Source organism: Vulpes lagopus, chromosome 7 (assembly GCF_018345385.1).
Source record: "Vulpes lagopus strain Blue_001 chromosome 7, ASM1834538v1, whole genome shotgun sequence".
In the NCBI taxonomy this organism is placed as follows: Eukaryota; Metazoa; Chordata; class Mammalia; order Carnivora; family Canidae; genus Vulpes; species Vulpes lagopus.
Genome location: NC_054830.1, coordinates 86909456 through 87481114, shown reverse-complemented (window position 1 = coordinate 87481114; position 571659 = coordinate 86909456). Strand labels below are relative to the sequence as shown.

The following is a 571659-nucleotide window of genomic DNA, read 5'->3' as shown; positions in this document are numbered from 1 at the left end:
TTTGGTTGCAAAACTGGAGGAAAAAAGGAAACTTTTGGAACTAGAATAAACATAAATACAAACAGTTGTACAAGGTCTTCTGTGACTCCAAGTGGTCCTTTCCGTAATTTGGAGAATTTTTTTGAGAAGGGTACCCTGGAAATCCAAAACCTATCTAGCAGCAACTCAAATTCAACACAAACCAGATGGATTCATTTTCCTCCCTAGCCTCTCTTGTTGCTGTTGACTTCTGTATGACCAATCCTCATAGCTGTGTTCTATTTATATTTTGTATTCTGTTATTCTATATGCATTTTTAGACCACAACAGGAAAATCCCACTGAATTTACTCTTTAATAAATATTATGTAATATAACTTCTCCAGACTTCAGTTCCTTGTTTGTAAATGAGGAATCAAACCACGTAGGTAGAAAAATTTTAGACTCGGAAACCAGGCATGTCTCTTCATACTGTAAGTCTGCCACTCAGCCGTATGCTGTCCTGCAAAATTTTAACAACTCATCTGCATCAAATCTTATATTCTTTGACTTAATGATTTATCTGATGATGTTTCTGTATTTCCTTATCATATTGAAGAAATTGAAATATTAGCTTTAAGAGAGCCATGAGTTAGTATATGTAGACTGCAGAATTTTTATATATTGCAGTATATATACAGAATATATATACTGACTGCCTCTAGCTGTCTCCACCTGAGATGTCCTCCTCTTCCTGTCCATTTATCGATAGTCTAGCCACACTTAAAGCCCAACTTAATTCTCATTCTCTCACTGAAGCATTCATTTCAAAAACATTTTTTTCTGAACATTTTAGTAAAACTTTAACTCTAATTGAACTTTCTAATTTAAACAGTACTTAAGCTTATTATGCATTTCCACTCTTAGCAATGTGTAATACACTGTTTTACATGTATGATGTGCTTAAATTATTCATTCTCTTATTTACTGTCTTTAAATACTCATCAAAAATCTACCACATATCCTGAGATCTAGGACTTTAAGTAATGTTTCTTTGTAAACTGGAAATGAGAAGTCCTATCTTTTGAAGTTGTGAAAGATTAAATAAGATAATATTTATGAAAGTGCCTGGCCTGTCTTATGGCATAAATGATTTTCCTTCTTTTGTAAACAGGCATTTTCCGAAAAAAAAAATTAATTCTCAAAAATTAATGATACCCTATCCAGAAAGCAGGTTTCTTTTTGTCATAAGAAGCATTGTAACTAGGCCTGCCATTGTTGTTAGAGTATTTCAGTATCTATTTGGAGATGTCAGTTGAAAAAATTTTCTAACTTTGCTAACATTAATAGAATTTCATGATCAAATGTTTAGAATACTGGGATAAAAAAAGTAAGGCGATTCCTTCTTTTACTTTACCTTTGAAAGGTTGTTTCAGACATTTGTAATACAGATTTTGTTGTTAACATTCTGTACTACATCCTTGGACTTCTAAATAATTTTTTAAAATTTGAATGCATTGAGGTTCATTCTTTGTGCAGTAAAGTTCTATGGGTTTGACAAATGCACAATGTCATGTATCTACCATTACAGTATCATACAGAATACTTTTACCGCTTTAAAAATCCACTGTGCTCCATCCAATCAACACTGTCTCCAAATTCCTAGAAACCACTGAGCTTTTGACTCTATAGTTTTGCCTTTTCCAGAATGTTATAGGAGTCATACAATATCTAGCCTTTTCATACTGGCTTTTTAAATTTAGAATATGCATTTAATTTTTTTAAATCACCAAACAGTATTCCATTGTTTGCATGTATCTGAATATTTTAAAAATAGCATCCTATTCTTGCTTCATGATACAATATCTTCTAAATTTCTATAATTAATTTTAGTCCTTAAATTTTGACACATCTTCTTCCTTAGTAGTCTCTGTTTCTTCCAAGTTGCTTTTCTTCTGGCTGTTTTTGTAGGCCTGTGGTTTTACAATAAAGGCTTTCCTCAGATACCTGGCTACCTTTGCAGTTTAAGAACAGGGGACCAAAAAGTTACCTGGAAGTTCTGAGCATGAGCTCATGGAGTATGAGCTTCTCAGTAGCAAAACTAACGGATTGGTTTTGTTGGAGAAATATCTACATCTTTAGACTTACTCAGTAGGGCTGGTCAGCCCAGAGATCTGCTGATCCTTTTGCCAATTTTCTACAAGCAGAAGTGGGGAGAAAGCCCAAGGTTTAAATTCAGTTCAGAACTTTAGCCTGTTCCTATTGCCTGTAACTGGTCCAAAGAACCTTCTCTTCTATACCTTCTTCAGAGAAAAGGACTCCCCACCCCTCACACCAGTCTTCTCTGTGGTAGAAAAGGTGTGGTTGCTCCACTGTGTACAGTGCAAGAGAAATGCCTTGAAGGTCTAACTGTGCATTTTTATTGGAATAGTTTTATTGAGATATAATCCATATATTGTACAATTCACTCTTTCTATAATTCAACATTTTAAAATATATTTAGAGTTGTGCAACTTTGCCACATCAATTTTAGAACATTCTCATCACCTCACAAAGAAGTCCTTAGTCCCTAGCAGTCACCTGCTCACCATTCCTCCCATCCTCTGTCTCCAACTCTAGCCCCAAGCAACACTAATCTACGTGTCTATGGATTTGCCTAGTTGGGACATTTCATATAAATGGGTTCACTTTTTTTTTTTTTTTTTTTTGCCAAATGGTATCCCATCATGGATATACCATATTTTATTTATTCATTTGTTGGTTGATGGTTTGGGGTTGTTTCTACTTTTTGACTATTATAAATAACGCTTCTATGAATAAGCATGTACAAATTTTTCTGTGGACGTTTTTTTCTCCTGGATATATACCTAGGTATGGAATTGCTGGTAACTTTTTTAACCTTTTGAGGAACTACTGGTACATTTTCCAAAGTAGCTCAACCATTTACATTACTACCAACAATGTATGAGTGCTCCAGTTCACATCCTAAACGTTTATCATCTAATTTTTGTTATCATACCACTCTAGTGTATGTGAAGTGGTATCTCATTTGGTCTAACTGATCTTAAAACCTACTTTCAACTACTCTTAATTTTAATTCCACTTATTTCCCCTTTCAGAAGTATAAGTAGCCACTAATTTATCATCTTTTGGAGATTCTGCAGTACATGTTGCTTTCCCCTCTACCAGTCACTTAGCAGTAGCATTTTGATGCCTCCTATATCAGGTAACTCTGGCCCATCAGTTTTCTAGCTTCTAAAATTTTGTGGTTTCAGCCCGGGTGGCTCAGCGGTTTAGTGCTGCCTTCAGCCCAGGGTGTGATCTGGAGACCCGGGATCCAGTCCCATGTTGGGCTCACTGCATGGAGCCTGCTTCTCCCTCTGCCTGTGTCTCTGCCTGCCTCTCTCTCTCTCTCTCTCTCTCTCTCTCTCTCATCTTTCATGAATAAGTAAATAAAATGTTTTAAAAAAATAAATAAAATTTTGTGGTTTCTGTCTTCTTTCCCGTTTTCTTTGGTTGGCAAAACAACAATTCATTTGCTTTATTTTAATGGTTTTGAGAAGGAAGAGTAAGTCATGCATATGATTAATTCATCTCTAAACTGGAAGTTTATTTTCAATTCTATTTGCTTGGAGTTTTTTGTTTATTATAAGGAGGATAATATATAACAAAATGTTTTATTTCTAAAAGTGGTAGTCAAGGCATAAACCACATTAGAATAAAATAAGTTTGGGAATAAAGGAAAATACAAGCATCCTTGAATTATTTGTCATGGTCCTTTTCTCTTGTGATCATTTAAAAAACATGAATTATATGAATAAAAATAATTACTTGTATAAATTTTTTATCTTTTAAATTAATCACTGAGATATATTACTTTAAACTTCATTCAAATGATGTCTATCAACTTCCTTTTTATTTTTATTTTTAAAAGATTTTATTTATTTGACAGCATAAGCAGGGGAAGCAGCAGGGGGAGGGAGAAGCAGGTTCCCTGCTGAGCAAGGAGCCTGATGTGGGGCTCCATACCAGGACCCTGGGATTATGACCAGAGCTGAAGGCAGATGCTTAACTCACTGAGCCACCCAGGCACCCCTCAACTTCTTTTCTTTAACTTTTAACAATATTAATAATATTTATTTTGTACATTACTGTATCCCAGGCACCGTGCTAAGCATTGTTCATACATTATCTCATATAATTTTTCTAACAACTTTGTGAGCTAAGTACTTTCAAACTGCTAATCTAGAGAAGGAAGCTATGGCTTTCATGTGGCTTAAGCATTTATATTATATATGCTTTTCTGATTCTGAGGCCTGTTCTATTAACAATATGCTGTATTTGTCTGGGGAAGATCTTTGTTCAGTTTATAGACCAGGTTGGTTAAATCTGCCATAGCATAAATTTTGTATCTATGTGTTTAAACATTGTGCTTGGGTCTGTAGGTATTACTAATATGCATCTATATTTGAAATTAAACATATATAATTGGTTAAATAAACTTTTCCTCCTTATGGGTTTTTTGACCTTTAATACAGATTAAAGTACAGATAATTGTAGCCAATTAACATTGACTTAATGTGTGATGCTGGAATGCTAGTTTTGGAAGTCAATTTAAATGTGGGCTTTCCCATGTTAAAAAATTTGTTGCACAGAGAGACATGTTCCTGCCTTAAAGAGTATTTTGCCAAATGCAAGAGGAAAATAAAACAAAACAAAACCTTCTTACTTAAAAAAAAAAAAGTTTCTATTTTGAGTTGTTTTGTTAAATTCCTCATTACAATTGTTTTTTTGTTTGTTTTTGGATCTCATAAGAAGGATTGCGATTGCTATCTTGGTGGGTGTGGCTGAAGAGATGATACACAATCTAACATTCTTTCAAGGTTAATTTGGTCTCTTTCTCCATCTCTTTCCTACTTGACTGAAGTGACTAACAGTTTTCAAGATAATGGGAAAACTTATTACAAAGTCCCCAAGGGGGGAATGGCTTATGGGGCTATGTGTTTAGAATGTTCCAGAAATAGTGAGGAGACCATTGTGCCTAAGTGCAGAGGGCAAGGGGAAGGCAGCTTCTGATAAAGCTGGAGAGATTGGCAGGATGGCTCCTGTAGGCACTGCAGGCCACGCCAAGAGTTCACAATACAAAGCTGATGAGCAGTCATGAGTCACAAAGGGCAGAGGCCTTCCATGTGGCCAGTGCCAGGTGTAAGTGAGCACCTCATGATCCCCTACTGTTTTACCTTCAAGAAATCAAAAGGGAGAAATCTGGTCCTGAGTTTCTAGAAGTTTTGCAGGCCTTTTTAGAAGTCAGAGAATTACATTGAATTACTTTATAGTGAGATGGCTATATTCCTGGCTGGCCTGGCCAAGATAGCTTTAGTTTCATCTATGGACACAAACATGTGGACACTGTAAATGTTATGTGCAAAAAACAGCCTCTTTTGAGAGAGCTTTTCTTGGACATTTAAATCATCATTGCTAGTGGCACTGAATTGAACAAACTCATGCTCATGTAAGAATAGTTAAACTGCTTTTATTTGGTTTTCTAAAATATTAAAGTTCTCCAGACTGGGATGTCTCCTAAATAGTTGTTAAAGGCTCTGTATTTCATGATTCAACTCTATGAACCTTTATAGAAATAGCCGCTGGAGATACAGATGACACAATTTCTGCTCTCAGGGAGTCCATAGTCTATCTACTATGAGAGAAAGATGGGCACACGATTTTTCAGCCATACAGCATGGTAGATTCCCCAGTGGAGACCTGATTCCTCTTTTTTTATGGTTGTCATAGTTGGATGTTGATGCTTTTTATCTGTGAAATGTATGGGTTGTATTTGATGATGTTGATAGCCATCATCATTATCAGATATTATGCTTGGTATTTTGTACAAATTACATCTTATTTCAAAGTAGATGTCCTTCTCCCTCTTCTTTCACTTAGCAGATGAGGAAACTACGCTTCAGAGAACTGAGTTAGCCCAAGGTAACTCAAGGGGTTCTCAAGGGGTCCCTGTGATTCTGCCATCAGTGATTCTGTAGCCCTGTACTTCTTGCTCTTTTACCAACCAACCCCTTAAAGACTAGTTTTTATAATGTATATCTGGATTGAATCAGAGACAATTTGATAACCACTTTACCACCACCAACCCTTTAAAGACATTTGCACTGGTTTTGTTTTCAATGGTCAAATTGTTCTCTAAAATGTGGGCCCTTCTGTATTCACTTACCAAAACTTCACTGAGTATCTGTGATGACTATGCCATTGCCCTTGACTCTGAAGAACTCTAAGTCCAAAGGGAAATAAGGAATTATAATGCAGAGTGACAAATACTGTTAGAATCATTTCAAAAGGTCCTCTTCCTGCTTCTCAAGTCCTGTCTCTCACACCCTTATACTCGTCCTCCTCTACCTAACCTTTATGGTAGTAGCTTCTCTGGGATCTCTCACTTTGCATGCCATCTGAGTGAATTCATTCATCCCCACAGCAATGCTGAGATTCCTCTCTTGAGCTTCATACTGATGTATCCACTGCAAACTGAGCATTTATTCAGACTTGGCTATCCAATATACAACCCAAGCTTATATATCTATACTAGACTTTTATACTGAATTTTCAATATTTCCCCACAAATGAGCTTCATGGCCCTTTTCACAGTGAGTATTACCATGTCCATATTGTTATACAAAACCACAACCTTGGACTTACCCCTATCAACCACCAACAGTCATTGAATTCATTCATTCATTAAAGTTCTATCACTTTAACACTTGGCATTCTCTCCATCTCTGATGTTACTAGAGTCTTTGTTAAGAATTTAACAATCTCTAAATGTCACATTGTAATATTAGTCTGAGTTTTCCTAGCTGTAATCTCTACAAATTTAAAATGTCCATTGCTTCCCATCATCTTCCTGAAATCAGAGTTTGGTCATGACATTCCTTGATGTAAAACCTTTTATTTCCCATTTTTTAAAAGATTCTATTTACTTATTTATTCATGAGAGACACAGAGAGAGAGAGAGAGAAAAAGAGAGAGAGGCAGAGACACAGAGGAAGAAGCAGGCTCCATGCCGGGAACCTGACGTGGGACTCGATCCCAGGACTCCAGGATCACGCCCTGAGCCAATGGCAGGCGCTAAACCACTGAGCCACCCAGGGATCCCCTATTTCCCATTGTTACAGAACTCAGTAGTGTATACCAAATCTGAACCCAGTTTGATTAAAGCACCTTGTCTCTTGCCAAGCCCTTTCTCACCCTTATTTCAACTTGCTCAATCAATCACTTACATTTCCCCTAATGTGGTATATTATTTCACACTACTGTGTTTTGGCCCAGTCTACTGGTCCATTTGTCGAAATGCCTATCCTATCTCCCTCCTGTCCTTGTCATGGTTCGCCTGGTAAACAGCTCTGCTTCAGTACTCACTTGAGATTCCCTTGAGCTATATGGCCTTTTCTAGGGTAGAGGAATGAATAAGTAACTGTGAAGAAGAACAAGTCTGCTATGACAAATTTCAAAAATTACCACAAAATCAAAGTAGACTTGAACAAGAAATATCAGAAATAAAGATTAATATTAATTAAATAAAGACAAGTGAGTCAATTTACAAAGATAAGTAACAATCCTAAATATAAATCTAACAAATACTTCAAAATACAAGAAGTAAAATTGATAGAATTGAAAGGAAAAATAAAAATCCATAACTATAGTTGGAACATTTAACACTCTGCTTTCAGAAACTGATACAACTGGGGGTACCTGGGTGGCTTAGTGGGTTGGGCATCTGCCATTAGCTCAGATCATAGTCCCAGAGTCCTGGGATGGAGCCCTGCATCGGGCTCCCTGCTCTTTGGGGAGCCTGCTTCTCCCTCTTACTCTGCCTCTCCCCCTGCTCATGCACTCACTCTTTATATCTCTCTGTCTCAAATGAATAAAGAAAAGATAAATTGCATTTTTTCCAAATTAAAAGTTTTTCCTCTGAATAACACAAGAGAATAGAATGACAAGTCACAGATTGGGAGAAGATATTTACAAATCACATATTTGACAGGAGTATATAAGACTCCCAAGACTCCTGGGACACCTGGGTGGCACAGTAGGTTAAGTTTCTGACTCTTAGTTTCTGCTCAGGGCTCAGGTCTGACCTCAGGGCCAACCACCTGTTGCTCTGTTCTTGGCTCAGGGTGGAGACTGCTTGGTTTTCTCCATATCTCCCTCCCATTGCCCCCCCACTCCGCTCTCTTCAAAATAAGTCTTTTTTTTTTTTTTAAAGACACCAAGACTCGCAAAAAGAAAAGAAAACAACTGAATTTTAAAAATAGACAATTTGGGGGCTCCTGGGTGGCTCAGTGACCAAACATCTGCTATTGGCTCAGGTTGTGATCCTTAAGTCCTGGGATCGAGTCCCACATCAGGTTCCCTGCAGGGAGTCTGCTTCTCCTTCTGCCTATGTCTCTGCCTCTCTGTGTCTTTCATGAATAAATAAATAACATCTTTTAAAAAAAATAGGCAATTTGAACATTTTGCTAAAGATAAATGAATAGCAAATAAACACTTAAAAAGATGCTCAGCATTGTTATTAAGGAAATACAAATTAAAATCACAATGAGATGTTTCTATATACCTATTGGCATATGCCTTTTTCTAGTATATGGCTAGAAAAAGAAAATTTTAAAACCTGACATTACCAAGTGCTAGGATATAGGGCAACTAGAACTCTTAAATGTTGGTAATCGGAATGTAAAATGTTACAGCCACAACAGAAAGTTTAGCAATTCTTTATACAATTAAGTATATAGAATCCACATTTCCAGTCTCCAATATTTACCTGAGAAATGAAAAATGTTTATACAAAAAATATATATGCAAATAATACACAGCTTAAATTATACAGATGAATAAAGTTATAGGGACATTCCAAATAGTGAATGGATAAATAAACTCTGTTGTGTCCATACAATGGCACACTATTCAGGAACAAAAAGGAACAAAAAGGAACAAATTCCTCAAACCTAAAAATGCATGAATGAATCAAATAAATTATGCCAAATTAAAGAATCAAGATTCAAAAAACTAGATACTATATGATTTCTTTATATGACATTCTGGAAATGTCAAAATAATAGAGACAGAAAACATATCTGTGATTGCCTGAGGCTCTTGGTTAGGTGAGGAGATTTAATGTAATGGAGCCCAAGGATATCTTTGGGGTGATTGGAGTGGTGATTATAGGAAGGTCTGCATTTGTCTAAATTCCTATGACTGCACTTTAGAAATGGGTGAATTTTTACTTCATACCCATTAAGATGGCCACCATCAAAGAAAAGTGTTGACAAGGATGTGGATAAATTGAAACCCTTGTGCATTATTGGTGGAATGTAAGATGCTGCAGCTGCAATCAAAAACAATGTAGAGGTTCCTCAAAATATTAAAAAGAGAGCTACTGGGGTGCCTGGGTGGCTCAGTTGGTTAAGTGACTGACTGGATTTTGCCTCAGGTCATGATCTTAAGATGGTGAGATGAGCCTTGTGTGAGGCTCTGCTCAGCCTGGAGTCTGCTTAAGATTCTCTCTCTCTCCCTCTGCCCCTTCCCCCACTCATGCATGCTCTCTTTAAAAATAAATAAATGAAATCTTTAAAAAAAAAGATATATCATCTTAACCAGTAATCCCACTTCTAGATATATATATCCACAAGAATTGAAAGCAGGATCTCAAAGAGATATTTGTATTCCCATGTTCATTGCAGCATTATTCACAATAGCCAAGAGGTGGAAGCAACCCAAATGCCCATCAACAGATGAATGTAAAGAGAAAATGTGATATGCATACAATGAAATATTATTCAGCCTTTAAAGAGAACGAAATCCTGTTATATGCCACTACATGGACAAATCTTGGACATTATGATAAGTGAAATAAGCCAGGCACAAAAAGGCAAATAATATATGATTCTATTTATATGAGATATCTAAAGTAGTTAAATTCATAGAAAGTAGAATTATGATTTCAAGAAGGTGAGGAGAGGGGTAGATGGGGCATTGTTCAACAAGTATAGAATTTCAGTTTGCAAGATGAAAAAAATCCTAGAAATCTGATGCATGACAATATGAATACAGTTAACACTACTGAAACATACACTTAATAATAGTTATAATTTAAATGTTATGTTTTTATGCCACAATTTTTTAAAATTTGTTTTTATGCCACAAATTTTTTAAATTATCTTACTGCATACAAATAAATTATATCTCAACAAACATAACTTTTTTTGAGACTGAAAAAATTCTAAACTTTACAGAAAAAACGACAATCAAACTAGTCAAAAAAGAACCTCCAAACCCCATCTCATTTCAGTGCCTTCTCCCCTCCCTTGCTAGCTTTAGGATCTCTTCACTATTTCATTTCTCTGGGGTCCTGAAGGTCTTCCAATGCTGTGTTCCGAGAAGTCCACAGGAAGGCAGGTCAGGCAGGACGCCCTTAGTAAGCACTTCTGTACAAGGGAAGCAGGAGTACAGAAGCCATGGTGAATAGGTCTACTTGGGGCAGGAACACACGGAAATGACGGCAAACGGGAGGAACTCAGGCGATGCTACCGCACAGCGGTGATAAGATGCGGGTGTCAGTTCTCCTCCAACTTGTTGGCTGGCGGTCGGCCAGGCTACAGCATCTTCTCCATCCAGTAGAAGCGGACTCACGCTTTGTTCTCCTTCTCCGCAATAGCAAAGTAGTTGAGGAGGTCGAAGTGGCCCGTGCAGGAGCAGTAGCAGTCGCGGTCCTGGTTCACCAGCCACTCCCACTTGGTGGTGTCAGCTGGCCCCTGCCTAAGCACTTGGACTGCAGGTGCTCCAGCTGGTAGCAGGCCATCATCTCACCTCTTTCCCTTTGCTTCCAGGTCAGAGGCCACAAACAAGAAGGAATGGCTCTATATTTTCCCTGGGAGAAGGGCCAAGGCCCTTCAAACTTAACTTAAAAAATAAATAAATAAATAAATAAATAACCCGAAGTCTTCATTTGAAAAATTCTTGCCCTTTGCATTATAACTTTATATAACTCTTCATACCATAAGATGAAGTCTATGTTTCCACCTGTTGCATCTAGGATTGGTTGTTCTTGGGGAGAGGGGGTTGATTGCATAATCTCAAGGAATTTACAGGCCTTGATTTTGGTTTACTTACATAGGCCTACATAGCTTTAGAGCCATCTCAGTCTAATGGCCTCCTGGTTTAATTAATTTAATGGCCTCAAGAAAACTTGCATCCCTGACTACAGAAAAATGAGGGAGGCCAGGTGAGATCAGAACTGTCCAGGTGAGCCTGAACTATCTGTCAACCGGCAAAATCATGAGGTACATAAATATTTGTTGTTTTAAGCCACTGAGTCATGGAGTGGTTTATTAGAAATCATTAACTCCCTATTGAAAGAAGTTTTTACAGATGAAGTGACATATGAATTATATTTTAAAGGATGAATAGGAGTTTAATCTTTTTTGAAGGGTTTTTTTGGGGGGGTCATGAAAAATACCCCCACTCTATTCAGTCTGTGGCATATTGGTCTCATAGTGGTTGCAGGGCATCCTGGCTACTCTTTCTCCTAAACCATTGAGAAAATATCACAGGATCATCTGAAAGGAACTGCAGAGTCTCTGCCTCAATGGGCTTACATTCTATCCATAAGGATGCCTCCTGTACCAAGAAGAGAGCAGGGGAATTAAAAAAAAAAAAAAAAAAAAAAGCAAGCATGAGAACTGGTGCCTTGGGGGCTAAAGCAAAGACTACTAAAAATTTTACTGTTAGTACCACCCTTTGGTATTTAACCACACAATGCCTGATTTTGTTATTTAACTTTTCCTGTTTTGATGCCTTGTTGTCATGCTAGGACAGTGTAATTGTAAGATTCAAAAGCAGAAACTACATCTATATCTGTGTCTCTTCCTACAGCAATAAGTGTAGTCCATGTCATTTAGATGCTAAAAGAAAAAAAAAAAGATTTAGAGTAAATGAGGTTCACGGAGGGTCAGGTATTTTCCATATTTTCTGTAGGCATCAACTCTGCTCTAGACCAGAGTGGGTGTTGCCACTTTAATTGTGGTGTCCTGGCAGAAGGCCAGGACTTAATTGTTGATGACCCTTCCTTTTCTGCTAGCCACTGTTAAGTACAATGGGTTCACATAAAAGTTCATGAAAGTCCTTAAGAAGACAGATGTGATAGTGCTGGAGGTTCGGTGACCACAGCCCTGCAAAGGGCAGGATGATGCCAAGGCTACGCTGTGGGAAGCCAGCACCAAAATCTGTTTGCTCACCTCCTGGATGCTGAGCTTCACTTCAATTCTCTTCGATATTTGCCAGTGGCTGTTTTAAGATACATCCCACTGCCCTGGGTCAGCTCCAAGGATTTCAAGGATTTCACCGAATCTTCATTTGTACAAATAAGCTCATTATTTTTTAAAATGTTGAAATTATAGAAAGTTATAAAGAAGAAAATAAAAATTATCTGTTTCCCAACAACGTAGAAATAATAACATTTAATAATTTGGCATATATTTATCGTATATATCAGAGTGCACACATGTGTAAATGTGTACAAATTTTACACTGTTCAAACTTTGACTTTTCACAGTCAACAATATACTATAAACATCTTTACATCTTTCATTGTCAGTATGCTTCCACCAGATTTTGACATTTGTCTGTTTCATTGTATACCATGATTTATATAAATGATCCACTTTGTTTCCATGTCTTGATTATTGTCAACAATGCTTCTATAATGCCTTTATACATACATTTTGGGGCACATCTTTAACTTTTGCTTGGGGTATATCATAAAAGTGGATTTTCTCGGGTGATTCAGTGATTGAGAGCATCTGCCTCTGGCTCAAGTCATGATCCCAGAGTCCTGGGATCAAGTCCCATATTGGGGTCCCCAAAGGGCGCCTGCTTCTCCCTCTGCCTCTGTCTCTGCCTCTGTCTCTGTGTCTCTCATGAATAAAAAAAAATTTAAAGTAGATTTTCTCAGCTAAAATATATGCATCTATAGCTTTTGCTACATATTTGTGATACTTCTAATGTAATACCAGTTTATAGTAACATTGTGTACTTTCTGCATCTCTTCACATTTTTTATTGTCCATTAATATTTTTGTTAATCTGTCTCAAAAATTTTTAATGTTTTCTATAGTTGTTTTTTCCTATGTTAAGTGAAAAAACCAGAGAATGGAAAACAACAAATCAGCCAAGTGCTTTATTTATTTTGTTTGCTCATTGCTGGTTTGGTTTTCTTTTTTGTTCTGCTGTAAGTATGTGTAGAAAAATAAAATTAAACTGAGTAAGCTTGACTCATAAGGAAGCTCCCTTTCATTTCCCTGGAGCAAGGCAGTAGAGTGCTCTCAGGTCCTGATATTAGCAATTACTATTTTGGAAGCACAATGAGAAGTGGCTACATTCCTCAGTGTTGTCAAGCTTTTTCCATTATCTGTCAAAGTTTCATTTCACATGCTTTCCTAAGGTCTGGGTATACCCTGTTGGTGTTTATGATATTTCCTATATTTCTCTTTATCTACTTTTTTGCATGAGGTAGTCTAAAGATGAACTATGTCAAAAAAGAGTCATATATTAAATTTGCAAAAATTGGAAGCCAAAAGACTAATACTCCCTCTGCTACCCACAGCTGAGCACATTACTTGGACTGTGTGGGACTTTATTTCTGCATTGCAAATAGCTCTATATAACAGTCCAGGGGTGGTAGTGGTGGCCATGAATGGGGAAAGAATCTGTAGAAAGCTTTATTAAATATTTACTTGTGCCAGTTACTATGTATATATTATCTTGCTAAATAGGCATTATTTCCCCTCATTTCTTTTCTTTAATAGTCTCTGCATTCAGCATGGAACCCAACACGGGGCTTGAACTCATGACCCTGAGATCAAGAGTCAGATGCTTAATGAACTGAGCCACCCAGATCCCTCATTTTGAAAAAGAGAAATCTGAGGTTGAGAGATGTGAATTGCCCAGGTCATACAGTGAGTCGATTATAGCTCTTATTTGGAATCTAGGTTTGCCTGAGTCCAAAGCCTTTTTGTGTTTTAAAGGTTTTATTTATTTATTCATAAGAGACAGAGAGAGAGAAGTGGAGACATAGGCAGAGGGAGAAGCAGGCTCCATGAGGGGAGCCCGATGTGGGACTTGATCCCAGGACTCCAGGATCACGCCATGCCACCCAGGCATCCCCAAAAGCTTTTTGAGATGTGAGTATATGAGTAATAATGAAAGTGTTTTCATTAGCTCATTAAGTATTTAGTTAAGGCTTATGATGTGCCAAACGCTATGCTCAGGTCTGAGAATTCAGTGAATAAGTTAGATATGGTCTCTGCCTTATGAAAAGGAGGACAGACATTATAAAGATAAGGACATAAATGTATGACTACCAGTTGTGATAGGACCATGAACAAAAGGACGTGGTGTTGTGAGAGAAGAACAGGGGAGATCTGATTTCTATCGAGCAGTCAGGGAAGACCTTTCTGAACCTGAAAAGGTAAGCGAGGAGTTGGTCAGGCAATGATGGGAAGATGATTTCGACTTTCCAGGTGGATGGAGCTGCTGAGGGTGGAGAGCTGATGGAGATTCCCTGATGATGGCCACAGCCAACTATCTAGAGAAGGGTTGTGGCATGTCCAAGTATGTGGTATTTCCTTAATACGTTATGTACTGGGGAGAGTCCTGTCCAGACGTGGAAGTGGCCTCTCCCTTCCCTTGGAAATTCTGGCATGCCATCCAGTTTTGCAACTTCCCAGCATGTTGCCAGTCAGCTCTGCTGACCTATTGGCCCCACAGTGCCTGGTGAATCTTGTATTATTGTTTCTTGATTGGTTCTTCATGTTCTGACATACACGGGGCAGAAAGTTGGAGCACAGCATGTTTGGCCACTTTTGCCCCCAGTGATCTTCACTTTACATCAGGAATTTACATGCTAAGATTCAGACATCCCAAAGAAAAGTTGCTCAGCCTTTTGACTGGAGATATAATCATAGCCTCAGGAAATCTAGGAATATTTATTACATAGACTCAATACTCTGGATAGCACTAGAAAAGATTACATGGAAGATGAGATCAAACTACATACCTCTTTTAGATAATGGAGCAACACTGCCTTTTTCAAAATGAGCAACATTTCTGGATTACAGAGTGAAGAAAAAAACTGAGTCACCTATTCTGGATAAGAGGAGAGAGAACTTACAATTCATGGTAGGGGTAGATCTTTCTGGATAATGGGGGAAAGATGAGACGGAGATGATTTTCTAAATAACAGATGGAGGCAGCCCAGAAAAGGAAGCGAGGTAGTAGCATCTTTGGCCCACAAGAACTAGCCAACAGGAGGGCATGTGAGCAATGACTTCCTTGTGGGGCCATCAAGCACAAACAGAGGAAGCTGTGCCTGAGGAGGCAGGTGCCCTGGAGTTTGTTTATTTCCAAGGCTTTCCATTGCTGTTCCATATGGCCTGGGGCCAGTGGACCTCACAAAGTTTCAGCCACCATGTTCTTAAAATAGAGTACATCTGTGACCCTCTAGGTTCCACAATGACAGAGATATAAAGCTAGCATCTTCTCTGAAGTGCCCAGATGAGAGGACCTAGAAACCCATGTAGAGATGCTATAAGGGGACAGTTTAGTCATTTAGACTTACGAACCATTACAGTTGGAGGGAAATTAGTCACATCCAGTATAAATCCTTCATTTTACAGTTGAGGAAACTGAGGCCTCCAAGTGGGAAATGACTCGTCCAAGACCTCACAGGAAGAACAGAGCTGGGACTAGAGCCCAGAAACCCCAACTCCCTGCCTGATTCTTTATAACACCAAACTTAAAGCCATTTCATAAGATGAAAGAATGGCTTTCTGGAAGAATTGCTTGGGACCAAACTCAGAGACTGAATGGAAAGACTAAAGGAAATGAATACATTAACATTTAACAAAAGCCTTCTATGAATTAGGCACTGTGCCAGCCTCGTTTAATCCTCTCAAAAATCCCCATGTTGTAAATATTATTGCCGTTTTATAGCTGTTGAAATTGAGACTCAAAGAGATTAAGTAAACATGTAGCTGAGTAAGTATTTGAACCCAGATCTGCTGGAAAACAGCCTGTGCATTTCTACCAGAGCAGACTGGAAACATCCATTGGTTCTCAAGATCACAACTGATGTGATAAAACCTGGGACAGAAATGCTATGATGACAATTAGAAACGACAAATACCCACCATTTGCTTCAACGTGGATGGAATTGGAGGGTATTATGCTGAGTGAAATAAGTCAATCGGAGAAGGACAAGCAGTGTATGCTCTCATTCATTTGGGGAATATAAATAATAGTGAAAGGGAATATAAAGGAAGGGAGAAGAAATGTTGGGAAATATCAGGAAGGGAGACAGAACATAAAGACTCCTAACTCGGGGAAACGAACTAGGGGTGGTGGAAGGGGGGAGGAGGGCGGGTGTTGGAGGGGAATGGGTGACGGGCACTGAGGTGGACACTTGACGGGATGAGCACTGGGTGTTTTTCTGTATGTTGGTAAATTGAACACCAATAAAAATTAATTAAAAAAAAAAAGAAATGCTATGATGAGCATTTCTAGGACAGAAATCCTATGGACAGAAATCCTATGGTGAGCAGGCAAAGGAGGAGCAAAATACTCCTTTCTTCAGGCTTGAAGGCAGGGTGATCAAAGACATTGACACTTTATTCTGAAGTCATAGTTTGTGTTATGGAGAAATTATCTTCTGGATAAATTTAGAGTTTCTGATCTCATTTTAGGTATGGTTACGCCAATGGGTATTTTATTTTTGGTCTATGTACTCCCTCTGCTCTTATGAATGCTATTTTTATCCCAATTGAATCATTTATATTAGATTTTGACACAGGTTATTTTTAAAGTTTTGTATATAATTTGCTTCTGAAACACCACTGGCCAAAACCATGAAATCCCTTTCATGATTTAAATTCTTCTAGGCTAAGTACTTTAAAAAATGAGATCACCTGTAGATGAATTGTTAATAAAAATTAAAGCTATAGCCAGAAGCACAGATATTTTTGGGCTTCAGGCCAACAAATAAACCATCTGTGTGAAAGAAAACAGGCTGACAATTTTGGACTCTGGTCCATGGCTGCATTGTACATTGACCTCACCGGTAATTACCCAAATTAATTGCCTTTGGGTTGTGTTCTCTCATCATGGAAACCTTCCTTTCCCAATTTAAACCATGTGGGTTAAAATGAGAAAACAAACACAAAACTCCTCCTCACACCCGAAAGCCCCTCTGTCAGGGATTCCAGGTGGACAGGGTGGTAGGAGAGCTGTTGGAGGCGGAGAAGGGCCGGTCATCACCACATACCATCCATAGGTGGAGGGCTGTTATTCTGTTTCCCGCCTATGAGAGGATACCCCTATTGTTCCTGAAAACACCGACCAGGACCCAGACTCCCAACAAAAAATTCCTCTATCCCTACAACAGCATCAAAAGCAGCAGCAGAAGCAACAGCAATAGAGAAGTGTTTTGATGAATTGCAAGATGGATAGGGCTTGCAGTGCCCCCAGCCCTGCTGATACCAAATGCCTTTAAGATACAGCCTTTCCCATCCTAATCTACAAAGGAAACAGGAAAAAGGAACTTAAAACTCCCTGTGCTCAGACAGAAATGAGACTGTTACAGCCCGCTTCTGTGCTGTTCCTTCTTGCCTCTGACTTGTAAACAAGACCTAGTAGAACATACGAATGGAAAGTCACAAACCTCTGTGTGTTTGAAAGGATCCTTGGGACCTCATGCACATCTGTGGAAACTGGATGGAGAGATTTGGGGAAGCATGGACTCTTTAGCCGGCTTAGTTCTCTATGGAGTCAGCCTGCTCCTTTCTGGTAAGGTTTGGCTTTTTTTTTTTTTAATTTAGTGTTTGTTTTTTTTTTTTTAAACAGTGATTCTGGGCTTTCTCATCATTTGTTAGTGCTGATTAACAAGGGGCATCTGTTTCTCTAGGACTTTCCATTTAATATATATGAGGATTAAAATGCAATGTCTTTGTGGCATTGAACTGATTTTCTAGAGTTTCACTTCTGCATAATTGCCACCTATGTTGCCACAGACTCTATGAAAAATGATCAGGTCATTTTATTTGTAGAAGATTCACTAACTATGATACATTATTTTACTGTTCCTCATTTGGGATTGTTTCCTTATTTAAAAAAATAAGAAACCCAGTTTTATCTGCTTCAAAAAAATCTTCCATAATTTTTTAAAATGAAATCAATGCAGAGAATTATGGGGACCCACTTACGGTAATGTGCAGGTTGTCATTTTTAAATGAAAACAAAAATGCCTTCTATAAGGATTTCATATCCATATCCTATTTTAATCAAAGCAGTCAAATGCTAGGCATTTTTTTTTCTTTTTCTTAGAGCTGGAGTCAGGGCTATATAATTTTTGTTTCATTTTAAAAAGTATTTGGCATGTAGTAATTTATAAAGTCTTTATTGACCCAATGGGATGAAAGTTGGGGCAATTACCCAGATCCCTGGGCACAGGAGAGTATCAAAACCTATTCCAGAGTTAAGAAATGGTGGGCTTGGATGTTTTTAGATCTGGTGTGTCTGCTGCTCAGATTCTCCAGATTAGTGGCATGCCTCTTATGTTCACTCACCCTGTGGGACACTGGCTGAGAATGGTATCAAAATCTGAAGTGTAAATTACAACTATAATCGCCATCAGTCTCTTCCTGTTAGTTTGAAAACATTCTATTTATTGTAACAAAAATAGAATTGATACTGGAAATGAAGTTGAGAAAATGTACTGAATTTAATGCTGCAAACTATATTATATTATTAGAAATTGATCCAAACATACATAAGTATATGTTACGTTTTCATACTTTTCTGTTTAAAATGCTATATTAAATCTTTAAAAAAATTAATCCAAGATAAGAGAATTGCATGTAATGTGTTCGTAACTTTTCAGTTTGCTTTCAACACTTGATTATATTGAAGATTTAATAATATTTTTAAGACTAAGAATGTGTAACATAAATTGCTGAGATGATTTCAGTATTTTGTACAAATTATTTATATTAACATAGAAATGATGATTTCTCCAATAATATGCACCTTTAAAACAAATAATTATCATGATTCTATTTTTATTTTGCTTTCATTTCTGTGTGACATATTTATCAGTAACATGAAATCTTCTGCACCAGGGATTATAATAATGCAAAGTGTAGGGGTTTATAGTTGCTCTGAGATACCTTCTAAATTAAATCACCTGTGTGTGCACACGTGCAAACATACACACCAATTTTATTTCACTTTTTTCCCTCAAAGTGATTGTGTCATAGCAATTTGCAGTATAGTCTCAGACGTAAAATCAGACCAAAAAAAATTATATGGCTGAAATAGTTGCTCTGTGTTTAGATTTTAGTTCCTTGGAAAAATAACCCTGACTTTAACAGGGAAAGACCCAAGGAAAGGGATTTCATGCTCCTACCAAAAAGGGAAGGGTGACACTACCAAGGTTGGCTTCTGGGGTGGGTCTGTTGTATTGGAATCCTAACTTACCTTCCCAGTACAATGCTCCATAGACATGAATACACAAGGCTTGGTCATTCCAACAAGATCCAGCATGATCATGTCTACAAGCACAGGAGTCCATTCTTTACACAAAACTCCATTGATAGGGATCCCTGGGTGGCGCAGCGGTTTGGCGCCTGCCTTTGGCTCAGGGCGCGATCCTGGAGACCCGGGATCGAATCCCACATCAGGCTCCCGGTGCATGGAGCCTGCTTCTCCCTCCGCCTGTGTCTCTGCCTCTCTCTCTCTCTCTCTCTCTCTCTCTCTCTCTGTGACTATCATAAATAAATAAAAAAAAAAAAAAAAAAAAAAAACTCCATTGATAGACCACAGTAATGGAGCAAGGGAATTAGAGCTTATGGGTTTCTCTCTCTATTCCAAAGAAGGTGTTTTTTTTTTTTTTTTTAAGATTTTATTTATTTATTTTGTGAGAGATACAGAGAGAGGCAGAGGCATAGGCAGAGAGAGAAGCAGGCTCTCTGTGAGCAGCCTGATGTGGAACTCGATTTTAAGACCCTGGGATCATAACTTGAGCCAAAGGCAGATGCTTGACCACTGAGCCATCCAGGTGCCCCCAGTGGGTTGTTTCTGATTCCTTTTCCTCTGAACAAACAGGACTGAAAAATTGTCATATTTGTCTCAGTTAAGGGGGCTCTGGGTGGCAGATACTGACCCATGAGAGGGTTGGAAAAGGTATAAAATTTTCAGAAGACTTCTCCAAACTCACCTAGATTCTGGTACATTCCCCTCCCAAATAAGAATCATGGCCAACTTACAAACAAGTTCTAATGAACATACTAGCTTTTCCCTATTCTCTCATCCTTACCAAACCAGGTTGTTCTGTCTGAAGTTGTATATGGATCCTATATGATCAACATTGAGCCTATGGGAAGTCTCTAGTAGTGTGCCTTCATATCTCTTTCCTGTTTCATTTGACATTTTAAATAACACCCTGGGTTCAGAGATAGTGGATATCTTGTCTGGAATGATAGTGGAAATTCGGTTACAAGGTCACGGAAGTTGTCCCAGATGGAACCTTTTCATTAGGGCTGATCTTGGAAGGCTATATTGAGTCTGAGTAATCAAGGGTGGAGGGCTAGAAGCTGGAGCTAGAAACACACCTGGGAATTATTCTCACAGGGAGGCGTTTTGCTTTCTGCACAGATGCTCCCTCCTAAGCATTGTCTTTGTTGGAAATGTCAGCATTTCCCTTTCAGCTCTGTGCTGAGAGAGCTTCCTGCAAGAGTTCTAGTTATTCTAAGACATCCCTCCAGGAGGGAAGAGTGCTTTCAAGTCCATTTCAGAAGACTATGCTATGTCCTCTGGGGGTGGGCTCCAAATTTTTCTGACATTATTAATTTGTCTACTCCTAAAAAGATATGTGTGTGATTGTGTAACCTGCTTATTCCCTATAGATGGCTTATTAGTTAGAGCACAGAATCTGGATGCAAATGATTTCTTAGGGTGGATGAGTGGGCCAAACCCAAAAGATAGCATTTCAAAATAGATGAATGTCAAGTTAAAAGTTTGGTTTCAATAAATGTATGTATGTATGTTCAGTGTGAGAGAGATTTGGTTTGTTAAAAGTTCTAGTGAATAACATCTCTATTTTGGTGATGCATACAATTCATAGGTGCCAACATGTGCTCTGCTTACTAAAAACATAATATATAAGTTACAACCGTTCACTTTAGTAGAAATATAAGGTCCAAATTAGACATGGTAATCACTTTACTGCTCAGATAATATTTATTAAACACTGAAGACCTTGAGAAATTTGACAGCAAGTATAGTGGGTAGGCAGTAAGTTAAGTACTTTAGAAACCATGTCATACGGTACTGTTTAGCCAAGAGAAAAGAGATGAAAAAGCAGTGGTTTAAGGGTTTCCATATAGAAGACACCATAGATTGGCATTGTATCTTGCCAGATCTACGATACAGGGATGAAGGGAGTTTGGCTGTATCGATGGAAACCTTCAAAAATTGGATCACTATCCCCATGAGGAGAGAGTTCCCACACTGGAGAGGCATAGATTGGGTGATCATCTATCAGAATCATCTATAGAATGTGGAGTGTGATGGTTACTCTACTTCCTTTTCACATCACTTTCATTTTACTGTTTGTGGCTCCTCACTGATCACTTAGGTGGAGAAGAGTTCAGACATGCCACCAACATCTTTGTGCAATGAAACCAAATTGGGTGTGTCTCCTGAATTTTAACTCAATTAACATGCCTTATGAGAAAAAAGCATATGTGCATATGTGCTACGACAAATCTTCTGAAACTACTGCTTTAAGGGACTGAGGTGGAGCCAATTAAGAATGCAGGAGAAAGTGTTAACTATGTGGATTGTGAAGTCACAGACCTGGGGTTAAGCTCAACTTGGATGACTATGGTAAAGTTATTTGATTTCTCGAAGCCACTGTTTTCTCTTCTTTTATGGATGAAAGGACCTATTTCCCAGAGTCATTATGAGCATCAGGATGATGATGCAAGTAGAGAGCTTAGGCAGTAAGAACTTCCTTAATAAATGAAGCTAGTGTACTAAAAAGAAGTGTTTCTATAAGGGCCTCTGTGCTAGTTTAAGACTAGTCTAATATTTTCCAGCATGTAAGGGAATCACTTTCTGTTAATAGAAGCATAGAAGACCTCAACATAATCCAGCTCCACAAATTTTATGTTTGTCTCTCTCCACATGGACATCCAGTGCTTCTCATCTCCCCATTTATCCTTGCTCTAGGCTGTTTGCATTTAGTCAGGCCTATCTTTATAATCTATGCACTCCTTCCTCTTGGCTCTTATTCATGCTGTTCAATCCATCTGGAAATAACACTCTCTATGCCTGCTCTACAAACACAGTTCAACTCAACTTGCCTAGGCCAACTTTTCCTCATGATCTTCTTCCCCCAATCCTGAGTTCACTTACTATATAGGCTGTGTCTATGTGATTTGGGCACATAAATTAAGCTCCATTAGCCTTTAACATTTTTAACAGCAGATATTATTTCTTTTTATTCTTTATCGTGCATGCATTTAAAGTTCAATAATTTTTATTGGATAGGGTTTAATATGCCATAATAAGAAATTGTTGGTATGCCAGAGCAGACCCCCCAAAAAGAAGGAATGCTGTAGAAAGGGTTTTAGTCACATTGAAGTAATTAAAATAATAATGATAATAATAATATGACAATAATAATATAAATTGTAAGTGGTACTCAAATCTTAAAAGGTTGGCTTATATTAAATATATGATGTGAACAAGGTCAAAAGAAAATTCCTTTATTCCCTTAGGTATGAAACATAATAATACATTCATTAAAATGGGTCTAACCTGGCTTTTACCTAATATTAGACATTGTGCAGTTGTTGAATATCACCCAAAAGATATACAGACTTTTTATTAAATAGACATTTGAGTTATTGCCTGCCTTTTGTTTATTCATTTATTCATCCCTTTACTCAACTATCATTTCAGTCAATGAAGACATATTGAGGATTTACTTTGTGCCAAGTACTGTACTGGATACCAGGAATGCAAAAAGAATGAGTCATTTTCCCCCCCTTGCTAAATTCACATTTTAGTAGGAAAGAAGAGTATAGGCAGATGAATTATATTATGTTGTGATAAATGATACCATAGGGATACATACAAAATTTTCAAGAGCTACAAAAACTATTACTGGCTCCAATAATAAAAAATGAAACATTAAAATCTAAATTGTACATTAATGTCTAACTAAATGTCTAAAAACAGAATGTCAACTTTATTAATTACTCAATATAGTTTGTTTTAAAATATTACTGATTTAATTCAATCTGTAGGTTAGATTTTCTTCACTTTGCAAGAACTCCTAAATAGTTGTGGATATTGCCAATTATTGCCAATTGTAGTTATGAGTTCTCATAGCCAAATGATTTGAAAACTAAGAATATAAAAAGGAAAAGTGAAGAAAGCGCTTCTCATTAGAAGAAGCAGGCATGTGGAATAGCAGAACAAGTTCAAGGAAGTTGAGTAAGGCTAGAATGTAGGGTGGAAGTGGAGATTTAAGGTTGGGGTCAGAAAGAGAATGGCTTTATAGGTTATTTTAAGTAACTCATACCTCATTCTGTACATGTTGAAATTTAGTATGGTGTTTGTCCTATCATTGCTGATTTATATCTTGGAAAAATTGCTGTGATAGTAGTATGGAAGATGGGTTGACAGAGTATAGGCCTGTGCTAATAAAGTGTCTTTTCAGTACTCCAGGAAAGAAGTCCTGGATGGACATGGGGGTTGAGAGTGTTTAGGAGGTGAAACTGTAAGGGTTGGTGATTGGTTGCATATGGGAAGTTGAGGAAAGGGGGGAGAATAAGTATTGTTTCAAGGTTCTGGTTTCGGTAATGGTGGCACCATTCACTGTGCTGGGTAACATGGCAGGAGGAACTGGCTGGAGATGAGTTGAGATGGAGCAAGTCAGTATATTGTACATGTTGATTTTGAGCTTCCATGTAAAGGGAAATATTTAGCAAAATGGGTCTTAAGCTCAGATGAAGAAGTTTGGGCAAGAGCTTGAGACATAGTCAACCTTGGTTTAAGGGACATGAAGCCATGGTCATGGATGTATTTGAAAACTAAGTGAAGGGACAAAAAAGAGGAAGTAGACAAGGGTTCTATGAAGAAGCAGTCAGGGAGTCAGTAGGAGAAGTAAATCCAATCAGATTTTTTTTTTTCTGGAATTTTAGAGAATTGGTGTGGTGGTAACTAAGGAAGAAGAGAGTTTTAAGAAGAGGAGAATAAGATGAGGGCAGCAGAGTGACAGCCTCTGGGCTTTACATGGGGTGCCAGATTAGAGATGTGGTGTTTTACAGAAAACCAGCTGTACTCATAACATTATGGACCAGAACTGGAAGGGATGTCAGAGGATCAGTTGGCATCACTCCCAGCCTTCAGGAAAGGGAATGTCTAAAGTTGCCTCCCTTATTTCTGGAATTTTAAACTGATAACCCAATTCCCACCAGTCTGGCCAGACTATTCCTCAACTCACAGCACACGTGCAGCATGGTTTTCAGATTGAGCCGTGCCTGCTTTCCTCTGCCCTCCCCCCTCCCCACAATCCCCCACTACCTCCTCTGGTCCCTTCAAGAATTTGACTCTCCTCTCTGTGTTTCTTTTCCAAGCCTGCAGGGGCAGGTGTGGGGACCTGGGTCTGCCCGATGGACAAAGTCCTGACTCTTTTCAACACATCCGCGGATGAGAGGGAGGGCATTCCTTCTGTCCGGTGGTTCCCTGCCTAACCCAGAATGGATGTAACAAGAGAGCCTGTCAGCGAGCCTGTCCGGCAGCCAGATGACGGACATTGTGGGTGGTTGGTGTTAGCTTTCTGCTTGCCACAGCCCTTGCTCAGGGCTTGACCAGTGAGGTGTATGTGGTGGTCACACCCATCTCAGCAGATCTGTCAGCTTTCCCGCTTTTGTTAAAGGGTGATATCATGCTTCCTGGGGGGAGTACTGGAAGACAATGCTCAGCCACTTTTCTCCAGATACAATAGGCGGAGTCAGGAAGGCAGTATTGACATTGCTGGGGCTGGGGAGGCACTCACTGCTCTGCAGCCGTCAGATGGTGAACCAGCTTAACCTTGGCACACAGGGCCTGGGTTGTGCAAGGCGTCTGGCTGCAGAGCCAAAGGGGACTCCACCCTGGGGACAGGACTGCTTTAGACATCTGGGAATCTAGGATGGGCTTCAAATTCCAATCCCTCTGTCAAAAACAACCACAAAACAATAATAGTACCAGATAACAAAAATGACTACCATAGATTGAATGTCTATGTGTCAAGTATTTAATAGGATTTTTTTAAGTAACTCACAACAACCTTGCACAATAGATAGTATTTGTTTTTTTAAATAGAAGGTAAAACTTAGGCCCAAAAAGTGACTTGCCTGAGGTTAAAACTTAATAGATATACATTATTTCAGACAGCCTAGCATCCTTATTTTTCAAGAGCTGTCATTATTTCCTTCCATATGAGCCTGATGGGACTGACAGTCACTGATTGCAGAGTGTACCACAGAGTGACCACAGCAGTTGGTTCAGATGGAGGATGCATGACCCAACAGGGCCAGCTGTACTCCTCTGGGAATCTGTGAGCAAGATATTCTCTTTTTCCAGTAAAGACACTGTACACCCAGAGTTCTGGGTAGCTCTGGGTGTACAGCTACCAACTTTCCTATGCACTTGAAAGAAACTGGTCTTTGACAGGAGAGAATGAGTTCAGTAGCACAGAGAGAACAGAACCGTGACAGACACTCTTTGATTATTGGAGCATTGAGTTCAGTGGTTTTAGATCAGAGACCCACCCCTGTACCTTCCAATTACGGGAGCTAGTTATCTTCATTTGCTTCCACTATTTTGAATTGGTTTCTGTCTCTTGAAAGTGAACGGTCCTGAGTGACCCCACGATTTCAGTAGGACACAACAGAGATAAGAGTTAAACTGAGAGTGGCCTGAACCCAAATTCTGAGTTCTTTTAAAGCCTCCACTGTGCAGTCTTGTAACTAGTGTTTCATGGTCACTTCCGGCTGGCTTGTGGAAAATGAGGCTGATGACAGTACTTATTCATGTGGTTTTGGGAAAGATTTTAAAAGAAATATTGCTTAAAATACTTAGTACCATGTTGGTACATAATGTACACTCAAAAAAATCAGATGCTCTTAAATGTTTGCTTATAAACAAAGCTGGAGACTCTTTGATTGCTTTATGCCAATCTTTTCAAAGCACATCTCCAAGCATGAGGGCAGGCAACTCCTTTTCTACGTCTGATGGAGCTCCCTAGCCTTAGTACCCTACTTTTGGCCTTTTTCTCAGGGAAAGGAGAGAAAGCTTAGAGCTGTGGTTTCTTGGGTTTTTACTAAAAATCTGGAGTTGTCAGATAGGGGAATTCCCTCCAGTGGCTCTACCAGGTAGCAAAATGATGCTCCCTACTTTTTTCTTCCCAGCCCCTAATCCCTTCTTCTCTCTTTTCTTGACTGAACAGAGGCTCTAGGGTGATTTGTCATCTGTAGGTCCTCACCTCATTTATCCCAAACCTAATTCCTAGTTACTAACAATTTACGGTAGAATTGTCAGTTCCAAATAGAAGTTGCTTCATTTTTTTATTAAGCTCATTATTGGAATTTTGGACTGATTTAGGATAAGTGTATGTGTGGCACTAGCTCTTCTCCCATTTCACCACTATTTTCATTCCAATTACTCCTGTTCTTACTCTTAATTCCTCTTCATGTCTAGTACCTTCACATCTAGAAAGTACTTTCTAGTCTTCTTGGGTTGATTTAAACATCCACTTATTTTACTGCTCATTTCTCCCACTTCAGAACCAGAGAGCAGGGTGGTAGTAGTAGTCAGTTGTAATCATCACCTTTTCAGGAGCCAGTCTTTGTCTACCTCACCAGGCTCTGGTGATTTGCAGCCCATCATGCTATATTGGAGGTGTATTTCAGCTATACCAGGCTTTTTGTATTTTCTAAACATTCTTTCAAGCCTCTGTGCCTTCGTGTATGCTATTTCTTCTGCCCAGAATGCCCTCTTCACATTCCCTTCTTCATTTTACTTATTCATGCATCTTTACTTCCAGTGTCATGTCTTCAAAGAAGTCTTCCTTAATCTTCTTCCATGGGTTTGGGCCGTGCCTTTGCCCAAAACAAATGGCCTTTGCCCATTATAAATGTGGCTGGAGGCAAAGGCATATGTGTAGGTAGATTATTTGGGACGTGATCTCAGGGAGCAGGAGTGAGGGACTAGATATGTTATCAAGCTGGCCACTGCTATGGATGCCTGATACTACAGACATCTTGAGGAGCATTATGAAACGAGACTTAGAACTGTATACTTGCAAAGAAATAGGAGAAGGATTCATCCATTGTTATCCTCCCCCTTTGTGCAAGGTTATGTAGATATAAGAAGCTGGTGAGTTACTGCTGGTGTCCTGTGGTGTTGTGCCAGAGAAAGTCCCAGGAGAGGAAATGATATCTACTCACATGGGCTTTGGGTGAGCTACTTGGAGACTACACCTGCTAAAAGCTGGTGGAGGCCTTCTCAGAAGCGGCTGCTGCAGATGGAGCTGGAGCAAGAGCTGATGTGGAGAGGATTTGCATTGGCACCCAAGAGGTGTCACATGCAGGCACCCTTACACTTGCCTCTGTTGTCATACTTAGAACATTAAACTATAATTAACAGTTTACTTGTTGGTTTTTCCCACTAGGCTATGAGCTGTGTTGGGCATTTCAATATTCTCAGCACCAGACATGGCATACTGGCTGACAGAGAAATGCTTTAATAAATGGTTTTAGGGATCCCTGGGTGGCTCAGCGGTTTGGCGCCTGCCTTCGGCATCCGGGCATGATCCTGGGGTCCCGGGATTGAGTCCCACATTGGGCTCCCTGCATGGAGCCTGCTTCTCCCTCTGCCTGTGTCTCTTTCTGTGTCTCTCATGAATAAATAAATAAAATCTTTAAATAAATAAATAAATAAATGGTTTTGCATTGGATTAAATTTTCCAGCCTAGTGCTTCTCTAAGTGTGCTATATATGTTACTGCTGGCCTAAAAAATTATTTGATATGGTTCTTGGAAGAATATTTTAAATTATCTAATATTTTTATATGTAAATATAAATATATACGTGTATATATATCATGTGATTTCATGAATACTCTTCATTAATTTATGAGAGACAGAGAGAGAGAGAGAGACGCAGAGACACAGGCAGAGGGAGAAGCAGTCTCCATGCAGGGAGCCCGATGTGGGACTGATCCCGGGTCTCCAGGATCAGGCCCTGGGCTGAAGGTGGCGCTAAACTGCTGAGCCGCCTGGGCTGCCCTAATTTCATGAATATTATTAATACGAGGCTAAGAAAAAATGAGTTAAAGAGAATGGATAATAGAATAATTGTACAAGTAGCATGTAGATTCAGCAGGAATCATGACTGTGATACATAAATTAATGCAGTTTGGGAGACACTGCTCTAACTGAAAGAATGAGCTAATTCTTTTTAGAACTCTGTGTGTCCCAATAAAAAATAGAAAAGTAATTTGGCATGTAATTAATACTATCCTAGTGAGATGAACAAAGTCAAAGAGTCTATGGTGATCAACCTGTCTCAAATGACCATCTAGGACCCTAATCTTGCTTTTCCCAGTAAACCTGGAAAATAGACATTTGTTAATAAGTCATAGATACCTAGTGTACCCCGTGAACACACTGGGCAAAAAAGGCCCTCTATCCCTCAAAATAGGCCCAGCAGTCAGTCAACCAGTGGAGGAATGGGAAGGTCAGTTACATTCACTCATTCAAGCTAACTTTTTCTGAGCCTTTTCTATATCCCGGGAATCTGCTAAGCATTGCAGTTAGAAAGATAGGTAAGAGAAGCAAATGATCTCAAGTTGCTGGTGGTCTATTGGGTGAAAGGCTTTGCTTTATTGGAGGCAGATGTTGGGAGCATGGAAAATGGAGTAATCCAGGAGGACAGGGGTCTCATCAAGAGGGTGATGTTTGAGGAAGATGAATAGGATTATGCTTTGTGGAAACATGGGAGTGAGTATTCTAGGCAGAGAAAAAAGCATGAAAATGGGGAACCAAAAGTTTAAGAAACATTGGTATGCTGGTTCTACTTAGCTATACTCCAGGGCACACTACACAGGAGGGTATACAGCTGGGGGAGATGAGTTGGGAAGAAGGTAATTTGGTTTGAAATGGGCTAGGTGGGCAAGGACAGTGCAGAGACCTTTCCAGGAATCATTAGGATGTAGAGTGAAGCTGTGTGAGGGAATGAGATTGCTCAAGAGGAAGACAGCAGACTGGGTCTGGGAACACCTATATGAAGAGGGGAAGCGGGTAGAAGAGGAAACTGAAGGCATTCAATGAGAGAAGTCAAAGGAGGAGCAGCGTAAGGAGAGGAACTAGAGAATTTGCCAATTACGTGCTGTCTATTGTAGAGCATTCTTAGTGGATGGGCCAGGCCGGGGTAGAGGAGTAAGTGGGAGATAGGGAAATAGAGTAGGTAATGATAAATTCCTTTCTGAGAAATGTCCCTTATCTGGGCAGGTTCCTGTTATCATGTACTTTTCTATAAGCTTTTTTTTCACGAGATTTTTTAAAAGATTTTATTTATTTATTCATGAGAGAAACAGAGAGAGACAGAGAGAGAGAGAGAGAGAGGCAGAGACAGAAACAGGCTCCATGCAGGAAGCCCGATGTGGGACTCGATCCCAAGTCTCCAGGATCAGGCAGGAAGCCCGATGTGGGACTCGATCCCAAGTCTCCAGGATCAGGCTCTGGGCTGAAGACAGCACTAAACCACGGAGCCACCCGGGCTGCCCTCTATAAGCTTTTCTGAGTGATCTGGTAGGAGAAGGTATGAGGTCCTCTCTGCCAACACTGGCTCGCGGTGCTAGGAGGCTACACAGAGGTTTGGAGATAGTAGGGACAGAACTCTTCCATCACAGACTCTCTCTTGGCCCTGAATGTGGTCCCAAATTACCTGAATGAGAGAATTATTTTAGTTTCACAAACACAGTAATCGAGGTAGAAGGCTTCATGGAAGGACCACACACTAATGGTTACACAGAGCAACAGAGTATTAGAACTTTCCAAGACTTAGAAGATTATCTAGTCCAATGTTTCCAGGAGAATCCTAGAATCCTTTATTTTTATTCTTTAAATATCCTATGGAGCTAATATCTGGTACCTTAAGAAATACTAATTTGATTCAACTTTCTCATTTTACAGATGCCAACACTGAGGCTCAGCACTTTGTTCAAACTCCCTCAGCTCATTAGAGGCTAGATTTCTTCACTTTAACAGACAATATGGAAGGCAAGAGAAATTAGAGCTTAATGCATCTACTGTATGGTCAAACTACCTATGCAGCATAAGTTAGAGCCCCCAAATCATCCACTTATAAACTCCCTTCTTTCTCTTGTAAGTGCTTAATGGACACATCTGTAAGGCCCTGGCAGTGTTGGTTTGCTTTGTGCTGCCTAGCCCTCCCACCCCCCTTCCTCTTGTGGATCTCACACCCAGACTCAGCTGTGCTTTTCACACAAATCATCTGCCAAGAGGGGTGGAAATAGAGCCAGAAACACATAACAGCTGCATAAGCTCAGCCACATCTAGAGGCTTGCAGTAATCTCCAGCAGGCCTGGCCCACTGGGTGACTCTAGAGTACATAAGCCATCAGTGAAGCATGATTCCAACATGAGTAATACATGCATTCTGTCAGCTGCTTCTGGAATCAAACAAAAAACAGTGTTGTTGCCAGCCAGAGAGAGAAAAAAAAAATCACCATTAATTGCATCACTGTCTTCCCATTAAGGCTGGGGAGAGCTGTGACTCAGGCTAACTTCTGTTAGAGAAGTTTTCATTTTCTGACGGAGCTCATGGCTTATTACCCCTGCCAAGCCCACATTTTCACCTTACCCAGGTGGTTATGAGCACAGACTCTGGGGGCAGATAGGTCTGGGCTGGAGCCCCATTCAGTGTGACCTTGACAAGTCATTTTACCTTCCTGTAAAATGGGGATCATGTTACCCATGCTAAAGAGTGGAGAGGATTATGTGGTATAAGTGGATCAAATGCTTAGAAAGTGCAGTTTCATTTAAAAAGCTCAATACATATTAGCTATTATTATTATTTCTTACATTTCCCTATGTTCCTAACAGCGCCCTGTTGCTAAGAACCTGTATAAAATGTTATTCTATTCCATTCATCCCATCCCACCCAACATCTCATTCCTTCCCAGCCTATTCTGTTCTATGAGTATTTCTTGAGCTCCTTCTCTGTGCCCCACCCTGGGTCAGCAGATATAAAGATGAATAAAATAAAGTCCCTGCTGCTAAGAACCTACCAGTATGGAGTGACTTGCAGATGGATATAGAGTAGATTCTCATTATTCATAATAGTTATGTTCTTTAAGCCATGAACACAGGGTTAGATTTAGGCAAGTCACCCCATTTTTGTCAAAATTGATACATACCTAGTTTTGTGTTTGTGTGTGTGTTTTTAAAGATTTTATTTATTTACTTGTGAGACACACACACACACAGGGAAGCAGAGACACAGGCAGAGGGAGAAGCAGGCTCCCTACAGGGAACCTGATGAGAGACTTGATTCTGGAATCCCAGGATCACATCCTGAACCAAAGGCAGATGCTCAACCACTGAGCCACCCAGGTGTCCCTAGTTTTGAGTGTAAGTGGGTTTTTTTTTTAAGATTTTATTTATTCATGAGAGACTCAGAGAGAGAGGCAGAGACATAGGCAGAGGGAGAAGCAGGCTCCCTACAGGGAGACCAATGTGGGACTCGATCCCGGCACTCCAGAATCACGCCCTGAGCCAAAGGCAGACGCTCAACTGCTGAGCCACCCAGGTATCCCAGTTTTGTGTTTTTATTTAAAGGCAAATCATTTAGTGCATCTGGCTGATTAATTAGCATGGAACTCATGGTCAACAGCACTAACTGCTGCCTGAATAGAACTTCTCTAACACACGGATTTTCTCCTGAGGTACATCACAGCTTTTTCATGCTTAGGAATGCTAGACAGCACTTTGACACTATACTTAGGGGCCATTTTATTTTATTTTTTTTATCTTTTGGATTTGTCTTAAAAATTTTGGAGGGGGTTGTAGTTGACCCACAATGTTAAATTAGTTACAGGCGTCCAGCATAGTGGTGTGACATATTATGCTATGCTCATCACAAGTGTAGCTACCATCTGTCCTGTTACATCACTATTCTAGTATCATTGACTGTATTATGGTATGCCTTTTTTGTTTGTTTGTTTGGGGGCCACTTTAAGTGGTTAAATTGACAATTAAAAACAAAAAAAATGTTTTAAAAAAACCCACTAAATATCCTGTGAGAAGGACATTGGTTTACAGTTGGCAACATGTGCATCTGAGTACTCATCGTTTTCCTGCTCTGCCATGTGTTCTAGTGACTGGGAAGCCACTACAAATGTTGATTTTGAGGTTATAAATATATCGTAGGCAAATTCACACATATGGAATCAATAAATAATGAGGCTAGACTGTTGATACAACTGACTAAACTCAGGTGGTTATAAAGTTTCCATAGATACAGAGGGCAAGCACAGGAGGGAGAGAAACAGGTTCATTCTGGGACATTCAGCTCCACTGATGGAAATGAGGCTTTCAGAAAGGCATTTCTGACAGAGGAGATAGCAGACATGGAAGCATGGAGGGACGACAGCATGGCTGCCGGGTTGGGGCTCAGGAGTGGAGGGCTTTCTGCCTCCAGCACTGTACCGTGCAGTCTCACTTGACTGAATGCCCTTAGGCTGGTTTCTTCTCACCTATGTTAATTTAGAAGCAAGACCCAGCACTCTGAGACGCTAAATATGTGAAAGGATCTAACTCCATAGTGTGTGAGTGATAGACTTTAGTGAGTTGAAGGGAAAGATCCTTTGTATTGTACAGTGTGCAAGATGCATTAAGTTCACAAGTAGACATCTATTTGTCTGGTATTGTTCGTCTCTAGCTCCCATCCTCCTGGTGTCTCCTCCCTTCCTTCCGCCGCCTGTACTATTCCAGACCATTTCACTTTCACGTCCACTTGCACATACTATTCAGCAAACCAAAGGCCAGTTGGTTATCCAGCCCCCTCTCCTCTGGAATCTTAGCAGGAATCCTGTATTGTGACTCCAGCATGGCTTTGGAGAATTTTACTTTATACTTTATTCCCCACTTATCCAAATATTCACTCAGTAAAATGTCTTCTCCATATTTTGGCTTAAGCAATAAAGAAGTACAAGATCCCTGATGAGTTTACCACTCCCTATCACTGCCAGTTGTTCCTGACAGAGTATTTCTCATCTTGGACACATGACCCATGGTTTCTACAGTTTTTTCTTAAACTGTAAAGCCCAGGCCCTAGCCACACTAGACATTTAACGAATGAATAGATTCCCACTAATGATTTGAGAAAAGGAGACATTTTTGTAATGTCTTCCTCTATAAAACTGATAGGGAATTTTAATCACTGCCATTTTCTTACACATTTCACAGCAAGGTTTTACAATTCTCATCACATTAAGTTCTAAACATTTCTTCCTAATAATTCTCATCAAAATTTCTAATGATACTGTTTTTGAAACTTAAAATAGTTGTGATTTTTGTCTTGAAGAATAAGCAGAAGGAGTGGCTGAGAAAATTCTGGGGGAAAAAAAGTAATTCTTGAGGATAGCTCTATTAGATCCTAAGGCAAAGTATAATGCTATAATAACAGTGGGGTAAAGTATAAGAGTATGGAGACACAGATTAACAGACTAGAAAAGCCAGAACCAGACCCAAGGTTATATAAAATTCTATTATCTATCAAGAATACAAATCAGTAGGGAAAGGAATAACAGTTCTGAGAAAACTAGTTTTCTGTTTGGAAAAAATAACTGCTTAAAAAAAATCGTCTGTTACCACATACCAAAATAAATTCCACATGGATTAAAGAGTAAGTGTAAGAAATCAAGTCACCACAAGAAGATGGAACTGAATATTTACTGACCTTTCATATGGAGAAAGCCTTCCTAAGTTTAAAGGCAGTGGAAGAAACCATAAAAATGAAAATCAATACACTTAGCTACATAAATATTTAAACTGATCATTTAACAATAAGCAAAATTAAAAGGCAAAGAAAAAATGAGAAAAATGCTTGCAACAAATATGGCATATAAGAGGCTAAAGCATCTTCATAAAAGAACCTCATGGAAATTGATAGAAAAAATAAAAAGCATCAACAGAAAAAGAGGAACAAATAATTCACAGGGGAGGAAATAGAATTGGCTAATAGGCTTGTGAAAAAGTTCGCCCTCTAACGTCAAATCAAAATATGATACTATTTTTCTATCTGAGACTGGCAAAGATTAAAAACCAACTGAGGGAGTGCCTGGGTGGCTCAGTCAGTTAAGTGTCTGACTTTCACTTGCGTCATGATCTTGGAGTCCTGGGATCCAGTCCTGCATCAGGCTCTCTGCTCACAGGGAGCCTGCTTCTCCCTCTCTTCCTTACTTGTGCGCTCGCTCTCTCTCTCAAATAAGTAAATAAAATCTTAAAAACAAAAGAAACCATGTAAGAATAGAAGTGTTTTCATACACTGCAGCTCTTTTTTTTTTATTTTTAAATTTTTAAAAAGATTTTATTTATTAAAGAGAGACATAGAGAGGCAGAGACATAGGCAGAGGGAGAAGAAGGCTTCCCATGGGGTAGCCTGATGTGGGACTCATTCCTGGCACCCCTGGATCATGCCCTGAGCCAAACGCAGATGCTCAGCCACTGGCCCACCCAGGCATCCCACACTGTAGCTCCTTAGATAGAAATTTAACAATGTAAAGCAAATTGTTATAAGACTTAAAATGTTGTAAGATTATGTAAAGTTTCGGGATATGAAAGTGTTCTGTTTTACCCTAGGAAAAAACTATATGTGTTGATTTCTGTAGTTCTTCTTTGTATATACTCTGGGGAAAAAAATAAAGGATACACATCAAAATGTTAACAAGAATAAAAATGTTTCTTTGTAACCAGTTCTCACTGTATTTGGATAGGCTTGATCTGGTATTTAAAGAAAGATTTCATAACAATAATATATTTTAAAAAATAATTTACATTCTGACTCTTCTAAAAATAACATTACTTTTGTGCTTTTAGAGATATTCCATGGTGAACATTTTAATTCTTAAATTGTTACACCTAAAGGGTAAAAATAAATACAAAAGGACCCACATTTATCAGGACTGCTGTCTATTTTGCATTCATAAAGTGTTAATGACTGTCAAGATCCTACTTAATGCAGTGTGATTACAGAAAAAAAAAGAGATTCTCAGGGCAATCTCCTCCCTGGACGTTTTCATTGGGATATTCAGATGACCTGTTGAAATAAGACCAGGAGAGATAGTGAGAAATGCTTCTTTCACAGGATTCAGTTAATTTTTGATGTTTGGGAATAAAAGTACTATACAAATTGAAACTATGGATAGTTATTTCAAATTATAGCATTTGTATGCATTAGCTTCCTTAAAATTTATATTTTTATACAAAAATAATGTGATTATAAAAACGACAAAAATAATCATGTTCTGTTGAAAAATTTGGATATGCAGAAAAACATTTTAATATATAGATTATATACTCTTAATATGTACATATATTAAATACATTTTAATATATAAATAACATATACAGAGAGATCAAGAGCGAAAGAAAGATGAGGGACAGATTGAGAGGCAGACAGAGAAATACAGATTTGATTATTTAGTTTTAAACATCTGTTAATTATTGTCTTAAAGCATAAAACCAGTTTTGCAGGCTCCCTCTAATGATGGGAACTGAGAGCGGGGAAAAAAAGGAAGTCTCAACCACAGCATCATTGACTATAAACCAGAAGGGCCATGCAAAGTGAAGGCACAGAGCTAAGCCAGCTCTTCTGATGCTGCCATATTATAATCAAGTAAGCCCTGAAACAAATACTTTCCTCTTATCCATGGACCACCTCTCATTACTTAGACTTAAGCCTGAAGGATAAAGTGAGAATTCAGGGAAGTATGAGGGATGAAGGTAAATATCAGAAATGGAGTTGAAATGTTATGTACATGTCATTTGTTAATAAAGAAGAGGTATTGCTATTAATGAAGAAGAGAGTCCTGACATGCTTTAGGGTCATGAAAGAGTTGAGAATGTCCAAGAACACCTGGTGTCAAAAGTCATCTTTCAAAATTCTGTGTACTCCTGGCTCTGTGTCTTTTGTTCTCCATTTCACCATCTTCTTTGTAAGCCAGAGGAGCCACCGTCAGCTGAATTTGAGTAAGGTGATGATGGCAGCCCACCAGTGCCCTCTGCAATTTTGCACCGGGGCCTCCTTTGTTATTACAGTGTGGCCTTGTGATGAGGTCAAACCTGAAAGCCAGTGTCCTCAGCATATTGCTGCCTTTTAGTATTTGTATTCAAACTAATTACCAGACCATGTGTGATCTTCCTACAAATCTCCCATTAGACTGTAGGCCAGTGGCTCTCATACTTTCTTTATGGGGTTCTAGGGTTCCCAGGGGTGCCTCTGTGGCTGGCACAGCTAGCCAAGGTGAGCCAATGCCTGTTGGTCTCAGGCTCTATGCCCCTCCTTAACCAACTTCAATCAAGGTAACTATACTTTTATTTAGTTAATATTATCTTTTATATATTTCACTTGGTAAAAGGATGCCCTTAGTTAAACAAAAGTGCCTGGGGGAACTGCTGACATAAGTTATAAGATATGCTCTGGCAAAGAGCTGGGTTCGGTAGACATGTATCCCATATGAGGAATTATTGACTAAACCAATACTGGCTAGAAGTACAGTTTTTGAAACTGAAATATGAAAGCTGATCTGTTTCTTCCATTTACTATAAACTGGAAACCAGGTAATCATGCCTGTATGTAAAGGCTCATAAAGTGTTGATTGAAGGTTTGAGACACTCTTCTGGAATAAAGGGGATGTATTTTTAAGCCATGAACTTGATTACACTGATTTTTATCAATAGTATGGGAAAGCTTATTTGCAAAAAAGCAGAGTTTTGGGTGGATGAACTGTGACTGTGTTGATCTTAATATTTTATATACTTGAATTAGGAGTTAAAATCATCTTATTTACTCTGTGAGGTTTACTGTCAACACACCCGAAGTTGCATATGTCTTTGGGAAGACTATTGAATACATATGGGTAGGCATTGCCTCTTAAATTGACATTTGGGTGTTGATCCCTTTCACACATTAAAATTTTGAAATTAGCCACATAGACCTCAGCAATCAAGTTTTAATTTCAAGCACACACAATAAAACAAAAATGTTGCCTTCCTTTGAATACACTTTACATCATATAATCTAAGAACTAAAGTCAATTTTAATCTGTTTTTAACTCCGTTAGGAACCAAGTTTAAGAGTATCAAAAATTCTGTTTGTAACCTAAGGCTCTGGCTAATTAGTCATATTTTAAAATTCTGAGTCCAGGAATTTTGAACTTACATTCCTAGTGCAGATCGTAAGTCTTGTTTTCCAGGGATGACCTTAGACTGTAAATGTGTCATTCTTAGAGTCAGATTTTGTCATTAAACCACGGATTAAAACTTCATGGCCCCTACTAGAAGTTAAGTCCTTTGAATAACTAACAAATTAAGAGAATAGAGACTTGAGCACTCAGCCCAGAAAACCAGGACATAGAAGGAATGTAGTTATGAATTTTCAGAAGCAAATAAACTGAGGGAAGCTCATTTCTTGCCTCTGTTTGTGTTGCTTCTCTGGACTATTACTACATGGAAAAAAGAGACAAAAAGGGTGTGAAATAAGTTTTTAAAAGGATCCTTGTCCTAGTGCACCGTTACTGTGCTGGGAGGTATTTGATGGCTCACTCTCTGGACTGTGTTTTCTCTGGATGTAAGATAAAAATGCTACTACAGACTTTAGCTTTTCTCTGTGATGCCTGTTTTGCAGGGAATCCTGAGTCGTCGTCGTCGCTATCATCATCATCATTTATTGATTATTGCACTATTGTCGCACACTCATAACACATCATAGAATTTACAAAAATTGTTTCATTTGATGTAGATCTATACATTCATCCATCCTCAGCAAAATGCTAAGAAGTCAGTATCATCCCTTCCATTTTATAGATGACCAAGCTGAGGCACAGAAGGCTCAGTCATTTGTGGATGGTTCTGTGTTACATTAGTAATATGTGGCAGATCTGGGATTCAAACACAGGATGGCTTGATTCCAAAGTCTGTGACCACATGGCTCTGCTGCTCAGCAAGGCTTACCTTCCTGGCTTTTCGCTGTGATGCGATCTGTTTGGAGATAGGTATAGCCCTGTGCAGAGTACCTGGAGTCTGAAATAGAGTTTAGACACATTACCAGAGTGAGAAGCATGACTAAATCCAAGGCTTAGTATGCAGAGCACAAGCCTGCATTTGCTTTCCTTCCAATGAATTCATTTAAAAATGTTTATCTTTTTATTCTGTGTGTACAATACCACCATCCAGAGATAGCCACTGTTAACATTTTCCAGATAAGATTGAATTTGACGTCCCTCCCTGTGGAATTCACATGCCTCCTACCAGGCTTCCCCTGTGAATTCCCAGGGTGCTTACATTCTCATGGTTCCCTCCTACACTAAGTTTGGCTTCAGTTTTAGTTTAATTTATGCACCCCTCCCTTTCTGCCTCCTGCTGCTTCAGTCTCTGTTCAACTTGGTGTCAGGCTAGATGCAGCTCAGCCTTTTATCTCCATTAAAAATAAGAACAGCAACAATTTCTCAACACATAGACACACAGGTTCAGATAGACACAATCATAAATGAAGAGACAGATAATGCATCTGTGAGTATGAGGCTCTTGACTGATGAATTGAAACAGATGGGGTTTATACTGAGGCAATGCAAACATACCTGCTTCTTGAAGTCCTTCAGCTGCCCATCATACTGCTTGGACTTTCTCTTTTTTTTCTCCTCTTTCCTTTTGTGCCTCCCATTGGGATTGTCTTAAATTGGTGAATTAATGCAGGAAGAGTTATATTTCCACTTCAGAACACAGAACATTTCTCATGTCTTTGGAACTTTTTTATTAAAATTTCACAGATACTTTCATAAAGGTCCTACACATTTCATATTTGGCTATTTATACAACAGTGATATATTATACCATTCTTGCCTGCTGGGAATCCATAGTGGTATTTACAGAAAATGAATCCTTTAATAAAGTGCCAAAGTGATTTGCTAATATTTTATTTGGGATTTTTGCCTTTTCATAAGTGAGATAAGGAGTAGTTTTCATTTGTCAGCTATTTATTTGAGGTTAGATAACTGATTATACTACTTTAAAAGAATTGGTAGATTTCTATTTTAAAAAACATATTTTTGTATTACATAAACTTATCAGCAAAATTGATTGGCCCTGTGAATTTTTGATGAGCTAATTCAGATTTGTATTTTTTAATTTTAACTTTAGGAGTTTATATCCCCTTATAAAACCACTGAATATATATTTTTTCCAATTTTTTCATTGAGAATTATACATGGGATTTTCTTATGATTTAAAGTATCTCTTCACAAGCTATTTTACCTCTTGTTTTATTGTCAACTTTAGTTTCTAAGTAGATTTCAGAGACTTGCTTTTAACTAGATTCTAACCACACTAAAAACCAGCTCTTAGAATTCTTATTTTTCTATATTTTAAGTTTATTAATATCTGTATTTAGGCTTATTTTTTTACTTTCTCCCTACCTTTCTTATTTTTTTCAATTTTTATTTTATTTGTTTGTTTGTTTGTTTATTGAGGGTGAATACAAGTAGGGGGAGGGGTATAGATAGAGAGAGGATCTTAAGCAGGCACCACACTCAGCGTGGAGTCCACACGGGGCTGGATCTGATAACCCTGAGATCATGACCTGAGCCAAAATCAAGAGTTAGACACTCAACCGACTGAGCAACCCAGGAGCCCCTATCCCTGCCTTTCTTAAGTTTTATTTGTTCTTTTAGGAATGTTTCCTGAGTAGAGTTCTGAGTTTTTTTATGTTCATTAATAAGCAAAGTATTTAAACCTATCACTTGTCTCTGAAAGAGCAAGGAGTCCAATGTAGGACTTGATCCCAGGACCTGGGGACCATCATCTGAGCCAAAGGCAGATGCTTAATCTTTTTTTTTTTTTTTTTAAGATTTTTTTTTTAAGAATTTTTTTTTTTAATTTTTATTTATTTATGATAGTCACAGAGAGAGAGAGAGAGAGAGAGAGAGAGAGAGAGGCAGAGACACAAGCAGGCTCCATGCACCGGGAGCCTGATGTGGGACTCGATCCCGGGTCTCTAGGATCGCGCCCTGGGCCAAAGGCAGGCGCCAGCAGACGCTTAATCTACTGAATCACCCAGGTGCCCAGTGATGGTCTTTTCTGAGAAGTATTTAGAAGACTGCTTTATGCTTTTTAAGAGTTGGGCTGTCTTTTCTTGTTTACTGATACATTGTTAAACTATATTTATTGTGTTGTGTATAGGATCATTATCTTGTTTTTGGGGAATATTGCATCAGTAGTTTCTCTTTGTTAGACTTCATTAAGTTGAGCGTGTATGTGTGTGTGTGTGCGAGCGCGCGTGCAGCACAAGTTACGGCAGGATTGCTATTTCACTGTTTTGTACTGGTTCATCTGTACCAATTGTTAAAAGAGTGAAATAATTCTGTGCCATCTAGTAAATGCTTCTTGCTCTTCCTGATTGGCCCCTATCCTGCCACCTTGGCTGCCTAGGTCCCTATAGACTTCCCAACCATCCAGCAACTACAAAGCTAATAGCTGGACTGTCAGAGTCTTTGGGGACCTTTTCTGGCACTCAGATGAATGTGTATTTTAATTTGGTTGGCCCAGGTGTTAAATAATTTGAACATTACCTCTAAGCTAAAACCAAATTTAAATTACAGAAATCCAACTATATACGTTTGGTCTAAGCAATATACAAATATAAAACAGTGCAGGCAATTTAACTTGCCCTTTGCTTCCCCCGAGCTTGGTCTTTGTTTGACTGCTTCCCATGCTCTGATTGTGACCACTGTATGTGGGCATACATATTTTTTGTGCCACCTGGTTCCTGAATACTTGCCAGCCCCTTTTATGAGGTTCTTACCTAGAGCAGCAGTGATCTGTTCCAGTGCTGAAAGAAAACCTACATGTTACATTTGTGGATTAATGATGTATTTCTACATTACCTTTTATGGAGGAGTTAAAGATTGTCAAGAGAAATTTTGTCTATATACAATTTTACCTTACATACTGATCCTATTAACCGTGTTACTCCATGGTGTACTCAGTTTTGTTAAATACTATTCGGATGATTGGGGGGGAAAATGAAGCTGAATTCCTTGTTTTAAGGTATAGAGTTATATAATTGTATGTTTGGTTTTTAGTCTACTCCATCAGTCAAAATTTGAGAGAGATGTGATGCTGTCTCCCAAAACTATTGCACTTTACTCATTCTTTTTGCTTTTACCTATTTTTCTTTATATATTTGATTCTGTGTGATTTAGAGCACAACAGTTCATAACCACTAAGTTTTCATTGTGGACATTATTTTCTATCAACCTAAAAGAGACGTTGTTCCATTTCATGCCTTGTATCTTGAATTTTCCTTTGTCTGAAACTAATATTATTACCTTTGTTTTCTTGTTTATTTTTTATTCTTGTCATTTCTTGATAAATTCTTTGCCCATCTCTTTGTTGTTAAGATTGTGTAATTTTAAGAGTCTCCTATAAGCATCATCTAGGAATATTTAATTTTTCTGAGAGTATTTGTCTATAGGTGATTGTAAACAATTACCTTTAAATCATAATATGTTTAATCTTGATTTCTGACATCCTGTTTTATGTTTCTGTCTTTTATACTTCCCTGATGTTTCCTTTTAGGTTTTTTTTTTTTTTCTGTTCTTTGCTTATTTGACTTACATTTTGTTTACATTTATCTTCTCTAGTCATTTTGATACATACATCCTGTTTTTTTGTTTGTTTGTTTGTTTTTTTATTAGTGGTAACTCTAAAGTGTCAAAAACCTTCCTTAACCTATACTTCTCTATTTAAAATAGTAAATAGTGAAACCACATCTTGAACATCCGTATGTCAATGAGGAACTCAGCACTTTTGAACTTTTCCTTTCCTCTCCTTTCTAAATCTTTGCTTACTTAATATGGAATTTGAAATCCAAGTTACACATTTTCAATTTTAAGAGATACTTGTGACGGGCACTGAGGGGGGGCACTTGATGGGATGAGCACTGAGTGTTATTCTATATGTTGGCAAATTGAACACCAATAAAAAATAAATTTATAAAAAAATAAAATTATAAGAATCCATTAAACAAACAAACAAAAAGACTAATTCAACCCAAACCAGGATTATAAATATTTAAACTATTAAGCTTCTTTTAAAACATTGCAATGATCAATTTTTTCTTGTTTAAAGGAAATCCATTTGAGAAGCAAGGATTGTTTATATGAGTGATGGTATTAAAAAACTAATAAAATACTAAGGCACACACAAAAAATAAAAGTATCTTAATAATAAGAACAAATATATTTTTTCAGTCCAATTTTATTGGCCTTTGTGGTTATTAGATGCTGATAATAGGCTGATCACTGTAGCTACAATTCTTCATTTTTTTCCTTTAGTGGAAAGTTAAGAGAGGCTACACTAAAGGTGCAAGTCAAATGACACTTTAAATCTGAGATCCACAGCCCAAATGTATATTGATAGATGAATGGATAAAGAGGTGGTATATATGTAGAATGGAATATTACTCAATCATCAAAAGGAATTAAATCTTGCCATTTGCAACAACATAGATGGAGCTAGAGTGTATTCTGCTAAGCAAAATGAGTCAGAGAAAGACAAATACCATATGATTTCACTCATATGTGGAATTTAAAAAACAAAACAAATAAGCATAGGAGAAAAGAAAGAAACCAAGAAACAGACTCTTAAAAAAAAAAGATCTACCTATTTATTTTAGAGAGAAGGAGAGAGATAAAGGGAGAGAGAGAAAGACATGAGCAGGGGAGGGGAGAGGGAGAGAATCTCAAGCAGACTCTCTGCTGAGCACAGAACCCATTATGGGGGTTAATCTCTTGACTCTATGAGTGTGACCTGAGCCAAAACCAAGGGTTGAATGCTTAACCAACAGAACCACCCAGGCACCCCAAATAGATTCTTAAGTATAGAGAACAAACTGATGGTTCCCAGAAGGGAAGTGGGTGGGAAGATGGGGGAAAATAGGTGATAAGGATTAAAGAGTACACCTACCATCATGAAAAACATAAAATAATTAAAACAAAAATAAATCTGAGATCCAGACTTCAGTATTAAGAGAATCTGTTTCTATTTCATGATGTTAATTATCTATAACTTCACATGAATTTTCAATTATGACAGTCTGCACATCTGAACTTTATTTCTTGAAATGAGCAAGATGGAAGACAAATTGTTATTACCATTGAGATTTGAGCTGAGTCTCAGGAGGGATTGGACTTGAACAGATAAATATAGGTAAGGAAGGGCATCCTTAGCAGAAGGAACACTGTCAGCAGTGGCCAGAGAGGAAAGGCTGCAGAGCCTGGAGCTACAAAGACCAATGGTACTATAATTCTGCAGTAGTTCAAGTGAAGAAGAATGAAGGCGTGGAAAGAGTTGAATGTGAGAGACAGAGCAGAGCTAGAATGCACAGAACATGGTGATTGGCTATAAACAGTGAGGGAAAGAAAGTTGTCAACAAGAACACAGAGTTTTTAGGCATCTGTGTTAGGAAAGAGGAGGCTTAAGAGAGGGAAGGTAAAGGCAAGAAAAGATGCTGAGTTCATTGTAGTCCTATTACATTTGAGATGCCTATCTAGTCTAGATGTCCATAGGCATTTTCATAACCTGTGTTTGTAGCTGGGGAGAGGTTAGAACTGGAGACCCAGATTTGGAACAAGTGATAACTGAAGCCTTGGGAGTCGATGAGATCACTATGAACACGGAAATAGGGTCTTCCGTAGCAGCGGGCAGGCCATAATCTCTGGGCTAAGGCCACAGCCACTTGCTGAGTTTTGGCAAGGAGGGTGAATGGGAAATGAGATCCAGGGGAAACCTGCTATTTTGGATTCTCAGTGTTACACATAGAGTACTCCCATACCTCTGCTGGGGTGACTGAGTACTAAGGTATATGGCTACCGAAGCAGTACACAGAGAGAACTTCTTGGGCCAAAATATTAATTCTGTTACAGGTGTTTTACATTTAAGATCTCATGACCTCACTTGGTTCTTAATCACTTTCCTCACCAGTGATAGATTGAGATGTAAATGACTGATAGGGTTGTTGTGAGAATTATGTAAAACAATGCATTTAAAGTTCTGAATGACAGTAAGTACTTGATAAGTGGTAGCGATCGTATTACTAACAATTTTAGTTTATGTGTAATTGACACAATGCTATCGAAACACAGAACTAGCAAATACTTGTTAATACTGATTTGCAAATAGTGCTGCTTAAACAAATATCTGTAGGGAGGTGCCTGAGGGACTGCTTCAAGGTTGGGGGAGTAGGTACAATGCTGGGCTCTGATCTCCCTGCCAAGCCACAGGAAGCATGGTTTTATCTGTTTTGGTTATCAGACATTAGCACAAAATTGTGTTTACATAATGGACTTGACTGAAAAATGAGAGTTGTTTGAAATGAGCATAGACCTGAGGGCACAAGTGGTAGGAACAGCTACAGAACCCAGACAGAGCCGGATGGGACTATCTACCAGAGCTGTGGCTTCTGTAGATGGCTCAGCACAAGGGGAACTGGGAAAACACCACCCTCGCCACACACTCCTTCCACCCTCCTGTCTCCTTCTGGGGCTCCCTACTAGCTGAACCCAGTGGAACACAGGTAGCCTCCATGGACCCAGAGCTGGGTGGAGGAGGTAGGAGAGTGGCTGGTGAGGGGCACATCTTGTCAAAATAGAACTGAGGAACAGCCTGGCCCTAGTGGGTGAGACTCTTACACTATGCTCTTTGAATTTGTGTATTACATTTGACTTAAAAATGGGCCTATCTATGCCCAGAGTATCTGACTCAAACATTTAATGGAATTGCTTCCCTGGCTTTCATGGTTTGGGATGGCTTTCCCTCAAGTGACTGCACAGACAGGCTCTGTCTCCTTGCTGCCAAAACAGTCTAAGTACATCCCACATTGTCTAATTGGGAAGATAAAGGAATCGTTCTCCTAAACCATTACACTGATAAACTGCCCAGCAGCTGTGATATATAGGATCACAGCTTCTCATACTGCCATATCTATTTGGCACCACATCTGTGCAGTCCCTAAAACACAGCCCCTGCCCTGTGGCACCTGGGAGGCTCCCCAGGCTATATGAGAGCATTAGCCAAGCCTCAAAGGCTAAGCAAGAATTAGCTGGTTGAATGTGGACATAAAAGCACTGGAGGAGGGTGAAACAGGCACAGAGTATGGCTCATGCAAAGAGATTCCAAAGATTAGCCCTCAAGAAGAGCTGCTGATGTGTTTAAAATGACATCATTGTCACTGGAATAAATGTGGGGCCTGGCATGAGTCCGAGGGGACTACATTAACTGTGATACCCAGGGTTCCTCAAGAACCTTCTCTCAAGGGAGGACACACAGACTAGCACCTCTTGAGACATTCAGGCCTGCAGTTTGATAGAGGAAAACTGACAAGTTTAGTTGCTGTTCTACCTGGCAAATGTGTCTGTAATTTACTAATGCAAAAGATTTTTTTTTAAATAGAGGGAAGGGGATGTGACCAGACAAGTTGCTTTACTTCCAGAAATAGGTGACTTCCATTCACAGAAATAATTCGCATAAGGCCCAGGAGACAGCAGATTTCAGAATTGTCGTAAAGGAATTTCTAAACTAAACGATAGAGGTGAGAGGGTCCCTGAGCCCTCTTCTACTATGAGTTAAGATCATAACCCCTTGGTGAGCCAGAGGGAGCGATGCTTCAGACAGCAGAGCTCCTGTCCTGTTTAAGAGTAAAGAGAAGCAAAGTATGGGAACTGTATTTTCAGTGGACAATGCACAGACCCATTTTTAAAGACAATGAATAAAATGTCAGAGATGGTTTTCTGGCCCAGGCACATATATATGGTGGTGGGGAGGGGGGCAGCCATCAGGTTAGGTGAGTGGTTTCCCTGAGGGGTCAGTTAGCAAAGGCCCAGAGAGCTTCTGCTTATGTTACCTTCAAGCGCCCCCACCCCCAAGGCTGCCACCATGTCACCAAGCTGGTTGTGAGATGGCTTTTCTAGAATCACTTGCCTGTGCAGAGAATTGGCTTCCTGTTACGGTCAGTCCCGTAAGAAGGGGGACAAGAATCAAAGTACTTTTGAAGGAAACAAAGGGAATCTTCATTAGCTCAGGATCGGCCTGTTTCCTGCTCCTGGGGTTTAAAGTGTGTGGGAGGGTAGGCACACAGCAGGACACAAAGCCATTAGTAGTTCTTCCTCCTTAAGTGCCTTAGTTCCAAGATGACTTAAAAAAAAAAAAACACCAAAAACCAACCTTCCGGTGAGGCTAACACAGACCATGGTTTGATACCGATTCACGTGGTCAAGCTGGCTTTGTGCCAGGCTCCTGCACATAGTACTTGACACAGGAATCAGTGATTTAGATGTTTTTCTCCCATTTTACAATTGAATAAAATGAGACAAAATTTCAAGACCAAAGCTTTTAACTACTCCACTATCCTATTGATTGTGCTAGATAATTAGTAATTCACAAAATAATCACCTGGATTTAAGATATATTACTTTCATTTACAATTCTTCCTTCAACTTAAACATATTAAAAATATACATGGTCTGTCAAACAGTGCTTGATGCTGGAGAGTTGACGATGAACAAATGTAGTTCTTGAGGGAGCTCACGGTCTAAGGATGGAAACAGATATGTCCGTTATTTATTAGAACACTACCATTGAATTGATTAGTAGTGTGTGCTTTTCTGTAAATAAAAATATTTTAAAGTTACAAAAGAAATACAACAGTACGTACGTGAAGCAATAAGTGAACATCTATCTTCTTCCTCACCCCACCCTTGATTTCTAAGCCTGGCAATTTCATTATCCAGAGTACTACTGTTATTAAATTGGTGTATGAGTTCTAGGCTTTTCTCTCTGTTTGGCAAAAATGAGATCATACATATTGTTCTGTGTCTTTTCTTTTTTCCTTCTCTTTATTTTTATTTTTTACATCCTGTTTTCTTAAAGTATCAGAGACAGAACGCCATGTAAATTTCTAATCTTCCATTATATGTAAGAACCATCATGTATTTAGCCATGCTCCTGTTCATGAATTTTGTGTTGTTTCCAACTTGTGGCCATAGGCTGTGATGAAGATCCGTGCACCAGGCAATCTCTTTGCATATTTTTACCAGTAATTATGGAAGATACATTTTTATTATAATTTTAAAAATTAATATACAGCATAATTGACTTTGTACAGTCCTATGAGTTTTAATGTTTTAGAGATTTGTGCACCTGCCACCACAATCAGAATACAGAACCATCCATCACCCCAGAAGGCTTACTGTATTGCCCCTGTGGAGTCACATCTCTCCATCTTCTAGTCCCTGGCAACCACTCATCTGCTCTTCATCCTTAAAAGACTTCTTTTCGAAAATGTCATATAAATGCAATCATACAGCATGTAGCCTGCTGATGCTGCCTTATTTTACTCAGGATAATGCCATTTTGTTGCAAGTATCAGCAGTTTGGTCTTTGTGTTGTTGAGTAGTATTCTTTTGTATGGATGTTGATGCATTCATGTACTAAAGGTCATTTGGATATTTCCAGTTTTGAGTAATTATAAATAAATGGAAGTGCTATAAACAGTCCTTGCATAAACAAAAGTCTTCATTTCTCTAGGGTAAATACCGGGAGTAGCATTGCTGGGTGATATGATAAATGTAAGTTTGACTTTGTAAAAAAAATGTTGAAGCATTTTCACAGCAATCGACCCATTCATTTTACGTTACAACCAGTGACAAAATGAGAGGTACAGTTGTTGTGCATTCCAGCCAGCACTTAGTGTAGGTTGTTTTGTTTTTAGCCATTCTAATAGGTGTATAGTAGTATCTCATCATAGTCTTTTTTTTAAGATTTTATTTATTTATTCATGAGAGACACAGAGACCCCGGCAGAGGGAGAAGCAGGCTCCCTATGGGGGAGCTCAGTGAGGGACTCCATCCCAGGACCCCAGGATCATGACCTGAGCAGAAGGCTAATGCTTAATCACTGAGCCACCCAGGCATCCTGCTTATCATAGTTTTAATTAGCATTTCCCTGATGGCTAATGAAATGGGACATCTTTCTGTATGCTTTTTTGCCATCCATATGTCTTCTTTGGTGAAATGTCTCAAGTGCTTTGCTCATTGAAAAAAATGAATTGTTTTCTGACTGTTAAGTTTTGAGAATTTTTTTAATACTTTCTAGACACAAGTTGTTTGTCAGATATGTGATTTGCGAATATCCTCTCCCAGTCTGTAGTTTGTCTTCTTATTTTAACGCTGTTGTTTACAGACCAAAGTTTTATTTTTTTCTTTTTTTTTCAGACCAAAGTTTTAAATGTTGATAAAATCTAATATGTCCGTTTTTGTCCTTATGGATCACACTTTTGGTGCCATAGCTAACAACTCACAGCCTAACCCTAACATTATGAAGATTTTTCTTCCATATCCCCAACTTTTTATGTTTTTACATTTTATAGGTTTCCTTTTCAGTAAATTTTTGTTTTAAGGTTGGAGGGTTTTGTTCAGGGTTCAGTTATTTTTGCATATTCGTGTCCAATTGTTCCAGTACTGTTTCTTGAAAAGACCAGTCTCTTGTCACTGAATTGTTGAAAGATACATTTTTGTGTTTTTGTGTTTTTTTTTAAATTTTATTTATTTATGATAGTCACAGAGAGAGAGGAGAGAGAGAGAGAGAGAGAGAGAGAGAGAGGGGCAGAGACATAGGCAGAGGGAGAAGCAGGCTCCATGCAGGGAGCCTGATGTGGGACTCGATCCCGGGTCTCCAGGATCGTGCCCTGGGCCAAAGGCAGGCGCTAAACCACTGCGCCACCCAGGGATCCCTGAAAGATACATTTTTGATGTGAAATGATGTTAATAGGAGTATAGTTTAATTGCTAATGGGTTTTGAAGCCAGGAGGCTTAAATTTGAATCTCAGTTCTACCACTAATTACCTGTGTGACAATGACCAAGTACTTAACCTACTTTTGCTTTAGTTTCCTTTTCTGTAAAAAAAAAGATAGTTACGGTGCCTACTCTATAAGGTTGCTATGATGATTATTATATGTAAAACACTTGAAGCAGCACCTGACATATAGTAAATGATGAATTAGGGTTAGCTTTTATGTAACTTTATAATTACTGTAGATATTGCGAGCATGTCCTGCAGACCAAGGCACTGAGGAGTCAAAGAATTTTGTTTAATTCCGTCTTGGGGGATATAGATACTTGACTGTAGAAGTAGATATACACTGCTTTGGGTAGCATGAGGGCAGAGGGGAACTTGGCAGGTGATTGAATCAGGAAAAGAGCCCAGAAAGAATAGGTGGCCTGGCACCAAATGTGGATTCCTCTCACACCCAATCCATTTCCAGATACCAAAAGAGCATGGTCCAATTAGACAGTAGTCTTCTCTTGGGGTGACCTGGACAGGAAAGATTGTAAGGTGGCATTGCAAAGCTTGGGGGAATTTGAAAGGCAGGCAAACTTCATTTCTGGGTGTTCCCAATTTCTCTGTCCTGTACCCTTTCCAGATTTTTGGCTGCCTCTCCTCAATGTCCCTCTTCCCTTGCCCCAGTTTCTACTAAGCTCAGGATTCTCTAGGTCCATCCTGCCAGGTTTAAAAACATCCCAAATTCCCTCACATTAAAGATCTTTCCATTTACACTCCTATCCCTTCTGACAGAAAGGGCCCTGGAGAGACTCAGCACTTGAGGACTGCTTTACCATTGCCTTTCATGTGACCACCAACCAGTGTCTTTTCTATAGGCCTCAGTTTACCCTTTATGCATTGTGAGGCTTGTACCAGGCAATCTCTCAAGTCCCCTTCAGTTTAAACAAGCCTTGATTTGATGGTATCATCCATGCTACCTCCACCCCCACCTTATGGAACAGAGTTTGCAAGTAAGTGTACATGCTTGATAATTTAGTGAAGTCTCACTGTGCCCTAGAAATAAAAAATTTCCTGCCAACTGACTGATGTTAATTCTAACTAGAATATGTCTTACTTATTCTAGATGGAAAATTTCTGGTGTTCTAAGGTGGAGAGAGGATGCCACTTCCTCCAGGAGACAGACAAGAACCCTATTTGGCTGATAGATGGGGATGGGAAACAGGCATGCCCTTTGGGCATACTGGCTTGGCACAGCTCCTGGGTGAGAACAGTTTGTTGTTAGAGAGGCACAGCCTAGTCACATCAAGGATGTCCTTGTCTAACTCCAAACTCCCAATTAAACAATAAAAAAAGTTAGCAACTTCCTTTAGTTATTTCCAGTCTTGTGCGTTTTGGTATCTTCTCGTTAATTGCCCAGTGCCTTCTTGGAAAGGACCTTGAGAATAATGTTATTGCTCAGAGGCTTACTACATACATAAAAGGATCATGGAGGACAAAGGAGATTAAAGTGTTGGAAGCATGCCTGGGAACTGGATATCTTTGGAGGAGGTAAGAAAGCAGAGAAGATACTAAAAATACTTTAACATGGACTGATAGAAATGGCTCTAGTAGTTCTTAAGATCCAATAAAAAGAAACGAATGCCAACTTTAGGATAGATTTAAGAAAGAATATTCTAGAAGTGAATCCTATTGAACACTTACTCATTCTTAAAACCCTGCTTCTTAGTTACTCTTTTGGGGAAAACTGTTCTGTCTTCTCATAACCCTTTTGCTTTACCTGAGTAAGCCCAACTCTCCTTCAGGCTAAATGGCCCTTCCTGAGGGAGCTTTACCTGATTCACAAATCCTCCTCCAACTTCAGCCAAGTCTGATTAAGTTTGCCATTATGCTATCCCCCCCCCTAGCAACTTGTACTTCTTTCTCATAGTATTTATCATGATTCCAGTGTAGTATTTATTTATGTGCTTAGTTTCCCACCTCTGTCTTTCACGTTTGCCTGTAAACTACATGAGGGTTGAGATCACCTGTTTTATTCATTGTCGTATCTCCACAATGGAGAACAAAAGTCCCTGACACTCAGGAAATTTGTTTAATAGATATGGATATGTAAATATCTTCGTGAGAGATTTTTAAACTATAGATAATTTTCCTTTTCTGGACAGCATAAAAAACATTAACTAAAACCCAAATGATTCCACCAAAAATCCAGGATAGCTTGGGGGTTGTCTTGGCTTCTTTGGCTCTTTGCTAATCCCCTCATTCCAGAAATGCTTTGGCTAAATTGGTGTTTGTTGACATTTTAAATATTTGGAAGTTTAAGATCTCTACTGCTGTTACAAAGGTGAGACATCCAAGAACACCTTGGAAAGGTTTTAAATATGGTTAATAGTAAACTTCCAAGAAATCATTCAGACAGTTGTTCTGAAGACATGATCTTACTCCAAACACGTATCAGTGAAACTTTACCAATACTACAATCTAAGGTGATAAGAAGCATACAGAAATGCCCTCGGTATGCAATAATTTAACCTGCTTTTTCTGTTTAGCCTGCCAGCGCTTTGAAGATCAGGGAGCTGGGTTATCAGAACTTCGCTATCTGCAGCAGTCCTGAGCTTGAATGTGGGAAGAGAGGGACAGCAGGCTAATTGGAATAAGCATGTTGTATTGCATTGGAATGTATTTTCACTGATAATCATAGTTAGCCTTTCATTTTTTTTATTTGTAAAAATAAAAGTAGCTTAAAGTGATGATCTTTGAGGTTTTATATGTTTTTATTTAAGCAAAATCATTTTTTTTTTTTCCTAAATGAAGGCTTATGTGAAGTGTAAATGTAAAAAACAGGTAAAAATTGAATGGCTTCTTGAGAGCATGTATGTATATTAATTTCATCTCCACCAGTCTCGTAAACTTCTGTTTTTTGTTTGTTTGTTTTTATGTATATCTTTTTATTGGAGTTCGATTTGCCAGCATATAGCATAACACCCAGTGCTCATCCCAAGTGCCCCCCCTTAGTGCCCGTCACCCAGTTACCCCATCCCCCTGCTTTCCTCCCCTTCTACTACCCCTTGTTCGTTTCCCAGAGTTAAGAGTCTCTCATGTTCAGAAACTTCTGGAACAACATTTTAGAAAATGAGAAATAGGGACACCTGGGTGGCTCAGCAGTTGAGTGTCTGCCTTCAGCTCAGGGCATGATCCCAGGGCCCGGGATCCAGTCCTGCATCGGGCCACCTACTTCTCCCTCTGCCTATGTCTCTGCCTCTCTCTCTCTCTCTCCCTGTGTCTCTCATGAATAAATAAATCTTAAAAAAAAAAAAAAGAAAGAAAATGAGAATTACTTGAAATATAATTTAAAAAAATGGCTTGGTCTCTAATTTCTAAATCAAGTTTTGTTATATGAGTGTTGATTTAGGTCTACAATCTTTCTATAATAATTTTTTAAATGTTTTTATTTTTGAAAACAAATTTTAAAGATTTTTTTTTCCTGAGAGATACAGAGAGAGAGAGGCAAAGACATAGGTAGAGGGAGAAGCAGGCTCCCCGTGGAGAGCTTGATGTGAGACTCAATCCTAGGACCCTGGGATCATGACCAGAGCCAAAGGCAGATGCTCAACCACTGAGCTAGCCAGGTGCCCCTTTATTTTTCAAATTTTAATTACAATGTAGTTAGCATACAGTGTTATATTAATTTCAGGTGTACAATATAGTGATTCAGCAATTCCATATATTGCTCAGTGCGCATCAAGATAAGTGTACTCTTAGGACATCTGGGTGGCTCAGTGCCACCTAGATTAAGCTTCTGACTCTTGATTTCAGCTCAGGTCATGATCTCAGAGTTGTGAGATTGAGCCTGGTGCCAGGCTGTGCACTCTGCAAGGAGTCTGCTTCACATTCTCTCTCTCCCTCTCCCTCTGCCACTCCTCCTGCTCCCACATCCTCTTTCTCCCTTTCCTTCAAATAAATAAATAAATCTTAAAAAAAAAAAATCCCCTTTACACTATTTCACCCCCCCCCCCCCACCTACCTCCCCTCTGGTAACAACCTGTTTGTTCCCTATAGTGAAGAGACAGTTTTTTGGATTGTCTTTGCCCCTCCCCCACCTTTATTCATTTGTTTTGTTTCTTAAATTCCACATAGAGTGAAACCATATGATATTTGTGTTTCTCTGACTGGCTTATTTACTTAGCACAATACTCTATCTCCATCCACATTGTTGTGAATGGCAAGATTTCATTCTTTTTTGTGACTGAATATTATTTTATATATATGGTGCTTCTATAATTGGGCTATTGTAAATAATTCTGCTATAAACATCAAAGTGCATGTATTCCTTTAAATTTGTGCTTTGGTGTTCTTAGCATAAATACCCAGTAGTGCAATTATTGAATCAGGATAGTTCTTTTTTAAACTAATAACCTCTATATTGTCTTCCACATTGACTACACCAGTTTGCATTCCCACCAGCAATGCACAAGTGTTCCCTTTTTCCATATTCTCACCAACACTTGTTGTTTCTTGAGTTTTTGATTTTAGCCATTCTGACAGGTGTAAGGTAGTATCTCATAGTGGTTTTGCTTTGCTTTTCCCTGATGATGAATGATATTGAGCATCTTTTCACACGTCTGTTGGCTATCTGGATGTCTTCTTTGGAGAAATGTCTGTTTATGTCTTCTGCCCACTTTTAAATTGGATTATTATTATTATTGGTGTTGAATTTTAGAAGTTCTTGGTATACATTTGGATACTAACTCTTTTTGGATATGTCATTTGCAAATATCTCTTCCCATTCAGTAGATTGTCTCTTAGTTTGTTGGTTGTTTGCATTGTTGTGGAGAGCTTTTTATTTTAATATAGTCCCAATAGTTTACTTTTGCTTTTGTTTCCCTTGCTCCAGCAGACATGTCTAAAAAGTTGCTATTACGGCTAACATCAGGGAAATTACTGCCTATGTTCTCTTCTTGGATTTTTATCCAAGGTCTCACATTTTAGATCCTTAATTAATTTTGAATTTCTTTTTGTGTATGGTGTAAGAAAGTAGTTCAGTTTCTTTTTCAGTTTCTTTTTTTTTTTTTAGTAGTTCAGTTTCATTCATGAATATAGCTGTCCAGTTTTCCCAACACTATTTGTTTAAGAGACTTTTTCCCATTGTATATTCTTATTTCCTTTGTTGAAGATTAATTGACATTTATTGACCATATAATTGTGGGTTTATTTATGGGCTTTCTGTTCTGTTTCATTGATTTATATGTCTATTTTTCCATGACTATTTTTGGTTGCTTGTTTCAAGTTTGTATTTAAATTCTAGTTAGTTAACATATAGAGTGATACTGGTTTCGGGAGTAGAATTTAGTGGTTCATCACTTAACATAACACTCAACATCCAGTGCTGATCACAAGTGCTCTCCCCCCACTTTCTTTTTTTAACTTAACAGTTTCTTTAAATTAAATTCAATTTGCCAGCATGTAGTATAACACACAGTGCTCATCACATCATGTACCCTCCTTAATGCCCATCACCTATTTACCCCAACCCGTACCCACTTACCTTCCATTAACCCTCAGTTTATTCTCTATAGTTAAGAGTCTCTTATAGTTTGCTTCCCTCTTTTTTCCCCTTCCCCTACATTCATCTGTTTTGTTTCTTAAATTCCACATATGAGTGAAATCATATGGTATTTGTCTTTCTCTAACTTATTTTGCTTAGCACAGTACACTCTAGCTACGTCTATGATTATTTTTAAAGAAAAGTATTTTTGTCTTAATGAGTCATTTTTCAGAGAAATATTGAATACAAGTAAATATAAATGCAATAAACATTTTGAGTGTACCACAATGCCATTTAATAATGTTACTATGAAAGATTAGATAACAAATAACGGAGTGAACAAAACAACGTTTTAGGATATTATGCTTCAACTGTGATGGACAATCATTTGTTAATTTGGCAAATGCCTTGTTGTGATGGGAAAGCATTTCCTTTACAAATAAGACACAGTTTAGGCAAATATTGAGAAGTGTTTGCCAAGTCTTTGCTAAGGAAAAATAGTACCAATCCCAAAGCATAAAAGATGTATGAAACCCAATATGCATCTTCCTTACTCATATAGCAAATGTAGTCTTATAATGAATTAGCTACTGGATTTAACTGGAGTCCTGCAGATCATGCTTGAGACGGAATAACCCCACACCAGTTCCCAGTGGGACTTAAAGAAGACAGCACTATAATGTAGGAAAAGGTGTTAGACACAGGAACTGATATTGGTGTGAGCCCAGATGAGAGGTCTGTCTTCTGGCAGTTTTTCTGAGGAAAACATCCCCAGTAGCAGATTCCTCTAGGGCACCAGCTATGCAACTGCAGCCATACCTTTCAGTGTCAGTGGCTGAACTCTTCCTTTAAAAAAAAAAAAAAAAAGATTTTATTTATTTATTCATGAGAAACACAGAGAGGAGAGAGAGGCAGAGACACAGGCAGAGGGAGAAGCAGGCTCCCTGCAGGGAACCTGAGTGGGACTCTATCCCGGGTCTCCAGGATCACACCCTGGGCTGAAGGCGTTGCTAAACCATTGAGCACCCCCCCCCCCCCCCCCCCCCCCCCCCCGGCTGCCTGGCTGAACTATTTCAAGAAGGGACAGCCACATCTATAGCCATTGCATTAGGCCCTCCGCTCCTTTAGTCTCTTTGAAAGGCAATGTGTAGCTATCCTTCTCCCTGTTCTTAAAGGTTTTTGTGGGGATCTTTTTGTTTGTTTGTTTGTTTTTTACCCCATGTTTTCCCCCCAGCATTGTGGAATGGTATCACATTCCCTATTAGTCCAAAGATCCAGAATTTCCTTAGGCATATACAGACAAGTACAAATACATACTCTTGCTTTAGGAAAACTAGGTAGATGATTTTTAAGAGGCATCCCAGGAATCTGATAGGTATTTCTTCTCATCTCCAAAGCTTACATACAAAATCTTACTAATACTTCATTGTAAATGGCATTGCATAGGACAGACAACTCACTGATGGGAGAGAGTTTCCTGTAGCAGGCATGCTGAGTAAGGGAAGGAAAGTATAGTCAAATCTGGACCCTCGGAAGTATACGATTTCCCTTTCTGTCATTAAAAGTAGAGGGAGAGAACTGGGAGGAACAAAAGGAGAAAGAAACCAGATCCATACCCAGAAACAATTTACAAATGAAGTGTGTCTGTCTTCAAATCAACTGCTTTTCCTATTATTTCCTAAAGTCATTAAATAAACCACATCCACTGCCAGTATAATTCAGTGAGTTCAGAGCAGATCCCTTGGTTTTGGCAAGTCACTCAACTGGTCCTAGAAATGAGGCTGGATTGAACTGGAGCTGAAAGAATTACAGTGTTTCCTTCCTCTGATGACTCTTTCTGGGAACATGCCTGGAATGAGTGAGTGCGGGAGACTAGGTGGTGTTCACTCAGAGGCACAGCTGGATATACATGTGGAAGGGGAGTTGGACTCCAGTGTTATTTTTGGAGGCTGTAATTCCACTGCTAGATTTCCTAGTTTATTTCTCTCTTACAACATTTTTCTTATCCCATCCCCTGTCTGTTCTCTAGAGATCTTAAAGTTACCACTGAGGCTTGAAACAAGATAGATGCTTTAGGATCAGGTTTGGAAACCGATTCAAGGCAAGATTTTTCTCTCTCAATCTCATGTATTGAGTTAACATTCCCATTTTCATTGACTTGACTTTGACATTCTTTTTAATTAACCGGATAGAAACCTAACTCCTAATAGATCATTCTCAAAACATCACTGCACACATCCAACACTGGCAGTTGCCTTTAAAAAAAATGTACGAGGACTTCATGGCAGGCATAGTGCTTGACGCAAAAAAGATATGGTAAATGAATACCAGTCAATCCTAAATACTCAGCAACCAACGAGCACCTTTCTATGACATTTTATAAAGACCATAACATTTGTTTTTTTTTTTTCCTTTTTAAACTCAGCAATTCTCAGAACAGCCTTCTAAATATGGCAAGGAGTTCAGTTTAGACTCAGAAGAACACTTTCACTTTTAACCTCATTATTCTAGAAGTGGGAATGGTAAACTTGAATCAAGCAGATCTGAAATAAAATTTGCCCACACATCCATCCAACAAATATTTATTAAGTCCTTTAAATGTGGAGGCTAGGCAGGATATTCCTATATATGTCAATGTGAAAAACAGCTTTAATCCTTGTCTTAGTGGAACTTGCCATCCAAGAGAAGAGAGAGTAAATAAAATAGCCACAGATTGTAGTAATATTTATGAAGGAAACAAACAGAAGACTGAATTAGAGGATAATGGGATGAGAGTGTATAGATAGTCTAGATCAAGTAGGTAGGGGCACCATCTATGAGAAAGGTATTTAGACTGAGACTCAAAGAATGAGCACAAGTTAGCCATGTGGGAAGTGGAGTCAGGCACAGAGGTCAGCATGCACAAAATCTTTGAGGAGGAAATGGGCATGCTGATGTAACTAAGGAACTGGAAGACCTATGGGAGTTTGAATTCCAGCTAGGACTTCAGTAGCTGTGGAAGATAGAATCAGCTACTCAATCTTTTGAGCCTTCATTTTTTCATATTGAAATATGATAATGGTGCATGCTTCACAGGTTGTTGGCAGAACTTAATGGGTATTAAATGAAGTAACATGGAGTTTACTTGAATCACTTTACATCTTCACAAAGGTCTCTGAGACTTCAGTTGGTCTTTATCCCATTGTGCTTGTCTAGTACCCTGGTAATTGTATGTAGATGTGGGGATCAACCATTACTGGAGAAAGAATATCCTCCATCCCTAGTATTCATACTCAACAAGAGCAGAGAATAGGCACAGATTTCATTTGTTCATCTTAGAAATAAGAAGAGAAGACAGGGGAGGGAGGGAAGGAAGGAAGAGAACGTGAAAAGAAAGGATTTCCTTTTCTAAAATGTGCTTCATCATTTATGGAATAACTTTTAAAGGCCAGATAGGATTTTGTTTTTATATTAGGGGAGGGTTGGGATACCTGGGCGGCTCAGCAGTTGAGTGTCTGCCTTTAGCTCAGGGCCTGATGCCATATTCCCAGGATCAAGTGCCGCATCAGGCTCCGTGCATGGAGCCTGCTTCTCCTCCCTCTGCCTGTGTCTCTGCCTCTCTCTCTCTCTCTCTCTCTCTCTCTCTGTCTCTCATGAATAAATAAGTAAAAACTTAAAAAAAAAAAAAGAGTCTACATTTGGGGAGGGTTGAGGTTTGGGCCTACATGTTCAGGAAACAGAATAAAGAACAGAAATAATGATCATTATAGATCTTATATAGTTGACATAGTGCTTAGTTAAGTTATGTACTTTATCTCATTTAATCTTTACAAGAATCCTCCAAGATGAGTCTTGTTAGCCCCATTTTTAAAAAATAACTTTATTTTTTAAAAGATTTATTTATTTGAGAGACAGAGTGAGTAAGAAGAAGAGGAAGAGCAGGGGCAGGGGGAGGGAGAAACAGACTCTCCTGCTGAGCAGGGAACTGGACATGGGGCTGGATCCCAGGACCCCAGGATGATGACTGGAGCAGAAAGCAAACACTTAACCAATTGAGTCACCCAGGCACCCTTGTTAGCCTCATTTTGAAGAGGAGGCAAATGAAGCTCAGAAGGAAATGTGGACGTCACTCAGTCCCTCTCTTGGGGAATTCTTTGATAACGATGACAGTCTCTAAAGTTAGCATACAGTGTATATAGTTGATAAATTTCTTGAGAATACTTTATTGTGGCATCACCACATTATTGTTAACTTTTAATAATTAATGATAATTATTAATAATTAATGACAATAATGCTATTATTATGACTTTATCTCAACTCAGCAAGCACTGCTGAATACCTAACTAATGTCACAGACACTGCAGTGGGTAGAGATATAATGCACAGCTTCATTTTGGGGATGAAGAATAGCTGATAGTCCATGGCCGCTCCGGTGAGCAGTGGGGCAGGAGTGGTTAGTAGTGTCTGGGTGATGCCATGGTAGAGTTTTGGATCTCGTCCCATGGAAGAGTAGCATTTTGAAGGACTGCTCACAAGGTTTGTTTGTTTGTTTGTTTATTAGACTTTATGTATTTATTCATGAGAGAGAGAGAGAGAGAGAGAGAGAGGCAGAGACATAGGCAGAGAGAGAAGCAGGCTCCCTGCAGGGAGCCCGATGTGGGATTTGATTCTGGGACTCCAGGATCCCACCCTGGGCCAAAGGTGGGATCAGGCACTTAACCGCTGAGCCACCCAGGCATCCCTCACAAGCTATTTTTAGCCAGAGCTTTATAAGCACCAGTTACCTGCGGGGCCGTGTTAATAACCTTCCTCATAGATTGCGCACCTTCTTTCTTTTTTAGGAATGGTGGACAGTGCCATGGACCTGATCTTGATCAATTCCCTACCTCTGGTGTCTGATGCGGAAACATCCCTCACCTGCATCGCCTCTGGGTGGCGTCCACACGAGCCCATCACTATAGGAAGGGACTTTGAAGCCTTAATGAACCAGCACCAGGATCCCCTGGAAGTTACTCAAGATGTGACCAGAGAATGGGCTAAAAAAGTCGTTTGGAAGAGAGAAAAGGCTAGTAAAATCAACGGTGCCTATTTCTGTGAAGGACGAGTTCGAGGAGAAGCAATAAGGATCCGGACCATGAAGATGCGCCAGCAAGGTAATATGCCCCCTAGTCGGGGGCCCGAGAGGCCCCCTGAGACTCCCACACAGCCCCCGCTTCGGCAGCTGCTCAGTCAGAGACCGGGCATGGACCGTGTGGTGTGGGGCTGGGACCCTGAGCTTTCCCAGCATCGCTGTCTCTAGGTCACAGTATCCGGGATTAAAGAGCCTGACCACCTGGCTCACATTCGGCCCCTTCACTAGACGCCTGCCTAGGTCAGGAGACGGAATGAAGTATATTATACATTGTACTAAGAGCTCCGTGGCCTTTATGGAGATAGGAACGTGTTACATGTATGTAATAGGAAAACAGCAATGAAGACAACTGTCCATGCCAACGTATAAGCTGTTTTGAGCTTTCTTGTTGATTTTTCATTAGATTCTTCATTTTGCTTGCCCCTGTGTATTCTTAACAGAAGTTAATGTTTTCAGGGGACAGTGTGGTAGAAATTAAGAACTTAAGAGGGAAGCACCTATCAGTAACTCAGCTTGGTTACTTACTCTATGGGTTATCTGTTGTTACAGTAACGCTGTGTACCACACAACCGCAAACCGTCATAGTGGCACAGGACAGTAAGCATTTCTAACTTGAGAGTGTAAGGCAGGTGCGCTGATTGGGTGACTCGGCTATCCTTGACTGGGCTTTCTCACACATGGTTGTTGGCTGACTGGAGACCTTGGCTGGGCCAGCCTGGCTCTGTTCCATGCCTCTATTATCCCTTCGCAGGCTAACCCGGGTATTCTCATGGAGATGGCAGATGTGCAAGAGAACAGGGGAAACATACAAGGCCTTTTGAGACTTAGCCTCAGTATTGTATGCTTTCATTCCTATCTCATTTTATTGCCCAAAGAAAGTCCAATAGCAGAGCCTAAAGTTGGAATGGATGGGCATCACACAATTAAATGGCGAAGATTATGGAGACAGGGAGGGATGAAGAATTGGGGCCCTTTTGGCAGGCTAACATTCTTGGAAAAGACACCATGATTTCATTTTATAAGTTGAGTAACCACACTTAGCTCCCAGAACACCAGGACTTTGAAGGGAAATGTTGAGGGGCTTCTACAAAGGGGCATATTACTCTTTGCTACTGCCTTACAAGGCAGTGATGTGATGGAGCCTTTTTCCCAAAATACAAGTGGTTCTAAGCTAAATCTTTAGGCCAGTCCAACAAATTGATGGCAGTTGGAGGAGAGAGTATTGTGAATATCATTTAATGATTCTATTTTGCCCTAAGTCTCCCAGGCCTGGACAGGCAGGTAGATTCCTGGTATCTTGGTGCTACTTGCTGGGAGGAAGGCACAGAATTCCAGCAAATATGACCTCTCCTTGTCCTGGCTGGAAAAATCTGGCCACTCGCGCATCAGCCCTTTTTTTCCCCTGGACTGATCATACCTATAGCGAAGGGGTCCTTTCTAGATTGATGTCATCATAGCCACAGGGACAGTGGCCTGAGAATGTTTCTTTTCAGGAGATAATAACCTTGTGAATTCTTCAGAGGTTGATTTTTAATTGCAAAAGTGATCCATATAAATAACACCCCTCTACACATATCTGATTGGCAATTTTTTAATATAGGAGTCTGCATTTTTTAGATCTGTGTTTCTCAAAGTTGAACATGCTTATAGATAGATCACCTGTGGGTCTTGGTAAAATGCAGATTCTGATTCAGTAGGTCCTTGAGGAGCATCCTGAGATTGTGCACTTCTAACAAGCTCCCAGGTGATAAGGTACCTCTGGGCTGTGGACCATACTTTGGGTAACAAGGGTTTAGAGTCAGCCCCTAGCTACGTTCCACCTGAAAACATTTCTTTGAATTTGTTAATGTCCGTAATTAAAAGATTTGAAAGCAGCAAGCTCATTTTAAAGTCAAAAGTGATAAAAATCACTATTCATTACAAATGAAGGAAAAGGTTTTCTTAGCAAAACTGTAATGGTCACCTTTAAATGACACTAGGGTGAGTGGGAAAAGTGTACAACAGACATTCCCAGGAATGCAGCTCTCCGGTGAGGGAAGAGAGTTTGAACAAAGGGATGTGAGGTGTGCCAAAGCTATCATGGCTAAAAAGTCAGCTCTATTATTTTTCACATTGTCATTCGGGATTTGACTTGTATGAAGAGTTATGCCTTTCTGCTGACATTTCCACATTCTGAATGAAGATAATCTGAGATTTGTGCCCTAGTGGCTTTATAGGAAAGAAATGTTGAAGTGCCACTGTGCCCTTTTCAGGATGGCCTGAGCCTGTCCTTGCCTGTGAAAATAAGAACCTGGAGAGTATATTAAACTGGAATTTTGGGAGTCAAAGACCAGCTCTAATGACTGCTTCAAACTGAAAGTCTAGGCCAGTGAAGGTTAAGGAGAGCTTAAATTCAGTTAAATGAGGTAAAGGCAGGCTTGCTAGTGAGAGAGTGTGGAGAGAAGATGGCTTTCAGACTCTTATTCACCTGAGTTTTAATTCTGTCTCCACTACTTACCAGCTCTGGGTCAGCCACTTAATATCTGTTGGTCTCATTTTTCGTCATCTGTGAAACGAGAATAATAGTATCTTAAGTTTTAAATAAGGTGGTGTGTACAAAAAGCCAATTCTCATGAATGTTTAAATGAAGATTTGGGGACACCTGGGTGGCTTAGAGTCTGCCTTTGGCCCAGGGCATGATCCTGGAGTCCCGGGATCAAGTCCCACATCAGGCTCCCTGCATGGAGCCTGCTTCTCCCTCTGCCTGTGTCTCTGCCTCTGTCATGAATAAATAAATAAAATCTTAAAAAAAAAATAACAGAGAGAGGAATTTTACCACATACATTTGAGAACTAAATGAGACCACCAATATATTTGGCTCATAGTAAATCTTCAATAATCATCACAGTGCCTAGGAATAAGCAATAATTTTGGTAAGACTATTTTTCTACTCGGTTGTAGAAAAAAATTAATATCATCCATTAACATAATTATGGAAATTTATAAAAATATAAAAATAGGTAGTACTTTCTCTCCTGCATTTTAATAGCAACATCTCAGGCTGTTGAACGGATTCTGTTTATTTTGCTGACCATCCAATAGCTGAAATACGGCAGGAGGAAAGTAATATCCTTTATGGTGAATCAGGAAAACCTTCGCATCTATGTCTCCGTGACACTATTAATTCCCTAGTAAAACATTGTGGGATCTCAGAGGCGCCTGCCCAGGGACATAGCAGGATAGGATAAACATCGATGTATTCCTGCTTGCTGCTGACTCGTGCATCTGGGGAGGAAGTGGAAAATCCATTTGAGATGTGCCAAAACATGCTTAAATTGGCTCTCACACGCCAAATGGTCAAACTGTTTTTTATCAATGGCATCATGCAAAAAAATCAAAAGCAATTTGTTCAGACCTCACTGGTGATTTCATTTGGGGGTAGGGAGGTATAAATGAAGTTTGAAACATTTTCACAGCCAAGTTGCTGTCTCAGAGTGTTCCATCTGGAAGAAACATAGGTTATTTCCTTCCTATTTTCATTTGAGAAATAGCTGTACTTTAAGATCCTCAAACCTTCCAAATGTGATTTGTGAAGTTAATAAAGAGGAGCAAGCCATTTGTATTTAAATAATATGAATGAATGTGTTAAAAGCATAAAGAAAATAGGAAAACTTGAAATCAGATTCATTCATTTATTCTTTCACTCCCCAAGTATTCTTAAGGCTTCTTTTTGTGTCACATGTGGGAGATGTGGTGATGGTAACATTTCTTGAAAACTTAGGTACGTGACATTCCCCTAGCAATTTTATATACATTACTATATAAGTTAGACTTTACTGAAATGTGTGTCTGGTGAGGACTGTTACGACCCTGTATTAAGAGATGGGCCTTACAGCTATTGCAATTTAGGTGCATTCACACACCTGGTTTCCATTGTTGGCCCTGGACAGGTTGCCTCAGACTGATCCCAGAAGCCAGGCCCTAACTCACACCCTGTGCTGCCCTTTGAAGCAGATGTGAACTTAGGTCTTGGAGTGTTGAGTCTAGCCCGGGAGCTGCACTGTGTGGGGCCTGGAATGGAGATGTGCAGGGCGTTGGGAGAACAGCCTTGGGGTACTTACCCCGGATCCCAGGAGATATGTAAGGTCCCTAGAGAAACAGACATCTACATGGAGACTGATGATGAGTGGGATGTGGTTAGACATGGGGGAAGGGAAGGAGGAAGTTTATGACTTGGTCGTGAGTGATAACATGGTCCATTTGCAGAACTGAATATGGTTGAGAATGGCTGCAACTGAGAACTAAGACAGTGGGCCTGGAGTAAGAGGGTCTGGAGAGCTAGTGTTGTTGAATGTGTGGGTGTCTTGAGTTCGTGTCTCAACTTTCACGCAGACTCACGGTCAGGAAGCCTTGCGTAAGGAGCAAAGTCACCCTTAACTCCGTCTCCCACATGGGTAGCCAGTGGATATACCTACCTTCTTTATAGCACGGTTGTGAAATTGTACAAAATAATAATGGACATAGAACACCACTATTACTCTTAGTCTTTATCATTAAAGGAGACACCCAAAATTGAACTCAGTTGTATTGCATCTTGAGAAACATCTTTATTTGTAACTGTGACTACCATCTATTCTCCTCTCCAACCCTTACAGAATACGCAAATCACATTCTTAGTTAAGTTCTGTCAATTAGTCCATCCAAATGACCTTGAACAAGCCATCTTCAAATTCAGGCCCTAGCGATCTCATTTATAAATGAGGTGCCAGAACTTTAAAGCCTCTGGAGTGCTAACATTGTATAACCTATGGAAGGCTTCCACAGCCAAGTAACCTAGTTCAAATCCTGACTCTCCTATGAACTTACTGGGTAGTTGGACAAGTTACTTTACCTCTGTATCTTCATCTTCTCATTTGTAAAATTAAGATAATTGTAGTACCTATCTGACAGAGATATTGTGAAAATTAAGTATGTGTAAAGTGCTTAGAAAAAGTAGGGCCTGATAGCACTATTGAGAGGTGCTTATTGTTTTTATGATCCATTCAAGTCACATGACATTAATCTGCATAGTGTCCAAGCTGGGCTCCTGTGTCATCCAAGTACAGCATGAAGGTTGTAGATTCCTTTATTAGTACTCAGCAGAGAACAGTCAACCTGGAGCCATTCATGCAGGAAGGGACAGGCTGGATAGCAGTAGAACCCTGCTATAACCACTTAGGTAGAAATCTACTTAAGAAAAGAGGGGGCTTAAAAGCCACGAAATCTGAAACAACAAAGAACTACGGAGTGGGGGGAAAAAGAAAAGCCCCATTGGAGTGGAGCCCGTGGCAAATGTCCATTCCTTTTCAAGATACAATGCTGAGTGAGAAGTTCTATGGTCAGTTCCATGATTAGATTGTCACACAAAGGGGCAGAAAGTAAAAGCAAACCACAGAGAAAGGAACAACAGTATAAAATGGTCACAAAAGATTGTTACAGGGGCCTGGGAACATGCCACAGAGAGCAAGCGCCACACACGTCAGGATCGCTGAGGGAAGCACCTGGTCACTGTGAGCAGGAGCTCCATCAGGTCCCCCTGCCCGTGGTCCCTCCCTGCCTTCTCTGAATGCTCCATCCCTCTTAGTACCTTCGAGAAAGCTGCCACCTGCACCAGGTGACAGACGGCTGCCCAGCAGTGTTGCCATCTCTTTATATTTGGGAAGGATACTGAACTCTTCTAAGTACCTGGGGGCTTGGAATACATCATTTCATACTCCCAGCAACTTTTCAAAGTAAATACTTGTACTTCTAAATTACAGACAAGGAAGCTGAGATATTCAGAGGTTACGTAACTCCTTCAAAGAGATCTAGTAAGGGAGTGAGGGGGCACAGCTTTAAGCCTAGGACTGTCTTCCACTCTCCCAGTGCCCTTTGACCCACCCCATTCTCCCTCTAGGTATGTATGCCTCATGTCACAAGAAGCATTTTTGTGGGTGTCCTGGCAGGGCCCTGTGCCTGGGTCAGCACACACAGAGAAGAACAAGTAGATGAACCTATAGCTGAGTCCTTCTGAGTGTAGTTGCAGGCATCTCCTGCCCCCAGGGTAGCCCTCTAAGCCCATGACATGCTCCATACCTAATCAGCCTCTCTCAAGCTACTAGTCTGAAAGCCACAGAGGAGACAGGAAAGAAGGCTGACTGACCCCGTGCCCCATAGCAGGCTGGTTCCTAGGTTGAAACTCCACGGGGATCCAAACCTTAGGGTAGAGAGTGCTTTGCTATTGATTTCTAATTTAGGTGGCTTCTGGTCAGAGAATTTGTTCTATAGAATATTGATTCTTTGTTATTTATGGAGATGGGCTTCGTGGCTTAATAAGGGAGGCAATATGCTTGAACATGTGTTCTTACAGCTGGCTGGGTACAGGGATTCATGAATATCCAACAGATCTTTAATTGCATTATACAGTTTTTCTTAAATAAAGAAAATCCTTAGTAAATTTTTTGTCTGTTTGATGAATCAGTTTCTGATTCCACAGTGTGGATTTGTCCATTTCTTTCTTTACTTATGTCAGTTTCAGTTTCATAGGTTTAGGAGCTATTGTTGTATGCATATATAAGTTCAGGATTACTGTTTCTTCCATTTATTATATCATCATGTAAAGACCATATTTATCCCAAAAATTTTGTTTTGGCTTTAGAATAAACTATTTTCTTCTAGGTACGCCCAGGTGGCTCAGCAGTTGAGCGTCTGCCTTTGGCCCAGGGCGTGATCCCAGGGTTCCAGGATCAAGTCCCACATCGGGCTCCCTGCATGGAGCCTGCTTCTCCCCCTGCCTGTGTCTCTGCCTTTCTCTCTCTGTATCTCTCATGAATAAATAAATAAAATCTTTTAAAAATAAATAAATAAATAATTTTCTTCTGACATAAATATTGCAATACCAGCTTTTTTCAATTCATATAAGTCTGGTATATATTTTTCTATCCCTTTATTTACAATCTTATGTGTTATTATGTTTAATGTGTAAGTCATGAAAAAGCATGTGTATTATATATGTATTTAAAAAAATTCATTCTAGGGTTCTCTGGCTTTTGACATACATTTGGCAGAATCTATCTTTTCTGTTTGTTATGATTTTTATTCGGGCTTTTTTCTAGACTTTCATGTTTCTCCTGCCCTTCATGTTTAGGAAAGTTATATGTCCCAATTCTCTTCTTTTAGTGCTGATTGTTACGTTTTAAAAATTGGCTTAACTTGCATGTCAATTATATCTCAATAAAGCTATTTTTTTTTGAAAAAATGGCTTACCTCAAAAAAGCCTAAAGTTAATCCCCTCTTATTTTTGTAATTGTGTGTCTCTGTAGATTATGATGTAAATTAAGGGAATTAAGAAATTGTTGTGGTTGGGAGAATGTTAGAAGATTTTATTCACACATCTTGTCCAACAAACCAAAGCACTTGGGCAATGTTATTTTCCACGACTGACAAAAAGACAGATGTTTCCAAAAGAGTTTTATAAGTCAAATATACAATGGCTTCTCCAGGGTCCTCTCAGTACTGCCCAGTTCCATAACTATGTCAGTATGTGTGTATCTCTATACATTTGATTATATATTTATATTATATAATATATATTTTATATATAATTAAGGGGAAGAAGGGTCCTATCTTTGCCTTATTGTCCAATATCCTAATATTTACACCATTAGTAATAAGTCCAGCATTGTGCTGATTCCATTTGAGAAATGCCTGGGGTGTTCTAAAGCAATTAGAGTTAGTTGGATCAACACAACCCAAAAGGTCCATGACCCAAAAGGGGAGAGCCATTTGGCAAATGTCTAACCGTTTCTATTCTTTTCCACTTTGAGAAAACTTGGTAGGGATTGGAGAAAGATGGTTGATTCATTGTTAATATAATTGAGAGCTAATATCAGGTCTTTGACAACAGATATTTGTCAACATAATGTCCCCATCTCCCCAATGAGTTTTTGGGAAAAAATGTGTATATGTATATTGTATGTATATATTTACATTTTTACAAAGAAAATGACTCTTCCTTTCATCACATTTTTCAAAAACTTAATGAAGTTTAAGACACATTAGCTCCCCTTTTTCCTGTCCTACCAATCAATCGAATTCTGGCAAGGGCCAGCCCTCATCATCTGAAGTTCAAAGTTCAGTTGCTCCTGAAGAAAATATGTGACTTCATTTTCTTGTTTTCTTTCTCTCTCTTAAAAGCTTCCTTTCTACCAGCTACTTTAACCATGACTGTGGACAGGGGAGATAATGTGAACATATCTTTCAAAAAGGTGTTGATGAAAGAAGAAGATGCAGTGATTTACAAAAATGGTGAGTATATGTTTTGTTTCCTACAAGCACCAGGTGTGAGAAATCAGATAGCATGAGACATATTGGGTCATCATTCTGGTGCAGTCTTAGGGGCAGATGTTTGAAGCAAAGCCATTATGATGTAAGCCAGTTAAATCTTATTAAAGAAGCTCTATCAGGCAATGTGGTTGGTTGCTTAAAGCAGAGATTCATATACAGACATGAATGTACATACATTCTATATTTATGAATGTGTAATAAGAAATTGTGAATGTACAGTAAAACCCCATCATGATGATAAATGAGGTCCCAAATTCAGCCATGAAAAATGTGACGTTGCTTGATTGCAAGGTGAAGGAAATTACAAGACTGAGCTTGGGAAGCCAACTGGCACTAGGTCTGGAAATCCAACTGGGTCTTACAAATCTGTCCAGGTCCAACTGTGGTTTGGCACCATCTGGTGGCAGTTGTCTGATCCCCTGAAGTATTGATGGGGACCATTCTGAGTTCTGTGGGTGGATAGGACTTCCAGATTGGAGTAGTGATTCTAGGTATCTCCTGGTTAATGGATTAGTTGGCAGGGGTACCTTTACTTGTTCATCTTTTTCTGCAGAAGATAAACACTTTAGCCTTAGCTCTATCTTTATCTATTTGGTGGTAGACGGTACAGACCAACCTATCTGCTCCGTCACCACAACTTTCTCAATTTTGAGGAGAGCATTAATTATATGGCTCAGCCTTTTCATTCTTCCACATCCAATATGCTAGGGCACATTTTCTACATCCAGTCAGAGACAACTGATGAAGTTGGGGAGCCAGATGGGGAAACAGGAGTATCTGTGTGTGACCCACTGTTCTCTACTCTTCTCCCTTGCTAGGTTCCTTCATCCACTCAGTGCCCCGGCACGAGGTACCTGATATTTTAGAAGTGCATCTGCCTCATGCTCAGCCCCAGGATGCTGGAGTGTACTCAGCCAGGTACATAGGAGGAAACCTCTTCACCTCGGCCTTCACCAGGCTGATCGTCCGGAGTAAGTGATTGAAAGGCCACAATCTGGGATGATTTGGTTGTTAATATCTTTAGCTGCAAGTAACAGAAACTGACTCTGGCTACTTAAGCAAAAACCAGGGACTGGCTGGAAGTATACTAAGGACTCCTAAAAAATTGGTGAAACAACTGAAAAGCAAGTTTCCAGAAAAGATAGGCCCCAGAGAAGATGTGGGGCCCTCAGCATGGGTGGGGGTGGATGAACTTTCTTTCCAGGGGGATACTCTTACTCTAACTGTGCTTCAGCAATGTTTCTTTTATTTCCAACATTTGAATTACCGGGATAAAGGGTGTCTTCCAACCCTTGATTTCAGCTCTGGTCATGATCTCAGGGTTGTCAGATTGAGCCCCTGTCGGGCTCTCAAATCAGTAAGTAGTCTGCTTTAGATTCTTTCCCCCTCCCGTTCCTTCCTCCTCTATTCCTCTGTCGTTCTCCTCGTGATCTCTCTCTCAAATAAAAAAATACCCTGGGTGGCGCAGCGGTTTGGCGCCTGCCTTTGGCCCAGGGCGCGATCCTGGAGACCCGGGATCGAATCCCACATCAGGCTCCGGGTGCATGGAGCCTGCTTCTCCCTCCGCCTGTGTCTCTGCCTCTCTCTCTCTCTCTCTGTGACTATCATAAATAAATAAAAAATTAAAAAAAATTAAAAAAAAATAAATTCCTTAAAAAAACCTAAACAACAACCACATTAAGCCTCCTGTAAATACCACCCTTTCCAGATTATTTAACTGTCAAATGGCATTTCTATTCTCATTTTTGAAAAATGCGCATGAGTTAGAACTAGTAAAAACTCCACCCCCACCCTTTTACAACTATCAAAACTTCCCTTGAATTTCCTTGGCTGTACCAAGTATTCCTGATATTAAACAACTCAGGTCTACTTAGATGACAGAGCATTTGGGTTGCTCTGTCATTCTTCTAATGATTGGAATCTCTAACTTATGAACAATTTTGCTTTGCATTATATTTATTTGTTTGTTCATTCAACAAATATATATTGATTATAACTCTGTGCCCAGCATCATTTTGGTATGAAAATATGAGGGATAAAAAGATGAATCACTGTCCCTTGGGTAATTCTCAGAGTAGTTACATAGGTAAATGGAGAAATAGTTTTGCATTATGACATTATAAGTATGAAAAGTGTAGCTCATCTGGTTTTGGCAGGTGGAATCCTCTCTTATTCCCTACTCTCATGGAGAGTCCAAGTGGCCAAAGCACAGTTTGCCTTCGTTTTGTTTAGGTGGCTTCTCTCCAGTCTAATACAACACCACGTACTGGGGGCACTCAGAGTCTAGGGTTTATGGGGACACTTTCTAGTAATAGCAGAAATGTCAGATGTTGACATATGGTAAAAGATTTAACTTTTTTTAAAATGTCAAAACAAACATGCCTTAATATAGACTAGAATGTGAAACTCACCTGAACTTTTAATACAAAGTGAAAGATTTCAAAACACATTTTGATCTCTAGCTTATCTCTTGAGATTGCTAGGAGCACATGGTAATTCCTTTGCTATTAGGGGTATTTTGGTGAAACTGTTTGAGAAGCACTGCTAAATATCTAAAATAATTCTAAAAAAGTTTGAGTTAGGCTATGATCATCCCATTTAAGAGTATTTTTCCCCAGTGGGATTTATTTGATGTTTTAAGCAATGAGGTACAGCTGAAGGCATTTGTCTATTTCTCATAACTGTAGGCATCTCTTCAGGACAAAATTGAAATCTAGGAAAATATCAGTGCATAAAGACTTTGTGTGAAAAATCCCACTGGTTGTATTTACAGGATTTCTTTTCAATATAAATTCTCTGACAAAAGATTTATTATAACCATTGAGTTTATAGGATTTCTCTCTGTATGCATGAACATTTGGTTTCCTAAAATATAAAACCTCAGGGCTTTTGAAGAAAATTAATAGAAACCTGATTGCATCTTGTTGCTTATCAACAAACTCTTTTCCTGGCTTCTCTATCCCCAAGAGATCACCTCAATTTTCCCCTCAAGCTTTATTCGTTTATCTTTTCCAGGAGTAGGGGAGAAGCTGAGAAAGGTCTATAGATACGTAGAGCCCTAGAGATAATAGTTTAATGTAACAGGATGCCCATTTTCTTCTACATGGGCTGCCATCATTAGTTTTAAACACCTGTAAATAACCTGTGGTCTGGCTTTTAAGAAATCACTAATTGTGCAGAAGTATTTTTCCCTTTATATATTAAGGCATGTAAATATTAACTTCTCGGCATTTTGTAGCTTTATCTATTAAGTGGAAGTCTGTAAGAAAGGGTCTATTTAGGGACGCCTGGGTGGCTCAGTGGTTTAGAGCCTGCCTCCAGCCCATGGCGTGATCCTGGAGTCCCAGGATCAAGCCCCACATCGGGCTCTCTACATGGAGCCTGCTTCTCTCTCTGCCTATGTCTCTGCCCTCTCTCTCTCTCTCTTTCTCATGAATAAATAAATACAATCTTTAAAAAAAAAAAAAAGAAGGGTCTGTGTAGATAGTCTTCCTGATTATTTTAGAGAAAATACTGATAACCAGGAATTCTTGCCAAAGAAATTATAAAGTTACATCAGCTGTAGGCACAGGTCCAAGCTTACCCCCTGAGACTAACACTCAGGGACAAAGATACTAGTTCTTTTCAGGTGAGAAATTAAATTTCTGACCACAAAGGGTCATCCCAACACCCCTGACTTTTTTCCTTAGTCAGAAGGTATCCTTGGATCCAAATAACCATCTAAAATCACCAAATGGGAGAAAGAAGTATCCAGGAGGGGCACCTGGGTGCCTCAGTCAGTTAAGCATCTGACTCTTGATTTCAGCTCAAGTTAGGACCTCAGAGTCCTGAGATAGAGCCCTGCGTGGGAACTCCATGATGAGCATGGGGTCTGCTTGAGAGTTGCTACCTCTCTTGTGCCCCTCCCTTTGCTTGCGTGCACTTGTATGCTATCTCTCTCTCTCTTTCATTAATTAATTCGTTAATTAATGTTTAAAAATCTTAAAGAAAAAAAGAAATATCCAGGAAATAAGAAGCTAGAAGCATTTAACCACTCTTATACTTTAGGTTTTGTATATCTTGTTTCAGTTCTTATGATTTTTTACCTGAAGAACAGGTGGATGCTACTAGCTCCTGCTTGCTTTTTTAGCTGAATCTTTTCTCTATATTACTGTAGACCAAAGGTTCTCATACTCTGGCATACATCAGAATTATCTGGAGGACTTGGCAAGCACAGATTGCTAGGCCACCTCCAGAGTTCTCATTCAGTAGGTCATGGATGGGGGGTACATTTGGGATTTACAACTCTAGCAGATTCCAAGGTAATGGAGAAGCTATTGGTCAGGGATCAACGTTAGAAAACCATTGTTTTGGCTCTGATCTTTCGTGCAGCTCCCAAACACGCCAGGCCTTCCTCCTTCGCCTCACTTTTTCTTGGGACACACTCTATAGCCTATCTTCTTTCCTCATTATATGGTTATACTGATTCTGCTCACACACCACCTCCTCCAAGAAGCCTTCATTTATACCCTCTTCCATACCTAAGACAGGATAAAGTACTCCTTGTCTTTATTTCTATCCTTATTTCCTGTTTCCTTTGTCTGTTTCTCATATAAGACTGTTAGCTTTTAGAGAACTGAGATTGTATTTTGTTTCTCTTCATTTACTAATGTCCAGTAAAATGACTGACACGTTGTAGGGTGCTCACTAAAGGTTTATGGAGTGAATGTGCTCTACTCACCAGAGCCTTGTTTTCCTTAAAAGGATGTGAAGCTCAGAAGTGGGGACCTGAATGTAACCGTGTCTGCACTGTGTGTATGAACAATGGTGTCTGCCATGAAGATACAGGAGAATGCATTTGCCCACCGGGATTTATGGGGAGAACCTGTGAGAAGGGTAAGTCAAGAGCACAGATGAGTAAATTGTGGATTTCAAAAGCAATCCCTGGGGCACCTGGGTGGAGTGGTTGAGCATGTGCTTTGGCTCAGGTCATGATCCAGGATCCTGGATTGAGGATCCAGGATCCAGGATCCCTGCAGGGAGCCTGCTTTCCCCTCCTGCCTATGTCTCTGCCTCTCTCTGTGTGTCTCTCATGACTAAATAAAGAAAATCTTTAAATAATAATAAAATAAGAAATAATAAAAAAGCCATCACTGCTGGAGGTAGAATTTTAACCTGGAATTTTAATCTGGAAACCATTTGGGAACAGAAACTACATGGACCATGTTAGGCCATGTGGAAACTCCGTGTGAACTAGAAAAAGATACCCTTTCCTAAAGGTTCTTTATTGACGATCAGTACTGTCTGTTCATGCCATAGCTGAGACTGGATTATTTTCCACATTCATTAGGAGAGACCCTTAAAAGAAGACTCATACATTTCAAGGGGTTGAATATTTGACTCTGAATCATCTTTTTTCCCCCCCAAAGCTTGTGAACTGCACACATTTGGCAGAACTTGTAAAGAAAGGTGTAGTGGACCAGAGGGATGTAAGTCCTACGTGTTCTGTCTCCCAGACCCCTATGGGTGTTCCTGTGCCACAGGTTGGCAGGGTCTGCAGTGCAACGAAGGTATGTATCAATCACACCCCTGAACAGAAAAAGTTCTAGTGGGTTTACCAAGGAGACCCAGCTTGCTGGAAATAATAGAGTAAAAATGCACCTGAACTATTCACTCAACTATCCATTGCTGAATTACAGGGTTTTAAATCAGAGATGTTTTCATCTCAAGTTAATTATGCTTTCATAATTAAGACTCTGGACCTTATAGAAAGTGCTTCTCATGCACATCATCTGGGGTTCTTATGAAAACACAGATTCTGATTCCATAGGTCTGGACTGGCACCTGAATGTCTGCATTTCCAAGAAGCTCCCAGATGGTATTCATGCTGCTGGTTTTCAGACCAACTTTGAGTTGGAAAGCCATAGAGATTTGTTTTTTCAGTGGGCTATAGATATCAGAGCTCTTAGTTCTGATCCAGACAGAATTTGGGATTTGAAAATAGAGGAAGATCTTTTCTTCTGTGGACATTATGTAGGCAGCACTAACTTCACCTACTCAAAGATTCCCTCTGCCCTGTCTAAAACATACCTGCCTGTTTGGTGAGGCTCAGTGGTATAAGTTTTACATCTTTGCCGTATGAGTTTCATGTGTGCTCTTACACAGTAGCTTGCCATGACTGGGCAGTCAAGTTTATCAGACCCTCCCTAAGGAATGCTAATGAGGTGGATTGGCCAGAGCTCAAAGGTTTTTCAGAATTTACGTCACAAATTCAACTCTCTCCGCATCTGGCATCTTGGGAGTTATGATGGGGTCCCAGCAACTTTGTAATGATGTTCTGAGTTAGAGCAGTTCAGTAAAAAATAGAAGCAAGCCACATGTAATTCAAAACTTTCTAGTAGCCACCTTTAAAAAACAGTTAAAAAATTGCAGGTGAAATAATTTTTAGGATTCTATTTCACCCAGTAAATAGCTTGGAAAGAAAAATTGAACTAGCCACCCATAGCCTTAGTTTTCTCCCTCCGTCGGTGTTAACAAGGGTTCTGGTGTCTTTGTTTACAGCGTGCCAGCCTGGTTATTACGGGCCAGACTGTAAGCTCAGTTGCAGGTGCAGCCACGGGGAGATGTGTGATCGGTTCCAAGGATGTCTCTGCTCTCCAGAACGCCAAGGGCTCCAGTGTGAGAAAGAAGGTAAAGCAAGGTAACACTGTAGTTGGCGCCATGGTCAGCACGTCTGAACTGAGCTCTGCTGGTTCTGATTCTTACTCCAGAAGCCCAAATTCCTCAAGCCACTTCTGCTTCCATCCAGAAGTTGGGAAGGATATATCCCAAACCCTAAAGGACAACATTCCAGCTCTTTCTACAGGCCCTCCTACTGGCCTTCATTTCTCCTTCCACTAGGAACACATGTACTTATTTGGTGGCACATTGAGTGATGACTGGCTGGCTGGGGGCTCTGCCTGTCTCTTCTGTACCCTTCCCTAGGACCCATCTTCTCCCGGGATATGCACACCAGGGAACTACTCTGGAGGCATTTGGACAAAGGATATTTTTGAAAAGAAAGATATAAAAGAGAAGAAGAAAATTAGAAAACATTACCCTCAAAATGAAATTTTAAATAATTCTAGTTCAGAAAAGACCTTAGAGCAAGGGGTCCGCAAACTTTAACCCACTGACCAAATCCAGCCTTCTATTTTTTTTCAGCCCTCTATTTCTTTTAACAGCTTCATTGACATACAATTTTTATACCATGAAATCCATCCCTTTTAAATGTACAGCTGAATGATTTTTAGTATATTTACAGAGTTGTGCAACCATCACCACAATCTAATTTTAGAATGCGTCTGTCATACCAAAAGAAACGCGTCCCTGTTGGCCAGAACTCCCATTCTCTGCTCCCCTCAGCCCCTGGCAACCACAAGTTTACTTTATCTCTATAGATTTACTTATTCTCTTGACGTTTCATAAACTATAAATGGGATCACATGTTTCATGGTCTTTTGTGGCTGGCCTCTTTCACTGACCATACTGTTTTTGAGGTTTAACTGTATTGTAGCATTTATCAGTACTTCATCCTTTTTCTTTCCCTACCATCTGTTGTTATAAAGAAAATTTTATTGGCATGTAGCCACACGAATTCGTTGAGAATGCATAATCCGTGGCTGCTCACACACTACAGCAGGGTTGGGTAGCTAGTTAGCAGGAACTTTCAGCCTGCAAAGCTGAAAATATTTACTGTCTAGTCCTTTACAGAAAAAGTCTGCTAATTCCTGCCCTAGAATACACCTTTTAAAATTAAAAGAAGCAAAAAAATAAATAAATAAATAAAATAAAATAAAATTAAAAGAAGCATATTTTTATGTATTTTCAAAATTTAAAAATAATGAACATGTGCCATTTTTTCAATCCTACAAATCAAATGTTACAGAAAGAAATCTACACTGAGGGCAGTAAGACTAAGACCCTTAGGGTTTTTTCTCTGTTCTTTTTTAAAATCAGAACAAACATGGGAGGAAAATACCAACAATTGTTTTTCAAAGGCTTTGGCTAAGCTTTAGGTGTTCACTTCTTTATCCAGTGTTTGGACTTGGCTGCAGGGCAGGAACCTGGGAGGGTCTAGGAAGGGAAGGAAAGGCCTTGGGGCTGCTGGAGGATTGGGTTGAAAATAGCTAACAAGCCAAAGGATTTGAATTTTCAATTTTATGCCTCCTTTTCTGTTTTGAGCCTGAAGTTGCAAAAGGTGTGAGAATCTCAGACCCAGATCCAGGCCTTCCACTTTCGGAGAGAAGCCCTTCTCCTCCTTCCCGGATTCTGCTCCACCTCCACCTGCACACGTGGGCTCACATCTGGAGGACTGCAGGAAATACCCAGTGGCAGTATAGGACAGACTTAACCACCTTACTAGTGTCAAAGCACTTTTTAAAATTCCTATGCGGGGCAGCCGGGATGGCTCAGCGGTTTAGCGCCACCTTCAGCCCAGGGCGTGATCCTGGAGACCAGGGAAGGAGTCCCAAGTCAGGCTCCCTGCATGGAGCCTGCTTCTCCCTCTGCCTGGGTCTCTGCATCTCTCTCTCTCTGTCTCTCATGAATAAATAAGTACATAAATAAGTAAAAATAACTATGCGAATAACTTCTTAGGATGAAAAATCTGGTAGATTCTAATCATAATCCCTTCAAGTCTACAGATAGGTCAAGGAATTACTCTTGTAGTTCTTAGACCTCTTTTTTTCCGGCTCCATAACTTACTGCATTCTAGGTCAGAGACAAAGGACATCAATAAAAAATACGAATGTTGTGTTTACTGTGTCCCTGCCTCCTCCACCTCCTCTCCCTGGCCCCCAGAACCAACAGCTTGCTGCTCTTGTGGGGGCGCTTCTATTATCCACATTCTCCACTAAGTGCTGGACTATTTTCTACCGTGTCTCCTGTTTAGTCACAAAGGGTCTGAGGTTCTCTGGAGCCCTACAATTCAGAATAAAATTGTTAAATTTCAGGATTATTCATTCTCTACAGTGTAGGTATGAGGCAAGGAGTCCTGATACCCTTTTTGCCACCAGAGACATTTTCTTTAAGTATTGGCAGCGACACTTTTCATTTGGCTGTTGCCTAGAAACCAGTTTGGGGGTGTAATTCTAGTCCACTTCACTTCTTGCATATAAATGTGAATGGTTTTCATCGCCTGCTACTTGCAGATTCCCAATCAGTGGGGATCAAAATGGAGGATCATGTTGGTCAGCAATATCGTGGGTTTGTTTTCTGAGTCAAAGAGGACCTCATTTTTATTTTTGTTTTTTGCTTTTGTTTTTGTTAACATTCTCTTAAAAAGTAAAAGTTGTTGAAAGGTAAGGCCAGGGAAGATGCGACCATGATGAACATCTTAACATAGAGACTGTCTGTGCCAGATCCACTGAGGGGAGCACAGCATTATGGCAGAGTGTGGACTCTAGATTCATATAGCTCTGAGCCTCAGTCTTCTCATCTGTAAAATGGAGACTGCAATAGCATCCCCCTGCAAGTTTATTAAAACAATATAATATTTGCAAAGTTCTTAACTGGGATGTGACTTGTCAAATGGTAGCTGCTTTTATTACTGTTGCTGTGTCAAAGATTAGATTTCACAGTGCTGTTTTCCTCATGCAGGCATGCCAAGGATGATCCCAAAGATAGAGGATTTGCCGGATCACATAGAAGTAAACAGTGGTAAATTTAACCCCATCTGCAAAGCTTCTGGCTGGCCACTACCTGCCAATGAAGAAATGACTCTCGTAAAGCCAGATGGGACAGTGCTCCATGTAAGAGTTATTTCTAATCTGACTTCCGACACTACTAGATGCTTTCTATTGTAGTAATCACCTCTCTCAAGGCTACATTCCACCCTGGGCTTGCATCCTCTGAACCTGGAATGTTGTTAGCTTGGACAAAATGCCATGTCCCTGGGGAGGTAGAGCAGATTCACTGCAGCCTGGCCAGTGCTATAGTGCAAGGTTAGAAAGAGACGACCACAGTGGAATTGATGAAGATGAATCCCAAGGATGGGACTCATCCTGTAGAACTTTCTGTGTGTTTTGAGAGGTATATGTCAGCCTGTGCAAGTTCTACTCCTCACAATATTCCCATGTTCTAACTTCTCATATCAGGAAGAATGAGGTGGTCTTGTGGCCACCAAAGGGTGTGGCAAGGTGTGGCCACATGAATCAGCAGGAGATTCATGTGTTACCTACCATGTGCTACAGGAAATGGAACTTTGATGACTGGTCTACTTCTATTGTGCTCTTTGGAGCAAAAATTAGCAGAGTATGAAAGACAGGAGTTCAGTATAATTTATTTGACTCTAGATAGATCTACTCCCACATTTCCCATTCAGAGATAATCCATAGAATCCCTTGGATCTGAATACATTCCTTGGGCCCCCTACCTCTAGACTCTGCCCTGTTGCCTTATTGCTCAGCACTGGTTAGAGTGCTGTCATAGCAATTCTTTTTTGTTGGAGAGGACTAAACAACTTTTCCAATATGTTTCCCTTCTTTCTTCCAATAATCTCAAATGCACCAAATTTCTCTGTGTCACAAGTGATCTTCAGGAAGTTGCTGTATTTTCCTATCTAAAAATTTTGAAATGCTTATCTGGTTTTTTTTCTCTCAAAGATGACTGAAAATCAACTTGACAAGAGGGTAGATGTGAGTGGCCTCCTGGAGGCAGGATATGTAGAATGTGCCATTACTGGTTTCTACACATCAGATGTTCCTGATTTCACTCAACTCATTAGGTAGTGAAGCCAACTGACAGCTTCTTAAAATCTTGTTGGCCTTTTCCTGGGTTAATGGAAGTAACAGCTACCATCTAGTAGTGCAGAGGGTCAACCATGCTATATACAACATGCTGCATAATATTACCTGTCCCCTTTCTATACAAGTGGAAATTGGTCAGGTGAAGTTGAATAAGGAATTGGTCAAAAGTGACAGAGTAGGGATGTGAATTGAAGTCTATGTGTCTTCAGAGCCCTGATTTTTCCCGCAGTTTTGTGGGTTTCAGTAGTGCAGTTATAGTGTAGATAGTTCCCAATTATTTCGGGGAGCTATTTTGTCATCTTACCCAGCCATCTCTGTATTCAACCAGGAAGGAACAAATGTTACCAGAGCAATTTAAAGGAATTAGGTTCCTAGCCTGTAAGTGTTTACCCCACACTCCCAAACACACAAACACAACAGCAGGATCTGAGAGGGCATCAATCCAATATAAACTTACAGGGCTACTACAATAGCTTTGGAAATAAGCCAATGATTATACTAGCATTGCATTTGGCTTCCTAATCTCTCCTTAGAAAACTTCTTATCAAACAATGAGATGGGGTCAGTGTTATGGGCCTTTCGTGTGTTTATGCCTCCCTAGAAGCTTTTATTTGTATTTGACCCTTCCAGCCAAAAGACTTCAATCTTACGAGTCATCTGTCAGTGGCCACATTCACCATCCACCGGATCCTCCCCCCTGACTCAGGAGTCTGGGTCTGCAGTGTGAACACAGTAGCTGGGATGGTGGAAAAACCTTTCAACATTTCTGTTAAAGGTAAGCTTCATTTTCTAGAGGAAGAGCTTGCATCCTCAGTACATTGTGTTTATGTATCTTTGGGTGCTGCTCCAAGATAGAAATGTTACCTGAATACTAAAATGCTTTGGAAAATTTCCAGGATACTACACCTTGAAATTTTTTTATATGCATGAAAATGGAAAGGAGGGATTAAGTATATGACCTTTGGAGTTACACAGCCCTGGATTTGATTTTTGTCCCTAATAGCTAGAAAACTTGTATATAGCCCTGAGCAAATGAATTTAACCTCTCTGAGTCTTTCTTGATTTGAAAATAAAGCTTAGTTTATCTACCTCTCCGGATTACTGTGAAGATTTGTTGAATATGCAAAACACCTGGAATTGTGTCTGGCACAACATATCTAGTAGTGTTTATATTACATGAAAAGTTTGACTTCATCATTGTTGTGAGTTCCTATTCATTATTGTGCAGAATAATTTGGAAAATACTTTGAGAATTACTCACTTATTATGAAGTCCAGGCTATGCTGTATAATGAACACAAATAATATTTTCACATATTCAGCATGGGTTATTCTTCCTGCAGTGAATTAATATTTCAAAATTCACATTAATTAAGTAGATAGGTATGCATTTGTGGTTGAGGGGAAAAAGCAACATGGAGGTAAATCCAAGTTAGCTTGGCTGGTATACATAAATACTGCAAGGAATTTTAAGTTTGGAAGTTTCTTATGAACCCATTTAAACAAAAACAGCTAACAGCTCTCTGATATATTTTGTTGAAAGGCACTGGGCTAAGTACATCACATAAGTCATCTTATTTAATTTTTATAAGAACTTTGTGCAACAGATATTGTTATCACCACTTTACCAGAAAGAAAAGAAGATTCAGAGGGTTTAGTGAACTTGTATAAAGTAGCATATCTGTTAAGGAGTAAATCTTAGTTTTGAACCTGGGTCTCCTGAATCCAAATAATGCATCATCATTTCTAGACCATTTTGTTTTCTGAGTCTCCTCTGTTAAAGATTAGGAGCAAGATAACCAATGTTGATTTGTATTTTACCCATTTTGTTACTTGATTAGGAATCTTTGGGCTGTCCGAGAGGTAATGTCCATAAATGAAATAAATGTAAGTGCCCAGAAGATAATCTTTTTTAGAAGACCAATAACAACATTAGCTTAAATATAGCCTTGTAGATTTGGATTCTCTACCCTGAACATCCACATAAACTGCCACAGAATTGTTAATATTCTTTTGGATTACTGGAAAAGGCCTTGATCTGTTTTATTCAGTAGAACATTCACATGACCAAATTATTTCTTATATCTTACATGTTCTTGAAAGGGAGGAAATGATATGCAGACAAGACAAATTACCTTATTTTTAAGCTTCTTGGAATGTTTGCTAGACATGGAAAATAAATAAGTCAAAAATAAACCATGTTGCTAAGATTCAGAAGAATCAGTTCTAATTTTTATTTTTTAGTAGAAGACACAGCACACGACATCAACGCATAGAAGCATCTGTAGTATTGTTATTGATGTCATATTTATAATGACTTAGCTCTACATGATGGTTAGCTCTTCATGTCATATTTACTAATATCTATAAAATGAAAATAGTTGTATTTACTGATATTTATAAAATGATAATTAGGTAAATTAATCAGTGTCTTTAATCATAGTATTTTTTTAAAAGATGTGAGGATTTTTTTTTTAAGATTTTATTTATTTTATTCATGAGAGTCACAGAGAGAGAGAGAAGCAGAAAAATAGTCAGAGGGAGAAGCAGGCTCCATGCAGGGAGCTGATGTGGGACTCGATCCCGGGTCTCCAGGATCATGCCCTGGGCCAAAGGCAGACACTTAACCACGGAACCACCCAGGTGTCCCAGATGTAAGGATTTTACTACCAGAATACAAATTGGTACAATCAGTTTGGAAAACTGAAAATATATGCAAAAGTTAAGCATACATATACTTATGACCTGGCAATTCTCCTTGAGGTATAAGCTCAAAAGAAATGAGTATATGTTCAAAAAAGACATCTTCAGTGTACAGAGCAATTTAATTCATAATACCCCAAACTGAAATTAACCCAAATATTCATCTACATTATAAAGGATAAATAATTTGTAGTGTAGTCATTCCTAATGGGTTGCTCAGGCTGCTATACAAAGTTCCACAGATGAGGTGGCTTAACCACAGGAATTTATTTTCTCAAGTTCTGGAGGCTAGGTAAATGATCAAGGTGTCAGCAGAGTTGACTTCTCCTGAGGCCTCACGTCTTGGTTCATGAATGGCTGTTTTTTCCCCTGTATTTTCACATGGTCTTCCTCTGTGTGTGTGTCCGAATGTATTCTTCTTATAAGGGGCAACAGTTGTATTGGATTAAGAACAACCTTAATGACCTCATCTTGACTTCATTACCTCTTTAAAGACCCTGTCTCCAAATAGAGTTAGCTTCCAAGGTACTGGGGGTCAAAACTTCCACATAAGAATTTGGGGGGAAACACAGTTCAGCTCATAACATCATACCGTGGAATATTAAACAGCAATAAAAAATAATTAATTCCTGCAACAATATGGATATCATGGACACAATAAAGAGCAAACAAAAATACATGCTTTGTGATTCCATTTGTCTAAAGTTAAAGACAAGGCAAAACTAACTGAAAGTGACAAAAGCCAGGATAATAGTTCCCTATTGACGGGAAAGGGTCACAAGAGTGTCTTCTGGGGGGCTGGAAATGTTCCCTGTCTCAATCTGGGTGATAGTTACATGAGTGTGTACACAGGTAAAGTCCCTCGAGCTAAATACACTTAAGATTTTTGCACTTTATGATATATATATCTCAGTGCAAATTATTAAAAGACAAAAAATAAAATGACATATTACTAAGAGGAACCTTTGGAGCAATTTGTTTCATGCTTATAAAAAAGTATCACAAGATACTAGCATTTATAGCTACAATAAAATAAGCATTTGCTGGTTTAAGCAAATAGGTGGTATTATTGCTCATATAAGGGAAGCAGACTTAACGAATGAATTTATTCACAGAAGTGCACTCTTCTCAGAAACTATTGTAAGTAAAAACACTAGCAGAATCTGAAAGATCTTATATTATATAACATACATATTTGGGTGTATTTTTAAGGATGGGCTGACAGAGCTACAGAACTTACTAGAAATTCAATTGTCAAACATTTATGCAGCACCTGTAAACCATGTGTGGTCTTTGCCCTAATGGAGTTTAGAGTCCATTGCAATGTTTTACAATATTTTGATCACTATCACCTTACCAAGGAACCCCTTTAGAAATTTATTCCCAAACTCTCCTCCCCTCACCATAAAATGTTAATATAATGAATATACTGCATATCTATTTGTGCACTGTGGCCCTTTGGAAGGCCACAACCATTGTAATATCTCAGGCTTTTTCAATCCTGAGAGAACCCACTTTAACCTACATGGGGGTGCTATTTCACCCTATTGAGAATATATGGTCTTTAAGATGGGCAGATTATTCTAAATTATCTGGTGGACCTACTCTAATCATATGAGTCTGTAAAATTAGAGAATTTTACCTAGCTATAGTCAGAAAGAGATATCACAATGAAAGAAGGATTAAAGATATATGATGTTGTTGACTTTGAAGATGGAGGAAGGGACCACAAGCCAAGGAATGTAGGTGGTTTCTAGAAGTTGGAAAGAACAAGGAAACAGAGTCTCCCTTTGAGCTCCCTTACAGCCCTACTGACACCTTGATCTTAGCCCAGTGAGACCTATGTCTGACTTCTGACCTCCAGAATTGTAAGAATAAATCTGGGTTGCTTTAAGCCAAAGAAGAGAGAAAGAGAAAGAGACCATGCATAGTCTAGAAGAAGACCAATATCAAATGATCACACAAAATCTCTAAGAATAATAAATTCTGAAAATTGCAATGAGGTAACAGAGTGAGTTCTTTGAAGCCCAACTGAGGTTCTGGTATAACCCCTTTGAAGAAGTCCCATCAGAGTTGATTGCTGAATGATCCCCTAAGAGGTAACAGGGAATGGTGGGAGGTCTAGGTACATTGCTTACAGGAGAACAGCATTTACAAAAAATCGGAGACAGAAAGGAGACTGAGTGCATTGTTCAATGAATTGAAAGGTCAGTGGCACTGGATGGTATTGGGTGAGGGGAAGAGGAGGCAGGGGCTCAATTGTGCAAGGCCTGGGAGGTCACAAAATGAATTTTGGATTTTATTCTAAACATGATGGGAATCCATGATAAGGACTTGAGCAGGGGAGTGATCATATTTTAAGACATACTTTGTGGATAGTGGGTTGGAGGGGCAAGAGCAAAGCCAGGAGATCATAGCACAGGTGACTGCATTGAATCTGAACAGAGAACTGTAAGAGTGATACAGGAGACTGGGGGAGTTCTCGGGCCCTGAGACTTCAACCACCAGCTGGTGCCAGGTTCTTGACTTCGTTATGAGAAAGAATTCAAGCAGTTCAGAGTATAGCAGAAATTTTATTGCAAAGCCAAAGTACACACTGAAAGGGGATGGGCAGAGTGCAGCAGGTACACTCTGATACAGGATCTAAGTCACCCTGGTTGGACGCAGAGTCATGCTTTTTATGGATAGTCATAAGGAGCAGGTGATAGATTCTTGAAAGGTTCTTGGAATAGGTGGTGACTTCTAAGAAATCTGCATATCATTACTCATTCTATATGTCAGCTACTATGTGCAGGCGCAGCCTAATTTTTCTCTTACAGATATTTCATAGTCATGTGCAAGGAGTACTTTAGCACCCCCCAGTGAAGGAGTCATTCTTTGTCATTTGCAGGCTAATCTGTGTGCATGCGCGCCATGGGCTTGAGCAACAACAGGATGCTTATGGCCCTGAGAAACCAGAGAGCTATCACAGGTTTTACTCAGTTGTCACAAACACTCTGTCAGGTATCAGACTGCATTCCCTGTCTTTTGTTTGCAGTTACCCAGTGTTTCACTATTGTACCTGCCTCAAGAGGGTTTTGTTGGAAATGTAAAGTCACTAATCCTCTATCCCCACCAAAGAGCAATAATCCAACTCCAAAGACTAATCTGATTGTTGAAAATTTTGTTTAGTTCTTCCAAAACCCCTGAATGCCCCAAACGTGATTGACACTGGACATAATTTTGCTGTCATCAACATCAGCTCTGAGCCTTACTTTGGGGATGGACCAATCAAATCCAAGAAGCTTCTATACAAACCTGTTAATCATTATGAGGCTTGGCGGCATATTCAAGGTAAGATTTGAACAGGAAAGATTCAACCTAAAGAGGTGGCACCAGGGGAAAAAAAAATCCTCAAATATAGAAATCCTCTCTTCCACTCTCATTTCTCTGCCCAAAGGTAATGGCTGTAGCAGAGGATTCCATTTCAGAGTATTAGAGAATTACCTACCAATCCTTAGGTATCACCATGCCTGTGATTTCCTTAAAAGGGCACTCTTCCATACTATATACAGGTAATTGAGGAAATTACTAAAAGGAGAACAAAAGGAAGTTTTGGCTTAATGTTAACCCAGCTGACCTGGATATGTTGAACTAAGTCATGACACTGTTACTGAGCCCTGCACATTCTATTGTAGACTCATCCAAAATTCAGAATCCCAGTGATGTAAGGCTAATTTGCTAAGTTGCTATTGACAATATCAATGGGTAGGTCTTATAAAAAACAGCTTTTTTTTTCATATAGTGGTAATAATCCATCGTCACTTTCTGCAAGTGGACATCCACAAAGTGTTCTTCTAACAACTCTTAAACACAGTCCATTTTTTTTTTCTTACCAACTGGGAATTGATCATATGGTAAGATAGTACTTCTGCAATACCTGTGGAGAATAGAGGCTGACTAAAACAAAAACTAAGGAGAAAAGATGCATATACTATTTGTCTATGGGATCTATTTTCAATTACTCTAGAACTCTTCATTTATAAATGGCATGAGTATTTTAAATCTGCTCTCTGGTCTTTGTAAACAAACCCTCAAAGAATCTCTTCTGTTGAGAGCTTGATTGCAATCACTATGTATTTAAAAACAGTGGCAATTAAATTATTTTATATCCTTTTGATTGAATTTTCCCCCCTTAAATCTAATTGTTATTTCATATAGTTGAAGATTTGTGTGGTTTTACCCTACAGATGAAAAGACAAAAGATAGAGCAGAAGTGATTAAGTGGCTCAAGGAGGCTTACATTAAAGTATGCATTGTAACCTGGAAACTTCCTTTAAAAAGTCTCATTTTCCTTCTGTTAGGAATAGTGAGGTCCTGAAGGGGGGATTGCCTATTTTACTTAGACATTGTATTTTTGAAAACCAAACACTAGTTTACATCACAGTAACAACATTCCATTGTAAACAATGTACAAGAATGCCAATTTAAGTTTCCTGGACTTTCCCTCTTCTCAGTGACAAATGAGATTGTTACACTCAACTACTTGGAACCTCGCACAGAATACGAGCTCTGCGTGCAGCTGGTCCGGCGTGGAGAGGGCGGGGAAGGGCATCCGGGACCTGTGAGACGGTTCACAACTGCTTCTATCGGTCAGTGGAAGCAGACGGCATTTATTCCTGCAGTGGCTGGGAGGGGGGAGGAAGGGGAAAGAGGAAGGAAGACCAGGAAGGGTGGTGGTGGGTGAGTGGGTGGGTGGGGATGCTGGGGGAAGGAGTTTGCTTTTGAATGGGTGGGAAAGTGACAGGAAGGTTGGTAGCTTGGAGCCAAATCCTTCTTTGATTTGGGCTGCACTCCTGGTCTCTGTCCCCAGGGGAGGGTGTCTGCAGCAGTATGGGGACAGAGGAGGAAGCAGATGAGCCTTCAGGAAGGCAGGGCCATCCCTTAGGAACAGGGATTTACTTAGCAGCAACTGCTTGGCTCCTGAGTTTTACTAAAAGCTTCCTGTTTCCATCATCAGGGCCTATGCCAGACTCTCGCCACATACATACTTCAGAAATCCCAGTTTATTTATTTTTAAAACTAATTTCTAATTTTTCAAAGTTAATTCATGCACAGAGTTAAAACATCAAATACAATGAAAGGACTTTTTTTTTTTTTTTAAGGCTTTTTATCTAAAGAACAGCAGACCCCTGTTCCACCTTTCCACCTTGCAGTACTGCTTCCTACAGGTTCTCAAACATTAGAATCCATAAGAATTACCTGGAGAACTTACTAAAACAGATTTCTGGGCCCCACCCCCAGAGTTTCCAATTTGGTAGGTTTGAGGTAGGTGTTAGACTCCAGATTTTACAGCTGTAAAAAGTTGACAAGTTGTTTTTGATGTTGCTGATCCTGGGTCCCTACGTTCTAAGTAATATATGTAGCAATAGTTCTTTGATCAATTTTAGTATCTATTGCCCTTCTACTGTGTTAATTGAGGGTCCCTTGAATTTGTGAAGTTTCCTTGATACTAACTTAGGCTCCAGCTTTCTGCTACCCAGGTACCTCTCTCTGAAACACGAAGGTGATCACTAGTAAAGTTTATTTTCTAGTGTTCACTCTATATAATCATTTGTTACTGTCTCCCAGTCAGCTTTATAGTTTGCAGTTCACGTAAATTTAATTCATATTATCTTAAAGGGTAAGAATTATCTTCCCCATTTTATAGATTGACAAGTAGAGTCCCAGAGTGGTTAATAAATTGATCTTTAGGCTTCACATCCTTTTATTTCTTCAATTATTATTATTATTTTTTTAACCTAGGAGCCCAGAGAGACCATTTCTTTATCCTCGTTGGTCAATTTTTCTTATTTTTAGCCCACTTCCTAAAGGCAGAAGGAACTAGAATGAGTTTGCTGTCCTGAAGGGGTGGTGCATCCCTAACAGACACTACCCTCTTTGCTCACCACTTCTCCCTCCTAGTTTTCATCCCACCAGCAGCATCCTTAAAGAACCAAATGGAACTCAGGAACTTCTCTGGTGCTTATAGAAGCAATGCACAAATAAGGGAAGGTTTCCCAGGAACTGACCAGGTAGCAAATAGAAAAAACACCAGAAATTGTAAGTTAGAAGATAAAGAGATCAAAAGGGGCTTCTGCTCTGTGGTCATGTTGCTGCTAAGAGGCAAATGTAGTTAATTCTCTCTCTGGCCAGTTGATGAATCAAAGGGGAAGGTCATAATCTGACTCAGATGGAAAGTATTTAGAGAACAGATCATAAAACACTTCACAGACCCACACTGCACTGTCTTCAGCACTCAGAATATGTTCCAGCCAGGATGTATTTAGAAATGTCTTGGAATATTTCAAAGTAGTTCTCAGGGGTAGGTGGGGAGGGAATTCTTGAAGGTTCTTCTTTTCCCATCATTTGAATTTTGCTGATGTTTGTTTTTTAATTCATCCGGCAGTTGTACTATTTATAAGTTTGTTGATTTAATGTAGAGGCCAGGAGGCCCGGAGGGGAGGCAAGAGAGAGAGATCACACTCTGAACACATGGCAGAGAGAGGGCAGGTGGGGAGAAGTGGAGGGGAAGTCATGTTCCTGAAGGAAAGGAAAAAGCGAAATGACCATTTATCGAGTTACTCCTCTGTATCAAGCATAGGCTCTGGGGGTTTACATATATGCCCCAAAACATCAGCCCTCCCTTCTGCTTTGTCGTTAGAAGCTTGCCTGGCCCTTCTGGGTGGCTTCTTTTGGGACTTAAACTTCAGAGATGAGCAAAAGGAGCTGACCCCCCCCTCTTTCAACTTGTAAAGGATATAAAGAGTAATAACTATTTAGAGTAATAAATGTATTAATATTAAATCGTTAAAATAATGATTTAATTTTCAAAGGCTACAGAGAATAATTATTGCTTTAGCATAATGCCAAGCAAATTGTGAGACCTCCATAGTGTAACAGCAGGCAGGAGTCCCTGTCCCAGTGTATGGAAACAGACCCTTCCTCTTACCTCTAACCCAAAGGAGAAAGAGCAGTTTCTCAACCTTTTCTCCTTTTCCTCTCTCTCCTGCTCTCCCCCTCCCCCTCTTCCTTCAATCACTGCCCTCATTAGATATCTGTGTCCTTAGGACAAAATGTCTCTTTTGTCCTAATATCTCCCCTGCCATGAATTTTAATACCACAGATATATATGTATGTATATATATATATTACATAAGCCATTGTAATATCAAAACTGTTGTTATATCCCAGGAACCAATAATGTCCCCACTCAGAATGTGTAAATTAGAGGATCCCCCTTCTATGTTTTGAAAATATTTAGTATCTGGAATTTAAAAGTCAATTTACTATTATTATAACTGAAAATACACAGAGTCCTTCTCTGTGCATAGGCACAAGATAAGACAGGAAGGGAGGGAGGAAGGGAGGAAGGAAGGAAGGAAGGAGGGAGAGCAGGTTATGTAAGAGACCCTGACTCCTTCTAAGCATTTTCACATCCATTATCCCATTTGCTCCTCCTGAGTCTGAAAGATAACTATTTCCATTTTGTGTAACATGTGAACTTGGAGAGCTCATGAATTTTCCCAAGGCCACAAAGCTAGGCATTCTCCTATCTCTTTCATGTCAAAACCCGTATTGTTTCCATTCAGGTACCTGTCTGGTAGCCCAGGTTCTTGGCCAGGGCAGCATGTGGTCATAGCTAATACCTTGATGTGATGAGAGCAGGGCTTGGCCAAGTCATGTTACAATGTTTGAAATTCTTGCTACAGGGAAGTAACCCTGAAATTGCCTTAAAAGATATTACTCAAAATCGTAATAGAAATATGGAATAGTACCCACCCCCATCCCACAACCTTGGAAAATCCATGTTTTAATTTTTATCAGTTTCCTCTCTATTCTTCACCAATTGTAGCCATGACTTTTACCATGTTGCAATCACAGCTTTTTTTTCCTCACATATTAGAAATATTTTTATTGACTTCCCATACTATTCCCAGTGATCTATTTTAATCCATTGGATGATTATATCATAATTTATTAAAGTGTTTTCCTATTTTGAGCATTTAGGATTCTTCTGATTGTTTGATATTATAAATAATGTCATAATATATGTCTTCATGCACTTAGGTTTTTCTCTTCCTTTGGATTATTTCTTCAGGATAAATCTCTGATATGGTCAGATTATGGGACCAAAACAGACAGTCATTTCTACAGCTCTTGAGAAATATTCCCCAGTTGTTCTCTAAAGGGATTCCTGTAGTGTAATTACTCAAACTACAAGATTAGAATTGTTATAAAGATTGGCACTTTTAATAGAAAAAAAGTACTAGACTGCTAGCTTGTGTTTCTTTGATGGTTCATGAAGTTGTGTATTAGTCTAGATGCTAAGGTTATTCTGTAAAGTTGCCTTTTGGGGATGTTTGTGCTCCATCATATGCAAAAAATAATGATCTAGGGGTGCCTGGCAGTACAGTCAGTAGAGTATGTGACTCTTGATCTTGGGGTTGTAAGTTCAAACCCCACTTTGGGAATAGAGCTTACTTAAAAATAAAATCTTAAAAAAATCATGATCCTTCTGGTTTCTTCCAGGTCTTCCTCCTCCAAGAGGTCTCATCCTCCTACCAAAAAGTCAGACCACTCTAAATTTGACCTGGCAGCCAATATTTCCAAGCTCAGAAGATGACTTTTATGTTGAAGTGGAGAGAAGGTCTGTGCAAATGAATAGTGACCAGCAGAATATCAAAGTGCCAGGCAACTTGACTTCAGTACTACTTAACAATTTACACCCCAGGGAACAGTACATAGTCCGAGCCAGAGTCAACACCAAGGCCCAGGGGGAATGGAGTGAAGATCTCATTGCTTGGACCCTTAGTGACAGTAAGTAACTAATGTGGCACCAACCTTGACTGAATGGCATTTGGCTGCTGCCACTTGGACTTAGCTACCACCAAGTCAAGACTGTTTGCTAGAAATCATGAAAGGCAGTTAATTGTGAATGGAGGCTAATTGGTGCCCCACCCCAATGCAGCAAATCATTTAAATAACTGGTATATGTAAGGAACCTTCATATATTTGGATTTGCAATAATTCAGGCAGGAGTGTGCTAAGATTTCCATTTCCTTGGTATGGAGTCATTAATTAAGTAAATTAATAGCATGGATAAGGTTTCCTAGGATTTGTTTAATTTGTTATAGGATAATTTTTAGGATTTTCCTGTTTCTTCATACACATAAATGCTGGTTAATTAGATAGGTCTTTCCTAATCTTAAAAGTCAAATTACTCTGCTTGAAAAATCTTCATAGTAGATAATTCTTGGAGTTATAAAATATATTTGAGAGTGATAAAACCTTTTTTTTCCTTCAAAATATTCTGTAGCTCAGGATTTTTTTTATTTCAGATCAGTCATTTGAAATTAGTTGGAAGTTCTTGGGTTTCTTGGTAGTATTGAAAATTTTTCATTATTAAGCAAAGAGTTCTTTATTGATTCACTGCATTAGAACTGTGTCTGTGCATTTTGGAGTCCTTGGAAAGATTAAATATTTCTTAGCCACATCAACCACCACTTACGTTAGGATCATGGGGTTCCTTGCCAACACCCTATGTCTGAGGCTCTCTTTGGCAGCTGCATCTCCATTTGCTCAATCCCAGATATAGAAACTGGCTCCGTGTTCTTCCAGCCACTCTCTTGTATCAGTGACATGTGGAAGTCTCAACTGCTTTGTCAGTGTTCAGGGATTGTTCATCATTTTTTAAGAGTTCTGTGAAATTAAAAAATTACAGAATAGTGCAGAGAAAAATACAACAAACACATTCCTACCACCCAGAATTAACTACTGTTAATATTTTGTCATATTTGTTTTCAGCTTTTTTGTTGATTTGTGGAAGTAATGGCACAATACAGAGAGATCACAAGGCCCTTGAACCATCATCCCTACTCCCGTTCTATGGCCTGTTCCCCAGAGACAACTCAATTATGAGTTTGCTGTGTATCTTTCCATTCAAGGTTGAATCAGCACAATGTGTTAGATTCATCCGTAAGTGTGCATATGCATACATACCATTCTTCATCTCATTTTGTGGAATAAATGCTATGATGTCCATCTTACCCATGTTCATTGTTTAGATCTGACATATATTTTTTTAAACTTCTGCATAATATTTTTATCCATTCCTTTTGAGGTGGACATTTAAGTTCTTTCCATCCTTCCTACCTTCCTTCCTGTATCACTTCCTTCCTTTTTTTTTTTTTTTAACTTATCGCAAACAAAAATGCAATGACCATCCTTATACAGGTCTTCAGGTGCATAGATGTGACAGCTTTTCTAGGGGATATGTCCCTACATCCATTTCTGTATATATATCCTTTCCCTATTCATTTCTGCATATATATCCTTTCCCTATATCTATACCCCTTGATGTTGAAAACCTTTGTATCATAATATCAAAGGTAAAAGATGGTACCCCACTGTTAATTTCAATTTTAATTTTCTTGGTAACTAGCAGTGTTGAGCATCTTTTCTTAGGCATTTGGATTTCCTCTTTTTTGATGCATTTGTTGATACACTTTGCCCAGTTTCTATTGGTTGTCTTTTCTTGTAAAAAGTTGTTTAGGGGCACCTGGCTGGCTCAGTAGTTGAAGCATATGATTCATGATCTTGATTTGTGGGTTTGACCCCTGTATTGGGTGTAGAGATTACTTTAAAAAAGTCTTAAGAAAAAAAGTTGTTTCTATAATCTGGATACTAATTTTGTTACACACATTGCAAATATTATTCACCTAATCTCTTTATTTACACCTTGTCTGTGGTGTCTTCTACCTACAGATATTTTACATTTTGATATAATCAGTCCTTTAAATATTTGCCTTTATGGTTTGTACTTTTTGTGTTTTGGCATTATTCCTTACCCCAAGATCATAAACGTATTCTCTATATTTTTTCTAATAGTTCTAGCCTTTCATTTTGCATATTTAGGTCTTTAAAACATAGGAATGTTATTTTGGTGTAAGTACTTTAATCTTTTTAATTTTAATATTATTTATTCACATATTACAAGCTAATGGTCACAATGCCATACTTTGAATAGTTCCCCTGGTGACTTGTAATGCTTTCTGCATCATATGCCCATTTCTCATATTGGTTTTGCATTTATTTCTGGTCCTCTTTTCTCTTCCATTGATCTTTAATTTTTTTAAAGATTTTATTTATTTGAGAGAGAGAGAGAGAGAGAGAGAGAGAGTGTGTGTGCGTGTGTGTGTGTGTGTGTGCATACTCACAAGAGTGAGGGGAGGGCAGAGAGAATCTCAAGCAGATGCCCTGCTCAGGGCAGAGCCCAATAGGGAGCCTGATCTCATGACCCTGAGATCATGACCTGAGCTGAATTCAAGAGCCAGACACTTAACCAACTGAGCCACCCAGGTGTCCCTGATCTTTGTCTACTTTTGATCTGTATATTCCTACCATTTCCAACCTGTTTAACTTACCATAGATTTATGCAGTGTATTGGAAACTGTAGACTGAATCGCTATTTTTTTTCAAAGTTGTCTTAGCTATCCGTTGATTATTCTATGTAAAGTTTACCCTCATTAGAATTATAAATGATCAAAATCATGACAATCAGTATCATAGTTATAGGATTAAATGAAAACTAGCTAGTAGTCACTGAACGTGGACTTGGCTTGGGCAGTTGTATGGAATTAGATGAGGATGAGAGGCATTATGCTGGTGGTAGTGGTAGAGAAGTTGATTGGCATGGTAGCAGCTGGTCCCTCTAGGATCAGGAGATTGGGGCAAGGAGAATATGGATGAGAATATTTTAGTTTTCACTGAAATATTTGTTAATATGCTATGTTGCCATTGGCTGAACATGCATATAGGTTATTCAGAAGTAAAACTAATGCTTCTAGTTATAAAGCTTATGTTGGTGCCCAGCCTAGCAGTTCCATCTGGTTCAAGTATAAGGAGCAGAATGAATCAGATTTGGTACATGGCCCCAAACATGTGTAAAAATAATATATGTGTGTAATTTTTTGTATATGTATATGCAGAGTATCTCATTTGACACTTAACTATGACTTTATAAAAAAATTAGAATAGGAATCATCATCACATTTAACAGATGAGGAACCTACAACAAAGAAGGGTAAGTGACTTGACCAAAGTTATACAGCCATTATGTCATGGGGTTAGAAATCAAATTCACATTTCAGGTTTATGTTTTGTTTGTTTTTGACAAACCATACTGTCTATTTGTCTCTTTGGACAGGCACTGGACTGTTTTCAAGGCAAGACTGATTCCTGGAGGAATTCCTTTTGCAGTCCTATCCCACCTCTAAATTGTTTATATTCTGATTTGCTTTTCTTAAAGTGTTTTAAAATCTACTTTAGAATATACCTGGGGAAACTGCCAAAATGTTGATTGCTGGGTTCAGATGTCAATGCATCTAAATCACAGATCCACTGAGCTAGCCCAAAGGTTGACATCTTTCAGGCATAATGTGGATAAATTCGTAGATGTAAATTTATGTTCTTTAGTTGGCGTCAAAATTAACAGGTGTCTGCAAGGCACTGCTTCTTTTTGTGACAGGCTTAGAATACCACTGGTTTATAAAGTTGAATTTTTTTTTGGAAGCACAACTATATACACATTAAACATGTGTTCATAGTAATCTGAAAATGTTAAGAATCCAAATACTCTGTTATCTCCTTATGGGAGATATAAAATATACAGCATCTTATTACTGGAAGCAAAGAAAATTAAAGCATACTCTTGATTACTTTATTGTGATTTCGGATCATTTACCACCTGCTGGACATTGAGAATGAACATCAGATTTGGAAGACTCAAAATTCAATATCCAATTCTCATAAATTGCCATAGCTACCAAAGGAGTATGACATGGGACATCAACACCATGGGAAAAGGAAACTTAGAATGAAGAAGAATTGCTCAGAATTTAGAATAGAAAGAATATAACCTAAAACACTTCTCAAATGGTCTATTTTGCTTATGGAAAGACAGTAGTATATGGAGTGAAAAGGCATGGTCTACTACTTACTTATTGGGACGAGTATAAGCCCCTCGCATTTTTGAAGTCTCAGTGTTCTCATCTCTAAAATTTGGACAATAAAAATCTCAGCACTGCTAACCTACCTATGTGGTTATGAGGGTCAAGAGGAAACCTGCATATGGAAGCACCTTGTCAACAGCCTTATAGATGTAAGGTATAATTGATTCTGGGGCAAGACCTTGGATTTCTTCTTCCCTGGGGTCATAGAGTATCAAGCTATATAGAGTCAGCAACTTGCCTCTTGCTTGTGCCTTTTATTGGAAGGTATTTGAATCAAAGCGCAGGGATGATTCTATGCATGTCATCTTCACATCTGGAAAACCTCAAAGCATCTCTCTCTCATCCTGCCCCAGAGTAGAATGTGATCTCTGTTTTTCCCAAATTCCTAAAGTACTTTGTCTATTAAGTCCTTAACACATTTTCTTATGTATACACTGACTGTTACTGTTCTATAAATGCATGTAGGGCAAGGATAGGCTTTTGGATACAGTGGCTAAGACAATGGACTGTGGAGTCAGACTGCCAGGAGTTGAATTGTATTTCTTCTGTGTAATAGCTGTGTGACCTTGGTCAAGTCACTTTATCTCTGTGGGACTGAATATTTATGATAAGATTGTTATGAAGAGGAAATGAGTTAGTATATGGAAGGGCCTATATAAATGTCAACTCTCATAACTTTTCTGTTCTCCCAAAATCAAAAACAGTATATTTGTGGAGTAATAGAATTTCATGTCTTAATTGAATGCAAGGATGAGAAAATATATGATAATATATGTGTTGCCATTTTCCTGTCTTTGCCATCTTGTCAAGTATGTGTGGAATCCACTTCTAATTGATTGGAATTACCATCTGAGAAAACACCTATTTGCCTTTCTTGTTTTATGAGCTGACAGTAAGTATCTCTTGAAAGCATAATAATCTAAGAGATTAAAAAAAAATCTAAGAGATAGTAGTATAACTGAAGTGATTTTTTTTTTCTTTAATTTCTAGTTCTCCCTCCTCAACCAGAAAACATCAAGATTTCTAACATCACAGACTCCTCAGCCATGATCTCTTGGACAATCTTGGATGGCTATTCTATTTCATCTATTATCATCCGTTACAAGGTTCAGGGAAAGAATGAAGACCAGCACATTGATGTGAAGATCAAGAATGCCACCATTACCCAGTATCAGCTAAAGGGCCTAGAGCCTGAAACAGCTTACCAGGTGGACATTTTTGCAGAGAACAACATAGGGTCAAGCAACCCAACCTTTTCTCATGAACTGATGACCCTTTCTAAATCTCAAGGTTGGTAGAATGACCAGGTATTTACCTAAGATTATTTCTGGAGAGTATCAGAAAAGCTCCACTATCTTAAGATATTTACCTCATATGTATGTCATGTGACAAAATTCGTCTGTCCAAATAGGCTTCACAGTTGCTAGATAGGTTCTTATATTGAAAATGCCCCTGGGAGGGATACCTTATTGATCCATTTTCTTTTGTTAAGCCTTAGACTTAGACTAACTTAGTCCCTTAGCACTCCTCATCTAACAATGGAAGCCCTGAGGAATGTGAATTTGATTCCCTGGAAAAAGAATGTGAAACCTGCTTAGTGAAGGCAAGCCTGTGTGGGTGCTTCAGTGGGAGGCTCTAAGAACCAACTCCATTCTTTCTCAAATGAACTCCTCTTTTAGCCTGAATGATACTATGCTATTCTAAGTTTGCTTTTTTTTTTTTTTTTTTTTTACTTTTTGGATCCGAGTTATGATGTCTTCATGTCCACTACTAACCCCCACTCCAGTGAGAGTGACCTCTCTGAGATAGATAGAGGTCCCTCAGAGTGCCAAGCACACAATGCCCAGGGTTTGTGACTGATAATACTGGTTCAATGTAGTTAAGTGAACAAGGGACCAGGGTAGGTGGGCCTGCAGCTCTTGGAGCACCTTCCCTTTGAAGTCTGTCTGCAATGGCACCTCCCAGCCCTCTGCAACATGTGCGAGGGAACATAGAGTGACGTTAGATGGAAATTTTTGCAGATTTATAATCTGGGCTACAGTTTATTTTTACAGAAAATCTTATAGTAGTAAAAACTTGGTTTTTGAGGTCTATCTAGGGCTTAATAAATAAAATGAAACATGCTGTATTTTCAGTGCTGATTCTTTGTAATATTTTTGAAATGTCAAAGGAATGATGAGTTTACCAATTATAGAGAGTTGGAGTTTTCAATTGATACCCTTAATACATGCATTATTTTTATAATTATTTGTGTATTGGTAAAATGTATAAAGGCCCTAAGTCCAACCTATACATAAACTACAAACAGAAAAATTAAAAACAAGACATACCAAACAACAAAATTCTCACCATTCCATTCCAGGTGTTTCTCTATGCACCCATGCTTAGAGATAGAAGGAAGAAAAGAGAGATTATCACAGAAGAATACTTGTAAGAAGATGGGGTCATGCTCTACAGACTTTTTCATAAAACTATATTGCATTTAATCTTATTTGAATTAAATAAGGGAAACAAATGGAAGGATTAGACTATAATCTTTAATAGTGTATTTTGATTTGACCTCTAAATTCAGTGGTTGTTCTGTTCGGTCTTTCCCTCCTTCTTTCCTTCATTCTCCCATTGGTATGCTCAGATTTTCTCAATCAGCTTTTAATCAAGAGAAAAAAAAAAAGCAAAATATCTTATAGACTCTAAGCTCAGTATCTTAGAACTTGAGAGCTTTTCTAGGTGGGAAAATTGTGCAGGGAGGTTTAGCTGCTTTCCCAAAGTCCTTTAGTTAGTCGTTCTTGCTGTTATTTGATAATGTGCTGCTGCTTAGGCCTCTACTTGGAAGTAAAATTTGGACACATGGTAACAACGAAGAATTAGCACTTTTTTTTTTTTTTTTTTTTTAAGGTCTTATAACAACCCTATGAGTCAGACTCCTCTCCACTGAGCTTCAGAACATATAAATGAGTAGCCCAAAGTCCTGTAGCAATTAGGTGGCAGAGCCAGAGCTGCCATTATATTTCCATTATACCATGGTCTCTCATAGATGGTCTTGGCTTATCTTTCCTAAACTAACCCTGCTGCTTCTCTTATCTTCTGTGCAGCACCAGCGGACCTTGGAGGTGGGAAGATGCTGCTCATAGCCATCCTTGGCTCAGCGGGAATGACCTGCCTGACAGTCCTGTTGGCCTTCCTGATCATGTTGCAGTTAAAGAGGGCAAATGTCCAAAGGAGAATGGCCCAAGCCTTCCAAAATGTGGTAGTGCCTTATCTTCCTACTAGTTTATAATAAGTACAAGTCTACATGTATGCAGAACCTTCACTTTAAAGATGTGGACTAGGAAGGGCACCTGGGTGGCTTAGCTGATTGAACATCTGACTCTTAATCTCAGCTCAGGTCTTGATCTCTGGGTCATAAACTCAAGCTCCATTCTGGGTGTGAAGCCTACTTAAAAAAAAAAAAAAAGATGTGGACCAGGAAATTGACTTGTAAAGCGAATATTTCCTTTAAGCAGGTCTCCTTTTTTCTTTGACTTTCATTATGAAATGGGGATAAACAGCATGACTACATAATTTGTTGTCAAAACTGGAGTGGTTTTGAGAATGAAAAGGTTGCTTTTAATAATGATTTAGGAAGCCAGAGATAAAACAGAATTATTGCCCTGCCAAAATGAGATGTATGGTCATCCTAGTGATAAGTCACCAGGGAGTCTAATCTTGCAATATGAAGAACTGAACACTGTGTAAGGAAGGATATGAGTACAAACAGACCTCAGTGTGATGAGTAATGATGTATTGCACTAGATAAGTTTTCCCCACATTTCCTTTTTCCAGTTCCCTTTTCTACTCCCACAATCTTTTTTTTTTAAGATTTGATTTATTTATTTATTTATTTATTTATTTATTCATTCATTCATTCATTCATTCATTCGTTCATTCATTCATGAGACACAGAGAGAGAGTCAGAGACATAGTCAGAGAGAGAAGCAGGCTTCCTGCGGGGAACCTGATGTGGGACTCAATCCCAGGACCCTGGGATCATGACCTAAGCCAAAGGCAGGTGCTCAACCACTAAGCCACCCGGGCATCCCTACTCCCACAATCTTATTATCCCCCATATAAATGTGTAATATATATGAATTATATGCACATGTGTATATCTCCATTCCTTTGTACCCTTCAGTCTACAGTCATAGTTCATAATACCATGCACTGCCTCATTCTTTCATCTAGAAATTTTGACTAGTAACCAAGGTTTACAAAATTATACTTGGGGAGCTTTGTTTTCTGACTCCATGCCAGAGCTGGCTCAACTCAGGCTGTCACTGGAGGAAGACCAGCAAGGGGGCTGGAGCACTGGCACTCATCATGGTACCTGTCCTTTTTCATGATATGTTAGCAGCCTCTCAAACTCAGGAGAAAAGGTGATGCTGTATTGGGCTTTGCTATAAGTCTGTGTAATCCTGGAGCCAGACTCTGCTCTAGAGTGGGCTTGAGAGGTTCAAAGGTTTAGGATAAGTCAGAGAGAATAGACCAAGACAATGCATGGAAAGCTCTTATGAAGGCATGGCCTGTAACTGCCCCAGATAGGATCTCTGAGTTCTTTTCTAAACCAGAAATGAACACCTGCTCATTCCACACTTAATTGTGATTAACTCAAGGATGTGCCATCCTGTGGCATACTTGCTGTTATTCCCTCCTGTCTCACTCTCTGCAGACATTGCTAATTGATTGCAGTCTGCCTTCCCCATGAGGCCTGGAATTATCTAATGCAGCCCTATAGACAGCCTATTAGATGAAACCTGTTTCCATCTGCATTCTAGAATTAGACAATTTCTTTTTCTTTTTTTTTTCTTTTTTTAGATAGACAATTTCTTGTTTTACCTGGTAGGGATACACACCAGGAGTACTTATGCACATTAGAATTATGAAAAATCTTGACACAAAACCATGAAAAAAATTATTTCTCCAGAGGGAAGAACCAGCTGTGCAGTTCAACTCAGGAACCCTGGCCCTGAACAGGAAGGCCAAAAACAACCCAGATCCTACAATTTATCCAGTGCTTGACTGGAATGACATCAAATTTCAAGACGTGATCGGGGAGGGTAATTTTGGCCAGGTTCTTAAGGCGCGCATCAAGAAGGATGGGTTACGGATGGACGCTGCCATCAAAAGGATGAAAGGTCAGTGCTTGGCCAAATCAAGTCAGCATTTCACTAGGGTGGGAATAAAACTTGACTTCCTGTCGAATCTTTCCTCTATGGGCTTACATTATTTAAACAAAAAATTGGCATGATGTCAAATATAGCTGTTCTGTGCAACTGCAGGTGATAGTTCCTTTGAGGTCAGCCAGTGATGGGGTCAGGACGTAAATATGAAGGCTGTTTAAATGCCACTGTTTTGACTCATTGGGATGTGAGAATACAGATTCTCTATCACACACTGCTAATTTGAGGGGAGTGCTGTTGTTTCTCTTGATGCAGTGGTTCTCCAAATTGAGTGTGTATCAGAATCACCTGGAAGACTTGTTAAAAACAGACTGTTGGGGTCCACTCTGGTTTCTGAGTCAGTAAGTCTGGGGTAGAGCCAGAGGATTTGCATTTCTAATTAGTCCATAGTGATGCTGATGCTGAGGGTTTGGAGACCACACTTTGAAAACCATTGTCTTCATGGATTATCTGCATCAGAGTTCCTGGAGACATTGTTAGACATGCATCACCTTGGCTTCTCCCACTGTATGTGAATTTCTGGAGTGGCACGTGAGAATCTGTGTTCTTAGCAGCATGCCCAGTGATTCTTCTGTATACTCAAGTTTGAAAACCAGGGTCTAAGGTCACAAGAACTAAATCTTTTCCAGTTGAGTTCATCTCAAGACTGCTTGTTGCCTACTTACTTAACAAGATGGCTAATAAACATCCTCTGAGAAAACAAAATGACAGTTCACTGGCAGTCCTAGGTGTGTTCTCTTCTGTGTGAAGAAGCAGGTTATGCTTGATTGTAAAGGTGCAGTGTTGCTTTTATAGCATTCGGGTTTAGAAAGCCATGTGTTAGAGCAGGGAAAATGATTAACTACTGTTGTTGGTTAGCTTCCCAATGCAGACTCAAGAGAGGTTGCTGATGGGTTTCCCTTTTTGTTGACAATATTGAGCCTAAGGTTGGAATTAACCCTAAATCTCACTAAATCACCACTGCTTTTTGCAGTGTTGATGGAAGGCAAGTAAAATAAAACAAATAAAATAGTGTCTGTGCTGAGAGATAGTAGTATGTTTCAAACACACATACACACGCACATAAAGTCTTGCAGAGCATCCAGAAATCTCTTTTCTGTTTTGCTACTTTAGTCGTGGGGAGTTTTGGGGAATAGTAAGAATAGTATGAGGGAAAAGGATATAGAATCTTATCAAACCAGGGCTTTTAAAATCTGACCTGAGTTTGATTGTCTCATGCACACGTGAAGAGGTAAAATAGATTAAACGGGGCAAAGGGCAGAAACTGTCTGTAGGGAGACTGATACATTCCAAGAAGAACAGTTACTGAAGTAGGGGGACAACTCATTATAAAGAACTTCATTTAAAAAATACTCCTAAGGCTTTGACCCTCGGACTTCTTGTGTCATGAACAGGGTTATCTGACCTGGGATTGCCTACTAGCTAGTTTTACAGGTACCCTTAGTCCACATGAAACATTCCTGTAATACCTAAGCATGTTCAAGCATGCCCTGGGCCACCAGTCCACAACTGTCCCCCTCTCCTACCTTTCCTACCCAGTGTTATTTTTCAAAAAATAGTTACAGCACTCTGTCACCTATCAAGGCTGATCAGTTTGTACATCAACCAGAGAGGGCCTTCCCTTCAGCCTGAATGGTACCTGGTAGTTCTTCCTCTGATCTGAGTGCTAGTGGAGAGACAGGATGAAAAAATAGAAACAAATGCATTTCAGTTTCCTGACCACCAAGCAACTTCCATAAAAATGCTGTTGGATTTGAGGCTTTGTTTTTTTTTTTTTTTTTTTTTGGCAGGACTGATTTGTGGAAAAGCAAGTTAAAATTATTATAATAAAGCAAGGTGTGTGCATTCCTAGTGTTGCACTGAAACATTGGTTCTCTTGCTCAGCATATTTGTTGCTGGACAGCGGCTTCAGCTAGGATAGCTAAAGTCTAAACTGGAGGCTGCTCCATCTCTACCAAGTCATTTCACAGGGTATTTGAAAGCATAAGCAAGAAAAAGTTTAGAGCTGTGATTCTCTGTGTTTTGCCTCTTGGCGGGGGGGGGGGGTGCATTCAGCAGTGTCTGGATACATATTTGGTTGGGCTACTGGTATCTAGTGGGAAAGCCTAAGATGTTGCCAAATATCCTACTGTGAATAGGACAGCTCTCAACAACAAAGCGTCAGCCCAAAGTGTCACCAGTACCAAGTACTCTTCTTAGAGTCATCTCTGATTTCTATATATTTTTTCAGACCTAATGGTGACTCAGTGCCTGTGAAGGTCCTGGGGAACAGGAAAGGACAGTTAAGCAGGACAGTTAAGGACAGTTGAACAGGTCTAACAGAGAGGGATCACAATTCTTGACTTTCTTCCCAGAATATGCCTCCAAAGATGACCACAGGGACTTCGCTGGGGAACTGGAGGTTCTCTGTAAACTTGGCCACCACCCAAACATCATCAATCTATTGGGAGCGTGTGAACATCGTGGTAAGATGCTCTTTTCCTATCTTTCTTGCCAGAGTTTTTTTTTGAAACAGGCACATTCCATATGAAATTAGTAAAGATAATAATCTTAAGAATGTTACCTACTTTTTTTTTAAGTTGCAGTTTCAATCCAAATGTTTAGTCCCGTTTACAAATTATGCTGAATTTTGGCATCTATTTGGAGGTTGGTCCTGAGGTTGGATCTTTTGCCCTATGATGTATTTCACCATTACTTCTCGAAGGTACCTATGGTTGCTGCATATGCCAGTCCTTGCCAATCCAGACGTTTTCTCAGCTACTCTTGCTTAGGTGGATTGGGGGAGTCCTCAGCACCAGGAAGAGTGAAGTGCATTGACTCTTTTTAATCGCCTACCTTTTTTTCCTCCAAACCCAAGACACTGATACTCTGAATGTTAAATCCAGAACGTCAGAAATCAACTGCAAGGTGAAAGCATTGGTGATGGTTAGGATAAAATAATAATAATAAGCTTATATCTGATAGAGCTTTATTTTTTCCCAAAACAATTATTGGTACAATTACGGTGGAGCTTTACCACTATTCTATGTTGCACATACTCTTAAAGTTCAACTTACATTATTAATTCAGATATTATTGAGTACTTCTATAAGTTTATATCTGCATGCCACCTGGTTTATAGTTCTGCAGCTGTGCTTACACTTAATTTCTCATGGAAAAGTTTACCCCCACAAAAAAGCTCCACACAGCAGTTATTTACAAACTTGACAACCTCTTGTTGATTTTGCAGCACAAACACCAACAAAAGAAAAGAGACTACTTCCTTTTCCTCAATTTATTAAACTAAAAATACTGGTGCTTCAAACAATATATCATTCTGTGATCCAATAAGGGTGTAATTCTGAAAACCAGATCATGTCCCTTAGGTTAAATAATGAAGTAATGACGTTTATTTTTGAGCTATTTCCTGAAAACAGTAATCAGCATAGGGCAGCAGTAAATGAAAGTTAGAAAAAAAAAAAAGTAACCACCAACAACAGAAAAAAACATATGTCTTTCAAATTTCTGCTGTCATCACCTTAACACATAATTGGCTGGCTCTTAAAATTTATAGTTCAGTAACGATGTAAGAAAGCATTGAGGTCTATCTTGCCTTATAGTGCAACATGGTACAGTATTTTTTTTTGCAAGGATTTCAATTTCTTAGAATGTCTTTGAAATTCAAAATCATTTGACATTTTAAATTTTAAAAATGGTATACCAAAAAAAATTTATCTGTATGTATGTATGTATGTATGTATGTTTTGAAGTGAAAATAACATCAAGATTTTATTTTCTTCATAACAAAATATGAAGCTTAGAACTGGATCACTTGGCCCTAAAAAATTTATCTTTAAAAGGCAGTAAAACCACTCTGCTTTTCATTGATTCTAGATATCAATGTTTTTATGAAAGAAGATTAATTTTATTTTAGAAAAAAAGAGGAGGACAATTTGGAAGAAAACCAAGACAATGGACCATGATTTCTTTGAGGACCTGTTTTTGTTCTTTTTTTTTTTTTTCTGTCTTTCTAAAAGTTTGAGTCTTCTGATTTCTCTAAGCAAAATGCAATCTCTGACATTAGATTCTTCTGACCAATGACCAAATCAGCAATGCGGTGACTTAGTATGAGTTTTAGGTGGGGAGTAGAAGCAGAAGAGAGAAAGTTACCTGGTATGGGTCCTTCTGCCATGGGTATTTAATCTTTTTATTTTTGTTTTTTTAAAATAACCTTAAGCAGAGACAGACTGGAATAACATGTGTGGCTCATATCAGTTCTCAATCAATACTGAATAAAAATAAAAGGTGATGTGAACTAGCCGTCCTAGCTCTTCTGGAGGCAAACACATTGATTTCATTCTCTATTATTAGTGAGCGAAAGCATTCAGGAAGCTTCCACGTTAGTCCATGTGTGCTAGGAGGGATGGGAGTGGGAAAGAGGGGACCCTGGCTTCAAGCATGGTGTTCTTTAAGTATGGCAGGAGTATGGAACTTCTCTTCCTCTGTCGCCAGTGTTCTTAAGGTTGGTACCTCCAGATGTGTTGCTTTTAGATACTGAGTTCTGGAAGCAATTCTTGGGACCATAGCACATCTCAGAAATTTCACAGCTATCAAGGGGCTGCTGAGAAGCTGATGTCTCTCCCTTTCACCATAGGCTACCTGTACCTGGCCATTGAATACGCCCCCCACGGAAACCTCCTGGACTTCCTGCGCAAGAGCCGAGTGCTGGAGACGGATCCAGCCTTTGCCATTGCCAACAGCACCGCCTCCACGCTGTCCTCCCAGCAGCTTCTCCATTTCGCAGCAGATGTGGCCCGGGGTATGGACTACTTGAGCCAAAAACAGGTTTGTTGTGAGGACCAAAATATTTCCTTTGAAATTCTCTACAGAATCAGTGTTGAATTAAACGCATACATTTTTCTAGTCTGCCTCCCCCTTTTACTTCCCCTTACAATCTCCCTAAATTTAATCTCTTGGTTACTAATATATATATATATATATATATATATATATATATATATATATATATATATATGTTATTTATTGCCAAAAACTGACAATACATGTATTTAGTGAACCTCAGCGTATGCATTTAGTGAGGTGCTTTAACCAATCTTAGCCTCATCTGGGTCCAAATGATGCACAGCAGCAGAGGACTTAACATGGCAACAGGAAGATTTAGTGACCTGGATTTCTTTTCTTTTCTTTTCTTTTCTTTTCTTTTCTTTTCTTTTCTTTTCTTTTCTTTTCTTTTCTTTTCTCTTTTCTTTTCTTTTCTTTTCTCTTTCTTTCTTTCTTTCTTTCTTTCTTTCTTTCTTTCTTTCTTTCTTTCTTTCTTTCTTTCTTTCTTTCTTTCTTTCTTTCTTTCTTTCTTTCTTTCTTTCTTTCTTTCTTTCTTTCTTTCTTTCTTTCTTTCTTTTCTTTCTTTCTTTCTTTTTCTTCCCAAAATGCTTCTCCTAAGACATGGTGGGTCATTTGGCAAAATCCAGTGAGGATTTTGGAGAGGGACTTTAAGGAATTGGATTCCTCTCTTCTCTGTTTCCCAAAGTTCTTGCCCTGGTGGCTTTGTGCCAGCAGAATGAAGTGAACAAGCAAAAATGCTGAAAATACATGATGTTTTTTTTAAAATTTCAGTTTATCCACAGGGATCTGGCTGCCAGGAATATTTTAGTTGGTGAAAACTATGTAGCCAAAATAGCAGATTTTGGATTATCCCGAGGTCAAGAAGTATATGTGAAAAAGACAATGGTAAGTACAGAGGGCGGACACTGAGAACATCCTCCCCAGGGCTCCTCCCTCACCTGATGGCCCTTCTCTTGGAATATGACTGTTCTTCGGTGACCCAGGCACCTGGCTGTGTACCCCAGGAGACAGTATCCTGGCCCAGCAAACATCCCTTCTGAGTTTTGATTCCTAAAATGACCGAGGGCTCTATGTTTCCCAGTGAAGGAGACATTGTCACGTGTGGCCCAGTGATGTAACATCCAAGCCTCATGGGGCATCTACACCCCGGCAGACTCCTAAGTGTCTTTTTTTTTTTTTAAGATTTTATTTATTTATTTATTTATTTATTTATTTGAGAGAGAGAGAGAGAGAGAGAGAGAGAGAATCAGTAGTGAGGAGCAGGTAGAGGGAGAAGGAGAAGTAGGCAAGGAGCCCAATATGGGGCTTGATCCCAGGACCCTGGGATCATGACCTGAGCCAAAGGCCGGTACTTAACCCACTGAGCTACCCAGGCACCCCAGACCCCTAAGTGTCTTGTTCAAAAACCTGAGGGGGCTCCGTCATCCTCTTTTATGCACAGCAAGCATAGGAGGGGCAAAAAATACCTTGAACATACTTTCCAAATATAAATGAAATAAATTACTGAGGTTCCTCAATCATAGGGAGGCCCTGGAGAAAAATTCTTAACTTCTAAAGCCCACGGAAGATTTCCCTCTTCACTAAAAGTTCTCCACTCCCTCTCCACACCCAAGTCAATCCACAGTCACTTGATGATACTTCCTCTCCCAAACAGTAATATTTAATCTTCAGGTACAAGATGCTAGGAGAACCTCACCACAGATGGAGAGAAGGTGGACTCATTCTGCTTTTGTTGCCCACCGTAAATCGTAAAGACCTGGAAATGCCCCTTCCAGGGATGTGCGAGCTGGGCCAACAACATGGTGCCGCCATCTACTTTCCCTGGGTGGGGGGGCAAGGGCAGAGCTGGGGGGCTGGCAGATCCTGTAGTTATCTCATGTGTTTGGTTGCTCTACCCCAGCTGCATGGCTCCCCCTTTCCTAGGTCTGACAGACATTGCTCTGGCTCAGCTTTCCTGGGACTACAGTAGTTTTCACACAGTCCCTTTATTTTATTTTTAAAGATTTTATTTATTTATTCCTGAGAGAACAGAGAGAGAGGCAGAGACACAGGCAGAGGGAGGAGCAGGCTCCCTGTGGGGAGCCTGACACAGCACTGGATCCCAGGACCCCAGGGTCACAACCTGAGCCAAGGGCAGATGCTCAACCACTGAGCCACCCCCGTGCCCCTCACACAGTCCCTTTAAGTTCGTTGGCAACAAAGTGACTGAGCCAGGCTCAGTCTTCAGATTTATCTTCATATTCAGAGTTTTGTTTTGTTTTGTTTTGTTTTGCAATATGCTTATTTTAGTTACTGACAAGATAACAGAAACAATACTCAAGAATGTTTCAAAAAGGAAATGACCCATAGTTCACCACCTCGACACATTTTTTTTTCCTTTTTTACTTATTGCCTTCAACAAACATACGTATTTTTATATAGTTACTATCCCAGTGACATAACCATTTTGGGTCTTTCCAGTCCTTTTTGGATAAGGGTTAGAAGTGGGGGCCCCTTTGGCTCTTAGACTCCATCACAGACATCCAGTGGGGTTCCAGATGCTTATCAGTGTGAAGGCTTTCAGAAGCCCTAGGTGCCTCCCTGAGGGCTGGCGTCCATGCAATACTTTCTTCCCTAAGCTTTTCTGAATTTTCCTGACCCAAAGCAGATGTTTCTTCACTGAGGGGCTGGGCTTGTCTTAAAGAAGCAGGACCCACCACTCATCCATTTATTTCCATTCTCTCTGCTCCTCCTGGGCCACCTGAAGCTTGCTATCTCATTCACAGAACCCCTTTCCTTGTTTCTCTCTGGCATTTGGGGGCTATGGTGCTCTGGGTGATGGGGTGGAGGCACTGACACAGGTTAACCCCACAACCTACACATTTTATTTGGATGCTGTCCTCAGATCCCCAAGAAGAATGCTGGTTTGCTTGGCATTTCATAAAGGGCAGGGATTTCTGCAGTCTTGAGGAGCTTACAAGACATGCTTAGAGGTGTAGAGCACTTAAATGGGTCAGAACTTAACTCTGGCTGCTAGCAGTCAGGTGAAGTGTTCTGTGGCAGCATGGGGTCTGGGAGGAAACACACAGGGCAAGCTGGCAAGCCCAGGAGGAGGAAAGGCAAGGGAATTGGAGAAAAGCAAGTTCCCTACAAAAGGGGTGCAGTGTGGCAAGGTACCACCAGAGGGCAGAGTGGCCACCTTATCTGGCTCACTGTTTAAATCCGAGATTTTCCATTCTCGTTGCACTTCAGAATCACCTGGGAAGTTTTCAAAAAGTACAGATGCTGAGTCCTACTGCTGAGATCCTGTGAGTCAGTTTTCTGGGGTGGGGATCCTACATCAGTTTGTGTGTGTGTGTTTTGAGTTCCCCGGCTGATGCTAATATTGGAAGTGTTGCAAACTAAAGTAGTAAGTGATTTGGGCCTTTATCGTCATTGCTAGATCCATCCCCTCATCATCAGTTTATGACTACAGTGTTTCAGCTTGTGCTAGGGTTTGTAACATTAACTCCCACAGTCTCCACTTTCAAAGAGCTTGGACACACGATGAACAATTTTAACAGTTGGTGAGTGCAGAGGACAGAGGAGGAACGCACATGGGGACACAGGAAACATACTGAACTGAGCCTGTGGGCAGTCATGAGGGCTCCCCGGAGGAGGCCAACTCTTGCGTTTTACAAATGTTAAAAAGATATTGGAGATATGGGAATGAATTGAATGACCTGCAAGGTAGAGTGTAGATAAAAGCCTAGAGGCAGACATTTGTGGGTCCAGTAATCCAATACGGCATCATGCAGAAAAGAGGGAGAGTTAAAATTCATGGTGGGAGGAGGAAGGGGTTATAAAGTTGTCTTGAAGATTCTTGAATTCCAGCTAAAAGTTTTTGGACTCAGTTAAGGATGGAGATCTTGGCACAATAAAAGGCATTAGAGAACTTTAAGGAAGCACGTGGCTGGCTTGCCATTTCAAGTAATTAGTGTGGCTGTGGTGAGGAGAACTGATCCTTAGGGGGTGAAACTCTGAAGCAGGAAGATCAGTTAAAAGGTTGTCCTCAGGAAAGGGCTGATGGTGGCCTGAACTTAGGTGAGAGAGCAAGAGGGACGGGGGAAATGGACAGATCCAAAAGAAGTCAAACTAGAAAAATAAAAAAGTAAACATGGAGATCAGTAATTGGGAGCCATGAGGTCAGAAGCTAGCAGATCCATAAAGGCAAAGGCAAGCAGAAAACTCTTTGCATGCTCTGGAGGGGAAGAAAAGGCTAGAATAATAGGTGGGCTGGGCATGGAGTGAAGGGAGGCATGATGTTGAGGATCACACTGGAGATGTAGGTTTGAGAAGAGAGAGTTCGGTAGCTGAACCTTCATGTACCAACCAGGACTTAGGATCAGGAGCTTCAGAATTTCACTGCTTCACAAAGACTTGGAGACAACGGCACGTTCAGGAGTAGTTCTGCGGTCCCAGGCAGGGCTAGTCTCAGGCTGGGCGGTCTGGGAGAAGCCTGCTCCTGTTTCAGGGGGGCTGAGAAGATGCCCCCAATTTCTCCTGATGCTGCCCCACCTCTTGGCTACTGTGGGTTGAAACACCACTGTTGGAGCTTGGACAAATCCCTGCGAGGGGGACATCCAGCTCTCAGTAGGGCCCATATGACTCCCGGGGTGGGTCACCAGGAAGGGAGCCCAAAGTCACAGTGACACTAGGACTAAGACATAGAAGGCAAACTTTCCAACTTTTCCAGTCCACATTCATTTTTCCCGGGGTGGACTTAAAGAAATGGGGACCACCTGGGTGAAGTCAGGGCCAGGCCCCCAAATGATGAGATAGCTCATCCCATCTCCAGACCCAGTGTAAACTGCACAGACGGGAAGGTCTTTCCTCCTCCACCGATGAGTATGCACCCCGTCCCCTTGGTCTGAAATGCTCTTCTCTCCCAGGCCGCCTGACGGCACCTACAGCTTACAGAACCGGGCTCCAGTGTCCCCCTTGTTGGAAAGTCTTCCCCATCTCTCCCAGGCACAGCTGGGCACCTCCCATCACCTGAGTCTTTCCCACATTACAGTTTAAAGATTTATTTATGAGAGAGAGAGAGAGAGAGAGAGAGAGAGAGAGAGAGGCAGAGACACAGGCAGAGGGAGAGGCAAGCTCCATGCAGGGAGCCCGATGTGGGACTCGATCCCGGGACTCCAGGATCAGGCCCTGGGCCAAAGGCAGGCGCCAAACCGCTGAGCCACCCAGGGATCCCCCCACATTATAGTTTAATTCTTGGTTTCTCTGCCTCCCTCCCCTTTCAAACTTCTGAGTGCCTCCAAGAGCCACAAAGTGAGTAAATGAAATGCCCACCAAAAAGGCACTTAGCCATCCACACGCACACAAACCCACACATTTAATTATTTTTCTTATGTAAAACTGTTGTAGGAACTGCTTGAGGTCAACAGGTCTGATAGTCTTCGCATGTCTTTGAATTCGAGAACACTCGTGTGTGTTGTGTACACAAACCAGCAATCCCTGATCCTACCATAACTTAAGTCTGGGGGATTCGAAGTAGAGTCCCTTGTGGGCTTGAGGGAGCCCCAGCTCCAGGCAAGCTGTGTGTCTTGGGAAGGGTCCCCATCTTGCCTAAGTGGCATCTCACTTTGTTCTCTCCAGGGAAGGCTCCCAGTGCGCTGGATGGCAATCGAGTCACTAAACTACAGTGTGTACACAACCAACAGTGATGTGTGAGTAAGCCTTTTATTTTTGATTTTTTTTTTTTCCCCAGAAGAATAAGCATTTGACAGAGGTCTTAAAGCGAAATAGGAATATCTTGTCCCTCTGTGGAAAAAAGCTAGTCAATAAGCCCAGGAAATACATTCCTAGTCTGCAAAAATGAACCCTCAGAGTAGACAGTTTTTACGGTGTAAGATCACTGGGGGCAGGCTGTGGGTTTCCTTCCGCCTGTCAAGGAGAAGTAGTGAATTCTCCATCTCCAGAGGGACAAGGGCCGTATGGGGCTTCCTGTGGCTTCACCTCCCAGACTGACCTCAGCATGCAGGACCCAGAGCATGGAGGCAGGCTGCTGGGGGTCAGAGGTGGCAGGGGCAGAAGGCGGGCCAGATCAAGGGACCATCCTCCCTTGCAGCCTGCAGGGACAAGTCTCAGGAGGCTGGAAGGGAGGTTTGGAAGTGAGACGTACACCATCTTGCCTACACCTTTATTGACGGGAGGAAAAACTGAGGCCCCAAGGGTTCAGGTGACTTGTCCAGGGAGTTCAGCTTCTGCCCAGGGAAGGGCGGGGGGCCGGCAAGTACTTGTGTCCTCACTGCATGCAAGGTACATTTTATATGTTCTCTCACATCCTGTCTGCATAACTTCGAGGCAGCAACTGGTGTCCCCACTTTCAGAATAACCAAAAGGCCTCAAGAGGTTCAGTAACTTGTCCCAGGTGACACGAGGATCAGGTGGCAGAGCTGGGATTTAACTCCAGTCTGTCAGCTTAGAAATGCACCTGCTGTCCCCAGTACCACTTTGTGTTCTCCGCCTAAAGTCAGTGGGGGCTCTAACACTGTTTCCCTGTTAGAATCCTTCCACTGGCCTAAGAGGAGATGACACATATGCCACATACAGGGCCCTGTCCTAGGGAGGACACGTTTAACATTTCCTTTTCTGGCAAAGCGTCAGTCATCCAGACTTTTGAGGCAGAAAACTGGTCACCTTGTTTGCTGATTATTGGTTTCTCCATCATCTCCCCTGCAGATGGTCCTATGGAGTGTTACTGTGGGAGATTGTTAGCTTAGGTGAGTATCCGAGTTTATCCGCCAGGTGAGACTTCAGGCAATGGGGGTGGGCCCCTCCTATGCTTCCTCACTGTGGAATTCCACAGGTGCCATTTTTAGGTCTTTATGTGGCACCACCAGAAGGGACTGGGAATAGAACTTTATAGGTTTCTCTGTAGGTTTATTCCCAGGTTTCCTTTTTGAGAGCCCTGTAGCTAATGTCATATTTAATACTAACAGCCTGGTGGCTGTGAGCTTCATTATAGGTTGTCTCTGAGCAGAGATGTCACAGAACTATCACAAGTTTGCTTCTACAACTTGAAGATGGTACATCACACAGCCATGAAGAGTCATCTCTGATGGCCATTTAGCAGCATGTGAAAACGTGCAGGCCAAAACCCAGAAAGTTCCTTATGCTATGATTGCAGTTTTATAATTACTACACATGAAAAACCTGAGAGAACTACAAAGAAGAGTAATACAAACTATTGCTTGCTTCCTTCATACTTTTTTGGTATTTTCCAAGTTTTCTATAATAAACCTGTATGATTTAGAATTAAAATTGGTCAGTCACTATTATAGAACAAATAGGAACTGGATAACCTAACTGCAGGCTCCCAAGTAGGGGAAAGTGACATCTTATCGGTGTAATAGCTGGGTTGTGCAGGCTGACTTAGGGAAGGGAAACAGCACAATAAGTCAGGTTCCTCATGCTGGATCTTTCCACTGAGGGAACGGCTGCACTGTGGCGCGGTTTGTGGCACATGTGCCGCTGTGATGTGGAGTGGGTTTGCTCAGAGGGAGACCATGCTGCCTGGGCACCCTCCCTGGGCACACCCTGCCGTTCTCCCAGTCTCTTGGCTTGAGAGGCATGGGGCAGGAAACACTGCATTCCACACTAGAGGGGGCTTAGGGCAACATGGTTTTCTGTCTTCCAGGTGGCACCCCCTACTGCGGGATGACATGCGCAGAACTGTACGAGAAACTGCCCCAGGGCTACAGACTGGAGAAGCCCCTAAACTGTGATGACGAGGTGTAAGTCAGGCTGCACCCTAAGGCAATTTTATCTTAACCTCCCCTGCATGTTTCTTGGGCAGAGTATAATGAAGGGGTTACCTGATTCATACACACATACATATGTGTATATCTATGCATACACACACATTGAGATCCCAAAGAGCCAAAAAAAAGCGGGGGTGGTTCCTTAAACTAAGACCATTGTGCAGTGGGCAGGGAGCTAAGAGCTTTATATGCATAGGCATCTGGGAGGAACTTAAGGTGATGGTATCAAGAAGGTGAAAATGAAGAAAGGCAACAAATGCAGAGGAGGTCTGAAAGAAATTCATGAATAAATGTTTGAAGCCTTGAGGCTAACTTTGGGGATAGAGATTTCAGAGCTGTGACATTAGGAAGATGGATTTTTTGGTCACAGAATCTTGATTCTGCAAGGATTATTTTCCAGGAGTAAGAATTATTCCCTGGGGAAGAATGATTAGCTTTCACCACCATTCCCAGAGCTACCTGAAGTAGCTGCTGCCTGACTGGCATGATGTGAAAGTGCAAGGCTCTAGGTTCAGCAAAGAATTTATTGTCCAAGCTGAGCCAATTCTAAGAAAGAGTGGTATTAATTATGTCCCTGGTACCAGAGACATAAACCTAGACCATGCTAGGTTCCTAGCCTTTTGTGCACATCAGGTTCCCGTGAGGCATTTGGTCCCAATGTGAAATTTTGAGCCCTACTCTGACATCACTTCTGTAGGTCTAAGGTGAGTCGCAGGAAACAGCATTTTGGCAATGTAAGTGGTTCTGACCCCATTTGAGAGAGTACGGCCTTAGACCAGGGCTTCCCAGACTATGTTCATGAGACATACAAGATACAAATAGATGACACAAGGGGGAAGAAGTGCTGTGGCCACTTATGGTTGGCAAATTCCATGTTAGGTCAGGTTAAATAGGTTTTTTGTTTGTAATGGCAAGACTTCTCAAGATTTTACTCTGCTGATCCCTGAGAGATGCAATAGATGGCACCTGGCAAATTTATTAGAACATGGGAGTCTTTTTTTCAATGAATCACTAACCTTTGAGAGATGTGGTATTCCAAGGGAAGTGTTGCTCTAGACTCTGTTCTTTCCAGATAATCAGAAGAGCTGAGACCAAGATCCCATAGGAATGGTACTCAGGATAGGCACTAGTTTTGCTGGAAGAAGAAAAGAGGACTTGTGGAGGGAGGTGGGAGGCCAGATAGAAACTTGGGGCTGTAGTTTTGTGCTATTGATTAAATATAGACAGATGACCAAGTGTGGAATGCCTACATTATCTTCTCTTGTTTCCATACCCCACACTGGGCCATGCCAAGGACTGAAGCTGAGTCACAGAGTTCAATGCTTAACTCTTTCTTTTCCAAGATATGACCTCATGAGACAATGCTGGCGGGAGAAGCCTTACGAGAGGCCCTCATTTGCCCAGATCCTGGTGTCCTTAAACAGGATGTTAGAGGAACGCAAGGTAAGCATGGAGTTCTGGGCAGGCTCTTGAAACACAATGCCTCATGCACCCTATATGGCTTAAAAAACAACAAAACAACAACAACAACAAAAACAGTCGATACAACTCAACAAGTTGTTCTGGGCATAGCCTGAGATATTAGAGGGACATAAAAGATGTACCCCCTGCCCCCAACTTTGAGGATGTTACCATTTCAGAGGTAATAAGATTTCTATGAAAGATAGTCACACGTGGTAGAAATTAGCCTCTGAGCTAGAAGGAACCTCATCAGGAATCTAGCCTGACTCTTGAATTTTGCAGAAGAAATATATACAAAGAGGTGAAAGTGATGTGTCTAAGGACACACAGCCGGTAGACAGTCTAGCCTGGTCTGCAGGTTCCTAGGGGGAGGGCCAGGAATTCCATAAACATGTCTAGCAGGTAGTTGGTGACACAGATCTGGGGTTGAAAGGCAAATCCAGGATAGGGAAATAGACTGAAAGTCACCACAAGCCAATCAGTAATTAAACTGGAGACATGAGTGATATCACACAGTGGGGGGTTGGGGGGTGAAGAAAGGATCCGAGAGACTGGGGCAGCTCCAGAGGGACCTCAGAAAGGCCACAGAGAGTGGCCTAGAAACTGTGGAGTGTTACATTCAGAAGTCGAGGGATGAACTTCAGGAGGAAAGATGTCAAATACAACATGGGGCCTGAGGACAGAAGAATGTCCTCCAGGTACCTAGTGTTTGAACTGAAATGAGTTAAGGAAACCGGGGTGTGACTGTACCTGCCCATGGCAGAGGCAGTATTGAGGGACCCTTATGTCTGAACCACTCTTGCTATCCTAGACCTATGTGAATACCACGCTCTATGAGAAGTTTGCCTACGCTGGGATCGACTGCTCTGCCGAAGAAGCAGCCTAGAACAAACCACATCCATTTGTATGTAATGTTGCCCCTTCCCTGGCATGTCAGACCCCTGATGCCAAGCAAGCAAGACTCTGCCAACAGAGGTGACGTGGAATATAAAAATGTGTATATATATATTGCTATGTCTGGGACATGACCACAAAAACTCCTGTGTGTGAATCTATAGTACACTTTGACTCCAGTAGGACTGTATATACTGTTTTGAGTAAGAATGTGCTGAAATCAGAATGCCTGTTTGTGGTTTCATATGCAATAATATATTTTTCTAAAAATATGGACTTTACAGGAAGGTGTGCGAGTACAATTACTATGATGCATGACTCATTATCATCTTAGATATTTCTGATATTTACCTTCATCGTGAATGCTATAAAATGTTTCACTGTATAGAAGAAATTTGTTAATAAACCTCACACCAACCCTTGACAGCACCGGTGAGAAAAGTGGGGGGAAATACGTTAGTTCTATCAGGCCATAGATGAAAATTTAAAACAGATTCTTCTATCCATCTCTAAACTTTCTCCCTCACCTGTAGCAGTCATTTCAATTTCATCTGGTCTTTTGATACCCCTGTCATATGTTTTCAGAGCCCATGAGTCAATTCAGAGCACTAACATCACAAAGTAGACTTAAATCTCATTCCGTAGAAGTCTAAGAATCACTAGAGAAGAAGCTGGCTAAAATAATGGGATTTAGTTTCAGTTTCTCTGGTGACATTGTTAAGAAATTAAGTAGGAAGCCTGGGTTCTATCAACAGAACATCCCTACTGCACACTGCCAAGTTTCAGTGTTGATCCGTTGTGAGTTTACAGTTTATACCATAGGCAAACGTTGCACTGAGATCATACAGAAAGTGAATAAATGTCTTGCCGACCTATATTTCGTCTGGGAATGTTTCTCATAGGTATTGCCAGATGTCTTTATTACAATTTCAAGTTACCATTCCCTAACTTCTCAGGAAGTTGCCCGTAGAGCAGTGGGTGGGGACACCACCAGACATGGTCTCTCCAGCCTGAGATTGGAAACATCGAGTCCACTTTTCTCTCATAGTTCTCCAATATGACGTGAGGGCTTAGAATTGGAATCTCTTTTAATAGTTCAACATACCACATAAAGTTCCCATTCCTGCCACTAACTCCACCTTATGCGTTCAGAAACAATAGCCAGGATGCTTTATTCACAATAGCATATTCAAGTGGAGACAGCATAAGCAAGGCTGAATCAACTGAGTGGAAACTCAATGAGGAGCCCTTAAAAATAGGTTCAAATAGCTACAATAGTTCCTTTTGCTTTTTATCCAAATGCTGTAGAGATACTGCTAATAGCTCTTAGTTTGAAAGTACGTGAAACTGAACAAGAACAAAGATAATCTGAAAACGCAGAAAATCTTTTTAAATTTTACATATGGTTTTGGAACAAACATTAAGGTTTTTCCCCCCATAACAGTTGGACCTTAATTATATACTAGATTCATAATTATCTAAATTTAAATTATTTTATTTCACATCAAGTACACGACGCTAAGACAAACGTGGGACAGCAAGAAAAAGATGATTACGATTTACTTGTAACACCCAATACCAAGGCAGCAAAACTGATGTTTGAGCGCATATCCTCACAAGCAACAGTCAGAGGGTAACTGATGTCCTTCTGGCACAGAGGCCTTCCTAGTGATTTCTGACTCACCTGTACTATTGGCAATGAAACCTTTGTAATTTTGTAGCATGTTAGCAACATTAATATTGAAGATTCATATTAAGGGGAATCAAACTGAATAAAGTCATGTCATTTCCACATTATGAGAAAGCAATTTAGAAAGATGGAGCCAACTCCTCAAAGGAATTAGACAATTCAGGTGTTGCGAATACAGGTTAGTGTGTTTAGGAGATCCACAGGATACCGCCTTAAAAAAAAATTCAGTAACAATACACCGGTTAGAATAAAAACACATTACATAATAGCCATATGACCAAATTCTTTATGTTAACAGAGTACACCAAAAAGTTTACATTTGCTTTGTGAGGAACATCTCTTCTATTTATATATGAAATCTAAAAAAAATTGTTAAAGATGGATTCAGATATTTAGAGAGAAAAAGAAATGTACATGACGTGACCCTTTATGGGAGTCACAGACCCACTAATTCCACTTTAAACCACGTTCCATTGGAACATGCTATCTATGAAGAGGAGTCAAAAATTCAAACCAAACCAACTTAATTCCTCCCCACTAACTGCTCCCTCCCCCATTCTTCAATCACAACTTTTGAAATAAACTGGAAATTTAACCTTGAAAATATAATAAACCTCAATAGCACTTTTATTTCTCCTCCTTGAAGAAAAGGTCAGGAAACCTCATCCTAGACCAAACTCTACTGCCAGCAGCAGAGGTATCACTGAAACAACAATGCAGGGATTTAAGAAATTTCTCAGGCAAAGTGATTACTTCTTTCCTTTCAGGTCTTCTTTTACCTTCCAGAGAACCAGTTCCATGCAGGCTGTCGCATTTTCACTTGAATTGTTGTGATCTCCAAATAACACAGAATATAAAACAATGTGTTAGACATACAATGACTGTATCCATGATACTACCCACAGCTGTTCTCAAAACGAAGCTTTGAGTTCATGTTTATAAAAAATTAACACTGCTCACTTAGTAAAACATGATTTTGATTGCTTTATAAATATTATACATAAATCTAGATTAGCAAACATCTCTTTTCTTATGTAGCCTCTCCTCACATTGTCACTACTTTGCTGTGACAAGATAGTACATTGTTACCTTCTCCATGTACCTCTTTTCCAGAGAGAACAAAGTGGCAGGTATTAGTAAATGAGATCTGGCAAGAAGCCAAAAATAGAGAGTGCTAGAAAAAGTACAACTCTCTACACAAAGAATGATGACCTTAGATACAAAATGATGTGATTTTTTAAAGTGGATGAAATTTACCCAAAATATAAAGCCTATGGTTCTGATGAGAATAATATATACGAGATTAGATAAGAAAAATCAATGATCAGCACATCTAAAATGGTATGGCATTTTTCCTTTCTTGTATTATTCTAAAAAAATGGGGTATTCTATGTTTATATAAGCTGTTTTTTATTAAGTGAAATATTTTCATGTCTAAGGTTCAAGATGGTCTTCAATAGAACACATTACATTTTATAATAGAATTCTGTAGGAATTTTTTGAGATGTGAAAATTTTTAGCAAAGCAGATAAAGACCCACTGTGAGACAGCATTAGCGTCTAACAGACAAAGAATGAATTTTGCACAATTAATGACAGGATCAGACGGCCTTCCCATATCTTAGGTAATCTTTAGAAACATAGTATTATAACATAAATTTTAACATACTCAATACTCAGAATTTTCTTAGAATTCTGTATTGTGCAAACGAGGAACCTATATGGATAGGCACAAATGTATAGAGTAACTGGCCTCCATTCCAAGGCAGACACTGCTCACTGTGCATATGGCAATGCCACTGACAGGGTAGTTGGTAATTCTACTTGTACTTGATTCACTTGTTTAATGTTGGGTGTATTTCATCAGGAAAAAAACAAAAACAAAAACAAAAAATGTTCTGAGAGCAAGATACACAAACCAGTCAGTATACATCAAGTCCACATATGATGAATCCATTGAATTTGAACTATACTGCTTCTAACATACACACACAATTTACTGTGAGTGAGATAACCTGAACCCAGTGAATTTTAGAATCTCATTTAATGAAAAGCACATATGAAAGAGGTACCCAAGAAAATTTAGACTGGAATTAGATCTCCACACCAACTGAAGTTTTATACATGGGCTCAAAGGCCAGGCAACTTGCCGAACAATGATCTGGCCATCATTCTCCATGTAATTGCTAGTCTGATGCCTGTGGAAGATCCAGGACTACACCAGGCAGTGGACATTGGCACATAGTGCTTTTAACATAAGCAGGGGTTTTAGGGTTCTCCACGCTAGGGAAGAATCCATAAAGAAAAACCTGAAGTATTTCAGAAAGCAGACCTTTTACCATGAATTACATGGTTTGTTTACTCAAGTCAGATTTAGGATTAATCATGAGCAAACAGGCTCTTACCATCATCCTGAATGATTCTCTGCAGGTAGTCAGCTACTAGACTCTTGAGGGATCTTTTGTGAGGCAAGCCTAGCCGATGAGGAAACAGAATTGTCGTGTCCACAACTGAAGAATGAATTAACTGTCCAATGAAAGAGAAATCCTATCAAATTCTCCTCAAAGAATAACAACACTGATAGTAGCAACAATCACTGTAGGAGCAGAACCGTGCTCCACAGGCAAGGAATGGAAGGCAGTTAAGATATATTTGTCACTAAGCACTCCACATGGATTATCCATTACAACTTGCAGAGTAACCTAATAAGATAGCTATTTTATTGTTCCTTTTATTATATTCTTTTTTGTTTTTTTACAGCCAAGGGAACTGCAGCTCTGAGAGATTAAGAACAGAGTTAGTAGAGTCTCTGGAAATCAAATCTAAGCAGTCTGACTTGTGGATCCACTTTCTTCCTGTGAGCACCACAGGGGGCAGTATGTGCAAAGAGGTTCCAACAAAGACTTGGGGTAAATGCAGAGCCACGCTCCTCCCACCTTGGGACTCAGCTGAGGGTGTCACACCTCAACTTAGCACATGTCCTATCGTGTATTAGTGGCTTACTTGTCTGTGTCTGGGAAGGGGACATGGACAAGGACTCCATCCCATCTACATCCAAATTTCCTGTGCTTATAAATGAAAGATGATGAATAAATTCTTACTGAAGTTCCATAAAGCAGAAAATAAGATAAAAAGAAAAGCAGTCAGATAACTGAAAGCACTGAAACTTAGGTACCAGTTAGGATTCTTGAGGACGGGCGCTGTATTTTGAAAGGAGCATGGAAGAAGATTAGCTTCAAGAGTTATTTAAAGACTCCTTGAAAAATGAGGAGTTGGAAATTTAACATTTAGCACCTAGTACCATGTTTAGAAGCACTTTAAATTCTCCTTTAATTTGTCAACTACCAAACAGACACCAGTTCCTAGCTGCGGGGTACTGAGTAAATAAAAGAAGGTGGTGGTGGAAAGAGAAAAATAGGAAAATCCATGGGTTATTTGGACAGAAAAAAATAAACTGATTACAATGAAGAATTGTGATGGTTTGAAATTTTCTGGTCTGGGAGACAAGTGGAATAGAATGGTTCATAAAAAAGGAAACACAAAGTCATGGTGAGAAGTTCAGTTTGAGACGTGAGATCTCTGAGGTGACAGAGGGATACCCTGAAAGAGTTTTCTCAAAACTTAGGTTCCCCACCTCTTTTTTCCCCATCCTGTGGTAGGTCTGGGTGGAAGCACATCCCAGTCTTATCTGTCACATGCAAAGACAACACTGCTATTTGAAACAAATCTATACTTTGAATACCAGCTTTACAGAGAACAAGGCTGACATTTACCTATGAAATTTAAATGGCTTTATTTGTATTCTTGCACTAAAGAAGAACTAGCCTATCTCCGCATGAAGGTAAGTCCTAGGGGTAGCCAAACAAATAATCAGCAAAGGTCTCCAAAGTTTAAAAGCTGTACAAGTAGTAAGCCATAGCCACCACATGTGGCTATTAAATTTAACATAAAAAATGAAATCATTTTCTCAGTCACATTAGACATATTATAAATGTTCAGTAACCAATATGGCTAGCGTTACCACAGTAGATAGTGAAAATGTAGAAAGTTCCATTGGATACTAGTGTTCTAGAACAGAGGTAGCCACCAAACTCTCAACAGTACCAAGTTGTAAATATTTTGGGCTTGCAGACCACATGGTCTCTGTTGTAACTATTTAACAATGCTGTTATAGCATGAAAGCAGCCACAGAAAATACAGCAGTGAATGAGAGCAGTGGTTCTAACAAAAAATATCTGCAAAAATAGGTGGCCGTCATGGGCCACAGTGTTCTGACTCCTATTCTAGAACACAGAGCAAAGAACAGATAATTTTAACCTGAAGTGTATTAAAGAGTAGATTTTCAAGTCTATCATGCCAAGAAAAATGAACATGACATTTGATTTTGAGCCTACCTATAAGATCTGACTTAATATGAAAAAGCATCTCCAAGTAGGTGAATAAAATAACTTGTCAGATAAACTAGTCTTAACCATATGAATATTAAACATAAGGATTAAAGACAATGTCAAACAATGACTTTGGTTTTATCATAACCAATGGATTTTCTTTTTGATCTGGATGAGCCAAATGACTTTAGCTGTCTTACACTGCTTCTGGTTTATGATGGCTGGGCTATATTATCAACGTGGACAGCAAAATTCTTTTTTTTCTTGGTTAACAGGACAAATCAACAAATAATGATAACACAATGGTAAGGACTACCGTCTTAACACATGCTGTTTTGAAAAATTACAAGCCTGTTTACCTTAAGAGCATACAGACTATGTTCAAAGCTATGTCCAATTAGTACAGTGTCAGCACTGAACAGGTTCAACAGGATGGCTTGGACATCACGGATTGATGTTTTAGTGTTCTTCAAGTCATCTTCCACCACACCAGACAACCTGCCCCAGTAAGACACATAATGCATGCAAGAAGGTAACTCGCTGAATTTCTTGTTAGAGTTGGAACACATCACTGACCCAATGTGACTAACATTCACTGAACAAAAAAACAAAGATCTTACTTATTATGACCATCAGTTACCCCTCTATACTAGCTTATATTTACAAATCATTTATCTGATAAGAGGTTAACATCCAAAATATATATAGAACTCTCATGACTCAACAAAAAAAATTCCAAACAAGCCAGTTAAAAAACAGGCAGAGGATCTGAGTAGATATTCTTGTAAACATATACAGATGGCCATGAGACCATCATGAGAAGATGCTCAATATCACTCATCATCAGGGAAATGCAAATCGAAACCACAAGGTATCACCTCATGACTGTCAAAATGGCTATGTCAAAAAGATAAGAAATAACAAATGTTAGCCAGGATGTGGAGCAAAGGGAACCTTCGTGCACTGTTGGGAATATAAATTGGTGCAGCCAATGTACAATATGTATGGTACACAGTCACATATGCTATGAAAAACATGGAGCTTCCCCAAAAAATTAAAAACAGAACTACCATTTGATCCACTAATTACCCTTCTGGGTATTATCTGAAGAATATGAAAGCACTAATTTGAAAAGACATATGAACTCCAGTGTTTATTGCAGCATTGTTTTCAATAGTCAAGACATGGAAACAACCTAAATATTCTTTGATGGATGAATGGATAAGAAGATGTGGTATAATATCTACAAAGAAATGCCACTTAGCTCTAAAAATGAATGAAATCTTGCCATTTGTGACAACATGGATGAACCTTGAGGGTATTAGGCTAACTGGAAAAAATCAGAGAAAGACAAAAGCCACAGGATTTCACTATTACATGGGATCTAAAAAACAAAATAAATGAACAAACAAAACCCATAGATATGGAGATCAGAATGGTGGGTTTCCAGAGGGGAAGGCGGTTGGGGGTAGAAAAACTGGCTTAAAGAGACCAAGAGGAATACATTTGCACTTGTAAGTCAAGGGGATGTAATGTACAGCATGGGAACTATCATCTTTAATACTGTACTATAAATTTGAAAGTTGTTAAAAAAGTAAATCTTCAAAGTCCTTATAAGAAAAACAATTTTAAACTTTGGTGACAAATGGTAACTAGGTCTTATTGTGATCATTTCACATGTAGACAAATGACAAATCATTATATTGTGCACCTGAAACTGATAATGTATTCCAATTACACTTGAACAGTTAAAAAAGATACCTGGCTCCATCATCAAGCTTAGGGAATGTGATACATGATTCATCAAATATTTGTATTAAGAGGAAATTATTGTGGAGTACTTGGTCTTATCTTAAAACATTGAAAAAATACAATGCATTGAATGCATTTGAAGTTTTTTTTTTTTTGAGACTCAAAAATTATTTATAATGCAAGCCCCACAGTTATCATTTTGTCACTATGAATATCAATAATTACCAAGTACTTCCTGACTTGTTCCAAAAAAAGCAGTTAGGGAAGAGTGCATTAAAACCATGGAAGAACAGGGGTGGCCTGGGTGGCTCAGTGGTTGAGTGTCTGCCTTTGGCTCAGGGCAGGAGTCCCGGGATCGAGTCCTGCATCGGGCTCCCTAATTCTCTTCCTGTGCCTCTGCCTCTCTCTTTCTGTGTGTCTCTTGTGAATAAATAAATAAAATCTTAAAAAAAACATGGAAGAATAAGTACCAATAGAAGTACAGCAACTGTAACTCTACTTACAGTTTTGTTTATCAATATACTCCAATAAAGCTGGAAAAAACCCCAGGAAAATAGATAGGGCTATTCACATGTGGCCAAAATAAATAGGAAAAAATCCAAAGCGGTCAGGAGAAAGATTAGTATACAAAATGTATTTTTGGATAATAGCAACCTTTATGGAGTTTTTTATACATATAACCATTTTTATGAACTGTGAGGCAATTCGGGTTAAAAAATGCTGTAACATTGACTCAATAAAGGTACTAAGCTAAAACTCTCCTAAACAACATGTTGAATATTCTACATTCTCAAAAGCTAACTCTTATATAATACATACCTGGTGTTATAGTCAATGACTTCATCATCTGGTTTCACAAATGTATCGTAAACCACCTGGAGGCTGGGATCAACTACTGTCACTTGAGTAAGTTCCAAACCTTTGGCTGTATAGCACTGGAAAAGGGGAAATACTAAACTTACATATCATATTCAGTAAACATTTTAACATCTGAAATATCTTAAAGGGGTATTTCTAACTAGAATATTCAATTTAAGTATATTATTTGGATTTGCTAACAAAAGCCAGTCAGTGGATCTGACGGTCTTATAAAAGATGTTACAAGCTTTAATTTTTTTTCTTTAATGTTAGTAATATTTCTGCTAATAAAATAATTCCATTTTCTTGGCTTAGTCTTTACAATTATTTTCATTAAAGATCAGTGCTATCCAGTAGATCATTCCATGATGATAAAACGTTCTATTTCTATACTAATACAGCAGCCACGAGCCACAGGTATGAGGGGTGCCTGTGTGGCTCATCAGTTAAGCTCATGGCTCTTGATTTCAGCTCACATCATGATCTCAGGGTTGTGATGTGGAGCCCCGTATTGGGCTCTGCACTGAGCGTGGGGCCTGCTTAAGCTTCTCCCTCTCCCTCTTTGTCTGCCCCTTCCCTACTCACACGTGTACATGCTCGCTCTCAAAAAATAAAATATGGCTAGTGTGACGTAGGGATTGAGTGTTACCACAGTGGAAAACTGCAGTTATAGGTCTTGTTGAACGAAAAAAAGAAAATCTTTACCATAAACATATAAACATGGCATTGCAGAGGACGACATGATAATGACAGTGGATTTCAAAGCCTGAAACAGCCTTAATTGTTTCCAGTTACAGACCTCAGCTTCAAACTGAACAAGGCCCTTCTGTATTTATTATAATTAAACTCTACAAATCTGTTCTCCAAATACACTATAGGGAATTAAAATTTTATGTTTCTGTAGAGAAGTTGTTCACATGATGTTTGACACATCCAATGTACGTGGGAATATAATCCCATATTATAGTATATCTGATTTTCACAGTAACCATGGAGTAATTATTAACCCCATACTTTACAGATGAGAGCATCCAGGAGCCTTGCTCTGGGGTGCCTGTGGGTAAGTGGTGGAGCTTCCCAGGTCATAGGATTCCAAGTTCTATTTGTTCCCTACTTTTTTCCTTTTGATTCTCATATAAAGAAAAATCCCTCTAAGTATTTTATTGTCTCTATAAACAATAGTTTTCAAAAATTTATTCTAGCTTTTATGTTTATTCTGGGGATAATGGGTACTACTTAAAACATTTTCTACCCATAGAGTTTCACCATTTTGAGGAGTAGGATCACCATCGGTGATATAAAAGGAAAAATTAATAAATAAAAAGATGACCAGGGAGCAATTCCTGGCTCTATCCCTTACAAAATATAGGAGTTCCTTTAAGTCACCTAACTCTATTCAACTTTAGTTGCTTCTGAAAATATGTGAACTACACTGCAGAGCTATGTGGGATGAAGATAAAGCCCAGCGAAGTGCTGTTATGCAATGCAGAATGCTCCAGAATTATTCACTTGCAATTACTGCAATAAGGTAAAGAGAAAACATTGACATACCACCTCACAATTCACAGCAAATACGCCAGGATTGCCATCAGGAGGAGGGGACTTGACAAAAGTCTTCACAAATCCCTTGATGTTTTCTTTTTGGTCATGAACATGAAGCTGAAATAAACATTGCAAAATAAATTACTATATATTTCTGAAGGAGCAATTAAGCTCATAATAATTTTATTAAAAATTAGCTAATTAATTCTTTCAAAGGCTTATTGATCGTTGGAAGCAACACCTCTGGTCTTAAAATGAGAGGACTCTGGATGACAAGCCCTACCTTGGCGACCTGACACCCAGCAGATCCAAGGACACCTCCACAACAGCTGTACCGTGTTTCTAAGCCACTGAGGACTGCAACCAACAAAAAATAAATATCAAAACAGGCAAGCTTTATAAAGCAGAAGTGGCTCACTTCCAGAGCATGTGTCTTACCTTACCCTCAAAGATCTTTAAGGACATTGCTGTGCAATGTGCACTCCACATAGTCCTATTTTTATTTTTTCACTTTTTATAAGATTTTATTTTTTTGAGAGAAAGAGAGAGCACACATGCATGAGCGGGGTGTTGGGGGAGGGGGCAAAGGGAGAGGAAGAAGCAGGCTCTAAGGAGCTCGATGTGGGGCTCAATCTCAGGACTCTGGGATCATGACCTGAGCCAAAGGCAGATGCCACTCAGGTGCCCCGACAAAGTCCTATTTTTAGATATTACATAATGAACAGAAAAAATCAACTCCTGGAAACAGAGTTCTTGGGTTGCACTTAGAAGATGAATTACAATTACCAATGTCCTGAACATCTTCCATCCCCTCTCTTCCTCTTTCCCTCATTTTGCCCTGGTCCCTCAGCCATTCTCTGGTATCACTTTTTTTTTTTTTAAGATTTTATTTATTTAATGAGAGAGAGAGAGAGAGAGAGAGAGAGAGCGAGCAAGCACAGGTACATGAGTGGGGGGGGGGAAGAGGGAGAAAGAATCTCAAGCAAACTCCGCTGCTGAGTAGGGAGGCCCATGCAGGGCTTGATGCCAGGACCCTGTGATCATGACCTGAGCCAAAATCAATAGTCAGTTACTTAACTGACTGAGCCACCCAGGCATCCAGGTGTCACTTTTTTATTGTGCTTTGACTTTACCTCAACTATCTTTTCAAACTTCCCTACTCCTTGACCTTTTCTCTCTACTAGAGCCCTCTGGTTGAGGGGCTCCAACAACCACCTTCTCCCTTCTTGTGTCTGAGTTGTTGATCTGACCCAAGAGACATCACCCAGTTATGTAGACTGAGACCACAACAAGATGGCGCCTCCAGCCTTGGCTGGACCTACCAAAGCCTGATGCCCTCTCCTTCTGCATCTCTGACTGGCACTTTGCACATTTTCACAGCCATAATCCCAAGCCTTTGTATCTCTTTTCTTACTCCACTCCCATATTCCATCTCATCTGCTCCCTATTCACCTCAGCCCTTCTTTCCTCGGCCGAGGTGACATTCTCCCAACTGTTCCATCAAGTCCTTCTGTCTCCAGTGGTTTCTGCACCTGTTTTCCTATAAAATGTGGTTAAGATTGATTTTCCTGAAGCACATATACATTATATCATTTTCCTCAAGTCTTCCCCTGGTGCATTACTGATTAAATGCAAACTTCTCAGGCTGGCACTGAAGGCTCTTGCTTAACCAGCCGTACATTACTCCCCCAATTTTGAAACCCCACAGCTTTATGATGAGAAGGGGAGACAGAGAACCAGAGACAGAGAACACAGCATCTATTAATAAGCCAGGACTTTGACATGTATCAGCTCACTGAACTGCCACATAAAGCTCATTCTATGAAGGTGGAAACGAGAGCTCAAGGGAGCTTTAATAATTTGCCCAAGGTCTCAGAGAAAATAGGTGGCAAAAAAAAAAAAAAAAAAAAAAAGCCCTAAATTTCAGGTCTGCTGGCTCCAGAGTCCTTGTTCTCTTCATTACGCTGTGTTGTCTGGTTAGCCCAACTGGTCTGTCTGCTACACTTACTCTTCCCTCTTTGTTCTTCTTTTGGAATTCACAGTCCCTCCCCCATCTGAAACTAAGCCTTCTGTGCTCTCAGCATTTAGGCCAAACCTGCCTGATTTACTTGACGATTTATCCATGTTTATCTATTGTCATTCAATCATTCAATTCAATGCCCACTGTTCTGTTCTATTTCCTTCTCCCTGCTTTATCTCCTTCATACTATTCATTACAGTCCCATTCATATTCATGCCCATCTGTACATCAATAATTTATCTGTCCACCCATTTACCCAAATATTTATTGACAGCCTATATGTGTCAGGTACTATGCTAGGTGCTGAGGGAACAACAGAGAGAAAAAACAAGAATGGGTGGTGGTCCCTCCCAAAGCTTTCAGTCTTTTGGAGATGGCAGATGAATGACTAGATCATTCCAGAATGTAGTTAAGTGCAATGAAAGGAAGAGGCAGATGTTGGGACAGAAGAGGGTTAGACCTCTTTCAGATGGTGGGGCTGGGAAAGGACCTTGTGGAAGGACCCGGCCATGACAAAAGCAGAGACAACAGACAACGAAGCTCTGGATAGAGGGCCAGGGTGCTGTGAAGGGGACAACGGACAGCATGGACGATGGGGGGTGGAGGCCACATCCCCCAAGGTCAGCAAAGTAACTGAAGGCTTTTAATCAAAGCTGGGCAGAGACAGGACTGGAAATGTGATATAAAAAGTTATCCTAAAAAAAAAAAAGTTATCCTAGGGGCTTGGGGTGAAAAATAGATTTGCGGGGATTAAGGGGTGATAGAAGCAGTGAGACTGAGCAAGAGGGCAGTGTTGCAACTGAGGACAGCAGTGGGGGTGGCTTGGACCCAGGCAGGGGCACCTGAGGAAGGTGGAGAAGGAGCAGGTTCAGGCCATATCTCGGAGCAGGAACAAAGGAGACATATGCACGGCTAAGATACAAAGGTGCCCAATGGAGAGACAGGATGGCACCCGGGTTTCTGGCTTGTGGAGGAAAAACATCCAGTTGACTGGACTGTAGCCAATTTACTGTGTTGCAGGGAAGATTGAGGCCGACAGGGGAAGGAATCAAGAGTTCATCACTCACTGCCGGGTGGGGTGGCAAAGAAATTATTCTAATCCTGGCAGGTGCAAAGCAGGTGAAGACTGGAGGCAGCTGACTGCCTGGAGGTCCCCCGCACAACTGTCCCAGCCTGGGAGCTTCCTGGGCCCACAGGCCGCAGGGTAGGAGGCAGTGCTCAGAGCTAGGTGTTCGGGATTCAAGCTTCACTAGGTACTGTCTCTCTTTGCAGGACTGCATTTAACACATACAGTGAAGGGAATACTTCATTCCACTTTTCCTTCAACAGCTCGGGCACTGTCCGGTCACCCAATGAAACACAACTACCCAGCACTTGCCTTTATGACTCAGCACAGGGCCGAAGTGGTAGTTACATTCTTCTACCCTGCTGTGTTTGCCCGTGGATGTCACACCATATATTTTCCCACAACGACAGCATATCTTCCTTGAAGCTAAAACAAAGTAGGAAGTAAAATTATTCATGAATATATGGAAAGAAAAATGGATGGAAGTACAGGGAATTACTGCCTGTGCATTCTTGATCATGCACGGATTATACACCCAGTGCTGACCACGAAGTCACAGGAAAGGAACAGAGCTACTCAAAGGAATATTTGCGGGTGACCTGCTCATGGTACCAGGGCTGCCCTTCCCCAAGGAGGCATCCCCTGCTTGCCTCCAGACTCAGCCTAGTGCCAGATAATTGTGCACCACAGTGTGGCTGGAGCCAACTTAATGAGCTATCCATGTTACTACACAGGAGCTCCTGAAATAGGATGCCTGTCTTGTTATTTTATCCCTTTTACACATATAGTGACCTGCAGGTATATTAAGGATATCTGAGCTTTTCATTAGATCCAGTTATGAATATTTTTTATTAATGATCCTTAAACTGGTTCTGATGACAGTAGCAACTTTTATCTGAATGTCTATTATGAGCTTCTGAGGCAGGCACTGTGCCAAGCGCTTCACATGCATTCCTGGAACTGATTCTCACAACAGCCTGATGGAGTAGCTACTACAATCCAGAACTGGGTAAACCAAGGCTTGGGAGAGGTTAAAGGACTTATCCAGCATCCAAACCCAGATTTGCCTTCCCCCTTCAGAGCTCACATTCTTAACTGGGTGAAGGATTTAGAAAAAAAATAGCACAAATGACAAAGATAATCCTGAGAAAAGTTGTTAACCATACAAAAGATAAATATTTTCTAGTCACTGAAAAATATTTCTGTAACTGCATTTCAAACTCTAATGGACCTAAGACTTGACAGTTGTGGTGTTAAGTATACTATATTTTCTCCTTTTTGTGAGGGAGGAATGAATTTTAACTAACGATGCTTAGTTTTTAGAGAAAATGTAGAATAACAATACTAATTGTAAATCTTTTGATAAGAATTCCTAATGAAAGGATACAAAGTATTCAAAACAAGACACTGCATATGTATATAAAAAGTAGGAGTAAAGACTCCAGACTCAGACTCCTCTGGTTTAAATCCTGGCTCTACTACTTATTTTCAGAGGGACTCCTGAGAAGTCATTTGACCTGTGAATGGAGGTAATGCTAGTACTTATCTGAAATGATTAAGATTTAATAAATAAATTATGTAAATAAACTACTTAGATACTAGAAATGAATTGGAAAGGGAAATAATCCTTTTACTGTTCCAACTCTGGTAAGGAGTGAGGATCATTTTCAGTTCCACATACTTACTGTCATTTACAAGAGCTTTCGTCATGCCTGTGGTTAAAAGAATACTTCCCGGTTTCTCAGGGTTGGGTTGGGGATAGTTATTTTCATGTAACTGTTCTTTGCTTAGAAGATAGTCTTTCAGATGTCTGTAGAGAGTAATTCCTGTGAGGGCTAAGGAAAAAGAAAGGGCAATTTGATAAAATTTAAATACTATGTTTTAAAGGAGTGGTAAGATTAGAGTCTACTAGCCCTTCCAGACATGAAAAGCTAGGATGCTGATTAACATTAAGTAAGGGAGTAACCTAAAAGAATTCAAGTCTCCATATCTTCTGACAGAAAGGAAAAAAAAAAAAATATATATATATATATACACACACACACATTGCTCCCGCATCATGTAATGTCCTATACTTTGGATCAGAGAAGGGAAAGAATCAGATCAGCAATAGCTAGAGCATATTAAGTGTGCCAAAAACTATCCTAAAGACTTTGTTTTAAACTTTACATGAACCCAGAAGGGCAAACATATTGACCTTGTTTTTACAGAAGAAGAAAATGAGGCTCAGAGCAATGAGGACACATGCCCAAGGTTACACAGCACGGCTAATACATAACTCAGGTCCTCTGGTTCCAAATCACACTTATTGATTCTTAATAGTCACTGAGATAAGAAGGGTACAAAAGCTTACAAGCAGAAAACATGGTGACTTTCACATGGGCAAAATTCTCAAGTTAAAAGATCTTTTTCTAACATCACTAACTCTAATCCCCTAGCACTAGTGGATTCTTAAAAATTCTCCTAATATATTATTTAGAACTCTGGCAGAATTTGCTAGACTATCTTTGGCAAACCCTTTTGTAAAAGGAAGAATTCTTCTGTGTGAGAAGTATTAGGAGATTCTAGAAGCACCTACTTTGTTTCAGACAAGTACTTGCAGGACAAGTACTACCATCTGGTTTTATTCAAAATACAACCAAATTCAAGGAACACCTTTTCTCTAGCTTCTTGCTCCTGGGAGTTTGTTATAAATTCAGACTTTGAGCCTGTTCCCAGACCCACTGCAGCAGAATCTTCATTTTAACAAGATTCCCAGGCAATTACATGCATGTTAAGTTTGAGAAGCACTACTCTTACTATGTTAACTATCCCCACTCTCAAAAAAAGACACTGAGAATTCAAACACTACCTGAGTAGAGCCCATTTTTTCACCTATTTATACTAATTTTGAGAAAGGATATCAAATATGTCTGGCCTGCAGATGACCCCTCATAAGCACAACAGTTACAACTGCATTATACCATATTTACTTCTTTAAAGTGACATGGACAAGGGTCTGTCATCATTACACCAAACTTACCACTATTCTTTTCATTCTTTTTGAATCCAGTTGTTTTGCTGTTGTTCCTGCTTCCAGACATATCTAAAACATACAAGAACTTTTCTCCTGAGACAATGAGTTATTTTTGTCTGCTTCATAAAAAAAATACAGAACACAAGAAAGGTGTACAGCATAATAAAATCTTTATTTTTACCTTATAACAAGCACCTAACAAGTGAGACCAAACATCTTCCTAACCAATTCTGAGTTGGGAAAAAAGTTAAATTTACTGAACTACTAAATAGGTCAGGACTTCATATTTTCCAAAGCTAATATATTTTGTATATTAGCTAGAGTATGTCTAAATGTGAGTCAATGAGTTTTCATCATCATTGACTGCAACTCTAACAGCTTGCTAATCATTTATTTTTCTATTTCCATTGCAAATATCCAAAATATGTACTTAGACCTCTATGTTCAATTTCTGTATGCTATATTTAATATGAAAAGGGGGAAGTTAGAATACCATAAAAATACTAATCTAAGAGATCTTGTATATTTGTTATTTAAAAATTTTTTATTACATTTAAAATTTTTTAACCCATTAAAGCTAGCATACAGTGTTATAACAGTTTCAGGTGTACAATATAGTGATGCAACACTTCCATACATCACCTGGTGCTCATCACAAGTGCCCTCCTGTAATAATCCCTATCATTTTTTTCACCTAGCTCCTCCCCCAGCTCCCCTCTGATAACCAACAGTTTGCTCTCTGTAGTTAAGAGTCTGTTCTTTGGTTTGTCTCTTTTTTCCCCTCTGTTCATTTGTTTTGTTTTTTAAATTCTACATACTAGTGAAATCAGACAGTATGTCTTTTTCTTACTTTGCATAATATACTCTAGATCCATTCTCATTGTTGCTAACAGCAAGATTTCATGCTATTATATGGCTGAGTAATATTACATTGTGTATGTATACAATGTACACACACATATGTATATAAATATATATATAAATAATTTCTTTATCCTTTCATCTATCATTTGGGGCTTCCATAACTTGGCTATTGTAAATAATGCTGCAATAAACATAGGTGTGCATATGTTCTTTTGAATTAGCATTTTCTTTTTCTTTGGGTAAATACCCAGTAGTGCAATAACTGGGTCATAGGGTAGTTTTATTTTTAATTTTTTGAGGAATCTCCATACTTGTGTACAGTGGCTGCACAGTTTGCATGCCCACCAACAATGCATGAGGATTCCTTTTCCTCCACATCGTCACCAACACTTGTTGTTTCTTGTGTTTTTGATTTTAGCCCTTCTGACAGGTGTGAGGAGATAGTTCATTGTACTTTTGATCTGCATTTCCCTGATGATGGGTAATGTTGAGCATCTCTTCATGTGTCTGATAGCCATCTGTATGTCTCCTTTCAAGAAATGTCTGTTCATGAGAGTGTGTATATAATGCACATTTAAGTCTACTTAAAGTACTATATATTTTTAAAAACCCATAAAGAATTAATAGTTTTTATATTCTTGAAATTTTAATAGCCTAAGTATGACACAAAATCCAGAAACTAAAAAGGAAAATACCTTCTATATTATTAAAAACTTCATAAATAAGGCTGAAGTACAAGTGGAAAACTAAGGAAACTATCTGCAGTGCACTAAAAAGGGATACACAAAAAGTTGTTGTAGATGAATAGGCCAATAATAAAGGGGGGGGCAGAAGGATGTACAAAGGAAATTTAAAAAGAGAGCGGAAATGGAAGGTCTTCATAGCAATAAAAAAAGATTACAATAAGTTCACTTCTAGTCTATACTTTTACATTCTGAAAGATGATAAATGATTCGCTTTTGCAAGGTGTGAGGACAAACACACATTCTCCTACCTTATAGGTGGGGTAAACACTTTCTGGAGGCAGTTAGAAATATTTATTAATTTTAAACATGCAGACCCTGCTAGCTAGTCTGTGCACAGGAATTTATGCTAAGGATATATATGCTCTAGAATGAGGAAATGTTAGAGTTCACACTCCATTAATCATAGAACTTATGGTAGAAAAAACATGTAATCAACCTAAACACTCAGATGCATTTGTTTCATCTGCATTACACAAAATGGAACATCAATAGTATAGATTCTATATAATTATCATGTAGTCATTAAAAAGTATACAACAGATCTAGATGTTAACAAATTCTAGATTAACTTGACTAGAGACTTCTAGGATACCTTACTCAGTGAGAAAAGTTAAACTATGCATAACATGATTGTATTCATTTAAATTATTAAAATTTTATTTCTGTATTCATTATAGCAGGGTATATATAGAAGATTTGGAAATTTGGCTTTTTTTTTTTTTTTTTTAAGACAGAGAGCATGAGTAGGAGTGGGGGAGGGGGAGAGGGAGAGGGAGCAAGAGAATCTTAAGCAGTTTCTACACCCAGCATGGAACCCAAATGTGGAACTCAATCTCACCACCCTGAGATCATGACTTGGGCCAAAATCAAGAGTTGGATGCTTAACTGACTGGCCACCCACATGCCCCTAGCTGTTTTGTTTTTTAATACTTTTCTGTATTATTTGAATTCATGCCATGTGTTCTCAATGGGGGTGGTACTGACCCTGAGCAAACAAAACTGGCTTTTATGGAATAAAAAAAAAAATCATAGTCATTACAATAGTAGTGGCTCTCCAAAACTCAACCTTATCCAACAAAATATTATCCCTTAATACTTAATATTACTGGGGGCTGCGGTGGAGTTAGTAGAAAAAAGTGTCTAAAAAGAGGCCTGAGGGGGAATAATGAAAACAAAGAAATACTATTCTGCATGAATGGGTTGCTTTTATAACCAAAAACCAAGTTTAAATATCTTTGTGATAACCAATCTTGAGGAATTATATTCCTTTGTCTATTATCAAGTCTAATTTGTTATCTTCAACCAAAAATCCCACTTCACATTCTACTCATGAGAATATTTAAAAAATACAGAGTATCTAAAAATGACCCTAATGAAACAACACATTCAGTGTCAGGTGTTCATCACAAGTTTTTATCTTACCACTTGACTAATTAAAAACAAATTACCTTGATGTCTCAGCTTCTTAAGAGTATTTATTGCTATGTTCACATACATATTTCTACTGCCACAGCGTTCATAAATGGCCTTTTCTTCTATTTTAGCCTAGAGCATGAAGTGAATAACAAAAAATATCAAATCTCAAGTCTAAGGATAATAAATATCATTTATGATATACTGGAATAAATATGGCAAAATATTTAACTCGAGGAATGGGGAAAAATGGTGGCACAAATAAAAAACAACTTATTTTACATTTTTATGTTTATGGTTCTTAAGAGAAAAGAAAAAAATAAACTTATCCAATGAATCAAATCTAAGAACTAAATACTTATCGTTACAAACTAAAACCACAGTAGAGAATGTACAGTGCAAAAAGCCTACAGTATATATGAATTCATTCAATTCTCAAAGGGAGCCCCTAATGTATCAAAGGCACATACTATTATTCTCATCTAAAAGTGAGGAAACTAAGCCCAAATTGCTAAATACTTTGCTTAAGATCACACAGTGAAGGGAAGACATGATCCTCTTTTCATCATCTTTATTTTGTATGTTACTTTTCTAAAGCTATAAAGTAATTATTATTTTTACATCAGGACTCATTGACATAGGTAGTAAAAAAGAAAAGTGGATGAAATCTGACAGAAACAGGTAAAAGGAATAAAATAATAAATAGTATATTGATACTTTATGGAGCACCGAGTATGTGCAGCTTTGATATAAGCTCATTAAATATTTTCTCAGTCTTCATCATGATTCTGTGGGCATAGGTGCTGTCATCACTAACATCTATGAGGTTAAGAAAAAGTAAATATTTTACTGTTGCAGAGCTAGTAACTGAATCCAGGTGTGCCCAAATGCCAAGGCCAAGACTTTTCACACTATACTAACTTCACAGAGAGGAAGCTGTGGGAGGTGGGGGGGGGAGGGGGGGCGCGGGTTGGGGAGAGAAAAGAAAACAAACAAAAAAGGGTAACATTTCTCTGTAAGAGACTGCTTTTTTGTTTATTCGATTTGCCATTATTCTTTAACAACCAATATAGAATCCTAGAGGAGACAGACTTCTGGAATGGCAGGATAAGAACTTTCATGAACTCACTGTCCCATTAAAATAAAACCATTAATGGTTTTAAATGGCAAAACCATTTCAAAACTCTGAAAATTCACCAAAGCCACAGAACAAATGGAAAATTACCTAAGAGAAACTACTGAACCTCGGTAAAAAAGTGGGGTCTATACCATCTTAGTTGAGGCTTTTCTCACCCCCAGCTTAATAGCATAGCAGTAAAAGGTTGGCAGCCTGGTAGCCAACAGAGAAGAGAGACTTTTTTTTTATTTGGCTACATGATAAGCATCATCCCCAGAGCACAGTCAATATTTTGTCTGAACAAGCAGCTCCGTGGAAAATCTCTATTCCCAGAGTGTTGTGGGTATTTAGACTCTGAACTCAGCTCATGGGGGCAGAGATACCTATTCCCAGGGTGCTATTAAAACAGTTAGCAATTGGGTGGCAATACAGAAGCTACCCAAGGTTATGATTTCCCAATTGGCAAACAGGAATCTGGCCAGGATTTTTTTTTAAAGATTCTTTTTACTTATTCATGAGAGACACAGAGAGAGAGAGGCAGAGACATAGGCAGAAGGAGAAGCAGGCTCCCTGCAGGGAGCCCGATATGGGACTTGATCCTGGACCCCATGATCATCAAGGCAGATGCTCAACTACTGAGCCACCCAGGTGTCCCTGGCCAGGAATTTTTTTAACAATCTTAGAGATCTAGATGACCATAAAGAACTCTGAAAACCTCTGACATATTCCTGGGGCTTAAGAGGTGGCAGGGAAAGACATAGGAAAAGAGAAGGCCCTATAAGGCTGTTCTTGAAGCCCTGGCACAAGCAGGAAGTAAAAGTTAATGCTATCTACAAACTGTGGTAAGTTTTAGGGCATGTCTTGTCACATAGGGCCCTTGGCAAATGGAGGAAGACATACAGACAAGGCATTTAAGAAAATTTTCTAACCAGTCATTGGCTGACCAGTAAATTATGCTGACAGAGGGTGACCCCTTTGAAGTCAGCCTTAAAATAAAAAATAACTTAAAAAACAATGCTACCAGAGAACTTAGTGGCCATATACTGAAATGAATACAAAATCTACAGAATTAGTCCAGTAACAGGACTTGTTTGTCACTAAACAAGTAATTAGCAACAAGGAAAACAAAACCTAGCAACAACAAAATGTATCTGACACCAGATTTATCACAATATACTATTTAACCAAATGCTCTTCAACAAAAAAAAAAATTATGACTCATGTAACAAAACAAAAAAGTGTATCTCATAAAGGAAAAAAAAAAAACAGCCAAGAGAAAACATCCCTGAGAAAGTCCAGGTTTTGGACTTAGTAGGTAGTAGGCAGATTTTGTAAGTATGTCTAAAAAACTTAAGGTAACCATGTTTAAAGAATGAAAGAAAATGGTGTCTTAACACATAGGGAACTTGAGTAAAGAAAAACTCAAAAAATAAATTTTTTAGAAGTTCTGGATTAAAAAGTGTAAAAATTGTAAAAAGTGTAAAAGTGTAAAAAAATCAGGGCTCAACAACAGGTATACTAGATGGTTATTTGGTGGTTTGGGAGTTTTGCTTTTTGTTTTCATTTTTTAAAAGATTTTCAGGGAGAGAGAGCATAAAAGGGCAGAGAGTCAGAGAGAGAAGCAGACTCCCCGCTGAATGGGGAGCCCAATGAAGGACTCAATCCTGGAATTCCAGGATCATGACCTGAGCTGAAGGCAGACACTTAACTGACTGAGCCACCCAGGTATCCACTAGATGGTTATTTGAATCCACATGAGAAATAAAGAATATTGGCAAATATAAATTCATAGGAAAATATAAAAGAGAATAAATGTGTTTGTTTATAATCCTTTTCTATTTTAACAATAGCATAGAATAATTATAAAATTGTGCTGATAGGCTTGTAAAATGTATGATAATAATAGTGTAAAGGAGCGGGTAGGAAACATATGGGGACAAAATTTTTGTATACTATTGAAATCAAGGTTTTAATCTGAACTAGATTGTTATAATTTAGTATGGTAACTATAATCCTCAGGGCAAAACTAAGACAATAACTTAAAAAATATAGCCAAAGAAATGCCAGGGCATTTAAATGTTACACTAGAAAATATCTACTTAACACACAAAAAAGCACTAATTATAGAGAAAATAAAAAGACACAAGACATAGAAAACAGCCAAATAGATGATGTAAATCCTCCTGTTGGGTCATTAGTTAATAAATGTAAACTGATTAAGTACTCCAATCAAAAGCCAAGATTAGAAAATTGGGGAAAATATACTTAATTGTATGCTGCCTAGAAGATGAAAAAAGAAAGATCTAAAGTGTCTAAGTGTCACCCAACATGGGGTCAAACTTATGACCCTGAGATCAAGAGTTGTATGCTTTACCAACTGAGCCACCCAGGCACCCCAAGATAGACACTAGATTTAAAAACCAAACAGGCTGAAAATAAAAGAAAAAAGAAGTACTTTGTAAATAGCAAAACATATTTGGAATGGCTATACTAATATCAGACAAAACAGATTAAAAAAAATTTTTAATTTAAAAGTATTAGTGAATATATAGTGCAATACTGGTTTCTGGCGTAGAATTCAGTGATTCATCACTTACATACAACACCCAGTGCTCACCATAACAAGTGCCCTCCTTAATACCCATCACCCATTTAACCCACCCCCCACCCCCCTCCCTCCATCAACCCTCAGTTTGTTCTCTATCATTAAGAGTCTCATGGTTTGCTTCTCTTTCTCTTTTTTCTTCTTTCCCCCTTCCTATATGTTCATCTGTTTTTCTTCTTAAATTCCACGAGTAAGATCATATGGTATTTGTCTTTCTCTGATTTATTTCACTTAACATAATACTCTCTAGTCCCACCCACATCATAGCAAATGGCAAGATTTCATTTTTTCTGATGGCTAAGTAATAATAGTCCATTGTGTATATATACATATAAAACACATCTTCTTTATCCATACATCAGTTGATGGACTTTTGGATCCTCTCCATAATTTGGCTATTGTTGATAATGCTACTATAAACATCAGAGTACATGTACTCCTTCAAATCTGTATTTTTGTATTCTTTGGGTAAATAACTAATAGTTCAATTGCTGGATTGTAGGGTAGTTCTATTTTTACCTTTTTGAGGAGTCTCTATATGGTTCTCCAGAGTAGCTGCACCAATTCGCATTCCTGCCAACAGTCCAAGAGTGTTCCCCCTTCTCCACATCCTCACCAACACCTGATGTTTCTTGTGTTGTTAACTTTAGCCATTCTGATAGGTGTGAGGTAGTATCTCATTGTTTTTTATTTGTATTTCCCTGATGCCGTGATAGAGCAATATTTCATGTGTTTGTTGGCCATATGTATGACTTCTTTGGAAAAACATCTGTTCGTGTCTTCTGCCCATTTCTTAACTGAATTACTTAGTTTTTGGGGGTGTTGAGTTTGATAAGTTCTTTATAGATTTTTGGATTCTATTCCTTTATCAGATAGGTAATTTGCAAATATCTTCTTCTATTCTGCAGGCTGCCTCTTAGTTTTGTTGACTGTTTCCTTTGCTGTGCAAAAGCTTTTTATCTGAAGTCCCAATAGTTCATTTTTGCTTTTGTGTCCCTTGCCTTATGATACATATCTAGTGAGAAGTTGCTATGGCCAAGGTCAAAGAGGTTTCTGCCTCTTTGGATTCTGATGGTTTCCTGTCTCACATTTAGGCCTTTCATCTATTTTGAATTTACTTTTGTGTATGGTATAAAAAAAGTGGTCTAGTTTTATTCTTCAGCATGTTGCTGTCCAGTTTTCCCAAAATTACTTATTGAAGAGCTGATCTTTTTCCATTGGATTTTCTTTCCTACTTTGTTGAAGATTATTTGACCATATAGTAGTGGGTCCATTTCTGGGTTCTCTATTTTGTTCCATTCATCTTTGTACCTGTTTTTGTGCCAGCACCATAGTGCCTTGATGACCACAGCTTTGTAATATAGCTTAAAATCCAGAATTGTAATGCCTCCATTGTTTTTTCTTTTTCAGAATTGCTTTGGCTATTCGGGGTCATTTGTGGTTCCATACACATTTTAGGACTGTGTGTTCTAGCTCTGTGAAAAATGCTGTTTGTATTTTGATAGTAATTGCTTATGTGTGTGGATTACTTTGGGTAGTATAGACATTTTAACAATGTTTGTTCTTCCAATCCACAAGAATAGAATGCTTTTCCATTTCTTTGTATCCTCTTCAATTTCTTTCATAAGTGTTCTACAGTTTTCAGCATACAGATCATTTACTTCTTTAGTTAGGTTTATTCCTAGGTATCTTACTGTTTTTGAGACAATGTAGATTTTAAAACAAAAGTTGTTACTAGAGACAAAGACGTGATAACATGTTCCATCAGAGAGACAGAATAATTATAAACAAATATGCCTCTAATAACAGAGCACCAAAATAGAAAAGGCAAAAGCTGACAGAACTCAAGTAAGAAATAACAATTCAACATTAAGAATGAAGACCTCAAGTTTCTCTCTTCTCTAGCTATCCAAGATGCCAAAAGGAAATAAGGTTAAGGGGAAGAAGGTGGCCCTGGCCCCTGCTATTGCAAAGCAGCAGAAGGCCAAGAAGCTGGTCAGTTTCAGAAAAGGCCCAAGATTTTTGGCCTTGGATAAGATATCCAGCCCAAAAGGGACCTCGCCAGCTTTGTCAAATGGCCCTGCTATATCTAGCTGCAGCAGCAAAGGGCTACTCTGTATACATGTTTAAAAGTGTCTCCTGTGATTAATCAGTTCACCCAGGCCTTGGACCACCAAATAGCTACTCATCGGCTTAAGCTGGCCCATAGACCAGAAACAAAGCAAGAGAAGAAGCAGGCTGAGGAGAAAGCTTCCAGAAAAGGGGATGTCCCCACTAAGAGGCCTCCTGCTCTTTGAGCTGGGGTTAATACCGTCACCACCACAGTGGAAAACAAGAAGGCTCAGCTGGTAGTGATTGTACACGATGTGGATCCTATTGAGCTTGGGGTCTTCCTGTCTGTTCTGTGTTGTACGATGGGGGTTCCCTACTGCATTAACAAGGGGAAGCCAAGCTAGGGCATGTGGTCCACAGGAAGACCTGCACTGTCACCTTCACACAAATTAACTTGAAAGACAAAGGAGCTCTGGCTAAGCTGGTGGAAGCCATCAGAACCAATTACAATGACATATATGATGAGATCCACTGCCACTGGGGAGGCAATGTCCTGGGTCCAAACAATGGTGGTTCACAATGCCAAGTTGGAAAAGGCAAAAAAAAGCTTAAGAACTGGCCACCAAATTGGGTTAAGTACACACTGTTGAATTATGTATACTTAAAATAGAAAGTTCTCTTTCAGCCAGGGTCAAGGAGACCTCAATACTCAATCATGGAAACATGTCATATGGTGAAGAAAATAGAGCATTTCAACAACACTATGAATCAACTATACCTAGTACACATCTATAGAATACTCCACGCATTAACAGCAGAATATATAAGCTTCTCAAGCACACATGGGACATTTCCCAAAACAGATCTTGTGTTAGGCCATAAAATAATCCTCAATAAATTTATTTTTTAAGATTTTATTTATTTATTCATGAGAGGCAAAGGCATAGGAAGAGGGAGAAGTAGGCTCCTTGCAGGGAGCCCGATACGGGACTCTATCCCCCGACCCAGGATCACACCCTGAGCAGAAGGCAGATGCTCAAATGCTGAATCACCCAGGTGTCCCAATTCTCAATAAATTTAAAAGGATTTATATCATACAAAGTATGTTCTCTGACCACAATAGTATCATATTACAAGCCAATAATGGGAAATTTGGGAAATTCACAAATATGTGGAACTTAAATTACACAATGGAGCAATAAAAAAAATCAAAAGGGAGATTTAAAAATTGAGATGCATATAAATAGAAACAATGTATCAGACCTTTTGAGATACAGCTAAATCAGTGATTAGAGAATAACTGCTACTGCAAATGGCTTTATTAAAAAGATCTCAAATAAATAACCTTGCCTTCCATCTTAAACTATAATTTTAATAACAAACTGAACCCAAAGAAATAGTAGGAAGGAAATAGTAAAGAGTGGAAATAAATGAAATAAAGAATTTCCTAAGATAGGATAACTAACAAAACTAAAAGTTGGTTCTTTAAAAAGATCAAAAAAATTGACAAAACTTTGGCAAGGGTGATCAAGAAAAAAGAAAGAGACTCAAATTACTGAAATCAATAAATAAAGAGGAGGCATCACTATAGAACTGACAAAAACAAAAATAATTCTAAAGGAACACTACAAACACTATATGTATAGAATACCATGTACTAACATATTAGAAAATTTAGATGAAATGGGAAATTCTACAAAAATAAAACCTCCTGAAATTGACTCAAGTTGACTTGAGATGAATTAGTAATTAAAAAGAAATTCCCACAAGCCCAGACCTCACTGATGAATTCTCCAATATTTAAAGATGTTTTTTAAAAAAGGAATAGAAACCATTCATAAAATCCTCCAAAAAGTAAAAGACAGAACTCTTTCCATCTCGTTCTATTATAACCCTGAAACGCAAAAACAAAGTTACCACAAACAAATACAATGTTTATCACCAGAGAAATAAAGAAATGTGGTATCACATTATAAAATATTCAGCTTTCAAAAAGAATGAAATTCTGATATGTGCTACAACATGAATGAACTTTGAAAACATTATACTAAGTCAACAAAGCCAGACACAAAAGGACAAATATCACATGAGTCCACTCAGATGGGGTACCTAGAGTAAGCAAATTCACTGAGACAGAAAGTCAAACAGAGGCTGCCTGGAGTTTAAGGGAGAGAAGAATGACAAGTTACTCTTTAATAGATACAAAGTTTGTTTGGGATGAAGAAAGAGCTCTGGAAATAGTAGTATTGGTTAAACAACACTGTGAGTATATCGAATACCACTAAATTGTGCACCTAAAGTGATTAAAATGGGAAATTTTATGTCATGCATATTTTATCACAATTAAAACAACAGTAGTATTTTAATAAGAAAGTTACAGACTGATGTCTGTAGACCTGATTAATAATGACACAAAAATCCTCAATAAAATTCTAGTATATCGAATCTAGTGCACAGGGTTATACACCATAACCAAGGGGGTTTATACAAGAAATGCATTAAAGATAAAAACAAAAATACCACCCACACACACAACCAAAAAAAACCCAACCCACAACCATGTAATATACTACATTAATTGTCATAGAGTTTTTGCCCTGTATTCATCTCAAGAGATATGGAAAAAAGTCTTTAAGAAAATCCAACACAATAAGCCACTTAACCTAGGAATAGAAGGGAAGTTCTTCAACCTGATAAAGGACATGCAAAAAACAAAACAATCCACAATTACCACTGTATTTAATGAAGAATGACTTGTTCCTTTATGGAAAGGAATAAGACAAGGATGCCCCCCCCACCCTCTCTACTTAATATTCTACTGGAAGTTTGTGCTAGGGAAATTAGGCAAGAAAATGATATAAAATGTACCCAGATTGGAAAGGAAGAAGTAAGACTACCTTTATTTGCAGATGATATCATCTTGGTTAAAGAAAATCTCAAGGAATTCACTAAAAACTAGTAGAATAAACAGGTACTGCAAGGTTTCAAGATTCAAGATAAAATTATCAATTGTATTTTTATACACCAGCTATGAACAATCTGAAAATAAAATTAAAAAATAATTCCATTTTTAGTACTAAAAAGATCATAACACCTAAGAATAAATTTAACAAAGAATTTCAAGAATTGTACTCTAAAAACTATAAGACCTGTTGAATTAAAAGGGGATAAATGGGAAGACATTCCATGTTCATTGTTCACAATTTTTAATATTGTTATATGATAATCTACTACAAATTGATCCCTAGATTCCAAGCAATCTCTATTAAAATTGTGACTCAGTATTTTCATAGAAGATATTAGCTGCACCTAAAAGTTATATGTAAATGCCAGGAACCAAAATAATTTGAAAAATTTAGCAAACTTATAGGAGTCACAGTTCCAACTTTAACAATTGCTACACAAAACTACAGTAATTAAGATTGTGCTTAAGTAATTAAGCACAAGGTAGAAATATGATCAGTGAAACAGAATCAGAGTCAAGAATTCATGGTCCTTTATATTTAATATTAGTGATCAAATGATTTTTGACAAAGTTGACAAGGAAAATAAATGGTGAAAGAACAGTCTTTTCAACAACTGATGCTATGACAACTGGACATCCTTGTGCAAAAATCATGTAAAAAATGGATCATATACCTAAATGTATTAACTAAAACTTGTAAAACTCAAAGAAAAAAATAAAATAGGAATGAATCTTTGTTATCTTGGTTTCTTAGATATGATACCAAATGCACAAGCAACAAAGAAAAACAGATGAATTGGAATACATCAAAATGAAGAACTTTTTGTACTGCAAAGAATATCATCAAAAAGTGAGAATACAACCCAAAGAAAAAAAGATTTGCAAATGGTCAATCTGCTAAGAAGCTTGTATCCAGAATATATAAAGATCTCTTAAACCTCTACAGTCTTACAATATCCATTTATGTACAAATGTTCATTAATAGCCAATAAGTGGCTATTACTCAAATGTCCATCAACTTGATAAATGGATGGATATATCCATAAAACATTATTCAGCAAGAAGAAATGAAGTAATGATAACATGCTACGAAATGGATGACCCTTGAAAATAGTATGCTAAGTGAAAACATTAAGCTGGTCACAACAGAACCCCATATTATAGGATTCATTTTTCTAGAAATGACCAGAATAGCAAATTGTAGAGAAAGTAAATGAGTGGTTGAATACGGCTAGGAGATACGGAGGGCTAGCGGTATGACACCTAAATGGTACAGGGGATCTTTCTGGGGTGATGGAAATGTTTTAAAATTGATTGTAATGGTTGTACAAGTGGGGGACTTGAGTATACTAAGTTGCTAGTATGTACACATTAAATGGGTGAATTAATGTAGCATGTGAAGCATAGCTCAATAGAGCTGCTAAAAAGAATCCCCGAGTTCCTCCTCACTCTTGATAAAAGAATCTGTTAAGATGACAACTTCACTTACATCCCAAATATTTCTAGCACCTGGTAGCTCACCTCTTTTTGAAGCAGCAACGGTATGGGCAGCATATCAGTTATAAAGGTCTTCCTCATAAGCGAAGTGAAACCTGGCTCTTGTTGCATTCACTCCCAGAGCAATGGGAATTAACCTCAATCAGAGAAATGGTGGCACTACTAAGTCCAACTCTAGTGCTCAGATATGTTTATATGTTTGTGTAACAGTAATTAGAGATTTTAACAGAAAAATGCTTGAATGATTAGAATTCTGTAAATATTGGACGTGAATTGCAATAATCATATGGAACTAAGTAGTGTCTCTCTCTCTCTTAGAGCACTTATTCCATGTAGGGAGTCATAGTTCCCCGACTCCTTATTACTCACACAGCCCACAAAGGTTCTTGAAGATACAGATGGGGATGAGAGCCATAGCAACTGCTATTGATTTGAAAGGTTTTGAAAAAAAGGTTTAGAGTAGGATTTCCAAACACAAGTACCTCCAAGAGACCAGGCCTGGACCATAAATGAGAGTAAATAGGTGTATGTAGTAGGGAGTAGTGGAGACTATGGCTCACTAGACAGTATACGCCCCAAAAAAGGAGGGGAGACAATACTCAGATTAATATACCACTGGCCTTGATAAGAAAATCATGGGACTGGGCCAGTTTTTGTCACTAGAGCAGCCAGGATACTCTTGACAACTTAAGAAGACCAGGCAAGTCCTCCAGGAACTGGTCCCACGGCCTAGTTTCAAAAAAGAAGTGAAGAGAAAATGAATGAAGTTGTTTGCTAATTGTACCCCATAAGTTTTTTTTTATTCAACACAAAAGCTGTGAAGTATGTGTGGGTCTCCAGATATACTGTATTATTCTGTACTGACCTTGTGAAGAGCCTCATCCTCTGTTTTATAAACTCTCAAATACTTCTCAACAAAGAGGTTGACATAGTGTTGTCTCACTTCCTCAGGGACTTTGGAAGAGGATTCTGGTGTGACCAAAGCCCGCTTGCGATGAGCCACCCTGTATTTTGGCATCTTGTTAAATACAGAGTTGTTGATTAGAGAAAAGAAAAACACATGTTTCTGTTTAACATTTCTACTATGTGTATGAAAGAAGTAAAACTCTCAGGTAAGTTCTACAGTAATAAAATTCAAAAATAATGTCCAATTTTAAATTTCTTAAAAATAGAATAGTATGAGGCATAAAAGGGCCTACACTCACAAAAGTTTACTGTGACACTGCTGGGTCTGTGCTGTTATCTCCGTGTACCCCACTGGAGCTGACCTGAGTACTCAACTCCTCTCTCTACTCCCCACATCTGCAATCGCAGAGCTCTGATGTGCTCCTCTGCCCAGCATATAGGAAAGTCTGCCCCTTACCCATTCTTAAAACAAATGCATGTCCCAATGTCAGTTACCATTTCACAAAGAAAAATGCTCAGACTTAAATAAGATTTATGAAGAATGTGTGAATCCTCAGTTAAATGATCCCAGGTATAAACAATTTTAGCATGCCTCTTGAAGAATGTATGAAGACTATGAGAACTCTAAAATCAGTTAATCTGCCTCCTTTTTGGGGGGAAAAAGCCAATATTACACTTTCCTGCGTTGTTGGGTTGTAGCTCAGAGGCATTTTAGGGAAGGAGAAAGCCTTAAAATTGACAAGTGGTTTTCTGCTGAAGAATACTTAGTAAACAGGGAAAAAAAAGTCACTGCCACAAATAGAAAATTAACTAAAGGGGGAAGGCTATATTACATCACTGATAGCATTATTTACTAAAGGTCTGCCTGCCTGCCTGCTTGCATTCTCTCTCTCTCTCTCTCTCTCTCTCGTACACATACACAAGCCTTACAGGATGTCTCTTGAAAGGTATATTCCAATGTGAAATTTTCCTTTGAAAAAAATTGAGCAGTCTTAAATTAATCCTAGCCACAGAGGTTTTAGGTCTAAGAATATGCCTAGTATTTCCATGGACAGGATAAATAAAATAGCTGAATGTGACTTTCAGACATAAATTTCATCATTTTCATAAAATGAAAATAACTGTATCTAACAGTAACCAAGAAAAGTGGAAACTTCTCTCTGGTGTCTGACATTTATCTGAAGGCAGGATCTCCAGAAAAAAAAAAAAAAAGAATATAAGCACTCTCTCAGGGACTCTATATATAGACAGGAAAGTAGGAAAGTTGGTTATCAGAAATAAAACTCTAGTCTTCAGACTTAGTTTATAATACCTTTATAGGAATAGAAGCAATACTTTTCACAGGAATGTGTGATCTGCTTAGCTTTGCAGTTGGCTTTTCCCTTGATAGAACAACATCCACATGCAGGTCACTTGATATAAGCAAATTTTCTAAGAAGTTTTAAAGAACAAGAAAAAAAAAAGGTAAGTTTTAGTGATCTTACCCTCAGATGATTAGAGTTTATTTAGTTACCAATTCAAGGTTTTATAATACTTCCTTTATAGAGTCTATATTTTTTCTGGAAACAAAATGTAAACATGAAAAAAATCCCAATAGCTAATCCCAATATAAACTAGAAGAACAAATTTAGACAATTTATAAGGCTATTCATTCCACGTAGAAATACTGCAAAATATTACCTCTTATGGCTTAGCATTTAAGGATAAACAGCATAAATGATTTAAATATCATGCTAACCTTATTGTTTCACATAAAGCTCCATGTGAACAACTTAACTGTAATTGGTAATATGTGGACTTCATAGGAAAGGTTCTTTAAAATAAGGTAAAATTCCATTTCTTAACTAAATGATTTTCTCATACCTCCTGAGGCTTTCCTTTGGGCCTGAGAGATCGGATATGCAAATATGGTTTTGTTTTGTTCTGACCGGGCAGCAAGAAAAGCCTGCTCACTCCTGATGTCAGCCATTATCTGCACTGCCTGTTGCTGGGCCTGAGGGATTCCAGGATGACTAATTAGTGGTGCAACTGGCTCCCTGAATGGGCTAATGATCTCCTTACTGGTTGGAACCTACAAAGCATCACAGAAAATACAAAATGATTTAAAAATGTGAGAAGACAGATCATTTCACTTTTTCTCTTTGCACAGAGGCTTTTGGAATTGACTACATTAATAATACCCCATGTAATACAATACACACATAAATGGAGTATTCTCAGAAATAATCTGAGAAAAAAAATGGAATCTTTAAAGCATATAAGAAAATTTCCTTGAAATAAGAGAAAACGTTATTTCTTATATGAAAATAACACAACTTCGTATGCAGGTAATAATGTTAACAAAACAGCTAACAGTAAGACATATCCTACCAACCTTACTGGAATTTGAAGTCAAGGAAAGAATGCTTTAGGTAACCCCGCAGAAGTATCAGGTGACACATTCAGGGAGAAACAGCAGGCTAACATCAGACTTCTCTACAGCAACATTCAGTATAAAAAGAGAATGGAACACCAGAAAGGATGTTCAGCTTGATTAATAGCAAAATAAATGTCACAGAAAATAAGAAAATAAAATTTCACCCAGATGGACAGGTTTTTAAAGAAATTTAATACCCATTTTTGGTAAAGGTTTGTGGAAAGGGAACCCTGAAATACTATATAGAGCTGTACACTGCTACAACCCTTCTGGAAGGCAATTTGGCAACATACTTTTACAGTGTTAAAACTCTATCTTCCTTTGTCCTGTTACTTCCATTTGTGAGACTTTATTTTAAGGGAGAAAAAATTAAAGGGAGATAATGTTAGCTTCCATAATTTTTTTCCTAAGGAGAAAGAAACTACTTTATTAAATACCTATATATCTGACCCTTGGATAGATACTCAATATCTTCATTTCACAGATAAAGAAAATGAGGCTCAGAGAAATTAAATAACTTGCCCAAGGATGTCGAACTATTGTGCGAAGAAACAGAACCCAAGTTCTCTTTTGGGACTTGGAAGCATAAACGTTTTTTATATATGCAGAAGATTCTGCTGTCAATGTATACTAAGTACAAATAACACAGAATAGAGCTGAGAAATGAAGTTTGTTAAATGGCACTTTTTAACACAAAAGTGGTAGAGGAATACTACTCACAGCAGTGCCTATTTAGCTTCTTTACATGCCATAAAGGAACTTCAGCATATACAATGTTACAAGAAGTTTAAAGGACTTTGGAAATCTATAGCCCATTCCCCTTATTCACAGTACTTAATGTTCTATAGGGTCCCACAAACAAACATCAGTGAGTATTGAACCGTTGCTCCTGGGGCAAACATAGAGTTCGGTTCAGGTGAGTCTCTGGTCACATTTCTGTTAACCAATCAATAACTTAACCTTGTTTTATGTGTGTTTCTGTTTGAAGACTCTTAGTATATATTGCTGACTCGTGAACAGTGAACTTGTGGTCAACAGCACTGTATCTCATGCCTATACAAAGCTTATCTAAGACATCTCTGTGAGGCACATCACAGGCTTCTTGCTCTCAGAAACACTAGACAACCCTATACTTGGCCATTTTAATCAGCAAAATTACCAATACCACAAACATTCAAAGAACATGGCACTCAGTAGATTGAGAAAAGGGCGAATGTTAACAGAATGAGAGCTGAAAAAAGAAGGCAATATTGCTGTGTTCAATCTTAGCTGGGAAGGTGTGTGTGAGGCATTTACTTTTTTTTTTTTTTATTGTCATTATGCAGGCTGACAAAGGACCACAAAAACGAGTCCTTATTTTAAGGTTACAAATGACTTTCAGTGAATAGGTGAATTCGTAAATACAGAATCTGAAAATAATGAGGTTTTTTTTTTTTTTTAAAGATTTTATTTATTCATTCATGAGAGACAGAGAGAGAGAGATAGGCAGAGATACAGGCAGAGAGAGCAAAGCAGGCTCCATGCAGGGAGCCCGATGTGGGACTCAATCCCGGGACTCCAGGATCATGCCCTGGGCTGAAGGGAGGCACTCAACTGCTGGGCCACCCAGGCGTCCCAAATAATGAGGACTGACCATAGAAATCTATAGTTAAAAAGCTATGCAATAACAACTTACCTGCTTTTAATCAAAATGTTAGATGATGGGGAGGGGGGGATGAAATGAAGGATGCAGAAAATGCTTACAAGGAGGAATCCACTTACTGAGTGTCCACTTGTGCCCCCAGATGGATAACAAGACAGCAAGTACTGGAACATACTTAAAGCTCAGAATGACAAGGCATGCACTTTGTAAAATCATGTGCTCTGCAAGTGAGGAACTAAATAACTCACATCAAACTTGGCAATATGTGCAATTCTCTTTTTTGGTCCAGAAGTGTTTTGACAATACAACATCTCTAATTCCATTTGCTTTCCTGAAGCCTAGTGGGAAAAAGATAAGAATTATCCAATTTTAGCAGAGTAAAGGCAAATCTAGAACGATTCCTGAAAAGCCACAGGAATCCAAGCTAACAAATACTGGGCGACTTATTAAGAAATAATTCACAAAAAATAATTTGAATTTGACATGCATACACTACTATAGAAGATTTCTCTAAGTTGGGAAATCAACTGTAAGCTGCTGTATGTACTACCACGGCCTCTGGAATCTGTCAAGTCTATGAGACACTATAGCTGGCCAGTTATCAAGGCTTTTGCCTTGTCGTTCCAATATATTACTGATCACAAGAATCAGTATGTATTATATACACATTATAGAATTCATATTTCCATAGAGTTTAGAATAAAGTACACACTTAAGGGAAACTCCTTTAAATTTAGGAAAAAGATTAAAAAAAAAAAACTGGACTGACCTGTTTAGTAGTCTCTCTACAAGCTTCACTTTCTGTGAACTCCGTGAAAATCTGAAGACATTCCTTCATCGTATCATCATAATCAGAGGGAGTGTCCTCTTCAGTATGTTCCTTATCAAAATCAAATTCAACTAACTTGTGGTCAAAAGTAGTGAAGTCTTGACTATCATCTTGTTCTCTCAGCACTTTGTCTTCTGCATGCTCATCCGGGGAAGAGATTTGGGGCTGGCTTGAGTAACGACATTCACTTTCTTCATTCTGAGAATCATAAATTGTTTTTATGTATTTTTTACTCTGTGGGTAATTATCATCATGGATTCTGTTCCGTATTTCTCTGTCACTGAGAGGTGCACAAGATATACTTTCTTCTGAAATACAGACATAGTTTCTCTCACCGCCAAAGCTTCCCATCTCAGACATGTGGTTTTTAACACCATACAAGTTTATGTTACTTTTTTTAACCAGGGAGTTTTGCATGAGCAATTTTGGTGGTTCTGATTTGTTAGCATCATCATCTATCAGTGTGGTTGGTTGGGTTTTATCTACTTTTTCCTCTTCGGTGCCACTTATTTGAAGATTTCTCTCCTCTGACGACATTATATGTATCCTTTCGTCTATATTCTGATATTTGAAGCCTCTCAATGGTTTAGATTTCTTAGCAATAGGCATGATTGGAGGTACATCCATTACAAGGTCATCTTCATCAGATTCTTGAAGATTTATCATAATTTTTATTGGTGAAACATAAGGTCTTTGGCTCTCCTGGGGCTTGTGGCAATTTTCACCCACAGATTTTTTCCAGGTGCAGAGGTGTTGTGTATCAGTCTTATCTTGCCCTGCTTTCGATGCCCCAAGCAGCCCTGCAGAATAATTGAGCAAGGGATCATATTCTAGATCCATTGCTGGACATTTGTGGTCCAGCACATACTTTCTAGGCTGACTCTCTTCGTTCTTTGATGGTTCATTCCACTTCTGCTTTGGAAGTAGGCTATTACATTCAAGAACATCTTGCCTCCTATTTTTGTCACTCCAGGAGGCGATGTGGCTTCGAGATAGCTCTTCAAGTGTTAAAGTTAACTTGGAGAACTTCTCCTGCTTTTCAACTTCAGTCTTGACAGATTCAATTTCTTTGTTGAGCCTTTCCAGTTCTTCCATAGTTGTACCTAGTTTTGTCAATGGAAGAAGAGTTTTATCTTTGCAAATCACTTCGGATGAAATGCAGACTCTAGAATACCCTGGACAAGTAGCTTACTATCAAAAGGACATTAACTCCTCCAAACCCAGCTGTTCACAGGGGGTGGTTTACTAACTGATCAGTTCTTAGAAGCAGAATGAGAAGTCAAGGCTAGCTCTCTTGAAGTCTTTCAAATATTGAGCTCTTCTCCATGAGTGATTAAAGAACATTCGTGCCTCGTTATTAGAGTGACTATCTACCAGTGGGCAGGCCAGTTTTGCATATAATTATTGAACTGTGTCAAACGTGATACAGTTTGGATATACCCCATTCACCCTATTATTTACCAACCAGTGACCATTTGAAAATGATTCAAAAGCTAAATGCCATTTACATGGAATTGCACATAGTTTCATACACCAATACATCTTCCCAGTTATAAGAAAAGTCATTTAAAACATTAGTCTTTCCTAAATTCAGTGGGCCTCAAAATTTTCATTGAGGTCCCTGGTATTCTACTGATTGCCTCAAATATAAAACACCTCTCCCACACACATTGATCATAAGAAAAAAAAAAAAAAGATCTTAAAAAAATTGGTCACTTAAACTCCAAGCAGCTGGATTCACACTCCTAAGGAAAAACCAGGATACTAACAAGATATAAGGCTTGTGGTAACGGCTGTTCACAACACCTGGCAGCTCCCTCCTGACTTTTCAGTAAGGAAATCACAAGTTTTTCCCCTCTTTCCAAGGTACATTTTCCTTTATCATTTATAGGACAATTTACACACTTCTCTCTTCTCTCAAACAAGAGATTTCAGATTTAAGATGTGGTCCCAATGTTTGAAGCTCTGAATTCATTTTAGAGAATCCCCATGTTTTGCTAACACACACATGCTTCTTTACCCTACGAGCTCCCTCCTGGCTCAATAGCCTTTTGTTTTCTATTAAGAAATTAACTGCTGAAATCCAAAACAAGGTGTTACAAAAGCGTATGGCATCTGGGGGGAGGAGAGAGAAGGCAAAAAGCAAGCACAAGAATGAAAATTATCCCAGAATCCAACAAACGCCTGGATTTAATTTCTCTTTCAATAAACGTGAACAGGGAACTAAACTCTGCGTAATCAGTCAGAATTGCATTTTAGCATAATCTGTGGTTTTTTTTCGTTGCCTTCATTCAGGAAGGACTGTTTAGGCACTGCTTTGGGGGAGCTATTGGGGGAAAAAAAAGTGATTATACTTTCTATGTCATAAGTTAAAAAAAAAAATCCCCCCCATCAGCAGCTACATGCAGAGGGCTACTTTTGAGGGCTAAACCTTCGCCCAGGCGAAGATTAGAGGGGACCGAGGGGAGTGCTCTGGACTGTAAATACTTTTTGCTCCAACCAGGGTCCCGCCTCACCTCCTTTTCACCAGAGCACAGAAAACCCCTTATAATAATCCCACACCGGGGAGGGCGGCAAGGAGAGAGGAGAAGCCCACACAAGCCCACGCCCCACCATCCCTCCCACGGCCCGCAAACCTGGGCAGGCCGCCGCCGTGGCCCGCGCGCCCCGAGCCGCGCATCCCGGTCCGCAGCCAGGAGGCCACCGGCCCCGCCCCGCCCCGCCCCGCCCCCACCGCGTGACCCGGCCCGCCCCGCCCCGCCCACCTGCGGGCGGAGCCACCGCGCAGAGCGGGGCAGGTGCGCACAGCTGTCACACACCGGGCGGAGGGGCCCAGCCTCTGGACCCGAGACAGAAGTTCTTTTTTTTTTTAATTTTTTAATTTTTTAATTTTTAATTTTTTTATTTATTTATGATAGTCACAGAGAGAGAGAGAGAGAGAGAGAGAGGCAGAGACACAGGCGGAGGGAGAAGCAGGCTCCATGCACCGGGAGCCCGACGTGGGATTCGATCCCGGGTCTCCAGGATCGCGCCCTGGGCCAAAGGCAGGTGCCAAACCGCTGCGCCACCCAGGGATCCCCCCGAGACAGAAGTTCTTAAGACAGCAGGCCCCCTCCGTCCTCCTGAACCCCTCTGCACCCCGCCCCCGGCCGCAGGAGTCTTGCGACCACCCAAAAGGCCTAAGGATAACGCCCTCAGTCAGGACCCGCCCACAGCACCCTTACTATTCCACTTAGAATGTGCTTCCCACGCGAGGGACAAAGAGCAAATAAAGGTCGGCACTAAGGCTCCTGATGCTGGGTGTAGGGTGCTGGGGAGATTGACTCTTGGGGACTCTGGGACAACTTGGTTCCTCTTCCTAACGCCAGCGCTTGTTTTTCTCTTGTAATAGCCACTTAGGAATTGCCCTTGAATAGCCATGGGAGAGGAAAAGAGATTAGAGTCCCTCCTTGAGGGCTGAGGGACAGGCCGCGAGTACGGGCATCAGGGAAAGGAAACAAGAGGGTGTTTCAGAATGCAGGGGAGACAGGGGAGTTAAAACGGAATTGCTTCTATTTTTTTTTTTTTATGTCCTTTCAAGGGAAACATCCAGAGAACCTCAGGAAATGCAGGTTTGGTAGAAGACAAATCAGAAGCTCCCCCAGGACGCCCCCACACCAGCCTGGTCTGTGGGACCCTCTTCTTGCTTCTAGACTAGGAAGTGAGGAGAAAGAGGTGGAAGCCAGTAGGAATTACCTGATATTTTTCATGCCCACTGATGAGAAGCCAAGTTTTAAAAATATAGTTGATATCTCTTTTGGTCATTTTTAGCCATCGTCATGCTATATTGATTAACTTTCTCACTATAATGCTTTTTTAGTACTGGAGATGAGTTGGGTGATTGAAACGTAACTTACACCTGCTTCTGTTCAAGGAGATTCTCGACACCTCTCAAGGGTGGGTGGAGAAAACAGGTGGGAATGGTCGGTAGACATCCCCTCCTCAAGCCCACCTGAGGCTCTTTCCATGAGCTCTTTCTCACCCATGGATTCAACACGGCTCCTCCGCATCTGGAGTACTTCCAAGCAGCTGCAATCATCTGCCTCACTCATTTCCCTCCTCATTTCCTGGTGCCAGAACTGGCAATACAAACGCTGGCACTGACCCCTGGGGCCGTCAAAAGGGCATGGCAAATGGCAAAAGTAACCCACAGCGGGCAGCATGGGCTCACGGTCACCCCCACTGGCTCAGGAATTGCCCTCTAGGAGCTAGGCCTGAGGTAAGCTGCTAAGCCACTTCTTGTCCTGGAAGGGTCGGTTTTATATAGTCTGTAGGTTCTGAGCTTTCCCAACCAATGGTGAGACGGGGGCTGAGATAGAGCAGAAATCAGGGAGTTAGCTAATGACTCAGAATAGGTTGGTAAGGGACCTGGCAGGTGAGTGTAAAGAGTGTGTCTGTCTTCTATGCAGAAAGTTTATAGAGACCTAAGCTAGAGGTAGGGAAAACAATTTCCCAAGAACTAAAAGGACCCTTAAGGAACCTCCTGCGGTATGTATGTGGGGCCTGCCTTGCTCCTAAACGACCTCTTTTGGCTTTTGTTATGTTTGACTAGTAACCTTCCTGGATCACAGAGAGGAACTCACTTTGGAAACACATCTTAGCTTTGCCCCCTCTCCAACAGGTGATCTTAGGCAGGCTGATTTGCCTGAGTTTTCATTTCTTGATCTGTGAGATAAATGTGCCTTTAATAGGGTAGTAGAATTCAGCATGATGTAATGTACCAGACTGCCTAGCATAAAGTAGATGAGAATTTAGGAAGATGATAAAACCTAAGTCCTCCCCACCGCCCCAGCTCCACACATATCTGCAAAAGACCTGACGCATATTCCTAAAATCCCTCCGTTTGAAACTAATTCCTCAAAGCAAAATAATATCCATATTCCATCCATCTTCTTTGTAAACTGAAATACATCTGGGATGGATGATCTCATAAGTGATGGATAACTGGATAATTTTTAAACGAGAATGCTAAGAGTCTTATAATGATCTGAAGTGGCACTTGTACCCCAATGTTTATAGTAGCCATGTCCAAACCATGGAAGTAGACAAACTATTGAGAGAGCCCAGATGTCCATCGACAGATGAATGGATAAAGAAGATAGGATATGTATATACAATGGACTATTACTCAGCCATCAAAAAAACGAAATCTTGCCACTTGCAATGACGTGGATGGAACTAGAGGGTATTATACTAAGCAACATAACTCAATCAGGGAAAGACAATTGTATGATTTCACTCATGTGGAATTTAAAAACCAAAACGGGAGGATAGGGGAAGGGAGGGGAAAAAATAGACAAAATTAGAGAGGGAGACAAATCATAAGAGACTCTCTAGGAAACAAACTGAGGGTTGCTGGAGGGGAGGTGAGTGGGGTGACAAAATAAGTGGATGATGGGCATGTGAATGTAATGAGCACTGGGTGTTATATGCAGCTGATGAATAACTGCACTCTACCTCTGAAACTAATGATACACTCTGTCAGTTGAATTTTTAAAAAAAATTTAAGTGATAAAATTATAAAAAGAACACTAGGAGTCTCTAGTACTACTTTAGTTTCATTTCTTGACAGGGCGGGACTCTTTAGTCAGTAAAACATGAACAAGGTGTTCTTTTTGCTTTGGTGAGGGGGAGTGGGGTGTAGGTAGTGGTGATTACCTTGAAAGTCCTCAAAATGCCCCCAGATAAGATAGGTACCTAAATGTCCTCATTTTAAAGCAAACCAGTCTAGAGTGAATACTTTTCATAAGTCACTGTCCAGGATCATTTTTACTAGATGAGTTTTCCACACCTTATTTTCTTGTATTTTTTCCATTATATAATTTTTATGGTTGACAGAATTTTATTGAATACATCCTCCTTTTCAGACACTAGAAATTTTAAATTTCTCAGTAGAGTTTCCACATCATGACCTTAATGGGAGTCACAAGAAACTTCTTTTATGACAAAAATGTAAAGTTGTCTATTCATCAGTGGGAGTTTCTTCGCTTGGCTCTTCACTCTGAATTAAATCTGATTCATCATTCACGCCTGTATCATCTGAGGCTGTAGATACCATGTCTGTTGTTTTAGATTTTGACATTGTGTCTGATTTTCTCAGTTCGGAAGAAGCGGTGCCCCAAAACGTGCTGCTCTCAGCACTCTTAGAAAAAGATGTGTCTGATACACCTTCTGATGGATGAAAATAAGACAGAGTTGCTAGCTCTGGGTTGACAGGGTATTGCTCCTGACATCTCTCTTTATAACTGAAAAAGAAAACATGTATCAAGAATTGTTTTTAATTGTATACACTTGCAGCTCAACTCAATTTAGAAAAGCATCGCAAAATTAAAATATTAATTCTATCCAGTTACTTGGTATAACACCATATAAATAGAGACAAGTGTTAGACTCTAAGCTGTTTTGAACAGCGTTCATAGCCTTTTTGTTCTAAGGCTAGCAAAAAAGAATGCATATTTAGATTCTCTATATCCTTTCCTGTCAAATAGTGTTATTTTATTTTATTTTTTTAGCTCTAAGTGACTATTTAAAATGCTGGGGGAAAATTCTCCCTGAGAGATGGCCCCATGCTCCTTTCTGAAGAAGGGAGATGGCACCTAACTCAGTACCTTATACATTTGCGAGACACATTTCCTAAACAGTCAACTAAAGAGGAGGGTGAGAGCTTCATATCATGCATGTTCCAAAGACTCCAGAGGTCTGCAGACTTACCTAATTGTCTTCACTTTGTACAGCATGGCACCACAGACTGCCAAGAGGATGACAAAAATGAGGAGGGTCATCAATGAGATGCCCAGCATTAATTTTAACTTGATATCCTGTAGCTTGTTCAGGTCGTCTTCATTAGTAGTATTCCAATCAGACACTGAGAGGAAAGAAAGAAAATGCAATGGAAAACGGTAACTGTGTCCAGCATGTTTTCCTGGAGAAGTAAAGAGAGCAAAGCAACTGCAGTGAAGCCTTCACCATCCAGAGTATGCATTGCTCACTCTTACTTGTCTCATGCAACGCAAAGAAGACTATAGGCCACTCCCTAGGGCTAAGTACGCTTCACTTGTTTTGTTTAACCGCCACAATAGTCCTGGAGGAGCTGTTCTGAGCTTCATGTTACAGGTCACAGACATTTATGAATTTGCCCATGGCACATAGTGAATAAATGGCAAAATCTGGTTTCAAACCCAGGTTACCAGATGTGAAAATGTGTCTATAGCAATCTTCGTTCCTAATAAAGACCATTTCAAGACTCTGAGGAGATGACTATTAAGACATGACAAACTTACCAGGGGTTTGTCCTTCAGAAGAGAAAGTTACTGTTTTATTATTGGGACCTGCATTAATTTTTCTCTGATGTTAAAAGGATGGTGTACTAGATGCTTTCTCCATGAGGTTTAAGAATTGAATTTGTCATTTTATTACTGAGATCACATCTAGTGTATTTGATTTTAAAAAAGAAATGAAAACCTACTTCCTTCTAAAGTAACTTCAATAATAAAAATCATGTCCAGATCCAGAGATGTTAAAGGTCTTTTTACTGAATCTATTAATGAAAAAAAAAATCTTTACTGCCAAATTTTATGTTTTCTTGAATTTATGTCTTACTTAATAGAAATTTATTTAATGGTAACTTTAAATGGCCATGCTGATATTTCTCTCTTCCCCCAACTTTCTTCCACCCAAAAGTTCCAAAGGATTTCATTCTTTCCTAAGGTATGGTATTTTGGGGATAAGCAGTGATGAGCTCCCATATGTGTATTCTCAGATTTTCCATGATTGTCAAAGTGGGAGCTTAGACCACAAAGAGTGAAATGTATACAGCTATGAGAGACTGTTATCTTGACTTTGAGGCTAATTCCTTGGGGAATAATCAAACAAAAATTTTAAAAGGGGCTGTGCTCCTGAATTGCTCTGCTACTCCTAAAAGGGTTTTTATAAGGAGGTGTGCTTGTAGTATATTTTGTTTTTTTCAAGGTGGTATTCAAAACAGGAGAAGGGTTTGGAATTCCCAACCACTGGAAATCATGAGCAAGCTAATTACAAGCTTGGGCAAGTTTTCTAAGCCTCAGTTCCCTCATCTGAAAAATGGAAACAATCTCAGCTTCAGGGAGTTGCTATGAGGACTGACAAATAATGTATATAAAGCACCTAGCATATAATGTGTGCTCCATACATAATAGAAAATCAATCATGCTCAATTTAATTACTTGGAAAGACAGAATATTTCTAGAGTAGCACTGCATTTGTCATTCCTACATATAACTTTTCTAAAGAAAGACTCACTTTATTTTCTTAAAACCCTGCAAGGCAAATGGCTTTATTTGTCAAATAATCCAACACAGAATAGAGGTGTCAGGCCTTAGATGTATTACCAGATGCTATTTTTTTCCCCTATGGTTTATATGTAGGACAGAGGTTTTGGATTAATTAATATTAATTAATATGGTGTCTTGTTGAGAAATTTTCTATTGCAATCAGGAATTCTCTTACTCATATGACTACAATCCATGAATGAAAATTGCCAAAAACCGCATTCAGCAGCAGGAATTCTCTCATTCATTGGTGATGGGCATACAAAATGGTACAGCCACTTTGGAAGTCAGTGTGGAAATTTCTTACAAAGCTAAACATAGTTGTTTTTTTTTTTTACCTACAGTCCAGCAATCACAATTCTTGTTTTTTACCCAAATGAGTTGAAAATTTGCGTCCACACAAAAACCTACACATGAATGTTTATAGCAGCAGCTTTATTCATTATTGCCAAAAAACTGAAATAAAGATGTCCTTCAGTAGGTGAAAGGATAAATTGGTGTATCCACACAAAGAACTGCTATTCAGTGATAAAAAGAAATGAACCGTCAAGCCACGAGAATACATGGAGGACTCTTAAATGCATATTACTGAGCGAAAGACGCCAGGGTGCAAGTCTATGTGCTGTACATCTCCAACTATATGACATTCTGGAAAAAGCAAAACTATAGTGATGATGGAAAGATCCATGGTTGCTGGGGCTCAGGGAGAGAAGAGGTGAATGGTTGGAGCACAGGGGGTTTTTAGGGCAGTGAAACTATTCTGATTGTGGTGGTGGACACATGACATTATGCATTTGTCAAAACACAGACCTATACAACACAAAGAGTGGACCCTAATGTAAACTATGGACTTTAGTTAAAAATAACGTATCAATATTAGCTCATCAATTGTAAAATACATACCAAACCGATGCAGAATGATCATAGGAGAAACTGAGCAGGGGAATATAGGAGAACTCTTTGTACTTTCTGCTTATTTTTTTTCTCTAAGCCTAAAACTGCTCTAAAAAAAAACTGTTCTATATATGATTCACTTGCCTCTTCCTCTGTTTGGTTTATCTGTTTTAGGAATAGAAGTCACAAAACCAGAAAATGAAAATAGCGGTCTGCAATATGGTAAGTGGAGAATAATGCTTAGAGGCAATCACTTTTGAAAACAGCAGATGTCTTCTCTGATGTTAGCCACCACACTACCCTTTTATATACACTACACTAGGGAAGCCAGTATCGCCACACAGTGAAGTCACACCTGAAACGTGTGCCAGCACTTATGCATCCATTTAACTGAAGAATTTTGTTCTTACTTGGAATTGGGCGAAATAATTGATCTTTTTCTTCAATCTCCTCAGCTGTTGGTGTTGCACTTAAAGCTGTTAAGACAATAAATTGGTGTTATGGTATACAAAATTCACTTACTAAAATTACTGGGTGTGTGTTTAATGTAGAGAGTTTATTCTTATTATTCAATGACAGTTTATGTTCCATAAAGTCCCGTGAACACTGACTTAGTGAATACTGAATTGCTTCTCCTGGGGATATGCAAGTTTAGGTTCCTGAGAATCTCTGGTCACAATTTTTTCAACCAATCAATACATAACTTGTTTTATATGTGTTTCTGTTTAAAGATGCTTTATTTAATATACATTGCTGATTCACTGACATTAAATTCATGATTAATGGCAGTAGAATTCAAGCCTAAACAAGTTTATCTGACATGTATTTTTCTCCATAAGGTTTATCACAGCCTGCCTGTGCTTGGGAACACTAACCAGCATCCTAAAACTCCTGTTGGGGGCCATTTTAATTAGCAAAATCACTGACTGAAAGCACAAAAATGCAAAACACGTAGCACTAAATCAACCACAAAAAGAACACTTAATTATAGTCTCAGAGTTGCAAAAGAAAGGCAGTGTCGCCTTGTTCTACCTCCAATGGGAACACGAGTGTCAGGCAATTAAAATTTTTTGCTGCTTTGTGCATGTCTGGAAATGACAGTGAAAGTGATTTGGGGGGTTACAGACATATTTTAGATGTAGGTAAATTCATGTATACAAAATTTGCAAATAATGAGGACCACCTGAATGTGGTATATATTTTGTGTTTACAATGCATGCATAGATGTGTGTGCTACATGAATTACATTTATGCATGTATGCATGTACATGGACATTTAAACATGCATATGTATAACATGCACATTACATTTAAACATGTATGCTTATGTGTTTATGATATATGCTTTACTTTTATGCATGTATATATTTTGTTATATACTTTGCATTTAGTTACATATCTCCATGTGCTTACGTGCATACTGTTCCAAACACAAAGAGGAACTACATTGAGCAAGAGCCTTCTTTAAAATTTTTAATCATAAATAAACTGAATGACAAGACTGCAACATTTATAGGAGCATAAACTTTGGGGGAAGATAATCAGAAAATATGTGACACAATCAGCTTTTGTGGGTTTGTTTTGCATTTGCTATCACATGTGATAATGGCAGCAAAAATGTTGACTCATTAATTCTTAATATCAGAACTATTTACTCTGAGCTTGGCTTTCTTACATAAGACTTTAGAAAACCAAAACATTTTCCCAGGTACCTAACTACTATGAGTTTACCTTTAGCCAACATTGTCCAAAATGCAGGCTCATTTGGACCCTTGGTTCGTTCTGTTTAAAAAACAAAATAGAACAGAATAACTAAGTAAGGCAAGTTCACTTTACTAAATTTGTGATAGAACATTTATTCGCTTGTTAGTCACGTAACAGTTAAACCTTGAGCTTCTACCACGTTCCAGACGCTGTGGTTGGCATTAAAGTTCAGAAATGAACAAGACACAGGCCTAATACTGAAGGAATACAAGCTCAGTTTGGGAGGCAGATGAAAATCATCAATTATGCTGCAGGACAATGGAGGCTTCCATAGAAATGCACAGGTGGTGTGTGCAGAGAGACCTAACTCCAGTCGCAAAGGCCAGAAACCCTTCGAAAGGGAGGTGATGCTCCAATATAGTCTTCGAAGACTTGAAATTGTTTGCCAGGCAAACGAGGCAAGAGTGCGATCATTCCACTGCAAGCAAACTCAATCATGAGCAGATTTGGTGAGTTCTGAAAGCCTCAGAAAGAAGAGTGAAAAATGTGGATGGGAAATGTGACTAGAAATGAAACTTGAACATTTCTCAATGGGCACATTATTTCATATTTAAATGCCTGGTTAAGAAATTAGAACATGACTCAAGCCCAGTAGTAAATTACTAAAGATATATAAGAAAGAACCACCATCAGGATAATGAGATTTCTATTTTTAAATATATTGAAAAAGTAACTAAGATTTGTGTCTGTTTTAGTAGTGCTAAAGATGCAAACTAATTCACAGTAACCATGTGAGAAACACACTTGGATTGCATGAACTGGAGAAAATAGGGTTTCATGTAACGACAGGTATATTGTCTTCAATTAGACCACTCATTCAATTAGACCACTCGTTCAAGACCTTAGAGGAGAGCCATCCAGGGTTGTTACGGTTATATAAATATTTTATAAGGAACAATATTCTTGGCAGGAAAGTGAAATGATGATTTTGATTTTGAAACCTGTCACTACCAAATCCCCCCAACCCCCAGTACTTTTAGGAAACACTAACCATTGATTCTAATTAGAGATAAATTTATTCCTCAAGATGATAGAAATTTTTACATTATTTTAAAATCATATTAATATATATTAAAATATATTTATCTATTTAACATAAATATAAATGTAATACATTTTATTAAAATAAATTTTATTTTAAAAAGAGCTCACATTCTATCCCTTGTTGGGTAAATCTATAAATTGACTCAGATTTTCACCGTTTAAAAGATTTTAGTGACTTTAGATTGTAGCTTTATAAATTCTTTAAGCATGCTATTACTTTATGAAGTGCCCAGAGTAGTGAAATTTAAATTAAATCATATAATAATATGCTCCAGGTATGACTACAGTGTAGAAACTTTAATACTTCGATTTCTTTCCCCAAAGGCTTCTCTAGAATTTTCTTCACTGGTGCCTTTTCCAGGAAGTGATGTAGTTGTTTCATTGATGAGTTTATCTGCAAAAAGGGATAAGAGATTATCAGCATATACAAATATGGACAGCATCTGTAATTAGGCATTTTTTAAGCTAAAAAAAATGTAATAAAGAAAAAAAAAAAGAGAAAGGTGCTGACATTTTCCTGAGATATAATGAAGAAGGGGAAAGAAGAAGACATAGAAGAATAAAGTTTTAAAATAATGGGTTGCCTAAGAGGGGATTAATACATCTATAATTTGCAAGAGATAGGAAAAGGTGGGGTGAGGGTGGAGGGGTGGGTGTTTATAAGCTTCCTTTAAAGGTAAAAGAGATCTATTGGGATCTGGGAATCATCTGAAGCCAATGTTCAGGGAATCATCTGAAGTGAATGAGAACATGAAAACATGAGAACGTTGGCTTCAGATGATTCTCTGAACAGGACTTGAAGTTATACTATACGCCCTGGGCAGCTAGGTTGCTGCTCAGTGTTCAGACATAGAAGAATGTGCATCAGTATCCTTGTAAATAGGATATCTGCATGTTAACTACTTAAAACAGAGTTTTGGGTATAAAGATTTAGGGCCACAATTCAAGGATTTGGGGGCCTAATCTAGTATATATCTCAGTCTATAATCTGTCCATCCTCTGGAGAAATGTCAGTAAGAGTATATTTGGGAAAAATTGTGACTGGTGACATTTCTCAGACCCTCCTATCCCACCCTCCCATGATGGCCATTTCAATTAATTTTGTTTAATATGCGAGTCAATGAAGTTCCACATGAAGTACAATCTTGTTATAGAAGAGGTTCTACAGAGAGGCAGCATGAATTCCCACTGAGCATACCAATAGCACCATGACAGGTCTCTTGGCAAGAAAGTGGTAGAAAAGAGAGTCTGTTACCAGAGTTGACATGATTCAGGCAGGACTCCAACAAAATTGGTAAATAATCCTTTAACTGTGGTATACATCCCTTATTTTTGGAGAAAAGTGTGTGGCTTTTCCCCTTGCCCTCACAGTTCTAGTGATTAAAAAAATTGTTAGTCACAATTATTCTGGAAGGTTCCATCTCCTTGAGGGGCTTGCTCCATTAGAATGTTCCTATCATATTAGCATATCTCCTTCTGTCAGAGCCCCCATTTAAAATGGCAATGATTTCTTAATCCAATCCAACTTTCTTTCACAGTACTTTGGGGATATAAATTGTGAGAATAGAAATTGATCAGATTTTAGAATTTCTTTTATGGGTCCTATGGTTCTCAATAATCCATCTATTAAGAGAATTTGAGCTACCCAGTTCTTTGAAGACCTGGCTGTTTCTTTTCTCAAACAAGATGTTTGCTGTGTACAAGCAAAATTCCCATGAGTGATTTGTTTAACATATGCCCTTGAAATTTCCCTCACTTATGTCCCAAAGTTTGAAATTGCTCAAAATATTCCATCATTGTCAAATAACTTTATTAATTATTAGGTATTACTGAGTCTGACTCCTCCTAATTGAAGCTGCTAAAGCCAGAAACATTCTTTCTTCCCTATTTAAATTTATCCTCTTTTCCTTGTTTTCTGTTTTATGCTTGTGTGTTTCTTAGATATGAGCTGTTGACACTTCATAGTGAAAGATATGCATATGTACTTTGGAGACTTTTAATGGTCTCCAAAGTCACATGCTGGCAACAGTTTTATCTAGCAAATTATGTTTCATGGAAAGATGTAAAAAGGAAATAAGAACATTTGAAGTTGAAGGTATAAGCAGAAAGGAGAAAGATGTAGGTTTAAGAAAGACATGCAATTTGCTGGAAGCCTAAATGTGGTCATTATTTTTCTTTCCATGAAAACCAAAAATGTGATGCTAAGAAACTTAAGAACATCCTTTGAGTTCCAACTTTATTAGTGCAAGGACATGGAATCTCCTTATTTAGGAACTAAGATTTCCTGACATTAACTTCTCTAAGACTTTTTTCCTACTTAACGCTCTCTAGTGCTGTTTTGAAATCTTGCTTTAAGGACTTTTCATATTTGCAACAGTGACTTCCAATACTTTCAGTACTTACAATTTCTTAGAGCAAATTGCAAATCAGTTGTTGCTCTCACGGATATTTCAGACTGGCTGCCATTTGGATTTTGCGTCGTGAACATATCTAAAAACACAAGATTAAATGTTTTCAGCAACTGGCTAAATTACTTCTTGTTCCTTTAAGTTTTTCCTCCTCTGATTTTTTTTTTTCTTACAGCATAGGCACAGACTAATTTGGGGAAAGGATCATAAAGTATTTGAGACATTCTTCAGCTACAAATTAAAGAAACGGGGAAATGTTTAAAAATAAAATTCATGGGGAAAAAGCAAATTGGTATCCTTATGCTAAATAACATTCTGAGAGGAAATTATAAAGGAAACTACAACAAGTGCTGAAGTAGATTTGTAGATGTATAATATCACTCTATTGACATAATCAAAAGCCAAATAAGAGGCATTTGCTTGCCTCTGAACCTTCTGTTAAACTATGGAACAGTTTAAATAGCATTATTTCAATAACAATAACAATCAAGGTGTCATATACATTCACATTTACATATGCCCATAACAATCTTACTCTTAAGAGTGGTCAGTGGAGTTGGTTATAATTCAAAACTAGTGGATATATCCACCTAACCAGAGTGAAGTAAATTGGATCAATATGGCAGACTAACATATTGATGTATGAAAATATACATGTCTCCTCTTCCCAAAATCTCATGAAATGACAGAAAATTTTATACATTCATAATAGCATATGTGTGTTTAATACATACATATATATACTTTCGATCATCTTACCACGCAGGCACATGCATGCACACACAAACTGTGCCATTAATGTATCATGATTTTTGAGGAATTTCTCAGAAATTCCTCATGGAGAAATATAACAAAAGGAAACCAAAGTCCAACATGCGTGTTATGAGTTATGAAAGCATAAAAATATAAAATACGCTGTGGCATTTTTCTAGGGAAGATGGATCAAATAAATAATTGAAAGGTAAAAACAGCCAATTTCAAATGAGAATTTAGATTATGTTAAATGAGTTTCACACGAGTAGGGAATTGGTGTTAGACATTTGGCGAACTTCCTTAAAAAACAAAGTTTTATGCCTAATTTATGCCATATACAATAACTGGATTTAAGACCTAAGCATTAAAAACAAAAATATGAAATTATTTGAAAAAAATAGGAAAATAATTTAATTTCTTCTATTAAATAAGGCCTACCTAACCAACATATAAAATGCAGAAATTATTTAAAAAATTAATCAACAATTGATATTAGAAAATTAAAACTTTTCTCTGTGATTAAGATACCTAAACAGGTTTAAAAATAAGCAACAGCCTGGGAAAAAATACTTGTTAACTTTTACTATAGGAGAAAGGTTAATACACTAAACATAAAAAAAACTACCAATAAACACAATCTGATAGAAAAATGGGCCATGGATATGAATAGGCAAATCACAGAAGTAGAAATAAAAATACCCAATAAATACAGAGAAAAATACTCAACTTCATAAGTAATGCAAATGAAAACAGTAGTGGAAATTTCTCACTATATTCACAAATGCGATTAACAATATTAATTGTATTCGAGATTATAGAGCATTCTTGGAGGATGTAAATTGGTAGATACTTTTTGGAGGGCAATCTGCTGGTATTTTTAAAGATTTACTCTTTATTCAGCAATGCCCAGTACTCGGTATCCATCCAAAGAGAGATACACCCAACTGTATATGAGAAGAATGTAAAGGGGAAAAACTGCATATAATCTAATTCTTTAAAAAGATAGTGGATAAATTATGGAACATCATTTTATGGAATATTAATCCACTAAGAATAATGAGGCAGATATGAAAAGAGTTCCAGAGTCGTTAAATGAGAAAAGTAAGTCATAATACAATTTTTAAAGACAATCCCATTTGTGTTTTGTATATAATGTGTGTGCTAAAAGGATTTTTTTCTTTAATCAAAGTAATCATCAGGCTCTTGGTCTATTTACCCATCACGAAAAGGAAATGATTGCACCATTTGCACACCATAGGAGGCAGCCTGGTGATGGGTAGGTTAGATACCACTCCTGACTCTGGTTTTGGTAGCTATGAAGACTGGCAATTGACCCCTCTGAGCATCAGGTGTTTTTTTCACCTACAAAAGAAGGATATTGATTCATAAAAGAGAAAACAGGAATACAACTTATGCATTTTGTTATCAAAGTACTTGAGTGTGTATATATATACACACATATATGTACATATATATATCTTGATTGTATTTCTATTTTCCTTTTGCTTAATACTAATAAGGATCCAAGATGAATAGATTTAATCTTAAATTTGTTTTTATTTTAACAAGAGTTTCTTATGAACTCTTCCCTTTATAGAATGGTGGGCCTTATAAAGATATGGAAAGAAAGCCCATTGTGAGTAATGATGAATAAACTGAAGTTTGATGGACCTTCCAAACATCTTAAAGTCATCTGGTTATGGGTTGAATTTTGTGCACCCCCCCCCCCCCGCAAAGATAGTTGAAGTCCTAATGCCCAGCATGTCAGAATGCAGCCTAATTTCAAAATAGGGTTATTGATTAATTAATTAGTCAATATGGACTCACAGTGGAGTATAGTGGGCTCCTAAACTGATATGATGTTCTTATAAGAAGAGGGAATGAGGCAGCCTGGGTGGCTTAGCGGTTTAGCGCCACCTTCGGCCCAGGGCATGATCCTGGAGACCTGGGATCAAGTCCAGCGTCGGGCTCCCTGTATCGAGCCTACTTCTCCCTCTGCCTGTGGCTCTGCCTCTCTCTCTCTCTCTGTTTCTCTCATGAATAAATAAACTCTTAAAAAAAGAAGAAGAAGAAGAAGAAGAAGAAGAAGAAGAAGAAGAAGAAGAAGAAGAAGAAGAAAGAAGAAGAAAGAAGAAGAAGAGGAGGAGGAGGAGGGAATGGACACAAAGGTATAAGCCTTGTGCTACAAGCCAAGGACTGCCTGGGGCTACTGAAAGCTGGAAGAAGCAAGGAATAATTCTCCCGTAGAGGCTTTGGAGAGAGCATGGCAATGATCAAAACTTTGATTTTGGGTTTCTGGCTTCCAGAACTGTGAAAGAATACATTTCTGTTGCTTTGAGCCACCAACTTTATGGTACTTTGTTTCAGCAGCCATGGGAAACTGATAGCTACCTCCAAATTTTGGTTAACTCACCATAGAATTAGATCAATTTCAAATCACCATAATGCCATGATAAACTCTGTAATTTATAGGAAATTACCAAAAGTACCTCGCTAAACTTCATAGCATTTCATGAAAAAACATTGTAGAAAATAAGAATTTCATTTTACACATGAAATGTTTATAAGGTAAATAAGAACTTAAGAAGTAGGAAATAAAATGATTATAGAATTTTTTAAGAATTAAAATAAATCAAACCCATATAACCAGCTTTTATATATGTGTCACTATTAACTTTAAAGACTTACATTCTTTTATATCTTTATAATGATCGCCAGTTTTCTCATTAGCAGAAGTATTCTCCTTAATTTCCGGTTCCGTTTTATATTCCTTTGCAGAGTCAGGCATCCATATATCATCTGCAAAATTCATGTACAGAAATATGTTGAGTTCTTTTACTACTTTCTTTTTTTTAGCTGCATTTTTCCACAAAGGATTTGAGGCAGAGATTTAAAACGTAAATTATGCCATATTTCCAATAATAAACTTTGTATCATCCTATAGAAAACTCACATACCAGTTTTCTAGGGTAATGGGTCATTTTTCTTATCTGCTATTTCTGTAAAATCTATAAATGCTTACTCACCATTAAAAGAAGTCCCATTGAGGTTCTGTAAAGAAAGAACCTCATATACAAAAATAAAAAACATAAAATTCATAAGGAAAATGATGTGATTTATCCAGCAATCTACTGCTTCTCCTGAGAGTTTCATTTCTGTTGCCCAGTAGATCCTATAACTAGGTAAGACATTATGATGTCACTGCCACATGGAGGCCAGAATGCTAGGGAGGAGTTTCCAAAAGCTTTGTGACTAAATCTGACATCTATTTTGTCTTTGATACTATGATGATTTCTAGTTTTAAAAATAAACCATTATAAGCTTTTCTTTGAAAATTAGGAAATATATTTTCATGAAATAATGTGAATTATTAGTCACCAGATATTACTTTATTTCTTTTTTTAAAGATTTTATTTATTCAAGAGAGAGACACAGAGAGAAAGGCAGAGTCATAGAGGGAGAAGCAGGCTCCCTGTGGGGAGTCTGATGCAGGACTCTATCCCAGGACCCTGAAATCACACTCTGAGCCAAAGGCGGATGCTCAACCACTGAGCCACCCAGGCATCCCATTTCCTTTTCCTTTTTTTTGCTTTTTTTAAAGTTAAATTCACTTAGCCAACATGTAATAGATACTTAGTTTCAGATGTAGTATTCAATAATTTATCAGTTACATATAACACCGAGTGCTCATCCCTTCAGGTGCCCTCATTAATGCCCATCACCCAGTTACCCCATCCCCCATCCATCTTCCCTCCAGCAACCCTCAATTTGTTTCCTATAGTTAAGAGTTTCTTATGGTTTTACTTCCTCTCTGATGACTTCCCATTCAATTTTCCCTCCCTTTCCCTATGATCCTCTGAGCTGTTTCCTATATTCCACATATGTGTGAAAGCATAAGATAATAGTCTTTCTCCGAATGACTTATTTCACTTAGCATACTTCCAGTTCCATCCATGTCAATGCAAATGATGAGTTCATCCTTTCTAATGACTAATATTCTGTTGCATGTATATACCACATCTTCTTTATCCATTCATCTGTTGATGGACATCCAGGTTCTTTCTAAAGTTTGGCTATTTTGGACATGACTACTATAAACATTGGGGTGCAGGTGCCCCTTTGGATCACTACATTTGTATCTTTGAGGTAAATGCCTAGTAGTGCAGTTGCTGGGTCATAGTAGCTCTATTTCTAACTTCTTGAGGAATTACCATATTGTTTTCCAGGGTGGCTGTACCAGATTGAATTCCCAGCAACAGTGTAAGAGGGTTCCCTTTCTCCACATCCTTGCGACATTTGTTGTTTCCTGTCTTGTTAACTTTAGCCAATCTGACTGGTGTAAGGCGGTTATCTCATTGTGGTTTTGATTTGTATTTCCCTGATGCTGAGTGATGTGGAGTATTTTTTCATGTGTCTGTTGGCCATGTATATGGAGAAATGTCTGTTTATGTCTTCTGCCCATTTCTTTTTTTTGTTTTGTTTTGTTTTGTTTTTTATTCAAAAGGCCTACAAGTACATTTATTGATTCCAATAAACTACCACGTGGACCAATGGACCAAAGTGTTCTAGACTACCAGAGAACAGTATTAGCACAGAAGAAGTAATAATCCAAATGTCTACAAAATGTCTGATTTTTTTCCATTTCCTTTTTTTTTTCTTCTCTTCTGAATTCTTTTTTTTTTTCTTCTGCCCATTTCTTGAGTGGATTATTAGGTTTTTGGTTGTTGAGTTTGATAAATTCTTCGTAGATCTTGAATATTAGCCCTTTATCTGATAAGACGTTTGCAAATATCTTCTCCCGTTCTGTAAGTCCCCTTTTAGTTTTGTTGACTGTTTCTTTTGCGGTGCAGAAGCTTTTTATCTTGAGGAAGTCCCAATAGTTCATTTTTGCTTTTGTTTCTCTTGCTTTTGGACATGTGTCTAACAAGAAGTTGCTATAGCCAAGGTCAAAGAGGTTGCTGCCTGTGTTGTCCTCTAGGATTTTGATGGTTTCCTGTCCCGCATTTAGGTTTTTCATCCATTTTGAGTTTCTCTTTGTGTATGGTATAAGAAAATGGTCCAGTGTCATTCTTCTACATGTGGCTGTCCAATTTTCTCAGCACCATTTATCGAAGATACTATCTTTTCTCCATTAGATATTTTTTTCCTGCTTTGTCAAAGATTAGTTGACCACAGAAATGAAGGTCCATTTCTGGGTTCTCTATTATGTTCCATTGATCTATGTGTCTGTTTTTGTGCCAGTATCATAGTGTCTTGATGATCACAGCTTTGTAATACAGCTTGAAGTCAGGCATTATGATGCCCCCAGCTTTGGTTTTCTTTTTCAACATTCCTCTGGCTTTTCTGGTTCCATACAAATTTTAGGATTATTTGTTCCAGCTTTGTGAAAAATGTTGATGGTATTTTGATAGAGATTGCATTGAATATGTAGATTGCTCTGGGCAGCATAGACATTTTTAACAATACTTATTCTTTCAATCCATGGGCATGGAATGTTTTTTCCATTTCTTTGTGTCTTCCTCAATTTCCTTCATAAGTGTTTTGTAGTTTTTAGAGTACAGATCCTTTACCTCTTTGGTTAGGTTTATTCCTAGGTACCTTATGGTTTTGGATGCAGTTGTAAATGGGATTAATTCCTTGATTTCTCTTTCTGCTGCTTCATTACTGGTATATAGAAATGCAACAGATTTTTTTTTTAAAAGAAGAAAGAAATGCAACAGATTTCCTGTACACTGATTTTGTATTCTGCAACTTTACTGAATTTGTGTAACAGTTCTAACAATTTTTTGGTGGTCTTTTGGGTTTTCTATATAGAGTATCATGTCATCTGCAAATAGTGAAATTTTGATTTCTTCCTCGTCAATTTGGATTCCTATTACTTCTTTTTGTTGTCTGATGGGCTAGGCTTCCAGTACTATGTTAAATAACGAGGTGAGAGTGGACATCCTTGTCTTTTTCTGACCAGAGAGGAAAAGCTCTCAGTTTTTGCCCATTGAGGATCATATTAGCTTTGGGTTTTTGGTATATGGCCCTAAATATTGAGGTATGTTCCCTCTAACCCTTCTACATTGTTGAGGGTTTTTATCATGAATGGATGTTATGCTTTGTCAAATGCTTTTTCTACATCTGTGGAAGGGATAATATGGTTCTTATCCTTTCTTTTATTAATGCAGTGTATCACGTTTACTGATTTGTAAATATTGAATCACCCTTGCAACCCAGGAATAAATCCCACTTGATTATGGTGAATGATTTTTTTAATGTACTGTTGGATTCGATTTGCTAGTATTTTATTGATAATTTTTACATCCATGTCCATCAGAGATATTGGCCTATAGTTCTCTTTTTTAGGGGAGTCTTTGTTTGGTTTTGGTCTCAGGATAATGCTGGTCTCATAGAATGAATTTGGAAGTTTTCCTTCCTTTTCTCTCTTTTTGGAACAGTCTGAGAAAAAATTCTTTAAATGTTTGGTAGAATTCAACTGTGAAGCCATCTGGCTCTGGACTTCTTTTTGTTGGGAGATTTTTGATTATTGGTTCATTTTGTGAGTTATTGGTCTGTTCACATTTTCTATTTCATTCTGTTTCAGTTCTGGTAGTTTATATGTTGCTAGGAATTTATCCACTACTTTCAGGTTGTCCAGTTTGTTGGCATATAGTTTTTCATAATATCCTCTTATAATTGTTTATATTTCTGTGGCATTGGTTGTTATTTCTCCTCTTTCATTTTTGAGTTTATCTATTTGGGTCTTTCCCCCCACCCCCACCCCCTTTTTTTTGATAAGTCTGGCTAGGGGTTTATCACTTTTATTATTTTTTTCAAAGAACCAGTTCCTGGTTTCATCGATCTGTTTCATTGTTTTGTTTGTTTTAGTTTCTAAATAATTTATTTCTGCTGTAATCTTGATTATTTCCTTCCTTTTGCTGGTTTTAGATTTTGTTTGTTGTTCTCTTTCTAGCTCCTTTAGGTGTGAGGTTAGATTGTTTATTTGAGATTTTTCTTGCTTCTTGAGGTAGGCTTATATTGCTATATACTTTCCTCTTAATGACCACTTTTGCTGCATCTCAAAGATTTTGGACTGTTGTGTTTTCATTTTTGTTTTGATGTATTTTTAAATTTCTTCTTCAATTTCCTGGTTGACCCATTCATTCTTTAGTAGCACATTAACTTCCATGTATTTGTGGACTTTCCAATTTTTTTCTTATTGTTGACTTCAAGTTTCATAGAGTTGTAATCAGAAAGTATGCGTAATATAATCTCAATCTCTTTGTACTTGTTGAAGCCTGATTTGTGACCTGGATGTATTCTGGAGAATGTCCCCTGTGCACTTGAAAAGAATGTGTATTCTGCTGTTTTAGAATGAAACATTCGGAATATATCTGTTAAGTCCATCTGGTCTGGTGTGTTATTCAAAGCCATTGTTTCCTTATTGATTTTCTGTTTAGATGATCTTTCTATTGATATAAGTGGGATGTTAATGTCACCTACTATTATTGTATTACTAGCAACGACTTCCATTCTGTTTATTATTGTTTTATATATTCGAGTGCTCCCATATTGGGGCCATGAATATTTATAATTGTTAGATCTTCTTGTTGAATAGTCTTCTTTATTATGATATTATGATATATAGTGCTCTTCTTCATTTCTTGTTATGGCTTTTGGCTTAAAATCCAGTTTGATATAAGTATGACTACTCTGGCTCTCTTTTGATGTCCATTTGTATGATAAATGTTTCTTTATCCCCTCAGTTTCAGTCTGCAGGTGTCTTTAGGTCTAAAATGAGTCTCTTGTAGGCAACATATAAATGGATCTTGCATTTTTATCCATTCTGACACTCTGTGTATTTTGATTGGAGCATTTAGTCCACTTACATTTAGAATAATTATTGATAGATATGTATTTAGTAGTATTTTATTACTTTTTTTTTTCACTGTCTCTGGAGACTTTCTCTATTCTTTTCTTGTCTTTGTCACTTTTAGTCTTTCCCTTCTACTCAAAGCATCTCTTTTTGGCTTGTGGTTTTGCCTTCACACGTCTCATCTCTCCCAGGGCAGCACTTATCCCTTCCTCCCACCTCAGTATGACCATATTTGTTCCCTGTAGAGAGTTGGTCCTGACCTCATGGGTTTTACCTTTCTAATGCCAGCAGTATCTGCTGGAAATGTTGGCCAGCTTACAATAGATTTGATTATTTCTACACTGGATATGTGTAAGATTGGTTACTTCTGACTTGTGTCAATGGTTGGAAACAATCCATATGCAACTGCAGAAAAAAACTCAACAGAACTCAGTATAATGCTGAAGTCTATTGCCTTCAAAGAAACTAGTGGCTCTTCAGTTAAGATCCATTTTTATTAAGTATAAATCAAAACCATTCTATTAAATACTGCTTTACTGGATGAAAAGTAGTAACTAACTGTGCTAAAGTTATGATCTTTCAAGCAGTCATTCACATTACCATAATGATCTATAGCTTCGCTAACTCCCTTCAGATACATACTTAAACTTTTCATGCAGAAAAATGTTAAAAGAAAATAGTCTTAACTGGGAAGAAATGGAAAAAAAAATCCATGAAATAGATGATTCCAAGTTTTGTATCTATATTCCTGGAAGAAATATTATAAAAACACTGTATGAGGAATGGTGTTCTAAAGAAATCTCAGTGACAGTTCTGCTGAAATTTGTTTCAGAAGGAGGCAATATCCCAGATGCATTAGATCTTGTTAAGTATCCTAATGAATGGCTTCAGATAAGCAAACCATGTGTTCAATGTGATGACCCCACAGCATCTGCCTTGTAGTGGAAAATGCCACATTCATGCAGATTACTCTTTGGCAATGGTCTTTCTCCTGTGATTTTTAAATTTTTTTGAAGTTTTATACTGTATGTCCAAAGATGTTTTTTACCAACACAACTGTTAAACAACTCTATAAGAAGTTATATTATCTGAGGATATGTTAGGAAATAAATCTTTACTTTTCACAGAAAATCTCAAGGAAAATGGATTAACAAAAAGTTGCTTTGCCATCTTTTCACTCTATACAACAAATGTAAATTTAGTACAATGAAATATTTTTTAAGTAAAAAGAAAGAGTCCCTTTAATATTTCTTGCAGAGCTGGTTTTTAGTGGTCATGAACTCCTTTTAGTTTTTGTCTGGGAAACTCTCTCTCCTGTTCTGAATAATAACTTTGTTGGATAGAGTATTCTTGGCTGCAGATTTTTCTCATTCAGCACATTGAATATATCATCCTATACTCTTCTGACTTGCAGAGTTTCTGTTGAGAGATCTGCAGCTAGCCTTGTGGGCTTTCCCTTATAAGTTAGGGACTTCTTTTGCTGCTTTTAGGATTTTTTTTTTTATCACTGTATTTTACATATTGAGTTACAATATATCTTGGTGTTGGCCAGCTTTTGTTCATTTTGATTGGTGTTTGCCTCCTGGATCTGGATGTCTGTTTCTTTCCTCAGAATTGGGAAATTTTCAGCTATTACTTCCTCAGATAAATTTTATTCCCTTCTTCTTCTTCTTCTTCTTCTTCTTCTTCTTCTTCTTCTTCTTCTTCTTCTTCCTTCTTCTTCTCCTTCTCCTCCTTCTCCTCCTCCTCCTCCTCCTCCTCCTCCTCCTCCTCCCACTCCTCCTCCTGCTTCTGCTTCTTCTGGGACTCCTAGGATACAAATGTTAATTACCTTTGATTGGAGTCACTGAGTCCCTAAGTCTATTCTCATGTTGCATAACTCTTCTTTCTTTTGTTCAGCTTCATTATTTACCATTGTTTTGTCTTCTAGGTCACTAATTCATTTCTCTGCTTCTTCCATCCTTGTATTCATTTCATCAAGTCTGTTTCAAATCTTTGTTATTGCATTTTTCATTTCTGACTGTTTTCTAACTCTTTTTATCTCTGTGGTAAGGGCCTCCCTGAACTCTTTCATTCTTTTCCCAAGCCCAGAAAGTACCCTTACGATTGTTGCTTTAAATTCTCCATCAGGGCGGGTGTTGGAGGGGAATGGGTGACGGGCACTGAGGTGGACACTTGACGGGATGAGCACTGGGTGTTTCTCAGTATGTTGGTAAATTGAACACCAATAAAAATTAATTAAAAATTAAAAAAAAATTCTCCATCAGGCATATCACTTTATTAGTTTTGATTAGATCTCTGGCCATGACCTTATCTTATTCTTTCATTTGATATAAATTCCCCCATCTTGGTATTTTTTTGTAAATCTCTTTCTTCTTCTGTGTGCTAGAAAACCCTGCTATGTTTCCTGATCCTGACAGTAATGGCATTTTTTTTTAAAGATTTTATTTATTTGTTCATGAGAGACACACAGAGAGAGAGGCAGAGACATAGGCAGAGGGAGGGGTAGGCTCCATGCAGGGAACCCGATGTGGGACTAAGATCCTGAGACTCCAGGAGCATGCCCTGGGCTGAAGGCAGATGCTTAACTGCTGAGTCACTCAGGCGTCCCCAGTAATGGCATTATGAAGAAGAGGTCATATAGTGTCCAGGCCTCACATTTCCAGGAGTGTCTCAAGTATGTGCTGCATGCACTCTGCTGCTTATTTTGACTGCTCTATCCTTCAGACTGGTCATCTGCAGAAGCTCTTCTTGCCTGCAGTGGGGCAGTGTTTGGACCTTGGTCAGAGTGTGGGGAGTTTTAACTAGATGTAGTCTGATCTGCTTGCTAAATGAGACCTGATGCTACTTTCATTAGAACTGATGCCTTGTAGAACTCTCTGGTCAGTAAATGTGGTGTGTACAAGGGTTTCTGCTGGTATCCGGGGAAGGGGCCTGCTGCACTGGGACTGAGACACACCTGCCCCAGAAAAGCAGACCCAGCAGAAGAGTGGGGGTGGGGTGGGCCTTGGCTTGAGCAGCTTAGGAAGCCAGTGTGAGTGCTGTGCTATTTACCTTAGGTGCCTCTGTGCCTATGCTGAAGGGTGGTGGAGGGAAATGGCACTGGCTGACTTTTTTTGTCCCAGGAGAGGTGACCCTTCCTATGCCACCTCTCATAGATATGACTTTACTCTGGGATTGAGCAGCACCCTCAGAGCTCTATCCCAGCCAAGCCCACTGACCTTTCTAACTCTAGTCTTCAAGCCCTGCTGATTGCAAAAACTCAGGAAAATCAGCCCCTCTTGATTTCCCAACCACTGGCATTGGGAAAGTATTTTCCTTGTGTGATCCCCTGTGTGCTCCACTCTCTTTCTCCCTTCTCTGCGACCAGGGCTCCCTCCCCTCTTCAGCACTTACCATCTGTTTCTCCCCCAAACCACATCTCTGCACCTCTTACCTTCTGCGATGTGGCCTCTTCTCTCTCTCTAGTTTTGGAATTTGTTCTGTCAGTCCTCAGACCGATTTCTTGGGTATTCTGAATGATTTGATAGTCATCTAACTGTATTTGAGGGATAAGGTGAGCCTAGAGGTATCCTTCTATGCCAACAATTAAGCTCCCCGTCCTCTAAGTTGCTATTTTAAAACTTCCATTTAACTTAAGCATAAGGAGATTGCTAATTTATGGCTATCCAACAATCCAGGAAACAGGGTGGATGCATTAGAACAGAGTGACCAGAATGTTGAGGTTGCTAAGAAAAGAGTGGAAGAATAGATTTACATTGGGGTCTAGGAGTCTAGAAATTTAACTTTTTTTTTTTTTTTTTTTGAGAGCATGAGCGAGGGATTGGTGCAGTAGTGAGGAGAGGGAGAGAGGCTCTACATTCAGTGGAGCTCAATCTCATGACCCTCAGGTCATGATCTGAACTGAAATCAAGAGTCAAACACTTAACCAACTGAGCCACCCAGGTGCCTGGAGTTTAACATCTCAAAACTGGAACAGAGCAGTGTGGTAATGAGGACATGGTTTCAAATCAATAAATTAGATTAGAGGGGAAGAGTATTGGCATTGGGATGTCAAGTAAACTGAGCAACCAAGCTGTTGGATGAAGTCTGTGTGGCCAACGAAGTTCCCAATGAGAGGAATGAGAGGAACTGTGGAGAACTGTTGCCAAAGTGTTCAGTGAATTAGGGCAGGTTTGGAGGGAGACCCAAGATAAGGATGGTGGGTGGGGCAGTAAATGTAGGGCTAAATGGTGTAAACCTTAAAGGACAGATGGTATTTGGGAGCAGGAGTCAAGATCTTGAAGCAGCAAGAATGCCAACTCCTGAAAGCTGCTGGGATACATGGGATATATCAGAACCGCTTCTCTTCTAGAAGGCTGCGGTGAGGAGCCAGACCTCAGCTACAACGTGTGCTCTTATTGGATCTAGATCTTGCATTTGGAACTCAACATTATATTACTAGTGTTGTCATGAACTTAACATCTATATGACAAATAGTTTAGTGAATATTCATAACTGTTTTTAGTCATTTCCCTATTGTTATTTGGGTTGTTTCCAATTTTCCTTATTATAAACAATGAAGTAATGAGCATATTTGTGACGATTTTTTTTTCAGCATTTATGATTATTTCAGTTAGGTAGTTTCCAAAAAGTGGACTGTCTACCTTGAAGCATATGAACATTTTCCCAGCCCTTGATGTTCCTGGTTCTATCCTCATCTTGGATTTTCTCTGCTCCAGCCATGGAGTCAACCTTGGAAAATTTCATCTTTCCAAGAATTCCTGATTTCTTCAAGTAGAGACTAGTATTCACATGTCAGGATCTGGGCACTAGATGTGTTCATTGAATTGGCATGTCATTGTCAGGCCCTCTCAGTGGACAAGCAGAGAGAATATGATGTATGCCTGAGTGTATGTGTATGCAACATATACATGTGCACACACACAGATGCTATTTCCCATGTGTAGGGGTGTTCACAGCAGTTCTGTCTTCAGGTTACGTGGAAGCGGTTGCAGCAGCAATGACGAGGTGTGTGCTTGATCCCCTCTACATTGTTCTGGAGAGTCCTGCCTGCCCTCCAGGTGATGTCCTTTTACAGGTGCAGCAGGATCATGTGGAGAGCGACCAGGTATGGAAGGGCTGGGCTGCCCAAGTACATCAAGTGCCTTTAGACATTCAGGAATCCCCAGGGAAAACCATCAGTTCTGCCACCAAACGAACAAAACAGCACATAGCTATTTCAAACAACTGCATTACAATCCCACTGCATCAGCCAGTGTTCTCCCAAAGGCGTACTTTAAGTACTTTAGGTGAAGCTAGCAGACTGGTTTTTATTCTTAGGTGTACTTTCTCTATTCTTTTGGTGTTGAAATGTCCTTTCTTCTATAAAATAAAGGGTAATGATAGATGGTACCATTCATAAATCACCCTCTATTGTTTAATTTTAAACTTTCTAGCCCACAAAGTTAAAAAAACAAACAAACAAACAAAAACAAACTAAGGAGGAGTGAGAGGACTGTTGGCCATCCTTTCTAACCTGTGAGAAGCCTGCCTTGGGCCTCACCAAAGAAAAGAGAGAAGTCTGTTCTGGTGGGAGTGGGCTGCCTTTGGAGGACTCTGGGGGAGACAAAGGAAGGGGCATGATCAGGTCTGGAATTTAGAACGAGCACTCTGGCTTCAGTTTATGAAAAGTGAATGGTGAGAGAAGATCCTAAAGGATGGGAAAAGCCCTCCTCTCACTTTTGTAGAGTAATTAATGGACAAGAGCCAGAAGAGCCTGAAAAAAATGCGAAGGTCAAACAGAATTGGAAATTCAGGAAAAGGGGCCTCTTTGGCTTTGAGGCTCACTTTCTGAGAAGAATTTGAGCACATCTTTTCCCTCAACTGCTAGAACTCATTTGCTATTTTCTTTTCCCCCATAATTTCATTAAAATAAACAGTTTTCCCTTCTGGGCAATCTTTTTAAGAATGGTAGAGAAAAGAGCACAGTTTATTTTCTATTTTAAAAAAAAGTTTTTCTCTTCTGCCACTAGCCAGACTAGTCTACTTTGGCAAGCCTTCCATTGGTAATAGCTGCTTCCCCCATTCTGTATTCACATATCAATTGTATCTGAACTCTAGTAATTATCAGGTGTCTTCTCTGTATCCTTAGAGTCCCCTGTCTGGCCCCAATGCAAACCATATTTTAGCAGCTGCTGACATGATTGGTATAAGAACAAATGGTGAAGATTCTTACAGAAGTGGGGAAAATTATTCTTCTCAAAGGGCTTCTAAACCCAGAGTTTGAAAGAAAACAAAGACAGATGCGCCTAGCCAAAGCAAGGATGCTGAGGCTTTCATACTCCTGCCGCTATGAAGTCCATCTAACGATAGCACCTGCGAGTAGGTTACAAAGTTGAATGAGGCCCTCCTAAGAGTGTTGAGCCACAATAGGGGTGCAAATGTCTATTGAGTCAGATGGAACCTCCCCACAGTTTTCTAGTGTATTCCTGTTGCCGAATTTGAGGAGAAAATAGTTGCTTTTCTCTCCTTGCTATATGTTAGTCTTCCCTGAAACAAAACTGTCTTGTGGGACTACTGGCAGGTGTGAACTGTACATCAAAGAGGCAAGAGCTCTCCTGTATCCCTGACCGATCTTGTCAAGCTGGCGGAAATGCGCTTCCCTGGTAAGTCCCTCTTCCCTATGCAGGGGCCTGGGAACACATACAGCCTGCAGCAGGGGCAACACACCCACATGTTCCTGTCCTGCCACTTGGCAGGTTGAGAGCCTTAACTCTCAGTGGCATTTCCAGAAGACTCACACTTTTTTTTAAAAAAAGATTTTTTATTTATTCATTTTAAAGAAAGATAGAGCAAATGAGCAGGGGAGAAGAGGCAGAGGGAGAGGGAGAAACAGACTCCTTGCTGAGCAGGAAGCCCAACATGGGGCTCCATCCCAGGACCCCAGGTGGAATCATGACCTGAGCCTAGGGCAGATGTTTAACCAACTGAGCCACCCAGATGCCCCTAGACTCACTCTTTCTACACTCTGAAAGGAATATTCATCCCATCTGGTGTCACTTCCTTATCACAGTTTCCCAAGGGTCCTCTGGGTTTTCCAAGGGCTGCTTATTTTGGGATCCCTGAGGTGAAAACAGCTTTGTCACTAGGGTAGCAAGGAAGCAATCTAAAGGGAGGAATAACTTTTTAATAATAATAAAAAGATGTGTGTGTCAGAGGGGCCTATAACATAGTGATTAATAGCAGGGACTCTGGAGACAGACTGCCTGAATTCAAATCCCAGCTCCTCCACCAGCCACCTGCATGACCTGGAATAAGAGACCTACTCCTCAATTTTGGTTTCCTCATCTACAAAGTGGGAATAATGACAATGGTATCTACCTCACAGGATGGTGAGGTACATGGATGAATGATGGATGATGATTAATTCAGATATTCCAACTAAAACACTTGGCATGATGCCTAGCACTGAATGACAGTGAGGACCGCCCTCGTGTGAGCTCATCACTGCTCCCCTGCATGCGACCCGCACTCCATCTCACGTCTGAAATGGTTGTCGCCAATAGTTGCCTTGATGAACGGTTGTGAGAATGGGGAGAAAATATACATCAAGTATCAAGCACTGTGCGTCGCACAGAGTAGATTCATTCCCAGCCCTCTCCCCTCAAAACGCCTCCTTAATTCCCCTGAAAGCTCTCAGCACACACATCTGCTCTGCTCCCGGGTCTTTCTAACACAGTGCCTCGGGAATCTATGAGCAGCAAAAGAGGTTCATGTGAAATCATCTCATTTATTTTCCCTTCCTCTTTGCAATGGGGAGAGGCTTTAGTATTTTCCTCTCACGTTTCTCTATTCAAGTAGCACAGAGTCTCTTTGCAGTCACTTAGGAGGGATAATGCAAATTCCAATTAAATGTTATGAGTCCAGGGCAGCACAATCTTTTTTCTAAATGCAAACAGATCCCACGACGATAACTGACTTATGGCTCTTAGGGACTTTCTGGACTTGCAGTTTTTTATTTCTTTTATTTTGAATCCATAGGTTCACAGGGTTGTGGTAAATTCACAGTCCAGATAATGCTCTGTTAGTTTATAATAGCAAAACTATACCTTATGTTATCTGCACAACCTCAGGAATCTTGTGCCAAGGTCAGAAGTGGGAAATGGGGTTCACCTTCTGAATGACTTTTCTTTAATGTCCATGCTTCAATAATTGGTGAATCTAATGATTTACTATTTAAAAACAAAAACCACAAAACACTTCTCCCACCAGTCCCTCTCTTGACAAATGCTGCCTCCTTCTATATTCTGTAGTTGAATCATTCTGTGGACAGTACCCATGATGCTCTAGGAATTGGAAAGTACAAGTCATTCATTTCCTCACAGCATATTTATTTCATTTTTAGGCTGGAATTACATCCTGACATACAAAATATCTCCAGGTGGAACCCGGAACTAGAGAACATTTGCAATCTGTATAACTCCTGGTGACCTCAAAGGAGTCAGGTAGAATGAATGGATGCTACTTTTCAAATGCAATGTGATTCTTATTCATTTCTAAATTAGCCCATGGAGTATATGCATTAATAAATCTCACAGCCACATAGTGCTCTAGCCTCTTGGTTACATATTGCTAATTGTTTATATAACCATATATTTTATATTACAGCTAAATAATTAATGTCCAGTAATTTCTTTAAAGGAGAAAATCAGCAAAAATTAACTACGATAGTTCTGCAAGCTTCTTTTCTATTTTTTAAGTTAATTTTTATTTTTTTTATTAAATTTTTTTTTCAGTTCTGTAAACTCCTTATGGTCAAAGCTAAGATCTGCTTTGAGTGTTTATTAATTCTTAAAAGCTGCTTGTTTTCACCTGAGTGCAATTTTTTTTTTTTTCCATTTCATAGCAGGGAGCAAGACCTAGAAATTTCTTAGGTACTGTTTTAATCGATCATAGGCCTACCTTGCTCCCACTGTGAGTGATTCCTCCTGGACTTCCAGATGGTCTTCCTATCTCCTGCCTGCTTAGAGACCCCATCCTGGCCTCTGGTCTTACCTTCATACCACTTGACACTTTATGGACTAGCCATTCTGACCTTCTTTGTGTCCTCTTGTTAGATCCATTGTCCTGTCTCAGGTCTCACTCAGCGTCCATTTTGTATTTGTAAATGCTGCACATTTTGGGAATAGAAATACTTTATGATCTCAGTTGGACTGGTCATAGAAACACTAATGCAATCACACCAACAAATGACCAAAAAGAAACTCATAGCTGAATTGCTCTGCCACATAGAGCCTGTGTCCATAGAGAAGGAGGCAATTGAAGAAGAGTTCAATGCCTAGAAGGTGAAGGTGTCTCCTGTGGCTCAGAGTGGGGGCTCTGGAGCATACCTGAGGGGCCTTAAATCCCAGCTCCATCACCTTGCTTATAACCTTGGGCAAATTACTTAGCTAACTTTGACTGCAGAGATAAACAGGAATAGCCAAACTCACAAGGTTGTCATGGGCATTAAATGAGATTATCCCTGTAAATTGCTTAGAGTATATGTAGTCTATAGTATACACTCAATAAATGTACACCTCTGGTGTATCATTAAGTTAATATTATTATTACATATTGCTTTTCTTTCTCTTTGATAGCAGACCTTAATGAGATATCTATCAGCCATGTAAATCCATTCATTCATTCATTCATTCATTCATTCATCAAAGGTTTATTAGGCATCTACTGTGTGCCAGACACTCTCTTCTAGGTGACAGAGAAACACCAATAAACAAAACAGAGATGTCTGGGATGCCTGGGTAGCTCAGTGGTTGAGTGTCTTCCTTCACACCCAGGGCGTGATCCCTAGTGTCAGGATCGAGTCCCACATCGGGCTCCCTGCATGGAGCCTGCTTCTCTCTCTGCCTGTGTCTCTACCTCTCTCCCTGTGTGTCTCTCATGAATAAATAAATAAAATCTTAAAACAAACAAAACAGAGATCTCTGATGTGAAATTTATATTCTAGTGGGGTAGGGGATAGACAAGAAACAATAAAACTAAAAAAATATATATTATATAATATAAATTATATATAGGGATGCCTGGGTGGCTCAGTGGTTGAGAGTCTGCCATTGGCTCAGGGCGTGATCTGGGAGTTCCAGGGTCGAATCCTGCATCGGGCTCCCCATGGGGATCCTCCTTCTCACTCTGCTTCTCCCTCAGCTTATGCCTGCCTCTCTCTGTGTCTCTCATGAATAAATAAAATCTTTTAAAAATATGTAAATTATATATATTTCTATGTATATTAATATATATAAAACATAAAAATATATAAAAGTATATATATATATATAAATATATATAATTTATGCACATGTTATAGGAGAAGGAAAATTTGAGCAGAGAAAGGGAGCTCACGAGTCCTGGGAAGCCCAGGGGGCAGGTGCAATCAGCAGGGGCCACAATGAGAAGGTGATACTCCAGTTAGAACTTGAAGGAGGGGAAAGAATTGGTCATGAGGCCATGTAGGGGAAAAGCATCCAGGCAGGGGAACACCCAGTACAGAGGCTGTCAGTGTGAGTGTGCTTGGCATGTGCAAGTCCAGCAAAGAGACCCAGCATATAGGAGTGGAGGGAGAAAGTGAGAGCTGAAGCTTTTAAGCCAAGTGCAAAAGGTAGCATTTCAGGGTTTTGAGCAGGGAAGGGGCCTATCTTATCCACAGATAGGGCAGGGGTAGGCAGCCCCATTCCTCACTCTCTCCCAGCCAATGTGAACTTCTCCCACTAGATTGGATCATGTCTAAAAGGCCTTTGCATCTTTACCAAGATTTTGTCTTAACTGCAGACTTGTGTGCACCAAGCATCTCTACCTTCATGTGATTATTATTTTGATAAGACAAACTCTAAGTAAAATAATTAAACAAGTCACAGTTTATAAATTTTCTAAATGCTGCTGTCTCTTGTGGTTATCAGTGGACATGCAGTTTTTAACAATACCAAATACATCATTGTAGAGACATAGTTATTTCTAACATTGTTTTGGAGTTAACAAACATAGGATTCTGTTGATACCTTCCCCCCTCTATGTTCTACAGCATTCTTGAAAATGCTTAGACTCTTACTCTCTGCTGATCTGATAATATGTGAGGTCATGTCTCAAGTGTATGACATTATTTCCTCTGGAGCAGATATTCAGCATAATCTAGTGTGCAGTAATACTGTTATAAACTCAACCAAAGTTTATTTAAATTGAATCGGATTTCCCCATTTAGTTTTTAATCTATTGAGTACTGGGAATTTGTGCTTCATGTTCATGTTCACAAAAACTCAGATGAGGAATGTTGCATTAAAACAACGAGAAGTTTCTGGTAACACACTGTGTTCTGCTGAAATCTTCACAATGAAAAAGAAAAATCGGATAAAATATATAATTGTTATAAATGACACCACTGTTAATTTTCAATGACATTTCTTTATCATTTTGGTAATGAAGTTTGCCTGGAAGCAGAGTTGAAGTTTAAGAATTTAAAATAATTGCAAGATTGGACAGATATAGTGATTAGCTTAATGTCCACAGGAGTACCAATTTTTGCTGTGGTTGGAGGGACTGAAGGCATCTGATGCAAATTTATCATCTTCTAAAACAGTTTACCACTTATTAGCATGAATACAACATAATATAGCAGGTAGTGATCAACTTGAAAATTATTATTTTTTTTAAATTTTTATTTATTTATGATAGTCACACAGAGAGAGAGAGAGAGAGAGAGAGGCAGAGACACAGGCAGAGGGAGAAGCAGGCTCCATGCACCGGGAGCCCGACGTGGGATTTGATCCCGGGTGTCCAGGATCGTGCCCTGGGCCAAAGGCAGGCGCCAAACCGCTGCGCCACCCAGGGATCCCCTCAACTTGAAAATTAAAGATCTCTCTAGATAGGGTAACAGGGGCTGCGACCTGAAATGCCTTCAGGGGAGTGGCAGGGAATGTGCGCAAGGGAAGCCTGCCAAACTAAGAGGGCAGTGGTAACTGACAGTCAGCCCCGTGTCTGGGATGCAGTAGGGAGTGCTGAGGACAGTGGGCAGTTGGGGAGAACATGCCTCCATCTAAATGGGTCCATCATTTCTCAGCCAGTTCTTGCCACACAGAAGCAAAAGTCTGGTGTCAGATTTTCTGATTCTATAAGAGCAGACAGAAATTCTGATATTAGGTGTCAAATTTCTCCATTTTTAATGATAGTAGCTGGTTAAAAAATGAGAAAAAAAAAAAACTGTGTTAGTCTAACAAAACATGCCTGTAGGCCACATTCAGTCCATAATCTGCCTCTTTGTCACATCTCGGTATAGGTTCCAGACAGTGGAATTGAGAAGTAGAGGAACCTGTTATATTTGTGCTGGGGTTCCAGAAGCCTCATTCCTCACTGCCATCTGCTGAGAAATCACCTCATCACAAATAGCTTTTGTCAGACATAGTATCCGATTGCTGCTATTAGCAACAGTGGCTGTTATTAGAGTCACAATTATTCTAAAGTGGCTGTAAATGTACTAACAACATACAAACATATAGAATTTATATATTTGTTTTCCAGATCTGTTAATATTTTAATCTTATGTTATTTTGCAAAAAGAATTGTGGGTTATACAGGAACTAATCTATAAGCCGTTGCAGTTCAGAAATCTGTGGCACAGAACATTTAAATTCTCAAAGTCTCAAAAGGAAGGCTGTGGCGAACCTGAATTTAAAATTCAGGTTTATTTCCTCTGATTGAGGAGCTATTTCTCTAGTCAGGATTTATTATATTTACATGCTAGATTGTTATCAAATTTAATATTGACTCCTACTGCAAGAAGAGATGTACAACATCAGTCTGTGGAGCACTTCAACTATATGCAAGCTGTTCCCTCCTGGGAGAATCTAAAAAGTATAAAGGAATTCCTGTTAGAATACAAATACATGCCTGTGTGTTCTCAACACATTTTGAATTATTGTTTGTAGAATTAACCATTTTATTTTCATTTACCTGTTCTAAGACCACTGCAGGATGAAAAACTTACTGTGAAAGAAATTAATTGAGCACACACGAAAAAGACGGAACAGGTAGGTGATGGTTATGTGTCTTTTATTTGTGACATTTGAATCCTAAGCTCACATGAACTGATTTCATAAATATCCTTTCATTTCCTCTGGCTTTTCTAATTTATATAATTGTATTAGTTTATTCTTATAGTCAAACCCTTAATCACAAATGGAATTAAATATGGTATACATTTTTTTTCTGATGCAATTAGAAAAGATACAGGAAAACCTTGAAATTAAAATACTAAAAGTTAGTAATACAGTTTAAATGTCAGATTAGAAATGGAGTCTCCCCTTTGAAAGTTACAAAAATCCTTATTTATTCATCCAAAACTTCCTATCCAGAATTAATAACCATCCAGATGGAAACAACCTGTTATAAGTTTTTGGTTGCTGACATACTTTTTAAAGCAGGGAAAAAACTTTCTATCTCCAAAGCACTTTGTTTGGCTAATTCTAGGAGAGAATCACCTAGATTCTCACTCTCACTCTCAAGGACCAAAATGATCCAAGCACAAATGACAACAGTATTATCTAAGTGACACATCTGGCTCCTTCTCATGATTTTGCCTTTATACACACTTCTTGAAGACATAGCTGTACTTGTCCCATGATATTTCTTTGACTTACAGTGTGATACCCATGGGGTGTGGAAGTCATAGAAGGTCAGAGACCACAGGGAATGACGTGCTTCCATCAATGACCAGATGACGATTTGGCTTAAATCACCACCAAAAAATGAGAGGCACTCCATCCAAGTCTCCTAACGCTTTGCCAATTAAAGAAGGGATTAAAACAAAACAGAGTGATTGGATGAGGAATATTAAAGGTAAAAATGAAGGAAACTCAGGAAGATAAATCAAAATGGATTTAGCATGGACAAATAGAAAAGAAAACTGATAAATGCAAGTCAGGACTTAGCAAAGACAGCACACAGAGTTTGGAGAAAGTATGCGATAATTTCTTACACATTCACTATCGGTTACATCGATAACACACAGTGACATGGAAAGCCCAGGAAAAGGCTCAAATGAACATTAATGGCAGAAATGTTAGCAACGGAGCAAGAGCAAGAAGGCTTCCAGGAGAATTCTGCCCATGAGAGAGCCAAAGGGGAAGAAGGCTGAAGGACATTTGGTAACAGTCTTCACATACTTACTGGATCTGCCAATAAGGCTCTCATTTATTATGCTTCTTCTTATCCTAGATAATCTTTGGATCTTTCTTGATGTGAGACACTAGGAAAGGTGTGCTGAAAAGATAGTAGCTTGGCTCAGGCTAAATGGAAGGAATTCAGATGTAAAGTGTTCACTGCGGTATACCAAAGGATGCTGTAGAATGTCTATGCCTGAGGTCTTCAAGAGGAGAATGGGGTTTTCCGTGGGAATGTGACTGATATGGTTTGGGAGGGTAGAAGGAACAGCTTAAGAAAGCTCTTGAAGTTGTTTCCACTCATCCTAGCTCTCAGAAATGAGAAAACACTCAGGAAGAGAGAATGAACACCTAAGAGGCAGAATCTGACTCTAGTTGAGTATTTCTCAGCCTTTATTATTATTATTATTATCATCATCCTAAGGAGTTTTTAACGAAATTTTATTCCTAATGATCCTCATGAAACTTTAATACCACATATACACTTTATATTTGTTTATGTACTATGGCCCCCTGAAGGGCCACAACCCATTGTAAATTCTAAGATTCCTTCCCTCACCAAAAAAACCCCACAGTTTTTGCACCCTTGAATAATCACCTTCATTGAGAATGCATGCTCTCTAAAATAAACCATGGGTCTGAATGGGAAGTCATTGAGGATGGGAGCAAAAAACAAACAAACAAAACCAAAAACATATTTCAGCTCTGGCTACAGGGACCGTACAATTTCTCATCAGCTAGCATACTAATGTCCTGCCCGTCTTACTTTTCCTTCCTTCTGTTAAACAGGAAGTCATGAATCCTTTATCATTGTTACATCATTTAACTGCAATGGTTATAATCTTTTGGAGACCCTGGGCTGCTTTGAGAATATGAAGAAAGGAGTGCACATGTGCACAGCCTCAAACTCTATAAAATGTGTGCATGCTGAATTTCAGAGCTTCCTAGTGAATTATGTACCTTTAAAATGAATGAATCGGGCAGACAACACCTAAACCCACTGGTCAAGCTTAATATCATGACAAGAGACGATAGACATTATATACTTCCTGATAAATGCAATAGGTATGAAACATCATTTATGTAGTATTCTTCCAAAAAAAAAAAGTTTAACTGAGTCTAATAAAGAGGAAACAATCAGAAAAAAATCCAGATTGTAAAACATTCTACCAAAAAAACAGCCTGAACTCCTTTATGTCAGTGTCATCACACACACAACATACACACAAACACTCCACCACCATGCCACACACATACATACAGAAGAACTCTAACCCATTAACTAAAGAGAATGACAACAAATGCCACGTGTGATTCCTAATTGGATCCTGGATAAACAACAATATCAAAAGCTATAAACATTTTGGGGGCAATCGACAAAGTTTTTTAAGGTTTTATGATGTCTGCAACATATTTTGAAATGGTTCACCTATAAGAATGTATATTTCCCGAGAGAAAGAGAAAATATATGGAAAAAGTAAATAACCAAAAAAATGTTAACAACTGATGCACATAAGTGAAGGGGACATGGATGTTCATCGTAATCTTCTCTTTTTGAAATTTCCACTTGGAAACTTCTCAAAATAAAATGAAAAAAAAAAAAAAAAGCTGGCAGATACATGTAATACCCAGCTTAAAAAAAAAAAAAAAGTGGGAAATGAAGGAGAGCCTGTCAGGTGAGGAGGAAGAAGCAGAATGTCAGGCTCAAAGCCAGAGAGCTGGAGGTGCCTGAAGCATTGCCAGGAGCTCAGATCCCCCTCTGCGGGGGTACTTAGGATGAGATGTACTTAGGATGTAGTCAGGTCAAAGAGATAAAAAATTGCCTGTGATAATTTTCTTTAGAATTTGCCAAACAAAGTTCTGCAGGAATAGGAATACTCTAATTAAAAAATAAGAGCAGTTTGCCAGAACTTATCCTAGAAGAGTTGATTAATGTAATTAGAAATATAAGCAGGAGGAAATTGTGCCAAGAAGTTTAAACAATATTCGGTCTTTTAAATTGAATGGAAATTTCATACACACAAACAGTTAATGGAAAAGAACCTTAAAAATAATTAGTAACAAATGTCTTCAGAATCCAGCATCCTGCTTGATTAGGCATCATTGAAATGCAGGAACATGGTCAACTTTTTAATGCTAAAATCCTGTGGTTTTCCATGGTGGCAAAGCTTCAGAGTTGTTCCCAGGGCCTGGGCTCCCTGCTGTCATTTATTTCTCTGTCCCTCAGCTGGACATTCCCCTGCAGTGCTTACTGCGTGTGTATTGCATAGGTTGGGAATAGGGGGTCTTATTTCTTTGTTCTCTGGATCCTTAGGACAGTCAGATATTCTTTCAGCCAAAGATGATGCTGAGAAGAATCTTTGCCTACCTTGTCCTCTCAGAGTTATCTTAGGAAGCCAAAAAAGGGAAGAGGGTATGTTTGTTTTTGACCAGAACACAACAATATGGAAAGAGGTAGCAGCATTTGGATTCCACGAGACGACTTTGACAAGATCAGAAGCAAAGGCTGGTTTGTTGGGTTAGGACAGGATGCCACAGTGCCCAGACTGGGTCAGCCCTTTCTTTGGACAAAAAAATCTCATGCTTTCTCGGCTCTTGTGTCAGCCATGAATGGCTTTAACGCGTTACATATAATGAAACGAAATCAGAGTTGTTTAGTTATTCTTTAATCAGTGTTACATTAAAATACACTAAAACATTCTTATCTACTTCCCTTCACCAACTGCTATTTTGTCAAATTCAAATGATCACTGGGAGTATTATCACCCCCTAGTCACAGGCTCTCAGGACCATCACCAGTTTCATGAATGAAGCAGAGAAGGCAACTGTTTCTTCCACTAAGACTCACTTGGGTTTCAAAAGGCAGGATGTAACACAGAATGTGTTATTCTGTTTACTGGAATGGGAAAACCGGGAGGGAATGGAAGAAGGAAGTTAGCTCCAGTTCCACTGTTACCTTGGCAACTGTGGCACAATCACAGGGGCAGAAATTAATTTTGTGCCATAATACAAACCAGCCAGGGAGGGGGTAGTACAGAGGAAGAGAAAGAAAACACAGGCTGGATGTAGGAGGTCAGAGGGCCAGCTGGGAAGGCTACAAGTCAATGAGCTGGCTGTCTGAGCTATATGCACCAAATAACCAATTGCACTTCTTCTTTTTTTTTTTTTTTAAAGTGAAATTTTAGTATTATGTAGAGACAGCCACAATTCCCTACCGTTTGGTCAAGAACAAACACTGCACTAATCTATCTGGCTCAGGGCTTCTGCTGATCATTCTTGGTCATTTATAACTTCCTTTTATTCCTCTCTTCTGGGAAACAGGAAGAAAATATCTTGAATAGAAGAGACAGGAATGGTGTGGTTATAAAAAACACATTCTGTTCAGAGTTAACTGGTAACTTGTCAGTTTTATGTTAGTGGCCGGTCTCCTCCCTGTAGTTAAAGTTTGTTCGGGGTCATGGAGGGGTCCCTGATAAAAATGCCTAATAGGGAAATCATGTTGAGGCTGTAGGGTGGGTCCTAGATCTGTCATGGCTATATGGCTCCGCATGAAGTTAAACCATGGCATCAGATCAGGGTGGGAACATTGACAGGAAGACTTGTTATAGAAAAACTTGCTGCTCATCCAGAGTTCCAAAATTCACCTGGTACTTAGAAAACACATTACAGAAAAGTTGGCCAGTTGACAAGACCGAAGTGGAAAATACAAATAAGTGTCTCAGTCTCAAAACCTGAATTCCAGTAAAGCTTAGGCAGCAGGTCACAGGCAGAGCTGCGACGCACACAGAAGTGCAGAGGCGTCCTTGGGGCAACTGAGAGCCAGAAGGGGTTGGGGGGGCAGTCCTTCTTGCACGCTGTGGTCAGGTCCACAGGTCGTGGCTAGCAGCACTCGGAGGGTTAAGAGCACACAGCGTGAGTGGGGAATGTCTCTCAGGAATCACCGCTTGTCTCCACCTCTCCTGCTCCTGGAAGTAGGTGTGCCATTTCAGCCAGGGAGGTCTTCCTTCTCAGGACTCCAGGAGGAAAGAGCTTTCCTCTGGTCTTCCGAAAGTAAGGTGTTAGTGACACATCCTGCTCGTCATCTCTTTCTGGAAAGCAGGGAGAGAAGGATAATTAGGAATAACTATAAGCAATGACTTGTTGAAGGATTCTAAAAATACCCTCATAACCTCTGGAACCTTGAAACAAGAAATCACAAGCATGGCCCATGGATAAGGTTGGATAAGCACGATAAGGTTGGATAAGCACGCAGATGTGTTCCATTTGGTCCGCAGGTTTAATCAAGAATGTTAAAAATAACAACAAACCAAAAAAACTTGGCTAACTTGCCAAAACACCAGGTTGCTCACCTTTTTTTGGAAAAATTGCAAGATCTGGAGCCACCAGACAGTTGGAGTTGAAGAACAGCTGTCCTCTTCTGATGGAGAATATACTCTCCAGTTGGCCCCAGTCCCTACTACTCCCAGTTGTCTCCCCAACAGGTGCCAAATATCACTTACTGATTGATACAATCATTGGGTTTAGATGGCTATTTTTCTTATAGAAGTGAACAGTTTCACTTTACCTACCTTCCAAACAAAGATGGAAAAATGAAGTGGGTGTAAGTTAAGAAAAATGGGTGGGAGGACTCCTGTTAATGGGCATGAAAAATATACCACTGTGTCCGACATGCATCCACCTGGCCTTTCCCTCATCTATACCACCTGCTGGGCCCCTGTGAGCATTTGCAGATCCCAAATGTGCCATCTTTTATCTTTCTCTGGGCTTCTGCATAGGTGAGACCCTTGCCTGTGGCCTACTCCCACCATATCCTGCCCTTTTTACTTAGCTAATTCCATTCATTTTCCCCAACTCAGGCAAAATGACTTTCAAGATGCCTGGGAGACCTTCTGACGCTCCTGCCCCAGACACTGCGGAGTTAGCCACTTCTTCCACCAGTGCTGGCCTGGAGTCTTGCCTCCAACGAGCTGGATTGTAAGTGTGTGTGTACATGGGCTATGGACATGTCTGTGGGCCCTACTGGACTGTGAGCCACTGCATGTCAAGTAAAGCAACATTCATGGGGTCACTACATGACCCAACACAGTGCCTGGCACAGGGCAGCCACTCCACTTTCATCTCTAAGAATGGCCTGGAGAGCAGACTGGTAAGGAGCCCTGTGCCATGCAGCATTTGGGAGGACACTTTTAACTTCACTTTATGTAGATGAGTGAGCTGCTCTCAAGCTCCACCTACTGCAGAGCTGACGTGGGCTGCCACATCTCTCACATGCTGACCCCGGATCACCCCAGCCTATAAAATAGAAAACATCTGAGTAAAAGGAATTTGAGAATGGGAATGCCAGGTGCTTAGAGACTCTATTAGAAAACCATACCAATGTGTTATTCTTATTCTCATGACCTTTACTATGTATCAGGTGCCTGGGAGATGAGGTTGGTGTTCGCAAGGAGCTACGATCTATCAGACAGACATGTAGATCACAACCTAAAACACAGTGACACCAATGCAAATATTTAGAGGAAGGGAGACCATGAGGCATGGTAGCTCCAAATACCAGCCACAGTCAGAGCCCACTTCTCCCTCGTTACCTCCCTCCCTGTGTGTGACCTCCCTGAGTCTTGAGGTCTTAGCAGAAATGCCTTTTCTTTAGGGATCTCCTCCCTAAGCTCTGAGATAGAGCATATCCCTCTTTTCTGCCTTTCATAGCACCCTTCTTCACAACTGGAATAGTCTATTCTTTCATTCCTGCCTCCTGGATCCATCCCATGTCAAGATCTCAGTGCCTGGCAACGGACACTCAATAGATGTTTGTTTAATGAAGCACTGAATGGGCCCTAAGTCTCCTCATCTGTAAAACGGAACAGTGATACTACCTGAGAAGGGGACTGGGAAGGTTAAAAGTATTAAAATATGCCCGGACTCGATATGCATTAATTCCTTCTCCTCAGAGGCACACACATGGCAACCATTACTTCATGTCAGGGCAAGAAGAGGCTTGAGAAGACTTCTCTGGTAATGTATCCACTTAGATGGACCCCAAAATTTAAAGGAGGAGCCTGATGAGTGAGGTGGGGAGAAAGGGACAAGATTGACAGGGGGAATGCGGGCCGAGGTGGAGCCCTCCATGGACTGGTGTTGCTTTGGCTGGAGCAGAGGGGCCAGCCCAGGAGGGAGCAGTGGTGTGGGAAGACAGGTAAAGGCACAACTGCTCAAGTATGGACCCACACACCTGGTGTGAGGAATGGAAAGAATGATGGCAATCTTAAAATGAATTTTCTGTCCCTTTGTTAAGCTTCCAAAAATTCTCATGCTTTTGGTTAACTTTTGATGACAAAGATGGGAAAAATAAGGTAAGAATGCAAATATGCATATGTGTGAGTATTTGAGATAGCAAGAGAGGCAACTGGGTGGGGAGAGAGATCATGGGATGAAGACATTTTGGTCTTATAACCAATCCTGTCATTATTTGCAATGGTTTAATACTTTTAGAAAGAAAGGAACTAGCATTTGTGAAATACCTATGAAGCCAGGTGCTTGGGGGCGGGAGAGGTGTTATATTTTATATCATACCATTTGTGAAATTCTAAGAGAAGGAACCATGACCCCATTTGACAGCAGAGGAATCCAGGCCTCAGAGCAGAAGTGACTGGCAGAAGTAGAACAGGTAAGCTGCAGAGACTGACCAGTAATTGTCACTTCCACCCAACAAAGGGTGGCTACTCCTTACTCCCGGTGCCCCTGGGAAGTTCTGCAGATACTACATCCCATAACTCTTACATTAATCCTGTGAAATGAGATTGGCCATGCTCATTGATACACGGCTCAGAGACAGAGTAACTTCTCAAAGTCACACAGAGAGTGCCAGGGTGGGACTTAAACTCAGGTCTGAGTGCAAAAGCCAGCTTTTTCCACTCACACCACGTGATTTGTGGTTTAAAGCCTCTGAGACATTCTTATGAACATACATGCAGATGATATCGACACATGTTATTTTTTTTATTTTATTTTTTTAGATGTCATATTTTATTTTTTTAATTTTTTTAAATTAATTTTTATTGGTGTTCAATTTACCAACATACAGAAAAACACCCAGTGCTCATCCCGTCAAGTGTCCACCTCAGTGCCCGTCACCCATTCCCCTCCAACACCCGCCCTCCTCCCCTTCCACCACCCCTAGTTCGTTTCCCTGAGTTAGGAGTCTTTATGTTCTCGACACATGTTAATTATAAATGGTTGCAGTATTTCCTGGATTTTCAAAATCTTAAAGATATTTTTTCATTACCCAAACTGATGCCACTTGGAATTATGGGTGCACAGGGTAAATACTAAAACAGTTATGTCCCTAAAATACTATAGACACTAGGAATATGGAAGAGTTAAACACACACTCACACACACAAGGAAACACTTTGAAAAAGGACACAGTACTTATCTAGAGCCATAGAGTTAGTCTGTGAAAAGCCAGGACTGGAGCTTTCCTTACTGCAAATGCTTTCTCACCTCCAAATAAAGGAGAGGAAGTGTTTACGAGGATGTCTCCTAACATTCTTATAGGGAAAGAACGGCTGAAATAGCAGACCAGGAATTCCCAGATCCTACCAGGAAGAACAGCTCAGTTAGATCCACTCTTCAATCCTGTATTCTAGTACTTTCCCACTGGGTGGCGCAAACGAGCTGGTTAAGAAACAACTGGTGCTTGGAAAAACCCCTGAAACCAAAAAACCAGCCAATATTGGCTTCCACAGCTTCTGTCATCATCAAAGCCCTCCTGAAGTCACCTAGGGGAACCAAACACATTCCTTCCTATCATGGAGAGTGGCCTGAACATATCTACCCAGGTTGTTCTTTAAGACTGAATTTTCCATGGTAGGACTGATCTAAATGCAATGTGTACTAAGGCAGACCACTAAACAACTCGAAAAGGTGCTTGAAAAGCTTCTGCAGAGGTGATGAGGAATTTCTGGGAAAGGTTCATAAAGACTATTTTTGGCTTGTATAGGAAGATGTTTTTAAGCACCTGGATTTTAAAAAATCCATCCTTAAGGAAAGAGTAAAGCTGGGTTTTGGTTAGCTCACTCAGTATTATTTGCTTTAAGTAAGGCAGTAATTGATTTTGTAAAGTCCCTGGTTCCCCACTGTCAACAGAACAAATTCCATACTCTAGGGCCTGGCAAACAAAGCTGTTCATAACAGAGACTCACCTCCTTCTGCTCACCTCCTGATGAACCCCCACACACTCATGTACCCCACCCACCAGGCAAACTGCACTCCTCCCCTGTTTCCAACAGGACATGGTCTATCAAGATTTCTAGGAGTTTTTCTAGCTGTTTCTTCTATTTGGAAAATGCTTTCTGCTCTTCTATGCCTGGCAAATTCATCCTTCAAGATCTAACTGTCAGCTCCCAGAAAGTTCATTAGCTCCCTGCTTGGGTTCCCCTATCACGTTGCACACACATATCATATCACTTACTACCAGCACTGGAATTCATCATTTCATTTTGGCCTGAATCTGTGAAGGCCCTTACAAATTTGTTGTATATTAGTGTATGATGAGAAATATTTTGGTCAAGTCATTTAACAGTATATAAAGTTTGATATAATTATCTTGGGAAAAATATAAACAAAATATGAGTCCAATGTGATAAGTTTATCTCTGGGTGAATGAAATGATGTATGTATTCTCTTCCTGACATTTGCCCTTTGCATATCCTCTTAGACTTTGAGATATATTTAATACACATGTAATTTTCTTCTAGTAAGCTCTAGTAATTAAAAAAATAACAACAAAAATAGAAGTAGACAAACCTCCATATTGAAATTATATTTAGTTTTAGAAATAAAGTTAAAATGATTTTTGGCTAGTTTTTGTGTGGAATGGGGGTGGTAGATGAAATCAGCATATCTTCTACATAAGATATGCAAGCTCTTCTGTTCTATCTAAACACTTTCAAACTGAAGAGATAGTTCTTAGCCATAGCAACAAGTATTTGATATCTGTACAACAAACCTGCTTGAACCTAAAAGTCTAAACTTACTCTTATCGTTCAGTTTACCTGTTTTTAGAACTAGTAGTAGAGGTCAGGGAGTAAGTGGTCACAAAGAGAAGTAAAATGAGTTATTCGGGGTCACACAAGTAATTTCTGACCCAGCCTTGGCTACCACAGTCCAACTGACTTGTAGCTTACCGTACAATCCATCACACATTTTAACGATCTACTTTTCACATAAAATAAAGGGAAAACATTGATGTCTACTAGGTGTCAGTCATCATTTTAGCATGGCAATTTTATGAGGTTAACATTAGAAACCATAAAACAAGCTCCAAAAAATGGTAGCATGATCAGAAAATCACAGATTACTGGTAAATTTTGGAGGACGCCTAGGTATTGTCTAGTCTAAGACCTTCATTTCAGAGATTGAAAATCCAGATTATGAGAGTGGTGACTAGACTGAGGTGGCACAAATAATTAGTGGCAGAGCTAGGACTGCTGGCCTGTAGGCTTTGGACACTTGGTGTTGAACTGAGAGAGGCGACTTGTGTAAACAAGGATGTCTTCAGTTGACTCAGTGTACTTCAGGTAAAATCCACCCTACGTTAGGCTCTTGCCCAGTGTGGCCTCTTCAGGGGCACCTTCTCCCACCTCCTTCCTCACCCCATCCCTGGGGAGTCTTTGGTGTTCCTCTTCTGGTTTTCTGTAGTGGCCACAGCACCCTTCACCATTGTTCTGTGAAAGTTTATTACTTTTCTGGCTCCAGCACAGGGGTGCCATTGAAGAGATGAACCGTATCTTATGTCTGTTTGGACCCTGGTACACTAGGCCTGACACATACCAGGTATTGAAAAAATATTTATTAGACTAAGACCCAATGAAGAAAAAACAATGGTTAGGTCCACAGATCCAGGAAAATGAGTGGTGGGGGGAAATAGGTGCTGAGTACCTACTATGGTAGAGGTACTTATGTTTATTTTGTACACTTTTTTTTTCAAAACTCTGAAGTAGGCATTTTTCCATTATACAGTTGAAGAAAAGGAGGCTCAGAGAAGTGACAAAACTTGCCCACATTCACATAGCTAACAAGTAGAAGAATCAGGATTTGCACCCGGGTGGACTCAAGAACAAAAATAAGCCAACAAACAGAAAACATAGTTTTCATCTCTTCACTGGGGTGAGATATAAAAGCAGTGAGTCCTTTTGTTTTTCTAGAGTTTCAACATATATAAGGATGAGAGGTGCTATAACAACACCACCCGAAGCCTATTGTTTTAAGTTCCCCAACTCAGCTAATTCTGAGAAACAGGAAGGAGAAAGAGGAGGAAGAAATATTGGAAAAAAAGAAATAACTAAGGAAGAAGGGGAGCACAAAGAGATGAATGGAAGGTGGGTGCAGAAGGCTCTGAAGTGTGGTAAGGAGAGAACGCTGGGCTTAAAACTTTCTGGAAATGACCCTCTCCTCATTGGCCACCATTAAAAACCCAGTAGCTTAAAATGGGATAGTTGGAAGTACACAACTTAGTGTTAGATTTGGCCCTAAGAGGGCAGTAAACTGCCTCTCAGCTAAGAGAGCTCGAGCACGTATGTGTGCACACACGGGCGCACACACACAGATGCCTTGTCCAGTAACGGAGCTTCACCAACACATTTAGAAGGCAGTATGTCAAGGTGACGGCTGCTGAAAGAACACGGCAGAAGAATGGGGAGTCCACCAGGATGAAGCCGTCAGGCGTGGCACTCGTTAGAAACTGCTCCCTGGACCACTCCCTGCCCAGCAGCGTGGCCTCAGCCCCCCAGTGACCTGCCCCAGGCTGGAGCACGGCCACGCTGGGCCTCTCATCAGCCCCCAGTCTCCTCTCCAAGACACTTGGGAACATGGGTTTGAACTGCAGCATGAAGTACAGGGGTCGAATTTCTGGCTGGACTGGAGGCTAAGGGTACGGGGAACGTAACAGGAAGAATTTCATTTCCAATAGTGAGGCGGGGCTTTCTGCGGGTGTTGGCCAGCTTAGAAAGAAAGCTTTCTGCGGTGCCTTTCATCCTACAAATTCCATTATTTAGAGACTTGAAAATCTCCAAGTTGTATCCATATTATCAATTTGTTTCTTTTCTTATTGGCTACTCTTTTCTTCCCCTGGAAAGCGAGTGCTTTGAAAATGTTAACCATCTTGAAAATTCTATTTCTGTCAGGAGTCTTGCCCTTTTCTCTCCTCCATTCCCAACAACTATGCTGGTGGTGTCTAAGCCAAGATTTCACTAGAACCACGGCAATCCCCCTGCCCCTCCAGGGTTTTCAGCTCCTACCAACACCCATTTCCCTCAGGTCCTGTTCCTACCCTTGAGGTCAAGCAGATCATTTGCTATTTCCTTATCTCCAGATCTAACCCACTGGTAGCAAAAGCAAGTCCCTTGGGAACTGGCAGTTTTCCTGGAGGAACAAGGGAGTGTGAACCAAAGTCAGTTAGAGCACGTGGGTCAGCCTGAGGTCATTTCTGGCCGTAGCCAGGGACCAGGACTCAGCAAGGCTTCTTGGGGCACTGTGACTCTATGAGGAAGAATTCCAGGAATGGGCAGGTGTGGCTCCAGAGGCTGTTGACTCAGAAGAGGAAGGCTTTAGAGTGTAAGAATCAACATTAGCTGTTGTCTCCAAATCATTCAGTTTGAAGGACTCCGAATTTCCTGTGATACCACACTGCCTTGTGATTCCAGTATGCAGCCACAGAGGAAGGTGGAGAAGCACACGCTCTAATTCCCACTGGTACCATCAACAGTGCTGGCTGGAAAAGTGCTGTTGAAAATCCAGAGGCATAAAACGTGCTTCCGCTCCTCTCCATCTCCTACCAGATAGTCTCAGCAAGTTAAAGAGACTGTCAACTGTGTCAGAGCTACTTCCTTCTCTCCTGCCTTGCACACACCTTGCTTTCTGCATCTTTGTGCGCTTGTTTCTTCTGCATGGAGAGCCCCATTCCCTCCTTCTGCCCAGAACACTCCTGTTCACTCTTCCATGCTCTGCTTCCAGGTCTGTGAGGGTTACTAGCTGCCTCAATGGGAGGTGGTGTGATTCACAGAAAGGGGCCAGGACTTAGGGAAAGGAAAAGAGAGAAAGAGGATCCCAGTGCCCCTAAAACTGGTTGCTAAGAATGTGGCCTGGCAGCTAGCTCTCCTCCTTCAGACGGGGATGCAGTACAGCTCTGCTCAGAGGGCAGTGTCTCACTTCGAGGGAGAGCGCAGGAAAACCAGTAGGCTGCTTGCTGCAGGGAAATCCCCTGAACATGAGGGCAGAGAAGACAAACAAGCCAATGCAAAATACTCCATCTACTCTCCAGCCCATTCCCTGTAGGAAAGCTGGACTGTTGACAGTGGAAACAACGGGGGTGGGGAGGATTGTGGTGGTGAGCAGCTCCTGCCTGCCCTCTGGTCACAGGGAGGTTGCTGTGTCTCAGGACCGCAGCCCTTAAGTCCACCCTAGAGAATCTCTGGCACCCTTCCTCGGATCTCCCCAGCTCCAAGCACTTGTTTCACCCTCCGGGCCTCTGAAACCAGAAGGATGCTGCAGCTTCTCTCCAGGGTCCCACTGGCAGGGAGCTTCTGTTCAGGAGGGCAAACTGACCAGGGAGTAAAGAGAAGGCATCTTGTGCGAAGATCAAGCATTGGGCCTAAACATTTCCTTAAAACAATTTTTTCTTAGTAGATGTGTCTCTTTAATGGGAACTGAAAGAATTCCAATGGGAAGCTGATACCTGACAACTTAAATTATTTTTGGAATGAGGCTTTATACTAATAACTAATTTGAATGAATGAATGAATGAATGAAGTAGTGTCAGGTCACAAAAGATGGAATGAACAAGATGGGGCCATGGTATTAAGAGCCTCAATGAGTCAATAAAAGTATATTGTGGTCCTAACAGAGTAGTATCTATCACTTTTTGCACTTTTTCTATGCCAGATGCTGTGCTCAATGTTGGCTGGATGTTCATTATTTCATTCAGTCCTTACAGCAGTCTTAGTAGTATTATCCTCATTTTACAGATAAGGGAACTGAGGTTAAAGACTTTGGTCAAAGTCATATTGCTAGGAATGAGGGTAGGCAAGGCGGGAACCTGGAAGACCGGTCTTCCTAACCAGTCCACAACATCCCAAGGCCTTGTGGTGAACACATCTTCCCTGATACCTGCATGTCCTTGAGGTTGAGTGTATTTGAGTCAGAGGGCATACAAAACCAGCGCTGGCCACAGGAACAGGGACATAGCCAGTGGAACCATTCATGGGAGGCCCACAGTCAGGGGCCCGCTAGCATCCCAAAGTCTGAATTCTTGTAAGGCAGGCAGGGCAGCCAGCTACAGAATTTTTAAAAGAATTCTCCCGGTTTAAAGTATACACGGGGGAAAAAAAAGTATACATGGGATCCAACCAGCACATAGGAATTAAAAATGTTCTTTCTGCTTTCTTTTAAGAATGTGGGTGGCAAATAAGCCAAAAGAAATAAAAATAGAAATGTGGCAGGCCAGACCTCCCTAAACAGGAAAGAAAAATATTTATTTGATTAATTCTGTTCCTAAACAGCAGCCTACATTAGTGACACGGAGGGCGTTCTCCAATGGAGGTGTGTGTGTGTGTGTGTGTGTGTGTGTGTGTGTGTGTGGTGTGTGTGAGAATGTGTGCACATATATGCACGCCCCCAAGTACATGTATACATATGTATGGATAGATAAACACACAGACCTGCCACCCACCGAGAATATTTATTCATATGATACAAGAATCAAACTGCTCTTCTCTTCCCAAATCCTGCAGGCATTAAAAATAAGTTACTTTATGTAAACATATTCAGTCTCTTGATTTATACTGCTTCTCGTAAAGGCAGGGCTGCACATTTTTGAAACTCTCTCACTGAACCACAGGAGATGGGTTATAGACACACTCCATATGGAGACAGGCTGTCTTACCAGGCATCAGGAGAGCAAACACATGAATCAAAATGTTTCATCATCGCTGCGCTTCTCAAGATCTCCTTGCCAAAGCCCCGCCAGGCCCCATTCTGCTACTCTGTGCATTTCACCATCCTGACTTATTCTGCAGATGGAGTTACCATGTCGGGCCCATGCCATCCTTCTTGCTGGTGCACCATGAGCTCCTGACCATGACAATGTGTGCATCCAACCTGATTTCTGCTCAAAGTGATGCCACCTCTAACTGCATCAGGCATAGTCTTGGCCTTTCTGGCTGGCAGCCCCCCCTCCCTCTTCCCATATTCTCCACAGCCTGGCTTGACGTCCACACCACTAAAAAGGGTCTGCCTCCCTCCCTCCCACACCCTGCATGTATCAGCAAGTCTAGACTGGTTTCTGGTAGATGCTCCCCATATCCCTTGTTTTGGGATGAGCAAAAGGTGGCTGAATGCACCCACTTCCTCAGAGGAATGTGACAGATTTCAAAATGGCACAGTGGCCACCTATTAGGTTGCAGATCTTTGAAGACTGGATGTGGAAGGACAGGGTAAGGAATTCTCGTTTGCTTGTCACTTGGCCTTTCTGCAGGGTGATAAGGGGGCAGAAGGCATTGACTGGCATTGACTGGTGAAGCAGTTCTAGTCTAGTAGGCTGCTATAGGCACAGACTTACTTGTTCTGAGAGAAGCTTAATGGGCTTGACACTTAATGACATTCAAGCAGGATTTGTCATTTTGGGTGTGCCCTGAACTTTCAGGGCTTGGGTCCCTGGAGGAAGAATTTACCTCCTCCAGGAAAACAAAGAATTCATAGGAGTCATTCAGCTGTGCTGACTTCACCACAAGACAGAGCTTGCCATCACTTAATAAGACCTCTATTTTATGTCTGATGAAAACATAGAGAGATTTTCTTCCTCAGAGAGCCTATAATTTAGGAAGTTTGTAGCTTCTTAGCAGTCCCAGTCCTTTGGAAGGAACAAAGTATTAGGTTAATGAAATAAATGGACATGAGACAAACTGAATCTTCATTTTAACAAAATAAGATTGCTTGTTAGGAGTTAGACTACTGCCAAATGACACATGTGCTTAAGCTCCTGAGAGCTTTAGGGGCTGATCTTGGTATCCCACTTGGGGTCCCACTCGGGGTTCCACTTTGACTCTCATCTCTGGGGAGTAGCCATTATGCTTCCTCCATAAGGAAACTGAAGCTTGCAGAGGTTGGTGGCCTGCCCATGGTTCCATGGTTAATACCTGGCAGAGCAATAATTTGTCCTGAGATCTATCTTTGGATTTTACCAATGGAATGCAGAGTCCTATTTTTCCTTTACATCAGGGAACTGGAAACCACAGCTCACGGGCCAGATATAGTCCACACCTATTTTGAATGGCCCATAAATGAAGGATAGTTTTTTACATTTTTAAATAGTTGAGAAAAAAAGAACAAAAGAATATTCCATGATAGAAACATTCTATGAAGCTCAAATTTCAATGTCCATCAAGGTTGTACTGGGACACATCAGGCCCATCCATATATGCATCATCTCTGGCTGCCTTCCCGCTTCAAAGGTAGAGGTGAGCACTTGTGACAGAGACTATTTAAGGCCCACAAACTAAAATGTTTAGTGTCTGGACCTTTTCAGAAAAAGTTGGCTGCACCCTCATCACACCCTGAGGATACAATGGCCAGGGTGACTCTATAGTTTTAAAGTCCATGGGATTATAAATGGTTCCCCAAGCTGCCAAGCTTGTAAAGTTGACCTGGCCATAAATAGTCCAATGTTTCTCCTGTTGTGGGTGAGCAGTGATGCTACATCAGGAAGAGAACACATGTAGTAAAACAAGAATAAACTCTATGTGCCTGCAGACCCTTAGAACAAAACTTGTATGGTTTTCAGAATATGGGAGGAGACATGACCCTTTCTTTTCTTAGTCTCTGGTTCCCAACTAATGAGCCATGAAAACAACATGGATTTTGCATAAAGGGAATGTGCTTCGGAGAGCTAAAGCAATTTTTACTGGTTAGGGCTCCTTCCTCACTTGTTCTGCTGATATTTTAGCATGAAGCTGCAATTTTAGACATTTTAGCAATCAAGGTGATTATGTGCTACTGTCATCACACCGTGTTTTGCTCTCAAAAGAAGAGGGAAATTGTCTAGTGCATCGAAGGTGGGTGGAAGTTCTGCCTCAGTTAAAGAGAAATAAAAACAGATAGCTTTTTTTCTCTGCATATTTGTTGTTCCCTTTCCTGGCATCAGTTGTACACCCTAAAGACCTGATTCATATGTGAAAATAAAAAGCACGCATTTCAAAATGAAAAGGGTTCTAGAAATGGATGGTGGTGTGGGTTGTACAACAATGTGAATAGTTAAGATAGTAAATTTTATGTTATGTGTATTTTACCACAATTTAAAACAAAACAAAACAAAATAAAACAAAAATCCCATAGGTATCAATTTTGGAAAAAACGCATTTCAAAAGCTTCAAGGAAGAAGAATTTTTACATACAATTCCATTAACAAAATGGGAAAAAAATCCACAGAGAAGAGGTTTTGAAAGATTTGAAGCTTTATTGGAAAAAATGAGCATCAGGGTGTAGTTTGTGTGTGTGTGTGATTGTGCACCTATGTACATGCATACACTTATGCATGTGCACGTGCTTTCAAGAACATACTCATGTCCAACAAATTAAATCCTCTCTGATTACTGGCAACATCAGAAACAAAAAAATGTTTAGAATAATTCTTCCATTTAGAATAATCTATTAATACAAGATGCCAAACACCCTTGCACCAGCAACAGAAAACAAAGAGTCTTCCTGAGAACCTCTTATAACTCTAACATCTTGTACCACTGACACCAAAGGAGAAAACCACAGCCATGAGTATCTATGATTCCTCTGTAGTATATGCACAAAGGCTGCTGTCACTGTCAAAGAAAGGGTGGGTTCCAAATAAAGAAAAAACCACACAGAAACTTTATGTTAAAAATGGAATTTAGATATGAAAAGGAGTACCTGTTCCATTCATATGAACTGAAGAGTCTACCTCTTCAATCATTAGGCCATAAAACTAAAACCAACTTATGCTGGATGTGGTCCAATATATGTATTTGACTCCTGCCCATTTGCCAATACTTTTCAAAGATTAATAAGATAAAATCCCTGGAGTGTCCTCGGTGAGCTCACTTGGTACTTTCGGCCCGTTCCCCAGAGCAGAGGTGGTGTCCGGCAGGTTTCTGAAGGCTCTACTGTTTAGAGTGAACGTGTACAATAACAATAGCTGCTTCATGGCCCGGGCCTGGCAGCGACAGGGTCAACGATCTGAATGCCAACTGGCGATGACACTGGTCATGTCGAGTGAAGCCAAAGACAAAGGAACAGATGTGCTCTGTTCCTTGGGGCCAGCGGCACCACAGTCAATGCAGACCAGCAATGGTGATGGGGCATGGGAGCAGCAGGATGTGAGGCTGACACCAACTCAATCAAATGACCACTGTCTTGTCTGCTTAATTCGAACTGTGTACATTCCCCAATGCTTGCAAGCACACACACACACATTCCCTGCCCCCCCAACTCCCTGCCCCCCCCCCCACTCCACTTCATATGCTTAGAAGTTCTGGGCTTTCAAGATAGGGGAAAACTAAAAAAATTACACTTCAGTGCACTGTGGATGTGCTGCCAGGATTGTAATGGGCCAGACCCTGTCCTGCCTATGGTGGGCTCTATATAAGGCAGGAATGCAAAATGATGGCTCTTAGGCAAACTGCACACCTAGAAAGAATTTGTTAGGCCTATATGTTTAAAAAATGAGATGAAGTGAAATAAATGTAACAAAGTACAAGAACAGCTCTAATTAGTCGCCACCATTTAAAATTCTTAAGGGTTCACCTAAAATGTTGGGAGTTCCAATTTCTTTTGATTTGGAAATTCTGGGTCCCAACTTCCCTAGTGAAACCATTAGCTGGAGTCACATGGTGGTGGCTCCCAGATCTTCCTATTTCTTATTACCTACTTGCTAACACACATTTGCTACCTACCCGGCTTCTGTAGGCTTTGGGTTTGGGTCATCTGATCCACAGACATTAAGTTTCTTGAGGCATGCATCATGCCTTTTTAGTTGCCCCAGCACTCAGCACCAGCTCTTTATATACTGCCATGCTATTTGAGTCACTAAACAACGTACATTCCATGTGCTCAGAGCTGATGTGACTTGACTATGGCCTCACAGCCAGATGCTCTTCTATCCAAGGGTTAGAACCTTAGGAAATATCCTAGTTCCAATCAATGATCAGAAGTCATTTGAATCAGTGTGTCTCTGAGCAAAAATTTGCCTCAGCAGAGGTCATGTCTGGGTTGTAGGGTCAGACTGCATGTGTTTAACTCCTGACCCCATAGAGTTGTGTGACATTGGACAAATTACTTCACCACTTTGTCTGACTTTCTTCTTCTATAAAATGGAGATAAAAACAGTATTTATCTCATAAAGTTGCATACAGATTAAATGAGGTAATACATAAACCTATTTCCTATAGCACCTTGTCCACAGCTTTATTAAAAAATTTCCCTATTCTCAGATTATTTATTATATTCTCAGAATATAAACATATCAAATTTTAAAAGTATATAATTATCATAGGCCATTTAAAGTTCCTCTATGTTGAGGTAGTTTAATAAGACATAGACATAAATCTCTACTATAAGTCTGTTTCAAAATAATTTCCTATTATAAATAAATAAAGTTTAAAAAAAGGCAGTGGACAATCTATGTCATTCTGAATCTACAACGTGCCAGAACTGGAAGGAAATCAAAATCTTCCCTAATCCAGCAGATTTATACTTTACTTTGGTAGCAGAAACCACTTCTTCTGATGCAACCTTATGTAAAAACCATTAATTAATGAAAAAACATGGCAGATATGGTTGAAGAGGAGGTGAGCACCCAGACTCTGGATCTGGCTTTACCCTGCATGTTCACAGAACCTGTTGCTAAGGACCACTGATTTGGGCTATGCACCCTCATTTTACCAGGGGGAAAACTAAGACCATTCATATCTCTACATGGATAGGAGGGTTCAAGTCAAGGACCAAGATTGACCTGTCACAGTATCCCCAGAGCCTAGCCATGTGCCTAGAACACAGGGCCCTGGCAGCACTAAGATTTGTGTGATGAGGGCTCTAACACGTGTGAGGTGCCATGCTGAAGTGGTGAGGTCTGGAGGTGATGGGCTTCTAGGGTGTGGTGATGATTGCTGCCAGCAAAATAACACCATTATGGTTTAGGGTCAGGGTATGGGTTAGGGTTAGGGTACAGGTTAGGATTATGGTACCAGATTCTAGGGCAAGGGATGGGGTGGAGGAAAACAGCCACTTTTGTACTTAAGCTTTTTTTTTTTTTAATTTATTTATGATAGTCACAGAGAGAGAGAGAGGCAGAGACACAGGCAGAGGGAGAAGCAGGCTCCATGCACCGGGAGCCCGACGTGGGATTCGATCCCGGGTCTCCAGGATCACGCCCTGGGCCAAAGGCAGGCGCTAAACCGCTGCGCCACCCAGTGATCCCTGTACTTAAGCTTTTGTATTTTGCTTTTGTACCTAAGGGAACAAAAGCAGTGGGGTTAGATGCCATCTAAAAAAAAAATCAAGATGAGGGGGCCACTCTTCAGCCGAGGCATCTTACTGGACCTTCAATTCTGCCCAGACATTTGGGAATAGATTCTATTAGTTTCCAAGTGTGATGCCTGGACCACTTACATCAGAATTATCTGGGAGCTTATTAAAAATGCAGATTCATGAGCCCCATCCCAGAACTACTGAAACAAAAATTCTAGCAGTGGAACCTACGCATTTATTTTCCACAAGCTCCCCAGATGTTCTTATGTGGGAAAAGTCTGGAAAGCACCATACTCGATCTCACTGGGTTCACCAATGGTGGCACATAAGAGCTGTCTAGAGAGCTGTACTTTGCGTGGGCCCTACCCTTGGAGATTCAGATTCAATAGGCCTGGGATGGGGAAGGAGGGCTGAGATGCTTTCTGAACTCTCCCCAGGTGATATGCAGCAGAATGGTTTACAATTATTCATAACTGATTGCCAGAGGGAAGGGAGAGCCACCCGTCTCTGTGATATGAAATATTCCTGCTATTATAACCAATGAAAACACAGATATTCTAATTGGTACTCAGGGATAAATTGCTACTTTCCCTTTCAGTTTGTCTTGTTAACTAACCACCCTGGCAGCTGGGAGACAAAAGTTTTCAGTGAAGACTTGGCAAATCATTATTCTTGTGAACACTGAAGTTGTTTTAAAAATATATTGCATGCATTTACTAAGCATACATTAAAAATAAAGTTTACTGAAGCATACTCAGTCTTATAAAATGCTTCTACCTAAATGGACAATTTAATGAACTTTCATAGGGATTTGCTGCGAGGTAACTACCATGTTGAGATATGGAACATTTCCGTCTCCTCCGGAAATTCCCTCCTGTCCCATTGCAGTCAACCTCTACCACCTCCCCTGGCCCCCTGGCAACCACCAGTCTACTTCTGGACACTGTTGATTAGTTTAGAGTGCTAGAATTTGATATAAATGGGATCAAACAGTATGTACTTTTTCTGTTTTCTTTTGCTCAGCACAATTTTTTTTTAAAGATTTTATTTATTTCTTCATGAGAGACATGGAGAGAGAGGCAGAGACACAGGCAGAGGGAGAAGCAGGCTCCATGCAGGGAGCCCGACGTGGGACTCGATATCGGGTCTCCAGGATCAGGCCCTGCCTGGGCTGAAGGCGGTGCTAAACTGCTGAGCCACCTGGGCTGCCCAAGCACAATGTTTTTAAAATTTCTCTGTAACATGAATTATATTACTTGTTTCTTCTGTTTCAAAGGTAAGAGCACAAGACTGCAGTGCACTCCTTTAAAGAATGAAGGCAAATTTCTGGAGTGATGGAGGGCAGATTCCTGAGACAACTGGCTTCACTGTCTTCTTCAAGGAGCTTGGCTAGGAATGGGAGGAGATGGCTACCACTCTGAGGTAACGGTCATGGGAGTTTTCACTGAGGCAAGTGATTACTGGAAAATGAGCACTTTGGAGGCAGCAGACCTGAGCTACAGAATGTGGGAAATGAAAAAAGGGAAAAGCACAGGCCAAAGGCAAACACCGCCTGTTAAAAATTTGGTCTCTGTAGTAGCTTAAAAATATATTAGAAAATTCTTTGATATTTCTCTCTTCAAGAAATAGAGATGAATTCCCCCTCTTAAGTGTGGGCTGGACTGACTGACTCACTTCCAAGAATAGAAAATGGTAGAAGGGGTGGTTTATCACTTCCGATACTAGTCCTTAACAGTTTGGTGGCTTCCATCTTGGTTTCCCTCTTTGGGCTCAGGGAACAGTTAGCACAGACCCAACATGGTGTAGAGTGAGGGAGGTCTCTCTGAGGAAGGGACAATTAAGCCACAGCTTGCAGGCTGAGCAGGACTCAGGAGGACATGGAGGCTGAGGGCTCACGTGGATCTCTGGCCTGGATGTGGGAGGACACAGCCCATTCAAGAAACTCTATGAAGTTCTCTTTGGAGTAATCTGCATTTCTCTTTCTTCATCCAAACCTACCTGTATGCATTCATTTTTATTTATTGGTCCAGGTACACTTAGATTCACAATGTAATAGGAATCTGCTAGCACTAGAAGTGTGGAACTAATATTGATTCATATACTATGTTCTAGTACTATACTATGGCCTAGCTGGCTTTGTGGGTGGCTGATATCTCTGAACCTATGCATAAAATTATTTCACAGGAAGAGGTGTTCCTAAGACCACCCAAGTCCCTAGGATAGAGACTGCCCATGCTCTTATCTTCATGCTTTTATGTGGAGGAACAGGTGGGTGGTGAGAGAAGATACACTGTTATATTTCAATAAATAAAACCTTCTCGAATTCAAATCCCAATATTCATTTGACATCTTTTGGAGCCAAAGAATCTAGTCTTATCTGGCAGGAAAATTTGAACTAGTCTAGACTACACAAAGCAGCCCAAATTTGGCAGTCTTATCTATGGGCATCAAGCCATACTGACTATTCCCATTTTCATATAAATGCTCACAGAGATGAATTATATCCTACTGTGACTGACACTCTGCAGCAATTTCCAATACAGCAGACATAATAAAGTGTAATTATGATTTGGTGCTCCAGAGACCAATAGCACTCCTGAGGTACTGAGCTGTTCTCTGACATGGAGATTCTGACAATAGACCTAGGGAGAAACACTGAATGTATGATTTTGAGTTTTATCTGTTCTTCATCTGTAAACTAGGAGAGCAGTGGCCAACCAGTAGACACAGGTGGCTTTTGAGCACTTGAAATGTGACTATTAAGATCAAGAAAGTAATTTCAATTTTAGTGAACTTTAAGTAACCATGAATAGTTAGTAGCAACTGTATTGGATGGTGCAGCTCTCAGTAATGGATCAAAGGGTATGATTCTTTAAAATCATGAGTTTCTTAAAGAATGGAAATGTATCTTATGTAACTGTCACTCTGGCACTCAGTGCAGTGTCTGGAATATAGGTTTTTAAAAAATACTTTTTAACAGACACTCAGCAGCCAGAAGAGAACTGAGCTCATAATAGAGAAGGTAGATTATATAACACTGCATAGTTAATATTTCCCAAAGGGTATTTCAAAGCTTTGGATATGCAAAATACTCTGTAGAGAAAGAATTCCCTGATCAAATAAATCTGCACGTCTGTCGCATGCTTTACCTGGAGGGGTAGGACGCACATTAGGGTGTTAAAGACACCAGAATAGCTTTATTGACTCATTGTTTCCCATGATTACTTGACCAGGGAACTCCCCTTTCATATAATGCCTTTTGACATCCCTTAGAATTAACAGATTCTGGGAAAAATACTTTGGGAGATGCTGTAGTAAAGACAGAGTGAGGGAAACTTCCAATGAATTCCTTGAAAGCAGGGCCCTGATTTTCAGCACATGCTCAGCAAGCAATAAATGTTTACTGAATGGTCTAGAAATAATTCCCTTCCGCTAAACATCAGAAGCAGTCTAAAACCATTCCCATTCAGCCAAGGTAAGAGATAAGGCAGTGTGTGACTTGTAAGCCCAGGCATTCTTAGGCTGCCGAGGCAGGCATACCTGCAGAACTGGAAGATAATCATTACACAGAAGTATGTAATGGCAAACTGGAACAGAAACAATAAGAGTTTTGAAATATGTGTGTGTGTGTGTGTGTGTGTGTGTGTGTGTGTGTGTGTTCATAATCTCTATGCCCAATGTGGGGCTCAAACTCATGACCTTGAGATCAAGAGTCACATGCTCTGCTGAGCCAGCAAGGAGCCCTTGGAAATATACTAATAGTGTTTTAAGACTTTGTACTTTAAAAGTTAAACCACAATTGGGAATTCACTGTGATTAGAATATTAACCTCCATACAAAGGAATCAATCCAGAGATATAGGGTAAATACATCCAGATAAAACAGGATGGTTCCTAGGGTTAAGAAGAGAATGGTCCTAAGGAAAAAAAAAAAAAAAAAGATAATACAAGAATCTGATTGAGACCAGGGTGGTACTAGTTTCTTACTTATTTCCTTAGTTACTTCTGGGCTTTGGGCTTTGCTAATACTTAATAAGAAGGGATTGAAATTAACTCTAGATCCACATGATAATTTCAGCTAAAAATTATTTATGGTTATTATACATACACATATGCTTAAGTTTAATGAAATGTACATAGACCATTCCATGGTCAAGAATAATCTCTTTTCAATGAATCCCTTTTGTTCTCTCTTAAAACTTGGAAGTAAAAAAAAAAACTTCAAAAATCTTTTCAGATCCAAATGAGTAGAGGAATCCAGATGGGAAAAACTCCAAGCAAAATCTTTCATCAAGGTCATGAAACCCTTTGCAGTGAGGTGCTTGTCCCCGCAGGGCTGGATATGTTACATACACAGAATCCACAGATTTCATATGCTCTAAAATCACTGAGATCTGCCCCCTTAAAACAGAGGCTTCAAAATGAAAAATGCATACACATTGTAAAGATAATACTACCTCAACATCCTACTCCAGGAGGGACCACTCCATATCCAGGGAAAGTTGAATTGTTTAGTCCGTGGTAATTGTGTAATCTATCTCCAACTACAGTCACAACGTGGTCTGTACCACCACCAGCTTGCTCCTTTGAGCATTTCTGTCACAGCAACTCTGTGAAGAGGGGAGCAGAGGGCATGGCCAGAGATAGCAGAGAGGGCACTCAGAGCCACTGGTCCTGGACACACAGACCATATCTGATCCTTGACCCAACCAAAACCAAAAAATACCCCCAAAATTAAAGCCAATCATCATCCTACAGGATGATGAACCAGAAGCAAAAGGTCTCTGGACATCAGGAGAGAATAAATAAACTGAACTGGAAAAAGACATGTGGCTGATTTTGCCACATTCCCAGTAACTCAGCACAATGCAGTTCATTGAAAATAACCCCACATTTCTTTGCTATTTTTCAAATTGACACTTTACAGTATGTCTGCCAAGGCTCTTAAAATGGTCTCTGGCTGGCATTCCCACTCAGCTGTGTTGCCCTGAACAACCACTACCAGCTGATGCCACGTTAGACACACACACATACACATTGTCTAAATTGACAAAGCTCCGGGAATGCAAACTCCAGCTACTCTCTGTGCCCCTTTGATGCCATAGCGGGCTTTAACCCATGAAAGTCTCACCAAACAAGAAGAGGCCACCTTGGACCAGAGATGATGAAGCTGGGGACATGCTAAAGATCATAATCTCAGTACTCAAGCTGCGGGGACTCCTGTTATGGGCTCTTTTACATATGAGAAAACTGAGGCCCAGAAGTATTACATGCCTTGCTCGGGGCTGGACAACTACTGCAGTAACATAATAGCAGGAGCATCACTGTAGTAGAGGCCCAACTGCCAGACTCCTAGGCTGAAGACCTTTCTTCTTTAATCCCTGTGCCCATGTCTAAGCCACTGGGCTGCAAGTCAAGGAAACTGCCTGACAAGAAGCATCCCAGAGGACTTTGCACAGATGATGTTTAAAAGAAAATGTTCTTTTTAGAAGCCCACAGTGACTCTTTTGGGGAGTAGCTCTGGCTCATGTGAGATGCTCTGCTTCTTTGCACAGCCCTGATCTGATCTTGCCATTACAGGCCAACCTTGGACACTCCACTCAACCCAACATCTTCGAGGGGAGTGCAGGAAAGACCTGGCCACCTCTTAGGGGAATAGAAGGTCAGCAATTCTGTGCTTAGATGGGTTGTGCTGAGGACTTTATGGAACAAGGCTTTCCAAATCTTTGGTCTCCAAAGTACCCTGGTCCTAAGGTATATATTGTTAAAGAGGTGGTTTTGAACTAAAGCTTAAAATCATTAGGTGCAAGAAACTCAATCATTAGCCAACTGGGGGAGGAGTAGGAGCTTTGGTGTGACAGAATGGCAGTATGGCAGAGAGGGATGTAGTTTAGGTATGGAGAAACTGCCAACCACACCTGTTTGAGGTAAAGGTAACAAGTGTGAGGAAAAGTAATATATGTAAAGAGCTTAATGGAATGAATAGCTGGAACTCAAGAAATGGACCTACTTTTATTTCTTGAAAATGCTTGTGTGCCTTGTGCATGCTAAGAATTCAGTGATGGGTGTCCTACAATGATGTAGGAGAACCGAGGAGTGAGAATGAACAGGGCCAGGTTTCTTTTCTTTCTGTGAAGCCCTCCCCTGTGAGGAGCTTCATCTCCCTCTCATCTCCCTCTTTCCATCTTCGTCTTCTGTCCCCCATGCAACACTGGTGGGTGGGGTGGGGGCCCAGGTGGAGGCAGGGAGGGAAAACTCAAAATTTAGAGACATATCACATAGGTGAAGTGTTGTCCAAAGTTTACTTCATGGATCATGATCTTTTTTTTTTTTTTTTGATCATGATCTTTATAAAATGTTAACGAGTGATAACAAAAGAAAAAAAGATTTCAGGAGTCAAACGTTGTTACATTGAGTGGGTCGTACAAAACTGAACCGATTTCTTCACTGCATTGACTTCTCAAAGCCTTTAATCTGCAATTATACACTGTGGGTCTTCAGGGCGGGAGATGATGTAGCATTTTGTAAACTCACACTTGACCAAGGGAAAGACGTTTATTTTCACCCAGCATGACTCATGACCAGCCTTTTCTTTTGAATAGAGTTGACACACGATGTCACATTAGTTTCAGGTGTGCAATATAGTGATTGCCGAGTTTATACATTACAATATGCTCCCTTGCTATCTGCCACCATATAGCGCTATTACAATATCATGGACTATATTCCCTCTGCTGTGCCTTTTATTCCCATTACTCATTCCAGGACTCACATTTTCAGGAATACTCTTGGTCAATACTGATCCTTAAGATTTTTCTTCTTTGCTTTACTTTCATCCTACTGAGCTAGCCTCTAATCCTAGAGAAGAGATGAAATGCTAAAAATAGTAATTCTCACATCTGAGAGTAATTGTCATGTAGTGTCTTGCTCCTCAGAGTGTGGTCTGGGAACAGTACATTGACATCACCTGGGAGCAAAATGTGCACGCTCAAGTCCCACTCCAGGTGTACTGGATTGGAATCTACATTTTGGCAACACGTCCAGGTGATTCATATGCACAGTAAGTTTGAGATGAAGATTCAGGGTGCTTGGTAGTAGACAGTAACCTCAATTCTGATTTGGCATATCTGTGTTGAGGCCCAGAGACTCACATTTTAAAATGTCACCTCCTGAAGATTCTGATGCAACTGGTGTAATGACCGCTATTAAGAAACACTGATTTGATCAAAGAGCTTCTACAGCCCAAGTGGCCCACTTATAAGGTAAAAGAGCAGCCCCTGATAACATTTGGCTTCCCAGCAGCACCTCTGCAAGGTAGGTGCATAACAATCACCTCATTGTTAGAAATAAGGAAATGAAATCCTGGAGAGAGAAGGAGAAGGCTCTGGACCAAGGTCACCCAGAGGTCAGCAGGTGCATGTGGGTGAGCATACAACCCTCCTGCCTTTCCTCCCCATCTCCTCAACCTCTCTCCTCCCCCATCATCAGCTCTTTATTCACCAGCAACTGCACTGCTAACAGCCCTCTCTGAGTCTGCTTTTGTGTGTAGTGAAAGGCCAACAAAACACTGCTGGTTATTTGTGCTTGCTAATGATAATTCTGATTAGCTCAATTTTGTCAGCTGACTCAAGCTGCCAGGGGCCCACAGCAGCCTGCTTATTCAATCAGGGCCTGGCCTATTTTCTAATTACTAGCATCATTTGGGCTCGTTTCCTCCAACTGTGAATTTGTTTGAGTTCAAGTCATCTTCAGCTGTTTCATTTACATGAGAAATGGATAATCTGTCACGTCTGTGTCTCCTCTCCAGTCTCCCCCTCCCCGTTGGAGACCAGATGAAATGGGTTCCCAGGCTGCTGCTGACCAGCAGGTCCCAGTGGGAGCCATGTGGCAAGCCCTTTGGGAGATGGACACACTGGCCTTCCTCATTGCGCTGGCCAGAGTGACCTCTTCCCAGCTTCTGAATTCCAAATTGTATTCCCACTCTGAGGCCTGAGACGGTGACCAACTGTCCCAGTTTGCCGGGGACTGAGAATTTTCCCAGGACATGAAACTTTTAGTGCCAAATCGGGGAGGGTTAGTCACCTGGACACAGTAGTATGAGAATGTTCAACAACCCCCCACCCAGGTGATCTAGTTAGAATCTAAAATAGAGAACTGACTGGACTTTTGGGTCCTATTTTTCTCTCTCAGGGCTAAGACTGATGATGCATCCCTTCATTGCTCTGTGACTAATTTTGCTTTTAATCTCTACTGCTAATCCAATAGGATGAAGCTTTATTTCCTACAATAAATAAGTGTAAGTCTGCTGGCATGTTCTGAGATGAGGGTGGCTCCAAGGAGAAATAATTGGTGTGTAATTCCTTTGAATGGAGGCACATCATCCCCAAAGTACTCTTCCTAATTCAAAACACATTAAGCATTTAGTATGTACTTGGCAACATGGACATGAGAGCATATATCCTGTATAGTCCCAACCCTCAAAGAGTTGACCATCCCACAGGAGACACCAATACAAATACAATAAACTATGTTACAAGGCTACCTAGGGGATCGTTAGGATGGCAAAAGGCCATGGGAGCTGAGAAGGGAGAACTGGGGTACCTCCGCTTATGTGCCAGCTCCTTTATATTCATTATCTCATTTAACAGCCAACATTTCTTAAGCACTTACCATGTGAGTAATCCATTTAATTTTTACAATTCAATGATTATCCCCATTCTATGAATAAGGAAAATAAGGCTTTGAAAAACCAACTATCTTGCTCAAGACTGCAAGTTAGTGAATGAAGAGTTTGAACCAGAGAGTCTGAGTCTTATTTTAAGCACTGAGACTGAATCTCCTACCCTGTGGTGTGCTAGATTCTCAACCAGTGTGCTGGATGCTTAGTCAACATCAGACAAAAGTTACAAGGTAGGCTCTGGGAACAGAAGAGGGTGGCTGTGCATGGCGGAAGCATGGCAGAGAGAAACATGAGGAGGGGTCTCTGAGTTCTACACTGTAGAATCCCAAGGCATGATATGAGGAATGTCCCACTGGAGGTGTGGGAACTCTGGGAATGCTGACATTCTAAAGGAAACTGGCTGGCCTTCTGGCCCTTTGCTGCTTTAGATTCTAAAGAATGTATGCTAGAATGTGAAGCCAAATGCCTGACTTCTTTATCATCCTTCAAGAGCTCAAGATTAGTATGTCATTATTTTCCATTTTTTAGACTGCATCTGTAAATTTTTGAAAGCATCTTTCTTATGCCTTAGAACATCTGAACAACTTATGTTGCATATACAGGATATTTGATAGATGCAAATAAAATAAAAATGTATTGATTTGGCATATTTTGGCTGATTTTAATATGTTCATTGCTATAGCCAACTTAGAAGTTAGGTGTTCTAGCACTATCAACTACTGAACGTGCTCATTTCAGTAATAACAATCCACAAATACAGTCTTCTTAGTGGACACTGGACTATGCTAACTATCCAGAGCCTGACATTATATAATTATTGTCCTCAGAAACATTCTCAATATCTTTTTGTTACTTCATAGGTTTTGGGTTGTAAAATGAACACATAATTTCAGACAATTAAGCACAGAAAACACTTGTTAATATGTAAAAGCATTAAAATTAATCACCCTGCAATGATAATTAAGAAAACATAAAGGTAGGAAGGATACTGTTTCAAGCAAGATCTAAAGAAATAAAAGGTTCTAGGGGAAAAAACTGATACCCTTTTGCTCACTTCCACTGTTAACAACTCTTGGTTAATCCAATCAGTTTTTCCTCAGGCCTCCAAAGAGGCTTTCATCTGGAATATTGGGCCATCCAGGCCTGTCTGTGACTCGACTTCCAGGCAGCTCCAGGCACTGCCAGGTGTTAGAATCCATGGGGCTCTTCTTCAGTTATAGAAAATAACAGAGTTTTTTGATGGCAAAGAAAGGCCTTCTCTACTAGCTCATACTCAGCTTTGTCTTACAATGGCCTTTATGCTTCTAGATGTATAGAAGAAATTGACTTTTGGCTCTATCTATCTGGTGTTTCTGCTCCTCTAGCTCAGTGAAACTAAAACAGTGAGTGCTTAGGAGAACATTTTTCTTCTGGTGGACCTTTGGGGAAGGTATTTCCCCTCACAGTTCCTCCACCCTTTTCATTTCTATGGCCCCTAGTCACTCTTTCCTTTGTCCTTGACATTTTCTAAAATTAGCTTTATCAACTCTTTCCAGGCTCTTAACTCCCTTGAGATGTTTGCACAACTTTTACTTCTTGTAGTGACTGTTTACCCATGCCTGCCTTTAAACAGGACAAAGTAGGAGAACTCATCAGGAAGCATTTCAGTTTCCACACTACTTGTCCAACTGAATTCAGAGACAACTTAGCTCCTGCCCCTAAGAATTTTCTAGAAAGCTACTGTAAAAGAAAATGAAGAAAAAAAAGTACTTCCTTAGCTAGTGTTATATCTTATTTGTGCCCAGAAAGTCTTGCTTTGTTCCAGAACTCCTGGTGATGCAAACAAAAATATTTTTTTTACTATGTACTTTCATAGCACAATAACAGATTTCAAGTTGAGAAATTCTAAAGGTGATCTATAAGCTTTTTTTTTGCCAGATACAAGTACTGTACCATATTAAAATGTCTTTTTCTTTTTTCGTATTTTGATTCTTTAACATCATAGCCTTGCTATAACCTTGGAGGGCAGCTCCTTCCTGGACTAGACAATTCCTGATGTAGTAAACAACTCACTCTCCAGCTATTTACTCCCCAATTAATACAAACTAATAAATCCAAAGCCCATAACCCCAACCACCTCTTCTATGTCTCTCACCCTTAGGGCTACTATTACCTTCCCCTAGTCACCCAGGGCCAGGTTCCACACAATTAAGACAGCCCCAAATCCCCAGAGCCTCCTGAAATGATTCAAATTAGTCAATTCAATTCTAGTTTGACTCACTGGAATTAGTTTAGTTTGACTCACCTGTTCCTTCCCTGAGGGGCTACATTAAGGCTTTGGCCCACATTTTCCCTGCTACCTTTGCCTCTGACCAGCCCTGGTAGTTCCCCATGTGCTCCCCCTCTCCCTCCTCATGATATGGTGTGTCCCCTTCTCTTTGGATCTATGAGTATAATAATTTATCTTTTCAATGGCAATGGTTTCCTGATCTGTTGGCCTCACCATACATAAATAACAATAAAACCTATATTTTAAAAACATGTACATAAAGAAAAAGGTGTAAGGACTAGCCTTGCCTTTGCTTTTCTCATTATTCAAATGGACTTGGATGAAAGTTAGTTGCTCTGTAAATTGTACTTTGCAAAACTGACACTTCTAATGTTTCAAGGAAAAAAAACCATGATTTTAGTATAAAGCACTGTACTATATTGGTTAAGAAAGTACTTAGTAGAGCTGACTAGAAATAGCTGTGATGAGGGCATCCACATGAAGATATTACATGTTACAAAAGATGTTGGGAGTTTTAAGGTTCTTCGGCTTCTAAAGTACAGATTGAGTCCATCTGTAAAAATACCTTATGAAGAAAATACAAGGACCTCCCCATTCACTTAAACAATCATTGTAAATTTTTTTAAAAATCAAATGTTTTGGGGATCCCTGGGTGACTCAGTGGTTTAGCGCCTGCCATTGGCTCAGGGCGTGATCCTGGAGTCCCGGGATCTAGTTCTGCATCAGGCTCCCTGCATGGAGCCTTCTTCTCCCTCTGCCTGTCTCTCTGCCTCTCTCTCTCTCTCTCTCTCATAAATAAATAAATAAATAAATAAATAAAATCTTAAAATCAAATGTTTTGGATTTTAATACATCCTATTAAAACTGCATCACAAGAGATTCAGTATGAAAAGCAAAGTCCTAGGGCAGCCCGGGTGGCTCAGCGATTTAGCGCCACCTTCAGCCCAGGGCATGATCCTGGAGACCTGGGATCGAATCCCACGTCAGGCTCCCTGCATGGAGCCTGCTTCTCCCTCTGCCTGTGTCTCTGCCTCTCTCTCTCTCTCTCTTCTCTCTCTCTCTCTCTCTGTGTTCTAATAAATAAATAAAATATTTTTAAAAATCTTTAAAAAAAAAAGTCCTAGAGATACTGTATTCTCACCTGGAGCTTACTATCTATCTCCAACTCTGGATTCAAAGCTACTTCAAGGAAGTTGTGCTTCACTTTGCATGCCTAGCAGTGGACACACAGGAGGTACTAAATATATGTTTACCAACTGAAGGGATATTTCTGAATATCTTTGAATAGAGGGGTAACAGATGACATAAGAGATCAAAGATGCTCATTTAAGGTATTATGTAAATAGGTGGCTGGTTTTGGAGCTAGAATTAAGGCAACTCCCTCTGGCCCAAACCATTACAATCCTACTACATTCTGCCACCACTCAAAGAGAAATGTAAGACTCTTATTTGGTGGCTGTGGACATCTTGGCATCTTCTGACCCTTACACTGACCTCTAACTCCTATCTAATGCTGCAGTCTTCTGGCTAATGGCTTGCCATGGATGAGTATTTTGAATGGGTCTGGCAGTGTGCTGTGACAAATGGCTGAGTTCCTGGAGGTAGTAGCTTGGGTTTCTCAATGCATAGTGACACTTACCAAAGGCTCTAGCTCCTTGCGGTCTATGAGGTTCATCTCTGTGACGAAGTAATAGAAGTGCTTGTAGCAGGTGTTGACATGGGCCTCTGCACCCATCACAATGACCCGGTCGAAGTGGTGGATGTAGACGTGGACAAAGACTCGGAAAAGGCGGCACAGAATCTTCTTGCAGATCTGAAGGAAGTTCTTTGGGAAGGGAACACCTAGAGAAGTAAAAAAAGAAAGAAAGAAAGAAAAAGAACAAAGCCATGATGGGAAAGCTTTGGAAGCCCAGGAACACATGTGTAAGGCTGGAGAACCATCCTGGATCTGAGCTTCCAGGCCAGCCTATAGATATGTCTGGCTCTATGTGGGCAGCTGCATTAGACACTATCTAAAAAGTGGCTAATAATGCTGCTACATTTAAATACCAACAATGATCAGGAAGAGACCAAAAAAAAAAAAAAATGAAGAGGGCCAGGTTTGTTTCTTTTGGTTACATATATACATATATCTGAATATATATATTCAGTTTTATTTATATATAAATGTTAAATATTTATTTTACACAGAAATGTATGTTCTTTATTCTTGCTTCCCCCACCTTCTACTTCTAGAGCACAAGGAAGTTCATTTTCCTCTTACATCTAATATAAGAGAACTGGTAAGAGGAAGGCAATGCTACGAGGAGATGGGTACTCCCTGACACAGAGTAATAGGGGGGCAGTGGGGATGGTAGCAAATTGGGAAGCACCTTCTCCTCAAAGGGAGTAGCTGTGGCAAAACTCAAGCCAATGGTCACCATATGGGAACAGAGGCTCAGGGCTGTTAGAACTTCCGATTTTTCAAGATAATTCAGAAATTGGGAGTTCTATGTAAACTGGCTACATTTATAAAACATTAGCAATTGAAATTTTAAAAAATATCAGTAGTTAAAACAAGACATCTTTCTAGCTTAATGTGGCCTATAGGCTACCAATGTGCAAATTTTGATCTGAATTTTCCTGAGATTCACTGTTTCTGAGGTGAGCAAATGCAATCAACTCCAAAGATAGTTTGCATTACACTTATGACCACTTCATCTCCTTGACGAAGGTAAGAGTGGATTATGTGGCCAGAGAAGGCACCCAGATTTCCTGTCTGACGACCACTACTGCCAGCTGGTCAAAGCAACACAGTTCATCCATGAGCCTACTTCCTTTCTCCCTCTCAAACACTGTTGAAACTCTTGTTATTTACATTGTCCTTAAGTGGTGACATGTTGTAAGTTAAACAGACTTTGAATTCCTGCTCTGCAACTTTTCCAGCTGTCTGACCATGGGCGAGAGAGATCGAACCTCTCTGAGCTTCAGTTCTTCCATATGTAAATGAAAATTCCAACAGTTGTGAGGGTTAGATGCTGATAAAAATTCCAGGGGTTGTATTAGAAGTGGTGCCCATGCAACTTTGGTTTCTCATCTATGAAAGAAGGGGCATAATAAGGCCTTCCTTGCATGAGTAGGAGGCTGTTACCATGAGTAAAATCCTTCGACAGTGCCTAGAACACTAAATGGGAGTGACACCCCCCGCCCCCAACTCCGCTCTGCACTGTAAGGCCTGGAGCATTTAGCTGTTGTTATAAGGAATATATTAATATTACCTTTATCAAGAAAAGGCAGACATAGCTGCCAGCCTTTCAGCAGAATTGCCGAGTGTGCTTAGGGTATGCTCCTGATCCCTGTCCATTCCCTCCACGGGGTCCCAGTGGCAGCTGTCTGGTGAGATACTCTGTAATGGGATCACCTGGGACCCCCAGGGCACGATGAGAGAGACAGAAGATGACTGGCAGCTGGCAGAGGCAAGATCTGCTTCCCTGGGGCCCGGCACCGATACTAGCTTTTCTTCAAAAACAAAGTGGTGCCTATCAAATGAACCCAGGGAGAGACTAGGGCACAGCGTGGCAGCTGTCTGGGCAACAGATGCCGGGATTTAGGGATGGAGGTGAGGTAAAGCTGGGAAGGAGGTGGTGGGTAGCCCCTCCCAGAGATTATGGTGGTTTTCTATTCTGAGGAGGGAGCAAAAAGCCACCGGGCTGGGGAAGGATCTGGAGCTTTCAGAGAAGCTCAAGTCCTAGAGGTGATGGAACCCCTCTAAGTGTGTGCCCATTAGACGGGGAGCCCTGTAACCCACAGAGTAACAACACCAAGGGTCAACATCTGTTTCCTTTACAACCTATCTGCAAAGTAGGCTTTACTACTCATATGTCACAGATGACTAACGCTGAAGCTCTGAAGCACAGATTCACTTGTCCCAGGCTATTTAGCTAACAAAGTGGCAGGGCCTGGTTCTTTTGTTTGTTTGTTTGTTTTTAAGATTTTATTTATTTATTAATGAAAGACACACAGAGAGAGAGGTAGAGAGATAGGCGGAGGGAGAAGCAGGCTCCATGCAGGGAGTCCGATGTGGGACTCGATCCCAGGACTTTAGGATCACACCCTGAGCTGGAAGGCAGACACTTAACCACTGAGCCACCCAGGTGTCCCAAGCCTGATTCTAAACACCAAAAGATCTGGTTATGTTTGGAACATAACACTTTTTCTCTGCCAAGGATAGAGGCTGAGCTCAATTGCTAAGTGTAACGAGGCCACCAAAGGTTACTTTTGGTGGTACAGAAATATGATTTAAAAAAAGAAGTGGTGGGAAGTGAGAGAAGTTTGAAAAAAGTCTAATCCTTGGCAGTCACAGGTTCAAGGTGATAAGAGGTCAGCTAATACACTCTACTGCCTTCAAGGAGAAATGTGTTCTCTTTGTGGCATGTGTGTCTGTATGTGTGTTTTAAATAAGCCTTCAGAAGGCGGGAAGTAGAAGAGATCACTCCTTTGGATGTAGAGAACTGGATGTCCACCCCTTTGGTGGACTCTGGAACTACCTTACCCTGTGTAACTGGCTTCACAGCAGCAAGATGGGGCAAGACTCAGCCCTGCTGATCCACTCCCTCCCTTGAGGGGTCAGCTCATGAAAACTGATCAATCTATGGGTGCTGCTAAGGAGTATCCAATCTCCATTAAATAGCCAAAGGAAAGGGAGCTGTAGGTGATGCCTGATATGCAGTGTGTCCCAGCAACACCCTGAGCAGTGGTATTATTATTGCAGTCCTGTTGTTTTTAAGATTTACTTTATTTATTTATTTATTTATTTATTTATTTTAGAATACATGTGCACAAGCAGGGGGAGGGGCAGAGGGAGAGAAATCCTCAAACAGACTCTCTGCTGGAGATGGAGACTGACCTGAGGTTCAATCCTAGGACCGTGAGATCATGACCCGAGAGCCCAAATCAAAAGTCTGCCGCTTGACTGCTAAACGGATTGAGCCACCAGGTGCCTGACTGTTTTGTTTTTTAAAGTGACTGAGGCTTAGCTCTGTTAAAGTGTTTACCCCTGACCCCACAGCCAGAAGGAGGTAATGGTTTGGCTCTAAAACTCAGGGTTTTTCTTCTGCATCGTATTACTAAGGGCTCCATGGTGGCAGGGAACAGATCCCCATTTTACAACCTGCACTTAGCCCAGGACCTGACTTATAGAGAAGAAGCCTAAAAATGTGTGTTTGTTTGCTTTAACTGGCTACAGACCAGCAGTAGGAAGAATGACAGGCTAATGAATCATCACAAATGGACACGAGGCTTGTTACGGTAATGGTCTGCACCTAAAAGGGAGCCGTACACTGGCGGGGTCTGGGCAAAGGCCAGTCTATGTGGGCACGTGGCATCACTGACCCAGCTCAGGACTACATCCAACCTCTCATCTCTCTGCTTCTCTTGGTGAGTAAGATACCTCTGACCCTCCACTTCCGTATTTCCCAAGGCATGTTTTAAAACTCACTAATTTAGGATAACCGTGGCTATAAAAAGAGGGTCAGGAGATCAAATGTATTTGCAAAAATGTTGCTTTCATAGAGGTTTATCTCTGCATAGGAAAGAACCTGAGGATTCCTGTAGCAAAAAGTCCTGTTTTACTCTGAACCCACCTCTCCCCCATAATATCTATTGGTTTAAAACACAGAGCCTGTAATCATCCTTCCCAGCTTTCATTTCTATCTCACTCTACCTCCTACTCACAATGCAGTCAGATAAGCCTCAGTTTCTCCACACAGAAAGAAACAGGGAGGTTAACGTTATCTGTAGCTTGAGAGGTTATTATGAGGATTAAATACACATACACATAAAAGGCTATGCCTGAGCAGCCTGGGTGGCTCAGCGGTTTAGCGCCGCCTTCGGCCCAGGGCATGATCCTGGAGACCCGGGATCGAGTCCCACGTCAGGCTCCCTGTATGGAGCCTGCTTCTCCCTCTGTTTCTGTGTGTGTGTGTGTGTCTCTCATGAATAAATAAATAAAATATTTTTTTAAAAAAGGCTCTGCCTAATGCCTTGCAGACAGTAAGCACTCTCTCGTGAACCATTGCTTTTAGTATCCCATAGACCCAAAGTTCTTTGGAACATACTTTGGGATTAAATTCCTCCTGCAAATTTATTTTCAGGAGAGCAGTTTGGGTGTTGACATATCAATTCTGAACTTACAAAGAGCTCAGAGTGGCAAGTACTCAATCGAGCACTGTGCTATGTTCTGCCTTACATTATTTTCTACAAGCTTCTCATACTTACGTCTTGTATTATTGTAAGTTCCCTGAACAAAGAGATTGTTTTACATTTTGAATCTGCCTTTAAAAGTACCTGGCACAGGGCTAAGTAGGGAATACTCATCCATCAAAACTGAATCATAAAAGAGCAGTGATCTTATTCAGTCAAGATGTGAGTCTATCATCTCCTCTCTGGGGGAGGAAAAAGCCCAGAGCAGAAATGATAGCCTTTTGCCAGGGTCCTGATATGGTCCTGGCATGGGAGACTGCACACTGCTTTTGGTGAAAAGGAAGGAGAGTTCTCTGATAAGAACATTTTGATCTTACCTAAGGGGTGGGAAGAAAAAACATGAAACTCCTCTTTTCTTATCATTAAAACCTCCCTTCTTTGCCTTTCAATGTATTTTTCCAGATGCTGATAGTTAATTTTCAGTTACTGTACTCAATTAGAAAGTTAATGGTAGACGATATTAACCAGTAGTCCTAACTGAAGTAGACTGCACATCTGAAGGGTTTGGAGTTAAACTTTGACTAGTCTTATTATAACTAAGACAAACCATGTGACCATAATCCCAGACAGATATGTACTGATTAACGTAGAAAACAACCTTTGATCAGAAGGTCTTTAAGTGATTTGTAATATCAGGGCATCCCCTACCTCTACCACCCCGAGCCACATCCCATGACTCTCAGAGTCAAGCTGGGAATTTTCAGACTTTAAGAAGTTGTCCCAAAATGAGAAGATGTCTTCAGAAGAGTATTCTCTAAAGAGGTGGTAGACAGACAGGCAGACACACACACACGACTTTGGATCTGGATGGTCTTGGGTCATGTGATGGAGCTTGGTCTCTGCAGGGACTCCCGGAAGGCCCGACAGGCAGTCCCCAGCTCTGTGTCTGCGGTTCAGGAAGACGTGGTGGTGCTCGGCAGGGAACCAGCACCTGACAGAGCCCTGCAGAGTTTATGAATGTGCCTAACCACAACTTTCTGATCTCCAAGCCACATTCAGTACAAGAGCTAAATCGAGCACGGAATACAATAATTTCTCTGGGGCCCCATGTGGATTTGCCTTTTATCTCTGCCTTAGTAAATCTTCTTTCTCCCAAACAAAATTTAATAAAAATTCCAGTAATTTCTGAGCTTCAATCCATTTTCTTCTTCCTCCTTCCTTCCTCTCTCCTCTCTTGCACGAAGCAGATGCCCCATTCAACCCTTCCTTTTCAGACACCCCTGAAAGAAAATAAACTGTCTAAATGGCTGTTTTCTTTTTTATGCTGTTATGGAAGCTGCAAAGGGAAAGAGTTCCTCAGAGAATGCAGAAATGCTTTGAATGACAGGGCCACTGACTGGAGACAAAGGTCTCAAACTCCAACAAGGCCCAGGGGGAGTCTCTGTGTTAGCTGCAGTGCATTCCTGTTCTCATCGTTTTCTCACTTTTCTTTTGAAGAGAATGCCCAATGCTTGAGGATAAGACTGTGATCCATGATCATACTGGGTTGGACCTGGACCACAGAGGTGTAGAGACGAAGATGGAGGGGGCCTGGGTGGCTCAACTGGTTGAGCATCTGCCTTCGGCTCAAGTCATATTCCTAGGGTCCTGGGATGGAGCCCTGCCTGGCATTAGGCTCCCTGCTCAGCAGGGAGCCTGCTTCTCCCTCTCCCTCTGCCTCTGCTCCTCCTCCCTCCCACTTGTGTGCTCTCTCTCTCAAATAAATAAATATAAAAAAAAAAAAAAAAGATGAAGGTGGAGAAGGGAGGTTTGGCTCTTACTTCCCTAAACACATGTGTTATCCAGGGTTGAGGACAGTGGCTGAGCATCTGGCTCTGGTGACAGTCGAGTTCACAATCTGGTTGTGGAACTTCCATGCTGCTTGTTCTTGTAGACATTTGCTAACTTCTAAGAGGTTCATTTCCTTATCCAAGAAATGGGGATACTAATACCTAGGCCTCTGGGAGATCATGAGAATTAAACACGAAGCATGGTGCCAGCATGCACCCAGGAGGCACTCAGTAAATAACAGCCAATGTTACTGTGGTTAGGAAGTCTTGGCTCCTCCTCATCCCTTTCCTGGGCAAGGGCAGAGGAAGTTACTTTTCTTCCGAGGGCAGCCTCTCCTAGAAAGTGGATTTGGGGAACATCCTGAGAGTTGCCACATGCCACAAGATGAAACCTAATGTTCTGGCCAATTCTTTGGGGACCCCTGACACACCTGTATAACAGTCAGAAATACCCACATTTCTCCTTAAAACAGTCATTCCTGTCTGAGGGCATTTGTGCTGTCCTTTTTGTCTTTGGAGCCTGATAACTGAGGAGTGTGCATATGAAACTCCCTGTTCAAGTCATCAAATTCACTCATTCTCAATAGTTCATGAATAAAAACAACATCCCACACACGTGGGAAAAGAAAACAGACCTCCTCTGGCAGTGTGGCTGAGAACATACCATTTCCAAAACACTTGCAAAACAAAATGCAATTGGATCATGAGGAAAACAAACAATGAAAAAAACTAATAACACAGATCTGTTTCTTAAAAATACACATCTCCCTCCTCTTAGCTTACTCTGCTGCCCATCCCATCCACATTCTCCTGCCTCCTGCAAAATGCATGTATGTGTATATATACACACATATATATTTATCTAAAGAAGCCTCATGCTTTCGCTGATGAAAAGTCAGCTGCAGGACTGATTCCTCTAAGCAGATGTTTTGTGTTATCTCAGTGCGTTCCTCAAGAAAGTGTCTGTTCGTCATGCCAAGGAAAACAATCCCATGTAGCAAGACTTTGTTCCTCTGCCTAAAAAAAAAAAAAGCCCCCAAACAAGCTGACAGCTGCAAATGGTTAGAAATAAACTGGCTACTACTCTGTTCTCCAATTCCTTCTGCCCTTCCCCGGCGCCCCCTGTGCTGCCCTCTGACCTACAATCACAGTGGTTGGACCGAAGGAAAATAGACTAGCATGTGATTATACGTTCTAAACAGATTGTTAATTCTTTCAGACGTGCCATTTGCGGGGCAGAGGAAGTGCTGTTTCAGCCACCCAAAGGAGCGACTGTAAATACAATGTGCCTGCCTGTCACACTTCTTTCTGCTCCCCCCTGTCACTTCTCTGCTGCCGGAGCTGTTCTTAGCCTCTCAGTCTCCAGGATGTCTGCCTTCACCCTCTGCCATCATGGCATGGAGGTGGAGGTAGACTGAGAAAGACCCAGGAAAACCTGAGGAAGACAACTGTTCACTCTAGACTGGCAATAAAAGCCGTAAACAACAACAACAAAACAACAACAGCAACAACAACAAAACTGTAGCTAGTTCAGACATGCTGAGTTTGCTGAAAATCACACAGGTCAAATGAGATGGAAGTGAGCCGAGAACAAGATGTTAATGAACTTCATTAGTATTGGAGAGTTGGATAGAAGTACCTGCACTTTGATCAGGAGACCCAAAATGACTCAGCCTCCTTGTCATGGATGATAGATAATGTGGTGAGTGTCTTCCAAGTAAAAACTTTTCTCTGTTCACCGGCAGAATCTTTCTCCCATTGTGTGAAGGGCAATTAATACCAAATCCTGGCAGAATAGTTTCTAGTCTATATTCTCTCTCCATCCCCACTGCTACTTCCCTAGCTCCAGCCACCACCGTCTTCTGTCTGGTGCGTCTTCTGTGTGGTGCTAGAGCTTCCCCTACTCTACTCTTGGATTTTTTTTTTTTTTTACAGATTTTATTTATTTATTCATGAGACACAGACACACACACACACACACACACACAGAGGCAAAGAGAGAAGCAGGCTCCATGCAGGGAGCTCGACATGGGACTCGATCCCAGGACTCCAGGATCAGGCCCTGGGCCGAAGGCAGTGCTAAACCGCTGAGCCACCCAGGGATCCCCTCTACTCTTGGATTTTTGCAGTCTCCACCTGGCAGACAGATGATCTTCCTAAAATGCAAATGATCTTCCTAATACACAAATCTAACCAGCATGTTCATTCATCTTTCTCCATTAAACTCTAAAGCAGCTTCCTACTGCTTTAAGGTAAAATTAGAGCTACTTAACACAGCAGGCAAGACCCTCTATGTTTTCCACCATGTGTATCTCTCCATCATCACCTCTGGAGCCTCCTAATTTACATACAATACTCCAGTCCTCTGGAGCTAAGATCCTCTTGTGCTCACTTCTGGGAGTTGCCACATAATGAAGAGTTGGCAGCTGGAAATCCTCTTCTTCAACTTCCCCCTTTGGTCTGGCTACCTCCAGTTTATTATTATTCAAGGCTCAACTACTGTATCACTTCTTCTAGGATAGCCTCTTTATCCACCTCACCCTGGGCAGGGGAGGCATATCATGATACCCTATACTTATCTCATGATAATATTTACTACATTGTCTTCTAATTGTTCATTTTTGGTCACCCACTAGAATGAAAATTTTGTAATATCTGGGAATGTACCTTTACTTCAGTTTTCCCTGGCATCAAATACATAACACTACATGATGGTCTCAGTGAGTATGTGTAGAGTGAATACACAAACAAATGACCATATAAAGTGGGGGAGGGGAAGACTATGCCTGGTTGGGTTGCTCTTGTTTTCCCATCCCCAAGCAGCGGCCCTGAGTCACAGCCTGAAAACCGTGGAAAGTTTGCCCGGGGAATTGCTATAGGCCCACATTTAACCTTGTCATGTCCAAAGCTATAAGGCTGTAGTGAAAGTTGATATTTTTATCTCTTCACACCTGGCGGATTGCAGACAGAAATGTATTTTTTCTATCAGGTTTTCACTCATACTGCGAAAGAAGCACCTCCTCAAACTGTACTGTATATTTGTATTAAGTATCTATTTTCATCTAAATAGAAAGGTGTCAGACAGGTAGTTTCCCAAGCTTAGCAAAGTTGGAAATATGCTAGGATTGACTCACAAATACTCCTGAGATACATGATGGAGGCAGACAGGGGAGACGGAGAAGACAGTATAAAGTAATGGGTCCTTTTTGGAAAGGGTGTTAGAGCCAGATAAAATGATGACTTGAAGGGTGCTTTGAAGAGCCTAAAGGGCACAGTGATCAGGAGAAAATAAATCTGAGTCAAGGGTATCACTGTTGGGGGAATCTTCTCCAGGCAGTGTCTAAGGAAAGGAAACTTGCCAAAGCAGGTCAGGACGAACTCTGCATTGCAGAGACCCACGGAGCCTGAACCTGAGGGGGAACCAGCAGGTAGATGCAAATGACTCTTTACACCTGAGCTGGGAGGGTTAAGGCAGGGACAGAGCAAGAAATGCTGAGTCATTGCACTTGCATGTAAGTTCCAGTGAGGGTAGGGGTGCCGAGGTGGCTCAGTGGGTTAAGTCTCTGACTTCAGCCCAGGTTCACGATCTTGGAGTCCCCCACTGGGCTTTGGGCTCCACACTCAGCAGGGAGTCTGCTTGTCCCCTTCCCTCTCCCTCTGCTCCCCCACTAGTGCTGTCTTTCTTTCTCAAATAAATAAGTAAGTAAATAAAATCTTTAAAAAAAGATCCAATGAGGGTTACTGGTAAGAGGGATGAAACCAGAAATATAGCTCTAATATTTGATCTCTGGGATCAAAGTTCAGCTAAAGTCACAGACTAAGTTGTGCATCTGTAAATTACCTCCTTGAATACAGTCTGAACCAGAACCCCAAATCAAATGCCTTTAAGGGTCAGAAGGAAGTAAAAAAGTAAAGTTGGCTAGGTGTGATACAATAGGGAGCAGTGCATCCAGTGACAACATGAGAGTGCTTTCTGCAGGGAAAGAAAAGAGCCACTCTGCCTGGGTTGATCTGCTATTGAGCAGGACTATGTGCCCAGGACTGCCAGACTTTGTAGTAGTCTAGATTCCACTGTGAAATCTGTTCATCGTTAAATGTTGACAATTAATTTAAAAACATTAAAATTTTTCAACATGTTAATTTATTTTCACATAGTTAACTCAGCTTGGAAAAGTTGACTTTCTATAAGATGACAGGTTAATTTTTAAAAATTTACATTAAAAAATTTTAAATGCTCTGGTAGCAATAAATATACACAACACTCCGATCTTAGTTTCTAATACCATTCTTCAATAACAGGAATCAGGCCTCGTTGGAGAAATGGCTGATTCTAGGGCGAGGGCAGGGAATATAAAAGATGGCCTCGTATACCCTGTAGTGCCAGAAAGAACGGATGTCTTCAATAAAACCACAGGCTTGGGGGGATGCCCAAGGAACACTGGAGGCAACCTAAAAGAACTCTAGAACACCAAAGCTGGAATTGGAGTCACAAAATAAATGGAAGAGTACTGGATTATAACCAAAAGTATAAAATAAATACCCATAAGTCCAGACTGATATAAATAAATGATTGAATAAATAAATAGAAAATAGACAAATGTCCCATGCAGTGGAATTCCAGATAATTTATGTAGAGACTTCCCCCTGAAGGAGGTAGAACCCCTTACCCACTGTTAACTGTGGGGTACGCTAGGTGACTTTCGGCCAAAGAGTGAAAACAATATGGAAAGGGAGGTAGAAAGAACAACTTAATGGAAAAAACAGGCAAGCACTACATTGGCCAGGTGATCAAGGTTAGTATCAACAATGATAAGTCTTGGCATGGCATGTATCTTTGATATGGGATGATGAAAATGTCACTTCGCCTCTGCTGTCTTCCTCTCAAGAACACATAACCCCTGCCAAACAATGAGAAAAACATCAGGCAAACCCAAACTGAGGGACATTGTACAAAATATTTGACAAATACTGCTTAAAATTGTCAAAGTCGTCAAATACAAGAAAAGTTTGAGAAAACATCATAGCCCAGAGGATCATAAAGAGATATGATGGCTAAATGTAATGTAGTATCCTGGATAGAATCCAGGAACAGAAAAGGGGCTTTAGGGAAAGACTCAAAAAATCTGAATACTGCGTGGAGCTTAGTTAACAATTCTAATGTTAGTTCCTTAGTTGTGATACATGTATTATAAATATAAATATAAATGTAAGATGTTACCAACATGAGAAACTGTGTGACGAATATATGGGTACTCTTTGTACTATCTTTGCAACTTTTGGGTAAGTCTAAAACTATCCTAACTAAAAATTTTATTTATATTAAAAAAATACCACTCTGTGGATCAAAAATATTTGATCAGGTCCAAGGATTGTGAGTTTTTAACCCTTTGGTCCATGTACTGACATTTCTATATTTACTGATGAACCTCTGATCAGAATTGGCTACATAATTTGCAGAGCCCCTGGTTCAAAAATTATTAAGAATTTAAAGATGGTGATAGCAGAGTGTTAAACCAAGCTCAGGGCTCTCCTGAGAGCAGGTTCCATGTAACCGTACACAACCCATGCCTGGGAAGCACAGCATAGTCTGAAAAGAGCTATCCAGTTAGTAGTTATCCTTGCCACATAAAACTCCCACATACACTGTTTATTTGTTCATTAACCAATTTATATAACTAACAAACATTTATTTATTTGGGGATGTGCAAAATACTAGAGATTCAACAATGAGCAAGAGTTAAATTGGATTGATAAATCATAAGGTCACCTTATAGCTGAGTGAATTTGGGCATTGACCTAGGACCTCCCCCAGACAGATATCCCTGAGGTTCATCCTCTTCATTTTCTCCTTTTCTCCTATCTCAACTGCAATAGTACTTACTACACTGGGACTTCTGAAGAAAGTGGATTTTAAAAATTCTAATATTAGGGATCCCTGGGTGGCGCAGCGGTTTGGCGCCTGCCTTTGGCCCAGGGCGCGATCCTGGAGACCAGGGATCGAATCCCACGTCGGGCTCCCGGTGCATGGAGCCTGCTTCTCCCTCTGCCTGTGTCTCTGCCTCTCTCTCTCTCTGTGTGGCTGTCATAAATAAATAGAAATAAAAAAAAAAGACTATTAAAAAAATTCTAATATTAAATATGTAAAAGCATTGTGAGACTATTTTATAATATTTGCAATTAAAAGTTTCAATTACTTTGGCTCCTACAGAAACTTAAATTTCCTGAGCACCTAATGGCATCAAGTATTAACATGGGTTAATATAATTGATTACTGTAAACAAATTGACAAGTCTATGAGCTGTTTCCCTTACTTTGCAGATGGGAAAATAGGAAGCTAAGAGAGGTTAGGTCACTTGCCCAAGAGATACAAATGATAAGTGGTAGAGCTGGAATTTCAACCCAGATCGATCCCACTCCAAAGCACAAACATTTCTCAAAACACCCTTTACCTCTCATAAACCAAGGTGGTTCTTTTAAAATTATTTTTTAAAATTAACTTCATCTTCCATAAAATACCTCTTATTAGTTAGTTTTAAAAACCTTCAACTGAAATAAATTACTGTGAAGCCATTAGCCAGTTTTAAGGTCCTTAATAAAACATGAATTTTGAGGAGAAGAGTCTGAGAGTTCAGGAAATTTGTCTTTTGGAATTTGGTAGATGTAGGTGGGAAGAGCAGTAAGAAGCCAAAGGAACTCAAGCAATTGCCTCTTTAGGATTTAAGATTCTCAAGCAGAGGTAAGAAACTCTAGGCCAACACCAGTCAGCAGGCATGTTTTCTTTGGACTACACAGTATTTTTGAAATGCTGCCAACATCTAGAAATTGGGAACTAGAAGGCAAAGATCAAGAATTCTGGCTTCTCTTGGAAAAATTCAGAAGACCTGGCACAAGTGGACTGAAATTCCCTCATGGCAACAGCTAAGTGATGTCTGCTTAAAGGGGAGATGCTAATATTCAACTGGGCAGCCTTATTCATTTTATTCATTTATTGTCCCAGCCTGGACTCTTTAAAGAAAACACTGCATGTGGTTACAAATTTGGCTGCAGTAAATGATAGGCACTTCTGGTTGGGTGCCCCTCCTCAGGATAGGTCTTCCACCCTTCAGGGAGAAGGGGCTCTTTCCACCAAAGGGCCATCCCACTGGCCTGCCACCTGCTCCTCTACCTTGGAACCCCCAGTCCCAGCTGTTGTGGAAGCAGGTGAATTTGCTTTGTATGGCCAGGTGAGGCTTGGTTGCATAGAAAACATTTATTGGCTATACTGGAAAATGATTAGCCTAGTGAGGCTAGGCTATGTACTGTTACATACTGTTCCCGAGTACGTAATATTTCAGATTCCTTCTTACCAAGCCTGTCTGTAGTAAAATCGTCCTCTTTCTAGTGCTCCATTTGACACATATGTGCAGAGGTTGCCACTTGCTTGTTTTCTGAAGGCAACTCCAGGAGGTACATCAACAGATAGACTCCTGGGTTAATGAAGGCAATGCACTTGGCGTTTTTGCAACACAGGAGTTTCTTCTCTGTCTTTCCTTTGTTAACATTGATAGGTGGTCCTCAAATTACATAGACTTGATTTTCCCACTTCTTGCATATTTGCATGATATACATAGACACTGCTAAACTCCCCTTTTGGCACATTTGGTCTAGTCTACATTAACTAACTATGGCGATGCTTTGGTGATGTCACACAGAAGCACTGTCAGTTTACTCACTGGGGAGGACCAAGTCTTACCTAGGAGCACCTTGTGAGGCTCCTAGGAGTCCCAGGAGGACCACCTTGCAGACTACATGTCCCCTTGCCCAGCATTACCTCTCCTAAGCTCTGATGAAGTTCTCACTTTCCTGGGGTGAAACACATTAGCATCATTTAAAATGGTAATTAGCAATTAGATGTTTTCTAGTTTTGTAAAAAAACTTCTGACTTATAAACCTATGGTTTTATTTATTAGACAGGTATTTGGGAATATATACTTATAAAAGCAGGCTGTTGCCTAAATTCCTTTGGTCTAATCATAAAACTAAAAATGTTTAAAAATTAGAAAATGTTATCAAGTATAAATATCATTATCACCCATCATACCTCCAAGGAATAACCACTGATAATATTTTGGTGTGTTATCCTCCAGTCTTTTTTCTTTGCATATGTTGTGTGTGTGAGTGTGTGTGTGTGTGTATGCAAATGGTATATTGTGTATTAAAATTATAGAACACATTGTATCCTTTTTACACTTAACGTTATATCATGAGTCCATATTAAATATACTTTGAGCAATGAACTGTCACAGATTCAATCATTATGAAGACAAAAATAACATTTGGGTGACTCCTTGAGCATATATATCGTCAGCAGTCAGTCTCTGACAATTTTCCTTGGTTAGATTCTTCGGAATAGATTGAATCCCAAAGTTTATATTAATAGTTCATGCACATTTTGCACTTTACTCCATAGTAGACCCATTTGTTTTACAGAGAATATTAACTCTTCTGTAAATCTTGAAATAGCTCTATTTCTCCTGCAGTATTGGTATTCCCTGGCGTGCGAGTGAAGTCCTCCACTGGGGAAGCCCTGACACAGGACTGAAGAACTAAAGCTGTAGATAGTAATTAACAGTCTTCCTTTGAGTATAGCAGTGATTCCCTCAACCTTGGCTACACATTAGAATTATCTGGGGAACATGTTAAAAAAAAAAAAAAAAGAATGGCAATGTCTCACACTAGAGCAAATGAATGTGAAATTCTCCAGATGATTCTAATGTGTGGCACTGGTTGAGAAACACTGGCCTAGAGCAGTGGTTCTTAAAGTGCGGCCCTTGGACCAGCAGTACCTGAAATATCTAGGAACTTTTAGAAATGCAACTTCCTAGACCTTGGCCCACAGGCACTCAATCTGACTCTTTGGGACTAGGGCCCAGCAATCAGTATGTTTCAAGAGGTACTCCAGATAATCATGATCTGTATTAAAGTTTAAAGACCACTGGCCTAGAGTATTCCTTGTGCATATTTGTAACCCAGGAATATAGCCCACTTAACCAAACTGGGAAACTTACTAAAGAGTTATAGAATCTGGTGTCAGATAGACTTGAATTCAAGTCTCTGTCTGCCATTGACTAGCCACATGATCTCAGGCAAGTGAATTAGCCCCTTTCATGCTCGGTTTCACCATGCAGGACATGGGGATAACATTAAACTTGTATCTACCTCATTGAGTTATTACGAGGATTAAATGGAAAAAAATAATGAAAGGTAGTTTGCAACATAGGTAGAGCTCAATAAGTATTTGCTATTATCATTACCCATCAGAGATACTATTATTAGTGGTCAGGAGGCTGGGAAGGAAGCTTCAGAGGTGGAGGAAGCCAAGGGATCTGGTGGTTTGAACATCCAAAACAGATGTTTGTTTCCTGACTCTTCTCTTGGATTTAGATTACACCTGCCGTTGGCATGAACAGATGAGTCTCCCAGGATGAGACAATAAATCACTCTCTCAGGAGCTGTCTTCAAACTGTGGATGTACTGAAAATATATGGCTAGAGGCAGAGGCTTGGTCATCTGAATGTGAGAACTGCCAGGGGTGGGAGGAGTGGGGAGAAGGGGCGGGAGGCTACTATTACCTAGACTGGTGTTCTCAATGGGGGCTATAAGAAGCACCTGAAGGGCTCATTAAAACACAGATTCTTGGGGGGCACCTAGGTGGCTCAGTTGGTTAAGTACTTGTCTCTGGATCAGGTCATGATCTCAGCAGGGTCCTAGGATCCAGCCAGGAGTTGGGCTCCCTGCTCAGCGGAGAGTCTGCTTCTCACTATCCCTGTGCCCCTCCCCTTGACTCATGCGCGCATGCATGTGTACTCCCCTCCTCTCTCAAATAAATAGATAAAATATTTAAAATAAATAAAACACAGCTTGCTGGGCTACACCCCAGAGTTTCTGCGTGTTTGGGGTGGGATCTGGGTTTTGCACTTTTATCAAATTCCCAGGTGATATTTACATAGCTGGTCAGACCACACTTCCCACGCTAAACTGAAACTTCATGAAGCTGATAGGCAACACTGAATTGCGACCGATAGAAATTTAAGAAAGGAAGAAATGTTCTCTAAGACATTTGAATTTCCTCTCTAAAATTCAAATTCCTTTTGATGTGCTATTTAGATTTGCTTCAGAATAGGACTGGCCAACTTGACAGATGTGCTGATGGTCACGTTTCATTTGAACCCCAGGTCCCATGCAAGGTATTGGAGAGGTGGGGTGATGGGTGGTTGCAGCCCCTAAGCTTCTCTCACATGTAGCAGTGATGAGGGGGGCCACTAATCATTCCCAGTTATCATTCCCACCAATCATTCCCATCCTTCCAAGAAATCAACCCACACCAATCACTTGATATACTAAGCATCTGTGTACACAATGTCACCCTTTCCACAATCCTATGAGGTAGGTATTACTTATATCCCCACTTTACAGATGAAGATGATGAGCTCAGAGAGGTTAAACAGACGTTCTGAAGGCATATGGCTAGTAAGGATCTTCAGAAATCAGACCTCAAAATATTTCCCTTTCTTACCCACACAGTGGGTAGAGGAGTCCTAGCTTGTAGAATGAAAAGACCCTGTGTATGGCTGAGAACAAACCAGGCATTGTTGGCATATGGTCACTCTGTATCTGAGCCAGGGCAGAGCTGAGATACTGGAATGGACTCTGCATCTGGGTGTAGGTAAAAAGGGCATACATAGTCCTTATTCTTATTCACCTACCCTCCAGCAAGCTCTGGTCCCACCATCTGGACCAACTGAACAAGAGGCAGAGTTGGCCTCACCCTATCCAGTTCCCTGATAACCACCCTCAAGGATGTGGCCAGGATGATGATATCCATCCCCAGGCCAGCCCCACCCTCAAAGGGACACAGTCAGTGTTTAGAACCAGAAGCATCCATCAGAACTGGAGTTTAGCCCAGCTGAATGACCATGGGGATGAAAGCTAGGGATTTCTGTGGCAGTCCATTCATGCCTCTGGCCCACTCTTTGGCTTTCTGGTCTAATCACCCAGCCCCTACCAGCTTGGCTTCATTCCCTGACCCAGAACCACAACTACGGGACTATATGTATCTTTGGGTATAATATGACAGGGCAAAGGCAGAGCCTGGACAAGTGATTGAAGTGATAAGAGAAACTGAGGTCTTATCACACAGGGAGGCTAAGAGAAGACTGGAAAGATAGGATTCAAATACTGAAAGGCTGTCATTTGGAGGACAGCAAGGGAGAAGATGGCAGCAAGCCATTTGCCCATGGCTACAAAGCTGACAGGCACTGGAGTGGAATTCAAGCCCATTTCTTTCTGATTTCCAAGTCTGTTCTCTTTGCACTACTCTCTTCCGCCTCCTTAAGGTCAGAGGCAATCCCTTTCTTCTTTAGGTCACTGCAAAGGCAAACTTTTGTTTTCCCAGAAGTGTGCGAAAGCGGGATGCACTGCTTCAGGTGATGCTGAGCTTCCCACGCAAGGAGGTGTTCAAACAGAGGTCACTGCTAGTGGTGTTGGTGGCGAGGGAATCCACGCAAGAGAAGGTGGTTTCCATCACTGGCCACCAGCGACAATCCCCTACATCTGTTAACAGGACAGATATCCAACTCCCCTTCTGATCTTCCCTGAGAATTGGTAATTTCTCAAGGTACATTCAGGGAACTGTTAGGGTCTCCTTCACCTCTGAGATCCTATGACTGTAGAGATTCTGGTGTAAGAAGGCCAGCTGTAGGGCATCAGTACGATGTTAACAGTGGCAACAACACTAGCTAACTGTTCAGTGTTCAGTGCCAGGACCTGTGTATTATATCACAAAGTCTTCACAACCACTCCTCTGGGAGACACCACTGTCATCCCCATTTCCCAGATGAGAAATTAGGGTAACAGATTAACTTCCCTGCCCAAAGTCACACCACAAGGAGTTGGTGGAGCCAGTCTGTGAGTCCAAGAAGGTTGGCTCTAGATCTTTACTCCTAACCATAGGAGAAGGCACCAAATGTGACCCTATCCAAAGCCATCCAGACCAGGGCAGGTTCTGAATGAAACCTACCAGCGGTTAATCTCCCAAATAACAACAACTGCACAGTACAGGAAAACACCAGGAGTGAAACCGATTCAGACTTTAAAATAACCATAAGAACTAAGTTACAGAGCCCTCAGAGTATAAAGCCTAGAAATTTCTTTGTCTACATGTATTATATTGGGTTTTTAAAATTTAAACTTTTCAATGCAAAGGGCATCCAAGTAATTCGTTACACCATTCCTTCACTTCAAAACAAAACAAAACTGGCTCCTTAAAAATGATTTTATTCTGTCATGGAGTGCTCAAACAAAATGGCATAAATATATTGACTCAATGGTTAAAACATTAACTCCAGTGAACCTCCTGATGTGCTAATTCAACAGAACCTACCAATGCCTTTCTGGGAAGAGTTGGGTCCCCACCCCCTGCTTGCAGAGTGTGCTCAAATCCTGCCCCCTGCCCTGCCATGGGTCTAAGGGCCATGAGTGTAAGAGTCACCACGTAGGAGTGAAGGTTTAGAGCAGAGCCTTTCTCAATCAAATATGTTCTCCTTTCCTCTTTCTGGGCCAATCTCGAGGTTCAGAAGGGTTGAGTGCAGAAAGAGATGGGATCTTTACACTCTGAGTGCTGAACTCACTGGGGACTTTCCAGGTAAATGCCCTATTAAACTAATCCTTTCATTAAAGTAGGTTCTGGTCTAGAAGTCAGGAGGAGTGGGGTTGGTTCATCTTCTGACTGCCACTCCCTCTTCCCTCCAGCATTGCCAATCACCCTAGTTCTTGCTTCCAGCCCAGGCCTCTTAAACTATTTTTGTTATTTAATAATCCTCTCTCTCAAAGTTGCTAACCCCTTTTGAGATTGGTTAAAACTCACAAGTGAGAATTGGAACAGTGTGAGTGGTTTCAAGCAGTGAGAGATGTCTGGACTTTTTCCCCGCTGCCTATGGAAGTTCAATGGAAGCTGTGGGTAGGAAGAATATAGCCAATGTCACCCATAAATTATCTGGGGAATACCAATTCACATCACCTCTCACCAGACTAAGATCCGAGTGACCTTTGGAGGAACTTGATTAACCTCTGCAGGGTTGTAGGCTCCTAAGCTGACAAACAAAGAGGTTTGGCTGAGATCAGACTGTCTCAAACTCTTTACCTGCTGGGGCTGAGGTGCTTCCAAGTTGGTGGGGGGAACAAGGGACCTCTTCTTCCACGTACTTATCCATTTTGATGTTCATGTTCTGTGTAGAATTTGACAAAATTACAGTTTGAAAATTCCTAGCCTAGGTGATTTCTAAGGTTCCTTCCGGACCTAACATTCTACGGTTCTGAGATGCAATTTTCACAGAAAGAGACAGCTGTCTCCTCTTGATGTTGCCCTTCAACCCACGCTGATCTGGAAATTGTTTAAGGGCTCATATCTCTTCTCTGGAGTCCTCAGAGCTACAAATTTTGCCAAATGACTGAGAAGCTGCCTCCATCTTCTGCACATCCTTGGACCAGATGGGACCCTCAGTGTCCCTGAAATTCTGTTGCATGCTTCTGCAAACCAAGCCAGCTGCAGACGGCAGGTGTCTGGAAGGAATGGCCACTTCAGGCATCACATCCAGGCTGGGCCCCTCATGGCACTACCTGGTTTGTGATAGAATTAAAGACAGTTTCCTTTCAGGTGTTGCTCTGGGATTTCCAAGTCCATGAAAAGGTAATATTAAATTAGTAAGGGGTAGTTATAACTTGATAGGACTGGGTATTCTCAATCTAAAGCCTTGGTGTCAAAAAGCAAGGATTCATAATTCTAACTTCCCTTCATTCCAGCTTATTTCACGTTTCTGGGCCTCAGCTCTTCCATAGGTCAAATAGGTGATGAAGTGACATTGTGTGTGTTGATGGCGTGGCACAGTGTCTAACACTGTAAACGTTATTATCTATTATTGCTTCCACTTTGTACTAAGTGAACATTTGGATTGCCTTAAAATGCGATGAATAATAAAAGAAGACAAATTAAGAGGCTCAAAGTTACCTAGCTGTGTGGATACCCACTGCTTTAGGTATCAAATCAATTCTCTTTCTACAAGGGCTTCTCTGCCTAAAGTTTCAGGCTCCCCACAACACACCAACCAGATTCAAGTGTTCCCAGTTATTCCCATGCTCTGACTCATTCTTTACACCTAGAAGCTGGAAAGTATGTACACTGTTCAGAAGATCAAGGCCAACCGTCCCCCAACTCCTCCACCCCCACTCTTGTGGCTTAAGGCAGAGAAACCACCTAATAAATCAAGGTATATTATGCATTCCTTCATGCTGATTCATACAAATAGCTCCTTAGCTCCTACCTGGGCTGAAAAAGATAAGACCAAGAATTCTATGAACTTTGCCTTCCCAGGACACAGTAAAACCCAGTAAGTGTGAATCTCTAGTGATATGTGGTTCTTCAGTGTACCATGAGAGATGAAGGGATACTCAGGGGCCACTTAGAATGTTACCACTATAGAGCAGAACTGGCATAAACAGGGTGCTCATTGTCTCCCAGTGATGTGAAATTAGCAGTTTCCCTCCCCAATCCTACTGAAAGCCCCACAGCAATATCATGAACTTCCAGGATGTGGTGCTGCTACATGTCCTTTATGTGTTAAACATATAAACAGTTAAACAAGCAAAACCTCATTACGTGAGAAGGTAACGGAGGAGGGGAGAACAAATTGATTAAGAAGAGAGAACAAATTGATTATGTGGAGGGAGAAGATCTTCATCAATATATATTGACTGCATGCCAGGCACTATTCAGGTTCTTTTTTTAGATTTTTTTTTTTTTAATTCATGAGAGACACAGAGAGAAAGAGAGACAGAGACACAGACAGAGAGGGAGAAGCAGGCTCCATGCAGGGAACCTGATGTGGGACTCGATCCTGGGACTCCAGGATCACGCCCTGGGCTGAAGGCGGCGCTAAACCACTGAGCCACCCAGGCTGCCCTCAGGTTCTTTATAAGAAAGGTAGGAAGGTGAAGTAGCAAGAGCATGGATTTGGGACCCAGCCCGTCACATTCACATCCTGGCACATGGTTACTGGGACAAGTTATATAGTCTCTCTGCATCTTGAAGGTAATAACAAAACCTCACTCAGAGCACTTCCTAAGGATGACACAAATTCCTATGTGTTGGTGCTTTCACGACACAGCCTGGTGCATAGGAAGTGCTGTAGAATGTGCAGTTTTTCATAAGGTTTCTCATTTAATCCCTCCAACTCATTCTGATCATTGTGAGGCTGGTAGGGTCTAAGCTTTATAGTTAAAGAAACCTGGACACAATTTATCTAGAGTCACATGTGCAGTAAGTGGAAGTTTGGGAATTCAGACTCAGCCTCAAATGATTCCAAGTCAGTTAGATAAATAAACACTGATTTATGGAGGCTTCATGAGAGAGGGCCAGATAAATTGTCAAAGGAGCTGACAATAGGTTGTGGGATGGCTCCTGAGGCATGTCTAGAAGGGCCAGCAGGCTGTTTATATGTGGATGTGGGTGTACAAGGGTACCTATCTGTGGAAACATATTATTTTCCCTTTAAAGCTGGACAGAGCAACTCTGTGAACCTAGCAAGCCAGTGCCTTTAAAGAGTGTCTGGGAAATGCATGCATACATTTCCTGGTAGGGTGATAGCAGACTGCATTCTTAATTTGTTATTTATATTCTACCCAAAACCTAGTGGGCATCTAATAAATGGTTGTGATTACCCTTAATTACTATTCTATTTGGTATGAGGTTAAATTTACTTGTATTATCTAGCATTCCTCAAAGTTAGATCTCAAATGGATAGATGTTCCTTAAAAAAATTGTTTTAAATATATCAGAGTCAAATAAAATGCTGTTTACTCTGGCTCTTTCCAGGAAATTTCCTGATGTATACAAACATCATAACGGTTCTGAGAAATTCTACAGTAAAGAAATATGCTTCCTTTTAATGCAATATTTCCTAAGCCTACTTGGCCACAGAACACTTTTCCATATAATAGAAACTTTGGGAAATGTTGAAACGACCTGATTCAATTTTGACTTCTCTGCAAGCAAGGGATAATTACCCCCATTTCTGAGGTAAGAAAATAGAAACCCATCCAGTAGGTGGAGGAGCCACTGCTAGACACCCAAGTCTCCGCCTCCAAAATAAGAACTCTCACATTTCTAGAACATTGAGCTATAAAAGCCACACCATCACAGGCACTATGTCTTTTGCTTTTCATTTTAAAATATATAGGTGAAACTAAATGTTAGTAGAATTAAGTGACTTGGCCAAAACCACAGAGCTCCTTAGGAGTGGACAAGGGGATAGGCCTACATTCACTAACTTGTAAAAATCTGTGAATGGAGAAACAAGCTGCCATGGATGGTCATAACTGGTCTGAGTGCACACCTGCCTGACCTAAGAACCAGCCCAACAACCAGCCCAACAGAACCGATCTTTCATGCATTTAGGGTGAGCTGCAGGAATGCAACTGTTACTTCAGAGCTCAATAGCTCAATCTCAGTCCATTCACACTGGCAACAAGCTGGCACAACCCTCACTGAACTGATGGAAACAAAAATCTGGCCACTTGGAGATTATAATCACTCTCATGAAAACGACTGTTCAGCAGCAACTCCTATTCTCCCAAAGGAAACAGTGCAGGCAAATGTACTTTAGGATCAGCACACGCCCACAGCAGCGCTCTCTCCATCAGGACCTCCCTCTAACATGTCTCTGGCATAAGTGAGTGTCAGATGGAAGCATCCCCCAGGCTTGCCAAGTGCCTCCCCTCGCAGCCCCCCCTGCTGTTCTGCCAGTAAGTAGCATCTGAACGAGAGAGAGGCAAGTCTTCCTGGCCACATGGCCCCAGCCCGGACCTGGGAAGGTGAGCCTGGTTCCAGCCAGTAGCAGCCCCCCGCCCCCACCCCACACACCCTGCCGCCCCTCTCCCAGAAACCCAGATCATGTCTCATGTCTCACCAATTACAAAGGTTGCTCAGGGAGTGCCTGTCCAGGGGAAGTGGGATGAGCATCTGGAGACCATTATAGGATAGAGATAGGCATCTTGCCTTAGAAATCGGCATCAAGCCCAAACTGTGTAATTCCTGCAGCACAGCCTACCACAGGGCAGCAGGACTGCCAGAGGAGGAGAAGGGAGAAAAAGGAAAGTCTATAGGGTATGTTTCCCTGAAGGCGGTTTTTTAGCTGAGTTTCTTCCGTGGGGTTTACCATACTCCCCTGAATTCTTATACTCATATAACTTTTTTTTTTAAAAAAAAAGCAAAGCAGGACATACCAAAGAACAGCAACTATGTTTCCCAATTCATGTCAACTCAGTAAAAAATGTATTCAGCACTCCAGAGTGTCAGACTCTGTGCTAGGCACCATGCGACTGTCACGACAGAGTGACAATAAGATAAAGAAGGTAAGACAGGACCAACAGGTGGTCTTGAAACTGTATTTTGCAGCTGTTACAATGGAGCCTAAGAGACTGCAATGGAGTTTGGGGTGGTGACAGGCTGAGGGCGTGGGGTTCTCTCCTGCTCACTCCCCTCTCATCCACTCTCCCCACCAACCTCCACAGCTCCACTATGGCCTGGTCTCTAGGTCTCTTTGCAGGGAGAGCTGTTGGGACACTTAATTGCTTGATTAATTTCTATAAATTTCTTAATTTCTATAAATCCCTCAGGAATATTTGAAGATACTTTCTGTAGGCCTGCTCAGGGAACAGAACTCTTATTGAGCATGTGAAGACAGAGGCCAACATTGATTGCCCTAATGGGCTCTGGCAGAGGAAACACACTTGAGCGAATTGTTTGCTGAGAGCTTTAGAGCGTGCCCCAGCGCTGGCCAGGCCTGGCACGGCCTCAAGTACCAACTTGCTGCCTTTGACAGTTGGCTGTGGCAGCTGCTGAGAGATAAGCCCCAGAACACCCTGAGGTGTGGATGCTTCTGGTGCCAACCATTATGGTGAAGGTTGCCTCTGGGACTCATGCACAGGAATGAAGAAGGTTTTCAAACACTTTCCCCACAGACATGTTTGGGGAGGCTTTCAACCTCGTAAGCTTTGGACATCTTGAATGCTGCAGAGACCTGCAAGAAGCCCACGGACAGTCTATCCTGTGACTGTGTTTCCTTAGGCATACGTTGTTCACAGGTGGGAGGCAGCATGTCAAAGACATTGGGTGTCCTGGCTCCACTGCTGTCTTCCTTGTGACCTGGGGCAGGCGAGTGACTCCTCTCTATATTTTCTCATCTGAGAATCAGGGGGCAGTATGCTTCCTATCTCACAGGCTTGGGGGTGTTAAATTAGCCACATGAAGTGGTGAGCATATTAGGTAGGTACCTGATATATTTCAGCCATTTTTAGTATTTTAACATTATTGTTAACACAGCTGATAGGAACAACTCCATAAAACCGAAGGAAATGTCCTGTCACAGCAATAACCCATTTGATGGTCTCGATCTGGAAGTAATAAGGCTAGTCAAAAAGAAAAAAACCAAAAACCAAAAACCAAAAAAAACCACAAGACAAACAAAACAACAAAAACCCACCACAGCAACAAAACAAAAAAACTACAGCAGATCGAAAGAACTGCTATGTTGACAGCAATGCTCTATCTTCTCAAGAACAGCATGAAGAATTTTTTTTTTTCAGATGCAAAACATGTAAGTGCAAGAAACTTCTCTCCTTAGAGATTCACCAGATGGAAGCTCTTTTCGAAGGAATTTCAAAATCTATAAATGTAGCACAAACAGGGTCAGGTGTAACCCTGTATCGGTTGTCATCACGTTCTTGATGGCCCTTAAGGCCCAGTCTGCCTGAGTTCCAGTGATATTTTATTAGCTACAGGAATTGCATTTCAGAATGTGTTTTGAAGGAAAATGTCATGAGCTTATCTTTCCAGGGGCCAAGGCAGCAATCAAAGAATCAGCTCATGACTCATGTTATATCCCTCATCCAAGCACATTTCCTCCTGCAATCCCCTGGCTGCTGTGGAGGTTTTGGGAAAGGTGTGAGCGTTCATCCCTCCTAAGTCACGTGAACTCAGCACACCTCTCATTTCACAGCTGTCTGCCATTGCCACAGTAATGGAAGTTTTATTTGTACTGGCTTCTCCACGCAATCTGGAAATAGCAAAATGTGGCAGAGTTGCTTCTGGGTACCAAAAATAATGTTACAAGCCTGTGAAAATGAATACTTATGACTTAATGAAATCTGTGGCCATAATGTGTACTTGCTAAGAAAATGAAACTTAGGTGCCTCCTTTAAACAGAATGATAGGGGAGAAATGCTTGAATAAATGAATGTTTACTTTAAATATGTGTCATCAATGCAAATCACAATTTCTAAGATACTTTCAATCATGAGAATGCTACTGAAGAGATTTGGTAAATTTAGAACCATGGTTGAGGATTAAAGGCGATGCATCTTAGCAGGCAGACCATTTTACCTTCCTTTGAAAACACAGTAAAGTTATAAGGATGGAAGCTGGTGGGGGGCAGACTGCCTGGGCCTGAACCCAGCTGTTACTTAACTGTGACCTTAGGAAGTCTCTACAACTCCGTTTCCTCATCCGTAAAATGGGGATGATAATACTACCAAAGTCATGATGTTGTTGTAAAGAATAAATAAGTTAATATTTTTGATATATTTAAACCTATGGTTATGGCAACATTTTATCTAAATATTAACAGCTGCTACTATTACTATTTATTACTGTTACATTATCATGCTTATCATCAGATTCTCCCATTCTTCTTCCTGGGGCTGCCCTAAAGTTCCTTACATCAGCAACATTACCAGGAACATTTTAAGGCCAGAGATGTCCTCTCCAGAAAATCATTATAGCATCTCCTTAACCACTGACCTGTATTAACATTTCAGTCTGATTGAAAGTCACCTTAAAGGAATTCTGAGAGGCTGAGATAGAAAGCAGGAATATTAAATGAGGAGTAGTTTGTCTTGTGGCAAGGGGTGATGTACAGAGTTAACTTGCTATGCTATTTTGCTCCCCCCAGGAGGAGGACATCTGGCAATGTCTGCAGGCATTCTGGGTTGTTACAATTAGGAGGGGGAGGGGCTACCGGCAGCTGGTAGGTAGAGGCCAGGGGTGCTGCTAAACATTTTACAATGCTCAGTATGGTGTCCCCTGCCCCCTCCCCACCAGCAAAGAATCATCCAACCAAATGGCAACAGTGCCAAAGGTTAGAAACTCCACATTAGGGTAGACTTTGGAAAGAAAAGCAGTCTGGCTCCACAGGAGGTTCCACTTTATGATGGATATAGTTTCCAAAGGTCCTGGCCTACTTTAAAATGACTTTGGGGGATGCTACTCCTAAAGAAGTAGTAGTAATTTATTAGCAAGCACACTCGGTTCCCAGAGAGAGAAGACTAAAGAGCCAGTCCCCAAGCACCTATATAGTTTTCATTCATTTTAGCACTGAGGAGGCTACTGCCTTCAATATTTTCATTTCATGCACTGAAGCATCTGTACATGCTAGTTCTGAGCCTGGAGATGGTTCTCCAAATATAACGTGTCTAAGACATGCCCAACAAATTCCTTTCCTCTTCTTCCCAAACATGCCTATCTTCCCTACCTCGGTAAATGCTTTGACCATCTTCTCTGTTTCTCAAGGCCTCGGTCTAGGCAACATCCTCCTCTTCTCTCTTCCCCTCACACTCACATTCAGTCCTCAGGAAGATCCTATGGCTACCACCTTCGAAATACATCTTGAATGCTCCTCTCTTGTCTACTGCCACTACCCTTGCCTGACCACTGTCAATAACTTCCTAAATTGCCTCTCCATTGTTAATCTTGATAATCTCTAATTAATTCTCCACACAATGATCTAAGTCATCATTTAAAAAATAATAATTAAAGGCTCTGGCTCTTGAGATCCTTTGTTGGCTTCTCACTAATGTTTCAAATAAAATTCATACCCTTTACTATGGCCTGAGAAAGTCTTCTATCAGGGGGTCTCAAAGAATGTACCCAGCAGTGTCCTACTGGATCAGAGACTCCAGGTATGAGACCCCACAATCTGGGGTGATGGTGATGCATACTGGTTCGAGAGCCAGTGCTTATGTGATCTGGCTCTCCTCTTTTCTGATCCTATTCTAATCAAAAGGGTTTCTTTACAATTCCTTCACCATGCCAAGGTCTTTTCAACTTCAGGTCCTTACACAGTCTGCTCTAACTGCCTGGAACACATTTCCCACCCCTTTCTCAGATACTTCCTCTGACCCCTATTTCTCATGTAGATTTCTGCCTTCACCTTAAATTCTCTGGTAGTGTTCTTCATAGCACTCCTATCATAGTTGTTTTCTATCTTTTTTTTTCTGTCTTGCTTGTTTTTCTGGCTCTTCCACTAGTCTGTAACCTCCATGATGTCAAGACCATGTCTTGTTTGTTAATGTATATGCAATGAATACTACAGTGGGGGGTACATAGTAGATGATCAATCCAGAGGGTTTGAATGCATTATTACCCTACAGTACTTCCAGTAGAGCACAGGGAGACACAATGTGTGGCATCTGCCCCCATTCCACCATTTGAATGAGGACAGATATAGCTATCTGACCTCCACAGTCCTTCCCCCTTACACCTGGCTATGGCTTCAGAATTTGTTATGACACTTTACTGCAAGCACACACACACACACACAATTGAAGTTGTTACTTGCAGTGGATATGGAAGAAAATACTCTTCAATTCTCTAAATAGTATTTCAGTAATTTAATTGCTAATATTATTTATGTGCCTGACATTGTGCTAATATCTCACAAGCATTATATTATTTATGAACCCTATATAAAATGTCCAATAATGATTCCCACTTACAGTTGAAAAAAACTGAGCTGCAGCATAATGCCATCTGTCCAAGATGCCACGGTAAATGGCAAAGAGGGGATCTAAACCCAGTATGGCCTAGCTGTGGCGCCTGAGCTCATTGGTGAATTCCTTCATTGTGGTAAGAAAAATATGTGCTATACAGGTTGTCAGTGAGGAGCCCATAGCAGAGCACCTTGCCCAAGTGGAGGTACCAGAGGGAATCCTAGAGGAATTCTGAGGTACGGGTGAGTCAAAAGCATAAAAAACAGAGAAGCAGGGAAGCAGAGGCATGAACCCTTTATTCACACCTACTTCTTTCTTTTTTAAATTTTTAAATTTTTTTTTTTATTTTTAAAGAAGGAGAGGGAGGAGGGGAAGGGGGAAAGCGAGAGAGAGATTCTTAGGCAGGCTCCATGCCCTACACAGAGCCCTCCTCAGCGCTCCATCTCACAACCCTAATATCATGACCTGAGCCGAAATCAAGAGTTGGATGCTTAACTGATTGAGCCACACAGGCACCCCCACACCTACTTCTTTTTTTAAGAGTGGTCTTATTTGGGAAGAGGGGAGCTTTGGTAAAATGACATTTGGCTCAGCATTATTCTATTCAGAGGTTATCCTGCTGGCTGCTCTCATCTCGGGCGATTCTTCAATGATGATCTTCTTTCTGAATACTGGCAGCACAGCTGCTCTCTGTGAAGTTTACTGGTATAAATGAATGCTGGAGTCCAGTGGCAGTGCTTAAAAGATCTCTAGAGAAACACCTTTCAAGTTATACTTAGGCCCCAGCTAATATGATTCATGTCTCCTGAGCTGGTAATCCCTGATGTGATGAGTTAGGTTATTACTGGAAGTGTACTGTTCGTGTGAAAAATGTCATGGCAGAAAAAGTTTGGAAACCATAAATTATTACAGTATTTTAATAAAAGTAAGTGTTTATACAAAATATCCTCTCTGAGTGTGATCCAAAAGAAAAAAAGAGTTTCTCAGTTGATTTGCACTAAAGGGAAATCTGCATGGAGGTGGGAATTACAGCACAGTCTTTACTTCCATGGCAACTGACTGATGTCATTTACAGGATGGAGAATTTCCCAATGGGGCCAGGGTTTGCTTGGAGGTATTGCATGTTTAATCAAGTGTAAAACTGATTTCAAATTTAGGAAACTTTTTTAAGATTAATTTTACTTAAATTGATTTTGGAAGGAAGTGCTTAAAGCAAATCAGAAGGTTGTTTTCTAATATTTTAACCAGAAATGGATGTAGAAATCTCACATAATTCACAAAATTGAGCTTGACATGATGCCATGCCTCTGTGGAAAGAACAAAGAATTCTCAATGTGGAGAAGAGATCATCTCATGTGAAATCCAATGCTTTAAAATGAGAGTTTCTGGAAGTATCATTCCCAGATGAGCGGCATCAGCATCCCCTCAAAGGGGTCCTAAAAACTCAAATTTGGGGTCCTGCCCAGAACTACTGATTCAGTCTCTGAGGGCAGGGCTCCGGAATCTGAAGTTTTAGTGTTTCCCAGAGAATTTTTAATTGAAACCATTTTTTGGTAGAATCTGAAAAAAGCAACAAGGAAATGTTCTTTCATCATATCTAGGAGCAGGTAACTCTTGAGCATCATTACAGGTTAATGAAAATATAGACCATAATCACATATTAGCCCCATAGGTTATAGGAAGTATCAAAGGGTGCAAACAGCAGCATTTAAGACATTTGCGTGTATTTTGAGGAAAGCAAAACAGTGTCATATAGTAAGACTAGACTTCTGGGTTTCAAAATTCAGCACAATTTAAAAAACTGGGCAAAGGGATAAACACAAATTGTCTCCTTTACTTTGCCAATAAGGGCAAATAAAAATGCCTCTCCAGTTCTATCATTTCATAAAAGACTTTTTTTTAAGAAGTGACATTTTTAACACCAAAAAAGAAATAAGCAGAAAAGAATCTCAGAATAAAAAAGTCCTTTGCATAGAATTCACTGAAAAATAAGTACAAAGCATTTGATATGATGTCTGTACTTTTCTTGTTCTCATTTTGTCCCAGGGAGCACTAATGGTTCTAGCACCAATGCTTGGAACCTTTCATGTAGTGGAGAGACCAGGGTTTTGTAAAGTTAAAAGTCAGTTCTAAGCTTTGCCCCTTGCTAGCTGTATGATCTTAGCATCACTTGCATGACCAATTCATCTTGGCTTCCTCATCTATAAAATAAAAGTAATCGTCATTGTAACCATTTTTTTAAAAAAAGATTTTATTTATTCATTCATGAAAGACACACAGAGAGAGGCAGAAATATAGGGAGAGGGAGAAGCAGGCTCCCGGCAGGGAGCCTGATGCAGGACTCGATCCCAGGACCCCGGGATCACGACCTGAGCCAAAGGCAGATGCTCAACCACTGAGTGACCCAGGTGCCCCCATTGTAACCATTAATGGCTCAACATGGATTGATCAATTGTCACAGAACAGACTCAAAAGATGGCCTCCTCCTCTGGTTTTCCCTTCTTAGGCTTTACAGTCTAAGAAGAATCTTGTTGGATGTGAGCTAAAGACTTGCTTCCAATAGAAAGGAGGAAAGGGGGCTGCTTACCTAATGGTCCCCAGCTTTTTTTTTTTTTTTTTTTTAGCTTCTTTTTTCTCTGTCTCTAGATTCTGATGGAGTTTTGCATGAGGTAGATCTTTGGTATCTGGTTGTTACCAACTATCTGAAATAGTGGTTCCCTACATAGTTTGTCATAAAACAAGGGGTCCAAGTAAATTCCTGCCATACATGTTTAAAATGCTATCTAGATCTTTTTTGCTGTTTCTGTTATACCTTTTTGTGAGTAACTCATTTCCCAAAAGTAAGAGCAGTCCAGGTGATTATTTGTAAAGGGCAAAGAGGCTTATGTGGATTGGGGAAGAAGAGGTGTGTGTGAGAGACAGTGTGTAGAATCGGAGGGGAGGAGGGCTCCAGGACACCATGCACACGGCAGTTTATGTGAATGAGGTCCCAATGCTAATTGCATACCAACGAGTCATCCAAAATGATAGACCTGGGTGGAGGGAAGCACACAAATAAAGACTGTTCCACAAACAGAGCCTATGTGTGGGCTTCCAAAGACCTTAGTAAGACAATTCCATAACTAATACTTTTTGAATTTTATGTCAAGCATTATGATAAGCACTTTGTATGCACCATAGTTTCTCCCTCATAATAACCTACAATTATTATCCTCACTTTGTACATGAGGAACCCAAGAATTAAGTGTTCACTTGCTCAAGATCACCCAGCTGGCCAATGGCAGAGGCAGAATTTGATCTAGATCTGTGGTAATCTACAGTCTAAATTCTATACCTGATGGCTAAACCACCCATCTGAGTAGAAGAAAGTAGAGAACAGAGATATTGCCTACACTTATAAACTTTAAGGGAAGGTTGTTTTCTCTTCTTCCATTCCTCTTAAAGAGCCAGTTGACCAGCTCTGGCTTATGTTTTACCTCTGTGAAGGCAGAAAACAAAAGCATTTTGGAATAACTCATTCCTCAATCCCTAGAGCAATGATATCTCTGTTTTCCCGGGGCTAGGAGGCTCTCATGTTTGAGGCTCTCGCAGAATAAGTTGGTTGTTGTATTTCCTAAAGGGATGACCTCCCTTTCTTCATGCAGTAATCACTCATGCCCTGCTGAACTGGACGGAAAGCAGTAGCCAAATATCCTGTCGTCAAGCCTCCTCCAAGGCAACTCTGGTGAGTGGCTCTAATCGGTCACGTTATGCGGCTTTGCTAAGACTCACTTTATTAGCTACCACCAAGAGCTAATAAAACATGTCAGGAAGTCTCTGTAAGCTGTAAAAACATTTCCAAAGGTCACTGCCGACACTCCGGACTTCAATGACTTTTTAAAGGAAAAGAAAACAGAGGCAGAGGCCCAGAGTTTCAAAAGACAAAACTACCAAAAGTAGTGGCCCCAAACCGGCGGTAAAGGGCAGCAACTCCATATTACACGTCACTGAATAAACTCTGCCCAGAGGATGTCTTGAAGAAAAGGTCCAAAAGCTGCAGATGGGCAGTGGGGATGGTGGTGAGGAAGGAAAGTAGGACATACCACTTCCTAACATGAGGATACTTCTTTTCTCTTGGTTATTTAAATTTGGTGTGTGGGGTGTCTACCGGTCACACTTACTTACAATAGAAACCTTTAAAAACAACGGTGTAGGTAGCAGAGAAGGGAGTGATTTTAGATTACCCAAAGCACATAAGGCATTTTTTCTTAATATATGACTTTTTTCATTATAAAAGTAAGCATGCTTTTTAAGAAATAGTAGTAAAACCCAAAAAAGGAGACTAATCATGTCACCTTAAAAGCAGGCAACAGGTGATCCCTGCGTGGCTCAGCGGTTTGGCGCCTGCCTTTGGCCCAGGGCGCGATCCTGGAGTCCCGGGATCGAGTCCCACGTTAGGCTCCCGGCATGGAGCCTGCTTCTCCCTCCTCCTGTGTCTCTGCCGCCCCCTCTCTCTCTCTCTATGTCTATCATAAATAAATAAATAAATAATAAATAAATAAATAAATAAATAAATAAATCTTTAAAAAAAAAAAAAAAAGCAGGCAACAGAGTTACACGTTTTGTGTTCCAGGAGCCACACTTTAACAATTGGGATGTCTCAGGACAAATGACTAGAGCCAGTGGTTCTACTATCTTAACATATCTGAACATATTAATTAGCATTGAGATTTCCATTCACCACTGGTAGATAGGTCCAGGCCCAGAAGACACAATAACATTTTTATCCTGGTTTAGGATAAAAATTTTAGACTTGAAAATCTGAACTTTGGGGGGAAAAAAGGTCATCCATGGAGTAAGTGAGAATGGCATTTTGTAGAAGCTCAGCGTGAAAAGACTGTTGATAAACTGGTATGCTCCAGACCAAGAGAGGCAAGTTCTGTCCTGCTTTGGAGCAGTCGCCAGCCGGCTCTAGCACAGACTGCACATGGCTGTCCTTATAATTTAAGGCTGGCTGCAGTAGGGAGTGAAGGTGATTCAATCCCTACACATTACAATGCTCATCAAACTTAGTCACTAACAGGAGATACTGTAGGGTTGAGCTGAGTCAAATAAATTCCTTTTGTCTTACTGTTTTCTTTTTCCTCTTCTATTTGCTAAGAGCAGCAACACAGAGCAGCAAGGAGAGCCCTAGACTTTGGAGCTGAATGGAGCAGGGCTGAGTCTCTACTCTGCCCTGCCTGCTTCCTAACTCCAAGCTAGTTCTCTTGCTCCCTACTGCAGCATCTTAGCAATGAAGGTAACAATAGGACTAGCCTCAGAAACACTTGGAGGATTAAGTGAGCTTGTAAAGCTCTCAGCAAAAAGCTTGGCACCTAGCAGGCATTCAGTAAGTGAGGAATTCACAACACTGTCTTGCTGGACTGGGAGCTCTTTGAGGACGGGGTTGTGTCTCCTCCTTTAGATACCGAGCAAGAGGTGCCTGGTCATCACCCAGGGGATAGGGGTAGAGGTCTCTAAATATGCTCAAGAATAAGTGAATTTGGTTTGATTTATTTCACTTTCCTTTCCTGGTACATTATCCGGATTTTTGTTTCCTTCTCCAAAAGAGTAAGCCACATGTTTTCTTGCTTCAGATAGATGTATCATCGACAACAGGTTAAGGCTATCTGATTCTCTTCTTACTTTTGTACTTGTTTAGGAATATTTATCTTTCTTGTATTATTTTTAATAGTCAGCTTTCCTTTCCCCCTTCCTCTTTCATAGCTTTCCTCCCTGGGAGAACTGCTTTCCCTTCAGTTAGCGGGGTTCTGGTGAGTTTGCCAGTCTGTTATCCTCCCTACCCACCCCAATTCACATGTGCCCAGAATCTTCACTTGACTCTGAGATGAGCTACTCTGTAATAAATCCTTTTTCCTATGCAGGTTAGTCAGAGTCAGCTTCTGTTGCTCATAACCAAAGGGCCCTAATTGGTCCCTTCCTTTTTTTTTTTTTTTTTTTTCCTCTTCTTCCTTTCTAGTCATGTTTCCTTTCTACTTCACAGGTGATTTCCCATAGGTCTCCTTAACCATCTACCACCAATCTCCTTCCTCACTGAATATAGCACAATTTACTCCATTCTGTGCATAAAGATGAGCCACCCTTCTACTAACAGGTCAGCACTCTTTAACTACACAGTGACTCCATGAAATTCAGTTACCATCAAGGCAACCTGATATTTTGCTGACCAATATGTTAATGTCCTAAGTGCCCTAAGACTTGGCTATCACAGGCTTAAAATGGTAATGTGTGAGGAGAAGTGGCTATCAACTGCTTTAACTCTATTCACGTGACTGTGCTCTTAAAGGAGAGACTTTAAATGACTTGTGCAAGGCCAAAGGCTAGATAGAGGTCAGATAGGAATGTGGTCTCCTGATACTTGGGTAAAGTGGTTTCACCATCTGACTGGGCAACTTAAAAGGAAATGCTATTTTGGACCCAATCCAAGCAAATCTACTTTGTGAAGTAGAAAAGCCTTTGTCATAGGATGGTAACATCTACAAGACAGTCTCATAATAAAGAGATGTAAGAACTGTTCAAAATAAAAACAGGTCAGGGAAGAAAGAAATGTATGAAGATCGGAGGTGGGTGTTAAGGAATATGCCTGATAATACTACTTCTTCTACAGGGAGGTGCAAGGATCCTCCAAAACGAAATCATTCCAAGTCTGTCGCTGGCCAACACATATTGAACGTAACACATATTGGACATAACACACATTGCACATAAAAATATGCAGCGAACTGTTTTAAATTTGAAGGTTCCCACACACACAAAAATAAGCATTGGATAACTGACCCAAAGCAATGAACCAATAAAGAGTTATTTATTTTAAATTCATATAAAAATATTTAATTTTCTTTTATCCCCAAGGAACAAAAAATCATAGTCTCTTAAAACTCCCTGAGTGATTGAGTGAAAGTAATGGGAAAGGAGATATACAGGCTTTGGAAACACATTGCATAATACATGGATAGTTTTCCAAAAATTTTTGTTACATAACACTATATAAATATCATATCCACAAGTATGAACACTAAAGGCATATGGCAATGATATGTATCTTTAAAATTCTCTGATCTAAAAATCTGCTTTATAGCAGATATTTTCTAGACAGAGGTGTTAGTTGTTATAGCATCTGGCATATTACATTAGCTTTAAAAATGAATGAGATTAGATCTGCACACTTGACTTTAACCACATAATTAAATGTCTATGTAAGGCAGTTGCAATTGACAAAATGTGGGTAGATACAGCTTTCTCAATTTTTTTTTAACAGATTCTCTAAACTCAGAGAACTTTTAAATTGAGGGCTCTGAGGGACAGTGCTTAACTGTTAAACACATAAAGTGGGGTGGTCAAATATATGGCTTACATGTCACCATGTTCCCCATCACACTTCAAAGCAGACATGGCCAATTCCCTACAGCACTTTTTCATCTTAGGCCAGTCTCAGAATCTTCTTAACTCAATACAACAAACAGCCATAACCAACATGTAAATACAACCCCCCCTGCCCCCCCCACACACACTTACCATTCCTGTATTAAATAATCCTGGTACTCATGCTGCTTATCCAATGACTAAAATTTCCATAGTTCTACTAGTTAGCAAGTTCATTCATTATGTGGTTCTCCATAATGAAGAACTGTCATCAGTTACAAATGGGTCTAAAGATGTGCAGAATGTATGGGTCATTCCTTTTCCCTGGCTCTCAAAAATATATAGATGGGTGCTAAGGATCCCTGTACACTTCAATGATCTACTCTTTCCTTAAAATCTCTGTAATTGAAAAAAAAATAAAATAAAATCTCTGTAATTGTCTCTGTAATTTAGGTAAAAATATGGCAGCCCAGGCGGCTCAGCGGCTTAGCTCTGCCTTCGGCCCAGGGCGTGATCCTGGAGACCTGGGATCGAGTCCCACATTGGGCTCCCTGCATGAAACCTGCTTCTCCCTCTGCTTATGTCTCTGCCTTTCTCTCTCTCTCTGTCTCTCATGAATAAATAAATAAAATCTAAAAAAAAAATAAAAAATAATAAAGTAAAAATACCATCAAATAAGAGAGAGTAGTATTTTTTCACATTTTTCAGCTGAAAAAAATGGATTTTTTCCCTCCATCCAAGACATAGACCCCTATCTATTCAATTTCATATCCTCCCCAAAGTAAAAATAAAACCCAAAGGCAGGCCTAGGATAGGACTTATGACTATGAGTCTTGCAGAAGTGCTCCCAACCCCATCACTGCAAAAAAGGTCAAGATTGATAATATAGTAGATCCTTGAACAACACAAGTTTGAACTACAAGGGTCCACTTACATGTGGATTGTTTTTGATAAAGATAGTACAGTACTTACTGTAAATGTATTTTCTCTTCCTTATGATTTTTTAAATAACATTTTCTTTTCTCTAGCTCATTTTACTGTAAGAATACAGTATATAATACTCATATAATATATGTGTTAATTGGCCGTTTATGTTATCAGTAAGGCTTCTGGTCAACAGTAGGCCATTAATAGTTAAGTTTTAGGGGAGTCAAAAGTTACATGAAGGATTTTCTACTGTATGTAGTTGGGGGGCAAGGACAGTACCCCTAACCCCCACATTGTTTAAGGGTCAACTGTATGGAAATCTCATTTAATTCAAGGCTTTTCTTCCATCGAACCACAGCCTTTTTATAGCTAATACTTACATTAAAAAGTAATAACCAAATAAAATCAAGTCAATAGGGTCTCCGCTGATTATTATGTAAAGCAATACATTACAAGGGAATAAACCAATAATGACAGTATTTTGAAGTTATCACTAATCCTGAATGATTACTTCCTCTTCTCATTCTGAGGAGTGCAGATCTGTGAAATTTGACTATATCTCTTTCCTTATTACAATATTCTTTTTAAAAAGTTCATAGAACATTAAGGAAATAATAATAATTAATGATAATAATGACAACAATAAAAACTGAACTCCCTCCTGAGAATTCCTTTTAGGATTAGATATTTTGTAATTTATAATTACAGTAATTTTTCATGTGCAAATAAGTATTCCAAAATACTTGACATATCATGAAATTAACTTGCTCTTTTAGAGCAGTTAAACTGTTTTCCCAGCAAGTGCACTTTAGACCAGAGTTTCTGTACCTCAACACCATTCATATTGGGGCTGGATACTTACAGTGAGAGGCTGTCCTATGCATTGTAGGGTGTTGAGTAGTATCCATTTGATAGATGGCAGGAGCAGACTCCCACATGTGACAACCAAAAAATATCTGCAGAAATTGCCAAATGTCTAGAATCACTGGGGCACAGAATCACTCCTAGTTGAAGACTCCTACTTCACTCTCCTACTTCACTCATCTAATACTGACCTCTTCATTCTTCTGATAAATGATGCAAAGATAAATTTTATGGCATACCTCTTCCCTATTCAAATAGTCACCTTCCAAGCTATCTGAGTAGAAATTAAAGCAATTTTACCTTTAATCACATAGCATCTCTGGGAGGAGCTCCTGTGTTATCTTCAATCCACTATTGAGAAATAGAATCCAATGCCACAGAGTAAAGAAAGATACAGCGTGTCTCCTGAAACATATCTCCTTCTCATTCCCCCTCCCAATCTGGGCAGAGAAATCATCAACTCACTTCTTGCCTTCATCCTTCAGGAGATCAGCTTTGCACTGGAGGGTTTAAGAGCTCAGAACAAGAACTAACCAACAGCAAACATCTATCCCTCGGTAATTCTGAGCAATTTATGTCATCTGTTAGAACCTCAGTTTTCCTATTCATGAAAACCAAGATAACTCTCCCTTCTTCAAGTTGTTGCTTGGAACTGAAGAAAATATATACATAAAGCATTTAGCACAGAGTCTAGGATATAGATGTGCACAATGAGTATTATGGGTCTTTTCAGTCCCTCTACAGGGGAAACTCACACCAGGGCCACTGCGCAGTCTAATTTGGAAGTCATGATAGAGACTAGAAGAGCCATGTGGAAAAGCAAGCACACATGTGCCCCCATCAGGATTTGGATGACGAGGGAAGCTCAACGTATCAGAGAGGCAGAAAACATCTTCGAAGCAGAAATATTCACTGTGTAATACTGCCAAGTCTTTCTGCAAATTCATAGTATAATAAAATACCCTGGTGCCTTTTTAAAGTCGTGTATGATCTGAATCGCCAAGAGGAGACACCTGTGACTGGTGTGACAAACTGTGCACACAGTACATAAAATTTCCCTTGCTTTCGCCTCACCATCCACATCCCCTGCTGCTAGTAGATTGAACCAGCGAAACTACTGATGTTTGACCCTTTCATCTGCAAAATGGCAATTTCTTGGGGTGGAGGGTCAATCTATCCTTTGGGGGAAAACAGACTCTTTCAAACCTAACATCTGAAACATTAGGTTCTCAAGTAGAGGTCACATAAATTATTCTTAGTTATAAGGTAGAAAATTCTGAAGAAGCAAAGCCCATGTGAGATGTGCTCTCACTACATGTGAAAATTCTACTCTTACCCATCTTTTTTTCATAAACCCAAGATGCACATTTATAGTGCTCCCAAAAGACTCCAGCAAAAGAGGCAGGTGCTTGATCCTAAATCCCAGCAGAGCTCTGAATTAATAATCATAGGGAGAAGGAATAACTCCCGTGAAACCGCTAACAGGCTATTAACTAAAAGAGAGGCATATGATCGCCACACGGCGGCAGGACAAGGAACAAGGACCAGACAGCACAAAATGGCAGATGGAAATGCAGCTGTGGCTGTTAGAGATTTAGGCATCCCACGCCAAAGTTCACTCCTGCCTGGTTACCCTCTTAGGGAGCAGAAAGCACTAGGGAGTGGGAGGCAGCACTCCAGGAACTGGGCTGAGAGAGACAAGCCACTGGATGGCTGTTTTCAAGAGTATTATATACCAGCTGTACCTACTGCTGTGGCCTGGCCATGCCCCCTGCCCCCATTAATACAAATCTTGAAAACGGGTCTTGCACACCTCTCTGAACCCTTCCACTGGTCACAAGAACAGACTGATCAAAACTCCCAGATCTACCTATTCACCCTAATTCCTTTCCCAAGCCTTAGACTCTCCTCTGACTGCCAACAGATCTTCCCCTTGATCTCTCATTAGATCTGAAATTGAATATGCCCCCTAAATGAAATCACATCTTCCTCCCCTTCCTATTCCTGAATCGTCTCTTTCAGTTAGTCCTATCAGTATTCATTCCACCTCTAAAAAGGAAATCCTTCAAATCAGGCCCATGCTTCTTTTCCATTCTCCTTCCACATATTTAAATAATTTTGCCCCAGAAATGTGTCTCAGGCCCAACTTTTTCTATAGAGCCTGCAGCCACTGCCCTGGATCAGGTACTTGCTTCTCATGTATACGGCTGCCTACTGCCTGCCTTCCCTGCTCATCTTTCCTCATACCGGTCTCTCCTCCAAATTGCCTCCAGAGTCCTGAAAAACTAGTTTTAAAACCTTTCCATTGGTTGGACATTGCCCACAATATGTTTCCTTGGCATTTAACTAAATGTGAACAATACATATGTATGGATTACTTTGATTCTGGTAGAGAATAATGAATAATACTTATTATAATTATTAATTGCATTGTTAGTTGTATATTCAGGTCTTAAAATACTGGCCCCAACCTAACTTTATTCCCGCCACTCACCAAAACACCCATTTTTTTCAACTGCACTGACTTTCTCCTGGTTCTATGAACTCCACAGGCCATTTTTTATAACTCCCTGCCTTTGCGCATCCTGCTCCCTTGCCTAGAGTACTTACCTCTCTCCTTCACTCCCCAACTGCCAGGCAAACACTTACCTTTCAAGACTCTGCTCAAAAATCACCTTCTGGGTGAAACTTTCTTCAGTATACCCAGGTGAAAATAGTCATTCCCTTCTCAGGGGAACATTTTTCTATCTCTGCTATTATAGCTCCCATATTTTATGGTGGTTTATTTGTTTGTTCATCTCTCCATATTACACTATGAACACCTCCAGAACAGTACTATGTCACTCACTTTCATCTACCCATTATCTAGCACAGAGCCTGAGTTAGAGAAGGCCGTTGGGATGATGGGTGAAAGGGATGGCCAGTGGCCTGAGCATAACAATGATTCTAGTATTAAATTAAATGTACAAGGATAATCATTTAAATAGGGCAGTTTTTCTCATATGCTTTCCTTTCTTTCTTTTAGTGTTTCTTTAAGGAGACAATGATATGAAATATCTAGCTTAGCCTTCTGTGGAGAGGGCAGAAGTATCTGAGACCCAGAAGCAGGACATCAAGGGGTTCCTCTGTTCCCTTTAATTGTGCACAAATTGCTTCACTTGCTTTGAGAATTGGTGTTTTGATCTATTGCAAAGAACAGAAGTCCAATGAAGCAATTTAAGTAAAGAAGGGACTTACTGTGTTAAAGCATGGCACTCAAGAGCAGGCAATGGAGCACATCAGTGGAACTGGCTGAGGGAACCAAAGGGTGGGGACGGGTGCTCGTCTTCTCTCATGGGCCACGTAGTCTCATTTCTCTGCCTAGCACTAGCACCCGGAGCTATTCTCCTGTAAGACTTACTCTTCATTTGACAATGCATGTGAGCCCCAAATGACAGCCTCAGTCTGGCTCCCATGAATTTTCAACTCAAGGGCTCTAACAATTTCCCTCTGGGCCTTAGTACTAGTAAATCAGTTCAACAAGGAGGCCATTAGCCTGAGGTGGCTCTAATTCTTTGGAAGCCTAGGCAAGCAAACTAAGTCCTAAACCTGAAGTGCCACAAGATTAAGATATCAAAACCTAAGGACAGGGCAGCCCAGGTGGCTCAGCGGTTTAGCACCCACTTCAGCCCAGGGTGTGATCCTGGAGACCCGGGATCAAGTCCCACATTGGGCCCCCTGCATGGAGCCTGCTTCTCTTTCTGCCTGTGTGTCTGCCTCTCTCTCTCTCTTTCTCTCTCGTGAATAAATAAATAAAATCTTAAAAAAACAAACAAGCCTAAGGACAACCAATCACACATAGCCAACTAAGCATTCCCAAATACGGCAAATGTTTAAGCTATAACCAATCAAATAATTTCTTTGCTTTGCTTCCACGTTTTCTCTATTAAAATCTTTCCCCTAACTCCTGCCAGTGGAGAGCTTCTAACCACGTCCAGTTTGGCAGTGCCCGTCCAAATAGATTTTTACTCAAATACACTAAAAAAATCTTAATATACCTCGTTTATCTTTAACAGTAAGAAGATCATAAAAGAGAAGCTCTAGTTGGCCCAGCTAACCTTTCAGGTGGCAAACAAGTGACATGGCACAGGCCAACCTGTTGGTTGGCCAGGCTCAGGTAAGGTGTCCACTCTGGTCCAGTCACCTGTGTCAAGGAGGGGTGGGATCACATGGACAGATGTCTTCTCAACTGGGGCTGTGAACAAGGACATAATGGGAGAGGGCTCACAGGCAGTATAGCTACCTCCAAAAGTAGATTTCCCCCCCGCAATCCCCTCACCTCCCAATATCTGCCAAAAAACTTGCTCTACCCCTTTCTGCCTCACCCTTCATTCCTGGCAACTTTGCTAGCCTGCCAACATCAACACTGTCGGACAGGACACATTTAGATGCCAAAAGTTAAATCCTCTTAATATAGTAATGAGGAGTTAAAACCATTAAAGGAACATCAAAGCAAGGAAAGCAAAAGAAAAACACACAGGTAAGCCAAAAGTTAGAAACATATGGTGAATTTTGCAATCTATCTCTGATCTGATAGAAGATTTTGAAATACGACAACCACAATTCCAGAGGCTAAACTTCATTCCAACCATTATTCCACAGGTAAGCCCTATGCTCTACCAATTTCCCCTGCTCCTGTCTAATGGCCTGGCATACAATGTGCAGATGCTTCTGTACCATAGAGAATAGAGCACAGAAGCTGGCATCAGACAGACTTTTGCCGCTTAGAATTTGTGACCAAGAGAATTTCATCCAACCTTTATGTTAGTTTCCCAACAACTTTATGTCAGAAATAATAAAATCAACTTTGCAGGGTTCTTGTGTATGTCAATTATGAAACCTTTAAAGCACACATTCCCATGCCTGCTGTATAGGGAGCAGTCAATAAACAGTATTAGGTTGTATCATGTGAAGTTGTCCTTTTGGCAGGTTAACTAACATTATTATATGCTCCCCTTGTCAGAGAGCTTAACACTTTTTATGATTATCTTGTATTTATATGTTTCCACCATTAAACTATGAGCTCCATGAGACTGTGGACTTTAACTATCCTGCTTCCCACATAAAGCCTAGCACAGCACTTGGCAGACAGTGGTTGTTTCATCTATATTTTTTAAGTGAATAAATGTTGACAATGATGGTGATGGTGGTGATGATGAAGCTACTTCATCTGCATAGCTTACTGGAACAATATGGTCTTTGATTCCATTGCCTGACACACAGTAAGGACACAATACATGTCTATTGAACAAATGAATGAGCGAACAAGTAAATGCATTTTAGGTCTATCTATACAAATTCCAAAGAGACTATCAAATCAATAAAAATTGCTATGAATCTGCATGTTGGTTAGTGCCATCACAAAACATATAGTGGCTTGCTTTCATTTTCACATTTCCAGCAGGCTCTTTGGTTTTACGTGGACACTATCAGCATTCACACATCCCCATGGGCCTCCTAGGAAAATGAGAAAGGCAAAGTGCTCAACAGCAGCCTGACAAGCCAGGAAAGGTTCAGATTGTTGTGTGTAGCTTCCAGAAGCCTGCTAGCTTTAGTCTGCCCAGAAACAGCCAGCAGCTTGCAATTGTACCATAAGCCTTTCGATGGAAGACGACGCTCCCCAAGGCACAGTGTGTGACTCATGCTACTTAATGCAGCTTTTGTCCAAAGGGCCTGGTTAATTGATGCCCTGCATCTCTGACCAAAGGTTCAATCTTCCCTAGAGAAAACATGTTAGAAGGGAGAATAGTCCTGGGGGAGAAAAAAGGAAGAATATCTGGTATCTGGCTCTGGTGACCACCCACACAGGAGAGGGGCTGGACTGATCAAGAAGACAGAAAGAAAAGGCTTCAGGGAAAAAGGAAGAGTTATGCACTCGAATGGTGCAGTCGGTTAAGCCTCCAACTCTTGGTTTCAGTTCAGGTCATGATCTCAGGGTCGTGAGCTCAAGCCCTGCATGGGGCTCTGCACTCAAGTGTGGAGTCTGCTTGCGATTCCCTCTGCCCCTCCCACTCATGTGCCCTCTCACTCATTCTCTAAGATAAATCTTAAAAATAAAAAGGAAGACTTCACTAAGGCATATATTTATAATATATATAAATATATATTATACACACACACACACACATCTTTAAAATTTTGAATAATGGCCAGTTTATGTCTCTGGATTTTGAAATGAAGTCACTTTTGGAGCAGAGGAATGTGCTTTTTGGTTTTGAAACAAATAAAAGAGAAACAAAATATGAAAGGTAGAATGTAAATTACATTTAAAAGAAAATCAGTCATTTTCAATTATTTAACCTTCAGGAAACCACAAATATGCAAGCATGGGGAGAGGGAAGAAGAAAAGAAAGGCTGAGGTTCACAGAGACAAACACACCGATGTTATCCCCAAAGATCTCCCACACTGCTTACTGCCTGGCCCCCCTTTGTGTTATCTGGCAGGTCTGGGAAAGGCAGAAGTGCCCTGCATTTCACCATGTGAATTTAGAAAAAATGCTTAGAGCAGAACATCAGGGAACCATTCCCAGACAAGGCTGAGGATTGCTGCCATTTCTCACGACGATTCGGGAGCTGGTCTTTTCAACTCAAGCTACTGTTTATAGAAGCGTTACCACAGGATTATAATTATAGGTTTTGTTTAGTTATAAAGAGGGTCTGAATCCTCCATCAAAGGAAGAGGAAACAACTCACTCCGAGGTGTGGAGTGAATCTTTCACACTCACTGTTGGATGGAATTCCAGTGGTCTACATGGATTCAGGCCAAAGCATGAGCCCTTGAGGTATGGGGAGCTCTGAGCTCATGGTGGGCAGGAGAGCCCGTACTCTGCCCTGCCTTTCCTTCTTCTTGGAGAAGTGCTGGAGGTGGGAGAGGCATGAAAGTCCTACGTTCCCACTAGTCCAGCTCCCACCCAGGTGGACTTCCTTCTGCTCCAAAAACTGGTTATTCTCATTTCTCCTGCAGAGCCAGATGCATGGAGATATGCTGTCCTGGCAATGGGAACATGGGGTAAGGTTTCAGGGGCTATCTCTGGCAAGACAATGGGATCCTTGAAATGCCCATTTGCTCCCAATATTGCCTCCTCTCAACTCTTCTTGTCTTTTCTCTCATTTTTGGCCCTGATCCTAAAACTTGGACTTCACATTCTTTGACAACCCATCACATCACATCACTGGGTCTGAAGACCTAAGCTCTGGTTCTGCCTACCCAGGTGGTACCTTCACCGAGCCCTCCTAGGCCTCTCCATTTCTAGAGGCTATTTCTGTGCACTGAGCCTGGTATCTGGAGCACCTGTGCCCCAGGTATCCTGCTGATCTCTGGCCAGGACTTGCACAGTAGACTTGAATCTGATCCTCTGAAAGAATGTGGTATGCACAGAAAGGACCTTGTACCCCATGAAAGCTGTACAGATTAATATTGGTGACTCAGCCCCTGGAATAATGCATGTACTATTTCTGAAACATCCCAACAGACTCTGTCAAGCTGATAAAACAGGCAAACCACACTGGGAGTAAAAGTAAAAATTACCCTCATCTTAAGAGAAATCGACTTGACACAAGCCAGCATTCACTCACTGGACACATACCGGACCAAACTGGGACTTAGTCTTCAGCCTACCAGAATTCCCAAGAACCTCCATTTCTGCACCCACATGGGAGATGCATTTTCTATCAACACCTGTGCAGGGAAGGAAATCTCTAGCTCTCCCACCTTTAATCTACTTTCTCCTGGACCTTGGGCATTAGCGTTCCATTAACATGTGGTTAGATGGAGTTTCATTTTCCATTCCTCCATTATTACGTATCTTGAAGGAATGTGGTAGCTGTAGTTAGTTACAAGACCCACCATCAATCTCTGGTCATTAATCTCCATTGAGGGTTCTTCCCCCTACAACCTCACTGGGCCTCTTCTGGTTTAAGTTCCTGCTGGCTGGGCCTATTGAGAGCATGCCTCCTGGTTCTCCTGCTTCTGCCTCTGGTCCTCCAGTATCATTGCCAGGCAGTGCATTTGCTCTGGGGAGCTCTGAGCTTTATGGGTTTTGCAGCACTTCCTCTTTCTTCCTGTTATAAAGCTCTGGCTTAACATGAAAGCCACCTGGTAGAGGACACTATCTTTTTTCCCACATTATGGATGAGGAAATGGAGACAAGTTATCAACTTAAGCCAGGCCACATAGCTAGTAAGAGCTGGAGGTAGGATTCATCCATTCAACAGATAATATTAGGTTCTTATTATGTACCAGTCACTGTCTTAGGGATTGGAGATTACATGTTAGTAAACAAAACAGCCTAAAATTCCTTCCCTCACAGAGCTGATTTCCTACTGGAGTTTAAACTCAAAGCTGTCTAACCTCAGGTGGAGTCCAACAATGGTTAAATTATATGACACCAGTTCAGAAGTGGTCATAACCACACAGAAAGACTTGATTTAAAATGTTTGATTGTAACCATAATGAGAAACCACTTCACACCCATTAGGGTAGCTCATATCAAAGAAACAGAAAATAACAAGTGCTGGCAAGGTTGTGAAAAAATCAGAACCTTGCATGCTGTTAATAGAAATGTAAAATGATGCCATCACTACGGACAAGTTTGGTAGGTCCTCAAAAAGTTAAACACAGAATTATCACATGACCCAGCAATTCCATTTCTAGGTATCTACTCAAAGGAATCAAAAGCAGGGACTTGAAAACATATTTGTACACAGGTGTTCAATGTAGCATTACTCGCAGTAGCCAGAAGGTGGAAATAACCCAAACGACCAACAACAGATGAATGGATAAACAAAATGTGATCTATATACACACAAGGAAATATTCAATTTAAACATTTAGGATGAGATTCTGATGCGGGCCTCAATATAAATAAAACCTGAAAACATTATTAGACCAGTGCAATAAGCCAGATAAAATAGAATTATTCAATGGAAATTGTATAATTTTATTTATATGAGGTATCTAAAATAGGCAAATTCATATAAGCAAAAAATAGAAGTTACCAGGGGCCGGGGGAAAGGAAGGATGGGGAGTTAGTGTTAATAGGTATACAGGTTATGTTTGGGGTGATTAAATATTATAGAGATGGATAGTGGTGATGTTGAACAACACTGTGAAAGCACAACAGAGTGAATTCACTGAATTTAACACTTAAAAATAGTGAAAATGGTAAATTTTACATTATGTGTAGTTTACCACAATACAAGAAATGAATGGTTTTCTTTTTATCTTTTATTAAAGTTTGATCATAAAGGAAATCAACCCAAGAATAAGAAGCCAGCGGATAATTATTGAGGGTCTCAGAGTCTAGAGCATGTGCCTAATCATTCTGTCATTTGATTTCAAAGTGAACAAACATTTTTGCCCGCAGACACTTTGGGAAGAAAAGATGCCAACTTTCCACAAGGCCTCACTCGGTTCTTTCTTTACCCAAAGGCATAATTTACCCCTAAACATACAGTCAGTATGGTGTAAGTGTACTGAATACAGTTTGATGAAGATGATGGCAAAGGGATATTGGAAACTGGCAAATTTCAGTTGCCAAATACAAGAGTTTTTAGATGTACCTGGCTAGAAAATTGCTAACTAAAGAGGATTTTTTTTTCCCTGGAGTTTCTGGAGATTCTTTTAAAAGCACAGTTACTCTTGGGATAAATATATATATTGTACCTTTCTGGAATTAAGCATGGGCAAAATTAACTATAGGGCCTTGAATCTAGCTGTTGGGATCTTCCTTAACCAGAGGTGCCTTCTTTCCTGGTAGATATTTCTCTTCTGGGGAAAAGGCACATTGCTCTCTCAGTATGAAATCTGTGCCTAGGAAAGAAAGTTCTGAGGTTGGAAGGAAGGATACTATTGCAGTGGAGGAATCCCGCTCTCTCCTGGTCCCAGAAAAGGTTCAAAATTTCTAAGAAGGGGCATCTAGATGGTGAATCGCTGCCCTCAAATTTTCCATCAAAGGGCTTGCAGATTTGTACCAACCTTTTGGGATTATAGTGTGGGGATCAGAACCTAGTGTGAGGCCTCGAATGGGCAGGCAGCTGGGAGGAACAGGACAGCCATCATCAGAGCAAACACTCTGCCTAGTTTAGACTTTCAAATTGTCTATTTCCTTTTTTTTTTTTTAAGATTTTATTTATTTATTTATTTATTTATTTATTTATTTATTTATTTATGAGAGACAGACACAGAGGCAGAGACACAGGCAGAGGGAGAAGCAGGCTCCATGCAGGGAGCCCGACATGGGACTCTATCCTGGGTCTCCAGGATCACGCCCTGGGGTGAAGGCGGCACTAAACCGCTGGGCCACCCGGGCTGCCCTGTCTGTGTATTTCTTTGTTGATTTTTCTCAGGATTTGGCAGAGCTTGAAAATCTGAAGCAGGCCAATTTTACTAGATGAACCAACAAAAGAGGTTTTGATTCATACATGAGGCATGACAAATGTAAATAAGTAAGTAAGTAAACAAAGAAATACCAGAGAGTGATGGGATGGCAAAGGGCAAGGGAGTTTTAGGGCAGTGAAACCATTTGTATGCTATGGTGGGTTCAAGATATTACCCCTTTGTTAAAATCCATAGCACCTTAACACAAAGTGAACCCTCATGTAAACTATGGACTAAAGTTATTAATAATGTATATAGTTTGGTCTATCGATGGTAATAAATGTACCAGGCTGGTGCAAGATGTTACCAGCAAGAGAAACTCTATGAGGGGAAATTTCGGGACATATGAAAAGTCTGCATTATCTGCTTAGTTTCCTGTAAACCTAAAACTACTCTAAAAAATAAAGTCCATTAATTTAGGAAATAAGAGGATGCTTACTGGCCCCAAATCATTTATTATTGGTGCTGTTTTTATGTACCCTAACAAAGTAAAATGAAACAATTCAGGTAGTGTGTGGCAGGATAAGGTTATATATAAAAAAAAAGTCAACTTTGCCTTGAAATCTGCCTTTATGATTAAAAAAAATAATAAAACAAAAACAAGAAGCAGCAGCATACCTATCCATATCTAGTACCTATCCGTATCTAGTGGTTGTAGAGATAAGTCAAAATTCCAGGGGGGCAGGGATCCCTGGGTGGCTCAGCAGTTTAGCGCCTGCCTAAACTATGGATCGGCCCCGGGCATGATCCTGGAGTCCTGGGATCGAGTCCCACATTGGGCTCCCTGCACGGAGCCTGCTTCTCCCTCTGCCTGTGTCTCTGCCTCTGTGTGTGTGTCTCTCATAAATAAATAAATAAAATCTTTAAAAAAAAACTTCCAGGGGGCAGTGGGGTGCCTGGGCGGCACAGTTGGTTAAGTGTCGATGCTTGGTTTTAGCTCAGGTCGTGATCTCAGGGTCGTGAGATTGAGACCCACATTGGGCTCTGTGCTTAGCTCATTGTGTACTCCAGATTCTCTCTCTCCCTCTGCCCCTTGCCCCTGTCTTTTGAAAATAAATAAACCTTAAAAAAAAAAATTCCAGGGGGCAGAGAGAGGCTGCTTGGCCAGGTTCCTTTCCTTACCTGGAGATTCTTTTCCACAGCAACATCTTAAAAACTCCTAGGTGACTTTTAATAAGGGAGGTGGTGGGGTTCCATGATGAAGCCCTCATCCTTTCAGATACAAAACGAAACAATCATACAACGCACTCTCAACATGTGTTCTTTTTCTTTTTTTTTTTTCTTTTTTTTCTAGATTTATTTTATTTATTTATGATAGACACACACACACACACACACACACACACACACACACACAGAAAGAGAGAGGCAGAGACAAAGGAGGAGGGAGAAGCAGGCTCCATGCTGGGAGCCTGACGTGGGACTCGATCCCGGGACTCCAGGATCGCGCCCTGGGCCAAAGGCAGGCGCCAAACCGCTGAGCCACCCAGGGATCCCCATGTGTTCTTTTTCTATACTTCAGTGCCACAAGGAAACATTCGGCACCAAGCACCAGGAGCCTATTTTCTTCTTGTTTCTATAGTTGTTAGGGTGTTTTTTCCTTTTCTTTCCCTTCCCTCTCTTTCCTTCCTTTCTCCTAAATTAAACTACTGAGTTTGACTTTCTCCAAAACAAGTTTAGAGCTACACCAGTAACTCAAAAAGAAGCCAACATTCTTATTTCTACCATAGGATGAAGATGATGACAATCAGTACTGAGAGTTTATGCAGCATGGTCTCAGAATAGGACCCCAGTGAGAGCTTTAGACCAGTTAGCTTAGTTTGTTATAGCCAGTCACTAAGTCATTAGCTCATACCTGTCTATTTCTCAGTTTAACTCTGATGACTCATGCACAACCCATTGCTGTATGTATCCCACAGCAGCCCTATGTATTGAGATATCAGCCCTCTGGGGTTATGGCTGACTGGACGATGAGTGGATGAAGCTCACTGAGGACCATCCACTCAGATGGATTCTCCTTTGAATAACTCCCTTTAAAGAGTTAGCTTCAGCCATGTGTAGGGCAATAGAGCACACAGCCATCTAACCAAGTAAGAAGAGCACAAAACCATCCAACCTTGGCAGAGCCTAGAATAGCAGTCCAGAGTGGGATAAGAAGGAAGTTATGGAAGAGGAATAGAATCCTGCCATGTTTCCCTTGCTCTATTCCCCCTGAGGCAAATAGTCCAATTCAAAATCTTAGCGCCACAAAGTAGTCGGGGGCAGAGGTAGGAGAAGGGAGTCTTCCTTTGGAATTTTATTATTATCTTGGATTGGATTCATTCTCATTACTGAATTGGAGCTTTTATGTGATTTAAAGTGATGTAAAATGGTTACTACCTAAGAGTGACTAGAATGACCTGAAAGAATTTTGTCTAGGAACAAGGGGGGACCACCACACTGAAGGCGTTTTCATAGGGACAGTAGGAGACAAAGCATAAAGTTACATTCTAGCTGGACCACCAGATATCCCTAATAATGGACCAGTTATGTACATGGCGAGGTTTGTTTTAGAAGCCTTCTCTTGGCTATTTTGAAGAAAATGGATTGGAGAGGGGGCAAGAATACAGAGGGGATACTTATAATAGGAGGTGCTGTAGCATTCCAGCTGAGAGATGATGACAGAAATGGCAAAGAAAGAAATGAAGAAGTCTGACATGCATTAGAGGGTACAAGCAATAGTATTTAAGGCTAGACTGAAAGTGAAGAAGGAACCAAAGATTTTTCTAGGTTTCTGGCTTGAGCAATTGCGTAGGAGATCACAGCAGAATTGTGAGCTGGAGAGCCCTGCAGGAGAAGCAGGTTTGGCACACGGAGGGGCCTGTGGTGAAGGGGAGACTAATAAATCCAACCCTTAGCAAGTTCCTGAGGCCATTTTCAAACAGTCTTCCAAAGAGCTCTGGTTTCTTTGAGGTATCTCAATGAACAGAAGGCAAATGCTGGAATCTGATGTGTATTTTGAAAACTGACATATGCATTGGCTGGAGTCAAGCTTGCATTTAGCTTGGGAGCAACAAGGTATCCTGTGACATCTCCACACTATGCCTAGTCCTATAAATCTGGAGTGGGTTCTGATGGAGAAATACATATGATCTCTCTCACTGCTGTTTCCCAAGGGAAGGTCTTGCTTTTCAAAGCACCAAATGTTTGCTTACTCTTGTCAGCAGATGCCAACTTCTATAGGTACCATTAAATGGCTTCAAAAGACCTTGGGGCACAATGTGAATAACCACCGTCCCTGGCAAGAGGCAGCAAAACTGCACATTCATTTCCCAGTGTTCAGAGCAGAAACATCTGTCTAAAGCCACAAGGCCTTGGTGAATGCAAGCAGCTGCAGACCCTTGGGGCTCATTCATCTTAACACCAGATTATTACAGATGTTTGCAGCTGCTGAGAGCTGTTCCAAAACTCATGGCCTCCATTCAACTAGGGCTGGGCAGTGGGATGACCCCAAGGATTCCCCACATGAGGCAAGACCCACCTCCTGCCTCAGCAAAGCTAATATGGGGATTAGATTGAAAATGTCAGAGTCTTGAGCAAAAGGCAGTTTTTCTTGGCTTCTGCTACTGAGGCCATACTCCCTATGGCCCCGGATTTGGTGATAAAGAACCAGTTACACATGGTGTAATTTTCAAAGTGCTGCCTCACTACTGAAATCAGCAACGTAAACATAAAATGACTCGGTCACAAGTTCTTTTCCCCCAATAAGTCAAACGCATGTAGGCCTTCCAAGCAGCTGTTTGAAAATTCCTGTTCAGATCTTAAAAATTTTTATCCAAAGTGAGGAAGAAATCCTCAAGAGAGCTTAGCCAAACTGTAACTATGGTTTTAAAGTCCTTTGGAACGGAGGAATTTTTATAAGATGGCTTTACGTGTGTGCACAATGTGTAAAGAAAAAAATACCAATTTTTCTCAAATATAAGCTAAAAGCAAAGTTTTACTATTTGTGTTCAGAAAAGTTATTAAAAATTATGACTTAATGCCAACTTCCTAGGTTTGAAAATTGCCCTACAGTTATGTTAACATTAGGAGTAGCCAGGTAAATGGTACAGGGGAACTCCATGTATTATTTTTGTAACATATCTCTAAGTCTAAAATTATTTAAAATTATAAAATAAAAATAAAAATAAATACATGACAGGGTTGTATGGTCTCTGGGTTTTACCATCCATGACTTCTCTCCCAAAAGGCATTATTTCCCACTGATGAAAAAACTTAGCTGATCAATTTTGGATGGGATCATGAAATAATCAATGAGGTGTATGCTTACATTTTATATCAGTCTGAGCTTTGCGATAATTAAGCCAACAAAAAGAAACAAAAGCAAAACTGAACTATTGGGACTTCATCAAGATAAGAAGCTTTTGCACAGCAAAGGATACAGTCAACAAAACTAAAAGACAACCTACGGAATGGGAGAAGATATTTGCAAATGACATATCAGATCAAGGGCTAGTTTCCAAAATCTATAAAGAACTTATTAAACTCAACACCAAAGAAACAAACAATCCAATCATGAAATGGGCAAAAGACATGAAGAGAAATCTCACAGAGGAAGACATGGACATGGCCAACATGCACATGAGAAAATGCTCTGCATCACTTGCCATCAGGGAAATACAAATCAAAACCACAATGAGATACCACCTCACACCAGTGAGAATGGGGAAAATTAACAAGGCAGGAAACAACAAATGTTGGAGAGGATGCGGAGAAAAGGGAACCCTCTTACACTGTTGGTGGGAATGTGAACTGGTGCAGCCACTCTGGAAAACTGTGTGGAGGTTCCTCAAAGAGTTAAAAATAGACCTGTCCTATGACCCAGCAATTGCACTGTTGGGGATTTACCCCAAAGATTCAGATGCAATGAAACGCCGGGACACCTGCACCCCGATGTTTCTATCAGCAATGGCCACAATAGCCAAACTGTGGAAGGAGCCTCGGTGTCCATCGAAAGATGAATGGATAAAGAAGATGTGGTTTATGTATACAATGGAATATTACTCAGCAATTAGAAACGACAAATACCCACCATTTGCTTCAACGTGGATGGAACTGGAGGGTATTATGCTGAGTGAAATAAGTCAATCGGAGAAGGACAAACAGTGTATGTTCTCATTCATTTGGGGAATATAAATAATAGTGAAAGGGAATATAAAGGAAGGGAAAAGAAATGTTGGGAAATATCAGGAAGGGAGACAGAACATAAAGACTCCTAACTCGGGGAAACGAACTAGGGGTGGTGGAAGGGGAGGAGGGCGGGTGTTGGAGGGGAATGGGTGACGGGCACTGAGGTGGACACTTGACGGGATGAGCACTGGGTGTTTTTCTGTATGTTGGTAAATTGAACACCAATAAAAATTAATTTAAAAAAAATAGAAAGCAACCCAATGTAAGCAAAATTAATGAGACTTCTACATTACTTAAAATCTGAACATTAGTTTACCTACCTTATCCATAAAAACTTAACATGCTTTGAACTAATGTAATAACGTCTGATGGAGGTCAAAGAAACTACAGTTCAAAATTTAGGGGAGGGCTTAGGGTTGAGCATCTGCCTTTGGTTCGGGTGTGATCCCGAAATCCTGGGATCCAGTCCCCTGCATCAGGCCACCCTGCAGGGAACCTATTTCCCCCTCTGCCTATGTTTCTGCCTCTCTTTCTGTGTATCTCATGAATAAATAAATAAAATCTTAAAAAAAAAAAAAGAAAAAAAAAAGAAAAAAATAATTAAGCCAACATGTGAGGAAAGCACCACCAGCTAACTGTGTGAGAAAGATCCTCTTTTTCACTTTCAAAGGGAAAAGGTTCTGGCTGATTCAAATGGATTTGGCTCTAGATCTGAAAACCACTGTGTCATCCAGGGACGACAAAACAGATGTCTGTCTACTTTCCTGAAGTGCTGCCTTGCTGAGGAAAACATAATTCCACCACATCTCGTTCTAAACTGCAACATAAGTGGATTCTATCACTCATATAGATTTTAATATGGATTTCATGCACTTATTTCTTAGCTAACTCATGCGGACAATAGGATTAGATATGCTTTTCATATGCTGTCACCTCTGTCATCTATATTCAAACTCTGCTTATACTTGGACGGACTTGCAAATATGTTTTCATCCTCTTATTTTATGACAAAAAGGTATTTTGGTTAACATACTATTCTGATAGAACTATCATGTAGTATATATTAGTGTTATTGAATTCTGAATAATTAGAATTTAATAAACTACAATAAGGGGGGGAGGATTAAGTATTTCTATTAAGCCTTAAGATCTCCATTCATGATCTTGAATGATTTTAGAAAAGGTATGCTTAAACATTAGTTGAAAAGACCAATCCAGTAAGTAGCATATAAAAAAAAAATTCTTCTTGAATTTGAACATGAGCAAATTTGGTAAAATGGCAATAGTAGAGGGACCTCAGTGAACATCTGGTCTAGTTATCATGTTTCAGGATTTCAGGAAGTTTAAACTGACGGTGCTTAATTTGGGGTTGGGGTGGGATGCTAGCCTACTTTGGCAATCTGATAAAGCTATAGAGATTCCACCTAGAGGATGCATTATTAAATACTTTAGATATAATTTGAAGGCTTTGATGGAACCCCTAGAGGTTTCTTTATTTTTGTAAAACAAAACAGAAGAGAGGCACCACCATAAATCTGTAAATGTGTTTACAGTTGTTTGAATAGACAAAGGAAAAACTAAGAATGATATACACTAAACTATTATCTTTAGTTACATCTGGAGTTTGGAATTGTGGTAGGTTGGGAGGTGAAAGATTCTTAATTTTACTGAGACTTCAGATACTCAGTATTGCTTAAACTATTAGTGCCAGGATGTATTAACATAAAGGCCTTTAATAAATGAGAAAGAGAGAGAGGGAGGGAGGGTGGAGAGAGAAGGAGAGAGAGAGACCGACCTCCTTTAAATGAAATGACCGAGTTAGGTTTGGGCAACATGGTTGTAACTCCTCTGCTCATAGCTCCTGCTGCTGGCTCCAGGAGTCAATAGCTGTCTTCTCTGGGATTTTTAAGAACACCCTTTAAGCCTCCAAACTCCTGTTCAGTGTCCCCAGGGGAGAAGAAAGAAGCCAGTACTTTGGACTATAATAGTAAAGGGATGATGAAGGGAGCCAATGCTTACTGGGCTCCTGCTAAGCACTTCACATATACGATCTCCTATGATCCTTGTACACAAACCTCTGGGGTGAGAAAATAGGAAAAGCTACAATATACATCACTGACCCAGAACTTGACAACAATAGTAATTTTATCTGTACTGTGAGCCTTTAGCATACTTGTGGGATAACCTTGAACCCACCTCTTCCTCACAGGGAAGAGAAATACTCTCATCCCCATTTTACAGATGAGGGGTGGAGGCTTGCAATCAAAGAGCTACCTCAGAGTAGCAGAAATCAACTCAAATCTTTTTGCTCTCACACAGGACTCCTCTCAAACCATGGTGTTCTCTAGCACAACACCTAGAAGTTTTCTTAGAAATCAGGGTAGATTACTTCATGTCTGCTCAAAACCCTTCACTGGCTCCCCATCTCCCTCAGAACAAAATCCAAAGCCTCACTGTAGCCCTACAGAATATGACCTCCTCCAACTGTCCCCATTTTCCCACTGCAGCCACACTGGCCTCCTTGCTGTTCCTCGAACATTCCAAACATGGTCCCTCTCCTCTGGGCCTTTTCCCTGTCTGGAGTGTGCTCTCCCCACACCAGGGACTCTCTCCTTCATGCCATTTAGGTGTTGCTCCAGTATCACTTTCTCAGTGGTTCTTCTGTCCTCGTGGTTTGAAACAACACTCCCGTCACCCTCCAGTTACTTTTCTTCACTTATCACCCCCTGACATCCTATAATTTGATTACAGTCTGCCTCCCTCTTCCACTCAAATAGAAGTTCAATGAGAGTGAGGACTGAGTCTATTATTCTCTGCTGTATATACCCTGTAAAAGTCAACACAGTGCCTGGGACTTGATAGGGGCTCAATCCATATTTGCTGAGTAAAGGAGTGTAAATGCAGGAATGAGTGAAGGAATGTTGCCTCCCCTCAGGGCACTAAGTTACAAATGGAAAATAATGAGGGCTAAATATTCAGTTTAGCTTACAAATCTATGGCTAGGGTACCTGGATGGCTCAGCTGGTTATGCATCCAACTCTTGATTTCGGCTCAGGGCATGATCTTAAGGTCCTGGGATGCAGCAGCCCCCATTCGGCTTCCCAGTCAGTGAGGAGTCTGCCCCAGAGTCTCTCTCTCCCTCTCCTTCTGCCCCTCCCCCTCACTCAAGCACACACACTCTCTCTCTCAAATAAATAAATCTTTAAAACAAAACCAAAAAAACAAGTCTATAGCTGACCCTGCTTTCCAAAGAGGTGGCTGGCTGAGCAATTTACACTTGAGCTTTCATTTCCCAGCATTTCCTGAGTTCATTCATTTAACCTTCCCTGCATTAAAATAAACCAAGCACTGGCCATTTCATGCATAAATTAAATTCAGTTTGACTTTATTACCTACTTTCAGTGGAGACTTTCACAACAGAGGTATTTGGTGAATGTGAAATATGCTCAACACCTATCTTGGTGTCATTTCTTTAATTTTGCTGATGTGGTCTGACCTAAGTTAACATTAGGCATGCTGAAGAAATGAAAGCTATTAGTGGAATGTAACCAAGGCATCATATTTAATAAAGACGGCTGAAGGTAGATTTTATCTGTTTTCACACCTTTGCAATATGTAGTTCTATGCCTTGCCAAAGATTTCAGGGGAGTGATGTACTTCATAAGCTTTCTGTAGACAATCCTTGTGAGATCAGCCTCTAATGAATATTAATGGCTTTGAAAAGATTGTATCTGGACAAGATAATTCTAGGACTGGTTGAAACATGTATCCCACTAATTCTACTTTGCCTGTTAATTGCATTTACAGAAACAATTTGTCAGGAAACACTGTATTGTGATTTTTAAAAAATTATTAAATAAATAAAATGTTAAAAGATATGCCTGGAAAATCAGTTTCCATGTCCTGATTTTGTAGATTAAAAAAAAGATGGAGATGTATAGATGTCAGGTCTTGATACGGTCAGGAAAAAAGTGCTGTTAATTGTCACCTGCAGAGTAGTATAAATCATCCCAACAGTACTAAATAAGCATGAAATCTAAAAATACTAGAGTTCGAGTTTTGCTTGTGTTCTGCATAGAGAACCAGAGAGAGCATGACCTGGGGAGTTAGGATGCCTGGATGCCATGCCATCCAACAAACATTACTGGGGCTGATTCTGTTTCAGACACTGACCATGCCTGTGACTTGGGGTTATTTTACTACTTCAGGCTTTGGTTTCCTCATCTGTAAATCAGGTACAAATGCTGCCCTGCTGACTTACATCACAGTTATGAAAATCGAGGGTGAAGAATGAGTTGCTAAGCATTACAACTCTTCTGGTTATTATTATTATTATTATTGCAAATAAACGCAAAAAAATCACCTGTTCCTTAGATATCCTTGGCCTCATACATAAGATAGAGTAATAACTTAAAAAAAAAAAAACTTATCCATGATTCAAATCATTCTTTGTCCCAAGCAACTATTGATATAACTGGTGTTCCAAGACATCCTCACCTCTACTTAGACCCTCCCATCACTGGACAATGTATGAAGTATTTAGCAGGCGTATTTAAAGAGAAAAGACAATAACGTTGGATATATTATTATCTGGTTTATGTTCTTCTCTTTAAAAAGCAAAATGCTTGCACCATCACATATGTAATGGCTTACTTAATATCTGTCTTTACCACAAGACAAGAAGACACATGAATTGTTCATCTGTTCAAACACAGTACCTTCACATGGTGACATAAAAATACCCCCAAATAAGTATTTTTAATGATTTAAAAATTACTTTAATAAGTAATTTTTAATTTTAACTCAGACTCAATGCTTGTAACACGAAAGTATCAAATATTTATCCAGAACTTACTATATGCCAGGTACTTTCTAAGTGATTTTGCATATATTAAATCATTTACTCCTCAAACCACCATAGCAAATAGGTGCCAGTATGCTCACTTTACAAGTGAAAAAACAAGGACACAGGAAGGTTGAGCAACTTTCTGAATGTTATATAGCTAGTAAGTGGTAGAACAAGGACATGAATCTGGAAGGCTGACTCCAGAGTCTGTGCCCTTTAATCCCTGCATTAATACAGGCTGAATGTCTATTTACCCTATGTACATGTCCAATGCCTCAGCTTCCCGACAGATAGATAATCATCACTCAAATTGATTTAGCCTCTTGACATCCCTCATGCTTGTGTGTGGCACTGTTAGATAACAGAGGGAAAATGGGAAAAGGACAGACATTTGCAGAAGTTTCTATGGCTTCTTAAGGACACTAAGACTAAAGATAATGCACTTAGAAGAAAAACGATTTGATTTGGCTGATTTAGAGGCTTATCCCAAATAGTCATGACTAAGTGAAGCTAGGTCCAAGGCCTACTGGGCTGGGAAAGAGAACTAATGTGGGTAAAGCTCAAACTTAAAGGGCCAAAGAAATACTGAGGAACAGGGTAGCTTGCCTCATTTCAAATCAGATGGCTTTTTGTTATCCTTCTCCTGGTTTGCTTCATTTCCCATATATTCTTATGTAAATTACCACCACCACCACCACTCCCCACTGTGGAGAAGATCAACTCTGAATCTAATTGTTGCCACTGTCAAATCCAGTGAAGGAACCACTGGGGTCTGGTCACAAACTGCACAGGGACCACTGGCTTCTCAGTTCACAGGACTGCTGCTTAGAAGTGTGGGAGCTCAGCAGAGCCTGAGACTGGAAGGCCTCAGTAAAGAGACTCTACAAAAAGGAATTCTGGTGATGGGCTTTAAAAAAAAGTGCAATGTGTGTTGGCCACCAAGCAAGTAATATATCAGACTGGAAAGCCAATCTGTGAATTGACATGTACATATTAAGTTCCTACCACCTGCCATAGATTGGGGCTCCAGGTTAATATCAAGGGCAGTCATCACTGCGCCCGTAAGAACAGACCGTTAGCCCTTCCTAGGCCTTCCTGGACCTTCCAGATCTACTTCCACACCCTTCTCAAGGCAGCTGCACTTACACCCTAGGGTTCCAAAAGATAGGCCTACAAACCTTGAAATAAATTTCTTGCTCACCACTTCCAATTTATTTTTGTTCGTTCAAACTACTTTTGTAGTTAGGTTTCGTCAAAGAAAAACCCTATTCAAAGTTTTTTTTTTTTTTAATTTTTATTTATTATTTATGATAGTCACACACAGAGAGAGAGAGAGAGGCAGCGAAACAGGCAGAGGGAGAAGCAGGCTCCATGCACTGGGAGCCCGACGTGGGATTCGATCCCGGGTTTCCAGGATCGCGCCCTGGGCCAAAGGCAGGCGCCAAACCGCTGCGCCACCCAGGGATCCCGTATTCAAAGTTATTGGAGACAGATTTAGTTCTACAATTTAGGGTTTTTTGAATAGCAACATACTGGTACAGATACCGCTTATTATATAGCACCCCCAGCAGGGCCAACGGCAATACCTTGGAATGAAACACATCAATATCTTTGTGGCAAAGATGTAAGAATGTTCGTATTAAGTTAAATAAAGAATATAAATAGCCTCATGCCAGAGGAAAATCCTTGTAGCTTTTAGATCTTTCCTGTACTCTAGAATGGCTGATAATGGATTATAGACCCATATTTATAACCCAAAGTCCAATATAGTGGGCCTGACAAAACTGGATGTGCTCAGGGTGGGATGGAAGACAGAGTTCAATGGGCCCATTGGAAAGCCTAAGGGCCCTTCCATCCTCACTTCATTCCTCTTTTTCCTAGCACTCCACCACAAGGTATTTCCAAACTTAGTGTATTTCAAGCATACATTTTACCAAGCCTTCATCAATCAAATCACAAGAAAGCTCAAAATGTGGGGCTAGAAAAGGCACAGAATAAGTAAGGCACAGAATAAGACTGACTGGTAACTGGCTTGTCCATTAGACAACACATTGTTGATTTACCTAGCAGAAGGAAGAGGGCAATCTGCTTCCCTATGAAGAAGGAAGGAAGGAAGGAAGGAAGGAAGGAAGGAAGGAAGGAAGGAAGGAAGGGCTTGATATTTATTCAGTGCTTCCCATAGCAAAGGACAGTGCTAAGCCTTCAAAGATAAGATCTCATTCCAACCTCTCAGTGAATTTTAGGGGGTAGGTGCTATTATTATTCCCATCTTGTCCATGAGGACACAAAGACTTAGTAAGATTAAGTAACTTGTCAATAAGTGGCAACAGTGGGATTCCAACCTCTACTGTACTGATATCAAAGCACATATTCTTGGTCTGTTTAACTTGGTATAAATAAAGTCATCCACACTGAGTGGTACTCAAACCCAGTTTTCTCAGTTGTAAGCATCACTTAGGAAAGAAAGAAGGGTGATATGTTTTGTTGTTTTGTTTTCATTTTGGCTAAGCATGAACAGGACAGGAAGGTGCTTGTGTTGAGAGGTGGGGAGCAGTCTTTAGGAGTACAGCTTTTTAAGCCCTTATTGGTTGAGATACCACACATATTGGCCAAGCTCATGCACGCAGAGGTCCAGGCAGGTCCTCAGGCTGCTGTGAAGCAAATCTCTCATTTGGGCACTAATTCCACTCCTGTAGGAATTTGTAAAGCTAACTTGAGAATGTCAATGCCATCGCCTGTCACGGAGCTCTAGTTCATGTCTAGGCAGCAGCTGTTACTTCTTCAAAAGAAGTCCCAGCTCAGCTGAATTCTGATCTCAGAGTAATCCATGACACTCTCGCCATCTACCAACTCAGAATGCAAGGAGAAAATGAGCTGCTCCAGGTTCCCCAGGATGCATTTTCCTAGCTTGCATGATTTCCTTTTCTGCAGTTTCCTACTGCCCAGACAGGGAGGCCTGGCTTCAATCAGAATTGCCTCCCCTCCCCCATGAGTGCTTTGAAAGCAAGCTCTCAGAGTTCATTACATGCACAGAGTGGTGGAAGAGAATGGAATGGGCAAGGACACTTGATTTTTCTTGCACAACCCCATGCTTGTGTAGGCAAGATGGAATTTGCAAGCACACACTGGATTATCCTAGGTGCCAAATTCAGCAGAGGGCATCCAAGTTTACCAAAAGCAAAGGCAGAGTGAGTGCTACATGCTCCTCTAAAAGCAGATGCAGACATTCCAGGAGAGGGAAAGCCTCCAAGGCTTAACTTCTTACCCATTTGCAGTGGAGTTTGGGGCCTAATGAAGCCCTAAAAGCCTTAGGATGAAGCCTAAGGGCTGTTTCTTTTTTTTCCCCCACCCTAGATTCAGTGCTAAGCCTTGATGGTATAATCCATATAGAATATGTTCTACAAAAGGAGAAATTCAGTAACTGATACGGCACCAAGGGGCAAGCCTCCCGAAGAGTATCTGGTTATCTCCTAGGGAAAAGGAAATGCCAGTAAGAGTGAACCACTTCACCTGCCAGACAATTCCCATGTGGCCAACATCAAGCATTCCTTTGGAGTGATCAGTTTGAAGAGAAATGTCTGCACAGACAAGCATAATCTTTTCATAGCCAGCTACCTCTATGCCCTGGTTACTCTCATGGTGCCTTAATGTCAATCCAGGTGGTCATGTCTTTACAGTAACTAGGTGTATAAACCTGCCACCGAAATCTCAGATTCCTAACTAAGTTGAGATGTGGATTCAATAGAATTTTTTGGCTCTTCTCCTCCCACTCTCAAGTTCAAACACATAAAAGGCATGAAGAGTAAAGATTCTGTTCATATTTTTTGCCTTGTCTTTGATCTAGCTGGAGTCTATGTTTCAATATTGGGCGGCCAATGAATGCCATTGGTTCATTCTACCTGTCCAAACTTATTTCCCATCACATCCTTCAGGAACCCTTGCAAGGATGCCCTACCCATTCCTCTGCTTCTTTCCTCCTCTCCCTCCTGGGTGGGCTCTCTGTAGGCTCTTCAACCTAGAGCACCTGACCCCACCTGGCCTATTAAGTTGGTTATCATACGTGTGGGCCTGGCTATCTAACCTAAGCTGAGCCCACCATTTCTGGCTCCACTGAGTGGTGTTCCAATCTACCTCCTCCATCTCCAGCATGGCCCAGTATATTAGCTCTCAGGCCACAATCCCTCTTCTAAAAGCAGCCACTGCAAGCTGAATGTTTGGCCTGTATTGTTATTATAGGCCCTTCCTGCATTCAGTAGCTATTTACTGAGGGGCTGCCATGTAGTAGGCACTGTGAAAGAGGATATGCTGATGAAAAAAATAATGTCCTTGTGATCAAGAAGCTCACCATCTAGTAAGTCTGTGCTTCTCACACTTTGATGTGCATATGGGCTACCTGGGGATGTTGTTAAAACAAAGATTCTATTCCAGCAATCTGATCCTGGGTTGGGTCTGAGATTCTTCATTTTTTACAATTTACCATGCAATCTCATTATAAATCACACTTGGGAGTACAAGGTAGTAGGAAAGTGGATGGGCAGGTAGAGGGGATACCCACATAAGCACCTCTAATTTGTTCAGCAATATCATAGCCAAGACCCAGAGGATGAGTAAGAGTTGGACAGAAAAATATGGGTTGGTCTATGTGGAAAAATGAGTGGTGGCAGAGGCAAAAGGTGAAATAAAGTAAAAATGTTGAATTTCTATCAATGAAGTCCCAAAGCCTGAACAGAAGACAGTGTTTCAAAATAATGTATTGATGACTCATTGGTAGAAGAGATCTATCAAATCTATCAAAGGTGACAGCATTAGGGTGTATATAAAATGTCTAGATGGCAGGTGCCAAGGCTCCCAACTCTGCCAAAGATTTTCATGCTCCAAGACTGGCACAAATGCAGCAACTCAAGGAGACCACATGGGCTGGGACAATGGGCATCTCAGTGATAACCAGTGTAGATAAACGACTGGCTTAGTTGCCTGACACTGAGTCAAGTCCTGGAAGCCAAACTTTAAGATGGGATAGAAAGCCTCCACAATGCCTGCAGGTGACACCCATAGGGAGATACTCTGGCTTTAGACCCACACTATGGATGCCAGGGCACCAAGTGAAAGAACCAAATAACACTTGAGTGCTTCTCACCAACTCTAGAACACCATTGTGATACTCACTTTAAAGAACAGACCTTGGTTGAGTTTAGGACTTTAGAATAATGTTATAAGATGGACAACTTGGAAAGCCCAATTACGCACAGCAGTCAACACACCAACGAACTGCATAGCTCCACATTGAAATGTGCGATCTTTGGAAATACCCCCATGGGAGGAGATGGTATATGCAGAATGAGTAACTGTGTCTCACAGCAGACATCAGCTGAGACTTGATCTCCGAAGTGATATGAAAAAAGAATGGGGGGGGGGGAATCTCTCCTAAAAATATTCTTATCCCATTCAGAGCAATTTCTCAGAGACCAGAAAATAGTTACGAGAAAAATATATCTTAAAACTAATAAAATAAGCAGAGGAAATACTCCTGGGAGCTAGAATATGACTTATTTTCTTAGTGTGCAGTGGCAATTTGTTAACAGCAAAAGGTGAAGCTTGAGCCAGGCACCAAAGAGTCAGGAACCTAAGTGAAGCAGTATACATGCAGATGGATGCTGTGGTGATGCATGGATGGCTTGAGCCAGCTTACCACTGGTGGGGGGGCTTACCCAATTTCAAAGTGACAGTTCAAGGTCATGAGTCTGAAGTTTCATAACCATGAGTTTCAAGGTAACCATTCAAGAAATAAGCACAATCGCCAGGTAAAAGCCTACATGACATCTCTAACGGTTACTGTGAAAGCAGGTATCAGGGAGGAAGAATGTGTTAAAGCTTGGGGCACCTAGGTGGTTCAGTTAAGTGTCCCGACTCTTGACCTCAGCTCAGATCTTGATTTCAGTGTTGTGAGTTTAAGCCCCACAGTGGGCACAACACTGGGCATAGAGCCTACTTTTTTTTTTTTTAAAGGATATGTTAAGGCTTAAAAGGTCTAAGGTAGTGTCTGAGACGGAAAGATCAGTGTTTACAGCTCAGAAGTGAATGCAACAAAGCCCTCTGGGGCCCTTTGTTGCAATAGAACTCCTCGAATGGCCCTACAGGGTCAACCGCTTTGTAGGAGTTCCTTAAACTACACTACTTGATCAACCTTTCTAAATGTAAGGAGACATTGCTACTCCCTGACCAGGTACTTGCACCATCCTACTTTGGCCACACATTCCTTAGGGGGAGAGGGGATGGAGAAGGCTGGAGAAGTTACTGAGACCGTGAAGGGCTGGCACTTGAGCCTCCAACCCCTTCCTTTCTTTTTAAGCAGGCAGGCTCTCTCTGTGATACTTTCCTGACTCCTAACAAGAAAGACAGACCTCCAGGGAAAAATATAAGTGACAAATGCTTATGAAGCAAATGGTTTGCAAACAGTGTTCCTTGAAGCTTCAGGGTTCTATTTCATGAATGAACAGGTACTTCACCTTAAGTGTGGGAGACTCTCAGCCTTTCCTCCACCACTGTAGCCTATGCAGATTCCATTGTACTCATTTTGTTTCAGGTTCTATACCTTTGTTTGTTTGAAAGATATAAAGAAAGGTTTAGAACCAGGAAAATGGTGTGTCTGTACCAAAAACATCATAGCCTATTTTTTATAGTTAAAACAACTGGAGAATTGAAGCCAAGATAAAAGAGTGTGGCCAGGTGGGATTCAGAGGAGACAGGAAATTCCTGAAAGAGGTCATCATAAAACACAAAAGCTCATTGGGCCAATTATTAAGTGAGGGTTTCTGTGTTAGTTGTTTTTAAGTATTTTCTGTGAAAGTAGGCACAACAATGCCTGGTTCTTACCACTATGTTAACCTTCTGAACCCTTCTGAACATTAACCACATGGATTCTGTCCCACATTTTGTTAAGCTGCCATCCTGCCTGCCAGAAAAAAAAAAAAAATTTCCCAGTCAAGGATCAGATTTCACCTGAGACTCTTAAACCCCAAGAATTTGGCCACTGCTAATTTAGCCATTCCTTAAACAGGTTCCTCCACTTGTAAATCACTGGGATTTTGTGCATAGCTAGAAAAACTGACTTCTGCAATTGGGGGAAAGTTCAACTTTTCCTTTTTTTTGAAAAAAAAAAAAAGAGAGAAACTTCCATTTTTAAAAAATGGTTTTCCACCCTTGAAAGGACATTCTCTGTATTCCCAAAGGGGGAAATGCTAGATCACCGTACACTTAAAAAATAAACAAACAGATCCCATGAATCACAACCAAAGAATCAAAAGTCAAACAAACAACAGTATTTTCCTCACTTAACTAGAGACGTGTGGTTTTATTTTAGTTGTCAAATCTAACTCCTGATCTGCTTGCAAACGGGCGTAGGGACTCAATAACTACATCTTAAAGGAGATCCAAGAAAGAAAAATGGAGACAGAGAATCTTCTTGGCTGTCCCTTCCCCAATCTTCACAGAATTCAAAGAGTACCAAACCTCATCAAGATGAGAGCCTCAAGCACTTTCTAGAAAGACAAGACTTCCCTCAGGAAGAAGAGAAGAGTGGCAACAGGAGCTAAGGACTATCGAGAGAAATGAGAACTTTGGTGTAAATCTTCCCTGCAAACCAAAGCAAGGCACAGATGACTGACAGCCACACAAGTCCTGCATCTCCACTCCCCTCACCTTGTTTTGCTTCCCTTTCTAATCTGCCTTTAAAGTGTGGGGTCAGGGTGACTGGGGAGGTGTAAAGCTGGGAATCTGGTCATTCTCAAACGCAAAACTCCTGAGGCAGTCTCAGGGGAGGAAGAGAAAGAACAGTTTTTTTTCCCAAATGACACCAAGCAGCCTTAAGTAAATTTATTTGTGCAGAAAAGGTCATTAAGTCCTGCTTTTCCCATTAAAAATCATACACAACCCATCAACATGAGCCATAAACACAGCTCTATGTACCAAGAGATAAATAAATATGCTAAAAATTCCCCCAAACTCTCTAGAGTACCAGGCTGATGTATCACATGCAGAATAGATGAGCTGAGTTTTTTGGGTATCCCAGTGTGGGGCAGTTTAGAGAGGAGCTAAAAAAAACTTTTCAAGGCTGGAATCAACTGAGTACCAGCTCGGAAAAAGAAAAAAAGGTAACATTAGAAAGAGTCCAACAGGGGATCCCTGGGTGGCTCAGTGGCTTAGCGCCTGCCTTTGGCCCAGGGCGTGATCCTGGAGTCCCGGGATGGAGTCCCGGGGATTGAGTCCCGCGTCGGACTCCCTGCCTGGAGCCCACTTCTCCCTCTGCCAGTGTCTCTGCCTCTCTCTCCCTCTCTCTGTGTATCTCATGAATAAATAAATAAAGAAAGAAAGAAAGAAACAGTCCAACATCCATTAGGTAATGCACTTCACAAAAGCAAAAGACATCAGGCAAGCAGCTACCATTTTTGGAAAAAACCCAGCAGCTTGCGATACTAAGAGAGAAAGGTATTACAAAGAGGAAGGCAGCCTGCTATTGGGACGCCTGGGTGGCTCAGTGGCTGAGCATCTGCCTTTGGCTCAGGTCCTGATCCCAGGATCCCGGGATCAAGTCCCACATCAGGCTCCCCATAGGGAGCCTGCTTCTCCCTCTGCCTATGTCTCTGCCTCTCTCTCTCTCTCTCTCTCTCTCTGTCTCTCATGAATAAATAAATAACTTTTAATAAATAAATAAATAAATAAATAAATAATAAAATGGCCACAGAAAAGAGCAGTAGATCCATGGTTTTCCTCCCAGCCATTTCTATAGAAGTTATTTTGATCACTCAGCCCGATAGGAGTGCTCCTTCTTTTGCTATTCTCCATGATTTCTTTCCTTCTGTGAACTGAATTTCTTTTCCCGGATTTAGGGATAGTCATAACCCCATCACAGAATTATTGCCATATGTGGTATTAGAATAATCCGTACGCTAAAAAGTTCTACGTTGGTAAAGCTTTTATGTTTTTATCTTTCTTCACTTTGAGATGATAAGCTCAAGGAGAGGGAGCACTTTTTGCTGTTTTTTCGGTGCCCTGCAATGCCTTACCCCTTGCCCAGTATATGGCAGATATTCATTCAATAAGTCTCTCTTGAACTGAACTGAATCCCAGCCAGGGTTTCATACACCTGACCCTTGTCATGCCCGCACAGCAGGTTCTGTCATTGATGATGTTAGCACTTGAGAGGACCCTGGACGTCTCCTAGTGTTATCTCTTTCTATCTAAAAAAATGCAGAGTTCCCAATTTATAAATCAGGGTGGGTTCAACACTAGGCAATGCATTAACTAGCACGCTTAGAGGGTATCTGTTCTCTACCCCCTTGATTCTAGACCCTCTTGTGCAGAGAAAGAGGGTATCAAAGTAAGGCGTCAAGATGAGGTGAAATAGGAAGAGGAGAAAAAAAGCCATTTTCCAACCTTTGCCAAAAATACAAAAACATTTCCAAATTACACTGAATACTTGATTTGTCTGGGAAATAGAGGATGATGCTAAAATAATCAGTCTGGGGATATCCTCTTCTCTTCTTTGAGAATATTATCTTTCCTTTCAGAAAAATCAACATTTTCCTCTGAGGATTTTTTATTTTTATTTTTTTGTAAATCAGATTTGCTGATTTTCAACTAGGCACCCTTCTCCAAATTTTGTATCAGAAATTGCTACAGGTCCTAGCTCCCCTCTTTTTTAGCTCCAAACATCTTTCCACCCACGTCTGTGCTGTGCCATAGCTCTTACCTTCACTCACCTTGAGCAGGAAGAGGATTCTAAACTAAAAGGCTCCCATGACTTAAGCCACAAAGAGGTGAAATTGCTGTCCAGTGTTCAGTGGAAATGGGGGTACAAACCTCACTTACTGTTGCAGAAATCAGAGATGCTAAAGGTCTGTGAGATAAGCTAATCGTGTATCTTCTGCTTTAAAAGAGGTATTTCTCTCACTTCTTCATACAGACAAGGATACCAAAAATGAGTCTGCAAAGCCCCATCTCCACCCTTCCAGTGAATCAAGTCTGAAAAAGTTCCTGGAAGCAAAACAACTGAGAGACGTTGTGCTGTGAATCGTCAAGGTCTTTAGAATCCCCGTTATTTATAGAGGAGAATGAAGCCTTTCAGTGCATGTGGAAGGTGCATGGGATTCTTAATTTACGGTGTAAGAACTGCAGGCTCCAGCAGTAAACCTGCTAAGCTACTCAATCACTGCCAAGGGTGACCTCTAATGGAGTCTGCAGAGGGCAAGCAGCCTTTTCTCTGCAGGTCAGAGTTCTTGGCTTGCCCAAGGGCCTTTTGATTGAACAAAAGAGAAAACCACTTGAGTGAGCATAGTGAATGCAGGCTATTTGGTGGAAGGGAACGAGGGCGGGAGAAGCAGTGCAACATGAGTGGAGAAGTGGAACTGAGAAGTCAAGACCCACAGTGTTCATTCACCCTCTCTGGAGATGCGTGGCGGCTTCATGTCTCTCACTCCTCCCTCTGCAGACAGATGGCCCCTGCTTCGGAACAGGGAAGCAGAGCTGGCTAGGCTCTGTTAGGCACTGAGGTCCATCAGAATCTCTTCAGAACAGGGCTGCCGTAAAAACGTGTTCGCCTCTCCTGGACTGCTGACTGCCCCTCCCTCTATTGACCTGTGACATGCTGGGCTTTCCTGTGTCATCTTAACTTTTTAACATGCTACTCTTTGCAGCCCTCCTTCCCTCTGTTCTGGGGATATTATTCTCCCGGTTTTCCTTACTCTGACTTCTCCAGCCCCTTTACCAACACACCCGACTCTGCAGCAGGACTAGCTGTGGGGTCCCTCAGGGCTCTATCCTAGGCCCTTTCTCTTCTTAAACTCCCTCCTGAAGTGAAGCCACACCTATGGCTTCAATGCCCTCTGCATGGCCCACCTCTTTTCCAAGTCCCAGACCTGTGTATATTCATCAAACCCGGTGCAGATTCTCACTTGGATGTCTCAGAGGCACCTCAAAATCAGTTCATCCAAACTTCCAGCCCCCCCAAACTTCTCCAAGATTCTCAATCTCACTAAGCAGCTCTACTTAGATGCTCAAGACAGAAACTAGCAGTTACCTTTATTTCTCCTGTTCCCCATATACTCCACTGATTCTCCCTGCTAAATCTCTCCAATCCACCAAATTCTCTCCACACTTGAGTTTAAGCTCACATCAGCTCTTGTCTGGACCACTGCAGTGGGCTCCCAGCTGGTCTCCATGTATCCATCCTTGCCCCTCCTGGAATTGTGGCCAGGGCAATCCTTTTATCTTTCAAGGCTTGCATCGGCTTATCTGCCATCAGAGGCTCCCTATCACGGCAGAATAAAGCCTGCAGTTCTTGTCAGGACCTTCATTTCTTGTTCTCATGCATGGCCTCCAAGGCCCCATTATCCCTGGGAACCCCTTGTGTGTCACTCCTGCCTCACTCACTGTGCAGCACTCACAGTTGCTTTCTTTATCCTTTGGAGATGCACATTTTTCTCACCTGAGAGCCTCCACACACGTGGCTCTGTCCTTCTGCCTAGACCCCTCCCCTCTCCTCTCTCACCCTTGCTAAATCCCACTCACCACCATCCAGTGTCACCTTAAATATCACTTCTGAGCTCCAGCTGTTACAGAGTGTGAGCGCGCGCGTGTGTGTGTGTGTATTTGTGAATGCATTTATATTTTATATATTGGCACACTGCATTTTCTTCTGCTAAACTTCCCACATTTGTAATGATTCATTTCACTTGTTCATTCGTCAACTTACGTGAAGCACTTTCTTGTGTCAGGCACTGCTCAAGGCACTCAGGCAGCTACATTGAATGTGAGAGATTCCTGTGCTCACTGTGTTTCCATCCTTTGCAATGTCTCACTCACGATTTGATGTTAAGTTCCGTGAAGAGAAGGTCATGCTCGTTTGGCTTACCATGGTATTCAGCACACCAGCACACATCTGGTGCATGTGAAATATTTGGTAAATATTTGCTCACTGTCTGATTGGCCCCTCGAAGTCACTACTGTACTGCACACAGTGAGTAAAATATATGTTGAATTAGACAACTTCTTTCAGGCAGTCATGTCCATGGAAAAAGATAATTTTTCAGATATATGATGATGATTTTCATGTATTATTTGATTTTTAATAAGAAACTATTGGTTCTTTTACCCCTGTTAACTAATATAAATGAATACGATAATTTCAGAATAAAAATAATATTAAGAAAATTGGATGGTCTACTAGAGACAAACAGAAGGGATCTATGTCATATTATGTCTGATGTTTAGAAAAGTTCATTCCAAGCTGAGACCTGAATAACAAGGAGCCAGCTACATAAAAATCTAGGCAGAGTGTTCTGGACACCAAGAGCAGAAAGGGAAAAGGCTTGGAGGTGAGGAGTGGGAGGAAGAATGAGTGGGGGTGGGGTGGTGGGGTTGGAAAGCTTACAAAGAAGGCCTGGAGTCTGGTGGGCAGGGGGAAATTGTGTAAGAGCACGTTGGAGTATCCAAGGGCCTGCTGATGAAGAATGTAGCAGACCAAGGGAAGGATTTAGGACTTTTTCTGATTGTAGTGGGAAGATACTGGAGTTTTTTTAAGCAGAGAATTTTCTGACTTGTGATTTTCAAGAAAATGACTATCTGCTATGTGCAGAATGAACTAAAGAGATGTGTCCCCCTTGGTATTAAGACTTCCTAGAATATCAAAGACGACTATAGGAAAAAATATACATATATAAAGTTATTTGTTGGGCAGTTGGGCCTGACTTTGGTTCAGGGCATGCTCCTGGAGACCCAGGATCAAGTCCCACATCGGGCTCCCTGCATGGAGCCTGAATCTCCCTTTGCCTGCGTCTCTGCCTCTCTCTCTCTCTCTCTCTCATGAATAAATAAATAAAATTATTTGTTAACCTTAGTCCTTATTGGTGAGTTTAAAGCCCTTGCTGACAGCAATAGGATAACTCCATTTTATTGGACATGAGCCAGTTAAGGGGCCATGGCTCTCTTATCAAATTTGTTTATTTATCTACTAATCATTGATGACTATGATCATTTGATGGGTTAAAAAAAAACCCAAAAACACAGCAGTCATTTCTGATTATATATATATATATATATATATATATATAAAATCTCCCTTCAGCTACTACAATGTGCTTAACACTGTCACCAGAGTCCTTCCTTCTGAAATTCACTGATGCATCCTACATTTGTCAAACTCATTATTTATGAGCAGTGAGCTATGCAATAGAGTGAGAATCATCCTTAGGGAAACATCTGCCTGTCTTAGATCTGAAACTTCTTATTCTCCAAAGAAAAAAGACTTCAGGTTTTTTTAAAATCATGTCATTTAAAACAATGTACTATTTTTAGTCTAGAGGCCTCTTCTTAAAGCATGGGATAATGACTTTGCTAAATCCTACTGAAAATTAAAAAAAAAAACCATCTAGAAACTATGGGAGAACAGAAATTACATTGTTATTTCTTAAATTAAGGAGATGGACTGCTGGACTAGATGAATGGAACATTTTGATAAGGCCCTCCCATGCAATATGTCTGATGCATTTTTCCTGTCCTTATTTCATTACAATACCATTAAGACATTGTGATGTGAACCAATTTACCTGTTGGAAGCCACATTCACAGGCAGCAGTAGCAGTAACTGCATAGATAGTTGGGGGCACCGAGAATTCTTATGAGGAAGGGGCTGTACCATCTCTCAGTCACTTCAGCTTGGGCAGAGGAGCAGAATATTAACCTTAGAAAAAACTGGGATGCCTGGATGGTTCAGTGGTTGATCATCTGCCTTTGGCTCACGTCATGATCCCGGAGTCCTGGGATCTAGTCCTGTATCAGGTTCCCTGCAGGGTGCCTGCTTCTCCCTCTGCCTAGGTCTCTGCCTCTCTCTCTGTGTGTGTCTCTCATGAATAAATAAAATCTTGTAAAAAAATAAAAAGAAAACTTAGAAAAAGCCTGAGCAGTAGAGTCAGGGCACTATCAGCTAGAGGGGAGCTTGATTCAGAGCCCGATTCCTGCCCAGCCTGGAAGCCCTCATTTGCTCCCTGCTCAAAGCACAGTGCCCAGCCTGAGGCTGTGGCTGGCTTCAGAGCTTCTGTTCAGTTGGTGGTAGGAGGCCCTCTTCAGTGGCAAGAGGCTTAGGGCCCCTGACAGACTCATGAGGATGAGGCAGATGCTTGGGGCAAACTCAGTAGGAGACAACCAATGGAGCCCTGACAGATGGCAGAGTGCAATAGCACGAGGATAGAGGACTGGCCTGGGCTAGCCACTGGTCAGCATGGGAGGGGCTGGCATCAGGTAATGTGGACTCTGTTACCAGGTCTGGACACCAGCAGTGACCCCAATATGGGCACAAGTGGGCAGACAGCTGGGATGCCAGCTTAAGTGACTGGGGTACCAAGTAGAGCTCCAGGCAAGAATTCACTTCGTAGTCTTTGAATTTGGGGAGTGTAGTTGGCTAATAAATAATATTAGGAAAGTCCAGCCTGACACTAAACCTGAGGAGAAAGTCAGAGCCTCTGGTGGGTTAAATGCTCCAACTACGAGAACAGAGGGCTCTCGGGGGTATGGAGGGGCCCCTGAGAGGTAGGCACAAGGACTGGGCAGACCAGTCTTTGTACCCCACTGATGAATACAGGACTTGGAATGCATGGGCTTAATAAGTAGCCGCTGAATTAATAACCCTGAACCTAGCTCTGAAACCTAGGTTTTTCAAAAACCTATCCTTATAGATCCATTTATTGGGTAATTTAAAAGGTTCACTTTGATAACACCCCCTTTCAAACTGTCTTGGAAAAGGCTACACTATTATATCTGAAAAACTTGAATCCTACTTTTGGGTGTATTTCTCCTGAGCTGACAGCGTGCCCCCATGGAACCCGCTCAAAGGCCAGCTGCTGGATAGCACTGCGGGGAGGCCAGGGAGCCGCAGGAGGCGAAACGTACACCTGTGGCACCTGAAATAACAGTGAGTCCAATCAGCCCCATGAGTCATCACAGACTGATAAAGACTGCCAGATTCCAGGGCTATTTTAACCATCAACATGTTTTAGGGCTAAAGAAATTTCATGGGCCCTAAAGTGTCAACTGTCTGAGGGGTGACTGAGAAACCACGGCTGAAAGTCCACCTCTGCAGGAAGTCCAGAAACCTGCCTCTGACCCTGTCTGTCAAGGGGCCTGAGGCCTCTAGGGTCTTTATTTATGGGAGCCTCAATCATTAATTGGGATGTGCAGCTTCTGTGGGAGAAAGACACAGCACTACTTTGCAGATATACAGTATCAGTATTATTAGGAATCATGGTAGTTGATATTTATTGAACATTTTCTACATGCCAAACTTATGTGTTATCCTAAGAACTCATAGCAACCTTATGACCCAGGTCATCTGGAATTACAGCAGAGGAAATAGGGTTAACAAACTGAGGAGCAAAAGAGGGGAGGCACAGGGACTATGCACATGACAATTAAAACTGAAAGCCGAGCCTATATTATACTGGTCTGCTCAGAGTTTTGGCATGCAACCACAGGACATACCATCATATTCTTTTATTTTTTTCCTCTTCTTCTTCCTAACCAGTGAGACTTTTAATCTTTAACACACAGACACAGACACTTACAATCAGCCCTCACCACACACATGAAAATCACTGAACCACCTATTAATTAATGGGAGGTTTGTCCTACTGGTATTAATGTCCCAAGTCACAGGTGACTATGTATCAAAATCCTAGCATTTAAGGCCTTGACTTGAAATACCTTATTTCATCCACGTAGGATGTCTTCTGCAAAGGCCTCATGCTTTCGTGTCATAGAGAAGTCAAACTTTTTGTGACTTCAAATTATCCTTTCATTTTTCCTCTCTCAGTCTTTGAGTGTCTCTATGTCTGTGAGTTCATGCAAAGGCATGCATGCACATGCCTAGAAGGTGCTTATCACAATGAAAAAACACAATGAAGTAAAAAAGAACTACTACAGGCCTTTACAAGCTGTGTGACCTGTGCTTCTCTGAGCCGGTTTCCTTATTTGGAAAACAGGTTAAAAAAAAAAAAACCTCTCTAGAAAGTTTATTAGGGATGCCTACATGGCTCAGTGGTTTACTGACGGCCTTCTACCCAGGGCATGGTCCTGTAGTCCCAGGATCAAGTCCCACATTGGGCTCCCTGCGTGGAGCCTGCTTCTTCCTCTGCCTGTGTCTCTGCCTCTCTCTCTCTGTGTCTCGAATGAATGAATGAATGAATGAATGAATAAATTAATAAATAGTTTATTAAAAGTATGTGAACTTTGTAAAGCACCTAATCTATTATAGATGCTCAGTAAATGGTGTACATCATTATTAGAGCAACAGCATAAAATCAAAACTAGATAATGACATAATCCGCTCAGAAAGGCAGATGTAAGATGTGCCCCTGACAAAGCAATAAAACACATTTCATTTGGCATAAGATATTTTTTAAAGATTTATCTATTTTATAGAGAGAGAGCGCAAGCAAGCACAAGCATGAGCGGGAAGGGCAGAGAGAGAGAAGGAAAGAGAATCTCAAGCAGACTCCTCATTAAGTGTGGAGCTGGACCCAGGGCTCAATCTCATGACCCTGAGATCATGACTTGAGCTGAAATCAAGAGACAGACACTTATCTGACTGCACCACCCAGGTGCTCCTGGCATAAGATTATTTTTAAAATCTCATTTAAAAACTAGTCTATCAGGCAGCCCCGGTGGTGCAGCGGTTTAGTGCCGCCTACAGCCCAGGGTGTGATCCTGGAGACCCTGGATCAAGTCCCACGTCGGGCTCTCTGCAAGGAGCCTACTTCTCCCTCTGCCTGTGTCTCTGCCTCTCTCTCTCTCTCTCTCCCTGTCTCTGTGAATAAATAAAATCTTTAAAAAAAAATAAAAATAAAAAAATAAAAACTAGTCTATCCACAGAATCTGTGTCATATCTGTCCATTTGTAGGTTGAAGCACTATGGCCATGTCTATCCAAAGCTGACTAACTGCTGTGTCCAGCACAGCATCCTTTGACAGGAGGCTCAGTTAATGCCAAAACTAATTATCTATGCTGATGCAAAGACCAGGTCACAGATAATCCCAATGAGCAAATATTTTCTAGATCATTCATTCAATTTCTTTTCCATAATAGCTTACAAGTATTACTTATGCCTTGGCTAATGTTGGCATTCTATAAGAATATGGATCAGTTGATGGTGAGAAGAAATCCATGACCTCTCGGATTCAGACAGAACACTATCCTGAACTTGAATAAAGTTGAATTTTGTTACATAAAATTTGCAAGGTGAATAAATGGTAGTGGGCTACCACTCTTCATTGTACAGCACAATAATTATTTCACAGCAATTCCATTCTAATTTTAAAATACTACCTAGAACCTAGATGCACATTAAGAACCGCCAATTAAGTGTCTAGTTTGAAGTAACTCTTTAGGTTGGTGTGAGCACAGTGCTAAAGAAATCAGACGGTTCATTTTTTCAAGAGAGTAATTAGCATCTTTCTTTTGGTGGTCCTCTGTGAGAGACAGCCTACATAACTATGAACAGAGGGGAAAGGCCATCAGTACTGCTGGGTAAATACCACAAAGTTTATGTCCTACTGATCAGTGGGGCCCTAAGAACAGTGTTGTCTAACTGGCTTATACTATCATGATGTCACCAATGTCACCATTGTTACAATGCAGAGCAAACCCTCAATGCAATTTTAATTTGTGTTCATTCAACCAAAATGTCAAGCGCCTAGTAGGTGCAAAGGATTGGCTTCCCCATTGTTTTACTGTATTGGTGGTTTTCAAAGTACTGTGTGGAACTCTGGGGGTTCTTTCATGGGGGTCCTGTAGGAATATACAAAATCATTCACATGTCCAACTATTTATCTATGGCCTTGGACTTGAACATAAAACAACATATCACAATATATCAAAATGCAGAATCAGATAAGAGAGTCCAATAGTCTCTAAAGAGACATTAAAGAGATTTACAACAACAAAAAAGTAACACAATATCACTCTTCTTACTAATTTTTCTTTATTTTGGGAAATTTATTTTTCTTGAAAAATGTTATATATGGTAAGTTTACTATTTTTTCAATGAATAAATACTGGTAAACTTTCCTACTTGTAATTTCTAAGATGGTAACTATTGATAGAGTTAACCCATATAAACGAAAAGCCTTTGAAATTTTCAGTAATTTTTAAGAGTATGGAAGAGTTATGAGATCAAAAAGAAAAAGAAAAGGAAAGAAAAAAATTAGGAACCATGGTTCTACATCTGTCTCAAATCTTCCAACATCCCCAATCCGTGTTCTACCTTCAGCTGTCTTCCTAGAACTTATCCCTACCTAAAATTATATCATATATTTATTTGTTAATTATCTGTTTTCTCCATAGGTCAATCACTTGCCTATTTGTTCTCAGATCCATTGCCTACCCTTTGCGACATACATGCCCCAGGCTCCTTTGCCAAAGACCAGGGGAAGCCTTGGCAGGAGACAGAGGAGGATAACAGATGCTCAGGTACTTTTCCTCACTTTCTCTCCTTTGAACTCATCTTCTTGATTCCAATGCTTGTAGACCAGGTCTTTGCTCTGTGCTCCCAACTCCTATGAGCAGCCTTGGCTCCCAGGTGCTAGTAATCCCTGACACTCCTTTTGTCACCCCAGTTCAACTTTCCAGCCCAGCTCAGCCCATACTTTGGGGAAAGAGAGCCATCTCAGGTTTCTCATTTTAAAACAGGAATAATAACAGTCAACCAGAGCTTCTGTGAGGATTAGGAAAAAATATACAGAAAGAACTGAGCATGGTGCTTGGCCCAGAATAGGTAATTCATGTTCGTTAATCTTACTAGCACTGTATTTTAAACTTTGGAATTTAACTGCCCTACATAAAAAATAGAATCTACTGCATTCAGCTGGTGTTCAAGTTTTGATTCTTAACTGGGATTCTAATGGATGTGGAAATTATTTTTTTCCAGGATAATTACTATTATTACAATATGGTCAACAACTTTTCTCAATTTTTACTTCAGTTGGAAAAAAAGTGTGCAGAGAATGCTACAGGAGAAATTCTCCTCTGTAATCAGACATTAGAAGTTGTAATAAATCATAAGTCTCCCCTTTTCATATCACTGCGAAAAAGAAATAAAGCTCAAATTTATTCAGTACTTAACTCTCTGCCGAGAACTCACGAAGGGCTTCATGTGCATTATTACACTTAATTCTCACAACCTTACAAAGCAGATATTATCATTACTACCCCTCACTTTCCAGGCAAGGAAACAGCTCAGAGAAGTTCAAGTCATAGCTTGCCAAGTCATAGAGCCCATAAAGAGAGGAACGGATTTGAACCTGGACTGATGACGAGCCATTCATTCTACACTATTTTTAGAAAACAAATAAAACCATCAAAACACATCCCATGTGTTTTGACAGTTCCTGCTCACAGATAGTTTCCTCGGGACCTTGGTATACGCCACTAATACATTTACTCACACTTCTCTTCAAAGACATGGGAAGACAGATGCCCTCAGCCATAGGCTTTTTTCTTCTGTACTTTGGGATGCCAGAATATGAATGGTTTATATTTTATGAAGGGTCATAACAGGTATATCTCTAATATTCAACAACTTCCTTCCCTCTGCTCCTTACAGGATCCATGGTAGGACTCCCTGGCTGGGCCCGGCAGCCAAGGTGATGCTGAAGAAAGTCATCCACAAGTAATTCTCGGCCATCCCCAGATGCTGAGGCTCCACTGTGCTGCCATGCCAAGCATTAGGGCTCCCTCCCTTCAGCCTTGTCATTGCTGGCAGTTTCCCAGATGCTATGACTCAGGGGGTAAGCAACAAAACAAACACTCTGCAGTTGGCTGAAGCTTCTCCCTTATATCATCCCTCCTCTCCACTCTCGAGATCCTGGGCTGAATGATGCAGAAACACCAAAATCTACAGCTTCTTTTGAAGAATGATTTCTCCTTTTCCTGTGAGAAAACTAACAATTCATTTTGTTCTCTCCGTGAAAACACTTTCATTTCCAGGGGCATGCACTAAGAATCAATTAGACACACCACTGAAGAGGTAGTCACATTTTTTGACAAGCTTTCTTTAAATATTGAACTTTCTCTGAGAAAGGAAAATATTAGCCAAATGACAAAAATTTCAACTCCTTCATATTTTTTAGGAATACATTTGTTCTGCAATATGAACTACATGGCATCAATCAATAGAGATCTACACTTGCATAGCAGTAATTAGTTCTCCAGGTTTCCACTTAGTACAGAGGGCTACATCCTATGGCAGAAACAAGAAGGTGGGATTGGCTTGGTGCAGACCCATATGCTGAGCATGTGAATTATCTTCTAAAGTTCTATTGTGGACCTGTTCCTGGCTCTGGCTGTCAAGGCCAAGCAAAGTTAATCTCATCCCATTGAAGGTTTACATTTTCTTCTACTGGTTCCACAAAATGTAGCAAAAGAGGAAGGGAACATGGATGATCAACTCCACAGTCAAATGTCTGATAGAATTAGTGGATTTTTATCCTAGGTTCTTTCCTTTTTCACTTCAATTCACCTGACGAGTCTATCTCATTACACTGATACTAACATTTAAAGCATATCCAACACTGAGCTAAGTGTTTGAAATGTAGCATGTTACTTAATACCCTCAGCAATCCCACGAAGTAGGTACTGTTACACACATTTTATAGATGAAGAAACAAGTGTAGAGAAACTGAAAATTTGCTAGTAAAAGTTGGTTACTGGGATTCAAAGTCACATCTATTAGACACTAATGCTTTTATTCCTTTTTACTGCTTCTCCACTTCCTGCTCCAAACTGGCTCATTTTCCCAGAGCATCCATTTTATTAGAAAAGACTTAATAGAAAAGATGATCATGCGAAGGAAAACATGGATAGAATTATCACTTAATTTAGCATGAGTTATTAAAGATAAAACAACAGAAAGGTCCTGTCTACAGAGGCGTTACAGACAACATAGGTCCCTAGACCTACAAGGTATTTTAAAGGAAAAGCTAGTGAATCTCTCCCTACACACAGATTTATGGCAGGCCAAAAATTGGATCTCCCTTCAAAATGACATTATTTAAGTATCTATACCCTGGTCAGGAGGGTAGAGGAGGAAGGTCTCTGGTGTCAGGGCTCTGTTGATGTGACCTGCTCAGATAAGTGAACCTGTTCTCTCTGTACAAGTCAGTTGGGAATTCCACTACATGCTTAGGGGTCTCATCCTCACTTCAAGTGGCTTATACAACTGTTCCTTCCAACTCCATACTCTGTTCTAGACAAGTGGTTGAGTCACTTTTGTCCATCTCATTGCACTTCCAGATATATTTCCACATCCCTATATCACGGCTCTGAGCTGGCCTGCTTCTCCATGCAGCACTGACCTCCACAGCATAACCTTCAATGGCTAAAAAGGGATGCCATGTCTATAATCACCAACCGAGTTGAAGCAACAGATGCCCCCCCCTTTACAGCTTTTGTTTTTCATCTCCATTTTCCACTGAATATCACATATCCCCTTTCCCTTCCTGACTGATGCTGAGATGTAACAACTTGTCACCTGAGATCTGGCCCATTAAAATTACATAGCATAGGTAACGGAGAACTCAGTGCAGGTTGGGACAGCAGGTAATTAGCCTTACCTTAGGGCAGTCTCTAGGTTGTCTGATTCCCTGTATCTACTTCCCTTCTTCTCTGCTTCTTATCATATAGAGGCACTCACCATTTTTCAGAGGTATCTCTTGGGATTTGTTCAGTGGGGGTGGTTATTTAAGACTGTCCTCGTTAACAGAGCCACCAAGTCACTGTAGTATTGAGTTAACAAGGCAGGTAACTGTAATCATCCACAGTAGACCATCAATTCTCCAGTAGCCAGTGGGGGTATGGGAGAGTGAATTCAGCTATGTCTGCATGTTTTCAACATACAACTGAACAAACTTGGGTAGCACAGAACCTAAAGGAGGCAAGTTCTTTTTACAATTTATTTATTTATTTACTTACTTATTTACTTACTTATTTATTTAAGAGAGTGAGCAGGAGGAAGAGAGAATCTGAAGCAGACTCCGTGCAGAGCATAGAGCCCAATGTGGGGCTCAGTCCCACAACCTGCAAGATCATGATCTGAGCTGAAACCAAGAGTCGGTTGCTAAATCAAGCCACCCAAGCACCCAAGAGGAGGCAAGTTATTAAAAAGAACAGAACTAGGGGCACTTGGTGGCTCAGTTGGTTAAGCATCCAACTCTTGATTTCAGCTCAGATCTTGATCTCAGGGTCCTGGGGTCAAGCCCCACTTTGGGTTCCACACTCAGTGTGGAGTCTGCTTGTTCCTCTCCCTCTGCTCCTCCCCCTGCTCATGCTCTCTCTCTCTTTCTCTCTCTCTCAAATGAGTAAAATCTTAAGAACCCAGTACAATTTGTATCAGATGCAGGACCCTGTCTATTTTCATCCCTTGCTGTGACTGTTGGGTTTGTCTTAGGACTTTTTCCAGAAAGGACTTAACATCTGATGCAACAGACAGGGGTAAATCAAGGGTGATGTTGATTCTGAGGTAAGTATAGCACACACATGAGATGTTGGGAGTAGTTGAGACCATGGGCTTTAGAGCTGGGCCACCCTGGGTCTGAATCCTAGCTCTGCCTGTGTTACCCTGGCCAAGTTACTTTATCTTTTTTATCTGTGAAATTGAAATCATACTATGTGCCTTAGAGAGTTGTTTTACACTTTAAATGACACAATATAGGTAAAGTGTTTAGGGCAGTACCTGTCCAAAAGATGGCAGCTTTATTATGTCCTCCCAACTAGTAAATTCTTAGAAAGCCAAACAGTCTCTTAGATCCTAAGGGTAAATCGTGTTTCCAGAGCCTTGGGAAAACTTGCTAGCTCGTGGGAGCTCCATTCTTGGCATTAGGCTGCCTAAGGATCCTTTCCCCATCCTCGAGAGATCAAATAATATCCTTGTCTCCCACTACCGTTGCCTAAGAGTGATTTTATTGAGTAGCTTGTCCCTGATGTGACTGGTAGGCTATCTCCTGTCTTCTCTGCTAACCTGTACCCACCCTCTGCTGAGGTTAGCTGATTTAACACTGGACATGGGCAGGTCTAGTACTCAAACTTCTGAAAACCAAGTGAGAAGACCCAAACAAATGGCTTTTTCCCTACTAAATAGTTAGGTATTCATCCCCAAAACCAGGATTTGCTCTAGTTTCTTAAATAACATCAAAAATTTCCAAAGTCTTTGAGAGACAACAACCTGCAGTATTTACAATCCCATGATAGAGCAATTCAGTAATGGAGACTGCTAATTTTTAAAAATCTTGTTGAGTCTTTTATAGTGCATTTTATTTTTCTAGGGATACTGTTCAGAAATTGCCTACTGGTCTCCATGAATTTTGGTTGATAGTTATGTGGAAATATATGCAGAGAGAGAGAAGCAATGAACACATTTGTTTCTCAGCACCACTCTAGGATCATTATGGCTCTGGGCTGGGTTTCTATTCATTGCTTCCTTTTATCCTTACAACAGCCCTGTGAGATCAAATTACAATGGTCAGTTTACAAACAGAGAAATTTAAGCTCAGAAATTATGTGTTTACCAAGTCACCTAACACCTTGTGATGGCAGAGCTAGTTGAATAAATTCAAGTCTCTGTTTCAAGTCCAGCGCTAGTTCTACCACACTGTAAATACATTTTGTGGATGTATGTTCTGTCTTGGCAGTGTTATACAGATTTATATCAAAACCAAAAAATGAGGGAGACATACAATAAAAAATAAAAAGTTAAAATTTACAGGCTAATTATAAACTCAGTTCCCTGACACTTCATGTCTGAAAAGCTCTCCCCACGGACATTTTTATAGTCTCATGTTTCCTGGCCACAATATTTTGAGAGAGGATGAAACTCAGCTGTAGCTTCATGAGAAAAGTTGCCAAAGGGATGCAGCTATTTCCACAAAGCACTTGACCACTACACAAACTACTTATTTCAGAAAACCATACAGAGCAACCAGACATTCTGGACATTATAGAAGCTGCTCAAGGACATGAACTCTACCTTGCTCTCTCAGTGTCTAAAAAGGGTCTGCTTCTGAGCAGGTGTTTGACAAGTACTTATTGAATGAATGAATCAATAAATGAATGAATGAACTGTAATAACAGGTCATTGCAAGTCCACAAACTGTTTTCATGAGCTAAGTCATCCCTTCTCTGATCTTGGAATGGAACATGGAAACAGTTATAGGGCCTGGACACACACATCAGGCACTTCTCAGATGATTTTTTTCTTTTTTAAGATTCTATTCATCTATTCATGAGTAACACAGAGAGAGAGGCAGAGATACCAGCAGAGGGAGGAGCAGGCTCCCCGCAGGGAGCCCCATTCTGACCGATCCCAGGACCCCAGGGATCAGGACCTGAGCCAAAGGCAGACGCCCAATCACTGAGCCACCCAGGCATCTTTCAGAGGTGATTTTTTAAATAGGAGCAAACAAAACCAAAATAAAACGAAATCCAAAAAAGAACTATTTCCTTAAAAGTTATAACAAAATCAAGTTATGTAAAATTTTATCCATCTTAGACAACCTCCTAGAACCACTGATTGAGAAATCTTCAGCCGTGTGAAGGAAAATTTGCAAAATAATGATTGATGATATGAATGGTAGTGGGAGACAAGGGCATAGATTTTTCACCACTCTTGAGCTCAAATTCTAACTTCTAAATGACTTATTAGCTGTACAACCTTGGGAAAGCCCCCTAGCTTGTTTAAGTGTCAGCATTCTCACTGGTAAAATGGAATGTTTAATTAACTGAGTTATTGCAAGAATTAAGAAAGATTAACACTGGCACTTAGCAGGCTCTATAGATGTTGAGTCCCCTCCCTCGCCTTTCTCGCTTTCTTTCCCTGACACCCATCTATTCTAAAACCATAAAGGTAGGTGAGATCATATAATTAATTTTTAAACGTTCTTATTCCTCCTGTTCAGAGACTTTTTAAAAACATGAGTTGGAGGAGCTCTAAGTTTTCCACTCATTTGTTTCCCTAGTGTTAAAACGAAGATATTACATCCTATTACATAAGAGAAAAACAGAGAAGCTGAAGGCTAGAACATAAAAATTATTATTCACTAGACAAGCAATAGAATAAAGAAGAAGGCTATTTTTCTGTTGTTATCTCTAAAAGTGGTTGAAGAAATACAATGGAAGAGGAGGTGGCCTGTGCTTCTGAAGTTACTGCTGTCTTAGAAGCTTTCACAGGGACATCTGTTGACTTTTTCACAAAGGAAGCTGGAGAGGATCAAGGGGGGAGTGGAGGAGACTATGGTTCACAAGGGAGCCACATCTGTTCGGTATGCTCCCAACTGAGAATGCTAGACTTCGAAATAGTATAGGTCTCCTAGTTAAACTAGGATCCAGGAACAGATGAAAGCTTTTCTTTCCCCCATGTTTCAATGGCAGAGATCAACAGCTGTTTATATGCTTTAATACCTGAGGGTGAAGTCCTCACATCTGTCAGTATTTTCCAGTCCTATTTCCTTGGATCACAGTGGGGAGGAGGTGAAGTCTGAACCCCTCCCAACTCCCAGGCAAGAACACAGAAATATGCCTGGGATTCAAAGCCATAATGCTAAGCAGAACTTCCCATTTCTCATCCACCCGGGGTCTGCTGTTTTGCAGAGAATTCTTCTTTTACTTTATCCTGACAGACATCTTGATCATTTCCATGATAATGACTCACGGCAGAACAAAGATCAAAAAGAAGATAAGTAGGCTGGAATCAGGGGGAGGAAGAAGAGGAGGAAATGAATTCTAACAGAGAAAGTAAGTGGCTCCTAAAGACAAGTTTTTTCAAAAGATAGCAACAATATCATCCCAGGGCAAATGACAGAGGTAAGCAGGATGCTGATGAAGACCTTTAGGGTAACGGATGGTGGTGGTTTTTACTGACCCCTAACATTTCACACTGGAAAAATTAAACAGACAAAATTAATCTCTGTGAAGGCAAGGTGCAGGATATAATGAGGATGGTGATAAAGGGATTCAGAGGTTCTGTTTAACTTTTGATCACCAGCACCACAGACGTGTTGGGACTTTATAAAGATTATTTTTTCCTCCATCTTTCCATACAGTGATTCATCCATCCATCCATTTAACAACTTGTAAAGCACCAAGACCGGAATTAGTGCTAGAATATTCAAATGAATAAAAGACATTCCATAACTTAAGGAGTTTACATCCTAATGGGTGGAAGCCTTCACAGAGGACAGAGTGATGCATAAGGAATTCACTAGTCAGAGAAGACAGGGGATTCCGGAAGGAGAAAACAAGACGGATAAATCAGAGAGATAAGAAATAGACTGTTTCAGAATAAAGAATATTCTGGGCAGTTAAAATAAACAGAGGAGTGGCAGGTGCTTATTACAAGTGCAGATTCTTAGGTCTCATCTAAGAGATTCTGATTTAGTTGTTCAGGGGGAGAGGCCAAAGACTTTGCCTTTTGAACAGAAAGTCCACATAATTCTGATACAAGCAAATGTTTGACAACTCTAATTTATATAGGTTAACATTTCCCCAAAAGATGCTAATGGTGCTTCATAAAAAAAAGAAAGAAAGAAAGATACAGGTTTGAATTAGGAAATACTACATACTGAAGTATTCCTTTCTTGGAGATTTATAATGCACATTAGCATATTAGAAGTCCTGCAGTAAAGAAATTATTTTCACTAAGCAGTTCCCAACTTATTTTCCATGGACAAAAAAAAAAATCATGGTGCACCTATTAAGATCTCTCAGAACTATGAACTATGGAGCAAAAGTTGGGAAGAGCTGAAAGAGGATTCCAACCAGGTAAGTATATTCTGCAAGCCCACTGAATGGCTAAGGAAATGTCTGGAAAAGGACAGCAAAGCCAATTATTCTGGGGGATATGGCAGCATCCACGACTTCCTACAAGTAAAGTTTAAAACCATCTATGATGTCCTAGTTTCCAAGCAGACTGCCAGCAACTTCCTTACTCTCAAGTAACACACCGTGGTTCTGCGATGTTATTTCTGGTCACCAACTCTATGTGGTAACCACAGCTGCTGGAGACAACAGAAGTGCCCAGAGTTCAAAGCATCAAGGAGCAGAAACAGAAGAGGAAAGAAAGAGGAGGTATCCTTGCCCAAATTTATCTTTATTGCTATCATGTGTTCTGCACAGAGCATTGGCAGTTGGGGAAATTCCTCCTAGCAACAAAAGAAGCCTCTGACAGTCAATATAAGTACAACAAGATATGAGCCTAAGAAATTCCCACCCCTTCAAGGTGCCTACTACATGCCTCTGGGAGCTTTTGAACCTTGTCTTCTTCCCCCTGTGCTGGTGAGTCAAGGGAGTTTTGCACAAGGGCACAGGCCACTTCCTTCTTTAGCAAGGAACATCACAGAGCAAGAGCATGAGAGAGCTGGACAAGTCAAGGCAACACAGTGATTCTGAGCAAACTGGTCTGTGTGCTGAATATTTCAAGATGTACATACTGCCCTAATCAATGTATACATTTTCCCCCTGGTATTAGCTTAATTACTTCCATACACCCCCACCTCAGCTTCCCATATGCCACATGGGGACACACACATCCCATCTAGAGGTGATTGCAACAATGTGTTCCAAATGCTTCTTTTATATCCCAACCATCTCAGAGCTTTTGAATACAACTGTCCAATAGCACAGGTATTTTTTCAATCATCCCATAAATATTTTCTGAGTGTCCACAAAGGTTTCCAGGCACCGTGCTAGACACCAGAGACACCAGAATGGAAATAGGATATTGCTCATTCTTACTGAGTCTCAGGCCTAAGACAACAACAGCAATAGCAACAACAACAACAACAACAAACCTGAATTTTACATTCAGCCTGTCAGTGCACAGAAAATCCAATTATCAGCAGCATAAAGAAATAGACAAGGGAGATAAGGTTTGGTCCTTCCCCTTGAAGAGTTTTATGGCTCAGAGCACCAAGCAAATGAAAGCATTTGCATTTCGGTGTCCTAGTGGGTCTAGCAACTTACACAGGAATCTACACATAACAGTACAGCCTAGAATTAATAATGAATGATCAGGAGTGAGTAGAACAGAATGCCAGGATCTCTACTTCCCCAGAATTGCTTGTTCCCAAACAAACCCATGGATTCTCACATTGGGATTCCCTAACCTGAGAGATGAATACCAATAAATGCTTCAGAGTTAATGTAACTTTAACTAGTTAATTAGCCAAAAAATGCAAATTCTACCAGGATAACTTGGTAGGTTTGGAGTCTAGTCCTAAGGAAGCCAGCAAGATCAAATCTAACATTTCACCAAGGCAATGTTCCCTAGCAGGTCGTATGTGTACCCTAGTATGTGGTCTGAGGTCCACAGAATAATTGTAAGTAGTCAGCAAATGATTTTTTTTTTTAATTTCCAGGAGGTTGTTAGATATGGAAAAAGATGTGGCAGGTGTGGTGGAATTTAGGGAACACTGATATGGTGCTACCCAGCATCAAAAGACGGTCCAAGAAGAAGCCTCTGAAAATTTTCTGAGATTGCGAGATACATCAAAACAAGCAAGAAGCTGGTCATGAACTTACCCACACATGTTGGAAATATGTCCTCATTGTTGATCTGGACCTCAATCCAATCCATAAGAAGGTTCATGTATTGGGGAGCTGGCAGGGCAGTTGGCTTCTTGTACTTGAGGTCATCCTGCCACCGATACTCATATTTGGGGCCCCCTGACATCACAGGACAGGTCTGCTCCGTGCAGAACTCACAGATGGTGCCATAGATGAGGTTGATCCGATTGAAGAAGTCCACCACATGTACTGCCACCCAATCGTTCTGGTCCTCCCCACTGGGCAGCTGCACAGCTGCCTTCAGGTCCACGCCTGAGTTGAGGGATGCCTGAGCCCGTTTGTGGAGCTCAAACCTCTGTGTGCCAGGTTCAAATTTCCTCTTGGGCCGGAAGGTCTTGTCCTTGTTGAACACCTGCTTCAAAGCTATGGACATGGTCTTCTCCTTCTCTTCTTTTTTTTTGCAAGAAGCAAAAAGGCACCTAGAACTTTTCAGTGAGAGGTCACAACTCAGCAGGGTTTTCCACTGCCAGCCCTCTGGCCCCAGTCTTGCGGTCTGCGGTCTTTAATCTCTTTTAAGCGGCTCTGTCCATCTTCCTCTTGAAGAGTTTCCAAGAGAACCTCATGATTCTTCCTAAAGGCTGAAGACAGAAGGGTCTTATTAGTACTCAGTTTGTAGTTAAGGAATGACACGTGCTTAGATCTGATTTCCATGTCGCTTCAGGCAGTACCTTACTTCCATCCAGGTGTAAGGATGTTGAGGATACGCCAAACCCCCCAGCGTCTGTAATGGTGATTCATACCACACAAATAACTTTTTCCTTCATGGCCTTGGGCAAATTTTTCGCAACTCTTTCCTGTGTGGTCATAGACTAATGGACTCTCTAAAATGTTAAAGTGAACACGTGAGTCAAGACCCCATCCCCATCCCACATATGCTCCTTTTAAGAGCATCAGCCCCACCCACCACTGCCTTTATTGAGTAAAAGAGGAATCACTACCCCATGCTCTTAAATATAACTGATTGGAGCAGGGGTGGCTATCACACCAAGGTGGCTAATAAGAATATCTCTCCTGGGAATTTGGGATCAGGGCCCAACCTTTGTCAGGCATTGTTCTGAGAAACAGTGAAAACCAGGCCTGGTTGAGTCCTATTTGGACCACATGCAGCGCAATTAAGAAAGCTGCTTTGTAGAGAGGGGAGGGGGGAAAGAAGCACAAGAAAGGAAGGAGAAAAAGGATGCAGTGGAGAGGAGGAGGGGGGAGGAGGAGAGAAGGAAAATGTCACTGAGATGCAGAGAAACAGAGACAAGAGCACAAGTTGCTGTAGGGAGAAGTCAAGAGAAAAAGAGAAACAGTGAGGAGAGTGGCTTCTTGAACTCCTAATAATCTTCTAGGAATTGGTTCATTATTTTTGAAGCCTCACTGTGATTACAGCCCTTGAGATCCATATGTTTTCCCTGAATTAGTCAAATAAATCCCTTGTTTAACTTCAGCTCACTTCAGTGGGTTTCGTTTCTTTCCAAGAATCCTTAACTATGATGGCATTGATCACCCCTCTAATATTTCATCATTTACATTTCTGATATCATCCCCTAGAGTTCTGAGACAGAGGCGTACAACAGAACTTCCTGTGATAATGCAAATATTTTCTATCTTTGTTGTCCAGTATGGTACCAACTAGCCATATATGGCTAGTGAGCACCTGAAATGTGGCTAGGGTATTGAAGAACTGAATTTTTCATTTTACAGAATTTTAACTAATTGGAATTCAAATAGCCACATGCAGCTAATGGCTACCATTTTGGAAAGAGTAGCTTTGGTCTTCAGTGCTCTATTATCTCATTTGATCCCTACAAAATCCTGGTGTGTTTCATAGTAGATTTGTAGTAGTTATCATTATCCCTGAGTCTCTAAAAGATAAATTTACTTGCCTAGCAACATCCCATGGCTAGTATGGGCATAGTTAGGACTGAAATCCAGTTTCTTGACTCCTAGTAAATGGTGATACCGTCTATTCTAAAAAGCAATACTCTTCTATTCTAAAGAGTGATATCCTTCAACCTGTCTTTCCTGCTGATTTCTGAAGCCTCTTTACCCAGACCTGCCCCTCTCCCTTGTCACACACACACTCTCAAATAAAAAAAATAAAATCTTAAAAACAACAATAACAAGAACAATAGACCCTCTGTATCACAAATGCTTAATTGCTGACAGTAAAGCAGCAACCACCCAAGAGCCACCCCTCCAGGTCTCCAGCAAATAAGACTTGCTGTTCTGTTATTCTGATAATGTGGGTGCCATGAGTTACCATGGTTCTCAGAACAATCTTCTTTCATCGCCTTACATGACCCTCAGTATCATTTGTTTGGCCATTTCCCCAGGGACTGGGGTATCTGCTTGCATGGACATCAGTGTGAAATCTTCCTCTACCCATTAGCAGGCTCCTGTGCACACCACCAAAAGACTCTCTAGCACTTCTGATGACAGTGTGTAAATGACACAGAATAATCATAGCAAATCTTTGTCACAAAGTCCTACAGTGACTAGTGCTGACAAACATTTCAGTAAATATTAAAACCTTATATGAATTTTGGAGATTTTTATTCCAGAGATAGTTAGATAATGAACTTTAAGGTATCAGTCTCTCGAACTGGCTGGTCATTTATTCAAAACTTTAACCAACTTTAAAATCACTCTTTCTTTTTGCCTAAACATAAAAGGTTTACCGGAGGGAGGGAAATCATCTTTGGGGATTTATTTCTCAATCATGTCCCTTAATGTGCCACTATTGGACACTATTTATTAAACTCTACTATGTACCAGATCCTTTACATATATTAACATTTTAGTTCTCACTACAGTCTTGCATGGTGGATGTTTTTATGACCACTTAACACAGAAAGAAACTGAGGCCCAAATAGATTCAATAATTTGGCAGAAATCACAAAATTAGTAGATGGTAAGGCTAAATTTTGAACCCAGAACATTCTGGCACTGAAACATATGTGATTTTTTTTTCTCACTAAAGCTACTTTAAAATCTCATGAACATTTTTATGTTTTCAAAGCTCCTTCACGTATAGATTTCAAAGCTCCTCACAACAGGACTATAAAAGAAGCTAGAACAGGTGGTATTTTTATCTCCACTTTAGAGATAAGGAAACAGAAACTCTGATCTTCTCTAGTGCTCTTTTCAAAAGCATTAACCATTCTGACGTCCTCAAACATGAGGATGTCTCTTCTGCTTAAAGTTTTTCATCTAGAATGAAGTTCTCTGGAGATGGGATAGATTGGAGGGTGGGCCACCATGTTTAAAGACATTTGCAATCCAGGATGGGTAATAACAATTTCATCATACTACCAAGTGGCTGAACAAAGAGGCATCTGTGTCTTTATTTGAGTGTCAATGCTGTATTGAGGCAGATATCCAGAAGAGTTTTGAAATGAAATGGGAACAGGAAATCCACCTGTCCTTACCAACCCAGAGCCCCATCAGGACCTCTGTCCATAATTTACACAGTGGGCTTATTAAATGGTTAGAGCAGTACTTCTCAGATGTTACAGTGGGATCTTGGTGATGCCAAATGTACTGTCCATGGATGACATATTAGGGCACTAAGAGATCTTGTTAGAAATGCAGGTGCTCAGGCCTCACCTCAGACCTAACAGATCTATGTCTGCACTTTAGCAAAATCTCAGAAGTATACCCTTTGAGGAGCACTCCACTGGAAGACTGCCTGACTGGCTGGGTAAACGGATGACAAAATAAACCTCCATTTGTTGTTCTGCCGACAGTGTGCTTCGTAAACATAGTCTTCAATTGTGTGTGAGTGTGTGTTTTTAAGAAGAATGAGGGGAAACTCACTGTTCTGAATACAAATGCCTTGACAGATGCTGACAACCACCTGGTCTGTTGATCTGGATTGATTTGGAGAGCACAGTGCCCAGAACCCAGGAGGTTACCAGTGAATAATTTTCCATAAATGCCAGACAGAATGTAGATGCTGCTAATGCTGCTGTAGCCTCATACAGAAAAGATTCTTTGGCTAAAGAAAATTTAGCACTAGCAACAACACAGTTGTTATTCTCTGTCCTTGTCCAGTCTCCAGAAAGGAAAAAACAAGTCATAAGTTTTGCCCCCTGGGTGGAAGCTATAATCAAATTTTATGTTATGAATAGCATTCACTACAATGCTGGTTCTCAATAAATATCTGAAGACAAGTGCTCATTCAATCAATGGACATTTACTAAAGACCTTTTATGTGCCAGACTCAAGGCTAGGCACCACAGACATAGAGCTAATGAAAACTTGGTGTCTGCCTTTGGAAAGTCCACAATTTGCTGTCTAGTTTGAGGTTAGTTTATTGGCTTTTGTTTTTTAAGTTACAAAGTTAAATGCACCAACGTGGGCAGTGATGTGATTTCTTCACGGGATTACTCCGGTTAGGAATGAAAAGGACAATAAAGAGTGAAGTCTTACGGAAAGAGAAAAATGGAAACCCAAATAAACAGCATAAAATTGACAGGAGCTCCATGTGTTCTCCATATTTTCTGCTTAATAGATCAATTATAGCAATAAAACATGTGCACTATAAAAATATGCAAAGAGAATTCGGCTGGGCTGCAAGGGAATGTTGACAAGGTAACTAAGCAACCCTGGCAGGGAAAGTTCTTATTTTTCTTTTCCTATTGATGTCTTCTGCCTTATTAGTTGAAAATTCAAAGTGTCCTTGCCAAGATGAGGAAGAAAGCAATTCTCCCATTCACTCTTAGATCCATTTTCTCTAACTCTGACCTCCTCTAAAGAGATGTTGGTAGCAGAGGAGGGTGGGCAGGCAGAAAAGAGAGAAACCAGCTGATATGAGTTGGGGAGAAAGAAGTTCAATATCTCATCTATGGGATGGAGGACTCCTGGCAGGACCAGCCGGCAGGGCAATTTACTGCAGGAAGCTAAGGGAAATGCCCCAGAAATGTCCTCCGTGTGGGACATTCCATGGCATTTTCATTGCCAGGGTCCCAGGAACTAAGATGGTGCCTGGCACAGAGCCAACCACTGAATGTTTGCTGAATGAATGAAGAGATGACAGTAAATGAAGGACCCTTTGCATCAAAGTGAAACCACAAAAGTGAAAACAAATAGAACCTTCTATACTTGTTATTTGGGGACTCCACCTCACTCTTAAGCTCATTGCCAACTCACTGAGATCCAATATTACCAGCTGCTGTGCTGCTATGAAGCATCTCTCTTGAAAGATGAAGATATCTGTCCGACTTTTCTCTCAAATGGGCTGCTCCTTTCCCATGTGTTACCTAAAATTCCAGCTCCTCAGAATTGACGAATGACTAGTCTGATCTCTCATCTTCCCACCATTTTCTCTTTATGGCTAGAACAGTATATGGAACTCTCTGACACCCCAGAAACTGAATAAAAGTAGATCAGGTTTTTATCTTAGAAGAATGTGTGTGTGTATGTGTGTGTGAATAAAATGAATATTACCTGACCTTCCCAGGCTCCAGTAAAGGACATGCCTAAAAATGCGATTCCATCAACCTTTTTGTACTATTTTATTCCTGCCTACTCATTAAGATGTATCTTTGCTCACAAGACAACACCAAATTAGAGAGATTCCTGTCTGAGAAGCAGCTCTTATTTTTTTTTCCAACTAATCTACCTCCCCAACTTTAAGCTGCCATATCATTGCATTTTAGATTAGTTGGGAAAAACCCGGCTGCCTCATTTTAATCTTCAAAGAGTGGCATGATTTCTGAGCTTCTGAATGCCCATGTTATTTCTGAACCAGATGAAGTCAGTATAAGCAGGTGCAGCCCCCCAGAAGCCTGTTGCACGGCTCTGATGACCTGTCATTTTCTGGTTCTTGAACATCCATTCAAGTTGACACTCTCACTGGTTCACTCACTTATTTATTCAGCCACCAGTGCAGACATTCTAGCATTAAAAATGAAAGTTAAGTATTCCAAAGATGAAAACATTGCATGTACCCCTGTATACTGCAGAGACAGCAACAGCAGTGATCAACCAATGCACTGGTCCTTACAGCAGAGATCCATACTGAGTCACCATTCCACAGACGTAGGAGCTTCACCATTCCAAAGAGGACACTTGGTGGTAAGAAACAGCGAAAAGAGTAGAAGGATAGGAGAGGGTGGGATTTATTTGGTGTGGTTTAATTCACCACATACATTCTGCTGAAGAAAATGCAGCCTTTAAAAAAAATGTTTTTTTAAAGAAAGTAATATTATCTTAAATATAGGCCTTCTGGAGGCCAGCAGAGAGTGACTTGGATTCTCAGTAATGAGGAAGATGGCAAATCTTTGTCCAACCATGGGCAGGGTGAACCCAATGTTGCCACAGTTTTAAAAATAAATAGTGAAGGTAAAATTATAAGATAAATTCTCAGTTGACCCACTGAATATTTATGAAAGATATCCTAATTATTTTATTAATTTTTTAAGGGGGAAAATGAACTCCAAGTGAGTAACCATTTGCTCTATTATTTCCAAATCTCTGGTCTACCTAGAAAATACTTTTATGGTTAAAAAAAAAAAAGACAGGATTTGAGAACCCAATACATAAGGCATCTAAAAACGGGGGATGGAGGATAAGGAGGGAAGGACAGAGCTAATACCTGAAATTTAAAAACTGAAGCAGATTTATTTTTAAAAATTAATAATTTAACTTTAATATATAATATAATACACTATTTTCAGATTTTTTAAATTCATTTTGTGTCAGTTTCAGAAAGTTGTGCCTTTTAAGTAAGTTTTCTATTTCATCTGTCAAATTTAGTGATATAAAGTTTCATAATATGCCCTTATTATTCTTTTAATGTTTGTAAGATTTGCAAGGATAACCCTACTTTCAAATATTGCTAATTTGTATTTTGCTTCTGCTGTGACCTGAATGCGTGCCCCAAAAATTCATATGTAAAGCTCTAATCCCCAGAGTGATGGTATTAAGAGATGGAGCCTGGAGGTAATTAGGTTCAGAGAAGATCATGGTGGTGGAGCCCAGTGGTGGAATCAGTACCTTTACATGAAGAAGAAGAAACACCAGAGCTTACTCTCTCTGCTGTGTGAGGACATAGTGAAAAGGCAGCTATCTGCAAGCCAGAAAGAAGGCTCTACCAGAACCTAACCATGGACTTCCAGCCTCTAGAACTGTGAAAAATAAATTTCTGTTGTTTAACTCAAAAAAGAAAAAATTAAGGCAAGTAAAAAATGTATTTTTACTTTTTAAAGCACAGGTGTATACCAGCTGGTGTGATGTCACTCAGAATCTCTATCGGATACTGGGATAAAGGTCATTGTCCATTACCATTTCCTTCTTTCTCTTTGAGACAGAGTATGACAATTCTTTCTTGGGAAAGTTCTGCTTTAAAGGAAAAATGTTCAAATTCAAGGAAGTTGGTTCCTGTAACTGTCAACAGACTTATTTACTCTTAGCCACCCTAAATGAATTTGAGTCTCAGGATCTGGAAAATTTTTATCCCTGGCACTATGGGAACTTATGTATGACATCTGGAACCACTGCAAGAGATCTGTGAAGGGGGTAGAGAGAACAAAATGGGCTAGAAGACTGGAAATTGGAAAATACAGTTTTAATTTTCAAAAGAGTACTATTTTAAGCTTGGGGAGGTGGGTAAATTGACAACTGCAGGCAAGATTTAGAGCAATATAATCCAGTAGCTAAGAGCATAGTATCTACAGGGTTGCTGTGATAATTCAAGAGGGTATATGTAAAATGTCTGGAACACAGTAGGCACCGAGTAAGCTGGTCTGCTATCATCATTATTATCCTTTGAGTTATATTATGATTCAAGTTTTTAAACAGAGAGATTCTTGAGAGACCAAACAGCTGCTGAAATCAGCTGAAAGAATGCTTAAAATTCTATTCAACCCGATTATATAACAGTAACAATAACTAACATTTACTTATTTTTCAATCTATTTTAATTTCTGTAACAACCTCATGAATTAGGTATTATTATTAACCCCCACATTTTGCACTTAGAGAAACTTGAGACATTGCAAGATTAAAACTTGGTCCCAGGTCAAAGAACTTGTAAGTAGCCAAGTTGACTCCAAAGCTCTAACTTTAATTAAGACTCCCTCTTTAGACAGATGGGTAGTTCACAACAACAAACAAACAAAATAAAAACAGGAACTTCTAGGGCATATCTAAGGAGCTTAGGGAAAGAGATGGGAGAAACAAAGACTTAGCCCTATGTACCTGGTCATGCACCACTCCCAAAGACACATACTTGTTGAATCTTTGTGGTCTAGAGTCAGAAGACCTGGATCCAGGCGCTGACAATGATTCTAACTGACTATGTCTTTGGACAAAACCCCTTTGATGAGCCTCAGTTTTGTCTTAAAAGATAATGGTGCTTATCTTTCAGGATTACTGCAAAAATTAAAGATATTGCCTATGAAAGCATTCCATCAATGGAAAACCATTGTGCAGATATTGACACGGGGACTGGTGACAAAGGGAACTACAACTTTCGACAGAATATGAAGAAATTACATGAGTAATGGAAAATGATTCCATTCAATGCAAATATATGTTTATGAGTACGAAACAGGGTGAGGGAAAGGGGACAATGGGAGCCCCTTTCCTAAGAGGAAACAAAGAAATCAAATGCTTCCTTCTTGCTTAATTTGGATAGACTTCTAATTCTTAGGCAAAAAGAAATAGTAATCTAAGTGATTTGATGATAACTCAATCAATATTCCTCAACATTTATAACCCACTTAGCTTAATATTGTAAGAGAGTTCCAGTTATTTTTGCATATAGTAAAATCTAGTGTAATATTACTTCATGAATGTGGATATATCAGGGCAAATTGTATGCCCTCCCACGAATCCCTCAAACACTTTTTAGAATGGAGTATAAAAGGTTCTCATTTTAAACATCAAAATGCTTTACATTTAATATAATACCTTAGGTTATAACTCAGCTGTGACCTCTGCTAGAGTGATCCTGCTGGAGGATTCAAACCGCACCCCAGAAACTCTCAAAAGAGAAGAGACAACCATTTGCCTGGGAGCTTTTCAATTTGCCTAGGTGAAAACAAATGGATGAAGAGGATAAGAGAGAGATAAAACTGAGGCAAATAGTTAATGACACCATCCTCTCTACACCCCTGAACATTCCACAGCAACTGAAAAAGAGCTGTGAAATAAAATGGAATCAAACAAGTAATTGTAAAGGATATGGCCACCTGGAGGATTGTGCTAGACCCTAATACTACAGTCAGAAAGATATGGTCTTGAGTCCAAAATCTGCACCTTAACTAGTTACCCTCCTCAGTTAAACACTATCTCTTTGTGCTTCAATTTCTCCTATGGCCAAATGAGGGCACTAATATCATAGTGTATTTGGGGTTAACTGAGATAATGTAGTAAAGCTGGGCAAATGTCAAGTCCGATACTTATTAATCCAGATTTCTCTTATTAGGTTTCAGGTGGCTTCATGAGCAATAGGAAGCCCAACCATAACCTGGTCTGTTCTTTCACTTCTTGTAAGACCTGAGCACCTGACCCTAAAATGTATAAAATCTTGGAAAATTTTGGAGGAGATTCTGTTTCCCCACTTCTGAATTTTTTAAAAGATTTATTTATTTATTTATTTGAGAGAAAGAGAGAGAAGTGGCAGGGAGAAACAGAGGGAGAGAGAGTCTTAAGCAGACTCCGCACTGAGCATGGAACCTGACACGGGGCTCAAGCTCACAACCCTGAGATCACAACCTGAGCTGAAACCAAGAGCTGGCTGCTTAACTGACAGCCACTCAGGCGCTCCCTCCACCCCACTTCTGACTTTTATGAGGGAGAATTTTTCCCAAGTACACAACTGGCCTTTCTCTTTTTACTAATGTTGTCCTAGGGGAAATGGAGTATTTAGCTTAACTGGTAAATTTGGGAAAAATCAACTGGGCCTGCTCAACTGGCTCAGCTTTACCTCTTGGGAGCTGCCTGCCTTCAAAGAGTGTTATTTGCTGTTTCCCCCGCTTTCTAAATGGAGGAAGCCTGTGGGTAAGTCTGGGGCTTAGACTGAGCAGGCTCATGTGGTTAACAGACCTGGAGCTTTGTCTTCCAGTCTGGCTTCCATAAGCAATAAAGCTGATATTTGTTTTTGTTGTTGTTTCAAGTAAATTCTTCCCAAGCCATATAGAGAGGAGTGGTAATTTTGTATATTGGGGGCCCTCTTAGAAACCCCAACATTGGGTTGTACAGACTGGTTTGCAAAGGTAGCTTTTTTTCAGTAAAGATTCCTTGTGACATCAATTCAAGGAAAGCCTCATACAGTTTATAACTTAAAATTTATCTGCAGAAAGTCTGTACCTACATACAAGGCATGCACAGTCTTTAGATTTTTCTCAAATAAGAGAGATGACCTCATCACAAGGAGCATCTGTCCCAGTCATTGCCCAGCTGCAGGCATAAAGAGTGAGAAGGTTCAGGACAGAGTTCCTCCTTCATCTATGAGCTGTTTCCAAACCTTGCCCAACAGTCAGCACTAGGCTTCACAGTCCCATGCTGTATGTGGCTACTGTTCAGGAACATATCACTGGTGTTCTCCATGGGGAATCTAGAAACTTCTATCCAGATAAAACCTCTTCTTTGCCAAATGCATTTTCTCAAACTTCTCTTTGGGTTAGCTTCAACCTCTTATAAAGGGGAAAGAAGCAGAGAAAGAAGGGAGGAAGAAGGAGAACCGGTCAACCATCCCCATCCTATTATGTCTGTATCTTGTACATAACTCTTTCTCTCTCTCTCTCTCTCTCTCTCTCTCTCCCTTCTTCTCTCTCTCTCTCTCTCTCTCTTACACACACACACACACACACACACACAGTGACCTCACAATATGCTCTATTTCTAAGCTCAGTTGTCTGGGCCCTCTGCAAGGGCCAGCTCACACCCTAGACTTTACTGGAGCACTAGGACCTAATACAGGACCCAGCACAAATAGGAACTCATTTGTTTTGTGGTTAAACTATGTATCTAAATTATTGCTAATCAGGTACCACACAGATAAACAGTTCCTCTCCAGTTGAGAGGGACATGCCCCTAGAATCATGATAAGACATGATCAACAAAAGAAACCTTTTCAGAAAACAGATATTTCACACAAAGGTCAACGGCAGCCACTAGACATGTGGTTCCATAGGCCAATCTAAACAGCTCACACGTTTTCATTTTCCAGCATTTGCTAAAACATCAGCTCCTTTGGAAGCATGTTCAGCCTTAAAAGAATGTTAAAAAACACACAGTAGATATTTATAAAGATCTTTGCATGGTGTTACAAAAATCTCTATCTGTGTTCTTTGTTTTAAAAAATAAGTTTAAAATATATACCTCAAAGGAAAAGTAATGCAGAAGTCAATTGGCTTGGGGAATTTTTTTTTTCTTTTATTTTTTTCTTTTTTTTTTAAATTATAATTTTCACTTTATAAATAAGACTACAGTGTTTTTTTAAATTTTTATTTATTTATGATAGTCACAGAGAGAGAGAGAGAGAGAGAGGCAGAGACACAGGCAGAGGGAGAAGCAGGCTCCATGCACCGGGAGCCCGACGTGGGATTCGATCCCAGGTCTCCAGGATCACGCCCTGGGCCAAAGGCAGGCGCCAAACCGCTGCACCACCCAGGGATCCCTTTTTTTTTCTAATATAAGAAGAAAATGTGGGGGATCCCTGGGTGGCTCAGTGTTTTGGCACCTGCCTTTGGCCCAGGGTGTGATCCCGGAGTCCCGGGACCAAGTCCCACATCAGGTTCCCTGCATGGAGCCTGCTTCTCCCTCTGCCTGTGTCTCTGCCTCTCTCTCTGTGTGTCTTTCATGAATAAATAAATAAAATCTTAAAAAAAAAAAAAAGAAAAGAAAAGAAGAAAATGCATTCTATAACCTTCTTTAGTGCAAATTTTGCTTCTGTGACTTTGGTGCCCATCCCCTAGCTTTTGCCTCTGCTGCATCCACCCTTGTCTTCTTTGTATCTCTTCACATTGGGACGTGGCCGCAGGCATCATGGGCCCTACCCTGTGTTCTTTAATCATCCTGCCCAGTACCAGGAAATTCTTTTCCCTTGAGCATGATCCTTGTGTATATGTCAGGAGTCCTGTGAGCAAAATCATTGCTGATGGGATTTTATAGCAGGAAGAATCCTCGAAAATCACTTAATTCAATTCAACCTCTTAATGTATTAAATACAAAACCAGAAACAGACACGCCTAACGCCCAGAGTGAGGTGAGGCCCACAGTTAGGACAGGCTGGGGCTGAAAGCAAAGTCTCAATCCCAGTGCCAATGTTCTTCCCACAGAGCCAGCCATAAGTCTCTTCAATGGTTAAGCAAACCTGACACCTAAGTACCCTTCAAAGGGGCCCGCAACTTAACTATCTCTTTTGATACTTCAACACAAACCATATATTTTTTTAAATCCCCCTAGTGTTTTTTAAGGCTTTTATTTATTTTTTTTAAGCAACACAGTCCATTTTTCCCCATTATAGAAAAATAGGTAAAAATTCTCTCTTCTTAAAAAATTCTCCCTGTTAAAATAGGGAGAAGAACCCTCACTCTTAGTGTATCCTCTTCTGACAGCCACAGAAACCTCTCTGAGGACCTTCAGGTTTTGGCTCTATCAATTAGACAACACACCAGATCCCTAATGCCCACTGCACCTGTCAGTGACTAGATCTCTGCCCTGGCCTTTCCTTGGCTAGCCTTCCTGCCATCATCCTTCAGCCTTCAAGGCCTGAACAGTTGCCTCATCTCCAGCCAGCCTCTCCTGACCATACTGTTAGGAAGTGACCTTATTTCCCATGCTACAATGCTCTGCATTTTTAACCCTTCCTTTGTAGCAAAACAGTTTGAATCATTCATTATTCTCATACTACCTCCCCCTTTCCAGCTCACCTATAGTCAGGACCCACCCACTCATCTGGCAGCCCCTACAGTTCTATCAAACCAGACTTCAAACACAAGCTGCCACTTCAGTGAAGATTCAATCCACCTCTTCATCTTCCCTCCTGACCCTTCCTTAATCTGCTTGGTTTCTACTCATTCTTCTCAAGCTCATTTGAACCTCTGCTTCTCAACAAATATTTGTGGATTTCACTTGCTCTGCTTGAGTTCAACAGTCTTGCCCCAGCACCAGCTCCCATTTGTTCTTTTTCCTTTCATTCCCTGTGTCACTTCCATGAGCTTTGGGAACTCTGGTAGAAGTTGAGAGTAGCTGCTGAAGAAGAATAATTTGACCCCTATTCACCCAGAACCACCTATCCACTGACTATCAAGTTCCCCTGGGGGACCTCCTAGGGACTCTCAGAAATGATAGAAGACCAAAGTCACCTTTGGGTGACACCTTTGGGTGTTTACTTAAAATCCAGACCCTAAGGTCTTACCCTTCACCTTCACATGTACTGACTCTGATACATTCCAACATTTAAGAACTCCCTAAGGCAGAGAGTTTGACACATCAGGCCTAGTCTATCCAGGAATCCCTGGGCCAGTATTCATTTACTGAGGACAATGGAGGCAGGACAGCAATGTGGCCATTTGGAATGTTGAATGTCCAGCAATAAGGATGACAGGAAAAGGCCTTTTTTTTTACTTTCAGAATTTAATTCAGGTATGCTTGTTACAATTTTAAGAGAAATTACACAAATGATACAGATAGAATGTGTAACTTCCAAACAAATATAGGTGAAAGAAATTTAAAAAAAAAAACCTTAATAAGTAGATAAAGATAGAAAAGAGAGGGGGAGGTTAGAGAAACAAAATAAAAGAACAAACATCAGTTCATAGAATCTAAGATGATATAACTTGTAAAATACACCTACGTTTTATATGCTACTGAGACTTAAAAAGTTAATTACAACAAATTAGAAGAATCCTAGTTTCAAAGATGTTAAAATATGGGGAAAATGTGTGTATATAATTATACTAGATGAAATCTGGTATTACAAAACTGACGCAAGATGAAAATACTAAAACCATTTAAGAGATCAGATTGTCTAAATTATATTTTTAAAAATTAACTGTAGGCAAATTTATGAGACATACTGCAAGCATAAGGAATACAAAGGTCCCACCTGAAGGAGGGCTGACCTGAATCACACTGAGGACTGGGAGTATGGCCCTTCCCTTGACTGGCCCATCGGCTATGCCACTGATGGAGAGCCTGGTTCAGTTAACCAGTCCCTCCATCCTGTATCTGTTGGCCCTCGTGCTCACTTCGGCAGCACATATACTAAAATCTGTTGGCCCCTGTATTATACGGGCTAGTGTTTAAGCAAATGAGTCTGAGATCAGATGACCTGGGCTGGTTTCCCACATCTATCATTTTCAGAGCTGTGGACTCCTGAACTTCTGCAACATCACTAAACTTCAGTTTCCTCTTCTATAAAAGGGAGATAAAATTATCTATCACATAGTATTCCTATGAGAGTTAAGTGACATTATCCAAATATAGCATTTGAGAGAGCACCAGGCACAAGGTAAGTTTGTAATAAGCACTGGCTTTTAATTCTTATCATTAACAATGCTTTCTTGAACTCACTCATTTATGTGTGTCCCATCCCTTCTGGACAGGGAACTCTGTAGGCTTTCTGCTTTCCCTCTTTTAGAAAAATATTCTTAGTAGATTACACTTGGCAGGACTATGACAGTGATGGAGTAAGACAGTGGGTGAAGAAAGGTCTGGCATCAGGGAGGTACTTGCTAATCGTCCATGATTATTGAAAGGCTGATCACCTTGCAGGTCCCAGTAGCCAGGAAGAGCAGGATTTTTCCGTCCTCATAACTAATGCTCTGCACTTCCCTCCAGCTACTAGGCAGAGGAGGAGTCTGATTAGGAGGCTTCTCCAGGGACCACATGGAGAAGCTGGCCAGAAAGCTTATGTTGATTAGACATTTATGCCTATTATTTTATGATGGGAATTTGAACTCTCTCACAGCAGTGCCAGAAAAACTCATCCTGAGTCAAAGGGTGCTTTTTTAATACCAAATATCTTAATTCTGATTTTCTTATGTAACCACAATGGGCAGACTTGCCAAAAATGTTAAAAATAGAAGACAACCAAAAATCAAAGAGAAAAATCTTCTCATAGCTCCTAAATCAACCATTGCATAGAAACAGTTACTGCACAACAGTGGGATTCATTTTTTTCTTTCACTTAGGGGAGTGGTTTTTGTTTCTCCTGTTTTATTCTTTGGGTTGTTTTATTTATTTTCCCCACACTATTCTTTAATGACAAGTGAGGGTGACCCACTCTTCTTAAAAACAATAAAAGCTACAGGGGAAAAAAAAAAAGCCTATAAAGCTTCCAAAGGCGTGGGTGACTTTTGCCCAGAGAAGTGTACTCTCAAGTCAAGCAGTGGAAAACAACTGTGGCCGCAGGCACTGGGCTGAGCCAAACCCCTGTGGTGAGGACTCACTTTATTTCTGGTCCAAGCACAGAGTCCAGGAAGCCACATCCACTGACTTCTTTTTTATTTAAGATTTACATTCATCAATATATCTTGTTGAGAAAGCTTCCATTAGAGATTTCCTCTTTGCTCTAAGAAAGAGGAGGAAAAACAGAAACACAGGGACCTCTCCTAGGAAAACAGCACCCACTGGGCAAGAGATCAAAACAGGTGCGTGCTACTATCTATCTCCTACTCTATTTCCCTTAGACTGCGTTTTACTCTTTAAAAGAAAAGAAAAAGGGGATCCCTGGGTGGCTCAGCGGTTTAGCCCCTGCTTTCAGCCCAGGGCATGATCCTGGAGACCCAGGATCCAGTTCCACCTCAGGCTCCCTGCATGGAGCCTGCTTCTGCCTCTGCCTGTGTCTCTGCCTCTCTCTCTCTCTCTCTGTGCTTTCATAAATAAATAAATAAATAAATAAATAAATATCAATCTTTAAAGAAAAAAAGACAACTCCCTGAGTTTAGATAGTGTTTGATTTTATATAAGTGACAGATGACTCAAATTCCTTTTGGAAGAAGGTGGTGTAAGAATCTATAAAAACTCTAATAAGCATAATCACAAACATTTCTTCCACCAACTTTAGTCAATTAAAAAAAATTCAAAGGCTTAATATAGTTGAAGACTGAAAAATACAGAGTTCCACAAAGACAAGGCTGTCATATAAAAAGATGAAAAAAACTAACACTTTAGCACATCTCAAATGCAGATCTTTATATAACTGATCAAGATACAACCATTTGCAAATATTTATATTTTAAATCGCAAGATGTTTATTCCCCCACTCCAGAGATCGTGAGTGATTATAGAGTGAGCTGATCCTCATTTGGTCTCCCCTAATTTGCCCTAACTCAGCGTGGCTTCTTGAAAAAGACAAAATCCAACAGACTAAGCCAGTGGAGCCAAGGAGCCCTGATTTATTTTAGCTTTGAAAGGCCACTGTCCTTGGATTCTCTTTTCTGCAGGGAATGCAGTCCACACCACTGGGCTCGCTGTCCTGCATAAAATACACGTTTTTCTCATCTAGTGGAATGATCTTGTGAAACGTGAGCACAACCTGCACAGGCTTCAGGCGGAGAGAGGAGGGGGAATGTGGGGTCCTGCTTCGAGGCGGATAAACCTTGCTCACTCAGCACCAGGCTTGCAAGGAGAGCCCAGACAGGAAGGAGGCAGGGCCTTGACCTTCAAGATTTCCAGTAAGCAAAGCTTTCCACGCTGGCATCACAAGCGGAGATGGAGTTGCAGCCTTGAGTGAGGTCCCTAAACTGATCCACATCAGAGGAGAGCCCAGAAGTGGAAAGTGGGGGCAGATTACGGGGGGATTCCAGACCCTTCTCCACCCAAAGGAACTGGGAAAAGAGATGATGGACCCCATCATGATGATTCCTCAACATCACCAGAGTCCCTCTTCTTGTTCCAGCTCCACCCCTAACCCAATCTTGTTCACAAGAGGAAGGCATCTTGGCATTCTTTGGGAAGATGCCAACAGCCTGAGTTTCCAACTGGGCATCTGACCTGACTGCAGTCATAGACACTTGGAACACAAACTGTTTCATTTTTATAATAAGTTTGGCTTTAGGATGTATTTAATTTTATAAAGCCACCTCAGGTTGTGGGTGAGGGTAAGACTAAGTAATTCTGATGATAATCTGCATTTCCTCTGACCATATCCTACTATACATAAAAGGGTCCTTGCAAGTAAAGCTGCTTTTCTGACTAATGAAGAAATAAATGTACACCTCATTATTCCCTGGCCTGCCAGAAACTCCTGAGGATTGGAGATTTAGAAGAAATGATTCAAGTGGAGTTTCCCTAGATCTCATCAACCCAACCTACCTCTCTCTGCTTTTCTTATTTCATCTCTCTCACTAAGCTGGCTGAAAAAACCTCACCCAAGACAGGAAACAAGTGAAGGCAATGACATTTTTCTTTTAATGGCACAACCCAGGTCAGCATACCCTAAACTAGCTGCCATAATGATGGAGATGGCATGTGCCTGCTGGTTAGAACCCTCCTATCCTTTCTGTTACAGACACATAGTTATTTCCTGTTCTGGGAAATTTTGGAGGGGCAAGAAAAGGAAGACAGGAAGGGAAGAGATGTTTATGAAAAAGCTGGCAAAGGCTCTTTGAGGATCTACAATCTCTCTTACGTAGGCCTATCAAAATGAACCTAGAAATCTAGAGCAAAACCTTTGAAAACAAATCTCATGTTCTACTTGAAATTTTAAAATATACACAATGTTTCCCTCAGCAAATCACTTAAAATAATCTATCAAAAGACAAATATAGTGTACTATTGTGGCAAGCAGGTTTTAAAGAGGGCTCCTAATGATCTCTGCCTCCTGGTATCTTGTCCCTTAAATAATCCTTTCCATCTAAGTGAGGGCTAGACCTAGTGACTTATTTCTAGAGAATAATATTTAGCAAGAGAGATGGGGAGCATTTCTGAATTTAAGTTATAAAAGACTGACTTCTGCCTTGCTTGCATATTCTTTCACTCTCACTCACATGCTTGCTTTGATGAAGCCAGTTGCCATGTTGTGAGCTCTTCTTTGGGAAAGTCCACAAGGCAAGAAATTGAAGGTGTCTTTCAGTCAGGTCAGTGAAGAATGAAGGCCCTTAGGCCAATAGTCAGTCCATCAGGAACTGAACCCTGCCAAAAACCACTAAATAAGTTCAGAAGGAGATCCTTCCACATTCCACCCTTCAGATAATGGTAGCTCCAGACTACACCTAGGTTACAGCCTTGTAAGAGATCCTGAACTAGAGAACCCATCTAAGCTGTGCCCTGTAAGATATCTTGAAATAGAGAACCCATCTAAGCTGTGCCCAGAGAAACTGAGAAGTACATGCTGTTGTTTTCAAGCCACCAAATTTTGGGGTATTTTGTTATGCATCAAGAGTAAATAACATGGCTTTTAAGCATCAGTATTTGTAACTGCACACCAAAGGGGAAAATAACCCAAAAGTCCATTCAGAGGGAGCTAGTTCAATCAAGAATGGCATATCCATACAAGAAACATTAGGCAGCTTCAAAATATAATGAGGTTGAAATTTCTATACTGAAATGGAAAGATTAGTCCACAAAAATTAAGAAGCAAGTTGCAGAACAATGTGAGATTTCTAAAACATGTCAGATATCCCAATTTTCATTCCTGTGAACTTCAGGTAAGCTCCTTACCCACTGTGCCCATCTCAGAAAATAGCAACTGTAGTTATCTAGTTGCTATAGACAAACAAAAGCAAAAGACAAAATATACACAAAGAGTAAGAAAAAGAAGAGAGATTGTTCTGACTCTCCTCTTTCCCTCTAACTGCTCATCCAATCCATCAGTAAATTATAGGGTTTGCCTTCAAATTGCCACCACATCCCACGCTTCTCAGCACCCCCCCAGTTACTCCTCCCATCCACACTACCATTCTCTCTCTCTCTTGGACAGCAGCATCGAACCTGATTTGGTGCCCTACTTCCACTTCTGCTCTTCAACAGTTTCCAGACAATAGCCAGAATGGCAAATTATATCAGGCCACATCCTTCTCTAAACTCTGTAAAGATTTCCCATTACAGTCAGAATAAAACCAAATTTGCTATGTTGGTGTCCAAAGACATAATCTACAGATCTGGTGTCTGGATACTTTTCCTTCCTCTACAATTCTTCCTCTCACTTACCTACTCTATCCATGTTAGTCTCCTTGATGTTTCTATAACAAGTTCACTCTCATTTCAAGGCAGTATTAGGTTGCTAGGGCTATCAGAACAAAGTATCACAGACTGAATGGCTTAAATAACATCAATTTATTGTCTCATGGTTTTGGAGGCTAGAAGGGTAATGTCAAAGTGTTAGCAGAGGTGTGCTCCTTTTGAAGGAGCTATGCAAAGATATGCTCCATGCTTCTCTGCATGCTCCTGGTGGTTTGCTGGCAAACTTCAGTGTTCTTTGGCCTGTAGACCTATCACCCCCGTCTCTGACTTTATCTTCAATGGTGTTCTTGCTGTGAGTGACAGTCTCTAAAATTCACCTTTTTAAGAGGATACCAGTCTTTTTTTTTTAATTTTTATTTATTTATGATAGTCACAGAGAGAGAGAGAGAGAGAGGCAGAGACATAGGCAGAGGGAGAAGCAGGCTCCATGCACCAGGAGCCCGACGTGGGATTCGATCCCGGGTCTCCAGGATCGCGCCCTGAGCCAAAGGCAGGCGCTAAACCGCTGCGCCACCCAGGCATCCCGAGGATACCAGTCTTAATGTATTAGGGGCCCATCCTACTCCAGCATGATCTCATTGATTTTAACAGAAATGACCCCATTTCCAAATTAGGTCATATTCTGAGGTACTAGGGCTTTAGAACTTCTATATATAAATTTGGGAGAGACACAATTCCACTTACAAGACCCTTTGCCATTACTGATCCCTCTTTCTGGAAAGCTCTCTATCCAGTGCAGTTGCCATGAGGATGTGCCTTGCATAAGCAGCATACTGGCTAGGAGTCACAGCTGCTGTGCTCTGAAATCCATCTCTGCATTTGTGCCAAAGTCATGCTTCCCACAAGCTACTCCTAGTCAGTGACTGAGCACAGCAAAGATGACAAAGCTAGCCTGTTCCTGGGAGATGAAAAATCCACCTAACAGGTACCTTTGGCTCAAGGACTCTCCAAAAGCCTTACCAAACACTCTAGAGTGCTTCCACTCACCTCCTTCCTCCTCTCTCTTCTTTACCTGGGGTTCGACTTGCATCACAATCTGAAGGCTCTCCCAGGCTCCCACCAGCACCCTCCCCATTTTCTCTTGCATGTGGAGCAGAGTTCTCCAAAGGGCCCTGCACTTTGTTGAATGCTCTGTTGTAGTGAACTTGAAATTCTAAATATGTTATTTAAGAAGAGGACCCACAAAAAAAAAAAAAAAAAGAAGAGGACCCACATTTCATTTTGTACTGAACACTAGTTTGGCTCACAGGGATGCCTTAATAAGTCTTTTGCACAGTTAACCCATGACTTGGTTTTACTTCTTGGGAGACCCAGGCTGGTATCTGGGGTATCAGATATCAGCATGACTCTTCACCGCTTCATGTAAGCCTCTGGTCAAATGTCACCTCCTCAGAGAGACTTCTTTATCCTAAATAAAGCACACTTGATCCAACCCAGTCTCTCTCTCTCTCATTATCCTGCTTTAGTTTTGTTCATAACTCCAACTGATCTTACTATACCTTTTACTTGTTTTGTCTTTCCCTTGAGAACATAAACTATAAAGAGACAAAGACTTTTTGTTAATTATTGTGCCTCAGTTCCTATAACAAGGCCAGGTACATGATAGGTATCCAGAGGGATGCCTGGGTGGCTCAGCAGCTGAGCGTCTGCCTTCAGCCCGGGGTCCTGGGATTGAGTCCCACATCAGGCTCCTTGTGAGGAGCCTGCTTCTCCCTCTGTCTATGTCTCTGCCTCTCTCTCTGCGTTTCTCATGAATAAATAAATAAAATCTTAAAAAATAGATAAAATATAAAAGGCCAGAAATGAGGACAGAATTCAAAGCCAAAGCAGTAAGCATGACAGCAAGTGCTGCAATCACCTAGAGGTGAAGTGACTCTGGATATAGTTGCCTAGAAGCCTACAGCTGGGATTTTAATGCCCAGGTAAGGACACGTGATGTGGTCCTGGGCCTTTGCAAGGTAGGAGGAAATACCTGAAAATAGGGCTAGAAAAAACTACCACTGCTCCGTAGTAACTCAGGGAAAAGGCAAGTAAGTCTGTATTCTGCCCCAGTCTCCTGGTGAAAAAAAAAATGTGTCTAATGAAAAAACAAGACACCAAGTCTGTGGCATGCACAAGTGTGTGGTGACCTAAATATACATTGTTTATATTGTGCAAGAATCCAGAGCTACTAAATCACCATAAAAATGTTCCTAGGACCAGAGAAATCTCTGTAGAAGTAAACTCAAATTGCTCTGTAGAAATATTTTCATAACTCAGGACTCACAGGACTCTCAGATTAAACAATTCCTGTTAACAAATGAGACAAAGAACCAAACCAATCAGAGTGAGAGGCCATGGGTACAATAAGCAGAAGAATTAGCAAGCACTCCAAGAGCTTATGGTAATAGAATAATCTGATGGGTATATCAACCAATTGTGTTTAAGGTTTTTAAATAAAAGAAGGAATAAAAACTATGAGAAAAAAACCAACCTCTGAAAAAAGAAAGACCAGATTTTGGGGAAAAAAAGTGAATAGAATTCTAAAAATTAAAAATGCAGTGTTTTAAGTTCCCTATTAGAAATAGCTGAAAAGAGAATTAGTATCATGGAAGATGGGCATGAAGAAATTAATCATGGGGATCCCTGAGTGGCGCAGCGGTTTGGCGCCTGCCTTTGGCCCGGGGCGTGATCCTGGAGACCCAGGATCGAATCCCACGTCAGGCTCCCAGTGCATAGAGCCTGCTTCTCCCTCTGCCTGTGTCTCTGCCTCTCTCTCTCTCTGTGACTATCATAAATAAATAAATAAATAAATAAATAAATAAATAAATAAATAGAAATTAATCATGATGAAGCAGAGATAGAAAAATATGAAAGAGAGGTTGTAAGATATGGAAAGTAGATTGAGAAAATAAAATATACATTTAATTGGAGTTCCCGGAGAAAGGAGTAGGAGATTGTGAGAGAAGCAATATCAAAATGATAATGGCTGAAAATTTAACAGAATTAAAATAATGCCTATGCTCTTCATTTGAACATCACAAGTCCCAAGCAGGATTCAAAAGAAACACACACACACACACACACACACACACACACCCGGACTCACTGTGGTAAAATGCAGAATCCTGGAGCCAAATAGAAAGTTGTGAAAACTACCAGACAGAAAAAGATAAGTCACCAACCTAATAGTGGCAACCAGATTAGCAGCAGACATTTAATCAGTGCCAGAAGTGCCAGAAGATAATGGAATAATACATTCAAAGCAGAAAAAGAAAATAACTGTCAAACTATAATCTATCCCTAACTAAATTACTGCTCAAATGTGGGGCTGAAATAAAGACATATGCATACAAAAAAAAAAAAGAAGAGAATATCCAATGCACAGATGCTCCCTGAAAAAATATATTTAACAATAACAATATACTTCAATATGAAGTAAGATAAACTGAGAAAAAAAAGATAAATAATAATGAGCAAAGAAGCTAATAAACATGGTAGTAAATTTATACACACTTCTGTTTAAATTTTTTTTTTTTTAAGATTAAGGAGTAGAGGGGATCCCTAGGAGGCTCAGTGGTTTAGCGCCTGCCTTCGGCCCAGGGTGCGATGCTGGAGTCCCGGGATTGAATCCCACTTCAGGCTCCCTGCTTCTCCCTCTGCCTATATCTTTTCCTCTCTCTCTCTCTCTCTCTCTCTGTGTGTGTGTGTGTGTGCGTGTCTCTCACGAATTAATAAATAAAATCTTTAAAAGATTAAGGAGTAGAGAAATTATAAACAATTTGGAACTAAAATGTTAGGTACAATAATATGGAAGGACAATTACATTAAAGTATTCTAAGGTGCTTGTGTTGTTTGGTATGAGGATAGTTATTCTGAATATTTTTTTAAAAATTTAAAACCAAGCATGCATATTATAATTTATGGGAGATGAGGATGGGGATGAGGGGGAAAAAAAGGAATGTATAACTTCCAAAGTAGTAGAGGAGGGAAAAAGAGAAAAAAAGAATACTCAAATTAGATCTTTAAAGCTAGATAAAACTAGAAAGAATTTACCACTAGCAGATCCTCATTAAAGGAAGTTGAAAGAATGCAGTCCAGGCAAAAAACAATTGATCACAGATGTAATACAAGAAGAAATTGGGAAGAATGGAAGAAGTTATAAGATAGAATATGCCATGATATTAGAATTAAAAGAACAGAAAATGGTAAATATATAGGTAAATCAATACAAACATTGACCCTATTAAAAAAAAATAAAGGAAACAATGCTTGGTGGGCTTAAAAAATAGACTTTTTTTTTTTTTTAGCATAGGAGTTGGTGGGACATAAATGGGAAGGGTTTTGTTCAGAGGAAGGTAAAGATACTGAGCACTTTTGAATTTAGCAGTAAAAGGTACATGCCAGGTTAAACACTAAAAGAATAAAAAGAGAATATAACTTTCAGAGCAGTATAGAAAAAAAAAGTGGAGTGAGACAACAAACCCAATAAACCCCAAAAGAAGACAATAAAGGAGAGAAGAAACATAGAAACTATGTGACAAATAGAAAGCACAAAAGGCTTTAGCAGATATGAATTAAAATGTCTCAGTAATGGTAACAAATGTAAATCCACCCAAAGCTTCAGCTAAAAGATGGTAACAAGCTCAAATGCCTCCTGGGCAGGTCAGGCGACATAAATGAGCGAGCAATAGTTATAAGACAGCAACAGCTGAAATGAAATTGTAACTGATGTTTTCTTGGGATCAGGAAGACAAGACAGTGTAGTGGGGCCTGTGGTAAACTGGTGAGCATATCTGTCTAGAAAGGGCAGCTCTCCCAGAGCGTCGCCATGTGTGAACACAAATCCAGCATCATTTACGTCAACCTTCCAACAAAGCTGGAAATTCAGTTTTGTGGCAAATCTGATTATTAAGCAAAGGCTACTAATTTTTTTAAAAGCAAACACTGGAAAGCAAAAGGAAAAGAAAATGCTACCCATCCAGCGGATGGAAGGGAAAAAGATAAAATGAAATAGGCAAAAAGTGTGGTGAATAAAATGCCAAACTAGAAACATAAAACAAAGGAAAGAAAAGAATAACCCTGCAAACCCCTGAACATGAATGGAAGTGATGGCTTATACTCAAACACCACCATGATCCACCCCTGTAATTTTCACCCTGTTCAACCTTATCATTTGGCTGAAGAGACGTAACATTAAAGGATGAGAAAAACACTGAACAATCCAAACATAAAGTACAGGGAGCCCAGTGGTCACTCAAGTCTCAAAATAACGTCTGGATGTTTCTTCCATTGGTTCTGCTTACACCAAGTCTCGTTTGGGGCTTCCTGGATACCAGAGCTTATCTAGTTGCTAATAAAAATGGTGATGTCAAAAAAATGCCTGAAAGGAGGGAGAGGAGGAAGCCGAGAAAGGAAAAGAATGAACAATATCCACGTTCTGCTACTCTGAGTCTGTTATTTGAGCCAGTCCCTGGAATGCCAGTCTTTCCCACGGCCTGTGAGGGGTGAGGTCCCACGTGTTTAGCATGGCTTCCAAGACTTTTCAGACCAGGTCCATCTGAACCCCTGCCTTCACACCTTTGCCTCAGCTGGTGCCTCGGCTGGTACCCCTGCCAGGATGCCTTCACCTCCCCCTTCCACACTTCAGACCAAATCCACTCCCAAGTGAAGCATTCATTCTTTAAAGGTTGCTTGAGGTTCCAGACAAAACCCCTCTATGAGGAATGTACCACATGGCTATTTTTAAACTTATTTGGGCTCTGCAAAAATATGTGTAATGAGACAAAGAAAATTGTGTTGGTGATAATTCCAGAAGGCATGAGAGGTAAATGGGCTGGCCTGATGAGGCTACTCCAAGCCATTATGCAGCCATGATGGGGCCTGGACTCTCTTTTTTTTTTTTTTTTTTTTTTCCCCTAGAAGGTCTTGCCCTGTGAACAGGCCTCCTGCCAAAGCTGTCTTACCACTGCAAAGCAAAGTTCCAGTGCTTATGGTCTAACTCTTTATGGGGTGTACCTAAAGATTTGAAGGCTTAAAAGAGATTATTGTCTCTAGAATGCAAAGAGAAAAACACACACAAAAAATCAACATATATATTTCTTTAATTAAATATGGTATTCAAAGATATTTTATTCTATGTGAAAACAATTAGTACGTTAAATTTTCTCAATTTTTAAGAACATGCGACTAAACGACTCCTGAGAAATCAGAACCAATCAAAATTGAATGAGTAACTTATTGTCAATTTCAAAAGCAAATTATAAAAATGCTTTTCATTTCTTGCAGCAAAAATTAGATTTAATGTGGGGTGTGGGTGCATGTTGATATCTTTGGTATGTGTGTGGGCAGAAGAAAGTCATACAGACCAAGACCTGTGTACAGCTGGAGGGCACAGGCATTGCTGGTTGGACAGGAAGTGGTACAGGGGGGCAGAGCAGAGGGCTGGTGATGGCTGAGGTGGTCCCTCCTCTGCTCCCCACCTCTCAAGAAATCATTAGCAAAACTACAAACCTAAGAAAATGTTGATTTCAACTGGATTTCTTGTAGATATGGCAAGAGGATAATGCTTAGAGCCCAGGTTGGATTCTGAGTGGAAGTATGGAGATTGCAGAGTCAGAAGCAGGGGCAGAGAAGGAAAAGGTGGGCCAGAGCAGGAATGAGGGGAGCAAAGAAGCAAAAGAGTGTACAGCAGGGGTGAGGGGCCACATTCAACTTGTAGTGCCAGGAACTGGGGTTTAGACTAAGTTCTACCTAAGTTTTTAAGGGGCAAGGCTGCACCAAGTGAAAGATGTTACCTGCATTTCATAACATGCTTTTGTACAAATACACTGTTCTATCAAGATTTCTTGGGGCCAAGGATGGATGAAAATAAGAGTGGTTAGAGTTCTTCACAAGTGCTTTCTTCAGATATAAACATTAGTTAGGAGAGAAGGGGGAAGGGCTAGTCAAGTGCTTCCCAGAAGACATTGATCCTACAAGGTCTCCACGGGTTTCCTCAAAAGTCTGCTGTCTACCAGTGGAGGTGAGAAGTAGTCTCTGAGCTTCTAGTTATAACGGACCAATATTAAAACAAAAGAAACAAAACAGAACCCTGGGCGGGACAGGAAACCATAGGAAGTACACATTTCTCCCTGCACAAAACTAATGGGTGGGAAGCAGTAAGCAGAGAGCAGACTAACGTCTATTATTTTGAGCTTATTACTACTTTAAATTAAAAAGTAGTTAACCTACTTTAACTTACTTTTCGGTTACAAAGTTAACCTCTAATTTGGAAGTCACTCTAATCCGCCCACATTAAAGGGTCACCATAAAGTCTCCCTGGGTAGTGGTCCCAGGATGATTGCTTTCTATCTGCTCCAGATATTGTTCTTGCTGGTGTGCCCAGCTCCAGAGCCCTGCACCTGCCCTAGGGACTCAAAGGTTGCACATATTAACTCCTTTGACTCCACCTACCCATCTCTCATCTCCTTTTCTCTCTTTCTCACACACACACACACACACACACACACACACACACCACCTCAGGATTCCACACATTCCTGGGCTCATATCCAGGCATCAGGCTCACCAGGGTACCAGTCAGTAATCCACACAGCTATACCCCAGTTAATGGAAACTCTGACAACACATAGACTACTCTGGAAAACTGGCCCTGCCACTATTTTTAAACAGATCACTCATCTAAGGTCTAACCCAGTGCTTCCCATTGCTAGGTGGACAGTTTCAACAGGATGTCTCACTGGCATCCAATCTAAATATTGATAAAATATTAATAACAATTAGGGTCATAGCAAATATCCCATTATATATCACTTACTCTATACTATTAACAATTGCTAACCATACAAATGCAAACTTGTTGAGCTGATGTTCAAGCCTCTTTACAATAGAGGGTCAAAAAACTACATTTTGGGGCACCTGGGTGGCTCAGCGGTTGAGCATCTGCCTTGGACTCAGGTCATGATCCCTGGGCCTGGGGTCAAGTCCCACACTGGGCTCCCCACAGGGAGCCTGCTCCTCTCTCTGCCTGTGTCTCTGCCTCTCTATGTGTCTCTCATGAATAAATAAAATCTTAAAAAAAAACTACATTTAACTTATCCAATCATTATTTTTTGAGTGCCTGCTATGTCAAGCTGAGTTTGGTGTAGTGAACAAAACAGACATGATTCTTATCTTAATGGAGCTTAGAGTCTGGTGAAGGAGGAACCGTTAAACACACACACACAGCATAGAATTACAAATGGTATATGTACTAAGAACAATAAGAGCAAGTGTTACAAGAGCAGACAACAGGCAAGGGCTAGTTTCGGTGGTAGGCCTGAGGCTCTGGTTCAAATTCAGCACCCCACTAAGCATCATGGAGCCAATGAATATAAATAATTTCTGGTATCTTGGGCAGTCACATCCCAAATGAACAGGAGCATAACTGGATCAAGCAAAATTGATGCTGGTCCTATGGCATTCAAGAGTCCAGGTTTCTTATTTGAGTATAATTTTAACCTGGCATTCAAGGCTCCTCCATATTCTGACAACAACCTAATTCTCCAGCTTTATGTTAGTCTTGCTCTTCTAGAGCTGAGGAGCAGAAAGCCACCCAGGCTAGTGTAAGGGAAGAAGTGGTGCTTTTAAGAATTTAAAGGCAATGGAGTGCCTGGGTGGCTCAGCTGGTTAAGTGTGTGACTCTTGATTTCAGCTGGGACCATGGTCTCAGGGTCCTGGGATCCAGCCCTATGTAGGGCTCCACGCTCAGCATGGAGTCTGCTTGAGATTCTCTCTCTCCTTCTCCCTCGGTCCCTGCCCCTAATCAAACTCTAAAATAAATAAAATCTTAAAAAAAAAAGAATGCAAAGGCAATAAAGAAAACATGAGTTTCATGTAGATCTAAACAGGAGATAAAACAGGATTTGGCCTTGTGCAAACTGGAGTGACAGCCAAGGCAGCTAAGAACCCTTAGTGTTGAGAGAAAATTCTCCATGATGTTTCTACAAATCTTATACCAGACTATCTTTTCTAGGATGTTTGCTTTAGCAAACAGCCTAGGAAACTAGAGATAGTATCCTTCTCCAGATCATAGCGCACGTTTGTTTCCTGATTAGCATAGTAAACATAGGGAAAATCCCCAGCCCAAAGGTCTGTTTGCATTCTAGAGTAATAAATATAATGGCACTGCTTCTCAAAAGAATGATGGGCAGGTCCCCCTATAAAACTGGGGGTTTCCTAAGCTCAGTGTTGCTCACCTGTGAAAAAGAACCCAGTGTGCATAGTATCGACCTGTGCCCATGGGGACTTGGCGGGGGGAAGGAGAACTGATGTGAACACAAAGCTCATACTGCTTATCATACCATGAGCAATAAACTATCTAGATGCATTTGGGCTCATTGGTCTGGTCCATCAATCAATTACCTTCCCACTCTAAGCTGCTACTTAGGGATTGCTTGATCATTTGACCTGTAGGAGGAGGAGTTTGGTGATCATCACTCTCGTGTCTGCTCTTAAAATGACTAAACTATTTCCACGGGTTCTCCATGTATATCGTTCTCACTCCGATGCTAAGTACCTTTTTCTCTGCCTTATATTGTGGTTTCTGCCTTCTCTCTTATGACCTCTTATGTGTAGGTTTTAGCTTTTACTGCTATCTCTTCATCTCTACTTCCAGATGAGAGAAATGACCTATTGAGCCATGTCTCAAACTGAACAGAGATTACCAAGCCAGGTCAGTCCATAGGTCAGTCAATATGCAGAGTGGCTTCCTTTGAGTGCAGTGCAAATTATTTACCTGCTGTCTCTCAGCCTCAACTGGCCCTCCTATATGTTGCTCTCCATTGGTCCTGGGGCTGGGAGTCTGCAAATTCTTTTCCCAATCTCCCTAACCAATTGGTTTCCTATCATACTGTGGGAGGGATGGAGGGCAGAAGAAGGAGAGCACTGGGTGGAGTAAAGACAAAATCTTCCTGCATTTAGCTCTACAGTGTGGCAGCTGCTGGAGTAGCATCAAGAGTCAGGTGATTTAGAAATCTAACTTCAGCATTCAGCCCAACAGATAGCATGGTACACTGCAGATGTAATTTTTTACACAGATATTCAAGATTGGGATCACATTTGTAGAGAATTCATGATGCACCCATTGAGTAGCCTTGACTTAACTGCATGGGGTACTCCTTTGCTTTCCCAGCAGAACACCATGACATCATGGTTGGCTCACAAAGGAAAGTATGGCTTACATGACACCCATTTCAAGGCTGCCTGTGCTAGCTTATCCCAGAGTTCTAGTGTAGGGTTATAACCATCCCATGGCAGGGGATCAAAATTGTTCCTACTTATCCTGCAAGGATGGGTGACTTGTACAGACAAAAAGAGTGAGACATGATATTTCAAATGATAATATCTGGTGGGGGGAAAAAAGATAATGTCTGGTGGGGATTTTAGATTATTTTGGTTCCCATCCTCATTTTGGAAAATTTGGATGTTGCCACCAGGTTTTTCTTTCCAGCCACTTTGGGCTTGTTTTTCAGCTTTTCTCTGCTGTTTCATACTCACACATATATTTTTGCCCTAGCACAGCCTTTTATCAACAGTATTCTCTTTTACTTCTCTTGGGCCATCCCTCTCTTTCATTTGTGGTTTTCTCCCCTTGTCATTTAAGCTTTCTCAGCTATGCACAGAAATCCAACAGAAGCCTTTTGTGTGGGGGATTCCCTCACTCCCAGGCAGTTCTGAAAGCAGCAGGTGCCTCTGCAAAGCCTTCTGTTAGACCTTAGACCTATACCCAGCAGCTGCTAATCCTGGGCTTCCTCACTCTTAAAGGCAGGAAAATGGACCTAAGTAAAAAACAAGTGTGGTGGGGTTAACTCATCTTGAGCTCAAGCCACTTTCCCCAAAACACTAAGCTCATTTCTCTTACCATAGGAAAAGAGAAAGACTATGTTCCTGGTATAGAATTTTATTTACACTGGAGATTGTGAGGTTATGGATTTTTCCTAATCAGCAGATACATGCAAACTGTGTCAATATGGGTGGTGTGGGGGTTGGAAGGTGGCTTGCAGGGTGGCAGAGCTGCAAGTGAAAACAAAAATTTCCCTAGCTGGGAATAGGCCCCTGGAAAGGGAACTGCCACACCCGATAAGAAAAAAATCTATTTCCTTTTAGTCCAGGAAGGCATTAAGGCTGGTATCATAGAACGAGTAATATCCACCTATAAAAGAATACACAGACTAGATTCTCTACACTATCAACACAGATGTATCTATAAAACAGTCATGTAAGTTTTAAAAAGACCAAAAAAATCTGTTTTATGTTGTTTATGGATTCAGTCATATATGTAGTAAAAATTTGAAAAAATGCAGGGATCAATGCTTACCAACTGCAAGATAGTTGTTACCTCTGGAGCTGAAAGGAGTAGGAAAGAATGGGTGAATACCTTCAGATGTATCTGTAATGTTTTATTTCTTTAATAAAAAAGAGATCCAAAGCTTGTGCAACAAACTGTTTACCTCTGCAAGATCTAGGTAGTGTGTATTTAGTATATATCATATTATTTTGTGTATTTCTGTTTGTGGTATAATGAGAAATAGGGACTAATCAGTGTGATTCCCCAAGTTATGCTCTTCCTTTAAGTCTTGGAAGATGAGGTTGGTAGAAAAATGTATTAGAGAACAAAATAAAAAAGAGACACACAACTGTTTCAAAAATTACTTAGAAGTGATATCACCCATCCTCCATACCAAGTTCCCAGAGTGATCTTTCTAAAGCACAAATCTGTTCAAGGCCCAAGCTCAGAGTCCTTAAGGGCTCTGCATTGCCTTCATAACATAAGGGAAGTGCTTCACCACAGCCTAGAGGAACCACCACACCCACTCCTTTGAACCCAACACTTCACTCAGAATATACCTCTTAGGTTCCCCAAGAGCACCATTATCTGACTATTAGCCCTTTGAGCATACTGCACCCTGTCTGCCTTGAGCTCTATCCTCCTTTGCCCTTTGACCCCTGACATTGGCTCCCTCATATTAATCCTTCAGATCTGAGATTAGATCCTCTTCCTGGAAGCTATCCCTGCCTCTGAGTTAGGATCCTCCTTCTGTACCCCCCTACATCATTAATCTTATCACAATGGATAAGCTGGGTATCTGCCAATCACCTGGTTGTTTCTTTCCCCCCACCAGAGAGGGAGCTCCCTGTCAGCAGGGACTGTATTTTGCTGTCCTCTGGATGCCTAGCATATTGTGTAATGCCTGGTACCCAGGAACATTCAGTAAATGTTTGTTCGTGAGTGGGAAAGTAGATAGTGAGAGGATAAATGAATAGATCTGGAAACAGGACTGATCAACTCTCCTAGCCACTTCTAGTCCCATGTCAAGGGGCCCAATAATCAGTTTATTTTCTGACAAACATAAAAAACTTAGTGAAAAATTTCAACCAGTTTTTGTGTCTCCCTTAACTGATTATTGTAGTTATCACTGTTTTTACTACTTTTGTCTTTTAACCTTCATACTAGCTTTATAAGTGATTAATCCACTAAATTTCCTATAAATTTACCTTTACCAGTGAAATTTATGTTTTCATGTTACTAATTAATGCTCTTCCTTTTTAGTTTAAAGAAGTCCTTCAACATTTCTTGAAAGGTCAGGTTAGTGGTGATGAACTCCTTTTTGGCTTGTCTGGAAAACTCAATCTCTCCTTAATTCTGAGTGATGACCTTGCTGGGTAGAGTACTCTTGACTGGAAATTTTTCCTTTCAGCATTTTGGATAGTCATGCTACTTTTTTCTGGCCTGCAAAGTTTCTGCTGAGAAATCAGCAGGTAGTCTTGTTGGGTTTCCCTTGTACATAACAAGTTGTTTTTCTCTTGCTGCTTTTAAAACTCTCTCTTTAACTCTTTACTTTTTAATTATAGTTTGTCTTGGTGTGGATTTTTTTGGGGTTTATCTTATTTGAACTCTCTGTGCTTCCTGCACCTGGATGTATGTTTCCTTCCTCAGGTTAGGAAGTTTTTAGCCATTATTTTTTTCAAATAAGTTTTCTGCCCTTTTCCCACTCTTCTCTAGGATCCCTATAATGTGAATATTATTACCCTTGATGGTATCCCATGGGTCCCTTACGCTATCTTCACTTATTAAAAATTCTTCTATCTTTTGTGAGCTCCGTCTGGGTAAAGTTCCACTGCCCTGTCTTCTGGATCACTGAACTGGAAGGTGGATTATAATAACTACAACAACAACCAGAACCAAAAGATTATTTATCAAAGCTTCAAAGAGCACATCATATAGCCATTTTTAATATTTAGAAAATAAAGTATATTCAGGCAGAGGAAAATCAAAATAGAAGTGATAATAATTGTAAAAAGACCATTCCTAGAACTTTATAATTCTATAATCTTTTATATATTATTTCATTACAAGAATAAGATAATTATTATAGGATGAAAAAATTAATATTTAGTTCACAATTAAAAAGAACAAGATAAAAAAAGAACAAGATATATTAATTTTTTAAAGATTTATTTTATTATTTTTAGAAAGCAAGAGAGAGCATCAGCAGGAGGGGTGGAAGGAGAGAGAGAGAATATCTCAAGCAGAGTCCATGCTGAGCATGGAGCCCAATGTAAGGCTCGATCTCATGACCCTAAGATAACGATCCGAGCAGAAACAAAGGGTCAGATGCTTAACTGACTGTGCCACCCAGGTGCCCTGAAATATATTATTTATAACTGTTCATTTAAGGTTATCACTGAGTGAAAATAGAAAACAGATGCCATCATGCAGAGGATTTGGTGCCAATTCCACATTAACCATAAAGTTAGAAAAACAGAAAACAGAAGTATATTTATGCTATTTACTAAAGTATAATCTTTTCCTTTGCACTGATAGGAGCTTTGAAGTTGTGCAAGGGAGCACAGGAACTAGCATGGAGAAGTGAATGCAGATACACTGTTTTTTTTTTAATTTTCGTTATTTTTCTATTTTTTTTTAGGTGGCCATCAACTTAATATAGACTGCTATGTGGAGAAGATGTTACATACAAACCTAATGGTAACCAAAAATCAAAAACCAGTAATAGATATGCAAAGAATAAGGAGAACGGTATATCATTAAGAAAAGCCAACAGACTATGAAAGAGCAAAGAAAGAAAGGATCAGAGAAAATCTATAGAAATACCACAGAACAAGTAATAAAATGTGGATACATACAAATTTTTCAATAATTACTTTGAAGGTAAATGGACTAAATGCTCCATACAAGACATAAGGTAACAGAGTAGATAAAAAACCAAAAAACAAAAATAAGACCCATCTAAATGCTGCTTACAAGACTCATTTCAGACTTAAAGTCACCTACAGATTGAAAGTGAAGGGATGGAGAAACATTTATCATGCAAATGTATGTCAAAAGAAAGCCAGAGGAGCAGTACTTAATATGAGACAAATAGACTTTAAAACAAAGACTATTACAAGGGACAAAGAAGGGAACAATCCATAAATATTTATGAACCCAATATGAAAGCATTCAAATACATAAAATAATTAATAACAAACATAAAGAAAATAATTGATAGTAATACAGTAATAGTAAGGGACTTTAATACCCCACTTACATTGATGGACAGATTATCCAAACAGAAAATCAACAAGAAAGAAGTGGCTTTGAATAACACACTGGATCAGATGGATGTAACAGACATATTCAGAACATTCCATCCTAAAAGAGTACATTCCTTTCAAGTACACATAAAACATTCTCCAGAATAGATCACATATTAGGCCACAAAACAAGTCTCAACAAATTCAAAAAATCAGCCCTATGACCACAGTGCTATAAAACTAGAAATAAACCACAAGAAAAAATCTGAAAGACGACAAATACAAGAGGTTAAATAACATGTTACTAAATAATGAATGAGTAAACTAAGACATCAAAGAAGAAATAAAAAATTACATGGAAACAAATGAAAATAAAAAAAAAAATAGTCCAAAACCTCTGGGATGTAGCAAAAGTGGTCTTAAGAGGAAGTTTATAACCATTCAGGCCTATCTCAAGAAGCAAGAAAAATCTCAAATAAACAACATAACTCTATACCTAGAAGAGCTAGACAAAAAACAACAACAACAAATAAAATCTAAAACCCGCAAAAAGAAGAAATAATAAAGACTAGAACAGAAATAAATGATATGGAAATTGAAGGGGGAAAAAAGCAGAACAGAGCAATGAAATCAGGAGATGGTTCTTTGTAAAGATTAACAAAATTGATACTTAATATGAGACAAATAGACTTTAAAACAAAGACTGTTACAAGGGACAAAGATTCATTAAAAAAAAAAAAAAAAAGAGAGAGAAAGCCAGATTCATAAAAAGAAAGAGGAAGAGAGAGGACCCAAATAAATAAAAGCACTAAGAGAAGAAATAACAACCAACACCACAGAAATACAAACAATTATAACAGGTTATTATGAAAATCTATACACCAATAAATTGGACAACCTAGAAGAAATGTGTAAGTTTCTAGAAACATATAATCTACTAAAACTAAAGCAGGAAGAAATAAAGGATTTTGAATAAATCAATTACCAACAATGAAATTGAATCAGTAATCAAAAAACTACCAATAAACAAAAGTCCCAGACTAGGTGGCTTCATACACAAATTCTAACAAACATTTAAAAAAGAGTTAATACTTATTCTTTCAAACTATTCCAAAAAAATAGAAGAGGAAGGAAAACTTCCAAATTCATTCTATGAGATCAGTAGCACCATGATACCAAAACCAGATAAAGACACCACAAAAAAAGGAGAACTACATACAGGCCAGTATTTCTGATGAATATAGATGCCAAAATCCTCAACAACAATTAGCAAACTGAATCCAACAATACATTTAAAAAAACATATATTGCAATCAAGTGGAATTTATTCCTAGGATGCAAGTGTGGTTCAATGTTCACAAAACAATTAACATGAAACATCACATCAATGAGGAGAAAAGATTTAAAAACGATCATTTCAACAGATGCAGAAAAAGCATTTGACAAAGTTCAACACCATTCATGACCAAAAAACCGTCTGCAAAGCAAGTCTAGAGAGTCATACCTCAACATAATAACAGCCTTATATGAAAAACTAACAGCCAACATTATGTTCAATGATAAAAAACTGAGAGCTTTCCCTTAAGGTCAGGAACAAGACAAGGATGTCCAGTCTCATCACTTTTATTCAACATAATGCTAGAATCCCTCGCCACAACGATTACATAACATAAAGAAATAAAAGGCATCCAAATTGGTGAGGAAAAAGTAGAACTCTCACTATTTGCAGGTGACAAGATACTATATACAGAAAACCCTAAAGACTCCCCCTAAAAACTACTAGAACTGGTAAATTAATTCAGTGAAGTTGCAGGATACAAAATCAATGTACAAATATGCTGCATTCCTATACACTAATAATGAAGCCACAGAAAGTGAAAATTTAAAAAAAAAAATCCCATTTACAACTGCACCAAAAACAGTAAAATATCTAGGAATAAACTTAACCAAAGAGATGAAAGACATGCATTCTGAGAATGACAAAACACTGTTGGAAGAAATTCAAGATGATGCAAAGAAATGGAAAGACATTCTATGCCCATGGATTCGGAGGACAAATATTGTTAAAATACCTATACTACCCAAAGAAATCTCCAGATATAATGCAATTCCTCTCAAAATACCAGCAGCATTTTTCATAGAACTAGAATAATCCTAAAATTTATAAGGAACCATAAAAGACCTTGAATAGCCAAAGCAATCTTGAAAAAGAAGAACAAAACTGAAGCTATCAAAATTCCAGATTTCACGTTATACTGCAAAGCAGTAGCAATTAAAACAGTATGGTACTGGCATAAAAATAGAGACAGAGAATAGAAAACCCAGAAATAGGTCCACAAGTATACGGTTGATTAATCTTTAACAAAGTAGGAAAGAATATCCAAAGGGAAAAAAGATAATTTGTCTTCGACAAATTATGTTGGGAAAACTGGAGAGCAAAATGCAAAAGAATGAAACTGGATCACTTTCTTACACCATACACAAAAACAAACTTAAAATGGATTAAAAACCTAAATGTGAGACCTGAAACTATAAAAAATCCTAGAAGAGCACACAGGTAGTAATTTCTCTACATTGACTGTACTAACATTTTTCTAGACATGTCGCCTGACGCAAGGGAAGTAAATGCAAAAATAAACTATTGGGACTACATCAAAATAAAAAGCTTCTGCACAGTGAAGGAAACAACAAAACTAAAAGGCAAACTACTGAATGGGAGAAGATATTTACAAATTTGACACACCTGATAAAGTGATAGTATCCAAAATATATAAAGAACTTATACAACTAAATATCAAAACAACAAATAATTCAGTTAAAAATGGGCAGAAGACAAGAACAGACATTTCTCCAAAACAAACAAATGGCCAACAGACACATGAAAAGATGCTCAACATCCCCCATCATCAGGGAAATGCAAATCAAAACTACAATAAGATATCAACTCACACCTGTCAGAATGGCCAAAATAAACACAAGAAACAAGTGTTGAGGATGTGAAGATAAAAGAACCCTCCTACACTGTTGATGGGAATGTAAACTGGTGCAACTACTGTACAAAATAGTACAGAGGTTCCTTAAAACATTAAAAATAAAATTACCCCATGATCCAGTAATTGCACTACTGGGTATTTACCACAGAAAACCACTAATTCAAAGGGATACATGCACCCCTAAGTTTACTGCAGTCTTATTTCTAATAGTCAAACTATGGAAGCAGCCCAGGTGTCCACCAATATGAATGGATAAAGATGTGGTCTATATACATAATGGAATATTGTTCAGCCATAAAGAAGAATGAAAACTGGACATTTGTAAGAACATGGATAGAGCTACAGAGTATACTACTAAGTGAAATAAGTCAGTGAAAGAAAGACAAGTACCCTATGATTTCACTCATATGTGGAATTTAAGAAACAAAACAAATGAGCTCAGGGGAAAAAGAGAGAGAGAAAGAGACAGAAAGAAATATACACCAAAAAATAGACTGAGAATAAACTGTTACCAGAGAGGAGGTGGGTGGAAGGATGGACAAAATAGGTGATGCGGATTAAAGAGTACACTTATCATGAAAAATAAATAAATAAATAAATAAATAAATAAATAAATAAATAAATAAAATAATAATAATAATAATAATAAAAAGAGAAAGAGGGGGGCACCTGGGCAGCTCAGTGGTTAAACATCTGCCTTTGGCTCAGGTCGTGATCCCAGGGTCCTGGGATTGAGTCCCACATCAGGTTCCCTGCATGGAGCCTGCTTCTCCCTCTGCCTATGTCTCTGCCTCTCTCCCTGTGTCTCTCATGAATAAATACATAAAATCTTTTTAAAATGAGAGAGAAAGAAATGAGTGCAGCATACTTTTAGAGTATTTTAGATGCTGCAATAATTTTGCCAGAATAAGGCATATTTTTTGTCCAAAAAAAGAGTCACTATCAATCAAACTGCTTAGTTTTGGAGAATAGAGAAAAAGATGTATATCAGGGTCAGTGATTCTTTTTCAATAATCTAAATTAGAAATTTACAGATCAATATAGGCATTTTCACCTTTTGAAAGCATATTTTATCCTGCATCACTATCTTTATAGGCATAGCTCTTTAACTCCAGTCTGAGATACCTAAACTGAACTAGTCTTATTTTCTTCTGCTCAAATTGAGAATCCTTGTAGTGAAAAAAAAATGAATTTTGCAAATGAGATTTGAGAGCAGAGAGAGGATGTCCTTGACATATTAAGAGCAAATAGCAGAGTATTATTTGTAAAACTGAAAACCCTGCACATGCACAGATCTGCATACATTAGTGCGAGGCAGGAAGAAGGTATGGAACAATACAAGCCAATCTTGTAGGAAGTGGGAGGAAGTAAGTGGGAAGGAAAATTAGAGAGATTATTAACTTGTCTTCAAATATCCTCATAATGTTCACACTTATTACAATGATTACAAAATGTTACATTTTTCCTTTAATTGAATAGAAAAAAACTTGAAAAGAAAAACAGATCCCATGAATTAAAAAAAAGAAAAATCTTTAAAAAGTTGATTCAATAAGCACTGCCGGGGTAAAAAAACTTTCTTTGGCTCTTTCCATAGCAACGAAAGAGTCTCTTAAGGCCCAGATATCTGACAGGTAGTCCACCAGCGAATTGTTCCCCAAATGATTCCCCAGTCTTCCTGACCAAAACTGCCTTTGGGAACCAGCAGCTGCCCGGTGCTTCGTGCTAGCAAGTTTAGAGTGATTGCTAATTTTACTTGGAACAGAAAATTAATTCCAGTTTTAGAGCTATTTGGGCTTGGTGGACTAAGTTTCTATCGTGAAACTGAGAGATAAAAGGAAACTGTAAAGCAAGCATTCAGGGCTACGTCTCCAGCATTCGGGAGTCTGTACAGGAGCTGCAGGGATGAGAGCAAGGCTTTGGAAGCGAGCAATCCAAGGTTTACACTCTGGCTCAGCTATTATTTGCTGCAAGGCCTCGGACACATCCCTTAAGCTCGGTAAGCTTCTGTTTTCCAATGTACAAAATGGGGATACGTATTCTTTTTTTGAGAAGGTTATACAGAGAAATGAGTTATATAGAGAAATGAGTAAGATCATATATTTGAGTCATTTAGTAGCCACACTGGCAAGGGATAGACACATCAGAAAGGGAGTTATTATTACTCAATCCAAAACTCTGCTCACTCTTTTAAGAGCATACATTTGTAATGAAACCTCTCTGATTCGCACAGGAGGAGTTTTAATCATGTGACAAAATGTGGATCTTGTTAAAATGCAAACCATGATTCAACAGATTGCATAGGGTCTGAGATGCTGTATTTCTAACAAACTGCCAGCGAGGCAGAAACTGCTTGGTGGGGATCCCTGGGTGGCGCAGCGGTTGGGCGCCTGCCTTTGGCCCAGGGCGCGATCCTGGAGACCCGGGATCGAATCCCACGTCGGGCTCCCGGTGCATGGAGCCTGCTTCTCCCTCTGCCTGTGTCTCTGCCTCTCTCTCTCTGTGTGACTATCATAAATAAATAAAAATTTAAAAAAAAAAAAAAAAAGAAACTGCTTGGTGAGTATGCCATAATTGGAGTAGATAGGCTCTAGAATAAAACAGAAATCAAAATAAACTGAATGAAGTTGAGGGAGATAGAGCAGACATTGAAACAGGGTTACCTACTCCAACCCTGTGCCTGCACTCATCAAGTACACTTTGCTGGTAGCACTTACCACTTAGAACTCTTCTCTCTATGCCACTAGGCTGTGATCTCCTTGAGGGTCAGAAGCCTATCCTTATGGCTCCGGGTATCTACTGCACTTAATTTTGACACTCAGTTCAGGTATGAGTTAATACATGTATGAAAGAACAGATACATGAACATGACGCATGAATGAAATTCAGGGGATTTACTACTGGTTGATGTATAAAAATCTAAATGGGTTTGATTTCTTAATCACTGGAACAGCTTCATATATTATTACTATTGTTGGTGTTACATACTTTATTGAGCTTGATATTCAAGCAAAAGAACCATCGGGAAAGATCAATCTTGGACATTCACTCTAAAAATATAGAATTTCAGAAGTCCCTTTACTGTAATATAAAAAGAAACATCCAGAGGGATATGCTTGGGTGGCTCAGCGGTTGAGCATCTGCCTTTGGCTCAGAGCGTGATCCCGCTGTCCAAGATCAAGTCCTGCATCTGGCTCCTTGCAGGGAGCCTGCTTCTCCCTCTGCCTATGTCTCTGCCTCTCTCTCTCTGTCTCTCATGAATAAATGAAAGAAAGAAAGAAAGAAAGAAAGAAAGAAAGAAAGAAAGAAAGAAAGAAAGAAAGAAAAGAAAGAAGAAAGAAAGAAAGAAAGAAAGAAAGAAAGAAAGAAAGAAAGAAAGAAAGAAAGAAAGAAAGGAAAGAAAGGAAAGAAAGGAAAGAAAGGAAAGAAAGGAAAGAAAGGAAAGAAAGGAAAGAAAGAAAGAAAGAAAGAAAGAAAGAAAGATCCAGAACTCCTTTCTCCTTTCATGGGAGGTCTTCTTCCCTTAAGGAACAGTAACTACAGTTTCCAGCACCTCAACTGGACATCTCTTACAAAACAATCATGCTGGCAACATATTATTATAATTAGCATAGATTTTCTTCTAAGGCATGTAACAGCTCCAATTTATAGATTTTCTAAGTAATTAAGAATCACTAAAAAACCTTCATTGTTTTTATGACAAAATATAGTGAGTTTTCCAACTGGAGTTTCACACTGGCATCAGATTGTACAACCAAGTCATGTAACCTTTACACAGTTAGTCTTACTGCACAGACAACAGGAGGTTACACTGGCCAAGTTGGCTACTATAGCAACATCCATTTTTACTGCTAGGAGTTAGAAACCTTGTTAAAGGGACACATAGGTGGCTCACTCGGTTAAGTGTCTGCCTTCGGCTCAGGTCAAAATCCCGGAGTCCTAAGATTGAGCCCCACATCGGGCTCCCTGCTCACCCAGGAACCTGCTTCTCCTTCTGCCTGCTGCTCCCCCTGCTTGTGCGCTTGCTCACTCTTTCTCTCATGCACAAATAAACAAAATCTTAAGAAAGAAAAGAAAAGAAACCTTGTTAAATTTCGGAGGGACCACTGAAAATTTAAGTTTCATTAGATGATACCAAAAAGTACTTATCCAGATTTGATCTGTTTATATAACATGATTCTTTGGATGAGAGCCTTAAGTTCTAATTCAGCTGGACAGTTCAGGGCTTGTGTTCCTATGGATCTTTTGTTGCAAATTGGGATACCGTGCATACAATACAGACCATATAATATCTACTTCCAAACCTCTCCAGATACGTTTAAAATTTTAGTTCTGTAGCCTAAATACTTAAAGATATGAGGGTGGTTAGCTGTCATCTTGTCAATAGGATAATAAGACTCCCATAAATATGGTGCATTACATTTATGAGAAGGGGGACTATAATTGGATGTGTTTTATTTCTTTCTTTTTAAAGAGAGAAACTAAACCTTTTATTTTGAAATTATTTCAAGCCTACAGAAAAGTTGCAAAACCAGTAGCAAGAATGACCACACACGGGTTACCCAGATTTATCCACATTTGTTTTTCCTTTTCCTCCCCCCTCCTTTATTAGTATTAGTATTAGTATACTATTATCTAATATCCAGCTTATATTCGAATTTCACCATTCAAAAAATGTTGGACATGTTTTAAAGCTTAGCTCTGACTCAAGTCACCCCAGATAGCCATAACATAGTAGAGTTTCTCAGTAACGGAATTTACCTATTCTAAACTGCATCTTTCTCAACACAGTGGCCTACAAAATAATCTTCCTAGGCTTCTGGAGAACTTTAAAATCACTCTTTAACATTTTTGGGATACCAGGGTAGCTCAGCAGTTGAGCTTCTGTCTGTCTTTGGCTCAGGGTGTGTTCCTGGGGTCTAGGGATCGAGTCCCACATTGGGCTCTTTGCATGAAGCCTGCTTTCCCTCTACCTGTGTCTCTGCCTTTCTCTCTCTCATGAATAAATAAAATATTTTTTTAAAAAATTTAACATTTTTAGCACCCGATGGCCTCATTTTGCTGTCATTATTAAGTATTTTATTTTCTTGGCCAACAGTTCTCAAAGCAAATACATGTTCCCCAGCTGACTTTTATGTTTTCTTATAGAAGAGTTGGTCTTCCATTTATGATATAAAACAAACGTTAATTGGGATGATGATTAAGATGGCCTAGGCTTTTTCCAAACATTTTCCTATAAACTAAGAAAATTAAATGGTTAGTCTTTTTCACAGAGTAAAAATATCTAGGTTGAAAAAGAAAATCTAGGTAAAAGCAGCCAAAGAATATCGAGAGAGCAGCTTCCCAAAAAGACATCCTCAGAAAAGTTCCTTATTTAGAGCTTTCATAAAATGGCATTGGGAGGTTCATTCAGTTCCTTCAACCTTCCTGGGGGTCACCATAAAGCCCAATTAAACCTTTTGACCCACAAATTACTTCTGGGAATTTTTTCAAAGGAAAAATCATAGATGTGCACAAAGTTTGGATGTGAAAAACCTATCTTACTAAAGAGAGATCAATCATGGGGTACCTATATAATGTAATTCTACAAAGATATTTTAAAAGCTTTAACACAAATATCTAAAGATATGGAAATATTTATGATTTAGTATTACACATAAGTAGATGATAAAACAGCTTGTCTAAAATTACCTCAATTTCCTAAAAATATACATACATGTTTGACTAAAAAGAAACAAATTCGAAAGTAACAATAATTAGATGGTAGGATAGGGTAATTTTAAATTTCTTCTCTGTGTTCTCCTGAATTTTTGTAGTTTTATTTTCTAAATTAAATATGTACTGGTTGGGAGTTAGAATATAAAATGTTTTCCTCATTTTTTTTCTCTCATGAATATAGCATTCATACATATGGAATTAAATAATCACGAGATTAGCAAGAAATAAATGAAAATAAATAAAGATCAGTGAACATAAACTTAACTAATACCATATAGTTTTGGCATTAACTTGTTATATTTAAATAAATTCCTCCCAGGAGATTCTCTATCAACCATCTCCAGTTTCTACTAGCTGATCCTTTTTCTGAAACAGTTCAATGATTCTTAGAAATCCAAATGAAAATCCCAGACAGGCAAGGAAATAAAATGTGCAAAGGAAGTTAGCCTTGGCCGTGTGCAGAGAGGTGGAAACCATGAATATGAATGGATGGAGGTTTAGAACAACGGATAATGAAAGAGGGAAATACTATTCAGATGACAGCTGCCAGCCCCCTCCCCCCTACTGTCATTCCCTGCTGCCCGCTCCTCTCTCCCCTCCCCCACCTTTATTCCCAGCCCAGAGGAAACGTTGTGGGGCTTGTAGCCTTCATGGTGTTCTCACACTCCAAAAGCACAGAGGATAAAAAGCCACTGTGTTGAAAGCTTGTGCCTCATAGAGTAACAACAGTGCTAGAAGTGCTTAAAAAGACGTTGTTACTTTTCATATCAATCATAGCGTTGGCCAAGCTACTCTCCAATCTACTGGGAGGTACAGGGTGAGCATTGTTTAATTGGCTTTGGGAATCTTATGAGCTGTGCTAGACTATTAATTAGAGGAGTTGCTAGAATAAGCTGTGACGTGTGTGTGTGTTGGGAGGGGAGGGCTGGTTATGCCACAGTCTTGGTAAACAATTTACAAATGTATCTTCGGACAAACAAATAAAAAAAAAAGTTAGAACACACTTCTTAGGAAGCAACAGTCCCTTAGGCAGAGGTACCCTACATCTTCCTGCAGGTACCTAATCTCTTTGAATAGGAATACCACTTGATGCCTAAAGGATTTATTCTCAATGCCAATTTTCCCATCTAGGCCAACAGAGAACACTGTGATTTGTAGAATCAGGGTCTCATACTCAAGTGTGTTGAGCTGTCCAGTAGAGGAAGAGACAAATAATGCTGGGGCATACGTACTATTTATGGGGGACAGTTAGCACTAGCAGCTGTTGCTTTTCTGATTTTTCTTTAAAAAAAAACGATTTATTTATTTTAGGAAGAGAGAGAGCAAGAGCAGGAGGGGCAAAGAAAGAGAATTCAAGCAGACTGGTGCTGAGCACGGAGCCTCTGGGATTAGGGGGATGCTTGATCTCAAGATCCTGAGGTTACAACCTAAGCAGAAACCAAGAGTCAATAGTTTAAACCAATGAACCACCCAGGCAGACCTGATTTTTCACGAGTAACTGGTAATCCTAATTTTTGTGTGAATTCTCTGTGTTTCTAGAGGTTGACAACTAAAAAGAAAAATCAGTGCATTCTGTGAACAAATAAAACATCTCTGAGGGCCAAAATAGAATGCCAGGATATAACCTCTGATTCAAAGAACAAGATCTTAACATACAATTTTTAAAGAGCATGTCACTAAATTTATCTGTATATGCATCAATTACCATCCAGGAAATGGATGAGAAGAGAATCATGAATTTAAATTCTAAACTGTCTGACCAATTTACCCTAATCAAATTCCTAAATTCAGCTGGGGTATATTTTCCTCCTTTCATTAAAATATGAATAATGTACTAGAGTTATACAATTTAAAGATTTTACTAGAAAAAAATAAAGATCCTGCTTGAGGATTTAAATAAGCAAATGCATTTATTTTTACAACGTAGAGCTACTGCTAATAATTTATTTCTTTTATGTATGAAAAGACTAAGGAACAAAGCAAAATCACAGGTAAGCCAGAGGATGAGGCTGGAATCCAAGAACCCTGTCTCTTTATGATTCAACAATCAAATAAGGACCCTCTCTAAAGGATGACTAAGAAAGCAAGCCTATTAACACGTTAGGCTCATGAAGCAAGTAATCATGTAAACGAATCACTATTCTAATAGTCTCAGCAAGATGAACTCAGGGTCCTCATTTAAAGCACATGGAAAGGAAATGTGTCAGGTTAAGACATCTTCATCTAATAAGTGGAATATTAATCACATCTAATCCAGTGTACATTTTCAGATGAGTAACTCCATCATTCATCATCCAACTTAAACAGTTTCCTAGGACAGACACTTTAATATTTACTAATTTGCTTTCCACCCATGCTATTTCTCGTTAGGATGGCAACATCCAATTTGTGAGGGAAATGAGTCATATTATGCCACTATCCTACCTTCCAAGGGACAAGTTAAAGCAGGAAATGAATGGCTCTGTCTGTGTGTGTGTGTTGTGTGTGTGTGTGTGTGTGTACAGGAAAACAGTGTATTCTAACACTGAAGGATCTCAGCTTGGGGGCATGATTTTTTTTAGATATTGTTTACAACTTTCAGAGCTGTCTTATATCAGACAGAATTATAATTTTGCCATTAAGTTTTATTTTGAACTGTTCACAATATACAAATATCTCTAAATGTTTGTTAATTTTTCATGTAAAAATCAACCTTTTAATTAGTCTTATACAGACAGTTTCAACTTAGATTTCTGTCTTTTACACCAGCTTAACTATATCTTATTCTTTTTTTTTAAGATTTTATTTATTTATTCATGAGAGACACAGGGGGGGGGGGGGGAGGCAGAGACACAGGCAGAGGGAGAAGCAGGCTCCATGCAGGGAGCCTGATGTGAGACCTGATACCCAGTCTCCAGGATCACAACCTGGGCTGAAGGCGGTGCTAAACTGCTGAGGCACCTGGGTTGCCCAACTATATCTTATTCTTAAATGCTGTGGAATACTTGAATAGACTTCAGAAGTATTGAAAACTTCAAATAATGATTTTAAAAATCCCCATTAAAGTGAGTATACCAAAAACCAGATATCTAGAATGGAGGTGCCAAAGTCACTTTGAGTCTGTTTCACCTTGATTAGTTTCTTTCTACGTCTCAAGTTCCCTGTACTCGGAAAACCGACTTTCTACCTATAAGGTGTCTTGTGAGAAATGCAAAGTTCTTTTGCAAGCTGCCTTATCATGCAATTTAAATTACAGAAAGCACAAACAGGTGTCCTTCACGAACAGACGAAAAGAGTCCTAATTTAAAACTCCAATTACAGCAATATAATCTTTAAAAAAATCTTTTTTTGTAATGCTATTTATGAGATGAGGACTCTGTGTTAAGCAAAGTAATATACTTCCAGCAAGGGAAAGTGTCAGAGAATTGATATTTTGGGGCAGCCTTTGTTTTTTGCAGATGTTGCTGGGTGAAAGGAAATTTTAAAATTACAATTAACATTTTACCTATAGGACCCCTGGGTGGCTCAGTCAGTGAAGCGGCTGCCTTTGGCCCAGGTCATGATCTCAGGGTCCTGGGATCAAGTCCCACATCAGGGTTCCTGCTCAGTGGGGAGTCTGCTTCTCCCTCTCCCTCTGCCCCTCCCCACTGCTAATGCTCATGGTCTCAGTCTCTCTCTCTCTCTCTCTCTGGCTCTCTCAAATAAATAAATAAATAAAATCTTTAAAAAAAAATTTTTTTTTTACCTCTACATAGTCCTTGATGCTCCTTCAGGTAAAGCAACACTATCAACAAAAAGGATAAGGACCCTAACCCTGTTTGTCCTTCACTCTTTTGCCACCAGTTCAGCTCTCTCAATTTTTTCCAAACACATACATTCCCTCTCCCTACCAATGAGGTAGATCTTCAGTTTCTAGTCATCATTTGCTAAACATAGTGTTATAAGCCCTACTGTCATACTTCACTGCCCGCTATTAGATCAAATGAGATGAGAGAATTCTCCATTTTAAACCAAAACAACCCTTATAACCACTGGTCCAGACACACAGGACCTACCTAGAACTATACAAATAGAGTCACCGATCTGTGTCTCCTACACAATATCAACACCAAAGACTATTTACACCTTCTAATTCCACTATCTCTTCCTCATTCAAACCCTCATTTGGGGATTTAATTATTCTTCACTTTTTCCCTAAAGTCTAGAGACTAGGCAATTAAAGTACCTCTTCAACTTACCATCCCACATTCAACACATTACCTCTGAATAACTCAAAAACTGTAATATATCCCACCATGGGTTAAAGGTAAGCCTTGGGTACGTTTTAAAACAAACAAACAAAAACACCTTTCAGCCAATTGAGAACTGTTGGTGGAAACTCGAGCCCCCAGATGGCCAAACATACAGCAGGTTCCCTGCTCCACCCCCTACCCCAAAGCACAGGTGCCCAGTCAGGGCAGCCATCAGCCATTCAGCCAGTAGCTCTTCCCATCTTCAGCATCTTTTCTAACTCAGCCTCTCCAGGCAGCTACCCTCAACACATCAAACTTCGTTCTCCAGAAGAAGAGCCTGTGTGGGTAGCCTCCCAATGCTCAGTCCACCAGGATGTCAAAACTAACTCCTTACAGGCAAGGGGCATCTTCAGGCTTTCTAAAGAGAATATCACATGAAGTGTGCACTAATCTTTTTTTATCTGGCATTTAGCCTGAGCACTGAGATCAGCAATTCTAAAACACACTGTCAGCCCTTTGTGACAAAGTCCTCATTATAACCCTGGTCATCTCCCTACTGACTTCAGGGATCTTCCAGCCCCTCCTTTGCGGGGGGTGATCCCCAAAACCTTCAGTGTGAATTGATCAGTCACTTCGGAGAATGAGAGGTAGTGACTCCACTGCTTTTCAGTTCAGGGAGGCGGGAGCCAGACTCCAGGCATCCAGTTCTTTATGACTGGATAAAGAGCCTGGTAATCAAACTGCAGAGGAGTGGATTATATGTGCAGGGTCTAAGAAACAAAAAGAAAAAAGGAGGATGGGGGAGGAGGGGCAGGCAGTCAAAAAAACCCTTCATCTCTTCTTTACAAGATATCTATATTTTACTAGAGGAAAAACTGACTTATAAACGTCAAACCTAGCAACTTTCTATTTCAAGTTTTTGTTATTTCCTCCCTCGGCTCCAGTTCAGAGTCCAAGTGCCCCAAAAGGCCCAGACAAGACCAACGCACAAGACCTTCAACTTCTCTCAAATTAATAAGTTGTCATGTGGAGACCAATCCAGGCCCCGGAGGCCTTTACTCTGTTCTTTACTGTGGGAAGCAGAGAGCTCTGGGCTGGAGGCTGGTGGTCCTGCCTCCCTCCTCCAGCAGTCTGTCAGCTCTCCTGGAAATCTGTCTCTTCTTCTGCTCACATGCCCCAGATTCTGACTTGAGGCTTGCTAGAAATAGTTCTCAGGCCCCTCTAAAGTCTGGCTGTCTGATGGCACCAGCATCATAGAATAATTGGTATAGTGGGTCCTGTGATGGGCAGCCCAGATCCCTTTAGGCCCAGAGCATTTATTGCTGGGAGTACTGGAGCCTGCCAACTCTCATCTGAGGGCCTTTCTGGAGGGCCTTTATCTACTGCAGTCTGTGCAGCCCCTATCCAGTGACTGGCGGATGGACACAAAGACCCAGCCTCCTTGCCTTAGAGCCATCTGTGTTCCAGAGCCCACCATGACCAACCCCACCTGTAACACAGTCAACCTTCCCCTCCACCTAATTCTGATGCCCTCGTTTTGCTGCCAGGCTTTGTTGTTCCATAAGTAGTCCCCAATAAAACTCAATCTCAGCATCTCAGAATCTGTTTCCTAGAGAACTGAGCTGTGATCATCAGAAACAAGATACAAATAGTGCTGCACTATCTTTTGCCCAACTGCCCAACTACTACTCTACTACTACTACTACTACTACTTTCTTCTCCTTCTTCTTCTTAGACAGAGTGGGCAGGGAAAAGAGGCAAATGGAGAGAGGGAGAATCTCAAGCAGGCTCCATGCCCAGTGCAGAGCCCCACACAGGGCTCAATCTCATGACCCTGAGTTCACAACCTGAGCCAAAATCAAGAGTCAGATGCTTAAGTGACTAAGCCACCCAGGTGCAACTCCTTTACTCAACTTCAAATTCATACATAGTTTACAGGCATCCTTAACACTTGCACCAGCCACATTCGGACTCTGGCATTCAGTGGATGCATGAGGGCATGACTGCCCACCAGTCTAGTTAAAGCAATCATACTGTAGAATTTGTGCCATAATTTAAATATATGCAACCCTCATTTTTTTATGGTTCTAATAAGCATACCTTTCAATGACCATGGTCTGGTTAAATAACTACTCCAGTAACAACCAGGTTCAGATTTCAGTTGCCACAGAATATTATATTAGTATATACAAGAAGTACAAACTGGGCAAGTGGCTCTTCAGTCCACAAATAACAGGTACACATCACTGACCAGTGACCAGTCGCAGTGCTTCTTTCAGAGCTTGTTGATGATTAGTCACTGCATATCTAAGCAGGGCAGCAAGAGCCAGAATGATGTTTGGCCCCTGGGGAGTGGGGAGCTGGAGGAAGGACGTCCAGAAAGCAGGATTCCCTTGGTCTGATAGAGGTAAGTAGCAGGCCTCTCCCTCAAGTGTCAGTATCTTAGAAGAGTACTGAGGTATATTATCCATGCACTTTCAAGCACAGAAAAGGTGAGGCCAATATCAAATCCCATGTATTAGTTTCCTATGGCTGCTATAACAAATTACCTAAGCACAAACTTAGCGGCTTAAAATAACAAAAATGTATTACTCTATAGTTTGCAGGTCAGAAATCTAAAATGGAGGCACCTGGATGGTTTAGCTGGTTAAGCACCTGCCTTCAGCTCAGGTCATGATCCCGGATTCCTGGGATTGAGCCTCCATATCAGGCTCCCTGCTCAGTGGGGAGCCTACTTCTCTCCTTCTCCCTCTCCCTCTGCTACTCTCCCTGTTTGTGCTCTCTTTCTCACTCTCTCAAATAAATAAAATAAAAATCTTAAAAAAAATGGATGGCAGGGCTGTGTTCCTTCTGGAGGCTCTAGGGGAGAATCCATTTATTTGCCTTTCCCAGTTTCTAGAGGCTGCCTACATTCCCTGACTCATGGCCTCACACTCCTCAAACCTCTGCTTCTGCTGTTATATCTCCTCAGACCCTTACCCACTTGCCTTCCTTTGATTACACTAGGCCCACCCTGATACTCTAGGATAATGGCCCATCTCAGTAACTTTAAGCTAACTACATGTGCAAAGTCCTTTTTGACATGTAGGTAATATATTCTCAGGTTCTAGGGATTTTAATGTAGACATCTTGGGAGTGGGTATTATTTTCTCTACTATGCCCTACCATCCCTACCACCAGGTTTTTCCAAATGACTGTGCTCTCCTGGATAGTGACCCCCATTTGGCTGCTGAAAAGGCAAAGCTGCCCGTAAACATCCATGTCTAGATCTGGATCCCCTGGGAAGGGCAAGAACAAAAAACAATTTAGCCTAGTGTTCCTGATCCTGAATCAGCCTTGCCTGAGGGGGGCTGCTCAGGCCACTATATGTACATTCTACATCAAAAATTATCACTTTATAGTAAGTTTAGGGAATACAGAATTCATACTTTCACTCCTTGGACACTCACAATTCATGCTGGCATGTCAAAGGTCTTGAGGAATCCTCCCAGTAAAGAAACTTATTGAGCTTGTTTAATTCTAAATTTTCTCAACTTACTTTTCATGTAACATTTCATGGAATACTTTGGAATGATGCGCTAGATTGTCCTCTGACTTTGGTCAATGTCATGAAAACAGCTCTACAAGGTGTCTGCACATCCTTAAGATGTGCAGCTCCTCTTAAGAGCCTAATGCTTGAAGCCATGCTTCCTGCCATGAGGGAGTAGTTCTTCTCTTGCACCAGCCCTCAGGTGCACTTTGGCAAACCCAGAACCCGTTCACTGACTCACACACACACACAACGTATTATGAAGTGACATATTGTTCAGGTGTCTCAGTTCTGCCTGGAGACTCATTTCCTGGAGAGTTAGGTGTTTTTTGTTGTTATTGTTTTTCCTTCTTCTCTTTTCCTTTTCCTTAACTCTGTTCTCAAAACTAAAGGGAAAAAAAATGAGCAGGAAATGTGTGTCACCAAATATACTTATGAGTTTTGCTTTCCTCCCTTACCTGTCAAATCAAATACTTAGGCAGATTGCCACATGAAAACTAAAACGTTTTCTTCTTTTAGCAAATGGTTGCTACTGTCAAAATAGAGAGGAGTACATTCATTCCTCTATTTCTGGTGTGTTCCAGGCTATAACTCTGGAACTCTACTGCATGGATGTTTGATTCATCGTAGTCTTTCTCAGAAATCACTGGAAGCTTGAGAAATACACAAAATCTCAGAAGAATACTTAGAGATCATTCAATGGACTTTCTTCTGGAGCATCCCTTCAGTATCCCTAATTAAGAGGCTCTTCATTTATGTTTCACACATTTTTACAACCATCAACTATCTACTCACCTGAACAAATCCTCTGTACTAGAGTACTGGGTAACTTGCCAAGCCCATACCAGGCTATGTGCCTCCTCTGTACGTCTGAGATGCCTTTTTTCATCTATCTCTTCTTCCATAATAATAGTAGTAAATATTTATTGAATGTTTACCACAAGGTAGGCACTATGCCAGCCCTTTTTATTATGTCATCTTATTTCATCTTAACCACAGTCCTATGATGCAATATTGCTACTTTACAAACAAAACATAAAATTATTTACTGAGTTTTTATTGTATTTTCTGATATTATTTACTGAGTGTCTTTATACTTCGGACACTAAAGTGCTAAGCACTTTACATTTTTATCATCATGTCTATGACTAGGTGTTATGGTTCCTCCTTTGCAGATAAAGAAACTGAGGCTTCCACGAGGTAAGACATTCCCCACAGTCACACAGCTAATAAGAGGTAGAATGGGGAAACCTAAAAGTATCTTCTATTTATCCTTCATTGCCTCCTTCTCCCTAATATCTTTCCAGCCAGAAGGGTCCTCTGTATATCTATCTGCAAATTCACAAAGTATGTACTCATCATCCCAATCTTGTTACTTGTCATATCATGCACAGTGCTTAATTTCTCCCTACTGGGCATCTCTCAATCTATTTTGCATTCCTCAGCATGTCACTCATAACACAGGCTCTTATAAATACACACTGGTTTAGAGTAAGTCAGCTTACAGCAACCAGGACGGCAAAACAAACAAACAAAACAAACAAACTGCTTTTTGATGAGGAGTTTCCAGGTCTCAGTTGATTTCTTCATTGTTTCAGGAAACAGCTACATAATGGCATTCAGTACAGGGGATGACACTGAATGGTTTGTCCCCTAGTGCTTGTTTTAGCAGCTACCATGGCTATTTGGCTAAGTCCCCTCAGATCTACTGGTGAGGCCAAGGCTGAAAGAATCTGTGAGTCAGAGTAGCTCCAGCTTCTGAAAAGTGTCTGATACACAGTAGACACTCAACAAATATCTTCTGAATAACGTCCAGTTACAAAATCATGTGCTACAGATTCAGCATTTGGAAATGATAATCATTCACCTCTGAAATGATTCTTAGAAATCAATTATCTAGAACATGATACACTCAAGACATTTATTTTCACTTAAATAATAGATTAACTTCAATAATAAAAATTTAAAAGTTAAAAAACTTTTACATTTTACAGTTTTTCAAAAACTGTAAATCTTGTAGATTCTTTTGGTGATAAAGTGAAATGCTATATGCAAACTTAGTAACGCTGTGCTTGACGCATGATTGATGCCCAATGTAACATTAGCTGCAATGATACTAAATAACCTTCTGCAGGTTGGTCTCCATGGGAAATATGAACTATGGGTTCTGTTTTTTAAAGAAAGTTAATGACAGTATCTTTCTACCAAAATATATATCTTGTAAGGAAAACATGCTTTTTAAAAAGCCTCCAAATTAATAATTTCTCTTATTTGTATAATTTTGGGGAAAAAAACCAAAATCTTTTATTTCAACAATACTTCTGTTGCTGCTCTTCAGTAAAAAGGAAAATAACCCCATTAGAAAGCTGCTTATGGATTCTAGAAAATCTTTATTGAGTGTCTACCGCATGTTTCATCGTGCCAGCCCAACCCCTAAGCCAACTCATATAATGCCAACACATTGCGATTGCTAGCTGTTTCTCCAACTGAATCAAGAATATGGCAGAGATGGGCTAGCTGTTTATCACACTATTCTCTCTTCATCCTGGGCACAGAGCTGTACTACATTTCCTGGCATCCCTTGCACTTAGCTGTGACTATGACTATGTGACTAAGTTCCACCAACGGGATATGACTGGAGGTAATATGTGCCCCTCCAAGCCTGCTCATATAATGCTCCCATGCACACCTTTCCAGCTCTTGCCATTCTGCCCTAGCTTAATGGAGATAAGCCTGGAAACCCTGAAAGCCATGTGGAAGATGGCAGAACTACAAGATAGAGGGTTTCTGTGTCCCTGACCACTGCTTGGGAAAAGGCCAACCAGAGCTCAAGCACCACAGTTCTAAACTTTATATATGTAAGAAATGCTTCTATCATGTTTGATCCATTCTACTTTCTTGAATGTGTTTGTTAAAGCAGCCTCTATCTGGAAGTCCTGAGATTTTTGCAAAGTTATGAAATACTGTCAGATTATTTGTAAAATAGTAAACCTAATCATCATATGCCAAATCAGATACTGGGTTATAAAATAACTAAATAATCTAAAACTCTATCATTGTAGACTAGGTTTTACTCTAGGTAAACCATCAAAAGTTCCAAAAGTTTAAGAAGAATGTTGTTGAAAATCTTAAGATATAGAATATTCATTTAATTTATTTAATTTTTCTGTGACACATGAAAAGTCCGCTGTTACTTGATTTCAGTGATAAAGACATCTTGATCTTAGCTTATTAAGCACAGGTGTTTCAAAGAAGGAAAGGATAGCTTGTGCAAGAGTATTCATGCAAGTAGACATTTTCTGAGAACTAGACATTTCTGAGACTTCTTTAAAAAAAAAAAAAAGTGGGTGGGACACCTGGGTTGCTTAGTGGTTGAGTGTCTGGCATGATCCCAGAGTCCCAGGATCAAGCCCCACATCGGGCTCCTTGTATGGAGACTGCTTCTCCCTCTGCCTATGTCTCTGCCTCTCCTCTCTCTGTTTCTCATGAATAAATTAATAAAATCTTAAAAAAAAAAAAAAAAACAAGCTGGTGAGAATTGGAGTTGTGAGGTATAGGCTCTCACCTACATTTAGTAAATGACAGATTAGGATCACTTTCTTAACTTTAGAATTGTATGACTATATTCCATTATTATTTTTTAAAATTTATTTTTATTTTTATTTTTCATTTATGATAGTCAAAGAGAGAGAGAGAGGCAGAGACATAGGCAGAGGGAGAAGCAGGCTCCATGCACCGGGAGCCCAATGTGGGATTCGATCCCGGGTCTCCAGGATCGCGCCCTGGGCCAAAGGCAGGCGCCAAACCGCTGCGCCACCCAGGGATCCCTCCATTATGATTTGATCATTGATAGTAATCCATAGTTTAAACTGATCATAAAAATACATTTTATTTAAATATTAAAGTGTACAGGAATATGTATTTGTCCTGTGTGCACATTGGAAATATATCAGGAGACACTCTCAGAAACTGAAGCTTCAACCATAATAAAGTCCAATTAAGTAAGTTATTTGTTTTGTTGTCCAAAGTACATGGGACCCAACCTAGTTTAAGGCCATCAAGTTAAAGATGTAATGCCAAATAACATTACTTACTGGTTATCAAAAAAACTGTCCTGTTAATGCTGTAAAGACCTTTTATGCAAATGGATAATCAATGGCACTTCTGAAAAACTGCCTTTGATGATCACAGCTATTCACCTGGGCCCAAATGCATCCCAAATAACTTACTAAAAACATCTCTCAAATCAGTCTTCTCTCCATCTCCACTGCTCCTTCTTTTATCTAGACCACCAGAGCTCTAATCTGCTATACCAAAATATCTACTCTCGACCTGGGTTCCTTGCTTCCACTCTTGCCCCTTCTCCAAATGGTTCCCCTCAAAGGGTGCCCAAAGCAATCTCTCTAAAGCACAAGTCATATCACACCACCCACTGGCTTAAAATTCTTTCATGTATCTTGACTGGTCTTAGGATAGAATTAGAACTCCTACATGGCCTGCCATCCCCTACCCCATCCAATCTATCTTAGTACCAATCTCCCATTCCCTTCACTCCAACCCAATTAATCTCCTTTGTGTTCCTTGAATATCCCCAATTCTTTCCTATCAGAGCTTTTGAACTTCCAGTTTTCTCTGCCTGAAATGTTTTCCCTCCAGCTCTTTACATGACTGACTATTCATCATCCTTCAAGACTCAGTTCAGCCATCACCTCAATTACCCTCCTGCCCTGTTTATTCCCTTCAGAGCACTTATAATACCCTATAATTTTATTCTCTATTGCCTGGAAATCTAGACAGTCTATTAGGACATGAACTTTTCTTTTTTCTTTTTTTATTACCATGTTTCAGGCAACATAACCTCAGAGATGGGTGGATGAATGGATGGGCAATATAGGCAACAGTTAATTTCACCATTCTTTGTCCCATGGACCATCCATGAGAAACTGTATTATCACATTGCCGATAAGTGTTACTGTCTTGTCCTGGCAGGCATGTTTATAAAGCAAAACCAATTTCTGTGTCTCCCCTGGGACTATAAAGAAATTTTAATTCTGGGGCCATTCATTTGGCCCTTTCCACACAGTGAGTCTTACTATTAAATAAAAAATAGCCAAGTTTGCAAAAACTGATCATCCCAAAATGACATGTCATAATATTTAATTACCTATAGTATCACACAAGCCTATACAGGCTTTGAATTTTAAGCTACCCAACTTCTGAAGAAGCTCTTTCAGAAGAAACAAAAGTCACCTCAATGCAGAGTAAAACTATAAGCCACTTCCTTGGATTGCCATATCTAGGACTATCACCCTTAGAGGAGTACAGCCAATCAAAGCCATGACCATGTGGAAATCCAGGGCACACTTCACTTTGGCTTATGGCACTGGGTCAATATGACAGAATAACTTGTTTTCCCAGTTCTGACTAACTGGAGGAGAGCTTTGCCTACAAATAGGTTTCCCAGACGTTCCTCTGTACATATAATAAGAAATGCAGAATTGGATCTGGCCAGAGGCTCTGGAAATGTCAAGGCAGTCTCTCCACACTGAATGTCCCTGAGAATGCCAACATTCTCAAGTGACCACACTTTTCCCCACTTTGAGCCATGGTGAAGACATGCTATCCAAACTCAGCTGAACTAAAGAACTCCATTCTGTAACTCAACATGAGAAAACTCAATAAGCCCCTGCAGAATGCCTGCCAAGGAACTGCGTATTGGCAATGTGACATCTACCTATACAGAGGGACATTACAAGAATCACCCCAGCAACGCATGTGGTGGTAGTCACTCCTGTAAGGCAGGCTGGGGTCTTTACCCAGGAAATTCCACAGTGCTCTCTTCTTGAAGGCCCACAGAGAAATGCCTCCCAGGGCTGAGGACCAAGAAAAACATTGTTTCTACTGAGGATTTAGCTTTGCTGATAGGTTTGTTTTATCTTTTGGATACTGTGATTACTTTAACAGATCGCATTTCCTCTTTGCTTCTAGAAAGCCCAGGGACAGATCTGCAGCCCTTTTCAATAATGACACTGGACATTATGACAGGCATTCTTATGTTCCAACTATACCACTGACTTCATCTTGTTTACTTATGTTTTTCCTCAACTCTGATTTCTTTAAATACTTTGTATTCTCTTGTATACATTTTATAAACTGCCTCAAATCCTTTTGGGAATGAAACAGGCTGTTAGTGCATAGAAACCACAATGGATTTTACGCCAAACCTGTCACAACCCTAGATCCTATAAAAACACAATATGGCCTCAGAGAGACCTGGGCTGGAATCCTGATTCTGTAGGTTTCTAGCTACGTGATCTCAGGCAGGTCCATTTCCAAACTTCCATTTCCTCTTTAAGAATAATGACATCAAAAAAAAAATAATAAGAAGAATAATGACATCTGGGGATCCCTGGGTGGCGCAGCGGTTTGGCGCCTGCCTTTGGCCCAGGGCGCGATCCTGGAGACCCGGGATCGAATCCCACGTCGGGCTCCTGGTGCATGGAGCCTGCTTCTCCCTCTGCCTATGTCTCTGCCTCTCTCTCTCTCTCTGTGACTATCATAAATAAATAAAAATTTAAAAAAAATAATTAAAAAAAAGAATAATGACATCTTCATTGTATTGTGGGTGGGAAAAATACTGATAATTTACATGAAAAGTTGATATTTAGTAACTGCAAAATAAGGAGCTATGCAGGCTGCTACCAAAAATACCTAAAGGCAATGTCTGGAAGACACAGGGACACAGACACATGGAGGATGTCATGTGACTACGCAGGCAGAGACTGGATGCATCTAACAAGCCAAGGAACACCAAGAATTACCAATAACTACCAGAAGCTAGAAGAGGCAAAAGAAGATTTGTAGGGAAAATGGTCATGACGATATTTTGATTTTGGACTTTTAGTCTCCAGAACTGTGAGAAAATAAATTTCTTATTTTAGGCTCAGTGGTTAAGCATCTGCCTTTGGCTCAGGTCATGGTCCCGGGGTCCTGGGATCGAGTCCGCATTGAGCTCCCTGCAGGAAGCCTTCTTCTGCCTCTTCCTATGTCTCTGACTCTCTCTGTGTGTGTCTCTCATGAATAAATAAAAAAAATCTTTAAAAACAAAATTTCTTATTTTAAACCATGCTGTTTGTGGAAATCTGTTATGGCAGTCATAGGAAACCGAAACATACCCCAACTCCTATAGCCCCAAAAGGCAGAAGTGAAATAACCAAACCAACTTTCAATCCAGCTGATCATTTGCCAAGGTCTCAGAGGTACATACCTTGTAACAAGATGCATTTCATGGAAGGTATATGTTAGAGGAGCACAAAGACTTTGACCTTAGGCTAAAATAAATTAATTACCCTCTCTGACCTTCAAACAGTTCATCTATAAAATGGGATTAGGTATAAATCAATGGTGGCAATACAGTTTAATTGAAAATGGCTGATTAAGAGTACATGTTAAGAAGGATTATGAGGAGTCATTTGGATAAAGAGGCAGAAACAGATGGAGGGTCAAAATACTCCATCTTCATTCCCTTCATGCCTCTGTGAACATCCTTCTTGGTTTCCTCTTCCACTGCCCACTCTTTAAACACAGGTGCTTCTTAGGGTTCTGATACTCGCTCACACTTCTCTTCCAACCTTAGATAAACCAACTGATTCTTATGGTCTTAAATTATCACCTATAGCTTCTGCTAATAGTTTCAAATCTATCTCTCCCATCTAGATCAGTCTCCTATCCTCATTTAATCCCATACATCCATCTCCACTTGGCTATCCCACAGATAACTCAAAGCAACTCATTTATAACAAAACCCATCAGCTGCCCCCCTAAGACTGCTCTTCTTCTCATGTGCTACCTCTTATTTGTAGTACAATCATATAACTAGTTAGAAAACTGGGCCTTTTTTCCTGGTCTAGTTCCACTTTCTCACCCTCTCATTCCAAATTATTCATCAAGACCTGATCATCTTACCTCCTAGGTAATTCCCTTCCATACCTACCATCACTGTCCTAATTCAAACTTCCATTAATTCTTATCTTTCAAAACTCAGCTCAAGTATCACTGCCTCCAGGAACCTCTGCAAGGAGAGGGATCACATCTGGTTTTTCTGCCCTTATACTACTAGAATTTGTTATTGTGTCTAACCCTGTAGGCAACAGATAATGATGATGATGACAATGAGGACAGCAATGATGATGGCGTATATCATCTATTAACCCCCTACCACATATCAGGCACCATTCTCAGCAGTTTGTACCTCCAAAACCACCCTCTAGGGTGGGTTCTCATTATTCCTATTTACAGATGACATATAGAAAGTTTAAGTGACTTGCTCAAAGCTATACAGTTCTACCAAGAGGTTGTTGAACTGATCTGAAATTCAATTTATTTATTTATTTTTCTTTAAAGACTTCATTTATTTATTTATTTCTGAGAATACACAGAGAGGAGAGAGAGAAGCAGAGACACAGGCAGAGGGAGAAGTAGGTGCCATGCAAGGAGCCTGACGTGGGACTCGATCCCGGGTCTCCAGGATCAGGCCCTGGGCCAGGTGGTGCTAAACCACTGAGCCACCTGGGCTGTCCTGGAATTCAATTTAAATTAAAATACAGTCATAAGGTAAAATGGTGAAACATATAACTATTTGTTCAATAAATATTTATGGAATGTACACTATGTGTTAAGCACTAGAGATACAAGTAAATGAATACATAAACACATTAATTTTAGACGTAGGGGAAATCTCTCAAGAAACTTATTCCAAGGGCAGCCCCGGTGGCTTAGCGGTTTGGCGCCACCTTCGGCCCAGGGCATGATCCTGGAGACCCAGGATCTAGTCCCACGTCGGGCTCCCTGCATGGAGCCTGCTTCTCCCTCTGCCTGTGTCTCTGCCTCCCCCCCACCCCCCCGTGTGTGTCTCTCATGAATAAATAAATAAAATCTTTAAAACAACAACAACAACAAAGAAACTTATTCCAAGCCACTTCTCTAGGCCTGAACTGACCCAGGAATCTGGGAAACCAGTCATTATTCACAGAATTCTAAATAACTTCGAGAAATACTAGGGGTGGCAGACTTAACATAGGGTTTCCTCCTTTGCTATCATCTTCCCCACAGAGCTGAGAAGCCCCTGTGAAGTATCAGAAAAAGCTTCAGTTATGGCCTTCCTTTCTGGCTTCAAAATAGTGACAGCCTCTAGCCTCCACAATTCCCTCTCCTTTGACTGAAGATGGGCTGCTCCTCTTAGTGGAGGCAGAGGGACGAGAGTTCTCTGCATGCTGGTGAAAGGCTTACACTGATGGCATTGAGGTCAGAGGACCTGTATGTCAGCCTGATTTTGCCCTCAAGTAGCACTGTGACCTTGGACAAGTCAATTCACCCCTCTGACTTCAAAAATCTATCTCCAAGTGTCCTTCTAACCCTACATTCTATGATTTAGATTCTGTACTTCACAGGCTACCAAGCGGTGGGGTTCTTGGCAAGAAGAAACTCTTGCCCACTTTACCTGGCTCCAATAGATTATTCCTGGACACCATCCTCAAATCCAAGCATTTCTCAGACACTACAGAAATCCTAAAATTTGGGGCATGTGAGTCTTCTGTCAGTCTAAGAAAAGTCTACTTAAATTTTCCCATAATAATGCCTTTCTTTGTTATTCATAACTGTCAGGAAACCTATGACCCCATGCAAGCTGACAGTTATTAAAAGAAGACCCTGTCCTCATCCCTGCAATGGCAACTAAATATTTTTAAATATTTATCCAAGATGGGGTGCCTGGATAGCTCAGTTGGTTAAGCGCCAGATTCTTGATTTCGGCTCTAGTCATGATCTCAGGGTCCTGGGATCTGATGGGCTCTGTGCTCAGTAGGAAGTCCACTTTCTATCCCCCTCCCTCTGCTCTCTCTCTCTCTCTCAAATAAATAAATAAATATTTTAAATAAATAAATATCCAAGACAAGAGGACATCTCTATCCATCACTTACTCCACTCTTGCTTTCTTCCCAGACTACAGGCACCCTTGGATGTGGTCTGGGAAGAAATCCACATTCACCCAGTGAGTAAAGTGAAAGAAAGCCCAATTAGGATTCGAATGGACCAAGAGAAACAAGGGTACAGGTGGAAACTGTTCAGGTAATCCCAAAACTGAGGGTAGGTTTTACTGATACCAGATATTTATTTACTTAAATGATATTTATTTACTTAAATATCTACTTTACATGGTAAATTTCTTTTTACCAGGAATCATTTTCTAAGAGCTAAAATTATTTCTGTGTACAAGTTACTACATGCATCATCTGAAGTTGGGCTATAAAAGAGAACCAAGGGTTAAGTCTGTCCAAAGGGTCTCCTCAGGGGTGATATAATGAAAACAAAACAAAATAAAACAAAGCTGCTGGGAGCATCTGATATAATATAGAAGTGGCAATGTTGGGAGAAGGAGGAGGTCTTGGAGAATGGTCTTGGAACCTCTCAATAGTTTTCCTCTCAATAGTTTTGCTTCCCCAGCAAACTTGAGAATCAAAAGAAATCACGTGGTAGTTTCTTATCCAACAAATATTTAGTGTCTTTATGTAAGAGATGCCATGGATACAAAACTGAATAACTGTTTGGACAGTTAGATATGTGAGTCACCCAAACAACACAGAACTATGTGATACCACTAGAGTAGAGGTATGGCTGTGCTCATGGCCTAACCAGCCGTGGAGAACCCCAAAGAGAAAACAATGGAGGTTTGTTTTCTGTGAACTTGTTAATTTCCCTAATACTTGACTTTGTTCTTCCCATGTCCCTATACCAAAAGAACTAAACCACCAAATAATTTCCCTGTCATTGAGACATGGCTTCAATCTTTTAGGCATCCAACAAATAGTTACTGAGCACCTATTTTGTGCCAGGGTCTATGAAAGGCACTTGGATCTGTTTAATCCAGGTCTAGTGAGCCATTTATCCTGGGCCTCAGATTCATGAAATGTATATAATATAAATTTTTTAGATTATATCCAAACAATAACATATATACAGCCATAGATATACTTACAGGATTAAACTTCAAAGCACATCATAACTTTTATAATTTTATTTGGGCAATTTTCAAAAATATATACAAATCTCCCTACTACTGTGCCACATATCATTCATGGAAGTGATCCAGTTCTCTCTCAATCACTGTAAGTCTTGCTGGACATTTAAGAGAAGACAGCTGACAAACCACTTGTTGCACTATGCTCACAGAACTTAGTGTTTAGTGGGGAAACAGATGTCAAATAAGGATACACATCAAACTAATAACCAGTTATCACAGGGCAGACAGTGGCATGGCATGAGGCTGAGCTGGTAAGCAGAAGCTTTCCCTTTATCTAAAGTGTTTGAATTTTTACTATAAAAACATTCCCATATTCTACTTGTGTAGTCATTACAAATTTCTACATCAGGTACATCATTAAAAAAACAACCAAGAAGAGGACCAGAAGACCATGGGAGAGGCTGACCCCAATGTGGGAGGAAGGGAGATGAGCAAAACACCAACTTGGAGCTTCAGGGTTGGTCTGAAGCTAAAACAGCTGCACACAACTCTGTGGTCACCATTATCTGCATACTCTAGGGAAGATAACACCAGGAATGGATGCTCAGCTTCCCATCTCAGAGCTTTCTTTTAGGCTCAATCACCTTCTGACCCTACAAATGAAACAATCTACTTCCATGTACTGAGGCTTCCCATCTCAGAGCTTTCTTTTAGGCTTAATCACCTTCTGACCTCACAAATGAAACAATCTACTTCCATGTACTGAGTAACACAGATGATGAACATGTTTCTCTCACCTTGGTTTGAAAGTTGCCTTTTCATGGAGAGCAATAAATCTTACCAGAAAATACTAAATGCTCCTGAGCTGAATCACAACAATTCTGTCTAGACTGAAATGTCTCATCTCCATTTTGTCAAACAAATTGTGTCTTGCCCATTACTGTTCACCTTATAATCCATATGGGCTTTACACAGTTCTATCAACAACAGAGCAGCCCCTGAGGGGCTCTCTGTTTCCCTCTGAGGAAAGCCTAACCAAATATAAATGATCTCAAGACATGCTAGAGAAATAAGAGCAGATATTGTGGAAATATCATTAGCCAGGCAACATACAGACTGCTAATGACAGATGGAGCAGTTGTAATAGACAAATTTTGGGATAAAAACATTTCCTTACACTGTCATTCTTTCTAATTTTCCTGTTATTTTGAAATATACTCATGTGGCATGGCTTTTACCAGATGCAAAACCAATGATTGACCATCCAATAATGCTCCTGATGAGAGCAATTTGTATATGTGTGTGTACACATATGCGTGCACACATAATATTTTTAGTATGGCAGGTACCTCTCTGGAGTGTGCTGTGCACAGTTTTTAGGGACATGCACACAAGTAAAGCCAGCACAGAGTATTGCAACTGAATGTACCTCTGTATGAGGTGAACGACTTACTAGCAGAGGAAAAGTTCCGTGTGAAGGGCTTCATGTCTGAGTTCTACTCTAAGAGGTCAAAAGGAGTTTGTCTGGTGGATAGGGTTATCAGGTAAAATAATGGGACACCCAGTTAAATTTGAATTTGGGGTAAATGACAAGTGACCTTTTTCTTGTATAGGTACCTCCCAAATACTGCATGGGCGTTCTGTATTTTTATTTGCAAAATCAGGCATAGATAAGAACTTTTAAAAAGCTAACAGTGGAAGAGGGGAAGATATGCACATCAATCATCTTTCCTTCTTTGTCATGAATATTGTCACTATCAGCATCAATTAACATTTACAGTATTCACATAGGGATGAGGTCCATGCTACAGGGAAGACCTATGAATTACTCCTGCCCTCTAAAACACTCAGAATATGCCTGCTTCTTCAATTGTGGACTCTATTCTTCCATCTTTAAGACCCAACCCAGTGATTGGCATGTGGTACTAGCTAAAAATACAGTTTTGAATAAATGAGGATGTGACATGGAACGACAATAAAGGGAGGAAATTTGGGGGGAGCAGGATAAAATGACAAAGCTGTACATGGCAGAAAATACAGGGGCCTTCAAGATAGTGATGACAGCCAAATCTGTAGTCACCTCTATCACCTGTGAGCAGAACCTCTTAGCATAGTAATTCAATTGAACAGTCTTTTAGTTTAGTTAGTAAGGGTGATCTGTCCCAAATAACTGCAAAGCAGTCTAAGCATTCTGAGTGGGTAGGGGAAGGGGAAGTATATAAAATTGGGAAACCAACACTTACTCAATTATCCATTTTAAAAAGCCACAATGAAGGCGGACAGAGCATTGTAAAAAAAAAAAAGCCCAAAAGAGAAACAAACAGTTCTGCCTAGGATGATGTAATAAGTTTTACGATGAAAGAAGTTATGTGAAATACATAAGCAGGTATCGCCTTCAGAGGCGTTTTGTACTTTATAGACTCTTTAATTATAAATATGCATACATATATATATATAAACATATATATTTTTATTGAGAAGTTGCAAGAATATTACACTATCTTCCCACATAATCTATGTTATTCTATGGAATGAGAACTGAGTCTTGGGGTAAATTCACATTTCCTTTGAAGGTATCCTGGAATGGAAATTTTAAGTAAATAAAGTAGTACTTATTGGTCACATTGCAAAACACATAATAGTTTTTCTTTTTTAAAAAAGATTTTATTTATTTGAGAGACAGCACTGGAGAGAGAACATGATAAAGAGAATATGAATGGGGGGGGTAGGTAAAGGGAGAGGGAGAAGCAGATTCTCTGCTGAGCAGGGAGCTCACTCTGCTGAAAGAGCCCTGAGATCAAGACCTGAGCTGAAGAAGACGTTTAACTGAATAAGCTACCCGGGTGCCCCTAATTTTTTTTAATGTATGTTGTTTTAAAAATAGCTCTGCCTTGGGCAGCCCCGGTGGCTCAGCGGTTTAAGCGCTGCCATCAACCCAGGGTGTGATCCTGGAGACCGGGGATCGAGTCCCATGTCCGGTTCCCTGCATGGAGCCTGCTTCTCCCTCTGCCTGTGTCTCTGCCTCTTTCTCTCTCTGTGTCTCTCATGCATAAATAAATAAAATCTTAAAAAAAATAGTTCTGCCTTATTAAATACTAGCTAATTACAGAAAACTAAAAAAATGAGGTAAATAAAAATACAAAAATAAAAATCACTAAAAATAATAATTATTCTCCTAGTCAGGAAATATTTGTAGCATATACATTTCTAGATTTCTTCTGCACATATATGCTATAAGACTCTGTATACTACCATGGAAGCTTGGTTTTCAACTACAAAGTGAACTTATCCAATGGCCAAATACATTCCCACACCACAATATTTAATGCTTTCACAGAAAGTTTAATTACTTAACCAACTACCTATTGCTTAACATTTAAATTGTTTTCAGTTTTTTCTGTGATAAACTTCCCGACAGCTAAGTCTTTAAAAGATGTCCATCACTATTTCTCAGGGATAACTTCCTAGAGAAGGAACTGCTGAGTCAAAGACCTTGTACATTTTTAAGACTTTTGATACATATCATCATTTTACTCTCTAGGAGAGTTGTATCAACTTACTATCCTATAGTGATAAAATATAAAAGGCTCATTTTCCAAATTATTTTTCCAGATTGGTCATCTCATAAAATATGTGAAATCAGAATTTAGAGAAAACACAGATAGAGTAATATATGTAGTAAGTTTTCTATCCATAGAAAGCCTGTCCAAAAAGCCAGGATTTAAAAAAAAAAATCCCACCATCCATAGTTTGCCTTTGGTGCAACGAACTGATTTAGATAAGAACTTTTAAAAAAGCTAAACTTGCAATCACAGTCTGTCATATTTGTGGAACCATGCTTGCTTTTGCGTTACCATTCTAAAATGAGTTTATTAAAAATTAATATATTTCTTTATTAAGATAATAATTAAGCTAGCCTTGTTTTAAGATGATAATTAAGTTCCTGGGCAAAGGAATGCACCTGGCTTGAACATAACCAGAAGAAGATCATTTTTGATCAAACAAAATGAAAACCAAAAATGATGGATAGCCATCATTATCACAGTAATAGTGGTCCAGATGTGAAGTACCTCCTCAGTGAAAAACAAATAGGAATGAACAAGAACCTTTACAGCATTCAGAACCTCCAATAAGAAGAAAAGACAGCCAAGGCAATGTTTTAAAATCCTATCTAAACCATATCTAAAAGTAAGGAAAATGCATGACACTATGAGAGAAGCTAATGAAGCAGAAAAATATTCTCCAATATACAACTTCCTTGAGGACTTCTATAACAGGTATGGGAGGCATATGAAATGTTAGGCAGCCATGGGAAGTGCTAGATTGGGTTTGACCAAAGGAAAGGATAGTGGGAAAGTATCAATATTTTCTAATGACAACAGAAAACCAACGTAGCTTACTCTTCTATTTGGTAAGTGCCATGCTCAATTGACCAACTCTGCTTTTCATCTTTTTTGAGACCTGGGAAAATAAAATAAAGAGAAAATACCCAGGGTACCTGGGTGGCTCAGTCGGTTAAGCGTCTGCCTCCAGCTCAGGTCATGATCTCAGGGTCCTGGGATTGAGCCCCACATCGGGCTCTCTGCTCAGTGGGGACTCTGCTTCTCCCTCTCCCTCTGTGCTCTCTCACACTCTCTCAAATAAAAAAAAAGAAAAGAAAAGAAAGAAGAAAATAAAGTATCCAAATAGAGAAACTTAATTTTACAAGATTAGAGAAACCTTAAACTACGTTATGTTCTGGTGGCCCTGCAATCAAATAATTAAAGTCATTTGGTCAATGTCTATGATTAACTCAATGAGAGAAAATGTTTGGCTGCCCAGCCAGATTAAAAGAAACACAACACATTTTTTTAAATAGATTGCTCTCTTAGATAATAGTCTTGAACGAATGAGTGTATAGAGTCAGAAACTTCAGTTCTTTCTGAAATACTATGCATTGATCTTATTATGACAATTCTATAGGACTGGGATGGGTCATCCAGGCAACTAAGGTAATACAATGGTAATGCTTTGCTCATTTTGAAGAAAGAGATTAGCATTTCTAAAGTCAGTGTACTCACCCAAGTCATAACAAACCTCAGAGGCAAAGGAAAGGGACTGAAACTCTGAGAACCATAAACTGAGAACTAAGAAAACTCCTCCCCACTGAAGATTATTCAGGTGTATAAGAGGCACATGAAGGAATCCTTAAGACCTCAAACATCATTGTCAACCTTGAGTCTGGTGGATTTTTTAGCTTAAGGGAAAAAAATGAGCACTAAGCCTGATGTGATTCGCAAGTGTTTGTGGCCTGCATGCCTGGTGGGTCTGCTCATCACTGGCGTGCTCTCCCTGGACTGTAACTTGCTACATTTTCACCTGAGGAAAGTCACCTGGCAAAATCTGAGACTTCTGAGCAGTATGAGCAATTCATTTCCTGTAGAGTGCTTAAGAGAAACCAAAGCTTTTGAGTTGCCCCAAGAGATCCTATCACACACCCAGCCTGTGAAAAGATACATCAAGGAGGCCTTCTATGAAATGTCTATACAAGCCTTCAACATTTTCAGTCAGTACACCTTCAAATCCACTTGGGAAAATGATTATCTGAAACAAATCCAAATCGGACTTGATCAACAGCTGCAATACGTGGAACAATGCTTGGAGGAAGAGGAGAAAGAAGAGGATGACTCAAAAGAGATGGAAGAGGATGGGATAAACCGCTCAGAAGCTATGGTCCCCCAGCTAAGCAATCTAGAACTGAGGAGATATTTCAATAGGATAGACAACTTCCTGAAAGAAAAGAAATACAGCCACTGTGCCTGGGAGATCATCCGAGTGGAAATCAGAAGATGCTTCTACTACTACTTTCAGAAATTCGCACCACTGCTCAGGAAAAAATAAGGTATATTTTTATAATTAAAGTTCCACTTCTCTCCAACAACTTCTCCTTCATCTTCTTTTAAGAAATTATTAGGCTAGCCCTAAGCCTGCCCTCCGTTGGAGTGGCAGTGATTTAGGTAATGTTTACTGTCTCTAAAGTTGGCCTTGAGACATCAGCTACATCCATCCACCTTTTCTAAGAGGGATGCCAACCATCTGCTGTGTACCAATAGTCTTGTTAGAAAGTTCTGAAGACAGTTTTAAAGGAAAAAAACCCTCTCCATATTCTCCTCTTTCCTTCCTCTTTCCTTTTGCTATTTTATATTTGCTTTGCTCTACTGCCTTTGACTTTGTCAAGCCAATGGCTGGAGGATATGAATGAGAAAATGCTGTAAAATGTAACACCTCAATGATTTTAACTGTCATACTGCCAAGGCAGTTTATTCTGTGAAAGTTGAGCATGTTAAAGGAGCTTATTCTACAAGTTTTCATAGTTAAAACCTTTCCTTTGTACCCTTGCCCTCAAAAAAAAAAAAAAAGTTGAAATTTCTGCCCTATTTGCTCCTCAGTTTGGTTTGTTTGAAATGATACAGTTTGTAGGATGGCATGTTATTATTTTAAGAGAATGAAGATCCTCAGTGATATCAGATGGTTGAATTAGATGGCCATTAAGTTCTCATTCATCCTTTGAGAGCCAATGATTCTTATGTGGAAAACACAGTTCATTCCCACTGCCTACTATTTGATTTCTACACCCAAGTGCATGGAAAATGCTGCAGAAAAGTATAATATCTGCCTTTCATTGTTTCTCTGTATTTTTTATTTTTCTGTATTTGTTATTTTTCTCTGTATTTTTTAAATGCCTGAGATGAAGTATCTACAATCATATTTCACATTGGAGTTTCCCATTTAGAAAGCCAATTTCTGTTGAGTAAACTAGTTATAATAATACATGACACTTTACTATAGTTTATCTTTTTAGAAATTATCTTGTATCCAGATTACCTAGATTATTATTTTTTTAAAGATTTGACTTATTTATTCATGAGATACATACAGAGAGAGGCAAAGACATAGGCAGGGGAAGAAGCAGGCTCCTCTCAGGGAGTCGGATGCAGAACTCATCCCAGGACTCTGGGATCGTGACCTGAGCCAAAGGCAGACGCTCAACTACTGACCATCCAGGTATCCCAGATTACCTAGATTATTAAATTTTCGTGTGTGATCCTTCATCTACATTAATCCATTATCCAACTGAAATTAATTTTCTCTTCCTCTCTCCTTCATCCCATTTCAGAATCATGTACCTTCAAGCAAGAATTAATACAAAGATTTGTGGCTACCCAGATGCAAATGCACAAAGAATGCACCTGGTTCCACCACTGAGAAACCTCTCCTGTTATCCTGTTTCAAAGGCCAGCTACTGAACTGTTTATATTCAAAGTTCATTCAAGTACAGGGCTCAAGGGATCCCTGGGTGGCGCAGCGGTTTGGCTCCTGCCTTTGACCCAGGGCGCGATCCTGGAGACCGGGGATCAAATCCCATGTCGGGCTCCCAGTGCATGGAGCCTGCTTCTCCCTCTGCCTGTGTCTCTGCCTCTCTCTCTCTCTCTCTCTCTCTCTCTATCTATCTATCTCTGTGTGACTATCATAAATAAATAAAAATTAAAAAAAAAAACAAGTACAGGGCTCAAATGGTAAATCGAAATAGAAAAAATCTTATAAAACTGAGGCAAATTTCAGCCAAAAATTAAAAGTTGTGGATGATGGTATACTGGTTATCAATGGAAGGAATGTAAATAAAATGAGTTAGTAAAATCCTTTTAGTAAAAACAACTCATCAACAAAGTTGTCCTAAATGGGTGGTGGGGGCGGGAGGGGGGAAGAGACAGGAAGAGGCACCATAAACTGTAAAGATGTTGGGGCATGCAAACTACTAAGGAGAAAGTATACACTCGGTATTTTCCAACAATTTTTCTAACAATGCTTTTGCATAGTCTCCCTAATAACTCTACCGAGATCATGTCAGTTATTTTAGTAATTTATGGTTGCAGTCTTGCCAAATGTTTACTATGCTAGAAGGAAGAGAATTGGCACTTTGAGTCAATAAAGACTGTCCAATTACATGGGCAGGGTCAGAAGTCAGAACAGTATGCTTTTATCAGGAGCACCTCTAATCAGAAAAAGGAGAATGGTCCCACTGAAAAAAAAAATAGGTTAAGGGCATAAACTGATATCATCATAAAAGAATAAATACTAACAACAACAGGAAAAATGTTTAGTATTATTTGTGGTTAAGGAAATACAAAAGAAGACAAGAGGATACCCTCCTCTCATCCTTCAGCAGAAATAAAAAAGAGTAATTATAATACAGAACATGAGTGGGGTGCAAGGTACAGGGGGAAAAAATCCTCTTGTATATTGTTAGAAAGCGGGTAAAGTGGCACAACTTTCCTACAGGACAATCTTAAATATGCTTTAAAAAGTGCATTAACTCTTTCAACCTAGCTATACTAGCTCCAGAAATTTATTCAAGGAAATCACTATTCATTGGAGCCCTATTTATAATATCTCCCTTTCTTTTGCTTTCATTTTTACTTCTCTGTATTTTCTACTTTTTCTACAGTGATTCGGGGAAGGGGAGGTTAATTCTAAAATTAAAGAAACTGTACAAGCTCATCTTCCACTACAATTATCCTGTTTTCCTTACTGGGGTAGACTGGGACAAACACTGCCCTTTCACTTTGCTAATGATGCCTTTGGGCATTTCTTGAGCAACCCAAGTCAGCCTCATTGCTTCTTTCCTGCTGCTTCTGCTGCTAAATTTCAAAGGAATCTTTCCTTAGGCATCATTTTCATAATGAAATGTTTGTAAAGTATCTCCCAGTGCCTCAAAGATTTTGCTTTTCTTTCTTTTGTTCGTCCCACCGATAAAATCCAGAAATCGCCAGAGAAAGTGCTCTGTGTCCACCTTCCTGACTTAGTAGTCTCCTTTGTTTTTCTATTTATTGAATGGAACTCAAATTTCTGTTAAGTCAGGTAAAGGGCAAACTCCTAGAACTGAAGAGCTCCCACTTAAAATGCTCGAGTGGGTTACACAGGTCACAAGCATTTCAATGGAAGCTGGCTTCCTCCCCCCCAGGCTTGGGGAAGGGACCAAGAGGTAGAGGGTGAAAAGAGTGTGCCTGAGGGATGATTGCGCCTCCATCAGAAAAAGCTGGCAACACTGGTACAGTAAGGCTGAGCGTGTATAGGTTCTAACAGGTGCACAGGCTTGGCCTCCCCTCAACAGGCAAAAGGCCTCTGCAGGCACCCCACGGGGACCCCGCCTCCCCAGACTGGCTACTTTGCTTTTGCCCTCCTCTTTAATCATCCACCCCCCCCCAGACAAGAAGCACGATGTGTAAGCATCTAATGGTGAAGGAAGGCACAGAAACAGGGCTCCCTATGATCCAACAGGGGCACCCGCAAGGGACCTCGGAGGCTGCCCCAAACCACTGGTTCGCCAGGACTTGGAATCCTGAGCATCGCCCCAGCCGCGCCCGTCCCGGGCCCTCGGGGTTTGCCTTCCTCTAAATGCGGACGGAGGACCTGGGATTCAAACCTGGAGCCCCACCCACGTCAGCATTCCTCGTTCAGGCTGGGGGGAGCCACCTCCCCGCGGGCTCCGGGCAAAGTCTCGAGGCTTCCCGGGTTATTGCCTTCTGCATGGTCGCGGGTCGTGCAGCCCGCGGAGCTCCGCAGACCCGGGGCCTCGGCCTCCCGTCCCGCCGCAAGGGCCCTGACGCCGGCTGCCGTGGCGGGGACTGAAGCCCACAGGAAGGGCGGCCGGGGGTCTCCCCTCCCGCCGGCGGTCAGCGGCTCCTCGGGCCGGCGGTGCGCGGCCGCCCGCCCCCCCCCCGCCCTCGCCCGCCCCCCCGCCCCCGCCCCCCCTGCCCTCGCCCGCCCCCCCCGCTCCCCCCTGCCCTCGCCCGCCCCCCCCGCCCCCCTCCGCCCTCCAGCCGCGGGCCTGGGTGCGGCGGCCCCGGGGGCTCGGGCTCCCCTGACGCGGGGCGCCGTGCGGGGGGGGCGGGGGCGCCCTTCCCTCCGCGAGTCCCGCCAGATGTTGCGAAGGCAAACAATGGGGGAGCCGCGGGGAAACAAAAGGCCGCTCGCCCCATCCCCACGGGCTCGGTGCCGTGGCCCCTGCGGGGAGGACGTGGGAGGCGGCCAGGAAGGTGGGAGAAGGGGGAGCGGGGGGGGCGGGACTCACTTGCCAGGCCCCAGAAGTCCGAGGGGGTCCCCGGGCAGCGAGGACGAGCCGCGGGACGTTGTTTGACAGCTGGGGCCCGGGCCCCCCCGCGCTCCGCTCCCCCCCCGCGCTCCGCTCCCCCCCTGCGCTCCGCTCCGCTCCTCGCCGCGCAGCCCGCGCCCAGCGCCCAGCGCCCAGCGCCGCTCCCGCCCGCGCGCACTTTCGCAAAAAGTTTGTCTCCCGCCGCCCGCAGCCCGACGGACGCTCGGGACGGCTCCGGGGCGCCCCGCGGCGCGTGCACACTCGAGGCCCCGGGGCCCCGCTGCCGACCGGCCCCCGCCCGGGAAGGGCGCGCGCGGGCAGGGGCGGCCCCGGCGAGCGCGGCCCCGGAGCGCAGCCCCCCAGGTGCGCCCGCTCCCGGCCCGCCGGCCCCGCGCGGGCTCTCACTCACCGTGGGGCTCGGACCGGCAGCGGCGGCCCTGCAGGCTCCTGCGCCGGGTCAGCCGCGGCCGGCTCCCGACGACGAGGGCGAGCCGGGGCGGGCGACGTTTGCGGATCCAGATGGCGCGCGCGGCGGCCAGGAGCGCGCGGGCGGGCGGGCGGGCGCGGGGCTGGAGCTCGGGCCGCCGCCGCTCCCGAGTAGCCCCCGCAGGCGCCAGCGTGCGGCCCTCGCGCGGGGGCGCGAGCGGGGCGGGGGGAGGGAGCCCCCTGGCGGCCGCCCGCGAAATGGCAGCTCCGTGGGCGAGGCAAGTCAGGTCGCGGGGAGGCTCCACTTGCCTCCCGCAGAGGATGGGGGGCGGGGGCCGGGGGGGCACCGCGCGGTGTACGCGGGCTCCCAGCCTCGCGGCACAGCGACCCTCTCACCAGCGCCGAGAGGGAGGTAGCGCATCAGAAGGGGAAATCACCTTCTCCGACTCGTCGAAAGAGCGTTCTTAACAACAGGAGTCACTAGATAGGAGCCTCCTAAGGAAAATAATGCCCCCCACACCTTTTTATTCCTCTATAGCACCTTAACACGTGTTGATGGAGGAGTACCAAGTGGCTAAGTATTGCATTTTACAATTCTAACTAGACTCTTGAAAGAGGTGTTGAAATATATATATATGATTTTATTTGTTAATTTATTTATTTGAGAAAGCGCACAAGGAGGAGTGGGGGAAGGGCAGAGGGAGAGGGAGAAGCCGACCCCCCACTGAACCGGCAGCCGGGAGTAGGGGCTTGATCCCAGGATCCTGAGATCATGACCTGATGCTTAACCAACTGAGCCACCCAAGTGCCAGGAGGTGTGGAAATATATTAAGTAGAAATAGGATAGGTGATTAACAGCCTCCTCCATAAAAGTGGTTTTGACACCTACTAAATGAGAACCTCTAAAACCACACACGTCTTCTATCAAGTCATTTCTCATATTGTAAGAGATATTTAACAAATAGTCATGGTCAAATGATATCAACACTGGATTAAGTGATGCCATTTAATTCTGTGTCACTTGGGCAATGCAAAGGTATTGGAGATTGTGAGTATGAAACGCAAACATGAGGGGGGGCATAGATACAAATATACAGCCATTAATCAATGATTCTGTTGATTATCGAGTAATGCAATTTCATTTCCAAACTGCCTCAAACCCTAGTCACTGCTTTTAAAGCTCCTCTTGTCCTTATGGCCTCATGGCAATCAGAACACTCTTCATCAACCAGAACAATAAGGATGGAAGTATCTCTTAATTACCCCAGTTTACCTTTAATTGTCCTTCCCTTTCACTCACTAGTCTCTAATTGGGAAGTCTGTTGTCTGCTTAACAATTCCTATGACATGATCTTTTCTGTCCTGTCAAGAGAGGAAAAATAAGGTTTCTTGACTCAGAAACTAAAGCAGAACATTGAGATCCAACTTCTGCCCTTGGAGATAGGGCTCATGCTCCAGGGTACAGATGAGCAGGGCAAGCAGGGTGAACAGGGCATTCAATTCTAATCAATAGGCCTTAATGGAACGGTCTCTGCCTCTCTCCTTGCTTTTCAGCTTTGCCTGTGGGAAAAGAGAACTTTCATCCCATTTCCGCCCCTTGGGTGACTTCTTCCCTGGGGAGAAATGGTAAATCTTGTGATTGGGAGGGAGCTATTAGTATTTCCTGGATAATTTTCATCAGTGAGTGGAGTCAGTGTGGTGAATGGTGCCGCAGCTCTTGCCTACTCTCTGGCCCAGCTTCTCTGCCTGTGACTTGGTGGGCTGGAGAAGGATGGCTCAACCGTCACAATGTGCTCTGAAGGGCCAGCATTTAGATTTAAGCCCTCTTCGGTCGTCTTGTGTCTTTGTCTTGTCAGGCTACTACAACAAAGGTTGGGAGCTTCCCCAAAACAGAAGGGCATTTCTCACAGTTCTGGAGGCTAAGAAGTCCAAGATCAAGTAGCCAGCAGATTCAGTATTTGGTGAGGGCTTGCTTTCTCATAGACAACTTTTCACTGGGTCCTCACAAGGCAAAAAGGGGCAGGGAGCTTTCTCAAACCTCTTTTATAAAGACACTAATCCCATTCCTAAGGCATCTGCCCTCATGACTGATTACCTCCCAAAAGCTCCATCTCCCAATACCATCACACTGGGGGATAGGATTCAACAGATGAATTTTGGGAGGGCATAAACATTTCATCTGTAGTGTCCTGGGCTATATCTCATTTTCCAGTCCAGCTTTTTGCTTTTTTTTTTTTTTTTTTATCAGAGCTTTCCTTAGGTATTTTATAGGACACTAACTGGCTCCATCATGAATTGAATACGATCCTTTTCTCACTGGCTATTATTCCTTATGTGTAAGGTTCTTTGTTTGTAGGGAAACACAATCTGAAGGGAAAGACTAGGGGAAGGGAAGGATTCAGGTACCAAATGTCCATCCCACCCACACCAATCCTCTTCCTCAAATTTGCTCCACTGCTGTCTTCCCCATCTCCGTGAATGGCCTCTCCAACCTTTCATTGGCTTAAAGCGCCAAACCATGGAATCATTATTTATTTTTCTCCTTTTCTGTTCCACTTCTAATCTACCAGCAAATCTCATTGGCTTTACTTTCAAAAGATATCCAAACACTGACATCTCTTTCTACCATCTCAGTCCAAGCCACAGATACCTGTAGCTAGGATTACTATAATAACCTTCTAATTGGTCCTCCTGCTTCCACCTTGTCCCCCACATAGAGCAGTCCATGTGATTCCAGTAAAAGTGTCATCTTATTTTGTCAGCTTATTACTCCAAATCCTCCTTGGGCTCCTCTTTCAACTCTACTTAAAATTATAATCACTTTCCCCTTCTAACACTCCCCATCCATATTCCCTGCTCCGATTTTCTCCACAGAAGTTATTGCCATCTAATATATAGAGAGGTATAACCTGTTTTATATAAAACTAACCTGTGTTAGTTTTCTAAGGCTGCTGAAACAAAGCATCACAAACTTAACGATGTACAAGAATACAAATTATTATCTATAGTTCCAGAGGTTAGACATTCAACACAGGTCTCATTGGTGTCAGCAGGGCTGTGTTACTTTTCGAAGTCTATAGGGGAGAAAGAATCAGTTTCCCTGTTTTTACTGGTTTCTGGAGGCTGCCCATGTACCTTAGGCTGTGATCCCCTTTCTCCATCTTCAAAATCTGCAACAGCAGCCAAGATTTCATTTTCTTCACTCTGCCCTTTCTGCTTCCCTCTTCCACTTATAAAGGCCCTTGGGATTACACCAAACCCAGCCAAATGATCCAGGATTATCTCCCTATGTTAAAGTCAGCTGATTAGGGACCTTAATTCCACCCACAATGCCAATTCCTCCTTGCCATGTAATGGAACATGATCACAGGTTATGGAGATAAAGGTGTGGGATTGTGGGGGGCCGTTATTCTGTCTACCACATCATCTACTCTTTCCACTAGAAAGTAAATCCACATGACATGGGTTTTTATTTATTTTGTTTATTACTCTACCCTTGGTCTAGCTCAATAAATGTATGGATAATTGCTATGGACTGAATTATATCCCACCTCCCTCAACCACCAAATGCATATGTAGAAGCCCTACCTCTCAATGTGATGGTATTTGGACGCTGAGCCATTAAGAGGTAATTAGGATTAAATGGAGTGATAAGAGTAGTGTCTTCACGATAAGATTAATGGCTTTATAAGAAGAAACAAGAAAAGAGAGATTGTTCTCTCTCTGCCATGTGAGGACATGGTGAGAAGGTGGCCATTTGCAAGCCAACAAGGCTCTCACCAGGAATCAAATTGATTCATGATCAATGAATCGATCATGATTCATGATCGGCATCATGATCTTGGACTCCCCAGTCCCCAAAACTATGAGAAATAAATGTCTATCATTTAAGCCATCCAGTCTATGGTATTTTGTTACACCAGCCTGAATAGACTAATATGGCACTCAAATATGTGTTGAATTAATTAATGAAGAGAAGTCATTAGAGGTATTGCAAATACTTAATGTCTACTAAGCAGCACCTATAATATGCCAGTTGCTTGATAAGTATATCTCGTTTAATTCTCACAAGATCCCAATGCAGTAAATACAGGTGAAGAAATTATAGACCAGAAAGGTGAGGGAACTTGCCCAAGGTCATGCAGCTTGTACATCATGTAGGCAGGTTTTAGACTTGGCAGTGTGACTTAAATCCATAGATGGAACCCTCACACTCCCCTGCCATTATCAGGTGACAATAGGCTGCCTGCGATCTTGCCTTCAAGATGCTTACAAATTAGTAAGAGAAATACAACTAGCAATACAAGAAGACCATGAGGGGAAGGTGTAGAAGAGGCTAATACATTTCTGTGGAGCACAGACACAAGATTAATTCTGGATGGAGCTGACTGTGAAGAGTTTCAGGGAGGATGTAGCATTTGAGTTTAACTTCAAGATGATAAACAGTTTCACAGTTAGAAAAGTTGTTTCAGGTACAGAAAACTTGTGAAGTCAGAGGAAGGTAGGAAAATGATAGATGTGTCCTGGAAACCAAGATGAATCTAGTTGGTATGGGGAATACATGTGCAGTTAGATGATAAGGTCTGGAATCCCAAATGCTAGGCTAGAGATCAAGGGAAATGTAATGATTTGTGTTAAGTTATTAATGGAGAAGGTTTACCTGAAGTAGCTGCCAAAGCAATATCTGAAGTATTAACCCAAATGGCAATAAGTAGAAGACAAAAATTAACTTCTTGCTGGATAAAAATGTTTTGAGAAGCTGCTCTGTTTACCACATTATAATAGGGCAATCATGGATCTGTCATTCTAGGTCCAGCACACAGCCTCAGATATCTTAGACCCAATTTTTTGCTTTCTAAAGTGAGCAAAAATTGACAATGAAAGCAACTGGGTTATTCCTGACCTTTGGACAAGTATAATTTTCATGATTTCCATTTCACAGGTGAAGTAACTAAGGCTGGAAGAATTGACTTGCCCCAGATTACACAACCAAAAAGATTGGGACATCAATTTTAGGTCTCATGACCAGTACTGCTATGTGTCCTGATATAGCAGTGGAAAAGTCCCCAAGGGTGTATTTATTCAAGATGAAGTTGTCAGATTTCAAGCTGTTTCAGATAAATCTATACAGGTAGCTATGGAATAAGTCTAAGGAATTTGGATGGAGGCACTTATGATTCTCACTTTCAAGCTCTTCCAGGGAAAAGATCATCTGAAATGATGCATTTTAGGGAGACAAAGTAGCACAGTAATTAAGAGAATAGGCTTCAGAGTCTGAAAGACTCATGTTAACTGTGTCTGTTAGCTCATTACTTCATAGCTGTGTCTATTATCTCTTTTATAAAATGGGGGTAAATGATATAGGTGGTTATATGGATTCAGGCAAGGGATGCATGGAACATTCCTAGCACAGTGCTTGTCACATGACATGTGCTCCAGAAACCCCATCTCTCTTTCTTTCCAGCACATAGTTCTCACATCACTCTCACACAGACCCTCTCTCATGAGGGTAAGAGATCCCAGCCCCCCACATGTGTTATATTCCACACTCAATCTAGAAGCCTCACTGTCCCTTGGAATGTCATCTCCTAGAATTGGGAACAAAAAGAGAATATTCCTGGGTAGTTTGATATAGAATTAATAACATTCACATTCTTTGCCCACATCAGTGCAAATTACTTTCTATCATTTTCATTTCATGCTTTATACATTTCCTGTATGGGGAAAGCCATGCTGGTCTTCAAAAGTATATGAGAAAAAATCCCAGAAAGATCCTGTTGCCAAACCACCTCATTACGGTTTCCACTGAGAGGGCACCAAAAGAGCAAAGGGATATCGTAAGAGTGTCACCATAGTAACATTATAACACATTGCAATAAAGTGGAGAAAACATGTTTGCATAGTCATTGACAAACATTGACTCACAATCACGTTGCTCTGGAGAGCAGTGCTCACTCAAATTAGATTTGTGAGAGGTATTACTATTAATTTTGGTAGTCTGATTACCCAGTAGCATTGTGTGCTAACCATCATTATTATAGGCAGCTTACTAACAAAGAGCAGACATTCTCAGAGTCCTTCCTTTCATACCAAGCAAAGAGAGTTAACACAATTGTCTTAACAATCTTCAACAGTAAGGCATACTTCAATCCTATCCTATCTTGAGGAGATGGAACTGAGGCATGAAGAGGTATAGGCTTTGAGACCTGGGAAAAACCTGTGACACCGTTCAAAGTTGTAACAGTTTAGCAAAACAAGATGGTGCCATTTGGAATCATTACGGACAAATGCCTGCATTCCATTCTATAGGAATAGAGTGAATGTTCTTTCCTAAGTTATTTTTTAAACTAATTTTATTTAAATGAGATTGTGATCTTTCCTCCCGCTCTTTGGATCTATTTGTATTTTTCATAGTGATCCAGTGTCTCTATGGCTCTCCTTACCAAGCTGTGTTTTTTGGGGTTTTGCTTGTTTTTAAATCATTTGAATCTTTACTAAGTGAGTCTTCTTTGTAGAGAAGCAGAGGGGTTTTGTTCTGGACTGATACAAACCAGGTGTAGTACGCTGTGATCTGCCTCAATACTCTGAATAATGGAGAAGAATTGTCCTCTAGGAATTGTCCAAAAATACATCAGTAGATAATGATCTAAGGAGATTTAGTTGCCAGGTATATCATTCTAAGGTAGTTTCATGTCAAGATAGCATAGCCCGGATCCCCCAGATCAATTTAAGAGTGAAACTTCAGCACCTTTCTAAGATGGGGAAATCAGACCACTGTGTGTTCAATGGGCTTGAGAAATTGTGTTCTCAAGGTGACTCATACGGAAGGGGATAAGAAGACAGAGAAGAAGATGGTGTGTCTTGGATGCTTCAAACTTGATTGCATCCCCTTCTCCTCCAAAAAGGAAAAAGGAAGATCTCTTATGGACTTTCTCTCAAAGAGGGAAAAACATAGCTTTACTGTCCTTGTGATCAGTGTCCACTACCATGGCCAATAAGTCAGTCATTAATTCCAGCTACCATGTTTGGCAAAACAAAACAAAACAAAACAAAACAAAACAAAACAAAACAAAAAGTCTTTTGTGCCTTCTCAACTCTCCTTGAATATTTGTGGAAAGAAATGAAAGAAGTAAAGTGTTTTATTGTTTGACCAAAGGTGGCTTTTCATGAGCAAGGAGCCTAACCCTCCTGGCATAAAAATAAACAAGGTTCTTCTTTTCACATCGTAATTAAGGCAAAACACAAGAGTGAGGGGATCACTTGTCCTGACCTACTTTAACTTCCAGCTGTTTTACCTACTCAGGACCCCATTTCCTCAAGATTCCAATTAGATTTGATACACTGCTCAATATTAATTTCCTCCTAAGATGCTCCTTCACCACGTGGAAAGCCCCTTGGGTTGAATAATTATTGAATTTCTAAATGGCCTCTGGCCAGTTTCAAATATGATAGTATTTCGTGTCTAGTAATATGAAAGATTTGCCTTGGATATTGAACAGCCCTGATGATGCCTTTCTGAGGAAAAAGACTTCTCTGAAAGGTTTTTAGAAAAGTTTCAGTTATAATTTTTCCCCAGTCATATTGCCTAAGGCTCAGCAGAGTCCCTGGAGAGATGAATGGACAATTTCCTTCCTTCTTTTTATTTATTCTTTCTTTTTTTCCCTCTTTCTGTCCCTTCTCTTCCTTCCCTCCTTTCTTTCTCTTCCCTTTTGTTACTTCGTATCAAAGAGAATTTCTGACAGCTTGGTAACTCATCAAGATTTCTACCCAATGTCCTAGAAAAACAATTCTCCTTTTCTATAAAATTCCATTATACTTTCATTCCTTTTTCTTGCCGTTTTGCTTTCCTGTGTTCTTTTCTGTTTATCTCAGCAGATGCTAAACCAGTTTCCCATTTGAAGTTGCTGCTCATTGCTGCTAAAATTGTAGGCAGCATCAAAGACCAAGAGGAAAGCACAAGTGAAGAGTTGGAAGGACCGTCAAGATCTTTTCCTCAGTAGCTTGTACAGCCCAACAGCATTTACTGGAGATGGAGGGCACGGAACTCATATTTATCAAGCACCTGTAATGTCCTGGGAAATATGTTGGGCATTTTCACGTGTTGGTTCAACAAATACTTGCAATGACCTTGGACAATAGGTATGACTGCCCCCATTTTAGACATTAGGAAACTTGCCCAGGACTCACACAGGCTGCCTGTAGTATTGTCAGTCCCAACTTGGTATCATCTTGCATCTATCAGCTCTGCAAGAACCGAGATTAATGTTTAGCGATGGAGTTTGGTATGGAAAATATCCCTGGTGCCCCTGGTTCCGTTGTCTTTATGGTGGCTGGTTTCCCAGAGCTAAAGCATACATCAGGAATAATTTTACTGTCTGTTTCAAGCTGCAGGAGCTTGCCCAGCCCCAGAGTGAGCACAGCGGCTGTGCTTCAGGGAGGTTAGTTAAAGCCCCTGGGGTCAATCAACAGGGAATGAGAGCCAGTGAGTAAATGCTCCAGCCTCTTATCCTTGAGACTGACAATTACGGGAGGCATTCTTTATGTGACTTCGAGATCCACACCTGACGTCGTAGGTTGACGAGTCATCCTTACATTGGCTTTTCCTCCTTCTTGTCCCAGTCATTCTGCTCTCATTTTTGCTTCCTAGACTCACCTCCCAAATAAACTAACTGCACTCAAGTTCTTGTCTCAGGCTTTGATTTGGGGGGCCTCTGAAACAATATTTGGGTTCCTGGTAGGCTGGAAATGAAGAGCACCTTGTGTGCTAACCAATAAAGGAGAAGGTTATTGTCATGAGTCTTCTAGGAAAATAAGCCAGACTAAACCAGAGAGAGACCCTGGAGCAGAGAACACAATTCCAAGCCAGGAGCTCTAAAAAATTTTCCCTTAAGTAGGACTCTTTGAGAAAATATATGCAAAGTGTTCATTAAGCATGCCTGGAAGGAAATGTATCAAAAACATTAACTATTTTCCTCTTGTGCGTAAATCTTCAATGGAAGTTCCCCTAATCTTCCTCAGTTCTCTTATTTATGTCTTGACTGCTCCCTGGGGAATCTCGATTTATGTCACTGGAGGTAATGACCATTTTTTCCCTGCTCCTCAAACTAGGTAGAATAATAATACACTTAGCCATCATTGGAAGGCAGCACAGCATATTCACTCAGAGTAAGCTGCAGGTAATAGAGGCAAGTTCCAGTCCGCGGGCTTAGTCCATCAGTCAGGATTGGCTACAGAAACAATCCTGCAAGTTCAGTGGCTTAAAGCTGCAACGGTTAATGTCCTGCTCCTGCAACATGCTCATCTTGAGTTGACGGTGGTGGCAGAGGGGGCTCCTGTATCCCCCAGTGAAGGACCAAGGCTATGGAGCAGACATTTTCCAGAATGTTAATAGTCACTGTAGCAGAGTGAAAGAAGGCACAGATTGTACTGGCTCACCAAGCTTCTGTCTGGAAACAGCCCATGTTGCTTGCTCAAATTTCTTTGGCTAAAGAGAGTTGTGTGGTCATGCCGGGGTTCCACTGAAAAAGAAAGTAAACTTAATTTCCAAGTGAGAAAAGAGAGAGAAAAGCAGAATATTTGTGAAAAATGTCTATCACATTTGGATGATCACTTAACCGATGCTTCAGGGTTCTCCTGCGGGCAGGGACTTTCACCTCACAAGGTCAGTTTGAGGGTTAAATGCGAAACTGCTCACCTGGCACATAGCCATGACTCAATAAATGTTGCTGATTTGACCATGATCCTTTGTACACCTGAAATACGATGTTCAAGCTTATTCCAATATTTCCAACATCTCTGTGATTAGATAATAGCAAGTTCTTTTTAATGCTTTTCCGTAAGTTGTATTTTCTAGTCTTTAAAAAATGATCCCTGTGCCTTTTCTCTGAATTCCTCCAAGGTCTGTCCATTCTAAGATATAGATTCTAGCACAGTACTCCTCACATAGAAAGGACCAGACTACTACCATGCAATGAGAAAAAATTTTGTGTCAAAGGAGAGCTATACAAATATAAAATGAGAATCACTGTGTTTATTATTTATAACAAGTATTATTCTTGTGCACATAAACTCAGCATATAAGTTCATTGGAACAGTATGGGTCTGCCTCATTAGAAAGAACATAATATTATTATAATGCTCAAAAACCTATGGCTGGGCAGGCAATTATTATAGTAGTCTGGGCTCCTTTGGCCAAGCATGGTATTACAGTTTCAGTGGGTCCATTATCTTGTCAACATAACTCATGGTAAAACTCGCAAGGGCTGCCTCTGATTTCATGAGAGTGAGTAGACTTTGGTTTTCCTTGGGGAATGCAGGAGCCTGGTCGGGTCCAAGCCAGGGCCTGAGGCATAAGCTGTAGCCCCCTGTCCCTCATCACTTTAGCTTTGGGCTTGGAAAGTCAGCATTTTGAGGATCTGGTCATAAGACTTTCTCTTTTCCTTGGCCTGGGTCACCTTACAGTCTCCTCTTCTTATTCTCACATGATGGTCATGGACTCCTAGTTTTATAAGGTGTTCTTTATTTTGACAGATTTGGGGCCAGAAACTTGCTGTTCAGTGAGTGGCTCAACTCATGTGGGACACTGTGGTTGTTTACGTTTTCAGGACCTGCTATTGAGAAACTCTAAAGAAGTTTATTTTACAGAGCTGGTTTCCTTTTGCCAGAATGAATTCATTTGCTCAAGTTATTTTTAAAATGTGATTTTTTTTCTTAGCTTCTTAGGGAAGCTTTAGTCTCTTGATTGTGTAGGCCTGGGTCAGAAAAAACTGGCCACCTATTGATAGAAGCCTGAGAAAATGTCTAATCAAAGTGGATCAAAGAAGCTTTGAACAGGGTAGCCTCTCAACCCTGAATGCCAGGTTAAAATACTGTGTGGGGCTGGTCCCAGGTGCTGAAATGCTTGATGATTCTAGGACCAAGAAGGCCATGCAAATGAGTCTCAAACTGCTCCTACAGGTGTGTGTGGGAGGCAATACCACAAATGGATATTCATCAAGGAGAACACCCACTGCAGTCAACTGGAAACACCAACATAGTCCGGCAGCAGGAAGACTGCTGGAGGCAGTTTGTAGAGGCATAAACCCTCTACCTCATCGGAGTCAAATGGACTGACTCATCAAACTACCTTGCAAACTTTTTATTTCGCAGTTGGTTATTAAAAACAACTCTTTTTTTTTAAATAAAGATTTTATTTACTTATTTAAGAGAGAGAGAGAGAGTGAGCGAGCATAAGCAGGGAGAGGGGCAGAGGGAGAGGGGGAATCTCAAGCCAACTCCACGATGACTGTGGAGCTCGAAGTGAGGCTCCATATCATGACCCTGAGATCATGACCGGAGCTGAAACCAAGAGTCCAACACTTAACCGGCTGAGTCACCGAGACGCCCCTAAAAACAATGCTTAGGGACATATATTCTTACCTTTCAGGGGAATTAAAAACCTCTTTGAAAATCTGATGCAGGCTATGGACTCACTACCCAGAAAAATGCACATACATGAACCTTTTGCTTAAAATGTCAACAGTATCATTGGGATAACATCCAAGAACGCCAAGGGGTTCCATACATCCCCTTGCTTCAGAATTTGAGTGAACTCTAAACCTGAGATTAGTGGTATGTGGATAGTGTTCATTCTTTTAGAACTTACTAAGTTCCTATTTCATGGTAGGTGTGTGGAAGCTGGGGATGCAAGGATGTATAAGACAAGGACCAGCCTTGTTAAAGCTCAGTCTAAAGGGAGACAAACAAATCCATGATAATGATGCATCATAATGAGTTAAGTGCTGTGTTAGAACTCCAAGTAGAGAAATCTACAAGAGTCTTGAATAGAAGATAATTAATTCAATGTAATATTTAATAAACATAATATGTGCCAGGCAATTGGGAATGAGCTAGTGCACAAACATGGTCTCAACCATAGGTGAATCCAGACTGGCAAGTCAAAGTTCATCCAGGGAAAGGGGTGTGTATGCCAGGCAGTGGGAGCAGTTGGGGAACTACACCTAGCTCATCTGGGGATGAAGAGAGGATGAATAGTGAGAGCAAAGGGTGAAGAGGTTCACTGGGTCAGATCCCAAAGGCTCTTGAGCTTCACCATGGAGTGTGGGCCTCATATTGTGTCCAAGGTTATCACTGAGGGTTTTTTTTTTTTTTTTTTTAAAAGCAAGTGAGATCAAGGAAGAGATTCTATTTGAAAGATCACTCTGTCTTCTGTGGAGAAATGGATTGATTGGGGTGGGGATGTGGGAGGCGAAGGGTGGGGTCTGTGTGAAAAGACCACAAGGGAGGAAACTGGGGAGTTAATGTGAATGAGAAAGGAGAGGTCCTGGTAGTGGCAGTGGTGAAGAATGGACAGAGTGCAAAAAATGGGGTGAGGCTTCTGGATAGTACTTCACATGTACTCTTTCATGCCCTAGAATGACTTTCTCCTTAGGCAATGCTCTCTGTTCTGTGCAATGAGGTGGTGCTGGGTTTGTGCTAATAAAACAAACTTGCTACTGAAGTGGTATCTCCTGGAATCACGGCTGTGAGGTGTAGTTTAATAATCAGATATGGGAACTCTGCATTCAGTTGCTTAATGATGAGAATAATGATGATTACAATGACAACAGCTGCAACTCAATTTTATTGATCACTTACTCTGTGCCCGTTGTCCTTTCAAGCATTCTGCATATATTAACCCACTCCTTCAAACAACTGGGAGTGAACATCTGTTCCAGTTTGCATTTTAGGACCTCCCTAGTCCCAGCCTGGAAGTACTTCCTATATAATTCCATTCATGTGAAACTCTACAACAGACAAAACTAATCTATTGCGGCAGCATACAGTGATTACCCTGGACCTATTCTATTCTCATGCCTATTGAATGGATGAGGATATTGAAGCAGGACAGAGGGGTTAAATACCTTGTCCAGAATCACATGGCCAAGAAGTGGGAAAATAGGGATTTGAGCCTTGGTAGTCTCAGCTCCAGAACCCACACTCTTCAACTCTACTCTCTGCCTACAATGACAGAAATCTGGTCTTTCTCCATAAAATACAGTATGAGCATTAAAACGGATTTTTTAAATTTGTCTTGAACCATTCTAAACAATCACAGTAGAAAGTTTTTCAAATCACTCATGTCTCCTAGAAACATATTAGGAGACGTACATGAAGCAAAATCCTGGGTGTGAATGTTTTTGCAGATTCAGGCTCCAAAGAACAGAAAAGAAGAAAAAACAAACAATGGTGTTTTTAAACAATGAATGTTGTTTTCCTCTAACCATAAGGGAGTTTTAAAACTTGACAAATCCATTCAGCTTTCAAAGCATTCCACATTTCCCACCCACAAGCGAATGCCAGAAGGTGCCAATTTGAGCCAACTCTGAGCTCAGGAATGATTTTCTAAATAAGGGATCAGATTTCTAGAATGTCCACACTCCACAAATGGATACTTAGTATTGTCCTAATTGGTCTGATGAAAACTGCTTACCCATTTATCAAGCTATTAATTTAAAAAGAACATTTCAGCAAGAGATGAGATAGTGAGGCACAAATGCAGAAACAGCAAATGATAGGGTATTACTACTCTGAAAAGATTGAAAATCACTGCCTTAAGGTCTTTGAAATTTTAGAGCTACATTGTGCATAGGCTCCATTTTAATGAAGGATTTTCTGGGAAAAATGTTTCTGATTATATAAAGAAAGCAATTTCCTTAATTTGCAGGGACTGATTCTTTTTGGAGAGGACAAAGAAAATCGTATTTCATATACTCATTATATTTAACTAAATTTTTTTGGAAGCATGCCCTGTGCCTAATACCATGCTATGCACTGAGATACAAAAATGAAAAAGGTATTGATCTTGTAGCCTAACCATATAGCCTAGCCATAGAGACAGAGAAGCAAAGGAATAATGTAATAGATCCAACAGAAGACTGCACTAGCAAGTGATAAATGAGGTTAAAGTTTAACAGAAATTGCAAAGATTTTGAGTTTAATTTTGTAAATGATGTGGGGTTGTTAAACAGAAGTGATCATGAGATTGAACAAGGATCATATTGTTATCAGTGTGAAGAATGGTTTGTAGTGGGGAGACATCCAAGGCAGGTTGAATTCCACTTTTTTTTTTTTTTTTTTAGCTTATTGGATTTTGATTGCACCTATTTAACCATAATCCCAATCAAGATACTGAACATTTTTATCACTCTCAAGAGTTCCCTTGAACCCTTTCCAGTAAAATATCATCCACTCTTGGTCCAAGGTAGCCACTGATAAGCTGTCACAATAGATTAGTTTTGCCTGTTATAGTTTCACATGAATGAAATGACACAGTAAGTACTTTCAGCCTGGGACTAGGAAGGTCCTAAGCTGCAAAATGCAAAATGGGAACAGACATTCACTCTCAGTTTCATGCTAGTGTTGATCCTATAATGCACCCTTTCCTATGTTCTTTCGCATGTTTCTTCTGCTCAGTGTACTGTTTTTGAGATTTTGTTATGTATTTCTGTAGTTCATTCCTTTTATTCCTGTGTATTTATTGTTATATATTATAATTTGCTTACTCATTCTTTCATGGATGGGACATTTGGGCTGTTTCCATTTTGGTACTTTTATGAATGAATATAGCTTCTATGAACAGTTGTGTGCACGTAGTTTTGTGGACATGTTTTCCTTTCTCCTGGGGAAATATTTAGGAGTAGAATTGCTGGATCATATGACAAATATGTACTGAATTTGACAAGACTGCCAAACTATTTTCAAAAGTGGTCGTAATACTTTATACTCTAACTAGCAGTATATGAGAATTCCAATTGCTCCACATCCTCACCAATACTTTTATTATCCACCTTTACCTATTCTAGTACCTGTGCAGTGATATCCATTGCAGTTCTAATTTTTATCTCCTGATGATTAATGTTGGGTATGATCTTACATGATGATCGGTCATTTAAATATTTGTGTGACATTTGTTAAAATCTTTTTCCCATTAAAAATATTGGGTTGTCTTTGAGTTCTTTTTATACTCTGGATACAAGACCTATGTCAGATACACGCATTGTATTTATCTTCTCCAACAGAGCTTGTCTGAGTTCCACTATTGATAAAAATCATTCCACAACATTCTGATACCTCCCTTTCTGCTTTCCAATCCACTTTCCCTTGTCCCCTAAACGCATACAATTTAGAAATCATCTAATCTTTTACAAGTGTTAGTTTCCAAGTAATAATTCCATTGTGATCAGAGAACATACTTGTATGACTTGAATCCTTTTAATATTGAGACTTGTTCAATGGCCCAGAATATGGTCTATCCTTGTACGTGTTCCCCTTGCTTGTGCAAATAATATGTAATCTACTGTTGAGTACTGCTGTATTCTATAAATGTCATACCAAATTGGTGAACAGTCTTGTTCAAGTCTTTTATATCCTGATTTGGATATAGATTTTTTCCTCTGAAGTCCTTTATTAAAATTGAGCCTGTGTACAATGTAGCTCTAGTATTTGTCTTCTTGTTCCAACAAGCATGGAGAGAGGGATCTTCAAATCTCCAACTATAATTGTAGATTTGTTTACTTCTCCTTACAATTCTTGCTTTGCTTATTTTGAAATTGTTACTAGGTAAACAAACACTTAGGGTTTTTATGTCCTCTTGCTGAACTGACCCCTTTAGCATTACGAAATGATCTTTATTCCTGGTAATATTCTTTGCTCTGAAATCTGCTTTTTTTTTTTTTTTTTTATATTAACATAGTCATTCCTGCTTTCATTTGATTAGTGTTGGTATTTTGTATCTTACTCCATCCTTTTAGTTATAATTGGTTTGTTCTTTTATTTTTAAGATGTGTCTTGTTGGTAGTATATAGTTTTTTTTATTTAATAGGATACTTTCTACCATTTAATTTAGAATATTTACATTTAAATCCATTTAAAAGATAATCAAGTAAAAATAATAACAGCAAAGTATGGAACTTATAGCATATATATTAGTAAAATGTGAGGCCACAACAGCACAAAGATGAGAAGGGAGAAATAGAAGTATACTATTGTAAAGTTTTTCAACTATATGCCAAGTAGTATATCACTTGAATGCAGATTGAGAAGCTAAAGATATATATATAGTATAGATCTTTATATACATCTCTGTATATGTGTATAGTTTAGTATACTACACTACAAACAATCACTGAAAAGCAAAGAGTTACAATATGCCAACAAGAGATAAAACGGAATCATAAAAAATACTCAACACAAAACAGAAGGAAAAAAAATCCAAAGAAAAATACAATAGAAAATAACTAGCAAGAGGATAGATTTAACCTAAACCATTTCAATAATCACATTAAATGTAAATGTTCTAAAATACTCAGGTTAAAATGTGGTGATTTTTAGATTGGATAAAAAAGCAGGTATAAAGCTCTGGTCTGATAGTGATGTAAATACCTTAGACAATCTTATTAAATCCTCTTTTAACAGACATGAAGTATCATCATGCCTTCACTTCAAATATTTAATACATAAGCCTCAGAGAGGTTAAGTAACTTCTCCAAGCAACCTAGCAGGGAATCACACTTGGGGACTGCAGAGGACTAGTAGTCCGATAGTACTTGCTTCCTTCCCTTCAACCCACCACCACCAAATACCTACTGCATGGAGAAACTGTATGAGGTGCTGTGCTGAATGGCAACTATTATACTTTTCTGGGATAAAATCCAACTTAACTAGCTGAGTGATCATTGGCTGCATGTTATATTTTTGTAAGCTTTAGTTTTCTCATTTGTAAAGTGGAAATAATAATACTGGCCTTTTATGGTTGTGATGACAGACTGAGAAAGTCCATGGAGCAGGATGTATTAATTGGGAGTGATTTTAGTACTTTAAGCGATATCCTGCAGGTCACAGGAGAAAAATCAATTGCGCAGTTCCACTTCAAATTCAAAACAGTGTTACATAAAAGTAACAATCACTATACTCCTGTTTAACCTGCAGCATTACAGAAATAGACCACAGAAGTCACTGGCTCATTTTTACCTTAGAGCATTATATGAAATTTTGGTTTCATTGAGAATCTTAGCATGTGATGAATCAGTCTTCTTTTAAAGAAACCTTTCAGGGCAGCCCCGTTGGCCCAGCAGTTTAGCGCCACCTTCAGCCCGGGGTGTGATCCTGGAGACCCAGGATGGAGTCCCACGTCAGACTCCCTGCATGGAGCCTGCTTCTCCCTCTGCCTGTGTCTCTGCCTTTATCTCTCTCTGTGTGTCTGTCATGAATAAATAAATAAAAATCTTAAAAAAAAAATAAAGAAACCTTTCATCTCAACTATTGTATTTATGAATTACATTTTTCTTTTCCTGGAGTAAAAATGTCAATCTTATTTGTTTTCCAGATTACAAGGTTTAGATTCCTTGCACTTTGATTTTGGACACCTGTACTAGATATCTGAAAGAAATATCTTCAGCTTATAGTAATATTTTATAACAGAAATTTAAAAAAAATTTACCCAAGCATTAGCTTGTACATTTGAAATATTAATACAGAAGTTTAAAAATCAAATTGTAATCCTGTGAGTTAAACACTAAGTTAAAAAAATAAAAACCAGTATTATAAATAAAAGATTCCAGCATTATAAAAAACCTTCATTTTCTTTCAAAAAAGAAAACAAGAGTTTTGATACAACATAAACTGTCACGCTTTCATTATCATAACACTGCTTTTCTGAACAAATAATTGCTGAGACAATATTTTAAGGCTATTTTATTCAAAATTCTCCATATAGGAGAAAAAATATACAACGATATTTACACATGCTTTAATAACTTATTTCACTGTACAACTTGCATTCTATATAACAATACAATAAACCAGCAAAAGAAAATAATCGGTCAGCACTCTTTAATAACCTCACATAGAAAGCACTGAGTAAGGGGTACAAGAAGGTGGTATCTGTAAATTGTTTCATGACTGAGCCACGGAGCACCAGTCATCCGGTTTCATTTATGTCTATAAATCAAGATTCTACACCTTTCTGATCAGTGATGTGAAAGGCAATTAGGACCTTTCAGAAAAGAACATGTTTGTTTTGGTTTAATTTGGTGAGCAAGAGCAGAGTGGCTCTATCACCTTTATCCCTTTCTTATAAATATTTTTCCCTTTTTTGTAACTTCCACAGTTTTAAATAAGAATATTTTTATGCTTGTGTATACTATTATGTCAAAACCATTCTAGCACAGACTTACATTTATCAGTCATCTTACAGCTAGCAAAATGGTCCAAACACATTAAGGAAACAAAAGAAATTGATCACTTAGTTCTGCCAAAGTAGCACCTAGTAAAATAGCACATCAGTCAAGTTTCTCCTGCTTTCCTCACAAGATTCAGGAAAGAGACCTGCCAATAACTTCAAAATTATGGGCAGAAACATAAGAAGGAAAAGGACTAGCTACTATTCTCTGTTCTTGAGAAAAGATCTTACTAGTTAGTATATTTTCTATTGCATTTCGTAATCTTGGAGTCACAATTGCCAAATCAGGGTGAGACTCTACAAGAGGAAAACAAGATAAAAATGACTGACTAGTGTAATCTGAACTTCTTCCAAGTCATTATATTTTTCAAGAAAAAAAAAAAAAGGCACAGGAGGTATACATTTCAATTTGGCTCAAAAATAATAAAAAGTAATTTAAATAGTTGGCAATAACTATTAAAACATAAAACCCAATTTCCTCTATTTTCTTTGACATAGTTCAACACACAAACACACACACAAACACACCCAACTGTGGTTTCGCCATAATCAGGACTACACATGCTGCGTGATGTTTTTACACAGATTAAACTCTAAGGACTATCAAATCTATAAAGTAGGATCTAATAATTAATTTGAATTATACATCTGCTTGATCAATATATTCTTTCTAAAATTTAACCTATGTTCAAGCCAACTTCCTTTTGTGGAACTGAAATGATTCAAATGCTCTAATTTTCAGGTGATTATATAAAAGTATTACAGTAATCTTACATACCAAGGAATATCAAGAGATGAAAAGTCAGCTAGTATTATACCAGTGAAAACTAACTCAGATTTCACTTTGATACATGTAAACCATGAATTGTAAGTTTCAAGAAACAGTAGTTGTGGTCAAGTTTATATTCCATTATTATATCTTTAAAAGATAGCAGTAACATTTACTATAATTGTAAACCTAAGTTTGTATCCCAAGACAGCATATCTAGGAAAAGATGCACCCATTGTAACGATGCACCTGACGTCCTCCTACAGACTGGTGACAACTGTAGTGTAACTAATTTTAACTGCATTGCCAAGCAGACTAGGACAGGACCTGCAGGAATGATGTTTCCCACACTGCCAAGCTACTTTGGCAGCAATCATGATTGTGATGAAATATACTTGACAAGTTACACATTTAAAAAGTCATTAGAACATCTCGTTCCTGTACACTAGTATAGAAAGGTCTTCCGAAGATAAATGAGTGTAGGCCTGGTTTAATTTTCTCAGCTAGAGCCATTATTATGTTAAGGTCGCCCTCTGCTGTTAAATCAAGGTCTATCTTCAGGTTCCGTAGAGATTTAAAGGGCTTCTTCCCTTTTTGCCTATAAATAATGAAGAAAAAAAAAAACTTTTATATACAAATACATATAAAAATATAGACAATGTCCCAAAGGAACAAAACAAAACATTAATAATGCACAAGGTTTTTTTATTTCATATGGTGTTACTTACGTATCATCTTCTATATATTTTATTAGGGTCAAGGCTTTTCTGTGAAGGACGAGTAGAAACTGTGCAAGGAAAGTACTCCTGAGAGATAAACCAGGTTTCAAATGAAAGACCTACAGGAAAATGAAGCATTTTAATAAATAATTTGCTCCAATTCTTCTTATACAGCATGTTTCTATCACTGTGTTGACAATGTCTGAAAGGTAACACACTTTAGAGCAGTTCTCCATAACCATTGCCACTGATGCACCTATCAGACCAGAAGTACTGAGTCTAGAGGCAATCATGCTTTTCTGAAGTCTTCTATTTATCTTTGAAAATGAGCTCAACTTTTGCATTCTACCACAGAATACACCCCTATTTACTTTATTGTTAAGAATCATGATGTAGGGGCTCCTGGGTGGCTCAGTCAGTCAGGTAAGCAGTTGTCAGTTAGCTCAGGTCATGATCCCAGGGTCCCAGAATCCAGCTGCATGTCGGGCTCCCTGCTCAGGGGAGAGTCTGCTTTTCCCTTTGCCCGTCCTCTGACTTATGTGTGTGCCCTCTCTCAAATGAATAAATAAAAATATTAAGAAGAAAAAAGGAATCATGATGTAATTTACTTCCACTTATATTACTTAACTTTTCCTGCCCACATCTCCAAACAAAATTGAAGCTCTCAGAAGTCGAGCCATGTTTACAGACTACAGAATTTAGTTACAGACTAAATTCTTCTCTCTCTACTGTTGAGGGGTGAGGATACATGGGTAGTGGTAGAATGATTTTATTCAGCTTGAGAAATATCGAATTAGTTGCATGATTATTAATTACCCTTGAACTATGCACTATGTCACAGACCACATAGACCTGTATCTAAAATTCTGAGTTAATCTAAGGACCTCATAATTTCAAAGCTATCCCTATGACACTGTTTCCTGGCCTGATTCCCAAAATGATATTATGACAAAGCTCTGTTATATTAAGAAACATGTCCCATATAATCTATAGTTTTCCTCAAATGTTAACTAATCAGGTATTTTTCAGAAGAATGAGACAATAAAGATGTTATTATTTTAGAAGTATACAAGTTTTAAAGACATTTTGGCTCAATTAAGGCAAGTAAAAAAATATCCTCCCTTCCCCAAAAGACAACACCTTGAGTTATAGGTTTGTGGTTGGAATTAAAACATTTATTATTTGAACTGGGACATATTGCATCTTTCATTGTTAATATACAGGCTAACGCCCATTAACAATCAAAAGAAATACCGTGTAGACATTTTAGAAAGACCTGAAACATTACAAAAAGATAATGACTTAAAAAAAATAACGACTTAATTCTATGATATTACATATATAGCACAGGCAATGTAGTATACATTAAAAAAGACAACATACCATAACATTCATTTTGACAATCTTAGACTTAACATTTACCTGATCCAGGAAGGCTTTTACTAGAGTGTCTCTGTGTAAGACATCTTGAAAAATATTCCTATGAAGAAAATAGTCCAAATGTTGAAATGGCTACCTTCCAAAATCTCTCACTCCAGCTGATAAATTAAATTCTTAGAAATGGAATATTATGTATAAACATATTTATAAAAATTATATATATATTTGGAGATAAAAAACTATATTCATTTTAAGTCAAAGATACATCTGTATATTAGTAGTTTGTCAAGCCACTATGTAATTATTTTTTTTCTTAAGGATGTAAGTAGTCCCAAGAAGGGCATTTAACTCCTTATCAATCTATTTTTGTACCCTCACCTTATAAAAAAAATGCTGAGAGCCTTAGGGAATTAATAAACATGATCATCAATTCCTGCCTTCTGCCTTCTCAAAAAAAATAAAACAGCAAGAAAAATAAACACATACTACAACCACAAAAACCTAAAACAAAATGAAAGGTTAACTTTATGTTATAGTAACTTGTAATAACCTGTCCAGAAAGAAAAAGGTGAAAGAGTAAATGCTATGAAACGTTCAAGTGGGATTAAAGAACACCTTGACCACCGAGCTGCATCAACAAACCTATCACTAAGCAAGTAACACGAACCTACTACTTAGAAAAGTGTTACCTACCTTGGCAATGATCAGACTAAGAAGACAGAATGTATACTCGAACTAATGTAACTCTAAGAAGCCATAAGGTAAGCAATTTTTCACTGAAAATAGTAGGGATCATCACTGAACTGACAAGAAAGACAAATAAAGAGGGGTGTGTGCAGAGAGAAACAGGGAAGTACCTAAAATTTCCTACTTTAGGAAACAGGTGCAGCAAATTACAAAAGAAAGAAACTTGGAAGGAAAAAAAAGTTATCACTGCATGATTACTGGCTGGCAGCACCCCTTTTCTGGCTGTGGAGAGAGAATAAGACTATTAAATCTAGTGTTCTGAAAAATATATGTTTCACTGAGTATCTCAATCATAGGTGAATCAGATGAAGCAGTGTTAAAAATAAGTATTATTTCCAGTGACTCATTTTCCACAAAGTGGCAGTGAGTGAAATTATTTTTAAAAGTTAAAAGTATCTTAAAAATAAATAATATTGCTTAAAGAAAACTAAAAAGTAAAATATATCTGTAATATATAAAAGTTAATATACACTCTAATGGTAGAAAATATTTCTTTTGGACAATTTCATGTTCAGAAAATTTACTTAAGAGTTGTGAACAAATTTTAAAAACTCACGATGTTATTTTTTTTTAACACCAGTAAGATAAGACTTGTTACAGCTGATCAAAGTCTGTCAAACCAATGAAGCAATTAAACATAACTAGCTAAAATGAGCAAGAAATGTTAAAAGAATACACATACCTCCTCTCAAAAAATAAGAATAAAATTACTAGGCGGTATATTCATTCTAAAGTTCACTAAATTTCCCAAAAAAGAGCTCTGAAGTAACCAAAAATAGAAAGAAAATACTAAACACTTCAGGAAAGAGGAAAATGCTTGAAAGCACAGATTAATTTTGAGAATTCCTACATGTACCACAATTACCAATACTTGAAAACTTGGTCACTTGGAATTCTGATTTTGACCAATTCATTTTCTAAGCCAATTCCCTTTAAACTTTCTAAGGAATCCACAAAAACAGTGGATAGCTGGAAAAAGATGGGTCCCAGTGATGCCATCTTTCTGTACTAAGAGATACATGCAGCTAGGGATACCTTGGACATGCTGTTCTTTTTTTATTCAACATTTTCTGTGTGACTCTTAGTGCTCCACATGTCTGCTATCTCAGCTCAAAATGTTTCTTAGAAATACAGGGCAGGGTTGCTTGCTCCAATTTTACTGCTGCTTTATACACTCAAACACGGATTATCACAGTTAACATTTATTGAGCACATTATATGTGCCAGGCACTTTAAATTGATTAAAGAGAACCATAATAGTATATGGCATTTCTTCTCCTGATTTAGAACTTAAGTTTTCTTAGGGTTTTAAAATTCAGATTTATCATTTTTCCCCCTCTAACTGGGTCTACTTTCAACAATTTATCATATATTAAGAAAAAAAGACTTAGAATTACTTCTTTGGTTTAGCTAAGAAGTCTTTTAATGACTCTTATACACTAGATTGTAAGCAATATAAGGGTTGGGTCTCTTTATAGAGAGCCCAACCTTAGCACCAATTACTGTGCCTAGGACCTCAATGTACATTTGTTAAATAAATACTTAAATATTTACTTTAAGTGACTAATCTAACCCATCTATGCAAAACATAGTTATATTAAGAAAAGTAGACATTGAAGGAAAAAAAGGGCATGATTAGCCAAATTGTTTCTTCAAGCACAATTCTCTTAGTAATATTTCCTTCCTTTCACAGACTTGTTTCGTTTTTACTCATAAAAGATACAACTTCATAATACTGTTTAACAACAATATCATTACATACAAATCTGGAGTGAAGCTTTCGTCTGTGCAGATGATAGTATCCTGAGCCATGTCTTCTTCTGAAGTGGCTCTCCAGAATGCTGTGAGCTCGGATCTCATGTATCTACGCTGATTATAAATATGTTCGTGACATGGTGGCATCTGCTTGACAGTATTGACGTCCACATCTATGTGTGTGGTGGGGTAGGGAGCATACATGACTTGCCGGAAGGGGAGCACAAAGCTTCCAGTTGAATCCTGTCAAAATGAAAAGAAAATTTGTTGTCTTATATGCCAAAAGATATGAAGGATTATTTTTTAATTAGAAAAACTGGCTTTCACAAATCCATCTCTATAAGTTTATCCTAAGAAATTAGTCATTATCGTGTGCAAAGTTTTAGTGATGAGTGCACTACTGCATTGGTTTTAATAGTAAAATGCTAGAAAATAAGTGAAGTATCCAAAAAGAGAAGTGATGAAATAAAGATGTTTTTTTTATTTACCTACTAAAAATTAATTTGAAGTTTATGTGTTGATATAGAAAGATGTTCATAAGATATTGTGGAAAATGGAGGTTAAAATATACGCAGAGGGGACAGGGAACTATGTAAAATATACACACAGAAGAATAAAAAGACAAGAAAGATATATGCCAAATATTAACAGGTTATTCATTGGATTATGAGATTATGGGGAACTTTTTATTTTCTTATTGATTATTCACATGTTCTTTTAAATCTCACTGAATATGTATTTTTATAAGTAAACAATGTACTTCTTTCCAGGTATTGTCAATTGGGTAGTTAAATACCATGTAAGAAGTATCTACTGTGTACGAAGCATTGTAGTATAGGTTACGAATATAATATCGAGGATATTTCCAATTTTTTACTCTTACAATGCTGTCATAAACACCTTTATAAGTAATCTCTTTCCTTATATAATTGTTTCCCTAGGATGGATTTCTAGAAGTAGAAAGAGTAGGTTAAGCCTTTGAACATTTTTAAGGCTCCTTATATGCAACGTCAAAGTATTTTCTGAAAGGCTTAACAATTTATATGTGTACAGAAAACTGTTAACAGATTTTTTTCATTAAATTATAGTTTCAAGCTTTCCTCTGTGCATCTGGTATAGGTCCCTTTCAGGGATAAAATTACATAATTAATTAAATGAGAGGGTGCTGAGGAAATAAAAGTACTAAGCACTTTATTTTGTCTTTGATAAAAAAGAAATTCTAATTTTCAGATTTGTGCAATTCAAAATAGATATGTGTTTCCCTTAAGTAGTTTCTGTATTTAAATATCATTCTGAGCTCAGAGCATGCACACTATTGAAAATGCAAAAGCTGAACATAATTTTTTTTTTAAATATTTTATTTTATTTATTTCTTCATGAAAGACACAGAGAAAGAGAGAGAGGCAGAGACACAGGCAGAAGGAGAAGCAGGCTCCATGCAGGGAGCCCGATGTGGGACTCGATCCTGGATCTCCAGGATCAGGCCCTGGGCTGAAGGCAGCGCTAAACCACTGAGCCACTGGGGTTGCCCAGCTGAACATAATTTTTATTTACAACAATTTTTAGTATGTTTTCTTTCATTTTATTATATAAATCCCCAAGAAAGTATTCACTATGAATCACATAACCATTAGGAAATATACTTTCTCACACCTTGGACTATAATTGAAATATCAGCAACACATTCAGTAAAATAACTGTCTTCCCGTAATTATTGAAAATAATTGCTAACTTATATTTATCTGCTTTACTCCTTGAAAAGTGGACTCAATTAGTCAGAGAAAGACAAATATCATATTTCACCCATATGTGAAATTTAAGAAACAAAATAAATAACAATATCAGACAACCTAAAAACCCTTACTACAGAACAAAATAAATGAACAACAAAAAAAATCCAGACAAACCTAAAAACAGCCTCTTAACTACAGAGAACAAATTGATGGTTATTTGTGGGGATGAGGATTAAAGAGCATATTAATTATGATGAGCCTTGAGTAATGTACAGAATTGCTGGAGCACTACATTGTATACTTGAAACTAATATAATAATGTTGCATGTTAACTACATTGGAATTAAAAAAAAAAAAAAGAAAAAAAAAGAAAAAAGAGAACAGGCCCAAGTAAAGAAAAATGTAATTTAAAAATACATATATAAAAAGATAAAATAAAAATAAAAATACATATATGTGAATATATATATGAATCGTTCAAATTCTATATATACTTTCTGAAGACAGGAAGCAGTTTAATTTTTTTTTCAATAATGAGTACATTACATAAACAAAAAATGCTAACAAAAATTCAAATCCTTTTCAGTAAAAGAAAAAAAAGTACCCGTTTTAGATGTGCAAACTTGACTCAAGCACATATTAAAAAACAAATAATCCTGAGGCCAAGGAAGCTATAGGGAACCAAAGAGAAAAACACAGAAAGATATTCTGTGACGTTTCACTCATACTAACTATAAATCTGTAAGACATATTCTCCATGTTCAGACCTGTGTATAGGTCAGCTCCTTGGCATATAAACATGAGATGCACTACATGCTAATATTCAAAATGTATTTATAAAGAGTGCCAAAAATGATTTTTAAAAGTTGCTTTCACTTGTGACAAATGGAAACTATACCTTTAGTAGGCCTTGTACAAACAGCCCTGACTCATATTTAAATGATGATTCGGCTTCACATAATCTGGAACATTTTCTCTCTGCTGGAGTCAGAAAAAGGCATAATGTTCTCACTATCTGTAAAAGAAAATATTTTAGCATTAAAATAGGAAATTAAAAGGTCACTGGTTTGCTTATCAAAGAAATCTGAATAGAAACTTCAACCATTATTGTGAATAAAGTACATCCTGAAAAAAAGTATTCCTTAGTCACCTGCCAGGGGTCCATGGGACATAACAGTTGTTGCTTAAAATAGGAATTCTGTGATCAAGTAAGTTTGAGAAATGTACTGTATGATACCTCAACACCTTTAGCATTCGAATACATATTGTAACCTTCCAGGTGACTGATACAAAATGCATACTTTATCCAACATATTTGACCACAGAACTCGTATTTCAGCAAGAACTAATGACTTAATATAATTATTGATTGTATCCCCACCCAGCAGCAACTATTTTTCAAATAAGTAAAAACAGTTCTGGACAAGAAAACTAAATGTAGTTATATTAGGCAGAATTATGGTTTCTGTTGAATAGTTCTACATGTGAAATCCCATTATAATGAATGTTAGGAGTGTCCAAATCCTTCAATAGAATGAGAATTAATTCTATCAAATTTGATTTTAAATAAGCCAGCCATTGACTGGGGCTTAGAAATCTATGATTCTTTTTTTTTTTTTTTGAAATCTATGATTCTAACAGGATTTGGTCTATAGCTCTGTTAGGAAAAGTAAAAAGCCATGTAAGGATGTTGGAATTCAGACAATATTCAGAGAGTTTTTACATTAAAGTAGTGGCTTTCAATACAGAGTAATGGCAACCTTTTTCATATTAAAAAAATAAAAGAGAACTGATTTTGCCAGAAGCGGATGTGGGATGAAAAGTGTTTTAAAAACACAGAGCCCTGACCACAGAGCCTTCTCCTTCCAAAAAGCTACTGGGCAGTCCTTCCGTGAAATCTGAAGGCTCTGGGTGACAGAGATGGAAACCTACCTTCTTGGGATAACAAATGTAATAATAAATTGCTAAACCAATATAGTAAGAAGTATACTAACCTCTCATAAATGGATGTACACAAAAAATATAATTTTGGTAAATTAAGGGTCATGCAAGCATACAGGGTAACTTATTAGACAAAAAAAACTACAAATATATTTGTTAGGAAATAATCATTCCTAACATATTTTCTGTGTAAAACATAAAAAGAAAAATCAGGTTTGCTTAAATGGATAGATATGTGAAACATCTCCTTCTACATAACGGTAACAAAAAGTGCAAAATCCTTTAGTTTTTTGCCTGATGCTTGGAAAGAGAACTTTGCTAATTCTTTGTTAACTCATGTAGCACTGAAGGAAGTGGTCACAAATGTTACTAAATAAAACATAACATCCACAGACCACTCAAAAGCAAGAGGTCCCTAAAAAAGATTCAGGAGGGAAAGCAATATAAGAAATCAAGATGAATAATCAGATAACATTTCTTTGGAATCAGTATCAAAAGTACATGGTTATTATCTTCATGTTTATTAAAAGTGATGTCAGAGAATAGAAGATAAGTATTTTTGAAAAATATCTAATTATTTTATGAAATTCTCAAAAGCATTTATACAATATTGGTAACTGTGTAATACTTATGAGTTATCAAAATGAAATGGATAAATGATTTCCTATTTAAGCAGTCTACTTCAACTTATTTTTGTTCCAGGGTGTCATAGTAATTTGGCCAGATTATATTACCTCCTTATACTATTAGATCATCTTGACTGCAACCTAACTTTTAAATTATAGCCCATGATATATTAGAGTGTTAAGAAGTCAGATTAGACTGGATTAGAATAAATTACCTTATTTACTTTCTCTGCACTGCTGCCTACTACGACAGAACAGCCACAAGTTTGCAAGTGTGAGCTGATGGCACTGCAAGGTGAACAAAAAAGATGAAAAACATTGCCTGTAAAATAATATCACAGACTAAAACAAAAAAAGGGTAAGTGAACTTCAAACAACTTAGACTAATTTTACATGATGAGTGCCAAAGCTATAAGAACAATGCCTTGCCATCTCTTTTTTTTTTTTTTTTTTTAATTTTTTATTTATTTATGATAGTCACAGAGAGAGAGATTGAGAGAGGCAGAGACACAGGCGGAGGGAGAAGCAGGCTCCATGCACCGGGAGCCTGATGTGGGATTCGATCCCGGGTCTCCAGGATCGCGCCCTGGGCCAAAGGCAAGCGCCAAACCGCTGCGCCACCCAGGGATCCCCATGCCTTGCCATCTCTTATCTCTCCTAGTACTTTACATTCGCCTCAGGCCTTTCACAGAGATTCTCCCATTTGAACTTAAAACCCAGTTAGTAAAATATTACTATTTTATAATGAAAGAAACTGAGGTGTGGAGAGGTTAAGTGATTTATTTAAAGTCAAATGGGATTCAAAATAATGATGAATGGCTGACAGTGAGCAGAATCAGCACTAAAGTGCTTCTGAGTCAAGCTATGTAAGGCTTCTCAGTTAAAAACACTCCCACCTCTGATATTCTCTGAGGAAAAGACTATGGACATAAAAAGCAAATACTTATCCTTTCACTTCTCATTGAAAAAAAAAAAAAGAAATTTCATGATAATCTGCAATTGTAAAGAAACACTAAGGTAGAAAATGAGATGATACATGCAGAGAGAGCACTTAGTATAGGGACTAACTTGCAGGCACCTGATAAATATCGGTTGTTTTTACTGTTATTTACATTTTCCTTCGAAGAAATAGAAATAGAAAATGTCAGCTATTATGTGCTATATGTACCAGGCACTGTTTTAGGTGCTTAATATGACTTCTCTTACTCAATTCTTATAACAAATCATATGAAGTAGGTACTATTTTTATTCCTATTTTACAGATGAGGAAATAGGGGCACAGGGACTTTAGGTATCTTGCTCAGGTTCAAATAGCAATAACCCAGTAAGTCTGGTTTTAGAGCCCACACTCTTAAATACTAAAATTTGCTGTAAGATGGAAAGGATCAGTAAAAATACAAATTATTTTCTTTTCTAGGCCTAAATGACTTAAGTCCCTCCACAATGTAAGTTAATTTGTAAAGGTTCTGTGATATTGTGATTTTAAGAAATATATATTTGGTCTTCATCCATAGTTCTTGGCTAACAGTTTCCAAAACCCTTGGAATTTTCTAAGTGTAGGAAATGAGATGCTTTTTAGGTTAGGTTAATGAGGTGACTTCTGGAAAGCATCTAAGGATAGGGGCTGACTGCCAATGAAGCCAACCACATGGTAAGGGTAAGAACTTTCAGTTCCTCCCCCCTGACCTCTGGGGAGGGGTGAGGGGCTGGAGGTTATCACCAGTGGCCAATGATTTAATCAATCAATCAATCAATCAATCAATCAATCATGTCTATGGAATGAAGTCTCCATGAAAACCCAAAAGGAAAGGGTTTGGAGAGCTTCCAGGTTAGTGAACACCTGGAGATCTGGGGAAAGTAGTATCCTTCGAGACAGTATGGAAGCTCTTCACCTTTCCCCCCAACTTTGTCTTATGCATCTCTTCCATCTAGATGTTCATCAGTATCTTAGAGCCTATCCTTTATATTAACTGGTAATCACGTAAATAAAATGTTTGGAGTTCCGTGAGTTGCTCTAGCATATTAATGGAATCCAAGGAGGGGGTCGTAGGAACCTAATTTATAGCCAATTGGTAAGAAGTCCAGGTAACAACCTGGACTTGTTACTGGTGTCTGACGTCCAAGGAGTGGGTGGGTGGAACCTCCAATCTGTTACAAGTCAGTCAGACTGGTGTCTGGGGGCAGGGATGGATGCAGTCTTGTGGGACTAAACCCTTAACCTATGGAATCTGACACTCTCTAGGCAGAGTGTGTCAGAACTGAATTAAATTGTAGGACACCCACTTGGTATCTAGAGGATTGTTGGCGTGAAGGCCCCAACACTGGAAATGGGTTTAAGAACCCCTTTCAGTTCTTAGTTTCAACTTTGATGAGAAGTAAAATAAGAAACCAGAACCAAACAAGAGACCAAGATTTCTTGTCTGGGCACTATGGAAACCCAGCTTCTTTACTTATTAAAAAGAGTAACATCAAATGGATCAGAGACATGTAATAAATGAAAAAATAACACAAAGCTAAGTAATAGTTTAAATACTTAACATTGTTCCTAGAATAATTTGGATAGCTAGTCTCATTAATTTTTGTCCTTAAAAAATTGTGTCATAGTGAGCATAAGATTTCTATCTGGTTTATCCATCCCTTACAAAAAGAAATGAAATTCTTACTTGAGAAGAAAGCCTTCATGACAGCTGTCACCAATATCATCATCATTGAGAACTGTATCTGCTATCTAAAATGCATCACACAAAAAAAATTATCCTGGCTATAATATAAGCATTGAAATAACACTCTTAAATACACAAGTTTTCTGAATTTTAGGTTCAATATGACACATTGCCCTAATTTCTAAGCATCAAGAATCCCAATAAAACAGTCTCTAGCACTTCCATAAAATTTCAGAACAAATGTGAAAACTGGTCAGGCAGGTTAAGCAATGATTTTTACAAGAACAACTTCCTCTTCTGGGCTGTCAGTCAGAAGACAAATCTTAATGACAAAGTCAGAAAGAAACAATAGTTTCCTGAAGATTTCTCTACACATGGAGAGGGTGTGATTCAAAATGCCAACAATGATTAAGCAAACTAGATTAGTGAATGTAAGTAAACTTGTGTTAACCACCGCTGATTGGTATACTGCTTTGTTACAAAAAGTACTGCATTAAATACTGATTGTTTTTATAAGGTGTAGAATTCTCCTAAGAAATACAAAAGTGGTGAAATAAACTAAATAAAATGTAGTTCTGTCACAACTATCATTGACCGAATTAAAAAAAAGCCTTTGTTTGGTTCTAAAACTCAGGATTTTCTGTGTTTGCTCAAGTGGCTAATACTTCATTAGTATGAAATAGAGAATAGTATGCACGACAAAAAAATGAATACTACTAAAATTAGAATGCTACTAATATACATAATAGTCACATAATTCAAGGGAATTCCTATTTAATAATACAAGTAATAACTTACATCTATTTCTTCAGGAACGCTGTGTGATTTCATAGATGAAAGGAGTTCCATTACAGGAATTACTTCACCAGTAAGCATTGGAATAATACTCTGACCCTGTACAAAAAAGCAAAATGAAGTGAAGAAAATCTGACAATGAAGGTAACGCCCTGCTCTTTTTGAAAGTTCAAGTTACACCATTTTGCTTTATGAAAGACCTACATTGATTAGTATCTGTTTCCAGCAAGCAAAAGAAATCTGAAGAGAATTTCTGCTTTTACAAAAAAAAAAAAAAAAGGTGAAATGCTAAAACAGCATTGAGCATTTGTTTTGAATGAGCCATTGTAGGAGGTGGCACATACTCTGAGCACCAGACTAGCCCAGCCAAGCTCCTGCCCCTTGAGCCCCCCGGAACTCCACTCAGCATCTTAGCATCAAGCCACCTTAGCTTTGGACTGTGTCTATGAGCATCTGTGCTTTATCTTGATTTATTTTGTGCACCCCTTAGTAGACTGTGTTTTCAGATATCAGACAGAGACGCTTAAGAGAGGTTATTTTTTGGGTCTGGGAACACTCAAAAACTTTTCCATACAAATTAATTATAATTGCTTCTATACTTCATGGCCATTTCAGTGTATGAAAGATTTTAGAGGAATACTCTACTTTTGGTTAGCAGGGAAATCCTGTATAGGATAAACGGGGCAATAAAAAACTAAGAACTGAAAGCAAGGAATGCCATCCTTTGAAAGAAATACTCAATAACTTGTTAAAACACAGCCCCAAACATGTCTACTCCTCCAGAATGTTTCTAAAGGATGTACATATTATTTAAAACTCATTTTCATTCTTCCAGGAATGATTTTCTTTAGTCAGAGTGGAATCATTGGCTTATCATCTACTGTTACATGCAATAATTAAATTACCATGCCAAATTTAGAAAGGATTTCCTTTGATATTTATTTGAGATATGAAAAACTTGTTAATTAAAGGTCATTGATGCATTTTATATTTAAAATGAGGAAAATCAGCCATAAGACTTGAGAAATAGTCAGCAAACAACTTAGTAGTCAAGTTTGACTCAAAACCCACCTTGTAGATTCACAGTAAGGTTTAGTACCCAAATGAAAATCAAAATACCACATATGTTTTAAGAAGTCAATAAAACAGACATCAAAAACGTAATTTTGAAATTTGTAGTTTCTAGAATGAAACTGAAAACTGAGTATAGTACATCACAAACGTAGAGTATCTCAAAGATGGATGACCATGCCTATACCCTAAGAATATTCAAAGCAGTAGGACCATCACCCTGTCCCCCAATTTTTGAACCATCTTGAGTATGTAAACTTTTAGAGATAAAATTGTCACATATGTATGTTAATTTTTAGCTAAACATGTTTTAAAAATTACATATTAAAAACATTCTAACAAGCTTTTTTCCTCACTCATCTCTCATAAACTATTTTATTCAAATTTTTCACATGTCTTTAAATCTCAGAGTCATTTTCTGAGTGATCATATCCAGTTTTTTTGAAACTTGGGAATTTAAATGTGATGCTGTCTATGGAAATCTTATGCTAAGTCATAAGCCTCCTTGTATCATATAGAAGGTTTTATTATTTAAAAAAATTCATCCTGTAGTAACCTCCAAACATAACCACTCACTGTTTTAAAATGCTTGTTTACAGTTTCAATCAACACTTGCAATTCAACAAGAATAATGACTAGCTATAAAGTGATTTCCTTGTAAAGTGATTTTATCAGATGATAGCTATAAGCATCCAAAACTCGCACTGAATGAAGTCAGTGATTAATTCCAGACTAATGTGAAATCCCCAAATAGTGTTTATTTGTTCAAAATAAAGTCATTTTAAGCACATGATGTGAGATTTGTAAAGATTCAATTATCAGGCAGCTTCTATGCAGAAAGGATAACTGCAGAAAAATAACTTCCCTTAGATGTAGGCATATATATAGTGCCATAAACTGTATCTCAGATATTTATCACAATTTATCATTATCTCCTCAAAGCTTAACGACAACAAAAAATCCTACAAGACTGAACAGAAGAAACTCAAAAGAAAATCCCTCAAGTTTCTTTTCCTCTTGTGACTTCTGTAACTTGAACTTCTTAGCAAGAGAATGTTTCCCCTTTAAAAACCTCCAGTTGGTCTAAATATACAGAAGAGGTTAACATTTTCAAGAAGAGCCCTTAAAACAGAAATAAAACTTAAAAGTGAATAGCGGTAAACATTTTAAGCACAGGTTTCTGATTTGAAAAAAATTCCCAGGAAATGCAGAATGTTATTGGGTCTTAAATTTCTTTATCTTGAGGTAACTCTACTAACTACTCCATAACTAGCAGGTACATCTAGAGGTTGGTAAAAGTCCCCCCAATGCTTGGCACTCTGCTCATTGACCAACAAGTAAAAACCAGGCTTTGCTAGGTAAAGGGAAACATTTTCTTTTAAGTGTTAGACCTTTTCCCAGGATTGCCTCCTCTTGCCTGGAAAGTTATTTACAAAAATACAGGTATAATAACAATTTGTAAAGGAAGTCACTTTATAGAGTTTTGTATTTTCCTGGTTCAAGTCCCCATGTATTCACAAATTTTTAGAACAGTTATTATTTACAGATTTAAAAATTTTTTTTAAGTTTTAATTTAAATTTATTTTTAAAATTTATCTGACAGAGAGCACAAGCGGGGGTAGTGGGGGGTGGGGGCAGGCAGAGGGAGAAGTAGCCAATGGTGGGTGATCTCAGGACCCTGAGATCATGACCTGAGCCCAAGGCAGACACTTAACCAACTGAGCCACTCAGGCGCCCAAAAAATTATTTTGTCTCAGGCATGCTAAAGGAGAACCAGAGTAAGAACAACTCAGTCATCCTTAGACTAGAACTCAACAGAAGGAACACTGAGAGTGGCCAGAGGCAATGAGAGGAAAGGCAAAAAATCCCTTCTCCTCTTCAGAACATCTCTGCCCTGCACTGAAATGGTTTGCATTTAACTTCCATAAGGGAAGCCATATCCTTGCAATTATGCATCTCAAATGCCGGTGCCTCTACCCTAAGAATATTCAAAGCAGTAGGATAACCATGGCATATTTCCCTAGATACTTCATATTACCAGAAGGTGAGGGATATCACTGGCAAATTCTAACACTAAATAGATACAAAATAGGATATAAATTGCATGAGTTTTAAAAATACAACATGGGACTTCAAATAAATATTATGTTTACAACTGTGCCTGTATCCCCAGATATCCCTAGGACTATACTCACTTCCCTATGTTATAACTACTTCTGGGGAAATATTTGAGAAGTAATACCTTAAAGACAATCTCATATAAAACTTAAAATTTTTACTATAAACAAGTTATTCAAAACTTATTCTGTGCAAACAGAAAAAAAAAGGTACCAAAATTGCTATTATTCTTCACTTATTTAACTCTTCAGGTCTAATATGGAAATTTTCATCCAGTTTATTCCATATATTTCCATAAAGACTCTGTTCATTTTCATACCCACCCTTTCAAAACAGTATGGCTTCAAGGACTTAAGAAAAATAGCCCACAGCCTTATACAGCTGCATGCCCTGAGCTTGGTGGTGTTTGATAGTATGCATTCTGTATCTTACCTGATCTTCCATTCTTTCTGTGCCTTCTAAGACTATTTTCTGCACATTTTCTTGCCTTTCCTGAGCAAGAGAAAATTCATTAAAATTAAAAGAAAATTGATATTTGTTTATTTTTCATGGTATAGTTAATTGGCTGACATATTGTGTAATTCAGTTCATGGGAAAAATACTTTCCACGTTAGGGCAGAAAAAAAAGGGAGAGTATAGGAAATTAGCCCAACAATTCCATTCTCTTACATACAAACAATACAAAATAAGATAAAAACATCCTTTTCTCTGTAGTTAAAAAAAAGGTAATTTATCAGAGAACAGTCAATGTAACATCTGCATAGTTTCACAAAGGAAACTAATGGTTTGTACTTTTCAAATTAAGTAAGATTAAGTTATATATATCTGGGGCTTCCTGACTGTGATTTTCATAAACATTTAAAATAAAACATAATATGTAAACATAATAAAACACTCTTTTCAAAGATACCATTTCTCTTTACTATCTGGTAAAAACTTATAACATTAATAACACTTTAACAGACTTCCATACTAGTATCAAAACTGCAAAGCTGAAAGGAGAGTTAAATTTGTTCTTCAGGTCTGTCAAAAGTATCTGAAAATATAAAAACCACTAAATATTAAACTATAGGAGTTAGAGGATGACAGCAATTTCCTCTGGCTCAATCTGTAAAACTAAAAGGAACACCTCCTGGAACCCATTTGGTCCAACCTCCTCATTTTACAAATTTCAGAACTTGGCAAAGGAGTTAAGGAGACCAAAGGCTACATGGCCAACTGCTTATGAAACATTTGTTTTGAACAGCTTGTACCTACACACAGTATTAAGTGAAAAACAGGGTCATGCAATGCAAAAAGAGAGAAAGTTTTATAAAGGTTCCCAAGACAAACCTAGACTTTAAAAGCTTATTACAATATTTTTAATTTCTCTTAACCTTTAGCTTTTACTTGTAACATAGAGCTACCATTTCCTACCTTTAGGGGTTCTGATGAAGATCACTGACATTAGACTACTAGAACTATCTAACAGGGCAGATGCAAATAATAGCTACTGTTTGAAATTACTTCTATATAATTTCTAAAAATTAGATATAACAGAAGATAATCTTTTAATGGCTAGGTTAGCATGATTAATAAGTACCAAAACCACTCACCTTGTGCATCCATATCCTTCCTTTCCTGATAATATGTGTTAATCTATCAACACACACTCTGTGAAGTGGAAGGTAGAAGCTAAGTTCTGTCTGTGGAAGTATAATTGATAAACCATACGTGCTCCTATCTCCATTCCAGTTTCCATCAAAGATTAATGAAACAATAATTACTCCTTTTTCAGACAAGACAAAAAACTTCACATCAATAGCCCCACTCTCTGCATTTCGGAGGATTTCTCCATTTAAGGTGTGGTTGGCAAGAAAAGTTATTTCTCCATCGCTGAGAAGTAGCTGTTCTGTCTTTGGAGCCCAAATGTGTCTTACTCTTGGACCAAGAATATTGTCCCAGTAAGCAAAGGTAGCTGCTAATAAAGGTGATTCACCACTTAGAGCAATCTCTGTCTTGGCAACAGCTGGAGATGGTGGTGGACAGAGATTCGACATCACTGCATCCCAACTACCACACTATCCAAATGGTCCCAGGATATCTAAACAATAACATACAAAACCAATGATTAGGTTCAGCAATTTTCAAGCAATACACCAGAAATTCAAATGACTTTAGAACTGTGTGGTTTTCTCTTCTTCAGGCAAAAAAAAAAAAGATTTGGAAGCACATCCCCTAGGACAGACATTCGACTAGCATGGCAGGTGTACATTAAATGCTTGCTAATATGATGAGAACCTTATAGTACATGGTAACTTGTCACCTATATTCAGGGAATACACTTAAAAATCCAAAATAATAATCTTCCAAAAAAGGGGTCTTTGAACATTAATATAAAATATCATATGCTAAAGCTCATACAATAGACCCTCACTGTTCCCAGGAATTCAGTCTATGTGCAATTCTAATGATTGGATATTTGGCTCCTAAACCACAACAAAAGAGGAGCAAAATGGGAAAGGGAGGGCTCAGACAGTCATTGTGGGTTGAACTGTGTCTTTCACCTCCCCAAATACAGGTTCAAGTCCTAACCTCCTGTATTTGTGAATGTGACCTTATTTGAAAGTAGGTGTAAACAAATTAAGATGGGGTCATGCTGGATTAGGGTGGATCCTAATCCAATGATTGGTGTCTTTATGAGAAAGATTTAGAGACACATGTACAAAGAGAAACAGGGCTATGTAAACATAGAGGTAGGAACTGGAGTGATATGACTCCTAACCAAGGAAAGCCAAAGATTGCTGGAAACTACTATGAGTTGAGAGGCAAGGAAGATTCTTCCTATATAGCCTTCAGAGGAGCATGTCCCTACAGACATCTAATTTTGGACTTCTAGCTTCCAAAAATATGAAAGAATAAATTTTTGTTGTTTTGTTCACCCAATTTGTGGTACTTTGTTATGGCAGTCCTAGGAAACTAGTAAAGACACCTGTTAGTAGAAACACTTTAAAGCTGTTAAAAGGGGGGAATAAGTTGGGCGCTCGGGTGGCTCAGTGGTCGAGCATCTGCCTGTGGCTCAGGTCATGGGATCCAGTCCTGTATCGGGCTCCCTGCGGAGAGTCTGCTTCTCTCTCTACCTATGTCTCTGTCTCTCTCTCATGAAAAAATAAATAAAATCTTAAAAAAAAAATGGGGTGGGAGATAAAAGAAAAAGAGAAAGAGAAAGAAAGAGACAAAAGACTGCAAAAACAATCAGCTGGAACCATAACAAAAAATGAGCAAACAGTTCTGTAATTCTCAACAAGCTCTCTGGGTATCAGGGTATTAAAGCCCAATACCGGTGTTTAAAATAATACTGAAACATCAAGATAACTATAAATATATTTAATATGCTACTTAAATTTACGGAAGCCGTGTAGCAGTACACTGAGTTCCTTACAGACAGTCTGTATACTATACTGAATGGCTCGACTAAAAAGCTTCGTTTATTTACAACATTTAAAGAATAAAGTGACTGGATGGATACTGGTCAAGCCTTTCAATGTACTGAGAAAACAGACCCAGAGAAAAGCCCAAAGTCACAGAGTCAGGTAAGAATCAAAGTCTCTTACATATCTTAACCCACTGAAATGTAACCCTAAAGGTATAATACTCTGTGATATCAGTGTAAAATGAATAATTCTTGCCTAATATTAAAATTGAGAGCTGGCCGGCTCAGTCAGTGGAGCATGTGACTCTTCATCTTGTGGGTTTGAGCCCCACGTTGGGTGTAGATTACTTAAAAATAAAATCTTTAAAAAAAATGAATATGTGTATTGGAAGACCTAGAGTGAAAAGAACCATAACAATTACATTGAAGCAAGTCTAAAATTGTGGAATCTATTCATCATAAGGATTGCTTTGGGAGGTAACATTTTATCTATAACTACAATTCATTTACTTAAATGTACTCTCTTGTCAAGAGAGTTCAAAAGCTGCTGAAAAGTAGTGGCTTCTATTTTTAGAGTATTAGATGAGCACTTTTATCATGAATGTCAAGAATAGGTATACAGAACTTGGCAAAACACTTTAGAGTATGCATGTGTGGAAATGACTTAACATAAAGGCAGTTTACATATGTATTTTTTAGTTTAGTAGTTCATTTAGGGAATATTTACTTTTTAATGTGTTCTATCAACTTAAGTCTTAAAATACTACACTGGACATAAACTGTCTAGCTAACTTAAAATATCCACTGTTTCAGATACAATTTAAACAGTTTACAGTGATAGAATACAGGAATGTAATTTGAATTCAAACTGTAATGATGCTCTTGTCATCATTAAATAAATAACAGCAAATTGGGGGCCAAGGAGATGAGTTAACACATAGCCACAAAATTATATTGTAACATTTTCCTTTTGTTCCTCCTTTTTGGATAAAAAGGTGAATAACCATAACAACAATATTTGAACTCAAACATTTCATCATTACACTGAAAATAAAAGCATTTCCTAAAGCCGAACAGAGCCCCAGAGCAAAATCTGGTTGTATTACAGGAAAATTTTTACCTGATTGTGAAAACTAAACTACTACAGACAATTAATTACATATAGCCTCATCGCTATTCTCATTAGAAAGGAAAACAAAGGACAAGAATCATGTTGAATTGTTTAGCTTAAAATCCTGCCAAAATTAATAATTTTGAGAAATGAAATGCTACAGATAAGTATCATTAGGAGAGCTGTAAAAATAGTTTTACTAACACGTAAAGTCATCATCTTTGGTGAGGAAAATCCATATACGTAAATGTGGCTGAAAAAAAATTGGGTGAAAACCAACAGTCTTTTATCTATACATCTACATGTAGTTGGCTACTCCAGAAGATTATCAAACATTAGCCATAAGAGTCTTTTGAGGGAAGCCAGGATCCAAATTGGGTGACACGGTGGCTTTCCACTCCTGTAAACAAAGAATAGGGCTCATGAGGATGTACCGATAAACTTTCTGAAAATAATCCAACATATGCAGACATAAGATTGTATTAATTACCATCTGTTAAAACTGTTAGCAGAGTAGTAGGTTGGAAGCTTTGCTTTTTCTTAAACCTTTGCTAAAAATCAGCCATCTCTTCTCCCAGTGGTATTTAGAAAGTTGATTGGTCCACTGCTGTGGTATGTAACTCAGAATTGTACCATCATAAGGCTCACACTTGTAACCATGCTTTATTTTCTCCAAGCCCTAAAAGCAGCAGGGTCCTAAGCCAGCCTGCTTTCCAAAAACAGATGATGCCCAGGCCAAGTTTAATGACAGTGAACTATCAACACTGGACTGTTTGCAACACTTTCTAAATTTTCATCAGGCGAGATTCGGAGATGAAGTTTACATCAAGGTCTGGCTATATCTCTCACAGATCCAAGTTTCTCACATAATAGGCTGTTCTCCTTAGAACTACTTAATTAACATAGAGCCCAAGGGCAGGCTTGCAAGACAGGAGTCCTCATTGTTTTTTGTTTTTACTTTTTTCTCCGAAAGCAAATTTTGGACTGCTAACAGAGCCAAATAGAGACTATTTTATCAACTTATAAAGAGGGGGGAAAAAAATCTTTAGCACCTAATGTAACTTTCCTGGAGCAGGTCAGTGCTGCTCTGTGCACAATCAGCACGCAATATGGTCTAGAATTTCTCTGGTTTTTGTTTTGGATGTATAAAGAGTAGTCGTCATGGGGCGTTTTCCAACTGATTTAGGATTTTCCCAGAGCAGTAGGGTTTGGATGAGGTGCTGGCCAAAGGTATCTGTCACACAACACCATCTATATTCCAAGTATCCTGACTCCATGTGATTAATCTTCCGTTTTCTCGCATCTGTAAGGTTCCCATGACGTTAAAAGTTTTCTAAAGTCGAGAAAGATGGTACCAAACAGTATTTTTCGAATTAAAAGTACAGATTGAACGTAAAGCCAGTTGTGCTGCTTTTCATCACAGGTGAAGGATGGGAACGGTTGGAATCGGAATTTACCCACTGGCCACAACCACTGTGGCTTCTCTAGGGGCCACAGGGGCCTTTGTCTCCGCAGGGGCCACCTCTCTCGGGCAAGTGCATGACCTCCCTGCCAGTCAGTCTCCTGGATACAGCAGCCTGGTGGAGGAGGGGGTGACTCAGATCCCGTGTGGGCATAGCAGACACGTAATCAGTGCACTTCTTTCTGCAGCAGATACCATCAGCCGAGCGATGCTCAGGTCACAGTGGTCACACTTCCTCTGGGCAAGCCTGTGCAACCTCGGCGCTGTGAAGCAAGCACGCCGGGATCCACAGAGGGAGCACACAACTCCGTCCAGAGCGGCTCCTCGAATGTACAGGGAATCGCCAATCTTTGGAAACTTGCACTGAAACTGTGTACACTTGCGCGTCCTCCCCCTCCCCCAGGCCACCCCACCCCGCTGCACCGCCTCCCCGGCCCGGACTTGGCCTTCCCCACAGCCAGGCCTCTCAGCGCCCGAGGCGCTTTCCCTCGAACCCGCGGCGCCGAGGGCCCGACCGGTCCCTCGGGGTCGCACACCGGGTCCCCGGGGAGCGGCCGGCGCGCGGCCTGCGGGCGGGAAGGAGGCCAGAGGCCCGGCCCCCCGCCCCGCCGCCGCCGCCGCCGCCGCCGGGGAGCCGGGGGCCCGGATGGAGGCGCCTCCACGAGCCACCGGCTGGAAAACCCGACGCCGGGTCTGGGTCTGGGAGGACGAGCCGCGCCCCGGGGAGAGCCGCCGCCGCCGCCCCCGCGCGGCCCCTGACCCGGACCCCGGGCAGTCGCCCGCCCGCCGGCTCCTCACTCACCCACTCGCCACCTCCTGCGACTCAGCCGCCGCGGGCGCAGGGACCGCAACCGCAGCCCGGCCGCCGCCCCGCCCCGGCCCCGGCCCCGCCCCCGGCCAGGCCCCGCCCCCAGGGCAGGCCCCGCCCCCAGGCCCGGTCCCCCGCGCGCCTCCCGACCCCCGCTGCGCTTCACGCCCCGGTGGTGTCCCGCCTGGTGGGTCTGTTTTACCCACTCTTTCGCCCATCACCTTCGGCGAATACCGTGAGAGCACGGGCAGGGGAGGAAGGGTGAAGAAAACAAAAGCACACACCTCCTAAGCACACGCCTCCTGCTCTCTCTGGACCCCGCCCCCGAAAGGGAAGGAACCGGGCAGCAGGGAGGGGGGTGACGCCTCAAGCGCCATCTTTTACGTGGGCGGAAGAAGTTGCTGCTTAATTTTTCGTGTCCTCGTGGGACGCCGTAGGTACGTCTTGGAGTTTTCGATTTGCGATTACGTGAACGCGCGAGCTCCGTGAGACGGGGCGGCCGGGACTGCTCCGCGGTGCGTCGTGAGGATGTGGAGTGTTAGCAGGTGTCTTTAGCGCGGGAGGCTGCCGGGCTCCAGGAAGCCCAGTGGGCAGCTGGGAGTGGTTGTCAGGTAACGGGAGCCCAGCAAGTGCGTGCTGCATTAATGCATTTATTTTTTCTTGTGGCACAATTAAGTGCGCTGTGACTACACCCCGAGCCCGGTTAGGTAATTTCCTTTGTACACAATACGTAGGCACCGCAAGTTTGTCTTCTTCACGTGTAAGCATTTTCTTAAGCTCGATGTTCACACTCTTAAAGGTCATTTTTTTTTTTTTTTTTTTGCTGGTTGCACAGTGTGGACGAGTTGGGGTTTTTTAGCCTCTGGTAACCTATTTTGCCGTTCCATTTGATGTGCTGTAGGATTTATTTTTAAACCTTGAGTTAATTAGGCTTTGGGGCTGCAATTGTATATATTCGTGCTACGGATAAATGGCAGTTAACATTTTTCATCTTTAAAGATCCTACAGCACATCTTTATCATGCAGTGAGGAAGAAAAGGAATACAAATGAGTCCCGCAAGCCTGTACCCTCTGCAGAATCCGACCTCTTGCCCAGTCACTGCTCTATGCTCATAGCACCAAAATAACTACCATTTATCTAGTTCCTGTTGTGTGTCTGGTGCTGTGCTCCTTAGTCTAGATAAAAAAATGTGTTTAGGGCAGCCCGGGTGGCCCAGCGGTTCAGCGCCGCCTGCAGCCCGGGGCGTGATCCTGGGGACCCTGTGTGCAGCCTGCTTCTCCCCCTGCCTGTGTGTGTGTGCGTGTGTCTCTCTGTCTCTCATGAATAAATAAATAAAATCTTTAAAAAAAAGAATTGTGTTTAATTCTCACATCTTTAGGGTATAGGTGTCGTCATCCAGCTTTGTGCAGTTTCAGAGCTCACTGAGACCTGGTACACACACCAGGCTGGTGGTACTAGGTTGATGACAGCTCTTCTCAGGTAACACCTATAGGGGACAATACTAACGAATGCAGTTTAGAGTAAAACTGAGATTCAGATTAAGTGCTTGGGAAAGGAATATAGTACCAAATCAGTTTTTCGTACTTCAAAATATTGCCTATATACAAAATAATTTCCCTTGTCTCTGACAGGTTTTGGATTTTGTGCAATATCAACTTTAGGACAACTGTGCTTTCTAAATTCTGCATGACCATGATATATATATATATATATATATATATATATATATATATATATATATATATTTTAAAGATTTTATTAGTGAGAGACAGAAAGAGAGAGAGAGAGAGAGAGGCAGAGACACAGGCAGAGGGAGAAGCAGGCTCCATGCAGGGAGCCCGATGCAGAATTCGATCCTGGGTCTCCAGGATCAGGCCCTGAGCTGAAGACGGCGCTAAACCGCTGAGCCACCCGGGCTGCCCAAGATATATAATTAAAATGGCTCTGTACATGGGATGCTTTGTGGCTAGTGAATGTGAATTTTCCCCCTCACATCTAATCAAACAATTATTTAGGCATTGTGTAACAGTAGCTTCTATGTCTTTTAGTGGATTGAAGCAAAAAAAATTGATAGGGAAAAAGTAATTATGGCTTAGTACTGTGATCCATAGTATTTGTAGGTTATAAAATTTTACATTTGAAGGTGTAAAATACGACAGATATCCTTTCTTCAGGGAACCAAGGAGAAAATGATACTAAGTACATAGTAATGTGATCCACACTGGCAGCACCAAAGTATGATTTGGGAGGGTTTTAATCCTTATCTCTTCCAAACTGTCAATCAGCCCAAGTAAACCACTTCAAATAACTCTGCCATCTAGTGAAAATAGGTTTTGCTATTGAAATACTTCTTTAAGCAAGAGTTTTAGTCCTCCATAACCAACCAGAATATCCCAAGACTCTAGAAATTTTTGAACTATCCACCAGTCCATATGTGATTAATGAACAATCACATAAAAAGTCTCTACAACAAAGCAGGTAGTTGGACTCTGGAATCAGAACTAGTATAAGTATTGTCTTTGCCTTTGATTATTTGTGGGACTTCAGGCAGCATGTGACTTCTCTTGCCTCAGTTTCCTTAGCTACAAAGTGGCAAGTAGAATAATTTCTCATGGGGTTGTTATGAACCTGAGCTGAGATTAAGTAAGCTAAGGATTTAGTACAGCACTCTCAAGAAATGGTGGCTCTTATTTCAATTTTAGTAACCATGCAAGGATAACAGAAGAAATAACAAACATCAGATAAATCTCTTTTAAACTGTGTACATATTTATAATTCTAATAAATAGAATACCAGAACCGAAGGAAGATTATTGGTACATAACAAATGTCAGTTATTGTCAGGAAGCCTTCTCCCCATCCTCTCTTTATTAATGTATTTCAGAAATGTCTTCTGTGTTACTTCGGAGCTGGAGTGGAGGACTTGTTGATTACCTCCGATTTATCAGGGTTACAGCAAATTAGATTTAACTGTGACTGGCATGTGAACTATCTGATGTTTGGACATGGATGAGGAATATTGCTATGGACACCACGGTGAGTTTCATTTCTTTTAAGTAGTGAGATTTTATGTGTTTGCCTTAATCATTGCAGACTTATCAATATGCACTTTATGGTATATTAGCTTTTGGTTGAAATATGAATGAGCCAACAACCAACTGAGGTACTTGCAGTTGGAACCTTGGTTACTGGATATATTAAGTTAGTGCTGTGAAACAGTGTGATATAAATGGTTTGGAAAGCTCTGGTAGGTCCACGTCTGTTCTAATGATGAGCAAGGTGGGCAACACCCCTGTGAGCGAACATTAGGGTCTCATGTATATTTTCAGGTCCTTCTAAGACTCACCATTCTATAAACAATAAGCTTCTCAATGAGAGGAATCACATCCTCCACCAGGTATTCACCTCTGTTTCTTCCTCCATGCTGGTGCTCTGTACCTCACAAACCACAGCTGTAAATGATCTAAGGCCCCAAATAAAGAGCCCTGAGGGAGAAGAAATCCCTAGTTAATTGCAGCATCATAAGATGCACAGCAAGAAAGAGAACAAGTAGGAAGACAAGCCTACCAATTTCTTAAACCTTAGACGAGATCATTAGCCATCCTGATAAGGTTGCCATAATCTGATGGAATTCAGATGCGGTGGGTAGTGCGGAGTGATAGTTTTGCTATAATCCCTGAGTGACAGTGGACCAGTGGCAAATGAGTGGCAGCTTTCAAGCATTCTGACTCCTTCTATAGCCATACACTGCCCAGGCCCATTTCGGAATGTGGCCCAGAGCCCAACTGCCTTTGGTTACCCTGACTTGCAGCTCTCAGCATTTTCTTGTTTATACTTGTACTTTACCACACTTACTAGTATGTTGCTTTTAAAAGTAGTTTCTTTATTTATTTCATGTGTGACTTCTGCCTCTCAACTTTGTCACAGGCTGTTTGAAACCCAGGACAGTGTGCTTACAATTTTATCTTCTAACTCCTTTGTTTTGGGCACATATCAGATGATTAGTACATGCCAGCTGGCTGATGGAAACTTCATTTCAACTACTTAGAACTGTTACCCTTAGGCCAGGCTCCTGTCATTTGAAAATAGCTTTGACTTTATGAGTCAGAGTCACTGTGTTGAAGGTTCAGGGTCACTGTGATTTAAAGTGGGTGAGGAGCTCATGTCTTTTTTGTCACCAGTGTCATCTTTCCTATGTCTTTTTTGTCACCAGTGTCATCTTTCCTACCTCTTCACCACACTGTTTCTTTAACATAAAAAAGAAATAGAAAAACTTAACTATCCTTGGAGCAATCTCAGGTCACTCAGTTTTAAAATGTTTGACATCTGGGTTTTTTTTTTTTTATTGAAATATGGTTGACATACAATGTTAAATTAGTTTTAGGAGTACAATATAGTAATTAGACATTCTGTGTAGTATTTGTTGCTGATCGTGATAAGTGTAGTCATCATACATGGTTATTACAGTGTTAATGACTATATTCCGTATGCTGTACTTTTCGTCTCTGTGACTTGTTTTATAACTGGAAACTTGTACCCTTTAATCTGACATCTGTGGGGTTTTGACATCTCTGTGCTCTGTTTGCTTCAAAATTACCTTAACAAAATTGACCCTTTCTTTTCCATGTGAGTATAAGGACCAACTGGCCCCTATCACACTGAACTGGCCCCTATCACATTTATGGTCTTTCTGCTATAAGGATGGCATATCTCTCTACTTACAACTTCTCATATATTCTTTAATTAGGTTTTATAATTTTTGTGGAAAAGATACTTCACATATTTTTTGAGATTTGTCCCAAGTTATATTTTAATTGTTGCTAATAAAAAAATGCTTCTGAAAATGACATTTTAAATAATTTGTTGCTAGTATGTAGTATCACTAGTTTTGTATGTTCATCTTTTGTTTGGCAGCCTTGCTAACTGTTCTTATTGGTCGTAAATAATTAAAAACAACAATACAAAGAAAGAAGCCCCAAACAAAAAAGTACTAATCATTTCATTCTCATGTACAACTTTTAGTACCTGCCTATTTCCCATGTTTCTAGGGTCCTTAGCCTGACTAAACGTTTGCCACAATCTGGCTCTAGCTGCATTTTCAAGGCCGCATTCTTTTTTTTAGATTTTTATTCATCCACTAATGAGAGACAGAGAGAGAGAGAGGCAGAGACACAGGCAGAGGGCGAAGCAGGCTCCATGCAGGGAGCCCACCGTGGGATGGATCCTGGATTTCCAGGATCAGGCCCTGGGCCGCAGGTGGCGCCAAACTGCTGAGCCACCTGGGCTGCCCTCAAGGCCCCATTCTTAATGCCCTTTCCACTAATTTCTTGCAGTCCATGAGTGTTTACTGATTTGTTACCACTCACCTAGTTCTCTCGGCCTGGAATACCCTTACCCCTCCAATTCTGTGTGAGGAAATCTCATTAACTGCAGCCACATGCTGTCTCCTCCAGGAAGTGTCCATGGATTTCCATGGTTGGAATCAGTTGACATTCTTTGCGTACCCTTCACCTCCACCCCTCTGCTATTAATATAAAAGTCAAATTCTTTGTATTTACATTTTACAATTTTAGGGTAATATTCATCAAATAATATTGAAATTAGAATCTGCACACTTATCATGATGAACACTGAGTAATGTATAGAATTGTTGAATTACTGTATTGTACACCTGAAACACTATGTGGTAACTACACTGGATTTAAGATAAAAACTTAACGGGACACTTGGGTGGCTCAGTGGTTGAATGTCTGCCTTCAGCTTGTGGCATGATCCCGGGGTCCAGGGATCGAGTCCCACATCGGGCTTCCTGCAGGGAACCTGCTTCTCACTCTGCCTATGTCTCTGCCTCAATCTTTCTGTCTCTCATGAATGAATGAATGAATAAATAAATAAATCTTAAAATAATTTAACAATAAAGAAATAAACTACTAGAGATGGTGGCAATAATACGATGCACTGTTAAGGGCATCAGCTTTGGAGTCTGGCTAACCTTAGGTTTGAATCCTGGCTTAGCTACTTGGTATCCTTAGGCAGGTTAACATCTTTGAGCTTCAATCTCCTCCTCTTGAAAATGGGATTGCTTTGAGGATTAAATGATAATTCACATAAAATATTTACCCTGGTACCTGCTTCATGGTAATTGCTCATTAGAGTCAACCACTGTTATCACATGGTAGATGCTCAGTTGGTGTTTGCTGAATGAAGCTAATCCTAATCCTTAGTTTACAGATGAAGGAGAGCTTGAGAAAGCAAGATCAGGAAGCTTTCTCAAGGTCATACCTTTAGTTTGGGGCAGATCTATAACACCTTTGTATGCTAGCAACCAGATGAGAATTCTTTCCTCTTTATCAACATAAAATAAATATAATATACGTCCTCACTAGATTAAAAGTTTCCTAAGAGCTTTGTCTTACTCACCTGTGTGCCCCTTACCTCTAGGCATAGTACCATATGTGAGATTTGCAGTAAACTTTGAGTGCTATTTAAGAAAGTTCTCATCAGAATCAAGAATAAATTAAGAAAATTCTTTTAGTCCATACAGAGATTTGACTTTGCAGAATTTTGCTAAGCTCCAGGTGTGGCGCATCGTCAAGAGTGATCCTGATAAGGAAAAGCTTAGTTTGAATGTTACTGTGTTTGTAGGTGACAAAAAGTAACAGGCCACGTAAGCGTCAAAATTTTTAGATATAGTAAGCATTTCATATACTTTCAAAGGAAGAGGACAAGAAACCCAGACACATTATTTTTAATCTGTAATTTTACCCATTGCATTAACTATGAGTTTAAATTTGATTATGAAAAATAAAAAAGTATTGCCTTTATAGAAGTAGTGGAACTTGATGAGTTATTAATCATGAAGGTTCATTAGTTCTCTTTGTGAGAAGAAGCAACTGAATCACAAATAGTAAGTCTGTTTTCAAAAATATAAGAGGGATGGATTATCTGTCATTGTTTTCCATCTGAAAATATGTAGAGAGGTATTCATCTTTTTAGTAGCTTGCCTGAGAAATTGCAGAATGTCTTCTTTCCATAATTAAGATTTTGCACTTTTTCATATAAGTTATAAACCTATAGACATGCATAGATAATTCAGTATGGAACAATAAACTAGATGGATAGATGAGAGATAAGTTATTACTATCAAATAGTAATACTAGCTCTCTCAAAATTTATTTTCCTCTTCAGAAATAACTCATTATTTGCTTGCCCGTATTCCATGGGTAGGGATATAAAAGAGAAATAGTGCTGGAAAATGGCTGATCACATCTCAAGACTATCACTTGCTTTAACCAAATAGTGCTTTAAGAAAGAATGAAAATACTGCATGGGAAATGACATAAAGATCTAATTCTCAAGCACTTTTTCCACTAATGAACTATACATTACTAGTCAGGAGATGTGCACATTTCTTTTCCAAACACAGGGGTAAGAAGAAAAGAAAAACAAACGGTCCCTTTGATGAATAGCAAATACCTAATACCCTTCTGGTGTTGCTACACCAAGATCCAATTATCTCCCACATTTCTTAACGGTGTTTACAAACTGCCTCTGTATTGAAGTTGAATTAAAAGAAAGAAAAATCCAAATGAAGAAAAAAAAAAAGAACAAAGTTGAAGTCCCGATCATTTTCATGCCTAAATAAAAGAATTGTGTGTGTGTGGGGGGGAAACGTAAAAAGTATAGTTCAAATTCATACTTGCTCTAGGGCAGCTTGTGTACTGTCCAGCTCAGTCTGTCAAGTGCTTGTTAAAATTAATTATCATTCAGCAGCTTTCTGTCTCTAAGTAGAACTCCCAGAAAATATGCTTAGAGTGGAGAAATGCAAATTGGTTTATGAGGTAATTTTATACTCTAGGGACAGATTTTTTTCATTTCACATTACTTCTTGTTGGAAAGGGTTCATTATTATTTATATAGCAGAACAAGCCCCAAAGCCAATCCATTTCCAACCTCATTGTCACTTACTGCATTCCAAACACCACTAAATTCCCAAATGAGTAGGCTAATTCTTTCCTTAGAGAGCCATAAAACTTGCTTGGGGTGTTACTAACTTAGGTGATAGCACTTTATTCAAAATGAGTCTTATTCTCCAGGAATGTGTTCAAAGACCTCATTTCTTTGTGGCCATAATTCTGGTGGGAGAGAAGTAGGCTTGTCTCTTGAATATCACTTCTGAATTGTTTCTTTGAGCACCTTGGACCTACAAAAACAGGAGCTACATTCTGAAATTCTTCAGAGTAAGTGCTTCGAAGACAATTATTCTACTTATTTTGCATTTAAGATGCACTTCTGAAAATGTTATTTTTCAAATGAATTTGATCAACTAGATGACTAGTATATTCAACATAATATGTTGTAATATTTCCATTTTGCAACTAATCAAAACATTGTTACCTAATTAATTTCAGTGCAAACCCAATAAGGGCTTGTTTAGAACCAAATAGCAGTGGGCACCTTGGTAGCTCAGTTAGTTAAGCCTGTGTCTTCAGCTCAGGTCATGATGATCTCAGGATCCTGGAATTTGAGCTCCAGATCTAGCCATCCTCTCACGGGTGAGTCTGCTTCTTCTTCTCCTTCTCTCTCTGTGATCTTTCTGGCTCTCACTCTCTCTCAAATAAATAAATAAAATCTTAAAAAAAAAAAGCACCAAATAACAACAAAATATTATTTACTCCCCTTCCTTATCCCACCCCCATACCCTGACTCCAAACTAATGCAAGGAGGGTGATTCTTCTGGAGTGACTAGTTTAATTTCTATGAGATGAGTTTGCCTTGTCTGTAGAGTTCTGAGGCTAGCAGTAAACCCAGTGGGTTGAAAATAGATTTTCCACCTCAACATAAGAACTTCTGAAAGAGTTGTATCAAGATGACAATCCCCTTCTGGGAAGCAAGCATTCAGGGCTGCGCTAAGCTGTGCCAAAGGAGCCATTCAGGTAATAGATGGACAGTACGATCCTGAGAGTCTTGACAAATGACTCCTTCAAGGTTGTGTTCCCTCTTTTAATTGCTGCAACTGGAAGAACATTTACAAAGTGAAACCCCTTTGTAGTGTAGGACAGGAACAGAAACTTATAATTCCTCTCTTGATTCTGGCCAACCTGTGCAGTGAAAATGTGTAAGAGAAAAGCTTCCTGAGATGATGTAAAATTTTATTTTATTTTATTATTATTTTAAAATTTTTATTTAAATTCAGTTTGCCAACATATAGTATAATACCCAGTGCTCATCTCATCAGGTGCCCTCCTTAATGTCTGTCACCCAGTCACCCCATCCCCCCACCCACGTCCCCTTCTGCAACTCTTTGTTTCCTAGAGTTAGGAGTCTCTCATGGTTTGTCTTCCTTTCTAATTTTTCTCCACTCAGTTTCCCCCCTTCCTTTATGGTCCCTTTCACTATTTCTTATATTCCACATATGAATAAACCATATGATAATTGTCTTTCTCTGATTGACTTATTTCACTCAGCATAATACCCTCCAGTTCCATCCATGTCAGCGTAAATGGTAGGCATTCATCCTTCCTGATGGCTGAGTAATATTCATCCTTCCTGATGGCTGAGTAATATTCCATTGTGTATATATACTGAGGCAAAATTTTAATTCAGAAAGGGATGAAATGAAGAACTGAGACTTTTTAAATTTTAAGTTTCAATCCAACTCTTATTTCTGTGTACTGATTTTGAGGAAGGACTAGAATGACCAGGAAGAAGTAATTTTGCAGTGTTCTTCCCTTTTTGATGATTGAGTGGAAATGATGGGGCATGTCCTTCTTACCACTTCATCCTTCCCACCCCCACTTCAGAAAAATCAGTATATTCAGAATGGTTCTGAAAAAAAGCTTTTCCTACAGAAGAACTTTTGCGAAAAATATTTAATTTACATGATCCCAGAGACCCATTTCAAGTTTTACTTCCTTTGAAGCTTTCTGGACCAATTTGGTCAATAGAACTTTTCCCTGGTCCAATCTAGAATGTTTTTCCTTTGGTATTTATTTAGCATTGTTTTGCAGTATTGATAGTTATCTTTTTTTTTTTTTAAGATTTTATTTATTTATTTATGAGAGACAGAGAGAGAGAGAGGCAGAGACACAGGCAGAGGGAGAAGCAGGCTCCATGCAGGGAGCCTGACATGGGACTTGATCCAGGGTCTCCAGGATCACGCCCTGAACTGAAGGCGGCGCCAAACCACTGAGCCACCGTATGTGTTTTGTCTCACCTAAGCTCATTTTCATGGTAGGCCCTGAGGCAAAGCGGTACAAAGTCAGAGGTGGGACCTTTACTCCAGTGTAGCTTACAAACCATGAGTTCTCTTCTTCCCTCACCTCCCACCAGTGAGTGGAACACATCATGTGTAGCATATAGATGCTTATAAATATTCATTATAGCTGGCTTGAAAGTGTTACTATAGTGCTTAATGCCAGGCTTTCTACATAGCAGGTAATCAATAAATAAATCAAAGTTAATTTTATGAATAGGTAACACATTCACTTGTTAAAAAATCCAAGTGATATTACAATTAAAACACTGGCAAGTCTAGATCCACCCTAGTCCTCATCCACTATATTATTCCTGCCCTTTGTAGGAAACCACTTTCTTCTGTTTATTTTTTGTGTCTATCTGGTATCTCTTTAGGAAAATGCAAGAAAATGTAAATATGTGTCCATATCCCCTTCCTTTCTTAGGTAAAATTTTTATATTCTGTAGCCAGTTTTGTACTTTTTTCACTCATCCATCTGTTTTCCTTCCATGTCAATGTGTAGAGGTCTTACTTGTTCTCCTAAGAGTTGCAGAATATTCCATTCTTTGGCTGAACTATAGTTATATAACAAGTCACCTTTAGACGGACATGTGAATTGCTTCCAGGTTGATGCTATTAGAAACAATTATGTAATGAGTAGCATATGTGATTTTGTCAGTACTCAGGTATATCCTTAAGATAAATCCCCAGAAGTAGGATTGCTAGGATAAATCCAATTAGAATTTTTAAATATATTTTCAAATTTCCCCCTGTAGATACTGTTTTATTTCACTCCCCTGGTAGTGAATGAAGAGTCTATATTTCCCACAAATTTTCCAACCAGATGTTTAATCAAACTTGGATGTTTGAGGATGTGATAGGTGAAATATTGTAATTTAGTGTGGTGTATTGTTGTGTTGCTTTTATTGTGATCACAATTAAAATCTTTTCATATGTTTCAGGATCATTTGTATTTCTTTTCCCCCCATGATATATATATATATATATATATATATATATATATATTTAAATATTTTATTTATTTATTCATGATAGACAGAGAAAGAGAGGCAGAGACACAGGCAGAGGGAGAAGGAGGCTCCACGCTGGGAGCCTGAGCCAGACATGGGACTCAATCCCAGGACCCCAGGATCACGACCCGGGCCAAAGGCAGGTGCTGAATCTCCGAGCCACTCAGGAATCACCCCCACCACCATTTTATATTTTGCCCAGTTTTTTTTTTTTTTTTTTTGGTCTGTGTTTTTTTTTTTTTTTCCCCAGCAAATCACTGCATACTGTAGAGATTAGCTATTTATCTATAGAATGAGTTGCAGTTAATTTCCTAGTATTTTATTTGTTTTTTGTTTCTGTCACAAAGGTTTTTTTTTTTTAAAGATTTAATTTATTCATTTTGGGGGGGGAGCACAAGCAGGGGGAGAGGCAGAGAGAGAGAAGGAGAAGCAGACTCCCCAATGACCTGGGAGCCCCATGTGGGACTTGATCTCTGAACCTGAAGATGATGACCTGAGCCAAAGGCACTCAATCTGAGCCACCCAGGTGCCCCACCACATAGGGTTTTTTTTTTTTTTTTTTTTTTTTTTTAGTATTCTTTTTATGTAGCTGTATTAGTTGATATTTTTTTTTACAACACCTAAATTATGAGTCATTGTTGGAAAGGCCTTCCCTCCTCTAAGGTTACAAAAAAACTCCATATTTTTTATAGTTTTTTCATGTTTTGTTTTAAATATTTCATCCATGTGGGGTTAATCCTGGTGTATAGTATGAATTGGGGATCCAATTCCATCCTTTTTTTTTTTACCTAGAAAGTCACCTAGTATTATTCATTGAAGGGGAGCTGGTTTTGCTACCCCCAAATATGCCACTTTGACATATGGATTATCTTGAGCTGAAGTCAGTCAAGACTCAGCAGACTTAAGAAAATGTTTGACCTCCCCCTCAGCTATCTAAAGAATTTAGATAGGGGATCTGACCCAGAAAGAGAGCTATCACCAAAGGTAGATTTTTATTTGAATAACCTTTCTGTTATGTTAGGCAGAGTAAACATCTAATTACCAGACAACTGCTCTTCTTATTGTTCTGTGAATTACCCTTCTCCCTTTTGAAGTCCCAGACCTCAATCTGATTTCTGAGATCAGGATGGCATATAAGCCTCAACTGCCCAATTTGCCCTTGAGTCTCATATCTTAGTGGCTCCTCCTGTACATACAAAATTAAATTTGTTTTTTTCCTGTTAATCTGTCTTATGTGAATTTAATTATTAGAACCTAGAGGGAAGAAGGAAAATTTTTCCAACCCTATACCATAAATATGGATTGATTTTAAATGGCTGTGACCACGTTAATAGCCAAACCAGTAGATTGAGTTGGTTAATCCAGAGAAACAATTGATCAAATCAACAACAGGAACAAACCAATGAACATAAAAACAACAAAAACCAAATTAACATAATCTTTGACTTTAACCTTTACTTGATCTTGATGAAATGTTTTAAAATGAGTTCTGTTAAACCTTGGTCATAACTATCATATGCCTAGCACTGTCCTAAGTGCTTCACATATGTTACCTCTGATCTGGTCAGTCCCAGTCAAGTGGGTTTTTATTAACCTCATTAAACCCTCCAGAAATTGAACTTCAGAGAAGTGAAGCAATTTTCCCAAGGCCCATTACCAAAGAGTGTTGGAGTAGAATTTTGATCCAGATATAAGGTTATAAAGTCAAAGTTCTTCTTATTTTCAAAAGACAATGGACTCCATTGTCTGAGATATATATGTAAGGGAAATAAGGACACCTGAGAAGAAAATGATGTATTTGTTAGACACATGCAAAGCCACAATCAGCTTTGAGTTTGCTTACCAGTGCTGATACAACATTCATGTAGTTCAATTGCAAAGCCAAAAAAGGCCTATATATGGAGTGCACTATAGTCTCTTGTCAGAATTACTTTCCTTTTTTTAAAGATTTTATTTATTTAGTCATGAGAGACAGAGAGAGAGAGAGAGAGAGAGAGAGAGAGGCAAGGCAGAAGGAGAAGCAGGCTCCATGCAGGGAGCCTGACATGGGACCCAATCCTGGGTCTCCAGGATCATACCCTGGACTGAAGGAGACACTAAACCACTGAGCCACCTGGGCTGCCCCAGTATTACTTTCCTAATGCAGGAAAGTAAAGAGCAAAAGCATTTAAGTTTGTCACATATCTTTTTTTGCTTTTTGCTGATTTTTAGGTAAGATTACTTGACTATGAAGCCTTTTTTTTTTTTTTTTAAGATTTTATTCATCTATTCATGAGAGACAGAGAGAGGCAGAGAGAGAATCAGGCTCCACATAGGAAGCCCAGTGTGGGACTCAATCTCAGGACTCCAGAATCACTCCCTGGGCCAAAGGCAGGCACTCAACCGCTGAGCCACCCAGGTGTCCCGACTATGAGGCCTTCATTAAAAACTGAGATCAAGTCTATACAAAAGTGAAATAATTTTGCCATCAACAGGAATAGTGGGTAATCCAAGTCGCACTTGGATTGACTAAAGAATGAACACATTGACTGACTAAAGAATGAACATAAAAAGTAAAATAATCTTTATGACTGGATAACTTGCTGGTTTCTTGACATAAAAAGGGCCCAAATACTCAGCTTTATGTCTCAGTTTTAGTATTTTGCTAGATTCTTTCTTTGATGGTTGAACTGTTCATATATTTTCATAATGCATAAAGCTATGTTCTAACAAAGCTAAAATAAAAATGCATATTTTCAAAATTATCTGTTAATCCCTGAAGTCTCTGGGGCCTGTCCGTGAGGCTGGGGTACGCCAGGTATTGGGGCACTGTGGCAGTGAACACACAGGCAGAAGAATCCCGGGGCTAGGATCCCGGGGCCAAGCTGTCCATGACTGTGTTGCCCAGGCCAGGAAGTGAAGCTACCACTGTGAAGACTGAGGTCTTAGCCAGGCAGAATGGGAGGCTCATCCAGTGAACAATCTGACCAAGTAACCAAGGGAACAAAAATAGGACCACGAGTATGATGTAGACACTGCTTACCAAGAAGCAGGCAGATTATTTCAAATATTTTAGGAAGTTAAATCTGAGAACAGTTCACTTTAGCGGAGTCTAGTCTATAGATGTGAATACAACCACTTCTCAAAGTTTCCTTTTATGTTTGTGTGCCTTTAAAATTTACATTCACAGTGTTTTGCAACTTGCTATTTTCCACGCAACATTGTGTTTTTGAGATATATGAGGTTAATACTACATATTGTTTGGGGTAGATAGAAAGAAAGTGAAAAGGGATGCCTGGGTGGCTCAGTGGTTGAGTATCTGCCTTGCCTCAGGGTGTGATCCCAGGGTTCTGAGATCGAGTCCCACATCTGGCTTCCCCGCAGGGAGCCTGTTTCTCACTCTGCCTATGTCTCTGTCTCTCATGAATAAATAAATAAAATCTTAAGAAAAAAAGAAAGTGCAAGTAGAAAAATAATGCATGGCCCAGGTGCACATCAACTTTGGGAGGCAAAGGGTTTAGATACAGAGAGCAGGAGAAGAACTTTAAGTCTGGGTAGGTGGTTGTATTATTCTCTGTATTTGAAATATTTTATATCTTTCTTATTTTTTATTTTTAATTGTGGTAAAATATCCATAACAACATTTACCATTGTATGTGTATAGTACAGTATCATTAAGTATATTGACATTGTTGTGCAGCCAATCTCTAGAATCTTTTCACCTTGCAAAACGGCAACTCTGTACCCATTAAACCACAACTTCCCCATTTCTTGCTGTTTCCAGCCCTGGCAACCACCATTCTGCTTGCTGTTTCTAATAATTTCATTTGCTTACAGTAAATGAATACTAACAGTATTTGCCTTTTTATGACTGGCTTATTTCACTTAGCCTGATACCTTCAAGGTTCATTATGTTGTAGAATGTAGAATCTCTTTCCTTTAGGAGACTGAATAGTACTCATTGTATATCTAAACCACATTTTATTTATCCATTCATCCATGGATGTACACTTGTGTTGCTCTACCTTTGAGTTGTGAATAATGCTGCTATTAGCATGACTGTACTAGTATCTCTTTGAGACTCTGCTTTCAATTCTCCTGCATATATACCAGAAGAATTGCTGAATCATATGGTAATTCTATTTTCAATTTTTTTTTGAAGAACTGCACAACTGCTTTCTACCATGAGTGCTTCATGTACGCTCCCACCAATAATGTACAAGGGTTACAGTTTCTCTGTGTTTTTGCCAAATGCTTGTTATTTTCTTTTTTGTTTTTTATTTTCTGTTTGGTGTTTTGTTTTGTTTTGTTTTTTTGAATAGTAGCTATCCTGTTGGATATGAAGTGATATCTTATTGTTTGCATTTGCATTTCCCTGTTGATTATGTATCTTTTTGAAAAAATTCTATGTTGTGAACATGGGTAAGGGAAGGTAAGGGAGATGAGTGGGATTGGGAGAATCCTTTCTTGCCTCTTTGAGCTTTGCGTGGTTGTTGTCATTCCTTGGCTTCCTTGGCTCCTGGCCACATCACTCCAACCTCTGCCCCTCCAATATCACATTGCCTTATCTTTTCTGTTTTTAGGACATTTGTCATTGAATTTAGGGTCCACTTGCATAATATGGAATAACCTTATATTGAAATCCTTAATTACATCCACAAAGATCCTTTTTTTCAAATACAGTGATTCATAGCTTCTAGAGATGTGGACATGGATTACCATTTGCTGGAGACATTATTTAACAGGAGTGCAAATTCTTCATGAGGAACACCAGTCCTACCCTCTGACCTGAATCTACCCTGGGAGTGGGAAAAGACACTGGGGCCTCCATGCCTTTGTTTGCTCTTTAACAGGCACCGCCTAGAGTTAGTGACAGAGCAAGCAATGTTGGCATGCGAGTCAATTTAATGTCCCACACATAGTGTTGGTTGTTAGAATTTCAGACAAATGTTTTTAGCCCTCCCATTTTTGACTGGTTTCCAGAGACATAGGTCGTCGTTTGCTTCATCCTTTTCTCATCACCTTTGTCCAGGACTGTCCCCATTTATGGAATCCTTCCCATTTGGTGCTGGGGGCAGAAGAGAGTAGTTCTTACTGAGTCTCTCATCCTCAGTAACCTGGATAACCCAAGATAGAGGAATACAACATCCATAGCCTAAAACTATCCTGTTGGAACCTGCTTACTGAAAGAGGTCATTTTCACTTGTGGATATTTCCTGAACCAGTTATGTGTGTTAGGACAGCAAGTCTACAATTTTGCAGAAACTATTTCACTTCAATAGGAATATCTTTATATCAACACAAGATCAGTATTTCTGATTTCCATGTTTAGTGTTATTCTTTGAGATTGATCAGAAAGTGTTATGTATATACAGGTATATTCTATTCTGAATATGCTAGAGAACAGATGACTTGGGAGAACATAAGATTGATGTTCTAATGGTCAACATTTACCATGTGGTCAATGTAATATTAAAGCCCTTAGTGCAGTTTACCTGAGGGCAGAATAGACCCCACCTTCTTTTTTTTTTTTTTGGTCAACAAATAATGTATTACAGGAAATCCTGTATCCGTTGCATTTATTTTGTAAACTTTTTTATTTGAGGAACATTGCACGTATCCTGAAGAATGCACAGTTCATAGGTGTACAGCTCAGTGAATGATCACAAAGTAAACACACCTGTGTAATCACCATACAGGGCAGGGAAAAGTACATTGTCAGTCTCCCTGCTCCAGAAGGGACCTTCAGGCCCCTTCTCCATCACTACCCCCTTCTTTTCTTTTCTTTTTTTTACCCCCTTCTTTCTCACCAAAAGCAGCCACTGTTTGTTAACAAGATGAGTTTTGCCTGCATTGGAATTTTAGGTTGCAATTGTTCTTTAAGCTTTTTTTTAAAAAATCAAAGCATCTGGGAACCATTCCTTTCATGACATCCCATCTCAGAGGCAAAATAATTGTTTCTTTGTAGGTAACTCTTTGTCAGGAAGATGAATAGCTAACCCCATAAATCATTATCATAAAACTTATTAGTGGTTTATATGAGAATCCAGCATGAAGAGTAACATCATGACCTTATGATCTAACACATACACACAAATGGAATTATTAAAAATAAAGAGAAATGAGAACTGGAATTTTCAATTTATGAATTATCTGGTTTTTCTTGCTCTAGGCTTTCTCTCTTGATAGTAAGGTGACTCTAACCTTCGAAACACAGTAGCATTCTTTTTATGATTTATCTTTTTTTTTTCTTTCTACCATTTGGTCTCTTGCTCGAATGCATTTTCCCCAGCAACATATTTCAGTGTTTAATGGTTTAAAAAATAAATGACTTCAAAGCCAATAATATGAAGAGAGGCTTATATATGGTGACATACTTCTAAAATTATGACTGATCCTAATTCCTACTAAAACATGTGAGTATTATATTTACCCAATTCCAAAATCAGGTGGAAAATGCAATGAAGAAGGAAAAAGAAAGACCACACTGAATGTATAGTTAGATACAAGGTATGATCTAACTCCAGAAATTTTGACATGTGGGAGGAAAAGTTAGTCCTTAATTCTAATTAAGGAACCATATTAATGCCATTTACTAATGATGTCAGTAGATGATATTGGCTAGGGGTGGTTTGATGTTAGAATTTTCTCTAAAAATAAAAAAGTGGGAAAAAATCAGGAAATCACTCTGGAAACTTATATTGCTATCCATCAGCTGTTATTGGCAGTAGGAATGGGTTACCCTTTAGAGATAATGGAGACATCTGTGTAGTGTGTCATTTCAGGAGTGCTACAGAAACTCTAACTTGTCCTCAAAGCATTTGTCCCAGTCCACCTTCAAAAACCACCTTTTGGGTCAGTCTTTGAGTACTGTTTATATAAGATATCTGGAAAAGGAAACCAGCTCCTAGGTTTCTCCCCTTGCTTTCCCTTAGTTTATTTGCATTGCTTGATTGTATATGTTAGCTAATTGTCACTATTACAAGCACGGATCCTGATCGCACAGGAATAAAGTGCAAAACAGACACCTCTATATTTCCTGACTGCAAGCTCAGTTTACTGAGAATGGAAAACTCCTTTGCAAGCCTGTGAGCACTTCATTAACATAGAGGGGGTTTCCCAAGCATATAGAAGAGGAAGCCCAAAAGGCCAGTAAACTCTTTCTTTGCCCTGTATGGCCGTGTTTGAGTACTGCTGCTTTTGTGTGAGCTTTAAGGAGTGATGAGTAAAAGTCACTATTTCAAGCTGTTTCACTTTGACTTACTAGTAAATGGATGTATTTAACCACAGTGCCGTTTGCCATGTTCTTGTAAATATGTGATTACTTTCTTATAGATTTCTTTAAATCAATGTTAGTTTTTGTTTTTTTTAATGTTAGTTTTTGAAATGTAATTTATTTTAAAGGAAGAGTTTATATCCTTCTGTAATTAGAAAACCACTGTCACTTCCCGTAAATAAAAGATAAATGTTGAATAGGTACATACCTTTATTTTTTATTTATTTTTAATTTTTTTATTTTTAAAAGAGAAAGAGTGAGCATGTGAGGTGGGAGTGGGGTAGGGACAGAGGGAGAGGGAGGGAGAGAGGGAATCCCCAGCAGGCCCAATGCCCGGTGTGTATGTGGCCCAATGCAGGACTTCATCCCACAACCCCAAGACCATAACGCAAGTAGGTATCAAGAGTTGGATGCCCAACCCACTGAACCACCAGGTGCCCCAAATAGGTGCATACCTTTAAACCAAATTCCACTTTGGAGAATGGCTTAGAAGAGTAAAATTGGGACTGGGAACCAGAAGATCAGAGTTCTCTGCTCTGCTACTTACGAGTTCTCTGGTGTGGGGGAAGTCACTTCTTTGCATTCCAGTTTCCTCCGTGGAAAGAAGGAATGGGAGGAGAATGATAATAATGCCCACTGCAAAGGGTTATCATAGAGATTAGAAATGACACTTAAAATGTCGGGCAAATTCAAAGTATAGGGACTCAGAAGCTGACAATTATTTTTATGATTATATCCTTAGTATTAGTATGTCAAGTTGTTTATCTTTGCCCTCCTCTGAAGTTTTACCTGCCTGTTTTCTTTCCTTTCTCCCAAGTGACATTGGATAAATCAAGTTGCCAAGGAAAATGGTGGTTCCTTTCACTTTTAAGCCTAAAGTCAAGCAAGTATGGCAAATGGAGTTCACCTTAAGTGCAAATGCCCATTTATCAGTTTTTGGTGTCTGAATCCCTTTATCGACAAGGATTGTGATAGCAGTGCTGTGTTTGAGTAATGCTGGCTCTCAGCCTGGAGCATAGGAGGGCAGCAGGCTGGTACTGCTTATTTAACATTAACTCCTGCCCCCTTTGTATCCAGCCCTTTTAGCTTACTAGAATCTGCATCTTGCAAGGTTCCTCCAGTTCAGGATGGACTTCTTCCTGAAAAGACCCCCTCAGAGTCACTTCAAGTAAATTATGCATTAAGTCAGCTTTCCACCCTAAAATAGTCTCCTTAATGTGAAGGCCCTCTCAGGCTCTTCTATCACTTCTTTCTCACTCCTGCAGAATAACTTACCTTCCAGTCCAGCTAATTCTTGTGAGAGAGAAAAAGAGCTGTCAATGTAATTGGGGCTTTTCTATCACTTTCCTTGCTCTGTATACCATAAAGGTTTAGCGGGTACAACCCCAAGGAGGCTGGGTGAAGGTGAAATGTGTGAGGTCTGTGATCTGGTTGGTGCTGAAGTCCCTACAGCAGCTTGCTGGATGCTCACTTACTCAGCTCTGCAAATAGTTTTGGCAATGGGAAGTGCTACCAATAGTGACATCGTGGAAAATCATGGTACATAAAAGACTTTATGACACTTCTCTTTTTTTTCCAGCTCGCACTCTGGAGTAAACCAGTAAAAAAATCATTAAAACAGGAGCAAAATTATTCTTCAGGGGTTTAAGGCTCTGTCCTACTAGGAAGAGAATACTATGGAAGGAAATTTGATGAAAAATACTTAGTAGAACTTAACTTTTAAATGATGTTTTGATGCCAGTGGACTCTAAAAGCCTGACATCAACATTTCTAATATTTATCCATTGCTGTTTAATACAGTAGGTTAAGTGTTGCTTCAGGGAGCTCAGAATTGTTCACTTGCAAGGAGTGAGTAGGATGCTCATTATTTCTCTTATTATTTCTCCTTAGAATTTGTATTGCTTTTATCATCTGCAGACTGCTCCTTGGTAATTTTTATTACTAACAAACCCATAACCTGATGGGCTTCTCTGGAAATAGAGGGTATTGTGAAGTCACTCAGGATATAGATATGGTTCTGATGGGATCAATTAAAATGAATCGTAGCCCAGGGAAAGGTGCTTTGTAGAGCATCACGATGTGACAAAGATGAGTTTAAAAATAATTGCTTATTTTATGACCACATTTCACAATCTTGTTCACCCCGATATTTGTGACAGTCACATTCTGGGCCAATATAAAGAGTGAGATAGAGGAAGACAGACTGGCAAACATGATTTAAAAGGAATTGATGTTTATTGATGAACACTTCGTCATTTCTAAGGGCTTTCAAGAAAAGAGAGCTTTTGTAGATAATGAACAGGGACTGTTAATTCAGATGGCATCATCTGTGTTTCTAAGCCTCCTACCTTACTTTACCTTCCATTGTCTTCTTCCCCTTCCTGTTAGAAATCACAGCACCTCTGTGTGATAGCACTTGAAAATCACACACACATACACATAAACACAAAAACAAAAAACAAACTTTGATTATCGGGTAAGGTTATTTGAATATGTGAGAATGTGCTGTTATTTCACGTTGAATTGGGTGGCTATTGTAGTGTTAGTTTGTGATATTATTTGGGAATCTGAATTTAATGATGATGTAAGAACATTCTAAAATGGTGAGAGGTTTAAAATACTTCTAGAGTTTCCTTCCTTAATTTCAGCTTTTATCCAAAATTTCCCTTACTCAAACCCTTTCAAGAGTTGTCTTACTTCTGAGGTACTCCAAACCTCTACCTGGCTTTAAAGACTCAATCTCTTTGTACTCCCTCTGTCTTCCTCCTCCTCCATCCTCATCAGGTGGTTCTTTGTAATTCTCCCAAACTGTATCTTCTCCTTCCTCTGTTCCCTTTCTTACCTTCTCTCCCCACTTTAATCCCATCAACTCATTTCCCAGATTTGATATGCCTTTTATTCTCTCTGCCTCTGCAAGTTCAGCAAGGCCTATTCAGGGTCCATTTCTTCCAGGGGACCCAGATACCCCATTCTCCACTAAGCTCCCATTCCTCTGAAAAACAGTTTTTATTTTATTTATTTGTTAGAGAGAGAGAGAGAGAGAGAGAGAGAGAGAGAGAGAGAATGAGAGGAGGAGGGGCAAAGGGAGAGGGAGAAACAGACCTCCCACTGAGGAAAGAGTCCAACATGGGCTTGATCCCAGGATGCTGAGATCATGACCTGAGCCAAAAGCAGATGCTTAACTGACTGAGCCACCCATGTGCCCCTGAAATACAAATTTTAAAGCCGTGTTCTCTAACAAATAAAATACAAAACATATATATACAATTTTATATTTTCTAGAAATAGGTAAAATGAGTTTTAATATTTTATGTCATCTGTTATTTCCAAAATATTTTCATTTCTACATATAATCAGTTTAAAATTATGCATAAGGGGCACCTTGGGTGGCTCAGTGGTTGAGCATCTGCCTTTGGCTCAGGACATGATTCCGAGGTCCTGGGATTGAGCCCCACATCAGGCTCCCTGCAGGGAGTCTGCTTTTCCCTCTGCCTATGTCTCTGCCTTCTTTCTCTGTATCTCTCATGAATAAATATATAAAAATATTAAAAAATATTCATGAGATATTTTTGTTTTGTTCTAGGCCTTAGATATCTAGTTTGTATTTTATACTTATAAACAGTCCCAATTTAGGCTAGCCACATTTCAAGTGCTCGATGTGACAAGTGACTACTCATATTAAACAGTAAGGGTTTAGAGTCTGTACCACATTCTCCAGCTCTCAAACATGTACTTTTGTATTTCTTATCTTTTCACCTGGACCAAATTGTAAACAACTCCACAAAGTTGGAGGCCATGTTTCTACTTCCTCTGTCTTCATACCTCATTCCTGAATGCATAATAGGCAGTTAGTAATTGTCTATTGATGGATTGGTAATATTCTTATCTGTGACCTCTGGTTAAGTAACTATAATAATATTTAGTTAAGCATACTTACCTCCCACTACAACTTCCTCATGATTGGAATTTCCCATCTTTAACCCATACTTACATTATGATCCAGTTACCACTACCTCTGTTTTGTTAGATTTGAACCTATTGGGATATGTTGGGTGGGATTGTAAGAAATAGACTTACATTATTTGCAGTTCTGTTGCACTAGAGAGCAGCATTTTCACAGAATACTCGTTATTCATACAACTTTGATAAAATAGGATTTGTAGTTGAAATCAGTGGGATAATTGCTTCCATTTCCCTTTTTTACATTCCTAACAGAGATTGGATAAAGACCCACAAGAGTCTCCTGATCCCAGGACCCAACTGTGAAGCAGAGGCTCTCTGATTTGATTGCATAATGGCAAAGATACAGTTTTACAAGCTGAAACCAATCACTGGGATAGAGCTAGCTTGCAAAATTGCAGGGAGGGAAAGTTGTGGGGAAGGGAAGGAAACCCTGTAGAGAATGGGAACAGACGGGGGAGCTGAGGTAGAGGACAAGATGGGGGGGGTATTCAAAGAATGGCAGTGGTGCCCAAATGGGGGGAAGCAGGAGGACAATATAAATCCCAACTATTGTACAGTTTTATGAGAAGTGTACTGATGTGTACTGTTTCTAGTCCTCTAATCAACTTAATTCAAGTCAAAGGTCTCAAAGACAGAATGTTGGAATTATAATTCTAGCACTGTGTCCAATAGACAATAAGTCAAAATTCATGGTTTTTCTCATCACATAAAATTGTCATATTAAAGTTACAAATGTTATCTCTATAAAGTCTAATGTTTAATGCATCTTATGGTCTTTATTAAGAATCTGTCAATGGGTCCCTAAATGACTCATTTACTTAATTTTAAATTATTGTTTCTGTTTCTTATTGGTAATATCATTTTTAGTTCCCTGTTAGCTTTCTCCCCATTTGATAGCAAATATGTCTGCTGATCAGAATTGCTTTACTTGGCTTAATTTTATATTTAAAACATTTCCACATTTTAAATCTTTAGTGCTTTTGCATATTATTTGAATTTTGACAACAGCCAGTTCAACTAAAGCAAAGGTACAAGTCGAGGACCACATTGCTTCAAATGATGGGCTTGGGAGTTCACCATAACCAAAGTGTGAAAATTCTCTTCAACCTTTGCTGCTAACTTTTTTTCTTCAGGATCTGTCCCTGCTTGGCCAACTCACTAATTCTGAGCACAGGCTTGGCAAGTGTTCCTGCCAACTTCTGAAGGGCCTGGGAAACACCCCTGTCTTAATATCACTGGCTAGCCAATGGCTAGCATTCTAAAAACAAAGGCAGCATACATATTTTGTCAGTGGAAATAGAAATATCCACAGGCAGAAGATTTTGCTTTTTAATAATTTGTACCAGTGTTTGTAAAAGTATAGTCTGCAGACTGGGCTAGTCCGTGATGCTGATATTTTTTCCTATGTATATTTGCTTTGATTTTATTTCTTTGAAATGTAATTTTAAGTCTCTTAAAGCCAATAACAAAAATAATTAAGACTCATATTTTGTATACCTTTGATTTTTAAATTTCACTTTCTCATAATTTCTTTTTATTGCATTTTACCAAAGTATTGGCTTCCATGGACCTTTGTCATAGATAGTTTGAGAGACTAATATTATTATTTAGTGGAAAGTAGGAAAGGGATGTTTTTCACCCTGAGAGTAGATTTTGATAGGAGAAAGGAAACACAGAGCTCTAGACAACTGATAGAATAAAGGAGAAAAAAAATTGTTTTAGTGTAGAGCATGGTTGCCCTCATTATTTGGCCCTAGTCAGCCCCTGCGATTTGTTAACAAATTTACTACAAACTTTCATTGAATGTAGAATGTATTTGGTGCTAAAGGTGTTGTCCTTGGTGCTGAAAGGGATGAGAGTAGTCCTTATTTTCCTCTTGTTAAAACTCTAGCCCAGGCTTCCCAAACGTGGCTGCTATACATCAGAATCACATGGAAAGCTTTATAAAAGGTATTGATTCTTGGGCCCCATCTGAAAACCTACCCATTTAGCATGTCTGTGGAAGGTATCTCTGAACCTGTATTTTTAGAAAGATTGGGGTGATTTTGATGTTTGGTTTGTGTTGGGTGGAACTTAGGCTTTGGTCACCCCTTGAAATGAATTAAAGTGGAATTAGCAAGCATTGGAATATGAAAAATGTAATAAACTCAATAAGCATTTATTTAGTACTCTACTCTTCCACATGGTGGATACTAGCAAGTTATTCTAGCTAGGATAATTACTGCTAGACACTATAACCAGAACATTCACATTTCAGTGGCTCGGTATAATAGAACTTTATTTTTTGCTCTCATAGAATCTGATGAAATGTTCTTGGTCAGCCTGTTCTCCTGGTGAGCTCTTCTCAAAACAGTGAATCAGAAATCCAGCCTCTTTTAACTTGATATCCAATCATCCTTACTACATTTCTTCTAGATACTAACTGTCTAGAAGTACTCACAACACTTTAATAGGATGAAAGGAGGCAAGTAAATTAGATCTTCCTGAGGACCCAGGAAGGAAATGAAATGTTTTGGTGAGAACATAGTATTATCTGCCACAGAAATATATAGTCTCTGTTAATGTTTTAAACAGTTTGTTTCTTCAAAGGTAGTAGGAAATAAGGCCACTGAAGAGACATAGTTTAAGCAAATTCAAGCTTATCTCAGTAGATTCTGTGAAAGGCTGTATAAAGGGTATTCTCTTAATTTGCCATTCCAAGGAGTAATGGTAATAGAGGCCATTTGATTTTGTATCACAAATTACATCATTAGTACCTCTAAAAATAGCTACATATTGGTTGTTTCGTATGGGGTCTCCAAATGCTGCTGTGGCCATTATACATTCTAGATATTTTGAGGTCAAGTTCTCTTTTGATCTACCTTATATTGTTTTTGATAGAGAAAATTTCTTAATATACAAAAAGCAAGCAGTATTGTTAGAGAAATCAGGGAGTCTAACTCTCTAAAATCTGATTAAAGCTTTGTAAAAAATAAAATCTCCAAACTTGAACTCATGAATTTTGCAGTATCTTTGTGAGATAACTCATCCCTCATTCTTGAAATATTAAGAGTATAGTATTGTATATGATTAAAATACTAATATAAAAGGTGAAATAGCTTAGGATCCAGGATAGAATAGAAAAGACAGAGATCTGTCTGGCTTAAAGAATCTTGAAATATTTTATTGATTTTATGATGCGTTGTGACAATGCAGAAACAAGCTAAACCTTAAATCTGAACAAAAGTAACTTGTGCAAAGCTATTGCAGGTGACATCACATGTTATGCTCCCTATTCTTCTCAAAGATCCATCCTTTTTCATTACCATTACATTTCATCTCTTATACCAGCATCTTCAAGCATGTTTGGCTGGGGGATGGTAGGAATGTTTGTCTTTATATTTTATTCCATGATACATAGTCTTGCCAGTGTATTCATTTGTATTTGAATATCTGAAACTATTCTAGTCTTCCACGTGGCCCATATTTTAAAACCAACATTGAATCTTGAGGCCCAACAATCAAAAAATAGGAAGAAGGGAGAAGACAGGACCAGAGTGTTTTGCTTTATAGTGTTAAGCCCTTAGATTGGCTATAAATGTTAGTTTTTTGTAAAGCTTATTTAATATTAATTTTCCTCAAATTTATATAATATTAATTCTCACAAATGTGCTTTCATTTTTATCCTTAATTATTCCTGTGAATTGTTATTTACTTTTGGACCAAAAGTCTGGATCTTAGCTACATGCTCCTGAAGGCTTCTTGTGAGTCCATTTGCTTCCAGCCATGAAGAGGTCTAGTAGGTCTGGCCCTTCCAAGGCCATCTTTTACAGATCTCCCAAGGCCATCATTGTTGTACAGATCTTGACTTCCAATTGTTTGAACAGACACCAGGTAATTGGATGTTTCAATAAGGTTCTTTTAGTGAACTTTTTCCCATTGATACTCTTATCCAGCACCAGATGATCCTGACCTTTTAGTGGCAGTTCCAGCATGTGTTGTACTTCTTTCATCAGTTGATGAAGGTTAGCCTCTGGTCACTGCATTTCTGAGGACACTTGAAGGAAGATTGATCTTCTAGACATAATAACAGGCCTTGCATGAATTCACTTTTGTAGTGTAGTGATTGGTATCTAATTCTAGAGAGCTGGAACACACAATCCAGTTTTATCCAACCCAAAGGAATGTGAAGCTCAGTGAAATTAGATGATTTCAGTAGTCATTTAGCTAGTTAAACACAGGACCCCTAAAAGTTAGGTAAAGATAAAAGCACCAAATGGCCTTTCAATACAAATTTTTTATTGGATTAACTTAAAATTGTTTCTTCTTATTAGGATTATGAGCTGAGTAATTTCCCTTCTGAATAATTACCTTTTTAAAGTAATTACATTCCTGAGATCTATCCCTAGGAAATAGCAGAGAAAAAAATGATGTGTACAGAGTTTTCCACTGAGCCATTACTCAAAGTGGCAACAAGTTTTAAGTGACCCAATAAGAAGCGAATGGTTAAATAATTGAAGATATACCCAAAGGACAGATTGTAATGCAGTTCTGGAAAATGATAATTGATGACTTTGTAGTAACTGGAAATAAAGTCTATGATATAATATGAAACTAAAAGACCAGGATATATCTTTATAAAGATATAAAGATATAAAGATGTTTTCCCATCAGTAAAACAGATTCACTAGGAAAAGAAGGAACTGAGGAGAGCAATCAGAGGATGATGAGGTAAAGCATAAAATCTGTCATTTCCATGAAACTTGCAATATGGACAGATGAAAAGGCAAGAGAGGCAGGAAAAGCTGCATGATGACCTAATCATCAACTTTCATGCCCTAGCATTGTTGTAGACCCCATGAAGAAATAAAAAAGGAGATGGTTTTGAAATTGTTCCTCCATCGACACTTGTCTATACAAGGTTGCAATTTCATTGAGAGCTCTTTGTAAACTTGGGAGCATTTATGCTATAAATATATTCAGATGATATTTGAAATTCCTCAGCAAGGTACAATTTATCTTTTAAAATAATAGCCCTTTCTCAAATGCATGTGCTGCGATACAGTTACCAAGTATTTGAATTTTAACAGTTTTTAGGACTGCTTTCTGCCCTAGAATTGAGTTTTGGTTAAAGCAGTCTGAATTTGACTCCTCTAATTGCAAAGGAGAGGATGAGCATCTGCCAAGGATTCATTATTTTGCCCTAAACAAGTTGTAAAGATATTATTTATTAAGCTGTTGAGAACATGTGTTAAGAACAAAACAAGTTGCTCAAAGATGTCTAGGTTTTGCAAGAAGCATACCTTGACTTTGGAAGTGGACTGTCAAAGTTGTAGCACAGAACCAGTAAGATAAAGGAGGTTTGAGGAATCCTATTTTCCATTACCTGCTCTCATGCTAACCTATCCTAGAAAAATAAGATGCTGATTTTTAATGACATCCAGGAAGGCATATTGTTTTTTTTATTTTTTAAAAAAAGATTTTATTTATTTATTCATGAGAGACAGGGGAAGAGAGAGGGGGGAGAGAGAGAGAGAGAGAGAGAAGCAGAGACACAGGCAGAGGGAGAAGCAGACTCCATGCAGGGAGCCCCATGTGGGACTCGATCCTGGGTCTCCAGGAACAGGCCCTGGGCTGAAGGCGGCGCTAAACCACTGAGCCGCCCGGGCTGCCCAGGAAGGCATATTGTAATCATATTGAAGAATGGCTTTGTGAGTGGGCAATAAATATATCTGCATATTAGTGTTACTGCATTTTTAAAAATATTGTATTTATTTATTCATGAAAGACACACAGGTAGAGGGAGAAGCAGGCTCTACCCAGGGAGCCTGATGTGGGACTTGATCCCAGGACTCTGGGATCACTCCCTGGGCTGAAGGCAAATGCTCAACCACTGAGCCACCAGTGTTACTACATTTGAAAGAGCATTGCTTAAGCCATTGTGAAACCTCAAGGATTAAAAAATTCCCGGGTTAGACACTGGCTGTAAGGTGACTGTTTCTCAGGATTTCCATGGTTTATGTGCCAGGAAGCAAACCAGACTCACACCACAAATTGTGCATACTGATACGCACATGTATGTTTATTGTTTTTATTAATAAAAATTACAAAACTACAACTTTCTACACAGCACTCCATAATTAACCATAGTTTTGTTGTCAGAAAATATGCTAAATATATTCAGAACAGTTGTCACCTCTAAGAAAATCCAGTAATCTCATTCATTTGTTTAATAAATATTTATCGAGTCTCTATCATGTGCAAAGTATCATCATAGGTACTTGAAAGCTTATATATACACACACACACACACAAAAGTCCTGCCCTCAAACAAACTTTGAGGGCAGAAAGGAGACACAAATAACACAAATCAAGGAAATATATACTAGAGGATTGAAAGGAGAAGGACCCCTTGCTACTGAAGCTTTTAAAGACCTTGAACTTGGCCTTGGAAGTCACATGTTCTCCTGGCAAGTACATTCATTCTCTTGACAAATATTTATTCAATGACCATGTGCCAGGCACTGTATTGGTAATAAGTATACAGTGGTGAAGACAGATTTAATCCAGTTCTCTTCAGACTTACAGTCTGGTGGGGAGATAGGCATGAAACAAATAATCATCAAGTAAAGCCAAATTAAAATGATATCAGGAGTGCTCAACTGATCCTGAGAGTGAGAACTTCACTTACTATTGCCAGTAGATTAGGGCTGAATCAACTGTTCTTCATGAAGGTTGGCAAGGATGTAGGTCTTTGTGAAATAAATTTACTTGGAAAATGATACCTTAAGGAAACTTCATAAGCACTAGCTTTTTGCCAAAAGTTACTATTCAGGCTGTTCCACTGCAGAAAAGAGGGGGAAAAAAACCCTTCCAACTTCACCTTTGCCGTTGCTGTGCTTGGATCATTTTACTATTAAAACCCATCCTTTGTTTGACATTGTGGCTGATTATAAAAGTGAGATTGGAAAACATTCAACTGCTCTATTGCTCTAGTATATGATGCCATGTATTTCTGACTTCTTCCTATGAATATGAAGATGTGAAAGTCTGTCATTACCTATAGTGTCTCATTTAGCCCCATTATCTGCAGCATCTCATTCTTACTATAGAATCAGTTCCTACTCCTGGCCACTGATGCACTACAATGAAATTGTATTTAAAAATAATGATCAAAACCAGGAACATTACACTTGAATGCCTAACCTCTCAGCATACCTGAGACTCTTCCCTTTCAAGATGCTTCATTAGAGTGTATTTATTATTCCCAAATACACTGCTCTCAGCATTTATATATTAGTTTTTTTTTTTTTTTATATATTAGTTTTTGATCCAGGTAATTTGCAGCACAAGTTTACCTAATAAAGGGATTTGAGAATATTCTCTCTGTAAACTTATATAGTTAACTCTGTATTGCCTATATTTATGGGTGATAGTTATAGTGTGAATAAGTCAAAATCAGAGATAATACATAGGAATTTAACTCTGAGTTAGTGATTCTTAAACTTTGCATGAGAGCTGGAGACTCTTCATTAATACTGTGTAGTAGTCTCATTAAAGTGGAGCTTCTGTGGTTACAACAAGGGCTGGAAGCTGGAAACTCCTCACGTCTAATCCGCAAGGGCCCTCAACGGAGTTTCAAGACTTCTCAGAAGAGAGTTCTGAAGCTTCTATCTCCGGCCAGCAGTCCTCCCAATATGGGATCCATGGGTTCCTCTGGGTCATGGGTTTCTACCTGGTGGGCTGTGAAATGATCATTTTATAAGAAAATAATATAGATTTACGTAGATTTTAATTTTCTCTGGTCATTAAAAGCAACGTCATTATGATCTATTTGTGTGTTTTTATAGATACAAAAATGTCATACATCTTCATGATTTTAGTTTTTTTTTAAATTAAATTTTTTAAAGCATTGAGTTCTTCCTCCACTGAAAAGTGGAAGCCCAAACTGTAGGTGGGTCTTCTGTATTTTATTTTATTTTATTTTATTTTATTTTATTTTATTTTATTTTATTTATTTATTTTTTTAAGGATTTTATTTATTTACTCATGAGGCAGAGAGAGAGAGAGAGAGAGAGAGACAGGCAGAGGGAGAAGCAGGCTCCATGCAGGGAGCCCGACGTGGGACTTGACCCCACATCCCGGGTCTCCAGGATCAGGCCCTGGGCTGAAGGCGGCGCTAAACCACTGAGCCACCCAGGCCGCCTCTCTTTTGTATTTTAGTTTACCTAAATGGGCCACAAGGAAAAAAGGTTTGGAAGTCTTTTCCCATAAAAATGCATTTAATTCCTACCTTGTCCAGTCTTGGCAACAGTCTTGGTAGACAAATGAGCAGGGTTTTATTCCAATACATTTTATTTCCTCTGGCCATCTTCTGATGGAGGTGTGAAAAGCCAAAATGTGGATAGCTGGAAAGAAAAGTAGAAATAGCAAAAAGCCACATTAATGGAACTAGCAATATGTGAAAGGGCTTCAAGGTGCTAAGAACACAGATAATGTGTAGCTCATTACGTGGAAATTCAAAAGCAGCAGATGTCACTCCTCAGTCCCTGCCTATCTCTAAGCCTCTGCAGTCCTACCCTTTCTGTAGTCTTTCCTAAGACTCTTGGACCCCCATGATCTAACCCATACTCACCTAAGAAACATTTTTAAGCCAGTTATTTTTTTTTTTTAATATACTCTGGGATCATATCCTGAGCTAAAGGCAGACGCTCAACTGCTGAGCCACTCAGACGTCCCTAAGCCAGTTATTAAACTGAAGAATTCTTAAAAATTATTTTAAAAAATTTATCCAATGGTTGATTATCACCTATAAAGGGCTCAATAAAGTTTCAGAATTCTTTTTTTTTTTAATGTGTTTCTCAGGGAGCTATTGAAACATACATATATGTAGAATTTGGCTTTAAGGATATTAAAGTAACAGGTATTATTAAGATGCACATAATTTAGAGAGTAAAACATTATGATGAAACATTATGATAAAAGTTAAAATATTTATAGGATGGAAGATACAAAAACAAAGATAAAAAGACAAGCATTAGTCTGGGAGGAAATATTTGCCACGTATATAAAAGATAAATGATTAAAATATAGAGCTCATTGGGCCACCTTGTTGTGGTCCTGGGGTCCTGGGATCGAGTCCCGCATCAGGCTCCCCGCAGGCTGCCTGCTTCTCCCTCTGCCTATGTCTCTGCCTCTCTCTCTGTGCCTCTCATGAATAAATAAATGAAATCTTAAAAATGTTGAATTATATATTATATGTATATATAGACAGAGGAAGATATAGTAGAGGTTATAGGCCAATTTTTCCTAGGCCTCATTTAATATATATATATATATATGTATGTACATATATAATATATACATTATATGTATAATATACACATTATGTATTATATTATACATATGTATGTATGTATTATATATTACCAATATATATTTCTCTCAGACATGTAATTTGGTTGAAAAAGCAGGTCATAGAATAATATCTATAGTGCAATTCAATTTATGCTAAAAAAATCACTTTTGTCTATTTGTGTATATATATGCATGCAAAAAGGTAAAAACTAGAAAGAGCTAGAAAAGCCAGAAGAACATTTGTCAAACTAAAATGATAAATTATTTTCATAAGGGGCCGGGAGTTGGATAGGGTAAGGATGAAGGGGAAGGGAACTTTCATGGTTTATTATCTTTATGTTGTTTAAATCTTTACAGTGAGAATATATACAGATATAATAATTGTGTAATAAGAAAAGCAATAAAGCAAGAAAACTACCCAAACCAGACATGATAATAAGGGGTGTGATTATGGTGTTGTCAAGATAATAATTGCCACAGAAAAGCTGCGAGAGGATACAGACAGACTCTTCCTTGAGGCACATTTTCCTCATCTGAAAGTTCCTCAGAGTGGGGAGATGGGAGAGAAGGTGGAATACATTTCTTTTCTAAGATTTTTCTAGCTCAAAATTCCTTGTCTTTAAAGCCACTTCCAAAGTCTTTTCCAAAGTGGTTGTGCCATTTTGTATTTCCACCATCACCATATGAGAATTTCAGTTGCTTTTTGTCTTTGTTAGCACCTAGTATGGTCAGGTTTTTTTCTTCTTAAATTTAGCCTTTCTAGTGTATAGTGATATTTCTTTGTGGTTTTAGTATGCATTTTCCTAATGACTAATGGTGTACATTATGTTACATACTTATTTGCCATCTGAAGTGAATCAGTGACCTAAAACTATAAAACTTCTAGAAGAAAATGTATAAACTAATCTTTTTAAAAAGATTTATTTGCTTGAGAGAGAGGGAAAGAGAGTCTCACTCAGATTCCACACTGAGCATGGAGCCAGACAACGGGCTTGATCCCTGGACATTGAGATCATGATCTGAGACAAAACCAAGAGTTGGCCGCTTAACCAACTATGCCACCCAGGCATCCCTGAACGAATCCTTTTAATTCGTTAGCCTAAACAAAGTAAGTGTTTCTTAGGACAAAAACTCTTACAAACCCATGAAAAAAATAATTGATAATTGGACTTCATAAAAATTACAAATTGCTTTATGAAAAACACTATCAAGAAGATGAAAAGATAAACCACAGACTGAGAGAAAATATTTGCAAAATATCTGACATTTGAAGGTCTGATAAAGTCTTTGTATCCATAGTATATGAAAAGCTTTTCCAACTCAATAAAAAGGAAGCAATAGCAAATGATCTAAAGATTTGAACAGGCATTCCAGCTGCTTCTTTCAATAATGACTAAGATAAAAGATGAACTATCCTACTCTGGGCATTGATTGAGTTAATAGCCTGTGATTAGAATCCTATCCAGATGTAGCTATTTTTGCTGTAATAAATGTCCTTTTGTGATGACTCTTATCTAGAATTTGCAATAACAAGTGATTAGCCTTACAATGGCTTGTTTTCACTACAAGTAAATAACTGATTTCATAAACTTATATTTTACAGTATAACTAAGTATGTCCTACACAAAGTGTTGTTGTTTTAATCTTGACTTGTGCTCATTCTCAAGTGATATTGGTAGGTAGAATAATTGCCCCCTAAAGACCTCCATGCCTAAACCTTGATCCTTTTACTTGGCAAAATGGACTTTGCATATGTGATTAAGGTTAAGGACCTTCTATGGGGAGATTATCTTATATTATCCAGGTGGGTGCAGTCTAATTGTATGAGGCCTTATGGAGAATCTTTCCCAGCTGAAATTGAGGGAAGGCTGAAGCTACAGAGTAAGGGTCAAGAAGATGTGATGTGAAGAAATAGCCTGCTATTGCTGGCCTTGAAAATGGAGGAAGGATGCCATGAGCCAAGGAATGTGAATAGCCTGTAGAAGCTGGAAAAGGCAAGGAATGGATTTTCCCATAAAGCCTCCAGAAAGGAATACAGTTCTTGAATTCAGCCATGTTGGACATCTGGCCTGTGGAGTGGCAGGATAATAAATTTGTATTGTTTTAAATCACTGAGCTGTAGTAATTTATTACAGTAATAATAGAAAACTAATACTAAAGGATAAACAATCAAAAGCAATTACATTTAAAGTGTATGGAATTTAGACACTTTCATTTATAATTTTAAGTCAGGGGTACCTGAGTGGCAGTTACATGTCCAGGTCTTGGTTTTGGCTCAGGTCTGATCTCAAGGTCCTAAAATCAAGCACGGGTTCCTGCTCTGCTCTCAGCATGGAGTCAGCTTGAGTTTCTCTCTCCCTCTCCCTCTCCCTCTGCCCCTCCCCTTGCTTTCTCTCTCTCTCTCTAAAATAAATAAATAATCTTTTAAAATCTTTAAGGGACGCCTGGGTGCTTAGTCAGTTAAGTGTCTACCTTCAGCTCAGGTAGAGTTCCTGGAGTTCTGGGATCGAGCCCTGTATCTGGCTTCCAACTCAGCGGGGAGCCTGCTTCTCCCTTTCCTGCTCTCCCTGCTTATGCTCTCTCTCTGTGTGCCAAATGAATACATAAAATCTTTAAAAAAATTTTTAAGCTAAAATCATTTTTCATGTAGCTTTTCAAAAAAACTAACATACTTATTAAATATTGGATAATAAATTTATCCAACATAGTTAAAACATACAAATTATAATAAATATAAGCACTTAAATAAAAATATTTAAAGTTTTTGAATTATTTTAGTTTAATTTTTGTGAATATAATAAAATCTTAAGTATTTTTATGATGGTGAGTGAAGTTTTTGGACTTTTTATGTTCTGTGTCCATCTAATTGCCAATATTTCAATCGCATCACATCTAAGCCTACATAAACACAAATTTATGAAATATTCAGTATTGCAAATTTTTAAAAAAGATTTATTCATTTTAGAGAAAGCATGTGCCTGCATTGGGGGAAGGCAGAGAGAAAGGGAGAATCCGAGCAGACTCCCTGCTGAGTGGGGTTTTATCTCATGACCTTGAGAGAGTGACCTGAGCCAAAATCAGGAGTCAGAAACCTAACGGACTGAGGCACCCAGGCACCCCTGAATTGCAAAATGTTCTTAAACAACCATGTTTAATTTTCCAAAGCTGATCTGATTCATAAATACCTCCAGACCTGTGAATTGGAACATGGAGAGAAGCAAGAAAACAGGATCATGGTACTCCTGGGAAACTGTATTTCATTATGCAGGAATCTATTGTATTCATATTATCTGAGAGGAAGGATTTGACAAGTTAATTAATTTGTCTTTTCTCTTATTTGAGCACTTCTGCCACTCAAACCCTCCCCACATAAGTCAGTGTTTGTCTCTGATTTCAACAGTGGTACAACCCACAAACCTACGCAGAATTCAGGGGCATTTACCTTTTGTTTTGAAGTCGGAGGATTAAGTAAAATACAAGAGAAGTATTTCTTTGGGTCCCAGATGGTGAGTCGTGAAAGCAGATGTTTGTGGTTGTGGGTCCTGCTATGCCAGTTCTGAATGTTGGATCCTAGGTGACAGAGGCACCTGTGTGTTCTTTGGGTAATATTTCTAAGTCAGTGATATGCCAGGCCCTCTAAAGCCCATGGTACAGAGGGGTGGCACCTCTTTCCTGGGCTTTAGGGCAGTATTGAAATATCTAACACACCCATGAGATCTCTCAGACCATGAAGAGTAATCTCCAGGTTATTGTGATAACAGAATGTTTTCTTCAGGGTTCAGTTGTATTACAAGTATTATTACAAGTATGTATTACAGTTGTATTACAAGTCCCAGATTTGATAGTCTTAGCGCCAGAGGTGTTGGGCTCCAAAAGGAGTGAGAGCAAATGTTTACGAAAACCCATTCTCTCATACCAGTGAGTGTGACTCATTTTACTGATTGTCTCCAGTATTATGTTACTCGGGCTGGGCCCTGTTGGCTCCAAATCCTTGGGATCAAATTTTCTTTTTCCTCAGACTTGCATCATATATTTATTCCCCTCCCCCCCATATTTTTCTCTTGTCCACATGCTCTCCTCTAGCTGAACATTGTGTATTTGCAGTGGTCTCCCGTGTCTCTGCTGCCCTAGCTTTCCCCAGACTTTCTCCTGTGCTGTGGCTGCCCTTGCTGCTTGTCAGCTGGCTCTCACCTCACTGGGAGTGCTTCCTTATTCTGTTGTATTTATTTTTGTTGAGTTGAGGAAGAAGGGAGTCCCGTGAAGGCCCTTGAGATCTAGATTTTCATTCTAGAGTTCTTACCCAGTAGTGCAATGAAAGCGGATGTTAAAGGTTTCCAGGGCAGAAGAGAAAGGAAAATGTTGCCCAGATGCCAGAGTCTATCAGAGAGTTGTAGTGTAAATGACCAAGCAAGGTGTGATCATTAACACCACCCCTTAAAGACCAGTAAGCCTATTACCAATCACTCATTATAAAGTCACACTTTATTATCCAGCATTTCTTTCAGCAGGACTTGGTGACATTTTAAAAATAAAATGTGTGTGTGTGTAGGCTCCATGCCCAGTGTAGAGCCCAACGTGGGGCTCAAACTTATGACCCTCAGATTGAGATTCAGACACTTAACTGACTGAGCCACCCAGATTCCCAAAGGGTTACAGATTTTTTTTTAAAGGAAAAGGGAACCAGTGAATGAAAACTACCTCTTTTTTATTTAATAAAGAAGTTTTATTTAACACAACAAAAAAATGAGAGTTCTGCAATTACTCAATTTTTTTCTGTTCCTTTTCCTGTCTTGTAGCCTTATTAATATAACACATAGCCTAAAATTCTAAGATTATTTTTTAAAAATGGCATTAAAACATGTTAACTCAGGGTGAGTGACTGTGATCTGCAAGTGCAGGCTTTGCCAAACCTGGGCTCAACAGCTGAGGACATCTGATGTACATATGTGGACTCAGCCCTGAGCCCTGTCCCTCGTTTTCTAAAAGTGATCCTTTTGAAGACACGGTTATTATTTTTCTTTCTTTCTTTTTTTTAAGTAAGTCTAGAGCAATAGTCCTCAGGCCTAGCTTCATATGAACAACAGGTAAGGAACTTCTACAAAATATCAGTGCCTAAACTCACCCCCACACCAATTAAACAAGACTCTTTTTGGGGAGGCAGGAATCTTTTTAAAAAGACCCCAGGTTCTTCTAATGTTCCACCAGGGTTAAATACCACTCTTCTAGAGTAGTGGCTGTCAACTAGGGATGGTTTTTGCCTTCTAGGGGACATTTGGCAATGTTGAGAGACTTTTTTGGTTGTCCCATCTGGGAGGGTGCTAGTGGCATCTAGTGAGTAGAGGCCTGGATTGACTGCTAACGTTCTGTAATACATAGTCTCCACAACAAAGTCACCTGGCACACCATGTCAGAAGTGCCAAGGTTTAGAAACTCTGATCTAAGCTGACACTAAGGCTCTGTGTCAAGTTACCCTCAGCTCAAGATGCTGTTGAGATTCTAGTAGCATATTCCAGATGTGATATCAGGATTCTTGCCTAATTTGCAAAGCCTCAGTTCCTACAACTCCCTATCCCAAACCTTAATGTTTATTAGAAGAATGAAGGATCTTCAAAAGGCTGACTGCTTTCTTGCTTGCCGGGACCGATGAGGAATTATTGCTCCCAATTGCCCATTACTGTGCTCTGCTTATCTTTTGGGACACAGATGTTACCATCTATCAGACTTCCTATTGCCAACTATTTTTCTCTTTATAGAATTTTTAATATTGGAGTTTTAATTCTAGTGTTTTGTTCTTTTCTTTCTGTGGTTACATGAGTAAACAATGGCAACCAGTGACTGTATTTATAAATAGGCAGTCATCTAAGATTCAGGGAAGGATTGGCCAGCATTTAGAAAAAAATTCTGCAACATAGATTGTCAATAATGAAAATGCATGCTAGCAGGAAATTTGTAAGTAAGACAACCATGTCATTGCCCCAGGAGACCTTTTCTGAGCAGGCTGCTTTTATTTTTATTTTTATTTTATTTTTTTAAAGATTTTACTTATTTATTCATGAGAGACACACACACACAGAGAGAGAGAGAGAGAGAGAGAGAGAGAGAGCGTGCGCGAGAGGCAGAGACACAAGCAGAGGGAGAAGCAGGCTCTGTGCAGGGAGCCTGATGCGGGACTTGATCCCTGGTCTCCAGGATGACACCCTGGGCTGCAGGCGGTGCTAAACCGCCTAAAAAAGACTGCTTTTAGAATCAGAATAAGTCTGATTGAGAAACGATTCAGCAAAGGAAAAAAATGAATGAATAGCAGCTCCTTGCAGGTATAGGGGTAGATGGGCAAATGTGAACACAGAAAGAAATAGAAACTTCGGTGTGACACCTTTTTCTGAGAGGGTCTGGCTCTCTGGCATGATGAAGACAGAAGAGGGAACCATTAAAGCAGCGAGACTTTGAATTCCTCTGAACTCCTTACCCAGGCCAAAAGCCAAATTTTCCTTTTCTCAGTTCTCGGGTCCCTGCTGTGGAGTTAGGTGCCCAGATTTAGCAAATACAAATAAAGGGCCTCAATTAGACTTGAATATCAGATAAACAACAAATATTTTTTAGTATAGAAGTATGTCCCAAATATTGTGTGGAATGTATTTATACTGAACAAAACATTGTTGCCTATCTGAAATTCAGATTTAATTGGGTGTGTTGTCTTTTATCTGGCACCTGGAGTTTCCTTCCAAGTGGAGATGATGAGGAGTAAACCAGATAGGACAACGTGGAGCCCCAAGTACAGGACTTATTACCTACCACTGACTAATAGCATTGGTAGAAGAAGTAGTGGGGGAGGGGTACCCAGAGGCTCTCCCATATGGTCATACACAAAATAATCCTTTTATGATCTTAGTATCCTTTCTCTTGATGACTTCATTCTTCATAGTTCAAACTCCTCCCAAATTTCTGTCCAGACAGCCCTCATTTTCTGACATGCAAAATTAACCAGACCTAGAATGGCCCTCCTTTAATTACCATTTACTTTATTTGCATGAATTTTTTCTTCCTTCATTATAATGTCATTTCCATAAAATAGGGAACCACTACCAGTGTATATAACCATGAATGGAATATGTGCAGAAGAATTTTGACAAAGATTTCAGGGATGCCTGGGTGGCTCAGACAGTTAAGCATCCAACTCTTGGTTTTGGCTCCAGTTGTGATCTCACAGTCATGGGTTCAAGCCCCACTTCGGGTTCCATGCTCAGTGGGGAGTCAGCTTGAGATTCTTTCTCCCTCTCCCTCTGCCCCCACCTTGCTAGCTCTTTCTCTTTCTCTCTTTAAAATAAGTAAATAAATCTTTTTTTTTTTAAAAAAAGAGCTTTGACAAAGATTTTTAATTCTACTTCTTAAGACTCTGTGTGTTCTTGGCTACTCTTCCTTTGGTAGTCAAAAGAATGCAAATAATTTTGTAGTCCTATTTTCTCTGTTTTTTTCTTGCTCTTCCCATTGTGTTTGACTTGTCCTCAAGTTTTGCATCTCTTTGTTAATTTTATGATGCCTTTTTTTCTTCTGTTGCATAGATCTCCTTTTTATACAGGACTTTCAACTCAACAAATAATAGTTGATGTACACACAAAACAGGAGAGACAGACATGCTGCAAAATGCATCAGTGTCAAGTAGGTGGCATTCTCTAGAATAGAAAAAGGTAAAGTTTAATGGGCCCTTATAATTAAACGGTTTTTGGTTTTGAGTAATTTTTTTAAAACATTTTATTTATTCATTCATGAGAGAGAGAGAAACAGAGAGAGAGAGAGAGAGAGAGAGAGAGAGAGAGGGGCAGAGACACAGGCAGAGGGAGAAGCAGGCTCCACACAGGGAGCCTAATGTGGGACTTGATCCCAGGACTCCAGGATCACCCCTCGGGCCAAAGGCAGGCACTAAACCGCTGAACCACCCAAGGATCCCCTGGTTTTGAGTAATTTGTGTGACCCTAGAGATCCTCCAGAAGTTGTGGTTTCTTTTTCTGAGACTGGAACTTTAGTCACAAGTACTGTGAGATTTGTGGGCAAAAGCATGTAACTAGAGAGTAAGCCTAGCTGACTGCTGAGCATCTGAATGTTGATAATGGTATGTTCACTCATTCATCAGGTAGTCCTAGAGATTCAGAAATTAAGAGACCTTGTCCTCATCAAGGAGACAGATAGTAAACAAGCAAACAAGAAAATAAATAATTTAATCTCAGGTTGTAGTAAGTACCATGAAGAAAAATTAAGTGGGATGAGGGGTAAGTGTAGCATTAGGATGAGGGAGGAGGGTGCATTTTTAATATGACGGTCAGAAAAGAGTTTGTTAAGGAGATAGTGATTGATAAAATCAGACTGCTGGGAAGGAGTAAGCCATATTACTATTTGGGGGAACTTAGAAGGATCAGAAAATGCAAAAGCTTGAATTCAAGAAGCAACAGGATCCTGGAACAGAAGGGGGTCATCACAGAATGTGGTAGGAGATGAGTCAGAAAAATAAGTAGGGGCCAGATCATGATGGAGCCGGTAGTCCACAGAAAGGAATGCCATGGGGCACCTGGGTGGCTCAGTGGTTGAGCATCTGCCTTCTGCTCAGGTTGTGATCCCAGGGTCCTGGGATCGAGTCCCACATCGAGCTCCCTGGAGGGAGTGCCCCTCCAGGGCAGAGTGTCTCTGCCTCTCTCTGTGTCTCTCATGAATAAATAAATAAAATCTTAAAAAAAAAAAAAAAAGGATGCCATGGGCAGCCATTGGGTATTTTAAGCAGAGGTGAAATAGGATCTGAATTAACATTTAATATATCATTGTGGCTACTGTGTAGGGAATTGACTGTAGGTTAGGGACAGTTGTAAAGCAGGAGTGAGTGGGGAGACTGGTTAGGAGTATTGAGATAGAATAGGCAGAGAAAGGTACTAGCTTAGGCGATAATAGTGGAAGTGGTGGTAGATGCTTGGACCATACATCAGATGATATGAATAGTGTCAGGAAATAGAGGAATAATAAATGATGGGCTTTTGACCGAAGCAACTGGGAAAATAGGGATGCCATTTGTTGAGATGGAGAAGACTAAGTAGGAATAGTTTTTGTTGTTGTCTTTGAAATATTTCTTTGAAACAATCATAAATTTACAGAAATACTTGTGAATAGCACACAAGGAACTTTTTTTTTTCTTGAACTATTTGTAAGTCGCCAACCTGATGCCCCACCAACTTTGAATATGTTAGTACTCCATACTTTAGTATTCAGGGCATTTACTTACTATTCAACATAGTTATAATCAAAGTATTTCTTTAGTATTTAGTTAATATTCCTAGTAACAAGGATAGTCTCCTGTTTAACTATAAAATATCAAATTGAGGAAGATAACGTTGATATTCTTCCACCACCTAATTCTCAGACCATGTTCATGTGTTACACCTGTTCTTTTTTTTTTTTAATTTTATTTATTTATGATAGGCACACAGTGGGAGAGAGAGAAGCAGAGACACAGGCAGAGGGAGAAGCAGGCTCCATGCACCGGGAGCCCGACGTGGGATTCGATCCCGGGTCTCCAGGATCGCGCCCTGGGCCAAAGGCAGGCGCCAAACCGCTGCGCCACCCAGGAATCCCTACACCTGTTCTTAAAATGTCCAAAAACACCCAGTTCAGAATCCTGCATCACATTTGGTTGTCCTATTTCTTTTGTCTCGTTTAGTCTGGAGGAGTTTCTCAATCCTTCATCAGGTTTAATGACTTCATTTTCTCTGTTCATAAAATATGACCACAGACTCAGCAGCTTGAAGCAACGTACATTTATTTTCTCCATTTCTGGAGATCAGGAGTCTAGTCCTGGCTGGGATAGATTCTCTGCTTCAGGGTCACCAGGCTGTAATCCACATGTCACCTGTGCTATGGTCCCATTGGAGGTCTGACTTGGGAAAGCTGGGTTTCCTAACTCCCTCACATTGTTGACAGAATTCATTTGCTTGCTGATAAGTACCAAGCTTCAGTTTATTGCTGGAGATCATCCTTAGCTCCTGCAGTTCCTTGCCATGTGGGTTTCTCCACTATGAGCACTCACTCCATGGCAGCTTACTTATTCAAGGACAGTGAGGCTGTGTCGATAGCACTTCCGTTAGCAAGATGGTCTTATACAGTGGTCTTTAATGCAACCACGGAAGTGACTTTGCATCACCTTTGCCATATCCTATTGGTTCTGCTCATACTCAAGGGCATAAACCTTAGGACAGGGATTATTGGTGTCCACCATAAAGTCTGTCTGCCACAATGATTTTGGTAGTTTTGAAGATAACTTTGTAGAAGTTCCTCAATTGAGGTTTGTCTGGTATTTCCTCATGATGATAAGCAAATTAAGAATCTTTTTACAGAATAGTACAGATATGATTTTGAGTTGTTCTCATTGTATCATATCTGGTGGCTCATCATATCAATTCGCTCCATTATTTATGTGCACTTTGATTATTTGAATTAAATGATATCTACTAGGGCTTCTCCACTGTAAAGTTGATTTTTCCTTTTGTAATTAGTGTTTTGTGGAGAGTTACTTTGAAACTATATAAATATCCTATTCTGTATCCTACTTTTTTTTTCTGTATCCTACTTTTAATCAATCTTCTTCATCATACTTTTAATCAATCATTTATTAAGTATGGACTTATAATTTCCTAGTTATTTCCATTTCTATTAAATGGGTTATAATCCATTACTATAATTATTTATTTTTACTCTCAAATTATTCCAGATTTGCCCTTTGTCTCTTCAAAATGGCTTCTGTGTTTTTTTTGAGATGTCTCTATCATTCTTTGAGCACTTCCTTTCAGGAGCAATAAACAAGGCTCATGTACTTTCTTTGCCACAGTGCTGAAATCACCCATTACTCCATGGAACCCTGGACAAGCCAAGATCTGGAGATTAGCTGTTCTCATTAGTATTCAGGGTCTTGCTCTGAGGCCCTCTTAGTGGACAGAATTAGAGAATATTTGTTTATTTGTCTAGCCTCACATTTACATCTATATCTCTATATCTGTATTAAAAATCATGAGTTCACACCTATACCTATAATTTCAATCCCATCCCACAAAATTTATTGTTTTTTTCTCTATTTTTAATTCCCTTCTCTGACAGTGAGAAACTTGGCTCCCATTAGCCTTATGTTATTATTTGATCAGTTCCTCTGTATGTGACCTGACTCCCATTGCTGCTGCTGTATCCCACAAGGATACCCTTTTTACCCAACAGTCTGACATCTGTCGCTGGGCTGCCATTATCCTCCAACATATCTCTCTTCCCCTCAACTATGAGTGCCCTTGTCAACTTCCCCATGCTTCAACAATCCACTCTGAGCCATACCACTGTGCCAATCTTCCTCACTTTGCTTAAGGCTTTGACTCCTCAAATCAGGAGTTTGTTTGCTTTTTAATTATCTTTTATTCTTATTAATTGTTGAAATTCTCTTAACACAAGGTGATAGATATTGTATGTGTGTATGAAAATGGTCCCAGTTAATTGTTTTTTTAAATTAATTAATTAATTAATTAATTAATTAATTTATGATAGTCACACAGAATGAGAGAGAGAGGCAGAGACATAGGCAGAGGGAGAAGCAGGCTCCATGCACCGGGAGCCCGACGTGGGATTCGATCCCGGTCTCCAGGATCGCGCCCTGGGCCAAAGGCAGGTGCCAAACCGCTGTGCCACCCAGGGATCCAGTTATATCAAATATTAAGGATCAGTTATATTTGTTTATTGATTAATGGTGTAAACAAGAGAAATCGTGATAGACAACTGCTCCATGACGTGAATGAGTAGTGCATTCCATGGCTCAGATTTGGTTCTTGACATCATGATTCTAATCACTCTTGAAAATATCTTGAGAACAGAAGTCACAAAAGATAACAGAAGTCCCTTTCTTATAGCAGCTGTCTTCCAAAAGGAAAGGATGCAGAAAACAGGCTTGGATTGAAATTCTGTGTGAAATGGTAATATACTTTTTATTAGAAAACACTGAAGCTCTTTAAGAAAATTAGTAATTGGGGATCTTCAAGTATTCAGAAGTGTGAGGATTGTGATACTTAATGGTGATGAATCCTGCAGAACTCCTTGTAGGTTATATAGCCAATTTCTTCAAGAGACACTTGCTGCTGAATAACATTTTACCAAATAGCCCAAGGGAAAAATAGGTTTGAGGTTCAAGGTGCATCATTTGTTGAAAAGTACAAAAGAAAGTAAAAAAAATAATTGGGAAACAAGGCAAATTTTATTGTCAGCCATTTTATGATTTTGCTAATCTTTTGTAGCTAAGTTTCAAAGGCAGAAACCTAAGTCACACTCTGCATTTGATTGGATTACAAAGAGAGATGTCACTTTTTTTAAAGATGGTTTTTAGATAGGGATTTTTCAGTTGTTACAAGATCACTTTTCTATTTTTCTCCAGTATCTTGAATTTGCACAAAATATACTTTTTGAAATCAGAATCCTTACCCCTTTTTATGAAAAACAAGCAGACAAAAACAACTGCAGAACCTGAAAAACATTTGGGTATTAATTCCAGGGTGCATCTGGAATCATGCCCATGATATACCTCCTGCAACACTGGGACAGGGATCAACCATAGCTAAGGAAATGAAACTAGTTAGACCAGCAGTTCTTGAATTGTGTGTCAACATCACTTGGGTACTTAGAAATGCAAATTCTATAGCCTCACTTCAGACTTCAAGAGTGGGGGCCAGCAATCATGCTTTATCAAGTGTTATCAGGTTTCAGAATCCCTGAATTAGTTTAAGCTGCCACTGGCAAATATTGGATTCAGAATTATCTTTTTTCCCCCTCTCTTTCATTTGCTCTTCAGGACATGAATGGTTTTTCTAGCTCTTGGCACCATCAGGGCTACTAAGTCCTGGAAACAATTTTTTCTTGTGTATTGAAAAAAATACTTTTTACACTTTCTTCTCTTTTTAGAAGGGACTATATAGTACTTAATTCAAAGATTAGTGTGCAAGAAGTACTCAGGAAATACTAGTTCCTTTCTCTTGTCCCTCAGATTTTTCATTACTAAAAAGATGGAAATAAAACACTGGCATCCTTCAATCATCTAAAGATAAATTCTCTGGGTAAATGGATAATTATTCTTTATGCAAACTATATTATTGAACTTAACATGTTAACCATAATAATTCTAAGAGCAAAGTGAATTCAACATAACATATTCCTTATCTCCCTGTTAAACCAATCTTTATTTATATCAATAGAGTGAATACAAAATTGGGATTAAAAATATATCTAATTTTTTCCTGATATTCTTTTATTTTTCCCTTTAAAGCAAAAATTAAATACTCAGTATCCTCATCATCATTTCAAAATTTCTAAAAATTTGCTTCTCTCACAAAAATTACCCAAAGGGTATGGCTATCTAAAGGGTGTCCCTCATGGTTTCCGTTGTTTTAGGGTCTGAATCATCAGGTGACTCCCATTTCAGCTCAATGTCAATAATAGATTTGGCAGCATTCTGTTTGCCAAAGAAGGACCCTCAGAATCCCACATTTTGCCTATTTCAGAAAATTTCAATGGCATCAGTGTTTATCTCAGATTACCTAGGGATGGTTCTTAGGTCCAAATCCTGAAAAAAGTCCTTTCTTGATCTTGTTAAGAAATTTAGAATTTGCTCACCTCCCCAGATTACTGATTTAGTGTTTGAGCAGTGGAATCCAGAGGAAGATTGTGTATTGTCAGCAAGCACCCTAACATTCCTTGCAGGTCTTCAGGGGAACACACATACACACAGAAAAAAATAGACTAGGTCTCCCCATTGATTATGTGTCCATTTACATAAGTGTTGGTGTCGCAGGGATTGTCATTAGTGCCAATACCCTAGTCCCTTCCGTTATTCCAACGACACCCCATGTGGTGGTAGGTGGAGGAGTAAAGACAATCATGTGCATGGATGGCACCTTTCCAGAGCCAGGTTCCTTAAACTGGTTCTAGAATACTGTGAAGGAAGGAGGTAATGTCAAGGACTTTGTGGGATTCTTAGCACCGTAAGCCCCACAGAGTTCAGTGACAGAGTGTGCCACAGATGAGGAATAAAGCCACCCCCTCTGCATTCTGGCTACTCTTAACTGGAAACTCTGGGAGTGCCCAGAGACATCCTTTGTGTGGACAGTGCTGTTCTCAGGATGGCTGAAGCAGGTGGTGAGATGTACTTAGCTGACTCTGGAAAGGTGGTATGGGAAAGACTGGATCAGGACAAGAGGGAGAGTCTGAGCTCTGTGTGGGGACTGTCCTGATTCGGAGGACATTTGAAGGACTTCTTTGGAGACACTTAGGGATAATAATGGGACAGCCTGAGGGGAAGGTTAAGTTCCTCTAATTATACCAGCTGGGCCTATTAAAGCTGGAGATACTTGGGCCTCATATTTTATGAACACAGGCATTTCTTTTTTATCTGTTTTAGGAGATGTCATTGTATTGGACATTGGTAGGCATTCAGTTAGGACAATTAAAAACTGCCAAGTATTGTATAAAATGTGGGCATTGTTATTTCACTGCAAGAGTTTTTTTCTTGCCTGCATCCTTGAGGAGGTGCATCAGTGAATGACATTCTAATTGCTAGCTCCCAGGTGAATTCAGCCATTCAGAAGCCAGGAATGTCCTGGCTGCAGGTGGTACACAGGACATCTTTACACCAGCCACCAAAATTCAGTAATTATACTATGTCCTGAAGCATTGTATTAATTTTGTAGATGAATTGAGACAATGAATTACCTAGGAATAATGACAAATAATATACTCAAAATATAGGAAAAAAACCTTGTGCTATAAGAAATCATAAGAAGGGTAGAAGATTTGTAACAGAATATAGAAGCCCTATAGCTTTTGACTTTGGAAGACTACAGCTTATTTTGATACACATCTTTTTCCTCCCTTGGGAGCCTTGTTGGCTAGAGCCACCTTGGATCTTTTATGTTTTAGTGGATTCATTAGTGTATTAGGTAGCATGGTTGAGTGGGGTTGGGCATTCATGATGTCTGTTGTCTTTAGGTGATAATCATATCAATTTATTAGGGTCATTGAATTGTTATAGTTTTGAAGGTTTACTGGAGGCCAAAGATTCCTGTGGTGGATTATGCTTTACTATTAGGTGTATCAGTGATTTCTTCCTGGTCGAGAGAATGGGCTTGTATGGCCCCCAGGACATTCTTTACTTTAAAAAAATGACTCATTGGCTTTCACAATAGGGATAACTACACTTAGCACAGAGAGAAGCTCAGAATAAGACATATTCTAAATTATATGTACACATACAAAATGCTTAGTAGTTTAAATTAAAGAAGAAAAATGGAAGTTATGCCTTTTGTCTTCTCAAAATCTCTCAGACCTTTATTCTTCTTGCTCAAAAACTATGTAATAAGAATGATCAACCTTTTCTTTTATAAAAATAGTAAATGTTTTCCTATCAAAACTTTGACATATGAGTATAATGAGTAAGTAGATACCATTAAATGATGACTAAGAGAATTTAAGTAGCTGAATGAAGAATCTATGTTAAGGTATGTCAAAAAATAGTTTGAACATTTATATATATATATAATGGTTTTATTTAGGTCAGTTATGCCTCAGTAAGTTGAGTTGGGAGGGGGGCAGCTTTATCAAAGTTTTTGTTTTAAAATCAGCACTATTGGGATCCCTGGGTGGTGCAGCGGTTTGGCGCCTGCCTTTGGCCCAGGGCGCGATCCTGGAGACCCAGGATTGAATCCCATATCAGGCTCCCGGTGCATGGAGCCTGCTTCTCCCTCTGCCTATGTCTCTGCCTCTCTCTCTCTCTCTCTCTCTCTCTGTGACTATCATAAATAAATAAAAATTAAAAAAAAATAAAATCAGCACTATTGCAGTGTAATTAATATGCAGTAAAACACACTTATTTAAAAAGTGTTCAGTTCAATGACCTTTTGCACGTGTACACAAGCATGTGAATACCATCTTAATTAAGACTTTCCCATTATCCCAAGGAGTTACCATGTGCCTCTTTGTAGTCAACACCCCAACCACTGCCAGCCCTGGCCTCCATCAAATACTGGTCTGCTTTCTGTCAATATCACTTACTTTTGTTTTCTCTCGAATTTTGTATAAGTCGAATCATATAGTATATACCCTTTTGTATACAAAATATGCTTTCTTTCAGCTTTTTCTTTCATAGTATTACTGATATAATTTGTTGTTGCATAAATCAGAACTTCATTCCTTTTCACTCCTGACTAGTATCTGTTGTGTCAATATCCATGATTTGTTTTTGTATTCTGTTACAGATGGACTTTGGGGCTGTTTCCATTTTGGGGCTATTATGAATAAAGCTTCAAGAACATTCTTGTACAAGTCTTTGTATGGGCATGTGTTTTTATTTTTTTGGATAAATATGTAGAGGTGGAATTGCTGGTTAAAGATTTTTCTTTAAAATTTCTTTGTTGTGTTTGTTTTATTTTGCTTGTTTATTTGGTGATTTGGGCTATTTTAGCCTTAAGTGAATACCTCCCTATTTGTAATTCAACCATTTGATCAGAATTTTTTTGTAGAAAAAGGAGCCATTGTCTCATTTTCTTTTATCTAGTTGACAATTAAATTGTCAGATTCTGGCAGTAGTCCAGATCCACTGCAATTTCTTTTGTAGTGTTGCCTATATTTCTGGAAACTGGAAACTTGGCCTAGTTCATAAAGGGATAAGAGGAAATACTCTCCCTGGTAAAGTTTAGAAAGACAAAAATTGGAGACTATGGGACAATTTAGAGTCAGGATCATCAGCATATGAATTGGGTGGAGAGACAATTAGGCAAAAGGAGTAAGATGGATACAGAGGAAGGAGGCTGAAATCTCTTGAATAAATAAATGCCAATGTGTAAATGCTGAGTACAGAACAAGCTTCAAAATCATCCATCTTTTAAGACTTTCCGTCTTTTAAAATACAGACTTGTCTCCTTACTCTGGGTTCTTTAGAAATGTTCAGAGGTGAAAACATTTATGAATATAGCACTTTCTGATGAAAAGAAAGTAGACATAGGGTGTTTGTTTTTTTAAGAGCATATTATATTGGGTGTTAGGGCAGGGAATCCTTTCAGGATGCTCAGAAATTGTTCCCTTTCCTACCAAACACATTTTCTTTCCCTTCCCTTAAATACAGATATAAGCTAGTTGATCAATTGCTGTATCTTGTAAAAACATCCTTTAAATATGACATTTTACTCAGTTTGTGTAAAAAGAGCAGTTATTCAAATCAATTCCAGTAAAAAGAAAAGTATGAAGAAGGTAGAAGGTTGTATCACTAAACTGAGGATAGGAAATATGGCCAAGCTTCATGGGAGCTAGACCAGGAGATGGAAAGCCAGTAGGAACTCAGGAGTCCTCTGTCTCTGACCTGCCACCCTCTGGATCTTACTCTGTCTTCATTTCTCCTTTGCCATACGTTATGTTCTTTCCACTCTGTCATTCCCTGCAAGTCTCCTTCATTCTCTTCTCTATTTGGATAGTTTAACTCACTGATCCATTGCTTCCACTTTCCATTGCTTCCACTTCTTATTAACATGGCTTTCCTTGACACCAATTCTGATCTCATCTCTCCGTGAGTTTTCAGCTTTTCTTGATCACAATTTGCATGGATGGGAGTTTAAATTCTAAAGAGAGATAGAATCCAATTGATGACAGGCCAGTAGATTTACAAGCATAGGGAAAGCTGTGTCCATTTTTTTATCTAGTACTTGTGGCCAGGATGGGAGCAAAGTCAGAGAGTTCTAATCTGGCCACTAAGCCCTTCCCCTTTTATTTTATTAAGATTTTATTTATTTACTCATGAGAGAGAGAGAGAGAGAGAGAGAGAGGCAGAGACCCAGGCAGAGGGAGAAGCAGGCTCCATGCAGGGAGCCCAAGAGTCCCAGTCTCCAGGATCTGGCCCTGGGCTGAAGGCGGCGCTAAACCACTAGGCCACTGGGCCTGCCCGCCCTTCCCCTTTTAAATAGCAGACATGAGTTGGGGCAGCATAAGGGAAATTTGGGCATAGCAGGCTCACTGAATGAGATGTCTTCTGTGAGTGGACTTATACTTGCTGGAAGTGGTAGAAAACCTGTCCTCTTAATGATCATATAATGTTAAAGTCCAGTAGGTGGGCAGGCAGGCAGGCCAGTGGACCTGTGCTGTCACACTAGGCAGTTAGCAGACTTCAGACTTCTCAGTCATTTTGAAAACATTTGCTCCTCCAGTCTAATTAAAATTGGCTAAATTGCCAATGGCCTGCTCACTGATTTGACTTAAAACAGCTACTATTAGTCAGCACTGGATGAAACAAAGAACAAGCAAAGAAGTATGTTAGTGTAGGGCTGTGTCTCATGATTTGTAATAGTAATAGAGAAAATGTCCGAATTCGGCTATGTCTGTGGAGCTGCCCTCACCCTGATGGTTTGGATCCAAGCCTTGAAGCTGAAACCTGTAGTTGGACCAGTGTAATGTTTCATAATATGTGAATTTAACAGGAGCCAGCAATCAGCTTTGAGTTACTTTGTCTTTAACTCATCAGGGTGTAAATGGGCTTCAAGGTAATTTTTAATCTATATGTAAATTAGCTATTTCTGTAAAGCCGTTGTATGAATTTGAGTGTGTGCAGAAACGAAGGATTGGATGCAAGCAATATTTTGAAAATAATGTCAAGAAAGAGGCTGTACAAGTGATACATGACATTCAGTGAATTTGAATATAGGTTATATTAGGATGCTTTCAATGAAATTAGTCACTGAAAATTTTCTGAGGCTGATAGTACATTAATATGTACTATGTACTAATACGTAATATGTAGAACAGAGAATGAAAATAAGATTTTATTATTGGTTGTTAAGCTATGTCAGAGGTCTCACAGCTTTCCATTAGAGATCTTCCATTTGGTAGATTTTATATAAGAGTTGATTGTATTTTTACTGAATTCATTTTTTTCAGATAGTAGCATGACTTAAATTGAAAGTGATTAAAACTCTTGTTTTCTGATACAAAATAATATACTTTATTATTTAAATCTAGGTTTTTTTAAAAAAAGATTTTATTTATTTATTCATGAGAGACACACACAGAGAGAGAGGCAGAGACACAGGCAGAGGGAGAAGCAGGCTCCATGCAAGGAGCCCGACACAGGACTCGATCTGGGGTCTTCAGGATCACGCCCGGGGCCAAAGGCGGAGCTAAACCACTGAGCCACCCCGGCTGCCCTAAATCTAGGTTTATAAGTAAATATACTTTCTTATATTTATACCTGTAGTGTGACATGCTAAAAATCACGAAACCTCAGTATTTCCTAGTTTTAGTCAGAATGAAAGCCATGTAAATATTTTATATTCTAAATCATTTAATCAATGATTTCTTTTTAAAGCACAGGGAAATGTTCTGAAGGACATTAATAAAAGTTATAAGCATTCAAAATTCATTCTGAAGTTCAGGGACTGTTAGTCTCCAAAAGCAGTTGTCAATTACAAGGAACAGAATAGAAAACACAGAAGGATACAGACTGCCGTATTATGGCTTCCATTTTTCTAGTTTCTCATTGTTTAGTTTAAAGGAAGGTGGGAAATTGTATTGGGGGTCATGTCTATACCAAAATTGGTAACTTCAAAATAAAACCTAGGTTGCACCACCTGAACTCTTTTGGTTAAATCTAGCTTTAATTCAGTGTGCTTCGAATTTATTTCCAAAGGAGGATAAATACATTTTGCTAATGATTTGAATCATTGTCATTAGGATTGATCTACATCTAAAATACAAAATTGTTGTCATTAAGATCAATGTTAAATACCCTTAGGAAGAAAGAATTTCTGTACTTACCAACTTACTGTTTTGATTGTCCAGGGATATTAAGTGCCCTGGTTCTTTAAATATTAACTCAAAGAATTTTTAAAATTCTGACTTTATTTGTATTTATATAACCCCCTGGAGTTTAACTACTGTGCTGGATTGTTCTCACTGTGAAGTGACTCTCATGCAATTGTATTCTTGCTGGGAAATGATTTTACTGCATAAGAAAATGAATGAGCAGGGACCAGTGAGCTGTGTCTGCTGATGGACTATAATTTGCCAACTGTGATGTCAAAGCAGATTTGAGATTTGTGACAACAGTTGGTGATTGCACTGCTCTGCAGTTCCATGGCAGCAATGAACCATGCCATGCACAATCTTATTCCATGTTTTGCACATGTAAGTTTAGTTTATATAGTTATATTTGGAAAGCTTCATAGGAATAGGGAATATTGGCTGAGATTATTGTGTTGGTACTGGGTGTTTCATTACTGATGGCATTGAAATATATTTCTCCCTTGTCCAGAAGGAATGGTTGTACCCTGTTACAACCATTAGAAAGGGAACGTTCACACTGTCTATATTAGAGCTATGTGCTACCTGGCATAAATGGTGGCTATTATTATTACTAAATCTACCATCAAGGTTTTTTAATAACATTACTTTAAAAATAAGACAAATGTGTTGTATTTTAACTTGTACACTACTTTTAAGTAGTCTGTCTTTCAAAGGTCAAAAAAGTTTGGTGTAAACCAAGTTGATTTGGTTGCCTTCTGAAGAAAGAGATGCTTCCACATAGGGTTCTCTTCATACTCAGAATTCAGAAGATAGCCTGGTGGTTTTGGGATACACATTCTTTTATAGAATATTTTGTGAGCCAGGTTCCCCAGGAAAAAATGGTGCTGACGGTAGGCAGAATTTTGGCTTCTGTGAACTTTGCCCTCTGTTGGCATGCTGTGGTTATGTTACATGGCAAAAGGGACTTTGCAGATGTAATTAAGATGAACACTTAAACATAAAGAGGTTATCCTCAATTACCCAGGTAGACTCAATCTAGTTAGCCTTGAAAAGTAGAGAACCTTCAAAGTCAGACAAACTTAAAGCACAACAGGGACTCTACTGCCATAGCTGGAGGGGGGCATATGGAGCATGAGGAAAAATATGGGCAGCTGTTAGGAGCTATTAGCTATTATTAGCATCTCTCCCCATGCCTCAGGCTTATAGCAGCAAAGAAAGGGGAACCTCAGTCCTACAACCACAAGGAACTGAATTCAGTTAACAACCTAAATTAGTTTAGGAGCAGATTTTTTCCCAGCACCTTGAGCAAGGAATGCAGTGCTACGAATACTTTGATTTTGATATTGTGAGACTTTAAGGAGAGGACCCAGGCCAACCCGCAGAGACTGTTGACCTTTAGAGACTGTGAGAAAATATATATATTTGTATTGTTTTAAGCAGCTAAGTCTGTGCTAGTTTGTTAGAGCATCAACAAGAAACAAATAGTGTCCATTGTTAAGACATTCCCAGATGTAGTTGTTATTTCAATTGGTCAAAGTCTGGCTATATTGCTGGTCTTATATTTCTCATCCATTAAATTAAATTCTCCCAACTCCTGGCAGTACATCCTATGACTTGTATACCATCCTACAACATATTGTAATACCTATTAGCATCCTATAGCTTCTATGATATATATAAGATTTTCATAACATCCTGTAATAGCCTATAACTTCTATGATATACACAAAATGAGTCTACATGTCTGGAGAAGTTATTCATCTGATCTAAGTAACCTGTATCTCTGGAAATGACTGAATCATATCAATATGTTTTTAAAATATGCTGTCTCCCTCTCACCTTCATATTTTCTGTTGACAGTCTCTTCCTGCTAAGCAATTGATTTTCAGTAGTCTGCAATTTATATTTAGTAGACTGAAATTTATCATAGGAAATCATAATGTTAGGCTACTTTAAGGTTGTCGTTAACAAACTCCAACACTACTTGCTCAATAGAGAATTGCCTCTCCTTGGTCCACTTCAGCTCAGAGAGCAAATTAACTCATTTGTTTATTCAGAAATTTGCTTCTGGAGTTAGATGGGAAGGATATGAGTTTACAGCTGAGTTAACTATGGCTAGGAGAGCACTTTCCATTAATTGCTGGCTACTGTAAGAAGCCTGTGATGTCCATTATTTCTGTTTCCTTTGCCAATTTGTGAAGATACCCGGAGGTTTAATAAGTGAATGTGCCTTTGCATCCTGAAATAAATAAGCAGGATAGCCAATTAAGGATACATGTACATAAATAAAAATTATTTTTCCACATTTGTGCTTGCAAAAAAAAAAAAGACTTAAATGACATTTGTAAAATTTCCTCCAAAATGATTAGTGTTAGGAGATTCACTGGAATTAGGAAGGCTGTGAATTTCTGGTCTTTGGAGTCACACAACTGTGTGTGAATCCCAATTCTATCACTTACTGATGTGTGATGTTGAGTTACTTAGCCTCTCTAACCTCTTTACCGTGGTAATAAGGACCTATTTCTTGAATCTAAAAAGTATGTGGCATAGTTATCCCAAATACCATTCAGGGTGGTGCTTTCATCAAGACAGTCTGTGGTCAATGCCTTTTTTTGGATAGTTCTCCACATGTAGCACATTTTATGTGAACTGTTAAGCTAATAGGAATCTCAGTTCACTTCTCTCCCAAGTATGGTTAAAGATTTTCTGTATATCTCAAAAACAATAAGAATGATGAAATGGGCAAGAGAGAGGGAACATGGGGAAGAAAGCTGAGATGAAGGCTGGACATATATGGAAGCTATCCTGTGTAGGTTCTTGGAACATTTAATACAGAAATGCCACAAACATTTGTCCCTTAGAGCCCTCCCTTTCTTCTCTTCTTTTCTCTTTTCTTTCTTCCAGAGAGAAGGAAAACATGCCAGTGAGGAAGGGGCAGACAGAGAGGGAGAGGGAGAGATTCCCAAGCAGGCTCCCCACCAGGCTTGATTTCATGACCCTGACATCATGACCTGAGCCGAAATCAAGCGTCAGATGCCCAACTGACTGAGCCACCCAGGCACCCTGAAAAGTCTTCAAATATGATTTTAATAAAATGTTTGTTTTTCAGGTACTATTTATGATATGTTGATATGTCTTTCGACTCAAATCTCAGACTTGAATCTGAAGTTCTTTCTTTTTATTATTTTTTTTAAGATTTTATTTATTTATTCATGAGAGAGAGAGAGAGAGAGAGAGAGAGAAGCAGAGACACAGGCAGAGGGAGAAGCAGGCTCCATGCAGGGAGCCTGACGTGGGGCTCAATTCTGGGTCTCCAGGATCAGGCCCTGGGCCAAAGGCGGCGCTAAACCTCTGAGCCACCTGGGCTGCCCTGAAGTTATTTCTTGAGCATCTGAAAATATAAATTGAACTTTTATATGCTGTGTTTATGATGGTAGTAGGGCATATCAAGAAAGGTCTGAACATAAAGAGAATTATTATTTAACATTTTTTTTCCTTTGCTAGAAACTTAAATTACAAGAAAACAGTCTGGTAAAACCTACCTTCTTTTTCTGCTTAGATAGATATCTGTCCTGCCAGAGGCAATTTGGAAATTTGTACTTTATCTCTGTAGAGGATATTGTGCTGATCACTTTAGGTAAAGAGTTTCATTGTCTTCTAAACAATAGTTTGTCAGATAAAAAAAAATCATGTTATTTTCTTTTTAAAAATAATTTAAAATATGAGTAATCTTAAGTGAGTTTGTCTTAGGTGGCAGAGAAAGCATATTAAACTGCAACAATTAAAAGACATTTTTTATAGAAGGTGGGGAAACTTACAAACTTACAAATGCTAAATTGAACTTAGAGTTAAAAGTCATAGAAATCCAGAATTTACCCTCGGTCCTGTCTCTCTCACTCCAAACATTCTGTGTCATAAGTTCTGTACCTACTTCCTCTTTCCCATCTGTTCTATCTTACCTCCTCCCTCTAACCCCACATTTGTAGTTTTTCTTCACGTCTCCATTTCCTCTTGCCCTAGACATTGCCAAATCTTCTAATTGGTCTTTATCCCATCTGCTCCTCCACCCCCTGCTCCCCACCACAATTCATCTCTACAGTTTTGGTTTTTTTTTTGAGAGAGAAAGAGAGCATGAGCAAATGGTAAAAGCCAGGAAAGGGCAGATGGAAGAGAGAATCTTTTTATTTTTTAAAAAGATTTATTTTTGTATTTTAGAGAGAGAGGGAGAGCACAGAGGGGAGGGGCAGAAGAAAAGAGAGAAGCAGACTCCCCACTGAGCGTGGAGCCCTACTCAAGGCTTGAACTCACAGCGTTGGGCCAAAATCAAGAGTTGGACACTTGCCATACTGGGGTTCATGATATAGCCTTTGGCCATTTCTATTTTTTCAACCCTACCATCAAGCCCTTACCCACTCCATGCCAGAAGTAGCTTGCTATTTCCAGCATCTACCAGGCTGTTTAATTCTGTGTATCTTTGCTAAACTTGGTCTGATGATCCTCTTTACTCCCATTTTCCTTATAAACATTCATCTTTTAGACTTAGCTCAATGCTAACTCTGATTCTCTTTGCCTAGCACACATAAAACTGATGTCTCCCCTCCTCAAGTCTCCTCTATATTTTGTAGAGACTTCTGGACACAGCACCAGTCATGTTTTATTGTATTTGTTCATGTGGCCATTTTCTACTTCCAGATTTAATCTAAATGCAATTAAAACTATATCTTATCTACCCAATAATAATGCGCTTGGCATCTAGCATGCACTTGTTACATATCTGTGGAAAAAAGAAAGGACTGGAAAGACCTGGGATGGAGCCGTATGCTTGCCAGTTCTAAGAATTCAGACAAGACACATAACCTCTCTGATCTTAATTTTACTCACCTGTAAAATGACCATAGCGTTGTCAACTCTTTCCATTTTATTTATTTATTTATTTATTTATTTATTTATTTATTTATTTATTTATTTTTAGATTTTATTTATGTATTTGAGAGAGTGTGTCTGAGGGGGAGGAGCAAAGGGAAGGGAGAGGGAGGGGGAAAGAATCTCAAGCAGATTCCACGCAAAGCATGGAGATCATGACCCCAGCAGAACTAAGAGTCAGATACTTAACTGAGTGAGCCACCCAGGTGCCCCTCCATTGCATTTAGAAGAAAACCATTCATACATAGCCTCTAAACACCAGCCCTATATACCATCTACTATCTGCTTTCTTCTGGGACTTCATTTCAGGTCTTTAGCCTCTTTATTCCCAGTTTTCCAGAGGAATTTGCCTTCTGATAGTTTATAGAATGTGCCAAACTGTTTTCCCACCCTTCCCAGCCCACTTGGACGTACCACCTTTGCACTTCCTGATTCCACTGAATGAGAGGACCACCCCAAACTTTATAGGGCTGCTTGCTTCTTATCAAACGTCACCTTCTCAGAGAGGCCTTGACTAATCCCCTCTCTAAAATAGGTCTATGTTATGCCTGGTTATAGTTTTTATTTTACAGTATTTAAAAAAATTTTATGTACTTTTTAAAAAATATTTTATTTATTTATTTCAGACGGAGCACACAAATGGGGAACGGGGAGGCAGAGGGAGAAGGAAAAGCAGACTCCCTGCTGAGCAGGGAGCCTGACATGGGTCTTAATCTCAGGACTGAGCCAAAGGCAGGCACTTAACTGACTGAGCCACCCAGGTGCCCCTCTTTTTTTTTTTAATAACTCCATAGTTTGTACTATAATGTACAAAATACATATTTGTACTAAATATATATTTAATTTTCTGTTTTATTTTTTGCTTGTATTCCCCATTGTAATGTCAGCTCTATGTGACCAGGCAAAGAGAACATTGGTCCTGTTTACTGTTTCATTCCTAGGGCCTGATACGTAGCAAGCACTTCATAAATATTTGTCAATGATATATGAACTGATCTCTAAGGTTGATTTTGAAGACCAGGTACAGTATGTGAGTGAAGTTTATAAACCAAAAGCACTATACAAATTTGAAGCAACATTTTTATCATAACTGGAGCAGGCATAGAGAAATAGGGAAGGATTGTGCCAACTTCCATTTTCTCAGAAAACGAATATGCAGCTTGACAACAAGTAATCACTCGTTTTCCAAGTGTGAAATCTCAGTCTGAGTGACCAGTCCAGCAGGGGGGACCTTTTTCATGCCAATCATAGGTAATATTTCTTAATATGGTTTCTGCCATAAGCTAACTAGAATCCTGGTGATAGAGAAGTTGTGTTAGTAGTTTCAGTGAAGGAGGAAGGTGGTGTGGGCTCTGGGACCAAGGGTCTAGCCAGAGGAAATGTCTCTTCATATATGGCTCTTCCCTCTACTTGATCTATTTTTAGTGTGAAAAGACTTCAGTCTGGGCAATTAATTAAAATAGGTATATCTCAGGCAGGTTAAACACAGTACAGGATTGATAATAGATGAGCAGAAAAGGAGAGATGGATCATAGTTTTCTGCATTGTTTTCCCCAGCAACATACCTTTTGTTTATCTGATTTCCCCTATCTATACCTGTTTGCTTATCTGTAGAATGAGGATAATAATATTTACTTGATAGAGCTGTTGTGAGAGATAAATCAGATACATAAAGAGTTTGGAATAGTGTATAGCATGTAATAAGCTCTTAGTAAGTGCTATTTTCATTGTCAACAGTTCATCATTTCTTATAAACATGAATCAGTTTGATAGGACTCAATTTTTCTCATCTAGGGGGAGTAGGAGGAATAAGGTAGATTCTCAGGATATCACCTGAATGCCAAACACATTAGCTCTAGAATATGACCAGGACTCAGACATTTTAGTTCCTATTTATCAGATCAAAACTATCTTTTCCTGGTCCTTCTACCTCATGGCTGTTGTATCAGAAGCAGGAAGATGACACATCTTTGTATTATTTTCCCTAAGACTCAGAGGGCTCTTGTGATAATTAACTCACTACTTTATATGCCATAGGAGTACAGTTTAATTAAGCATAATATTCGTCTGATTAAATTGTGTTGATCAATTTATGGTTATTTTTCATTTTTAATTTTAGACTTCAGGAAAATTACAAAAATAGTACAGATATTTTCTTATACATTCTTCATCCAGCTTTCCCTAAGGTTTTACATGATCATAGTACAATGATCTAAACTCAGAAAGTAATCTTGGCACAATACTGTTAACCCAAGGACAGACTTTATTTTGATTTTCACAATTTTCCCACTAATGTCCTTTTTCTGTTCTAGGATTCTGTCCAAGGTCCCATTGCATTTAGTCATCATGTCTCCTTAGTCTCTTCCACTCAGCAACTGTTTTTCTGTCTTTTCCCATCTTTAATGACCTTGATACTTTTGAAAAGTTCTGGTCAGCTGTTATTTTGAAGACTTACCCTCAACTTGATATTATCTGGTATTTTCCCAGGATGAGATTAGGGTTAAGAATAACACAGTGATGAGCCCTTTCCAGTGTACGATGTCTTATTACTTGTGATGTGAACTTTGATTGCTTGGTTCAGGTGGTGGCTGCCAGTGTCTCAACTGTTATTATTTTCCTCTTTGTAATCAATTGATATCTTGGGGAGAGATACTTTGAGGCTATGCAAATAACTTGTTTCTTCTCAAATTTTCATCTGTTCTTTTTAGCATTCATCTGTGGATCTTGACTGCAACAATTTGTGGTGTTTTAAGAGTGATTTTCTATTCCCTCATTTCCCCACTCCACATTTGTTAATTGTAATTCATTTAAAGAAAGATCTATCTCTTCTCCATTTACTTATCTATTCAATTATTTACATGAGTATAGATGCAGGTATATTGACTTGCTTTATTCTATGGGTTGTAATGCGATGCTATCACTTTTTTTTTTTTGCTCAAATTGTTCTACTTTTGGCTATCCTGAGCTCTTTCAGGTTGGGTCCTATGTCCTTTCCACATCCTCCCATCCTTTTTTTTTTTTTTTTAAGTTTGTTTGTTTGTTTATTAAAGTAATCTCTATACCCAACATGGGGCTTGAACTCATGACCTCAAGATCAAGAGTTGCAGACTCCTCCTGCTGAGCCAGCCAGGTGCACCCCTCTCATTTTTTTTTTTTTTTTAGCATTTTTCTGCTTTATAGAATTTTAAGATGCTCTAGACTCATCTTGTATTTTCCCTACCTCAGGCTTGGAATTATCCACTTCTTCAAAGAAATCCTTTGATTCTTTCTATTGGTGAATGGCTTTTTAAAACTAATATCTGAGCAGTGGGGTGCTAATTGCTGCTGGGGTGACACTGTTCTTCCTTCTTTCTTTATCTGTAACTCCTTTCCTGAGCATAAGAAACTTGGTCCTTATTATCTACAGTATGTTTACTTATTTTGTTTAACCCTAGTAGAAGATCACGTGGTTGCAGAATTGCAATCCCATATCTCTATGAGAAACAAATTTACTGACGACAGTATTAGTTCACAATTTTTAAAAATTCAGAATACATTCTGTGCTAAATCATATTCATTATCTACATGGTAATCATTATGATTTTTTCCTAGGGAGGAGAACATTTACAAAAAGTGTTCTCATACACAAATGAGGATGTACTTCACCTACTTCATTTCCTAAAACCTCAAAAAATTATTTTTATCTAGAAAATATTATTTGGAAGATCAGAAAATTGTATTTAATGCATAGTTTATTGCATATGTTCATGCTTTAGTGTTTTGGAAAGTATATAGTTCTCATTAAAAATGAAAAGCTGACACATAATTCCTTTAGTGTTTTTTTTTTTAAGTCAGGAATAACATTCTTTGCAGGATATGAAGATATAGATCTGCCCTGGGAAGTCATGACAGCTGTAATTGAGATTCTGCGGTTCAAATGAACATATTAGGTAATAGCTTTTACAGAATGACATGTGAATGAAGCCAAACCCCATTTGTGGGTGGCGTGCACATGGGTGAATGCCTGCACACAATATGTAGGCACACATATGTGCATATACACGTATGTGTGGGCACACATATGTGCATATACATGTATGTGTGGGCACACATATAATCCAGGCCAGTGGCTCATTTTCCAAATCAGTTTCCTCATCCAATTAATGGAATAAATATGTTCTTGATATGTGCTTTCTGTTTTAAACATCTGAGCATTTTGAGGAAAGAGCCTTGGGAGTGTGAGTGTGTGTGTGTGTGTGTGTGTGTGTGTGTGTGTGTGTGTGTGAATGTGTCCCTTGAGAATTCCAAAACATTTTGGAATGGGGGAATTCCAAAATGTTTTGGAATTCTCTTTTGCAGTTGTGTTCAAAACAGTTTACATGTTACTCAAGCTAATGTTACTTCACCTTATAGTCACATCTTATATGATGATGGTAAGTGATATTTCCAGTTTGATGCCTTTATTTATCACCATCGGCTCTGAATAACTGTTGGCTATTTCAAATATGCTTCTAAAGGATAAAAAACTTCCATCCCTTAAAGAATGCAACTTTGAGGATGTTAAGAATGTGTTCCAAGGATGATAGTAACCTCAAAGAGGACTTCCCCCACCCTAGATAGCTCTTCTCCCATAACACAAGATGTGAAACAATTGCAGCGTTGTTAACAAACTAGCCTTCAAAAGCTTAGAATCACATCTTGAGTGTAGAGGAAATCTCAAAAAGATGCAAGGACTTAAGATCCTTGACTACATTTTTGTGTGTTGATTAAAGATCCTATATTCTTGTTTCAGTTTCATGTTTAGAGAAATGGAAGTCCCTAAAGAATAAAGGTAAACCAGTGACATACCATCCTATTTTACCAGTGAGTTGGCCACGCCTCCCCTACTTCCATCCCCAGTCTACATTCCCTCATAGATTTGGGCAAGGCAATGATAGAAAGTTGTAATTTTGTGGGATGCATACTAGAATGAAATCAGAACACCTGGTTAAGAATCGAGGTATTGACCAGATGAGGCAGTACCTTTGAAAGCATTTGCACCCTACTGAGCACCCGTTGGCACTCAAGTGTTGATTTGGAATCTGAAATTGAGAAGTTAAAGCTTTGAAAGTCAAGGTTTACTTTATTTTATATGCAGTGTTTAATAATGGGATAAAAATATATGCTAGATGAGGTCAGGCTTTTAATAACTCAATATAGTGAATCTTTTAATTCTTCATAAAGAAGCATAAAAAGATGAAATAATCTAGCCTGTAATTATTCTGCCAAGTCATGAGGTAGAAGCAGGTAATTTTAGAATGTTCTATAACTGTACTTTAAGCCATAGGTTGCATTAAAAGTCAGGGTAGTAATTTTTCAGGTCTCCCATGGCAGGATTTATTTTCTTAATATAGAAATGTTCAGTTCATCCTGCAAGAATTTTTATATAGGTTAGAGCTCTTCTCCATGCCCTCAGATTTCTTTCTGTCCATCTACTTATGTTCATCTACCACATGTGTGCGATGCACTGTGTGTGCATGTTCACTTAACACACACACACATACCTCAGTACATGCAAATTAAAGCGAAGTAGGCATAATAGGTCACCTTTTGCCTTATAATTTGGATTTTAGAAAAAAAACCCTCTCCTATTTTTCTGCTTTCAAGAAAACTATGGAGAAATATATTAGCATCCTCACATTTATTGGCTTCATGCACTCCCATTCTTCCCTTGCATATAAACCTCATAATCTTGCCAAGGTTTTCTAATATTGGCACGTCAAATGTAGATTACAAGCCCCATGCGCTGGATTCACACTGGCCTCTTGGCTTTTTACAGAACCTTACATAGTCTTGTCACGAGCTTCATGTTAAAGCCAATAATGCTTGCATCCTTAGTGAGGCCTTTGCACTGAAAACCGAGGAAATTCAACCACAATAAACATGCTGAGAATAAAATCAGGTTCTGCTGTAATTATTAGGTCAGAGGCAGGTAAGTGCAATTATTTCTTTACTGAACAAAGACAGGTGGGGAGTAGCTGGCTCTACAATGAGAGAGCAAGGTGCATGAGGGCTGGGGATGCTGAATCTATAAGCCCACACGCGTTCAACACCCACATACTGTTTCCTGTATATTTTTCCTCTCATGCTATTCTTTTTCTTTGTTTTTAAAAGCAGTCCCAAATTGCTTAGTATTTTTTCCCCTCCTTACACTTCTTTCTGTGCTTACAGGCAAGGACAGTAAATTAAGCATATCTAAGGATTTAATGCTGAAAATCACCTTGGATAATTGGCTTAAGGGGTTGAAGCATGCTTTTTCCTCCATCTCCTTGTCTTAATGCTACTTCTCCTCTGAGGGTACATCTGTCAATAATTGATGGAGCTTTCTTGGGTAAATGAGCTGTTGCTTGGGACATTATAAATCATATTTGGAATCAAGTTTGTTTTCAAGCTGCTTTTAAAGTCTCAGTGCTGTGCTAACTGAATAGAAAATGCTAAATGTTTGAGGGAGTAGTACAAGCCCTCAAGTGTTAAAGGCATGAGCCGGATTTAAGAGAACAAATGGAATTTATACCCTCTGAGGAAACAAGAATACATCTATTTTATCAGAAAAGCATGTGGATGTGGCAAGAGACTTCTAGAAGGACACTACCTGAGAACCTACTGCGTGCTGGGCGCTGTGATCTGTGATTCACTTAGGGTGCCTGAGTTAATCCTCAAAACAGACTCACCTGGCGGGTGTTTTGATGACTCTTCTAGAGATGAAGAAACAGGCTCAGAAAGGTTGATTACCTCCTCAGTGTGTGCTGTGAGCAAGTAATAGATTTGGAATTGGACTCAGTGGACTGTGAGGTTCTTCCTTTTTCATTCCACCAGAAGTCGGACATACTCTGTGGCATGGTTGTCAGTCCTTGTTTGGTGGGGTTGTGGTGTTTTTCACGTGTTTGGAGTTGAGACAGGCCGATGGCCTCTGTCACCAAACCTCTTACAGGTCTCTTAGCTTTGTTCCAGCTAGTGCAGCTTCACTTTTATTTGTTTTATGTAGAGGGCTTCAGCATGAAATTTTGATAAAAAGGTTCTGCTGGCAAAAGAAGTTTGAAAATCACAGCTGTGTGAGAACAGTAGAAACTATCTTATAAAGTAAAGACATTAGCATATGTAAGAACATGTCAGCTATGTGAAAAGCTGGAAAATGTTTTACTCCCCCTCTGCCTCAAAATACATACCCAAACAACATTCTAGAATGATCCTCCTCTAAGCATTGCTTCAGTATGAGAACTAAGTTCAGACTGAGTCCTGGGTTTTTATTTTTGCTCAGGTCTATAGTCTTACTTTCCTGTTTGTTTCCACATCTGTGGGCTGGAGACAATAGTACTTGTCCTACCAACCTCAGAACCTGGTTGCAATGATCAAGGGTGACCAAAGATTAAAAAAAAAACAATGGATAGAATAGAAGGTATTGCTACTATTGTTTTTTTAAAATCTATCTGAATCTTTTAGTTAAGATTTTAAAAGCAAAATGTGAAGAGTTGAGAGTATTTTAGCATGAGACAGATGGGGGTGTAAAAGGCATAAAACTATTTTTAAAAGCTTATTCAGAATAATTATTTTAAAGATAATGGTTTATTAAGTTCATAATATCTGCCCTTGAGTTTTAGTTATTCACAATATTGGCTGCCATTAATTTTCAAACTTTCTAGTGAAAAGATACAATAATGAATCACTTTGCTTTTTTCCTCTTTCTTCCTAATTGTCAGGGCAAGCAAATGCTAGATTTGAAAGGATGAAATGGCTTATATGAGACCAAAATTATCATCTGACTCATGATGATTGAAATAAGGAGTTGTTTCCTGAATGTTTCTTCCTTCCTTCCTTTCCTCCAACTTTTCTTCCCTACTTTCCAACACTTATTAGACACCAACTGTGTGTACATGTGAATATAGTCTCTGCTGTAAAGGTGCTCAGTCTAACATCTAAAAACACACCTCACTGTGCTCAGTCCTTTGCCACGTCAGCCTTCCTCTTATATGACACCATTGCAAACACCAATGGGGGTCTCAAGGGCAAGATGCCCAGTGTGCATGGGGAGATCCAATGAAGCCTCTTGGTGAATGTTGAGCTACTAACAACATGGATGATTTCATCTCTATGTTTCTTGACTTCTTTGTTTCTAGTTACTTCTATTTTAATTCACTTGAAACCTGCTTGTTCTCTTTGTTTTGTAACATACAAGGATGCTCCTCTGATGAAATACTGGGTACTTTCTATATTTTATGCTTTCTTGGTTATCCTAGCTACATCTGTTTTTGAATTCATTAAGACCTGAAATCTGTAGAAACCTACTTCCATGATTCCCTTCTTTCCCTTTTCCCCTCTAAGACCCTCTTGCCCTCCCTCCTCTTCTGCTTTTTTCTCTTTCTCATTCTGTTCCCATCACCCCTCTTTTTGAGAAACCAGAGACAAAAAGGTTAGATTAGTTATGGGAGACCTGAGGAGAATGTATGGAGAAAATTGAGAAGAAAACAGGTTTGAGAACCAATACTTTAATATTTTAATCTTGTTTTCCACTCATCACTGAATCCTTTTCAGGTTTTTTGTAACTTTCTCAAATTTGATTTTTAATTATTTTGGCTCAGAGAAGGAGCAAATAGTTTCTGAGTAGTACCTGTATGAGCAAGCTCTTCTTTTTACAGACAGGACTGCAATTGAATGTGCTGGGTTGTGCAATTAATGTCTGTTGGCACAACCAACGCTATTTCTTAAGGAATCTGTATTTGGAGGCATTCAGTCTCTGGCATTTTAAGACAGTGGCTCCAGAAAACACTTATCCCTGCAGCAGAGGCCAGATTTTCAGTATAATTGAATGAAAAATTTTGTTTGCTATGCATTAAAATGAGAATTATAGAGAAGGATTGAGATGAAATTGCAGAAGCCTCCTCTCTGTTCAGTCTCTTACCTAATTATATCTACATTTCCCTGTAGGGCTGATTTTCTTTCTTGAATCCAGGTCGTGGGCCCATACTGTCATAGCAGGTCTTGGTCAAGAGGAACATGTCCGAGGGTCTCAGATGGGTCTACTGCAATCTGTCAACTGCCACAATCAAAAGCTCACAATCTTTGGGGTAGTACCCTGGTTCAAATCCCAGTTCTATCACTGATTGTCTGTGACTAATCTCTCTAAACCACCTTTTAACAAACAAACAAAAAAATCTATAAAATGGGACAAAGAACAATGATTTTTGTCCTAGGGTTGTGTGAGGATTAACTGAGGTCATGATAGCTCTATCTAGTTGATAATCAGGCCTGGCATCTGTGGTAGAACTGAAATTCTTAGAGAAACCAGTGAATGAAGATAAACTTGTCCTGATTCGCCTGAAGTTAAGTGTTTGTCCAGGTGAATTTGTAATAACACCTCTTAATGTTTATCTTAGAGTATTGCTAGATACTCATACAAGCTGACTTTGAATCAGACACTGAGATGACTGTTTTAATTTTAGGAGCTTGGGGTGCCTGGGTGGCTCAGTAGTTGAGCATCTGCCTTCAGCCCAGGGCGTGATCCTGGGGTCCAGGGATCGAGTTCCCCATTGGGCTCCCTGCAGAGAACCTGCTTCTCCCTCTGCCTATGTCTCTGCCTCTTTCTCTCTGTCTTTCATGAATAAATAAATAAATAAAATCTTAAAAAGAACAACTTTCAGAGCTCATTTAATCCTCGAAATTCTCAAGGTAGGTGAAAGTATCCCTATAGCATAGATGAGAATATTGAGGCTTGGGAATGTTAGGTAATTTGTCTGAGGATTCATACCTAGGTCTGTCTTTGCTAAAGCCTGTGTTCACCATCCATACCATAATTTTGATCAGCCAGGTATTGTCACAGGTAGCTTGTTTTTTTCTGAAATTATCTACTGCTTCCACATTGGACTTTGAAATGTCCCCTTTGCTAAGGCATTGGGCACATACTCAGACTTCTAGCTATTCATTTACTCATTCATGTGTCTTCTGCATGTTCAGGGATCATAGCCTCTTGGCTCTTTGCCCATGGAAAGTGCCCTCCACAGAGCTAAACCTATCTTTTCTTTAAGGTTGGATTCAGAACTTATCTTCTCTAAGAAACATCTATCCCATGGTTAAGATGTGTATTCAATTTAGTGTCACATTGATCTCCCCTTTTATGAATTTTTATTTGTGGATTTCAAACAGTTTAACATTGTATAGTACTTAGTCATTCTAACTTGAAATAGTAATCATTGTCATCATCACATTTATTGAACACTTGCTTGGTACTAAACTCTTTTTAAGCATTATCCCACTTAATCTCATGTGAGCCCTACTAGTTAAGTTCATCTATAATGTATCTCATTTTATTGATGAGGAAGATTTTGAGAGGTTAAGAGACATGCCCAAAACCACAAAGCAGATGAACCAAGATTCAAATATTCTCCTCTTGGAGCCCAATCTCATATTCACTACATTTGCCATCCACTTTAGTCCTGTATTCTCAAATGCAATGTGAGGTAGCTGCTAGAGTTAACCCTGTAGTGCCAAGGCACTTAATGAAGGGAGTTTCACTGATTGGTTCATTCATTGGATGTTTTGAGTGCATACACTGTGCTTGTCACTGAGGATGGTACAAACAAAGGCCAGTTCTAATCCTCACATTACTGTCTTCACAGAGGCATATCAAACTGCTCAGTCCATAGAAAATTCTTTGACATCCCTCTGGTCTATAGAATGAGGGACAAGGAGCTATTGCCCTATAATCAAAAACAGGTCACAGATCAATGAGGGAGGCTAGTACCTTAAATTAATGATATTTGGTTTCATTACTCCATTTCTGGCAGTCAGTTGCATCCATTGATCACATTTACTTTAATTACTTTTGGGAGGAAGCTCTTCAGTTTCTTCCATGTCTGAAGAAAAATGCATGTAACTATTTTCTTGAAAAGATGAAGTTGTGCATGAAAGAGAAAATCATTAACAGTGATGATAAGGAGATAAATGAAATTGCATTATTAACTGGTTCTTTGTCAGTAAAATTAACGCAATCATAACAATTTCTCCATTATTTACTGTGTATAAGGCACTGCTCTAAACATCTTATATTTAGCTTATTTAATCCTCACAACAACACTATGTGGTAGAAATAATATTTTCAAATTATCATAGATTTATAAATTGTCTTAGAGAGATTAAAGAATGTGCCCAGTTTCACATAGAGCCAAGACTCATCATTCGGTCAGCCTGACACTCGTGGCCAAATTCTAACCACTTTATTGTACTGTCTACCAAAGTCCCTTCTCTTGCCTGAAGAAGATGGTGGATAACTTCCTCTTACAGTTCTTGGTGGGGAGGGAACAGGAAAGGGAACAGAAAGAGAAAGGACCCACCTAATATTTGCTGAACTCCAAGCACTGTGGAGGCACTTACATAACTAAAACTCTGTAAGATCAGAATTATCTCTTCATTTTACAGATGAGAAAACTGAGCTTTAGAGGTTAAGTGAACTTTCTCAATGTCAGTCTCTTGGCAAGTATAGAATTCAGAGAATTCAGCTTTGAATCATCCTGTGCTCTTTCTGTTACCCTGAAGGATTTAAATAGAAGACCTTTCGTGTTCCATAGCATATTTGTGATCCATGGCAACATCTAAATTCTGTGGTATTTTCCTCTTCATAAACAGCTTGAGTTTTGGAACTCTATTTTTGTAGTCCTCTTTAAGAAATTATATTTGCTACAAAAAAGATTGAGTGAAAATTTGAGTGATATGGTAGAAGAAAAGGTCACTTACTATGGCAAGGTTGAAAGATGGTGCTTTTCAGGGTTTTGTGTCCTGTTCTTAACTCTTTCATCAACTAGTTATATGAAGAAGTGACAAAACCACATTGTCTTTCTGGGGTTTAGTTTCTATAATGGAATAGTTGGGGAGATGGTTTCAATGTCCTTTACAACCACAGAATTCTGTGATGGTTTAAAGGCCAAACTGTAGAGAGTTTGAGCTTTGGAAATATCTTTAAGAGGATCAGCTCTATCTCCCAATCCCTCTACACCATTGCATACCTGATGAGGCCCTAGTATCTTTCCCCACAAGTCCTTGCCTTGTAAAAAGATGCAAATCTTTTTACCATAGTCTCTTAGTTTGTCTTTTTTTTTTCCAGATGTAGTGTTCAATAATTTATCAGTTGCATATAGCACCCAATGCTCATCACATCACATGCCCTCCTTAGTTTGTCTTTAGACTTGCTGTCTTGCTCCAAGACCCCAAACAAATATCCTATTTGAAACATTTTAACATAATTTAAGACTAAATAATCCGTTGAAAAAAATGTTTCACTATCTTGAAGCTTTTTACTTACTAAATTAATGACCTCTCATGAGGAGATACAGAACGAATAATGGAATCTGTACCACCAGCTCTCACCTCAAACATTTTAGTAATGATATGTTCAGATCTAAAGCATATATCTGACCAGGTCCTGCTTAAAATTAAAAGATTTCCCTGCTGAAAATCCTTTAGTTGGCTCCATCCATAGGATATCTAAGTTCTTCTCTCCTTCTCTTCTTTGTCTTGTCCTTCTTGCCTAGCACTCCTTCGATACACCATGCTGTTTCTCACCTCTGTGCCTGTGCCCTCAGTCTAGCCTGCCTGACCAGACTGCCTAGCCTGCCAGACAGTTCCTCTTCATCCATTATGTCTCAATTCTAGTGCCACCTCCCATCAGGCTATTTCCCTTAGACTCTTAGCCTCCCTGCCTTGATCTCCAGGCAATACCACTGCTCCTGCTGATATTGAAAACACCTATATTATCTGTTTCTCCCAACAATCGGGACCTTTTAAAGAAACTAGATTTGTATGTTATTCATCTTTGAATTCCTGGTACTGTCATGGTCTCTGGCACATAGTAGGTGCTCCATAAATGTTTACTAAATAAATGAATATGTGGACCCCTCATCAGTGATAAAGAAAAATCAGCTTGTAATTGCTGGGACATTCTTCTTTATATGCAGCTGAAATGTCCTTCTCTATTGACCCAGAGTTTGAGCCCTGGAGTTATTAAGAACAATTCCCATTCCTCCATCACAGTACAACTTTTAAATATTAGAATTTGGTTAAATCTTTTATCTCAGGGATAAATATTCTTAGATCCTAGACTGACTTATTTAGAGCAAATCCCATGTTCTAAGCCACCAAATATACTTGATGCCCCAGAAGCCCTTTGTGAGCTTCCTGCTACTAAGTGCAAAATGCACTTGTTTCTGAAGTATAGATGATACATATTTTTTATTATACTCTCAAAGGAATCCTTGTCCCCAAAGAGGCTAAGAATCCCTGTGTTAAAGGTAGACTGATCATTGAGTTTGTAGCCAATTTAAACACCAAGTTAATTTTCCTGTATGCTGCTCCTAAACATCTTCCCTTCACTAGTGTAACTGGTTTTCTGGATCTACCTTTGGCATAGTAGTACACTTAACCCTGTTGAATTTCATCTTGGTACTTCTGTCTGGTAGTTCAAGGCCATTTCTCTTCATTATTGTATTTCCTTTAACATACTTACTATTTCCTTAAATAATCTGATGAGCAGTCTTTTTTGATCATTATCTAAGTCATTGCTGGTAATGAAGGCTGATTCAGGAGAGGGTAATGGCTATGAAAATGGTTTGCAGGGGATCCCTGGGTGGCTCAGCGGTTGAGCGTCTGCCTTTGGCCCAGGGTGTGATCCTGGAGTCCCGGGATCAAGTCCCACATCGGGCTCCCTGCGTGGAGCCTGCTTCTCCCTCTGCCTGTGTCTCTGCCTCTCTCTCGTGAATAAATAAAATCCTTAAAAAAAAAAAAACTATAAAAAAAAAAAAGAAAATGGTTTGCAAAACCCATGTCTCCTCTGCATTTATTTATCTCTTGACATTGCTCCTCAGGAGTGAGAGTTTGATGTCTAGATAAGCTGTTGCTCTCAACCAGTGGTAGCCGTACTGTGTCCCTGATTCAGGATTTCTGAGAATCCACTCTTCAGACATCTTAGGTGAGACTTAGTTTCACAGTACGGCATTTGCTCTTAGCGTTTTTGTAGTACGTTAGCTTCCTGCAGTATTTCCAGTTAATCAGGAGTTGTTTTGAAGCACATTCCATCTTCTGCCTAACCCTTCAGTAGTCTCTGAGAAACCTGGCCTGTTTGCTATCAGGTCACAGGAGTAAGGTCAAACCCAATTTCTTTTTCCCAAGTTGTCAGGTCATTTTATTTACTGTTATTATTTTTTTTAATTTTATTTATTTGAGAGAGAGAGAGAGAGAGCACACACACACATTGAGGGGCAGAGGCAGTGGGAGAGGGAGAAGCAGACTTCCCACCAAGCAGAGAGCGAGCCTGAAGTGGGGCTGGATCCCAGGCCCCAAGATCAGTACCTGAGTCGAAGGCAGATGCTTAACCGATTGAGCCACCCATGCACCCCTGTCATTTTAAAGGAAAACAGAACTCTGATATTAAGTGTGGGATGGCTTCAAGTCTTCCTATTTATTTTCCAACATATCTGCAATACGGGCTACATCTAGACATCTAGAGACATTAAAGGATCCTTTCAACAATACATATTTTTAATTTCAGAGGAACTTTAGATTTTTCTGCAAGCTTTAGACAGTCTCATCTTCTCTGTGATTGGTAATAATCTATATCTTTGTGCTATTTTTAATCTTTGAGGTCTCCTACCTACATTTTATCATCTCTGTTTTTTCTCCGTGGTAACAGATGTTTTTTGATTCTATATTCGTGATTTATACTTTTGATTTTACATCATTTTTCCATGCAATTTTTCCCATCAAAGGCTCTACCTGCTGATTGATTCTGATTCCCCCACTAAGTACCCCCACCTTATCTAATAGCATTTTGAACCATTTTTTTTCCCAGTTTCTGATGAATCATGTTATGTTTTTGTTATTCCTTAGGAAATATGTAAGTGTTGGCTCATGATTCCCTTTAACTTTTAATAGCCTTCAGTGTCAATCCCAACTTCACAAGCAAGGAAGTGCTAAAGGGACTCCATAGCAACCACCAATTTGCGTATCCTTTTCTAAGTTGGTTGACACTTGGCACTTTGGCCTTTATGCCGGAGATTTATAAGGAAGATGTTTTAAATGTTACTGTTCCAAACCTTATTTTTCAAAGGTTTTCCTTGTAGAATGGAAAAAAAGAATCAGACTTAGGTTTGCAGTTCAGCCAGGTCACTTACTGGGTGAACAATGGGTACCTCACTTTATTCCTGCTGTCCTCAATAGCTTCCCATCTCAGATGGGCGAGCAGTGCCCACCTGTCACAGCATAGGGACTGCTGGTAGGAACCACTGAGATGAACTTGTGACATACTGTGAATCACACAGCACTCTGTAAGATAGAAGGTACTGTGCACACAGATAAAGCAGAGCTAAGAATTATAGGCTCTGGTCATTCTCAGTTCTTAATTCTTTTAATTTCTATAAGTGAAGGTCTTTGGATTCCTATTTCTGCTCAGTTTCGTATCCCATTTCCTTTCCTCCGCCCCCCTGCCTGAGTATGCCTCTGCTTTAAATTGCAGTTAGTATCTGGCTAGTGCCCAGGTCAGTCAGCACTTCAGCCCTGCCTAGGCATTCTTGGTGGACAGAAGCTTCCATGTGGTATACAGCATGGCATTGCTTGGATTTTTCACCTCTCCTTGCATCCATTCTTTGCCCTGACTCCATGTTTATTCTTGTGACTTGTTTTGGCCCGTGGGTTATTAGCAGATGTGATGGAAGCAGAACTTTGAAAACTGTGTTTTGGCCTGGGCTTGCTCTCTCACTCTTGTGCCTTTGCTAATGCCCTGTGAACATACCCAGGTTAGACTGCTGGACCCAGGAGGAGGAAAGGGACATGTGGACTATGGTGGAATATTCCATCTTCCCAGCTGGGGCCAATCCATTTCAGCCAACAACCAGCTGACCCCAGATATGTAAACAACCCCAGCCTAGATCAGTAGAGCCATCTAACTGAAACTCAGCTGGCCCCCAAGACTGTGAGCACAAACACTTGTTGTGATATGGCTCTGAAGTTTTATGGTTGTTGGGCATTTTAATTCTAGCAATAGGAAATGGTTACAGTAGATGTCATAATCCTCTGACTTTAAACCTGGCTTTAAGAACAGTAGGCTCAGAGCTTATGATCCTGAAACTATTGTGATAGACAAGCCTGAAGTTTCAAAATCAAGAAAGACCTAGGGAAGTAATGACTAAAATGCTATTAAATATATTTTTGTATTTTGATGCACAGATTCTTCAGCATGAACAGCCTCCTGTGGTGGGTAACCCAGCTCTTGAATCACCTTCAGTGGTTAAGTAGAAATGACTGTGGCATTGTGATTTGTTGAGGCAGAGCCTCATACGAGTGTTAAGCTACTGGGAAGGTATCACTTTTAAAAGTTTTATATAGAAATTATTAGTCTGAAATTGAATGTAATTTTCCTTCCATTTTTCTTCCTTTCATTTTCACCAAAGGCAGGCAGAATGCTTATGTAACTGCCGGCCTCTTCACAAATTATCACAGCACTTAAGGACACATTTTTCTAGGCCTGTTCTCTGATCTATGTATTGATAAGTGAGACATACTTGATTTCTCTTTCCAGACCTCCTTATGTGGTGTAGTAAGGGGGAGAGTGATGCATGGCTGATGGTGGAAAGACAATATGTGAGGTAGTAATCGCTATTCACCTACCTCTTCTGACTTTTAATCCCATGACCCTGCTTCCTTTCATTGTGTCAGAAGATACGTGAAGCTGACATTCCACATGAAGGGTGCAGTCAAGGAATACACAGGATAGTGGTTAAGAGGACAGAGAAACAGGTGTCCAATTCCTGACTCTTAAAGTTAAAAGTCTCAGATCGTCTTTCCATATTTTTCCTTGATCTCTCCTTTCTGTCATCCTGCCCTTACTAGATAACGATGCTCCCAACTGAAGAGAGGGAAGAAAGTTGGAAACTAATAAAGACAGACACTGGTTTTAGAGCCTAAGTCCCCATTTTGGGCCAAGTCGCAAATAATGAACCATGTAATATGCTAAGAGAGTATAAGACCCCCAGGTAAGTGTTAGGATAGAGGGGACCAGTGTTGTAGAAGGCATTGCTACAGTGTGGTATTATTTGGGCCCCACTCTCCTTCTGAACTATATGGAACATTTTACTTTCCCTTTCCTTAAAGATAGGCATGGCCCTGTGACTTGCTTTGGCCAACAAATTGTTAATGGATCATTTCCTTGTTGAAGTACCTAATTCCTGGTATTAGACTTTCCAGCCTACTTTTTCCTTGCTGGTCTGAAAGCCTGAGCTAACATGTGACAGATGTCATGGAGAGTGTTCTGGACTTGCAATGGACTTTATATGATTTAGGAATGAAATCTTACTGATTTTTCAGTCATAATTGTTTTCCTACAGCATAATCTACTCTATCCTGAGTAGGATGTCTTCTATTTCCTATATGAATAGCAGATATCACAAAGAGCTATCACAAAGATTCTCATGCCACTCCACAGGGGAGGGCTTGACATTAGATCCTAACTATACCATGTCCCATTGGTGATGTGAAGCAGTAACTGAAATGTCTTGTGTCCCAAGCAAGGATGGATATTTTAGCGAGAGAGAAATCTGGATATCCAAAGGGGTCTCAAGGTCATGACTGGGAAGGGAATGCAACTGTAAGTGGTGGCATGCATGGGTTAGTCATTCTGAGGTCAAATGAGAGCAAGCCCACTTTGGAGTATAGCAATACTGAGAACCAGATATTATGATTGTATATATCAGCAGATGTCACCTCTGGACAACCAAAGAGATGCTTTCTCATAGATACTGCAAACATGTAAGTATGTAAACACATGAGAGAATCAACCCTAGAGAGAAGAAAGGGGAAAATCCATAATTTCAGTGGGTATTATAATGAAATATCTAAGAAATTATTGAGGTTGTTGAATTTACTTAGAAGTGACAAGATTCAATTTGTTATCAGGAAGCATGAAGGGCTAGTGATAGAAATTATCAGTTACTGTATCTTTCAGTTACAAAGAAAAAGTTCTGTGTCTGCAGATCTGAGCTTGTGGCTATGAAAATTACACATACCTCCTATTTTTTTAAGAGGATGGAACCAAACAGAATTTTCAAAGAATGAGATTAATGATTTAATAGAAGAACATAAAGCCATGTTATTTTACAACTTGGTTATTGTTATTGGTGGTGAGGAATTATTGTATCCCTTCACTCAATTAGAACCCCTCCTACACCTTCTCCTGAGAACCTGGACCTGACCATTACTATTGGACACTAAGCTATACCTACCCACCTGTCTCTGTAAGATCAGCATCTTGGCTGAGGTGCTTGAGTGGCTTACTGTGTTGGGTGGTCTCTAGCAAGGTGCTGGCTGCCTCGGTGACAAAACTGTAATCAGATCACTTTGCCAAACGATCAGCCTGCACAATGACCATTGGTGTTTAGTAGCCCATAACAGTGGGCACAAACGTTGGATGTGTTGGATATTCTTTTGTTGGTTAGCAGTTCCTATTTAAAATCTATACATTTGATGAAGATACCTACAAAAGATGAAGATACCTACAGAATAATGCCATCATTCATATCATGCTAGGCATTTGACAAGTTCTTATTAGAAAAATAAAATTAAGTTGCAAATGGTTTAGAGTAACTGGTTTACAATAATCTTTCAAATGCCAAGAATGTGGCAAAAAAGAAAAATAGCATGCCCGGAGTGACATAAGAATCTTAAATGGAGTTGAAACACGAGAAAACTTTTTAAAATTTTTATTTATTTATTCATAAGAGAGAGAGAGAGGCAGAAACACAGGCAGAGGGAGAAGCAGACCCCACGCAAACAGCCTGATGTGGGGCTTGATTCCTAGACTCTGAGATCATGCCCCGACCCGGAAGTAGACGCTCAACCACTGAGCCACCCAGGTATCCCGAGCAAACTCTTTTGTAAGCATATTAATATGGGGCTTTTATTAAACCTATTTAACAACTTCATGAGGAAGATGTACGTGCTGTGATATGTGAGAAAAGTGATATGCAGACATATGTCTGCATAGTGTAATGTAATCAGGGGGAATATTTCTTTGTTATGTTTTATTTTGAACCATCAGGTCTAAGCTCTATTTTAGCACCTTTCTGTGTAGGCTTCATATCACCTTGTTTGGACTCCTTCCCCATTTTTATTGGTGCTCTGACAGGTGAGATTACTTTAGATAGACTTAGGTGAATATTATCCAAGTTTCACTTATTTTTTTTCTTGGATGGACTTGGGTTTGGGGAGACAGCTTTGGATCTTGAATTAGGGGAACATCACCATTTAAAAAATATTTATTTGAGAAAGAGAGAGAAACCGAGAGAGCCTGAGCAGTGGGAAAAGGAGCAAAGGGAGAGGGGGAAACAGACTTCCCACTTAGCAGAGAATTCGATGTGAGGCTCGATCTCAGGACCGAGGCCAAAGGCAGATGCTTAACCAACTGAGCTACCCGAGAACCTCCCCGGTTAGACTTGCTTAAGTCAGTACCTGTCAGCTGTGGCTATTCATTAGAACCATCTGGGAAGCTTTTTGACCTTATTGGTACTTGGACCTCACTTCAGTCCAGTTAAATTATAATCCACGGGGCGGGGGTGGAGTCCAGATATTTAAAAAAGATCTTCAGTGATTCTAATGTGTAGCCAGGGCTGAGAACCACTGGCTTAACATTTTAACACATTGAAAATCAGATTTTACAGGAGAAAACAATTAGCACAGGTGCTAAGTCACCGTGCTAAGCAATCTGTGATATCAAAACAAGTAATCATCAGTAGGAGGTAAAGAAAAGAACTCTAATCAGTCATTATGAAGGCCCACCGGGATCTCTACCTCAGGATGTTGTTCCGGAACTTGAGAAATGAATGAGCTTTTAGTTTCAGTAATGGCATTGAAATCTCTTATTATTTCAGATTTTTAAAAAGAGAAGAAGGAAGATAAATGAGGAACCTCTGTGGGGGCTGATGCTTTGGAATTCTCCCAGGCTTTCATGTTTGTGAAGTAAGGTGTTTGATTAGGAATAGGATGTCTACGTATCAGTAGGACACAATCAGACGGAAGCTTCATTTACCAGGCACATGTTCTGTGCTGGGGGACACAAAGAAGCCAGTGCCTGCCTGAGAGAAATTTACACTCTATCTGGAAAGACTGGACATATATTAGGAGTGATTTTTAAAAAATATTTTATTTACTTGAGAGAGAGTGAGAGTAAGAGTGAGAGTGAGAGCAAGACCACAAAGAAGAGAGGGAGAAGCATACTTCCTGCTGAAAAGAAAGCCCAATGCAGGACTCTATTCCAGGACCCTGAGATCAGGACCTGAGCCAAAGGCAGATGCTTAAGTGACTGAGCCACCAGGTTCCCCTATCAGGAGTGGTCTCACAATAATGTGGCTGAATCCACAAAATACATTTAAAGCTTTAATTTCTCATTTAAAGCCGTATCTTGTGTTTAAAAGAGTGCTACAGTGGGGGTGCCTGCATGGCGCAGTTAAGTGTCTAGCTCTTGGTTTTGGCTCAGGTCATGATATAAGGGTGGTAAGATGGAGGGACACATCTGGTTCAGTCTGGCTCCATGCTGGGCATGGAGCCTGCTAAAGACTCTTGCTCCCTCTCGCCCTCTGCCCCTCCTCCTCCACTCATGTGCGCTCTTTCTCCCTCTTTTTTAAAAAAAGAAAAGGGTGCTACAGTGAATTGTGATAGGATATCCCAAATGCTAAATGAGTGTTAACTTCAGATCATACCATATAGTTGTGAAAAAAACAATGTAGCTTAGTCATCATCTTCTGTTTCCCTTATCTGTGCCTACACTGAGTACCAGCACATGTCCATTTTAGCTTTTCAACATAACTAAATTCATCCTTCTTTGTATCTTCAGTGTCTCCAGTTTAGTCATTTCTTTCCTGGCCTGTAGGAAGAGTCTCTGCCTGCTTCTAGCTCTTTTGAATTCTAGTCAGTTTCAGGCTAGGGAAGCCACAAGATGGCTCTCCAGAGTCTGCAGAAAAAGATTCAAGATCCAAAGCATGATTTTCAGCCTTACTAATCCAAGGATGATTCTCAGGCCAGCAGCATTGGCTTCATCTGGCAGCTTGTCAGAAATGCACAATCTTAGAAGCTGTACTTCATAGTTTACCTATTAAACTAGAACCCACATTTTAACAAGATCCCTAGATTATTGGAGCATACAATTAAGTTTGGGGAGCATTTGTGTGTTTTGGGTCTCTTACGATATGGCTTCAGCCTTTGTTTTTTCCTTTCTTCTTCTGGCCATTGCATGTTCCAGAAATATCAAACATACCTCAGAGGGACTTTGCTTCTCAACACCGTCCTCTTGGCAAATACCAGCTTGTTCTTTAAAGCTCTCTCTGGAGCAATTTACTTTGTGAAATTTTTCCTGTCATTTCCTAGACAGTTAATCCTGTTCTCTTCTGGCAACTTGCATTATGTATAGAAAACTCTAGTGTTGAAATTGCTTCTTGACCTGTTGCTTTTGCTCACCAGCCCATAAGTGCCTGAACAGCAGGGCTTGTTGTGTTTCATATCTCAGTATCCTTGGTTTGTAGTACAGGGTAGGGCACATGGCAGTCAATCAGCATTTCAAATTTATTGTTCAGAATTTGGTCTGATAAAAGCCTTTACCTGCAGTATAATTCTTTTTCATCTTCTGGGATGGTCATATATGAAGAAAAGGATTCTTAAGCTACTCCAGGCCTTGTAAGTTGTAGTGTTAATTTCTTCAATAAAAACCACTGGGTATCCATATTTTTCCTGTGTAATAGTTTTTCCTCTTTATCTGCAATGTCTTCACTCTAGTCCAGCCTTCTGATTTGGGCTTCTCAGTTGTATCTTAGTTTTAACTTAGAGTTAGTTGTAGCATGGCTCTTATATCAAAAGGAGATGTGATGCAGCTGGCTCCGGGGCTGCCTGTCCTCACAGACTTTGGGGCTGGCAGTCTTCTGCTCCTTCTTTGGATATTGGAATCTTTTTCTAGACTGCTTATGATTTCCTGCGGTTTCTTCTGTCTAGATATCCTCCCTCCTGCTTTTTCTAAGATTCTCTGCATATTGTGTGAATTTTCTTTCCTTTAACTTCCTTCATAAACTATTCAGGTTTTCCTAAGGACAGAGTTGCCAGGTTCATCATATAAAAATAAAGACTGCTCAGTTAAATTTGAATTTCAGACAAACAACAAATAATTTTCTAGCATAAGTATATCCCATGCAAAATGTGGAACATAATGACAAAAAAAATCTTTTGTCATTTATTTGAAAATCAAGTTTAACTTGGCATCTAGTGTTATATCTGCCAACTTACCCATGGGCTTAATCTTTGAAAAACTCACGCTTTTTATCTTTTCTAAAGGGAGGATGGTAGGAGATGCCTGGGTGGCTCAGTTGGTTAAGCATCCAACTCTTGATTTTGGCTCAGGCTATGATCTCAGAGTTGTGAGATCGCCCCTCTCCAGCTCTGCATTCAGCAGGGAGTTTGCTGGAGATTCTCTCTCTCCTTCTACATCTCCGTCCCCCAACTTGTGCTCTTTTTCTTTCTAAAAAATAAATAAGTAAGTAAATAAAGTGAGGAAGTAGAACAGTTACCAATTTGAAAGTAAAAGAGAAAAATCCAGGGAGAAACAGTCACATGCTAAGATTTCATGATATCATCCTGTCAAAATAACTATGTTGAGTGTATATAAAACACTCATTTTCAAGCAAAAGAGAAAATCTCCAGTGGCATATAGAAACTTTGGTAATCTCTCATTGGTAATTTGTATTTTCGGTGAAATTGGTTTCAGTAGAGTTGGGAGGTCATAGAGAAGAGCAGTTAAGAGTGCAAGTTATGGAGTCAATCCTTGCTTTTTAACTCTGATGCCACCACTAATTGTGTGACATTAGGCAGCTCACTTCTTTTTCTGGGCCACAGTTTTCCCCCTCTGCAAATGGAGATAATAATTGTATATACAAAACAGGAATTTTTATGAGGATTAAATCATGTCTTGGCAGATAGTAAGTGCTCAATAAAAGATTATTTGCCAGTGCTCCTTCTACCACTAAATGGTTATCTCTAGTCAGTGTGCTGAGCATGTCTCCAGGAAGACAGGAAGCACTTTTACATTTGATTACCAGAACAGTCAAGAGGAATGGTGTGTTTGTGGCTCGGTTTTAGGCATAAACTTTACCCCAGGTGTCCATACTCCAGTTGATTACCATTGACTTGAGATATATGTGTAATACACAGTTGCAGAGAGTAAGTCCTATTCTTCTGAGATCCAAGTGAATAGGTCTTTTTTCACATGTATGCAGGGTCTTTATCAAAATGAAATATTACTTTTAAGTGGAAATATTTTTGCTTTTTAAAAAATATACTGAGAACAGCTTGGGGAAATAAATGACCCCAAAACTCTATGGTTGTGTTAACCTTATTTTCCAAATGTATGAAAAGAAAGACAAATGCTCTGACAAAGGAGTATTTTATGAATTTTAAGTTAATGCTAAAATTTAGTCTTTTGAACAATTCTAAAATTAGATTAGCAAGTGTCTTTTATTTAGAATTTTAGAAATTTAAATACATAAGTAATTCTTGATAGTTATAGAAGAAAGGGTAGTGAAGATAAATACAATAGGAAAAGAATCTGATTATAAGGAGGTAAATACTGTAAATATTTTGTTGTAGACATGTGATGTTTTGCTAATAAATATATCTGTATAGTATATAAATAACTAGTAACCACTTATATGTATTTATACATTAATATATTTTTATATTTAAATACAATACATATTATATATAATACACAGGATATTATAGGATATATAATATAGTATTATTAAATGTATTATTATATAATAAATATAATAAATAAATATTTATGCATATGTTTATCTTATATAATCTTCTAAATAAGATTTAAATTGGTCTTGTAAGTCTAAGTTATTTTTTTATATAAGGGATATTAATAAAAAAGAATATGATTATCCAAGACAGTCTGACGAATTCTGAAATGCATAGCTATTACATAGGGAATTTGATTGTCGTTCCAAATGATCTGCGTAATATTTTAGCAGGTAGCAAAACCACTAAATTTTTCATAAGATGGTATGCCAAGTGGTCATAATATTGTAATACGAAAATAATTAAAGCAGTTAAATTTCTGTTAAATGTTAATACCCTCACTCATTCATTTTATTCAGTCACTGGATTAGCCACTTAAGATGATTAGGGACCTTATAGGTACTATGTTTATAGTGGCTAACCTAAAGGGCATGATGTATGCCCTTACAGAGTTCAAAATCTAATGGGAATGGTAGATAATAAATTGGCAAACAAATTAATATATAACCAAAAATTTTGATAAGAAAATAATAATGTTCTTGGATAACAGATAATAATCTAGTCTAGTGAGCAGGGCAGGCTTAGACATAATACAGGGAAGAAGTGTTGTATTTGTTGCTCAGTATTCTAAATCTCATCAGAAATCAGTGAGGAAGGTTTTATTAATATCCATTTCACAGGTGTAGATATGATACTCAGAGAGTTAGATAAACACACCATGTTAATTCTAGTTGTTGTGTGGGAGAGCATTTTACAGTGTATATTTTTCTTGTTTTTACTGCTTGCCCACTAGAGCCATTCCTGACAACTGGGGTTTGTGTAATGCCAGAGTAGCCTGGACTGATCCCTGGAGGTTAAAGTCACTAAATGTCCATAATTAGTAGTGACAGGCTCCATTTAATCTTCCTTTCCCATATTTATTTATTTAGGACACAACTCTGAAATGCATTTTAATAAGGTAGAGAACTATTGGCTTTAGGATAAATTTTAGTGTTTGGAGTAATGGATACATAAATATGCTCTAGGATCTTTTGCAAACATGAATTTGGGCAGCTAAGCTTTTGGGAAGAGATGAAGAGCAGAGTTCAAAGGTCACCAGTGCTAGCAAGCACCTTGGATACAGGAATTACTATATAGGGCAGATCCATGTGCTTGGACAACCAAGGGAGCAGCAGATAGAATGAGGATGCCATAGAGATACTGCTACCCTCCAGCCCAAAAGGAATCTAAGGTGTGCACCTGAATGGGTCCTCATATCCTATAGGTTGAATGGACTTCAGAGCACCTACGATCAGAACTAGAATCTTCCTCAGAAAATTCTATCTCTATGTCTATTTTAACACAGAAGTTTGAATAGGTGATGAAGTCTCAGTGTTTTGCTCTGTATTACAGCATAGTCATAGCGTGTTATCTTAGATAACTTCTAAAACAGGTATTTTTGATCTTCTACCATGATTATAAACAAAAAGAAAACCCAATCCATAGTGTGTCTAATTGAACAGTATATCTAATTAAATAGTATATCTTGTTGAATCCTGAGGAAATATAGTAATTAGGTGTAAATGATCATTGCTGTACACTATTTGAATCTTGGAGGATATTTTTCCACCTGGAGAGGTCTAGGAAATGGTGGTTATGGTGTCATCAGAGGACTTTGCCCTCCTCTCTTGCTGTAGTTAGGGAGATTAAGAAGGAACCCTTAATACTCATTTTGGCCAGAATGCCTGCTCCATAGGCATATTCCAGAGTCACCTCTGTAATAGAGTGCCATCCTGCTGCCACTACTGAGGAATGTAATGTAATGACTATTCATTAGACATCAGGCCCCCTGCGTTGGCATTTCTGCAGCTGAAGTACTTTCATTTTACCACTGAAATGGTTAACTAAATCTTTAGGGCCTGAAAGTGTGTCTTAGAAACCTTCTGAACCTTCTTGTTAGTTGAGGGCAGGGGCCAATGGGATTTTTTTTTTTTTTTTTACTGGAACTGGCCTTGAAAGCCAAGACCATTTATTGATATAGCCCGTAAGACATCTTAAGATTAGCTGGTAGAATTCACTGTGTCACAGTGATTATGAACCTAGAGAAGTTGGGTGTTAAAAAAAGTAGCAAATTCCATCCCAGGTCACCTTTAAGTAGATATTATAAATCTTTAAATACAGGTTACTTATCTTCTCAGTGGGAAGCTGGTGAAGATTGCTAAGGTGACTCCCATTTATAAGGAACTAGCGTAAAAGATCCTGGCAGCTATTGTTCCTGGTAATCAGTTCCTTCTCTACTATCCTGAAATTACTTTTAAGGTAGTTCATAAACAGGTTTACAGTTATTTTATGGCTTACTGTTTAATAGCGCCTCCCCAGTCTGAATTTTACTCAAGATATTTTACCTTACCAACAGGGCTTAATTTACTGGCTCCATTAGACACAGATACCAAGTTAGAGAAAGCATTGAAGTAGGTGTTTTCATCCTGCATAAGGTGTATCTTCTGGGCTTTTAAGCTCAAGTCTGTTACCTTGCTTTGGCAAGAGTCAATTCTGTATTTCTCTGAGGAAGAATAAAATATTATTTAATCCTAGTACCTAATCTAGTACCTAGTATATAGTAGGCACCCAATGAATATTTGTTTATTGATGATTTATTTAAAACTTTATTGGTTGCTTACTCTGACCAGACACCATGTCATACACATAAAGTCTAGTCAGTGCACCATTCTTCTATGGATGAATGACTCCACTCAAGGTCATTATTATCTGTGGAGAAGATACCTCTACACAAGTAGTGATAGAACCAAGTGTAATAAGGTGAATATTGAATAGCTAACGACAAAGTTTAGTTAAAACACTCAGGAGGGAAAGATTAATTCTGTCTTGAAGTAAAGTAATAGTGATAAGTTTCATAGAAATTATCTCTGTGTCACTACAAAGTATTTTACCAACTTGAGTGCTGTGTTTGAATGTAAATGACATCTGTCATTACTTACTATGACACCAGAGTTCAAGGAAATATTTAATATTGGAGCTATCCATGTTTATTTCCCCAACATCATGAAAGGTTGAAATGGTTTTATGTTTTGAGTCACAGAACTCCTTAGTCTTGAGTCTAGGTTTCATTTGGGCTGACCCAGAGGCTCCCAACAGCTATTGCTTTCTCCATAGAATAATGAGAGTTGTTAAAAGAGAGGAAAGACAGGGAGAGAGGAAGGATGAGGGGGACAGAAAACCTTCTTTGTAACTACATCTAGAGTTCTCTAAATGACAATAGTAATGGAGTGTTGTGCAGGATTTGAAAAACATGATACAAATGAAGATTGAAAACACAGTAATTTACTTCTGATCTAATGGTAAATGAAAAATATATATATAAATATAAATTATTTACTTAATATTTAGAACTATTTAGAAAATATATAAAATATGTATTACATACATATAAAATATGTGAAAAACAATAACAACTGTGGTAAAACACATGCAACAAGCTTTGTGTAGTAATATCCTGGAGAGAAGTACAGAAAATCACTAATAACAATTACTTTAGGATGGAGAGACAAATTATTTTTAAAAAACATTTCAACAATGATCATATTTTAACTATGAAAACACAAACTGTATTTAAAAAAAAATATAATTGACCCGTAAGAGAGAAGCCTTGCAAGGAAATGAATCCTCTTCAAGATTGCTCCAAGGAGGCAGGAGATTTATTTACTTAGCATTATACATTTTGTCATAGATTACGGAGAAATGCTTTAGCTCCTAATCATGCTGCACTGCTGCTTCCATCTGATGTGTACTTTTAATACCAAAGTGTTTTGTGCGAGTGTTCTGAAACAGTTCTAGTTTTAGCTGGTTCAAGGTCACACAGTTCAACCCTGGATCCAAGTCCCATTGGAGACAGGGTAAGGAGAAGACAGACAGAGCTGATTACTCCTGGAGGCACCACACTGTTGAGGTACAGAGAGCTCAGTCGAAACTGTGAGGGGCTTATGTGAATAGCAGAAAAGGTAGCTAGAGACAAACTTCTCCAACTGAAGTATTCACTAGCATTAGAGAGCTTCAGGGATGCAAGCTGACCTAAAGTCAAGTGTTAAAAGATGCCTAGTATATTTATAGAACATTCTTTTTGTGCTTTCAGATCTAAATCAGACCTTTAAAAAAAAGATTTATTTATTTATTGGGGGGGAGGGGCAGAGAGAGGCAGACAGAATCCTCAAGCAGACTCCCTGCTGAGTGTGGAGCCCACTGCAGGGTTTGATCCCAGGACCCAAAGCTCATGACCTGAGCCAAAACCAAGAGTCAGCCACTTAACCAACTGAACCACCTAGGTGCCCCTAAATTAACCCTCTTATGTTGCATGGCACAAAAACTCTAGAATCTCTGTTTCTTCCCAGAATAGATTCAATGTTTCTTCTTTGAGCACAACTTTGACTCTTCTTTTGGATCCCTCTGGAACACACATATGTGAGAATCTTAATCATGTTGATACCAACAAGGCTTAACTTGGTACCTGACTCATACATAGTAAGACCTCAATAAAGGTTTGTTAAATGAAACAAGTAAATCCCTGGTTTCTTTCTTCCTGTTTTTACAGTAGCAGCATATTGGGCCCCATCCATTGGGATTGTCTGAAGTGAATTGGTGGCTTTACCATGGATGGCGTGATTGTTCTGCCCCTTTTAGGCTCCCTTCCTCTTAGGAGAATGCAGGCTTCACTTTTTGCTTACCCTCATCACTCTTTCCATTTCCTTTACATTGGATTCTGTGTACTGCATGGTCTTCAGATATGATGGCATGGTGCATCTGTGGTCCAAGCACCTGCGCTCCTTCTTTCCTTAAAGGTGCCTTTGAATGAATGTCAGCCCAGTTTCATTTTTGAAGCAACTCACATCACAAACTCTGCCTTAAGTCACCTCAACCCAATTTAAAGCTTTCTTGTCCTCATAGCTTTTATAGATAAGCAGCATATGTCTTGCTTAGCCATCAAATCTAATAAGAGCAGACAGTCTTGTCTCTCCGATGGTTCCTGTGTAATCATCCCACATCCATGTGTCATCCAACACAGAACCTTTTGTCAGGTTAGGAAAGTGAAATTCATGAGTTTAAAAATAGAGGACATCCTCTGTGGCATTGCAGCCATACCAGAGTTAGACTTTCTTCAAAAAGAGATTACACAAAAGCTGTCTGGCTGATGACAGCAACACAGTATGTGCTGTGGCTCCTTCAGAAGCTGGTGTCTGAGACCACTAGTTCATCTGACACTAACACCAAAGTTTTGGCCACTGATGAGCGTACTTCCTGGGCTGAACATTGCCCTTTGCCTGAACTCTTTAAATGCTGTGCTTGTTGCTATTGCTTTAGACTCAGGAGTGTCATATCTGCAATTTTTGTGGTTATTGCATTGGCCTCCTTTGGTTCAGATACCACAGTGGTGTCCTGATAAGAGAAACATTAAGAAAGAACAAGCAAAAATAAATAACAAATAAATAAAATAGGGTGGAAGTCACAGCATAGCACAATTACCATTAGCATATTAACTCTAGAAAGAAGACTTTTTAAGTGTTAGATACAGTGTTAGAATGTTGTACTGTCTTTTGCCAGTTTACAGCTGACTGAATTAGGATAAAGCAAAAACAATGGTGAATAAGCTCTCTTTTCTGGTATGTCCTCCAGAAGAACACACCAGCAATTAAAACTTCTCTTTTATAAGTTCAACTTGTAACACACAGTAGATTTAGCACACAGGCTTGTTTGAATAATGATGATGATAATAAAGGTATTACAATGTTACAAGCTCAGTGTTTTACATATAACTCCTCCCTGAGGAGGCCTGTGAGGAAGGATTTACTATCCCCACTTTATAGATGATAAAACTGAAGCTTAGAGAAGTGACTGTTTTGAGGATGCATGGCTAGTGAGTGCAAACCCTTTATGTATCAGATGGTGTTTTATCAGGGAAGCAGAATAACTATAGGTGATATGGCTTAAATAATTTATTAGAGGGATTAGATCTTTGTCAGTTGAGAAAGTTGGTGAAGTCTAAGGGAAGCTGTTGCCTGTGCATCTCTAGTGATGGGCTGGAAGTCATTGTTGGTAAATGAAGGGAATTTATTACAAGGATATAGAGATAGCTTATGGAACTTCAGGTCCCAAAAAGTGCTTGGAATCAACAGTTGGCAAGTCATTAGGAACCAATGTGCTGATGCATTCTCTTGCTGTCTCTCTCTCTGTGTCTGTGTCTCTTTTTCCCTGTTTTCTTTCCTTCCTTTCTCCTCTCTCTCAGCATGGACTTTTTAAAAATTATTTATTTATTTATTCGAGAGAGAGAGAGAGTGAGAGAAAGAGATGATAAGCAGTGGGGGAAAGGCAGAGGGAGAAGCAGACTCCCTGCTAAAAAGGGAGCCCAATGCAGTACTCAATAAAGAGTCGGCTGAAGGCAGACTCTTTGCCAACTGAGTCACTGAGGAACCCTCAGCACAGACTTTTGTCTCTGTTTTCCTGTATCTGCCATACCTTCTCTTTCCAAAGGCTGACTTTTTTTTCTCTTGTGCTTTTGGTGGATGATGAACACTCTATAGCTACCAAAAGTATAGATTTTATATCAAGTGCCCAACAGGGAATGACTTGGGGATGATCCCTAATCCAGATTCCAGGGATACAGAATCTCACTGACCCAACTTGGATCAAGTGTCCAATTAACTGTGACTAGAGAGGAGTTCAGTGAAGACAAGGAGGCTCATGGGTGGGCAGCCACCTCCAAAAGTAAGTTATAGCCAGGATTGTTCTGTTACTATATAAAGAATGAGTTGTAGGAAGTGATCATTGAAGCCTGGAAAATAATTATAACACTATCATATCTACTCATTTCATTCATTTAGGTCAGTGTGGCAGTGGTGAAGGTGGAGAGAAGTGGTGAGATTTTGGATATTTTGTGAAAGCTGACTTGCTTCTGTAGTAGTCTCTTGAAACTGATCAAGTGAGAGGACCAAGATTTTACTTTTAAAGCCAATGTATTCACTTCCAGTGAAGGGTTACATTCTATCTGGATTTTCATGGTTTTCAGATAATGATAAAATGGCTATAGAGATATAATCTGACTTCCACTTTCTGAATTCATGAAAAGAAAGCTGAAGATCAGAGAGATCAAGGGATTATGGAATATCTCTTTTAAATTTAATTATATTTTTAGCCATAATCTCTCATCCAAATTGCACAGATCCTTTAGGAATGTATTTAGAAAAGAAACTCAGTGATTAGAACTATACTTGACAGATTGGGTTAATCTTCAGTTTTTCAAGTGAATTGGGATTAAGCTAAATTATTCTCACTGTAACTTAAAATAACTACTTTCTTCACCAAAAAGAACAAGTATTTAAGTTGACAATCTCTTGGTTCTGATTCTGCAGATGTCTCTAGTTTGAACATACGGTGATTGTACTTACCACCTGTGCTGAAATTCTTGCAAACATTGGGGATTTGAGACCAAATGTCAGCTCCAAGTTTGATATTTATTGGCTTCAGTAACTCTTCCTCATAACCTTCTCTCAACCTTAAAATAGTTTAAGATTATTGTATTTGTCTGAGTGTTAGTAAAAAAAGTTATTACATTGTGGTGGAGAATGGTATTTGAGCAATTGTGATGACTTGTTTCAATTCCGGGATATTATACTTTTCTTTGTCATCTTGGGGCTCACTAACTCCTCTCCTTAATATATTGTAATAATTTGGGGGGTATTTTTTTATTTTCATTTTTGTAATTTCATCATGTTATGTGAGTTTAAAGTCATTTACAAAAAGGAAAAGAGATTCTCCTTAGGCTCCAACACATTTAACTTTTAGTATAGAAATACTTTTATGCTGTTCTTATTTTATTGCATCTATTAATATTTATGTACAGTTAAATTCCCTTATAATATTTTCCAAGGACCAAGCTTTAATATTATAGGCAGAACAATGTGTAATGTATAATACAGTGGATGTTAAGGCAATTTACAATAGTTAGCCTGCAGGTAAGACACTTCTTAGCATAATACATCAGAAAAAATATATCTCATTTTATTCCATAGACTTGAAATGGCCACTATAATAAGGCAGGTTTGAAAAGATGGTTACTATATAAGCTTTAAAGAGAAGGTAGAATAGAATTAATAGAATCAGGGGCTGAAATGGAATACATTGATTTGATGCCTATGGACTCATTTTGGTCAGATGTTAAAAATTTTTGTTATTTCATCAAAGGGGTGTATGTAGATACTTTCCAACTAGTTGAGTTCTTTTTTTTGGTTCCTCTTTAATAAATGTTGAACATGATTTGTAGACATTAAATAGCATGTCCAAAGTGGCTTAGCAGTGAATCACTAAAGGAACTAGTATTTTTATTTTGTTTTTTGAAAAATATTTTATTTATTTATTTATTTATTTATTTATTTATTTATTTATTTATTTTAAAGAGAGAGAGAGTATAGAGAGAGCACATGTGACTGGCAGGGAGGGGCAGAGAGAGAAGGAGAGAGCCTTGAGCAGACTCCATGCTGAGCATGGAGCCCGACGTGAGGCTTGATCTTACAACAATGAAATCATGACCTGAGCTGAGATCAAGAGTTGGACTCTTAACTGACTGAGCCACCCACGTGCCCCTAAAGGAGCTAATGTTAAGAACAAAGTGTTATGTCCTAATCCTTAGCTTTGTCATTATGTATTTACATATTTGTAGGCCAAGTGACTTATGTGACGATGGCCCATCCTAGGTACTCAGTAAATACTTGTTGATTGACTAAAACATGAAGCCTCAGTTTTCTCATCTCTCAAATTGGAATAAAACCTACCCATTAGTGGGGAAAACTTATGCTCTACTCGAAGATAGTTGGGAAAGTTTAATGAGAGGGCAAACAAGTCATTTAGGGATTTAGAATTCTGGTTCTAGAGCTCACTTGCCTTGCTATCTTAAAGCAGAATGTAAAGCAAGAGAGAATGTGTCCACTAGTGGTTAGTCAATATACGGTTGGAAAAGAAGAATATTGAAAGCATCATGAAAGTCATGGAAAGGAAGAGGGGCCGTGAAAAAAAAGAATGAAGAGCAGAGGGTGACATGAGCAAAAGCTGACAAAATGCAAGGCCATTGCCCTCACACTGCAGTGGGAGTCTGGGGGTAGCCGTGTCCCTTTGCTTTTGAGTTTTGCGGTACTCTACTTTCGCTTCTCCTTTTAACCTGAACATTTTTCTAAGGCAAGTCATCACATCATCCCAGTGAGGTTGTGGGTTCACTGGTCGGTTAGACTACTGCCTTCATATCTCATTGCCAGCATATGGTCTATGGTGAATAACCCTTCCATTATTTGCACAGCTGTTGAGTAATATTACGTTAAAACATTACATGCACAATTATGTTCAATTATATAAAATGAATCTATTTTACCTAATGCTTATTCTCTAGGGTTTGTGCATCTTTAGTTACAGGAAGTTTAGTACAGAGTAGCAGATGGTACAACACAGTGTTTGTCAGCTAATAAATTTAAATGTCATGGCATGCTACATTTTTTAGCATGTATATCTATATGTTTTAGTCAAATGCCTCAACTTGCTTTTGAACTAGAGGAGCAACTGTACTAAATTTCATGCATTATATCTTTTTTTGGTGTGATGATGTGATTTGCGGGGCAGGGGGGCAAATGGCATTAAGCCATAGCATTTTCGTTATGCTTTGGCCTCTCTGTCTTCTCCAAGGACACCACCTGTCAGAGGCACTCCTGTGACATTGCTCTCTGTCCTTTCTCTAATACTGCTTTTCTAGTTCCCTGTTCTTGCCAGATGATAGCGATGCTGCTGTCACATCTCTCTTCAGCCCAGTTTCCCTGCTCTGGCCGGGCTGACTGTAGGCTGCTTTTCTTGCATTGATTTCAGCAAACCCTTCAGTGGTGCACTAGTAGCCCTGCATATTCAATCAGCATCCTGTCACTTTCGAAATGATCTTCCTTCCTGTTCTGTTGGCTCCAGCTTTGGTTTGGGAAGGCAGGTGTTTGTATTTGACATCCAGACTTTGAGATGGTATAGACGGTCCTGCTCTCACTGAGAATGCAGAATGCCTTTCCTCCAGTCTTTCCCTCCTGCCTTTGTCCCTGAATGGAAGTACTTCTCAGTTCCAGGCTGCTTTTCTGGGAACTTGGTATTTTTGTGCTTTTAAGGCCATCCATCTGTTTTGAAACTGTCTGACCAATGGGACTCAGACTTCATTTCTTTGAGACTAAGGGTTCACCTTTTACTTGGATCTTAAACTTCCATGAGAGCAGCATGCTTTTGAAATTGTCTTGCTTCTGGCCTTCCGACTTGGTAAATCCCTCTTCATCTCTGACTACATGGACTACAAGCTTTCCAAGCTCACATTGCCTTTGAAGTACACCAGAGGATCCCAAAGAAGCTCAGGTTTGCACTGTAATCAATAATAATATGTCTAAACTCCAAGCTGTGCTAGGCAATTTGCCTGCCTTGAAAGTCCAGCTCTGTTCTCTCTCCCATCCCTGAGACCCTCTCGGAGCATCTTCATCATGGGAATTACAGTACATGAAGACGTTTACTCTATCCCCCCACTCCCTTTTAAACTATGTTCTGCTTTATGGGTTATGAACAAAGTTCCGTGGTGGAGGGAAGTTGGGGTTTGGCAGGATGGTGGAACGATTAAGAGCCCAGACCTTGGTGGCAGAGGTCTGGGTTTGAAGTCTGCTTCGGTCACAAGTTAGTTCTCAAACTTCAGTCAGGTTTTCCCTCATTCCTAGCCTCAGTTTCCCCATTTAGAAATGTGGATAATGAATTCTGCCTCAGAGAAATGTTGTGGAAATGAAATCAGCTAAATAATTTCAGGCACTTACCATAGTGCCTGACAGAGAGTAAACAATGAAATAAACAGTACTTACTCTTTCTTATAATGAGGTGAAATTAACTGGGAATCAGAATTTATTCTTTTGATAAATCAGTATATTGTTCATAATGATAACCAGCCTTTACTGAGCTTGTGTGTGTGTGACCCCTACTGTTGTGATACTTTTATTCTTCTGTGGAGTTTATATTCTAGCATTTCTGCAGTTACCTCATGACTTCTGTGCACTTCCAGGATATGAATTCCTCTGTGGGTTGAAAGGATTACCAGTCCCAAGTTCACATGGGACTCTGTCACTTCTCCTTGCATGTTTTTTTTTTCTTTTTTTTTAAGATTTTATTTACTTATTCATGAGAGACACAGAGAAAGAGGCAGAGAGAGAGGCAGAAGGAGACTCCATGCAGGAAGCCTGATGTGGGACTCGATCCTGGGACTGTGGGATCACACCCTGGGCTGAAGGCAGATGCTCAACTGCTGAGCCACCCAGGCGTCCCTCCTTGCATGGTTTTAACAACTTGCTTGTTCTGTTTTGGTTTTCTGATTTGGTAATGGTGGAACCAACACCTTTATAGTGAGACAATAAACCTGAAAATGCTTAACACGTGGTAGGGAGAAATACTGCTCTCCCTCAACACCTGCCCATTCCTTCCACCTCTACTTCCTCAGTTCCTTTTCTACCCAAACTGACTTCTAAATTTCTGAAATTCCTCAAATAGTGCCGAAGTTTCTAGATTTTAAGCAGAAATTCCACACATTTTCAATTAAAGGGATCAATGTCCATATAAAACCAGGAAGATTAAACCTTATGCTCAGAGAGGGCAGAGATTTGATCCTTGATCTGGTGTCTTTGTCCAGTGAGTAGTGATTGTGAGTTAAATGCTCAAGGATGGTAGTAAATGCCTAAATGGAGATTGCCTTTTTAAATGAAACCTGCATTTGCATCTTCTTACTGTGCTCCCAAATCGTGGCACATACCTTTCTGTATATTATTTTTAATGTGGATAAGTTGAAAGGAAAAATAAGCAGATAGATAACTATCAGGCTTTCTTTCTTTCTTTTTTCTTTTTTTAAATCAGCCTGAGCAGCTGCAGTCCAGAGATTTGAAAGTTAGGTGATGTGTTGTCCATGATGTGGAATCATCTAGAAGTCTGCTTTAACATTTGCCTCATGCTGGGTATTGCCAAGGCACTGACTTGTGTTTGGAGCTGACAAATATCTACTCCTACATCATCAAAATTTTGATTTCTTGAGAGTCCATCAGCTAGGATATAATTGTAGAATATTTGTGGAGAATCTCAGTTCAGGTGACCTTGATATTTTCAGCCAACCCTTCAGGCCAGTCAGTTTCCTGGGACTTCTGGCATCTGGCAAGCATTGCAAGTTTATGGTTGCCTCAGCTGCGCATGAACCTGTATTTATTAAATAGAAACTTAATATTTAAGCTTAGCAGTTTTACTGAAGGAAGGCAAGGCATTTCTTTTCCTGGCTGGAGACTTGAGGATATTAATCTATCTATATTTGTTCATCTCAGACCTTTCTTGCTTTCTGTTTTTAGTGAGAGTTTGAATAACACTTTCAGTTTCCTCTGGAAAAGGTTCATTCCCACATGCCCCTTGGAGTAAAGACTATGAATAAGTAGTGATGGGGGAGGCATTGGGACTTGAACCTAGGGAAGCTAGAAGTTCCATTTCAGTTCACTAGGAGCCTGGTGAGGTGATGGAGTTGACATAGCAATTGTCAGGGAAGCTTGGTCTGGACCAAGAAGGAGAGGAATCCATTAATGCTAGTGGAGAGGAAGCACTAGCAGTGTGAGAAGTCAGGACAAAAGAGACCCAGATCCGGAAAAGACTGCCTTCAGAGTGCTACTCTCAGAGATGCAGCCTGTGACAGGAGCAACTGGGTGCTGCTTTCCTATGTCAGGTCATGGCGGGCAAGTGCAGAAGTAATCCCTGAGGTATAATGTTGAAAAGACATTACCTGGCATCAGTAAGGATGGGAAGAAAACTGAGGGAAATTCTTTGAAAATGCCTTGGTATAGAGCTTAGGTTTGAATTCTTGGTTGCTACTTTGGAGAAAGAAATAGTTCTTTCATCTATTTTAAGAGTTCACAGACATTCATCCAGCAGTGTGCTTATAAATTGCAATGGCAGGGGACCAGAATATCACCTGATTGGAATGGGATAGTACAAAATATTTTAAGAGCCATAAAAGGTTTATGCTTTGACACGGGAATTTCCCTCCTGGGAATTTCTCTTCAAGAAATAATCCAACAAAGGGACAAAAGCTTTATGCACTCTGATAGTCACTGTAGCATTGTCTTTTGGGGGGGAAATCTGAGAATTGCCTAAAAGTCCAGTACTAGGAAAGCATGAAATAAACTCATCAAATCAATGGATTGTCCTGTAAACCTTAAGAGTTATAATTGAGCACTTTTTAGCAATAGTGGAAAAAATATTTGTCACATGGAAAAGAAACCTACTACTAATAACAGCATCAGAGCTATGTCCAGCTGTGCAGCATTTGTTATTCATGTATAGGCAAGGATTAGAAAAACAAAAATAGCAACTCTGTGAGTGTGATGGGAATGTAGGTGATTTTCTGTTTTCTGTTTCTAGTGTTAATGGCTGTGCAACTAGAGAATGTTATTCTGAGCTGCTAAGGAAAAAGTAGGGGTTGAATATGTGAATAAAAGCTTTTAGCCATTCTTGTTCCTTGATCAGGCCACCTAACTGAGATTTTGTTTAGTCTGTTCAGCTCCTTGTTCTTTTAAAAGAGGCTGGGGCCAGTTATTGGGTGAATTCCAGAGAGTTAGAAACAAAATCTCTTGCAGAGTGAAGCAAACATTTGTGTTTAAATGCAGTTGCAGCAAAAAGACACTGCATGTGGGGTCAAGGAGCAGTCTTCCAGAGGGAAAATTTGTTCTTGTTCCTGGAGATGTCAATGAGAATACCACAGTCTGCTAGATGTCAGCCTTATCTGGGGACCATATAATGGATAAGGTTGGAGTGTTTGACCTTGAATGTCCTTGCGAATGCACTGAGACTGAGGGCGAACTCTGGTTGATGGAAGTGGAGATTCCTCTAGAGATTTTACAGATCTAGTTATCCCATTTACTGGAGAGTCATGGTCAGATGTATCTCTGAGCTGAAAGATTATACCAGCTCAGGGACAAGACTAGGTCTTCAGGAACCTATCTAGGAAAGTCAGGTTCCCAGTCCAACCAGGAAATGTTGCCCACAGTAGAAGGAACTAGAAGGAAAGGAGGTGAACGGATATGAGAGAAGCTTTCCTAGAACAATGGTCACCTTCACTGAAGAAAGTATAAGTGGGGATGGACAGAATTGATCCATGTTTAGGAAGAAGGATTTGGTAAGAACTCAGGCTCCTCGGTGCGGGGTGAAGTAAAGCATGGCAGAGGTGGTGAGCATGGTGGGGAAATGTTGCAATCATCATATTTCCTGAGGGCACATGATATCATCAAGGCAACACAGAACCAGTAGAGAACCCAGGGCCTGACATCTGCGAGCTGCTCCTCCGTGATCCTCTGTATCAGAAGTCTTTACCCATATACAGCTTGTACATATGTACCTTCACTTAAATGGATCCCTCTCCCTTTGTGTGGTTCACCAGGTGTGCCCATTAGCAGAACAAAGAGGAGAGGGTAATTAGAGATCATCTAGTTTAACAGTTTAATGCCTTCACTTTTTAAAAGAAACTGAAGTTTAGTAAAAGGAAAAAAGAGTTGTGCTGTATTGGGTCGTATGAAAGTCAATCCTCAACTCCTAGCCCAGTGGCTGCTTGCCTGTCAGACTTTGGTGCCAGCCTGACACCCACTCATAGGGTCTGGCATCTCTGATGTTTTCTGATGAAAAATGTGGTTTTGGGAAGACTGGCTAGAGGTCTAATGTCCTGGGATATGACTGGGCCAGGATTTGGGACATATTGCAATATGGAGATCTGTATTACTCCCTGATGAAGTGCAATGCAGGTGTGGGAGGCAGCTGAGTGACATGGGGAGGAGTGAGAGAGGAATTGAGTGTGGTGAATGGGGGTGAGGGCTCCATGGGAGGGTTCTCCTGGGAGCATGAAGGGTTCTCCTGGGAACATGAAGACTGAAATACTGATGACTTAGGTTTAGGGAAGGTGGAGCTGGCAATAATAAGCAGGCATCCCCATCAGTGTTGCAGCAAGAGTGTGGTAGAAGCAGTCTGCCTTGTAATCCCCCAAACTCTCCCTATTTATCTGAGCTTCTATGGCCTGGGGTTCCTCTGGGACACAAGGTGGTAGACGCCAGTCTTCAGAAATAGGGCTTGGCCTTCTTTGACTCCTCTAAGGAAAGTTTCTCTCCTCTCCCTTCCTCCCCACTCCTCTGTCTTTTTTCTTTCTTCCTTCTTCTTTTTTATTCTTAGCCTTGCCCCATTTGTTCTTCTGGGAGAGATGATCACAGATGGGACCAGGATCAACTGTAGGCAGGAGGCCAGAGTGAATGCAGGGGAGAGGAGTAGGCCTTCTGTGGGGAATGTGGAGCCAGGAAACTTGGTCCATGGATGGCTGGATTACCATACGCCTCTAAGTTAGGCCATGGGATACCATGAAAAGGTGAGCTGCAGACTTGATGGAGAGCCTCAGAAAGGCTGGAGGAGTGAAAGGTAGCCCAAAGCCAGCTTTATTTCATTAGGGCAGTACTGAGATGGCTGTTGGCACAGTGGAGTAGTAGCAGGTTCTGGGAAGCTGGTTTTGACAGCAGGAGAGAGAAAGCAGAATGTATTCATGAAATGAGAACAGCTCCTGGTGCTTAGCACACAGGGCTTCGTGTGCCTTGAGAAGGCACTCAGACTTTCCTGGGGAGTCAGTGTGGACCACTATGGCATCAGCCCACTATGTGGGATGAGCGGCAGACTGGTAGGCCCAGGACAGAGGCGTAGGAAGATAGACACAGACGGTGCTAGTAGGAGCCTTGGCAGAAAAGCAGATGTGAAATACAAGGGCCTGACCCAAGGCAGAAGAAGAGTTGATAGGCAGGTGTTGTAAAGAAGAAGGGAGGTTTGTTCCAGGATGAAGGAAGGGAAACTCGGGGCTTATTCTCCTCTGGGAGGAAGATTTCCTCCAAAATAATTTCTTCATGAGAAACCAAAAAGTGTTGAATAAATAAATGTTCTCCCTCTTTTCCAAAAAAAGTTCAAGACAGTTGAGAGAACAGACAAGAGAGGAAAGCAGAAGCTGCAGGAGAAAGAGCTGTCTCTTCTAAACAAAACCTGTCTTTAGTGACAAAGCCCTCTGGGGTTATGACCCCCTCTAGTAAGACCTCAGGCCAGTGGTGTGGCACCAGTGCCCCTTCCCTTAATAAATCAGGCGAAATCTGAGATTAGAGTGCAGCTGAGATTTGGGGAGTGGACGAAGGGGAGTTGGAAATAAAAGGTAAACAAGCATATAGTAATATGTAATCAGAGCATCTGGTATGCAGGATATGGCCGCCTGCGGGGGACACAGAATGAATCACCTCAATTCCACAGTGCCCAGGTTTGAAAGGAGGAGACCCGGAGGGAAAAACTGGTCAGTCCTGCTAAAGACAACCAAAGACCTCTCTTCTAGCACCCACCTCTTCCTCAGGGATTGATAGGCAGAATAACAATTTCCTACTAGGGTGGTGACTAGATAGATAGGTAGGTAGATAGATGGATATACAGACAGATACAAGGGACCTGCAGCAGTCACTTGTGTTTCTTGGCCTTTTTGCATCTTGCCCCCCAATTTAGGGGAGGGGCACAAAGTCTCAGGGAATGGGTCACTTCAGGACAACCTAGCTATGAGGTTTCCCACTATCTTGGTGACTGCCATCAATTCCAGGAAACAGTATCTAGCACCACCTCTGATATTTGAGTGTTTAGTAGAAGCTTGTAAGCTTGTAGACTAGGGGTAAGTGGCTAAAGAGAAGTGTGGGAATTCCATTGATACCATTGGCCTAGACTATGATGTGACAACGTCTGTGAATAGGACACATATATGGATATGGAGCAGCTGGAGGTGGAACATTGGGGGTTGGTCCCCTACTCTCAGCATCGTGTCTGACCTCCAGTCCTCCATGTGAGTGCAGCCGGGATGCCAGTAGACAGAGGGAGTCTCTAACTTGCAAAGTAAGCAGACTCAGGGATCCCTGGGTGGCTCAGTGGTTTAGCACCTGCCTTCGGCCCAGGGCATGATCCTGGAGATCCGAGATCGAGTCCCGCATCGGGCTCCCTGCATGGAGCCTGCTTCTCCCTCTGCCTATGTCTCTGCCTCTCTCTCTCTCTCTCTGTGTCTCTCATGAGTAAATAAATAAAATCTTAAAAAAAAAAAAAAAAAGGAAGCAGACTGATCCCAGGCAAGTACTGAGTTCTCTCAAGGCTATAAATCAAGCCACCAGATGAATGATGTTTATTTATCCTTTTCACCAGCAGGGGAACAGAAGGAACAGTTTTCAAAGCAAGTGGGTAAGACTCTACTGGAAAGAAGAGACCAATAGCAAATCCTAAAGAGCAGGACAGACCTTTGTTTTCCAGTCTCATCTGACTTCTGGACACTTGTGTTGTACTGACAATAATAATAGCTCCCAATAATTGCTCTCTTAATTTGTGCAATGCTTTTTACATGTAGTATCTCATATAATTTTCACAGTAACCTGATAAGGAAGGCATTATCATGTCAATTTCACACCTGATTAATCCGGACTAGAGAAGTTCTAAAAATTGTTCAAGGTCACACAGCTAGTAACTAACAGAGTTGTTCTTAGAACTCTGGTCAGTCTGAGTCCAGAGTTCTGTGTTATCTGATCCGGTATACACAGCCCTGCCTCTCTTAGCCATTTATGTCCGTGCCTACTTTAGCCACGAAGAAAAAAGCACAGTAGCAGCTCAGGGCCAGCAGAAACCCATTTGGGCACTGGGATGATTGCGTACCCCACTCTGGAGCATCATCTATAGACCTGGTCATCATATGTCTTATTTGCTCTGAAACACCAGAGCATGTCCCCAGGACTGCAGCTGGGATGGAAAAGGGCTCAGAAGTAGTTCTTGGTAAGGAATGAGTGAACTGACCAGCAGGTGAGTGTTGCCTTTAGGAATAGTCAATGAGGGCAGCCCTGGTGGCGCAGCGGTTTGGCGCTGCCTGCAGCCTGGGGTGTGATCCTGGGGACCTGGGATCGAGTCCCACATCAGGCTCCCTGCATGGAGCCTGCTTCACCCTCTGCCTCTCTCTCTGTCTCTATGCATAAATAAATAAAATCTTAAAAAAAAAGGAATAGTCAATGAGGAATCATACAAACATTTGAAGGATTTTCCATGGAGTATAAGGTTTCTCTCTAGACATTAGAAATAGACTGGCATATGGGCAGATTTTAGTTTACTGCAGAAAAATAATTTCTGAGAACTGGATGTCAACAGTGGAAATGGGCTGCCTCTTTTCCAACACTTGTCATGCATGTTGGAAAGATGATTTCTGCATAGGTAAGAATTTGAGCAGATGGCCTCTAAGGGCCTCCTAATATTAACAGTCTAGTATCCAACGTCTTGAAGGTGGATGTCGTATTTTATGCCCCATCTAGCTAAGCGCTTTGCTAGAATTGTTGATTGCATAAATGAATGCAGCTGTTCCTACAGGGTTCTCTGTAGTAACCTGGAGAGGGTGTGTGGAGCACATCCTCCTCATCCTCTCCCCCACATTCTATGGCCTCACGTTCAACAGACAAGGCTGAGACTCCATTGCTCAGTACAGCACAGCAGGGCAGAGGTTTTCTCAGGCATTTATGTGGACCATAAAGAGAGGATAAAAGCAATGGGTCCAGGAATGTCTTGCAGCTCTGGTGGGATGCAGTTTCCATATTGGAGGCAAGCATTCCTATTCTGGGTCAGAAGAAAGAAACATGGCTTCGAGATGACACAGCTGGACTGGCCCAGAAGGAACAGGTGCATGTAAAGCTGTGTGTATGACAGGAGTGATGGAGGTTAGAGGTGGGGGTCAGGATCTTATTGTCCTTGGGATAATGCCTGAGATTCTGGAAAGCTCTTTATGGAAATCTTCCTCTTCTCTGCTTTCCAGGGCCTCAGGTTCTTTTATGGGGAAAAAGCCTTCATTATACATTGTATAATAAGAGTTAAAAATGTCCAATGCAAATAACCTTGAGCATCAGTTAGGTTAGACTGAAGGCAAACCTCTCTGAGGTAGGTTGTGAAGGATAGAAATGAAGAAATGGAATATTTTGTATCCCTACCTGTATTGGAGGAGGGTATACATACACTGCGGATGGCAGGAGCAGTCAAGACTTCTGAGGACTAATTTTTTTCTCTCACAGTATCATCTCAGCTAAAAGGGAGGCGTAGAGATACTGCAATTGAAAAAAGGTCCCATAGGACTGTCTAAAAAAGGTAGAATTTTAAAAATGGTTCATGCTTCAGGGTTTTCTTTGAAATTTTGACCTTGCGGTTTAGCACCGCCTGAAGCCCGGGGTGTGATCCTGGAGTCCCGGGATCGAGTCCCACGTCAGGCTTCCTGCATGGAGCCTGCTTCTCCCTCTGCCTGTGTCTCTGCCTCTCTCTCGCTCTCTCTGAATAAATAAATCTTAAAAAAAAAAACAAAAACAAAAACAAAACTGCATCACATTGTTCTCATCCAACTCATTTAAAAAAAAAAAAAAAAAAAAAAAAGCTATGTCTGGGAGATTTTGGCCAACCCTTAAGGATCTCCTGAAGGAGTCTTGAAAGTCCTGTACCCAGAGAGTGTCTTCCATGGTGTCTGCAGAGTTAGGAGTCTCACATGTTTTGTCACCCTCTGTAATTTTTCCCACTCATTTTCCCTGATAATCCTTTTCACTATGTCTTATATTCCCCACATGAGTGAAATCATGTGATGATTGTCCTTCTCCGATTGACTTCTTTCACTCAGCATAATATCCTCCAGTTGCATCCACATCGAAGCAAAAGGTGTGTATTTGTCCTTTCTAATGGCTGAGTAATATTCCATTGTATACATAGACCACATCTTCTTTATCTATTCATTTGTCGAAAGACATCGAGGCTCCTTCCACAGTTTAGCTATTGTGGACATTGCTGCTATAAACATTGGGGTGCAGGTGCTCTGGCATTTCACTACATCTTTATCTGTAGTGCAGAGGGTGAGAGAGTCTTAAGTAGACTCCATGCTAAGTGTGGAGCCTAATGCAGGGCTGGATCTCATGACCCTGAGATCATGACCTGAGCTGAAAACCAAGAGTCAGACATTTAACTGACCGAGCCACCCAGGTGCTCGGAAAACAAATGTTTTTCCTAACAGTTTTTTGCTTTTTGCAGAGAGAGTCACAATTTTGACTTACATAGACGTGGAAACTCTATACATGATACAAAGTATGATTATACTTAACCAAATGTTAAATAGTTGGAATTTTGATTTCCAGATTCAACCCTTTGATTTTCAAATTCAAACCATTCACACCAAATCATTGAAACCATTCCCATCAAAGCATTCACACAGTTTAAGCCTATTATTTCTGGTTAATGAACTTCTAAGGCTTCTAGTATTAAGCCCCTAGCTGCTCAGGTGGCAGAGGCCTTATATTCCCTCTGTCACGTGGCTGAATCTGGACTGTGCTTCCTGTTATGCTGTTCCATGTTGGTTGGCTTTTTCCTTTATCAAGAGTATCATCCCTTCCTTTTTCTGCTCTCCAAGTTATTGTCATCCCTCATATTACACTTGCAGTGTCTCCGTGTTGCTACTGTCCCTTTCCCTGTGCTTCTTTTTCATCCTAGAGCACTCACAGTTTCTACCACCCACTTCAGATTGGCTTTTTTTTTCTTTCTTTCTGGTATACATTGAAAATCCTGTTTAGTGTTCTTACCTTGGTGGAGCAAGGGCACTTCTTACCTGGGGCTAAACTTAGTAGCCATCCATGGTGTTCTCTTCAAGTGAACAGAAATCAATTAGTCTGATTCCTGCTCACCTTTCATCTCCTTTATTCATAAGAGATGTGGGAGGGAAGTGATTTAACTAATTGGTAAAATTGTGCAGAACAAATGGGATGCAAGCAGTCCAGCTCCCCCTCTTCCTGCCCCCTGACCTTGCAAAGCCTGGCTGCAGAGAATATTAATTCTCCACTTTTTTCCGGGAAAAATATTCAGTTCTTTTGGGAGAGGTGTGCAAGTTTAATTTCTGTTGATAATAAAGGAAATATTTTGAGCTTCAATTTGCCATTTTATGGCTTTATCTTTAAATTTATTTAATGCTCAAATGAGGAAAGGGGGTGCTATCTGTTAGAGACCTTAACACCAGGAAGTGATAGCCTTGGCATAGGTTTGTGGAGGCAGAAGGCATCCATCATTCAGAGTGCATGGTGTTGCATTACTCCTTTGTGGCTGCTGTATCTTGTATCATTTTGAACAGGGCAGGCCTCAGGGCAGGCCTCAGGATATGAGTATTCAAGAATGGACCCTCAGCTCCCAGATGGGGTCATCTGGTAAATAGAACTTTTGGCAACATTTGTTTAGTTGCTCAAACATCCAGGCCAAAAGTGGCATCTTGGTTTTGGCACTGTGCACATTTAGGTCTTCTTTCTGATAAAAAGTGATCAAGAGAGAATCCAGAAATGGACCCTTAACTCTATGGTCTACTACTCTTTGACAAAGCAGGAAAGAATATTCGATACACAAAGATGGATAAAAGACCTAAATGTGGGACAAGAATCCATCAAAACCCTAGAGGAGAACATAGGCAGCAACCTCTCTGACCTTGGCTGCAGCAACTTCTTGCTAGACACGTACCCAAAAGCAAGAGAAACAAAGTGAGGGGTTACAAGTGTTTATTGAGTGGATGAGGACATATAAAGAAGTGCCATGATACCACACAAGGATCACACAGGGGGAGAAGCACAAGCTTTAGCCTGAGATGAACCTGTGTTAGGATTCTCACCCTCACTTACTAATTGTGTGACCTGCAATGAATGATTGATCTTCCCAGACAGGTAATGTGTATAAAGCCACTTGTGATAGTGCCTTAACATCAAGTGCTCAGTAAATAGGAGCTATTCTATGATTTGAGACCTAGAAGCGATAATTGTGGGAAGGTTATGTACAGTTGCTCCTGATTCCAGAAGAGGTCCACAGAAGCCTAAAAAGGTTTGTGAAACCAGAGACCCTTTTGAGGTTTTGATGTCTACTATAGTTTTATGATCTGAGTCTTTCTAGGCTTTGGAAATTTGGAGAAAGAGAGCAAATTTCCCCCTTCTCTTCTAAAAAAGCTCATCCTGCATGGGTGCTTATTTCTCAAGGGTTCAGAGAAGCTAATGATGAGCTACCATTTGGTGTGGTGAGTGGTCCATGCTATGGGGAACATAGTTTCATAGGCCTGGATCAGAACATTGGAGATTGGAGGTATCTCAGAGTTAATTCAGTTCAACTCCTTCATTTTAAGTGTGAGTAAACTAGATGGGACCCAGGGAAATAAGGTGATTTAGTTTGTTCAATATCATACTTTGAATTAGTGGAGAGCCAGGGTCAGAACCAAGATCTTCCAGGGTGCCTGGGTGGCTCAGTTGATTAAGTGTCTGTCTTCAGCTCTGGTCATTATCTCAGAGTCCTGGGATGGAGCCCTGCATCAGGCTATCTGCTCAGCGGGAGGTCTGCTTCTCCCTCTGCCTTTGCACCTCCCCCTGCTTGTGCTCTCTGACTCTCTCAAGTAAATAAATAAAATCTTAAAAAAAAGAAGAACCAAGATCTCTTGATAACTAGTGAGCACATTTTCCTCTAATATGTACTGCTTTTTTGTTCACCATGGCCATATCTTTCTTCGTTTTTGTTCCTGTTCAAAGCATACTTTTAGATTGGAGTTGAGCATTGTGCTAGTTTTCTGTTTTTGTGTCATAAGTTACTAGAAACATAGTGGTTTAAAATTTTTGTGGGCCAGAAGTCTTGACATGATTTAGCTAGATCCTTTGCTCAGGGTCTCCCAAGTCTGCAGTCGACATGTTGGATGGGTGTGTTCCTTTCTGGAGCTCAGAGTCCACTTTCAGGTTCACATGCTTATTGTCAGAGTTTAGTTTCTTATGTTTGTATGACTCAGGTCTATTTTCTTGCTGGTTGTTGAGAGCAACTCCCAGAGACACATTTCATTGCCTCTGGCCCTCTGACAACATGGAAGCCTACTTCTTCAAGCCTCATAGAAGCATCTCTCCTTTCAGAAAGGGCTAAATTACTCGTTTTAAGAAATTGCATCTGATTAAGTCAGGCTCACCTAGGGTAATCTCCCTTTTGATTAATTCATAGTCATCTGATTTGGGACTTTAATTACATCTGCAAAGTCCCCTAACCTTTGCCAGGTAATATATCCTACTCACAGGAGTGACATGTGGTCATAATCATGATCCATGAGTGTGTCCTGCCCATATTAAAGAGAAGGGGCTCTTTCAGATTTAGGGACGGTGGGCAGGGATTTTGGAGGCCAGCTTAGAATTCTGCTATCACAGGGTGTAGATCAAGGAAGACTTCCCATGAGAGGTGATGCCTGAGCTGTGAGTTACTTGAGGATATATTATTCATGCTTCTTTTATTTAAATCTCTAATGCATAACACAGTGTCTAGTACATCAAGTTGTAAGTTTTTGTTATAGAGTTAAATATACATACAAAAAGCTCCACCATGAATAGCTCTTAGAGATTTGATAAAACATTTTGAGCTGTAGGAACTATCGCAGGGTCAGGTTCAGGAGAAAGCAAGCAAGAGATTATGAAGCCTCTGTGACAGTTTGCTCTACATCATTGCCAATGGGTTCAGAGGCTGTCACTTCCAGATCTGGTTACTACTGCCCGCAGTATCACTTTCTAAAGCATCCTGGATATAATCTTCCCAGCGATCTTTTGATAGAAGACCGTAGGATTTCTACTGCTTACCCAGGTGACTGTTGCATGGTCACTGGTTTACTTGGCTCTCAGATGCCTCTGTATCCATTCATGTCCTGATACATCATGGATTATTACCCCAAGAATCAAGTGACACTGTTTTTATCATTTCTAGAATCCTTGAAGGAGAATTGGGATTACAGTTACTGTTCTTTAAGCTTAAAATGAGCTTCAATCAAGAGGAGGAATGAAAATTGCTTAAGTCAGACCCCACAACTAAAGGTAAAAAATGCCTAGATTCTTTGAAAACTTTAGTTTGAAAGCATTTCTAGTGTTCAGCTCAGCTGAAGGGAAGGGTGCTTTGTTACAGAATACAATGACAGCTCTGGAAAATAGCAGCCTCTATGGCTTGCTGACACTGGGAACATAGATGTAGGAGGGCGAATAGTTTTATGAAAAGCTACCTTATTTGGAAAAAGTCTTACTTTAAGTAAAATAAAAAAAAGGGCCCTGAGCTTTGTAAGTTTGGAAAGGCATAGAAATAGATATTACTCGGCAGACCTACGCAGTGTGTGCACGTGGGGGCCAAGATAAGAAAACTGCATTACACTGTTTTTTTCCTATACGGGATTGAAGATATCTCATTCTGATAAATGTTTAGTTTAACTGTTGATCCACTTTTTATTTTTTTCTATGTCTTTTACTCCAAATTATCCCTTTTTGTTCTTTTCCAGTGACTTGTATAGAAATAATATTATAAATATAGCACTTTATTAAAAATAGTGATGAAAACACACACACACACACACACACACACACACACCTACTACTACTATCACCACCACTGTCATCAATATTTGGGAAACTCCCCAAATGCAGCGTCTTTGTTCTGTGTACACATGCGCAGGCACACACCATGGACTGCAGAAGTTCTAAGCCCTCTTAGGAATTTCTGCTCTGCCTTAGCAGTTATCTGTTTTCCCAACCTCAGTCCTCTAGGTTCTTTGCATGCTGCCTTATTCTACATGAAACCTCATATCCTTAATCCAGTTTCATCCCCAAACTCATGCAAGTGCCAGAGAGTTTTACTGGACTTTGAGGGATGGTTTTAGTTGATCAGGTTGTATGGCGTAGCTTTCTGTCCTCACCCCTTACCCTGTCTTCCCGCTGTCTGCCTTTTCCTGCCGTTGCCTACCTCCTGAACTGGCTCAGAAGTTCCACATTCCTCCTTCTGTCATAAAACTTTTCTTCCTCCTCTAAATCTCCATGCCAGCTAACCCTTAGTTTAAGTAGGGAGAGGTGGGGGCCACTTCCTAACCAACCACTTAACAAAGATTTTTTGTTTTGTTTTGTTTTTTAAAGATTCATTTATTTATTTGGGAGAGAGACAGAGACAGAAACAGAGGGCATGTGTGTGCATGTGAGTTGGGGGGAGGGCAGAGAGAGAGGGAGAGAGAATCTCCAGCAGAGTCCCATTGAGTGCTGAGCCCCACATAACAAGAGGCTCTATCCCCTGACCCTGAGATCATGACTTGAGCCAAAACATCATGGCAAAAATACCTCAAAATAGAGTTAAATATTTATTAAATATTTATTTATTTATTTATCTGATTGTTGAATCAGATAAATCAACTGAACCACCCAGGTGCCCCAAAGTTTTTTTTTTTTAATCTTTTTTCCTTAACATTCATTGTAGTGTTAGCTGTTACGATTAAGAGATTTTCTCCATACTGATATGTAGAATAATATATATTATATGAATATATATATATATATCTGTATTCTGAACATATGAGGAAAATCCCAAATAGAAAAACAGAAAATACTTTTTCTCTGTCACACACACACATACATGCCAACACCAAAATGTTAACAGTGGTCATCTCTGAGTAGTGGGATTATGGGTGATTTTTTTTTTTTTGTCCTCATTCTTTACTGAATGCTATTTTAACATTTAAGCATGCATTACTTTGCAGTATAAAAAGAAATAAAAATATATATCTAAAATGTAACAAAGAGTTCAGTGAGATGGCCACAAAGCCTGCCTGCTGTCACAGAGAGTGTGCTGCCCTCATAAGCAGGGGAGGTGAGAGACCTAGTTCTGGTGTAGTTCACTGTGGCCTTGGGAGACCATTTCTCCTCTTTGCCTTTGTGAGGACAGAAAACTGACCATTGATTTGACAAGTGGAGGTCCTTGGTGATCTTGAAAGAACTATTTCAATGCTGTGGTGGGGGAAATTCTGATTTCTAAGTGGTTTGTATATATTGTCTACAAGAAAATAGTTGACTTCTAGTCTCCTAGGAACAATAAGTCCCTTCAAAACCTTGAGAATGTGAAACATCTTTATCTTTATTTTTCTGGATATGAAAATCATATAATGTGGTCCGCTGGAGAGGTGAGTAGGGCGAAGTGGCCTCATTGTGGGTTTTGGTATGCATAGGAATTTCTCTTCAGGGAAAGGCACATTATAACTTTCCTATAGCTGATATTCAGTCTTTATTTTTGTCCCTGATGGAGGTTATGGTATTGGTAAGTTGCTAGAATGAAACGGAACAACTTATGTACATGCAGGCATCTTGGATTCCTAAATTTCAGTTTTCCCTCCCTATGGAACAGTTTTTCTAAAAATGCCCTTCGGGTTAGATTCATGACCTTAGCCTCCTTGGTAGCACCAGCTAACTGTTCTGATTGATCACTAAGTCATCCACAGTATCATATGTAATTTCTATTTTGAGGTATTTTTGCTCTGATTATATTTGTTAGGCAGTTTCCCTGCAACTTAAGGGAAAACAGGCTTTTCTGCATCAGGTAAAAATCACTTATTGGGCCATTGTTTTTTTTACTCTGATACAAAGGCAGAAGCTGACCATATGCCATGGTGTCAACTATGCAGCTAGGTCCTTGATCAACCAATGTGACACATAACAGGTTGAACAGGAACGCCCACAGGGGGCTGGAGAAGATGCCATTGGGAATCAACAAACATTTTGTTTATTTCCAATTTTGACTTTCTCATTTCCCCCTCCATCTCAAAATTTAGGCCTAAAGAGAAATAATCTCATTAGGTGGGGTCTAAAAAAAGGATATTAAATATATTCCAGCTTTTGACCTGCGTGGGGATGATAGAGTCCCAAAGTGAGTGAATAACATCATTCTCTGATGCAAAAGGCAAAACAGTGCTGCAAAAATTATGTAGGGAAAACCAGCAGGTGGCGCTGCCGTTCCACGTGTCTCTCTTCTGAGGCCCACAACCGTGCATAAGAGAAGGAAGTTGCATTTCAGAAGGTGGGGAAGTGCTTTAATGATGCATGAGCAAGGGTCTGCTAAAAAGAGTAGCCCCTTATTGTGTCTGTCAGAAGTAAGCTCCTCTTGGAAGGGGCTTAGCTCATTTGACCTTGGAAACTGAAGGCTTAGCTCCACCAAAAAGAACGGAAATCAGAGGGAGATTTGCAAAGAGCACAGCTTTCAATTCCCCCATGGAGAAGTAAGGTTAGTGGTCTGGAGACGGCAAGCAAAAAACAGCACAACTAAAGACATTAGCCTTGGAGAGCCCTGAGGTTAATGTGGATAATAAGAGCTGCAAAACCCTACTACATGCTAATTTGGTTTGTTAACTTATTACATCCTTGAGAGAATATTTTTTTCCTCCACATTGGATGAAGAATTCCCTTGAGCAACAGAGGTTTTTGTTTCAGGAGATTAAGTAGCATAGAAAATTACAGCCCGGAATTTGTGCTGTTTGAGTTAAGGTGGTGTCAGCATCCCTATTTTAAGCCATGCTTTTCATGGGTGTGAATTTGCCTGGGACATCCTGCTTCCGTCCAAGCATCAGCTCAGTGCAGAACATGTGTGGCATGGCAGGCTCATGTAGAAGGGCAGAATCAGTATGGGGGAGATGGATTATGGGGCAAAAAATACAACAGAAGTGAGTTAAAAATTCATTGCAGAAATATGTAATGAGTTAGAAAAAAATGTTGCAAGAAGATTTGTAGGGCAAAGACTTAGTGCTCATGTGTGACAACAGAATTGACAAAACATACACTTATTAGCTTTTAATGATTACTTGGGCCAGTGGTCTGTGAACTGAGATAGATCTCTTTGAGACTGAGATAGATCTCCTTGAGATAGATCTCCTTGAAACTATGTCCCTAAAATGTGTCTGGGTCATAAATACATATTTTCAAAATTGGTTAGCCCATGGCAAGGAGCATTACAGGGAAGGCCTGCTGGCTGGGTTATATGATAACATAGCAATCATAAGGGAGGGAAGGTAATAAACACCTGCAGAGGTTTCATTATGGTTCAGACTCTATTTTCTATATTAGCTTACTCCCACAACAACTTCTACAATAGTCCCTGTATGATAAGATTTATTATTCCCATTTTAGAGATGAGAAAAAAACTGAGGCATATGAAGTGAAGTAGCTTTCCTCGGGTATTCAATTGAGAACCTGGGACTTAAACTCAGGATTATCTGGTGTGAGGTCCATGATCCTTCTACAGTAATACCTCACGTATCTACTCCTTAGAAGATATTTCATTCCCTTTCCACTGATAATTGACAAGGCTGCCCAGTCTCAGTTTCCTCATCTATAGAATAAGGATAATATTATCAGCTTCTCAAAGTTGGTGTGAAAACCACTCAACACAGGGCCTAACATACAGAAAGCACTCCACATCTGCTCCTCATCATTATTACTATTACTATTTTTTAAAGGTTTATTTATTTTTTTTAGATAGAGAGCACATGCACATGGAGGGAGAGGGGTGGAGGGAGAGAGAGAGAATCTCAAGAAGACTGTGCTGATCACAGAGCCTGACATGGGGCTCCATCCCATGACCCCGAGATCATGACGTGAGCCAAAACCAAGAGTCTGTGCCTAACCAATTTAGCCACCCAGGAGCTACAGTTCCCTACAATCATTACCACTATATTTGAGATGACATGGAGAACAAAGCTATGGTAAACAGTATACTTTGTCTCTAGACCTTTCAGCATTTAAGGGAATTATGCCACAGAAGTGTTAGTTTCCTCAATTTTCTCAGATTCATGAGGTGCAAGAGTAGAGTACATACATTGATTTTTACAGCCAATAAGTAGACAAAGACCAAGAAAGGAAAACAGGCATGGAAAATTGCATGTCGATACTCAGAGAAACAAGGTTATTGTGGTAATTGAGTGGAACCAAAGGAAGTCACATGTGTGATTATCGGCTGCTCTCAGGGTATCGGTACTGTTCTTGTCTTCATGGTCTTTGAATGGACTAGGAGGGATCATGTAGATATACCGTCATCTCAAATCAGTGTAGTGTCCATTTTAAATGGACCATGATATGCAGGCAATGAAGTGGTTTCACAGAAATAGAAAGGCTACCAAGAGTTTGACATTAGTCTAGTTATATAACTGTGGTTCAGTCTTTTACAAGGTCCACTGCCATTGCCTCTCCTGGCTGTGATGATTTGGGAAATGCTTCTGTGAAAGTCATCAAGATGCTTTGGGGACAGAGAATTTCTGGCTAGCAGGATTAGGTTGGCAGTCTAGAAGAAAGAAGTTTTTGATAGGGAAAGGAGGGGAAGTAGAAGAACATGACCAGGAGAGAGAATGGACACACAGGGTAAGAAATACAGAAGAATAAGGAGAGGGATGTGCTCTCAAGAGTGGAAGTGGAGAGTGAAAACTGGCTGAATAAGACTCTACCTAGGCCTTATGTTTTCAGCTAGTTGCAATTGAGAATTTTTTGTATGATGGTTTCAAATTCACATGCACTGTGTGCATGCACACAAACCCAGCCCATGATCTTTAGGAAGAGAAAGCTCAGAGAAGAGGACTGCCTCTATGTACCTGGCGGTGTGCAAAGGTTAAACTAATCTTACGACGATGCATATTCTTTTTTCCTGCCTTACGCATAAGGAAATGGACTCTCAGCCTTAGTAAGAAGCAAAGCAAAGGCTTAAGCCTACCCCTAAACTTCTGTTCTAACGACGTTGATGATAAATAATGTGAGTTTTCCTGTGTTGCAAGACGTTGATAAGAGCACCTTTCTTGGTTATGAGGATGAAAATGAGCAAAATTTCAGATATGTAAAGCCGGTGCAGCAGGGAATTGTGCATAGTAAATGCTCAAGAAATGTGAGTTTATCTTCTCGGCCTCACTAAGCAATCAGAATGCGTGTAGCCAAATCCCTCCCAGTCAGTTACCAAGCTGGGCTTGATTCAAATCCTCGTACTTTGGGGGAGAAAGTTTTTTATAGGAGAAACACTTTAATTTTATGAAATAGCCTCCAAGAGACCCCGGGGAGGTTGCTGAGAATCAAGTTTTGTTTCATTATAAATAAAAACAATAGAAGCTGCTGGACAAGGCAGGGTAATCCATTACAGGTGACTGTCAGGAGTTGGATTTACTGGGAAGCAATCTAGAAGCACGGCAATATTGAAACACAGTGTGAATTGTGTGTTCTGTAATGGCTCTGGCCCTCTGGATACAGGCAGATGTGTAGGATGTGGGCTTCCTTTTAACTACATTATTCCACCTCCTGAGGGATTTCAATTCATCTCCACCAGCTCATCTGCATACCACGCAGGTTGCCACTGGTAGAAAGTGTGTCTTCAGAGCCGACGGTGGTAAGATTCAGAATAAGGTATCAACTCCTGTTTAATGCAAAGCAAACACAGACGCTAAGTAGAGAACTGCAAATTAACACCATGTGGGTTAATAAGGCTGATGTCGACAGAGTTTAAAATTGCTTCCACAATTAGAGAACCCAAGGAAATCTATATGTTTGGGTCTCGGTGAGGATACACCAAATAGTGATGAAGATTCTCTGGTTTTCTAAAAATAAAAAAAAAAAGAGAGAACTTTACTTCACACATTTTAAAGGGAAGGGAGTGGCATGAGATTACCTGAACCAGGTGGATACTTCCTCCAGCATCTCTGGCAGCAGCCTGTTTGCAGAGTAGCCAGGTAACACCATGGCTTTCTCAGCACATTCAGTGAAGCTTTAGCACATTCCTTGGCATGGAGGAAGACAGTCTTCTTTTACCCCTGGGCTCAGTGCTTTCCAGATAATAGATAGCTATTTTTCTGTGGTGATGAATCGAAGAAAAATCAAGTTAAAGCCCATGAATGGCAGAGTGTGTATCAGGATGTGCTTCACTGCTCTGCCTCCAGGGAGGGTGCACACAGGCTCTCAATTTTGGACTCAGGCTTAGTGGCACCCTCTCTTCTCTGCTGACTAGTGACTCTTGCTGGGTAGCCACGACTATATCCGAGTATCCTGCCAGTGAGACATCACAGACTTGGCTGAGGCTGGCCCTGACCCCTCTCTCCTAACAGTCTCTCTTAACAAAGAGTTTATTTAAAATGACTTACTTAACTTTTGAAATTAAACATCAGATATCAAATTAGCACCTTCACAAGGAAGTGGGCACTCACCCTCCCTCTCCCCCACCAGACACATCTGCAGTGCCAACCTGGCATATCCTTTCTTTACCCCTGAGGTTGGAGAGGTGGGCTGCCCTGGAGTCCTCCTCCCCAGGCCTCACCTGAGTACACCATCCACTGTGCTTGAACATCTGCACTCCTCAGTATCTTCACCCTTTGTGACCTGTCCTCAGAGGCGACTTACATTTCTGGAAGCTTTTTGATACCAGCTGTTCAATCTCTTTTTTTAATAAAGAGGAAGAACTGCACTTCCTTTCCTCTGTGTGATTCTGTGTGATGAGTCTTTATCTTTCTTTGTCTTTTCTATCTTATCCCTTCCCTCCTCCTACCCGCCCCATGTCATGTCTGGAGCTCTTAGGCTGGAGTCTACCAATGAACTTCAAAGGACATATGAACCCTTAGGAATTGCATGTAAATTTGTGTGTGTGCACTTACAGATGTTATGCATACGTGTTTTTGAAAAAAGGGTCTATGGTTTTAATCAGATTCTCAAAGAAGTCTTGTTTCCCCACCCAAAAATTTAGGTTGCATGGCTCTGAAATTCCCTTGGGTGAGCACATCTTTTCTGGTATGTTTTGGGTCTTTTCCTAATATTTTGTCTTCATTGTGTGTTACATATTCCATTTGATTGTTAGATTTCTATAATATGGTGGAATAAAAATGGCCTATTGCTGCCTATTTACTGCTTTTGGACTCCAAAAATGTAGGAAAGGTTTTGTGGAGAGTATGTTTTTATTATTTTCCTAAAGTTGAAATTACATATTGATTACCCATGGACCACCTCTGACCTGTGAAGTTTTTTTTTCTAAATGCTTATTATTTTAATTGAGGCCAACAGTGATAATTTAGTGAACTTTTACATTAAAATTGAGATTGGTGACTTTTCTTAAGCATTTGAAAGACTTCACAATGGTAGATCTATATTCCTGTGTGAAGACAGGCTAGTGCTGAGTTTGTTCCCCAGCTAGCCAGTTTCCAACTCTTCTTAGTCTCTCCTTGATGCCAGGATCACCTGAGTTGTATCTATTATTGCATTTGTTTACATATATATTTTTTTTCTTTTTTATTTCTTAAGGTAAAGAAATATTCCTCTGTACCTATAGACATTCATTCTCATTCCTCTTCCTGCAGGCATTTAAGTTTAGGATCACTGTTGTAAAGCCTAATGATCAGAATATGAGAAGCAAGGGGAACAGAGTGAGTTACTGTGGTTACAGCTGGATGTTCAGCCCAGATGCCTCTTTCCAGGCTGGTCTCACGTAGCCCCACGTAGCTTCCCTGCATGTTGGTCGCTAACAGCTCAGAGATCCCCTTCCTGTCTTCCACAGTGCTGGCAAAGTTACTGCCCTGTTAGACCCATGCCCCTCCCAACACACACCCAGAAGCCCACAGCCAATGACTGATTAACCCAGGCTGCAAAGGTGAGAAGAGTTTTGCTGAGCAGTTTTTATTGCAGAGGTCCCCTGGGATGGGACTAAAAGAAGGCTAGGGCTGAGGCCTGGCTTCCTCAGCTGCTCTCTCTGCCCCACCCTGCATCACTACCCTGCCACCCTTCTCCCTGATTCCTGAGGGCACTCTCCATCAATACCTTGTATGAGAATTCTTGCCTGAGGCTTCTTTGGGAAATCCAGCCTGGTGAGGCACTGAGAAGAGGAGCTCCTGGGGACAATTGAGATCCTCTGGTTAACCAGCTCAAGTTTTCTGATGGGACAAGGGGGAAGCAGAATTGAAACAGAATATTCTAAAATCCTTGAACCTCTTTTTTACTGGAATAATTGTGATCCCAGAGATGGTAAATAAATTTTGCCTGCATCCCAATACTATTAGTATTCCCTATCTAGAAAGCTATGTTGGAAGTGACTCTGAAGTGACCTGAGGCAAATGATGATAAGGTCTGTTGGTCAGGATGTGAAAGGGGGTGGCACACACACTCTTCCTATCCTGCTTCTTTTTGCAAGGCTCAACTTGGATGCCATTCTTTCTGGAAGCCTCCCCTGAACCCTGAGTTAAAATTAGATATTTCTCTGAGCATTTGTAGCAATCTGTAATTATCTATATTGTCACATGTCCCAAATTGCATTCTTAATATTTATTGAGATATAACTGACATACATATTTAACTTGTACCATCTGATAAGTTTTTACATATGAACAACCTGTAAAACCATCACCACAATTGTGATAATCAACATTTACATCCCTTCCAAAAGTTTTTTATGCCCCTTTATGATCCCTCCAGAGAGAGTCCCTTCTTGCCCCTCATCCATTCCTGGATGCCCCCAAACAACCACTGATCTGGTTTCTGTCACCATAGACTAGTTTGAATTATAATTAATTAATTTGTTAATTAATTAGGAGAGGGAGAATGGGGGAGGAGCAGAGGGAGAGAGAGAGAATCTCAAACAGATTCTGCACTGAGTGTGGAGTTCAACATGGGTTCGATCCTACAACCCTGAGATGATGACATGTGCTAAAATCAGGAGTCGAACACTCAGCCAACTGAGTCACACAGGTGCCTCAGACTAGTTTGACTTTTAGTTTATTTATATAAATAGAATCATTCACTACATATTCATTTTTTTTAAAGATTTTATTTATTCAAGAGATAGAGAGAGTGAGAGAGAGAGGCAGAGACACAGGCAGAGGGAGAAGCAGGCTCCATGCTGGGAGCCTGATGTGGGATTTGATCCTGGGACTCGAGGATCATGCTCTGAGCCGAAGGCAGGTGCTAAACCACTGAGCCACCCAGGGATACCTCACTACGTATTCTTATTTTTGGTTTGGTTTCTTTCACTCAGCATTATTATTTTGATATTCATCAATATTGTATATATTAGTAGTTTATTACTTTTTATTGCTTAGTAGTATTCCATTGGATGGACATGTAGGATTTGTTTACCCACTTACCTGTTAATGAACATTTATATTGTTTCTAATTTTTGGTTATTACAAGTAAAGCTGCTGGGAACATTCATGTACATGTTGATAGAATGAAAAGGCAAGCCATAGATGAGAAAATAATTGCAAAGCATATATCTGAAAAAGGACTTTTATCCAGAATATATAAAGAACTCTAAAAACAGAAATAGGAAGACTACCCAAGAAATGGGGAAGAGATTTGAAAAGACGTGTCACAAAAGGAAATATAAAGATTACAAATAAGCCTGTGTTAAGATGCTCAGAATCACTGGTTATTGGAGAAAACTTAAATCAAAACAAGATATCACTATACAGCTATTAGAAAACAGTTTGGAAGTTTTTTTTTTCATTGTTAAAAATGTGAATATACATATCTAAAAATATGGAACATTTCATGAATTTGTGTGTCATCCTTGTGCAGGGGCCATACTAAACTTCTCTGTATCATTCCAATTTTAGTATATGTGCTGCTGAAGCAAGCACTGGTTTGGAAGTTTTTTAAAAAGTTAAACATACATCTTCCATATGATTCAGTTTTCTTTAAGAGGCAATTTCTCAAACTCAATTTTGATTTCTGATTATCTGGATATTTCACTAGAGTGAGGTGTAAACACCTTAAGATTAGGAACACCTCTTCAAATTTTATTTTATCTTATATTTTTATTTCATGTGTATATTCCTAGAATCAAGTAGCATGACAGTTGTGGAGTAAGTTAAATCCTATGACTGAATGTTAGGTAGTGGAAAATGTTCCTGAATTTGAGTGTCATTGGAGGAGGATTATCATTTTCAAAAACAAAGGTGAGAACATAGAACTACACCGTTCAGGCTTTGCCATGATTTCCTTTGCATTTCTAGCAAAATATTTTCTAAGGTCCCATCCAGAGTGCCTACTACCCACTGCCTATTCATACACTTCCCAAATTATAGTGAACACCTGTAGGCTCTTTAACCTCCCCAGTGGTACTTATCTACCTAGTTTCATAGCTTTTACATGTAAAAGCCTGTGAGATTTTTAAGGGTAGAATTCAGTTCTGATTTATTTTTGTTTCTCCCCATGGCTTCCATTTAACAATTTGTACATATATTTGCTCAACTAAATACAGTGATTGCATGAATTAAACACAGCTTGACATCACAGGCATGTATTTTACTGTCAGGAAATATGGGAGCTCTAAAAGAAGTAGACAATTATACTGTCTATGTGCAATTTGTCAGAGTATTGGCACTATCTCTAAGACTGGACTGAAAAGTTTTAATCAAATCTAAAAGGTATTTTCTCTAGTATAAGTAATATTTATGCACATTATAGAACACATAGAAAATATGTTAAATGCAGTGTTAGTGGAAAAGTAAATGTGTGCAGCACCTCTCTAGAGGACAATTTGGAAATCTACCAAAATTTTAAATTTATCTCCTTTTTTATCTAGAATCTTGATATCTACAAAATCATCCTACAGAAAATGATTTTAAAAGAGCCTACCAGTCTTTCTCCTATGCACTGCTTAGTTGTGATTATATAAGGAACATGATTTTGTACTTATTTTTTCCATTTAATACAAGATTATTATCAAACAATCATTTCCTTATGTTGTTTCAAAGTCTTTTGCCTATTTTTTAAACATCAGTGTTTTATTAGTGTCAAGTGTACAATGTAGTCATTAAACATTTCCATACATTGCCTGGTGCTCATCCAATAAGTGCACTCCTTAATCCCCATTACCTATTTCACCCTTTCCCCCACCCATGTTCCCTCTGTTAACTATCAGGTCTCTATAGTTAAGAATATGTTTCTTGGTTTGCCCCCCTCTGTCCCTTTTCTTCGCCTTTGCATCTTTGTTTTGTTTCCTAAATTCCATATATGGATGAAATCCTATGGTATTTGTCTTTTTCTGATTGAGTTATTTTACTTACCATTTTACCCTCTACCTTCAAAAATGTTACTGCAACTGGCAAGATTTCATTCTTTTTTATGGCTAAATAATAATATTCCATTGCACATAAATACCACCTCTTCTTTATGCAGAGGATAAAGAACACTTTATCTGTGTTCTTTGGACACAGACACAAATCTGTGGACACTTGGGCTGCTTCTGTAATTTGGTTGTTGTAAATAATGCTGCTATAAACATAGGGGTGCCTGTATCCCTTTGATTTGGTGTTTTTGTATTCTTTGAGCAATATCCAGTAGTTTGATTACTGGATCATAGGGTAGTTCTATTTTTAATTTTTTGAGGAATCTCCATACTGTTTTCCAGAGTGGCCACATCAGTTTGCATTCTCACTGACACTGTAAGTGGGTTCCCCTTTCTCCATATCCTTGGCAACACCTGTTGTTACTTGTGTTGTTGATTTTAGCCATTCTGACAGATGTGACATGATATATCATTATAGTCTTGATTTGCATTTCCCTGATGATGAGTGATGTTGAGCATCTTTTCATGTGTCAGTTGGCCATCTGGGTGTCATCTTTGGAAGAATGTTTGTTCATGTCTTCTGCCCACTTTTAAATTGGATTGTTTTTCGGGTGGTGATTATATACATTCTTTATATATTTTGGATATTAACCCTTGTATTGGATATGCCATTTGCAAATATCTTCCCCTGACATTCAGTAGGTTGTCTTTTAGTTTTGTTGATTGTTTCCTCTACTGTGCAGAAGCTTTTTATTTTGATGAAGTCTCAATAGTTTATTTTTGCTTTTGTTTCCCTTGGCTCAGGAGACAGCTAGAAAGAAGTTGCCACACCCAATGTCAAATAAGTTACTGCCTGTGTTCTCTTCTAGGATTTCTATGGTTTCAGGTCTAACTTTTAGGTCTTTTTTTTTTTTTTTTAGAGATTTTATTTATTTATTCATGAGAGACACAGGGAGAGAGAGAGAGGCAGAGACACAGGCAGAGGGAGAAGCAGGCTCCATGAAGGGAGCCCGACATGGGACTCGATCCCAGGACTCCAGGATCACACCCTGGGCCAAAGGCAGGTGCTAAACCACTGAGCCACCTGGGCTGCCCTAACTTTTAGGTCTTTAATCCATTTTGAATTTATGTGTTGAATTTGTGTGTTTAGTGTAAGAAAGTGGTGCAGTTTTATTATTTTGTATGTAGATGTCTAGTTTTCTCCTGTTTTAGGATGGAATGTTCTGAATATGTCTGTTAAATCCATCTGTTCCAGTGTATCATTCAAAGGAAGTGTTTCTTTGTGATTTTCTGTTTATGTGGTATGTCCCTTGATGTAAGTGGGCTGTTAAAATCCTCTACTATTATTTTGTTATTATTGATTGTTTGTCTAAGTCTCTGTGCCTGTTCCATTTATGTTTGCTATTAACTGTGAATACATATTAATGGTTGTTTTATCTTCTTGTTGGATTGTCCCCTTTATTATTATAAAGTGTCCTTCCTTATTTTTATTACAGTCTTTATTTTAAAGTCTGTTTTGTCTGGTGTTAATATTGCTACTCTGGCTTTCTTTTGACATCCATTTGCATGATACATGATTCATCATCCCCTCACTTTCAATCTGCACATGTCTTTAGGTCTATAATGAATCTTTTGTAGGCAGCATATAGATGGGTCTATATATATTTATATATATATATTTATATATTTATATATCTATATCTATATCTATCTATCTATCTATATTTAAATCTATTCTGTCATCCTTTGTCTGGAAAACTCTTTATCTCTCCTTCTGTTCTGAATGATAGCCTTGCTAAATAGAGTATTCTTGGCTGCAAATTTTCCCCATTCAGGACGTTGAATGTATCCTACCACTCTCTTCTGGCTTGGAAAGTTTCTGCTGAAAAATTCCCTGATATCCTTATTCGGTTTCAGTTGTATGTAACTATCTTCTTTTGTATTGCTGCTTATTTTTTTTTAATTTTTTTTTTGCCAGTTTAATTGCAATATGTCTTGGTGTGGGTCTGCTTTTTAAATTTTTGGTGGGAGTTGTCAGTGCCTCGTGGATCTAAACATCTGTTTCCTCTTCCTAATCTGCCAGATTAGGGAAGTTTTCAAATTATTTCTTCAAATATACTGTCATCCCCTTTTCTCTCTCTTCATCTTCCGGGACTTCTATAATATGAATGTTATTATGTTTGATGGTCTCACAGAGTTACCTATTTTGTTTTGCATAATTCCTTTTTCTCTCTTTTGTTCAGCTTAATAACTTTCCACTTATCTGTCTTCTAGTTCATTAATTTGTTCCTCCAATTCTTCCATCCTGCTGTTCATTACATTAAGCATGTTTCTTATTTTGTTTATGAGCCCTATGTCTCTGCTGTGTTTTTCTTTATCTCTGTGTTAAGGGTCTTGCTCATGTATTTCACTCTTTTCTCAAGTCCAATGAGTGTTCTTATGATTGTTGCTTTAAATATTCCATCAGGAGTGTTGCTTATATCTATTGCACTTAGCTCTCTGGCCAAGGCCTTGTCCTTTTCTTTCATTTGGGTTTTATTTCTTTGTTTTCTTATTTTGTCTAAGTCTCTGTGCCTGTTTTTCTGTGTTAGGAAAGTCAGCCACGTTTCCTGTTCTTGAGGATAATGGCTTTATGAAGAAGAGGTCCTGTAGTGGCCTACAGTGTAGTTACTCCTTATTCCCAGGGCCTGGCACTTCTGAGAGTATCTCCAATGTGTGCTGTGTGTTCTATGCTTTTGTGTCCTGGCCACCTTATTCTTCAGGCCAGATGTCTGCCAAGGCTCTTTGCCTATTGTGGTCCCTGGCCTGAATATGGTGCATTTTAATTGGTGTGCTCTGGTCTGCTTGTGAAACAAGACCTGTCACCACTAAGACTGGAACTGAGGCTCCACAAAAATCCCAAGGTGGGAGATGCAGTGTGAGTAGGGGTTTGGGCTGGTTTTCTGGGGGCCGGGGCCTGCCATGCTGGGACTGAGGCAAGCCAGACTGGGAAGGGTAATTCCAATGAAACATGGGGATGAGAGGCCAGGCTTGGTGTAAGCAAATTAGATAGTGAGTATGGTGTGCTGGTTCCCACAGGTGGCCCTGTGCTTCTTCTGTGGAGTGGTAGAGGGAAGTGGTGCTTGCAAGTTCCTTTGTTCCCAGAGGGGTCTTTCTGTGAATGCTGCCTCTCTGGGATACACTCTGAAATGAGCAAAGAACCTCCCTGTTGTGTACTCCAGGTGCTCTTCCAATCGCTGTTTTCACACTGTATGTCTGAGGGCTGTTTGCTTGCCTTCTCTCCAAGAGCAGTCTCAGTGCCCTCTACGCTGTATCTCAGCTAAACTCACTGACCTTAAACTCCAGCTTTAAGCCCTGCTTGTTTCCAGAAGTAATAAAATTCATCCTCTCTTTCTTTCCAAGCCAGTTGCTATGGGGATTCATCTTACTTATCTGTACTCCTCTGTGTCATGTGTACTCCCCTATGTGCTAGTTGGTCTTTTGCCCTTCTCTGCAACCACAGCAACCATGATCCATTTCTTTCCCAACCACATCTCTGCACCCTCTACCTTCTTCAATGTGACCTCTTCTCTACTTTAGTTGTTGAGTTTGTCCTGTCAGTCTTTAGATCAATTTCTGGGGTATTTAGGATGATTTGAGAGTTACCTAGTTATATTCAGGGATGAGGTGAGTCTAGGGTCCTCCTACCCACCATCTTCAACAACTGTCCTCTTTTGCTTATTTTTGATGCTTGTATTAATGTCTATCATCACATGGTATCACGGTTCTCCTGTTGTTAGTTATTTGATTTCTTTTGATGGAATGGGAGTAGCTTATAAATATTGGATGGCAGATTTTTTAGAATAAAGCTTTTTAAAATGTATCATATTATTTCCTTATTTATACATATTGTTTAATTGTTCTTTAGAAAGGTTTCCAAAAAGGGTGTGGCATTCATTGTATCCTCAAAAATGCATGAGTGTGTTTAAGCAAATTTAATTGCTTACAGAAATTCACTTGATTCTAAGTCAAGTACTTGATTGTATGAAAGGATAGGCTAGAAGAGATGGTTATTTATTCAGTCCCTGACACTAGCTAAAGATCATCTTTCTGCTATGTGCATTTTATTTTCACTGTTTGCTTATTAAATAAAGCAGAAGTTTAAATATAGCAGAAAACTAATGATTCTTTGCCACAGTTGATATTCCACAGAAGTTATGAGCACCGATCAAAGATCAAAAGAATCTTACAATTCTGTGCTCTAATTTTTGCATCAAAGCTTTCATTTGGCACTCAGACATCCCTAATGATATGAAAGTATGACAAGCAATATCCTGATTAATTTATTTTCTCTGGTTTATACTTTCTCACTGTTTGCAACATAGCTACCAGAATCTCCTGAAAAGTGGAATTAAAGGGATTTAATGTCCATTTTGCAGATAAACAAAGCCACCAGATTTCTAATCCAAGATTTGCTTTTGTCCAACTTACATGGCTTTTCAGATCCATGCAGAAAGGGGCTTAGCTCTAATAGGGGTAGATTAGATGGTAGTTATCAACATGGTATGGTTTTTGAACTGTGAATAGAAAAAAAAAGAAATAATAAGAAATGTAATAGGAGAAAGTGAATGTCAAACTCTCATCTTTTGAACATACTATTGATTTTTAATTTGTGAAGGGATTCATATTTTCTTTGTTTTTATTGGAGATATTTATATGTCTTTATATCTACCTATACATATATATTTCACAGTGCTAGTTATAAATGATTACCTCTCAGCTCTGAATCTGCTGCTCTTTGCTGTGCTGATTTGGGGCTGAACATTTTTTTATAGATAACTTCACTTTGAGAGCTGGTGTAATGTTAGGTTTTTGTCAGTAGAGGGGGCTAGAAAAACACTGTAGGCATAGCAAAGAAAGGCTCTCCTGATATGCTTTTCTCTACCTCCAGCTGCCCGGGTGCCAGTGGTGAATGGGTGAATAGCGGCCTTTAATCTCCCATGAGACTCCCCAGCACCTCAGTACAAGAAGCCTTCCTATTTACTAACAACAATATATAAGCACTCCACTGAGCAGCTTTCATTAGACCAACTTTACCGCATGGCACCCACATGAACTTCAACAGCACCCCAACAAATGACTTCCTGCAGATCAGCTCTAGCTCACAACACCTAGTGAGGTTTCTGCTTTTTAGCAGGTTGTAGTTGGATCCTTTCCAGTGAGGTCCAAATCTCAGGGGTGAGTTGGTACTCTTCTACATTTTTAATTCCCTCCTTGTGTACTCACTTTCACCTAGGGGTGTGACTGCCCTCAACATTTGCTTAGCTCATTTATTTATTTTTATTTTTTTTTAAGGTTTTTATTTATTTATTCATGAGAGACAGAGAGAAAAAGAGGCAGAGACTCAGGCAGGGGGAGAAGCAGGCTCCATGCAGGGAGCCTGACATGGGACTCGATCCTGGGTCTCCAGTATCAGGCCCTGGGCTGAAGGTGTCGCTTAAATCACTGAGCCACCCAGGCTGCCCAGCTTAGCTCATTTAATGATCACTTTTTACTAGGTAAGCATTTCATATATAAAAATTTCCCTGCTCAAATTTCTGGTGTGCTTCAATGACAAATAGTTACTGAGCTTCTGTTGTGTCAGGCACTGTGCCAAGTAGTGGAGACATAGCAGTAAAGAATACAGACATGATTCCTGTCCTCCAAGACCCTGCAGATTCCATGTAATGAACAAGTAAGGTGTTCGGTATTGTGGGGAAACTTCTTTTAGGATGAGAGTCATGGGGTAGGGTCAGAATGTTCTACTTATGGAAGTGACACTTCAACCTAGACTAGAGATCAGTAGAAATTAGCCAGGTTAAGAGGTGGGGGAAGCATGATCCATAAAGAAAGCAGCTTGTCTAAGGACCAGCGTCAGAATGGAGTGGTAGGTTTGAAGACCTGCAGTTTTGGAAGTGCACAGCTGAGGGTCTGGGAAAAAGAAACAACATAGAAGCAGGGGCCAGATCCACGAGAGCACTGATGACCACATTAGAGATTCTGGACTTTCACAGCAGGCATGAGGGTTGTTGAATTACTAGAAGGTTGTTCATAAAGCAAGGACATTGTGTTCTGTTGTGTTCTCATAATTTGGACTGGTGGTTCTAAATCTCAGTTGCACATTTGAAACACATAGAGTACTTCAACAAAACCTGGGCCTGACCCCAGACCAATTAAACAGGCTCGCCAGGTGTGAATATCAGGGTTTTTGTTTTCACATTTTTCTTGGTGATTGCAGTATATAGGCAAGGCTGTGAACCACTGATCTTGAGAAACAAGAAATCACATGATGGCATGATGAGAGGGGTAAATAAGGCCCATTTATTAGATGGTGAAAGTCTTCCCGATTAAAGATGATTTAAACTAATCTATAATACTGCTTCATTTTGTCGGAGTCATTTAGAAATCTAAAGGCACTGATTTGGCATTTTTGCTAATTAGAGAGTGGTTACAGGTGGCAAATATTTTTGATGTAAATTTCCTCAACTACTCCCTCAAGGCACGGATGGTATCCTTGGGGAGTTAGGCAAATATCTAAAATTAAGAAACTAATGTAACGTGGAAATTTCTTTCAAAAACTAAGTTTTGCTTTAGTTAAAAGACAAAAGGCTTCAGATAGTTAAGCAAATATTTGCTAAGCAAGTGAATGAATGAGTGACCTCGTTGTAATTAGATTCCAACCAAACAAAAAGAAAGGGAGCATATGGGCCACCTTTTATCTTGACTAAAATTAATTAAACATTAATTTCTCATCTGAGATTAACCTCAAGATAAACCAGCTTTTAGAGCTGTGTTTGACTAATTTATGAAAATCTATATTTGGCATAAGAGTGAGGAGTACCGGTACCTTTGATTTCATTTTTTTCTGGTACTAAAAACTAAAGTCAGTTTCAAAAGAATCTTAAGCACTTTCCTTGGCTGCACAGCTGTTTCTATTGCTTTCTGACATGCTGTGCTGACCTCCAAACCACACTGTTTACCTTACTTTAGAGACTGAATCAGATGCACCACCTCTGGAGACTATGCAGGTTAAAGAAAAAAATCATTAAGTTTTGCATTATAGAGGCATTACAGGGAACAAGGCTTGAAATCATAACATAGCCACAGTAGACCAGCTAATCTCACTCAAATGGGACATGGTTCTTGTATGCTGATTACGTGGCATGACAACTGATGCACATATGGATTGCTGTCAAGAGAGAATAAATTAAATGATTATCAGGGGTATTCTAGTCAATCTATAATGTGGCCAAAACATGAAAATTAATGTTGCAATCCCCATTCAATATTGAATCGACTTCTGTGGTACTTGTTATCTGTTCTACTTCTTTTGGCCCACTATTTTAGAGGGTGCTGCATTTTTCTCTAGTAGTTGGTTACATGCTTGCAAATCTCCATGAGTGTAAAACCCCTTGAGATTACAGTACCAAGCTCATTATAGAATGCTTTTCTTTTACTCACATGCCTGATGGGGGACTAAGCTCAGTCTTGAGCTTTGCAGTAAGTGCTTTTTCAATTACATTGGCAAAAGGATTGGATTGATAGATCATTCCATAAAGAAAACATGTGACTGAATCCATGGTATCATAAAATATTACAATATGCTATAAAATAAGAGAGTACATTATTCCCTACGGTTTCACTGTATCCTATTTCACTTCACTCAAGCTTCCTCATACATATTTCATAGCTAAATTACTGTGATATAGAAAGCTATGTATAATGATATATGAATTAGGAAAAAAAGTAGCAATCAAATATGGCCTAAACATAATGTATGCTATTTGGTGGTACCTGTAGTAAAATTCAAGAATAATCCTAACTGGCACAAACATGTACTTGGGGAGCAGTATCTTAACGACTGAGAGAATGAGAAATCTCCCAGCTGCTCAAATTAGGCTCAGTAAGTCCTTCACAGGGCTCTGCTGAGAATTACTATTTACATTTTTTCTGTCTATACTGAACTCCAGTCCACTTCCAGGAATATAGTGCTTGATCCTTCATCAGTCTTCCCATCATCTGATATTAATAGTTGCACTGAAAAAGGAGGTAGAAGAAAGAGAAGTGGGAGATGTAGGTTCTAGCTTTGGCTAAACTGGGTAACTTTGGGAAACTGGCCTTTTGGGAGGAGATGCAGAGTTGGAAGAGATTCTGGAAGTCATCCATTCTGATTTCTTAGCCGACACAAAGCAATCTCTGCTACAAAACCACTTGTGGATTCAGCTTCATTGTAGGCACTTCTCTTAAGTAGGAGAGCCTTATTCTGTATGATATAGCCAATTCTGTCACCAGACAGTTCCAAATATTTGAAGGATTTTAATTATACTTAGATGAAATCTTCTAATATGTAACATCCATCTATTGGTACTAGTCCTTTGAAAGACAGGGTTTGGCACATAGGAAAACACACTATAAATGTTAGTCATCATCATAAGTGTTATTATAATCCCATTTTACATCATCCCCTGGAAAAAGGAATCATCCTTGAAAAGCCAATATCACAGTAGAAAGGAATAATGTTTGGAGTTAGAAGATTCTAACCTGAATACTACCTTCAGTAATTAATCTGTATTAATTCTGAGCCTCAACTTCATATTTCTTTTTTTTTTTTTTTTAATTTTTTTTTCAACTTCATATTTCTAATATGAAATTTCTATCTCATAAGAACATTCTCTGTAAAATGCTACCATTAACATCTTTCCTTCCATCAGATTTTGGTTCTGTTACCCATTTTAGGAACAGTCTTCTCATTCCTTACCACCCCCTCCTTCAACTTAAAAACCTATATAATGCTGATATGGCAGCCTTATGCAGCCTGTGCCCTTCCCTGTGTCACATCTGTATCCCTGCTACTGGCCATTATGACATACTGATGCTTATTTATTTATTTATTCATTCATTCATTCATTCATTCATTCATTCATTCGAGACAGAGAGAGGCAAAGACATAGGCAGAGGGAGAAGCAGACTCCCTGTGGGACCCTGATATGGGACCCAATCCCAGGGCCCTGGGATCACGACCCCAGCCAAAATGCTCAACCACTGAGCCACCCAGGCATCCCTGTTGATGCTTATTGCTATGACTGATGGTGAGTTCCTTGAGAGAAGACTTTACCTCATTATTTCTTTGCATCAGACAGAATTAGCTTACCCATAGTGGAAGATTAATGTAAAGATCTAATATTCTATTGCATGTAAAAATAATTTTGGAAAATGCCGTATCACGAAAAGTTAAGTTTCAGTTGTTGCTATTGGTACCCCATTGAAGAAAAAGAACAAAGGAGCTAAGGAAACCATGATAAGGCAGGGAGAAGCAGAGGTATGTTCTTTCAACTGATCTAAGATGGCTTCATAAACTTTTGTGTGTCTGAACCTAATTTATGATCAACTTCAGACAACATGCAGGATCTCATTAGTTCTTTTCAAACTTATATAATATTTCTAAGGGGCCATGGAATTCTGGAGTGTCTCCTCCTCAGATTCATTTACAAACTACAAATCTCCTTTAAGTCTCTATAGAAATTATCATTTTGGGGTGCCTGGGTGATGTAGTCAGTTAAGCATCTATCTGACTCTTGGTTTCGGGTCAGGTTGTGATCTCAGGGTCGTGGGATAGGGCACCTGGCACTCAGTGTGGTACCTGCTGGAAATTGTCCCTCTCCCTCTATCCCCTTCTTAAATAAATAAATCTTTAAAAAAATTACTATTTTGTGTTGCCAAAGCAAGAACTTTTCTCTTATTTGTTGAAATTCATAATACAAGTTCCTTCAGCCTGACACAACATTGTTTCATCTTTTTTTCTTAGTTTTGATACTTAGTGTTGTCTAGGACAGGGATTAGAACATTTTCACCTAAAGGGCCAGATGGTAAATATTTTTTAGGCTTTATGGGCCAGAAGTCTCGGCTGCAACTACTCAGCTCTGCTGTTGCAGTGAAAAGCAGCTATAGACAATTTGTAAACAGTTGGGCATGGCTGGATTCCAATCAGACTTCATTTATGAAAGCAGGCAACTGGCTGTGTTTGGCCTATAAGTTGTAGTTTGCCAACTCCGATCTAGTACATTGCCACTTAAAGTGTATGGTCTGTAGATCATGAGTGTCAGCATCACCTGGGATCTTATTAGAAATACAGAATCACAAGCACTACCCCAGACCTCCTGAATTAGGATCCGCATTTTAACAAGATTCCCAGGTGATTCACATGCATATGCAAGTTGAGAACCATGATGGCAGATGAATAACGAAAGGAGACATCTGGGAGCGTACTGTAGGTGCTTATTGGGGTGGGCTGCCTTCTCAGAAGGTAACTTGTGGGCTTTTTCCAGTCTCTACTTCCTTTGCCAGTTTTCTTTCTCTGGTACATTCTCACCCACTAACCGGATGGTCTGCTTCGGCTGTCAGCTTGCCTTGCCACCTCCTCAGCCTAGCAGCTGCTCATTCCCCAGGTTCTCTGTCCTCAGGGAGGGTGGTGGGAACCTGTCAGATGGGAAGAGTTTGGCCTGTTCGAAGCATTGCTCAATGTATGACTGTGACCTATATATTTATACAACGCCCCTGCCTCCTCATCCCCTTCGGTACCCACCTCTCCTTTCAAGTATCAAAAACAATAGTAAGGGAAGCTCAAGGTGGGGAGATCTCCCCTTTCAAATTGTGATACTGAAGAGCCTACAGTAATGATTAACACTTTTCAGTAAAATAATGATGGCAACAATCAGAAAAATTCTAAGAGTGCCTGGGAGCAAAGCAATTGAATTGTTCCAGCATTTTCTTAAATGGAACCCAGAGGCCTTAATTATGATGTATGTTTCTTCAGGTAAGACTTTCAAGCAATTTGGAATAGGCAATTATGCAATTTTCTTGCTGTTCTCCCCACCCCCTTCTGTTTTATCCTCCTTTATTAATAGAGACACCTATCAGAACAAAGTGGTCCACACACAACTTGAGGTTGATGCAAGTGTGTGCAAGTTGATTATTCAATCTAGAAATCTGATTAAAACTCTCCCTACCCCAAGAGTCTCCCTAGGCTGCATTAGCTTTTCTGGGGTGGAAGATGCACTCTACTGGCTCCTACTCTTACCAGGGGGTTGTCCATCCCACATTTGCAGTGACAGACATCTTATCTACCTGGAGCCTAGTGGCTCATGTAATAGTAGGTCCTCAATGAATATTTATTGAAGGCATGTCCTTTTTTTCCAGGGCAGTACTTAATACTGATGAGAAATGCCTTACTGAAATCTCTTTTCTTGTAATTTCTACCTATTAATCTTTCTAGTGATATGGGAAACAAAAATGGAATAAAAATTATTAAATGCCCTTACTACCTACAGCCCGTTAACAAGTCCTTGAAACAGGTAGCGCGACCTTCCTTTAGGGACTCAACTGCCTCAATGTTAACACTATGCTAAGGGCAATAGGCAATCTTTGCCTGATCTCCTGTATCCTGTAAGTCTTCTTCTTTTTTTTTTTTAATTTTTATTTATTTATGATAGGCACACAGTGAGAGAGAGAGAGGCAGAGACACAGGCAGAGGGAGAAGCAGGCCCCATGCACCGGGAGCCCGACGTGGGACTCGATCCCAGGTCTCCAGGATCGCGCCCTGGGCCAAAGGCAGGCGCCAAACCGCTGCACCACCCAGGGATCCCCAAGTCTTCTTTAACATATAAAAATTCCTTTAGAAATTTCCTTTATCTCTAAACCCTCCAAGATATGTGTTGGCAATCATCCCCCAAGCATATGACCCACTGATACACATCTGGAGGGTCTCAAGACTAAGGTTTTATTAGATGGTAATAAATGTCGTTTTCCCAACAATTGCCTGCCTTCTCAAGGTCCTGGCAACCTTGCTTCCAAAATTCCTTGGAGACTATCCCTAACCCCCTCCCAACTTGAAAATATATAATGGGCCATTCCACATGACTCCAGTGCAGCTCTTTCTGCCCTAGGGTCCTCTCCCTGTGTTTTAATAAAACCACTTTTTTGTACCAAAGACCTCTCAAGAATTCTTGGCTGTCAGCTTCAAACCCTAATGTCTTTTCCTACATTGCTACCATTTTGTGAAACCCTAATATATGTTCTATAAACAAAACAAAACATTTAAAAAATAGTTCTCATTTTCCATGCCTGGTACTGTACATTGATTTTCTCATTTAATCTTCACCACCAGTAGTTGCTTTTATTACCCATCTTTTAAAGATAGGGAATCTGGAACTTTGAGAGGATAACTTACTTGAAGTCTTACAATTAGAATAAGTGAAGGAATGGAGATTTGAATCCAGGTAGTATAACTGGAAAGGAAATGCTCTTAACCATTAATAATACCATAAGGCTCATGATAGAAATTTAGGGAGTATAGAGTTCTCTAATGACTTGCATGTTTAGAAACTTGTAAGTATCAGTTGCAAAGTGAGTCATGGGTACTTGAGGCCCATGCACAGGAAGCTATCAGGAAAGGGTCATCAGGAAAGGCGTTGAAAGCTGATGCTGGCATCCTGTTAGTCCCACTAAAGTGCAGCAATGTAAAAATCCTTCCATTTGTCAAGGGCCCCATTACAATCAGAAGCATAGCTCTGCTAAGTGCATAAATAGTGCTGGCTCCCTGCAGAGTTAGCTGGGAGAGTCCCAGTGATCACCTTTCACTTCTTCCTTGATAGTGCCATCTCCAGGCTTCTCACCAAAGCCTCTAATGCAATCCCAGGATTGCCAGCTGTGCTCCTTGGTATAAGCAATGCATTAATGGTGTGAAAAATTGCAGCTCACAAGCCCTTCCTTGAGCAACTGTGGTGACAGTAACAGGCTGCTTTTGCCGCCATGGGGGCAGGTCTCCTGACAGAACATACAATTCCTGGGAATTAGAGCAGCCTGGTTCACCTTGAATGCATGAAAATTGACATTCCATTTGGATTTCTGTGGTCACAAGCCTGAATATTTGCCTGGAGCCCTGCTGTTTCAGGCAGTTACTAAGGCCAGTGGAGCTGGGAGAGAGAGGAGACCGAACAGCATCTCAGCTACTCTGCAAAATCAAACCTGAAGGAGAGGTGAAAAGCAACACATTGTTTTTTCTCTTCCTCTGATTGATAATGACAACAAATCATTATTTATTGCTGGATGCCACAAAAGTTGCCTTTCTGGATGGTGAAATAAGAGACATGAAGTCATTTATGAAGTTCAAATGTGATACAAACACAAGGTGCATGCTATTGTGGTCATCATGGGCCAGCTTCTAGCAGAAGTGCAGGGTCTACGCAGATAGGAAAAGGAAAGAAAACAGTGTGCTGGAGAGACCAGGATGTACATGTAAGCCGATGGTGTGTTCTGTCTCAAATGTCATGTGTAAGCATAGCATTAGAGTAGAGGAAGTTACTGATGTGGTTTAAATCCAACTCAAACTAGGCTATAATAACTTGCAGCACCCATCAGGAGACCTACCGGTCACTGAAATGGGTGTTTGTTTTAGTCTACTGCCCAGCACAGTGTCTAATTTACCTAATTTCTCCATACTTCCATTGCTATCCAGACAGCCTTCTATTGATACTTTTAAATTCAGATCCATTCAATCACCCAGTAGATGTTTAGTGACCCCCTACCATGTGTCAGACACTGGTCTACACTAAGCTACACAGACGAATAAGTGGGGACCCAGTGCTCAACATCTAATAGGATAAAAGAGACAAACACATGTGAGTTACAAGGTGTTGCAGTTACCAGTACAGTTTATATTTGAGGTAAAAAGGAAGAAGGGCTCAGTTCTTTCTGAGTGAGAGTGTGATGGAAGCAGATCAGGAAAGTCTTCAAGTGAGTATCTGTTTTGGTCTAGAGATGATTATGGCTCTGCAGTGAACTCTGCATACTCTTGATCTGATCTGTTATATCCTTTCCAGAAGGCAATCTTGTTTTCCTTATTTCCAGGTATGTCTTGAGCATCTACTTCGTGTCAGGCATGGTGCTAGGAAGTATGGACTTGGTAATTTACAGTCTAGTCTGGAGGCAGGCATATAATTAATTGTGCCTAGAGAAGAGGAGTGCTCTCCAGGGAAGGATTAGATGGCTTTTACACATGTTATTGCCTTTCGTATATGTCTGGAATTATTTTCCTCGGTCCCCTGACCTTCCTCCTGCTTCCTGACCCAGAGTCATTACTTATTGTACAAGTCATTACAGAGCACTTGGTATGATTGCATCTCCTGGTTGGATGGGGTGCATGATTAGTGCTGGCCAAAGAGAATTGAGCAGGAAGATATGTACCACTTACAGGTGCAGCATTCAAATGCTAGTGCCAGACCCTCAGAAATATTTGTCCCTCTGGCTTAACATTTGGTACCATTTGAGTTGATAGCTGATCTCTCTGCTTGGGTCCCTGAGTAACCATGGTTGACAGAGGTCCCTGGTAAACAACAGGAGACATCCGGGGTTAGCAAGGAACTTGTAAATTCCTGAGACTTTGGGTTGTCCTGGTGGTACACCTTTTTGGAAAGGCTGCCACATTCCACTAAATAGGTTATGCTTGTGATTCATACATGTGCATTGCTTCTTGCCCATACTCTTTCATTAAAAAAAAATTACACTTTATTACATATTTAACTGGCTAGTTATAAAAAGAGAGGAACCATACTTGTCTTACTTATTGCCATATTCCTAGGGCCTAGAACAATGATTGGCATAGAGAAAATAAATACTGTTGAAAGAAAGAATGAATAAAGGAACTGGGTATTGTTGCATGAAATCATATGGTTTTGATGGGGCTAAACTCTTCACATAAATACCATACTGCCAAAAGTCTCGGGAACACGTCAGTGAATTCAAAGCATTTCTCCTGCTCCTCTTCCCCCAACTGCTGTCCCTTGATTGTAAGTAATCTTAAGGTCAAATAATCCTGATTCCAATAGGACAAGCTGTAGTTCTCAAAGGAATTAGTTTTGTGGGACCTGTTTGGTGGGAACAAAGGGTTTCCTCAAATTTAAATTTGCTGCATCACCTTCCCCTACACGGCAGGAAATACTGTTCCCAGCTGGCTGTTGTGCTTGGGCCTCCAGTTAGATTGTAAACCTCTAAGTGGACAAGTTCCCACAGCCTCTAGACCACCACACATCTCTCAAAAGCATGTCTTTAATGAAGGGACTCCCCTCCCTGCACAAATACAACAATTAACGAACGCAGGTAAAAGTGTGTCTTGGGAAGATAATGAGGTTTACCTCCGTGCCTGTATAATTTTTGCCTGTGTGTGTCTGGTATTCTAGCTTGGATCTCATCCAGCTAGCCCCAGGGAAAACATAGCTGGTATACTCCATGGTGCTTTAATGAAGCGTCTGGCTGTGTTAAGAAAACATCAAAGTTGCTTGAGCTTCAAAACAAGTTAAATTTTGGCAGCTGCGGTTTTTGGGGCAATATAGGGAACCATTCCCCTCTCTGGTAGGTGAACCAGAGACAAGAGAACAGGAACCACTGCTGTTGTGTGTCACATGTATCCCTGAGCCCCAAGTTTCAGCATCTCTCTTTTCTACATGGTCCCTTCCTTTAGTCTAGGACACAGGAGGCACAGGAGAGAGGCAAGCCAGAAAGGTCTTCCACGCTGGCTCATGGTCAAGAGACCTTGTTCTTTGAGGAGACTAGACAGTCTAGGATGTGATGCAGCAAATGCCAAGTGGCCCTTGCCAATCATGTCCACCCTCCTCTCACCTGTTCTTCTGCTGGCCTCAAGTTGACTTGACAGTATATTTTGCCTCAGGTATAAACTTATTTCCAGCTCTCCCTCTGAGGCCTGCTGAACATTTATGCACAGAGGCACTGGCTGCATGGCTGAAGCAATGGTCCGTGCTCACTGCTACCTCTTTTTGTCACGCTTGCTTCCAGTACATTCATCTTATTGCTAGTTTTTGTTTCCCTGACTATTTGTGATTGCCTGTGTTCTGCCACTGTGTGACCACATATCCTTATTTTCCAGTGACAAGGACAGTTTCCCTTGGACAATTAGGGGCACACAAATATAAATAGCATGATTTATAGACTAAAGTGCCAAGGGGCAAAAAAACCCCTGTATAACCTCCATAACATTAATCTAGAGATACACTCCCAAAGTCAGGAAATGCAGAAGTTGTCCGTTTCAATGCTGTTTGCCTACAATTACAACTTGAAAGAATAATTCTATGTTATATTGGAGAACATACAGTAAAGCTGTGTCAACATGATAGCAAATCCATTTGGGCACATCTGCAGTGGATGGACCCAGCTGGTGAAAGCATGATGTTAACGAAGGACATCATTTCAAGCTCTATGTAGATCTGTGTGTTTCTATGTATCCTGTAGCCATAGGCAGAAGACTTCATCCTGGGCTTTAGAGCTCAGAAAAAAAAAAAAAAAAAAGCCAGGATTAGGGTGGGTATAGGAAGGAATGTATCCGCATAGGTCTATTAAGATAGTGCCCACAACTGTGCTTGAGAAATTCAAGCCATGTTCCTATCAATATCCTTTGGCTATATCTCACATCAGTTTTTTGGATTCAATTGATTAGAGGCTTCTGTTCAGAGTTTGTTTGTGATTCTGAGCCTGCTCCTGTTGAACCACTCAGTCAGCAATTCAATCCAAAGAACATTTATTGAGTGTCTGTTTGTAAGCCAACAGAGAGCAAAGGACCAGTGTGTCTTACTTATTTTTACTCCTCAGTCCTTAGAATGATGTTGGGCAAAAAGATGCTTTATAAATGCGTGTTGAAATTTCTGAACTACTGTATGGAGAAGGAAGACTAATACATAGTGAGGACCTACTAGCTACCTGGTATGCTAGACAGTGATAATATGGTGTTGAATGGAACTATCTCTGCCCTTAGGAGTCCATACTCAAGTCTTTCCTCATGGATTACAAATGCAGGTTATGTAGAAAATTTATCACTGAACTTAGGTGCTTTAAGGTCAACTTTGAAATTGACCAAATATATGATTAATAGTCATGAGTTCTGCAGAACCATTTTAGCCATACTTTCTTTTGTGCATATGCTTAATCTGCTGGAAGAAAGGAAATTGTAAACCTCTAGCATGGATTTGGATATGGTAAGGAAACCTGAAACATACATCTGATGTTTTCCCTTTCCTTGGTTGATAGATGGCTTAAGTTGGGGCAGAACAAAAAACTCATTGGTCAAGCTGTTCCCTTTGAAAGAAGCAGTGATTCTCTTCCCTGGGGTTGACTGCTGAGAGCATCTCGCAAACATACCATGGATCATGCATGTAAACTAAGCTATTATGCAATAGCTTTCTTGTCTAACTCTTACCTTACTTGAAAAGAGCTATAACAGAAGGCACCCGAGAAGCTCTGAGTAGTCCTTCCTCATGCTCCTCCTAACATCTGTATATCCCTTTACCATAGAAGTTATCATTGAAGAACAATAGTTTATTGCTGTGTCTTATTTACTTGGCTGTGAGCTCCTTAAGAATCCAGACTGCTGTCTATAAAGGTGGCTCAGAATTACCTGTGGAGTAACTCAGGGCTATGAGCTAAGAGATGAAGCTTTCATTGGGAGAAGTAAAGCAGTTAAAACCTTTGACTTCCACTTTCTCTTTTTGGTTTGCTCCAAGCTTAAAGGACATGTCTATTTTGATCACATCTTTTGTGCTGCTAATTTGTTTTGATAGGCCCAGGAGTCCTCTCTACCCCATTCTTTAAAAAAATTCAAACAGGAATCAGAGTGGGTTCTAGAAAAGTTGTGCACAATGAGAGGTTCATGCAGGGCCACTCTTGTAGTGTTGAGGGGTGCCATTCACATAGGATATAATGTGACTGGTGCACCCTAGAGCTGCTTCTGTGAACTTGCCTCCTCCCTTCCCAGAAGTCACTCCCATGCAAAGGGGACAGGCAGTATTCTAGGATGAGAGGGAATATGGCAATTTACAACTACTGTCCTAGCCGTATTTGCACCTGCCTGTAGTACCTTTGAGCAGTTACTATGCCTCAGGGCTCTGCAGTATGGATGGTCAACAGGGAGGACACAATTTTAGCCCCACTTACTATCAGTTGCAATCATGTCTTAATTTCTTATTCATCTCAGTATCAGCTTCAGGCACCCGGCACATGGCAGATATTCAACAGATGGTATCTAGGACCTGGATGTCTTGCAGTTCCTCCTTCATAATTCCTCTTACATAGTTAGGCACAATAAGAATCATAAACAAGATAAGAAGAATTAAGGCTTAAGGATATGTTTAGATATTTGCTGCTCACTTATGGACTGGGTTTGCTTCTTTTTGAGCACTTTAAAAAGAGAATAAGCTGTAGAGTCGTTTTTAGATTCTGGCTTTCCTACTTACTACACGTATGACCTTGAATGAAGTTCTGAGCCACCTTTTTATTATATGAATAATGAGGATAATATTATCTGGCATAAGTATCATTGTTAGTATGTTATTATGCTTGTTGCTCTTTGTCTTCAAAACCTGGATTTTTGTCCTTAGTACCTAGGTATCCTTTCCTACCATGTTTGACTTCTTTTCCACAGGTTTCTGGTATGATCATGGCATGACACTGAATTTCTATTTTTATCCTAATATTCTGGATTGGCATTGTCTAGTATGGTAGCCACTAACCAGAGGTGGATGTTTAAATTGAAGTTAAATAAAATTAAAGGTTTATAGTCTCAGTAGCAATAGACACACTTCAGATGCTCAATAGCCATGTGTGGTTAGTGACGACCATATTGGATAACACAGCTGTGAAACATTTCCATCACTGCAGAAAGTTCTGTAGGTCTATAATGCCATAGATACTGTTTATTTCTGAACATCTGGATGTCACAGATGGAGTCCCCCAGGAAATGGACTCTGAGGTAGAGATTTATATCCAGGAAATTGACTGGGGAGTGCTTTTAGGGATAAATCTGGGAGTGAGGGAAATAAGATTAGGCAAAAGGAGAGGTTGAACTGTGAAGCGGTCACCCAAGGGGCCTCAGTATATCTCAGGGGGAGCTCTGAACCTGGGATGTCTTTTCAGAAATATCTGGAACTGAGACAAGAGAGCCAGGTCTCTATACCCCTTCACCAGCAGTCATTGGATGTTGGCTGTCCCACTCTCCTCTCGCAAGCAGGTGCGTAACTTGGGGGAAGGAGCTCTCTTTCAGTAAGAGGGGAATCCCAGGAGAGGGACCCAGCTGTAAGCTGTCACTCTTAGCAGGTGAGGAATAGATGCCTCAGTCCTTAAGGAGCATGTGGTGGTCCACCACAGTGTCCCCTGCATGGGCTTATTAGAGCTTTGGTGTGCCTTCATATTGCAGCCTGCTGATGCCTGAGGATCTTATTTCTGGGTTTTTGTCTCATGAACTCTTTTCTGTTGCTTTTCCTGTCTAGTGTAACACAGCTAATGGACTATAAGTCTCAGAGAGTTTCTGAGACTCAACATTACTTCTGTCTTTCTAATGATGATGCTCATTAAAGCCCAAAGCAGGTGGTGTTGGAGCCATGTATATGTTATCTCTATGGGTTTAACATAAAAACAAAATATGGAAAGAATAGAACTAATTTTGCCCAGAGGCTAGCACTAGTATTGTCCTTCAGGAGTCTAACGTGGAATGCTAATCACAAACAGTTGTCTCTGATGATTGTGATTGTCAGTAATAGAAACCAACTCAAGTTAATCTAAGCCAGAAGGAAATTTATGAGAATGATACCAGGGTGTCTCATGGAGTCTAAGAGCAACCCAGCTGGAATCTAGTCCATACTCTTAGTCCAACTATCCCATGTTTCCATGTGGAAAGACCTCTGCTAGTGTTGGACTCCTGGCTACTTTCCACGTTCTCACTCACTCCTCCTTGGGAAGGAGTAATTTATCAAACTGGTGAATTTGGAAGAATATTTGGCTCAGCCTCTTCTTTCTTTTTGAGATCTGTCTGCTTACAGAGGACATTCATTCTCCTCTGCTCCTTCATCCCTTGTTTGAAGATGCCTGGAAGATACCTGCAGGAAAAAGCTGTGCTGGGTGGGTCTGCCTAATCTGGGATTCTGAACTAGGAAGGGAACTCTGTCACACCTAAAGGTGTGATCTCCAAACCATCTCACAAAAAAAGGGGGCTATTTTGATGTTAACGTGTATCCTGAGTCTCCCAATTGGATCAGAACTTGGGCAGGGAAGAGGGTCTTCATATTAGGCCTTATCAGACTTCAACACATCTCTCTTCTCTCCCCATTTACATTAGTGCAGCTTTTTCTGACTTTTCATTCACATGACAGAAGATGGCCACATTCACATCATTCATTTCTAAAGCCACTGGCTGGTTGCCTTTCCATCTCAATTCCAAATTCATACAATACTTAACTTTGGACAGATATCCATCTTTGGTTGAAAAAACTGTGCAGAACTGGGGGGAGGCTAAATTCACATATTATGGACATGACCTCTCAGGATGGGGAAGAAAGTAGAGTAGTTGTGACTGCCCAAAGTAGATCTTTACACAATGATGGCAGAGGGTAGGTATTTTGGACCAATTAATTGTTTTCATTATGTTGTTCAAAAGGCGGCTGTTAAATATGTTCTGTCTTCATGTTTATGTTGCTATGATCCTATACTTCTTTTTAAACTGAACTTTTAAGAAAGATTTTATTTATTTATTCATGAGAGACACAGAGAGGCAGAGACATAGACAGAGACATAGGCTTCCCTGTGGGGAGCCTGATGTCAGACTCAATCCCAGGACCCTGGATCACAACCTGAGCCAAAGATAGACGCTCAATCACTGAGCCACACAGGTGCCCCTACACTGAACTTTCAGCTCAGTCATTTAAATGCCTACTAGATTTAGCCCATTTGATTAAATTATCAGGATCGTTTGATTAAATACTCTTTTTAATAAATCCATCTCCCCCAGTGATCATATGCTGTTGAAAATTTTGCTGGAAAATTAGGTGTGAAGGGAAAGGAAAGGGGTGAAAAAGATATATCATAGGACATAGTTCAGGTCAAGAGGTAGTACCTTGCCATCCAGAAAGATTTTCCCATATTTAGAATCAGCTATCACCCAATTTATACATATGGTAGCTCTTAGTAGCATTTCAGATCATTTGGATAATCTCTTGCTCAGATTATGATGCTATGTAGTAAAATATATGGTCAAACCAGAGCATCCTCTATGCCTTTAGTTCAAAATAACTCATATTTCCTGGAAACCCAGAGCCAGCTCAAAGCAGATTCCTTTATTAATCATTAAGGTCACCTGACCTATGTCATACAAAAGGCAGGATATTGATGATGAGCTGCCCTGCTGAGAAATTAATCTTCAATCAACTTGTGTATATGTGTCCTCTAGAAGTCACCATTGATATTTCATGGCTTCTTTTATTGTAGAACTGAGGGGCATGTTACATGTCAAGATGAAATCAATGTGAAATTGATGGGCTGAGAGGAATTTGGTCTTAAGGGCTTTGCAGTAGTGTAACAATCAAGTTATTCTTCCCCCTGCCTTACTGAACTATTTTATTTGTAGTGGCAAATTCCCTACATAAAATTCTATGTATTTTTTCAACATAACTCCTTTTTCAAGTGATCTTAGCTTTGTTATTATATTTATTGTTATTTTTATTGTAACATGAATATATGCTTATTTTTATAAAGCTGGAAAATAGAAAATAACAAAGATGAAAAATTATTTATAACCCTACCTCTATAACATTTTAGATTGTTTCCTAGCTGTTTATTTAGGCTTTGCCAGAAACAAAATTGGGTTTATTTTGTATCTATAATTTTGTTTTGGCTTTTTTCTTAACCACTGTTTTTAGGAGGCATTAATTGTGTTGTTATAACCGCCCTTTAACATAATTTTTAATGGCTTAACCACTCTCTTTTTATTGCGTTTTTCATTTGGTTTCAATTTTTCATATTTATAAAAGATTACATAATTTATAGAATTGTACTGATACTATAATTTGTGTTATATATTAAAATTACATATATAATATATATATTATTAATATATATATTATTTTTCCTTCAGATTAATTCCCAGAAGTAGAATTACAAGGTCAAGTTTTCTTTTTAATTTTTGCTTCTTTTTGGTTCAGGCCCCAAAAGATTTGCTGGATGCTTGAGAAAAATATACTCTCTTGGTCTGAGATTCCTCTGAACAAATAAAAGCATGTTCTCTTCATTTCAGTGAAGATGATTAAGTCCCTTTTTGCCTTAGACTGTTTTGGGATGCTTTCATTCTTCCCATCCCTACCCCCAACACACACAAAAACGCACACTATTCAATCATGGAAAATGGAAAGTTTCTGCTTATCTTGTCCTGGCTGAGAAAGAAATCTGTCAATTTTGAACAATATAGTTGAAAGTAAAAAAGTTCTAAGTGATTTTAAGGTGTTCTTTTTTCTTTTTCTTTAGGCAAGCTATACACATTTGCTATTGAAATCAATCACCTCAATGCCTACAGTGTTTTAAACACATGGTAGGCCCTCTTGGGATGGAGGACAGTGCACTGGATTTATAGTCAGAACGTCTGGCTAGGGCCCGGCACTCTGCCACCTCTGGGTCTTATTTCACATGAAGGTGAGGTACTTTGTTTGGAATCCATGACTTCAGTCGATCTCTATAGTGACTCCCTGAGCTAGCTATCACCACTCTCATTGTGTAGGTGTAGAGAACAGGATTTTGTAGGGTAAAACAATGACACATGTCTGGTAAATGGGAGACATTAGGAAGCTCAGCATTCCTGATCCCAAACATTTATTTTTCTCATTGTCCCGCGGTGTTCTTATTACCTGTGTTTTGTTGGACAAATACCCTCTCTGAATCTTACTTGGTCCCTTTTAAATTGTAGATAATTATATCTACCTCTCAGGATTTTTATGAAGATCAAATGAGATCATTGAAATTGAATGTGCCATTTAAAGTGAAATATAAGTGTTCTGAATTATGAGTATGCTAACGAGAAAGGTATCTAGTACGGTGTTTACTCACATGACTCATACTGACTTCTGAAAAGTATGAGATTTAACTTTTCAGTCCCTATTTTACAAGTTTTTATTTTATCTGCTTTCCTTTTTTAAACAGTTTTTCTCTAATAAATCCCGAGGAAGTCAGATGCCGAAGTATTTAATAATGAAATGTTACGATATTGGATTTAAGCAAAGCAAGAAGATTGAGTTCTTTTACTGTAAGTTTCTCAACCTCATCACTATTGACATTTGGGGTGGGATAATTCTTTGTTGTGGGGGCCTGGACTGTATATTGTAGGATGTTTATCTGCTTTCCTGCTCTCTACCCACTAGATGCCAGTGACAGTCCCCTCCCAACTGTGACAATGAAAAATATTGTTACGTATTGCCAAATGTCACCTTGGGGGTGGTGGTATGTATAAAATTGCTCCCATTTGAGAACTACTGCTCTAACAGAATGTGGGTCTTACAAGAGGCGAATTTTGTTCATCGTGATCTTGATGTGTTCTTATTTCTTAATATGTCAAAAGTACAATGTAGGAAAATTAATTCTGCAAAGGAAACTATCTTTAGCATTTATTTGTTGCCTTGGTCTATTCAAATTTTACAACCTTGTTACTAGATAAAATCATTGTTTTTGTGACTGCCCAAACAATTTTTGCTGACTGCCAATACCCAGATATGAACACAAGATTATAAAAAACAAGAAATGAAGAAAAAGAAAATCCACACAATTATAATGAGAAGCCTGTTCTGGGGATAACAGCTCCTGTAAAATTTCCCATTTTTATTACAATTATGGTCTCAAGGATGCATTTGTGTTGTGCCATTTTCAGTTCTTGTTACCATCATTGTCATAACAGGGAATGAGCCAAATTGCAATGCCTCAGATAGTCTGTCACTTGCAATAGTGTGGGGCTCTGCTCTGACCTTCTGTTATTCCAGAGCGACAAGGAGCCACAGTCGCTGACCAGAGGAGATGAAGCACTCTGGAGAGATCAAAGGCCGTTGAGGCCTGAGTGGCTGTACAATTTAGCACCGGGGTTTCTGTTCAGCAGTCTGAATTGCAGCTGGTCCATCTGTCCAAAGAGCAATATGGCACAGAGTTATGTGTCATCACTTGGCTTAGCAAAAGGCAGTTCTCATCGAAGAAAAGAGGAAACTAGGAAGAGATCATGTATTTCTTAGCATTTACTATGTGCCCTTATTCTAAGAACTTTACATATGTGTGTTTCGTGTAATTCTCACACCAAATGTATGAGGTAAATGTTATTATATCCAGTTTTTTACTCAAGTAAAGTAACTTGCCTAAGATCTGGTAGCGCTGAGATTCAGAGGCTTGAAAGCCTCTGGTTTTACTAAATTTGTGCACTTCTAGCCATTATATTCACATATGACCTAGGAATCTAATGATAGATATTCTTATGTCACAAAATTGATTCAGATATCTAAAACTTAATACATTATTTTGAAAAGTGGCTTGTTAATTTTGAGGAGCATGGAGGGAGGCCACCAGCACCTCCAGACTAATTAGTGAGCAGAGGAAGAACGGTGGCGAGTCATGGTAGTAATTAAGAACTTTCCTTCCTAAGATGTTAGAGGTTCTTTGTTCTTCAGAGAACTTAAAGTCTTTGTGATGTTGCCACATAAGTCAGTTGGCTCTTTGTTCTTAAAGTGAGGTTCGTTTATTTATTTATTTATTTATATATTTATATATTTAATTTATTTATTCATGAGAGACACGCACACACACAGAGATAGATAGAGAGAGAGAGAGAGGCAGAGGGAGAAGCAGGCTCCACGCAGGAGCCTGACGTGGGACTCGGTCCCAGGACACTGGGATCACGACCCAAGCCAAAGGCAGACACTCAACCACCCTGCCACCCAGGCACCCCAGGTTCATTTATTTTTAATTATTTTATCCAATAAACATTTGTGAGACTTTGTTAGGTGAAGGGGACTGCGCTAGGTAGCAAGAATAGTTATAAAACACAGTCCCTTCCCTTAAGGGGGTTTACAACCTTGTGGAGGGTATAAGAAATGTTTATGAATTTCTCTCTCTCTTTTTTAAAAGATTTTATTTATTTATTCATGAGAGACAGAGAGAGAGAGAGAGAGAGAGAGAGACAGAGACAGAGACAGGCTCCATGCAGGGAGCCCAATGTGGGACTCAATCCCGGGACTCTGGGACCACACCCTGAGCTAAAGGCAGGCGCTCAACTGCTGAGCCACCCAGCTGTCCCTGTTTATGAACTTCTATAAAATGTAGGAGATCATTGAAAGAGATTCAGAAATGTTCAAATGAAAGAAATGGCATAGTTCAGAGAAAAGACATAAACTTTTCAACTTGGAGATCACAGCTCAGATTGTCAGAAGAGCAGCTGCTGTACTGGAAAGAGCAAACTTGTAAAATAAACTTTAGGTAAAGGTGAAGGTCATTGATGATTCACCGTTGATGATGACTCACCTCACTTTTCCAGCCTCGTGCCCTGAGCAACCGGAACTTGCTTTTTTTTCTAGCCATTTTAGGCTTCCTCATTGCCTACAAACAAGCAGACATATTTGTGTATTTATACGAGCTGATGCTTCCCCCTGCAGTGCCTTAGCCACATTCCTCTTTGCTTTCTAAATCAAATTCTTACTTATTTGATTAAATCATTCTTGGCTTCATTGCTAACCACACATGTTTTTCTTTGGACTTGTTTTCTCATCCCATTTCTGCTGAGGGGATTGTTTTAGCCTGTGAACTGTGGGATCTTCTCCCTGGGAGGGAATTGAATCAGAGGTTATATCTGAGACAAGCAGATTCTGTGTCTCAATAACTTGCACCAAGTGACCCAGAGCCTCTCTGCAGTGGTGGGAGAGATGAATCTGGTACGTGAAACTGACGCCTTGTTGGGCCAAAGGGAAGACTATAGCTGAGGAGAAGAAAAGCTGGAAGAAACAGATAAGAGAGGACATGCAATCTCTGAGAAAACAAGTTTGCTGACTTTTCACGTGTACTTCTAGCTGACAGGTGGCTCAGTTCTAATTTCTCTATTTTAGATTACAAGAGATTTATAACCTAACACAAATTGACTTGAGCTAATTAGAATGATTTTTTACCTTTTCAACCCAGTGTGCTTGGACCAACATATCTGGCTCCCTTGATCTTTCTATTCTCTGACTTCCTCTTCACTTACTCTGTGTTATTCCTTTTCTAAATCCATTAGGTGCTACTTGGCATTCTTATTTGGCTGCTTTTGCAGCATGTGCCCATTTTCAATGGACAGTAAACTCTTTTGGTGTATAGGTGATACCTCATAGTTGGGAGGCTGTATATAACACAGTGGTTCAGAGTATGGACCCTGGAGATAAACTGCCTGAGGTCAAATGCCAGTCTTACCATCATGTAGCCTGTATTCTCTGTTAACAGACAACCCTCAAGTTTGCAGGGGCTTAACACAGTGTTTTTTGATCGTATTAAATGTTCCATTCAGATTGGCAGGAGGTCCATAATCATCACAGCCACTCAGAAACCTGGGGCCCATCTCAATACCTACCTCAATGATAGTCAAGCCAGAGCAAAAAGAACATGGTGGATCGAACAGTGCTGTTAGAGAGGTTCTACCTAAGTCCAATTCTATCATGGGCCTCTGAGGAGTACTGAAATATTTATGAGCAGCCCTTAAAACATCCATAATTTCTTGCTAGCAGTGTAACTTGGGGTATATTGCTTTACCTCTTTCTGCCTCAATTTTCTTTTCTTTGAAATGAGGATAATAATAGCACTTCCTTGTCATGAGGATTAAATGTGATGATACATGTGAAGTGCTTAAAATAGTGTCCAGCTTGTTGTTAATGCCATCTATGTGTTAGCTGGTGCTACTTGTAAATAATTAAAGTCTAAGTTACTGGCTTCATTCTTTCACATATTCACATCCCTACCTGTGAATCAAAACTACTAAAGATACCAGAGTTGGCATGCCTCACAAATGACATCTTGATAGAATTACTTACTGATCTTCTTTCATCTCTTATTCATGTGGGGACAGATATTTCAACCAGTGGTTGTTTGTGGTGTTCTCTTGCTGTATAGCTTAGCTTTCCTCTAAAAAATCAATTGTACTACAAATGGTAGGCTATCGCTTTTTTTGCAGCAGCATTTATCCTGCCTTCTGCATAAAATGGCATTCTAAATATCTGTCGATAATCCAAAAGAAAGGAATACATACCTATTTATTAGCTAGTCATGGTGTCCATTATTGCCTTGAGAAAATAAACTTAACTACAAGGGCCACATTGAATATCTGCCAAGTCTGGCTTAGAAATTTTTATTCAAAAAAAAAAAAAAAAGAAAAAAAAAGAAATTTTTATTCTTATTGTCTGGGTAGACTACCCTGAATAAGTTACCACATCTCTAATGCTATTGGGAAGGAGTTGTCTATTTGCTCAAAGTGCTGTGTTCAGCATTGTTTCATGGGGAAAGCATAGGGTTACCAGCTGTAGAGGCCTGACACTGCTTTCAGAGTTTATATCAGAAAGTGTTCTTCTCAAACTGGGCACTGATTAGGAAAAAGAAAAAAGAAAAAAAACTTTTAGAAAGGCTGCCTAGAATAAAAAATGGCTTCTATTCTAACAGAGAGAAATGTGGTTTGGCATCAATAAAGGGATAGATAAGATGCAGTGGAACCAGAAACATCCAGCTTCCAGCCTCATCCTGTGATCAAAGCAAGAGTGAGTGTGTTCTTTTGTGAATAGCTCATTGCTCCGGGTGTTTGTGTTAGCACACCCACCAGGGGGCCTCAGTGATATTTTTCTCCCTGGGAAAGATGGTAAATAGTACTTTGATCCATCAGGAGCAGGTGTATTTACATGGTATCTCCAGCTTTTGCTCTCTAAACAGGGTCCCTCCATTCTTCCTAGGGCTCTGCCAAAACCCAAGGGAAGCAGGTGCTTCACCTCATGATCTGTGCCCTTTTGCTCTGCCCTGAACTAAACCTTAACCCTATTCAGCTGGTGGTGTCTATGTTGTGCTCTACTTCCTCTGGGATGCTGTAGCTCCTCTTTCTTTACTTCTCTTTCAGTCATCTTTTGTAACTTTTCCTCTCTGGCCATTTTCTTGATCTCTACTAGTCTTGCTCAGATCTCATATTTTGCTTGTGTCATTCAGCTCAGCCGGCTGCGTATTATTTTGTTCTGTTTCTTGAGGAACAAAACTAAGGTAAACACTCAACCAGAGAAGGTGTGGGTGTGTCAGAGAAGCTTTTATTGGTGACACTCCCCTGAGTCCTGTAACCATGTGGTGCACCTGGACTGGAAGATAGGATTAACTAGTCGACAGGTCACCCATTGACTGAGGTTTGATAGCCTGTCGGGTTTACATACAGCATTTTAGTTAACTTAGCAACCCAATGAGATGTTTACTGCTATTATTCCCTCTTTACAGATGTGGAAAAGAAAACCTGGAAAGCTAAGGGACTTGCCAAGGTCATGCCTGTACGAACCCAGAAAGTCTGACTTTTGAGCCTGTACAGACTGATTACTGGTGTTCTCCACAAAATTTCTATGTTGAAACCTAACCCCCTATGCAAGGGTATTAGGAGGTGGAGCCTTGCTTGGGGTGGTAAGTAGGTTAGGAGGACAGAGCCTTCATGAATGGGAAGAGTGTCCTCTTAAGAGACCCCAGAGAGCTCCTTTGGCTCATCTGCCAAATGAGGATCCAGCAAAAAAAGATGACCTCATCTGAACTAGGAAGGAGCTCTTACCAGACACTGAATGTGGAGGCTCCCTAATCTTGGACTCCTCAGCTCACAATGGAAGGAGAAAAGAAAGGAACACAGCCATTCTGAAGAACTTAAAGGAAGCTGTCCTCTTTCCTCTTGGCCTGCAGCCATTTGATGATATAGTAGGCTAGAGGTTCTTGTGGTTTGGGGAAAATTAGAACAGACCTTAAATGCAGTCAATTAATTGATGCAAATCACTTTCCTTTCAGTAAGATTTAGGTAATAGCATATCTTAAATGACAAACCCAGCTGTTTGTCATTTTCACTAAGGAAAACCCTTAGCTGCTTTCCTCCAGTAAATTCCAAAGAGAGGCTGATAGGTTTCCCTCATTTAAATATAGCAGAGATGCATTTTTAGGAACCCATTCCTTCTGAAGGGAATGGAATTGACAGATCTGGACCTTGAATGCTCATTTGATATACTGATGTTTTATGGAGCTTGGCAAGGCCGTTTTTCAGCCCACCCTGGAGCATTTTCTGTTTCCTTCCTTGGTTCTATTTTAAACTCTTACTTTACATAGTACCTGCAACCAAGGCCAGTGATTATCTTTCCCAGAGAGAAAGGTAAGAATATTTTTCTTCTAGAAAGTTGTGAGATCCTTCTCCCTTCCCAACCCCATATCCAAACCTAAACAATACTCCTATCTTGCCTGAAATATGTATACTTCTTTGCCCTCTGCTCATCTTCTGTGTTCCAACCATTGGGTCAACTTTCTTTTTATCTTAATCCTTAATTCTTTTTAATCTTTAATCCTTTTGGTGAATGAAGCCTTGCCAGTGGTGGGGCTCGGGCCAGAGGTCTCTCTTTTGGGGCTGTGGTTTCATTTCTGTGTTTGCCTTTTAAAACAATATCTTGGCCTTCAGGAAACAGGACCACTCACCTTCTGCCTCCTTTAGAATCTCTCTTTACTTTCATCCTTCCCAATTTCTGTTCTGTACCTTTCACTAACCTTTTCTTTCTTTTCTCACTTTCCTATGACCCTCAATCAGCATCCATGAAGGAAGAGGTAAGTAAAAGTTATGTTTCCCACTGCCCTCTGTGCCCAGAGATAACTCATAGACAAGACACTTGTACCAAAGATTTCTTCCACAGATGTTCATCAGATCTCTCTGTGGAATTCAGACTGAATGCTGGGAGGCATATCAATGTACTGGGTTAAACATAAGCATTTTTTAAAACTGATAGCATTTCTCAACTTAAACATGCTAATATGAATCATGAATTGCTAAGACAAAAGATAACAGATACAAATTTCTTAAATCTATTTGATTGCATCTCTCTCTCTCTCTCTCTTTTTTTTTTTTTTTTTTTTTGCAATGGAGCAGGCATCTTAGTGTTCTGTGCAACACATTTTGGGAAGCACTGTTTTAGAATATTTCACTTGTCATATTCCAAATGCTCCTTGGAGTTCTATATTCTTGATATTTTAAAATGAGATCTCCTTGCTTTGGGATCAAACAGTGGATATTCTAAAGGCTAAAAAGACATGAATTTATGAAAGGACAGAAAGCATAGCCTAAATAGCACACTTTCTTGAAAATTATTAAACTTGCCGTGCTATATATTACTGATGTATTAAATGAGCTGAAATCAGTGGGAATACACACATGAAAAACCTTTTATTTCCTTGACTTTAAAATCATGACCTTAAAAAAGCAAGAGCAATGCTGACTTGCCCACCTCTAAATATATTTTGTTTATACTCTGTAGCTTTCCAAGCACTTTGACTTAGAAAATTGTGTCATGCATGTAATTAAGACTATATGTAAAGTATACATCTTATATTATTAATATTCATAATTAATCATTTATATTATCTGCATATTATTTATATCAGTAATAATTAATAATTATATTTTTTTTTATGACCAGTCAGGCCAGTCTAAGCAAAAGTTCAATCTCACATCCAATTCAACCTTCTCCCCTCTCTCTAGCAGGCTTGAGTAGTAGCTTGAGGTCTTGTGATGGGGTATATGGCATGATCATCCTTACTACTCTTTGTTTTTTAGATTTCTCTTGTGAATCTTTCTGTATCTTATAGATTTAGAGGAAGGAGAAAGACTAGAGAAAAAAGAGACAAAGGTCTTCTCCCTTGTCATTAATGCTGTGTGTATATTTTGTGTAGCTATTATATTTTCCATGATAGGTGTCTAAATGCTGGCTTTTTTTGTCTGATGCATTGAGGAGTCTTTGGAGATTGTGCTGGATCACCAGTGCTGCACCCAATAAGGACAATGCACCCTCTAGATAATCTCCTCTGTCTTTTCCTCCTGTTCCTACTGCTGGTAGTGAGCCCAAGATCTTGTACTCGTGGCCAGGGCACCTTCAAGATGGCCTATTTATCTTCCAAGGCATCTTCTTGGTTCTCAAGAAATTCATGCATCTTTGCTGGGCGGTCTGTTTTTGCCTTGCTATAACACACTTCTTAAGCAGAATCCTGCCTTTAGAATTGTCCAGATAAGAGGCAGATCTAGTATTTATGACTGTGTATGGGAAATTTCAATGGACACATCAAACTCATGAGAGTTCCTTTATCCTTCTTCACTCAGGAGGCTGCACTGGTTAAGAACTACAAGTGTCTGCAGCTCTGCAAACATCTAGGCAAGGTGAGTGATGCCAGCCTCCCTTCATTCAGGGGTATCACTCTATGGACACTTTCTTAGACCTTTCTCAATCAATTTGTGAGTTGGGCACTCTCTCTCCTCCCCAAGAGAGGAGGAGGGGAAAAGCCTTTGCACTTTTCACCTCCGAAAAATCTCCTGCCAATTCTCTTCTATCACATTCTGGAATTCCTAGTTTTCCCTTATTGAGGCTATTAGGTCAGTGATGGGGATTAATAATCATCAGGCTAGTTATGTTATTCTTGGCATGCTATTCTTGGCATGAAGCTAGCATTCTTCTTTAGTGTTACTTACCATCTATTGAATTTCAGAAGACAATAGGAAAAGATTCACTTAGCATTCTGTAACATATGGAAATTAATTCCTAAATGCAAATATTTTTCATAATATTTTGTTTTGTTGGTAGTATATAATTTCTAAAGCAATTCCATGGTTTGAAAATCTTGTTATTAGAGTTAATGCTGATATTAATACCTACCTTCATTCATATGTTACGTTCTTGTATTCTATTCCCAGGAGTTGCACATTGGTCAAAGGGCATTTCCAACTGCCCACCTCTTGCAACTTTATAGTTAAAGCCTGTAGTTAATTACTGCTAAGTGTTTAGAAGTGAGTTTATGAAACTTTTGGATAATGCCACAGCACATATGCACAGGGGTTAGAATAGTAAGTGCTTAGTGGATTTTACATTTAATTTCAGTAATTAGACAATTCTCAGCTAATCATTTTTAATTTTAGCTGTATAAGCTGTATCCCCTTACCAATTCTGTGACCCAGCTGGGCTGGTTTCCCATACTTTGATTCTCTCTCTCTTTCTCTGTGTGCTCTCACTTTGTTGTTTGCTTAGTCACAAGTCTCCAATAGTGTCGTCTCCTGCTGGGTTCTCCAGCTGTGAGACACTCCCTCAAACCCTTCCTCTTCTTCCCCAGCTGTCTCTATGGGCAACATCAAACTGCTGATTTTAACACATGTGGTTAGCATTTAGCAGGGGCCAGGGACTCCTGTTAGCTTCTAAAATGTGTTTATGATGCAGAGACACATTTTGCTCCTCATTAAGCCTTTCACTAAAGGGAAGAATAAAAGGGTATAGAGGTTTGAGACTCTCCATAGCCACCATCCCAGAAAAGGACAAAAACTAGTCAAATAAGTAACACAAGAGTTCAAAAGAACCTAAAGCAGACATCTCTGTTTCTCAGGAGCTGGGGGCTAACATACCTTGCCTTCCCTCAGGCTGGGCTGTCTACTGGGAAAGTGGCAGACATACCTGTTAGGCTCAGGAACCCCTGAAGTGGACAACACAAGAAACTCCTTTTATGAAGGCACCAGTTTTCATGTGTTCCAGTATCCTGGAGGTATGTTGTCATTTTTGGAACATTCACAACATGCAATGGCAAGAAAGAGACCCTTTGTTAGCTCCATTCAAGGAGGAAAATTGAGATGCAGCTGGGAGAAGCAGGAAACATCCAGTCAGCAAGATAGCAAGGAGAATTTATATTATATGACAGCCTGTGAACATGTTTGCTTTAAGACAGACACAGTGCAGCTATAAGCAAGGCAGGATGTAAATGATTTTTTAAAAACAAGCGTTGGCCTGGATTTTGATTCAGGATGGTGCCCTGTGTATCTTGGTATTCAGTAAAGGTATTCTGAATCAATGAGCAAGTTCCTAGCCCAAAGCTCGATGCAGAATAAGTCCTCAATACATTTTTTCCTGACTTTCTTGCTTTCTGTTTTGTAGCATTCCTAACTTGGCATACATAGTGATAGAAAAGCTTTTGCATTGTCTTGATTGTAACACTACCTATAGCAAGATTGAAGGAACATCCATGGAGTTCTGTTATCGTTGGTAAATCAGCTCATCCCTGATCATAATGTGTCCAAAGAGATCCAAGAGCTATGACAGTTTCCAGTAAAATCCAGCACACATTTACCACAGCTTAATAATTTAGACTCTACACCTCTCCCGAAGAGGGTCAGTTCATGTCCTCCTGGAAGTGGGTACTAAGACCAAGTTATGAGAGACTTATTATGAGAAATGCCTATGAAAGATAAAAGGGAAGGGGACAGACATAGTCAAGGAAAGCCTGAGACCTGGAAACTCTTTTGACATCTGTGGAAAAAGAGGGGAAAAGGAGAATTGGGTAGGAAGGGCCTCAGACTATAGGGTAGCCCTATGAAAGTCTTGTCTATGCCAGTAGGGTGGCCCCATGCGAAAAGTCCTGCTTTTGGCAGGAGTGGCATGTCTCTAGTACTTCCCCCTTGCTAGGTCTGGCTGGGAGTCACCCCAGAAGAGTGTGGTGACTCACCCCTTGGTATGAACACTGTAGTGGACCACTAAGGTGAGGTAGGTGGAGGCTGTCAGCTAAGTGGAGAGTTTCCTTTAGCAGGGAGGTCTGAGCAGTGCACCCTCATGCTGCCATACCAAGACACCATCAGCTCCTTCACCATCAACCTCAAGATACTAATCCTAAAAAATGACACTATCCCTAGAACCAGCCTTCTGTACTCAGAGGTCATTAGACCTAATCTTATTATACCTCATAGGCCTGTTTATTTCATGCACATCAAAAGTTCAGGACTCTCAGGACATCTATATTGTCCAAAATTTAACACCCATATGGTGTTTCAAATCTTCTAATGGGAGTCTTATACAACTTTTGATCCATCCAAACCCTTTCACTGCCTTGTTTGAACTCTCAGAGCATTATGAGTTAAATGTCCCATATGTTCAACTCTTCTGGAAATGTCCTCTTCACTTTGTTGTTCTAACTAAACCTGGCTTATCTTAAGGACATTGCTTCCTTCTCAAGAAGTGGTTATATTATTTTTGTCTCATATGAATAGATAGTGGGTATGAAGGGGAGTAGAGTTACTCCTTACTTAACCACTTACTCCTCATTTCTTCTGATACATTTTTTCTTCTTTCTGAAAAAAGCATCTTCTTGAAAGAACACAGCAGGGAGAACATACTCCCTACTTACCTTCCTTGTCCTCATCTCTCAGACTCTTTCATTCATTGAAGATTTAGCATTATTTTCCTCTTCACCATCACTTCTGCTATTATTGTTGGAAACTTTTACCATTCATTTAGCTAATTTATCCAATACTCTGACTGCTCAGTTGAATGAATTGTTGCTGCTATGTAAGGACAGCCTCCTCACTCAGCACTGGATCCTTCACTCATGAACTCAGGAGACTGACTCTTGCAATTATCTCCTCTATTCTGCATTCAAAATGTGCCCACTTACTGCTGGATTATTCCCTTCTGCTATTATATTTCTCATATTAATTACATGAGTAGTAATATTAAAATAAATATTTTTTATCCTAAATCCCTGTGTGACTCACACTTTACCTAGCTATCACCCTATTTCTCTGCCCCCCCGTTAGAGCAAAATGCCACATTTATGTCTTTATGTTCTCATTTCTCTGTATCTTTGTAGCTGTTCGAATCAGGCTTTCATCCCCTTTATCAATCACTCATAATGATTTTTCTGAGGCTACTAAGGACCTCCATGTTGCCAGACTCCATGATTTCTCTCATCTTCTCTTGTTGAGCTTCTGAGAAAAAATTGACATAGTTTACTGTTTCCTTGTCTTTGCAATGTTTCCTTCACATAGATGCAGGATCTTCATACTCACTGGTTCTATCTGTTCAGTAACTTTTGCTGGCCCCTTCTTCAGTTTTTCCAGCTTTTTTGAGATGTAATTGATAACACTGTATATGTTTAAGATGTACAACATGATGATCTGATGTATGTATATATTGCAAAGTGATTATGGTAAGGTTAGCTAACATATCCATCCCATGATGGAACTTTTTTGTGTGTGTGGTTAGAACATTTATAATCTACTGTCTCAGCAACTTCCAATGATACAATACAGTATTGTTAACTAATAGTCACATTGCTGTATGTTACGTCTCCAGAACACATTCATTTTATAACTGAAAGTTTTTACCCTTTCACAAATATCTCATTTTTTTCTTTCAGTGCAACCCTACCCACCCCTAACCTCAGCAACCACCAATCTGTTTCTGTGAGTTGGCTTTTTTAGATTCCACATATAAATGAAATCATGGGGTATTTGTCTTTCTCTAACTAATTTCTCTTCATACAGGGCCCTCAGGGTCCACCCATGTTGTTGCAACTGGCAGGATTTCCTTCCCTTTTATGGCTGAATACTATTCTATTGTATTTAAATCCTCCTCCCTTTTTTGGTATTTAAATGTTAGCATGCCCCAGGGATTAATTCTTAGGCTTTAGGTTTCTCTCTTTACACTAACTCCCTAAATGATCTTAATCCAGACTCTCCACTGATCATTACATGCCTACAGCTGTCTAAGGACAACTCTACATGATGCATATGAAGCATATATGCAAAAGCCAACAGCATCTTTGGTTTTCTTCCATCTTAACATGTGTGTGTGGGTGTGTATGTGCGCACATCCACCCCCCCACCACACACACACACACACACACACACACACACACACATACTTGCGCCTCTTGCATTCTTTCCTTCTGTAGAAAAAGACATAGTATTCCTTCAGTTGCCCAGGCCAAAAACCTGGGCCCTGCTTAATTCTGGACTTTCCTTTGCAAACCATATCCTTATGTTTCATCAGTATATCCTATTGGTTCTAGCTTCAAATTCAATCCTGAATTT

The 571659-nt window shown here is 39.7% G+C and overlaps 6 protein-coding genes, 2 long non-coding RNA genes, 1 other non-coding gene and 2 pseudogenes across 21 annotated transcripts; 6 read left to right on the top strand and 5 right to left on the bottom strand.

Moving 5' to 3' along the window:
* Window positions 1-17326: 17326 nt before the first annotated feature.
* Window positions 17327-123437, top strand: TEK (TEK receptor tyrosine kinase). 2 transcript variants are annotated; one of them, XM_041761572.1, is made up of 23 exons: window positions 17327-17860; window positions 59633-59944; window positions 68116-68226; window positions 69084-69236; window positions 73009-73140; window positions 73674-73814; window positions 74806-74934; window positions 77884-78035; window positions 79662-79806; window positions 84905-85066; window positions 86230-86364; window positions 90284-90571; window positions 95755-96054; window positions 97857-98008; window positions 99725-99935; window positions 102335-102445; window positions 104614-104804; window positions 105594-105707; window positions 110445-110515; window positions 111531-111571; window positions 112489-112585; window positions 113956-114055; window positions 114885-123437. In XM_041761572.1, the coding sequence occupies exons 1-23, from the start codon at window positions 17809-17811 to the stop codon at window positions 114957-114959; spliced, it is 3375 nt and encodes a 1124-aa protein (XP_041617506.1). In that variant the 5' UTR covers window positions 17327-17808; the 3' UTR covers window positions 114960-123437. The 2 variants fall into 2 exon arrangements, with proteins under 2 accessions (XP_041617506.1, XP_041617505.1); XM_041761571.1 differs by having other exon boundaries at window positions 97857-98011.
* A 5018-nt stretch (window positions 123438-128455) lies between these two features.
* Window positions 128456-131460, bottom strand: LOC121494329 (exonuclease GOR-like). Its single transcript, XM_041760615.1, has 3 exons — window positions 131305-131460; window positions 129968-130117; window positions 128456-128708 (listed from the first exon to the last, which is right to left on the bottom strand). Exons 1-3 carry the CDS (start codon window positions 131363-131365, stop codon window positions 128539-128541), a joined length of 381 nt encoding a protein of 126 aa, XP_041616549.1. The 5' UTR covers window positions 131366-131460; the 3' UTR covers window positions 128456-128538.
* Window positions 131461-139957: 8497 nt separating this feature from the next.
* Window positions 139958-140765, top strand: LOC121495204 (annotated as a pseudogene).
* Window positions 140766-156351: 15586 nt separating this feature from the next.
* On the bottom strand, window positions 156352-168657 carry EQTN (equatorin). Its single transcript, XM_041762465.1, is given in 7 exon segments — window positions 156352-156634; window positions 157101-157254; window positions 160000-160065; window positions 161321-161371; window positions 164801-164887; window positions 168247-168357; window positions 168585-168657. Coding segments are annotated over 7 exon segments (825 nt in total).
* Window positions 168658-171583: 2926 nt separating this feature from the next.
* LOC121495202 lies at window positions 171584-174433 on the top strand (annotated as a pseudogene).
* A 15822-nt stretch (window positions 174434-190255) lies between these two features.
* Window positions 190256-379024, bottom strand: MOB3B (MOB kinase activator 3B). Of its 3 annotated transcripts, none has more exons than XM_041762682.1 (4): window positions 377938-379024; window positions 306200-306822; window positions 219741-219943; window positions 190256-191693 (listed from the first exon to the last, which is right to left on the bottom strand). In XM_041762682.1, the coding sequence occupies exons 2-4, from the start codon at window positions 306615-306617 to the stop codon at window positions 191664-191666; spliced, it is 651 nt and encodes a 216-aa protein (XP_041618616.1). In that variant the 5' UTR covers window positions 306618-306822; window positions 377938-379024; the 3' UTR covers window positions 190256-191663. The 3 variants fall into 3 exon arrangements, with proteins under 3 accessions (XP_041618616.1, XP_041618618.1, XP_041618617.1); XM_041762684.1 differs by lacking the exon at window positions 377938-379024 and adding an exon at window positions 377508-377621; XM_041762683.1 differs by lacking the exon at window positions 377938-379024 and adding an exon at window positions 306913-307065.
* Window positions 236458-245790, top strand: LOC121495352. Of its 7 annotated transcripts, none has more exons than XR_005988964.1 (5): window positions 236458-239836; window positions 242018-242221; window positions 242845-243015; window positions 243242-243555; window positions 243820-245790. It is a non-coding gene; the product is annotated as an uncharacterized LOC121495352 (long non-coding RNA). The 7 variants fall into 7 exon arrangements; XR_005988966.1 differs by having other exon boundaries at window positions 238026-239836; window positions 243242-243307; window positions 243412-245790; XR_005988962.1 differs by having other exon boundaries at window positions 238043-239836; window positions 243242-245790.
* On the top strand, window positions 371959-374514 carry IFNK (interferon kappa). The gene has a single exon (XM_041762685.1). The coding sequence runs from the start codon at window positions 372647-372649 to the stop codon at window positions 373274-373276; it is 630 nt and encodes a 209-aa protein (XP_041618619.1). The 5' UTR covers window positions 371959-372646; the 3' UTR covers window positions 373277-374514.
* Window positions 379025-395671: 16647 nt separating the features above from the next.
* On the bottom strand, window positions 395672-419361 carry C9orf72 (C9orf72-SMCR8 complex subunit). Of its 4 annotated transcripts, none has more exons than XM_041762891.1 (12): window positions 419279-419340; window positions 417219-417414; window positions 414087-414574; window positions 412924-412983; window positions 409306-409401; window positions 408508-408572; window positions 406060-406132; window positions 404176-404292; window positions 401552-401787; window positions 399085-399142; window positions 397672-397781; window positions 395672-397541 (listed from the first exon to the last, which is right to left on the bottom strand). In XM_041762891.1, the coding sequence occupies exons 3-12, from the start codon at window positions 414528-414530 to the stop codon at window positions 397355-397357; spliced, it is 1446 nt and encodes a 481-aa protein (XP_041618825.1). In that variant the 5' UTR covers window positions 414531-414574; window positions 417219-417414; window positions 419279-419340; the 3' UTR covers window positions 395672-397354. The 4 variants fall into 4 exon arrangements, with proteins under 4 accessions (XP_041618825.1, XP_041618824.1, XP_041618826.1 ...); XM_041762890.1 differs by lacking the exon at window positions 419279-419340 and adding an exon at window positions 417505-419271; XM_041762892.1 differs by lacking the exon at window positions 417219-417414 and having other exon boundaries at window positions 419279-419361.
* A 423-nt stretch (window positions 419362-419784) lies between these two features.
* On the top strand, window positions 419785-523694 carry LOC121494266. Its single transcript, XR_005988775.1, has 3 exons — window positions 419785-419895; window positions 422169-422320; window positions 523584-523694. It is a non-coding gene; the product is annotated as an uncharacterized LOC121494266 (long non-coding RNA).
* A 10451-nt stretch (window positions 523695-534145) lies between these two features.
* Window positions 534146-534252, bottom strand: LOC121496425. Its single transcript, XR_005989231.1, has one exon. It is a non-coding gene; the product is annotated as a U6 spliceosomal RNA (small nuclear RNA).
* Between the last annotated feature and the right edge of the window lie 37407 nt (window positions 534253-571659).

Coding starts and splice junctions, on each gene's coding strand:
- TEK (XM_041761571.1), top strand. CDS start 17,809: ATGGACTCTTTAGCCGGCTTAGTTCTCTATGGAGTCAGCCTGCTCCTT. Junction 86,365..90,283: donor GTTCACAACTGCTTCTATCG/GTCAGTGGAAGC, acceptor GGTTTCTTCCAG/GTCTTCCTCCTCCAAGAGGT. Junction 110,516..111,530: donor TACACAACCAACAGTGATGT/GTGAGTAAGCCT, acceptor TCTCCCCTGCAG/ATGGTCCTATGGAGTGTTAC.
- LOC121494329 (XM_041760615.1), bottom strand. CDS start 131,365: ATGTCTGGAAGCAGGAACAACAGCAAAACAACTGGATTCAAAAAGAAT. Junction 130,118..131,304: donor AAAGAATGAAAAGAATAGTG/GTAAGTTTGGTG, acceptor CTTTTTCCTTAG/CCCTCACAGGAATTACTCTC. Junction 128,709..129,967: donor GAAAGCTCTTGTAAATGACA/GTAAGTATGTGG, acceptor ACTTTGTTTTAG/CTTCAAGGAAGATATGCTGT.
- MOB3B (XM_041762682.1), bottom strand. CDS start 306,617: ATGTCCATAGCTTTGAAGCAGGTGTTCAACAAGGACAAGACCTTCCGG. Junction 219,944..306,199: donor CATATTTCCAACATGTGTGG/GTAAGTTCATGA, acceptor TTACTTCTCTAG/GTGTTCCCTTCCCAAAGAAC. Junction 191,694..219,740: donor GCAAGGAGCTAGAGCCTTTG/GTAAGTGTCACT, acceptor CCTGCTTTCCAG/AAAGAGATGACGAGCAGGAT.
- IFNK (XM_041762685.1), top strand. CDS start 372,647: ATGAGCACTAAGCCTGATGTGATTCGCAAGTGTTTGTGGCCTGCATGC.
- C9orf72 (XM_041762892.1), bottom strand. CDS start 414,530: ATGTCGAATCTCTGTCCACCACCATCTCCAGCTGTTGCCAAGACAGAG. Junction 409,402..412,923: donor CAGAAAGAATGGAAGATCAG/GTAAGATACAGA, acceptor TTTTTTGTACAG/GGTCAGAGTATTATTCCAAT. Junction 399,143..401,551: donor GAAAGCTTCACTCCAGATTT/GTATGTAATGAT, acceptor TTTTCTTCATAG/GAATATTTTTCAAGATGTCT.